General features: G+C 48.3%; 2 protein-coding genes and 2 long non-coding RNA genes across 4 annotated transcripts; 1 reads left to right on the top strand and 3 right to left on the bottom strand.

The window, feature by feature from the left end:
* Window positions 1-43,624: 43,624 nt before the first annotated feature.
* LOC142931310 (uncharacterized) lies at window positions 43,625-47,071 on the bottom strand. The gene is made up of 2 exons (XR_012947312.1): window positions 46,239-47,071; window positions 43,625-44,854 (listed from the first exon to the last, which is right to left on the bottom strand). It is a non-coding gene; the product is annotated as an uncharacterized LOC142931310 (long non-coding RNA).
* A 164,509-nt stretch (window positions 47,072-211,580) lies between these two features.
* LOC103091785 (BDNF/NT-3 growth factors receptor) lies at window positions 211,581-482,391 on the bottom strand. Its single transcript, XM_076075159.1, has 18 exons — window positions 482,010-482,391; window positions 404,423-404,500; window positions 398,365-398,436; window positions 387,577-387,645; window positions 374,120-374,280; window positions 372,383-372,525; window positions 370,302-370,437; window positions 359,274-359,585; window positions 357,166-357,189; window positions 356,731-356,786; window positions 356,307-356,409; window positions 316,650-316,859; window positions 287,492-287,622; window positions 282,827-282,999; window positions 274,347-274,446; window positions 272,301-272,447; window positions 229,096-229,254; window positions 211,581-212,125 (listed from the first exon to the last, which is right to left on the bottom strand). The coding sequence occupies exons 1-18, from the start codon at window positions 482,279-482,281 to the stop codon at window positions 211,940-211,942; spliced, it is 2,532 nt and encodes an 843-aa protein (XP_075931274.1). The 5' UTR covers window positions 482,282-482,391; the 3' UTR covers window positions 211,581-211,939.
* Window positions 482,392-502,672: 20,281 nt separating this feature from the next.
* LOC142931309 (uncharacterized) lies at window positions 502,673-506,243 on the bottom strand. The gene is made up of 2 exons (XR_012947311.1): window positions 505,412-506,243; window positions 502,673-504,991 (listed from the first exon to the last, which is right to left on the bottom strand). It is a non-coding gene; the product is annotated as an uncharacterized LOC142931309 (long non-coding RNA).
* On the top strand, window positions 503,817-529,566 carry LOC116953607 (atrial natriuretic peptide receptor 3-like). Its single transcript, XM_032973952.2, has 8 exons — window positions 503,817-504,932; window positions 510,598-510,720; window positions 512,850-513,022; window positions 516,044-516,191; window positions 516,764-516,858; window positions 521,105-521,204; window positions 521,682-521,769; window positions 523,161-529,566. Exons 1-8 carry the CDS (start codon window positions 504,224-504,226, stop codon window positions 523,270-523,272), a joined length of 1,548 nt encoding a protein of 515 aa, XP_032829843.2. The 5' UTR covers window positions 503,817-504,223; the 3' UTR covers window positions 523,273-529,566.
* The last annotated feature ends 989 nt before the right edge of the window (window positions 529,567-530,555 follow it).

The following is a 530,555-nucleotide window of genomic DNA, read 5'->3' as shown; positions in this document are numbered from 1 at the left end:
CGGTCGTCATCAGATCCTTTGCCTGATGACGACCGCTTGTGTTGCGATCGAAACGTCGTGATGTGTTTTTTATTTTATTTCTACCCACGTGACTTTACCTAAATAACCAAAGAGTATGGATTCCTGCAGTCACGAAAGCTTCAAATCAAGGGACGAAGATAGCTGCACGGGAAGCGAACGCCACGGACCACGGAAAGCAACGAGCGGATGGTGAGTCCGTCCGTCCGGTCTCATCCTTCGGAAGGGAAAAGGATTCGGAATCCACGGAGTGACCTGAAGCATTCTCCCGCTAGCGCTAGGGTGTGGACAAGCAAAACAAGGATAGCCACTTTCATAATAGAGGTTTTTTGGGGTTAGATCGCGTAAGTATATATTAATGTGTCGTTAAAACCCGACACCACCCGACACAGCCAACTAGTTAGGGTTGTCACGTAAACAGAACGTGGCCAATTCGTTACTAGTACAGCACACCGGTGTGTTGGAGAGGTGGTGGCGGGTTTTAACGACACACATTTACGCGATCTAACCCCACAAAAAAAACCTCTTAAGGATGATATTGGTCGCGAAAGCCTACGTGTCAAAGTGCCACTTTATCCGAATTTTATAACACCCCACACCCCTCAATATTTCTAGTGCCGCAATGCCACGTGGTGACTACGAGACGGCGGTGGTCCTTAATAAAAACAACGTCACGCAAGCAGTCACCGTTAAAGAGCAGCCTGCGACCCCGGTAGCCGCAGGTTCACGACCGCCTTTGTGCTAGCGCCAGATTCATCCTCTTATCAGCTGTGTTCACGGATAAGAGAGGGTGTGGGGTGTGTGTGGGGTGTGTGTGTGGGGTGTGTGTGTGTGGGGTGTGTCGGGGTGTATGTGGTGTGTGTGGGGTGTGTGTGTGTAGGGGTGTGTGTGGGGTGTGTGTGTGTGTAGGGGTGTGTGTGGGGTGTGTGTGTGTAGGGGTTTGTGTGGGGTGTGTGGGTGTGGGTGGGGTGTGTCGGGGTGTGTCGGGGTGTATGTGGTGTGTTTGTGGGGTGTGTGTGTGTAGGGGTGTGTGTGTAGGGGTGTGTGGGGTGGGTGTGTATGGGGTGTGTGTGGGGTGTGCGTGGGTGTGCGTGGGGTGTGTGTGGGGTGTTTGTGGGGTGTGTGTGGGGTGTTTGTGGGGTGTGTGTGTGGTGTGTGTGGGGTGTGTGTGTGGTGTGTGTGTGTGGGGTTTGTGTGGGGTGGGTTTGTGTGGGGTGGGTGTGTGTGGGGTAGGTTTGTGTGGGGTGGGTTTGTGTGTGGTGTGTGTGTGTGGGGTGTGTGTGTGGTGTGTGTGGGGTGGGTGTGTGTGGGGTGTGCGTGGGGGGTGTGTGGGGTGTGTGTGTGAGGTGTGTGTGGGGGTGTGTGTGGGGTGTGTGTGGGGTGTGTCGGGGTGTATGTGGGGTGTGTCTGGGGTGTGTGTGGGGTGTGTGTATGGGGTGTGTGTGTGGGGGGTGTGTGTGGGGGTGTGTGTGGGGGTGTATGTGGTGTGTGTATGGGGTGTGTGTGTGGGGTGTGTGTGTGTGGGGTGTATGTGGTGTGTGTGTGTGCAGGGGGTGTGTGGTGGGTGGAGTGGAAACGGCAGTAGAAAGCATCACACCGCCTGCGTCTGTCCACTTGTGGCGCCGCCTATAAAAGGGCCCGCGCCGATACGAATGAGCGACCCCCGATGCTAATGTCGTGGATAAGTGCATTTTCATTTATTCCGAACACAGTGCACCATCCTTCACTGCGTACGCGGAGCACTTGTGCAGTTGTTGTTTCTCCCAGAGGCAGTCTGTGAACGAACAGGATATTGTTCGTATTGTTGGTCGTTTTGTAGTCGGCTAATGGTTAAAGGCGCAGCCCTGCAATGACGGCTCGCTCGCCCAACCGCCGGCGAAATAAACATTCCACTCGGGCAGCGGCTCTCCACCTGGGGTGCACCCCCTGGGGGCGCGAGATGCCCTTCCTCGGGGTGCGAGACGTGGCCAGATTTTTTTTAATTTAGAAGGTAAGTCATCGAAACACAAATTAAGCACCAATGTCTTATTAACAATATACATTTTTTTAAGATTTAGAATCAAAAGGGGTTGCAAGGCTGCACGAAAGGTTAAGAACCACAGCACTCGGGCAATCGACATAACAACAAGAAGCTTTTTCCCCCTTCCGAATTCTGTGAAAAGCTCAATATTTGAAGATCCGCAATGCGTGTGAATACAAAGACAAATATGCCCCGTATAGCCTGTAACAGACTGTAGGAGCAAGTGCTGTTAGCGATCACCTACGAAGGCCGGCACGGCACACGAGGGGGTGGGTGGCCAGCACCACGCCCGACCGCCTTTGTCTCCTCTAGTGGGAGGTGGGAAAGGGAGGGAGGGGGAGGAGGGTAGGAGGGAGGGGGGAAGGAGGGGCGGGAGCGAGGGGGATGATGGGGAGGAGGGAGGGGGGAGAGGGGGGAGGGGCGGGTTTAAGAAACATTTTAAAGTGCCGTGCCGGGAGATAGAACTGACCTGTGTGACTACGAGTCGCGGTGTGAGTGTGCTCACCGTGACAGCACTCCGGCTCGAGCCCGTTGAAGAGCACACCGCTTTGACCGTAGCCTCGTGCCGTGTTTGTTGTTGTTGTTGTTTTAAGCAGCGCGTAATGAGCTCGATGAGTAATCTAATGAGCGCCTCTTATCGGCAGAGTGGTCGACGCCAATTAAGAGACGGTTTGGGTAACAATGATACGAACAATAACAACAACAACAATAGGTTGCCCCGCTCTTAATTACTCGAAGCCGCGCGTGCGTTTCGAAGACGCCGCGCATTGAATCGTCAGCCGCGATCTCTCCGCTGCTGGATGTCCGACGTTTCACCGCCCCCCCCTCCCACGATCTATCCGCTGCTGGATGTCCGACGTTTCACCGCCCACCCCCCCCCCCCCCCCCCCCACGATCTATACGCTGCAGGATACCCGGCGTGTCGCTTTCTCACGGGAGCTCAATTGCGAGGGAAAGGAACATTCGAGGCGCCGTCATGGTCGTTTCGGGATGAGAGGCGAACGTCAGCTCCCTGCCACTGGATGGCATCGTCGGGCCTCGTGTGGCGGTGACGACGCTCGGCAAGCACGCGGCGCTCCGCGCCCTACACGGCTGGGACTCTGCTCAGTGTGCCCCCCCTCCCCCCCCTTTACCTCTGCCTCGGGAACGCTCGCGAGCGAGAGGACGCATCTTAGATAGGCGATGCGTTTTGCGTCTTTGAGTGCCAAAGTCAAAAAGGTGTTTGAGGCCAGTGTCTTTGTCGCAACCCCCCGGCGAGTTGTTAATCGTCTCGAGGCACGCACGCACACAAACAAACCACCACCACCACCACAAATGATGTGCGTGTGATTACTAGCAAATGACTTGTTTTGCTTATTAACGCGGTACGTTTTGTAAAATAATAATAATAATAATAATCTGTTATAGCATTTGTTTTTCTCTTTGGTTACTTTCGATTGTAATTTCAATCGGTAAAGGAATTCTCGACTCCCTGCCTCTCTCCTTTCAGAACACGTTCGTGTTCTCGACGACGTGTTACGCGATCTTAATTACAATTGGGATTTAAATTTTGCTGATAATTCTCCCACTGAGGATTAAATGAAGGTGGCAGGGTTTTTTTATTTCTCTCCATCAATTTGTTGTTGTCAGTCTAGCAGCTGCCACGTTCCTACTTTTCTTTTTAATCGCTTGTTTAAAGCGCCACGTGTTGGCTAACCACCAGGTGGCTGATGGTCAAAATAACATTTTTGTTAGAAATGTGATGAAAGAGCGAAGAGTTTATTTTTTTCTTCTTCAAATAATTGTTTCAAAGAACTCACGGATTTAATCGTGACTCAATGAGACCGTTGGCAGGCTGAGGGCGATTGTGAATTAACGTTTGGTTATATCCATACGGGAAGTCCTCGCTCAACGCGTTATCACACTACAACACGTTTTCGCTGTAGTAACGCGGTCCTTCAATTAGGGAAGACTTCTCTCACAGCGCGGAACGCGCCCCGTTATGACGCGGATCGTGCCCCGTTATGACACGGAACGCGCCCCGTTATGACGCGGATCGTGCCCCGTTATGACGCGGAACGCGCCCCGTTATGACGCGGAACGCGCGCCGTTATGACGCGGAACGCGCCCCGTTATGACGCGGAACGTGCGCCGTTATGACGCGGAACGCGCCCCGTTATGACGCGGATCGTGCCCCGTTATGACGCGGAACGCGCCCCGTTATGACGCGGAACGCGCCCCGTTATGACGCGGAACGCGCCCCGTTATGACGCGGAACGCGCCCCGTTATGACGCGGTGGCTTCAATGTGGGACTTTTTACGAGCGCGTGTAGCGCGTTAAGCGAGGCATTCCTGTTCACGAAAACTTCGCCACAAAGCGTGTCTACTTTGTGTTTTTTTTCCGACCGCTTCTGTTTCAGCGCTGCTATCGGCGTCATGCCGCTGGACTTTGAATCCAATCGCAAATCGCACAGAGCAATCCAAAGCCGTCAGAAGAGGTATTTCACGGGAACGAAGATGATTTATAATCTTTACGCATGAGACAGAGATCGCGCTGATTAATTATCAATGGACCAGGATCATTCATTGTCAAATATTCCTCACCACTGACGTTAGCCGTGGGTTATTGCTCAAAGCGCCGTGGTGACGAGACGTCAACTCCCTCGCCTGCTATGGAGCATGTCGTGGGTTCGATCCCGACCAAGACGCCTCTGTATTTGTGGTTTACATGTCTCTCTCCGTGGTCGCGTGGTTTTTCACACGATAAGCCACTTCGTTGAGCTGTCATTTGTAGGAAGGTCGCTTCTAAACAAGAGCTATATATACCTCAGTGTGGGTCTTACCTGGTAAAATAAAAAGTTTAGTTTAAGTTGAGTTTGTACTACAGACCACTAACCCAATATGTATGCCAGAGCTCCCTCTCATTATTCGTATGAACTTGTATGTAATGGTATGAGACCCTGCAATCGCTAGAGTCCGCTACATTCCCCACAAAGTTAAATGATGATGCCGTGATAATCTTTCATAGAATTGTGACATTTAATGAAATCACTCGGCGAGGTAAATCATTACATGCCCAGCAAACGATACTTAAATTATATCCGATGCTACGATCTGGCCATCAATGTTCACATCGCTCTCGTGCCGCCAGGATTAGAACATTCACATCGTGTGCTAACATCTTAAGCGACACAGACATGCGTGAAAAATGCATGCACGCCGACTCACAAACAACAATATCCTTGTTACTGTTCAGTGGGGTCGCAGCCACAACCACGCCCAGGACCGCCTTCGTCTTCCCAATTGTCGATGTCTACACACGCCAGGGCTACGTTGACAGCTGATGTCAACTGCTTCCGACAATCGAACTCGGGTCGCTGGGTTCACCAAAGGCAAAATATCCTCCGTAGAACCTTAACGAACTTGGGGCAAGTGCTGTTAGCGAGCAGCACCTGTGAAGGTCGGCAACGGCACACGAGGTGGTGGTGTGGCTAGCACCCACGCCAAACCCGCCTGTGTCTCCCCGGTGTCGATGTTTACACACCGCAACCAGGTACTCATTTGAGGCCGAGTCGACCTAGGGGAGGCTCACCAGCAGCGGTTCAGATAATCGTCGCCGGCGTCGGTGACCGTGAGCGGGGTTCGTCGCTGAGCGGTGCTAAACCGCTGCCCCGGGCATTTGGACGCCCGTGGCTCCGTTGACGTCTCCATGTCTCCATGTGCCATGGGGCCGTCCATAAATGACGTCACGCGATTTTGAACGATTTTTGACCCACACAGCGTCACAAAAAGTCAGACCCCCCCCCTCAAATATGACGTCACAAAGCTCTGCCCCCCCTCCCCCAAAATAAAATAAAACATGCTTCAAATCGCTTTAAATTATTGTCATTGTCGTGCGTATTTAATGTGGCGCTGCACTCTGATGTTGTAGGAGAAAACATTTATCAAAAAGTCTATTTAATTAAAGTGGAACGTGTTTGTCTATATTTATTTAAAGTTGCGCATTTTGACGTGACGTCAAATTTCTCAACCCCCCCCTCCCCCCCCCATCGTCACACATCGTCACAAATGTCTGACCCCCCCCCCCCTCCCCAGGTGCGTGACGTCATTTATGGACGGCCCCCAAGCACTGCGGGCCAAAGTGAAATCACGAAGTCCATCGAATCCTCCGCACCCCAAGGCACGACATGGTGATCCATAGCGGGGTGGGGTGGGGGGAGGGGTCCTCATGCGCGTGCCACGTGACCGTCTGCTTTTGTTGCATCTCTTCGTTGGGTTGTTTCTTACCCCTCTATCCATTCATCATCCGTTTAGCCCCCCCCCACCACCTCCCGCCCGCTGCTATCTTGAAGGCCAACTTTGGAGAGAAATGCAATTACAGTGAAAGGAATGGCAGGCCAGGTTCCGACACATCAGCCATTTATAATTTGGGCGGCTCTTGAGTTTGGCGTTAGAGCGTTGACTCGATCAACTTTGCTCCATCGTACGTAACAAAAAAATTAAGCAAATACTAAGACAAAAAACAAACCAGCCGCAAAAAATTATGAAGTGGCAACACCTAGAAAAATCTTCCCCATTAACCACGGCACATGTTACAAATTATATATATATGCAACATTTTAATGTAAGCAATTATTTTGTATATCAAAATATTTATGTTTAATATATCTTGTTTATCTATTTGTTTACATCTTTAAAATATAGAACATCTACATATATAATAAAAACAATATTTATATTTACGTAAATAGATTTTCGTACTGTAATTTGTAATTATCGACACGCTTGCCCTGGTGGCCAATGGTCATCACGATGACCTTGCAACCTTGAGGTCATCGTTTCGATTTCAAATCCCCGGCGCAGGAGCCGAAACACCGATGCCTCCTGCCACGCGGGGGCCTCTCACCGCAGTTTTTCGTCGATCGTCAGGCCGCGTGCGCTGGGGGTTAAGTTTGTGTGGGTTTACGGTGTTGCGAGTATTTGCGTGACATCACGCACCGACTTATACGCAGACAACGGCTCCGTAGCTGTGGCAAAAATGCGCTTCTGGGCACGGTATTTTGGGGGCCGTCCATAAATGACGTCACGCGATTTTGGACGATTTTTGACCCCCCCCCCCTCCTCGTCACACGGCGTCACAAAAAGTCAGACCCCCCCCTCAAATATGGCGTCACAAAGCTCTGCCCCCCGCCCCCCCCCCCAAAAAAAACATGCTTAAAACGCTTTAAATCATTGTCATTGTAGTGCACATTTAATGTAGCGCTGCACTCTGATGTTGTAGGAGAAAAGATTTGTTAAAAAGTCTATTTAATTAACTAGAACTTGTTGTCTATATTTATTTAAAGTTGCGCATTTTGATGTGACGTCACATTTCTCAAACCCCCACCCCTCAATTTATATCCATCTTCTGGGTTGACGTTATGTCTATGTTCTCATGATATAGTTTTTTTTCCAAGACCAAGGCGCTCTGCAAACCTTCGGGCTACTATCAAAGGTTTGTTCATGAAGCAATCCAGATATATAAGCATAGCCGTAACTTCAACCGAGAGGATGGATACAAATTGAGCAATCATTGGAAGGATGTTATTAACCAGGTAAAACCTTGAATGCTTTATGGTGTTGCCTTCATATCCGCATCTCCGCCCTTTTGCTTTTGCTTCTCCTTTTGCCCTTTGATCCTTTACAGCTGCTCTTCATCCGGCAGCACCCCCCCCTATCCTCCCTGCCCCCCCTCTCTTATATAACCTCGTATGACGGGAGTCCTTCTACCCACTTCAGAAATTTGTTTATTGCTGTGGTTGTTCCACCTGACGACGGACGCGCGTCGTCCGGTGTTAACCACTAAACAGCATGCCGGCATTTCCACGGTCAGCTGCGGCGCTTCTGCGTCCGTCTGGAACGCTCTGCCGTCCGATATTAGGAAGCCACTGGGAGCTCATGCACTTTTTAATCATCTGGATTTAAAACTCATTTCTTTCGAACTGCTTCGTGCGTTTACTTTGTTGCCCTTTGCACCCGCACCTCCGACTAGCACGGGTGGCTATGTACGGTGCGAAAGAAGTTCAACTTAACATACAACGTCAATAAACGGCGGCACATACGTTTAGCTTCTTCTGAATCTCGTCTAAAAACGTGGGAGGTTTTTTTTTTAAACATCGTCGTCATAATCATCATCAACATCATCATCACATCGCTGATTATCCACAGCTGCATCATTTAACATTTCCCGTGAATGGCCACGTTGCTGACAACTGAATCGTCGGTGCACCGGCAATCTCATGGCACGCACGGCAGGGGAAGGGGGTGGGGGGTGGTTGCGGGGGAGGGGCTGGTGGGGGGGGGGGGGAGATGGTGGGGGCCCTGTCACGGGCCCGGGGATCGTTTCGCGCGCCTCAATGATGCCTCGACACCGCCGATGTTCAGACCGAGGGTCCGTGAGTTCCAGCCTGGCGTTAAGCGCGCTGAAATGTTTTTTTTTGCTCTATCAAAGTTCTCACGCTCGATGTGAGTTGGGGGTGGTAGGACCCCTCCTCCTCCATCCTCCACCCATAGTGTCGAGGTTGTAACACCCTCCTCTATTCCAGCCGTGCCCCCCCCTCCCTCTCCTCTCTGTCTCCCTCTCTCTCTACCTTCTCATTCCTTGTGCACTCATCTCGGCGGCGAATTCTGACAACCAATGAAACAAGCTGACCTCCGTTTGACGGGTAATATAATCGGCAGATGCTATTGATCTTGCTTCGTTTTTCCCATCCATTCTCGATATGCACCCGGTATATAATTTAAGAGGCACGTGTGTTGGTGTCTGTCTGATTGTTTGTCTTTGTGTGCGTGGGGAGCGGTGGCCCAGCGGTTAGCGAGCTGCGCTACGAACCCGGCAGAGCCCCAAGTTCGATTCCCGCTCACGGCCACCAACACCGGTGACGATTATATCTGCACCGGTCCTGGACCTCCCCTAGGTCGATTCAACCACAAATGAGTACCTGGCGTGCGGTGTGTAAACATCGCCGCTAGGGAGACAAAGGCGGTCGGGGGTGGTGCTGGCCACCCACCCCCTCGTGTGCCGTGCCGGCCTTCATAGGTGCTCGCTAACAGCACCTGCCCCAACAGTTCGGTAAGAATATACGGGGCAGCTTTGTGCGTGTGTTATTTTAAATCCGGGCAAGGGTAACTCACTCGACTCATAATCATTGCCTGAACAATTCATATTAAAACCGAGACATGATTTCATTGGCAATAATATAAAAAAACCGTATTATTATTAATCATAAAATGACAATTATTGATACAGGGATGTTTCACAGAGTCTTCAGACTCCTTTTCCAAGAGGCTCCTGCATCGGAATCTTTGGCCAATCCCAGTGGTTGGCTTCATGCGAGAGGAGGCCGGAGCGCCCGGAGAAAATCCGCGCACACGAGGAGATACCACTCTCTGAAGCTCCGCACAGATGGATTTAATCCACGGACTCAATCTACAAAGTGGACCCCATCTCGCCGCGTGCCAAACTAATGTCTGTGCGGCCATCATCTTTAGCCCTTCGCAGCCCTCTCAGCCACAAGCCTATGATGCCTGCTATGCACTAGAGGCCATACATATAAGCTCTAACTAGTCTGTTATAATCCTGCTTAGCTTCTGAGATCCGATCAGATCAGGTACATTCGGCGTGAGCTGGTCGTAGGTGTCTGTGTGTGTATGTGGGCCTGGCCGGACACAGCTTTGATAAGAGCACTTTATGCACAATCATAATGCTGCGGATTCAATCGTAGTTGATGCTCGATTCAACCCATCATTGTCTTGGGTTGGTAAAATGCGTATCCCATCGTGGGATCGCAAGATAGGGCAATGGATCGAGCATGGCTGTTGATGATGATGATGATGATGGGTGGGAAGTCAACAACGATCAAAATGTTAATATATCGGTCCCGGCCATGTGAATGTGGAATTCCCACCACCAGCTCAGGGAGATGAGTGCAGCGCGCATCGCGCAGTTGACCGGCAGAGATACTTCTGATATTGACTTAATCGACCGCGCAAGTATTCCTACTTCATTGCAGTCCATTTTTAAAGCAAAACAACACAAACAACGTAATCTTAAAATTGCGTGCATGCACGCGCACCCGCAAATTGGTAACCAACCGTTCGTTGTTATTTTTTTTTTAAAACAAAATGTATAATTATCTTTAATGCCACTTTCAAACTTTTTTTTCCAAACCGTTCTATGTTGGCTACCTGTCGGGCATACAAAGCTGCAATTTGTGACGCTTGCGCAAATGCCTGTGCTCCTTCCATTAACTCTGCTAAAAAGGCAGCCAAATTGGTCCACATTAGTTGCGAGTGGGACGTTGGCAGAACGGGGGTGGGGGGGGGGGGGGTGACGACTTGGCAAGAGTGGGACATCGCCAGCGCAGAGTGTGGGGAGGACCGCCAGGGAGAGACGGGAGGTGGGGGTGGTGGAGTCGGTGGGTGACTCTCTCGGTAATTGGGCTGACGCGCGACCAACTTTGAATGGATTGGGCGGCATGGCCTCGTCGTCGAAATATACATCTGTTGTCCAGACAGCGTTGCGTGCGTGCTGCCGCTCCAACGTTGCCGCTTGCTCTGCCGTGAAATGTTTTCCCCAAAGACTGATTGGGTGGCCTCGGCTCCGCTGCGCGACAGCGGTCGCCCAAGCGTTCGCTCGCTCGCTCGCGGCCTGCCACGAATTATTTTTCCCAGCCACTCTGCCACTACCACCATCAGTGGGGGCGCGGTGGTGGTGGCAGGGGGGGGGGGGTGGTCACAAAAATTGACTGACAAAATCTGTCGGTTTTTATTTTGATGGAGCGATTGGTTTCGTTTTTGTGTTTTCCTTTTCATACGTAACATCCCCTTTCGCCGGTACTTTTGTAGCTATATATATATTTTTTTGTACAAGGGAACAAATATCCTTGACTCCTAGCTTGGCCTTTCTCACAGAGAACTCTCGCCATCCCGAGTGTCCTCCTGCTTGAATGTCACCGTGGGTGCCCTGAGAAATGTTGGCACGACGACCTAAGAAGGAGAATAATCGTTTTGAATTCGCCCACAGACATTTAAACCTTGGCCGAGCCGTCCGTAACCCCTTTTACATTTTTTTTTATCATTATTATTTCGGGCAAAATGGCTCATCTCGTAAATCTGGGCGCTAAGGTCACGGCAGCTTATCCTCGCCTTAATGGTGTATTTATCACGCCGCTTTTCAACACGGATACATTATTATTTAATGTGATGCCCTACTTATTAAATGCTACCAAGGCGCTGGCGTGAATGGTGATCGCGAAAAGTGCCTCCGTTTATGTCCACGCGTCTGCTTCCTGCAGGAACGTACGGATAGGCGAACACAGAAATTAACAAGGGTCGATCAAAAACGTGTTCCCACATCTTACGTATAAGAGTGAAATAAGTACCGTCGATAATAATGACGACTGTAATGCTCATTTGTAACGCGCACGATTTTCACCCGCCCGAAGGCTGCGACACCCAAGGCGTGGAGCCCAGCTCAGAGATCCGGCTTAGTAGAAGTCAACTTAAAAAAATATATGTTGCGTTTGAAAAGGCGCTTAAAGAATTGTGAAGGAGTCAGCGCTGCCAATGTGGAGAGGGGTGGCGGCGTTCCAGGTGGGGGAAACGCCGAGAGCGGAGAATCGACGCGTGGCGATCGTCGTCCTGACTCCTCTCGGTGTCGAGAGGAGCTCCTGGTCGAGCTGTGGAGAGTTCTGGTGGCGGTTTGGGAGCACTCACTTACACACTCACGCTCACTCACTCACACTCACTCACTCACTCACACTCACTCACACTCACTCACACTCACTCACACTCACTCACACTCACTCACTCACACTCACTCACTCACACTCACTCACTCACTCACACTCACTCACTCACTCACACTCACACTCACTCACTCACACTCACTCACACTCACTCTCTCACTCACACTCACTCACTCACACTCACTCACTCACACTCACTCACTCACACTCACTCTCTCACTCACACTCACTCACTCACACTCACTCACACTCACTCACTCACACTCACTCACTCACTCACACTCACTCACACTCACACTCACTCACACTCACTCACACTCACAAAGATACAAAACAAAGATCCCCCATGTAGCCTTAACAGACTGTAGGGGCAAGTGCTGTGGGTGGCCAGCACCACGCCCGACCGCCTTTGTCTCCCTAGTGGCAACGTTTACACACCGCACCAGGTACTCATTTGAGGCTGAGTCGACCTAGGGGAGGCCCGGGACCGGTTCAGATAATCGTCACTGGTGTTGGCCGTGAGCGGGAATCGAACCCGGGTCGCCAGGTTCATAGCGCAGCGCGCTAACCGCTACACTATCGCTCCCCACACTCACTCACACACACTCACTCACACTCACCCGCTCACACTCACTTACTCACTCACACTTACTCACACTCACTCGCTCACGCTCACACTCACTCACCCGCTCACACTCACTCACACTCACTCACACACATTCGCTCACGCTCACACTCACTCACCCGCTCACACTCACTCACACTCACTCACACACACTCACTCATACTCACTCACACTCACTCACCCGCTCACACACACTCACTCACTCGCTCACGCTCACACTCACTCACCCGCTCACACTCACTCACACTCACTCACACACACTCACTCACACTCACTCACACTCACCCGCTCACACTCACTCACACTCACCCGCTCACACTCACTCACACTCACTCACCCGCTCACACACACTCACTCACACTCACTCACACACTCACAACCACAACATCACCACGACGCTTGTGCCAGGCCATGTGCACCTTGAGGCCACATGAAGTGTCGAACGCCCGCTGGCAGGAGGTCACGGGGCAGACCCAGGTGCCACTGGTCAACTGACTGAGATGACTGAGATGACTGGCTGATGCACCACCTGTGCCCCCTACTGTGCCAACCTCCTGTGCCCTAGCCACCCGCGCTCCGCTCGTTGTTGTGAGCGTCGCTCCTCCGCCCTCCATTGTTGTTGGAGGGCGACTACCTCCAACTGCTCAGTAGCGTCCTTCACGAGCCTCCTCCACAGAGGCCGATCTTGACACCGCTGGTACCAGTCATCGGCAAGTCCACTCAGCTCCACGTCCTCCTGTACCACATCACTTCCATCTCTTCTCTAGCCCGTGCCGCGCCCGTTTAGCCCCCTCGATCCGGCCGAACAAAAGCTGTTTCGGCATGCGGTGCCTGGGCATGCGGGCTACATGACCCAGCCATCGCAACCTTGCCCGCCGGAGGAGCTCACCGATGGGACCTTGCCCAGATCTTTCAAGGATTTGTGAGCTCCTCACACAATCCAGTCTGGTTAAACCCAGGATGGATCGTAGGCAGGCCAGCCTAAATGTTTTTAACTGGAGAAGATGTTCCATTAGGGGGGTCCACGTTTCGCAAGCGTAGAGAAGGGAGGGAATGACCGTGGCCGAGAAGACCTGAAGCTTAGTGCGGAGCGACAGACCAGGTAGCTTCCACACAGCGTTACGCAACCGATGAAAAGATATTGCCGCTCAACTGATTCGGAGTGAGACCTCTGCTGTTAAACCGGAACCGGTCATAAGCACACTGCCCAGGTATGGAAAACTCTCCACTCTCTCCACAACTGCCCCATCACCGATTGGGAGTTGTGGGGGTGGAGTGTCTGATGGTACAAAATACCCAGGCAGGTGCTTAGTTTTGGTGGGGCTGATGGTAAGGCCCCATCTCTTAGTGGCACGCTCCAGTTTCAGCAGCAGTGTCTCCAACTCCTCCTCTGAATGAGCAGCGATTACCAAATCATCGGCATACATAACGTGGTTGAGCAATAGGGAGCCATCCCTTGACTGCACCCGGGCATCGATCAGCCTCCCATCATATCTGTACCATATGGAGATTCTTCCGGTACAGCTATTGGAGGCTTCACGAACTACGTGGTCAAAATAAATGCTAAATAATGTGAGAGCCAGAGGACATCCCTGTCGCACCCCAAGGTGTACAGGGAATGGCTCTGACTCCCGGCCACGTAGTGTTACCCGGGCCCGCTCACCATCATGAAGGTCCTTAATGATCGTGAGCAGACGGTCAGGGACTCCAAAAGCACGAAGAACAACCCGGAGCCCAGGCTTATTGATGGTATCATAGGCCTTGACCAGGTCAATAAAGCAGAGATGTAGGTCTTGCTGGAATTCCCTACACCTCTGCTGTAGCAGACGGACAGAAAATATGGCATCTGTGCAGGACCGCCCTTTCCTGAAACCGCATTGGGGCTCCGCAAGCCTCTCCTCAGCGTGCCTGGCAAGGCGATGTTGAATAATCCTTGCCAGGACCTTTCCCGGCACACTGAGCAGTGAGATGCCCCTGTAGTTGTTACAGTCTGTGCGGTCCCCCTTCTTAAAGAGGGCGACAACACACACTCACTCACACTCACTCAAACACACTCCCCACACCGCAGGTCGCAACAACAATGTGCTAATTTGTAACGCGCAACAAATCTTTTTTTTCCCACTCGCCCGAAGGCAGCGACACCCGAGGCGCGGAGCCCAGCTCAGAGATCCGCTCAGTAAGTAAAAGTCAAGTGAAAAAGAAGATGCTTTTTTTTCCATGAGAAGGCGCTTAAAGGCAGGCGAAGGGGGCAGCGTTGCGAATGTTAAACTTCTGCAGCTGGTCACATCCTGTGATTCTCGTCATCACCCGCAGACCTGTCATGCCGTCCAGCAGCAAGCGCGTTACATCACCCCCCCCTCCCCCCAATAGACACATCTAACGCTGTGTGCATGCAATGAGCTGTTTTGTAGCAGTTAGTAGCAGTTGTCGTTAAGACCAATTTGTTTGCTGGATGAGCCCTCTGAACGAAACGAGTTCCGTGCTCGGAATGAGAGCTGCGCTTGCGATGGGCAACTTAAATTTCCGCCGTGCGCAATGCGAACCTTGATCTCACGTGATTGTGTAACTTTGGTTCTTTGGCCGTGTAGCCATCGATAGTTCGATGCTAATGTGACATTTTATTGGTGGGCCACTGCTGTGTGGTGGTATCTTGGTGTGGTCTGGGAGTCGTTGTGCTGTTTTGCCCAGACTTAATCATTCGGAGTTATTTAATGAACAGATTGTATCATTACGTTTATGTTGCACTCCTATCGGTTTATTGTTGGTATTGTTCGCTGTTGCACACTTGCTTCCCGGCCCAGTATTAGACATCTGTGACAAAGAGCTTCATAGCTCATCGGATTCCTCCTCCTGCGGTCTAAATAAAGATTACGATTAAGAAAGTGCCCTGTGCTCGAATGTCCTTGTAAAACATCATCGTCAGCCACCGTGGTCAATCCACTGCTGGATGAATGCCCCCCCCTCCCCCATGATCAATCCACTGCTGGATGAAGGCCCCCCCTCCCCCATGGTCAATCCACTGCTGGATGAAGGCCCCCCCCCTCCCCCATGGTCAATGCACTGCTGGATGAAGGCCCCCCCCCTCCCCCATGGTCAATGCACTGCTGGATGAAGGCCCCCCGCCTCCCCCATGGTCAATCCACTGCTGGATGAAGGCCCCCCCCCTCCCCCATGGTCAATCCACTGCTGGATGAAGGTCTCCCTCTACCACCCCCCCCACCCAAGCCGCCATCACCACCTTTCACAATCCTGCGATGTATATGCAATACGCCCGGCACCTGGACGTGAACTGATTTCATCGCTCCATCTCCATGGAGGAGGTCCCGCCAGCAACGTGTTTACGCGCGGTAGATGTTCATTGCAAACATTCCAAGAAATAAAGCGAACGGTGGAATTTTGCCGACTATGTAGCGATCGCCGCTTTAAAAATAAATAAAAACGTTACGCCTTGCTTCTCTCTGCCGAGTGCTTCCCGATGATGGCTCGTGCTGAATCCATAATAAGTACAGGCATAAATGCCCGCTTTGGGATGGAGTGTGTTCCTCCCCACGCCGCCCCAACCTCCCACGCAGGCGGGTAACGTTCTTACCCCGTGCCCCTGCTGGATATCTGTGAAAAAAAGAGCTTTGAAGCTCATCGGTTTTCTACAGTTTAAAGCCATATTCAGATTATGTTATCTTGGTAATGTCTGCTGGACGTCTGTGAAAAAAGAGCTTAATAGCTCATCGGATTTCTCCGGCTTAAATCAATATTCAGATTCGGGTTATCGGTCTTCGACTACGTAGTTGACTCGCGTGTGATGTCCTCGTTTGTAACACCCCCCCCACCCCGAACACGGAGTCTCCTACGCCCGTTGCCGGTCATCATTTGTGAACGTCGTCGCTGTATCTCAGGCGTCAACTCATCAGCCACCGTGGCGCGGGCATCAACCGAACCTACCGGACCGTCTGTGTGAAAAAAAAGAGCTTTGTAGCTCATCGGATTCCTCCAGTAAAAATAAATATTCAGATTCTGTTGTCTCGGTGTGATCTGCTGAACGTCTGTGAAAAACAGAGCTTCATAGCTCATCGGATTCCCCCAGTACAAGTAGATATTCTGACTCTGATCGTCAATATCCATACAACACATCGACTCATACAGAGACCCCATAGACTCACAGAAAACCGTAGACTCACCACACATAGACCCATGGACTCACACACCGCATCGCGAGCTTTCAGATGCGCTTCTGCGGCCGTCTGGAACGCTCTTCCTTCCGATTCTCGGAATCTGCTGGAGCTATGCACTTTTAAATCTACCGGATAGAACTCTTATTTCTTTCGAACTACTTTTTGGGTCTTCTTCTTTGGTTCTTTCGGTAAAGTCACGTAGAATGAGAATAAAATAATAAATTGATAAAATAAAATAACACAATAATATTCTCACGTGAGAATATTCTCACGAAATAACCAAAGAAGATGAATCATTGCAGTCACGAAAGCTTTAAATCGAAATTTACTTTTTGGGTGTTTAGTCTGTTGTCCTTTCCCCGGCACCTCCGATTAGCACGGTTGGCTACGTACGGCGCGAAAGAAGTTCAACGTGCATGCGGTGCAGCAGCAAACTCAATTGTCGTACTGTACTATGCTCCAACGTCTATGCTCCCCGCCGTCACGAGGCCGGGATAAACACGGACGTGGTGCAGTAATAGCCCCCCCCCCTCTCCTAATATCTACCCGCATGTCCACATGGCGCATGAATCACCCGGTGGACATAACTGCGCGGTTGATAGAATACGCGACGCAAAGCCCCGGGGAATTTGGTGGCACGAAATGCGACTCGAGTCGTTTAAAGCCGTGAGCGGGGAGCTGTTGCCAAACTCTCACCAGCGGTCCCGGGCCTCCCCTAGGTCGACTCAGCCTCAAACGAGCACCGCACCTGGTCGCGGTGTTGTAGCGAAGGATCGACCAACTCAATGGAGACGAAGGGCGGCCGGGCGCGCCGCTGGTCACCCTCTCCTTCGCGTGCCGTGCCGGCCTTCACCGGTACTGCACAGCACTTGCTCCTACGGTCTGTTTAGGCCACACGGGGGTGGAGGGGAGGGGTGGTTCTGGGCAGATAGAAACATAAAGAGGCACGCGTCTTATTTCAGATGGCAACTGACTGCAATCAGTAGATTTCACTCCCAGTGTTCAGCGGGAGGAAAGTACTGTAACCCTGTGCTTTGCGCATTAAAACACTGTGTTTGTGCGCTCACCACCACCTCTCCCCCCACTTGCTAGCCAGAGACGACCGTTTCATTAATTTCCACGATAACAGATTCGGTGGTGGGGGTTGGGGGGGGGCTGGATGTTTGTGGGGAGAAATCTACGGCGCATTGGACGAGAAAAACAATTAATGCCTTTTTTAAAAGAAAACAAACTTCGGCACCATTTTTGGAGGCCTTATCTCTAATAGCCGTGGAAGAAAAAAAACACCACGGGCTCATTCAGGGAGTCAGAAGAGAGAGAGAACCCGGACTAATATGATGAATGGCGCGGCCGCGGACATTAATGAAATGCTTGCCAATGTCTCCCCGGGGACAATAAATCAAATTAAAGGCGAGAGAATGAGCCTGTTTATCACACGCCCTGTTTATCTCCTTCGCAGGCACTCCCGAACGCCGCTCTCTCTCTCTCTAGCCCTATCTCCAAGTCCGCATTCGTCATGCCGTGCCTATCTCTGCCCCGCATCTTCCATCTTTCGACTCCCTCCATCTCTGGTTGCTTGGTTCCCCTCTCTGTCCTCTCTCTCTCTCTATCCCATTCCTTTCTCCTGCATCATCCCCTGTCCGCCTTCTCTCTCGCTCCCTCTGCATACGTTTGGTGTTTCCATTAGCAGCAGCAGCGGCGGCGGCGGTGTGCCGGTGGTACGCGCACAGCACTCCCCGTTACTGCACTGCTGGATGAGTGCCTCCCCAGGCCGTGCGGGTAGCCCCGGGGGTTATTTCACCACGCGTCACCAGGACGATGACGCAGGGCGTTGTCCGGGGAGCACAGTCGTGGTCGCACAGAAGTAGAGTACAACAGTGGACTTATCGACACTGCCCTCTGCTGTGCGGCACGTGACCGATGATGACCCAACCTGCCGGGTTGGGTCATCATCGGTCACGTGCCGCACAGTCACGTGACCGATGATGATCATCGGTCACGCCGCGCGACCGATGATGACCCAACCTGCCGTGCATGATGGTCACCCCGCCCATCCAAATCGCTGTCCACGCTCAACCCCTGCTTAGGGCTTTTGAGATGTGACGAGATCGGCGTGGCATTCCGGGTACATTTGACCGCGAGGGGCAGCCCAAGTGCCGCTTGTGCTGCCCCTCGAGCTCACGGACAAGTGCCACTTGGGCTGCTCCGGGTGATAATCGACGCGTCCGTGAGCTAGAGGGACTGCCCGGTTCGACTCCGGGTCACTGAGGCGTCAGTCGCTAGCCCAGGGTGCGAGCAAGCCTGCCGTCACGCTCTTTGGTTCTGTCGGTGAAGTCACGTAGGTATAAAATAAATTAAAGCACGACGTTTCGATTGCAACACAAGCAATCATCGTCAGGTGGGAAAACCACAGCAAGAAATGTTTTTTTTTGCTGAAGTCGTCGTCGGTCGATGAGTGACCCCAAGCTATAAAACGGAACTAAATTATGTTTAGTTCACCGGGTAAGGCCCACTGAGCTATATAGCTACTTTTGTTTGTTTGTAGAAGCGACATGGCTATTACAAATGATAGCTAAACGAACATGGCTTGTCATGTGGACATTTATAGCAGCATACTCGAAACGCGTGATGTTGATTCTCAATTTTGAGGGAAAAACCGGAGGATCCAGTAGAAAAATCCACGCGACCACGGAGAGAAAGAGAGACACAAACTCCAAATATACAGCAGGCGTCAGGGTCGGGATCGAACCCACGACCTCCTGTAGACCAGGCGAGGTAGATAACAACTCCTAGCCACCGTGATGATGATGATGATGAGAGAGAGAGAGACACGCAAACTCCAAATATACAGCAGGCGTCAGGGTCGGGATCGAACTCACGAGCTCCTGTGTACCAGGCGAGGTAGTTACCATCTCTTAGCCACCGTGATGATGATGAGAGAGACACAAACTCCAAATATACAGCTGGCGTCAGGGTCGGGATCGAACTCACGACCTCCTGTATACCAGGCGAGGTAGTTACCATCTCCTAGCCACCGTGATGATGATGAGAGAGACACAAACTCCAAATATACAGCTGGCGTCAGGGTCGGGATCGAACCGACGACCTCATGTATACCAGGCGAGGTAGTTAACATCTCCTAGCCACCGTGATGATGATGAGAGAGACACAAACTCCAAATATACAGCTGGTGTCAGGGTCGGGATCGAACCCATGACCTCATGTATACCAGGCGAGGTAGTTAACATCTCCTAGCCACCGTGATGATGATGAGAGACACAAACTCCAAATATACAGCTGGCGTCAGGGTCGGGATCGAACTCACGACCTCCTGTATACCAGGCGAGGTAGTTACCATCTCCTAGCCACCATGATGATGAGAGAGACACAAACTCCAAATATACAGCTGGTGTCAGGGTCGGGATCGAACCCACGACCTCCTGTATACCAGGCAAGGTAGTTAACATCTCCTAGCCACCATGATGATGAGAGAGACACAAACTCCAAATATACAGCTGGTGTCAGGGTCGGGATCGAACTCACGACCTCCTGTAAACCAGGCGAGGTAGTTAACATCTCGCTACTGTGGCGCCCAAGACAAGAAGACCACAATGCACTTCTTCAGGAACTGCTGACGGTTGTTTTGCACAATCCGCAAAGACCGAGCGTGCGTCTATTTATCTATTTATTCATTTATTTTTAAATAAATAATGATGATGCAGTTTGCATCGCATTAATGAGCCAAGTTCAATGTCGCTCGAAAGCCGCGTGAAAGAGTTGGGCCCTTTGACAAAGAGGTGGGCCCTTTGAGAAAGAGGTGGGCCCTTTGAGAAAGAGGTGGGGCCTTTGAGAAAGAGGTGGGCCCTTTGACAAAGAGGTGGGGCCTTTGAGAAAGAGATGGGCCCTTTGAGAAAGAGGTGGGTCCTTTGAGAAAGAGGTGGGGCCTTTGAGAAAGAGGTGGGGCCTTTGAGAAAGAGGTGGGACCGTTGAGAAAGAGGTGGGCCCTTTGAGAAAGAGGTGGGGCCTTTGAGAAAGAGGTGGGCCTTTGAGAAAGAGGTGGGTCCTTTGAGAAAGAGGTGGGCCCTTTGAGAAAGAGGTGGGGCCTTTGAGAAAGAGGTGGGTCCTTTGAGAAAGAGGTGGGCCCTTTGAGAAAGAGGTGGGGCCTTTGAGAAAGAGGTGGGCCTTTGAGAAAGAGGTGGGGCCTTTGAGAAAGAGGTGGGCCCTTTGAGAAAGAGGTGGGGCCTTTGAGAAAGAGGTGGGTCCTTTGAGAAAGAAGTGGGCCCTTTGAGAAAGAGGTGGGCCCTTTTTTGAAAGAGGTGGGCCCTTTGAGAAAGAGGTGGGCCCTTTGAGAAAGAGGTGGGCCTTTGAGAAAGAGGTGGGAACTTTGAGAAAGAGGTGTGCGCTTTCAGAAAGAAGTGGGCCCTTTGAGAAAGAGGTGGGCCCTTTTTTGAAAGAGGTGTGCGCTTTCAGAAAGAGGTGGGCTCTTTGAGAAAGAGGTGGGGCCTTGAAGTGCCTCTTGGAATTCGGTGTAAATTGAATGCTGCGATCGTGCAACGAAATGATGATGGTGGTGGTCGCGTTCGAGACGGAGGAGGGAGGGTTTCCATGGAGACGCGACGGTCTTGGTCCTTAGTGTCGAGTGGAGGAGGAGGTTTTGTGAGTCGTGCTGCTGCTGCTGCTGAGGAAGGGGGAGAGGAGAGTTCTACCGTATGCTGCAGTGCAGGGTGACAGCAGCGAAACGAGATACGAGGGCTAGCCATGGACATCAACAACAACAACAAAAAACGGCAGTTGACAATCCTGGTTCCTGGTTCTTTCAATGTTCTTTCTGTGTTGTTCGGAACTCGGGGCTTTGTTCGAAAGGTAAATTATTATCAGTAGTAATAATAATAATAATTCAGCGCAGCATCGTCAACATCCGATCACCCGCAGCACGTCGCGGTCATCCTATCGATGTGGGCGCGGGTGGGTGGAGCAGGCTGGCGGCGGGTGTTTCCAGCGAGAATATTCCAAAGGTTCATCCACGCGCGCGCAATAACAAAACAAAAAACATAAACGAATACAATGTAGGAATAAATGAATGAGCAAACGAGGAGGTGGCTGAATGCATTAACGTCAATTCTCACCCTGGCGCCACGCCGCATTTTGCGTGACCAATTTTCGTGGAATTGAAGTGGCTCGGATGTTTTGTTTGTGAAGAAGCAGCTGCAGATTTCGCGTAATGCCTCGATGTGAATGGTCGGCGCACCAAAACTTGCAGTCCAGAGGTGGTCGGTTTGATTCGATCTCCCGGCCTGGCGGTTTAAGCGACGGTGCAAGTTTATTAAATCCAGGTTCCCCCCCCCACCACCTCCCCTTTAAATGTTGACTTACGCCCGCACAGCTTTGCTCACTCTGAAAGCCCTTATAAGCAATCTTGATTTGAAGCTTTCGTGACTGCAGGAAGCCATACTCTTTGGTTCTTTCGGTATAGTCACGGAAGGTAGACAAGAACAATAATAATAAAATAATATTTCACGACGTTTCGATCGCGGACAAAACATAATCCAGCAGTGGAACTGGTGAACCAGCGAGAGCGCTGCTACAACAACAAGGAGGAGGTTATTTATGTGGCGATGGGCAAGCAAGCGGGGTCTGAGCTGGAAAGGAATTCCATCCCCGGACGCAAGCACGGTCAGTTGTGTTAGTGGGGGGAGATTAGGGAGTTGCGTTTGGAGGCTTGCTCCCTCTTTTCTCTCCGCCTGATGAAGACCGCTTGTGAGATCGAAACGTCGTGGTTTTTTTGGTGTTTTTATTTTAAATTTTAATTTATTTTTAAATTTATTTTTTATTTTCTACCTACGTGACTTTATCGAAAGAACCAAGAATATCACCTCCCCCTTTGTCCGTACACACGGTGTTGAATGGGTGTCCACCATAGCTAGTCGAGCGGCAAGGTTTGTTGCATGTGGTGTGGGGAAAGTGTTGGGTATTCCCACCTCTTCTTGCGAGACATCTGGCCCACGTGGGAGTGTCGGTCAAATATCCACTAGAGGGACCTTCCCTATAGCAGCAGTGGAGACACGTCTGCTAGCAGTAGTATGAGCAAGTAAACTATAAATAAACTCTCTCTATATATTTTATTTTACCAGGTAAGGCCTAGTAAGCTGTATAGCTCTCTTTCAGAAGCGAATTGGCCACAAATGATAGCTCAACAGAGTGGCTTATCAATTGGACATATATAGCAGACAAATACTCTAAACGCACTGAGATTCTAAATGTGGAGGGAAAAGCCGAAGGACCCGAAGCAAAATCCACGAGACCACGGGGGGGGGAACATGCAAACTGTAAATATAAAGACGCCAGGGCCGGGATCGAACCCACAACCTCCTGTATACCTGGCGAGGTAGTTAACATCTCAAAACAGGGTCCTGCACCATTCGCGTATTGGTTGTGGCTGATGGTGGTTGTGGCTGGGGCTTGCGGTCGAGTGGTTTCGGTTGTTGTCGACGATGGTGGTGGAGTTGACGGTGGTTGTCGTCGGCGATGGTGGTGGAGTTGACGGTGGTTGTCGTCGGCGATGGTGGTGGAGTTGACGGTGGTTGTCGTCGGCGATGGTGGTGGAGTTGACGGCAGTTGTTGTCGGCGATGGAGATCACATCTCGCCATCGTGGCGTCCGAGTAATTGCAGCGCTGCACCTTTGTCTTTACCCGCTTAGATGTTTTTTTTTAACCAGGACATCATCATCCTCTTTAAAAAAAGAGTCATCACCACCATAATCATCAACAACAACAACAATAATGGTCCTTCTTCACAACGTGTGTTCCATCACCTCTTTCTCTCATTATACTTACAGTGTTTTATAACAGGTAAAAGCGCAGCCCTGTAACTTTCTGCTCGCGAGACTGCTCGTGGAAGGGCTCCACGAACAGGAGCGCTAGAGTGCCCCTATTGAGGGTATTTTGGTCTACTCTTCCATCCTGGCCAGATGTATCCGTAGAGGTGGGATTACCCACACTCTACCTTGTGACTGCCTAACTGTGGTGAGCGCATTTATAATGCGAGCTGGACAGAGATATACGTATGTTGAACTTCTTTCGCACCGTACGTAGTCAGCCGTACTAATAGGAGGTGCGGTGCGGGGGGGGGGGGTGACAACAAACTAACATACAAAAAGCAGTTCTAAAGAAATTAACTTTTCAATATAGATTATTAAAACTGCATAGTCACAATGGCTTCCGAATATCGGAAGGAAGAGCGTTCCAGACGGCTGCAGAAGCGTGTGTGAAAAGGGAATAAAAAACAATCCCCATTGTTTCAACTATCGGGTGACCTCAGGATTGAAGTCTGGCATGATAGCTGTTACAGCACGGCAGAGGGATCCCGAACAACACGTGCTCCTGGGGCCTAAATTAAAATTCGCCAAATTTGAAAACAATTTGGCCTAAAATTACTCGAAAAGTTCCCAAAAATGTTGGCAGGAACCTTCCTTAAAAATAGTCACGAGACTCAGTGAGGCATTCCTAGGTTAAATAATCGTAATTTTAATGATACTGATGATAAATATTAGAATTCTAAACGGTGTATTGTGGTAATTCTCTCACAATACCGTATCTGTCACTCGAGCATGCACACTCTGTTCACTAAATCTCTTTCCATTTTTCTCTCCGTTCAGATTTCCATCTGGTAAGCCACGTGGATTAATGCCCACTGGCTTGCAGACTCCGGGTTAAGGCTCTCTCCACCAGTGCCATATGGTGGCAATTTAAGGGTTGTTAAAAAAAAAGACGTGTTATATTCACATTCCATTTAAACACAAGGATGCACTTCATTGTGTCCGACGATTAAAATGTGCACAGCTTTGGAGTCTGTTAACCCTTTAAGCGCGCGTATAAGCAAACTTGTGATGCTGCTGTGGCGTAATGGTTGAGCTCTTGCAATACAGAGGTCGCCGTTTTGATGCCATTTCCCGGCGGGGAAGTTGAAAACAATGGAGCCAGTTTCTTAACCCCCCCCACCTGCCACTGCACGGCTAGGCCAAGTGTGGTAGGAGGTAAAGTGTAGGGGTACTTCTACTTATTTCGAGACCTTCTGACTGAAAGAGTAGCAGGGCCAAACATTCCCACCCCGCTGAGACTAGAGAGAGAGAGAGAAAGAGAGGGCCTCACGAGAAGCTCCCCTTCAACCGAGCTACTTCCTCCAGCAGTGCTGTGAGCTCGCAATTGCAGGGCTGCGCCTTTAACCATTTTGTACACAGTACTTGGAATGAAACGCACAAAAAACGAAACTGCGTACAGTTACGGCCACAGTGTCCGGCGATTATGCAACGATTGGGCGAGTGACAGGATGCGTGTCGCTCAGGGTGATGAACAACGCGCCCGTGAGCTCCAGGACAGACCGGTTCGACTCCGGGTCACTGTGATTTGTTTTTTTAATGCGTCACCCACGTGGCAGTCGCTAGCCACGACGCGAGCGCGCTTGTCGGCTTTGCTTGGTGACCTCAACGTCCCTTTCCCTGGCGACAGACTAGCTCTACACTAATATACACTACTACACACCACGATACACTACACTACTATACACTATCATACACTACTATACACTCTACACTACTATACACTACATTATACACTACTATACACTACTACACTATACAACACTATACTATACATTACTAAACTATACACTACTATACACTACACTATACACTACACTATACACTACTATACACTACACACTACTATACATTACTGTAGACTACTACACTATACACTACACTATACACTACACTATACACTACACTACAATACACTACACTATACACTACACTACAATATACACTACACTATACACTACTATACACTACTACACTATACAACACTATACTATACACTACTACACTATACACTACTATACATTACTGTAGACTACTACACTATACACTACTATACACTACACTATACACTACACTATACATTACACTACACACTACACTACAATATACACTACACTATACACTACTACACTATACACTACTATACATTACTGTAGACTACTACACTATACACTACACTACTATACTCGGTCTCCAGCTCTTCCTGGGGAGTCCCTAGGCCAGCCGAGCGACGTCGTCCCGCCAGCGGCGCGTCCTGGGTCGGCCCCGGGGTCCTCGCCCCGTGGGACGTCGCCGCTGCTGCTGCTGCTGCTGCCCGCTCGACTTCCAGGCTGTTTTATTTTTTATTTTACCAGGTAAGGCCCACTGAGCTCTATATAGCGCCTTATGTTTTTTTTTATTAACGACCTGGCTATCACGAATTCTCGCTATAATCCAATGGTTCTTCACCTTTACCGCAGCCATTCACCCCTTTTGGTTCTCAATCGTAAAAAAAAAACAAATGTTAATGTTAATAAACACGTAGGGATTGATGAAACAAAGTAAGCTGTACTGACGTATTCCTGGTTCTCTCGGTAAGAAGGAACCAGGAATATGAATTCCTGCAGTCACGAAAGTTTTAAGTCACTTACGTGCCCGTGCCTAACTTGTGTTTTCGATGATTTATATATATATATAAAAAAACAATCTAGCCACGTCCCGCACCCCCAGAAAGGGCATCACACACCCCCCCCCCCCCTGTGAGTGCGTGCACCCCAGGTTCAAGCACCGCTGCTCGAACCGTTTGTGGCAGCCGTCGAAGAAATTCATGTTTAAAACTGAGACAGGTTCAGGTGAGATGTTTCTTTAGTCCCTTGCATCCCGTTAGGCATTGCACGGACACCGTCGCAATACCCCGGGGGGGGGGGGGGGGTACCGCTGCCGAACGCGATCATCACTGAAACGAGATTGCCCGAGCGCAGCGGGCTCATCGACACGCCGAGAGTGTGATGCCGAGGTATCTCGCAAGGCCACGTGTCGGCGCCTCTGCAATCAATCAAAGTGCATTCCATACGGCGCCGCGCACAATAGGATGGGCAACAGAGGGCTTCGCGGGTTAACGAATGTCAGCTTTGCGATGGTGTTCATGATGCACTCCACTTAAATACAATGTCGACCAGCACGCTGCACCATGAACACCCTACAGGCTGCAGCTTGAACACCCTACACGCTGCACCATGAACACCCTACACCTGCACCATGAACACCCTACACGCTGCACCATGAACACCCTACACGCTGCACCATGAACACCCTACACGCTGCACCATGAACACCCTACACACTGCACCATGAACACCCTACGCACTGCACCATGAACACCCTACACCCTGCACCATGAACACCCTACACACTGCACCACGAACACTCTACACACGGCACCATGAACACCCTACACGCTGCACCATGAACACCCTACACAATGCACCATGAACACCCTACACACTGCACCATGAACACTCTACATGCTGCATCATGAACACTCTACACACTGAACCATGAACACCCTACACGCTGCACCATGAACACCCTACACACTGCACCATTAACACCCTACAATGCACCATGAACACCCTACACACTGCACCATGAACACCCTACACAATGCACCATGAACACCCTACACACTGCACCATGAACACTCTACATGCTGCATCATGAACACTCTACACACTGCACCATGAACACCCTACACGCTGCACCATGAACACCCTACACACTGCACCATTAACACCCTACAATGCACCATGAACACCCTACACACTGCACCATGAACACCCTACACACTGCACCATGAACACACTACACGCTGCACCATGAACACTCTACACGCTGCACTATGAACACCCTACACGCTGCACCATGAACACCCTACACACTGCACCATGAACACCCTACACACTGCACCATGAACACACTACACGCTGCACCATGAACACTCTACACGCTGCACTATGAACACCCTACACGCTGCACCATGAACACCCTACACGCTGCACCATGAACACCCTACACGCTGCACCATGAACACTTCACGCTGCCTTTCTGGCCTCTCTATGTGCCATTCAAGAGGGCCATTGCACGAAACGTCCCCGATCTACGTGTTTATATATTCTCTAAAGGTCACACGCAATATTGAGTTTATTTTGTCAATTGTGTTTGTGCACCGCTGCCAGTAGCAGCAGCAGCAGATATAATTTGTTTACGAACAAAAAGTGAATTAAATGTTTGCTTCCTTTTACTAGACGAAGCGAATTTCTGACTTACATGAAATCCACAGACCGAGATTTGGCGAATATTCCACAGCTCATGATATAAACGATAAATATTTGAATAAAACTGCTTTGATGTGAACGAATGACACGTTAAACGCGATACGGAGGTGTTTTTCGTTCACATTTTGATACGCGTGGCAAAGCGCCGCGAGAAATGTAAGCACTCTTAATGGGTGGCGACTGATTTATTTATGGATACCGTCGTAAATAGTGGACTGAGCGATACGTGTTCACGTGAAAATAGATACGTTATATCGTACCGATGTCGGTGTACCCGGCTGAGATGAGATTAATAAGTGGTACGTGATCAATATGTCCTGTTAGGCTGATGTGTTATTTCCAATTGACGTGTGATGTATGGCGCCCAAATTCACGCTACAGTATATATATAAAATAATTGATAAGCGATGTCAAAGACGTCTGAGTGTGATTTATGCCGCCAAGTAAAGGAAATGTACGGATGGTTACGGCGAGTGATGGATGCCGTCACGTGGATCCCTGACCGATGCGCGGAAATTAATAAGTGACACCGATTCGTACATTCAAAGAGAGCTGCCCGCAGAACGGTGCACAAGCGTTTCCCATCACCCGTTGTCTTTTTTTTTTAAATGTACCGTTTCAAAAATATAATAAAAAGCAGAAACTTGCAAAACAAAACAAGGAAACGACTTGACAAAGCCCCGCTGGGCTTAGGGCAACCAAACGTGGGAATAACATACTGCGCATCTCACGCTCTCTCTCTTACGATGTTACATTCATATCGCGGCAAAACCGTGATAGGAATGTAACGACGCGTCGATTGAAATCGATTGAATTGATTCGAACGCTCGAGAATAAGTGTGGGCGTGTGAGATTCGCCAACGTGGTTCACGTGGTTCGAACCACAGTGGCTGGGAGATGTTAACTACCTCGCCTGCTTTGCAAGAGGTCGTGGATGCGATCCCGACCCTGACGCCTGCTCTATATTTGGAGTTTGCGTCTCACTCTCTCATCATCATCATCACGGTGGCTAGGAGATGTTAACTCTCTCGCCTGGTATACATTTAGAAACGTGCCTTTAGAGTATTTGGCTGCTATAAATGTCACTTTCGTTAAGCTATCATTTGTGGCCAGGTCGCTTCTGAAAAACGAGCTAAACAGCTCAGTGGGCCTTATCCAGTCAAGTAAAAAAAAGATACAGTTGAATAGTTTACTTTAACACGTAGGAGGCTTTCACGACCGATATCATCTATAATAGAGTTCTTTTTGGGTTAGATTGCGTAAATATATAAATGTGTCGTGAAAACCCGCCACCACCCGACACAGCCAACTAGTAAGGGTTGTCACGTAAACAGAACGTGGCCAATTCGTCACTAGTACAGCACTAACCGGTGTGTTGACGTTTCGCCAGTGAATTACAACCAGCTTCATCAGGCGACAGCCAGATTTGTGGAGAGGTCCGCCCGTTTCGTTCCTTATGCAGTGGCGCAGATAGTTGAGTTCAACTCATCGCACGTGACCGATATATTTCACTGTAATACGAACATCCGTTCGAACCTCCGAGGTGTTCGGTTAGCGACGGCGGAGACCCCGCCCACCTTCCCCGAGCCTCTCAATGAGACGACTCGTCACGCGCGACGGACGTCTTCCGATTGGCACGGTCGGCTTGCGTACGGTGCGAAAGAAAGTTCAACAATGCACCCCGGGGGTTGTCCACGTGGCGTCGTCGCCGGGACCGATAAGGCTTGATCCCATCTAGCACAGGCTCCTTGTGTTTTGTTTTTCATCGCCAAGGTTACGGGCAACTCTTTTAGGCGATTCAGCTCGTTTTCTGGAGGGGGACGTCGCTCGCAGCAACGCAACCTGAACATTTCATGCAACGTTTGATCACCTTTACAATGCTTATATTATCATTTACCCGCTTTCACAGACGGACGAAGCTTACTTGGAAAGCGCAAAAAAAAGGTGCAAACGGGATGGTATGAATGAATATTCAACAGATATACAATAAATGTCCGAATCGAATGTGCACGTGTTAGCTATCATAGATTTCAATTGAGGAATGCCACGAGTGTTGTGAATTCCACTCACCAGCCGGTAAAAGCAAAACAACAGCCAAATCAAATTTCTTTCACAAAGGGGCATTGGAAGGCATTGGTGCTCAACATCGCGTCTACAGACCTGCATAGCCAGCGTTGGAAATTCCACATTCGCATTAACGGGGGTCAATCTCCCCCCGTAGGACAACCACTGTTGACTTCCCCCACAAAGTGGTAGTCACTTTATCGGCCATATGGGTGGGTTCGGGTGGTATATTTTCTACAATTTGCACGTGTATGGTGGTCTTGTATGGTTTGGCTGCTATAAATATCCACAGGATGCCATCAGCCACTTCCTTGTGATAAAATTTGTGGTGGCCAGGCCGCTCTGAAAAAGACGCCAATGGCTCAGTGGGGGCCTTGGCTGCCGAAGTCAAAATTTATATTTTTTTTATTTTAAGTATTTTGAAAAAAAATCGTTTTATAAACATACATTTTTTTGTTAGTGATTTGTTTACATTTCCTATAGTTTGCACTCCTATCGTATGTTTATATTGTTTGTTGTTGTTACGTTCTGATCTGCCTCTACTGGTCATCTGTAAAACAAAATAAAAAGAGCTTCATAGCTCATCGGATTCCTCCAGCAAAAGCAAATCTTCAGATTCCCATGTGGTGAGTCAACCACGAACCAGGACCCGAACTCGTCGTCTGCCGGGCGCGATCCGCTCGCTCCGACGTTCAAACCACCCGGGCTGGATATGACAGCGACGAAATGCCCAACGCTGTCAAACGTTGCGACGTCTTGATCTCCTCCCCCCCCCCCCCCCTCCACTTTGCGGGCGGTTGCAGACGAACAGACGCGGAGCGATGCAGAAACGAGTTCGGACGAGAAAAACCAACAACAACAACAAAATACCACCCAGTTCGGATTTGAAATTTTGTTCGCGTGACAGAGAGGAGAGGGGAAAAAAATACTCTCTTGAGTCGTCCTTTAAGTTATTCCCAAGGCAGTACACAAATAAATACAATTTTATTTTCTCAATTCCTTTTCCGGTAACCGTTATGGTCATTTTGAACGCTCATATTTAGCGGAAGGAATGTCGGCCATGGCCTCATAATTTGTAATATTTGTCTTCTTTAGAATGCAGGAGTTTCCATGCCTTTTTTTTGGCAGATACATTGCGAATACACTAAATGGACCCCCCCCCCCCCGCATAGACTAATTTATAATATTCTCCAAAGTTCTCCCTATTCAAGACAGATTAATGATCTTTGGCCCGGTCGTATGCACCGCAGGAGGGAATGTCGCGGAGGCCAAGGTAGGGTGAAATTGATGCGATGGAATTTCCAATTTAATTCTTTGTCGGAATTGCGTGTCTCCATCATCGCTCACCACTGTAGCCTTGTTTTATTCATTTTTTCTCTCTCTTTCCCCACGATTGTAATATATATATAAAAAAAACATTTATTGGTGTACGGTACAAAATTATTAGTTTTCCGTTTTGCAGTTTAACCATTGACCGCCCCGAAAACTACGCGCCCCCGTTATTGTTGGTAACGATGTTATTGTTGATAACGGGCTTCTTGTATTCAACTAACTGCTTCATTATCTGTCAAAAAAACAATCTAGCCTTATGCAAAACGCAATGTATGAAAATAGCGTATCTCACAAACTCTACAAATATTATTGAACGCTCCGATGAACTATTATTATTATTATTTGTGTGCGTGCGTGTGTGTAGTGTGCACGCTTTCGTAATGCTTATAATGCGCGCTTGCCATACATTGTCTTCCACGCTAATGTTCCGTAAAAAGAAGAGGAATTCATTTAACGCGACATGTTTTGCAAACATCTGTGTTTTTCGCATTTGTTTCAGTTACGCGAGCGCTGCGCGGCGCCTTCACGCAATTAATTTTGAATTCGTTCACGCCATGTTTACTGGCTTGTGCCAAGGCAGATGTAACGTTAAATGAAAAGTTGATTGCCGCATTATCGGTCACATTTTTTTGTTAAATAACTAGGCTCCTTTTTTTTCAGAACCCTCCCCTCCCCTCCCTCCCTCCCTCCCTCCCTCCCACCGAATCCCACTGACACCCCCCCTCTCCCTCCCCACCCCACCCCAAATCATATTATGTCCTCAAGTTTAATGGCCTTGCGATTGAATAGAACGCGCCCACTAAGTCCCCTTAATCTCCGCTCTCGTTGCGCCCAGCTCACATTCGTCACGTTCGTTCTGTATATTTTTTCTCCCCCCCCCCCTTTTTTTTTTAAAGGGGAACAATAAGACGCGTGCGTTGCTTGGATTTTCTCCTCTCTCATCTCTCTCCTCTCTCTCTCTCACTAAACGTCGTCAGGAAGACAAGCGCAGCGCATCGTGCACCAACGGCGTGATTCCGAGGAACTCTCCCCAGACCTCCCTCCCGCCTACCCCGCGAGTCATTCTGCGTGTCCCGCCGTCCACTATTGCGTTGCTGTGAACGTCGAGGAGCGATGCCAATTCCGAAAGAGCTTCTCCCCCCCCCCCCCCAAAAGGTCCCTTTTTTATTTTTAAAGAGAGGGAACAAGAGCAGATGTTTCAGATTGGAAGAGGGGGTGGGGGAAATTGCTTTAATGTATTTGTATGTTTTTTTTAACTCTCGCTCTGTCTCGTGTTTTGTTTGTTTTAATAATCAAATTGTGTCCGACAAGAAGTGTTTTTGGTTTTATCGGACCGGTGTTTTGTTGTGTCGAGGCAATGCTGGATGACAATAGTCGCAGGTGTAATTTTGTCGAACCAGGTGAGATATCAAGACAGCAGGACAGGCGTTCACGTCGGCACGAGTATCGTTTCACTAAATCGACAAAGGCAAAAACAAAAAGAAGCAAAAACTAATACAAATTCGGCAAATAGAAATCAGCACAAAAGTAACTGCGTCGCACGAGAAATCGGAAATAAATCGACGTTTACATCAGAGTTAAGCACTGAATTCCATGAAGCGTAAGTCGGCTCTGGCAGATATTTTTTCGTTACAGTGATGATAGTACACTCACTAAATTCACCTTCAGAAACGTTAAATAGAAGTAGGCTGACTATTGTACCAATGCACCAAACAGAGAAAAGCATTTTAAATCGCATCTGCGATTATCACGGTTGTCTACGTACGGTGCGAAATAAGTTCAACACACATGCCTACAGACTAAGAAATACGTGATGCTTATCTTGTCCTCGGTACAGTTTAGTGTTGTGGGATAAACTATTTAAACATTTTTTTCTTACCAGGTAAGGCCTACTGGGCAATTTATGTCTATATGTAGCAATGGAGGCCCGTCTGCCAGCAGTAGTGTGTAAAAGTAAACTATAAAAAACTACGTTTTTTTTTTGTTTTTACCAGCTAAGGCCCACTGAGCTGTATAGCTCTTTGTCAGAAGCGACCTGGCCACAAATAATAGCTCAACGAAGTGTCTCATCACGCGCACATTTATTGCAGCCAAATTACTTGAACTGCGCGTTGATTCTAAATGCGGAGGGGAAAACTGGAGGACCCAGAGAAAAATCCACGCGACCACGGGGAGCAAACGGAAACTCCGCATATAAAGGCGTCATAGTCGGGATCGAACCCACGCCCTGCTGTATGCTAGGCGAGGTAGTTAAGATATGTGGTTTGGGAAGGCATTGGGTTATGCGTGAATGCGTCTCATAATGAACTGTACACAATGAATCTCCCTGCTAGTCGAGAGAGAGAGAGCGAGCGACAGCACTCTTTACATTGGGGCTATTGAAGTCATACAAGCACCATGAGGTTAGCGTGTGTGAGATGCAGTCCGCTTAGGTTGGCAGTCCAGCAAAGAGGGCGAGTGACAGTCTATCTGTGCAGAGTAGCAGGTGTTTTATTTTTTTATTTTTTTATATAAGCGCTCAAGTTTCCTGCTACACTAAAAAAAACTAAACTTTCAAAAAGCCATTGGCCAATGATCTCAACGATCATCCCATAAATTCTACCGTTTTTTTTGTCACACCGCGTTTGGCAGTGGTGCCCGAGCACAAATAACAACAACCAACAAAAACTCAACATGAATCGATAACACTCTCCTAAAGTGGGAACAACAAAGATATATACATAGCGGGTGACGTTACGGGCAATTGTTCTTCCGCATTATCATCTCTCTGCTTAAAAAAAAAAATTCGTTTAGCCGTCTGCTCGACTTTCCGAGCCACCGCAAAACAACAAAAAGCAGCCTCTCCATCAACAGTATCAGCGGAGGCACAGAGAGGGCCACCTAAAGACCACCGTCTCAAAGTCTGGTGTCCCGGGGAGGGGACGGGGGGGGGTGAAGTTAAGAAACTCACCCCTGTCGTTTCAACTGCTTCACCGGGAGATGGAATCGAACCGGCAGCGTCTGGATTTGCAAGTCTGGTGTGCGCTGACCGTAATGCCACAGCCCTTGTGCATTTGTGACAGGGAATCCCCCGTGTTGTTCACAGTGAGGCCTTCCGTGGAGATGTCCTTCAATCCAAGTTTTGGTTGTGCCTTTGAAAGGAATTCAAAAGAGCACCTTTCGGCGACAGATCCACGCGACCACGGGGTAAAATGCGCAAACTTCCAAATGTACAGCAGCAGACATTGTTGGGGTCGGGATCGAACCCATGAACCTCCTGTGTACCAGGCGAGGTGGTGAACATCTCCTGGCCACCTTGACCCCACCGTGGCGCCCACTCGCAGGCCGGGGTGGGGGGCTTTTAAGAAGCGCCATGGAAATAACACAACTGCTCCGGTAACCGAGTGACCCGTCGATAAGAAGATAAAGGACACAACGCCAAACAGAGAAAGGCCTAAAATGAGATTCGAAGCTTTCGTGACTGCAGGAATTATTATTTGTTTCTTTCGGTAAAGTCACGTAGAAAGAAATTAAATTAAATAATAATAATAGAATACGACGTTTCGATTGCAACACAAGCAACCATCATCAGATACAAATAAATGAGAAAACAAACTTAGTAAACTTGGAAATATAGTGCAATACAACACAGAGAGTCGGCCAACACAACAGTCAACACCCCACCCTGGTTCATTACGTTCCTCCAAAGATTGCTAAATTTGAGATAGAGACAAAACATAGACACACAGACAGACACACAAGCAGAGAGAGACTCACACAGAGACAAACAGAGAGAGTGTCTCTTTCTGTTTGTCTCTGTGTGATGGATGGGCTGAGAACCTTTGTCGTATATCGGGGAACAAAGCGGCAGAGTCACGCGGCATCTCCGCTGGGTGTCCCCCTTTAAAAAAAACCCACAAAAACACCGCAGCAATTATTTTTCACTCACGCAGTCACAATTGCAGGTGTGAGATAATTGTACAAGGACACAAATAGGGGCCGGTATTGGCTTCCCTTTTGTTCGACCGTCTGGCCTCGCACACTTTAGTGGTGACAGACTGGCGTTGTTTTTTTGGCGAAGCTAAAAACCATGACCACCCATCCCTCCTCCTCCGCCTTCTCTGCACTCCGCTCTCCCTTATGCCGGATCCAAATCCCAGTCTGTTGCAAACTCGATTGGAATTATTTTAAGGGTGAATTTTTAATTGGCTTCTTTGCCCGCCGAAATCCTCCCCCAGGTATGTAGGTGTGTATATATATGCGTGTGTGTATATATCTGCGTGTTCCGGACAGAAATGAGCAGCTCGCTCATTAGGAGAGAGCGATATAATTTTGGTCCTGCGCTGAGCTTCGCTCTTGTGCAAAGCAGAGGCGGCATTATCTGCCGGAACAGCAATTTTCAGCAGGAACGAGGTGAGCAAATAATAGGTGCACTTGGAGGAGAAAACCCAATTAGGCGTGTAATTAAAATTAATAAATAAGCAATGCTTCGTCGACGGATGGATGAATAAAAAAGTACGGAAAAGCGATGGCGTGTGTGAAACAACGGGTGGTTATGCCCGCCATCCACATCGTCAGCTCATGGGGGCGATCTCCATCAGATCTCAGATGCTAAGCAGGGTAGCGCCTGGGGCGATGCTTGCGGCTGCATGGGAAGAGCACGGCACCGCGGTGGCTAGGAGATGTTAACTACCTCGCCTGGTGTTCAGGAGGTCGTGGGTTCGATCCCGACCCTGACGCCAGCTGTATATTTGGAGTTTGTGTGTCTCTCTCTCATCATCATCACGGTGGCTAGGAGATGTTAACTACCTCGCCTGGTATTCAGGAGGTCGTGGGTTCGATCCCGACCCTGACGCCAGCTGTATATTTGGAGTTTGTGTGTCTCTCTCTCATCATCATCATCATCATCACGGTGGCTAGGAGATGTTAACTACCTTGCCTGGTATACAGAAGGTCGTGGATTTGATCCAGACCCTGACGCCAGGTGTATATTTGGAGTTCGCGTGTCCCTCTCTCTCTCATCATCACAGTAGTGAGATGTTAACTACCTCGATTAGTATACAGGAGGTCGTGGGTTCCATCCCGACCCAGGCGCCTACTCTATATTTGGGGCTTGCATCTCTCTCTCTCCCCTTGGTCGCGTGGATTTTTATCCGAATGTTCTGCTGTTATACCCTCCACAATTAGCATCAACATCACTCGTTTGGAATATTTGGGTCCTTTAAATTTCCACATGATAAGCCACACTACGTTGAGCTATGTAATTTGTGGCCAGGCCGTTTCTGAAAAAAAAAAAGCTATATGGCTCAATGAGCCTGAACTGGTGAAAAAGATATAATTTAGTTTAATTTAATAGTTTGAACAATCACACCTGGTTTGTGATGTGGAGCTCCTGCAGGGTTCTTGTTACGTGTGCGATCCTCCACAATCTGTCCTCCCCGACCTTCGCTGAACCCGCACTGACCGGCATGGGGAAGTACAGTGAGTGAAAAAAGTATTTGATCCCCTGCTGATTTTGTACGTTTGCCCACTGACAAAGAAATGATCAGTCTATAATTTTAATGGTAGGTTTATTTGAACAGTGAGAGACAGAATAACAACAAAATCCAGAAAAACGCATGTCAAAAATGTTATAAATTGATTTGCATTTTAATGAGGGAAATAAGTATTTGACCTCCTCTCAATCAGAAAAATTTCTGGCTCCCAGGTGTCTTTAATACATGTAACGAGCTGAGATTAGGAGCACACTCTTAAAGGGAGTGTTCCTAATCTCAGCTTGTTACCTGTATAAAAGACACCTGTTCACAGAAGCAATCAATCAGATTCCAAACTCTCCACCATGGCCAAGACCAAATAGCTCTCCAAGGATGTCAAGGACAGGATTGTAGACCTACACAAGGCTGGGATACATATTCTTCGCTCTTTCGGTAAAGTCACGTTGAAGGGAAACAATAAAATAATAAAAAATATATAAAACAATAAAAATTCTCACGACGTTTCGACCATAACACAAACGGTCATCATCAGGTGTGAAAAACCAACGGCAAGAAACATTTGAAAGAAGTGTCGGTTCGCATATATTTATTTATTTATAAAACGGTGTATTTATTTATAAGTTGCCTCTGTGGTAGTAGTAACATTCGAGAAACCAAACGCCATGTATCGGACCGCATTCGTGAACACAAAGCAGACCTTAAACACGGTAGGACCAACACCTCGGCCATGGCAGATCATTGTTATAATTCATTAGGCTCATATGACATTGACTTCTCCAAGACAGAGGTTCTTTGTAAACCATCTGGCTACCATGAGAGATTCGTTCATTAGGCTATCCACATATGCAAGCACAGAGACAATTTCAACCGAGAAGATGGATTCTGGCTTAGCAATCATTGGAAGGATTTCATAAACCATTTCAGGTCCTAATTGATTGTTCACGCTTACGGTGGCTTTCAGACAGCATACATTAATTTTTCGTCTCCCCCCTCCTCTTTTCAGAACATAGATGGACTCGTCCTTCTAAATAAACTGTCAAATCGCTGCGCGTGGCGCTGACGTTTTTTATAAATAAAAAAAAGTACACCGTTTATAAATAAATAAATGCAAACCGCCACTTCTTTCAAATGTTTCTTGCCATTGGTTTTTCACACCTGATGATGACCGTTTGTGTTATGGTCGAAAAGTCGTGAGAATTTTTATTGTTTTATATATATTTTATTGTTTCCCTTCAACGTGACTTTACCGAAAGAGCTAAGAATATGAATTACTGCAGTCACGAAACCTTTAAATCAAGGCTGGAATAGGCTACAAGACCATTGCCAAGCAGCTTGGTGAGAAGGTGACAACAGTTGGTGCGATTATTCGCAAATGGAAGAAACACAAAATAACTGTCAATCTCCCTCGGCCTGGGGCTCCATGCATGAACTCACCTCGTGGAGTTGCAATGATCATGAGAACGGTGAGGAATCAGCCCAGAACTACACGGGAGGATCTTGTCAATGATCTCAAGGCAGCTGGGACCATAGTCACCAAGAAAACAATTGGTAACACACTTCGCCGTGAAGGACTGAAATCCTGCAGCGCCCGCAAGGTCCCCCTGCTCAAGAAAGCACATATACATGCCCGTCTGAAGTTTGCCAATGAACATCTGAATGATTCAGAGGACAACTGGGTCAAACACATTATGCTTTGGGGGTGTTTTTATGCTAAGGGGACAGGACAACTTCACCACATCAAAGGGATGATGGACGGGGCCATGTACCGTCAAGTCTTGGGTGAGAACCTCCTTCCCTCAGCCAGGGGATTGAAAATGGGTCGTGGATGGGTATTCCAGCATGACAATGACCCAAAACACACGGCCAAGGCAACAAAGGAGTGGCTCACGAAGAAGCACATTAAGGTCCTGGAGTGGCCTAGCCAGTCTCCAGACCTTAACCCCATAGAAAATCTGTGGAGGGAGCTGAAGGTTCGAGTTGCCAAACGTCAGCCTCGAAACCTTGATGACTTGGAGAAGATCCGCAAAGAGGAGTGGGACGAAATCCCTCCTGAGATGTGTGCAAACCTGGTGGCCAACTACAAGAAACGTCTGACCTCTGTGATTGCCAATAAGGGTTTTGCCACCAAGTACTAAGTCATGTTTTGCAGAGGGGTCAAATACTTATTTCCCTCATTAAAATGCAAATCAATTGATAAATTTTTTGACATGCGTTTTTCTGGATTTTGTTGTTGTTATTTTGTCTCTCACTGTTCAAATAAACCTACCATTAAATTATAGACTGATCATTTCTCTGTCAGTGGGCAGGGGATCAAATATTTTTTCCCTCACTGTATGGTCAAATAACGCCCGCGGCCTGCACGGAGCAGGGAAGTCCACATCGGTGAGCAGTGGCGTTGACAAAAGAAATACTTTTAAATTACAGCCCTGCAGTTGCCTCTGCTCGTCATTGCTGGTGGAACTTGTAAATTACTGACCCGCCCATACTGGGCATCTGTGAAAAAGAGAGTCATAGCCCATCGGATTCCTCCAGTCTAAATAAAGATTACGATAAAAAAAATATATCTGATTTTGAATAGAAAACTAAACTATTAAACTATATTTTTTATTTGACAAGGTAAGGTCCACTGAGCTATGCAGCTGTTTTTTCCAGAAGCGATTGGGCCACAAACGATAGCTCAACGAAGTGGCTTATCACGTGGCCATTTATGAGCCAAATATTCTAAACGTATCTTTCTGCATGTGGAGGGAAAAAACGGAGGACCCAGAGAAAAATCCACGCGATCACGGGGAGAACACGTACATTCCAAATATACAGCAGGCATCAGGGTTGGGATCGAACACAACGACTTCCTGTCTAGCAGGCGAGGCAGATAACATCTCGCCACGAGAACAATGTAGACAGTAGACCGAAAATAGAGGAGCTTACTGGCCTACTCTTCCAATGATGGTAGCCTGGTAGGACAGCGCTGGACAGCGCTGGACAGCGCTGTCCTACCAGACAGTCTCGTCCCTTCACCTGATGAAGGCCGCTTGTGTTGTGGCCGAAACGTCGTGAGAATATTATTATGTTATTTTATTTTATCAATTTATTATTTTATTCTCATTCTACGTGACTTTACCGAAAGAACCAAAGAAGATGAATCATTGCAGTCACGAAAGCTTTAAATCGAAATGTATATTTTTTATTTGGTATACAGCCAAATAATACGACAAATCGCTAAGGGGCCGTCCATAAATGACGTCACGCGATTTAGGACGATTTTGACCCCGCCCCCTCGTCACACGGCGTCACAAAAAGTCAGACCCCCCTCAAATATTACGTCACAAAGCTCTGCCCCCCCGCTAAAATTAAAACATGCTTCAAATCGCTTTAAACTATTGTCATTGTAGTGCGTATTTAATGTGGCGCTGCACTCTGATGTTGTAGGAGAAAACATTTATTAAAAAGTCTATTTAATTAAGTAGAACGTGTTGTCTATATTTATTTAAAGTTGCGCATTTTGATGTGACGTCACAGTTCTCAAACCCCTCCCCCCCCTCTCGTCATACATCGTCACAAATGTCTGACCCCCCCCACTCCCCCAGGTGCGTGACTCATTTATGGACGGCCTCTAACCTTAAACACCCAGTCGTTCATAAAAGCTGAGGGCGGTATAGTACTATAGTAATAGAGCAAATGCAGAATCACTGAACCGGGATTGATAGCTTGAAAGCCTTTAGCGCGGGGCCCTTGAAAGTGCGGGGCCCGTAGCACGTGAATGAACCTCATGGCAGTACCCCGGGGCACCATAGTTCCCCGGCTCTCGCGTAATTCCCGTGATGAGAGTCACTTTTAGTCTGTTGATGGTCGGCGATGCGGCAATCGGCTCATCTCGACGAGCTGTACACGATGCAACTATTCAAAGTTGCATTTTTCTGTAACGGATTTTTTTCATGCTAATGTTTGGCGTTTCGACATCGCGGATTAGCACCGATATCGGATTCATTGGTACCCCAGTCGCCGAGTTAAGTAACACCCCTGGAATAAATAGTGTCCCAGAAACAAAATATTTAATTGCCCCAGCCAGTTTGTATTATTTGGTACCCCGGGGTACCGCAATAAGGATCATGTGTAGCTCCTTTTGCTACTACTACTAGGATAATTCGGTACTGGTGGGGAGGTATAATCCACAATCTTTAGCCCACTACCGACTTCGCTCGCACTAGCCTCGCTCCTGCCAGCAGGGGCCGTGAGTGAGACATTTCCAGGGCTTCACCCCCCCCACTCCGCTCCCTCCTTTACCTTTCGCCCCCCCCTCCCCCCAGGCTTTGTAATTCACCTCGCAACGTGATCTGTGCAGTTGTCATGGGGCCCTGCATTTTGTTAGACCGTGCTGTCACCCCCTACCCACCCCCGACGCTAGTGGTGTTGCGGGGGGCTGAGATGTGGAGAGGGGGGTGGGGACCCACACCATCCGTCACGGGGGCGCCGTGTGCCCCCCCCCCCCCCGGTGTCGCCAGGGCTGCCGAGAGAGGGCGTTGGGTCTCGGGTCACGGTTACCTTTTCATCCGCCGCGGAGTCGACCAACTCTTTGCTCCGAGTGAGCTCGGGATTTGTAAAGTGAATGTCAGCTGCTGCGGCGGTGGTGGCGGTGGTGGTGGCGGCGGCGGCGTTGTGCATGCGGGCGTTTGTGTACGTGGCGCTGCATGTCAATTGCCGTGCGTGAGTGCTGTGTGTGTGTGTTGCGTGAGTGTTGCGCGTGAGGGTGTGTGTGTGTACGGGGAGCGGTGGCGCAGCGGTTAGCGCGCTGCGGCACGAAACCGGCGACCCGAGTTCGATTCCCGCTCACGGCTAAAGTCAGTGACGATTATCTGAACCGGTCCTGGGCCTCCCCTAGGTCGACTCAGCCGCAAATGAGTACCTGGTGCGGTGCGTAAACATCGCCACTGGGGGAGACAAAGGCGGCCGGGCGTGGTGCTGGCCACCCACCCCCTCGTGTGCCGTTCTGGCCTTCATAGGTGCTCGCTAACAGCACTTGCCCCTACAGTCTGTTAATGGGGGGATCTTTGTCTCTGTCTTGTGTGTGTGCGTGCCTGGGAAGGAACGAAACCGGCGACCCGAGTTCAATTCCCCGCTCACGACCAATTTTTTTTTGGGCGACTCAGCCCAAAAATCGAAAGCCTCCTGCACGGTTCGTTAAAAAGGACCCCACACATCAGCACTGGGAAGACAGTGCAATGAAGATACTGGACCGCGTGTCGCGTCGGCCTAAACGGGTTGCTCGCTTCCAACGCTTTGCCCCAATAGTCTTGCGTGGGCTACACGGGCGATCCAATCATCGCATCGGGCTCACGGAGCTGTGCTAAAGCCTGAGTAGATCATATTTACGTTGTGCCCTGTAGTTAATCGATGCTTTCTTATTTTCTTTTAGCCTCGGAAATCTCGGAAGAATGGCTTGGGTATTATTAGTGTTGTGTGTGTGTGTTTTAACCATGGGTGCCTGCTCCCAATGGGACGCGGTGCAATAGAGTGGTCAGGACTCTGCACTTGAGATCCAGAGTTCAGAATCAGAAGAATCCGACGAGCTATAAAGCTCTTTTTTTCGTACCACAGATGTCCAGTAGTGGTCCAATTTCCCGGCGCGGCAGTCGGAACGACCAGTTTCTTAGATCTCCCCCCTCCTCCCCAGCTCTCTCCACCCAGCAGCGATTGGCAGCCAGTACACGCGTGGTGGGGTAAAGTGTGTGAACCGCCGCCACCTCTTCTAAGAGGTTTGACCAGCGTCGATGTCTGTCAAAAATATCCTCTAGAGCAGCGGTCCCCAACCTTTTTGGCACCAGGGACCGGTTTCGTGGAAGACATTTTTTTCAAGGAACCGGGGGGGGGGGTTCATCATTGGGGTTTTCCCCCTTTTCAAAGAAGCTCTCCAGCCACGTTTGTATTTTTTACTCATTTTGGCTACTAGCGGTAGCTTGTGGGCTTACCAAACACTGTGATTGAGACAAGTGCGCAGTGCGGGAAAGAGGCGCGGACGGAAATGGTAAATAATAAAATAATGGGGGCAGGCCACGTGCGGACTCACCGCTCTCAATTCCTGCTGTGCGGCCCGGTTCCTAACAGGCCACGGACCGGTACCCCGGGCCACGGACCGGTACCGGGGGTTGGGGACCCCTGCTCTCGAGGCTCTCTCTCTAGATAGCCCTCTAGTGATATGGAGTGACACTTTCTAGATATCACTAGAGGCTGTCTAGATATATGGAGAGGGGCTCTCTCTAGACGTCTAGTGATATCTCTCTAGATATATCACTCGATATTCAGAGTGATATCTAGTCATATATAATGATATCTCTCTAGATATCTAAAGTGACATCCTGCCACTTTCCAAGAAAACCCCGGCATCATCCCCGCACATTGTTCGCGAACCACGGCACAGAGAGCAGATGAATAATACAACCAAAATCCAACCCCCCCCCCCCCGCCCTATGCCTTTGATTTGTACAAAAAAAAAAAGTTGAAATACGCGGACCTGCAATCGATCGCTTCCACCGCATTGACCACGGAGAGCGAGCGAAGGAGAGTGCCTCGATCCAGACGGTGCTCTTGGTCTACTCTTCCGCTCTGGCCAGATTTCTCGGAAGTGGTGGCCGGGCACGAAACTCGCCTCGCCGTGCGTCCAGATGATGATGATGATGATGATTTTTTTACGTGTTTTTTTTTTTTTAGACAACGTACACAAAAAACCGTTTTTGTCCGTGATTTCAAATCGTCTCGTGGTGGTGATCTCGAGCTCGCCACGACATCGAACGCTCAGCGCCGTTTAGCCTGGACCATGCTCGGGATGGGTGACTGCAATGCATGAAGCTCATAGTGTCATTGGGCATTGTGGGCGAGAGATCCGGGGTTGGGGGGGGGGGGTCCGTAAAGGGCTGCGAAGCCGAAGTCTGCGTTAAAATTAGACGCCAAATAAATAAAGTCAGGCCGGACAACTGCAGATGCTCTTTATACAAAACTCAATCGGCCCCGTTACAAGGAGGTCATTACAAATCCAACCGAGCGATTTTTCTTCGTCCCTCCCACCTCTCTTCCTTTATGGTTTCCTCACCCTGCTGAAATTGCTTCTTGCTGTTTGGAATTCCAATTTCTTTCTGTGTCTTCTTCTTCTTCTTCATAAACTTGCAGTAACCTTAGAAGCCGCTTGACATGAGAACATCTGATTAACCTCTCACCCCCCCCCCCCCCCTTCTTCTCTCGCGCCTGGTCCCCGTATGTACGTTGAACTTCTTTCGCACCGTACGTAGCCAGCCGTGCTAATGGGATGTGCGGGCGAAGGACGACGAACGAAACGCAAAAAATAACCCACGTGGGGGTGTTTAAAATCGTCCGTTCGTTCGTTTCTCAGTTGGCTTGTCCTGGTGAGGGTCGCGTAGGCAGCGTGTTGAGTAGTGGCGGTCCAGACTCTAGCTCACCATTACCATACACTATACACTACGACGCACTACTATACACTACTACACACCATTAGACACTACACTCTACTACACGATACACTACTATACACTACACTATACACTAGTATACACTACTATACACTACACTATACACTACTATACACTACTACACACTACTATACACTACTACTAAACTATACACTACTATACATTACTATACATTGCGATGCACTACTACACTGCTGTACATTACTACACACTACTATACACTACACTACTATACACTACACTATACACTACACTATACACTATTATACCCTATACTATACACTACTATGCACTACTATACATTACACTACTATACACTACACTGTACACTACGATACACTACACTATACACTACTATACACTACTATACATTACACTACTTTATACTCACTACACTACACTATACACTGCACTATGCACTACACTATACACGGTCTCCAGTTCTTCCTGGGAGTCCCCAGGTGTCCCCAGGCCATCCGAGCGACGTCGTCCCACCAGCGGCGCGTCCCGGGCCGGCCCCGGGGTCTTCGTCACCTCGCTGCGCACGCGAACCTCAACACCCTTCAAGTGACCCTGCGGTAGGTTAAAGGCGCAGCCCTGCAATTCCAAGGTCACTTCCACCGCTGGCACTGTTCTGGCGCGGAAGGGGACTAGAACAAGGGAGCTCCTCCGTCGCAGGCTGTGCTGTTGACCTCTTCGTCCACAGCGGCGCACACGTTCTGTTGGGAGAGGTGAGGGGGTACACTTACGCTTTACCCCACCGCACGCGATGCTGCCCGTATCGTAGGCTGACTCTGCAGGTCGTTGTGCTCCATATACACCGTTGGATAGACCCGGGGGCGCTCGCGTTTTGGGTTTTAAGAAACTCGCAACGGTTGAAATGAAAACTTCCGCGCCGTGAGAATGAATGGAGCACGGGATTGCCGGTCAGAGCGTGCGTGCGGGCTTTAACCGTGGGAAATCAACCAGCAACATTGCCGGCTTACGTTGTGACGAATTGTAATTGGTATCCACAATAGAGGTTTTCCTTGGGTTAGGTCGCGTAAATATATATTAATGTGTCGTTAAACCCGCCAACAGCCAATGAGTAAGGTTTGTCACGTAAACAAAGCGTGCCAATTCGTTACTAGTACAGCACACCGGTGTGTTGGAGGGTAAACCCACAACATTTACAATTCGAGTACGACGTTTTTGCCAGTAACTACAACTAGCATCATCAGGCGGCAGCCAGATTGTGTGTCGGGTGGTGGCGGGTTTAACGACACGTTTATATTTACGCGATCTAACCCCCCCAAAAAACCCCTCTATTATGGATAATATTGTTCGCGGAAGCCTACTACGTGTTCAACTTAAATTGGTATATATTTTTTTTACTTGCTGCAAAGTCCAAACTCGGCGAACTGTGCGCCCAATACACGGGAGGGGTGGGGGGGTGATAATGATGATGGAGTATTAACACCCCTCCTGGAGGTCGCAGCCTCGAGCCGAGGTACGAGCGGGCGTCTCTCGCTCTCTCTCTTCCGTGGGTTTGTGCAAAAAGGTAAAACAAAAATAGAAAGCCCTTCTCTCTGGCATTTTCAACAATAACAAACAAACAGACACGGCTTGTTTGTTTTTTCCAAAGTGTTCCATTGGGGTCAAACTTGCCAGTGTCATTTTTTTTAAAAGCCTGGCAATGTATTTTTTTTTTAAATGCCGGAAAGAAAGTTGTTACTAATTTAGAGACACGTTGCGGGAGTGGGTATTCATGGCAAACAGCCACAATCGTTGAACGCAACGTGGTGTCGTGATTTCCTTCTCAAATCTGCATTGAGGCATTGGTGCTCAATCTCCTGTGTACAACCCTGCAGAGCCAGTGGTAGAAATTCCACATTCCCATGACGGGGGGGGGCAGTCTCCCCGCAGGACAACCGCTGTTGACTTCCCCGTGCAAAGTGGTACTAATTTTATCGACCCTGGAGGTTATGCTGGGGGGGGAGGGGGTGAGTTGACCTGCCCAATGAGGATTTAAACTCGTCGAACTTTTGTTTGCGTTAACAGGCCGATGGGGCAGGTGCTGTTAGCGAGCGCCTATGACGGCCGGGAGGGCACACGCCAGGTTACCTTTGTCTACACGAGTGGCGATGTTTACGCATAGCACCAGGTACTCATTTGAGGCTGAGTGGACCCAGGTGAGGCCCACGACCGGCTGGGATTATCGTCACCGCGGTTGGTCGTGAGACGGAGGTGAAGCCGGATCGCAGGGTCCATGGTGCGGCGCGCTGACCGCTGCACTACCGCACGCCCCCACCTGCAACAAGAATGCACACAATGGGGGTGAAGTCATAATTTGCCTTCTTCCATATTTAATTATCGCGCGTGATCAACGGCAAGTGCTTGTTTCGACGCTGTTGGTCTCAACATAGGGACAGCCGTATTGACTAAATGAATAAGATGGGTTGAATAAATCACCGTCTCATTATGAATTGCTCACTTACACGGACGTCAATTGATTCCACTACAGAAGCTATGGACCTTGGTATGATTCAAGATCGTTTTTTGACAAGTGGCAGAAAGAAAAAAAAAACACTACAGAAAATAACAACTGCGATTATTTCAAGCATGCACGCAACTTCATTTCACACGGCCTCGTATCCCTGTGATTCAAAGCAATGGGTTCACACGTTCAGTGCGTTACGCAAAATGGTATGAGGATTCGTAATGTGTCTCTTTCTCTCTCTAGTTTTTTTTTACGATCAGAGGAAACAAGAAGATGCTCGGTGTAGTCGGCACTTTGCTTCGTTCATCATTTCGTTTTTTTGTTACGCTTTGCTTTATGTAACCCCCCCCCCCCCTTTAAATGAAAGATTTAACAAAAGATTTCTCGCTCTGCTCTCCTTACCCCTTCCCTCTCTCTCTACCCACTCTCTGCCCCCCCTCTCTCTCTACCCCCTCTCTTCCTACTCCATATCGCTCTCTCTCTCTTTTTTAACTCTCTCTCTCTCGCGTGAACCAGGACGTGGGGCTGAGGTCGATCTGCGTAACAATCTTTCATCTTTTCGTGCCGTGGGGGGGGGGGGGGGTACAGGGGGAGAGGGCTTCCAAAAAATAAAGAAAACGGGCCGCGTGTTCCCTGGAAAAGCGAGGGATGCCCCCTCCGCAACCCCCCCCCCCCCCACCACGGTCGGTGGGCAGATGGAATTATCACGCGACACGGGGAGAGAGAGGATCGAGCGAGTGTCTTTGGCGTCTGTCTGGCGGTAGCGGTTAACGCGCCCCGCTACGAACGCGGCGACGCGGGTTCGATTCCCGCTCACGGCCAACACCAGTGACGATTATTTGAACCGGTCTTGGGCCTCCCCTAGGTAGACTCAGCCTCGAAAAAGGACCTGGTGCGGTGTGTAAGCATCGCCACAAGGCAGACAAAGGCGGTCGTGCGTGTGCCGTTCCGGCCTTCATATGTGTTCGTGAACAGCACTTGCCCCAACAGTCTGTTGATCTTGCGGGGGCGCAGCGTCACCTCCGTTGATTGCTGTGCTGTGCTAGGTGCATGAGGAGGAGGTCATGATAATGTCTGCCAAATCTGGCTGTCGCCTGATGAAGCTAGTTGTTGTACTCAGAGTGATGAATTCGGACGTTCTGTTTACGTGATCTAACCTCTATTATAGAAGATCCAAGCTGCATTGGCTTCCTTTTGCCGAACAAAAACATTATGAGGTCGCACTCATTCCACAATAAGTGCTGACCACAAATGAACCAGAAGCATTAAACCAATCACGCGAATCCCGGTCATTCTCGCAGCAGCGGCTTTTAGCTCGTACAAAAGACGCTTTCAGTTGCGCGTCTGCGGCCGTCTGGAACGCTCCTCCTTCTGATATTAGGAAGCCACTGGAGCTATGCACTTTTACATCAAGATTTAAAACTAATTTTTTTTGGTATAGCTTTTGGTGTTTAGTTCGCTGTCCTTCCCCTGCACCTCTGATTAGCACGTCTGGCTACATACGGTGCGAAAGAAGTTCAACATACACACAAACATGTGTACACGTGTGTATCGTTGCAGCGCGAGATCTGCTCGAGAGATTGCATCGGCTTGGGGAAGCCTTCAGATCATGGCAGATGGGCGCCACGGTGGCTAGGAGATGTTAACTACCTCGCCTGGTATACAGGAGGTCGTGGGTTCGATCCCGAGCCTGGCGCCTGCTGTAAATTTGGAGTTTGCGTGTTCTCCCCGTGATCGCGTGGACTTTTCTCGGGGTTCTCCGGTTTTCATTTCCAGATTTAGAATCATGAAGATTTGAGTGTTTGGCAGCTAAACATTTCCACGTGATAAGCCATGTTCGTTGATCTTTCACGTGTGGCCAGGTCGCTTCTGAAAACGAGCTACATAGCTCAGTGCGCCTTACCTGGCGAAAGAAAAAGCGTTTCATGGTTTAGTTTAGATGACAGTGATAATATAGCCAAGCTAAGAAAAAAATGAATCAAGCAACAAATGAATCTGGTATGCGGGCCATGTGTGTGCGTGTGGACAAAGAGAGAGATGCATCCACATTTCTGCGAATGACGGCAACGCAACGTAGTTGCACGTGTTCCAGGTGAGGCAGTCAGCGAGAACACGCTGTAGATTGTTAGAATGCGTTGTGGGTGGGGAAAGGGAGGGGCTCTGGTGGCCTCCCAAATCGGAATGAATATTCAGCTCGGCAATACCTCCGGAATATCTCCACTTACCTTTTCTAGGAAAACCAATTACGTATCTCGGCACGCTGCGAGAGCGTTCAACGTCACACCAAATTGTGTAGGGTGTTACATTGTCAGATACCCTTTGCCAACCACCCAGCCTCCACTGTTTTTAAATAACCCAACGTTGCATGCAAGGGGTACTGGGTAGAATCTTCAGGTGGCCGTAGCAGTAGTAGCAGCAGCAGCAGCATATTTTTTTCTGCAGCGACAACATCTGTCTGAATGTGATGTCCAGGTTTGATCCAGATATATTGTGGCCCCCGCCCATTTAGAAGTTTCATTTTTTTAAACGGCACGTGAATCGAAACGTCGGAGAACAACACGGCTGTACAAAGCGCATCGCGCAGCACAAATGAAATACAAAGCGAAGAGTCATTGCTGAGGTTTTGTATACGAATAAAAAACCCCCCGCTAACTCTGTAGGTTTAGTGCGATGTTTGTACTTGCATGGTGTAATGACCGAGGCAAGAGACCACTTAACCTGTCAGCAAGTGCTCCCGGGCCCCTGGCTGGACGCAGGGAGGCCTCGCAGACAAAATTGGCTGAGGACGGAGACATGTAAAATGAGTCCATAATAGAGGGTTGTTTTGGGTTAGATCGCGTATATATAAATGTGTCGTTAAAACCCGCCACCACCCGACACAGCCAACTAGTAAGGGTTGTCACGTAAACAGAATATGATTATTCGTCACTAGTACAGCACGCCGGTGTGTTGGAGAGCCAAGCCACAACATTTACAATCTGAGTACGACGTTTCGCCAGTAATTACAACTAGCTTCATCAGGCGACAGCCAGATTTGTGGATAAGTCCACCCGTTTCGCTCCTTATACAGAGGCGTAGATGTGTTGGGAGAGGCATTCAAGCGGAGAAGGCGGTAAACGGAAGATGCACTCAGAGGGGAAGGGTCGAGAGGCGTTTTGAGAAAGGGGGGCGGTGGGGTGGGGGGCTCGAGGGATATAAAAGGGGGGGAGATAAGCTCAAGGGGAAGGGGCGTCAGAGAGAAGTCGAAGTTGAAGGCGGTGTTCTTGTGTGTCAAATAAAAGGCTCTTAGTTTAGGTTTAACAAGTGTTTGGCTTTCGTGACCAGTATCCATAATACAGGCTTTTTTTAGTTTAATCGCGTAAATATGTTATATATAAATATATTATGTAATTTATATTTAAAATATTATTTAATATAACATTTATTATATTAATATAATGCTATTCATATATTATATTAATATAATTATATTTTTACGCGATCTAACCCAAAAACAACTGTATTATAAAAGGCTCTTAGTAAAATATAGACACGCGTGTCGGACGTTATTACATGTGTATATTCACGTAGCTGCTAAAAGTGCCAAAGTACTCCCCTTTTTTCATATTAATGCACGAACAGTTTTTTTGTTGCAGAACATCGTCTGAAATCAAACAAATCCCCGCGAATAATGATGAATGGATTACCTCCCTCCCTTCCGTCTCAGTTCCGTTGTCATTCACAAAACGGTTTAATGCCGAAGCAATCATCTAACGTCGCTTTCAAATTACTGGAGTCGAAAGTAATTACAATTGATGATGTAAGTTAAATTATAAGCGGGGCATTGTTGCGGTTCCTTTGTGATTTCTAACTCTTACTTTAAATATCACTACTGCTACAGGCTCTCGTTGGGGCAATTGTTGGCAGGACACCGGACTTGCAAAGCCCAGGTTCGACGGTTCGATTCCAGCAGTGGAGACAATGTGGACGCGAGATTCTCAGATCGCCACCCCGCATTCCCCCCACCTTCCGCTTCTGTTCACCCAGCAGTAGGATTTCGTTCACCACAGTCAGACGATCGGCGCGAATGCATGTGGTGGGGTAAAGTGTGGGTACCCTCCCCCCCCCCCACCCCACCTCTTCCGAGACTTTTGGCCAGCATCCATGGTAAGCGTCCGTGCTGAGACAGCGTCCGTGGTGAATAGCACCCCGTGGTTGACGTCAACTCTGAAGCTCAATCTCGTTGTGGGTCGTTTTCTGTCAGCAGTGGGTTGAGCAAGCAATTGCAAGGCTGCGCCTTTACCTCCGATACCATTGCTGCTGCCGCCGGGAGGTCGTTCTTGTTTGTTGTTGTTTAATGTTGTTGTTGTTTGATGTTGCACTGAATGTCTGAAAGGATGGTGACCGCGGTCGCGTTTGGTGCAACCTTTTTGCGGGTGGAAACGAAAGAGACACACACACACACAAAGCCACGGAACTTTATAAAAAATGAGACGTCGCCCTCAAGAAGGAGGATGGGGGAGGAGGAGGAGGAGGTGGTGGGTAAGTAATTTAATTTACCTGTTGCGCGGCACGCGTTGCGTTGCGGCATTGAAATGTGAAGGGGGCCTTGTGTGAGGTTGCTTGCTGCCGCTGCCGCTTGTGCGACAAAGGCGGCGTAAGTCGTCGTAAGATCGTGGCCCGACAAGTTGGCCAAGAGACTGACAGGGCAATTACATTCCGTCATGCCGGATACACATCGGACGCGACTATCTCGTGCTCATTGAAATGCAATCGTCCCTACAATCGCAGCGTTTGTATGGCGCTTTGTTGAATTTGTGTTGTTGTTTTTTTACTACCCGAGCTGTTCGTCAAACTCTTAAGCGATGCATATCTTGCTGGGGGATTCAATTGCGTGCCGATATTATGCGTGCACAAAGACAAAGGAGCCCCGTATAGCCTCCGCAGAATGTAGGGACAAGTGCGGTTAGCGAACCCCTGCTAAAGGCCGGCACGGCACACGAGGCGGGGGGGGGGGTGTTGGCCAGCACCACGCCTAGCCGCCTTTGTCTCCCTAGTGGAGATGTTTACACATTGGCACAAGGTAGCTATTTGAGTCTGGGACCACACGCGCACGCACACACGCACGCGTTCACAACGAGCGCCGCTCAGTGCGGTGTAACCGAGACGTTCCCACTGCAGGGAATCAAGGCCGACACATACTGAGTAAAGTTGTGCAACAGACGCACACACGGAAGCGCGTACGTGAGCGCGTTTTGTTTTGCTATTTTACGCCCCTTCTAATACACGAAATGCTGTGGAGAAATGTTCAAAGAGCACGTGAATATTTATGACTGTCGGAGGAAGGATGCTCGTACGCGGAAATAATAGAATTGAACAAAAAAAATAAACTAATTGCTTGAGCCCTACCGTGCTTTCCGATTAATGTGCGTTGCCAGCCGAGCGCGTCGTTGGCAAGGCGCCTCCGTCTGATAAATATTTAACGTCGCCTTTGCTTGATGATGATTATTATTATCATGACTTTCTTCACGGTTTTTGAGGATTTGCAGCGGAGACGGCAGGGCAGTCTACTGCGCGAGCTGAACATGGATGGGATTAGCACGGTCGGCTACGTACGGTGCGAAAGAAGTTCGGCATTCATACATTTGAGAATGTGTGTGCGCGCGCGTGTGTATATATTTCCCGTGCGATTGTGCAATGGGCTCTTTCTCGCGTGAACGATTGCCTTTTCTGCAGCTCCTCGGTTGGAAGACGGATGCTTTTGAACAAGTGAAAAGATAAATTGGAGGTAACCTTCCCTCTGTTTAGGTTTTGGATTATATCATATATATTGCTCACCGAAGCAACTGGATGCTTTATTCAGGTGCTGACCATCTAAGGAGGCCCCCTCGATCATTAAAGGCTGCTTAGGATTATTTTTGGAGAGAGATATATAGAAAAACATAATCTTTCTCAAGGTGGTGGTGGTGGTGGCTATGCACGTACCCTATAAACCCCGGACTGTGGAGGCAGCGAGGGATTGGTGGGTCACCAACACAGATGTTGTGTGAAACTCCCTTCCCGTGGGCGCAGAGAAGGTTCCCTACCCTGGCTCGCCAGGAGAAGGCAGTACAGCAAGATGACTCATCTCCATTTGCCTACACCTGTACGGGGATGGAGCGTTGCTCCCTCGCGCAAGGCGTGGGTTTCTTCCTACGTGTATAATAAGCACGAATCTACGTATGTGTTGAACTTCTTTCGCACCGTGCGAAGCCAACCGTGCTAATCGGAGGTGCTGCGAACCCGGCTACCCGAGTTCGAGACTGGCTCGCGGCCGCCAACACCACAGTGACGATTACCTGCACCGGTCCTGGGCCTCCCCTAGGTCGACTCGGCCTACTAATGAGTACCGTCACTGGTGCGGCATGTTTAAACATCGCCACTTCGGGCAGACAAAAATGCGTCCCGGCGTGGTGCTGGGGCCACTCACGCCCTGGTGCGCCGTGCGGGCCTCCACATGTGTCCACTCGCTAACAGCCACTTGCCACACAGCAGTCTGTTGAGGCTACACGAGGGATCTTTGTTGCAGGGGGGACACGAGGGGGTGGGGAGCGAGAGAGCACAGCAGCCCCGGGGACCATGCGGTCAGGGCCCAGCACCACACCATAACAACGACGACATCCACGAGCCCCAGGGGCATTTATGGGAGGGCAGCCGCGGGGAGGGGGGGGGACAACGAGGAGGAAGTCCCCCGGTACAGGGGTGGGTTGTGGGGGGGGTGGGGGTGTGGGGGTGTGTGGGGGGGTGTAGGGGTGTGTGTGTGTGTGTGGGGGGGTACATCCTCATTGGGAGTCCCCAGGTCGCCCACGTCTATCCCGACTGCCCATCAAATCGAAGCCACCCAATTGGTCACGGCTCCTTTCGTTGGTGGAGTTGCGATGTTAAAATCATCCGTGACGAGGAGGAGGATGGGGGTGGCGCGTGACGTTCGGTACACCTCGTGCCATTTCACGAGCACCAATAAGGCTTTCTCCGTCGCTTGATTAATTTATTTGTATTTCACCCCCTCCCCCTTCTCCTGAAAATTAATAGAACAGCCTAATGGGTTCGCCCTGTCTTTGACAGCACCCCGCGTGTGTATGTGTTCTAGTTAATGTGGGGAGCGGTGGTGTAGCGGTCAGCGCGCTGCGCTACGAACCTGGCGAACCGAGTTCGATTCCCGCTCACGACCAACACCCAGTGACGATTATCTGCACCGGTCCTGGGCCTCCCCTAGGTCGACTCAGCCTCAAATGAGTACCCGGTGCGATGGGTGAGCATTGCCACTGGGGAGACAAAGGCGGCCGGGCGTGGTGTTGGCCACCCACCCCCTCGTGTGCCGTGCCGGCCTTCATAGGTGCTCGCTAACAGCACTTGCCCTCACAGTTAAGGCTACACGGGGGATCTTTGTCTTTTTAGTTAATGTATTATTATATATCCCCTCCTTCCGTCCCTTCCGTCAGTATAAGTGGGTACACCGATGGGCGGAGTTGGTGGTTGGGGGCACGGGTGGGCAACCCCCCGTCCACTCTTAAACTGTACACCTTCATGAATGTATTTTCAGTAGTTTACAATTAAGATTTAAAAACAAATCTTAATTGTATTCTTTGGGTCTTTCGGTAAAGCCACGTAGATAGCATCCTACCTCAGCAGCTTTCTCGCTATTTTTTTCACCTGATGACGATTGCTTGCGCTGCGATCGAAACGTCGTGATATTTTCGTATTATTTTTCCTATCTACGTGGCTTTACCGGAAAGACCCAAAGAATATGAATTCATGCAGTCACGAAAGCTTTTTGGTCAAAATACCCAAAGAATATGAATTCATGCAGTCACGAAAGCTTTAAGTCAAAATCTAAATGCATTTAAAAAAAATATATAGAAGTAAAACTCGGTCTCTGGGTGCGAGTTAGACGGTCGCGCGTGGCGTGTTGAAGTGTGGGGACGCCAAGACGTCCGGCCACCTTAGTGGCAAAGCGTGAGCCGAAATAGCCTCGAGAGAGACGGACACCTCCTCGGGTGTTCCCTCATTAGCGAGGTGAGAGAAATTTTCAGGGCCGCACCTTAATATATATGTGTCTAAAGCAAAATTTACTTTGCGATTATGATTTTGTTTTGCTTACACTTGTAGAAGGGGCACCGCTGCCATCGTAGGTGTTAACAAGTTGCCCTGGAGGAATGTTTGCGAATTGGAATGCCGAGGGCCCGCAGTGATGTTTGATTGAGAGGATTAATCTTTTCGCAAGGCTGACAAATTGACGAATTGTAATGACGGTGACGGTGTCTCGGTTTGGCCCGCGGGGATTTATTTTGGGACTCGCGGCGGTTATGAACAGGTCCGATATTACGTTGTCATCAGCAGTAGCATTCACTTGTTCTGTGTGTGTGTGTAATATAAGTGGGTTAAAGGGAGTATACAACAATCATCTTCACGAACCTGCTTCCGTCCCTCGATTAAAACAACCCCATCTGTTCTCCCCTAGCCCATCATCATCCTACGACTGCTACTCCCTGTCCGCGCCCCCCAGCTGCGACCAGGCATAACCCTATCACGACTCCTATCACTACCCCTACCCCTATCATCACCCCTATCACTACCCCTATCACCACCCCTACCCCTGTCACTACCCCTATCACTACCCATACCCCTATCATCACCCCTACCCCTATCACTACCCCTATCATCACCCCTATCACTACCGCTATCACTACCCCAACCCCTATCACTACCCCTACCCCTATCACTACCCCAACCCCTATCACTACCCCAACCCCTATTACTATCACTATCACTGCCCCTATCACTACCCCTACCCCTATCATCACCCCTACCCCTATCACTACTCCTATCATCACCCCTACCCCTATCACTACCCCTATCACTACCCCAAGCCCTATCACTACCCCTACCCCTATCACCACCCCTACCCCTATCACCACCCCTATCACTACCCCTATCACTACCCCTACCACTATCACCACCCCTACCCCTAACACTACCCCTATCACTACCCCTATCACCACCCCTACCCCTATCACTACCCCTATCACCACCCCTATCACTACCCCTATCACTACCCCTATCACTACCCCTATCACCACCCCTACCCCTATCACCACCCCTATCACTACCCCTATCATCACCCCTACCCATATCACTACCCCTATCACCACCCCTACCCCTATCACCACCCCTATCACTACCCCTATCATCACCCCTACCCATATCACTACCCCTACCCTTATCACCAACCCTACCGCTATCACTACCCCAACTCCTCCTTAACCACGCCCGTCTATTCTCCTGTCACCATGACTACACCACCACGTTTAATCACAACCCACGCTCTTTATTTCCACCACTATAACCTCGCTCACGATGTTTATAATTGTTTGTGAAGCGCCGCGGGACAATGCGCTATACTGTATATCGATACATCGATGCAAGATAATATAACGCTGTTCTACTTAAATTTTTTTTTTAAATATAACGTGGACACGAGGGAGGCAGACCGGGTCGAAGGTCAGAGTCGTCGAACTGGCACACTGACATCCTGGATTCGACTCCGGTGTGCAGCCAGTGGCTGCGATGGAAGTGGCTTCACGGGGGGGGGGGGGGGGGGGGTAAGCGAGTTGATGACTGCCAACAACAACAAAACCCGCCATCAAAATTAAATTATTTGTCCACACTTAATTTGGCTACGTTCCCGCTCCGAGAATTTAAATATCGGGCTCGGCTATCATGCAGTAAGCGTTCCTCTCATGCATACGAAATCGATGTCGGAGGTAGCTCTCCGACATCCGCTTCCTCGGGCCGTTTCTCTAAAATCAAAGGAGTCGCGCTGCGATTGATCCGAATGGTTTCGTGCACGCGATGACGGTCACAGCACGATAGGGATGGAAGTGCGAGCAATTATAGAACACAACATGTTGGGAATATCTTGAACCGTGATGGTATAGTGAGGGAAAAAAAGTATTTGATCCCCTGCTGATTTTGTACGTTTGCCCACTGACAAAGAAATGATCAGTCTATAATTTTTATGGTAGGTTTATTTGAACAGTGAGAGACAGAATAACAACAACAAAATCCAGAAAAACGCATGTCAAAAATGTTACAAATTGATTTGCATTTGAATGAGGGAAATAAGCATTTAACCCCCTCTCAATCAGAAATATTTCTGGCTCCCAGGTGTCTTTTATACAGGTAACGAGCTGAGATTAGGAGCACACTCTTAAAGGGAGTGCTTATAATCTCAGCTTGTTACCTGTATAAAAGACACCTGTCCACAGAAGCAATCAATCAATCAGATTCCAAACTCTCCACAATGGCCAAAACCAAAGAGCTCTCCAAGGATGTCAGGGACAAGATTGTAGACCTACACAAGGCTGGAATGGGCTATAAGACCATTACCAAGCAGCTTGGTGAGAAGGTGACAACAGTTGGTGCGATTATTCGCAAATGGAAGAAACACAAAAGAACTGTCAATCTCCCTCGGCCTGGGGCTCCATGCAAGATCTCACCTCGTGGAGTTGCAATTATCATGAGAACGGTGAGAAATCAGCACAGAACTACACGGGAGGATCTTGTCAATAATCTCAAGGCAGATGGGACCATAGTCACCAAGAAAACAATTGGTAACACACTACGCCGTGAAGGACTGAAATCCTGCAGCGCCCGCAAGGTCCCCCTGCTCAAGAAAGCACATATACATGCCCGTCTGAAGTTTGCCAATGAACATATGAATGATTCAGAGGACAACTGGGTGAAAGTGTTGTGGTCAGATGAGACCAAAATAGAGCTCTTTGGCATCAACTCAACTCGCCGTGTTTGGAGGAGGAGGAGGAATGCTGCCTATGACCCCAAGAACACTATCCCCACCATCAAACATGGAGGTGTAAACATTATGCTTGGGGGTGTTTTTCTGCTAAGGGGACAGGACAACTTCACCGCATCAAAGGGACGATGGACGGGGCCATGTACCGTCAAATCTTGGGTGAGAACCTCCTTCCTTCAGCCAGGGCATTGAAAATGGGTCGTGAATGGGTATTCCAGCATGACAATGACCCAAAACACACGGCCAAGGCAACAAAGGAGCGGCTCAAGAAGAAGCACATTAAGGTCCTGGAGTGGCCTAGCCAGTCTCCAGACCTTAATCCCATAGAAAATCTGTGGAGGGAGCTGAAGGTTCGAGTTGCCAAACGTCAGCCTCGAAACCTTAATGATTTGGAGAAGATCTGCAATGAGGAGTGGGACAAAATCCCTCCTGAGATGTGTGCAAACCTGGTGGCCAACTACAAGAATCGTCTGACCTCTGTGATTGCCAACAAGGGTTTTGCCACCAAGTACTAAGTCATGTTTTGCAGAGGGGTCAAATACTAATTTCCCTCATTAAAACGCAAATCAATTCATAACATTTTTGATATGCATTTTTCTGGATTTTGTTGTTGTTATTCTGTCTCTCACTGTTCAAATAAGCCTACCATTAAAATTATTGACTGATAATTTCCTTGCCAGTGGGCAAACGTACAAAATCAGCAGGGGATCAAATACTTTTTTTCCCTCACTGTATATCAGTGTGCTTGTGTGTGTGTGTGCCGTACATCATTATGCACATTGGATGGGACCGCGGGGAGGTGTGTGTGTGTGTAAAAAATGTCCCTTCTGTTTTCACCTTTGCTGTGATTACACTATTTTTTAAAATATATATTATAGTAACACACACACACACAAACAAATGCAATGTATGCACGGTAACTTAGCGTTGTGGCCCGTGAACCGTTTAATCTGAACCGAAATGTGGTTATTGTTTTTGGTGTGTGGACACGAGAGACGAATGGGGCAGCGAGCAATGCGGCGTGACTGATTGCGCTAATCCAGCGCGATTGATATTGAGATCGCACAGCATAAATAACGCACGGGCCAATTCGGTTGAAGGCCTTGTCATCACGGATGTTGAAGGCCTTGTCATCACGGATGTTCATAAACGTGAGTAATCGTTGGGGTTTTTTTTTCTCTCCACCCTTGATTATTATCGGATAGGAAACGGAAGGAATTAAGGTGGCCTTTTGCTGATTTTTTTAAGTGTTACATGAACAGGACAGGTGACATGTTATCATGTAAAGCAACAATAAACACATGAAAAGACCTAGGTTTACAATTTCTGAGTAAAACTCAATATACATAGACGTAAAATGCAAAAACTTAAATTGCTTGGGAATAGTAGCCAATCACTTGTTTTAATTGTCACATTTCAATTCAGCACATCAAACTCCATAATAAACAGCACATTTCATCTCTGAAGCAGACGACGTCTCAACAAATGTAGACCAGCGTGATCGGTCTTTCGAAACAATTCACGGGAGTTTTTTTCTATACCATTGAGTCTTCTTCTTTTACGCTGAGAGAGATCGCAATGGTTTCATCTTCCTCCTTCACAAGTTACCTGCTCGTGCGTACCAGAGCCACAGCGATCATCCTTACGTCTTAGTCAGAGAGATTTATAAAAAGGAAAAGTCCCAGCAGTGGGAATTTTTTTCCCATTATTTCGTAATTAGTCGCTACAGGGATTTGTTTGCAATTTTTCTGGAAAATTGTATTCCTCGTTGGCCTTTCACCGAGTGCCAGTCCACTCACTGGACGGGCTGGTTGAGGAACGGCGGGGCCGAGGTTCGTGTGGAGATCGACCTAGAATTGTGAGCGTCCGTAACTTGCAACAAGCATTCTCGATCGCTGCCACAGTGGAGGATCGCCAGTTCGACTCCCATCTCGTATCTCATGTTACATTTATACAGCGCCGTAAACACTTAACCGTAAACAAGGCGTTGTACGGTGAACTAACGATGGTGCAAGATAGTTTGGGAGATGAAGCGAGATGAGCGGATTGGATATGTGTGTGTGTGTGAAATCAGGTAGCGGTGGTGACGATGCGTGGAATGAACAAAGATGGAAATGAGATGAGTGGATTGATGGTGGGTGACCACGGGGAGTTGAGGACAGGCAAGGAGTTTAGTACGAGTGGGGCAGGACATCAAGGGGATCAGGAAGTGTGGGCAAGAGAGAATAGGTGATTGTTTGGCGAGTTTCTGAAATCCATCCCCTGCCTCTGCCCACCATCCTTCCTCCCCCCCCTTCCTACACGGGCACTCATCTTCTCTGTCCATCTTGGTGACCTCCATCCATTTGTTTCCTCTCACCGTGCCCCTCCCCGCCCCCCTTGTCTGCTGCCCTTTCGAGCAACTGCGTCGACTCCACTCCTCGCAGGGTGTGGTGCCACGGGCGAATGGTTTTATTATGGCGCGGCGGCGGCCAGATGTCAACTCCCTCGCCTGGTATGCAGGAGGTTGTGGGTTCGATCCCGACACTGGCGTCTGCTGTTTATTTGGAGGTTGCGTGTCTCTCTCTCTCTCTCCGTGATTGCGTGGATGTTTCTCCGGGTCCTCTGGCTTTTCCTTCCCCGTTTAGAAAAAAATAAAAACCGCGTTGAGAGTATTTGCCTGCACCACATTTCCATTTGATGAGCCCACTTCGTTGAGCTATCGTTATCGATAGTCAGGTCGCTTCTGAAAAAAAATAGCTCCATAGCTCAGTGAGGCCCTTACCTGGTAAAATAATAATAATCAAATTTCCAAGAAGAGAATTCTGTTGTAATAGCGGAGATAACATATCCACTGGCGCTCCATCAGACGCCACGGGAACCCGCGCTTCGATGCATACGCCCGGCTTCGACGTGAAGAGTAAATAAACTCTTCGGCATCATTATTAATAACAACAACAACAACAACAGTCATAGTGACAAGAAGAATAACGATGAGCCGATTGGTGGGAAAGGCTTTAAAGGGAGACCCACCCGCTCCCAAGCGTAAGAGCCGGGGGGCGGTCATTAAGCCACACGAGGTTGCTGCAACGTTGTTTTGTGACCAGGCCACGTGGAGGTCGTTTTATTACGCAGGATGATGGGAGTACCCCCCCCTCCCCCCCCAAAGTATAATTTCCCCTAAAGCTCGGAATAACTCATTTTCCTACAGCCGTGCACTTTGACCGCGGGGAACTGGGCCCGTCAACCCTCACCACCCACCCACCCACCACCACCCACCACCCTCGCGGCGTCATCGCCTCCATCGCCGCCACAATTCACTGGCGCGAGGCGACTGCACAGGCAACGAAGCAGCGCTGGGCTGCACTTAACCCTAACGACGGCTGTGTGTTTTTTTTGTTATTTAAAAAGTTAAGTTATAATAATAGTAGTAGTGTGAATATATGTTAATCTGTTGCGCGATCTACGTACATTATTAATGTTGATTTACTGTGAAGAATCCAACCAATAATATATATGTCCATTGTCATTTATATTCATTCATGACCCCCCCCCTCCCACCCTGGACTTCGCACCTGATTGGCTCACTGAGGGACGACATCGCATTTATTCCCAGGAGGAGGATTTCTCCGCAACTCTGGCTTGTCGCCTGATGATCCTGGTTGTAATTACCAAGTCAGATCGAGTGAATGTTAATGTGTCGTTAAACCCGTCACCACCCGACACAGTCAATTAGTAAGGTTAGTCATGTAAACAATTGTGATTGTTGTGGGTTTACTCTCCAACACACTTCTGTGCTGAACTCGTAACGAATTGGCAGGTTTTTTTTTCTACGTGACAGACCTTACTTAATGGGCTGTGTCGGGTGGTGGCGGGTTTAACGACACATTTATTTTCACTTGATCTAACCCAAACAAAAACCTCTGAGCAATGTGTTAGACAAAAAATTGCACATTACCGAGGGGCATTATGGGTAAAACAAACAATTGTACAAGCGTACCACTTGTCCGTGTCTTTCTTATATACATTGTGCTGGATAATATTCCTCTGGAAAACCAATAGGCCGATGGCCTGAAGCATATTTTATTCATGATTATTTATTTTAAGCAGTTGAGGAACGGACGAGACAGGGACGAGACTCACTCGCAATGCTTTTTTTTAAAATACGTGACAAACCTTACTAATCGGCTGTGTCGGGTGGCGGCGGGTTTAACGACACATAATTATAATTACGTAACCTTTATTCTGGTTACGTTAATCTATAGCAATTGAGCGTAGTTACACAATAAAGACATCGTTTGGCGATGCTGCTGCTGTGTTGGCAGAGGTTCACAAACAAAGCGCGTTCGGCCCAAGCCCACTAATATTAATATATATTTTTGTTGTGAAATTTACAATTTACGTTTGTAAGCCGCCTATATTTCCAAGCGCAGGTAGATCTTGCTAATTTTACGTACACATTTAATTTTGGTTTCTGGTAGGGAAGGAGTTAATGTCTCTCCCGTGGCATGCAGTCCTTTTGAATTTGAAATGTAATTATTATTCCTTGGGTTGTGTTCAGCATATGTTTGAACTGCGGTAAATTGATGGTACACTGTGTACATAGTTAACAAAACAAGCCATTTATCACCTTAATGAATGCATTGTGATTACTTTGGTTGTTAGTTTACAGCGCCCTGGGCTTGCTTTAGCTCAAGAGCGGCCGAAGATTTGATTTTTCAGGGACCCTGCGTCATCCATGAGCTGAAGCCATCATGTTGTGAAGTAGCGGATTTGGGGATGGGTATTAAAAATAACGGGGTGTAGTCAAATTGAGCAGCGGTCTCTGAAGACATACAGTGCTTGCAGCTATGCAGATTCGTTTTTTTTGGTTAATGAATAATTCAGAGTATTTTGTGGTCAAATCAAAGGTTAGTTATCCGTGAGTTCTACTTTACTAGGTTTTGATGGGTTCTCAACAACATTGATGCCTACATTGCAGAGCACCTATCGCGAAGAGAGCTTTTGTCAATCCACTGCTGGATGAGGGCCTTTCCAACGCTGTGCGTGGCTTCGGGGTGTTATTTGACCATACTTCACCGCGTTGGTCATCGCGCCTCCATGAAGCTGGGAAGCACAGATGTGGGATCGTATATGTGCGGGAATAATCATCATAATTCACATTTGTAAAGTGGCCCATTTCCTCCGTACACCCTACCAACACACCACAGTGTATGGGGAAAACCAGGAAATAAAGGGAACCTGCGGGTGTAAACAGACATAACTGGTTTAAAGAGGCGAGTTTTCAAGACGAACTTAAGCAGCTCCAACGACTCTCGATTGTCTTGTTAGCGAAGACAAATCGTTCCATAGTCTGGGAGCTGCACTTGCCAAAAAGAGTCCGATCACCCCCGGAACAGTGAGGGCCTTGACATCGGGAGTTCTTTGAGAGAACCCGATCCGAAGAGCTATAAACATAATGATTCTGCTGCAATAATATCTCTCTGTCTTCGGCCAGCTCACCCGGAGCGCGTCCGATCTCGCCAGATCTCAGACGCTAAGCTTGGGTTGAGCCAGGACAGAGGACGGATGGGCGACCATCACGCACACGAGGTTGTTAGAAGCCTTCGAATGCCCTGGGGTGCAACAGATTAAATGCACATTCACGGCATGTGCAGCGGCGCGCGATGCACCCAGCTAATTGAGTTTGATTCCTGACCACGGATAACATCAGTGGCGAGTGATATCCGAACCGGTTATGAACTCCCCTGATCCCACCTTTACCAAACCGTACTGACCAGCGTGGTGAAGTATGGCCAAACAATCCCTGTGGTCGACATTGCAAGTGGATGTCTTAAAAACCAGCAGTGTGGATTGAGAGAGTATTATGAATTAGTATAGTATTAAATTCCACAGCACAGATACGGGTAAAAAATATCTTATTATTCGTAGATGTAGCATATTTGGCAAGCTTCTAATGAGTGTTTATATTAATAACGTTTTTGAAAAACACATTTTATTAACCACTTATTTTAAGACGTAAACAAACTCGGATTCAAATGACTTCCCTGGTGCAGTGGTGTCACGTGGGTGGGTGTCACCAGTGCGGTAACTCATGGTGTTACCCCCCCCCACCTCATGCACCTCCGCCCGTACCAGACCATAGAATCCTTAGTAATGTTTTTTGTACTAATGTTACTCGTAAATCGTAATTCCCGTATGCCACTGAATGTAATGGCAATAGTAGTGACGTAAACAACGAGCAAAATTAAAATTTACACCTTTAAGTTACAATATTTCCTTTAATTACTACTTCATTCTCAAAACAGTTATTGATATAGGTTCACAAATACTAATTACCACAATATTGTAGCTAAAACACCAGAACATTTGACTAAACCAGCGACTATAAAAGCACGAGCAGCAACGAAAACAACAGCGCGTGCTTGTAGAGCGTGCAGACGAAACCACGTGACTCGAAGCGTCATTGTAGTTGGGTAACAATGACAGCTCTGAGCGGAGTTTCAACCTTGTAGGTATATTACTGGTAGGAACCTCCTGGTTACACCAGCCCACAGGGGATTATTGTGTCCGTCCGTCCGTCGTGCATCCAAAAATGGGAGGGGTGGGGCTGGCTGGAGAGGGGAGGGTGGGGAGGGGCTGGATGGGGGGGGGCTGGGTGGGGAGGGTGAGGAGGGGCTTGGTGGGGAGGGTGGGACTGGGTGGGGAGGGGAGGGTGGGGAGGGGTTGGGTGGGGAGGGTGGGGAGGGGCTGGGTGGGGAGGGTGGGGCTGGGTGGGGGGTGGGAGGGGTGGGGCTGGGTGGGGAGGGGCTGGTCACCCCGTGGTGCCCTTATAAAACTCAACGTTTAACCTACTCACGCCGGCTTGTGCCCGCCCTCAGTCGGGCATATTTGCGGAATACACCACGTGGTGCCGCCGTTGACCCTGGCCATTGACCGAGCAACCCAACGTTCCTACCAGCTCCCTCCGCAGAAATGTGTTTTCACCTACGTGACTTTACCCAATAGAACCAAAGAGTATGGATCCTAGCAGTCACGAAAGCTTTAAATCTAGAAAAGTATATGTAAGCCTTGCTTACGAAAAATTGCTTTTATTATAACTAACTACGGGGATATTTTTTTTGTTTTTAAAAAAATATGCTTAAACACTGCACAAAAATTAGTTTTTATAGACATTCATGTTGGTGTTACTCCCTCTGATGGTGTCACCCCCACACCCCCCCCCCCCCCCCCCCCGAGTGACGCCACTGCTCTGGTGCAAGATTTAGCATCACAATGTCAGCCGCTTCAACTAAGCCGGCTATTGCGTAACATGACACGCATTTTGTTGTTGTTCTTGTTGTTGCGAACGACCGTGGCTACGAATCGCCTCGTTTTCTTCGACGTGTTTAACCTGTTGTTTTATTTTCCTCGACTAATTACCGTAGCGCACGCAATAAATGCCCCCTTGGTGATTCAAGCACGGAGTGTGCAAAGGTACGCAACGTAATAAAAAAAATGAAAGTTAAAAAAACCACAACCGTGATGGGATAATTGGGTGAATTGATGTTCGAACGCTGCGCGTGCCCACGTTCTGAAATGTCTCCCACCGCTTGTGGACCGGTCGAGGCAGATTTGGCGGCGCACAGGGCCTGATAATAATGAGCAAACATTGCATTACGTAAATTAGCGGAAGGCTCTGGTGCGGTTCAACATTGGTTTGGTTCCACGGCAACAACGACAACAACAACAACGAAAACAACAACAAAAAACCCATCACAACCATTGACCGCGCTTTCACGAAGCTCCTGGGGAAATCCTCTTCAATGGATTTGCACTAACGGCGACCCCCCCCCCCCGCCAACCCCCCCCACCCCGGCGTTGATGAATTTTGTATTCGAAAAGTTAAAAATAACGGAACGAATTAAATTAACCGTAATTTGTATCTCTCTTTCAAACCAGGGAGGAGGAGGAGGGGGGGCTGTGGAGGAACCCCCCCCCCCCCCGTGTGACGTTAGCTGCGGATGCGGCTACGAATCGCGCGTAGATTTCCGTGCTGTTGTTTTTATCTTAAGCGAAGGCTGTCGGGGGAAAGCAAAGCATCCCGAGGCATCGAAATGCTGCACTCCCCCCCCCCCCCTTCTGCTACAAAGCCTCTCGTCCAAGGAGCATGAATCGTCACGTGAACTCCGGGGTCAACCTCGCAGCACAGGGGAGGCCGTGGATTTTGGCTGAGCCATCAGACAAAGGAGGCGGGCGCTCTCAGATGCGCTCCTGCGGCCGTCTGGAACGCTCTTCCCTTCCGATGTTCGGAGGCCACTGAGAGCGACGCAGCTTTATAATCCACATTGACAACTCGTTTGTTTAGAAGTGTTTTTGTATTCTTGGTTCTTTCGGTAAAGTCACGTTGAAGGGAAACAATGGAATAATTAAATATATATTAAATGTAATTAAATATATAATATATTATTATTACATATTTTATTACTTTATTGTTTCCCTTAAACGTGACTTTACCGAAAGAACCAAGAATATGAATCACTGCAGTCACGAAAGCTTTAAATCAAAATTTAAGTGTTATTGTGTTTAGTTTGCTGTCCTTTTAACCCTTCCCCCCACCCACCCTCGCGCCTCCGATTAACACGGTTGGCACCGTACGGTGCGACAAGAAGTTCCATATACATACAACATACATACAACATACCTACAACATACATACAACATACATACAAACCCGGCTCCGCCGATCGCGCGAACTTTCTCTCTCTCGCTGCCAAGTGCTCAGTCGTACAAAGGTAGAAAATGAACTCACCTGCAATCTTTCTGTCTTCTGAGCTGTCCACCTCTAACGCTGTCTGTCCGTATATTTTGGTAAACATTTTTTTTTATTTATGGGTTTCTTTTCGCGTGTTTTTTTTCTCTGTCTCAAGGTCACTGCGCTCGCGTAAGACAAAAAAAAACCCGCCTCTCATTAGTGCGCCTTACCTCGCCGCGTAGCACGCCACTCCTCCACCTCCACCACCACCACCACCTCCTCCTGTGTGAACACGCATCTCATTTGGCCGTCTCTTGTTTAATCGAACCTATCGGGGCGGGGGGGGGGGGGTGCTGTGTCGCGATGACCCCCACTTTACGCGGTGCGCGCTGTGAAATGAATAATTAACGGTGATGTCGAAACGTACCATTTAGCGGTTTTTTTTACATTGCTAGTATTTATTTATTAGCCTATGTATGCGCTCGTTATGCGCAATCGTTGCAGCGCTGTTTGATTTGCGGTGAGCGTGGTATCTCTTTCTGTTGCGAGTTTTTATTTGAAAACATTTTTTTTTTGCGGTGGAGTTGCGATGCTTCGCGATGTTCAAAGAGAAAACGCTTTTTTTATTGAACAAAAATGTCATTTAAAAAATGTAGACTTTATATCACAGGACCATGTTTTGCCGGGTATCAAAGTATGAAAAATAAGAGGAGGTGTTTACCCTTTCTGGCAATAAAGCAGGTGTCCAGGTGTTCAAACACCAAATAGATACCCTTTCGTAAGGAATCAAGTCTGCATTAACCACACGTACTTGTGATGAACATGCAAACAAACATGATCTGATAATATATGGCATTCTCTTTGAACCGGATTGGCCTACACCAGAGACAGCCTTCTTTAGGGCCTAGTCGCATCAATGTCAGACTAAGGAACGCCAAACGGCGAACGGTACAAATGCAATGCACGTATCAGAACATTTATAATATATTTTTTTATGAAAATTAAACACATTCTTTACTTACAGGTATTTGTTTTTCTCCAAAGGTATTTTATTAACAAGACGCTATCAGCTACGCAACTAAGAGGATATGAAAGGAAGTTGACATCAGCCCGCCAAACGCATTACGGATTACAGTGCAATGGAAACCTGTCTTAAATCTCACGTGTCAATAAACTCTAAACCCCTGGTGTCTTCCTGAACGCTGAAATCCTGGAAGAGAAGGGAAAAGGAGAGGGAAAGGGGGGGGGGGTAAGAGGGGGGAGGGGTAAAGGGGGGGGTAGTGCTTAAATGCCCTCATGAATGCTCTTAAGAATGAATGGCCACTGGATCAGAGGTAGCGAGGGGGGTGGGTCTTCACAGATTATTTTTTTATGAAAACAAAAAATCTACCGCGAGACTCGCGCACTAACGTCTGGTGGATTTGAAAAAGAAAAATCAACAACAACAACAAAACCACACAGAAGAATCTGCGGAGCCCCCCTTTTTTCATTTCTCACGCGGTATCGGTTTTAATTTAGCGAGGCAGTCTCAGCAACGGCTGTACAAAAGCCTCAGGACTCTTTAACATTTATCCCTTCCACGACAACGAAAGTACAATATTTCTTATTCTTTTGAATCAGAAACAAAAAGAAATGCGGACGATTTAAGTGTCGCGTCTCGGTGATGTGTACTTAGCGAAAGGTCGTAAATTTCTGCACACACTTTCCAGGGAAGGGGCTGCTCCCGACGCCTCACTGATCTCCGAACGTAAAACAATCCTCGCTTTCTTGAATCGATGAACGTAAAGGGGTTATATATGTGTTTTTTATCATTGTTGTAAAATAGCAATGTTAATTACATCCAACTGCTTGGCGAGGATCACTGCGAAGTTGGGCATCCAGCGTTACACTTTTACCGGGGTGGCACATCAAAGCTAATCGGATTTTATTTTTTTATTTAAAGCTTTCGTGACTGCAGGGATTCATATTCTTGGTTCTTTCGGTAAAGTCACGTAGAAGGGAAACAATAAAATAATACAAATATAAAACAATACAATTCTCACACCGTTTCGACTATAGCAACACGAGCAAATCATCATCAGGTGTGATTGCTTGTGTTGCAGTCGAAACGTCGTGAGAATTTTATTGTTTTATATTGTTATTATTTTATTGTTTCCCTTCTACGTGACTTTACCGAAAGAACCAAGAATACTAATCGGGTTTCTCAAGTCTAAATAAATATTCTGAGTTGTCTATGCCTCCTCCATAACCTCAGCTGAATGGTAGGTTGCGTGCTCTCTATCCATCTCCCCCCGTGGTCTAGAACTACCCCCCCAGCGGTCCGTGCTATCGGCTCTCTGCCGCCTGTTTAATTACAGGCTGGAGCCCTTCCGCTATTTCACTGTCTGTGAATGATCGCCCCTCTCTCTCGGCAATAAATACGCCCATTGTTTCTTTCCAAGGTCTTGAAATTTCGGTCTCATTTAGGCGCTGCGTAAATCTCCATTGGTTTGTATTGGAGTTCCCTTATCCCGCGCCCTACAGCTATCTGTGCTGTCGACTCCCTGCCACCTGCGTTCAAGTCTGCAGGCCCAATGCCTCCTTTGTTCCGTGCCAATGAGTGACTGTCTCGCTCTCTCTCTCTCTATCTCTGTGAAAGAGACATACCCAGCGCTCCCGAGATGCGCGCTCTCATTTCTGACCCCGCTACAGAAATCCCACGTTGCGTTGTCTGGAAGGGGAAACGGACCGACGGAATGGTTGGTCGGAGCCTGTCTCGCGCGTGCAACGTGGCATTCTGATTGTGGTGTCCCCCCCCTTCTACCCCCCCCCCCACCTCCACCCCCCACACATCTGCCTGTTCCTTTCTCCTTGGCCGTGTTTGAACAACGACCCGTTTTAAACCTCTGAGTCAGGTCACGTGCGCACGTGGCCCCGTGCACATAAAATGGAAGTGTACCGTCCGAATCGTGCCATTTATAAAGGTTTTCTACGCAGTAAAAAAAAAAGTGCGCTTATATATAATGCGTAAAAAAGTGGGTGTCTTTTTTTTTTAGTACAGTTTACATCACACGCACGCACACCGTCTTTGCTGCGATTCGTTGGCGAATGGACAATAGTAAAAGGGCAAAATGTGTTTTGCGAAAAGAGGAAACGCGTTTCCACGCGAGACGGGAGCGTTATGGCTGTGTCGCGTTTTGTTACCTTTGCGTGATGTATCGCGCCGACTTCATGTCAGATGCCATCGTTAAAGCCACCGTTATCATCATCATCCGATTGTCATCGTCACCACCGTCATCCGTCACCAATTCCATATTTCATGACCAGGAGAGAGTGCGAAGACTGTAGACAATTAACGTGGCTTTTTTGTTCTTCAAAGGAGGCACCCGGGGTAGAAACACACTGATATAGTTTACATTTTGACTTAAAATTTATTTTTATGTTTGATTTTTATTTGACTATTTTTATCGTGTTTTTTTGCTTTCATTATTTTCAATTTATTTTCAATTTATTTTCAATTTTATTTTATTACTTTCATGTTCTATCTACGTGACTTTACCGAAAGAACCAGAATATGATATAGGTTACGTTTGAGTGAATTGCAGTTTCGGGAAGTCACCTTTATTAGCACTGTAAGTGCAGCGGTGCACATCGACGATGCTCTGGACCATAGAGCTCTGTCGTCGAAGAAGCCATTCTTTTCGAATTCGGTAAAACAAATCCAGAGCCGCAATGCACGACGGTAACTTAACGAATTACTCTTCTTGGTTCTTTCGGTAAAGTCACGTAGAATGGAAATAAAATAACACAAAATAAAACGTAATATTATGTTTTATTTTTTTTATTTTATTATGTTTATTATTATTATTTTATTTCCATTCTACGTGACTTTACCGGAAGAACCAAGCAGATGAATCCCTGCAGTCACGAAAGCTTTCAATCGAAATGTAACGAATTACGTCAAACCGTATTTTGTTGTACAAGGGCGCCTCCACTTACGAACATTCAACTTACGAACTTTCAGAAATACGAACAATCCTGTCCGTATGTCCAGTTGCCTTTTCAGGTCGACAGTCGTACGTTCAAATGCTGCACAATAGATGGCGGTGGTGGCATCTATAGGAGATTACACAACTTTTAAAGCTCTTCCCCGTGTTTAGTGTACACGTCGTACAAGATGTTTCGAATCGACAGGAGTAAAGTTGGACTTACGAACGAATTGACTTACGAACAGACCTCTGGAACTTAACTCGTTCGTAAGTAGAGGAGTCACTGTAATCGCTATTTTAAGAACAGCACATACACAATGATTTGTAACACCGCACTACAAATCGTCGATGGGCTTTTTAGACGTTCACCGTTTATCGAAAATAATTACACAAAATCCGTGACCTGATCCCATCCGTGAAGGATGTCATTCCTGACTTACAGTACCCCGGGGTTTACAAATTGAGCTGCACTTGTGGTGATTACTATATCGGGGAGACGAAGCGACATGTCTCTGACCGAATTCGCGAGCACAAATCAGATTTGAAACACGGCAGAACGAATTATTCTGCCGTGGCTGACCACTGTTACAACGCTGTGGGTGATCACGATATAGTGTTCTCCGATACCAAGGTCCTTTGCAAACCTATAGGTTATCATCAGAGATTTGTCCACGAGGCAATTCAGATTTACAAACACAGACACAATTTCAACTGAGAAGATGGTTTTAAATTAAGCAATCATTGGAAAGATGTTCTAAATCATACCAAACATTAAACTAATTTTCAATGGTACAGTATATTTATCCAAGTAGTGATATACTAAACTTTCACAGCAGCTTATTTCCCTTCAAAACAACGTTTGTAAACTCCCCTCCCCCGTGTTAGGTGCTCTATCAGCACTTTATGCTAATTCCTTTGTCAAAGCGTTTGGTTTCCTCCCACACAGTTTAAAAGACGCGACCTGGCTTGACTTTCTTAATTCCAAGGCTGTCTTCGTGACAGCACGGTCCCTTCACCTGATGAAGGCTACTTGTGTTGTGGCCGAAACGTCGTGATTTTTGTTGTTTTATTTTTTACCTACGTGACTTTACCGAATAGAACCAAAGAGTAAGGATCCTTGCAGTGACGAAAGCTTCTAATCTAGAATCACTTTAAGATGTTTTCTTGTTCATGTTTTTGTTTTTTTGCGGTTGCACTCGATTCAAGAGCCGAATGGATCACATGGCTATACCAAATGAATGAAACTGAAACTCTTATCTCTCTATTTGCCTTCATAATGCTCCTTAAAGATATTTTTGCACTTCCAGTAACAAATTAATTCCCACGACGAGTGGGTTTTTTGTTGTTGTTGTTGTTGTTCGATTTACTTTGCAATTATGTCGGGAGCCACGAAGCGGTCCTTGAAGAGCCGCATGCGGCTCCAGAGGCGCAGGTCTCCCCCCTCCCCCCCCTGCTCAACAACAATGGGAACCAACGTTAGAAGGTCAACATCGCGACATTTGATATCTCGTCGCGTCACGAACGGTTACATCGCGACACCACGAGATCTCCTCGTACGGTGGTGAATGTCCACGGTGTCGAGAGCATCACAGACACCCTCCCCCACCCACCCCCACCCTCCCCCACCCCCATGGCACACGGCAACTGAACCGACGACTCCGATAAAAATTATTGGCGGCGCTGAAATTCACGCATCTCTCGTCTGCTACAGGCGCTTACTCTAACCCCGGCGGCTCTCTCTCTCTCTCTCTCACTCGGCATCTTTCATCCGCGAGAATGAGCAGTGCACCTGACGCCCGAGATGGTGAATTATAAAGCCCCAGATGTTCGGTCGCTCGGCAGGATGGCGACTAAGCATTCCTCGGCGCGCGCAGTCTTCCCTATGATGTTTTATTTTTCCACCTCATGTCCCACTGAAATGGCCTTCGTGGACTATTAGGATCGTTTTGGGATTATTTAAAGCATCGCTTTGATTTTGTTGTTGTGTACTTTAATTTAATGCACCTTTCGAAAAGAGGGCTTTGATGCGCATACGCATCGAGTCAATACACAAAATGCGCAGAAGCGTTCCATCTAAACTAAACTATTTGGACTGAACGATTTGTATTTTATCAGGTAAGGCCCACTGAGCTACATTGCTGTTTTTCTGAAGTGACCTGGCCACAAATGACAGCTCAACGAAGTGGCTCGTCACGTGGGAATTGATCGCAGCCAAATTCTCAAAACGCGTGACGATGTTGCCTAAATATGGAGGAAAAAAGCCGGATGACCCCAGAGAAAAAGCCACGCGACCACGTGGATAGAGACACGCAAACCCACGATCGACTGTATACCAGGCGAGGTTGTTAACATCTCACCGCCGTCATTCAATTACTTTAGGGCGTGCAAGGCAGGGGAGGGGAGCCGCAGAGCCTTGCAATTGATGATCAAAAAGTTGATTTCTGTCAGTCCAGTGCCTGTTATTTAACCGCGAGATGGAACGCTACATTGGTTACACTTTGTAACAAATTTTTTCCCTTTTCTTGGGTAGTAAGTGTCATTTCATTATTCCTTCTGCCTCAAAAGTACAGAAAATGTCTATTTTTCTCCACAAACTTTGCTTTTGTGACCAGGACAGTGATATTAGTGATATTATGAAATGTACCTATTTTAAATGAGAAAACGTGGTGTGCATTTGTGTCTTTCGTTCACATAAAGTCCTGGTCACAAAAGCAAAGTTTGTGGGTAATAATAGCCATTTTCTAGACTTTTTAGGCATAAGCAATAAAAATAATAATAACACTTAGTAGCCAGGAACCAAAAATTGTGTTACATAGTGTTATCACAGTTTCCCCTGTCGTCACATAAGCGAAGACAACTGACGCAACAGGTAGACGGGGCAAGGACAGCGAGCATCATGAACGTTGGGTCACGTGTTCCCATCGATCTGTGCTCGACTAACGCTTAGGATCGCAGAGTTCGACAGAGGAGCAGCGAGCATTCCACACTGTTGCACTGCAATGGCCCTATGATAATGAATACATAATAATTATAACAATTATTTCAACTTGCAATGAGCTGTCTCGCACAGAGTTCGCTCACTCTCGTAGAGCGAGAGGGAGAGAGAGTGGATTACACGGGAGCTGGAAACCACAGGAAAACAGGAAGGCACCCACCCACCTGATGAACCGGCACCAACATTTGCCCAAGTTCTGCAATCCTCGCAATATATGAAGGTGTAATCGGTCAAGTTAACAAGCGTTTGATTACATGCGAGAGGTAATCGCAGTACCCATAGAAAACCCCCCACGTGTGCATTCTGGGGGGGGGAGGGGGGGGCGGTGGTTGTGCGAGGGGGGGGGGGGGTCACTGCGGTTTGGCGAAGGTGGAAAGCCCCAGGGACCGGTGCAGATTGTCACTCGCCACAGACCGTTGGCCGTGACCGGGAATCCGACTTCAACGGTGCTGAGTTCGTAGCACATTGCGATAATCCGTTGCGCCCACCACTCCACCCCGGCGATTTGGTTTCTCGGCAGATATTTGCTATTCTGATCGTTACACTCCAGGTCGCTCATTCTCCTCTGCTGTCTCCGTAGTCTGGAACATCCTTAACCCCCCCCCCGCCACCACTCCTCTCCCCCCATCAATCCGTGCTGTTGTCTCCCTGCTCCTGTTCAAATGCAGTTCTCAAGCAAGATCTTCCTTTTTTTTTGTACCTCTGCCTATGACCGACCCAACGTGATAAAATGAACGCGCACGCTGTTCTCTCGACAGCGCCGTGAGCTGGCGTCGTTTTGAGACGCCGTGTAAATCGCGTCACAGCATTGCACAACGCTGCTTCAGCGAGCGGACGATGTTCGGTCACTTGTTATTTTTCAAAATCTGGCGCAATGGGCACACGTCCCGTGCCAGAGCCACTGGCGAGATGTTAACCACTTCGCCCGGTGTACAGGAGGTCGTTGGTTCGATCCCGACCCTGACCATGCCTGTATATTTGGAGCTTGCGTGTCTTTCTTCCCGTGGTCGCATGGATTTGTATCAAGGTTCTCCGGTTTTCACCTTCACATTTATAATCGACATGCATTTGGAGTTTTTGGCTGCTTCAAATATCCACGCGATTATAAGCCACTTCGTTGAGCTATCATCCGTGGCCAGGTCGCTTCTGAAAAAGAGCCACGTAGCTCAGTGGACCTTGATAAAAATATATAAGTAGTTGAGTTTAGAAGGGCGTTTTAGTGGAGTTGCACGTCTGGCTGATATCGTGAAAAAACAACCACTGCATTTCCTGCGAGGATGGAATGTAGTTGTCCTGCGGCGTATCTCAATGCCGCTTCCAGAAAGCAAGCGTGTATTGCATACGCACGCACGCGCGTATGCATGCATGTATGCAGCTGCATTGTGTTTTTCTATTTTGTATAAATATATCAGATGGAGCGGAGAGGGTGAGTGGGTGGGTGGGGGGGTGAATAAGTCTGAAACATGACCTAAGCATTTCATTAGGATGCACGTTCATACGCTTCTCGGTGCTGTCGGCACTTCTTGAGAACACGAGCGTGAACATTCAGAAAAAAAAACTGGTCGCATACCATCACGTACCGACTGCATCTCTATTCATACTAGAGGAATCCGATTAGCTATCAAGGTTTGTCGCTGTTCTTTCTCTCACTGACGTCCAGGGGGGGCCAGGTCAGAAAGTTTGCAGCAGCAAACAATACGAACATGCAAGAGGAGCGCAAAGTGTAGGAAAGGGGAACCAAGTCACAAATAAAATAAAACATTTTTTTATTCAACTATTTTTTTTATTTGAAATATTAAAAGTGAACATATTTTATTAAACTTTCTTTTTTACTTTACAGGCTTCGCTTTTTTTTTTCAGAAGCCACCTGGCCATCACAAATGATAGGTCAACGAAGTGGCCGATGGATATTCAGTCGTGTGGAATTTCATTGCAGCAAACCAAATAATGTAAAGGCGCCTCTCCAACTCTCGGGCGGGCAGGGCACTGCCCCCCCCCAAACCCCCTCTCCCCCCCAACGCCCCCTCCCCCCGAGGTGCCTTTTGGAGCCGTCCGCTCGCTGTCCCAGCGGCGGGGCCGCGTTTCTCTGGCCGAGCGTTTAAATTCAAAGTTACAAACAAGCACTCGACCCGTTCACCAATGGATAAGCACTGCGTGTGCGTGTTTGTGGCTTTTGAAATAAATATGCAAGAGGCGACGTGTCGGGTAATGGCCCTTCTTCAAAGCACATGGATGATATAATGCGCTTTTAAGGCAGTGTTATTGACGGATGTGTTGAGTTTCTTTTAAAATATGGACTGAAGGACATTGATTCTTACACACGCGTTTTTTTTTGGGCCAATGGCCTTTCTTAATAGCATGAAAATGAGGGCCATTGCCTCAAACGTCACCCGTTATATATTTTACTTTTAAGGCCACACAGTGGTATCGATGCACGTGCAGGATTTTTTCATTATTATTTTTTTTATTTTTGCTTGGGCACCACTGCTACTGCAGTTTCAGCAAATCATTTGTTTAACATTCAAAGATGAGCAGTGTCTTGGCAAGCTTGCGCATCCCATTTTCTCGAGGCAGCTCAGTGCATCACAATGCCTCATGTAACTCCCGTGTGTGCGTGTGTGCATCTGCACGTGTGTGTGTGTGTATGTGGTAGTGTAGTGGTTTCCGCGCTGCGATATGAGCCCGGTCACCCGGGTTCGATTCCTGCTCACGGTCAACACCAGTGATAATTGTGTGAACCGGCCTCTCCTAGGTCGACTGAGCCTCCAAAGAGCACCTCGTGCGGTGTGTAAACATCGCCACTGGGGGATAAAAGGTGCTCGCCACCCACCCCCTCGTGTGCCGTTCCGGCCTTCATAGGTGCTCGCTAACAGCACTTGCTTCTACGGTCTGTTAAGGCTATACGGGGGATCTTTGTCTTGTATGTATCGTGGGCAAAAGCTATTAAAATCCCCCCGTCTATTATTTTTTTCCAGGGAAATATTAGAATAAGTGAAACTGGTGTGCCCCGTGAGTAGTCCTTGGGACACATGCATGCAAGGTATGACCTACATATGTAGTGTACTAATTCACAGACACTAGTAGGAGACACTCTCTTTAATTCCGGCCTTCACAGCCATAGGGGACAACTACATACCATGTCAGGACAGCCGACATGCTGCCAGACCCACAGCTCGAAGAGGCGAAGATCACGACGACATGACGAGTTCCATCCCGGATGACGGCAGCCCCGACTGTGAGTCGTAGCTCGCCGTTTATCCTCCCCAGCGTGGCCAGGCTCCGCCCTCGGCCACGCCCCCTTTCTGGATCCCCCAGAAGGCTCCGGGCTTCGCCCAATCCCATTCCCTCCAAGTCCCCATCGCTACGCGCTCCAGCGACTCATTCTATCTCACTACACATATATAATAGTTACAGATGAATAAGCAACGTATTACAGTTGCAGTACATTGATATACTGTTATGGGACCAGAAAAAAAAAAAAAACCCCAATTATGTACCGCTACGTGCAGAATTTAAACTCTACTTTTTGGGAAGATGGCTGCCGGGCGCGAACACCGCCCGTGGCGTGACGCGACTCCAATGAGCCGAGGGCTCCCACAGTGCAAAGACGACCGTTCATTGGCTGAGCGCTGTGCCGTGGCTGAGCACGCTGCGCCTGTGATTCAGAGAGGCGGTCCTCCCGGGTTGGATTTTAATGCCCCCGCGCGCAGCAGATAAAACCTCCTCGCCTCTCTTCACCCGGGCGGTATTAATGAGTTGCACCGCACTTAGTCGTTTGTCTTGGTGGTGCGCGCTCGTGTGGTGGTGGTGGTGGTGGTGGTGGTCGTGGTGGGGAAGACTGTGGGTACTCCCCACGTCTTCCAAAGACGTCTGGACCAGCGTGAAAGAGAAGGGTAGAAAATACCCATCTGCATGGTGGGCGATGTATGGCTTTATATTGAGTCCACAGCAGCGGTCTTCATTGCAAGGCCCCGCAGGCCACTGGCGGCCTCATCAACAAATTAAGTGGCAGCCCTCAGGCTGATGATGTCTTATCAGCAAAAGTGCTCACCCCCCCCCCCCCCTCGCCTCCACCTCTGCTCTAGAGCTCTTCCATCAGCAGTGACAATTAGTGAGCAATTGCAGGGCCCGCGCCTGAATCCGTTAGACTCCATTTTGTTGTTGTTGTTGTTGTTAGTTTGTCCTGTGTCCTACACGTGACGCGGGTTTATTGAATCGGCGACGTCTCGGAGAGCGTCGGCGCCGGAGAATCGCAGCTTGGGGCTTTGGCGGAATTTTGCTTCGCACTCGACGGTAGAGAGAGTGACGATTAGCTCGAGTGTGAGGCGCAACCGACGAGGCCCCCGTCAGTAGTGGTGGTGGTTGGTGGTGGGTGGGGGCGAACGTTTGATTGCAGCGAGCGGTGTTGCGTTGGCCCTTACGCGCGCGCACGAGGGATAATCCCGCGCCTCTCCGTCATCTGTCGCCGCCCGTCATAAGCCGCCGCGCGACGCACGGGCCGGGTCTTTACATCTGCTTCTGCCAGATGTACTTATCTCAGGATTCGCTCTTGAAGGTCGGGCGTTGGGTAGGCGCAACAAACGCATTTCCCCCCCCGCCCCCCTTTTCTTTAAAAAAAATATCCACCTTTCGGGGGAAGATTCCCCCCCCCGCTCTACCCCACCTGACCCCCCGCACTAAACTGCCGCGTATCCTGCCCTGCTTTCGTCCGTTTATGGCTTTTGGCCAGCGATTCTTTGACCTTACGAATCCCTTCAGCCGCAGCTACCCGCTTCACCCGGGGACACTTCCGATGCAGTTAAGCGGACTCGCCATAAATTACCGTGCTCATTTGGCGCGTCTGCTTTTACCCCCACCCACCCACCCGCCCTCACCCCCTCCAAATAGATTTCACCGCTCGCGGCTATAAACAGCCGGGTGGGAAAAGGGGAAAAAAAAGCAAGCTGCGTGTCTCGGACCCAAATTAAAATGATCCTTCCCAATCTGGCCGTTAATTTGTTTTCTATAATTACCCTCCCAAAACCCCGTTCCCCACCGTTCTTACACAGGTGGCAATGCTGAGATGTAAATAAGGTCAAAGGTCAATCTAGGTGTACACGACACCCCAGCCCCGATTAACCCGTGTATTATATAAACAAATATATACTTGCGAAGACAGCTTCGTAATGTTGACGTATAGCAACACAATTATTATTGACAGTCCTCTGTCAAATCGACTGCTGGATCAAGACCTCCTCGCCCCGTGTCGGTCGCGTTTCATTGTTTGACCGTACTTCTTCCCCACGTTGGTCAATTTCATGTTGGGTGAAGGAACGGCATCCAGTATTAAAAATGGCACTCGCCACTGATGATAGCCGTGCCCAGGAGTTGAACGCCTATTGTTCGGATCGGCTTGCAGCGAGCTAACCACTGCACTCACTGCCAATCCCCCCACTTACCCTTGTGATGTGTGTGGGTTTTTATATACAGTGGGGAGCAGCAGTGTAGTGATTAGTGCGCTGCACTACGAACCCGGCGACCCGAGTTCGATTCCCGCTCACGGCCAACACCAGTGACGATTATCTAAATCGGCCCTGGGCCTCCCCTAGGTCGACTCAGCCTCAAATGAGTACCTGGCGCTGTGTATAAAACATCACCATTGGGGAGACAAAGGTGGCCGGGCGTGGTGTTGGCCACCCACCTCTTCGTGAGCCGTGCCGGTCTTCATAGGCGCTCGTTAACAGCACTTGCCCCAACAGTCTGTTACAGGCTATACGAGGACTCTTTGTGTATATATACACTAGGGTGGGAAAGATACATCAATTGATCGATTCATGTAATTTATTAAGATTACAATACAATACACGCGTGCGAAAGAATCAATATTTTTCAAGTCATATCTCAAAAACGGGCCAACATATTCGTCAATAGAACTGCTTTAAAAGCACACACAAATCATTCACGTGCTATGAAGTATAGGGCCATTGACCGAAACGTCGCCTAGTATATACTCTTCCTTAAGGCCACAGTGCTATTGACGAATGTGTGTTTTCAAGTTTATTGTTAGGTGTGCTTGTGCACAGCTGTTATTCGCGCAGCAACACGAGAAACTATTTAATTATTTGTTTAACTCATGTACAGCAAAGCCTTCCCTCTCGCGGGTTAGCTATCGTGGTTTTGCGTAGAATTTTATTGAGGTAGAGAGTTCGCCAATCGCGCGCCCCCTGTAGTGGCTCCACCAATCGCTCGCTCCCCTGGAGTGGCTCGACCAATAGCGCGCCCCCTGGAGTGGCTCGACCAATCGCGCGGCCCCTGGAGTGGCTCGACCAATTGCGCGCCCCCTGGAGTGGCTCGACCAATCGCGTGCCCCCTGGAGTGGCTCGACCAATTGCGCGCCCCCTGGAGTGGCTCGACCAATCGTGCGCCCCCTGTAGTGGCTCGACCAATCGCGCGTCCTCTACGGTGGCTCGACCATTCGCCGTTGACCCTGAGATTCCTGTACACGCCGTAACTGTACTGCTCGCGATGCCGCTGCCGCGGAAGAAGACACGAGGCGCCGTCTCGATTCCGTCTTCTCCTCCGTCTCGTCACGGTCTTGTCTCTGTCTCGTCCTCCGTCTTGTCTCCCAAGCGGACCATCGTGGGTCCCGGGTCACGTGGTGTTCCCAGCCGCCAATGAGGGGGCAGTGAGGTTCAGCCGCACGATGCTTTCTTCCTGTAGTGTACAATAATGCACACGGACACGTGTGCAGTACTGACAACATTAACTATTTTCTTTTTATACATTTAGCGTACAAGTTTGTTTTGAAACTAGAAAATATTAATGCTATTTTACATTCAAAATACGTCCTGTTTTCTTGTTTGGGTGGTTGTAGGGTAACGTAAAACAAAAGGAGGGGTGGGTGTCATATTATGAACCCGAAATCAACCCCGTGTATTTCCCATTTGCCTTTGGGTTCTCGGATCGCGGATTTGCTGATGACGGCTAATTTAAAGAACACAACCCCCTCGATGGGGAAGGGTTTGCTGTATGCCCTATCCATAATAAAGGTGTTTTGTTGGGTTAGATCGCATAAATATGAATGTCTTTAAACCCGCTACCACCCGACACAGTCAATAAGTAAGGTTTGTCACTTAAACAAAACGGCCAATTAGTTATTACTTCAGCACACCGGAGTGTTGGAGAGTAAACCCACAACATTTACAGGTCGAGTACGACGTTCCCTGGTGGTTACAACTAGCCTCATCAGGCTACAGCCAGAGCGGTGTTTGCGTTTAATGGGCACCCACAGTTTAGGTCGCGTATCCTTGGCAATAACATCTGGTAATCCAGGAGGAATTTGTTGAACAAGCCTTTGCTCTTCTGATGAGGCCCAGAATGTCGGACACTGGTCCAGAATTTGCTTTGCTTACACGAAATGCTGCTCGATAATATTGCTTTGAAATGCCAATAGTAGGCTGTTGGACTCATTAGGCGATCAGTGAGAATTGTGATTAGCCAGAAATATTTACGCGATCAAACCCAAAAAAAATATTTATAATGTTTGGTCGTGAAAGCCCACGGTGTAAAACTGTGTATGTCCTATGCTCACGCGACCCTTAGAGCCGTTGGAAGTGCTATCATTCACCGCAACGTCAGTGGAGGGCAAACGACAGCTTCTAAAGTATTCAATCTGACCATCTTTGAAAAAAAAGCATATATGGCTGTCTTCAAAAAAAGGCAATATTGCAACTTGTGATGGTCTAGTCGTGGCACTAAGTGAGGATTGGCCAAGGAAAGCAGGTGGCCAGCACGCTGCATGACAGACTCGATGTTCCACTCATTAGTGAGTGCCGAGTGTCGCACTGTGGGACATTTGGTAAACAGCAGTGCAGCGGTTAGAGCTTTCGCCTCGCCGGCGGGAGGTCGTCGGTTCGACCCCCACTGCTGGTGTTCATCTCACTCGGGGGGGGGGGGGGGGGGATTAAAATTTGAGAAAGGAAAAAATGACAACAAAACGTTCACTCCACCATCTGTCCTCCTCGTCCTTACATCAGTGCACTAAGAGTGTAGCCCGTTCACGTTTCACGTGAACCTTTGATGCAACTCACGGGTGGTGTTTTAATGGACGGTGGCGAGATGTTAACGACCTCGCCTGGTATACAGAAGGTCTTGGGTTCGATCCTGACCTTGACGCCCGCTGTACATTTGGAGTTCGTATGTTTTCTCTCTCTCTCCGTGGTCGCGTGGATTTTTCTCCAGGTCCTCCGGAGGTTTCCCCTCCACATTTAGAATCAACATCGCGCCTTTACAGTATTTGGCCGCTATGAATTTCCACGTGATAAGCCGCTTCGTTGAGCTATCATTTGTGATGGCCAGGTCATGTCTGATGATAGGTAGATAGATCCTTTATTGTCATTGATCAAGAGTTATACATCGCAGAGGGCCTTACCTGGAAAAATAATATTTTGCGCCAAACTCCAGAATGGAGGATTGATCACAACGCCTCCCAGTGGAGCACGTTTTACCTACAAAACGTCATCCCACGGTCACATACAACGTCATTGCACTTGTTACCTGTAAGGTAAACGCACAGGCACACTTATTTAAATCACCTGCCCTCCTAGCAAGATGGAAATGAGTACAAGTTGAAAGTTGACGCCTGATGTTACAGCACGCCACCCCTTGATGGCCCTGGCACCCAGAGGGGGTTCTACTGAGTTGTTTGTTTTTTACCAAGGTTTTGACAAGGCCGAGAGCATTGTGCTTGCAATGTGGTGGTCACATTATTGTGCCTGGAAGTGATGGTATGTCCAGGGTGGTCGAGATGTCTTGTGACACCCCCCTGCACTCCCTCCCCCCCAATTAAGTGACTCATGACATTTAGTTTTCCCTGTGCATGTTCATTCTTCTTTTAAATAAACCTTATTAGGGGCCATCCAGAAATGCTGTCACGCACCTAAGGGGTGGGGGTGGGGGGTCAGACATTTGTGACGATGTGTGACGAGGGGGGGTGGGGTTGAGAAATGTGACGTCACATCAAAATGCGCAACTTTAGATAAATATAGACAACACGTTCTACTTAATCAAATAGACTTTTTAATAAATATTTTCTCCTCCAACATCAGAGTGCAGCGCCACATTAAATACGCACTACAATGACAATAGTTTAAAACGATTTGAAGCATGTTTTCTTTTTGGGGGGGGGACAGAGTTTTGTGATGTCATATTTAAGGGGTGGTCTGACTTTTTGTGACGCCGTGTGACGAGGAGGGGGGGTCAAAATAGTCCAATATCGCTTGACGTCATTTATGAACGGCCCCTTAGAAAAAATATATAATTAAATGGGGGGTCACAAGACATCTGGAGCACCCTTTAACGTGGCCTATAAGCCAACACTGTGGAGGCAGCGAAAGTTGCTGGATCGCACATATGTTCCAAAACTCCCTTCCATGGGTACCGATGAGGTGCCATACCCTAGCTTGCCAGAAGAAGGTGGTTAAGCAAATTTGGAGCAACCCCCCTCCCCCCCTCTTACATCCGCATGGGATAGAGCGTTGCCCCCTCGCATGCATAGATTTTCTCCCGGGCGCTCCGTTTTCCTCCCGCATGTAAACTCTGCTTTATCGGCCGATAACACCGTAACATATGGGGGTCCGCAGAGCTTGGGCAATTGTTGGCGTCGGATCTTCGCCGCGTGGCTGCATTTCCTCTTCCGTCCGTGGTTCTTCCCCGTACACCCGAGTTGTTATTGTTGTTGTTGTTCCCTCTCTCTCTTCGAGAGTGAACCAAATATTGTGCGGCGCATCACAAGTTTAAATGTTCCTTTACATTATTATTATTATTTACATGGCGTGCATCCAAGGCACGATGAGAGTAATCCTTCCCGCCGTTCGTGAGCAGCGCACCTGTGTGTGCGCTATTAAATATAAAAGGCCGCTGGGATGGAAGAGCTATTGACCCCATTTCCCGTACGATTGATGACCGCGGTGGAGGCGATTAAGATGTTGATTCACGTAATTGCGGGGCTGGCAATGACGATGACGACGATTCATCAAGAAGAAGAGGATCGGAATAATTGCGATCTTGAATGACGCGCGGCGGTGGCGATGGAAATTTCCGTCAGCGGCGATGGACGCAATCCATTGCCGTTTCGTTTGACACGCCTGAAGCAAAAACGTTTTTTAGCGAATGAAACGGTTCTTCTCGTAGGCTGCATCGTCGTAATTGGCTTTTTACTCGTATGTCTTTCAAAAATGAATTAATGTACGACTCATTGAGGTGGCTGGGCGGTTCGTTTGCTTGATCGCAGAGCACCACTGAGATGGTGGCTTCAAAAACCCAAGCAATCCCGCGTGCGATCCCATCCGGTTCCAAAGCGCACCGGGCTGATGTTACTCTACTGTATGTTGAACTTATTTCGCAGCGTACGTAGCCAACCGTGCAAATCGGAGGTGGCAATGCCTGCACGAAACAAATCGTCACGTTCGTTTTGGTTCTGCGCTCATCGTAGATAAATGTTTTGCCCTCCCAGGTCTGAGAAAATATTCTTTTGACTGTCATACGACGAGCATTACTCTCACGTGGGCAGGATGAGTGGGGAGGAAGTGTTGCCCTCTGCCGTATGCACCGGAGGTCACTCGCAGGGATTTCAGAGGCAGCTCCGTGATATCCACTTCCGTGGGCTAGTTTGTGCGACACGCGCAGAGTTGCCCTGCTCCGCGCTTCGTTTCGCGACGCGACGCCGATCGCGCGATTGGTGATAGCGTTGGTGATACATTGACGATATTGGTAGGGGGGAGGGGAAAAATAAAAACGTACGCGTGATTAAATTACCGTTCGTTTACTCATTACGAGTGTTCTTTGTTTCGATTTTTTTTTACTTTGCGATTTGTCCTGGCAGTTGCCAAGCTCACGAACGGCTGTCTGGAAATCAAATTAAATCGCGTCCAAAGTCACTTCCCCTGCCGTAATGTGTAGGGTCATTGGAATTGACAGCTCATTTAACCCTTCAGTCTCTGATAATGGGAATATCGCTTTTAATTATCATTAGGTATGTGCCGTGGCATAATGCCTTGCATGCATACAACCGGGGCGGTACATTTAAAAGGCTGGGGTTTCGCCTCGAATGCTATTTTTTCTTCTCTTTTTTGGTTATGCGGCCTTCATCCATAATCCCGGCTGCATCTGAATTGCAATCTTTCAGGAGTGGAAAGAGGCAGAGAAAAATGTGCGGCCGGGTATTTTTTTTTATTTTGTGGGTGGGGGAGCGCTCGATGGTTACTGATGATGCTGGGCACGTTCATTAAAGCGGGTATGCTATTCGCCGGTGAGATTGTCGAGATAGCGAGAGAGTTGTGAGAAATCTAAAAAAGGAAAAATCTGGCATCAGCCAAAAGCAATACCCAAAGCAATGCCCTTGGTCCAATAGCAGAGGCTCAATAGCCTTGAGATAAATAAAACTGAAAACTTCTGAGAGTCAAGCCTCTGCGTCCTGTTGCCAATGCTAAATGTGTAAGCGTGCCCTATTTGTTAGGGGTGTAATGATGCATCGACTTTAATGATTGATGTTGATTCTGAAGGGCCGCGATAGGGGCATCGAATGGCTGGTGTGTGTGTGTGAGCGCGCGCGTGCTTAAGAATCGATGTGTTTTGATTGATGCAAATTGTATGCAAATGATATAACGTGACATTTAGGCTAATGGCGCAAACGTAATTGCGTAAACTGATATGGGGGTGGGTGGGGGGGCGTGGGAGGAGAGAACATTATACAAACGTGACGAAAAATTATCTTGGAGTTCAATCGCCACTCTAGTTTACGATAATTAAACCACCAGTATTGGAGTGGTGGCGCAGTGGTTAGCGCACTACGTTGTACGAACGGCTGAGTTCAATCCTGACCGCGCCTGACGTGAGTAGTATCTGAGTGAGTGGTATCCGAGTGAGTGGTATCTACAACCAGGTGTAGGGATGTTGGCTCCTATATATATTCGAATATTTTTTTTGCGTGATTTCTGTCCAGCATGCAAGGGTAGGCAAAATACCCTCTTGTGGAAATCCTCCTGTCAGCAGTGCCATGAGCAAGGCATTGCCGGGTTGCACCTTTACCTGCTTTACGAGTCTTAGACAGGGTCGTGAGAATTTGTCAAACCGTCAAAAAGAACATCCGTCTGTCCCATGTCCTTCTAATCCGCGATTCTTCTGGATTTAAATTAAAGGCCGTTCGTCTCACCGAGGTTACGGTCCAGCATTCGAATCTCACCCACATCCGAAAGAACGCTGGCAAACAGAATGAACTCCTCATTCGAGATCCAAATACCGTACGACTCCTGAGTTTGCCATCATTCCTCCTTCTCCTCCTCCTAGAAGACACTGCTGCTGCTGCTGCTGCTTGTGGGGTAACCATCAACATTATCAGCAGAACATCAACAAGCAGGTCGATGCGCACATCGCCCCCACGAATGGAAAATGAAAGACGCGAGCCGCAGTAGGAGTGCGATTGTGGCCATTGCAACATGAACTGTTGACCACATCGTAAACCCACCGTAGTCTGCGCTCCTTCAACAGAGGAGGAACAGCGACACGGCACGAACTCTCTCTCCTGAAGCCCTCTCGTCGTGGCCAGTAGCAGACCTCGACATTGGCATCAAGCTCCGTTCCAAACGCGTTGCTGCTGTTGTTGTTGTTGTTGCCACACGAAGGAATGGAAGAGTGAGGGAGTCTTCGCAACTTGGTCTCCAAAGTACACCGAGCTTGTCACGGGATGCAGCGGCGATGTCAAGACAACGTTTGGCACAGGAGGTGGGGAGTGGGCGTTTCTCAGGAACTCCATGAGAGGTCATAAACTGGGTCTGCGTGTCGGCACTTAAAGTTCAGCCATGAGGGGGGGGGGGGGGTCTGCAGTCGTCCTTTTTTACAAAACATTGCCTCTGTGAGTCATCACTCCCCTGAGATGCGTCTGAATAAAAAAATGCAATCTGTGAAAAAGGAGCTTCATAACCCATCGGATTACTCTAGGAGATGGATACGCAACAAATATCTGATTCTGAATTGGTTGGAGTGAGCACGTATATCGTGACAGCTATCTCTTAAAAAAAATCTCAACTTTAGTTTTATTTCACCAGGTCAAGCCCCACTGAGCTATATAGCTCAACGTAGTGGCTGAATCATGTGGATATTTACAGCAGCCACGTAGCTCTCAACTCGTGTTGATTATAAACGTGGAGGGAAAACCCGGACAAATTCACGTGACCATGGGGAGAGAGAGACATGAAAACTCCAAATTAACAGGCGTCAGGGTCGGGAATCGAACCGACGACCTCCTGTACACCAGGCGAGGTAGTTAACATCTCACGGCCACCTTGATGATGACAGTGAGAGAGGCAAACTCCGTTGTAGAACAGCAGCGATTTCTGTGCTATGCTATGTGTCTGTTGGTCTTTCATTGCTGCGGTGCTTACGCGGCACGGATCTTCCGCGTAAAATATCCGGGCAACATCGTCAGACAGGAGGACCGTCAGCGTCTCGTTCAGTGAATCGGCGCATTCGCCCATCGGCTCACCGACTGCAGCCACCAGAGGCGCTACGCGTACTTTAGGGGCCGTCCATAAATGACGTCACGCGATTTTGGACGATTTTTGACCCCCCCCCCCTCGTCAGACGGCGTCACAAAAAGTCAGACCCCCCCATCCCTCAAATATGACGTCACAAAGCTCTGCCCCCCCCCCCTCCCCAAATAAATAAAACATGCTTCAAATCGCTGTGGCGCTGCACTCTGATGTTGTAGGAGAAAACATTTATAAAAGAAAAGTCTATTTAATTAAGTAGAACGACGTCTTGCCTATATTTATTTAAAGTTGCGCATTTTGATGTGACGTCACATTTTTCAAACTCCTCCCCCCTCGTCACACATCGTCACAAATGTCTCACCACCCCCCCCCCCCCCCCCACAGGTGCGTGACGTCATTTATGGACGGCCCCTCACTACTCTGGCGCTTGGAGTGGCAGCTTTGTACCAGACAGGCACCCACGGATGCCCACACACAAAACTAAAAATAAAATTCACTTGACTACATATCCCTGTACTGGGGGATAACAGGCAGATCGCATCGTCGCTGATTCTGTTTAGAGTTCAACGTTTAAATTTTGATTTAAAGCTTTCGTGACTGCAGTAATTCATATTCTTAGCTCTTTCGGTAAAGTCACGTTGGTTTTTCACACCTGATGATGACCATTTGTGTTATGGTCGAAACGTCGTGAGCATTTTTATTGTTTTATATATATATATATTATTATTTTATTGTTTCCCTTCAACGTGACTTTACCGAAAGAGCTAAGAATATAGTTCAACGTTTGTTCAGGGTTAGTTAAGCATTGACTTGTAAGCCCCTTCCACTGCCCCTCCCCCCCCCCCCCCCCAATCGCCCCCCCCCAACCCCACACAAGGCTGATGTTGAACTTTTCTCGCACCGTACGTAGCCAACCGTGCAAAATCGAAGGTGCTTGCAAGCGAGGGAGACAACCTGCGTTCGACTCCCGGTCGTGGAAAATTCCGGCGGCAAATAGTCGTACAAACAGGAGGAGCTGAACCCGTCTAAATTGCCCCCTCCCCCCTGCCATGTCAATTGATCCTTAAATATAAGTGCCTGGTGTGGTGTGAAAACATCAGCACTGGGGGAGACAAAGGCGGCTGCTTGTGTATGGTTGCAGCTCACACCATCTTGCCGTACGCTGTGCCGGACCTAATAAGTGCTCGCTAACAGCACCTGCTCCTCCAGTCTCTGTAGCTGTGTGGGTGGAGGAAGCAGTGGGCGATGTGGGGGGGGGGGCGATGTACTGATTTTTCGTGCGTGCATACAGCATTTATTACCAAGATAATTTGCACAATATTGTAACTACCACGTGACTTTACCGAAAGACCCAAGGAATATCATATTGTAGCTGTGCAGAACGCTCGGGCAGTGGTGAGGATACGCGATGTTTGTCTCTCTGACTGCGGTGCAGAACGTCCGTCGTGATTTACACGTGGCAATTCTGCAGGGACACATTGATCTGATCGCCACTTGCCATCGTCAGTTGTTACAAGTGTGTGCGTGTCAGTGCGTGTGTGTCTGTGTGTGTGTGTGCGTGTGGGGAGCGATAGTGTAGCGGTTAGCACGCTGCGCTATGAACCTGGCGACCCGGGTTCGATTCCCGCTCACGGCCAACACCAGTGACGATTATCTGAACCGGTCCCGGGCCTCCCCTAGGTCGACTCAGCCTCAAATGAGTACCTGGTGCGGTGTGTAAACATTGCCACTAGGGAGACAAAGGCGGTCGGGCGTGGTGCTGGCCACCCACCCGCTCGTGTACCGTTCCGGCCTTCATAGGTGCTCGCTAACAGCACTTGCCCCTACAGTCTGTTAAGGCTATACGGGGATCTTTGTTTTTTTGTGTGCGTGTAGCTGCTATGGGGAGCGGTGGTGTTGCGGTTAGCACGCTGCGAACCCGGCGACCAGAGTTCGATTGCCGCTCACGGCCAACACCCAGTGACGACTTTCTGAACCGGTCCTGGGCCTCGCCTACGTCGGCTCAGCCTCAAATTAGGAACTAGTGCGATGTGTAAACATCGCCACTAGGGAGACAAAGGCGGTCGGGCGTGGTGCTGGCCACCCACCTCCTCGTGTGCCGTGCCGGCCTTCATAGGTGCTCGCTAACAGCACTTGCCCCAACAGTCTGTTAAGACTACACGGGGAGATCCTTGTCTTTGCCTTTGTAGCTGCTACAAGCATGTTATTGTCAGTTGCAATCAACAGTGATGCCACAATAATGCCGTGTTCTGTTGTGTCACGAGCAGGTCACAGGCAATGACAGGACATTTTGTCGGCTTCTTCTTTCCTCGCATCGTACACAGCAGTCTGCCAAATAAAATCGCACAACAGACTGAATAACCAATGTTCCCTATCCCCAAATTAATATTTATATACAAATAAAAAAATGTTGAGTCCATCGTGCCACTGGCCGTACTTTATTCATGTAATTTTCTTAAACAAGCCATCTCCAGACCCAAGGCCGTAATGATAATATACATTGGGGACACACAAAATGTCCCCCCCAATGTATTGCTATAAAATAGATTTCTGTATTCTTGGTTCTTTCGGTAAAGTCACGTAGAAGGGAAACAATAAAATAATAAAAATAAAAATAATAAAATTCTCACGACGTTTCGACTGCAACACAAGCAAGCATCATCAGGTGTGAAAACCACAGCAAGAAAATTTGAAAAAAGTGGCGGTTTTTTTAACGTTAGCACCACGGAGAGCGATTTGTCAGTTATTCAGATGGACGAGTCCATCTATGTTCGGAAAAGAGGAGGGGGGAGACGAAAATAATGGATGCGGTCTGAAAGCCACCATAAGCGTGAACAATCAATTAAGACCCGAAATGGTTGATCAAATCCTTCCAATGATTGCTAAGCCAGAATCCATCTTCTCGGTTGAAATTGTCTCTGTGTTTGTATATGTGGATAGCCTCATCAACGAATCTCTCATGGTAGCCAGATGGCATGCAAAGAACCTCTGTCTTGGAGACGTCAATGTCATGTGAGCCTACAGAATTATAACAGTGATCTGCCACGGCCGAGGTGTTGGTCCTACCGTGTTTTAGGTCTGCTTTGTGTTCACGAATGCGGTCCGAGACATGTCGTTTGGTTTCTCCAATGTAACTACTACCACAGAGGCAACTTAGTTTTGTAGACGCCAGGGTACTGTATGTCCGGTATCACATCTTTTACAGACGGAACTAGATCACGGATTTTATGTAATGTGTTGAATTGGACCTGGATCTTGTGTTTATTGAAGATTTTGGAGGTCTTTTTTGTGATCCCCGCAATGTAGGGTAAAGTGATGGTTTTGAAAGGCTCCTCAAGAGGATCCTTCTTCATGGTTGGAGTGATAGCTTTGCGGATTGTGTAGTCGGAGTAACCATTAGCCTTAGAGCCCAATGCATATCCGACCAGGAACACATAGCCAGCGAACTCAAGCACGTATACCAAGCTCTTATTGTAAAAAAATAAATAAAAAGTCCAGCCTATGTGTTAGTGAATTTTTCAAAAAATATTTTAGGCAGGAAATGGCAGGAAATGATTTTTAAAATTTAGATTTTTTTTCTGGGTTGGGACCCCCTGGAAGATTTGGTCCCCCCCCCCCCAATGTTGACTCCATGGCTACGGCCTTGTCCAGAGCTGTATCGATCTTCAGGATCTCCATCAGCAGAGAGTTGACCTCGATAAACAAACGACGCAGGGTGACCAGAGACATTCTGGGCGAGATCATTCTGCAAGGGAAAATTAAAGGGAAGAGGAATAAATGGATCAGATGAGAAAGATAATATTTATCCTGGAGAAATCCGATGAGCTATGAAGCTCTTTTTTTTAGGATGTCCAGAAAGTTACAACAACAAAAAAGACAAAAACACGATCGGAATGCAATGTATAGGAAAGTTAAGCAAATCACAAAAAAACCTATTTATATTTTACCAAGTAAAGTCCACTGAGCTATTAGCTTATCTTTCAGAAGCGACCTGGCCATCAAAAATGATAGCTCAACGCAGTGGCTTTATCGCGTGTAAATTTATAGCAGGCAAAAAATATCTTTATGAATACTGTCAACGCGTGTTTCTGAATGTGAAGGAAAAACCCCGGAGGAGCCGGCGAGAACATGCAAACGCCACACGTGCAGGCGTCAGGCATCGTATCCCCGACCTCCTGCACACCAGACGAGGTAGTTAACATCTCGCCACCGGGAGAGAAGTTGGACGGGACTCTCCGTGAGTGACGTTGAACATCACGAGCGATGGAAAGCGTCTCCGATCATGGACATCGACACTCAGCGACGAGGATGTCACTGGATGGTTTCGGGTTTACACGAAGCTAGCGCTCGCGTCTTTGCGGAGCGTCTCAGCGACAAAATAAATTAGCAGGCGATTCGCCTCCTTCCCATGTCCGTCTCTCCACGTAAAAAAAAAAAGTACAGAGTATTCTTTACACATCCCATCAGCCACATGGCCTTCTGGGAGCATTTCGCTTCCAGCAGCATTGGTTTCATACCAGCAAACTCTGAGCCGGTGTTGGCATTCGGCGTCTCTCTATATCAAGGGTGGGGAACGTCCAGGCCACGGGCCGTATGAGGCACCGCGAAATTATTTGGTGTGGCCCTGCCAAGGCAACCGCAGGCGGGACTCGAAATTCAATAAATCTAGGAGAGCAAACCTGGACAAGCAGTTGCGAGTAGCAACATCGTCAATACCGGCTAACATCATCACCACGCCTCGCCAAAGAGAAGCAGTTCCAGCCATCGCATTAGGGGTGAGTTAATTAAATGTTTGATCAAATATAACAGGCAAATTTTTTAAGTTGATAATTTTGTATGGCCCGCGAATTATGTTATAAATATCCAAATGGTCCTTGGCAGAAAAAAGGTTCCCCAACCCTAATCTAGATAGATAGAAAGATAGATAGGTTGGTGAGAGCACATCCTCTAAACCAGTGGTTCTCAACAGCAGAGGGTACGGCGGACCTTTGTGGGTACGTGACAATGTCCCAGGGGGTACGCGAGGTGATTTATAAATTAGCCTTCGACTGCCACATTCATTGTGCTTAATATTCCGACACGATTGATGTTCATTATTCGTACATTCATTTCTCAGAAGTATGTTGGGGGTCGGGCAAGAGGTTACTCGGTTGAAACATAATTCATCAAGGAGGGTACACAGTAGCCAACAAAAGGTCGAGAGGTCGAGAACCACTGCTCTAAACCATGGGGCCCTCCCTGCCAATAAAAGACGAAGATTGCGTTTCGTGTGGGGGAAGGGGGGGAGACTGCAGTGGCACACGGTTTGAGGGCGCAGCATGTGAACAACAGCTACGGGAGACAGAACGGTAGAGATCGGCATCGCAAGGGCGAGGGCAATTGCTGGGGCAAGTAAGTTGGCAACGGCGGCGCGCTCTGAAACACGCAAAAAAAAACACTCGAGGTGGCCCTGGGTGCGCGGATTCTCTGGGAGGTGACCCGAAAGGGCCCACGTGGACATGCGGGGTGTGCAGAACATCCGTTAGATCAGATTGTTGACTGATGCACCCACCTTGCTGCATCTGTGCAGGTGTGCCGTGGCTTTTTGAGTAATTTTTTTGGCGAGACAAGCCACCTTGCCCATTTCATTCAGAATCGGAATATGAATTGATACTGGAGGAAGCCGATGGACTATAAAGCCAGCGTGCGAGGATGGAGGGTGTCTTTGGAGACATTAAAGTTAGGAAGGACGTTATTAACCAGGTAAAGTCTTAACTGACTGTGATGTTTCCATCCTACCTGCTTATTTCAGCTGTTATTTCATGCGAATCTCTCACATTAACATAGCCACTTCCGTGCCCTCGTCCAGGAGGCCGCTCTCCTCCTACAGTTACATGCTGATTTCTCACATTAACATCACTAGCCCCGGCCACTTCTTTATGACCCTTGGGCTACACCCATTTCAAACCTTTTAAAACAGTCTGCCTCAGCAGCAGACCATCGCTTTCCCACCTGCTGACGGAAGGTTATGTTGCGCTCGAAACGTCGTGATTCATTTTATTTTATACCTACGTGACTCTACCGAAAGAACCAAAGAGCATACAATAAAATTAATGATGAAGTTGCAAAACAACCAACTCCCGACCACATGCCGCGACGTGGCGCCCACATTAGCACGTGGTTGCAACCGTTGCTCCAACGTCGAACCAACATTTTCGACCCAACGTTCCGCGTTTAACTGGAATACACCTGGAGGAGAAGGAGGAGTTGTTTGCAAGCGGTGCAATTTTGTTTTTTCCGCCGTGACACATGGAACGGAATCGTGGCTCGGAAACGTGATGGAGAACGCGATTGGGTGGCTGACAGTGAGGCAAAGAGGCTCGAAAGAGATGCACGCGAGGAGCCGCACTGAGAGACAGAGAGACTTTGACTTTTTAAACAACTTTTATTGCCGCCAGCAGCAACAGCACTGGAGGCGATTCCGATATGGAATACACAAAGTCACCAGCAACACAAATAACAAATGCTTTAAATCCACGCGCTGCGGCGCTAAATGCACCGCGCACAACACGAAAGAAAAGTCACGTGGTGGTGGTGGTCATCGCGCACGCCACGATGATGAGCGAGCGCTTCAGAAGGTGAACATGAGGGTGCCGTCCACGCTGGTACAGAGGGCTTTTCTGGCTCCCTAGCGTTCGAAGAAGACGTGCACATCACCGACATGTGTGTGGTATGCCTGCTCCAGCCGGAGCCGCGCCTTAAGCAGGCCCCTGAACACTGGAAGCAGCACAGAGCAGCCGTCAGTGTCACCTTCCAGCATCTTTTTCCTCGTTCTGTACACCGCCAACTTCGCTTGAGTACAGGCAAAGTTGGCGACAGAGAGAGAGAGAGATGCACACGTGGGTCGGGTGACAAACGCAAGTCTTCGTTGAACTATTGCGACATGCGGGCCGAGGCAGGCAACGCTGCCGAATGAGATTCCGGCCGATGGACGAGACGGATGACGAAATTTCAAGTCAGAGGCTGAGAATGTTCCAGAAAGAAGCGCCCGCAGCCGTGGTGGAGTAACGCGGGGAGCCCATGCGCCAGGAAGAGCGAGACGGAGCGTGGCATCTCGCAGTGCCTCGAAGGATGGCGACATGGGGAGGCGGTGGGGGGGGGGGGGGGATGAGGCCTTCATCTAGCAGTGGAAAGAACACAGCTGCTGCTACAGCTGATGATCCACATTGCTGATGTCATCGCCATGTCATCCCAGAATTCTCGGGGACAGCTGCCACGTTGGCCTGCACGCCCCCCGTGGAGTCGCCGAAAATATCCGGCCCCGCCGAGCCGCGCGCCGCTAATGGCCAAAGTTGTGAAACGACAGGGGCCACGTGTGTGAGCGGGTGCAGGTGTGTGTGTGTCTGTGCTTATTAAGCATAATTAGGATTTAATTAGTGGCTGCCCAGCCATTAAGAGTCGAGTCGCCGGGTCACGCCTCTTGAGGAGGCTTTCATCCCTCAGCTGAAGAGTTGGCGGCGGTTCGAACTGCACGCTATGCCCAACGCGGTGTTTTTGTTTCCTGAAAGGGGAGCCTGCGTGGATCTTTGGGATTATATATAAAGTATTTGTGAACATTTTTTTTTACTATTTATTTTTATTTTACCAGGAAATGTCTCATTGAGTTACATAGCTCTTTTTTCACAAGCGACCTGGCTTTCACAAATGATAGCTCAACGGAAGTGGTTTATCAGGTGGAAATTAATATCAGACCAATACTCGAAACGCGTAATGTTGATTTTAAATGTGGAGGGGAAAAACCGGAGAACCCTGAGCAAGATCCACGCGACCACGGGGATAGAGAGAGACACGCAAGCTCCAAATATACAGCAGATGTCAGGGTCGGGATCGAACCCACTACCTCCTGTATAACAAGCGAGGGAGTTAACATATCCTAGCCACCGTGATGAGAGAGAGAGAGAGTCACGCAAACTCCAAATATACAACAGGCGTTAGGGTCGGGATCGAACCCACAACCTCATGCATCCCAGGCGAGGTAGTTAACATCTCCTCGCCACCGAGGTAGTTAACATCTCCTAGCCAGCCTGGCGTTCGCGCCTGAACAATTGAAGGAGACAAATGAGGGAGGGAGGCTCTAGACACCTCGCCACGAGAAACGTGTTGGCTCTGCTCACCGTGGCATTGGTACTGGAACGTAACAAGGCGTCTTGAAGCGAACAACAACAAAAAATCTGCCTTGTTTTATTTTCTTTTTTTGCCTAGATATTTTGGGGTCAAACGTTGCTGCTGCTGCTGCTGCCGTGTGATGCGAGCGCACTGCACTCCGGGTGTGGCAATTCATTCCGCCTCCCACCTCACCCCCGATATTATCTCTCCACATGCAAAACACAGGTATTTATTTACACATTCCATCAGCCACACGGCCATCCGCAAAGTGATATATTTCTTTCGGATGATATAATATAAGCAGTTTCAAAGACGTTGCATATATTATCACAACGTGTTTGTTTGCACGTTTTGCCACGAGTACGCGTGGCGAATGCAGACATGATTCCCCGCAAAAAAACGGTATATATATTTGGTGTTTGAACATCTTAACACCTGTTTCATTGCCAGAGAGGGTAAAACCTTATTCTTATTTTTCATCACAATATAAGCGACTGTTGAGACCAGTTTCAAATCTGGTCTCCGCAGTCGCGCTTGCTGTAACCAATGACAGGAAACTTCCAGACGTTGTGGTATAGGCAAGCACCCTCTGTGTCAGACATTGTGTGTGCTACATGTGTGCGTGAGTGAGTGTGTGTGAGTGCTGTGTGTGTGAGAGTGGGGGAGCGGTAGTGTAGCGGTTAGCGCTGCGCTGCGCTATGAACCTGGCGACACGGGTTCGATTCCCGCTCACGGCCGCCAACACCAGTGACGATTATCTGAACCGGTCCTGGGCCTCCCTTAGGTCGACTCAGCCTCAAATGAGTACCTGGTGCGGTGTGTAAACATCGCCACTAGGGAGACAAAGGCGGTCGGGCGTGGTGCTGGCCACCCCACCCCCTCGTGTACCGTTGCGGCCTTCATAGGTGCTCGCTAACAGCACTTGCCCCTACAGTCTGCTAAGGCTATATGGGGGAGCTTTGCCTTTGTGTGCGTTTGCCTTTCGTTGACTCGAGAATTCACTGCGTGTGTTTGCGGCCCCTGGGATTATGGACGCCGGTGCTTCGTGCGATGAACGCGGCGCGTGATTGAGGGCTCACATCGCCCGCGCACCTCTCGGCAATTCCGTCGCTCGATCGGCGGAGCTCTTGCGGGACATCCACGCGAAGCAGAACCACCTGGGTTCGATCCCCGACTCGGGCTCCGTGCCCCCTGCGGATCGCGTGGTGTTAGCCCACTGATCTTCGTTGCAAGGCGCTCAGCACGGGACACACAACGTGTGACAACCCCCCACCCCCCCCCCACCCCCCATCATCATCAATATCATCGTGCTGCTGTCACCCCAATGGTTTCAAATGGTGTGGCGGCCCTCACACTGACGGTGTCTTATCGGCGAAAGTGTGCCCTCCCCGCCGCCCTCTGAAAATTAGCGAAGAAACACCGCTGTAGCACAATTCACGCGCAAAGTGTCTCGCGGCGGTGGCATCTTATCGCGTGCCGCTTTGGGCCATCAAAAAACAGAGCCCCACCACCACCCACCACCACCCACCACCACCACCACCCACCACCGCCGCCGCCACCGTTCGCGACACCTTCACGTCCCTCCGCTGATGGCAATCGTGCGCAACGCGGAGTGTGCTCAAAGCCTACCAGATTGCCGCCGAGCGAAGTAGGGGTTGGGAGGGGGGGGGGGTGAACATCGATTCGCCTGGCGCGACGCTCGGCCGATCTATACCGTGGCAGTCTCTCTTAAGATCTTGGCCGCTAAAAGCCACTTCGACGGCCCTCCCAATCGGCTTTTTGCGCAATTTGCACAGATGCCACTTTGGTAGGGGGCTAGCAGGGGGGGGCGGGGGGTACGCCCCCCCCCACCGTCCCCCCCTCCCTTTCCCAGTGCGTTGAGCTGCTCCGCTTCGCAAAGCGTTGCTCTCTTATTGAAGAGGCAGCTGCCAACACCGATAAGAGAACCCCCAAAAAAACCATTCCACTGTTTCCACACGACTAGGTGTGGTAACAGCACCCTGGAGCCCGATTTCGATTTCGTGATCACGGCTAACGTCAGTGGCGAGTGATATCCTGAACTGGTCTTGGCCACCTTCAATCTCTTCGCCAACCTGCAATGTCCGACGTGGTGAAGTACGGTCAAACAACTCTTATGATTTCATAACTGACATTGGATGGGGATGCCTTCATTCAGCTGTATATTGACTAAGGACGGTGAGCGGTTGAGAGCCCTGAACAGAGGAGAAAGGTTGAAGAGTTGAGACCCTTAACAAGTATGACCTTAAGGCTGCTGGGTCAATGCTTCACTTGGAGCTGCTGCAAACTTGAAGCTGGAGTCTAGACGGCCAGCTCGACAGCAGATGTTGTTTTATTTCTTCAAGAGTATAAACCCATCACGCGAACGCTCGTCATCTTCGAAGCAGCGGCTTTTGGCTGGCCATCGTACAAAGGCGGTGGTTGCTGCATCGTGCTTTCTCAAACACGCTTCTATGGCCGTCTGGAACGCTCTTCCTTTCAATATTATGAAGCCGCTTTTAAATATAAATGGAAAACTTTCTTTTTTTAAACTGCTTTCTGTGTTCAGTGTGTTGTCCACCCCCCCCCCCCCCCCGTACCTCCGATTAGGACGGTTGGCTGCATACGGTGTGAAAGAAGATCAACATACATGCACACTTACCTTGTTGAATTTGATCGAAGGGAAGACTGTGTTGCCTTATTTGGTACGTGGGTGTGCGCGCAGGTGAAACGATAGCCGAACGAGATCCGCATTTCAATTCATTAGCTGTGGTTGGGAAATGTGCACAGAGGCCGCACGGTCAAAACACGTTTCAAAACCGCAGTGTGTAAAAATAAAGTTGACAATTTCCCATCTCCTGGTTCCAGCTTTGAAGCCGTAGGTGGTGGTTTAGGATCAGCCTAACAGCACGTGCCAAAGGAATTTAGTGCACGATTAGCCCTCCTGAATGTTTTAGCTGTCGGCTGTTTATGAAATAATTATAGAATGCGATCGACGCTGTGAGTTGTTGCGTGTGCCGTGCCGGCCTTCGTAGGTGCTCGCTTGCAGCACTTGCCCCAAAAGTCTCTTAAGGCAGTAAGGGGGGATCTTTGGCTGTGTATACAACTTCTGTAGGCTTCGTTATTTATTTATTAAGGCGCGTCGCGCAGATAATTTGGTCTCGTATCCTACAGATACTTGGGCTAGGATGAACATATAGACACTTGGGCTTGGATGAACATAGATACTTGGGCTAGGATACACATACAGACACTTGGCCTAGGATGAACATACAGATACCTGGGCTAGGATGAACATACAGATACTTGTGCTAGGATGAACATACAGACACTTGGGCTAGGATGAACATACAGATACTTGGGCTAGGATGAACATACAGATACTTGGGCGAGGATGAACATACAGACACTTGGGCTAGGATGAACATACAGATACTTGGGCGAGGATGAACATACAGACACTTGGGCTAGGATGAACATACAGATAATTGGCCTAGGGTGAACATACAGACACTTGGGCTAGGATGAACATACAGACACTTGGGCTAGGATGAACATACAGATACTTGGACTAGAATGAATATACAGACACTTGGGCTAGGATGAACATACAGACACCTGGGCTAGGATGAACATATGGACACTTGGGCTAGGATGAACATACAGATAATTGGCCTAGGGTGAACATACAGATACTTGGACTAGGATGAACATACAGATACTTGGGTTAGGATGAACATACAGATACTTGGGCTTGGATGAACATACAGACACTTGGGCTAGGATGAACATACAAATACTTGGGCTAGGATGAACATATAGATACTTGGACTAGGATGAACATACAGACACTTGGGCTAGGATGAACATACAGACAATTGGGCTAGGATGAACATACAGATACTTGGGTTAGGATGAACATACAGACACTTGGGCTAGGATGAACATACAGACACTTGGGCTAGGATGAACATACAGATACTTGGGCTAGGATGAACATACATATACTTGGGCTAGGATGAACATACATACACTTGGGCTAGGATGAACATACAGACACTTGGGCTAGGATGAACATACAGACACTTGGGCTAGGATGAACATAGAGATACTTGGGCTAGGATGAACATACAGACACTTGGGCTAGGATGAACATACAGACACTTGGACTAGGATGAACATACAGACACTTGGGCTAGGATGAACATAAAAATACTTGGGCTAGGATGAACATACAGATACTTGGACTAGGATGAACATACAGACACTTGGGCTAGGATGAACATGCAGACAATTGGGCTAGGATGAACATACAGATACTTAGGCTAGGATGAACATACAGACACTTGGGCTAGGATGAACATACAGATACTTGGGTTAGGATGAACATACAGACACTTTGGCTAGGATGAACATACAGACACTTGGGCTAGGATGAATATACAAATACTTGTGCTAGGATGAACATACAGATACTTGGGCTAGGATGAACATACAGATACTTGGGCTAGTATGACCATACATACACTTGGGCTAGGATGAACATACAGACACTTGGGCTAGGATGAACATACAGATAATTGGCCTAGGGTGAACATACAGATACTTGGACTAGGATGAACATACAGATACTTGGGCTAGGACGAACATACAGACACTTGGGCTAGGATGAACATACAAATACTTGGGCTAGGATGAACATACAGATACTTGGACTAGGATGAACATACAGATACTTGGGTTAGGATGAACATACAGACACTTGGGCTAGGATGAACATACAGACACTTGGGCTAGGATGAACATACAGACACTTGGGCTAGGATGAACATACAGATACTTGGGCTAGGATGAACATACAGATACTTGGGCAAGGATGAACATACAGACACTTGGGCTAGGATGAACATACAGATACTTGGGTTAGGATGAACATACAGATACTTGGGCTAGGATGAACATACAGACACTTGGGCTAGGATGAACATACAGACACTTGGGCTAGGATGAACATACAGACACTTGTGCTAGGATGATCATACAGATACTTGGGCTAGGATGAACATACAGATACTTGGGTAAGGATGAACATATAGACACTTGGGCTAGGATTAACATACATATACTTGGGCTAGGATGAACATACAGATACTTGGGCTAGGATGAACATACAGACACTTGGGCTAGGATGAACATACAGACACTTGGGCTAGGATGAACATACAGACAATTGGGCTAGGATGAACATACAGATACTTGGGCTAGGATGAACATACAGATACTTGTGCTAGGATGAACATACATACACTTGGGCTAGGATGAACCTACAGATACTTGGGCTAGGATGAACATACAGATATTTGGGCTAGGATGAACATACAGACACTTGGGCTAGGATGAACATACAGATACTTGGGCTAGGATGAACATACAGATACTTGGGCTAGGATGAACATACAGACACTTGGGCTAGGATGAACATACAGACACTTGGACTAGGATGAATATACAGACACTTGGGCTAGGATGAACATACATGCACTTCGGCTGGGATGAACATACAGATACTTGGGCTAGGATGAACATACAGATACTTGGGCTAGGATGAACATAAGACACTTGGGCTAGGATGAACATACAGACACTTGGGCTAGGATGAACATACAGACACTTGGGCTATGATGAACATACAGACACTTGGGCTATGATGAACATACAGATACTTGGGCTAGGATGAACATACAGATACTTGGGCTAGGATGAACATACAGATACTTGGGCTAGGATGAACATACAGATACTTGGGTTAGGATGAACATACAGATACTTGGGCTAGGATGAACATACAGATACTTGGGCTAGGATGAACATACAGATACTTGGGCTAGGATGAACATACAGATACTTGGGCTAGGATGAACATACAGATACTTGGGCTAGGATGAACATACAGACACTTGGGCTAGGATGAACATACATGCACTTCGGCTGGGATGAACATACAGATACTTGGGCTAGGATGAACATACAGATACTTGGGCTAGGATGAACATAAGACACTTGGGCTAGGATGAACATACAGACACTTGGGCTAGGATGAACATACAGACACTTGGGCTATGATGAACATACAGACACTTGGGCTATGATGAACATACAGATACTTGGGCTAGGATGAACATACAGATACTTGGGCTAGGATGAACATACAGATACTTGGGCTAGGATGAACATACAGATACTTGGGTTAGGATGAACATACAGATACTTGGGCTAGGATGAACATACAGATACTTGGGCTAGGATGAACATACAGATACTTGGGCTAGGATGAACATACAGATACTTGGGCTAGGATGAACATACAGATACTTGGACTATGATGAACATACAGATACTTGGGCTAGGATGAACATACAGATACTTGGGCTAGGATGAACATACAGATACTTGGACTATGATGAACATACAGATACTTGGGCTAGGATGAACATACAGATACTTGGGCTGGGATGAACATACAGACACTTGGGCTAGGATGAACATACAGACACTTGGGCTAGGATGAACATACAGACACTTGGGCTAGGATGAACATACAGACACTTGGGCTAGGATGAACATACATCCTAGCCCGTTGCCTTATATACCCCCCCACCCGGCGTGGCCTCGCTCCGCCCCCGGCCACGTCCCCTTTCAATCCCGAACTTCCCCGATGGTTCCCTCCTGTAATTATCCCTCGTGACCACTTGGCCACGCACTGTCCCTGCACCTGCAATGTCTCCACACTGCCCCTACATATGTGCGTGCGCGTGTATTTGTGTATGTGGGGAGCGGTAGTGTAGCGGTGAGCGCGCTGTGCCATGAACCTGCTCACGGCCAACACGAGTGACGATTATTTTTACCGGTCCTGGGCCTCTCCTAGGTCGACTCAGCCTCAAATGATTACCTGGTGCGGTGTGTAAACATCGCTACTGGGGAGACAAAGGCGGCCAGGCGTGGTGCTGGCCACCCCCCCCCCCCCCCTCGTGTGCTGTACTGGCCTACATAGGTGCTGCTCGCTAACAGCACTTACCCCAACAGTCTGTTACAGGCTACACGGGGGATCTTTGTCTTTTTGTGTCTGGTATTTCATCTTAAAGCCAGCTTGCCACAGACTTCGTCGCAGGCTCGTCGTTATCATGAGGCAGGATCCACACTGCCACTATGCAGGTCTCCCTCCCCAAGCTCCACCCCACCACTAAACTCCTGCGATCAGCTGATTTCATTGCTCCATCTCCTCCGTGAGCGTCGCCACTCCCGTCAATTATTCTCGACCGCGAGACCCTCATTCGCCCCCCAGCCACGACCCTCGTTCACTGCTCAGGCCCCCCGCACTCGTTCCCTTCTCTCTCGGCAGTTTGGATGGTGCCATTGGACCTGCGTGTATGTGCTCTCCAATCAAAGTCACGATCACCAGCCGTTCTGTTGCGTAACGGAGTGGAAGTACGAGTGAAAAGATATCTCACGGTCTAGGAGGAGTAGGAATACGCAATACACGGCACGGTAAAAGATCATATGTATATATATTTTAAAACTTAAAATTGCACGACTGCACTTTGAAAGAAAAGCAGCGATGATAGCCCTTGAGTCAACTTCGCCGAGTGAAAAATGTCGAGCGTGAACTTGTCCTGATTTCCTGATTCAAGTAAAAACCTCTGCCTAGGATCAAGTTAGGGTGTGCTATGTACGTACTGTGCGTTGAACTTATTTCGCACCGTGCGTAGCGGGGATTAGAGAATCGGGTTCAATAAAAGGAAGGCGCGAGACGCGAGAGAGTTGGACGGGTTCGTCTCCGCTGTATCCTAGACGAGGAGATGGAGCGATTTTTACCTCGTGGGGATCGCAGGAGTTCGAAGGGCCATTCTTTTTTGTTCGAAATCGGTAAAAATAACACCCCCCACTACAATATATCAAGAGTCGCAATGCACTGTGGGTGAATACGAGACGGTGGGTCCTTGATCAATGACGTCACAATAGCAGTCACTTCAGAGAACCGCGTGCGGAATTGTTTTTTTTGGCGACCCCCCCACCCCCCCCCCTCCGAACCATGCCTGCTGAGGTGCGCTTACAAATGCGGAAGAAGAGGGAAAAAAATACAGAGTGTGTTAATAGCGAATGCTAAATTACGACAGCTGATGAGTTAATTGAGTTTCCGTAATTTCGTGGAAAATCACGGCCCCCCCACCATTTTCCAGTCCACTTCTGAAGCCGAGCCCACTCCGTGGTGGGGGGACGGGGTTCATCAGCACTTCGCCACGCGGGTCATTGAGGGTTGATGAAGATATTGGGGTGGTGGTGGGGGGGGGGGGGGTGGGGCAGAACCATCGCAGGTGGCAATTGCCACTGATGTTAGCCGTGACTGGAAATAGAAATTAGGTCACCGGGTTTCGTGCCACGGTTGCCGCTCACCACTGTCACACACGCGCCTTCATTCCTCGACGATGACCGCTATTCCATAACAATGGTGACAATTGCAATAAAGAACGTTGTTTTGAAAATCGTTGTTTTGTTTTGACGTCATTCAGCTCGCCAGTAATACAAGATTGCGAACAATGAAATCTCGTCAGGGAACTTCCAAAACGGTAAATTACCAACCAAAACACATTTTGATTTAAAGCTTTCGTGACTGCAGTAATTCATATTCTTAGTTTACCGAAAGAACTAAGGATATAACCAAAACACACTTACGGCAACTGTCTGACCCATCAAACTTAATGCTGCGGAGTGTTCTTCCTTACGGCTTATAATGTCTTAGGCACTTGCTTTAAATTTAAACGTCATAGGTGTAACAAACTAACAAAAAACCCGTGAGATTACAGAGTGCACCGAATGATTTCGAGGGAGGTTGGATAATTATCGCGCCCAAGTCACTCGCCGACGATATGTCGGGGTCCGCATCGCGCACCGCACGGCACGATGTCCGACGGTTTTTTGTTTGTTCCGCGTCCTTGGGGACCTTCTTTAGGAACAGAACTGCGAAACGAATTACATTTCCTGACGAAGCTCCCAACACGTGAAGCGAAACGTCGGACATTGTGCGCCTTGCTGCCCGAAAACACGTGGGAGAGCAATGTGCAAGAGCATTTGCGTGACCAACACAGTGGTGTGATCATCTTGACTTAAAGCTTTCGTGACTGCAGGAATTCATATTCTTGGGTCTTTCGGTAAAGTCACGTAGATAGGTCCTTGTTTAAGTTAAAGGCCCGTGGCGGTGGCAGCTAAAACGCTGTTCTATTATGCAGACATTTCCCAGTTGTGAATGATTCAACAGCAATAAATAACATCAGCATATTTTGAAACACAAGGGCCACCCCATGAACGTGCATCATCACATACACCGAAACACCCAATAATATCATCACATACACCGAAACACCCAATAATACAGTGCTGTTATTACTCTTAAACGTGTACGTTCATGGGGTGGTCCTGATGTTTCAAAATATGCTGGGATTATTTATTGCTGTTCAATCATTCACCACTGGGAAATGTCTGCATGGTCGAACAGCGTTTTAGCCGCCGTCGCCACGGCCACTTCAACTTAAAAAAGGACGGCCCTTTTTAATGCACACCGTATACGCGTGACTTTTAAACACGAATTATTATTTTTTTTACGTTCGCGTCAAAGCCGGCATGGGCTGCGCGTCTAAAAACGAGGGGCCCCAATGTGTGCGCCATCAAACATAAGGCCACCCACCACAACCACCCCTGATCACGCAACAGCTTCCAAAAAAATCGAGGTGACATTTGAATATCGGCCAAACAGAACGGGTTCGTTCCCCCCCCCTCTCCTCTTGCGCGGACGCCACGCGCGTGTCTGTGCGTGTATGTATCGCGGAAGGTCGCCGGTTGATTTTGAGGTTTTTAACGTCTCGGTCAAGTCGTGTCCGATACGCAAACCGTGAACGAACGCGACACACTTGTCCCCGAAGCGTGGTGATTTCGAATGTGTAAAGTAAATAAATCAAAACAAAGCGGGGTTTAGCCGCTCAGCGCAGCGCAGGCTGTGTGAGATTTAAATAGGCGGTGGTATCTTTATCTAGGAGATCTGTATATGCGTGTGTGTGTTGAACTTCTTTCGCACCGTGCGTAGCCACGCGTGCTAATCGGAGGTGCGTGGGAATGAAAACAAACAGAAAGTCTGGGAAGGAAGCAATGTGTTTTGTAACGGTGCGCGGGGGAGGGGGGGTTCGGGAATACAATACCACCCCGATTTACGTCTCCCCCTCACCCCTTCTACGTCGTTTCGCAAATACGTTGTCACTTTATTATGCACACCTGCTACCGGTTTTGCGTCGCCTCAACCGCCACACTCACGTCGCTGACTGCGTCGTTATCCGTCCTCTCTCGTTATCCATGTCGCCTCCCAGCGCTCGACTGCACCACCACCGAATACTTACCCTGTGAATCGCTTCGATTTTACGTCGTTTCGATATTCGTCGTCGCTGGGTGGGAAAATGTCGCCCTCGGCCGTATGGACCAGGTCACTTGAAGAAGGAGGAGGAGGAGGATTGCGTCAGTTGCACATTGTGTTGAGGTCGGTGGGGCGGTGGGGTTGTGGGTTGGTGGGTTGGTGGGGCGATGAAGTTGGTGGGGTTGTGGGTTGGTGGGTTGGTGGGGCGATGAAGTTGGTGGGGTTGTGGGTTGGTGAGGTGGTGGGACGATGAAGTTGGTGGGGCGGTGAGGTTGATGGGGTGGTGAGGTGGAAAGGTTGGTTAGGTGGTGGGGCGGTGGAGCGAGGGGGTGGTAGGGTGGCTCAGGGGTCAGAGCGCCGAGCCCACACTGAATAGGACCTAGGTTCAATCCCAGGTGTCAACTGCCTGACTAAGCCAGCTCCTCAAGTGGAACGAGTTGACGATTTACGCCTTCTTCTTTGGTTCTTTCGGTAAAGTCACGTAGATTTACGCCTTGTTGCCAAAAGCTGCACACACACAAAACAAAAGGATACGTTAAATCTGGCTTGTCCTTAAATTTGGTGAAATGAAACATCTTAGATTTAAGAGTTTGGATTTATTGACATGCAATGAACAACATTAGCACGACATTGAATGCTGTGAATCTAGTGTGGATGAAAAACATTGTATATTGATCTGTCTTCAAATGTGCTTCGGTGATGCCACATTCCAGGTCCGTTATCTGACACAGAGTGGTTAACTGCTCACTGCAAAGGTTCAAGAGAATGTACATTTCAGTTCGACTCGTGATGTGATGCCTGTATCACAATAAGGGATACATGGGGGGTGGGGGGGAGGGGGGAATTGACGAAACTTTTTGTAAAATAATATTACAATGCAGGAACTATGAAATTACCTTTTTGTTTTGCTCATTACAAAGACATTACATAACAAAGACATCACAAAGACATTGCAGAACAAAGAAACCGATCACAGACTTGCTATTCAACTTGATAGATAATCACCCCATGCCTCATGATTAATAATAATAAAATGTCTGTTTTTTTGTACATCAACGCCATTAAAGGTTTGAGTGTCTGGCATCATCCTCCTTAATTGCTATTCGCATTAAACGCCGATCCAAGTTGCTAATTACAGTCTGGGACACAAGTGAGCCAACAATGGGTTAAGACAAAATACAGATCCAACTAATTAGATCAATTATGACACGGGGCGGGCAGACGCACTTTTAGGTATCGCGGCTGCCACAATATTAAAGCCACGCGAGCGGCAATACTAATAATAATGATAGTGACGGAGGAATTGCAGTGGCAACATTTGGACATTTGATTTGTGGGTCGTTTTGTTCGCGTTTTTCTCATTCTCGGTGCACAGGACACTGGCCTGGTCTCAGGTGGTGAGAACAAGTTGGGAGGTGGGTGGGGGGAGGGGTGAGCAGCAACCCGGGAGAGAGATCTTCTGCAACTGTTCAGATTGCATCTCCCAGTGGCAGTAAAAAAAGAGGGCATCTGACATTTGGATTCAAACGGCTCTATTATTACCCCCGCTCCTTTCCCTGGATGGAGGCTTGCGAATCGCAGGCCGTCGCGAGACTGAGACGGCGGCGATGAGAGGGTGGGGGGGGTGGAAAGGTCTGCCTGGGCATGGGGGAGCGGAGCTGTCGTCTCGCTTCCCGCAATGCCCCCCGACCCTCCGAGAGAGCTGATGATGATGATGACGATGCCGCCGCGCGTGTGAGGGCCGATGGTGTAAAGGGCGCGGCGCTGCCAATTGCTTGCTACCCGCGCCGCTGGCTGGAGGTAGGGGCCTTCTACGCTCGAGGGGAGCTTGGGGGGAGAACGAGAGAGAGAGACATTGGACAGGGCGTTCATTATTAAATAATATTGATTGTAAAGTTTGCAAAGGGTGGTGGTGGTATTGTATTTTTGGGGCCAACACTTCCACGCCGGGCACTCGCAGAGGTTGCACCAAACGCGCCGCGGTCACCATCCTTTCAGACATTCAGTGGAACTACGTAAAACAAAAACAACAACAAAAACAAACTTCCGTTAGCAGTAGCAGAACTGGTATTGGAGGTAAAGGCGCAGCCCTGCAATTGCTTGCTCATCTCACTGCTGGCAGAAACGACCCTCACGAGATTGAGCTTCAGAGTTGACGTCTACCACGGACGCTCTCTTACCACGGACGCTGTCTTACCGTAGATCCTGTTTACCATGGACGGCAGGCTACACGTCTCGGAAGAGGCGGAGAGTCACCCCCCCCCCCCACGTTACCACCCCGCTGCGCGTGACCTGCTGGGTGGATGGATCACAGGCAGGGAACATTTAAGAAGCTTGCCCCCTTCTCTTTCAATCGCTATGTGGGGTACATTGAACCACGGTCCTGCGCCCCCCCCCCCCCCTAAACTATTCACACCACACGGCAGCAAACTTTCGAAAATAATGTAAATTCCCCCCCCCCTAAGCCGCCCCCCTCCCCAAGGTGGGATTGTGGTGGTGTCTGTCTGTACCAGCGGTGTGTGTGCGTTGCTTTGTGATAGCATAGCTGCGAAATCGTTTTTGCACGATGGGAGCCGATTGTCAATTTCCCCGAGATGTGACGAGTTGTTTCCCTCCGCGTAACGCTTACAATGCTGTGGCGGATTGTGACCGTTACCGATTGTAAAGTTTGTGAAGATGTTGAAGATTGCAATGTCCATGAAGGCTCGAGGGCAAGGCTCGTGTTTTGAGTAAATCCGCAGCTGAAGAACTGTTGAACTAAATCTTTATTCACACTCAAAGCATAACAAAGCGCCAAAAAATATATGACACATTACAAATTTAAAACGAGGGAAAATTGATATTGGGATGGTCGTATTGTGACATTTTACATCTCGCACGTTTCATGAATAACAATGTAATGCCAGACCGAAGTAAACCTTCGTCCAGGAGCAATATTCGCATCTTCATCATTATAAATTTGTATCTCTTAGGTATTTATTTTTAAAATAAAAGTCTGAATTTTAGTTCGCCCTTCTCTCAGCGTGGTTGACTAAAGCATTGAAACATTGAGCCCACTCTGAGTAAATTAACAGTGAGCTTAGACGCTGGTGGTGCCTGTTAAAGAGCTGAAATAAAGTCTGAGTTTTGGACTCAGAGTCATCAGCTCAGCCAATCGGTGAGCTCCGTGAATAATTGAATACACCGTGTATTAATTGACAATGTTTGGTCTTCATACTGTATGTGCACTGCAGTCTCCGTAATAAATATACTAAATCGACATAATCATCTTAATCTACATCTTCACTTGTGCTCTGCAATCCATCTCGCCGCCGTCGGGAGCCACGCTTGTGCCTTCCAGTGGGGCAGTCCGGAGTCAACGTGACTGCTTCGTGATTTACAGCCACTCATCGTTGACTTGAAGTGAGAAAAAAACTCCCTTTTTGACGAAACTTCTGGTTATTTTGTTGCTTCAACAAAACGGAGTGGTTGATGCGCTAGCTAGGGCGAGTTGTGGTTTCACGTCCGTCTTGGGCAGGGGTTCTTAACCTGGGGTGTACGCACCCCCTGGGGGTGCGAGATGCCCTTTCTGGGGGGTGCGAGACATGGCCAGATTTTCGTTGAAGGTAAATAATCGAAGGACAAATTAAGAACGGGCACGTAAGTACAACTACTTTGTTTCATCAAACCTATGTATTTATTAACATTGTAACTTTTTTTTTGCGATTCAGAACCAAAGGGGTGCAAAGGCTGCAGCAAAAGATCGATATCCACTGCTCTTGGTGAAGCCGTGTGATGGGAAAATAGAATGCCATTTAATCCAAGAGTAACACAACCTAACAACTTTATTTGTAGACGGATAATAAACACATCGACTGCGTGATTAAACAAATAACTCATGAGAGCTACATACGAATTAAATACAAACATAATGATCGTAGTGGCGATAAAATTTAAAACTTTTAAAAAGAATATTGGAAATGGTGCCTTGGGGTAAATTGAAACCAAATGATCACGAGTAATGTTGCTTTGTTTCATGCTTTGCATAAATAATTTGTCATTTAGTGCAATTAATAGGGGTTTTTTTTGCGTTAGTTCGCATGAATATAAACGTGTCATTAAACCAGCCACCACCCGACACAGCCAATTAGTAAGGTTTGTCACGCAAACAAAACATGCCAATTCGTTACTAGTACCACACACTGGTGGGCTGGAGAGGAAGTCCACAACATTTACAATTGGAGTACGACGTTTGGTGGCGGATTTAGCGAAGTATTTTGTATGTACGCAATCTAGCCCAAAACATCTCTATTGTGGATAATATTGGTCGCCTCCTACGTGTTAAACCGGTGCAATTCAATTAACCGTGTTGTCTATTTACACAACTTACCAGCAGTCTGAGAAATCGCTTGGACATTTTATTTGTTTGATAAAAAAAATAAGTACAAGTCATGTGTTGTTTAAACGAAATAGACCACTGGCTGTTTTTAATTCTCATTGTTATTACACATTATTATTATTGCACATTATTATTACACACTTTAAGTACGCACTTTTATTTAACGTGCCCTGCAAGTCTTTGACGCTTAATATCTTCGGATCTACGAAGTCTAAGGAGCTCAAATGTTGTACACAGACTCGTTGTCTCGCATGACAATTCAAGATTTTATTTAAAGAACCAGTCCAGGCCCTGCCGATCCTGGGCCTCTTTGTGTTTTTTTACAAAAAAAAATGCATTGCACTATTCCAAGTATATTCGAATTATCCAGACAATAATGAACCGTTCTTATCGTCTGGATTGAGATCTTAGAATGAATATGTCCATATACTAATTATTTTAACTCATATCAACATTAAAGAAGTTAGGGAACATTTTTTGAATGCACACACTTTTATTTTCACTCAAAAGTAGAAAATAAATAATTTAAACCCCATAATTTATCATTTTTCACGTGCTGAATAAAAGTGGGTGGTTTCCATTCGGCATGTTTAATTTTCTTCATGCAAGCCACCCACTTTTAATCAGCACATCAAATTTTGATTAATTCTGGGGTCAAAATAAGTTATTTTCAACTTTTGAGCGGAAATTAAAGTGTGTGCATCAAAAAAGTAGCTTTTTTACCTCATTGTTTTATTTGTTAACTCGGTTGATTTTTTTTTTTATGGAACGCTTCCAACTGGAAGCCCACCAAACCGGTCCGACGAAAACCGGTTCGACAAAACCGGTTCGACAAAACCGGTTGGACAAAAACCGAGTAGACGAAACCCGTTGGACGAAAACCGGTCAGGCGAAACCGATTCAACAAAAACCGTTTCGACATCGGTTCAACGAAACCGGTTCAATGAAAACCGGTTCAACGAAACCGGTTCTACGAAAACCGGTTAGCCAAAACCGGTTCAATGAAACCGGTTCGATGAAAACGGTTCGACGAAACCAGTTCTGCGAAAACCGGTTCGACAAAACCGGTTCAACGAAAAACCGGTTTGACGAAAACAGGTTCGGCGAACACCGGTTCGGCGAAAACCGGTTCACGTGCAATTTTCTGGTTTGGATAATCAGTACATCGTAGGATCGTGAGGTGTCGTGGCAGTGGCTCGGGGAGGCCTAGTAGTCGAGCAGCGGATTGACCATGGCCGATGATGAAAATGTTAAATGAAGCATTCCGTAGTTGAAAGTTTTGCCTGCTTCAAAAAAAATCCAATTACATTGCTTTTTTGAATAGAAATGTGTACAGTGACGCTCGATCGCCAATGCGTTTCCATGCTTATTTAAGAGCTCTTACAGTACAATTGATGCACATACTCATTTTCTTTAATTTATCACGGGCTCGTAAATCACAGAAATAGCAGGACCACATAGATGTATACAAATAGAATGTATTAACGTGTGTAGTGCGTGTGTGTTTTTGTCTTTGTTACGTACACAAGCACACTGATCTCACAAGGTGTTTACTCCGATTGCATTCAAACGTTGATGCCCAAAGCAAAATTTGAAGGTTGAATTACCTCTGACCGAATTCACCATACGTTTGGCCATTGTTTCGCCAAACCCTCTAAAGCTAAGCAGCAATGAGACTTATAACCAAAACGAGAGGTGAACAACCGTGGCTTTTGGCAGGTATTGCTGCAGACGTGCGACTGACGAGGAATGAAACATGAGATCGTGGTGCTGCGAGTGTCATCTCTTCACATGGCATGGCATTTTTCCCGGAAATCCAGATGAAGCCAAACACTCACTCGCGTATGGGTGTTGGCCAAATGTCCCAATGTGGCACGAAAAGCAACGTTTCATGACACGACGGGGTTTTCCTGGGGTTATTAATTTGGTCTTTATTATAATTATGGTACATAGTCGAAGCAGGAATCGATCAAAGTGAGGGCGATATCTGGAAACTGTCGGAAATTAACCGGTTTAATTCAGTTCGAAAACAATTCGTTGTTTTCTTATCCCTCCCTATCTCATTCGTGTTATTCGTACTCTCGGTCTGTGATTACAACAAAAATCAAATGAAATGTCACGGACAGCTTTGGCGGCGGTGCAAAGAGCAAAGATTGAGAATACTTTATCACCATTATCATTATCGCGCTGCCACATATCTGAGAATTTATCGGATCGCATGATGTACTTTCAGTTAATAGCTTATTAATATATAATTTACAGCCACTTGTCAATCCCGCTTCTGGATGAAGGCCTGTCCAGGCCGTGTAGGTTATGGGGATTCATAATCGAGGTTTTTGGGTTCGATCGCGTAAATATAAATATGTCACACACTTCTACGGGAAGTTACCGTTGCATTTCTGTCCTAAATGTGCACCCCAAACCTGTTCCCACCCCTCCCCCTCCCCGCTTCTGTGTATATGCAAGATGTGCTGTTTTTGAGCTGCCGCAAGATGAGCTGCCACTCTCTTTCTGCCCCCCCCCCCAACCTTATTTCTTATTTAAGCTGCTGTTCATCCCTCTCTCTCTCTCTCCTTGCCTCTCTGTCCGTCTTTCCTACTGACCATGTACCTCGTATTTTCACTTTGTCTATGCTGGTTTTTTGCAATCCAGAAGTTGAACACGAAATTTAACACTCTTCTCAAATTCGTGGTCCGCCAGGAAGTGTCTAACTGTGTTGTTGGCCTGATTGGTTGTGCTTCACGTAATGTTTTTTAGGCTTGTTAAATTCTCGTCTCTCATCTTTTTTGTTGTATTTACCTCCATGATTTGTTCTTTCCATGATTTGTTCTTGACACCTGATGAAGATCGCTTGTGTTGTGATCGAAACGTCGTGATTGTTTTGTTTAAATATAATTTTATTGTATTTCTACATACGTGACTTTACCGAAAAAAACAATGAGTAATTTTATGCAGTCACGAAAGCTTTAATTACCTTATCAATATGTCGTTAAACCCGCCACCACCCGACACAGCCAATTAGCAAAGTTTGTCACGTAAACAAAACATGCCAATTAGTTACTAGTTCAGCACACCGGAGTGTTGGAGAGTAAACCCACACCATTTACAATGCTACTCTTCAACACACGGATGTGCTGAACTAGGAACTAATTGGCAAGTTTTGTTTACGTGACAAACTTTATTAATTGGCTGTGTCGGGTGGGAATTGGGAAAACGACGTATTTATATGTACGTGATCTAAACCAAATACGTATATTATGTATAATATTGGCCGCGAAATGGAGATTGCTTGAACATACTTCACCACGCTGGTTAGTGTGGGTTGGCGAATGGTGGTGGAAGAGGGGCGTGGCCCAGATATTTGCCTTGGCCAGGAATGAAACTCAGGTCGGCAGTTTCGCAGTGCAGTGTGCTAATCGCTGCCCTCCCGTCCCTGGGGAGGGGTGATGGTGATGACGCTGATGATGTAGATAAGGAGTGGGGAACGTCCGGCCCGCGGGTCGTATAAGGCCCGCAAAATCATTTAGGTCTGGCCCTGCCAAGGCAACCGCAGGCGGGACTCGAAATTAAATAAATCTAGGAGCAAACCTGGAAAAGCAGTTGCGAGTAGCAACATCGTCAATACCAGCTAACATCATCACACGCCTCGCCAAAGAGAAGCAGTTCCAGCCATCGCATTAGGGGCGAGTTAATTAAATGTTTGACTAAATATAACAGGCTAATTTTTAAGTTGATAGTTTTGTATGGCCCGCGAATAATGTTATAAATATCCAAATGGCCCTTGGCAGAAAAAAGGTTCCCCACCCCTGATGTAGATGATGACAATGCGAATGGTCTTACTGCTGCTTCTGATGATAGCGATGATGACACTATCCACGAACACAATGCTGATGGTGATGATGACATGAACGGTGACAGCGATATTGATGGGGCTGCTGCTGCTAGGACTGATGATGACAGTTTAACACGCAGGCTTTCGCGACCAATATTTTTCATAATAAAGGGTTTTGGGTTAGATCGCGTAAATATAAATGTGTCGTAGCCCTCCACCACCCGACACAGCCAGTAAGGTCCGTCACGTAAAAACCTAACTGGTTGTGTCGGTTGGTGGAGGGTTACGACACATTTACACTGATGATGATAGTTTGATTGATGATGCTGATGATTGCGCTGCTGTTTATAACAATGACGATTTTACTCAGCGCAATCGGACCTCGACCGGAGTTTGGTGCCACGCGCTCGAGTTGGTGATGCTTCACTCAGCCCGAGTTGGCGCAGGACAGAGCACGATCATTTAGAGCCCGATCATTTAGGGCCCTATACCTTCTGACGAGAGAGAGAGAGCGCATGGAGCCGAGGCAGTAATGGTTGTGGGGCGCCCGCGTCTAGATTTTGGCGATCCGCAGTCGGCCACACTCCACCGACTAAGTGGGACGAGGATGTAGTGTTCATTGTATGGAGCACAGCGCAATATAAGATGATTTACCCATAAGGTTAAAATGCCCATCATTCCACATAAAACTGTCTCGGTGAATGTTCACAGTTTCGACTGCAGTACATTCGAGTGGATTTACCCCTAAAGCCCCGACCACAAATCTGCATACGCCCATCTCCTGCAGTGTCTGGCCCATAGGCGGTGGAGTAATTTAGTGGATCTTTTCCGGTTAAGTCAGAAGGCCAAGAGATATTCTTTGCACGCACGTGTCCGCCCGAGTTGGTACTGTGCCGTACACTCCGTGTCTCGCGCACTGCGCTGTGAACCCAGCGGCTAACGTCAGCTGTGAGTGATATCTGAACCGGTCATGGCCTCTTCACCTCACTCCCGCTGTATTAACCTGCACTCACCAGCGTGGCGAAGTATGGTCACACAGATCCAATGACCAACGCGGTGTGGGGAGGCATTCATTCATCCAGTAGTGGATTGACAATTTTGCTGTAAAAAGGAAATTTGACTATTTCTATTTTAATATTGTCAAACGTGAGCTGCAACGCGTGGTGATAATAGTGCCTTATGTTGTGTTGTTCAAGTTGGAGTCGCGTGTTGCTCAGACGTTTTGGTGCACGTGCTGGGAGCTTATTCATTTCTGCTCTACGTGGGTCGAAACGTCGAACTTCACGCTGAACGACGTCACCGCTCTGCCAACTTGGTTTGTGGTGGTGGTGTGCTAAAACAATGCATTGCAGCTTGAGTTTAGGCCTGTGTCCTTCATTGCTCACATAGGACGGCCTTTTTGTCGATGTTGTTGTTAGCATTCTTCAGGAAGATTGTCCTGACAAAGACCAATCGTCCGAAAGGTTGAGAGATATTTCCATGGGCGGAATTAATTTACGGCGTGGCGGGGGGGGTAACGCCCCGCCCAAAATGGGCACATTTATGAATTTATTTTCAGTAGTTTACAATTCAGATAAAATAAATGTATTATATGCACCCGCGATTCCTAATGTAAGGGACACAGCGAACCACCCCTCCCGCCCCCAAATATAGAAGTGAAACTCCGCCTATGAATCTTTATCTAATCTTCTATGATTGATGAAAACAAAAACCCACATTTATTTTTCCGTTTAACTTAAAACCAATCTATGCAGATCAATCCGACTAACACCCCATGGGTCTGGGAGTTATTGTTCTAACACCAGCTTTAATCTGGGCACCATTCAAGTGGTGAATTTGTTCCTGTGGGGAGAGGCGGGGGGGGCCTTCAGCGACCCATCGCCTGATGCTCCCCCACCAAACCCTTACCCCCAACGAGCCCCAGGAGCGAGACGCAACGCATCCTCTCAGCGAGCGCCCTGCGTTGCATCTCCGCTGTGCAATGCGTGCGTGCCGGGGAGGCGGGGATGGGAGTGCGTCACGAACCCGGGAGACCCGAGTTCGATTTGCCGCTCGCGGTTAGCGACACCGGTGACGATTTTCCGATCCGGTCCCGGGCCTCCCCTAGGTCGGCTCGGCCTGAAATGAGTTTCCGGTACGGTGTGTAAAACGTCGCACCAGTGGGGAGACGAAGGCGGTCGGGCGTGGTGATAGCCACCCGTCCCCTCGTGTGTCGTGACGGCCTTCGTGGGTACTCGCTAGCAGCACTTGCCCCAACAGACGTTAAAGGCTCTACGGGGGATCTTTGTCTATGCAGGTAGTGTAGCATTTAGCGCCGCTACGCTACCAACCCCCCCCGACCTGAGTTCGATTACTGCTCATGGCCACCAACACCAGTGACGTTTATCTTGGGCCTCCCCTAGGTCGACTCAGCCGAAAAAAAATAGCACCTGGTGAGGTGTCTGAACGTCGCACAAGCGGGGAGACAAAGGCGGTCGGGCGTGGTGCTGGCCACCCGCCTCCTTCGTGTGCCGTGCGGGGCCTTCCGTAGGTGCGACTCGCTTAATGGCACTTGCCCCAAAAGTCTGTCGAGGCTTTGAGGGGGATCTTTGTCTTCGTGTGTGTGTGTGTGCGCATTCTCACGTGCGGCCCTTAGGGAGCCTTGAGCGTCTCAAAAGTCATTTGGCCCAGACTTCTGAGCAATCCATTAAAAACTGATGACCCAGCCAATGCATTATTCCCCTCTCCCTCTCCTCCCCCCCCCCCCAAAAAAAAAAAATTCACAAGTTGCTTGAAATGCATTTTCTTGAAATATTAATATAAATTTTTGGTGTTTGCTCTTTTGTTCCTGAGGGGAATGCATCAACATATCACAGTTTTATATTTATATCATCTTTACATAACGATAAGGTTGTACGGCACTTTGTCAATTCCACTACTGGATGAAGGTCTCCCCCACCACGCCTGTGTCGGTGGTGTGAGGGTGTTTCTTTGCCCATACTTCACCACCCTCGTCAATTCGAAATGGTAAGAGGGGGGGGGGGGAAGCCTCGTGCAGTTTTGACATAACTTGCCACGGTTGTTTTAACTAAATAACTATTAACAACGAGCTTGTTTGCCCGTCCGACGACGGAAGCTGTAATATTTACGAAAAAATTATGCAGAGTAAAATTGAATCTCGTGTGTAAATTTAATGGCAAGTGAATCTTGCACGAAAGAATGTCATCAAACACTTCACTGCATTTCACTGTAGCACTGTATTAATGGCAGTGGATCTGGCAAAAACGAAGTCATAAAACACCTCACTTCATGTCACTGTAGCACTGTAAATAACTGACCTTCAATTTGTTCAAATTCACGATCGCTGGGGTTGAAATCAATTGAAATTCGATACAATATCTGGAAAATCACCGAGAAATGTCTATTTTACCATCATGTAGAAGCATAAATTAGACTTCCCTTTTGTCTCAAGTGCTGAATAAATGAATAAAGACACCAAATACACTTTGTTGCTGCGTAGAATTATTTATTAGATTAACTTTCAATAAAGAAACGTTAAACTTAAAGCGAATTTTGCGAACAAAAATATTTCCGCTCGACCTTCTGCGTGAGTGTAAAAATCCACCTGCTCATGAATATTAATGACGGGGGGGGGGGCATGTGGAGTGACGTCACGCGCATTACACACAAACAGACATTCTTGCCTCATTATAGTAGTAATTGTTTTTTTAAAATCTTATTTGATCAGGTAAGGCCCACTGAGCTATGTCGTTATTTTTTTCAGAAGCTACCTGGCCACAAATAATAGGAAGTGGGTGATCACGTGGAAATGTATGGCAGCCAAACACTCTAAACGCGCGTTTGTTTCTCAATGTGATGGGAAAACACCGAGGATGCGGATAAAAAAAAAACATCCACGCGACTATGGGGAGAGAGAGAGAGACAATCAAACTCCAAATATACAGGCATCGGATCGAACCCACGACCTCCTGCACACCAGGCGAGGTAGTTAACATTTAGCTACCGATTCGAAAGAGCAATACAATATTTAATAATTACAATCTTTTCAAACCTGCACAACGACGCGCCTTATCACGTGGACATTTACAGCGGCCAAATACTCCCAAACGCATGTTTATAAATGCGGTGGTAAAAAATCAGAGGACACGCGAGAAAAATCCAAGCGACCACGGGAAGAGAGAGAGAGACATGCAAATTCCAAATTTTTCAGCAGGCGTTCAGGGTAGAATCGAACCCACAAACTCCTGCATATGTTGAACGTGGACGGTCATGGAACTTGGGTCTCCGGGGTTGGTGGCGCGGTATGCTTGCCACTGCGCCACTCACACTCCTCCACCTGATGTAATAATAGTGATTATAATAATAGTGCTTCAAAGCGAATGTGACTTCTGTAACGTCACTTAGCGCGTGACAAATTCCATAGAGGCAGTGTTGTATTCGGCTGTGGACTTCCAATTGAGCTACCCCCCCCTCCCCCTCCCACGCGTGTATGTTTTTGTACGTTGTATGTATAGCCAATACGCATGGCTCAAATCTTTTTTTTCGGTGATGCATGTTGTATGCAGAGTATGCATGTTGAATTTCTTTCGCACCGCACGTAGCCAACCGTGTTCAATCGGAGGTGGAACAACAAACTAGACACAAAAAGCGGTTATCAGGAAATGAGTTTTCAATCTCGATTTCAAAGCCCATAAATGGAAGGAATTGGATTATTATTTAACAAAGATCTCGCTTTAAAACACGTGTAACCCCATGTATTGAATTTATTTATATATATAAAAAACACTCGATGTTTTGTGAAATATATATATAATTAATGCTGCCAAAAGGTCTTATGCGGGTGATTAAAACGTGATCGCCATGGTTTTAACAGCCCGAAACACTACTTCAAAGCTGCATTTGCGTGCTTTATTTAAGCAATTATTTATGAAAGGTTACAGTTTACGGGATTAAATGTACCCTTTGACCTACAATACAATTTACAAATGAAGAAATGTAATTACACATTTGTAATTACATGTTTTTTTCACATTTCCACAATTTAAATAATCTTAAGTAATATACCACGTGCTGTGGACATTGGCTACGTAGCTGTTGCTGTTTATTTGTCCACAGCTTTTTTTGCCCGTTCAAGGACGGGTGTATATTGCAGTAAATCTGGAATATTCAACAGAAAAATTGTTCAGCTCATGATTATTAATGAGGGGGGTGGGGGGGGGGGTTGCCCCATGTGGAGTGACGTCACCCGCTAATCGTTATTGTGGAGGGGTGCGGCGCTAAATATCCTGCTACTTGGCTGGCTCACGATTGGAAGGTTGAGAGTTCAGATCCCTGGCAAGGGACCGAATTGGACCCATCATCCCCGTCAGGAAATGCGCCACGGTGGCGAGATGTTAACTCCCTCGCCTGGTATGCAGGAGGTTCGTGGGTTCGATCCCGACCCTGGCGCCTATATATTTGTAGTTTGCGCGTTCTCTCTGCCCGTAGTCACGCGAATTCTTCTCGGGGGTCCTCTGTTTTTTTCCCTCCACGTTTAGAATCGACATCATGCGTTTAGAGTATATTGCTGCTATAAATGTCCACGCGACAAGCCACTTCGTTCAGCTATAATTTGCGGGCGAGGTCGCTTCTGCACAAAGAGCTGTGCAACTCAGTGGGCCTAAAATAAAACGAAAAATTGCTTAATAGTTCAGTTTGAAATGCCAACGTCCCATTGCTCAGCTGCCACTCCACTATTCTTCACCGTCGCAAACCATCCCTTCTCAGGGTCGGGATCCAACCCACGACCTCCTGTACACCAGGCAAGGGAGTTCACATCTCGCCACTGCGGCGCTGGTGCCAGGCGGTTTGTGGGAGGTGACGGCGGGGGGGAGGCCTTCGTCCAGCATTGGATTGACTCACGGGCCGATGGCGACGATGACGAAATTGTTCGTCTAATCGATGTTCCACATTTAGCAGCGGGGAGGAGGGTGGGAAGGTGCTGACCGCGAAGGGTTAAAGTGTAACGTGGACGAATGTCCGAGCTGTTGCGACCCCAGCTGTCGAGCGGCACTTTCAATCTTCGAGCGCTCGGCGCAGTGAGACGCTTCCTAATAATTTTTTTTCTCCCACAAACGCGTCGGTAATGGCTTGCACGGGGGGAAGGGGCGACATGGAGATGGGAGAGTGATGACGGAGCAGTGGCGGCTGAGCCCGGGAGAAAAGAAAAAGCAACAACAACAACAACTGTCGCGCATGTTTCGGAAGGCAAAACACCGCTAATATATTTTTTTTACTACGGTTTTCACTTTTCGATTTCTTCTTCTTCTTCTTAATAGTATCTTTACCCCAACCGCCTTCCTTCTCGTTGTGGTGGCGGTGGTTGTCGATGTTGTTTGGTTGGTTCGTTTGTTGTTGTTACTGTTGTTGGCCCATTTTTTGGGAAGCTGCCCTTAAAATTTCACCGTGTAAGCCTGCAACAGCATAATGGCACGGTGGCCTTCAGCTCCTTGGCATTTACCCCTCCAACGGCAGAAATGTTAAAACAGCGCTTCTCGGTCCTTGCATTACGTTTTGTTGTGGTACACGCCAGGTGCTCAGCTCGGGGGGGGGGGGGGGGGGAAACAACACGAACAAATAACAACCATTATTTTTTTGACTGAAAATTTTAAGACGCAAGGACTCCCCTACTCACGAACATCCGAATTACGAACTGTTCGGACCAAGGAGTCATAATCTTGATTTGAAGCTTTCGTGACTGCAGGAATCCACACTCTTTGGTTCTTTCGGTAAAGTCACGCTATTTTATACAAGAGTCATAAGTTTAACCGCCGTGCAATAGATGGCGGTGGTGGCAAGTACATCTACAGAATGTGTAGAACTTGTGGCATCGACATCTGCAGGAGATTATCCAACTTTTAAAGTCATTCCGTCGTGTTTAGTGTACACACCGTACAACATGATTGGAATCGACAGGAGTAAAGTTGGACTTACGAACATCGATTTACGAACAGACGTCTGGAACCTAACTCGTTCGTAAGTAGAGGAGTCCCTGTAATGGAACGCCGTCTCTGAGCGATGCTTACAAAATCCAGGGGGGCGGGGGGGGTGGGGCGGTCACCGGTTTGATTCTATCTCCCGGCGTGGCAGTTGAAACAACGGTGCACGTTTATTAAAATCCCGTCCGACCACCTCCTCTGCCTCCGTCCGCCCATCAGTGGTAAACGCGTGGGTGCAGGTCGCGTGTGGTGGGGGTAAAGTGTGGGTTACTCTGCCAACTCGGTCCAAAACGTCCCACCAGCATAGAGGAAGAGGTCAAAATATCCCACTTTGCTTTTCTCAATAGTTCGAATGGCATCAGCACTAACCTTCTCCTCTTTCTTTGCTGCCTCAATTCGTGGAAATCAACTATCTGACTGCGCAGTGCAAGAAGTATGAGGTTTGTGAGAAGAAGATTGGGGATTTGCATAACTCATAACTGTCCACTTGTGGAAAAAACAACAACAACAACAACAGGAATTGCATGACTGCGCTTTCAAAGAACAGCAGCATCGTGGCTCCACTCTGCAATACGCCGTGAGATAGTTTAAGAATACGATGTAATTCGAGCAAGGCATCTCCCCGTGCACTTGTTTTTTGAGCTTTTGTTCTCTCTCTATATATTTTTTTTCGTAATACATTTTTCGTAAAATATTTATCTCGCGTTGACCATATGTTTGAACCGTATGTCACAGCACACCGGCACATCGGTCCATTACTTTTGATTATCAAGTCGGTTCAGCTTCTCCAAACAACATTTTTCTTTGTAAATCTAAGTTATTATTTCTAAAACTAAATATATATTTTCTTGTATATAGGCCTTGCTTTTTGGGGCATTATGATGACCGAGTCAATGCATAGTAATTGATATTAATTGGTCTCTTCCAGATTATGACTTATATGTGCGTGGTCAATGTTAGATAAATCTTTCCTAAATCCTGCTCGCTCCTGTGATTGGTTGGCCTCTAATGGGTTTATTATTCTGGGGGGAGGGTGCAGTACTTCGAGTCCGTTTTTATCTCCCCTTTTGAATAATATTATGATTTGAGGCATCATTCCATGACTGTGGCATTTCATTTATCTGTCAAAGCATCGGCTAATTTATGCCCCGGCATTTGGTTCGGCTCTTCGACGAGAGTCGCAGCTTCACCGTCTGCTCCAGGAGATGAACCTGTTTTCATGCTGTGAAGGGCAGATTTGACTTCTTCAGGTGTAACATCCGTAACTTCCTCCCCTTCATGCGAGAGTTCCGTCTGAGTCCTGGACTGAAGTGCATTTTGCTTTCCATCTAGATCTGAATGAAATAGAAAACAAATCCTCCACTTATTCAAAGATTATATCTCTCGTGAGTTGTGGCTCAATATTTCTTCAACCCCACCCCCCACCCCAAAATGCGACCATTTGTGAATTGGCAATCATGAACCACCTTTTCTGCTCTCTCCATCCTCCCAGTGCTCACTGTGACACCTTCAATCACGCTCGTGATGCGTTTATCCGATTTATTTTCTCATCCTTTTCCTAATCGCCTTGCAGAGTTTCCGCGTATTCAATTTTCTGTCTCCGAATCTCTCCTTTCTATACTTCGGCTTTCCCTCATCAGTGGCTTTGTACAATTTGCTGTCCACTTGCTCTCTGACTTTTCCCTCAATTGTCAATCCCACTATCCATTACTTTGGTTGTGAATTCACTCATCAAACTGGTGACATCCCATTTAAGCCGTCTGATCCTCCAAGCATTTGAATTTGTTGTTTCAAGTTAACCATGAAATCAACTACCTGCTTGTCCTAGATTATCTTTGTTTGGTTTAACACGAACTATCCTGATAATGCTGAACCACGCTGGTCTGTGCGAGTTGGTGAAGGGAACGCCCTTTGAACGTTTTAACACCGTAGGCTTTCGCGACCAACATTATTCATAATAAAGTAATTTTGTTGGGGTTCGATCACCTAAATATAACTTTGAGTACCTGGCTGGTGTTTGGGTGTGGATGCACCCTATCCAGGCCCACACGGCTCTCAATCCTCTTCGGTCTGGCAAGAGGTATGGTTATCACTTTATTTTCTTTCGTAATTTAATTTTCCGGGGGTTAACAATTGACTTTGTGACCATGACAGGAATGACTGGATAATGTAACGGGTTAACATTCGTGAATTGTTGATTTCTTTCGTGGGTGTGGGTGTGTGTGTGAGTCCAGTAATTCCCAGGTTAACAGTCAACACACGTGGCGTCTTGAACCGATGACAAAAGAAAATTGTGAAAAATATTATAATTTAACGTTTGTGAGAGTCGAGTGCTAATTGGGGGGAATGTGCGTGACTGGATATAATCTGTACGTGTCATTGCCTGAGCTTTTGGGAAAACGTAGGATCCTGAAGGTGGCATCAGGGAGATTGAGCGGCTGAAATCTAGGGAATCAGTTTGCCATTAGCGTGCTTCTATAATTGACTTCCAAATTAAAGTGCTGAAGGAAGCATTGAGCGGGTGTGTGGAACGTTTGCGCGTGCGTGTGTATTAGCGGCAGTGTAGCGGTTAACGCGCAGCGCTACGAAACCGGCCACCCGAGTTCGATTTCCGCTCGTGGTTAACACCAGTGACGATTATCTAGACCAGTCCTGGGCCACCCCTAGGTTGACTCAGCCTCAAATGAGTACCTGGGATTGTGTGTAAACATCACCACTGGGGAGACAAAGGCGGCCGGGTGTGGTGTTAACCACCCACCCCCTCGTGTGCCGTGCTGGCCTTCATATGTGCTCGCTAACAGCACTTGTCCCAACAGTCTGTTACAGGCTGTACGGGAGGTCTTTGTATGTGTGTGGGGAGCGGTAGTGGAGCGGGTTAGCCGCGCTACGCTACAAACCCAGGAAGCCTAGTTCGATTCCCGCTCACGGCCAACATCAGTGACGAATATCTGAACCGTTCCTGGGCCTCCCCTAGGTCCACTCGCCCTCAAATGAGCACCTGGTGTGACATGTAAACTTCACCACTAGGGAGACAAAGGCGGCCGGGCATGCTGGCAATCCACCCCCTCGTGTGCCGTGCCCGTTAATAGAGCTTGCCCTAACAGTCTGTTAACTCTGGACGGGGGATCTGTGTCTTTGTTTCGTGTGGTGTGTGTGGTCTGGTGGGTTAAAAAAAATGACTTTTGGTATTCACATCAGTGTTTTGACCTTTGTGGCATTGGATAAGATGACCCTTTAGTGATTTTATAATCATCTCGGAATAAAGTGCAGTGCTTCATTTTTTTTCTCTCCCAGCAATGTTCCATAATCAATCAATATTATTACAGAGCTCATGTTTACAACTGTGAACAAGATCGGTTTTCAAATCTGAGAGAAAGTAGTCGCGATAATAATTTAAAAAAACTGCTTTGCCATATTGGCTCGTTGCCATTTGCGTCATAAATGGGCAAACTTTGCGAAATTAGTTTCCCCCCCCCCTCCTCTTTAGAACAAACTTTTCATCGTGCAGTTCAAAAGGAGTACATTTATCGCAGCGTTTACAAAAATTATTATCTTTAGTGCCAAGAAAGCGGCAAGCTGAGGGACAGCCGGCAACCAATTATTTTTAACGTTTCCCAACCCGTAAATCAGTCTCAGCAGGGTATAAATGTACAACCTGCTGTTCGCAAAGTGGACTCCACGACCGTCTATTGCCTATGCAGAGCAGGGCGTTCTGAAAGAAAGAAAAAAAACGCCCTGACTTTTTTGCAAGACGCGAAAAGTATTTTCCGTATCCCGTTGCCCTTTTCCCTCCAACAAACAACCACGGGAACATGTTTTCGCAAGCGCAATGAAAGCTTATAAATGTTGTGCTATTTGTAAAAAATCGTGTGCTGCTGTTGTTGTTGTTGTTGCTGCTGCTGCGTCGTTGCATCAACGTGGATGCGAATTGTTGTTTCTTTCCTATGGATATCATTGGGGGGGGGGGTGGGTGGGGGGTTAAGAGGAAACAAAAATGCGATGTAAAAATGTAGAACGCGCGCGGGAAAACTGACGGCACCGCCATTATCTCCTTCTTGTCGCCGACAACGACGAAACTGAAAAAAAAATTAACGCTCGACGCACAAACTCGCTCAGTGAACGCGCAAACTCGCTCAGTGAACGCGCAAACTCGCTCAGTTAACGCGCAAACTCGCTCAGTGAACGCGCAAACTCGCTCAGTGAACGCGCAAACTCGCTCAGTGAACGCGCAAACTCGCTCAGTGAACGCGCAAACTCGCTCAGTGAACGCGCAAACTCGCTCAGTGAACGCGCAAACTCGCTCAGTGAACGCGCAAACTCGCTCAGTGAACGCGCAAACTCGCTCAGTGAACGCGCAAACTCGCTCAGTGAACGCGCAAACTCGCTCAGTGAACGCGCAAACTCGCTCAGTGAACGCACAAACTCGCTCAGTGAACGCGCAAACTCGCTCAGTGAACGCGCAAACTCGCTCAGTGAACGCGCAAACTCGCTCAGTGAACGCGCAAACTCGCTCAGTGAACGCGCAAACTCGCTCAGTGAACGCGCAAACTCGCTCAGTGAACGCGCAAACACGCTCAGTGAACGCAGGCGTGCGAGGCACGGAGAGCGTGTGCCCGCCATGCGACGTGTGTCACTCGCGAGGTGACTGTCGACTGGCACGCATTTGGTGAAATTCGTCATTGCGTGCCGACGTAATGTATCGTCATGATAATAATGATCATCATCATCATCGAGAGAGAGATAGTTTGCCGTGTCGGCCATCGCGTCGGCCGTGCTTCATCGCGCTGCCCAGCACAGGTTGGCAAAGGTTGGCAGGGAGGCCCATGGCCGGTCAAAATGTCACTCGCCACCGATGTTGACCTTGACCGGGAGAATCGGACTCGGGCTGCCGGGGTTCTTTGCCAGCGCGCCGCTCGTTCGCCGCGATTGTCAATACAACCCGAAGAATTTGTGAATTTGCTCGCACACACACACACACACGCGTACAAAAAAAAACACACCATTGAGTCTGTTAGCGAGAGAGAGCGAGAGAGAAACAGCGGAGAAAAAAGGGAGAGAGGGGTCAGAGCATGAGGGGAGGGAGGGAGGGAGGAGGGTTTGATATGGGAGTGATGGCCTGTACGAGGAGAATCACAGGTGCGTTTTAAAGTGAGCATTTTATTGTTTGTTCCTGTGGATATGCCGCGCTACGCCAGCTGTCAAGCTGTCTGTTAAATCCTTGGTGGAGCACGTCTCGAGAGGATATGAATCACGGTTCGGGCACACGCTACGTGCACGCGCGTGTGCCCGCGTGCCTCGGCTCCGATTCGAGTTTCTTATTTGCTCTTGCATAGGCTTCGCGGGCGAGCGAAAGGTCTTGCCTTTCTATCGTGAAAAAAAAAATCGCGATTGTTACGTTATATTTTTTTGGTAACAGTCCATTTTTGTTGTCGTGGTTGTCATTTGTTTTTTTTTCTTTCGCCTGTTCGTTCGGAGAAGAAACTTTGAGCGACCGTGCGGAGGGGTGGAGAGGGGTGAAGAGAGCGGGGGAGGGGAGGATGGGGGGGGGTGAATGGGGAAAACAAAAATTAAAAGTGAGCAACATGTAACGAATGAAAACCAAAGGTGAAGGGCCGTTTTCCCGGACGTGTCGCGCTCGCGATCCGCTCGGCACCGTCTGTTCTCGGGCACGGAAGCGAGCGGGTTGGTTTTGTCCGCGTGAGTTAAGCCTCCGTGCCTCTTCCCACACACGCAGCGTCTTGCTCTATCGACTGCAGGCCATCAAGTCTGGCTGCTGGCTCGGGGAAGGTGGTGGTGGTGGGGGGTGAGAAGGAAGGTAAGGGGAGGGGGGTGGTGGGCGAGATTGGCTCCGTGAATTTGCGGGGGCAATCATGAGTCTGCGTGTCGAGAGACACGTAGATATAAAATAATAAAATAAAATAAAATCAAACTACGTACGACGTTGCGATCACAACACATGATCGAAACGTCGTAGTTACATTTTATTTACTTTTATTATTTTTCTATCTACGTGACTTCACCGAAAGAACCAAAGAATATGAATTCATGCAGTCACGAAAGTTTGAAGTAAAAATTTAAAGTCGAGAGAGAGAGAGTTTGGAGCAGCGATGGTGGCGCCACGTAGACATTGAACTTATTTCGCACCTGCGATTAGCACGGTTGGCTACGTACGATGCGAAACAAGTTTAACTTTTATACGTAGCCCAACCGTATTAATCAGAGGTGCGAGTCCAGGGCATCAAACTAAACACAGAAAGCATTGACTGACCTAAGCACAAGCTTAGGACCCCAAGTAACTCAAAAGGCGCTGGATTCATAATTGGGAAGAAAAAAATCCAAAGAAACACGGTTAAACCAACTGTCGGTTAGAATAAAAATCGTAATACCTTTTAAAAAAAAGTTAATTAACAAGTTTATCTTTCTCATCCCAATCTTGTTCGTATCTCTCTACTCTAATCTCACTCCTCCACGATCCGTTGTCCATACGTCTTCTGCTCTTCCCTCTTGGAGTAGTTCATCAATAGAAGATGGGACCCCCCCCAAATTGTTTATGTTTATGACCCCCACCCCCCCTCAATGGACCGGCACCTCCGCTGCCTTTGAGGCTGGCTTTGTTTATAGTTTGGACCGATAAAATAAAAACATTTTGCAGGAGCCAGTTTATGTTTCCTGTACCTATCTCTTTGGTGGTTGTGTGAGGGGTTCTGGTATTCGAGGGACCTACAAACCCGTCAACCCGAGTTCTGATTCCTGCTCCGAGCCAACGCCAGTGACGATTATTTGAACCGGTCCTGGGCCTCCCCTAGGTGCGATGGGTGAACATCGCCACTCGGGGGACAAAAGGTGGCCGGGCGTGGTGGTGCTGAACCGCCCACCCTCTCACGTAGCCCCTAAAACGCACTTGCACCCACATTAGTCTATTGACGCTATACGTGGAGGGAATCTCTATGTTTGTGGTGCTAAAGCTCAGAGATGATGGCAATGTTGGTCAGTACTAGAGTGGCGTTGCTGTGGGCGGGGGGGGGGGGGGCAGGGCACTGGGCTATGAAGGAGGGGAAGGCTGGCAGCAGGAGCCCCCCTGACAACCCCCCCCCAATGTCATTCTTCCACCAGGGCCATGCCAACCACGCTGCGTCACCAATGTGGTGTGTGGGTTGCTGGATGTGCCTAACAATGGCGGGGAGATGATGATGATGATGCCACCACGCAGACCATCTTCACCGTGTCCTCGTCCTCGACTCACGGAGATTATTATACGGGTGGGGGGGGGGGATAGAAAGAGCCGTCGCACACGCGAACGAGGCATGAGGCCTGATGGCTTTTATAAATGGGTGGTTCAAAATGGGCTGCACCCACACTCTTTCCCAATACCGGAATGATTGCCCATTTAGGCATCGTCTCAGCCATTAGTTCTCCCCGCCGGGATTTCCACCTGGAAAGGCATCAATTCCTGAGCTGGACAGAACGCCCCCCCCCCAGACCCACTTAGCCCCCCCCCCGTCACCCACCCCGCCCCCCGCCGCCACACGCCCGCGAGAGTGACTCTGCCAAATTAATGCGTGAACAGTAAGGGCACCTTCCATTGATTTTTAGGGAGAAAATCAGAATGGACACCGCGTGTAATTATATGCAATTTTGACCTGTTTTTGTGCGTTTAGTGAGGAGAAATAATTAGGAGTGCAATTAGCAAGTGGCAGGCGCCTCCCCCCCCCCCCCCCCGCCAAATCTCTTCTTGCTTCTGACTGAGCATCGGTCGGTGTTTTCGCTGCGGGCAGAGGCTGTGGTCTTGGATGCTGCCTGCCGCCTGCCTCGTGGCTTTAAACTTCCCTTTTATTCTTGAGTCCAATCAGGAGACTGAGAAAGGCAGTGGACACGCCCCTCTCCCTCCCTGCCGCAGGGCAACGACACGGGAACAGGGGTCTCGCAGTGGCGAGATGTTAACTACCTCACTTGGTAAATAGAAGTTCGTGAGTTACATCCCCGTCCCGAACGCCTGCTGAATATTTGGAGTTTGCATGTCTCTCTCTCTCTTCCCGTGGTCGTGTGGATTTTTCTCCGGGTCCCCTGGTTTTTCCCTCCACATTTAGAAACATGCATGTAGAGTACGGGGTTCAAAAAAATGTTAGCACCAAGGTGGGACTATTACACTGTAACATGATAACAATTGTAATGTCAATAGCTTCAAAAAGTCAAAGAGTCTCCACTTGTTTCGCCATCATTGTCAACACGTGGCCTGGAATCTTGCCCAGGTGGTCTCCAGAGCCCCCAGGCAGCAGCACATGTCACGTGGTATTGTTGCAAATTCCCGGGAGTGTTAAATCTTTTTTGGAAGCACCCTGCATTTGGCTGCTATACATTTCCACATGATAGGCCATGTTCGTTGAGCTGTCGTCTGTGGCCAGGTGGCTTCTCAAAAAGAGCTATATAGTTCCGTGGGGCCTTACTTGGAAAAATTAAAATAGTTGATCATTTATAGCGTAACCCGGTGCGGTGATTTGCAGGGTTCGAGCGGTGGCGCAGTGGTTCGCGCACTGCGCCATGATGCCCCTGGTGACCCGAGTCTTATTCACGGCAGTGGCTTAACGTCGGTGTGGCTAGTGACATCTGAACCATTCGGATGGCCCAACTTCACTCGCCCGCACTGACCAGCGTGGTGAAGTACGGTCAAGAAACCTCCATCACTGACACGGCAAGGGGAGGCCTTCATCCAGCAGTAGATTTAAATGACTGTAAATTATTATTTTATCGTAATAAATTTGAGTGTGTGTTTTGGTTTCTTCCCACGTGCAAAAAAAATAAATAACTCAACAACGAATGAGCCAAATATCCCGATCAGCACGCCCCGTAAAACCCGGAAGAATATCCGTGCAGATGCATAGATTATGTTCTCTGGAATATGCGTTTGTCCACGAAGTATGAGACGATGTCACCTGGCTAGAGATGTGCGTGACGCTGTGGCATGACGTCACGCATTAATACGTCATCAGGTGGTGTGTGACATCAGCGACTTGGCTGAAAAGGCTTCCCCGTTATCACGATTTTATCACAAAGTATTGAGCAACCCTTGAATCAATTTGCCTTGTTTTCTCTCGTCAAGTCCTTAATAACAACACAACTCTTGAACAATTTTGTTTAAATTTTTATATTGGATTATCTATACGAGAGCTACCATGTCCCCGTGTCAAACTTATCTGGAAAGCGTAAAAAAAAAGTCTTACATATTATAATGTTTCATACCGAAAGACAGGCTTAGAGAAGGCAATGAAGATGTGCTTTCATATCTAACAACGCCCAATAGCATGAGAGACACGGCTCCCATCAAAACGGAGGCTGATCACTTTGTCATCGCGCGCTCTTGCGAGTGGAGTCCATCACGGATGGCTCGCCGCGCTCTGATTGACGCACGCATGCACGCAGAGTCGGCTCTTTGGAACGAACGCCCTTTTAACTTTATTGCAAAATCGTCTCGCGCTCAAAGATTGACACCGAACCTGCCGGCGGTAGCTGGCTCCTGATCCTCGCAACCGGAGACCCCCGGTGAGACCACGTTGGCCGTACCGGCCGCGGGTCGTAACGGCAGCACCAGCAGGGTTATGGGTGGGCTGCGGATTGTTCTTCTTGTTGTTGTCCTTTGGCTGATGTCGATGCAGAGCAGCAACTACAATTTGACGTTCAGGTGGTCAAGCCAGCAGACAACCGCGTGAGGAGCAGCGGAGAGTACCGCCACGATGTCTCTCTTTCGTATCTGTGGATCGGTATAAGGGGCCGTCCATAAATGACAACACGCGATTTTGGACGATTTTTGACTCCCGCCCCCCTCGTCACACGGCGTCACAAAAAGTCAGACCCCCCCGCCCTCAAATATGACGTCACAAAGCTCTGCCAACTCCCCCTCCCCCCTCAAAAAATAAAACATTCTTCAAATCGCTTGAAACTATTGTCATTGATAGTGCGTATTTAATGTGGCGCTGCACTCTGATGTTGGAGGAGAAAACATTTATTACGAAGTATATTTAATTAAGTAGAACGTTTTGTCTATATTTATTTAAAGTTGCGCATTCTGATGTGACGTCACATTTCTCAACCCCTCCCCCCTCGTCACACATCGTCACAAATGTCTGACCCCCCCCCCGCCTCCCTAAGTGCGTGACGTCATTTATGGACGGCCCCTAAGTTATACGTTCTCTGTTCTGGGTGACCACAGTCGCACACTGATGCTGGAGAGTTTTTAATTCACCAGGTATCCGCGTCTGCCGTGGTTTGTGCAGTGGATGCGGTTTAGGGTGGCTTCATGAGCTTCGTGGAAGATCAAATCCAGGGATCACCTGCGTTTGGTCTCACAGAAGCTGTTTGTTTGTGAGTTCTCTTGAACTCCATTCAGCTCTGCAAGAGCTCTCCAAGAGCTGAATGAGCTCGCAGTGTTGAAGGTTATAAGCGCGCAGGCTCCAAAAAAGACTTCAAGGGATGGCCAGCGACATTGTTGAGGTCCTGGTGAATGGCAAGGCGACTGTTTGCCTCGATTCGCAGGACTTCGTGGAGGCTTGCAGCATCGTGGCGGATGTGTGGGATCAGTGCCGGATTAAGCTAGTGCGGGGCCTGTAGCACATTATAAAGGGGCCCTAAATTAAAAAAAAAATGTAAATATTAAAACACTAATCTTTAACTTGCATAGTAATGTAATTGTTTTTGTTTTATTTGCTATACAGCCAGATAATACGACAAATAGCTAACCTTAAACACCCAGTCGTTCATAAAAGTTGAAGGCGGTATAGTACTATAGTAATAGAGCAAGTGCAGAATCACTGAAACGGAATTGATAGCTTGAAAGCCTTTAGCGCGGGGCCCTTGAAAGTGCGGGGCCCGTAGCTACTACATATGTGGTAGCTACATATGTGGTAGCTACATATGTGGTAGCTACATATGTAGTAGTAGCTACATATGTAGCTACTTTTGCTACTGGGATAATCCGGCGCTGTGTGGGATCGTCGACGGCCTCGATTTGGGAATCTGTTGGGGCCGGAACTGAGCGCCGCTCGGCCAGATGGGACGGAGCGGATCGGCGCAGACCCCCTTTCGTAGACAACTATAAACTACAAAAAAAAACTATATATGTGAAAAGATAAATAAACTAGACGGGCAGGCGTAGCTCGTACATGTGCCCACGTGTTTGATCGGTGGCCGGTTGAACTCGCCTTCGTGTCGAGGTCGCGATCTGATCGACGCTTCGGAACCACGAGGCGAGCCTTACGCGGATGTCACGTGACCACACACGTTGCACGTCCAAGTGCCGCGTCAGCCTTGCCTCGACCCACCAGCTCCAGCGTGCGGCCGCATCGGTTACAGACGGCCGTTTGGATTTGAAGAGGCGTTGTGTGTATGTATGTGTGTCACGTGCGTATGTATGTGTGTGGGGAGCGGTAGTGTAGCGGTTAGTGCGCTGCGCTACGAACCTGGGAACCCGGGTTCGATTCCCGCTCACGGCCAACACCAGTGATGATTATCTAAACCGGTCCAGGGCCTCCCCTAGGTCGCCTCAGCCTCAAATGAGTACCTGGTGCGGTGTGTAAGCATCGACAGTGGGGAGACAAAGGCGGTCGGGCGTGGTGCTGGCCACCCACCCCCCCGTTTACCGTTCCGTCCTTCATAGGTGCTCGCTAACAGCACTTGCCCCTACAGTCTGTTAAGGCTATATGGGGATCTTTGTGTGTGGCCCCTAAGGTTTGTTTTTTGGGAAATCTCTTCCCAGGCCACGCGCATCGGGGCTCAGATCGGCGCCCTGCATGCAAATAAAAAAAATATTCATCGCTGTTTAATTCATCCTCATAATAAAGTATTTATTTTGGGTTAGATTGTTAACCAGCCGTTAACCAGCCACAACCCGACACAGGCAACCATGTTTGTCGTGTAAACAAAACGTGCCAATGAGTGACTACTTCAGCCCACCGGTGTGTTGGAGAGTAAATCCACAACATTTACAACTAATCCACACCATTTACAATGCTGTGGCTGATGCTGGATATAATTGCCAGCGGAAAGTCACGGTATTAAAATTGTTAACGTTGTGGATTTACTCTCCAACACACCCGGTGGGCTGAAGTAGTCACTTATTGTCACGTTTTGTTTACGCGACAAGACTTGCTGGTTGCATGTGTCGGTTGCTGGCGGGTTAATGACACATTTGTACTGACGCAATCTCACCCAACAAAACCTTTGTTTTGAATAATATTGGTCGCGAAAGCTGTCAAACTTAATGAATCCTCTCTGAGCTCTCCTGGAATGAAGTGAGGGCCGTAGCTTGCAGGATATGAAGTGTCCTCTTTGTACCAAAATAATCTGTTTAATACTCTTTCGTTGTTGTTACTTACTAAAGATAAAGAACACACACGCACACGTGGTTTGCGTGAGTTAAGATCACTAGCGGGAAAGAATAATTAACCAATTATTATGGAACCTTTTGTCAATAGACCGCTGGATGAAGGCTTCTTCCACGTCCTGCAAGTTATGCGGATTATTTAACCATACTTCACCGCACTGGTCAGTCCAGGATGACGATAGGGAGCAGAGCCAATGACCGGTTCGGATATCACTCGCCCCCCTCGTGTTTTCTGTGGCCGGAGAATCAAACTCGGCTCGCCAGGTTCACAGCGACGTGCGCTAACCACTGCGCCACCGCTCAATGCTTCGAAATAGCGAAGCATATAAAAAAAAAACTAACCACACAATCTGGGTGTCATGTTGGAGAGCGAATGCTGTTGGACGTAAGATGGGTTCTCTGTAGTCTCACACACGGCCACACGGCACACGCTTGTAAATAAATATTATAATGTCTACGTTTTCTTCAGCCTCACGGTATTTTTTTGTTAAATACCCACCGGACGTTCAACAATTATTCTCCGCAATAACACCCCCCCCCTCTCCCACACACAAAACCCCTCGATCGTGCATTTGCAAACGGCCCGGAGTGATCGCGTGCGATTTCAGGAACGAAGAAGAAAGACAAGAAGGAGAAGAAGAAGAAGAAGGGACAAACAAAACAACAATTTCCGCCGAGGAAGAAAATGAATTATCGATTTTTTTGGCGGAAGTCGAAACGTTTTTAGATTAATGGTTTCCACGTGACACGGGGACAACCCAGCTCTTCACCTCTTTTGTGAGACCTGCTTTGTCTTTGGTTTTCTCTGCCTCTTGCAAATCTCCCTCCTTCTCTTCCTCCCTCCTCCTACCCCTCCTACTCCCCCACCACCACCACCACCACCTCCTCCTCCTCTCTCTCCCCGGCTCCGACTCTCCCGGTCTATGTCATTTACTTCTGCAAAATAACAGCGGTAAATCGCTGAGGGCGAAGGGAGGGGAGAAAAAAAACACGAGAATTGTGCCGTGTTGATTTTTGCCATGATAGCTGCTTCGGTACCGAAAGTTTCCCCCCCCACCCCCTTTTACCAAAAGCACACATAAATTGCACGCGAGTCTCCTGTCTCGCTCCCACGATTATTCACCATCTGGGCTCAGCGCTGCGTCATCGACTGCGGCGTATTTCTCCTTTGCCACGTGCGTGCCTCTTCCTCGCCTCCTCCGCGCGTATCCCCGTGGGTCATTTGTTGTTCTCAACGTCTTGAGTTCATCCCGGTTGTTGTTGTTGTTGGTAATACGTTACGTTGAATTGTAAAATACAGCACGGCGTGATGCTGTTTTTGTTCTTGAGGTTGCCACCTGCCCGCTCTATAGCGCTGGATGTTAATGCGTCTCCCCTCCCCCCCCCCCCCTTATTAATTATTATTGTTGGCCATTTAAGAAAACTACTCCTTCCATGGCGTGCTGTAGTTAATCTGGGTGTTTTTTTTTATATATACACAAAACAATGGGGGAGGGATATATTTCCTGCTTCTTTAAAATAAAAATAAATGCATCGAGGATAATGGCATTCTAATGATGCTCAATGCAAGGTGAAATAGACTGAAGTTGTTAACGTAAACTGAGTAGCTGATGATCGTTGGACATCTACACCTCAACCGGTTTGGTGTTCAGAGCAAGTGCCGATCGCCTTTGGAATTCCCTCCCATCGTCTATTTCCCCCCCTTCTTCAGGTCCTCACAACCGTGTTCGATTCGAGAACCGCGATATCTCGTATCCGTTATGCCTCCAAAAGTGCTGTTCGTTACTGGCCGCTTGGTGGATTTTTTTTTTGGGGGGGGGTGGGTGGGGGGGGGGGCGGTGGCGTTGATGGCCCTGTGCTCTGCAAGCATGAAATAAAACTAAAATATAATTATATACAAATACAATTCTCCATTGTACAGCTTCCGATACGGCTCTCTCTCTCTCTGCAAATGGACTTGTGGTCTCACGGTCGGTTCACACCTGGTTAAAAAGCGGAGTCCATCACTCCGCTGGGGTCTTCCGTCATCGCTGGCAGCGTCGTTATTAACCCTTCCCTCTCGAACTGGAAACCGCCGTGCCCCAACGCAGCCACCGCGTCCCTCAATCTCGTCTCGTAGAACCCACAAATCACGGACCGTGACCGCCAAATCATTCTGCGATCCCGCGATCCCCCCTGCCACCGCCCCTCCCCTCCTCCCCCGTCCCTCCATCACCACCCCGCCCCCTCACAAAGACAAAGACCCCCCCCCCCCCCCACGTGTAGCCTGTAACAGACTGTTGGGGCGAGTGCTGTTTGCGAATAGCACCTACAAAGGCCGGCACGGCACACGAGGGGGTGGGTGGGCCAGCAACAACGCCCTGCCGCCTTTGTCTCTCCGGTGGCGACGTTTACTACACACCGCACCAGGTACTAATTTGAGGCCGAGTCGACCTAGGGGAGGCGCAGGACCGGTTCAGATACTCCGTCGCTGCTGTTGGCGGCCGTGAACGGGAATCGAACTCGGGTCGCCGGGTTCGCTGCACAGCGTAGCGCTAACCGCTGCGCCACCGCTCCCCCCTCCCGTCACACACATCCCCATCCACCCTCAGGAAGCCCCCTCTAGATACCACGGGCAGCTGTTCCTGGTGCAGCCTTCTGTCTATGTACGTATGTCGAAACGTATTTGGCACCGTACGTAGCCAACCGCGCTCATCGCACGAAACCCGGGCTCGGAGTCACTCTGAGCCGAGTTCCGTGCGTGGCTCCGAATCGCGATAGAGCAGGGGGGGGGGCAGTACCGGATTAAGCTCAGTGCGGGGTCTGTAGTATGTGTTATGATGGGGACGTAAATAAAATAAATAAAAAACACAGAAATATTAAAACACTAATCTTTAACTTGCATAGTCAAATAATTGTATTTTTTCCATTTGCTATACAGCCAGGCAATACGACAAATCGCTCACCTTAAACACCCGGTCGTTCAAAAAAATCTGAAGGCGGTATAGTGCTATAGTAATAGAGCAAGTGCATAATCACTGAACCGGAATTGTTAGCTTTAAAGCATTTAGCGCGGGGCCCTTGAAAGTGCGGGACCCGTAGCTACATATGGAGTAGCTACTTGTGCTACTTGTGCTACTGGGGTCATCCGGTACTGGGGGGTCGGAGGGGGTCAGCAACCCGCGTCTCCGGAGCAGACTGCGGCGGCTCTGTGAGTGACTGATTTTGTGACTTTTCTTTATTCAGGACTCAGCGCGTCGCGGCTCCTGAAATGTTAAGTGCTTTTTTTTTTAAATACCGAATTCGAATAAAACTCGGCTCTCTTTTTTTGCCATCTTGGTTGCTTGACCCCCCGCCGCCCTTCGCAAGAACTTCAGCCCGTTTGCGAAATGGTGAGCCTTGCAAGTTGTGTTATTGCTACTGTGGCGGTATTTGTTTTCTTCCATTTTCGAATTTCTAAAAAGCGGCATGGAATGAATTGTCAGGCGATATCCCTGCACGAATGTCGCGTGTACACAAATACAACAAATCTCATCACAGACCTCCTCATAAACAACAATACCGGTCCATAAGAAAAAAACGAATATTTACGTTTCTCTTTACATCTGCTCCAGCTCTTTGCTTTCTGTTGATGTAGGGGAAAAAAGCCTCAAATTAACAATATATAATATCGCAAGTTACGTAAGTTATGCGTTTATTTATTAACCATGGTGAGAACTCTACATGGACAGTGTGCCCTTCTCGAGACTTTGTACAGCACTTCCAAGAACACGACAATTATTTATTATTGTATTTGAATACAAATGAAGTAATTTGTTTGGGGGGAAATGTGATCAGTACTTCATCAACAGCGGCTTCTCAAGGGAAGATTCCAGTTCCATGTGAATAGCCTCCCTCCCTCCCTCCCTCCCTCCCTCCCTCCCTCCCTCCCTCCCTCCCTCCCTCCCTCCCTCCCTCCCTCCCTCCCTCCCTCCCTCCCTCCCTCCCTCCCTCCCTCCCTCCCTCCCTCCCTCCCTCCCTCCCTCCCTCCCTCCCTCCCTCCCTCCCTCCCTCCCTCCCTCCCTCCCTCCCTCCCTCCCTCCCTCCCTCCCTCCCTCCCTCCCTCCCTCCCTCCCTCCCTCCCTCCCTCCCTCCCTCCCTCCCTCCCTCCCTCCCTCCCTCCCTCCCTCATCCCTCCCTCCCTCCCTCCCAATGCTCCCTCCCTCCCAGTGCCTCCCTGCTAGTGCAGAAAAAGGATTTGTGGACAATCTTCGAACAGGCATCAATTATGTTTTGTTGACTCTTCTCATTCACAGGGGGTCTCGGTCGAGTTTTGTAAACGACGGGTTTGAGGTGACCGTCACAGGAAAAATAATAAAAAAATAAATATGAATAATGACAATAGACGAAATATCAACGTAACGTATAAACAATTACAATGTTTTAATACCTGTGTTAAAATAACAATAAATGACCCTGTGTGTCTTGACTTTTGGGGCCACCCTTCGCTACGCGGTAGTAGATGCGTTCCAAAAAAATGGGCGTGCAACGAAAAACCACACGTGCCAGATGCCTGCCGAGTAGCGCTCAGAGCACACAGAGACAATGCTGTCCCACGTGCGACCGCATAGCGAATTCAACAACGACAACAAATCCACGTCGCATCACTGCGACGTGGATTTGTCGCATTTCTCTCCGTGGCACGAGACATGTGGGATAACGCGGGAGGGGGGGGGGAGGCTCCTCCTCCTCCCCCCCCATCACCACCGCGCGCAAAGTGCGAGGATAAATAAAATCGCGCGAAGCGATCTCTCTCAGGAGTGGTTCTGCGATGTTTGCTTCTACGTCGGGAATAGGGATGGGGGGGGGGGGCAGATTCTGCAAGACAGGGGGAGTCAAACTGCTTTGCGAGGGTTACAAATGCACAACGCATGTCGTGACGGCTTGGCCCGACAGCGCAATTGCAAAGCAAAATTGCGTGGCGGTGGTGTTGATGGGCGGCGTTGATTATCGTGCCTGGCTCGCGTCTGCGCTTTGAATTCTGGCACGAGATTGGCAAGCGGCCGTGTCACTCACTGCGGGCCGTTTAGACTCGTAACCACGTCGAACCAGCGGCGTATTGCGCCTGCGTCGAATGTCATCGTCATCGACGTCGTCGCCACCGTTGTGGTAATCGTCGTTGTCAGCGTCATCAATCAACTGCTGGATGAAGCCCCGCCCCCCCCCCCTCAAGCCTGCCCCCCGCCGCCGACTTCTCCCACATCTGACGATGCAACCATCCGTCCCGAATGCAGTCACGAGCATCGGGAGGGGTCGCGCGCTCGACTCGCACACCACACTTGCTCTATACGTGCGCGGCCCCCTTTCCGTGTACGTACGCACGTATGTTAAACTTCATTCGCACCACCAACCGCCCTAATCGGAGGTGCGGGGGAAAGGACAACAAGCGAAACACAAAGAGCGGTTCTAAAGAGACGATAATTTCAATCCAGATGATTTAAAAGCGCGTAGCTCCAGTGGCCTCCCAGTATCGGAAGGAAGAGCGTTCCCGACGGATGCATAAGCGCGTTGGCGGTCACCGCCTTTTGTTCGATGGCCAGCAGCCAAAATCCGCTGCTGCTGCCGCTGCTGCTGCTGCTGCGATGGATGAACCCACGTGGCGCTCGCGAGCCTCTTAACGAAGACCAAGGGGTTCCAAGGAGCAAGTCCGAAAAAAAACCACACACTCAGAGCAAGCGGCGACGAGTGAATGATAAAGGTGAAAGAGACACGAAGCGCGGAATCTCTTCTCCTATGATATCAGCATCACAGTGCGGCAGGCCTTATTGACGTTGCGCTCCAGCACAAGTCCAAGGATCGGGGAGGGGAAAAACGCAACGCGAATATGGGTCTCCAGCCTTCTCTTGCAGGATCTTGGCGTATCTTCAAGCGGCACAGCGGGGGGGGGGGGGGGGGGGATGGAGCCGAAAATAAAAAGCCGAGCGATAGCGGTTCGCGTGCTTCCAGGGATAGAGACGGATTTTTTTTTTGCATGGCCGTGGGGTGCATAGCCCTTGAAAGGGGAGGAGAGAGAGTGGAAAAAAAGTGGGGGGGACGATTTTAAAATTCTGCGCACGCTTCAAGTCTGCAACAAATCTGCCTTAAAATAGCTATCTCAAGGAACTGATCAGACGCGTCATAAAAAAAAAAATATAAGAAAAAAAATTGAATAGGGTAGAGAGGGAAAAATATGGTATTGCGCCGAAGTGCTATGAACGTACACGTGGCCTTAAATGGCGGGGGGGGGGGGGATCTCTGCCGTCTAATTACTGGTATTATGGTCCCAATGAGCTGCTATTTTTGAGTGTATCATGGTTATTCTTCGCGTCTTCTGTCGCGCGGTGACAGACTCCATCTGTGGTTCCATCAGTCGGCTTATTTACGCCATGCATTGTTTATTTATTTACTTACCGATAGCTGATTTTTTTTTTGTGTTAAAGGCGCACTGCACGTTCGTCCGCCTTTTAGATGCATCGTCTTGAAAACTATGGGGGAGGGAGTGGGGGAGGTGGGCAGGTAATCGACTTGGACTTCGCCAATTAAATCCGTCAAATAAAACCTTACGACTGTCACGTGTTCTTCGTCCATCTCCTCTCCAGCGGTGGGCTTCAAGTCATTTGAATGCGTGTTGTTGCGAGATAATTTAAAACATTATCTTAAAATAGGGACGCCAAAACTGTAAGTCACGCGCGCGCGTGGCTTACGCACCTCTGGAACAATGTCTGCGCAATGTATTTTTTTTGTTTTGGAGGGAGCTTGCAGCGTAATATAAAAAATAGACGCGCGTTATTTCGTCTCGAGTTCTCCGATTCAGATCGCGTAGAGCCGTTGAATTCGACACGTCACGGCATTCATACGCGACACAGCCACGATCTGAACACAATTCGTACTGGAAACGTGAAAATATACATGTCTCGAGAGTATAACAAAACAACGCATTCACATGCATTGTCGTTACACTGCGTCTCAAATCGCTTTTATCGCCGCTATTTGTTAAGAATTATTGGGAAGAGGAAGGCGGACGTGGTGCTGGCCACCCACCCCATCGTGTGCCGTCCGGCATTCATAGCTGTCACTCGCTAACAGCACTTGCGCCAACAGCCTGTTAAGGCTACACGGGGGGACGGGACGGATCTTTTGTCTTTGGCGATATTCAGCAGGACTCTACGATGGCCGCTTTGGACAAAGACGCACACATTCTCAGGCCTTCCACATCGTGCTGACCCGGCCATTTGCCCAGCCAAAATGCCCCAGCCCTTTGCCAACTTGGCCGGTTCTCCAGCTCCGGCTAATTGGCAGGACTCTCGCACGCACTTGGCCAGCTCCAATTTTGCCGATTCTCAGTCGAATGCCAAGGCCCACGTCTTCCCGCGCGCGCCGCTTGAGCCAGATCATTGAATTAAGAGAGCTCATTACTCGCGCGCCCCTTGAAAGATTCCCAGCCTCTCCCGCACCGCATCCCCCCGACGTACGGGTCGGAGAAACCTTCACGACGGGTTCGTAAATTGCTCCAACGGTTAACGGCGGACCCTTTTTGTTGCGCCGCGTACAATAGGAGACAGGTGCTTAGATATATTTTTTTCTTTGAAGAAAAATATCCGCGGATCGCCAAATTTCAGCTCGCGTGCAGGGCGCGAGGCGTCTAATTGCATCGCAGCACGCGCGTGCGTGTCCATGCGCGTGCGTGCGTGCGTACTGTGCGTAGGACTTCTTTCGCACCGTACGTATAACAACCGTGCTAATCGGAGGTGCGGGACAAGGACGACGCAAACAAAACACGCGTAAGATTCTAAAGTGATTGGATTTCACTCGGCGGAGAAGAGGACACTGGCAGGTTGATGAGATAATTCGGGCGGTGGTGGCTGTGCGCGCAGTGCCCCAACTCCAGCAGTGCAACGGCGAGGGTTGGTGAACCACACACAGATGGGCGTCGAAGAGGCTGCCATAACCTGGCCTGCCAGCAGAAGGCGGTACAACAAAGTGCGAATTGAATATCACCTGTCCCTTCTGTTTGGGATAGAGTGTATGGGATAGGGTGTATGGGATAGAGTGTATGGGATAGGGTGTATGGGATAGAGTGTTTCCCCCTCGCATGCTTGGGTTTCCTCCCGGGTGCTCCGGTTTCCTCCAACGTGTAAACACGCTCATTATAATTGGCTGAAAACACCTTAATAGACGGAGGACTGCAAAGCTTCGGGCAAATGTTGGCGTCATCTCAGTGCCTGGCTGCCTTCTAGATTGTCTGTGGTGCGCTTAAGTGATTATGAGGTGCAATTTGCACGAACAACGACACGATTATTTATTAATGTTAAGAAAAGTACGCGGGCTCGGGCAGGACGCGTCGCTGGATGGGATGATGGCCAACGATGAAGAATCGTCGTTATCTTATTTTAATTCATGTACTGTAGCACCTTAGTCAAGGCACTGAAGAAAGAATGAACTATTGGTACAGCAGAATGGTGTGGTGAGATGAGTTGCCTTAGACGGGCGGCAGCGCGTGGACATGATGATGATGATGCGTGACTTAAGCGACGATGAATATGACAGTGAAGCGGTGAACGATTGAGCGAGTGTGATGGATGGGCGGGGAAGTTGGGGGGGGGAGGAGGGATGGAGTTAATGATGGGGAAGGTAGAGGGATGAGGAGTTTGGGGGGGTAAGCGAGGGAAAAACTGGCGAGGGTTTTAAGGGAAGAACGATGAACAGAGAGCGAGGTTGATTATTTGACGGAGCAGGTTTGTTCCAGTGTGAGAGGGGGGGGGGGGGGATGTGGCAGAAGAGGGAAAGAATGGAATCGTGATTTGGTACAGGGATGAAAGGGGAACGGAGAGAGAGACACACACACAGAGCCGGGATTGTGGACGCAAAGGGCGACAAGGCGCGTGATGGAGTGGCAGCCAAGGAATAGAAATCGTCGGAAAGGGAGGATGTCTGTTGAGGGATGGATGGAGCGGCGAACTGGACTCACGTGCAGGTGCCAGGTCGGTGGTGTTGGCCACCCGCCCGGTCGTGTGCCGTGAGGCCGGCCTCGCAGCACTTGCCCCAATAAGTCAGTTAAGGCTACACGGGGCACCTTTGTCTTGTGGGGGGGCTTGTGCCACGTGGTCGGCAGCAAAGGCGAGTGTCGAACCCCCCCCCCCCCCGCCATTGTCGCTACTGCTTCGTATGTACGTTTAACTTCTTTCGCACCGTACGTAGCCAACCGCGCTCATCAGAGAATGCGGGGGAAGGACAACAGACTCGATATCCGCCCCTCACCGACCACACCTTCACCAATCCGAGCCGACCAGCGTGGTGAAGTATGGTCAAACAAACCCCGACGAACCCGCGCGGCGTGTGGGATACTACATTTCGTCCAGCAGTGGATTCACACAAACGCACCGCGCACGCAGCTGCATGTGCACGTGTACATGAGTGATGTCGACGGCTTGCCCCGAGACCTCCTTCATCCAGCAGTGGATGGTTCAAGGCTGACGATGGACAACCACGGCGGTGACGACGGCTGATCGCTGCGCGCGCAATTTAGCAATACGTGGCGAGATTGAATTTGTGTCTTGCTCTCTTTGCATGTGCGTGTTCAGTTCATTTTTTTCATTTATTAGGTATAAGCCCTGTGAGCCATTCGGTGTGCGAAAGGGCCAACGGAGCGCGACTTGTTGAACGTGAAACATCGCTTCGCGACGCAAGTAATTCAAATTAAAAAGCGGTCAACTAAAACCCGGCAAAGTATATTTTTTGTGCTCAGCAGTTAAAAACGAATCGTCAGGGTGAGATAAATGAGGAGCTGTGATGTCGCCGAGCGAAGTTCCGAGCTAAAAAAAAAATCCCTGAATAAATAAATTGTTGCGATTTAACACTCTCGCGTCAGTCATTAAAATCCAAACAATATATATGTATACTCATTGATTTCGCGTGATTTTAGTCAAAGGAACCCCACCAACAAAATGCAGCCATTTGATTTATTTTATTTAGTCACACGATGCTCGGTCGTGTCCCCCGCGCCACTCCGATTAGCACGGTTGTCTGCGTACGGTGTGAAGAAAAGTTCAACATACACACGTCACACGTGACACACAGGGCATCCACCAGGCTTCATTGCCAACGTTTTGCAACAACTTTGTTATTCCTCCCTGGACATCGTAGATCTTCCTTCAAAATAAAAAAATATATATCCTGGAGCAGAAGATTGGTGCCGGATACAGCCACATTCGCCAATGTGATTTAGGACTCTAGTCCTTACCCTTAGTATCGACAGTTCAATTTGAATGTGCCATTTTTTTTGAGTTATGAAAGCTTCAAATCAACATTGGACTACTTCGTGTTATCTTTGTCTGCTCCGGGATTGTTGTTTGTTTTGTTGTCTTGCCCCCCGCCCCCTCCCCCCAAGCTTGCATTTAGTGTTGAAACATCATCGGGAACGTACGTACTCAAGCCAATTGTACGTTATGTATTCATATTTAGCGACTCCATTGACCTTTTTCACCATTTTGTTTGTATTTATTGCCGCCGTTGTAACCTGCTGACCCAGCTACCCACCACACCGTGTGCCGACTTGACATCTGTGACAAAGAGCTTCGTCGCTCATCGGATTCTCCTCCTCCTCCTCCTCCTGCAGGCAAAGTCAAAGATTCCCATTGCGCTCTGACCCCGCGTTGCTGGCCACAGCAGTCACATTCCCCACAAACTGCGCCTAATTTCGGACGCGGTGATCCTATTGAGCGTGCGCAAAATGTCCGATGAGAAACACCTTCACGTAAATGAAATAATAATAATAATAAAAACTCTCGTCACGCAATCGAAATCGAGTGAGGCAAGCTCTTCAAACAACAGCCGGAAACCACGGTCGTAGCCACACGTACAAATTCAATTGCACTACGTATGAATAATCTCCACTGTATTGCATTCCCCTCCCCCCCCCCAACCCTGCAAATGGTGCAATTTTCTGTTTTATTTCAAATGAGTTATGGGGGTTGTTGTCCTTATTTTAAATCGAGGTTTATTTTTTTGGTTAAATCACCATTCCCGGTCTATCGCCACGCTGCGCAGTTGACGTACTGTTTGTTGTTGTAACTGTCTGACCCCCGTGCCCCTACTGGACATCTTTGAAAAAAATAACAACTTCATAGCCCATGAGATTCCTCCGGTATAAATAAAGATTCTGATTCTGGGAAAGATGACTTGGCGTTCGTCAATCGTTCCCGCGGTCCATGTGCGTGGCACCGCGGTCAAAATTAGAAACTAAACATTAATTAAAAATGTTTTACCAGGTAAGGCCCACTAAGCTAAAAAGCTCTTTTTCAGAAGCGACCTGGCCGCAAATGAAAGCTCGAAGAAGCGTGGCTTATCACGTGGAAATTTACAGCAGCCAAATACTCTAAATGCGTGATGTTGATTCTAAATGTAGAGGGAAAAAATTCACACGATCACTGGGGGAGGGGGGGGGGGGAGACATGCAAACTCTAAATATACAGCAGGCATTAAGGACGAGATCGAACCCAAGACCTAAAAAAAACCCAACAGAACCCCGGCGGTCCACAAGCGGAGATGGACTCCATGAATGGAAGGGTTAAGACGCGGTCCCGGGTTCACTCGCGCTGCATGTACGACATCATGCAGAGCTACACCAAAACTACCCCCTCCACTCCCTTCTCCTCATCCTCGACTGCCCACGTTGCTCCGTAGCATCCCGGCGATGTGCGCCCCATGTGCCGGCTTCTGTTTTGATTTACTGGCTCCTGCTTCGTCGCTGATGTCTTCACCATTACCAATGTGTACGTGCACACACGCACGGACCGTACATCGATCCACTGCTGGATGACGGTCGCCCCCCCCCCCACCCACACCCTACTCACCAACGCCGTGCGGGCAGTGAAGCATATTTAAGCGTACATCCCCCGCGATGACCAGAATCAGAACATTAATTTACACTGGAGGAATCCGATGAGCTATAAAACAATTTTTCACGGATGTCCAATATAGGGGCATCGAGGTCAGACCGTTATGACAACAAACAACACAAAAAAAACACGATAGGAGTGCAAAGTATTGGAAAGGTAAAGAAATAACTTAAAAAAAATAAACAAAACGGCGTGGGGTCCGCGGGTGAAGTTTTGTGATGGCTGGGTGACGTGGAAGGAGAAGAGAACAATCATAGATTTTCCTATCCACAGCAGAGTTTTTTTTTGTTGGGTTATAATTGTTCCATTAAACCCGCCACCACCCGATGCAGCCAATTAGCGAGGATTGCCCCGTAAAGAGAACGTGCCAATTAGTTGCTAGTCCAGCACAACGGTTGTGTGTTGGAGAGTGAACCCACCCACAGCGTTAACAGTTCGAGCACCGTGATGTTTTGTCGGCAATTACAACCAGCACCATCAGGCGACTGCCAGAGTTGTGGAGAAATCCTCCTCTTGCTCCGGCCTTAAATAGAGCGGGGGATGAATGCGATGCCGTCACTTGTGAGCCAATCAGGTTTCGAGGACCAGGGGGGCGGGGGGGGGAGGGTTAATGTAGTCATATAAAATTGCAATGGATATCTCTTATTGGTTGGGTTATTTCCAGTTAAGCAAAATACACAACGTACATGATGTACGTACATGCTGCGGTTTTTGGGTCCAAAAAAACGGTACATCTGTGATTGGCTGCTCACATCTTCTTTGGTTCTTTCGGTGAAGTCACGTAGAATGAGAATAAAATAATAAATTGATAAAATAAAATAACACAATAATATTCTCACGACGTTTCGGCCACAACACAAGCGGCCTTCATCAGGTGAAGGGACGAGACTGTCTGGTAGGACAGCACTCCAGCGCTGTCCTACCAGACAGTCTCGTCCCTTCACCGCTTGTGTTGTGGCCGAAACGTCGTGAGAATATTATTGTGTTATTTTATTTTATCAATTTATTATTTTATTCTCATTCTACGTGACTTTACCGAAAGAACCAAAGAAGATGAATCATTGCAGTCACGAAAGCTTTAAATCGAAATTTGGCTGCTCACAGTTCAATCACCACCGACGTGTAAGGTGACCTGTACAGGCAAGCGATTAAACAGCGTACCACTTGACGATACGCTTTCCAAGCGGCACTAAGCCTGTAGCTATCAGAACGGTCAAAAAATATTAATTCGATTATTTCCTACAGCGTGCCGAAGACAACCCGTTGGTTGTGAGCCCTGGGCACCCCACAACGGTGCGGCACGCGCCAGGCGCAACGGCCGCTTAGCTTCTGAGGCTTGGCCGTACCGGTGCATTTCGGCTGATTCGGTTGCAGGCATTTCTAGTTAAGGCCAAACTTTGTCCCGGAGCCAAGACGCATAGGTCCCAGGGGCGGATTATCCGAGTAGCAAAAGTAGCATATGCTACGGTCCCCGCACTTTCAAGGGCCCCACGCGAAATTATTTCAAGCTATCAATTCTGGTTCAGTGATTCTGCACTTGCTCTATTACTATAGAGCTTTACCGCCTTCAACTGTTATGAACTACTGGGTGTTTAAGGTTAGCGATTTGTCGTATTATCTGGCTGTATAGCAAGTGAAAAAATATAATTACTTTACTATGCGAGTCAAAAAATTGTTTTTATATATGTTTTTTTTAAATTCAGGGCCGCTTTATAACACATGCTACAGGCCCCGCACTAGCTTAATCCGCCACTGTAAAGGCCCAATCTTTGTTTCGATTACGTAGGTTTTGTGTGTGTATGTGTACGTTAAATTTCCTTCGCGTCGTACATAGCCAACCATGCTAATCGGAAGTGCGGGGGGAGGGGGAGCGAAGAAAACAAACTAAACACAAAACGCAGTTCTAAATAAATTAGTTTTCAATCGAGATTTAAAAGTGCATGGCTGCAGTGGCTATCGGAAGAAAGAGCCTTCCAGACGACCGCAGAAGAGCATTTATGGTGGGAATGTGTGTAAGTTTAACTTTTGTCGCACCGTTCTCAGCCGTCCGTGCTAATCGGAGGTGCTGGGGGGAAAGACAACAAACTAAACACCAAAAGCAGTTCTAAAAATAGTAGTTTTCAATCTTGAGGTTCCATTCATTGCCAAACGCCTGATTTGCTTCAATGACCACTACAGGAGTGGGGGGGGCGGGGCGGCGGATCCGGGGGGAGGGGATGGGAAGGGAGGGGGTTATAAAACAAAGCACAGAAACATAAAACATAAATGGGTGTGGGTGGGTAGGGGAAACAATTGAAAAATGCCAAGATTTGCTATTTCCATGACACCCATTACAGGTTCAGAAACGGGAACGCGCTTTGTGGTATTGGACTCGCATTCGCGTGTACCATATGCGAGTGCATTTGATCGGACCGTAATCACATTTCGAGGCTGCTGCTGCTGCTGAATATTAATCAGACGTTTGTATTTGAGACCTGCAAATTGTTGCTAATGTAGCCTCATTTTCGACGCTAATTCCCCGAGTATCACATTAGTTTTAACAGTATAGCCGCAGTACTGTACGGGAATTTTTTTTTTAAATGTAATATATTGGAGAAAATGAAAAAAATTAAAAATCCTATACAAAAAAGTATTCCCTGACAATAAATTGGAGTATACATTCTTAATAAATACTGTACTAATGATGATCCAAAGCAAGTGTCTGCGAGTGGGGAGTGGTTGTGCAGCGGTTAGCACGCTTCGCTACGAACCCGGCGACCCGAATTCGATTCCCGCTCACGCCCAACACCAGTGACGATTATCTGAACCGGTCATGGGCCTCCCCTAGGTCGACTCAGCCGTAAATGAGCACCTGGACCGATGTGTAAATGTAGCCACTAGGGAGACAAAGGCGACCGGGCGCGGTGCTGGCCACCCACCGCCTCTTGTGCCGTGAACGGCTTCATAGGCGCTACTCGCTAACAGCACTTGCCCCAACAGTCTGTTAATAGGCTATGCGGTCGGGGTGAGATGCTTGCACGGCAATGGTTGAGACGCCACTGACTACCTCGCGTCAATGATACAGTTCTTGCCTGCACAGTCTACCCCGCGAAAGGCCAAAGCTAAGCCCTGGCGAGAGCTGAATTGGTGTACACAAAGAGGTTGCCCGCGACAATTCGAAACCGCGAACGAAACGCCCGCGAAATTCAAGGGTCTCCCGTACGACACACCCCATTGTCCGGGCCTCATTTTTCAATGTCTTGAAGCCACATTTCCTTCAGACCTTTTCAGGAATGAGGTGTAAGACGCCTATATATATTTTTGTCTTCTCTCTCTCTCTCTTCATACGGCTGAATGTAATCCTTAAACAAACAAACAAAAATGCTCTGGAGCCCCCAGCAAAATGTTGGTAATGTTTATGTGTTTTGATTATGCCGTGCAGAGGAAAGTAACAAGGCAGCTGGAGTAATCGAACTGTCAACTCTGCACAAACAGGTTCAGTCACCTCATGCGCTGACCACTGGGCTATCCAGTGGGTCCGGGTCATCTCAGGTCATCTGGGCCTTGCTGATTACATTGTCAGCGGTGGGCTCTCGCCAGGTTCTAAACACAAAGGAAATTGAATCGAATTTATTACCGGCTCTCTGTGAAATAATCTCGCAAGCTTCGCTATTTGCAAACAGAGCGTTTTTTTGGTTTTAGGAACCTACGTATAATTGAAATATTACTGTGGGGAATATTACTCTACCACTGCACTGTAATACATTTCGCTGGGTTCAACCGGAAAAACAATTCTAAGACGGTCCTTTTGGACATTCCGTGGGATGAAATGTATTTATTTATTTATCTGAGTGTAATCGTGGCGACAGAAATGCGTGAACACTATGGATAATTATTTGAACGTGAACGTTTTACAACCGTATAAAATTGAGATTCGTGCAGATTTTAGAGGGGAAAAAATGTATGCGTGTAAAATGTGTGAATATATGTCTGTCACCTCGGCTAAGCGAAGTTTTCCCCATAGGCGGCCCGTGCCTTGAGGGGAATAAGAGACTCCTTCCCTCAGGGACGGGTAGAGAGGGGAGCTGTCGTGGCAGCATCTGGCATTCTGCAGCAGACGTTCAGGGCCCTAAACAGCTCAATGGGGCCCCAGGATAATGGAGAAAAATATATATATATACAAAAATCAGCTCAAATTCAAATCGTAATTTAAAAAATAGCAAGCTCGTTAATGTAAAAAACAGAAAACGACAATTAATCTCTGACAGGAAAATGCACACATTCTTTCAACATTGATTTTTGTTTGTACATTATTTTCCCCTCTATCCTGTAATGTGGTTGTTTCCGCTATGAGTTTATATTTACTTCATTCGCTGTACTTTATTTGATTGCTTTTGTCATTTTTTTGGTTACTCAGCTCACTCTCACAAATGAGAATCTAGTCCTGGTCTTTGGAGTTCTCAACTGATAAAAAAAACCTTGGGGCTTCATCTCTACAGTGAGGGAAAAAAGTATTTGATCCCCTGCTGATTTTGTACATTTGCCCACTGACAAAGAAATGATCAGTCTATAATTTTAATGGTAGTTTATTTGAACAGTGAGAGACAGAATAACAACAACAAAATCCAAAAAAACGCATGTCAAAAATGTTTTAAATTGATTTGCATTTTAATGAGGGAAATAATTATTTTACCCCCTCTCAATCAGAAAGATTTCTGGCTCCCAGGTGTCTTTTATACAGGTAACGAGCTGAGATTCGGAGCACACTCTTAAAGGGAGTGCTCCTAATCTCAGCTTGTTACCTGTATAAAAGACACCTGTCCACAGAAGCAATCAATCAATCAGATTCCAAACTCTCCACCATGGCCAAGACCAAAAAGCTCTCCAAGGATGTCAGGGACAAGACTGTAGACCTACACAAGGCTGGAATGGGCTACAAGACCATTGCCAAGCAGCTTGGTGAGAAGGTGACAACAGTTGGTGCAATTATTCGCAAATGGAAGAAACACAAAAGAACTGTCAATCTCCCTCGGCCTGGGGCTCCATGCAAGATCTCACCTCGCGATGAGGAATCAGCCCAGAACTACACGGGAGGATCTTGTCAATGATCTCAAGGCAGCTGGGACCATAGTCACCAAGAAAACAATTGGTAACACACTACGCCGTGAAGGACTGAAATGCTGCAGCGCCCGCAAGGTCCCCCTGCTAAAGAAAGCACATATACATGCCCGTCTAAAGTTTGCCAATGAACATTTGAATGATTCAGAGGACAACTGGGTGAAAGTGTTGTTGTCAGATCAGACCAAAATGGAGCTCTTTGGCATCAACTCAACTCGCCGTGTTTGGAGGAGGAGGAATTCTGCCTATGACCCCAAGAACACCATCCCCACCGTCAAACATGGAGGTGGAAACATTATGCTTTGGGGGTGTTTTTCTACTAAGGGGACAGGACAACTTCACCGCATCAAAGGGACGATGGACGGGGCCATGTACCGTCAAATCTTGGGTGAGAACCTCCTTCTCTCAGCCAGGGCATTGAAAATGGGTCGTGGATGGGTATTCCAGCATGACAATAACCCAAAACGCACGGCCAAGGCAACAAAGGAGTCGCTCAAGAAGAAGCACACTGAGGTCATGGAGTGGCCTAGCCAGTCTGCAGACCTTAATCCCATAGAAAATCTGTGGAGGGAGCTGAAGGTTCCAGTTGCCAAACGTCAGCCTCGAAACCTTCATGACTTGGAGAAGATCTGCAAAGAGGAGTGGGACAAAATCCCTCCTGAGATGTGTGCAAACCTGGTGGCCAACTACAAGAAACGTCTGACCTCTGTGATTGCCAACAAGAGTTTTGCCACCAAGTACTAAGTCATGTTTTGCAGAGGGGTCAAATACTTATTTCCCTCATTAAAATGCAAATCAATTTATAACATTTTTGACATGCGTTTTTCTGGATTTTTGTTGTTGTTATTCTGTCTCTCACTGTTCAAATACACCGACCATTAAAATTATAGACTGATCATTTCTTTCTCAGTGGGCAAACGTACACAATCAGCAGGGGATCAAATACTTTTTTTTCCCTCACTGTATATATTGTCCTCAAATCTCCCCCTCTCGTCTCACTACGCGTCTCGTTCCTGTCGACATTTCTCTTATCGCGCTGTATTCATTTACACGTCGTGCTTTTATCCCACTCGGGGGTTTTGACGAATCGAAACGTGCCCCCCCCCCCGCAACAAATTAGTTTCTGCTCTGGGCTAGCCACCAAAGACAAAGAGCCCCCGTATAGGCTGTAACAGACTGTTGGGGAAAGTGCTGTTAGCATATGAAGGCCAGCACAGCACACGAGGGGGTGGGTGGCCAACAACCTCGCCCGGCGGCATTTGTCTCCCTCGTGGCGATGTTTACACGTCGCAGCAGTTACTCATTTGAGGCTGAGTCGACCTAGGGGAAGAGGCCCACGGACCGGTTCAGATAATCGTCACTGGTGTTGTGCCGTGAGCGGGAATCGAACTCGGGTCGCCAGGTTCGTATCGCAGCGCCACCACCGCCTCCGCCACTGGAACTCGCTTAAAAGGGCTGGCAGCTGTTAAAATTGGTTTTGTCGCACGTTCCACATTCAGTTGGGCTGAAAATGGAAAGTACAAAACGAATACAACTTTTCGACTGTTAGTGCTTCTTCGTTGCGATGGAGACTACTTTGTCACCTCTGCCTGACGCTGAGTGGAACACACAAGAAGCATGTCCTCACCGCGCATGCGGTTAACGTGTTAATAGTTTACACACACACCCACAGGCAGGAAGCATCAACCATCATCTCGCGAATTCCGGTCATCCTCGCAACAGCAGCGGCTTTTGGCTGGCCATCGGATAAAGACGGTCACCGCATCGCGCGCTTTAAGATGCACTTTCTGGGGCCGCCTGGAATTAAGAAGCCACTGGAGCTATGCAATTTTAAATGTATTATCAAAAACTCTTTTTTTTTTAAACCACTTTTTGTGTTTAATTCGTTGTGCTTCCCCTCGCACCTCCGATTAGCACGGTTGGCTACTACGTATGGTGCGAAAGAAATTCAGCATACAGGTACATATGAGTGTGGGTCTCTATGGGTCTCTGTGAGTTTCTGCGGGCTTCTGTGAGTCTCTCTGCATCTCTGTGGGTCTCTGCCATCCGATGTTAGGAAGCCACTGGGAGCTGTACACTTTAAAATCATCGAGATTGAAAATGAATTTCTTTCGAACTGTTTATTTTTTTTATCTTTGAGATTCCTTCCCCCCGCACCTCCGATTGGCACGGTTGGCTACTGCGTGCTGTGCGAAAGAACTTCAACACACTTAAACCACGCTACAACAACCGGCATTCGCCACTAAGTGGCGGTGACGTCACCACGACGCTTGTGCCAGGCTGCGTGCACTTTAAGGCCGCGTGCAGTGTCGAACGCCCGCTGGCAGGAGGTCACGGGACAGACCCAGCAGGTGTCATGGTTTGACTGGGCTGAATGGCCGTTGCACCACCGGTGCCCCCCTACGATGCCAACTACACGAAACACTACGATACACTCACTACCCTAATATACACTACACTATACACTACCCTACTATACACTACACCGCTGTACTCAATTGAAAACGAATTTCTTGAGAACTGCTTTTTTGTGTGTTTAGTCTGTTGTCTTTCCCCCACGCCTGCAACAAATGAACCGCCGTGCAGGCAAGCAAGGGGATGGCTGACACTCTCGCGGCAATGTTGGCCAAAGGAACCTTCACTCGACGCCGGGGGTGGTTTTTGGGGCCTACTCTTTCACGCGGCGTGGGGACGTCTCGGAAAAAAATGATGACAGCAGCCAATCTTTACCCATAGGGGCCGTCCATAAATGACGTCACGCGATTTTGGAAGATTTTTTTACCTCCCCCCCCTCCCCTTCGTCACACGGCGTCACAAAAAGTCAGACCCCCCCCTCCTCAAATATGACGTCACAAAGCTCTGCCCACCCCCCACCCCAAAATATATATATATGATTCAAATCGCTTTAAATTATTGTCATTGTAGTGCGTATTTAATTTGGCGCTGCACTCTGATGTTGTACTAGAAAACATTTATTCAAAGTATATTTAATGAAGTAGAACGTGTTGTCTATATTTATTTAACGTTGCGCATTTTGATGTGACGTCACATTTCTCAACCCCCCCCACCCCCTCGTCACACATCGTCACAAATGTCCGACCCCCCCCCCCTAGGTGCGTGACGTCATTTATGGACGGCCCCCTTCCACACACGACCTGCGCGGCCGACGTGTCCAGGGCACCCATTTATACTTCTGGGTGGACAGAGAAGCCCGGCGGGAATTTAAGAAACTTTCCGCGGCCGGAAGACTGAATCACGATTCAGGCGTGCAAATTAAAAATACGGCAGATATTCCCATAAAGTGCACATTTGGGGTTACATTTCATTCAACTTCACCTTCTGGAAGTCAAAGAGCAGGCTAAACCTTGGGGCAGCATCGTCGTTGCGAAATCCCCCATTTGGTACGCGAAGCCCCAAATGCAGAGCGGGACTTCCGTCTTGTGTTGCGAATGCGGGGAGACACGTGCTCTACCTACAGCTTTTGCTGTAGGACTCTGAGTTTAAATGTGATTCTTTAGGGCCCCTTTTGGAATTTAATACACGTTGTACGCCACAATTTATGAAATCCTGCAGGAACGTGCGTGCATTTTTGCGAGATTCATTGTCACTGTGGCAAGGAGTTATGTATCTCTCTTAGCCATCTGCTCGGCTGTGAGCAGCGCAACTTTGCAGAGTTATTGCACGGGCTGGGCGCACAGTGTCAAAAAATAATAATAACATCGATTTGAAACGGGAAATAAGGATGGGAGGAGATACGATGATTTTCTATATATATGTTTTAAAGTGGTTCACGTTTTTTTTTTTTAATAAAGCACAAGTTTAGCGACTGCCGTTGCAAGTGGCGTTACGAGCACAAAGGATGAGGGCGCACCTCGCTTGTCAACAGAGCGCTGCGACGGAAGAAAACAAAAACGCGTACCACAAAGACGACGTTTAGAAGCACAAATCCACACGGACATGGGGTGGGCAAAGATAATACTATCTCCCTCGCCTGGCACGCAGGAGGGCGTGGGTTCGATCCCGGACCCTTGACAATGCATGTTATATATTTGGAGTCCACGGCATTCTCTCTCTCTCTCTCCCCGTGGTGGTCGCGTGGATTCTTCTCCGGGTCCTCCTCCGGTTTTTCCACCCCACCTCCACATTTGGAATCAGCACGCGGTTTTAGATTATTTGGCTGCTAGGACTATAGATTCCCACGTGTGATGATGATATAAGAGCCACTTTGATGATATATTATCTGCGTGGCCGGGTAGCCTCTGAAAAATGGATAATATCTCATGGGGGCTTGACCTGCTAAAATTAAAGATTTCAGTTTAGTTTTAGAAAGAGGATGATGACCCGTGGAAGATGATAAGCACGGAGTGGTAGCCACGGGAGGGCATGATTGCACCCTCTCCGTAGCTTTGTCTATCCACTCATGGATGGAGACTTCCCCATGCCACGTGAGTCACAGGGTCCTGTTTGTGTGTCCTTCACCACCGCTCTGGTCTGCGTCGGTTGGGAGTAGGTAAGGCTTGGCTCGGATACCGCTCGCCACCGATGTTAGCCGTGGCTGGGAATCGAACTCGGGTCGCTGGGTACGTAGCGTAGCGGGCGAAGTACTTTGCACCCTTTATCAAATTGTCATGATTCGCAGTAGTTGCGATCAATCCACTACTTTATGAACACCTGGGACAAAGGCCATTTTATTGCAGCGGATTATTGCTCGATCTGTCAAAAGCTTGCGACACTCGGCCCGTGATGTCTCACCACAACCACGCTTGGTCAATTATAATTTTCAGACAGCGCAATGATTCGGTTTTCGGAACTGCCGCTCAGACAAATTCCCAAATGGTGCCAACTCACGACGCTTCGTTCGACCGAAATCCCAACAACAGAAAGTGTTCCGCAAGGGTTCAGTGCGTGGTCCGATTCGGCCGTCTAATTTTGTCCATAACCTTGGATGTAAGTTATCTTATCTTAAAAAAATAATGGATAAATAGCGCCTTATCCGATGCGCTTCACACAGAATTAACAAGAGTCAATATCAATGTAATGGTTGGAGATAAGGTGAATGAAATATATGAGAGGAAGCAATGGGGGCAAATCTGTGACGCTGCGTGAATCTGAAGGCGAAATTGATGGCAGTAAATGACGATGAATGGATTGAATGAATGGAGAATGAGTGAGAGCCATATCGTGAGAATATAAAGAGGGGAAAAGTAAAACGGTGGCGGTTATGAGGGGGAGATTAAGGGGTCGTGGGGCGAGCTCGGGAAATAAGTGAGTTTTGAATGAGGAATGTAAGTAAGACTCGTGAGCGAAGGTGATTCAATGATTTCAAGTGCGAATCTGCCTGCGGATGATACAGTCAAGCTACTTCTCGGGAAAAATACTTACGTGAAGTCAATCGAAGACTCAAGCATGATTTTGCTTTTATTCAAAACCAATTAACTTCACTGGAACCGGTACTCAATGTAATTTAAAAGGCGGCCTACGCTCTCCTCCCAGAAGCAAAATATGGCCTCGTTTCCACCACCCATCAAGGCCACTGGCACCACAATGTTGAACAAACGGACGGCTGCAACGATTCGGGTCCGTTGATAGATTCGACGATGAAGTTTCTGTGCCCTATGTCGACCACATTCGCAAGGCATATCAGAGCAAACTATCGGGGTTTCGGTGTCGCGACAAGTGCTGCCCCGTACCGGCCTGACCCCATGGAAGCCACCGGCGTCGCCAGGTTATTCGTGACTGTGACGTAGCCTACAGGGTCGGCCACAAATGCAACTCGGAATGAACTAAAGCCACCAACGCATTACGTCGCTCCGGTGCGTTGCTTTGCACTGCGCGCACCGCCCACGATCCCGCCGTTGTGACCTTTACCCGAGCTCCAATGTTACGTCTCTCGATCCCATACAGAGAGCTTCGTTGGGCCACCATTCATCTCCAAAACTTTTGAGTGGCAACTCTGCGCTGTACCCGGTCAACTCTTTGAGAGCCCAAGACGAGCATCGAGTTGCCCGTTGGCACCAGAGCTTCTGCCACGTCCTCTCTCGGTCCGGTGCAAATTTGTTACCGACAAGTAGCGATCTTAAACTCGCGCTGGCCGTCAACTAGAGCCACGTTTTTTTTAAACTTGGTTTTACCCTTTCGTTTCGCAAGGAATCGTGTCTGCATTAAGCACGCATACTCGTGGTGAACATGCAAACAAAAACGTGCTCTGGTAATACATGCATTGTCTTTGAAACCGATTGGCCCACACCAGAGAGAGCTTTACTTAGAGCCTAGTCACAAACAGTGTAAGACCAGAGGACGCCAAAAGGTGACCAGCACAAAGACAATGCCACTATCGGGGCATTGAGAGCTCGGGGTGAGTAGCTACATCATACAACCACGTTGGCAACCGTGACTTGCAACTTTTGATTTGCAAACTGTGATTTGACAAGCGTGACACAGCGCGTGTAATTTATCCTTTCTCCGTATATATATTCTCGCACGGTTCTTCGCAAGCAACAATCCGCGAGCGCCCGAGATGCGAGCCGATGCCATCGCTCCGTCACCCCGCCGAACCTCCGTTCGGAAATGAGGAAGAGGTTTGGAAGGAGTCTTGGTGCAGACTTATCAATTTAAAAATCCCGTAACGCATTAAAGATTTTTTTTCTACAAAATCCTAAGGGAATTTCCCCATAAGGGCAATGAGCTCTGCCCTGTTAAGAAATCGATCGTCGTGTGACGGAGAGAGCGCACTCAGGGACGAACATTCAGGCCCTCTCCACTGACGTCGCCCAATGGTGCCTGGCAGGGGTCGCTATCGAATTCCTTCGTTTCAACGAAAAAATATATATTTTTTTAAATTACCACCAATTTGTGTCTCATCGTAAATTCTTCAGATGATGGAAAATCTCAAATTAATTTCTGTGATGTTCAAAAGACATATGCATTTTTTATGTCTTTCCATTGAAGTGTCATCTTCCATTTCTGCATGTCAAATGTTAAAGTTTTTTCTCTCTCTCTCTCGGGGTAATTTGTAAGTTTTTATAACGTTTTTTCTTCTTCTACTTCTACTTCTTCTTTACCCTCCGTATAAAAGTGTCCTCGAATGACGATGACGTTAAACCAACATGCCGACGCCACGTATATATTCTGCTCCTCGTTACAAACTCTGCCAAAGGAGGTCTGCTTCTGTGATGATGACAAATAGGGTACACTCTGCCCTGCCACCGTCTCCCCCGATTTACCTACGAAAGGAACGTACCAAAATGTTTGATGATCTTCCCAATTCCCTTAACGGCACTGGATACAGCGTGGTTTCCCCCTCCCCCCAAACCAAACTTATGAGCGGCAGGAAACATTTTTTCTCGGTGAATTTGAGAGGCCGGTCTTTTTTCTTAGGTGCAATAAGCGTATTCTTGGTTCTTTCGGTAAAGTCACGTAGAAGGGAAACAATAAAATGATAAATATAAAACAATAAAATTGTCACGACGTTTCGACTGCAACACAAGCAATCACCATCAGGTGTGAAAACCATAGCAAGAAAATTTGGAAAAAGTGGCGTTTTTTTACGTTAGCACACCTGATGATGATTGCCAGTACCAGAATGTAATAAGAGGGGTTTCCCCCTTTTTTTCTGGCAACAAAACTGAAACCTTTTTACAAGGATTAATGTCTGCTTTAACCACAATAACTGCAGTCAAAATGCAAACAAAAAACATACTATGATAATATATGCATAATATATTCATTGTTCTGGTCGAGCACCAATTGGGTCGAGGCTCAAAAGAAAGCCGTCCCTTGGTGTGGACCAATCAGTTTCAAGGACAATGCATATATTATGATAGTATGTTTTTTGTTTGCATTTTGACTGCAGGTATTGTGGTTAATGCAGACATAAATCCTCCTAAAAAGGTTTCAGTTTTGTTGCCAGAAAAAAAGGGGAAAACCCTATTATTACATGATTGCTTGTGTTGCAGTCGAAACGTAGTGAGAATTTTATTGTTTTATATTTTTTTTATTTTATGTTTCCCAACAACCAAGAATATAAATACCTGCAGTCACGAAAGCTTTAAATCAACATGCAATAAGTGTTTTAAATAAACAGAGGAGTCTGTTGAGAATGCAACATTTTTTTGGCCGTACTGTGACTCACCGTTTTTGCCGAGTTATTTTTAAAACCAACATTTATCTTTTCCTGTTTGGTACAAACAAACAGAATAAAGTAATCACTTAATCGTTTAATTCGGGCAACTGCGATCTGAGTAAACAGTCACGTTATGAAACGACCACTGGCACGTGGTTGTTGGCATAATTAATTGTTTCGTGACCAACAGCGTTTGTCGTGTTATCAGTGACGACTGACACAACTCGATAGCGTGATAGTGGGAGGGGAGTAGGGCACAGCACACCTAATGTTAAATATACTATGTATGCATGCACTACAGTGAGGGAAAAAAGTATTTGATCCCCTGCTGATTTTGTACGTTTGCCCACTGACGAAGAAATTATCAGTCTATAATTTTAATGGTAGGTTTATTTGAACAGTGAGAGACACAATAACAACGAATAGATGCAGAAAAACACATGTCAAAAATGTTATAAATTGATTTGCATTTTAATGAGGTAAATAAGTATTTGACCCCTCTGCAAAACATGACTTAGTACTTGGTGGCAGAACTCTTGTTGGCAATCACAGAGGTCAGACGTTTCTTGTAGTTGGCCACCAGATTTACACACATCTCAGGAGGGATTTTGTCCCACTCCTCGTTGCAGATCTTCTCCAAGTCATTAAGGTTTCGAGGCTGACGTTTGGCAACTCGAACCTTAATATGGGATAAAGGTCTGGAGACTGACTAGGCCACTCCAGGACCTTAATGTGCTTCTTCTTGAGCCACTCCTTTGTTGACTTGGCCGTGTATTTTGGGTCATTGTCATGCTGGAATACCCATCCACGACCCATTTTCAATGCCCTGGCTGAGGGAAAGAGGTTCTCACCCAAGATTTGACGGTACATGGCCCTGTCCATCGTCCCTTTGATGCGGTGAAGTTGTTCTGTCCCCTTAGCAGCAAAACACCCCCAAAGCATAATGTTTCCACCTTCATGTTTGACGGTGGGGATGGTGTTCTTGGGGTCATAGGCAGCATTCCTCCTCCTCCAAACACGGCGAGTTGAGTTGATGCCAAAGAGCTCCATTTTGGTCTCATCTGACCACAACACTTTCACCCAGTTGTGCTCTGAATCATTCAAATGTTCATTGGCAAACTTTAAACGGGCATGTATATCTGCTTTCTTGAGCAGGGGGACCTTGCAGGGGGTTGCAGGATTTCAGTCCTTCACGGCGTAGTGTGTTACCAATTGTTGTCTTGGTGACTATGGTCCCAGCTGCCTTGAGATCATTGACAAGATCCTCCCGTGTAGTTCTGGGCTTATTCCTCACCGTTCTCATGATCATTGCAACTCCACGAGGTGCGATCTTGCATGGAGCCCCAGGCCGAGGGAGATTGACAGTTATTTTGTGTTTCTTCCATTTGCGAATAATCGCACCAACTGTTGTCACCTTCTCACCAAGCTGCTTGGCAATGGTCCTGTAGCCCATTCCAGCCTTGTGTAGGTCTACATTCTTGTCCCTGACATCCTTGGAGAGCTCTTTGGTCTTGGCCATGGTGGAGAATTTGGAATATGATTGATTGCTTCTGTGGACAGGTGTCTTTTATACAGGTAACAGGCTGAGATTAGGAGCACTCCCTTTAAGAGTGTGCTCCTAATCAGCTCGTTACCTGTATAAAAGACACCTGGGAGCCAGAAATCTTTCTGATTGAGAGGGGGTAAAATAATTATTTCCCTCATTAAAATGCAAATCAATTTATAACATTTTGACATGCGTTTTTCTGGATTTTGTTGTTGTTATTCTGTCTCTCACTGTTCAAATAAACCTACCATTAAAATTATAGACTCATCATTTCTTTGTCAGTGGGCAAACGTACAAAATCAGCAGGGGATCAAATACTTTTTTCCTTCACTGTATGTATGTTGAACTTCTTTCTCGCTGTTCGTGTTAAGGGACCGTTCATAAATGACGTCACGCGATTCTGGACGATTTTTGACCCCACCCCTCTCCTAGTCACACGGCCTCACAAAAAGTCAGACCCCCCCTCAAATATGACGTCACAGAGCTCTGCCCCCCCCCCCCAAAAAATAAAACATGCTTCAAATCGCTTTAAACTATTGTCATTGTAGTGCGTATTTAATGTGCCGCTGCACTCTGATGTTGTAGAAAACACTTATTAAAACGTCTATTTAATTAAGTAGAACGTATTCTTGGTTCTTTCGGTAAAGTCACGTAGAAGGGAAACAATAAAATAATACAAATATCAAACAATAAATAACAATATATTTTTATTATTTTATTGTATCCCTTCTACGTGACTTTACCGAAAGAACCAAGAATATGAATCCCTGCAGTCACGAAAGCTTTAAATCAAAATTTAAGTAGAACGTGTTGCTGACATGACATGGTCCCAACAAAGACCATTATCTTTCATAATAAAGGTTTTTGGGTTAGATCGCGTTATTTATAAATGTGTCGTAACCCTCCACCACCCGACACGGCCAATCAGCAAAAAAAGTGTGACGTTGACAAAAGACAAATAATTCACTACTTTAGCCCACCGGTGTGTTGAAGAGTGAATCCACAACATTTACAGTTTGAGTACGACGTTTCGCTGGTAATTACATCCAGCATCATCGGGCAATTCGCCAGAATCTTTACCGTTTATACTCGCAATAGACTGGATAATCTGCGGTTGGTGAGAACCCTTTAAGCATGACACTGGCATACGAGGGGCTGACCTCGCCGGCTACAATTTCCCGACCACCTTTGTCTCCCCACTACTGGCGTTGAGGTGCTGCTCCTGCTGAGTTGACCTATCCTATAGGAAGCCCCAGGACAAGTGCTGGTAGCAGTCGCCGCTCGCGTCAGCCGTGGCCAGGAATCAAACTTACGTCAGCAGGTGTTGTGTAGTTAACCACAGGCTTCACGCACACCCACGATGCGTACAGTTATACATTTCGCATTGAATAGCAAAGCGACGCCAAGGAATGTCACGTGCTTACGATGCTATCCTGTTCACTGGCAACACGGCCGTCAATTCCACTGGACTCGTTTGTGAATTTCCCAAACGCCACCGCTTTTTTTTTAAAATGTATTTGTACTCTTTGGTTCTATTCGGTAAAGTCACGTAGGTAAAAAATAAAACAACAAAAATCACGACGTTTCGGCCACAACACAAGTAGCCTTCTTCAGGTGAAGAAAAAGAATCACGACGTTTCGGCCACAACACAAGTAGCCTTCTTCAGGTGAATTCCACTGGACTTCAGGTGAAGAAGGCTACTTGTGTTGTGGCCGAAACGTCGTGATTTTTGTTGTTTTATTTTTTACCTACGTGACTGTACCGAATAGAACCAAAGAGTATGGATCCTTGCAGTCACGAAAGCTTCAAATATAGAATTGTATTTGTCTTTGACGAACGGCAGGTTCGAGCAGAGAACATCGTGTGATATACAACAATAACAAACTAACAAACAAACAAACGTGTAGCATTGATATTTACCACTAGAGTGCAGGAAAGAGTGGCAGCTCCTCGTGACCAGGTGTGCGTGCAACGCTTCACCACCGCCACTGCCACCCTCGCACTTGGCTCTCAACCGCTTCCGTTTCCATTAATATATTTTTTTGCAATTCAAAGTTACCATTCAATCGAATAATAAATTCATACATTCGCGAGTTATCCTGTTAACAAACAAACAAAATATATATTTTTATGGGTGGAATACAGCAGCAGCTGCTGCTCGTCACATGTCAACGCGTTAGATGCAAAGAGTAAAAAAAATGAATAAAATGCTCCGATTGGTTTGAGGTGATTCGGAGGTTAGAGGAGTCATCCAGCACCAGTGAACTTTCGCGATTAAATCCAGGTCGGTTTGAGCCGCCCGTGATTAAAGCCGGGCCCTCGATGTGCGGCGAGCCATTGGTCTCAGCCCTCTCACCAATGTCGCCCTCAAATATATTGTGGCCCAAAAAGTCAGGACACGTAGGGTTATTTATTTCGTTTCAATGCCAGGTGCTATGTGCGGCTATGCGGTCGCACGTGGAACAACATTGAGCGTGCTGTGCGTGCTACTCAGCAGGCATCTGACCCGTGTTGTTTACCTTTGTATGCTTATTTTTTTTTGGAACGCATCTACTACCGTGTAAGGCGAGAAAGAACTGTAGGCACGGTGACCCAAAAGTTAGGACACGTAGGGTTATTTAATTTATTTTTACACTGGCATGAATTTTTTTAATTATTGTTTTTTACTTGAAGGTAATATCCGTCGTTAAAGAAAACTCGAGCAAGAACCTCGAATTAATTGAGACAACGAAACATAATTGATGAATGATCAAAGATCACACCTGTAATTGTAAGAATTCAACAGAGAATGCACGCATGCATTCATGTTAAGGTGAATGCAATTTGAACATTTATTAAAATAAATGAAATAACCCAATGTGATTTCTGAAAATAAATATTCACGCTATGTGTCCTGACTTTTTGGCTATGTATATATACAGGGTGTTTCAAAAACATAGACCCGATTTTAAATCGCGATATCTCTGCAACCACGAACCGCCCATGAATAAAACTCTTACCACTTGAAAGGGCGGGGCATAGAGAGGGCGGGGCATAGAGAGGGCAGGGCATAGAGTTTCAAATGAATACCGCGAGATGCCTCTCCCAGCGCACAAACAGCCCCTAGCCTCAGTCATTCGCAAGATGGTGACCCCGTAACACAAGGGGCGTTTTACGTTCTGCAGTTCAGCAAGACTGAATCCGTAATTGCGGTGCAGCGTGCGTTTCAAAGGCGTTTTGGCATTGATCCGCCAATGTCAAACGCATTCGTCGTTGGTATCGACAATTTGAGGAAACAGGCTGTTTATGTAAGGGGAAGAGGACCACGCACCTCAGAGGAACACGTGAGAAGAGAGGCGTTTGGGACGAATTCAACTATCGTCTCGATGTTGTCCGTACAGCAGGTGGAGGGCACACAGAGCATTTATTAAATGGTTAGTAAAACTTGATAACTCATTAAACCGTTTGTAACGTTTTGTGTAATTGTAACATGTTGCCATCGTGAAATATACTGCTTTGAAATTAGGTCGATCTTTTAAAACACCCTGTATATCCCCTAATCCCAAATTTCAGCTCAAAATTTGCGACATGTACCGGTGACACTTTGGCTCTCACCCGAAAACTGGCAGGTATCTCATGGAGATAGTTCGACCCAAGATGCAGGAGGAGACCAAGGTGTAATCAGCAGATTCACTCATAAAAAAAATATCGCCACTTTCTGGGTACGGGGCCTCTAGTGACCACAGAAAAAAGCACCGCACACACGACAATTCGATGCACGTTGTTATGTTCGATCCGAAACTTTTTTGTTACTATTCATCGAATAATCAATGCATCGTTCCACCCGTATTTGCCCGAGCTAACCTGGTAAAGAGATGAATAATTGGAGTTTCAAAGCGAAATAAACAAGTCGAGACTTTATGATTCTTCATTATGCGCAAAGATCAGCAATTCGTCATCACAGCATCAGTCTGGTGTACAGAGTGATTCTGTGACCTTTTCTCTTGAGATTTGCCTAATTTGTCCTTATTTGTATATTGCTTTCAAAGAGTTACGCATGATTCGTCGGCAACGTCGCTGGTTTTCTCTGCAATATTTTACGTCATGCCAAAAATTATAAAAATTATTGGAATTAATACAGCCTAAATGTGACTACGATGCGAGGGAATAACAATTTTTATCACTGATCAGTGTGACCATCCTATATGCATGATCGCGCATCTGGAGGAAGGCTGAGACATCATTCGCACCCCCAGACGCAAGTGCGTACATGTGTAGGGGTGCTATGGGGAACAAACACATGGTGCGGGAAGGTGTGGTACACCCACACCCTGGTGGCTACAACCACGTCCGCTAAGGCTCCACCCCTCCAGTGGGTACCAAAGGCGGGGAGCCAGAGAGCTCGGGGCAGAGTGTTGGGCCCGAGGCTGAAGTAACCAGTGAATAAGGAAGGCCGGCAAGGTGAGACCCTGGAACTCCTGTGACCGCTGCCCTTCTCAGGGCCAGCACAGCAAGCCGGTGGTGCGGCCCCAGAGCCCCAGAGCCAGAGTCCTTCTAAGGGCCGGTCTGGTTGGTGGGGTGCCGAGATCTGTGCCTAACCAGGGCCAGATCAGATAGCCTCCTTTAGAGCCCATCGCGCAGGAGGAATTGGGAGCCTAGCGCTTAGGCTAGATAGCCTGGGGTTGCTCCTGAGGCTTACGGGTGAAGGGGCCGCTACCCCTTCCAGTGTAACCCTTGTTAAAGTTTGAATAAATAGTGCTGCCTCTACTCTGCCGTCTCCGTGTCCTGGAACCCACTACACATGCAATGCGTGCACACACACCCTGACAAAGAACCTCTGGTGTAGTCCACGCTGACTCTTGGGGCAAGTGCCTGCTGTTTGCGAGCACCCATGAAGTAGTCGATGGTGTGCCCGAAACCTCGCTCACTCGCCTTTGTCTCCCCACTGCTGATTTATACCCATCGCACTGGGTAGTTATTTATGGCTGAGTTTACCTAGGAGGGAAGCCCAGGACTGGTTCAGATATTCGCGGCTGATGTTGTTGGCCTTGAGTTGGAATCGAACTCGGGTAGCCGTGTTTGTAGTGTGACGTGACGCTCTAAACACGACACAAAAGACAAAAACAAAGATTCCCCCATGTAGCCTTAACAGACGGTTGGGGAAAGTGCTGTTAGCGAGTAGCATCTACAATATGAAGGCCCGCACTGCACACGAGGAAGTGGGTGGCCAGCACACTGGGTTCGTCAGACGTTGGCGAAGGCGAGCAGCATAGACTTTGGAGAACAGTACAGGACAACAGCGGATATTGCTGCACACTGACCTCTGCGTAGCATCCATAATCTGCCGAGGTGATGTAAATTCTGCATGATTTAGTCATGGGTTTTGCCTGTAAGCTAGATAAAGGTGCAGCCCTGCACTTGCCTGGTGACGACACTGCTGGTGGAAGGGCCTCCGTTAGCAGGAGCTCCTGAGAGCCCCTCTCTCTATGGGTTATGTTGGCCTCTCCTCGCACGCCGGCCCCACGGCTCGGAAGAGGAGAGAGTTAACCACACTCAAACAGCAGCGCCGGCGACCTGTCGATCGACTGAACAACGTTGCTGTGTCCATTTATCCTGCGTTGCTTAAACTGGTTTTCAAGTCCAGATTGCTAATAATTCTTATACGGCAGCATGACTGGCTCGGTCGACTGCATTTAAATCCCTAATTACCCTGGGGGGTGGGGGGGGGTTATACACCACATTCAAAATCCAGACCCTGTGGTTACATAAACAATCACAATAAACATGGTGCTATCGTCCACGCACCAAATATTTTTCTACACATTTTATTCTTGGCAGCCTCTTCCCAAAAGGGTCCCATTGGCTGCCGAGCCGAGAGGTATCGGACACCACTTGGAGGATGTTGAACTTGCGAACCTCTGCCCTTGGACAGGCAAGCGCTCGCTTATCCCGGGCAAGCGCGTGATCGTGCGTGTCCAGTAAACACGGCACGTTGGGCCAACGTAAAAAGACGCCAAACGTTGGGCCAACGTTGGCACGTCGACCGGGCGTGCACGTGTGACGAGCATGCCGCGCCAATCACGTTCGATTCTGTCAAAATCCAAAGGTGGGTCCGAGTGACTATCGCATTTATCTGTCTTGTAAATATTTGCCTTGGGTTCAGTGCTCATTATTATCATCTGTATGCTTTAACAAAGCAAGAGATAAGCGTAATAACGTTGTGCCGTCTCCCCGAATAAAAACATAAATATAAATGTTTGAGTCCAACAGCCTGCTATTGGCTATGCAGACCAAAAATATCGAGCAGCATTTCGTGTTAGCAAAGCAAATTCTGGACCAATGTCCGACATTCTGGGTCTCATCAGCGGAGTAAAGGCTTATTAAAGAAAATCATGCTGGATTACCAGATGTTATTGTCAATGCTACGCCACCTAAACTACGGGAGCCCATCATTAGACCTCCTTTGCCAGTACCAAAATATAATAATAGGGTTTTTCCCCTTTTTTCTGGCAACAAAATTGAAACCTTTTGACAAGGATTCATGTCTGCATTAACCACAATACCTGCAGTCAAAATGCAAACAAAAAACATACTGTGATAATATATGCATTGTCTTTGAAACTGACTGGTCCACACCAAGGGACGGCTTTCTTTTGAGCCTCGACCCAAATGGTGCTCGACCAGATGGCTCAAAAGAAAGCCGTCCCTTGGTGTGGACCAATCAGTTTCAAGGACAATGCATATATTATCATAGGATGTTTTTTGTTTGCATTTTGACTGCAGGTATTGTGGTTAATGCAGACATGAATTCTTGTAAAAAGGTTTCAGTTTTGTTGCCAGAAAAAAGGGGGAAAACCCTATTATTACGGGAGCCCATTTAACTAAAACACAACTCTGGCTGTCGCCTGATAATGCTGGTTGTAATTACCGGCGAAACGTCACAGTACTCGAATGGGAAATGTTGTGGGCTTACTCTCCAACACACCGGTGTGCTGAACTAGTGACTAATTGACATATTTCGATTACGTGACAAACCTTACTTCATCGGCTGTGCCGGGTGGTGGCGGCGAATTTAACGACACATTTATATTTATGCGATCTAACCCAAAAAAACATACCTCTATTATGGATCTTATACCCTAGTTAGCGCTCCAGCGGCTATGAACCTGGCAAGTCGACTTTGGTTCCCGGCAATGAGCGACACCGGCGTCGAGTGACCTCTGAACTGGCGCGCAAACCCTCGCGTCAGGCGGCTATCCCTTCTTTCCCCCTGATATTCCCTCATCAGAACAAGAATATTTATTCATACTGGAGGAATCCGATCAGCTATGCAGCTCTTTTTCACAGATTGTGTTTTGCAAACTAATTGTACATTGCCAAAGAGCATTATGGGTAAAAACTAAAAATTTGCACAAGCACAACTCTCTTCCGTGTCTTTCTTAAAAAAAACATGCTGCTGGATAATATTCATCTGGAAAACCAATAGGCTGATGGCCTAAACCATATTTTATTCATATGTGGACGAATGCTTATATTTCAAGTTCAAGTTTAAAGATTATTTTGTTTGAGCAGATGAGAACGGACGAGACGAGGACGAGACTCATTTGCAAGAGCGACCTGGGCATCAGTCTGCCGGTTGGGGGTGACGATTATTGCTCCTGTGCGTAGAATCCCAAATGGGCGATTTGCGGTGTCGTTATCGAATTTGGAAAATCCTCACCCCGACGCGGCCGCCCCGGTGATGATGGGCGAATGACGTCACGCGATGATTTTTTTCATCATTATCATCATTGTTGCTATTACACCGCGGTATTAATCAGGGCGGCCGCTGGACTCGAACCGTGAACCTTTGGCAACGGGCTGCGAACGCATCACGCCGTTACCCAGGATACACCACGGCAGCAGATAATAAATCTTGATTTGAAGCTTTCGTTACTTATTGTATTTCTACCTACGTGACTTTACCGAAAGAACCAAAGAGTAGCAGATAAGGAGTTTGTGGATGGCGTTGCTTTTTTGTTTACAAATTTTAGGTTCTCGGCATTACCTTATCACTTGCGTTACATCCCCGCCACCCCCCCTCCCCCCCCAGTTCTCTTCGTATTTCGGAGAGCTCGGCACGAATCAAAACAACTGGCGTCGTATTTGGGGCCTACTGCTTTGTTGTGTTAACGCTGCGAGCGATGGCTGAGGTCATTTATCATCCGGGGGGGGTCCTGGGGGGGGGGAGGTCTGGGGGGGGGGGGAAGATTATCCTTCTGCTGCCAGTTTTGTGTGGAGGCCATCCCCCTCGGGGTTTATCAGAAGACGATCAAATCCAGGGGCAAACAGCTGAGCTCTGGCACCTCCACTCTGCATTAGAATCAGGAGCACGGACAGGGCTACCACGTGACAGGGCTACCACGTGCGTATCCACGGTTATTGGCGACGGCAAAATGCCGCCTCGTGCGTCAAAAAGATCGACGGAAAGAGGAGCCTTGGCGATGCAGTCACAATCATCGACGCAGTCGTCACAATCAACGACGCAGTCACAATCAACGACGCAGTCACAATCATCGACGCAGTCGTCACAATCAACGACGCAGTCATAATCAATGACGCAGTCGTCACAATCATCGACGCAGTCACAATCATCGACGCAGTCACAATCATCGACGTTGCCACAATCATCGACGCAGTCGCAATCATCGACGCAGTCGCAATCAACGACGCAGTCATAATCAACGATGCAGTCACAATCATCGACGCAGTCGCCACAATCATCGACGCAGTCGCCACAATCATCGACGCAGTCGCCAAGTGGCGGCGAAGAGGCCCGAGTAGTCGCCTTGACCTCCTGAGTAGTTTTTGCGGACCGGAGAGGGGAACCACACAGTGACCCCCCCCCCCCCCCCACTTATGCCCCCCCCCCTCCTCCTCCCGCAGACCGGTGGCCCCGGCGATCGCATTTCAACGTCCCGACGAGCACGCGGAGAGCGACGTCCCGCGAGATCGACCACTTTTGTTGTTGTTGTTTCCACCGCTGGTTTGTCAGTAGCCCCCCCCGCCCCACAGCCTCCCAAGGCGCCCCGGGCTTAATTATCCTCTGCATGGTTGCACTCGCATGGCTAACCCCCCCCCCACCGCCCCGCGACGCACGGATCTCCAAACCCCCCTGCCCTCCCCTCGGTGGCACGGCTCTGCTTAATATACAGAGCGTCTCGGCCGGCGAAGGGAAGGCGGAGAGACACTCGCGGGGAGGGAGAGGGGCTTCTTGAACCGGTCCGCGGAATTCGAAGCCGGTCTCGATGATCCCCCGTGGGCCGCTAAGGTCAGAGAGCTACGCGGTTGTCTAAACCGCGTCTCGAGAATGGGGGGGGGGGGGGGTGGGAGGAGAGTTGTGTTTTTTTTCTCATGATTATTATCGCGATTTGAAGCTTTCGTGACTGCAGGAATCCATACTCTTTGGTTCTTTCGGTAAAGTCAGGTAGGCCGAAAAATTAAATAATGTCATTAAATATAATTACATTATTTTACGGGGTTTTTTTCTACCTACGTGACTTTACCGAAAGAGCCAAAGAGTATGATTATTATCGCGTTTCGTTTTTTGGCGAGCAGAAAAAACCATTGCGATATGTGAAGACAATGATAAAAGTGTTGATATTGGAAATCGTCACGAAGTCATGGCCGTGGCTAAACTTGATAACAGGCGGCTTAATTTCGCAGGCAGCCAGTAGGCGCGTGGCTCGTTGCCGTGGTCAGAGTGAGATCTATACTTGACGTGGTGAACCGGGCGGAGAAACACTTTCCTGCTTGATGGCGGCGGAGACCTTGAAGGCATGCAGTTGCTTTTGCCATTTGTTTTGAATTGTCAAACCTATGCAAACTACCTTGATTATCTCTTAATGTTAACTTAATCAAGCTTTCCCTCCTACCGCCCCTCTCTTCCCCCCACCCCTCGCTCCTCCCCCCACCCCTCCCTCCTCCCCCCACCCCTCCCGCCTCTCCCCACCCCTCCCTCCTCCCCCCACCCCTCCCTCCTCCCCCCACCCCTTCCTCCTCCCTCCCCCTCTCTTCCCCCCGCCCCTCCTTCACCTTCCCCCGTCCTCCCTCCACCCCTCCCTCCTCCCCCTTCTTCCCCGCCCCTCCCTCCTCCCCCCACCCCTCCCTCCTCCCCCCACCCCTTCCTCCTACCTCCCCTCTCTTCCCCCCGCCCCTCCCTCACCTTCCCCCGTCCTCCCTCCACCCCTCCCTTCTTCCCCTTCTTCCCCCGCCCCTCCCTCAACTCGTCCCCCTCCTCCTCCCCCCTCTCCCTCACCTCCCCCCCTCTTCCCCCCGCCCCTCACCTCCCCTCCCCCCACCCCCTCACAGCAAGCGAAAATAACTTGAACCAATGACGTCAATAATGAGCGGCACTAATAATTTTATGATAAGTGACTGATTAACCCCATGTCTGACATTAGGCGAGTCACTAATGGCAGAAGAAACAGAAAAAGAGGCGTTTTTGGGCCCAGAAAAATATTCATATATATAATCTATACATGTATGTCTATATATGTTTTGCCCGCACGTGCGCGTGTGTGTGTTATAATACGATTCTCGGGTCGAGAGTGAATTAAGAAATCTTGTTCGAATTACATTTATGTCTCGGCGAGTTCACTGCGCCTATGAACCAGCGGCCGAGTTAAACAACACGCCGATGACATTAAATGATTGCCTCAATGAAATGTTTGCACTGTTTGATTGTGGGCTTTAATTCCCCGCATTAAAAGATAAATAATCTGTACCGTGCACGATTTAAATACATTTTGCGGCGTGCCACGTGAAAGCGTCAACTCCCCCTCTCCCCGCTCCTTTGACACAATCCAATCGGGGTTTCCTCTTGGGGGATAATGCCTGCCACGAACCTGATTCGGCACGGCTCGATTTTCACCGACTATATCTGGGGTGGTTGAGTGCATAGGTTTCCCACGCTTAACACGCCTGTCGTACGCGGCTGACCGATGCCTGCCCAAAATTCGCAATGCGCTATGCGGTTTGAATTCACTCGTAGGCCGCAATGCCTGTCGGACGCGGGACAACATCGTCCGTTTGTGCTGCGTGGGCTACTCGTCAGGCAGCTGTCTCACACACAGAGCTACAAAGATCCCCCCGTATAGCCTTAACAGACTGTTGGGGCAAGTTCTGTTCGCGAGCACCTATTAAGGTCGACACGGCACACGAGGGGTTGGCTGGCCAGCGGCACACCCGGTCGCCTCTGTCTCCCTAGTGGTCGATGTTTTCACACTGCAACAGGTACTCATTTGAGGTTTTGTCGACCTACTGGAGGCCCAGGACCCATTCAGATAATCGTCAGATGATCGTACTTTGCAAGCCTACTGGCTAATACCTACTATAATACTGCTAGGAAACGTAGTAGACTGGAAGCCCAAACCGGAATTAATTCACAGGAAGCAGGGGATTAATTGTGTATGTCTGTGGATGTCTGTCCACGTCGGAGGGGTGGGGCTGGGTGGAGAGGGGAGGGGAGGGAGGGGCTGGGTGGGGAGGGGCTGGGTGGGGTGGGGAGGGGCTGGGTGTGGCTGGGTGGGGGGTGGGAGGGGTGGGGCTGGGTGGGGCTGGGTAGGGAGGGGCTGGTCACCCCGTGGTGCCCTTATATGGACTGGAAGCCCAAGCGGGATTAATTCTCACAGGAGGCAGGGGATTATACACTGCACTTGCTGGTGAGACCTCTTTTACACTGCACTTTCTGGCGTCGTTTTATAATTCTGCTCACTTTTCATTTTGCTTTCTTCTGCGCACGACCCTAACAAGTTTGGCTTAAATATCCGTACATAATTACTTCGTAATTGCTTCAAAATTCCCTACCAGCCCCCTCCGCAGGAATGTGTTCACTCATAAATGCCTGTCCGTCCCACGCGTGATATCACTCCACATGAGGCCCAGCCCCCCACCCCCCCCCGCGTGACGTCACTTAAAATAAGGCCCACCCCCCTCATTAGTATTCATGAGTGGGTGGATTTTTACACTAACGCAGAAGAAGCTCGAGCTGAATTAAATATTTTATTACGCAAAGTCGCTTCAAATATGACGACGTCTCTTTAGAGAAAGTGACAGCAGGCATGGCAGCTGTCGCGATGTTCACCTGAAGACGGGCCCTTGCGTTGCGTTCGAAACGTCGTGATTTATTTTATTTATACCTAAGTGACTTTACCGAAAGAACCAAAGAGTATAGTAAAACATAAATATACGTAGCACAGTGCTACATCCGTGCGTGATGTCACTGCAAAAGAGCCCCCCCCCCTCTTAATTAATATTCATGCACGCGTGGTAATTTCCACGAACGCACAAGAAGGTCGCGCACTCCACATGCCGCACCCCTCCCCTCATTAATAATCATGAGCGGGTGACGTCACTCCACATGACGCACCCCTCCACAATAACCATGAGCTGAACATATTCTTGGTTAAATTTTGATTTAAAGCTTTCGTGACTGCAGTAATTCATATTCGTTCATGAGGCTATCCACATATACAAGCACAGAGACAATTTCAACCGAGAAGATGGATTCTATCTTAGCAATCATTGGAAAGATTTGATAAATCATTTCAGTTCTTGATTGATTGTTCACGCTTACAGTGGCTTTCAGACAGCATACATAAAAACAAATTTCGTCTCCCCCCTCCTCTTTTCAAAAAATAGATGGACTAGTCCTGGGCAAACTGCCAATCGTTGCGCGTGACGCAAACGTTATTTATTTTTATATAAATAAATAAATATGCCGTTTTCAAAATAAATTTATGCAAACCGACACACCTGATGATGACCGTTTGAGTTATGGTCGAAACGTCGTGAGAATTTTTTATTGTTTTATATATATTTTGTTATTTTGTTGTTTCTCTTCAGCGTGACTTTACCGAAAAAACTAAGAATATATATTCTTGGTTCTTTCGGTAAAGTCACGTAGAAGGGAAACAATAAAATAATAAAAATATTAAACATTTTATTTTTTCCCTTCTACGTGACTTTACCGAAAGAAACAAGACTATGAATCCCTGCAGTCACGAAAGCTTTAAATCAAAATTCATGAGCTGAACAATTTTTCTATTTAATATTTCAGATTTAGTGCAATACACACCCGTCCTTGGACGAGCAACAAAGCTCGTCAACAAAGATTCGTTCATGAAGCCATCCATATATACAGACACAGACACAAATTCAACCGAGAGGACGGTTTTAAACTTAGCAATCATTGGAAAGATGTCATCAACCGCTCTGGGTCATGACTTGATTTGTGTTTTCTTGTCAACCTCCACCGTCAGCAGTGTGGGTGCGAGGTGCAATGCCCCCTATCTCTACCCCTCTCTCTACCCCTCTCCCTGAGCCTGCGGAATCGCCTTCAGCACCTTCAGCGCCCCCGAGAAAAAACGCTACCGGCGGTCGGATGAGAGGCCAACACACCATAGGGGCCAGAATGGCAACGCGCTTCGCCCGCATGAAACAATAAAAACCAAACAGATAACGACGCCCTCTATTCACATCGCAAGTAAAAGTAACTTGAAATAATTGGCAGGGGGGGGGGGGGGGGAGGTGTGAGTGTTGGGGGGCAACGCTCGCGCGTGGCCACGTGCTTGCTTTAAAATGTTCACGTCACGAAACTGAGATTGCCAGCCGCGTCTCCGGCGAGTCTTCTCGCCGTTGTTGTTGTTGTTCTCGCTGTGAGCGGCCCTCGGGCAATTGAAGACGAAATGTTTTTTACACCACATTGTGTAACCCCAGTGTGTACCGAAACCGACTTGTGGCACTGCGAGTCCTCCAGTAAACATTCCGAGGCAGTCTGGTGATGTCGACGTTCCCAAGTGAGAAATTAAGGTCATTTTTGCCTCCGATCGCATTCGGGAAAAATGTATGCAAATGTAGGCCGTGGGTTGCTTACTCTGCACCGAATACCTTTTGCGAAACATAAAAAAAATCCATGATATTCCCCTACCGCTGCTGCGAAGCCCACCATTTGATGTTTTTTTTTTATTCTCTTTCACGCAGTCGTTAAATTGACGCTAAAGCGAACGTTCCATTTGATTTTCCTCGACTCAATTTATTCGACCCATCCGCAAAGCGATTATTTACTCGGCTTGTCCCGCGATAGGGAGCCTGTTTCACGAAAACAAGATCGGCAAAAGTGATCATGCAATGAGCACAGTGTTCGTTTCAAATAGGAGCACAATCCTGATTTCATGATGGCGGTGGTGCAAATTGTAAATCGCTCTGTGTCCTGAACTGGGCAAAAACAACGAGTGGCAAACATCGGTGGCCATTGCGAACTGAGCCCACATCCGAACCGGACCTGGGCACCCACCTTCATAAACCCGCATGGTGTGGAGAAGTGGGTTGACAATGGGCTGTACATAATTGGTATTATTTACTAGTATTCTTTCGAAAAAAAACTCGAAGGAGAGTTCAAGTTGTGTCTATCTGTTGGTTGAAAGTTGAATCGCATTTTTTGTTCTGGAACATCGGGTGAACATTGTCGTGATATGTATCATGATTATGTCTTTCAAATGATCCACGTCTACCGCATCTACCTATTTTCTGTCTGTCCGTCTGTCATCTTAAGTTATTTACGAGCAACGATGCCCTGGCTAAGATATATTTAGATGGTTGGACAGGCAGGCAGGCAGACCGACAGATTGTCAGACAAATGGCACATAATAGCCAAGCAGTCAACTCTACAGCACACAGAAGGCCAAGCTCACGTCAATCTCCCATCAGCCTCCTCCCCAGAGGAGATCTTCCAAGCATCACTCTCCGCCAGGGCATCGGACGCCTGCTCTCGTTTACCCCCCCCCCCCCCACCTCGCCCCCCAAATAAAATACACTCCGCACATTGAAATAACAAAAATCGTTACCAACTTAACGCGTAGGGGCTTCTGCATTACTTCTAGGCGGCCGATGTTGCGATTCGTGATGATTGTTCTTCGTCAGCGGCTCGCGAGGTGAAGCGAAGTGACGCGGTCGTCACCGGCGCGTCGCTGTTAAAAAGAAAAAAAGACGCCTGCAACGCCACGCGACGATTTCATTTTGCTTGGCCGCGTCGGGTTTGGCGGTGGTGGGTCTGACGACACAAATCCGACCAGATCCATCACTACGTGGCCTACCCAAAAATATAATTACGTAATGATCGTTAAAATGCCCGCAATGCCACGCGACGATTTCATTTTGCTCGGCCGCGTCGGGTTGGACGGTGGAGGGTCTCACGACACAAATCCGGCCAGATCCATCAGCACGTGGCCTGACCCAAAAATGTAATCATGTAATCGCGCTCGTTTACAGTTTGCAAAACGTACACAAAAGCAACTCCCTTTTCCACATTTTGATTTAAAGCTTTCGTGACTGCAGGGATTCATATTCATGGTTCTTTCGGTAAAGTCACGTAGAAGGGAAACAATAAAAATATGAAACAATAAAATTCTCACGACGTTTTGACTGCAACACAGGCAATCATCATCAGGTGTGAAAACCACAAGAAAATTTGAAAAAAAATGACTTTTACAAATCACACCTGATGATGATTGCTTGTGTTGTAGTCAAAACGTCGTGAAAATTTTATTGTTTTATATTTTTATTATTTTATTGTTTCCCTTCTACGTGACTTTACCGAAAGAACCAAGAATATGAATCCCTTTTCCACAGTTCACAAAAGTAAATATGCAATGACGACCGACACGTTGGTCAAGTTATTAAGAGCCTTTATTTGTCAGCACAAACACTGCCTTCAAGCACGAGCTACGGTTCTTCATGCACGATCTTCGTCTTCTCTCCAAGCGTCCCCTCCCCTTTGTATCCCCTTCGAGCCCCCTTTACGACGGATCCATCGACCAATCTTCGCGTCCTCCTTCTCCAAGGGTTGTCGACCGTTCCCCTGTAAAGTCAACCTTCGTTTTCCCGCACTTTGCGTTTGTATCTTTCCTTCAATCATTTAAATCATCTGTCTTCATCCAATCCCCTTTGCGGGCACCACTCTCCCCTTGTGCCTCTCCTTTCTTCGTCATCCACCACACGTGGTCTCTCGCAGATTAGGGGCACCAATCACAGGCCCTTGTTTCGCCCGCGTTTGTGACGCGCAGCGCACGCGTCGTCAGCGACGTCATCTGTTGCGTTTCGGTCTCTTCGAATTGCACGTGCGCACGTGTGTTGAACTTGCTTCGCACCGTGCGTAGCCAAACACGCTAATCGGAGGTGCGGGGGAAGCTCAACCAACTTCAACCAACTAACACACAAAAAGCTGCTCTATAGAAATTAGTTTTAAATCTCGAAATGGGGGGGGGGGGGGGTGGGCGGGCGGTTGCAGTGGGAGGCATCGCCAGACAGGATGCTCTTATCTTATCATAAAGGTATTTATGTACCGCCTTATTCAAGGCCCTTTGCACAGAATTAACAATGGTACATATGTATGTAATAATGGTGGAGATGAGGTGAATGGAATATATGAGCGGAAGCAATGGGTGAAAAATCCGTGGATGCTGCGTGAATTCGGTGAAAGCGAGATTGATGGCAGTAAATGACGATGCACGGATTGAATGAATGGGGGATGAGTGAGAGCGATATCGTGAGAATATGAAGAGGGGAAAAGGAACTGTGGCGGTTATGATGGGGAGATTACGGATCTGGGGTGTGGGGGGGGTCGTGGGTCGAGCGAGAGACCAATAAGTGAGTTCTGAGTGCCGAGCGTAAAACTAGTGAGCGAAGGTGATTGAACGATTTCAGATGCGAATCTCTGTGGATGACGCAGTCAAGCTAGCTCTCGGGCAAATACTTGCGTGAAGTCCATCGGAGACTCCCAGCATGATTTTGCTTTCGTTCAAAAGCAATTTGGAGGGGAAGTTTGTTCCGGTGAAGGGGGGGGGGCACGAAGATGGACGGGACCAGCGATGGAGTGGCAGCCAATGGATGGAACGCATCCAAGATGACGACTACCGCGGAGATGGAGCGACGGGATCGGGTTGGTGGGCCGGCAGGTGGACGGACGGTAGCAGCAGCGTTTGACTATGGCGTCGGGGAGACTTCCATCCAGCAGTGGACGGATAATGACTGATATGATGAAAAAAATAGACCTCCTAACTACACCTCACAGAGGGGAACTATGAACTGTTGTGTAAATATCGCTTCTGAAATTAGTGGTGGCTACAGGAGAAAACGTATTGACGGGACTTTGAACAATGCATTGTACAGTGCGTAAAATGATTTAGGGGCATTCCATAAATGACGTCACGCACCTGGGGGGGGGGGGTTAGACATTTGTGACGATGTGTGACGATGGGGGGGTTTGAGAAATGTGACGTCACATCAAAATGCGCAACTTTAAATAAATATAGACAACACGTTCTACTTAATCAAAAAGACGTTTTAATAAATGTTTTCTCCTACAACATCAGAGTGCAGCGCCACATTAAATACGCACTACAATGACAATAGTTTAAAGCGAATTGAAGCATGTTTTATTTTCAAATGGGAAATATGGTTTGGGGGGGGGCAGAGCTTTGTGACGTCATATTTGAGGGGGGGTCTGACTTTTTGTGGCTCCGTGGGACGAGGCGGGGGGGGTCAAAAACCGTCCAAAATCGCGTGACGTCATTTAAGGACGGCCCCTTACCACATTAGCTCCTTTGTGAGAAGAATATCAGCGTTGGAAGCGTGCCCTTACTGGATAATATTGCGGGTGGGTGAAGGGACAACAAAGACAAAGATCCCCCGTACAGCCTTAACGGACTGCAGGAGCAAGTGCTGTTAGCGACACACAAGCACCACGCCCGGCCGCCTTTGTCTCCCCGAGTGGCGATGTTTACACGCCGCACCAGGTACTCATTTGAGGCTGAGTCGACCTAAGGGAGACCCAAGGCCGGTTCAAATAATCGTCACCCGGTGTTGTGCCGTGAGCGGGACTCGGGTCGCCGGGTTCGCAGTGCAGTGCGCTAACCACTACCCCCTAGACACACGCACACACAGCTAATTATCAGGGTAATATCTGAACGTGCAAAGATTGCAACATGAAACACAATCATCACGTTTGATATGCAAATGCTCCTTGAAATTCGCGACGATTGGTAATCTCATTAAGGGTGCTCGAGAGAGTGTTTTTGTTGTTGTTGTTGTTAACCTCGATGAGGCTGACGCAAGACGATGCCGCGTGGAGCGAGAGACGCAGCAGGCAGGCGCCCTGGAAGTGAATTGTCATGCCACCTTCATCTCGGTTGCTTGGTGAGGATCAGGGCCCACTGACATCCCCTCGCCGGGGTTGACGTCCCCGGCAGCCTCGTTTGTGCCGCCGCTCTTGAGGGGTTCGGACACCGAAGGGAACGAAACGGGGGGAGGGGGGTGAGGATGAGGAGGATGATGGGGAGGAGGGTGATGGGGAGGAGGGTGATGATGAGGAGGATGATGGGGAGGAGGGTGATGGGGAGGAGGGTGATGGGGAGGAGGATGATGGGGAGGAGGGTGATGGGGAGGAGGGTGATGATGAGGAGGATGATGGGGAGGAGGGTGATGGGGAGGAGGGTGATGGGGAGGAGGATGATGATGAGGAGGATGATGGGGAGGAGGGTGATGGGGAGGAGGATTATGGGGAGGAGGGTGATAGGGAGGAGGATGATGGGGAGGAGGGTGATGGGGAGGAGGGTGAGGGGGAGGAGGGGGATGATGAGGAGGATGATGGGGAGGAGGGTGATGGGGAGGAGGGTGATGGGGAGGAGGATGATGATGAGGAGGATGATGGGGAGGAGGATGATGGGGAGGAGGAGGATGATGGGGAGGAGGGTGATGGGGAGGAGGGTGATGGGGAGGAGGATGATGGGGAGGAGGGTGATGGGGAGGAGGGTGATGATGAGGAGGATGATGGGGAGGAGGATGATGGGGAGGAGGGTGATGATGAGGAGGATGATGGGGAGGAGGATGATAGGGAGGAGGATGATGGGGAGGAGGGTGATGGGGAGGAGGATGATGGGGAGGAGGATGATGGAGACGAGGGTGATGGGGAGGAGGATGATGATGAGGAGGATGATGGGGAGGAGGATGATAGGGAGGAGGATGATGGGGAGGAGCGGGATGAGGAGGAAGGGGAGGATGAGGAGGAGAATTACGAGCAAGATGAAGAAGCGCACGGAACGAAACGTCAGACGTTAGTTTAGTTCCCCCCCCCCCCCCCGGGACGCCAATTTAGAGCCGAACGTGGCGCGGGACGAGCCGACAGCACGGCGTCGGAGTTTCCCGCCTTCACGCGCACCGCGATGTCCGACGTTTCGGTGCACACACGTTGCTGGCAAGCTCAATTTCAATTTCCCGAAGAAGCTCCGAGCAGCACGTGGAGCGTACAGTGCGAAAGAAATTCAACATACGTACATACATACAACGAGATTGGGGACGGTTTTTTTTGTGTTTTCTTTTTGTACGGCCTATTTATTATTTTTTTAAAGCAATATCTCGCCAAAGCAGGTCAGGCATTGTATCCCCAACCCTGTCATTTTGCCCCTGAGCATACGCACACAGGCAAATAGAAAGACAAAGATCCCCCGTATAGCCTTAACAGACTGTAAGGGCAAGTGCTGTTAGCGAGCACCTATGAAGGCCGGCACGGCCCACGAGGGGTTGGGTGGCCAACACCACGCCCGGCCGCCTTTGTCTCCCCGGTGGCAATGGTCACACACCGCACCGGGTACTCATTTTAGGCTGAGTCGACCTAGGGGAGGCCCAGGACCGGTTCAGATAATCGTCACTGGCGTTGGCCGTGAGCGGGAAATGAACACGGGTTGCCAGGTTCGTAGCGCAGCGCAGCGCTAACCGCTACACTACGGCTCCCCACTGACACACACACACGCACGCGCCTGCCCACGGCACCTGTATCGACGCAGCAGCCCGTTTTTGATTTCCAATCATCCCCCGCTTGCCTTCTCTCCTCCGGCTACAGCCCACTTTGCGCCAATCCTCACGGTGTAATGGAAGGGAGAGGAAGTTTTTTTTTGGAAGGGAAAAGAGAAAAAGACAATTGCCATCGCCCTCCTCCTCCTCTCCCCCACCACCTCCCACCACCTTCATCCCCAGCAGGCTCTCTGCGAAATGGCTTTCAGTAATTACAGGAAAACGGCGAGAGAGAGAGAGAGAAAACGCATTTTCCAGATGGACTGTTTCGCGGCATTCTTTTAAAAAAAAACGACAAAAATATAAACATGACCACAATAAATAACTGGTAGTTCTCTTTATATTGTGAAGCTAAATTATGAAATACAAAATCCTAGGGGTGGAATGCCTCGCTTTTGTTTTAATTAGTAAAACGTGCAACGCGACTGCATGAAGGTTTGGATCCTCTTAAGAAAAAATGTTTCTTTATATAAATACAGGATGCTTCAAACATCTTTTTTTTTACACTTCTGAGAATTTGCAACAATAGAACGAGAAATGCGTCTCCGGGCTCTGAAGATCACATGGAGAAGATTCCAGGCTCGCGTTGACAACGATGGCGAATAAGTGGAGGGAGACTCTTTGACTTTTTGAAGCTATTAACATTACATTTGTTATCATGTGACAGTGTACTATCCATTATTTTTCCATTAAAAACGAGAGTCCCGTGTAAGTGTTGTTTAGTTTTCTCGTTGGTGGTGTGAAAAGGGCCGAAAGATGTTGAGAGCCCTTCTGCAGTCATGCTTGGGGCCTTTTGTGCAAGTCCTCTATTGTGCCACGAAAGGCCACATAACTGAACACAACTTGGATTCTTTATGGGGTTTTTTTATGATTTGTACAAGTCATTTATCAAACAAATAAAAAAGCACACACACACAACACAGTCACCGGTGCATAGTTGCATAACTGACGGTTAGAAAGTGTAAATTGATGTGTACCATGCCTAACTTGCCTGTCCTTTCCCCTCTACACTTTGGTCTGTGAGAAGATTGTTAAGTGAAATGGTTAATATTTTCATCGCTCTAAGAACTACCCACCAGCGCCAGGGCATGCTTAATGAGTGAATTAATTAATGTAATGCATGAGAGGATATATATATTTTATACGGCGCTTTCGACAAGATGGACAAACTGATTTGAATGTGTTATTGCTGTCGGGAAAAAAAGTGTTGGCCTCATATATACACAATTACAGTCTTAGCTGTTATGTTACGTGTTATTGTTGTTGAGATAAAAAATAAAACCATGTTATTATTTGAAGATTTCGTAGAACACATGAATTCGGGAAAACGTGCCGGTTAAAGACACAATTGACGCATTCATGTTTTTCATTAAAAAAAAAATTAGTGCTGGCTTGCCGCAGGACGTCTCACGGCCCAAACAAGTTCGATTCCTGCTCACGGCCAACACCAGCAACGATAATGCGAAAACCTTTTCACCCTTTCTGGCAAAAAAACAGGTGTATTAAGATGTTAAAACACCAAACTGAAACCTTTTGCAAGGAATCACGTCTGCATTATCACACATATATTTGTGGTGAACGTGCAGACAGAATAACATGCTCTGGTCGTATTTGATGCATTGTCTTTGAAACTGATTGGTCCACACCAGAGACAGCTTTCTTTAGAGCAGGGGTCCACAACCCCCGGTACCGGTCAGCGGCTTGTTAGGAACCGGGCCGCACAGCAGGAGGTGAGGGGTGAGTCCGCGCGTGGCCCACCCTATTATGTTATTTACCACTTCCGTCCGCGCCTCTTTCCCCCTCTGCGCACTTGTCTCAGTCACAGTTTTGGTAAGCCCACAAGGTAACCCAAGACAAAATGAGTAAAAAACAAACGTCGCTGGAGACCCCTCTCCCCGGTCCGTGAAAAAATTGTCTTCCACGAAACCGGTCCCTGGTGCCGAAAAGGTTGGGGACCGCTGCTTTAGAGCCTCGTCTCAAACAGTGTTAGACCAGAAGTCGCCAAAAGGCGAACAGCACAAAGGCAATGCCACTGTTCGGATATTGAGAGCTCGGGGTGAGCAGCTACATCATTTTGATACCTCCCTTGTCAGTATCAAAATATAAGAATAGGTTTTACCCTTTCTGGCAATAAAAGAGTTGTGTTAAGATGTTTAAACACCAAACTGAAACCTTTTGCAAGTGTAGTGACTGTGCTTGTCACTGTATGGTGCCGGGGCTTGCGAAGCCACGGCCGGTAATGTGTCGTCATGACGGGCAGCCCGGGTTACGGGATGTAGTACCACCAGCCTAGCGGGGCTTGCGTGAGCGCTGGTTAGCGCGGAGGTACCGCGAGCAGTGTGCGGTGCGGGCTCCCGGCGAGGGAGCGGGAGGGAGCGACAGCCAGCCAGGGTTACGTTGGGGCATTATACGCTGGTTGACCTGCTGACACGTGACCGGATGATATTGGAGGGGAGCCACCGGTGGACGGGGGCCACTGGGCGGTCACGTGGTATAAAAGAGCTCTCGGGAACCTTTGAGAAGGAGCTCGAGAGACCTGGAAGGTGGGCGGGGCGAAGGGCGGAGCCAGCCCACAGCCCCAGCCCGGGAGGATGTAACGAGGGCCCCGTGAGGAGCGCGAGGTTCTTCGTGTTGCTGGTGTGAAGAAGATCCACGTCGGGGAGAAGAAGCCTCTAGCCACGCGGTCCAGGACCCAGCTTGTGGACCGGACCGGGATAGCGAACCGTGTCTAGTTCTGCCGTAGCGTGGTTAGATGGGCATTCGAGACCCCGAGAGTAGATCGTGTTGTGTCACGTGTTAATATGGAATAAATAGCGTTGCTCCCAAGATGACGTATGCGACTCAGTTAGACTCACTACACAAGGAATCACGTCTGCGTTAACCACATGTACTTGTGGTGACCATGCAAACCTATTCTTACATTTTGATAATGGCAAGAGAAAGTCCCCTGATGAACCAGTGACGATTATTTGAACCGGTCAACTTAGCTTTAAATGAGTACAAAGGCCGGCCGAGAGCGAGGTGTTGGCCACCCACCCTCATCCGTGTGTTGTGGCCGAGCCTTCACAGACGATACTCGCTAGCAGCACCGGCACCCCGAAACGGTCTTTTGAAAAAAGTAAGGGGGGGGGGGAGGGGATTGGGGCTACAGTGAGGGAAAAAAGTATTTGATCCCCTGCTGATTTTGTATGTTTGCCCACTGACGAAGAAATGATCAGTCAATAATTTTAATGGTAGGTTTATTTGAACAGTGAGAGACAGAATAACAACAAAATAATCCAGAAAAACGCATGTCAAAAATGTTATAAATTGATTTGCATTTTAATGAAGGAAATAAGTATGTGACCCCTCTGCAAAACATGACTTAGTACTTGGTGGCAAAACCCTTGTTGGCAATCACAGAGCTCAGACGTTTCTTGTAGTTGGCCACCAGGTTTGCACACATCTCAGGAGGGATTTTGTCCCACTCCTCTTTGCAGATCTTCTCCAAGTCATTAAGGTTTCGAGGCTGACGTTTGGCAACTCGAACCTTCAGCTCCCTCCACAGATTTTCTATGGGATTAAGGTCTGGAAACTGGCTAGGCCACTCCAGGACCTTAATGTGCTTCTTCTTGAGCGACTCCTTTGTTGCCTTGGCCGTGTGTTTTGGGTCATTGTCATGCTGGAATACCCATCCACGACCCATTTTCAATGCCCTGGCTGAGGGAAGGAGGTTCTCACCCAAGATTTGACGGTACATGGCCCCGTCCATCGTCCCTTTGATGCGGTGAAGATGTCCTGTCCCCTTAGCACAAAAACACCCCCAAAGCATAATGTTTCCACCTCCATGTTTGACGGTGGTGATGGTGTACTTGGGGTCATAGGCAGCATTCCTTCCTCCTCCAAACACGGCGAGTTGAGTTGATGCCAAAGAGCTCCATTTTGGTCTCATCTGACCACAGCACTTTCACCCAGTTGCCCTCTGAATCATTCAGATGTTCATTGGCAAACTTCAGACGGCCATGTATGTGTGCTTTCTTGAGCAGGGGGACCTTGCGGGCGCTGCAGGATTTCAATCCTTCACGGCGTAGTGTGTTACCAATTGTTTTCTTGGTGACTATGGTCCCAGCTGCTTTGAGATCATTGACAAGATCCTCCCGTGTAGTTCTGGGCTGATTCCTCACCCTTCTCATGATCATTGCAACTCCACGAGGTGAGATCTTGCATGGAGCCCCAGGCCGAGGGAGATTGACAGTTCTTTTGTGTTTCTTCCATTTGCGAATAATCGCACCAACTGTTGTCACCTTCTCACCAAGCTGCTTGGCAATGGTCTTGTAGCCCATTCCAGCCTTGTGTAGGTCTACAGTCTTGTCCCTGACATCCTTGGAGAGCTTTTTGGTCTTGGCCATGGTGGAGAGTTTGGAATCTGATTGATTGATTGCTTCTGTGGACAGGTGTCTTTTATACATGTAACAAGCTGAGATTAGGAGCGCTCCCATTAAGAGTGTGCTCCTAATCTCAGCTCGTTACCTGTATAAAAGACACCTGGGAGCCAGAAATCCTTCTGATTGAGAGGGGGTAAAATACTTATTTCCCTCATTAAGATGCAAATCAATTTATAACACTTTTGACATGCGTTTTTCTGGATTTTCTTGTTGTTATTCTGTTCAAATAAACCTACCATTACAATTATAGACTGATCATTTCCTCGTCAGTGGGCAAACGTACAAAATCAGCAGGGGATCAAATACTTTTTCCCTCACTGTATATGGGGGGGGAATCTTTAATTTTGGTTCACAACACCACAGTCAATGGCGTGCTGCCTTTCGGGTGTTTAGAGTCAATTCGGCGTGCATAATCGCGTACCAAGCAAAATGGAATTTCTCCATCGGTGCGTGTTGGCGTACATTGTGTTTCCAATGGAGAGAGAGAACGGCGGTGTGCCCGAGTGGTTGTGCCCGTCCTGTGGAAATTTACCCATAAACAAGACAACAACAACAAAACCCACAAACAATAACCCAAGGGGTCACGCGGGAAAAGGGATGCGCGAATTTGTGTATGTAAATATTTCTTTCATTTATCCACGAAAGCCACGCCAAGCCTCATGATTCTCTGTCGGCTGGTTTTGGCCAAGTTTACGCAGTAGTAGGGGGGGGGGGGATGGGGGCAATGACTGCTGCTGCTGTGCGTGTGATCCAAATGTAGTTAATTTTTGCGGGATAATTGTTCTAATTTGGAACATTTGGATGTAACGCCGGGCACACAATGGCCTGGTCGTGCGAATGAGATCACGCGGAGATAGATCTTGAACATCCACCGCAAAGCGTACAGCGTGTTATGTGTCCTCTCTCACGATTAATGCACCTGCATCGATTGGGCGCCAGGGTGGCGGGATGTTAACGACGGCAGGAGGTCGTGGGCTCGATCCCGACCCTGACGATGCCTGCTGCTGTATATTTGGAGTTTGCGTGTCTCTCTCTCTCTCTCTCCCCGTGGTCGCGTGGATTGTTCTCCGGGTCCTCCGGGTTTTTTTCCCCTCCGCATTTAAAATCTACGTGCGTTGAGAGGATTTGTCCGCTATAAATTTGCACACGATGAGCCACTTCGGTGAGCTATCATTTATGGCCGGTCCGCTTCTGAAAAAGAGCTACGTGTTCAGTGGGCCTCACCTGATAAAATAAAATAAAAGTCTTTTTTTTAATGTATAACCAGGGCTGCCGCTGGACACGAACCGCGAGCCTCTGCAACAATCGGCACCGTCGCTTGTGTAATGGTTGTGCGGATTTGACGCAAGGCGCAAGACGACCGTGTGCACTCGCTTCAGAAAGGCATTCAATATGATCTTCTTTGGTTCTTTCGGTAAAGTCACGTAAAATGAGAATAAAATCATAAATTAATGAAATAAAATAACACGATAAAATTCTCACGACGTTTCGGCCACAACACAAGTGGCCTTCATCAGGTGAAGGGACGAGATTGTCTGATGAAGGCCACTTGTGTTGTGGCCGAAACGTCGTGAGAATTTTATTGTGTCATTTATTTTATTATTTTATTATTTTATTCTCATTCTACGTGACTTTACCGAAAGAACCAAAGAAGATGAATCCTTGCAGTCACGAAAGCTTTAAATCATCCAATATGACGGCGGAGAAAGGACAAGCAAAATAATTGCACGCACGCGTGCACATTTTTTTCTGTGTTGCATGAAAAAAACAAAAAAAAACAAGCAAATGACCGACGATAGATCCAATGACAAAATATCGCATTTGAAAACTAAAAGAGGCATCTCGCAATTCGGCACGTTACGAACCATAATGCTTCATGGCACATTGCATGGAACCCACTCTTTTTCCCATAACGAGTTTACACGCACCCTAATGCAGTGCTCCCCGCCGTCGAAAGCATTACGACAACGAAACAATCTTAGTTTCGCGAACATTGTAGTTTCGTCTACTCTCCTTTGTGTTTTGTTGCTTTGCACCGGAGGTTTGTTTGTTTGTTTTATAACGGTCGACAGCAGGCACGCACAGTGGGCGATTTTTTGCCGCCGCACCGCTGTGCTCATGAATTGCAAGTGACAAAGAATGAGCGGGGGCATTTCTTCCGGAAGGCGTTTCGGAGAGAGAGTCGCGTCGGCAAGTTCCATTAGTGACCGCGGAGCGAAGGGTGAGAATATTGCGCGGTAGAGACTGGTTTGAACGTGTCTCTTCTCTCACACTTTTGTGTGTGTGTGTGTTTTTTTCTTATTTCAAATCTATCGGCATCCTAACGAAATTGTTATCCGCGAGTGAGCGCGACCGTGTACATTTTGTTTTCTCGCAGAAGCAAAGCATAAAATAGGGGATCAGGGTGTGAACATGCTAAGGCAAGATTGCTTGAGGGTTGTGGATTGATGGTGGCAGGAAGGTTATGGCAGAGTGTTTGTGGTTTTTGTTTGTTTGTGACCAGAATTTGAAGGCGTACTTTACAAGCAATCCGTATGTACGTACGTATGTTGAACTTCTTTCGCACCATACGTAGCCAACCGTGCGAATCGGAGGTGCGGGGGAAGGACACCAAACTAAAAGCACAAAAAAGAAGTTCGAAAGAAATTCGTTTTAAATGTAGATTTAAAAGTGCATCGCTCCAGTGGCTTCCTAATATCGAAAGGAGGAGCGTTCCAGACGGCCGCATCCGAAAGCGCGCGATGCTGGTGACTGCCTTTGTTCGATGTCAAAAGCCGCTGCTGCGAGGATGATGGTTGACGTTCCTTGACGAGATCGGATGTGTGTGTGTATTGCCTACCCAAACTGTATAAATGTTGATTTAAAGCTTTCGTGACTGCAGTGATTCATATTATTGGTTCTTTCGGTAAAGTCACGTTGAAGGGAAACAATAAAGTAATAAAATATATATAAAACAATAAAATTCTCACGACGTTTCGACTGTAACACAAACAGTCATCATCAGGTGTTCTTGCCGTTGGTTTTCACACCTGATCATGCCTGTTTGTGTCGCAGTCGAAACGTCGTGAGAATTTTATTGTTTCATATATATTTTATTATTTTATTGTTTCCCTTCAACGTGACTTTACCGAAAGAACCAAGAATATGGATAAATGTTCATCAATTGGCTGAAAATATCTTAATACACAGAGGACTCCAGAGCTTGGGTGATTGTTGGGAGTGGCGGCTCACTGCTTAGCTTTGTCTGTGGTTCCTCGACGATTGAGAGATGCGATTTGCGTGAACGACGCCGACGCTATATATATGTGAAACTGAACGTTGCTAATTGTCACTCCACTGACGTTTGAAGACCTCGGCAAGCAGTGTCGGGCTGTGCGGAATGTTTGACCATACTTGACCACGCTGGTCAGAGCGAAGTTGTTGCATGGAGTCCCAGGACTAGTTCGGATATTACCCGGCCATGAGAAGTAATTGAAATCGAGCCTCCAGATGTACCGCGCAAGTGAGTGAACTGTCACATCACCACTGTACCCACTGGCATGTGTGCACGCCAGCATTTGTTTCTCCATGTGTGCGAGTGAGTGTATGCTATTTGGTATTTGCCTGTTGCTGATGTATAGAAACACGCGATTGGAGTATTTGGCTGCTATAAATTTCGACATGATGATAAAAGCCACTTCGCTGAGCTATCATTTTGTGGCCAGCTCACTTTCTGAAAAAGATCTATATAGAGCTCAGTGGGACTTCCCTGGTACAATAAAAATAGTAAATAGGTTTTTGTTTTTAGTTTATATGCACGTGGCAAGGCGGTGGGCAGTTTGTACATGGGCTTGCTGTTTTCATATTCTGGTTTGTAAATGGTGGCAAGTTTGAGTGTGCACCTTTGAGGCAGAGAGCGATATTGATGTTGAGCTCAATGATTGCACCTTACGTCGTAATTTGCCGCACAGGTAAGTGCCGACATTGAAAATCTGAGCCTCTTTTAGTCGTGGTGAAAAGATGCTCAATATTTTTCACGTTTCATTTCTGTATGGTGGTGCATTTTATTTTTTTCTTCCGTGGCAAAAAAAGCCGTCCATTGCTAACCAAAGTTATAAAAGGCACTCTTTAAATCTTTGTACCGTACAAACTGGGTTTTCAGTTTAACACGTAGGCTTTCGCGACCAATATTATTCATAATAAAGGTTTTTGGGTTAGATCGCGTTATTTATAAATGTGTCGTAACCCTCCACCACCCGACACGGCCAATCAGCAAAAAAAGTGTCACGTTGACAAAAGACAAATAATTCACTACTTTAGCCCACCGGTGTGTTGAAGAGTTGAATCCACAACATTTACAGTTTGAGTACGACGTTTCGCTGGTAATTACATCCAGCATCATCGGGCAATTCGCCAGTACAGTATTTATTTTTTACAGTGCTACATGCAAGTGTACACTATTTCTTCTTAATTATGAGTGTAACAATGCCTCCCTCTTTGTTGAACCGTAACACATTTCATAACACTGACCGCATGGACATTCAAATATGGAGCATTATTGTGTTCCGACTTACGAACGGGTCTCAGGAACGAATTAGGTTCGTAACACGAGGACCGCCCAGCACTAAAACTGACAGACGCTGTCTTGGTGTAAATGGTCAGCGGGCACTGGAATATCAATCCCAGAGGTCACCAGCTCGATAGCCTCAGGGTGGCAGTTGAAATAATGGTGGCAAGTTTCTTAAAACCCCCACCCACTCCCGACCCTGTCCACGCAGAATTCCAATTGGATACGGCCCTGTTTGTCGATCGGCATGTTGCGTGCAGTTGGGTAAAGGTGTGTGTGTGTGTGTGGCTACTGATGAAAAATAAGCATAGGTTTCACCCTTTCTGGCTAACAAAACAAGAGTTGTGTTAAGATGTTCAAACACCAAATAGGCACACGCCTCTTTGCAAGGCACCAAATCTGCATTGACCAAACGTACTTGTGACGAAACACGCAAACAAGTATGCTCTGATAATATACTCGTTGCCCTTGGGATTGATTGGCCTACACCTGACACAGCCTTCTTTGTGGCCTTGTCCCACCAGTGTGAGACCAGAGAATGCCGAAAGGCCAAGAGAACACATACAATGCAAGCATAAGAACACTTTTAGCTCTTGTTGAGCGGTTACATCTGTGGGACCTTTTTGCCAATATGCAAAATGATGAAAAGTAAGAATAGGTTTTAACCTTTCTGGCAATAGAACAGGAGGTGTGGTTACTTCCAACCATTTCACAACGTCTGACCAACGTGGAAAATTAGGCCAAAGACACCAAATATAAAGAGGAGCCCTCTCGAGTCTCCCCCTAGTGGGGGCCCGTTCTGCCAGCGGTGGCGTGAGCGGAAATTGCATGGGCTGTGCCTTTACCTCACTAGAAGAAGAATTGATCCATTTGGGTAAAATTATTTTTTCTGCCGATAATACATAATCCGGACGAAATAAATTAATATATATGTACAACAGTCGATGTAGTGTTATCTGGTTTCATTAAGCAGCGTATCAGCCATCCCTCTGAGTGTCTTGATTGATCAGTGGCAGCCATTATCAAATTAAGTTTGAATCAGCCAAAATGAAAAAAAGACTTCCGAACACTTCGCTATTCTGATGGGTGAGACAAGAGTGGCATCAGTTGAGTGCGTGCTTTGGGCTCTATAAAGTATTATCTCGTCTATTCTAGTGCACCTCTGTTAAAAAAAACATTTTTTTAATGGGATAACATGGGGATTTACAAGCAAATCAAAATTATATGCGCAGACTTGCATGCAACTTTTTTTTTAAATCATAGAGCATAGGATTAAAAAAAAACCTAAACAACCATCATGGTATTTTTTTTTTGTTGCAAAGAACATTGACTGTTTGTGAAGTGAAAATTTTGCGGAACTGTCGCGTTGTGTCGCGTTGATGCTTGCTCAGCTCAAATTGTCGCTCCGAGCCATGGGGAGACGGGTGCCCTGCCCGTTGCTTGGCAGTGACGCACGATCACAGAGACACAAAAACACGGTCGCTCGCTTTTCGGATGTGCCTCTGCGGCCGTCTGGAACGCTCTTCCTTCCGATTAGGAAGCCACTGGTGCTCTGTACTTTTAAATCTTTAATTGAGAGCTCATTTCTTTAAAAAAAAAAACGTTGTTTGTGTTCAATTTGTCGTCCTCCCATGCACGCGCCTCTGATTGGTTGGCTACGTACGGTGCGAAAGAAGTTCTACGTATATACAACACACTGCTCACAACGCCCCGTGAAAGTGTTGTGGAGCGTGGAATCCTCAATCACTCACGCACTCTGGTTTCCACGATATGAACTATCCGGCGACCTTCTTTCACTGCCCATCTTCCGTGGGCACTCTTGAGCGTTGAATGTAACTTGTGTAACTCATTTTAATGCGCATAACGTCTTCAGAAGCTTTGTCAGCCTATTTTGTCCATCGATAAACCTCCGCTCTAGATGCTGTGGACAAAATGATAAATGAAGGTTCAAGCCTGAAGGTCAAATGCATCAACTTGATTAAGGTAATCAATAAATTGACGGAAAAGTAAGGCATGCCAGTGCATTATGTGGGCATGAGCAAACCAAGGTCTTGAGTGTATAAGTTGAACTTGATTCGCTAATCAGAGACGTGTCTAGAAAAGCAGGAATTTATATATATATGAAACATCGATTCAAGGGCTTCTTGTGTTACTCTTGAGTATTTTAAAACGCGCCTCTGGATTTTATATTTGAAAGCGTTTCTTTCAGATACTTAAATGTAAAAACAAATAAACAAAAACGTTAACATGATGGAGAGTTTTGTTTTATTGTTAAACGGGTAGGACAATTGCTACTGCTCACACTATTTGATGAACAACCAGGGCGTTTTCTCCCAAAAGTTATTTTCTTTAAACAGCGTTTTGTTGAGGCTCGTGAAAGTTTGTCACGAAGTTGCGTTAAAACGTTCAGACATTTGTGAGTATAGCCAAAGGGCATTGGCAGTGCGAAGACAATGTTATTACTATTTAATACATAAAGGGATAATTCCACGTTTGATACTATACGATCGTGTTTGCGGCTCTGCGGTGTATCCGTCCATGATAACAGTCATCTCACGGCAATCGTATTGTTTACAAAGGGGTGCAACTCCAACGAGACACTGTGCGTGCGTCTGTTTTTTTTTTCGGCGATAAAAGTAAGGCATGTTCATTCATGCGACAATGAATGCTGGTGCATCGCGCTGATCAGAAATGAAGTGTGCATGCGTGAGTCAATTTAAACACTTGACAATTGAGTCTTGACAGTTATACCCCCAACTCTATAGCAACTTCCATTTCTTTCAAGTGTCACGTGGGTGTAATTAGAGTCTGGCGGGGGGGAAATAATGATTCTTGGACACTCTGCGCTGCCTTTCACGTGAGCATACTCGTAATACATTTGTTGACAGATTGCTCAACCAGGACCTGTGCTTCAGGTTACATTGACACGCAAAAGACAAAGATCCCCCGTATAGCCTTAATAGACTGTTGGGGCAAATTCTGTTAGCGAGCACCTATGAAGGCCGGCACGGTGCACGGTAACGTCACTCGGTGGCTGTGCCAGGCTAGGTGCACCTTGAGGCTATGTGACGTGCTGAAGGCTCACTGCTGATTGGTCACGGGGGACAGACCCAGGTGTTATGGGTTGACTCAGTGAGATGACTAATAGAGGCACCACCTGTGCTTTCAACTGTGGCAACTTGCTGAATTTTAATGCACGCACACACACATAGTTAAATACCGCATGTGAGAACATTGATAATCTCATGACAGCATCATGTAAATCGGCTAAACGTTCCCTGCCATAAAGATTAATTAGGATCTCTTAACAACACGTAAATGCGGGAGACGACGATATCAGCTCAAGTGCAGGATATCGATGGATTATTGCCTCCCGAGACTGGTTGTGCCGGCTTGGGGAGGTGTTCATCAAGCAGTGGATATATCATGGTTGATGATGACGGTGGATCCTCGAGCATGACTGTAGTGTGTGCGTACCGATGTCTATGGCTCTCTCTGCTCTCGTTAATTCTACCCAGCCACCTGTGGGTAGTCACTTGTGTGCGGCACCCGCACAACTCAGATAAGCAAAAACTTGGCAGAGGCATGGACAGGAGTTACCCAGGTTGCACTTTGAATGAATGAGATTCGTTGGTGTTTGGTGTAAAGCACATCCGATTTGCACGGTGGGCTCCGTATGGTGCGGAAGAAGTTCAACATTCATATATGTGTGTATGTCTCTAAGTATTTTTGTACTGCTGGAGAACCAGGCAATATAATTTCCATATCTGTCCAGAGTATCTGCGAGTAAAGAACGACCGGGCAACAGCAGTGGTTCTTAATTTTCGCTATACATGTGTAGTGTAGCAGCGCCGACTGGTGATGAGAAGCAGCAATTGTAGGTGTACCCACCCAAGGGGAAGAACTGGGGCAAGGGTCACTGAAGGGATAAGAACTGGGATAAGGGTCATGGAAGGGATCCATCTTTGAGCTTACACAACCAGCTAGAAGGTTCGAGAAGGGGGGCGTGGTTAGGGCAGGGCCGGGCCCTTCTAGAAGCATAAAAGGGGGCGAGAGAGGGAGTTCGTGGCTGTCTGTGGGAATCCGGGTCGTCTCGCCGTGGAAGTCGTCCTCCTCGTCGCCACCGTCGCTGCCGTCCTTGTCATCGCCCAACGTCGCCACTGCTGGATAGTCAGCCAGCTATCTAGTCAGTCAGCGCCTTCGAACTTGACAGTCGGTGTTACATTATGTGCTCAGTGAGTCGTGTGGTGTGAGTACGAGTAATATAAATAAAGGAGGTGCCTCTACAGTCATTGTCTCCGAAGTCCTACATTGCACATGCATCGAATTACGTGTGCGAGAATTGGTGCTTTAATTTCAATCTGTGTCCGCTGTATGTGATGGGTTCACGTGACTCGTGTAGCTGCTGGAGGCCACCAAATTTCACCACACTGTTAAAACAATACAAGTGTAGTTAGTGTCTACAAAATGACTCACACACCGACACGTTGTAACAGGTCACCTGCTTACACTTTATTAACCTATTCTTATACCAGTTGTAGGCACACCCATAGCTATCTATACAGTCACATATATTCAACTGCTCCCCGCTCCTATCTATTCTGCACCTCACTTATCCTGCACACAGCAGCTCTGCTCTCAGTGACTCCGCACACAGGAGCTTCACACCCAGCATCTCCGCACACAGCGACTCCGCACACAGCGTCTTCGCACACAGCGTCTCCGCACACAGTGTCTTTGCACACAGCGACTTCGCATGTCCACCGCTGCCCTCACCTACGCTCCCTCAGACCCGCTCACCCGTCTGTCCCATACAAGAAGATCAGCCAACACTCGCCTGGCGACGGCGTGAGGGTTGAGGTCTCGTTGACGGCTGGAGCGGCAGCGGCGAGACGTCTTCACTCTTCGTCCCCGGCAACAACTCCCTACTCTCACACACACTTCCGCTTGTATCAGCGGGCTCATCTCGAGCCCTCACGTGCTTCTACTTAAGCTGCCGCCAGGCCGTTGCCAGTTGCCCCATTAATCTCTTTACATCACCCGTCATCTCCCGTCTCCTAGGCGTCAACCTCCGGTCACAGCGTGGCAGCTGTTCGACCTCGGTTGTACCCACTTCTCCCCTTAATAACTGTCTGTTTGTCTGTGCAAACCTCATGATGTAACACGCACATCTGTTCGACCTCAGTTACACCCACTTAACTGTACACACCGTTCATTTCTCCCCTCTACACAAGGACAACAAACACATTCAGTTCGCGAATCAGTTCACGACCCTGAATTGTGACAATTCATCGCATTGTTCAATTTAGGATTGACCACAGCAACCATTCCGTGGCAACTGTGCAGGACCCGACCTGAGAAAACGTCATACGACTTGGTGAGGCTTCCTCTGGGTGGTAAACGATATAATTCAGATTAGAAGTGAAGAGGATCATTGGCAATACATTGTTACAGCCAACCTAATACTTAACGCATTGAGTGACGCCATAATTGAAACATTATTACGGGAGATATGCAACAGTGATATATGTATGACACAAAAGAGAGTGAGTGTGTGTGTGTGTGTTTCTTTTTAAAATGTACAATTGTGCATCCTGCAGTTTTATACAAAATCAATTTGCGGTCATTTAAGCTCACGCACAACTATGGGCTTCGACTCTAAGGATAACAATACCACATGTGGCAGGTACAGAACCATAGTGCATGTCGGACAATTACATTAACAAGACATGCGGTTACAAAGTAGAGGTGAATTTCGCCAACAGTAAAGCAATTATCAGGTTAAATAATAATAATACTGATGGTAATACACAGCACAAAGAAGCAATTAGCCTTTTGAACTTGAATATGTTGTTTCAGATCGAAAATTCCCTTTCTCCCAGTGTCATTCATGCCACCTTCCATGCCACGTACTGCAGATTAAAGGAATTGAACATGCCAACACAGACTAGAATGATGTCTACCACTGCTACACTGTGTTTGTCTAAAGCCTGTTGTAGCGGTTTACCCAATAACTCAGCTTGGAGAAATTCCATTATTCTGGATGAATGGAATCACAAATCCAGGGTTAGCCAAACACGCGCGAAAAGACAAAAGGCTCCCATTGGATTTTTTACAGATAAAATCCTCAGGTATCTTACAGGAAACAAAAATAATCCCTATTTTGCTTGTGATAGATCAAAAATAAATCTTACTGCTATTTTTATATTTTTTGGCTTGTTAACGCACGTGTGTTTTGCCTCAAATAATTGTAAAGAGAAACAACCTTCCCATAATAAAATGTATAATTTGATTTTCCATATGCCTTTGATTTTGAAATGAATCCAATCGTAAAAAAATATTGCAGATGGACATCTATAAACTATATATATAAAAAAAAACGAATTAAATGTTACTTTGTAAGGCCCACTGAGCTATATAGCTGTTATTCAGAAGCAATGAAGTGGCTTATCATGTGTAAATTGATAGCAACCAAATACTCTAAATGCACGTTGATTCTAGATGTGGAGGGAAAAACCGGAGGACCCGGAGAAAAATCCATGCGACCACAGGGAGAGAGACGTGAAACCTCCAATTATCCATACGTCAGGGTCGGGATCGAATCCAAAACCTTCTGTATACCCGGCGAGGTAGTTAGCATATGTCCTTTTGTCGTAAATTTTCTGTGCATATGCCAATTTAACATTCGTATCAGGTTACTGTACTTCGCTTGCCAAATGGAAATCTACCATATTGACCTGTATCGAGTATAACTATGAGTTTAAAAAAATATATATCCAGCAAGATTCAATTGAAATACAAACAAAAAAATGGCACGCATGATTTTATTTTATTTCGCACCAATTGTGTCATTTATATTTTCACTTGCGCTCTTGAAAGTTGCATGTTTTTACATTTACTCTTGACCAGCGACAAAGTTGGTGCTTTATTTAGAGCCAATACAATGGCCTGAGTGAAAAAATAAAAGTTCCAGAACCTCACTTTTATAAAATAGAAAATAAAAGGTTAAAATTAATTTTCGAAATACAACGAAACTTTAAATCACTCTCATCCTCATCATGTACTACTCATGCACGGACATGTAATGCACACGCATATTTTAGAAAGTACTATCGGGAAGTACCCGGCATTGCCTGGGCCAAATTTATATTTCAAACCTACACTGAGAAATCTAACAGCAGTGCATACTGACTGTGGTGGTACCTGCTATGATTACAGCAGTGCATACCAACTGTGGTGGTACCTGCTATCACTACAGTAGTACATGTTGACTCTATAGCAGTATTTATCGACTCTATAGCACAAAGTACTCACCTGACAGACTGGCGTGGTGAGGCCTAGTCCCGTGCAGAGCCTCCGGCCTCGCCTAGACTGTCCAGCCAGCCGAGGTGGCACCTTGGCAGGCTGGGGCTGGGCTGCTACTCCCCCCCCACCTTCAGCCACGATCTCCCCGGCCGCTCTGCAGTAATATCTACGGCCTATAGTTGTAGCATCTAGCGACTGTATATAGTAGTAACTGCACGCATCGGGGTGGGGGGACATCACACAGTGAAGATTTAAGCTAAGCATTTATTGTATTTTTACAGCATTTTTAACGCGAAAGAAAATGTCCCCCTCACTCCCACCGAAGGCGTGCGACTTGGCATGGGCCGTCCCCCCCACCAAAGGCGCGTGAGTTGGTATGGTCGTGCACGCGTAAAAATTAATAAATAAAGAGATAGCGCACGAAAATCGCACAAAATGGCTAATTAAACGAATTAAAAGTTGACGGTTGTGAAAAAGGAATAGCGCTTGCTTACGGCGGGGCTTACGACATGGTACCTGGCTATTTTTATGTTAAATAAACCCCACCATTGGAGAGCCAAGTGCACGAACACACACAAACCCACACACAAACCCCGCCACGAACCCACGCACAATTTTTTTTTACTTTTATATAGATAGTGGCACGAAAATAAACAACAAAAAACTTTTTTGAAGTGCCAAAATATGACTTCAGTTGCTGGTAAATAGCACGAGCTTTTAGCGTTTATTTTTGTTCATTTGACGAAAGAGTGAACGAGTGAGCGGTCGGATCGATCGATGCCTTTTTGCAATGTTTCGTGACTCACACTATGGACAATCATGTTCAAAAGTCGCTCTCCTCTTGCTTTTTCTCGTCTTAAAAAAAAGCTTTCGACTGCAGACACCCCTGCCCCTGAAACCAGCATTTCAAACACGTAGCATTTCTTATTTTTTGACATGCACGGGTGATCTCATTCCCCCTAAGTTTCCTTCATTTTAATTTAATTCTTCTTACAGCAGAAAACAAAGCGATGGCTTAAAAAAAATAAACGGAAACGACAATAAAAGCAAAAGCGTTGTCAGCGGGCGAGCCACTGAAATTTTTCCCCAAATCTCAACATTTTCGGCGCCTTTGACTGTCGGCGCGCATGGCCGTAGCTGCCGAGAGCAAGGATTTAAGATGTCCGTGCGAGCCGTGATAGCGATTCACATCGCCGCGAAACTATATCTGTGAAGGGCGGCAGCGGGGGTTTCTATTGTTGTTGATGGGTTTATAGTGGGGTGGGGGTGGAGGGTTCGCTATCGTGTCAGCGGCTGAGCAGCTGCGGGGCTCCTTCCGCGACGGAAAGGCTGAAACGTCCCGAACGAAAGCCCGCTGGGTGCGCGGGCGGCGACCTCCTGACCCCTGTCCACCGCCGCCCCCTCCCCTCTGGCCCCGCCTACCCTTTAAACAAAATAAGACACAAAGAGTCGCGTGACGTGACTTTTCACTTTTATTATTATAATGGCAAGAAAAAAGAGAGCAGCAATGCTGCCGTCTTTTTAATGATGAGGGCACAATGGGGGAGAACAACTACACATTTAGGAGGGAGCGATCGCACATCGTCATGGCCTCGTTATGTAATGTTTGACCGTGAACTAAATCTGCTGGGGTCTTCCAACAAAGGCATGGCATATTTATATTTTTTCGAACATGTTTTTTTTCTTCCGTTTGCAACAACATCGGAATAACATATAGATCTCTTTGTTTTTTTTTTACAAACTCCTTGCGGGTTTCCTCCTACGGAATAAAAAGTAGAGGGTGGCGTTGGCCGGAGAAACAAAAAGTCGCTTTTGAGCACGTGGTATCTGAAGCCCCTGGAATTACCGGTGTTGTGTGTGACCCGAGTTCCAGAAGCCTGTGCATTTCCTTTCATAACGGCACGGAGCGAATTCTCCATGAGAGAATTAAATAGCGCAGCAACCCTTTACCCTTAAACCACGCAGCAGTTATCGTACCAAATTAAAACGAGTGATTCCTCCAGCCCCCCCCCCCCACCCCCCATTGCGATACTTCTGAACACCCAATGGAATTTATTGTGAAAGCCAACAAAAAGTAATTGCCAAATCGTCAGTAAATGTAATCATATTCTATACAATCTTGGCGTTCCACAGTCCAGACCCAGGGGTTGGCCAACCTCAAACAGACCGAAAGCCAAAGAAATACTCATGAGTTCCGCAAAGAGCCAAGTGTGTATATATAATATTATATCATACAACTTATTATACAACTTTAATTCATTATTCTTTGCTATTAAAAGTACGTCCTATGTTACGCCACCTTGCATAGAGCCGCACGCGGTGGATTAAAGAATCGCATGTAGCTCGGGAAACGCCGATTGGCCACCCGCTGGTCTAGACATTTCAATTGCTGTCACCGCTCAATATCCGGATTCACACTCTTCCAGTGGATATTTATTTTTGTGTACATTGCCAGGTATCCGACTCACTGGGCACTGGATCATATGTTGTGAATATCTACAGAAAAAAAATGACAAGCTACACCGTGCGCAGATTACTTAGGTTACTGGACAAAAAAAAATATTTGAACATGGGTGAAATATGTTTTTCCAGTCACTTTAGTCGTCGCCGAATGTACACGGGATGAAAGAACACGTGTTACTACAGGTATGAAAAAGTGGTGGATGAGTGAACGTCAATAGAAAATGACAACCAGAGGGCTTGTCCCTAGGATGCACGGTGAATCGGGCCAACCGCCCAGGGCCCCGTACCTTGCCCCCCCACCCTCGCTCCACGCTTCAACGTCACGGTTCCAGATGTAATAGTTTAGTTTGAAGGCGTTGTGGAGGGGGGGGGCACATTTGGGGTTTGCCCCGGGCCCCGCAGGCCCCCCAAACGGCCACCCCCCCCGCCTCCCCATGGAGGGACCTGATGACAGCATAACCATGCACAAATACCACGCTCGGTGTGGGTGGGTTAGTTGGCCACGGCAGATACGTGGACGGTCGGATATATTGCGTGCGACGTTGTGCTGCATGATCATTCATTGTTTTGTGAGAAGGTTCTTGAGCAAGGCTGCGGAGGGGGATTTCGTGTCTCTGTGACCGACGTTCCCACACGTGCGGAGACGCGAAAAGAGGACAAAGAGCCACAGTTTCAGTTGGCTAAACGGTTCACAGAACATCACAAAATCCCGAAGCTTACAGAATTCCTCGGTTTCCTATTCCGTTTGTTCTTGAAGACAGCGATGGTGCCAGCCCACTGTCCTTGATACAGTGATGGTGCCAGCTCACTGTCCTTGCAGACAGTGGTGGTGCCAGCCCACTGTCCTTGATACAGTGATGGTGCCAACCCACTGTCCTTGAAGACAGTGGAGGTGCCAGCCCACTGTCCTTGCAGACAGTGGTGGTGCCAGCCCACTGTCCTTGAAGACAGTGGTGGTGCCAGCCCACTGTCCTTGAAGACAGTGGTGGTGCCAGCCCACTGTCCTTGAAGACAGTGGAGGTGCCAGCCCACTGTCCTTGAAGACAGTGGTGGTGCCAGCCCACTGTCCTTGAAGACAGTGGTGGTGCCAGCCCACTGTCCTTGCAGACAGTGGTGGTGCCAGCCCACTGTCCTTGAAGACAGTGGTGGTGCCAGCCCACTGTCCTTGAAGACAGTGGAGGTGCCAGCCCACTGTCCTTGCAGACAGTGGCGGTGCCAGCCCACTGTCCTTGAAGACAGTGGTGGTGCCAGCCCACTGTACTTGAAGACAGTGGTGGTGCCAGCTCACTGTCCTTGAAGACAGTGGTGGTGCCAGCTCACTGTACTTGAAGACAGTGATGGTGCCAGCCCACTGTTCTTGAAGACAGTGGTGGTGCCAGCCCACTGTCCTTGAAGACAGTGGAGGTGCCAGCCCACTGTCCTTGAAGACAGTGGTGGTGCCAGCCCACTGTCCTTGAAGACAGTGATGGTGCCAGCCCACTGTCCTTAGAGACAGTGATGGTGCCAGCCCACTGGGTGGGGGTGGGTTGGTGGGGGGTGCGAAGCAGAAATTATTTTTGGTTTCTCTCCCTTGCAATCTGCAAAATCCTGGTGAGATGAGAGAAGAGATATTGACAAGAGATATCGATATAGTGTGGTGACGGAGGAGAGATGCTGGCGAAAGAGAGATACCAATCAGCACGTTGTGTTCATTTGAACGTTGATGAGCATTTTAATTCGAGTTGATCTTTGCTGCAGCCTTATTTTGTGTTTGTTTCATGAATGCCAGAGACCCCCTTGAGCTATTTGGGGGCCGTGCAACTTTTGCTTGGCGTTGTTTACGCCGAGCGCCACCACCTCTTGAAGAACAGAAGTGTTCTTCGGTGTGCTGGTGCAGACGCTGAGGAAAATATAAAAAAAATACGTAACAAAAAATAATAATGAAAATAATAACACCCATCTGCCAAAGGACCGCCCAACAACAAACTTACTTAACATTCTCTTAAGCACGTTCACATTTTGAAAAGAGTAAGAAAAAAATGTAACAAGACACTTTTTTTCTACGTGCAACACTTTGAAGGCTTCACACTTCAGGCACAAATGCAGATTTTGTAATATGTTCATGTTTGTGTACACTGGGAATCTATATATATTAATACATATACCAGCCTCGTGCTCTGGGAGCGAGATGGTATAACCGTGGATATTGTCGAGGAGGCCTGAGGAACCAGCGTTTTAGCGGACTTGTTCACCAAAATCTTTCACATACAGGGACTCCTCTACTTACCAGCTTTCGACTTAGCAACTTTCGGAGATAGGAAAAAACCTGTTCACATGTCCAGTTGCCTGTTCAGACCGAGGAATCGTAAGTTCAACCTGCTGCGCAGTATATGGCGGTGGTGGCACCTACAGTGAGGGAAAAAAGTATTTGATCCCCTGCTGATTTTGCACGTTTGCCCACTGACAAAGAAAAGATCAGTCTATAATTTTAATGGTAGGTTGATTTGAACAGTGAGAGAGAGAATAACAACAATAAAATCCAGAAAAACGCATGTCAAAAATGTTATAAATTGATTTGCATTTTAATGAGGGAAATAAGTATTTGACCCCCTCTCAATCAGAAAGATTTCTGGCTCCCAGGTGTCTTTTATACAGGTAACGAGCTGAGATTAGGAGCACACTCTTAAAGGGAGTGCTCCTAATCTCAGCTTGTTACCTGTATAAAAGACACCTGTCCACAGAAGCAATCAATCAATCAGATTCCAAACTCTCCACCATGGCCAAGACCAAAGAGCTCTCCAAGGATGTCAGGGACAAGATTGTAGACCTACACAAGGCTGGAATGGGCTACAAGACCATTGCCAAGCAGCTTGGTGAGAAGGTGACAACAGTTGGTGCGATTATTCGCAAATGGAAGAAGCACAAAAGAACTGTCAATCTCCCTCAGCCTGGGGCTCCATGCCAGATCTCACCTCGTGGAGTTGTAATGATCATGAGAACGGTGAGGAATCAGCCCAGAACTACACGGGAGGATCTTGTCAATGATCTCAAAGCAGCAGGGACCATAGTCACCAAGAAAACAATTGGTAACACCCGCCGTGATGGACTGAAATCCTGCAGCGCCCGCAAGGTCCCCCTGCTCAAGAAAGCACATATACATGCCCGTCTGAAGTTTGCCAATGAACATCTGAATGATTCAGAGGACAACTGGGTGAAAGTGTTGTGGTCAAATGAGACCAAAATGGAGCTCTTTGGCATCAACTCAACTCGCCGTGTTTGGAGGAGGAGGAATGCTGCCTATGACCCCAAGAACACCATCCCCACCGTCAAACATGGAGGTGGAAACATTATACTTTGGGGGTGTTTTTTTGCTAAGGGGACAGGACAACTTCACCGCATCAAAGGGACGATGGACGGGGCCATGTACCGTCAAATCTTAGGTGAGAACCTCCTTCCCTCAGCCAGGGCATTGAAAATGGGTCGTGGATGGGTATTCCAGCATGACAATGACCCAAAACACACGGCCAAGGCAACAAAGGAGTGGCACAAGAAGAAGCACATTAAGGACCTGGAGTGGCCTAGCCAGTCTCCAGACCTTAATCCCATAGAAAATCTGTGGAGGGAGCTGAAGGTTCGAGTTGCCAAACGTCAGCCTCGAAACCTTAATGACTTGGAGAAGATCTGCAAAGAGGAGTGGGACGAAATCCCTCCTGAGATGTGTGCAAACCTGGTGGCCAACTACAAGAAACGTCTGACCTCTGTGATTGCCAACAAGGGTTTTGCCACCAAGTACTAAGTCATGTTTTGGAGAGGGGTCAAATACTTATTTCCCTCATTAAAATGCAAATCAATTCATAACATTTTTGACATGCGTTTTTCTGGATTGTTTTGTTGTTATTCTGTCTCTCACTGTTCAAATAAACCTACCATTAAAATTATAGACTGATAGTTTCTTTCTCAGTGGGCAAACGTACAAAATCAGCAGGGGATCAAATACTTTTTTCCCTCACTCTATATCAGCAGAACGTGAAGAACCAGTGGCATCTACATCTACAGATAATTCAATTTTTAAAGCCATTCCCCGTGTTTAAGTGTACATTACATACAACACGTTCGGAATCGACAGTAAAGTTGGACTCACGAACAAATCGACTCACGAACAGACCTCTGGAACCTAACTGGTTCTTAAGAAGGGGAGTCCCTGTATTCGCGAAATGCTGCTGTCACGGAATGATGCCTCGATCGTTATTTTCATTCTAAAAAGGACACAAATTATTTCGTGATGCTGCTGTAGCTGCATTGGCAGTGGTGCAAGAGCAGAGTCAACAACAAGAAACCACAAGACGTTCGTAAATAACAACGGTGCGTGGCTTTAAAAGGAAAATATATTTAATCGGTGAGGTTTGGCCCCAATGGCCCTTCTAGATAGCCGTAAATCAAAAGAGGCCCGGTGATTTTCTGTGAAGAATAGCCTTGGCCCAAAACGTCACCTATTATGTTTTCCTATTAATGCCCACGGTGATATCGACGAATGTGTTGAGTTTTATTGTTTTTAATATTCAGAAAGGGTATATGGTATATCCGTATAAACTATGTGCACAAGCATATGTGTCATACTGTACAAAGCACGTGACAGTTTTAATGACCAACACAAATGTAAACAAAACAAATATACACACATATCCTAAGCGATCGCCGAATGTAAACAAATTGAGAACTTGCTAAGAAGGTACATATAACAAAAACATCGAAACTAAACAATAACAGTTATCAACAAACACGCAGGCGACCAATGTGCACTCGGACTTGCAGAATGCAACGGGTCTGCTAATCTCTCCAGATTTCATTAAAAAAATAAGAGGCGAAGGAGCGGTAGTTGAAATTGTAAACCGACATTTGATGACTTTGCCTACATGCCGTTCTTTTATTTCTTCGACAAAAGTAATACGATGACGACGATGATGACCACGGTGACATCCACCTGAGTGGAGATGAACAGGTACATGTGTGTGACTTAAATTACTTTTAGCGAGCCAAGGATATAAACCTCGCAGACATAATTTTGTCCGCATCCCGTATATATTATCTCAGTAACTCGCTAAACAAAGCCATTTGTTTTGAAAGGCAGACGCATCATTGAAAACGATGTTAAAATTAAGTATGGACAAACCTTTAACTTGAACGGGGCTGTGCATTTTCAGATTGAGGTTTGTACTGCCCTAGCACATGTATACAAAATAATAATAATAATACAAAAAACATAATTACGAAACACCGGAGGATAAGATATTCGCCTCAGCCGGATTATCTACAGTATGGAAACACATCGCAAGCAAACTCTGTGGGGATTTTGGGAAATTTCACCAGAGATTGTACATCTATAAATGTCTATAAGGCCTCTTAAACTTATGTAGATTTTCTTTGTATCGTTTTTAAATGTCCAAAATATTTAGAAATCCAGGGAATTGTCATTTATACCGTCACTTCATCAAGGTACACAACGACGTTGTCCGTTTATTTTAAACGATAGCTTCATACATGGGGAACAAAATAGCACACGAGATAAAATATATATTTTTTGTGACTCATTTTATAAATGCTTCTCACACGCACGCACCCTTGACGAGGTGCCATTACAACAAGCGTTGTTTTTAATTCGTACGTATATTCAGACAAACATCAGAAAATGCACAGCCTATGCACTCTGCGTATGCTCGACACAATGAGACACTGAATATATCCACAGACGCACGTCAATTTATTATTCCCCCCCCCCTTCTCTCTCACCCGATCTCCTTCAACACAACGTAACAGAGCGAGCCGAGTCTAACTGCCAAACAAAATGTTCAACTTCAAAACGGACATTGCAAGCAGGGTTTGGCTCTCACCCTTTCTCGCACTGCAACAAAAAAACATCGTGGCCACCTGTAGCGTGATCGCGTGCGTGCGTGTGTATGTGTGTGTGAAATACAGATCGGTGTTTTTTGCTCTTATTTCCTTTTGATGATTTTCGCGCCGCAAATCCGCGCGGAGCTAAGGAACCATCCATTGAGTAGGTACCCAAAAAAAATCTGTCAAAACTTGAGCTCTCCTCCACTCCCTGTAGGCACGCGTACTTTTTACACCCCCCACCCCACCCTACATGCGTACGTACGCCTGACGCACCACCCCCCCCCCCCCCCGAATCTTATAGAACGGCCGATAACTCATTTGAAGGCCAATATAGACCATTTATTATCGAGGCTTCACCCCCCCCCCCCCCCGTTTCCTATGCGTACGCACATTGTCAGTAGACCCCAACCCCCCCCATACGCAAGCGTACGCATTTGTGTTAATCCCCCCTCCCTCCTCCATGAGTACGTACTGAATGGATGGCCCCTTAAGGCTCCGTTAAGTGCAAGCGGGCGCACGGACGGGCGGGTTGAGAGGAGAAAGAGGAGAGTGGGGGGGGGGGCGTCTCGTGACGCAAGCGCGAAGATGAGCGAGGAGGCCGTGCCGATGACGGAACGCAAAGCGAGGAGGACTCGACGGGGAAATGACTTTACAAACGAGGTCTACGATGCCCAAAAAACCCGCGACGTCACCACAACGCACGTAACAGACACGTCGACGAAGAGGAGATTTGCCCCTCGACTTCATGTACAGCGAAACATTAAACGCACAACTGATCAAACATCTACAACCCTTATCGTTGATTATTATTATTATTGTCATAGTGCCAAATGAGAGTTTAGCCTGAACCGTGAATCGCATTAAGCTCGCTGTCCAATCTACACCCACTCAATGCGCAAGCCATTCCTTTGTGAGTTGGCATCACGATTAGCGTTTTTCGAGCTGCTGCCAAGTGATTAGGCTGCGCTCAGGCACGAGCTAAGGGCGAGTTATTATTTAAGATCCAACTGCGTAGAGTTTTTTTTTATAAATTTATTTTACGGTTGCACTGCCGCGTAGCCTTGCGACGTGTTCTCTGGCCGTGACGCCCGTTGTTCGGCACGATGTCCGACGTTTCGCTCCACGAGCCCGGTAGCTTCTTCAAGAACTGAATTTCAGTTTCGCTCGTGCACGCGCTCGCAGCCTCTTCCCGAATTTAGGAACTGATTTCGGCTTTTGGGTCGACGCTGTCAGCTGAAGAAGAAGTTCATGGTTTTTGTTAACCGGGCGAGTGCCCAAGAGGTCAAGTTGAGTCTCATCTGTGAGAGATGTTAACTACCTCGCCTGGTATGCAGGGATCCTCCGGTTATTTCCCTCCACGTTTAGAATCAACGTGCGTTGAGTATTTGTCCACTATAAATTCCCACATGATGATAAGCCACTTCGTTGGGCTATCACTTGTGGCAAGGTCGCTTCTGAAAAAGCGCTATATAGCTCAGTGGGGCCTTACCTCGGGGCATTAGTCTGACAGTCGGGGGCGATGATGAATTGAGAAATAAGTCACAAAGAAGAATCGGAATCGGAATATTTATTTATACCGGAGGAATCCGATGAGCTATGAAGCTCTTTTTCACAGAAGCTTTCGGCCCATGGAGGGAAACGTCGGACATTGTGCCGGACACCACGCTGCACAACCCGAAAACACATTTGAGAGATGATATGCACAGATATCTTGGCTGCAATTCGATGCAACCTTCACTTTATGAAAGAAAAGCGACTCGGTAAATATCTGTAAAAAAAATTCCCATTAGATTTTCTGAAAGCATATCTTTTTAATATATATATAAATAACATAAAACATAGCTAACAAATACTGTAAGAATCCTAATTGTCCAATAGTCACACAGATCGGTGATATTTATGCATCCAGAGAAGAACCCATGGTAGGATCGTACAATTCCTGGGGCATTTCTCCGAAAAATAATTTCTCAAACAACACCCCCCACAACGTTTTGCCAGCAAATGAACGCAGCTTGCCTACCGTCGATGAATCGAGTTCACCGTTGGACAGGACACTGAAATAAGTGGCAAAGATGTTCTGCTCCATGGCACATAATTTTTTTTTTTACAGGAGATCCCTTTTTGGGGGGGGGAATAATAATACGGACACTTTAATAAGGTGGACCTTTACCCCCATGTAATGACTTCACCCCTTACAATCACCGACGATCCCTGGACGCTGCAATTAAATAACATTGACATGGTTGCATTTGGGGCTCGATTCCCCTACAGAAATCATGAAACCGGTGGCCGAGACACAGAGAGCGCCGCACCTTTGACCCCAAATGTAATGATTGCGGAAACACCGCCCGCTAGAACTAAATTAATTTTCTCCGGGCCCCCGTGCCGCTCAAAAGAGTAACCCCTCGGTGACTCGCGCAGGATGGAGTAACGGACGATTTCCAGTGAGCGCGGCCTAATCGCACGGGTGTTCCAATTTCTAACAAGAGGGCTGTAATGTGGAAGCCGTAATAGTGACCCATTACAGCACAATTCAGCGGTGGGTTATGAAAAGGCAGTGATGAATAATACTCGTGGTGTGGCGTTGGCAAACCTTTCTACGCACCCCGTACTAAGAGTGAGCTTATTCCTTATTTTCATTTTATTTTGTGCGTATGCGTATTTCTTTCTGGTCAAAAGTAAGCAAGTAGACTCCTGGCCATCTGAAGAAAACGGGCTTTATAGCTCATCGCATTCCTCCAGTATCAACACATATTCTGATTCTCAGATTCACTGTGATTCCTACAGATGCACAGAGATCAGAGTATTCTGTTTATAGAGTTCACCGTGTTTTCCTGAGGTTGGACATGGCTGCACAGGTCAATGTCACGTTGTCATAACCGTCCACCTGTCATCTCACCGTCCGATGGCGTGGCACTCCCCTGACATGGGAATGAGGAAGTTCCACCGATGGCTCAGGGCCTCTGAAAGAGATGGGCCAGTGCCTATTTCTTGTTCGAGCAGGGCGACGATGTGACCTCGTTTCTCAAAGGCTCGCGCGAAGTCGTCCGACGTTGTGACGAACGGCAGTGGCGGGGACGGAATAATCGGCCGTGTGGCCACGTGTTGGGCTTATGCGAATCAGCAGTTCGTCTCCGTGTTGTCAAAACTGACTGGCGCCTTCTCTGGCGTGCACGTTCACGTGCGTGTATTCAGCATTTTCGGTTTTAATTATCAAGCCATTTTAGTGAAGATAGCAATCAACTGATGTGTACTCGAATGCTTTTATTCGATTTCAACAATGTGCTTTCACAAATGGGCACGTAATCTGTTTAGCGGGAGGATATAAAGGGCTATTAAGGGGAGGCATAAATGTAACCGATGATACACATTTTTGATTTAAAGCTTTCGTGACTGCAGGGATTCATATTCTTGGTTCTTTCGGTAAAGTCACCACGTAGAAGGGAAACAATAAAATAATAAAAATATGAAAAACAATAAAATTCTCACGACGTTTCGACTGCAACACAAGCAATCATCATCAGGTAGCAAGAAAATGTGAAGGAAAAAAATATTGCTGTGGTTTTCACACCTGATGATGATTGATTGTGTTGCAGTCGAAACGTCGTGAGAATTTGTTTTATATTTTTATTATTTTATTGTTTCCCTTCTACGTGAATTTACCGAAAGAACCAAGAATATGATGAAAAACATGTTTCCTTTTTTTTACTAAACTGGAAGCCTGTAGTCCTTTGAAATTAACCGATGGTGCAGATTCTTTCGAGCAAGTGTCTTGAAAAAAAACCTCATCACGTTTATTTAAATAGAAATCTTCAGCGATATTAGTATAATGAAATAAATAACTGCTTAAAATGAGGAACAACCCGGTTGGAAAATTAGCTGCCTCCATTGCATTTGTTCTACCACCTCGCGAGAGCACGCGAGGTTTGATGTGATTTACTTTTAAACCGAAGCCTTTCAACCGTAAAAAAAAAAATATCAAAAGCCTCCACGCGGTGGGGGGGGGGGGTGCGGGGGGTGGTGTAATGTGCGTCGGATCGCGTCTTGTCGCAATTCATTCCCAGTCTTTGTCCGAGCAGCGTTGGCAACTTGTTAGTCATGTGCGTCGGAGCTGGAGGAGGGGGGGGGGTGTGAGCCCCCCTTCCCCCCCCCTCCCCACCCCCTTCTGATGGCAACGGTTCATCCCCCTTCTAATTTCCTTTATAGAATCAAAACAACAACAACAATAATAACATCAACTTGAAAGACGCAGCGCGGAATTCGCTTACTCGCTCTCTGATCGCATAGCGTGAACAAGAATCTTCATCTATACTGGGAGGAGTCCGATGAGCTATAAAGTTATTTTTAAGTTTTTTTACAGGTGTCCAGCACAACGCCTGTGACTTTGAGGCGCGAGGACGAACCACAGGTAACCGAGCGGTCAGCCGGCGCTAGCAACAGTTGCCCAAGCTCGTGCGGTCCTCTACATATCCGGGTGTTGTCGGCCCAATTCATGACGAGCGTTGATACGGGGGCGGAAAATCAGAGCGGCCGGAGAGAGCCCACGCGTGCGTGCGTGGGGGGGGGGGGAGAGGGGGCAACACGCGACTCTCAAGTTTGCACTTTTCGATACACAAACTCGAGCTCGTATTTAGTTGATAAACAAAGCGCCCGCGGGTACTCGGATGGGGACCGCATGCATCGAAATGCGAAGGGTGAGTAACAGCGAAGCGACGGGCATCGGAGCCTTTCCTCGTACGCACGGTGCGGTGGGGGGGGGGGGGGGTTAAGGAGCCAGGGCGGAGAGCACGATAGACAAAAGCGGATCCCATCGTTGCTCGTCACGTTCTCGACATCTTCTTTCTTTGGGGGGGGGGGGGGGGGGTTGTTTCACGTTGACTGTGTCGCACCTCCCCCCCCCCCTGAGTTTTTGTAGCGCCCCCCCCCCCCATCCACCGAACCGCTCCACCGCAACCGCCCCCTCCCCCCCGCCCTCCGCTTTTAAACAAGGTCAAGCTACAGGGCTGCCCCTCGAACTCGGTATGCAAAATCAAAGCCATGGGAAGCCGCAAGGCCCACAGGCAGCCAGCATTGTGAAGGGTCGCTCCACTAAAGTGCTGCGTTTCCTTTGATTATTTTTAGTGTAGTTTTCAATGGCAATTCACCTGCCCCCCCCACCCGCCCCCCGCCCCATGCCCCTCAGAACCACTCACTAATCGAATATCCCGCCGAACCACACACCACACGCTGCGGTTTGGTGTGTGTGTGTCGGCGGGATGGACATTACGTTATCGAATTACTTCCTTTTGTTTTGCCTTAATTGGGTTTGCGGCTCAGATTGGGACTCGCTTGAGATGCGTCGCATCATACCGGAGTAGACGAAGGGGGGGGGGGGGAATCGTCACGGGCTGGGATGGTGAGTCTACCTGTGCGCTGCCCTTTTGTGAGCATGTTGAGCTTCTTTTTCACCGTACGTAGCCAACGGTGCTAATCGTTGCGGGGACGAGGAGGGGTAGGGTGGGAGGGGGGGGGGGTCGATGTTTCAGCCGGCCAGTTAGCGCGCAACCAGCAGCGTGGGCGAGCGATGGCGGTTAGTTCATCGCCGTCATCATCATCAGTGTAACACGTGGGGAGGCTTTCGCGACCAAGATCATCGATAACAGAGTTTTTTTGGGTGAGATCGCGTAAATATATAAATGTGTCGTTAAACCCGCCACCACCTGACACAGCCAATTAGGAAAGGTTTGTCGCGTAAACAAAACGTGGCCAATTCGTTACGAGTACAGCACACCGGTGTGATGCAGGGCCAAAGCCACAACATTTACAATCGTCTTGTTCTAATAGTTGTAATTACTCGCAAAACGTCGTACTCGGATTGTAAACGTCGTGGCTTGGCTCTTCAACGCACAACCGGTGTGGCTGTACTCGTGACGAACTGGCCACGTTCTGTTTACGTGACAAATCTTACTAATTGGCTGTGTCGGGTGGTGGCGGGTTAAACGACACATTTATATATTTGCGCGATCTCACCCTTAAAGAACCTCTATTACGGATCGTCATCATCATCATCGCCATGATCCACGGGCAGGTAGCGCGTAGGCATCCACCGCACATTCCGCCATCCATCGTACTGTCACGGGAGTAGGCGACTGCATGCTAATCGAGGAGAAGTCGCGCGTCGCCAACGGTCGCTCGGTCTGCTCGGCTGTCTGCCTCACCCTCCTCCTTCCGATAGCCGCACGGCCACCGGGAAAGTGACGGACGCTATTAAGAAAGAAAATAATCTCATGAGGAATTGCAGAGTGCCAGGGGGGTCAGCCGGAGGCGGACGGGCGGGCGGATGAGCTGGTGGGAGGGCGGGCGGGCGGGCGGGCGCCGTCACGACCTGGGCCCTCCGCACGAGCGCACAATTCCCCAATTGGTTCCACTTTTTTGTTTCCGTGAAATCGGCGCGCTCCGCGAGTTGCCGCTGATTTGCCGCACGCTTCCTCCTGCCCGTGCCCGGGCACTCGCCGCGGCTACTCACGGGCGCGATCGACGCCGCTGATGCATCTTGGAAATTTCCCGGGGGGGGGGGGGGGGTTGGGATGGTGTTACGGAGGATGAAATTAAGACGACGACATTTTCCTGCTCCCTGCGCTTTTGACATTCCTTGCCCCCCCCCCCTTCCCGTAAGTTATTTATTGAATTAATAAATTCGTTTAACTTTTTCCAATTTCGCACGTGTTGGCACCGGGTTTTTTTTGACGAGCGGAGAATCGGGGGGGGGGGGGGCGGGCGGGGGAGGGGAGACCCAATTTAAAGTGCACACCACCAAAGGACGCCCAGGGTGGCATGCGAGGTGTCTACAGCTTACTCGCCACCCTCTCCGGCACGTCGTTAAGCGTCCCGCTCTGGCTAACGATGATCGCACCCCTCCCCCCACCCCTCCCCCCCCTTGAGCTACAACGATGACGAGCGGACGTCACCAACGACGCTGATGGTCCCCCTCTCATGAACGGGGTTACGGCGGGATGCTCGCTGTCGTTTTTGTTGTATCGCACGGCAGCGGTGAGGCCCGGTTTGGGTTTCGCACGGGCGAAGACTCCACCACCACCTCCACCGCGCGCGTGCGACGCCCTTTTGTTATATCTGTATGTTTATTTAGCGAGTAGCCTATGTGAATAGAGGCCAGGGGCAAGTGGCTAAATAAATATACGACGGCTTTACGGGGCCTTGAACTTGCGTGCGCGCGATCGTCGTCTCGGTTCTGCTCTCCCCCCACCCCCCACCCCCCGCCCCCACCCCTCACCCCCCACCCCCCACCCACTCACGATCGATGCGTCGCTGTTTTGCTCCGGTGACCCCACGATGGAGAGTACGGAGGGATGATAAGTCGGCGTTGCGTAGGGGGGGGGGGGTGGGCGGGTTAAAGAAACAAACGTTTCGGCCAAGGAGACTAAGTCAGGACTGATTGACCCGAAATGCGACTTTTTAAAAACCTTTTTATCCCCCCGTCCTCCAAGGTTCCCCCCACCACCCCCACCCCCCAGAATTAGATTTTTTTTTATAAAACTCCTGATAACGTTTACTCTGAAAATCTCTCCCCCCCCCCCCCAAACATTGACAAATAAACAAAACATAAAATAACGTGCCTACTCCTCCCTCCCGCCCACTGACTCTTCCCCCCTCCACCCATCCCCGCCCAACACTTCTCGTTGCCAGGACTCTGCTTGGTTTTTTCGTGGCAAGTAGCTAAATATAATTGGCAGCTTTTTTCCATATATATTTCTTTACAAACACGTGGGAGAACCGTGGGGCAATTTGTTATGCCACTTTTGTCTCCTCGTTATTACGGGTAAATAAAGTGGCGAACCAGGAGAGGGGGGGGGGCATCGCGGGAGGCATGGGGGGGGGGAGAGGATCTCTGGGGTTTCGTCACGCACTCCCGTAGTTCGAGTTTCAATGTAGTTCTCTCGCGCGCTCAAAATTTTTCCACCCGTCTTATCTCTTTACTTATCGAAGGCCCGCGGTTGCCGCCCTATCCGAGCACGTCGATGTAGATGGGCGACTTGTCCTTGAGCTCCTGGAGGATCCCGTGGATGGTCCGAATGTCCAGCCTCATGTGCGGCTCGCGACACCAGCAGCCCAGCATGAGGTTGTAGACCTCCATGGGGCAGGCGCGCGGACGCTCCAGCACCCGGCCGGCCGACACGCACTCGATCACCTGCTCCGTGCCGACACAGCGAGCGCGCACACGCACGCACAAAGACAAAGATTACCCTCCACCCCCCCCCCCCTTCAGAGTCTTCGCAGACTGTTGGGGGCCAATGCCGTTAGCCGAGGAGTGCCCCATTAAGGCGGCGATGGCGCACGGTGGGGTTGGTGGCCAGCACCGCGCCCGTCCACCTTTGCCGATGTTTACACGCCGCACCAGGTATTAATTTGAGGCTGAGTTTGCCTCGTAATCGCCCAGGGCCGTTTCAAATATATTCGCCACTTTTATTGGTCATGAGCGGGAATTGAACTTGGATCACCGGGCTCGTAGTAGCGCAGCGCGATAACCACCGGGTCACCGCACGAGTGAACGACTGTGGCTTTCAAATGGTTGAAGGTGAAGGTATAGCCCTGCAAGTGCTTGCTCACGTCACTGTTGGTAGAAGCGCCTCCACTAGAGGGCGTTCTAGTCAGCCCCCCCCCCTCTCTGGAGGGTATTTGGGCCTCCTCTTCCACACTGGACAAAGGTGAAACTATTTCTGTCGCTGGCTGAACGGAGGCGATGGAATTGAAGATAATTGCACCGTTTCAACTGCTGTGGTGGGCGATCGAACTGGCGAATTTTACCCCCTGAACTGGCGGGAGGTCGGATTTGCAATGCAGCTGTCAGACGCGAAGTGACGTGATGATTTTGGTAACGGTTGGGATTCAGTTTGTGCGAGTGTGAATTTAAGGTGAACTTGGCAAAACACGCGTGTTATGATTTCCCCCACACTCGATTATATTTTTTGGGTAATTTTCTCTGGCTAAATCGCCTCGAGCGTGTGACGCCTGTTCTATAGATCTCAGAAGTTGAGCACAGTTAAGCCTGGTTAATGCCAGGATGTTAAACTTCCTCGGAATGTCAATTGCGTTGATGGCCTGAGCTATCAGTCGGCCAGAAGACGGTGGCACGACAGCAAAATGATTGTTGGATATATCTGTATGAATTCTAACTGTGTGGAGATTTAAGATTTAGCCACTCGTATGCATAGTGGGGTTTTCTCCGGTGTACCTTGACGTGTCAAATGCCCATGAATATGTTTAAAAGAAAAATCGAGATTTAAAACTCATATCTTAGGAACAGTTGTTTTTGTGTGTTTGGTTTTGTTGTACTTCCCCCACGCCTCCGATGAACATGGTCATCTACGTACAGTGCGAAAGAAGTTCAACAAACATACATTTGGCAAACTTTAAATTTTAACTAAACTATTTTTATTTTACCAGAGAAGGCCGACTGAACTACGATGCTCTTTTTTCCAGATGCGACCTGGCCACAAATGAGAGCTCAACGAAGTGGCTTATCACGTGGAAATTTCTAGCAGCCAATTACTCTAAACACACGTTGTTTCTAAATGTGGAGGGGAAAAACTGGAGGATCCGGGAGAAAAATTCACGCGACCACGGGGAGAACATGCAAATTCGAAATATACAGCAAGCGGCAGGGTCGAGATTGAATCCACGACCTCCTGTATACCGGGCGAGGTAGTTAACATTTTGCCACCGTGGCGCTCATGAAGACCGGACCCTCCTGAGAGATAGTTTTGAGACTCGCTGAGGTTTTCCTGCATAAAGGGCATTTATTATTGCTATTATTGCTGTGGGAAAGCAATTGTTCGGTTCATACGGGCGTGATGAAGCTCTTTATAAAAGTGGAACATTCAGATCCCCCTACGCGTCTCTTTTGAACTCGACTCTACTTAAGACACACCCTGGCATTGATCCCATTTACGGCGTAATGCGGGGGTTTCAATTTCCCAACATTTTTGCAAAAGCCTGCCGCTGAGATGAGAATGATTGATCTGCACAGTAGGGACACGGGGAGAATTTCACTCGGGTTTTTCGAGAGCATTTTGGGCACCTTGAATGCGTCCGACGGGCTGCACCATTGAACTGATCTCGAGTATTATTATCTCCACCATAGTGGGCTTTATTGGTTCGGAAACCGCTCATGATGGTAAAAAAAGTAATAAAACTTGTCCTTCAGCGAAGCGCACCCTCTAGACACCTCCAAGGTTGCTTCCTGTATGCCACGGGCTATTAAGGGATGTAATGCCAGTCAACTTTGTCTCAATTCTCAGCCATATTACCCAGCCTGCCCTCCCCCTCACATTGTTCTACCTGTCGGCTCCCCTGATTTATTTGAGCGGTGAGCCACAGGAACCACGCCCGTGCCTTCTATGCCTTAAATGTGAATTCCCCGGTGGAGCAGATCCCTCCGAACGCGCGCAACATGACGGATAGTGACGTGTACATATTTCGAGGGAGGCAGATACTGACCGAACTGCCACTCGGTCATTGTAATAGCCCGGGCATTTAACACACTATCACACCGGGGACACAGACAGAGGTCCCTTGTTTAGCCACCTTCCCCTTGCTCTTCATTTTTCCCACAATGAGGCGGGTCAATTCCTAGGATATCCCGTGCATAGTGTGCGCCTCAAAACACTTCGTAAGAGCGTTAAGGTGCTTCGGTTGTTTGCGACCAATCAGAAGCGGGTTTTACCTGCTCTCTATTGGCTGTAGTGTCACAATCCACTGGCCAGTGTTCACAGGCGATCGGGATTCTATAATTTTAAGTGTTTAGAAACGAGGCTTAAAGAAATTAGAGAATGTGGGCCAACAATAGCTTGTGAGTAAAATCAATCAACGTCCGTTTTTGATTATTGGGGACCTATTTTACAACATTTTTGTATAAAAATCCCCCCCGTTAGAAACGAACGTTTGGCCGTACGCCTGCCAAAATGTTTAGCTCTGTAGCCCTTCTGTAAAGTAACTGAGAAACGTTCATCGCTCAAGTCGCTCACTCGGTCGGCCAGTCGCGATCATCCCCGCCATGCGTTACAAGAGGCAACCATTAACGTGCACCGAGACGTGTGTACACACATTGCGACTGGAGCCAGCACACACACAAAAATAAAAACCTTTACAGATTCCATACCGTTATAAGCCCCTGACACGCACACTCAATCAGCTTTTTCCCCAACTCCTTTAAGGAGGGGCCGAGGTGTTCCATTATCCTGGGCATCACTCACGCTGCTGTGGTCACTCACCCGTACACGCCCCCCATTCCCCCATGCCCCCCCCCACTTCCCAACCCCAACCCACCCCCCGCCTTCACCAAAATAGCCTCTCCTGCAAGACCGACCCACCAGCTCGCAAAACGCACTACCACTCTCTAAGCACGCGTGTGCTGCGTTTCTATGCCGACGACGCTGCACTGAAAGTCAGGCCAGCCGAGGCTGGGTTGTAAACCCAGGCGGATGATGCCCGTTGAAGATTTTCCACGGCAGTTTTTTTTTTGTTTTACTTGGAGCGGTGGCGCCCCGAGCAAGCACGCCTCGCTCGTTCAGTGGGCCGGGTAGCTCCCTTATGGTGCGCAAGCGTGATGCTCTTAATCCTTTCCACCATTCCGATGAAGTTGCAGGGTGCGCGAGTGTCCTGCTCGCCGCCGAATCTCGAAACGTGCGAGCGGTTCGGCGTTAATTTTATTGCGAGAGGCGTAGTAGTGGCGCCGTCATTTTTAAAGACGTTGTGCTCACCCGCAGAGAACTGTAGCGACACGACCACCGCACTCTACGACAGCTGGCGCCAAACTGTGGCACACGCCCTCCCGCATGGCTTTGTTTGGGAGCCTCGGTACCTCGTGAAGTGTGGCCACACGACCCCGTGAGGTGTGGCCACGTGACCCCGTGAGGTGTGGCCAATGAAACTCGTGAAGTGTGGCCACTGAACCTCGTGAAGTGTGGCCACGCGACCTCGTGAAGTGTGGCTACACGACCCCGTGAAGTGTGGCCACTGAACCTCGTGAGGTGTGGCCACTGAACCTCGTGAAGTGTGGCCACTGAACCTCGTGAAGTGTGGCCACGCGACCTCGTGAGGTGTGGCCACACGACCCCGTGAGGTGTGGCCACGCGACCCCGTGAGGTGTGGCCAATGAAACTCGTGAAGTGTGGCCACTGAACCTCGTGAGGTGTGGCCACGCGACCTCGTGAAGTGTGGCCACTGAACCTCGTGAAGTGTGGCCACACGACATCGTGAAGTGTGGCCACGCGACCTCGTGAGGTGTGGCCACTGAACCTCGTGAGGTGTGGCCACGCGACCTCGTGATGTGTGGCCACGCGACCTCGTGAGGTGTGGCCACGCGACCTCGTGAAGTGTGGCCACTGAACCTCGTGAAGTGTGGTCACGCGACCTCGTGAAGTGTGGCCACGCGACCCCGTGAAGTGTGGCCACTGAACCTTGTGAAGTGTGGCCACACGACCTCGTGAGGTGTGGCCACACGACCCCGTGAAGTGTGGCCACACAACTGCGGTGCCGTAGGGACTTTTATCCAGCAGTGAACCGATAAATGGGGCGCGCGCCACGCGACAAACCTCTCCCGCTGTCGCTCACACAATTGCATTTTTTCTCGTCCGCCGCTTGCCCACCCACTCTGCCACCAGTCCTGCTCCAATACCAAACCCTTAGCCCCCCTCGCCACCCAGGGTCCCTGATCCCTTCAGCCCCCACCCACTCCCTCCCTCCCTCCCTCCCTCCCTCCCTCTCTCCCTCCCTCCCTTCCATCCTCCCGCCAACCCCCCAACCCTACCACCTCCCTTCGGCCGCCCTCTGGGAAGGAGAGTGGTACATTGCTCGGCTCCTCAAAATGTGTCCCATAGCAATCAAAACTATCCAATCCCATCACGCCGCGGCCCATCCCATCCCCACCCCTATCATTTTTCCATCGCCATATGTGCAGAGTGCACACGTCTGGTGTCAGGGTTTACCGAAATAGGTGATAACTCACCCCATAAGCGAGTGGCCACCCCTTCGTAGCACTTGCCCGTGGCAAGCAGAATTGACGCTGGTTTGCTACGCCGGCTGCCGTTTCAAAATAGAAGTTCGACTCATGGCGGTGGTGTTTATTTCATTTTAAATTTGGCAAATTTTTATTTTATTTTTTCCTCCTCTTCCTCCTCGCGCCCCGGAGATAAAGCTGCGGTTTGCTTGGGTGTCCACCGTTCGGATGCTTCGTGTTTCTGCGATGCGGCCGAGCTGGGTAGCGCGTTTTCCCACTTGCTGCATTGCACGCCTTTGGTGTTTCTGGCCCCGGAGTCTGCCGTGGCTGTGTTTCACCGTAAGCACTTGCCCGCCGTCCGCTCCGTAAGCGCGCAATTTAAGAGCCCCGTGGCGTCGTTTCGACAAAGGGCGTTGGGCCCGTGTGTGCCGGCGTCACTCTCCAAAAGGTTCAAATCATATTTAAACAAATTATTCGCAAAATTATTTGATTGGGTGAAACGACGCAGCGACATTAGTCCCCCCTACCCCCCCCCCCCCCCCCCCTTACTGGCAGACTATACTCGCCTGTGAAGCGTAGCACCTGCGTCTCCGTATGAATAGCCACCAATGCAAAATGTGCCACGCGATAATAGTAATCATTGTCGTTAACAAATTATTTGGCGACCATTCTGCATTGGCAGTGGTGTGAGCAAGCAATTGCAGGGCTGCACCCTTGCCGTGTGACCTTTTCTATGATTGCATTAAAGATGCTGCGACATTGATCGCACGGGCAAGCCAGTGTGCGCTTCTGCCATTGTTCCTGTTTAACAACCAAACATGATTTCACCACTGACTAAATTACGATAAATCATAGACAACTGCTCTTCATAGAGCGTTGCCAATGGCTCTTGTAACAAAAACCGAAAAAAATAATTAAAATTCTAAATCACCCCTCATCTCAAGCAGGATCTTACCTGATTTTACACAAATAAAACCGATGCATTTCACAAACCTCTTATTCCTCTTATTCCTACAAGCGTGTGCATTCTTTGTCGAGGTTGAAGAGCGCACACACGCATTCTGGGGCGAGTCACAATTACAACAGCATCAATCACTAAATGAGTTTGAATCGCCTACAGCACTCGATCTTTAGAAATCCTTTGTGGATATCCGAGCAGTTTCAATTTCTTATAGAATCCTGTGGGGGATTTTTTATTCTCTAAAAATATAATATCCCGGGCACACGAGATGATGTTTTTTTTTATTCCGAGTACAATTTGCCCATCCAGGTTTGTGAGAACAACAGAGACGCCAAAAACGGCACTCATATTAAGCCACAGGTATCAAGACTGAAATAAATAAAACATATTTATAATAGGCAACGCTTGTTGGTGATGGCCCATCTTCATAGCACATTTGTGATGTGAAGAATGTGTCCTGGACAAGGGCGATTGCCCGAAACGTCGCCTATTTTTTATTTTTAGGCCACAGTGTTATTGAACGAATCCGTTGAAGGGTTGTTGTTAACTTAGCTTGTGCACCACTGCTAAAGCAGCAGCAACATCAACAGCAGCAGCAACATCAACAGCAGCATCAGCAGCAACATCAACCACAGCAATAGCAGCATCAGCAGCAACAGTAGCAGCAGCAGCAACCACAGCAATAGCAGCAGCAACAACAACAGCATCAGCAGCAACATCAACCACAGCAATAGCAGCAGCAGCAACAACAACAGCATCAGCAGCAACATCTACCACAGCAGTAGCAGCATCAGCAGCAACAGCAGCAGCATCAGCAGCAACAGCAGCAGCATAAGCAGCAGCAACCACAGCAATTGCAGCAGCAACAACAATAGCAGCAGCAACAGCAGCAACAACTACAGCAGCAGCAACAGCAGCAGCATAAGCAGCAGCAACCACAGCAATAGCAGCAGCAACAACAAGAGCAGCAGCAACAGCAGCAACAACTACAGCAGCAGCAACAGCAGTAGCATAAGCAGCCGCAGCAGCAACAATAACAGCAGCAGCATTAGCAGCAACAGCAGCAGCAATAGGTGTAATTTCAGCAGCAGCAACAGCAGCACAACAACAGCAGCAGCCTCGTCACCAAAGAATTCGTTAAATTTTCGAGTGAGGTCATTGCCCACGAACGCAGCGCGACCCACAAGGCCTGGGTGGGTTTTTAGAGCCGAGAGGGGAGCGAGCGAGCGAGCGGGCGTGGCGCACCGCTCCGTCTCCGTCTCTCTCTTCTCGGCTTTTCACGTCGCGGACAGCAGGGGTAGGGGGAGGGTGTGGGGGCAAGCAGCGGTTGCGGCTCCACGTCGCGAGATTTTTTTTTTTAATTTTCTTTTCCGCGTGAAAATAATAAACGAAGGGCCCGTCGCTTTACGCGCGAGGATTGTGCGGATTCTTCTCGCGGGTGCGCCTTCCACGGCCGGCACGCAAGCGGCCGGTTGTTTCCACCTCTGCGGCATGCGACGTCGTCCGCTCCCGCTGACTGACGTGGAAACGAAGGTGCAGAAAGGCGCTCGACGGTTAAAAGTGGATTGCACAAATACATGGGATTGCACCGCAAGTTAAACTTTTCTCGTTGCATAGCTACCGTGTAATTGTTGACGTCGCTGTATACGTTGTGCCAACTTGTCTCTTTGTGCCGATTTCCAAGGAGAATACTGGGGAATTGGAGAATCCTGGGAAGCTGTCACAGGTGACAACTCTATTTACAGATCCGCAAGCCACTTTATTTCGCCCAGGAGCCACAACCTCCGATGAACGTAGCCACACACGGACAGAACCGGTGGCGTAAGCAACAACCCTGAAAATGAGAAGCCACGCTGACCCGTGGCTTTCAGACTCGCATACTCGTTGGAGGAGAATTCATTCGAATTCATTGACAGTGAAGAAGGACACTGCCCACTCCCTTGCTTCCCCCTGCTGCATGAACTCGAACCTGCCCTTCAGTTTAGCATTTCAATTCCTGTTGCGATAACCCCGACTCCAATCTCAATGCGACCCCCCCCCCCCCCCCCGACTCTCAAACTCTCTCTCTGATCAGCCGCGATGGGCGAATCGCGACTGATCCGGTTGAGATGTAACGCCAATCAGCACTATCTGCCCCGGCGCAGAGATCAGATGGTATCGTGCCGGATTAACCTCCATCACACCTTGTCAAGCAGTGGTCTCCCATACATGTGTCCGCTGCCATTCCTGACAGGACCCTGTGTATATGACCGTTAAGTATGTATTGAGCAATGTTAGATAACTAACATTGTTAGATAACTAACATTGCATTTGTTTACAATGCTCTACAATCAGCTCGTACACACACACACAAACAAACCACATTTGTTGTTGAAATACAAATTAAATCCTTGGAAATTGTATTTTCCCGAAAGCGTCGCACGCAATTCTGCGGCGCGACAAGTTAGGGTTAAAGGTGCAGCCCTGTAATTCCTCACCTCACGCCACTGCTGGCAGGAGGAGGACCTCGACGAGAGCAAGCTCTCTGGAGGATAATATTTGGCCTACTCTTCCATGCTGGTGGGACATCGTCAAAGTAGTGGAAGTACCCACACTTTACCCCACAGCAAGAAACCTGACGGTCAACTCACAGAGACGCAGTCATTTGCACTACCGGCAGCATCCCTCTTCAGCGTAAAATATATATAAAAAAAACAATCCTATCGCCTTATATTTTTGCCTGGGGATACCATTCATTTGGCTATACATTGATGCCCTGTGCCGTGTGCTACCCTTACGCCAGACCGCCTGAAGGGGTGCATTTCTATGAAGCCAGATGTGAAATGAAATTGGTCATCAGGATGTAATAGCGCCATTCATGCAAGGCACATCGCTTATATATCTCCTGATGTATAGCGCTGAATAGCAGCCATTAAATATCGGTGCATTTCCTGTCATAATACACCCTCGAAATATGAAATAACCGCCTCTTTAACTCCCCGAAATGTTCAATTGTGCCGCATTATCAACAATTAACGGACTGCATTGCCCTCGTCACGTGTTAAATTATCTTCGCAGTTTCCACTTCCGTCGGTGTAACATTTGTTTGAAACACGTTTCAAGGACTGACGCTGGTTTTGCGCGCGTTTTTAAAATATTTTTCACACACACACACGTGTGGATGTGCAATTAAAGCGAGCAACGTTTTAGATCCGTGTAAAATATCCTCCTTTTTAACGCAGGGCAATTATCGCCACGCCTCGGATAAATAATCTGTGGCACGCGAAATACCGCTCATGTCTGAAATAATTACAAAAATGTACAGCATCGCTGTGTACGGTGATTGCTTGTGAGGTTGATATTGCATTGTTTATTTATAGTTTACAATAAAAGGAAAGGAACAACAGATATTACAATCTCACTTTTGACTTCAAGAATAGAAAAAAAAATCCATACCATATACTTGCAAAGAAGAATTCAATTCTTCAGGCAATATATTTAATTGCGTTATATAACGTAGAAATTGGGTAAAGGCGCAGCCCTGCAAATCGCCTACGCACGCCACTGCTGGCGGATGGGCGTCCGCTTGGGGGAGATCTGGAGAGGCACCCTCCAGAGGGTACTTTGGCCTACTCTTCCATGCCGGGCCACAAAGTTTTGGAAAGATGTGGGAGTTACCCACACTTGACCCTGCCACACTTGACCCCGCCACACTTGACCCCGCCACACTTGACCCCGCCACACGCGACCCCGCCACACGCGACCCCGCCACACGCGACCTGCTGGTCGCCCAACTGTGGTGTAGCCCACTCATTCCTGCTGGATCGGGGTGATGCCACTTTCTGAGTGGTGGGGGGAGAGGATTTCCGAAATTCCCCCCCCCCCCACCCCCCAACCCCCGTTGTTTCAACCGCCGCACCGGGAGATAGAATCGAACCGGCGACCTCTGGATTTCAGGTTCCGGTGCGCCCACCATTACAGAATCAGAATCTTCATTTATTCTGGAGGAATCGGATGAGCTTTGAAACTCTTTTTCACGAAAGTCAAGCAGACAGCGTCCCTCTCATTATCTACCAATACACAGGATAATTACGGAAGCATAAAAAATACGACGGTATTTACTACTATATTTACCCAAGAATGTCAGTGTCTAACGTGTGTGACGTCACTCCACGTCCACCAGCCCCCCTCATTAATAATCATGAACAGGTTACGTCCTCCACATGGACCCCCCTCATTAATAATCATGAGTGGGTGCCGTCACTCCACATGGGGGGGGGGGGGGGGGGGAGACACCTCCTCCCTCCTCCTCGGCGTCAACTTACAACCCTCACTAGAAAGGCAGAACCCTCACATCACACCATCTCCGTAACGCTATTGAGACGAAAATCTTGACTTAAAGCTTTCGTGACTGCAGGAATTCTTATTTTTGGGGTCTTTCGGTAAAGTCACGTAGATAGGTTCAAAGAAAATAACAAAAAACTACGACGTTCCGATCGCAACGCAAGCGGCCATCATCAGGAAAAGGGGGTTAGCTTCTAAAGGCAAACTGTTTATAAAGGTTTGAAATGGGCGTAGCCCAAATGTCAGCAGCATGGGCGGGGCAGCTAATGTTAATGTGAGTGGTGGGCGGCGACCGCAACGGTGGTGGGTTTTCCACCAATTAAATGGCTGCCAGGTGAAAATTAGCATATTAATGTAAGACCGGGGAGCGGCCTCTATGGTGAGCGCGCTGTGGTGGCTATGTTAATGTGAGAGATTAGCATGTTAATGTGAGATATTAGCATGTTAATGGGAGATCACAGAGCAGCAACCTCAAGGTTGGCACTGGTTGTGTAAGTGTGAACCTGTTAATGAACAACTAACATCGGAAGGTGGTAGGATGGGAACATCATAGCCGGTTATGACTTAAACTGGTTGATAACGTCCTTCCAATGATTGCTCAGTTTGTACCCATCTTCTCGGTTGAAACTGTCGGTGTCTGTATATGTGGATGGCTTCATGAACGAATATTTTTTTGATAGCCAGTGGGTTTGCAAAGTACCTTTGTCTTAGAGAAATCAATTTCGCGGGAGCCCACCGCATTAAAACAATGATCAGCCACGGGTGAGGTATTGGTCCTACTGTGTTTCAGATCTGCCTTATGTTCACGAACACGGTCCAAGACATGTCGCTTAGTTTTCCCAATGTAACTACTGCCGCAGACACAGCTTAGTTTGTAGACGCCAGGGTATTGCATGTCAGGGATCACATCCTTCACAGATGGAATCAGATCACAAACTTTATGTACTGTGTTAAATCGAACCTGGATCTTGTGTTTGCTCATGATTTTGGAAATATTTTTGGTGACCCCTGCTATGTATGGCAAGGTGATGGTTTTGATTGGGTCCTCAGATGGTTATTTCTAAACGGTTGGGGTGATAGCTTTATGGATTGTGTAGTCTGCACATCCATTCATCTTGAGAGCTTGGTGTACGTGTTCATTGGCTAGGTGATGATAGTCAGAAATACATCGAGCTCTATGGTGTAAAGTTTTGATGAGGGAATTCTTCTGGGATGGATGGTGGTGGGAGTCAGGTTTTAGATACATTGGGGTACCTTCAACTTGTTTGTAGAATGTTCCATTCCAGGTGAAGTAAGTGTTGGTGAGGCAGTGTCTCACGAGGGCCAGTACATCAGCATTCAGTTCTTGTTGGACCAAATATTCAATGATTGCAATGGTGTCAGGCACAGGAACTTGGGTAAACAAAGAGACTACATCGAAACTAACGAGCAAATCACCTGGAGATAGTGAGACGGGAAAAAGTCTAGTCACTATAATAATAGTAGTAACAAAACAAGAAACGTGATCAAATAACGTCCTGAAATTTATTGTTTCGTTTTTCTCCCCCCCCCTCCCCCTTACAAAAAAAACTATAGGCGATGCGATTATTTAGTTTTGGTCAAAATGACAACCGAAAAGGTCTCGTGAGATTGCAAACAAACTCGAACGGCGCCGTCGTGCCCCCCACTCGCATTTCATCATAACATTGTCACAGTTGCCTCTTGCCCGCTCTTGGAATTACTTCCTAATTTAATTGCTCGTCTCGCCGAGTGCGGGCGAGCACATTTGAAGGTCAGCCCCCGAACAAAGTATCCCCGCCGTGAAGTAACAAACGCGGCATTGATTCTGCTTTAATCCGCCCGCATAAACGAGCAACACGGTCGCCATCCTGCGCCTTAAAGGAGGCGCCGCCACTAACCCTCGTCGCAGAACGCGATACCTTCCCAAATATCGCTTCAAACCGCTAATGCACGATCCCATCTTTTCCCATCTCTTGCTCATTTATAGGCCACAGCGTGAAGCCTAATTTATGCAACTACCAAACCAGTAAAAGTGTTATATTCACATTCCCTGCATTGTAATGACCCTACTAGGAGCATTTATCTTATTTATTTCACAATTGCATAACCAATATGATCCGGTATAACTCTGGTTATGCAGTCAGATGTTTAACACTCAAGTTCAGGGGAAGCGGGGAGGGGGAGGGAGCGTGGTGTTTTGATTTAGGCTCGTGTTGGGCACGGTTTTTTTTTCTCTCTCCAAAAGATCGTCTTAACACCCATTGTCCCAAGGCCATTCATATTCCGCAGGCGTTCGGTTATGATTAATAAAGGTTGGCACTTTCATCAGCATCCGGCATAAATTCAGGAACGACACGCAAATTAAACGGAAACCTTTCCGTGGGTGCATTTTGCTTTGCCACCCTCCCCCCCACCCCCCCCCCGTCACGCTACGTCCGCCACCACCGCCGTTCTGTGGCCCGTGACCTGCGCCGAGCCATGCGTACGCGCGGCACCTCCCAAACGACGGAACGGGAGAGGGAGGTTGCAGCGTGCGTTCTTCCGTCGGGGTCGTGCGGCCGAGCCGCGGCGGTCGCAAGCAGCCGTGCACATTTCAATACGATCGTCTGAGCAACTGCGCACTGTTAAATCGAAAACTAATTTCTGCACGATGAGGGAGCGGGGGACGTTGACGTTGATGGTGCTGGTAGGGATGTTGCTGATGCGGCCGTCTGGAACGCTCTTCCTTCTGGCATTAAGAAGCCACTGGAGCTATGCACTTTTAAATCAAGATTGAAAACTCATTTCGTTGGAAGTGCTTTTTGTGTTTAGTTTGTTGTCCTTCCCCCACACCTCCAATTAGCACGGTTGGCTACGTACGATGCGAAAGAAGTTCAACATACATACATGATGCTGATGGTGATGATGTTAATGTTGGTGGTGTTGAGGAGGTAGCTGCATGATGAGGAAGTGGGGGATTTTTATGTTGATGGTGGTGATCGTGGTGATGAGTGGTGATGTTGATGCTGCGGCCGTCTGGAACGCTCTTCCTTCCGACATTAGGAAGTCACTGGAGCTATGCACTTTTAAATCTAGATTGGAAACTAATTTTGCTAGAACTGATTTTTGCGTTTAGTTTGTTGTCATGTCCCTCCACACCTACGTAGTTCAATATACCAAAAAAATAACAAAGACAAAGATCCCTCGTATAGCCTGTAACAGACTGTTGGGGCAAGTGCTGTTAGCGAGGACCTATGAAGGCCGGCACGGCATACCAGGGGGTGGGTGGCCAACACCACGGCCGGCCGCCTTTGTCTCCCCAGTGATGATGTTTACACACTGCACCAGGTACTCATTTGAGGCCGAGTCGACCTAGGAGAAGCCCAGGACCGGTTCAGATAATCGTCACACTACTGCTACACTACCGCTCTCCTGTAAATGCACGCACATACGACTCGGTCCAGCGGGGGCTTCCTCCGTCCAAACGGCGGGGCTTAGCGGCACGTTCGGTTGCATCGCGGTGGAAGCCCGCGGGGTGAACCCGTCAACTTGATGCAATTTAGGGTTGTCCGGGAGTCTCGTGCGACCTCTCTCCGGCGGGGTCCTTGGGTTCACCCCGTCGATTTTGAGACCCCGCCCCCACTCCCCCCTTGTCCTGCGCTCTGCAGCCCCAGTGAAAGTGCCACTTCCGAATCAGTTCCCACCATTGTCCGGGAGGGATGCCCCATCCTCCTCGCTGTGTTGGCCGTGCCTTTAGGCCGCGAGAACATGGGTTTAATCTCGCGTTCTCTTAAATAAATAAATAAAAACACAGTCGGGTAATCCCCCAAACGAATTTGCCGCCGAGCAGTCCGCTCATGGCATTTTGTGCAAAGGGCGCCCATGGACCTGGGTTCGTTCCCCTTTGTTTCAAACCCAGGTTCGCTTATGAGTAAGAATGCTAACAGCAGCGCCATTTGTTTATACGGGGAAAAGCTCGACAGGGTAATGAGATTATTTGTTTTGGCTCAACAACAACAACGACAAGAACGGGGCCCTTTTTACGTTGGGATTAGGCAGTTTCTTTCGTGGGATTTTGTGCGGGATGGAAACCCCACGCACCTGGGCAATACCCAGCATGCATAGACAAGGGAGGGAACACTCCAAGTTCTACAGAGGTAGATTAAATCCCCTTCCTCGACCACCATCTCTGGGACATCTGGCAGCCCAGTAGGTTTGGCAGTTTCAAGGATGTACGTGATCCAACAACCCTTGCTTCCACAGCGCTGGATCACAGGAATGTACTATCACACCCGGCTAGAGAGGAATGGGGTTTCTGTTTGTTCTGTAAAATGTAATATCAAAAGATGCGCTCATCCTACTCAATGCAAATACACTTTAGTTTAGCAAATATGATTTTTGCTGCTGCTGCTGTACAGTTCGATATATTGAATCTATAGCCATCCGCCTGGCCTGCCCTGGGCAATGAAAAGTATAATCATTGTAATACATTCCAGCCATTGTAGACCAATCAATTGATGAAGGCCTTCCCCACGTTGTGTCGGTCACGGGGGATTTTTTTACCATACTTCACCATGCTCGTTTGTGTAGGGTTGGTAAAAAAGGTGGCAAAGGAATGACCGATTCTGGCATCGCTTGCCACTGATGTTAGCCGTGGCCAGGAATCACATTATGGTCACCAGCGTACAAACGCGCCCTCAGGTGGGGACGACTGCTTGTGTGGCGATTGAAACGTCGTGACCTATTATTTTTTTTACCTACGTGACTTTACCGAAAGAACCAAAGAGTATGCCTTTATCTACCGTGTAACCGGATCACTGCCACTGATTTTTCGCGATGACAATGAACATTTGACTTCAATTCCATCCCCCCCCCAACCCCACCTCTCCCCTTCCGTTTGGTGAGAATTTATTTTGTAACACGTGGTACAGTTGTAGCCACATTAATTTTCACTTGGCCTGCAAAAAATCTAGGCACGAGTATAACAAGCTGAGGAGTCTCCAGCGCAACAGCTCGTATCCTCATGAGACGCTGCTAAGTTGATAATAATAATAATAATTCAAATGTATAATGCGAATTCCACCCCAGTATATCAATGCGCAATGCATGAAAAGCAGTGAAACAAAAACACAACCAGGGCAATCGAACAAACTAAAGAGGGAAGGCCACTTTAAAGAGATGGGTTTTCAAAGCAGACTTAAATTTATCTACTGACTTGGATTGCCCTGATTGCAAGTGGCAAGGCGTTCCATATCTTGGGTGCCACGCTAACAAAAGCCCGATCACCAAAATAGCGCAACCTCAACCTGGGAGTGCCGAGCAGTTGGAGATCAGAACAACGTAAGGACCTTGATGGAATATATAAATGTATTAGTTCCTGCAAGTAATGGGGGGTGAGCCCTTTTAGAGCCTTATAGGTTAATAGCAGTATGTTAAAATACACTCGGAATTTGACCGGGAGCCAATGAAGAGATAAAAGGACTGTGTAATGTGTTCAGGGAATGTTGTGTGTGTGTGTGTAAGCACTCTAGCAGCTGCATTCTGAATAGGCTGGAATCTGCCAAGTACTTTGATCGGAATCCAACCCAGTATAAGGCATAGTCGAGTCGAGATAACACAAAAAGCATGGACCAGTCTCTCCGAGTCAGATTAATGAGACGGATTGCAAGCAAATATGTCCCGGGGCACACGAGTTGTAAATGCAGACCCAACATAAATCTATGCAATTTTTTTGGACGTGGCTGGAAAAATACAACAGCATGACCCTCATGAGTTTCATATTGTAATTATGAAGGCACTTCTTTCTTTTTTTAAAGATAAGTGCGTAATACAAAACGCATTATAACAAACTTGTGTGTGTGCGCGTGCGCGCGTTTTTTAATATGTCACTAAGCCCCGCGGGAAATTTGCGTTAAAAAGACCTCATTATCACGGAGTTAAATGTGTAACCAGCGATAGGCCCTTAATGCAAATAACATTCCACGGAAGGTAATTCGGATGCTTACTTCTTCCAGAGAGCGCGCGAGTTCAATAATTGGTATGTGAATGCAAAAACTCACCAAAATTGTAAAAAAAAAAAATCTAAATGCAAGCTGCGACATGCACTCCAAAAAAGTAGTTTTTGCCTCCGAAAAGAGGGGTCCTATCTCCCCGCGGTCGCTAACGCGTTCAATTAATTTCCAATGCTTTTAATGACTTTTGATAAATTCAGTTTTAGCAGCGGAAAGAAACAGTTGAAGGTAAAAGTGGAGAGCTGTCGTAATAATAATGACAAAAAGTCGTTGAAATTCTTATGCGCTCGTGCGCGTACGGATATGCTAGGGATTCAGTCTGACGACCAATGTGCATTTGGTGCCATGCATCACCGGCGTCGATCACGAGTCCGGTGAATGCACGTATGTATGTATGCTGAACTTCTTTCGCACCGCACGCAGCCAAACATATTAATCGGAGGTGCGGGGGAAGGACAACAAGCTAAGCACGAAAAGCAGTGGTAACTCCTGGTGAATGGGTCAAACAAGCTGTCTACTGGACCTCTGCGACTTCTGATTCGGATACAGTAAAACCTTGTATTGCGAGCATGATTCGTTCCGGAAACGTGTTTGTAATCCAAAGCACTCGTATATCAAAGCACTCGTATATCAGTTGTGATCACGTGACGCTAGGCAGACAAAGCGTATACGTGCTACTCGTATTGCAAGACCCTCGCTCGTTTATCAAATTAATTTGAACATTTTTGCTCGTCTTGCAAAACACCCGCAGATTCAAGTTACTCGCAATCCAAGGTTTTATTGTATTCTTGTTCTGACTCGCATGCTCACTTTCTCACTCGCTCTCCCTCCCTCTCTGTGTGCGCGTGTGCACTCGTTGTGTGCGCGCTTCCATGCGCTCTGCGCACCTCGTTGTTGGAGAGCTGGTACCAGGGCTGCTTGCCGTAGGTGAAGATCTCCCAGAAGAGCACCCCCAAGCTCCATACGTCGCTCTCTGCTGTGAAGCGGCGGTACATGATGCTCTCCGGCGGCAGCCAGCGAATCGGCAGCATCGTGTGTCCCCCAACCTTACGGGAAACAGCAGCAGCAGCGACAGCAGCAGCAGCAGCACATTTACTCGTGTCGTATTATTATTATTAATCGCCGTCAACAACGTCGGCATCTGCGTCGTCATCGTCGTCGGCCACTATTAATCCACTGCAGGGGATGAAAACTTCCCAGATCGTTGCCATCTCGCGCAGTTGACCCGCCCACACGGGACAGATGTGGAAAAAAAGAGCTTCATGGCTCATTGGGATGCCTCCTGAAGTCTAAATTAGTTCCATTTTTCCATTTATTTGGTACAGCCCTGTGAGCCATTCGGCTCTTGAATCGGGTGCAACCGCAACAAACAAAAAACATGAACAAGAAAACATCTTAAAGTGACTGTGTGTGACTGTGCAAACAGAAAATCCAGGGAAAAAACAGCAAAAATATTCCTGAGAAAGCACCGTTACATCAACGCTGCGTGCAAAAATCCCAGTGTGATGCAAGTCAAACAACAACAACAACAACCACAAGACAACTTAGATTAAGGCCATCAGTCTAACTCCGTACTACAATAAACAAAAACATGGCCAAACAAAGTCTAGATTGGGCTGTGCGAAGTAACTGTTCGCCCAACGCCTCTGCCAACAACCGGGAGACGATTTCGCCGCTCCGTCTCCGTCGGCGGGACGAGCCCTCTCGGCCTCTCCCGTCGCTATTCTTTGCCAGTGGCAGAAAAGTGTCCTGCCCAAGGCCTACTTAACATTCCTTCACAGCTTGAAGTGTGTGCGGTGTCTTTAATCAATGCGTTCCTTCTTTCCCGTCTCTCCATGTCATTCCAAAGCTTGCTTTAGTGGGTGGGGGGTGGGGGGGGGGGTGTTCTTTCAGGTACTCCGGTTTCCTCTCACAAGGAGCCAATTAAATCATTAATGGCTTTGGTCACACATCCAAATGCGAAACCATCCTTGAACCCCTACCCCCCCCCCCCCAAAAAAAAAGAAAGCCTCGAGGCTAAATGAGAACATCTTTGGGTAAACAGTGGTGATGTGGCTCAGCAATGAGACGTTGGCTACTTATTGTAGTGGTTCGTGGTTCGAAGTGGGCCAGGCCACGCCTGGCTATTGCTGCAGGTTTATTAACTGCACAATGCGCGCTGTCCACTTCACGGTGGACGTTAAACATCCCCTGGAGTCAATGAGAACAGAGGAGGCCGTCGCGTTCCCGCTGCGTCGTCAAAATTTGCCGAAATTCGCCAAAATTCGAGAATCACACCGTAAATGTATCGAATGGGATTGCATGTACGTGTGTGTGTGTGTGTAAGTTGAACTTCTCTCGCACCACCGTACGCGGCCAACCGTGCTAATCGGAGTTGGGGGGGGGGGGGGAATGGACGGCAAAACTAAACACAAAAAGCAGTTCTGAAGAAATGTGTCTTCAATCTAGATTTAAAAGTGCATATAGCAGCTCCAGTGGCTTCCTAAGATCGGAAGGAAAGGCGTTCCAGACAGCCGCAGAAGCTCGTCTAAAAGCTACCGCGCGGTGATGCGGTGTGACCGTCCTTTGTTCGATGGCCGGCGAAAAGGCGCCATTGCGAGGATGACCGGCGCTGCGTGGATGACCAGAGCTACCTCCGAGATTCCACGATTTCGTCAAGCGACCTCTCTCTGGTCCAGACACAGTATGTGGGGCAGCACTTACCCCACCCCGCCGCTGCTAGGATAACCGGTGTCAGGTCATTTATTTTTGTTGTGCAGCACAGGGACAGCTGCCACTAGGGGGTGGCGATGCCCTTTCAAGCGTGTTGATGAGATGCGATGCGAGTCGCTTAATCGCGTGTAAAGCGCTGTGGGATGCCGCCCCCCCCCCCCCCCCCTCCGGCGTATAGGAAGACAGACTCCAGTCAGGCACACAACTCGTTCATCATTCGATCACCGGTCCCCGTAAGCACCTCAAGCCAAAAAAAAAAACAACCCTTCTCTTTTTGTAAAAAAAATTATGACAACATTTGGGCGCCCAAAAGCGTCGGTTTTCTTGAACCGTTAAAACCCCCGTGAGTAGCGTGGAGGATTTGACAACCGCACAAAGGAACTGCGTGTTTCTTTTTTTTTAACAATGATTAAATTAATCCATCGTTTTTTCTTTCGCTCTCTCTCTCCCTCCCTCCCCGAAACTCACGTTCGTGTCAACCTCAAGGTTAATTCCCCGCGTTCGGCGGGTCATTTTGGACAGATTCAAACCCACCCACGTCTCCGCTTGTCTGGCTCTCTTTATCTCCTCTTGTCCGTAACACAAAGTAGCAATATTTCACCGTTTTTTTTTCTTGCTTAAGCTTAAAATTGCTGCCAGCAAATGAGTGATGGGTTATGAACAAGGACCATTACGCATATTAGGCTGTGGGGTTGAAACACCCCATCTTCCAGTGTTGCACATTTCCCTGCCGCCACAGTTATAAGTATTTTTTTCTCTCCTCTCACTCTCTCGTTTTTATCCCTCTGCAAATGAATTGGACACATCAGTCACAGTGACAGGGATGGGTGGAGGGGGGGGGGAAGAAAGTGACTGACTCGCTACAAAGTTATTGAATCTTTCCAACCGTGAGCCCTCATTTGGATTCATAGCCAACAGGACGGTCTGACGGAGTGACAGCAGTCGCCTTAATTAGGCTTGGCCCGATAACCGCTATCAGCCGAAATGTAAACCGACTTTGCTTGTTGCCTGGCATAACTTTAGTTTGTTCGAATTCTTTTAACGACCGGGAGTAGAAAGGAAAATAGAAATGGGTCACGCACTGGAGCAAATACTCTCTCTATCTTGTCCACGACTAAAACGTATACCGTGGGGAGAGAGACAAACAAAAACTCTAAATATACAGGCATCAGGGGCGGGATCAAACCCACGACCTCCTGCATACCAGGCGGGGTAGTTAACATCTCACGCGAAGCCAAATGCTCAATTCACAGAAGGGACCACAAACTATCCCAATGTATCCATAATAGAGGTTTTCGGGTTAGATCGCGATATTATAAAAAAAAATTGCGTCGTTAAACCCGCCACCACCCGACACAGTAAATAAGTAAGGTTTGTTATGTAAACAGAACATACCAATTCGTTACCAGTATAGCGCACCGGTGTGTTGGAGAGCCAAGCCACAATATTTACAATCTGAGCACGACGTTTCGCCAGTAATTACAACCAGCTTCATCCTACGTGTTAAAGTACCCCAATGTAGCAGCACCCTTATGAAAAAGTCTTGAGACCCAACGAGCTTTTTTTCCGGGGGGAAATAAAACCGGCATTATTTTTTGGAACGAAACCTATGTCGTACCTTTGTAGCGTCATCACCTTACGGCGATGATGTTTACTTCCCTAGATTAGCAGATGTTATTTCCTTAACAGCCAATATGATCGCTGTGATTTGCATTCGTTCTCCAATTGAGGCACCGAGTCCCCGTCTCCCTGTCTCGCAGCGTAATTCCGAGCGTGCGTCTCTCCCACGCTTCTTTGCGCACTTTTTTTTTTACCTTCCATCACAAGATATCACTCTGAATGACTTGTAATGAGTGTATCTCTCGGGGAAAGCTTATCTTTTCATTAAACCGCAGCAGAGGCAGCCGGCCTCGACTGGAATACGCGATGAGTTGCCGAACAAAAATGCACTGCTTTTTGCTGAAGGAAGACGGAGGAAATGCATGACAAAAGCGGGATAGGCAAGGTTACTCGTGCGCTGTCTTTACGAGCTAAAACAGCAAATCTGCGAGGACCCTGTTGTTGTTGCTGCTGCATCACCACAACAACTTAATAGTAGGCTGGTCCAGGTTCACGACTGAACGTCTGTGAAAAAGAGCTTCAAAGCTCATCGTATTCCTCCAGAAGGAATACATATTCTGAAAATATTTGGACAAAGCTGGAATGTGATCCAAGCCTTGATTCCCATGGTAGCTGTACCGGGGCCAAAGCGAGCTCTAACCGGGCCCCAAGCAAGCTGTAACTGTGCCCCTGGTGAGCTGTAACTGGGCCCCAAATGAGCTGTAACTGGCCACAAGTGAGCTGTAACGGCCCCAAGTGAGCTGTAACCGGGCCCCAAGTGAGCTGTAACTGGGCCCCAAGTGAGCTGTAACTGGGCCCCAAGTGAGCTGTAACTGGGCCCCTGGTGAGCTATAACTGGGCCCCAAATGAGCTGTAACGGCCCCAAGTGAGCTGTAACCGGGCCCCAAGTGAGCTGTAACTGGGCCCCAAGTGAGCTGTAACCGGGCCAAAGTGAGCTGTAACTGGGCCCCTGGTGAGCTATAACTGGGCCCCAAATGAGCTGTAACGGCCCCAAGTGAGCTGTAACCGGGCCCCAAGTGAGCTGTAACTGGGCCCCTGGTGAGCTATTAACTGGGCCCCAAATGAGCTGTAACGGCCCCAAGTGAGCTGTAACCGGGCCCCAAGTGAGCTGTAACAGGGCCCCAAGTGAGCTATAACTGGGCCCCAAATGAGCTGTAACGGCCCCAAGTGAGCTGTAACCGGGCCCCAAGTGAGCTGTAACGACCCCAAGTGAGCTGTAACTCGGCCCCAAGTGATCTGTAACAGGGCCCCAAGTGAGCTGTAACTGGCCCCAAGTGAGCTGTAACCGGGCCCCAAGTGAGCTGTAACTGGCCCCAAGTGAGCTGTAACAGCCCCAAGTGAGCTGTAACCGGGCGCCAAGTGAGCTGTAACAGGGCCCCAAGTGAGCTGTAACTGGCCCCAAGTGAGCTGTAACCGGGCCCCAAGTAAGCTGTAACAGGGCCCCAAGTGAGCTGAAAACTGGGCCCCAAGTGAGCTGTAACTGGGCATTGAAGCCCTTTAAGAATGGTCCAAGAGGCTGGCCCATTCTAAAAGGGCTGGCCAGGAAAGTCAACTTGGGTATGTCAGCTTCCGGCTGCTCTTTTTTCATTTTCTTTATAAAAAAAAAGTCAGGCCTGCAAAATTGAAAAAAAAAATGCTAACTTACGAGAGCATAAGCTAACCAAAGCGTGTGTTTGACCTTCGAATAAAAAATTAAAAATATATATTCATCTGGACATGAATGGGAAGGATGGGGGTGGGGGAGGAGGTGTGTGGAAGGGCAGGTAGCGAAGGCGGAAGGAGTGGAGGGGTGGTAGAGGGGGGGGGCGGTGGAGGGGGGGGGGGAAGTCTGCAAGAACTGCGTGTTAGATTAACACTTGAGCCGCGCTGGGCTGTTCCAGCAACATCACAGCACGGCTTCTGGTCTAATTTTTATTTCAATGCTCACAAGGAACGTAGCATGCACTCGTACGCTGAGAATGAACACACATGCATGCACATTTACACACACGTAAAGACAAAGATCCCCCGTACGGCCTGCACAGACTGTCGGGGCAAGTGCTCATGGCGAGCACCTACGGAGGTCGGCACGGTGCAGGACAGAGTGGTGAAATCAGCACCACGCACGGCCACCTTTGTTTCCCCAGCACTGATGTTTATGCATCACCACTGATGGTGGACGTGACCGGTAAATGAACTCCCGGGCGCTGGGTTCGTGGTGCAGTGGACTAACCACTGCACTGCTGCTACACCCAACATACACCAAGATATAGATCCCCCGTATAGCCTTAACAGACTGTTGGGGCAAGTGCTGTTAGCGAACACCTATGAAGGCTGGCACGGCGCACGAGGGGGTCGGTGGCAAGCACAAAGCCCGGCCGCCTTTGTCTCCCCAGTGTTGTTTAAACGCCGCACCAGGTATTTATTTGAGACCGAGTCGACCTAGAGGAAGCCCAAGGCCGGTTCAGATAATCGTCACTGGTGTTGGCCGTGGATTGCTGGGCTCGTAGCGCAGCGCGTTAACCGCTACACTGCCACTCCCCACAACACAGACACGCACACGCACGTGTGTGCGCACACAATTAAAATCACAGGTCATTGTGCTTGCAACCCTGTGGTATCTGCGGTGATCTCTCGAGTCATTTTCACTGTCATCTGCAAGAAGCGGTGGAGTCTCACGAAAAAATAATATCTAGACCCCAATTTTGGTCACCAGCGTTTGGAGGACTTGAGAATTGCCACCTGCAGGGCAGATTTCACATGACAAGACGTAAGTTCTTGCCTGCCTGCATGCCTCAGATGAAGTCTGCCTCGCGTAGTCTGTCGGTTTAGGGTTCTTCCAAACTCCGCACCTGGCGACCCACCCGCGTTTACCAAATGAACTCTGCCCCGTTCAAATGTCAAATCAAGTCGTTCCACGCCGCGCGCGCCCGATCATTGTTAAACACACGTCCCACGTGACGCGCTAAGCAATTACCGCCCTGTGCGTTAATAGAGCCCGTTCAAATTAATATTGATGTCGCGGTGCATATGTGTTTGTGTGTGTGTGGGGAGCGGTGGTGTAGCGGTTAGCGCGCTGCGCTACGAACCTGGCGACCCGGGTTCGATTCTCACTCACGGCCAACACCAGTGACGAATATCTGAACCTGCCCAACCGGTCCTGGGCCTCCCGTGGGTCTACTCAGCCTCAAATGAGTACCTGGTGCGATGTGTAAACATCGCCACTAGGGAGAAAAAGGCGGCCGGGCGTGGTGTTGGCCACCCACCCCCTTGTGTGTCGTGCCGGCCTTTATAGGTGCTCGCCAACAGCACTTGCCCCAACAGTCTGTTCAGGCTTTACGTGGGGATCTTTGTCGTCGCACACGCCTACCGCGTGTCCCTCTCGCGCACGCGCCCCACGTGACGCAGACAGCGTTAATTGGTCAGCGCGCCACGCGGAACGAACGTGTTTAACAATCATCGGGCGCGTGCAACCGTGGAACGGGGTTCAATGGGGGGCACCGCGCAATAGTTGGGACGCTGGGTGGGTGGGTGGTTGGGCCGCGAGGAATGGAGTCTGTGGGTGGTTTTTGAGAGCCACGCTTTGCTGATATCGGTCCTCGAAGCTTTTTGTCCGCTATCATCTAAGCAGACCCTCCCCTGCTCCGTAATACGTTCAAGCCGCTGGATACAGTGAGGGAAAAAAGTATTTGATCCCCTGCTGATTTTGCACGTTTGCCCACTGCCAAAGAAATGATCAGTCTATAATTTTAATGGTAGGTTTATTTGAACAGTGAGAGACAGAATAACAACAAGAAAATCCAGAAAAACGCATGTTAAATGTGTTATAAATTGATTTGCATTTTAATGAGGGAAGTAAGTATTTGACCCCCTCTCAATCAGAAAGATTTCTGGCTCCCAGGTGTCTTTATACAGGTAACGAGCTGTTATTAGGAGCACACTCTTAAAGGGAGTGCTCCTAATCTCAGTTTGTTACCTATATAAAAGACACCTGTCCACAGAAGCAATCAATCAGATTCCAAACTCTCCACCATGGCCAAGACCAAAGAGTTCTCCAAGGATGTCAGGGACAAGATTGTAGACCTACACAAGGCTGGAATGGGCTACAAGACCATTGCCAAGCAGCTTGGTGAGAAGGTGACAACAGTTGGTGCGATTATTCGCAAATGGAAGAAACACAAAAGAACTGTCAATCTCCCTCGGCCTGGGGCTCCATGCAAGATCTCACCTCGTGGAGTTGCAATGATCATGAGAACGGTGATAAATCAGCCCAGAACTACACGGGAGGATCTTGTCAATGATCTCAAGGCAGCTGGGACCATAGTCACCAAGAAAACAATTGGTAACACAATACGCCGCGAAGGACTGAAATCCTGCAGCGCCCGCAAGGTCCCCCTGCTCAAGAAAGCACATATACATGCCCGTCTGAAGTTTGCCAATGAACATCTGAATGATTCAGAAGACAACTGGGTGAAAGTGTTGTGGTCAGATGAGACCAAAATGGAGCTCTTTGGCATCAACTCAACTCGCCGTGTTTGGAGGAGGAATGCTGCCTATGACCCCAAGAACACCATCCCCACCGTCAAACATGGAGGTGGAAACATTATGCTTTGGGGGTGTTTTTCTGCTAAGGGGACAGGACAACTTCACCGCATCAAAGGGACGATGGACGGGGCCATGTACCGTCAAATCTTGAGTGAGAACCTCCTTCCCTCAGCCAGGGCATTGAAAATGGGTCGTGGATGGGTATTCCAGCATGACAATGACCCAAAACACACGGCCAAGGCAACAAAGGAGTGGCTCAAGAAGAAGCACATTAAGGTCCTGGAGTGGCCTAGCCAGTCTCCAGACCTTAATCCCATAGAAAATCTGTGGAGGGAGCTGAAGGTTCGAGTTGCCAAACGTCAGCCTCGAAACCTTAATGACTTGGAGAAGATCTGCAAAGAGGAGTGGGACAAAATCCCTCCTGAGATGTGTGCAAACCTGGTGGCCAACTACAAGAAACGTCTGACCTCTGTGATTGCCAACAAGGGTTTTGCCACCAAGTACTAAGTCATGTTTTGCAGAGGGGTCAAATACTTATTTCCCTCATTAAAATGCAAATAAATATATAACATTTTTGACATGCGTTTTTCTGGATTTTGTTGTTGTTATTCTGTCTCTCACTGTTTAAATAAACCTACCATTAAAATTATAGACTGATCATTTTTTTGTCAGTGGGCAAATGTACAAAATCAGCAGGGGATCAAATACTTTTTTCCCTCACTGTACATACCTCCCACACCCGTCATGCATTGATTGGCTCAAATAAGGAAACAACTTATTACGTACGTTGAACAAGAATAAAAAAATGTCGCAAAAATAATTTTATTTACATTTCAAACTGTGTTGCATCGAGAGCGGCGGAGAGGGAAAGAGAGAGAGAGAAATAAGAAACATTGATTGCTTAATTTCTTCTCTCCGAGACTTCCTCTTTCAGCAGCTCGCTGCTTAATTGACTTGAAGTGCTTCGCGCGCGCATTGAGTGCGGCGCTGTGAATTGATATTGCAGCGGCTCAATGCGCCTAATCTTAGCTGTGCTGTCGACCACTCGTGTGAAAAGCTGGCCTGGGATATTAATTTAGTAAAATGTTAACATGAATATGACTTCCATGAAACACCATCATCATCGTTGTCACAGTCGTCGTCCCGATCCATACCAAGTAAGTTCTCTTACTCACGACACAGTTATTTGCCTTTAAGGCAACCATTTAAGCATGAAGTTATTGTGCGATGAATGAGGTCCGTTGCCTGAAACATCGCCGATTACATATTTATACTGGAGAAATCCGATGAGCTATTAAGCTCTTGTTCAGAGATGCCCAGTATTAATCGTGCACCACTGTCAAATGCAGAAGCAGCATCACCAAATTAAGCATACGTCTTAGATTATTTAGATTATCTGGCTGCTATAAATTTTCACGTGATGATACGTAACTTCATTGAGCTATTATGTGTGGGCAGGTCGCTTCTGAAAAAGAAGCTAATAGCTCAGTGGGCCTTAGCTAGTAAGACAAACATAGTTTAGTTATATTTGTATATTTTAAATGATTTGTTCACGATACCTTGCCCTCCTATCGTGCTGTTGTATTGCTTGTGGTTGGAGTAACGTTCTGACCCACCCCTACTGGACATGTCAAAAAGAGCTTCATGGCTCATAGGATTCCTCCAGTCTCAATAAATATTATGATTGTGAACGTGTTTAATTAGAACACTGCAGTTGTCTACGTACCTCGCAGAGGAGGCGGGCAGGTCCCATGATGTAGCTGCTCAGCCCGAGCTCTCAATGTTCCTGATAGTGGCATTGTCTTTGTGCTGTTCGCCTTTTGGCGTCCTCTGGTCTAACACTGTTTGAGACGTGGCTCTAAAGAAAGCTGTCTCTGGTGTGGACCAATCATTTTCAACGACAATGCATCATCTACTACCAGAGCATGTTTTTTTGTGTTTGCATGTTCGCCACAAGTATGTGTGGTTAATGCAGACATGGTTCCTCGCAAAATGTTTCTGTTTGGTGTTTAAAAATGTTAACATAACTGTTTAAAGCCACAAAGGGTAACACCTACTCTTACATTACCTAGTTTGCTTATGCGCATGAGCATAGCCCTTTATCTCGCCAGCGGGAGAGGCGTTTAAGACAGGGCGTCGTTGTTTCAGTGGGCGACGATGTCTCACCGTTAATGCACACACCATGCATTGCATTGATAGGATCCCACATACGGCAGCGGCCATCTCGATTGATGATCCACCGCGCCTCATCATCAACTTTTTTTTATTGGGTTAACTTTTCAGTGGGTCACTCTCCAACACACCGCCGGTGGGCTGTACTAGTAACGAATTGGGAACGTTTTGTTTACCTGACAAGCCTTACTAATCGGCTGTGTCGGGCGGTGGCGGGTTTAACGACGCGATTAGAGTTTCGCGATCTAACCCAACGACCTCTATTATGGATATTATTGGTCGTGAAAGCCTACCACGTAATCTTGATTTGAAGCTTTCGTGACTGCAGGAATCCATACTCTTTGGTTCTTTCGGTAAAGTCACGTTGGTAGAAATAAAATAATAAATAAAATAAAACTAGTTTTATTTAATTTCTAACTATCTAACTTTAGCCTTTGTGGCTTTTTTCATTTCTAACTATGTGACTTTACCGAAAGAACCAAAGAGTAAGCCTACCACGTGTTAAACTCTTTAATTGCTACCCCTATGGGCTGATATTCCCACGAAGTTCGCCCCACGCTTGTCTCGGACTTGGGATACCAGGCTGTTTAGTTTCAGCCACCACCACCAAAAAAAGACAAAGAGCCCCAGTATAGCCTTAACGGACTGTTGAGGCAAGTGCTGTTAGCGAGTAGCACCTATGAAGGCCGGCATGGCACACGAGGGGGTGGGTGGCCAGCACCACGCCCGGCCGCCTTTTTATCTCGATTGGCGATGTCGACACATTGCAGCAGGTACTCATTTCAGGCTGAGTCGACCTAGGGGAGGCCCAGGATCAGTTCAGATATTGTCACTGGTGTTGGCCAGTGGGGTCGCCGGGTTCGTAGTGCGGCGCGCTAACCGTTGCACCACCGCTCCCCACTCTGCACTACAGGTGACAACAACCCTCACTCACCCACCACTCATAAACTCACTTGCCCACCCATGTCGCTTGCTCACCCACACACTCAACACACCACTTCTCTCTCTGCTTCTTCCCTCGCACTGCCCCACTTTTGAATTCCCCAACACCGTCTCTCTTTTCCCAAGTTGGTAAAACCTTGCTCAAGATGCATTGCACTCTCATTTACTACGCCTTCAGCGGTGCTGTTTGTTACTGTGCCCTTAGTATTCTGAGCCTTTGAATCCTGTTCGCAGCAACCGTGATAAAAAATAATACGTGTTTATTTTATAAAAAGAGAAATAGCAATGAAATAACTATGAACTCTGGTTATTTGAAAATGAATTTAAGGGTATTTTTTGTTGTTGCTGACCTTATTTGGAAAACACGGGAAGCCAAAGAGTGTGCAAAGAAGCTTGGTGAGATGCATGCTGGAGATGACACGGAGTTGACAGAAAGAGGAACGCTCCCATCATGGTACATACCACAAAATTATGGACATCAATTCAGGGCTTGAGCAGGACACGTTGTCGGTGTGATGGCTGACGGTTAAAGCTGATGACAGCCAGAGTGGCAGCCAACGGGGGAGAGCAACATCCCAAAGGATGGTCACCGTGCAAACGGAGCAATGCAGTCAGCCCACGGTGCCGGAGCGAGGTGGATTTGCGGCGTCGCAAGACATGGTGAGAGATGTGGGGTAGGGCCCTTCGTCCAGCGGTGGGTATATCACGACTGTTTTGCCATCTCGATGCTTAGCTCTTTTTTTTTTGGTGAAATTTAGTGGGGTTCTTCAACCCGTACATCTCCAACGCGGTTTATAATTCCCGCATGGGAAGGCCAGCTGCGTTGCAAAGGGAAGCACTGGCGATTGTTAAACACCTGTCTGAGCACACGACCAGGCGATGCCGTGGAGTTTGTCATCAGCGCGCAACTAACATCCTCAATCTCTCACGAAATACGTCCGCCAAAATGAAATTACCCCCCCCTCAAGCACGTCAAACAGTTCGCTATTCGCCCAGGCAAAGAGGACAGCTGCCAGAAGGGCCTCCACTCGGTGGTTGAACTCTGAAGAGCCCCCATCCAAAGGGCATTTGGCCTACACTTCCACATTAACTCGCCAAGGAGCATAAACCGCCAAACGAAGTCCGGTCACACTCGCAGCAGCAGCATGGTTTTGGCTAGACATCGAACAAAAGACGATCGCCGCCATCGCGCGCTTTCAGATGCGTCTCTGCGGCCGTCCGGAAAGCCCTTCCTTCCGATATTAGGAAGGCCACTGAGGCTTTGCACTTTTAAATAATCTCGACTGAAAACACATTTCGTTAGAACGGCTTGTTGCGTTTAGTTTGTTGCAATTCCCCCTCACCACCGGTTATCACTGACGGCTTCGTACGGTGCGAACGAAGTTTAACAAGCATGCAGTCATTTTTCCCTCTAAAGTCCCGAAATACACGCTTCATGACGTGAGGATTGTGAACATCTGGACGATGGCAAAGAGAGCATGCCATCACCAAAACCACCTCTCAGCATGGGTGGCACGGTGGTGAGACGTTAACGACCTCGCCTGGTATACAGGAAGGAGATCGTGGGTTCGATCCCGACCCTGACTGCTGTACATTCAGAGTTTGCATGTTCTCCCCGTGGATTTTTCCTCCATTTCCTCCGGGGTTTTCCCTCCACAATTAGCAACGCGCGTCTGGAGTACTTGCCTCTCACTATAAAACTTCCACGCGACAAATGAGCCACTTCGTTGAGCTGTCATTTGCGGCCAGGTCGCTTCTGAAAAAGAAACTACGCAGTTCAGTGGGCCCTACCTGGTCGAATAAAAGTTTAACAGTTTAACAGTTTAGCATGTATAACCAATGGTTGAAAGCACTGACGCAACAACAACAACAACAAAAATGCGTGATTTGAGTAAATTAATAATCCCATATGATCTCGAGCAGTGTTTCTCTAACTTTTTTTTGGCTCGCGGATCACTCGGCCAACCGGGTCCCTCCCCGCCACCCCCTCCCCGGTGACAAAACGCATTCACTTCTCTCTCTAAACACCACCAATACAACATGATTCATGTGACCGAAACATACATTTCGTTTTTTTTTGTTTAAACACAACTACAAGGTTTGTTTATAGGAGCGGGGGGGGGTGAATTTATATCATTGTTTCCGGATCAACTTGCATTTTGCATCAGCAAATGGTTTCCACTTGACTAGCTCAGCTACAAAGTGACCTGTTGTGCAATCATCTTCTTTGGCCGTATTTACTCATATTCCACAGCAAAAGAAAACGACAAAGATCCCCCGTATAGCGTTAACAGACTGTTGGGGCAAGTGCTGTTAGCGAACACTTATGAAGGCCGGAATGGCACACGAGGGGGGGGGGGGTGGGGGCCAGCACCACGCCCGGCCGCCTTTGTCTCCCCAGTGGCGATGTTTACACACCGCACCAGGTACCCATTTGAGGCTAAGTGGACCTAGGGGAGGCCCAGGACCGATTCAGATAATCGCCACTGGGTGTTGGCCGTGAGCGGAAATCGAACCCGGATAGCCAGATTCCTAGCGCAGCGCGCTAACCGCTACACTACCGCTTCCCACATACACACATGCACGCACACACATTAAATTATCTTCTACACTTCAGCTAAGTTTGAGCTGCTTTGATACACACACCGAATTAGTCTTCGAGCATTTTCTTGACAGCCACGTCACCCGTCCTTCACCGCCCACGTCTCCAATGCCGCACAGGAGCAGCGACTGGACAGTCGGGGCCTTTGTTTATTTACTTCAGCATCATTCAAATATAGTTCAGAAGCGGGGGGGGGGGGTCGGGGGGAAGTGTTCTTAGATGCAATGCAACGAGACTCTCTCTCTCTCTCTGAAGCCGACATCAGCGGCAAACGTGTGTATCTTTAATATGTCCAGGCACGCCCCCGCAGACAATAATCTCAATTTCAATCTCGCAGGTGCAAAAGCATGATACCAATTCTCCATAATATCATCCGGCAAGCTAGTTGCATTTTTGAAGAAAAAAAAAACCGCACATACATGCGCGCGTACAGCGGCAATTTTTCAGCCCCCTCGAATAACACTGTCAGTGAGCAAATTCTGATTTAAGAGTCCCATTTTCAAACAGATTTATTTCAAGGAAGCAGAGCGCATTAAATGTTTATTATGAGGTTTTTTTATTGAAACAGCCTGCTTATAAACAGATAGCCTTGAATGTTGCGGCGGTCTTCTCGCCCGAAAAAAAAACCTATAGAGATGTTTCCATCCAACAGTAAAACAGCATCCATTAATTTATATGAGCAGGAAAAACCCGCACAAAAGAATGTGCAGTACTTCATGATTTCCTTTCACTTAGCTGATGCACAAAATGTCAAAATGCGGCCCCTGACGTATTAGATCATTGTGTTGAGAGAACGACACACATGGAACTGGTATAAATTTAGAAAATTACACGTGCGCCTTTTATATGGATATTATTTTTTTCCCCAACACATAACCACATCGTGTTGGCATGTCTATGGTTTCATATTATTCCTAAGACGAAAGCTCCCTGGCGCAGTGAAGGGTACACAGACTGTTGGGGCGAATGCTGTTAGCGAGGACCTGTGAAAGGCCGGCACGACACAGAGGGGGTGGTGTGGCCAGCCCCATGCCCGGCCGCCTTTGTCTCCCCAGTAGTGATGTTGACACACCGCACCAGGTACCCATTTTGAGGCTGAGTCGACCTCGGGGGAGGCCCAGGACCGGTTCAGATAATCGTCACCGGTGTTGAGCGGGAATCGTCCTGGGGTTGTCTGCACTGTAGGGGGGGGGGGCACGTGCCCCCCCAATGATCCGATCGAAATCCCTAATTTCGATCGGATCATTGCTGTTTATTAGTAATACATCGGAATTTTGCGACCCCCACTGCCACTGTGTAGCATATTATTACGTGCCAGGGACTCTATGATATGATAAGATAATAGTCTGAGTCCATAATTGGCAATAAGTAACGGCAAAGCAGTTATAAGTGACTCAGAATTGTGCGCAGTTGCGTACACAGTCCACGACTTCCCCGAAGGCATCGACACCTTCAGCGAGCGCGATGCCGATCACACAACGCGGTTCGAATCCGACCCTCGATCGATGGCCCGCGCCATCGCCGCACACGCGTCGAATAAGAAGCAAGGGACAAGTCCTTACTTAACTAACAACTCCTTAATTACTAACAAGTCCTTACTTACTAACAACTCCTCTATCATTTTTCATTGCTAGAGGGGTTGTCCCGCCTCCCCTACCTGAAGGCCCTGGCTCCGCCATTGGTTGCCTAGGTTCGTAGGGGCTACGGCGCTAACCGCCCACCGCCCTCACCTGCAAGGAGAAAACTCGAAACGAGTAATCGTGGATCCTCTGCGTTTGTGTTGAATACTTTGTGTGTAGACGCCGTCCCCAAAGGGCGTGATTGATTGCTGCCGCGTGGAACCGGCGGCGTGATTGTTGCGCTCGTCATTATCACGTTTCCTGTCATCTCACTCCGCGAGCCGCAAACAAAAACAACAACAACAACGCCGCACAGAACGAGTCCTCCGAGAGGCTGACGGCCGCGGGATGCAGACGGACCGTGAGCCCAACAACTGAACTATAAATTATTCAACTATTGTTTGTTTGTTTGTTATCAAGGTAAGGTCAACTGAGCGATATAGGAGCTCTTGTTCAGAAGCGACCTGGCTCAGCAAAGTGGCTGGGCGAAGACCCTGGGACCGGCCCAGGACGCGCCGCTGGCTGGCCTGGGAAGTCCCCTGGAACAGCTCGAGTCTGTGTATGGTGTAGTGTGTAGTGTATAGTAATCTAGTGTATAGTGTAGTGTATAGTAGTGTATTATAGTGTTTAGTAGTGTATAGTGCAGTAGTGTGGTGTTTAGTAGTGTATAATGTAGTGTATAGCAGTGTGCAGTAGTGTATAGTGTAGTAGTGTATAATGTAGTGTACAGTAGTGTATAACGTGTAGTAATGTAGAGCTAGAGTCTGTCTCCAAGGAAAGATGCGGACCGCCACTACTCAACACACGCTGCCGCCACGACCCTCACCAGGACAAGCGGACTGAGAAACGAAGGAACGGAGCGGCTAACCACGTGGAAATGTGCAGCAGCCAAATACTCTCAACGCATGTTGCTGATTGTAAATGTGGAAGGAAAAAACAGAGGACCCGGAATAAAAATCCACGCGACCGCGCGGAGAACATGCAAACTCCAAATATTCAAGGCGTCGGGGTTACGATCGAACCCACGACCACCTCCATAGCCGGCGAGGTAGTTAACATCTCTCCACCGTCGCGCAGGAGCAGCAGCAGCAGCCTAAGAGATACATTTTGCAAACAGCAGTATTTTTTTTATTTCTTTCAGAATCAGAATATTTATACTGGAAGAATCCGATGAGCTGTAAAGCTCTTCGTCCACGGATTTCCAGCAATTAGCAGCTCATGAACGTGACAGTAACACACAGTAAAACACAAACGCAACAGCAGTGCAAAGTATATGAAAGTTAAACAAATCACTACAAAACATATGCCAAACTAAGCTATGTTTTAATGTATCCTTTAACAGGTAGAGCCCATTGAACTATTAGCTTCTTTTTTCAGAAGCGACCTGGCTGCCGCACATGACAATAGCTCAAACGTTGGACCCCCCCCCCCCACCTCCGCGGTGCAGTTACTTGAAAGTTGTTGCTTCAAAACAGAAAGATATTTTGCATCTCCTGCCCGCCTCTCACCCACTTTAAATTGGGCGAGATGACACGAGAGAGAGAGAGAGAGATACGGCAGGAGAGTTGTCACGTGGCTGCAGCGAGAGATGGATTAAGAGGAATGTGGACGAAAATAGAAATACGGCGAAGTGGGAGAATAGGGATGCAGGCAAATAGAGAGGAACTATATTGATTATATGCTTTACGTTAATTAGTTCGTTATGTTAGGAGTTTAATGTCAGCTGATGCTTCATGCATCTATATTTTTTATGAAAACCAATCAAATCATTTTTATTTATTTTACCAGGTAAGGCTCACTGAGCTATGTGGCTCTTTTTCAGATGCGACCTGGCCACAAATGATAGCCCAACGAAGTGGCTTATCACGTGGACATTGATTGCAGCCAAATACTTTAAACGCGTGTCGATTCTAAATATGGAGGGAAAAACTGGAGGACCCGGGGGAAAATCCACGCGACCGCGGGGGAGAACATCCAAACTCCAAATATACATCAGCAGGTGTCAGGGTCAGGATCGAACCCACGACCTCCCGTATACCAGGCGAGGGAATTAACATCTCCTAGCCACGGCGGGTGCCTTGAGCTATTTGGGACCAGACGCTTTGGCTTCGATTACTTTGCTTATGCCTTAGCGAGATGCTGGAGGCCTAGCAGAGCTTTCCAGCCCGAACCCCGTTAAAGTACTGTACTCCCGTACGGGGTACTTGCTATCCCAGCCGAGGAGAGGGCCCTCTGGTGGGCTGGAAAATTAACTCCTTCCCCGTGAAATTCGACTCAAGTCCCATTCCCCACGCTCCACGGGCTTGGCCAAGTGCGACCGAGGTCATTGAGCTGTCATCTCAGCCAGCGGTTGCATTTTTCATTCGTCCCCCCTCCACCCCCTTCTCCCCGTATTGTGGAGAAATAAAATCCGCTAGACTCGGCACACGTGGTGTGAGACGCTCCTTTATTTTGATACCGAGTTTCGTTTTAAAAAAGGAAAAGCAATTTTTTTTTAACAGGTAAGGCCCACTGAGATGTAGAGCTCTTTTTTCAGAAGCGATCGGGCCACAATTGATAGCTCATACGAAAGTGGCTTGTCGTGCGGACATTTATAGCAGCCAAATACTCTAAATTCGTGTTGTTGATTCTAAATGTGCAGGGAAAGACCGGAGGACTCGGAGAAAAATCCACACAACCACGGGGAGAGAAAACATGCAAACTGCAAATATACAGGGGGCGTCAGGGTCGGAATGATACCTACGACCTCCTGCATACCAGGCGAGGGAGATGACATCTCGCCACCGCGGTGCCCAATAAGATAAAGGCGCAGCCCAACAATTGATAATAATAATAATGATTGAGTACATTTAATCGGCGCGACATTCTTACAGTGCAAGGCTTATCATGACAAATGAAGGCGTTGTTGTGTTTCACAGACACAGTCTGCTGTAGTTTCTTGTCAGGGGAGCGACGTTGCTGAGGGTTCAATATTCTCGCTCAGTTGTATCAACTGCCGCCCTGCATGGGAGATGAAATAGAACCGGCAAGGGTTGCAAGTCCAGCGTGCTCACCATTCCACCGTGGCAACATCCAGGTGGACACCCGCTATAATAAAAGAACAGCCCGTTTCCTTACAGTCAGACGCCGGTTTTGAAGCTTCGCAGATAGAACGCGCAGGTGGTTAATTAATTAGAGAACGGCAGGAAAAGCGGGAGGGCATATGCGACGCAGCATTGGGGCTGTCGGTTACTGGGGTTGTGGCCAATGCCTTACGTGGCCACAACCCCGGCCTGGCGAAACTCTGAATCGGAGCTCACGTGCCCGGCTGACCCTTCAGCAACGGCACGCCCGCACCTCGTGGCTCTCCAACGGCGTGCGCGTGTGTCAGAGATCCTGGATCTCCGTCATGGCGCAGGGGCGCAAGTCCGACGGGCCAAGTCTGCCAAACGCGGCTCGACGTTTCGGCGCGAGCCGTGCTCGCTGCACAGCCGCCTTGAGCAAGAAGCTGTGACGCCCCCTTTGGCAACGGCGGCGCACGTGTCCGTTCGCGCGCTCGCACGTGCCACTGGTACGTACACACCGTGGGGAGCGGTGGCACAGCGGTTAGCGCGCTACGCCGCGCTACGGACCCCGGCGACCCGGGTTCGATTCCCGCTCACGGGCCAACGCCGGTGACGATTATCTGAATCGGTCCTAAGCCTCCACTAGGTCAGCTCAGCCTCAAATGAGTACCTGGTGCGATGTGTAAATATCGCCACTGGGGAGACAAAGGCGTGCCGGCCTTCATGGGTGCTTGTTAACAGCACTTGCCCCAACAGTCTGCTGAGGCTATATGGGGAATCTTTGTCTTTATACCGTGAAATTGGCAGACACTACACCTCCTCCCCATATCCATCGGGCCACGTAAAACAAGTATTGTTTTCGACACGAAAGTATGTTTAAGACATTCTGTTAACCGCAGGGCCTTTTGCCTATTTATATTGTCACTTGTACTCTCTACAATGGTCGCTAATGATGATTTTGCGCATTGTACGAGACTTATTTCATTGTGACGAAAATAAAAATAAAAGTTAATTCTTGAAAAGTTTGGAAAGGAAGGGACATCCCTTGTACGTCTCCTGGCACAGGTATGTATGTGGAACTTCTTTCGCACCATACATAGCCAACCGTGCCGATCGGAGGTGCGCGGTGAGGACAACAAACCAAACACAAAGAGGCAGTTCCAAAGACATGACTTTGTCAATTTAGATGATGATTTCAAAGTGCACAGCTTCAGTGGCTTCCTAATATCGGAAGGAAGAGCGTTCCAGACGGCCGCAGAAGCGCGTCTGAAAGCGCCGTGCGATGCCGGCGACCGTCTTATTTCGACGGCCAGCCAAAGCCGCCGCAACTGCTGCTTCTGCTGCTGCTTCTGCTGCTGCTTCTGCTGCTGCTTCTGCTGCTGCTTCTGCTGCTGCTTCTGCTGCTGCTTCTGCTGCTGCTGCGAGGATGAGCAGAGTGCGCGCGATGGCTTATGACGAGATCGGCGAGGTGTTGCAGTTCGTACGAGTCGTCTCGGCACACGCCAGGCACCAAAGCCCGTGAGCAAAATCGCCTGGAACGCGGCCCCAGGGTCGTCAGACCGCGTGCGCTAAGCGGGGTTGGACTTTGACTGTGCTTGGTTGCCACGGTTGGCTTTGCCAGGCTGTGCTTGGTCAGAAAAGAGCAAAAAATACACAATCATCATGCTGCACGTCTAAGCTCCCCCCCCCCCGCCGCCTCCCCCACGCCTCCAACAACCCGCACAGATAATCGCGGTTGAAGTGTGTTGGTGTAAAAGCAAACCCCATGGACCCCGCACAGCGTGGGGGAGTGCCTCCTCCAGCAGTGGATTGACAGGATGGGGCTTGTGCGTGTGAACATGTGCCAGAAGTCCCACTTTGGCAAAGCGCTCCGCCTATGTATTGTTTAATGCATAAAAAAAAAAAAACCTTGATATACCTACGCATTCAACAGGTCGTAATATAAGCTGGTTTATGTACACCATGGCATGCTGCCATGGTGAAATGACAATAGCCAGCACAATGGAATTGCAATCCACTGCCTCTATCGGCAGTTGGGAAAACCCAGCGGTTCTAAATGCACGACATCACAGTCAGTCGATCATGACTAGGTCGTGTGGTGGTGGTGGTGGTGGGATAAAGTGTGGGCACTTCCACTTATTCCAGGAAGTAAGGCCTGTGTGTTTGGAAGAGCAGGAATTAAATACCCTCCAGAGGGAGGAGGCTCTCTGGAGCTAATGGAGCCCCCTTCAGCCAGCAGTGGACTGAGCAAGGAATTGCAGGGGGTGGGGAGGTTGCACCTTGTTTTTTATTGATGCAATGTGGGGGCCCGGATCCATCGCGTTGCTACGCACGCACGAGCAAGCGTCAACATAAAGCCAAACCGGTTATGAAAATCAGGGGATAGAAAGATGGGGGAACGGGCTCGCTGTTAAGCGCCTTAGCCTCTTATATTACAAACGAGCTTCTTGCCGCAATGCGGTGAACAACAACAACAACAAATTGATCTAAATCGGACTCGCACAAATAATATTTCAAAATGACCCAGAGCTCCGTACTCTCTCACGACCAGAAACAAACGAGCATGACCACATGCGCTGCGAGTATTTTCAGATTCTTTCAGTGCGAACTCACGAAGTGTTAAGAACACGTGCGGCAGCAGAATAAATAAGGAGAACGTGAAATCGGCAATTACAGAATAACACCCGCCCGAACTTAAATAATGTTGTTGTTGCGCTGCAAATAAAATGTATGTTTAATTATAATATGCCCTTTTGTAAATGCTGTGTTATTTTTTTTACTCCTTTTACATTTAGATGATAATGTATATTACTTTTAAACAGTGATGGATCTGATGATAAAGAGATTATATACGTGTTGACATCTTACAATCATGTTCGCATATATGAATGTTTCGTGGAGATGGTCAGTCTGATTCAAGTAATCAATAACCCTTGCAGATAATCGGATCGATCACCCCCAACGGATCGGGATGATGCAGAATATGCGTTGGATAAAAAAAAGTCTCCTCTCTTCCCCACATGTGTTACTGGACGGGGAGGTGATGGGGGCGGGGCTCGGTGACGTCAGCGCTGCGTCACGTTGGGCTCGGTTTGTCAGGGGTTTCCAGCCTTCGGTGGCAGAATTGTTTGACCAATCGACCCAACCAATGTGTTGTGTTGGTCATCGAAGTGGATTCTCCTGTCATTTGACTACATGCATACTGTCAATGGGAGTTTAAAAACAAAACAAATGTATGTGTCCATTATGCCTGTATTTTGTAGGCTGTCACAATAAATTTGTAGATACTAATGTTACGATGCAAGCTTTCACAAACTGAAGCCTCGTTTGATACATAATACATGGGAATTATCAACACCACTTATAAATGCGAAGCTGTGACACTAATTGAATAAAGGAAGGATATACACTCTCACCAAGGCTATTCACAGAAAAATTATAATTATTTTCCCAAAAATATTGGAGAAATTAAGGCAGAAACATAAAATCTCAGATTTTCTAATGAAGGCCATTATAAACTTGATTTGGCGCTTTCGTGTCTGCAGGAATTACTCTGCAGTGACGAAAGCGCCAAATCAAGTTTGAACCACAACTACGGGGAGCTATGAAGTCTGTGTCTTTGTGTTGTCTCTGCTGGTGTGTCTACCTTAGTGTCTTGGCTTGGGTTTGTGTCACTGTGCTGTCTCTGCCTGTGTGTGTGTGCCTTGGTGTCTCCGAGTGTGTGCTGCTGTTTCCTCCACAGCCCCCTATGTGCTTGACAACTTGTGTCATCCACCCGCGCCGTCCTTTGATGTATACTCTCTTCATGCTAATTTGTGTCCCAATGTCTCTCAGTCCCAGCCCCGCCCTCTCTGTCTATTTAAGGCCTCGACACAGAGATGCTGCTTCACTGTGTGCGTGTCTCTCCCCATGTGTACTCTGTGCTAACTCGTTCTGCTTGGATGTCTATATATGTGTATGCGGTCTGTATCCTATCACTCTCTTAAATTTCACATTTAACTTGCAATTTAGCAATCTTTGAAATAGCGTAATCAACCAGCCCATGCGTTAATTGTGTTTTGACCGACCGTCTGTGTTGCTTTATATGGTTTCCAAATTTTGCTAAACCCTGTTTGATTTAGTGTGCTCCTCCGTCTCTCTCTCTGTGTCCCCTGGTGTGTCTGTGTTTATTCCCTCTACTTGGGTGTCTGTATATATATCTGCGGTTATGTGTTTCCTCTCTCTCTTAAATTTAGCTCTTCTGTACCTGATGATGATTGCTTGTGGTGTTGCAATCGAAACGTCGTACGCTATTATGTAATTTTATTATTTCTTATTTCTACGTGACTTTACCGGAAAAAACAACAACAAAGAGAAGGCCATTATAACAACCAAAGGGAAATACGTTCTAGGAAATTAAACTCTGCTTTATTATGGCTGATGTAGGGCAACAACTATGACGTTACACTGCGGTGGTTTGCGCCACACAATATTTGTGAATCGGGCATTGCGTCGTGATATGTTCCAAGGTCTGTTGTGGGTGGTGACCACAGTCGCGCGACTGGAGATTCAGCTAGAACTTCACAAAGAATGGCACGACAAGAAACGTGTCTTGCGTCAGGGTGGCGGGATGTTAACTACCTCGCCTGGTATGCAGGAAGTCGCGGGTTCGACCCGGACCCTGAGTTTGCATGTTCTCCCCATTGTCGTGCGGATTTTTCCCCCGGGCTCTCCGGGTTTTCTCCTCCACATTTAGAAACATGTGTTTGGAGTATTTTGCTGCGATATATTGCCACGTAAGCCACTCCGTTGGGCTATCATTCGTGGCCAGTTCCCTTCTGAAAAAGAGCTATACAGGTCAGTGGGCCTTACCTCGTAGAATTCAAATATATATTTTAAATATTTTAGTTTTTTCTGTAAACAAAATGAACATTTATTTTGGATGGACACAAATGTATAACAAAGTAAAGTCTAAGCATCTAGGACTATTGCTGAAGGTGGACTCAGGTCAAATAATTCCATAGTTTTCCTTTGAGAATAGCTACCAAGCTTAATGCGCCATTAGAGTTCAAATACCGTCTTGGGTCTGAGGCAGGCGAGTGAGTTGGGAGTAATTTCGAAACGTTGAGATTGATAATGAAAAGTAACTTTACCAGTGTGGCCGAAGAAGAAGCGTTTTCAATCGGTGCACCTCCAACCGATTAGCACAGTTGGCTGAAGAGGTTCAACATACATACATATGCAGTACGCTTCAATGGCAAGCGGATTGAAAACGTGAACACTGAGAAGGAAAATTGAGCAAAAGCTGACAAATAAACATGAAGAGATGCATTCTGGGAATGACAGAAAGAGCACACGAATGCGATAACAAAAAAATGCACATTAGACGCAATCACACTGGCTGTCAGGGAAAGTTAACGCGCTCATTCTGGCTTCGCTGCTGGATCGGGAGACAATGGCCTGTGGTCAGGACTAACGAAGGAGCGACAGCCAAGGGAGGCAACGTGCCCCGAACGCGCGTCCACCGCAAAGTTGGAGCGAAGGGATCGGCTCGTGTGACCGAGCGAGACGGATCGCGGCAAGACGCGAGACGGTGGGGCGGACTGTGGCAACGCGAAAGGATGTGCAATGACGGCGGCTTTGGGTAGGCCTTCATTTAGCAGTGGATATACCATGGCTTTTGACGGCGACGGTGATCGTGAATATCATCGTCGTCGTGTCCCCAGCGAGAATGGAAGGGTTGACATTTCATCAATTTTACATTTTTCACTTTTGTCCTCTCGTCTTTCCCTCCCTCTAGGCAGTGAGAAAACAAAACCTTAATTAACCTGTGTGTGATCCCCCCAAGCAGCAACAACAACTTACTTAAAGCGTTGTAACATTATGCATAAATAGAAACTGCATTCCTAATACGCTGATTAATTACACTCATTAGAATTATGCCTGGAATCAACATACACAATACAGCCTGCAGAGATGAAAATGCTTTTTTTCGTCTCTGTGACTGAGCAAGTTGCTTCACTCACTCAGATGCGTATGCTAGAATCAACAAGCTGGCCCCAAGGCAACCGATGACTGCGTAGATTTTAACAACACAAAGCGGAATAAATGCTAACGTTCAGTTGAACGGCACGATATAAATAACCACATTATGTGTTAGAAGTGCAGCAGTTTCGTGATGAAAAAACCCCTTAATATTTGCACACATTGAGCTTCTTCCTTGAGAGCGAACAAGGCGTGTTTACCACACGTCGAAGTTTTAAAAGGATGGCGCGTTACGCTTTTGCCAATTGACCCACCGTGAAATTATAAAATATTTTATACCTGTGCGTAAAGCCGGCGTCTCTGCTTCTCGTGCTATGTGTTGAGTCTTTAATTTATTCATTGTCAATGTATCAAACAAACAAGCTACATTTTTTTAATTTACCAGGTAAAGCACGCTGAGCTATATATAGCTCTTTTTCAGAAGCGATCTGGGCACAAATGATAGCTCAACGAAGTGGCTTATCATCAAGTGGAAATGTATAGCAGCCAAATACTCTAAACACACGTTGATTCTAAATGTGGAGGGGAAATAAAAACCAGAGGATCCAGAGAAAAATGCTCGTGACCACGGGGAGAGAGAGACGCAAACTCCAAATATACAGCAGGTGTCAGAGTCGGGATCGAATCCACGACCTCCTGTATACCAGGCGAGGTCGTTAACATCTCGCCACCGTGGCGTATCGTACTTTCAGCGTTATTTGACAGAACGGACAACCAACATATGTCTTCATTAGGTGTCGGCTAGGATGTCCCATCGTGATTAATGCCCGACTATATCACGTACACGCCCACACGGGGAGAGAACGGTTTCCCAGTGGTTAGCGAATATTAGGGGCCGTCCATAAATGACGTCACGCGATTTTGGACGATTTTTGACCCCCCCCCCCACCTCGTCACACGGCGTCACAAAAAGTCAGACCCCCTCAAATATTTCCATTTTGAAAATAAAACATGCTTCAAATCGCTTTAAACTATCGTCATTGTAGTGTGTATTTAAAGTGGCGCTGCACTCTGATGTTGTAGGAGTGTGGTTATAACAATTAGTGTTGTTATAACAATTCTAAATGTATTAAAAGTTGCGCATTTTGATGTGACGTCACATTTCTCAACCCCCCCCCCTCGTCACACATCGTCACAAAAATATGACCCCCCCCCCTCTAGGTGCGTGACGTAATTTATGGACGGCCCCTTAACCCAAGTGGCCTTCGTTTGATTCCCGGCCTTCGGCCGACGTCACTGACGCGTGTATATTTGAACCGATCTTTTGGGGCTCCCCGTTCACAAAGCCGTATTGACCAGCATGGTGAAATATGATCAAACAAGCCCCATGAAATAATGCCTTCTATGGGCATTGGGACTGATCGAGGCCTGTGACGTATCTTCATTGATGTAACAGGTGGACAAAGATGCGTTTTGACTCACAAAGGGTTCTCCTTGATGATGGGTAAATAGTATTTATAATTGAGATATTTTAGAGTTAATTACATTGGCTTATTTATTCTGGCAAAATAGCCATCCCTGGATATTGGAAATTTACGTGACGTAATTAATAAGTGCACGAAATTATCAACAACGATTAGTTTTATTGTGAAAGATAAAAAAGTAGGGAAGTTAAGGGGAGAGGAAATGGAAAATTCCAATCAATATTTTTCTCTAATGGCTATAGAATAAAAAAAAATGGCCTTTAAGGCTCTGAAAATTAGTTTCAAGTTTTTTAGCTCGGGGAACTAGGCTCTCTCTCTCTGAACATGTGTGAATACATGGAGGCAGCCATTAATATATATTAAAAAGTACAGAATTATGTTATCACCACGCAAAAAATCCCTTTGCTTTTAATTGCAAATGACAAATTGACTTCGAAATATGCAAACCTTTCAACACTTTGTTTCACAGCACAGTAATAATAATTATACAACTAAGTCATTTCTTATTCTTCAACAATTCCACGATAATAATATGAGCGGGGCTTGCAAATTAACAGGTAAAACGCAGTTATTACAATAAAGTGTTCGGAGGCCGCAGCTGATGTTGACGCGTGGGGCTAAAATTGGGATTACTATTATGGTGACTGTTGAAAGATTACAATGTAATTGCGGGGAATATTTTGGCTTACAATAGGGTCTTGGCTATTAGGTCCTTGGATTTAGCCTTCAAATGGGCTGCATAGAATCCTATTTTAATTCTCATGTGCACGTAATGGGAGATCACGCAGGATAAAATTAAACACTTTCTATGTTCATTTCATTATTTAATTATCTTCAAAAGTAGAAGGTATCGGTAAGAAAAATATATATATATTTCATGAGACATGCTTCATAATTTTAGCCCAACTATTAATTTAAGCTGATTGATATCTTTGATTGGAAACCCAACGTGCTATACATTTTTATGCGTTTACAATTGCCATTGGGTCGGTTTAAATAAAATAAAAAAACCTTTAATGAAATCGGTGCTATTCAATAATTGTTGGGGAAAATTTTTGCAAGTGAGTGCGCCCATTTTGAAAAGGTAATTCCTAATATTTGCAGTCGAAAAATCAATGCTTTCTCGCTCTAAAATGGCACAACAGACATCATCAATTCAAAATCAAAAATAAAGACTCTACCCGAAAGGCGGAATTAAATGAAACCCGCTGACGCAAAATGAAAAGAAGCCTTACCCTACAGGCATCGTTTGTTATCGAGTGCATAATACGCACGGCAGTGAAGTTCCACCAGACACTGACAGATTTGTGTGGCGCTCCACGTACGCACTACGTGGAATTACCCCGGTGTTGAGCAAACGACAAATTACATTCTTGATGATGGCACATGAAGGTCTGGAAATAACACTTTGTTATTTTTCATTTTTTATTTATTTAAAGAAGGACTTTGCACCGTTAACCTGGGCCGGATTAATACTAGGGCCTTTTGTGGGGGGGGGGGGGGGGGCTCGGATTTTTTGCGAGACGACCCCCTAAAAAAAAGTTAGCGCCCCATAACGGGCTAGACGCGAGCCCTGTGGCGACCGTGGGAAATCCCCCTGCAGCGAACGCGGCCATCAAAGCCGTGGCGTCGATGCGTGCGTTACCCCGACTTGTGCGGGCAAATTAAATGTAGTTGTGTTCGCTCTTGACTTCGATGCAGCTGCACGATTCGGTTTGTCACGTTTAAAAAAAGAAATCGGAACTTGCAATAACCAAAGTGTATATGAGCTCTTAGCAATTATTCGGGCAACGGTGGTGGTGGTGGTGGTGGTTAAACAATCAAATGAGAATGAATTTAATATACCGTACAAAGAAGTAACCCCCACCCACCAAAGACTGCAACAGCCCTGCGCCCCCCGTCAAACTTAATCCGGTCCTGACCATCCAGTGGACACTGCCAATCTGCTTGCGAGCCTAAAAGTTCGCCGCAGCACCTATAGAAAGGTGTTTGCCGTGCTGTACTATTTTGTGAACTCCACATTTCGTTTTGCAATCTCGAGCGTTGTGTGCGCATTCCCCCCACTCCCCCCTCCGTTCGCTCGCGTCTGAATGGGGGGGGGGGGGGAGGCAGGGGACAGGCACGAGGGGTCCCCAGCAAATCAGCAGTTGGATAACAGCAGAGTGCGAGGATATAATTGTTGGAATTAATTTCAACTCTCACTTAAAAAGGGTAATCTTAATTACCGCCAGATTCCCGACATGGCGTTAAATAAATGATGGCCCCGCCGTGAGCGGGGCGGCATCAATTCCGCCCGCGGATTTTTTTTTTAATATTGAGGGGTACGCGCCACAAGCCGCTCTGTTAAAACATCAAAGAGCACACGAAGACAAAGATCCCCCGTACAGCCTTTAACAGACTGTTGGGGCGAGTGCTGTTTGCGGCGAGCACCTATGACGGCACACGAGCGGGGTGGGTTGCCGGCATAACCCCGGCCGCCTTTGTCTTCCTAGTGGCGACGTTTACACGCCGCACCAGGTACTCATTTGAGGCCGAGTCGACCTAGGGGATGTCCACGAACAGTTCAGATAATCGTCACTGCTGTTGGCCGTGAGCGGGAAACGAACTCGGCTCCCTGGGCCCCATTAGCGTAGCGCGGCTAACCCGAGGGGTGGGTGGCCAGCACCAAAGCCAAAGATCCCCCTCATAGCCTGAACGGACTGTTGGGGCAAGTGCTGTTGGCGAGCACCTTATGAAGGCCGGCACGGCACACAATTGGGTGGGTGGCCAGCACCACGCCCGGCCGCCTTTGTCTCCCTAGTGGCGATGTTTACACAGGCGTTGGCCGCGAGCGGGAATCAAACTCGGGTCGCCGGGTTCGTAGCGCAGCACGCTAACCGCTGAGCTGCAGCTCCCGGCATCGCACGCAAAGGCAAAAGACGCGCGCGCGGAAAGTTTTTGCTTGCAACGGCCTCCTGCGTCAAAGAACCACGCCGCCATCAGCTGTTCCTTAAAACTGATTTCTTTTGTTCCTTTGCAAGATTGTTGCTCAAAGCGACAAACGAAAACTGCCGCGGTGTTTTGAAGCCACCGGTTTTTTTTGTTGTTGTTTACTTTGTTTGCATTTTTATTTGTGAGGTGCGACTCCTCGGAGGAGCACAAAGACTCTGAAGGCATTTGCACGACTCCCTAAGTTCATTGATTCACGCCAAGGTTCACCACGGCTTTGCACCTTTTCCTCAGCCGACCAGCAATGTTTTTTTAACCTATTGCACTCTGTTGTACACTCAAGAGATAAGGGCAGGAACTGCATTATAAAATTAAGTGCACATGCCAACCAATTTTAGGGCATGTATTTCCACCCCCCCCCAACTACAATCATTGATAGCACCGATGAATGGAAAGTACAAAAGGAGAGAAGCCATTTCGAGGGAACGATGTTATTTTTGGATAAGCATTTGACTTTGGCAATCAATAATAAAGCAATTTTTGAACAAAAATGCAAGACAAGCGTGTTGAGTCATCGGTGCACATTGTATTGGGTTTGAACAAAGCCACATGTCTTTCAAGATAAAGCAATAAAAAAAATCCTTGAAAATTGGATTATCTATATAATTTTATATATATGAAGCCATAAAATAAAAAAAACACAACGCATGGGCACTGCTTTATGTTTGTCTTGCATTATTGGCACGGTGCAACCATAATTCAGGTCAAAATCTTTGCTGAAGTGTTGCTTTTGCTGTTGAATTGTATTATTTTATAACATGAAGGGGGGGGGGGGAGCGGATACAATACATCTGTTGGGCAGAAACAAGGTTGAAGAGTTTGCTGACATTTAGGGTAACGCGCACCAGAATTTCGCGAGAATTAAGCATATCACTTTAACGCTTCATAATAACATTTAATAATTTATTTGTTGTTATTGTTGGTGCTTCTTCTGCGGCTGCAACTTTTCGCGAGCTGTCAATCGTGTGGCTAACACGTGGAAGGTGTTATCTGCATTGCAAATGTGAATAACTCAGGCCCTCGAGGGACCCATAATGGCCTCGTGTTGAGAGCATCACGTGACGTCGGCATTTCACGTCTGCCACTTTTGCACCTTTGGGAAGGCGATGACACTCGCACGCTTGGCTTTTATTTAACTTGCACATGTCCAGGATACCTTTCTTCGCTCGAAAATGTCATATACTGTATTCTCCACCCCGCAATTGGAAGTGTTACGACAGGGTTTAAATTCGACATCCCTCCCTCCCCGACCATGCCGTTCGTGAATCCCAAGGTTAAGGTCGTTCCGGCGTGTGAAATATTTTCATCGGAGGAATCGCGTAATTATTCAAGAGCTGCTCTTAATTGTTTGTAGGGGCGCTTAGCGAGCCGATCACCAAGTCATCATTCTAGCCATCGAACAAAGACGGCCACTGCATCGCGCGCATTCAGATGCGCTTCCGCGGCCGTCTGGAACGCTCTTCCTTCCGATGTTAGGAAGCCACTGTGAGTCGTGCACTTTTAAATCATCATCTAGATTAAAAACGAATTTCTTTCGAACTGCTTTATGTGTTTAGTGTGTTGTCCTTCCCCAGCACGTCTGATTAGCACGGTTGGCTACGCATGGTGAAAAAGAAGTGCAACATACATGCATAAATTGTTACACAAGAAGTGTATTTACTCGAGATAACCAACATATTATTCGAAAGATGTGCACGTTCAACAAATCCCGTCTTCTTCACACTTGGCTGCACAACACGACGTCACATATCCGACCGTCGCATGTCTGTGACCCGACCCATTATCCACCCACATGATTACGCATCGCCAAAATAGATTGCCTTGAAAGTTATCGGGCTGGGGCTTGGGCAGGACACGTTACTCGAAATGGAACGATGGCAGATGGGTCAGAATTAATGACCGAGTGGCAGCCAAGGAGATAGACCGCACCTGAGAGGAGATGGAGCCGTCAAATCAGCTCTTGTGCAGCGCTATAATGGATCGTTGCGTCGCGTGCTCCCACGTGACCCTCCGGGACTCTGGTGAACCCGCGTGACCCCGCGTGACCACACATGACCCTGCGTGACGGCGACAGCCGAGGGCGAGTTTCATCCAGCAGTGGATTGGCCATGGCTGATGACGACGACAAACATCGTCGCTGCCGGCCATGGAACGGCACATCCGCGCCAAGACCTACGCCTGCGTGCGTCCATCATTTAAATCAATTAGCTCAACATAGTGGCAAATCGCCTATTGTAATATTGCTCGTTTATTTAATGGGGAATAAAGTACTCATTACGACTGTGCCGGCGAGGTTAATTTGGCGATGAAGACAGAGGGTTGACCTCAGCCCGGACTCGCCGTGCTCACAACATCACGGTCGTTTCGCAAACTCGGCGCAGCAATGGGGAGGGGGGAGAGGCAAAACGGCCACTACCTGTGCTGGAGGTGCCTTTATGTGTTTTGTCGTTAAGTCAAAAAAGAAAGGTTCCCTTTGGAGAATAATTTGAAAATCGTAATAACAATAGCAGCGAGGGATGAAATGGAAAGCGGCTGTTTTTGTACACCCTCACATTAGCGGCTACGGTTCTGTGTGAAACGTGCAAAAAAAAACACACCCGAAAAAACATAATGTGGTGATAAAGATATAATGTAGTGACGAAGACATAATTTGCATGCGAAGGTGTTAAACCAGATGCTTACGCACGAAGAGAAGGATTCTAGCCAGAATGCTCCACCTGCTACTGCATGGCAATACCTCGTCAAGTCGAGGGCAGTTACTGCATTGTACAGAGTGATGCGATTATCAGAATCATCATTGTCGTCGTCATCGTCATCATCAGCCATGTCCATTCCACTGCTGGATGAAGGTCTCCCCAAAGCGACCCACCCTCCCCCCCCATCACAATCCTGCGATGTGATAATCCACCCGGCACCCACACACGAACTGATTTAATCGCTCCGTCTCCTTTGCTCAAAGCATCCGAGAGTTTGTCAAGCAGGGAGACGGAGTGATGACATCAGCTTGTGCGCAAGTGCTAGGTCGATCGCTACTTCGCAGGATCACTAAATATGGTTATCGCTTTGGGAGACGTTCATCCAGCTTTGGATTGATCATGGCTGCTGCCGTTGCTACTGCTGATAACGACGATGATGATGATCACGGTTGAGGCCAATTTTAACGTGAGCCCTATAAGTCCCATAGTCCGGCTCAATGAGATCGAAGGCCGTAACACTATTCTCCCCCATAAAATCCAACTCCTAATCTCACAACAAGGTCAAACGGCCTGGTAAAAAAATCCTCTATCCAGATAAATCCTGGCCAACAAACATAACATCACCCTGTTCAGTTTCATATGCCCCTATCGAGTGTGCTGTGGTTTTGTTTGACTTTCGTAATTTCACACATCTAGTATTTACAAGGCACTCAATGCGTTAGCCCCGCAGTATTTACAGGAACTGATCCATCTTTATTCACCAACGAGGTGCCCGCGATCTTTGGAATGCCTTCTTCTAACTTCTCCGAGGTCAAGGGTCCGCTCCTTGGGTGACCGGCTTCTTGCCAATGCAGCTCCCAAGCTTTGGAATAATGCTTTGCCTTTGCTCGTGAGACAATCAGAATCGTGAGCTACATTTAAGTCTGTCGAGAAAGCTCACCACTTCAAATTGCCCTTTAACCCCCGCCTAGTTCTGGGCGTTTATCCTGCAGGTTCTGAGCGAGTGGGTGAGTGACTGAGTGAGCCAGTGTGTGAGTGGGTGAGTGAGTGGCTGAGTGAGCCAGTGTGTGAGCGGGTGAGTGAGCCAGTGGGTGAGTGGGTCAGTGAGTGGCTGAGTAAGCGAGGAGGTGAGTGACTGGATGAGTGAGCCATTGGGTGAGTGGTTGGCTGAGTGATCGGGTAGGTGAGTGAGTGGGTGAGTGAGCCAGTTGATGAGTGGGTGAGTGAGTGGCTGAGTGAGTGAGTAGGTGAGTGAGTGGCTGAATGAGCCAGTTTATGAGTGTGTGGGTGAGTGGCTGAGTGAGCGAGGAGGTGAGTGAGTGGCTGAGTGAGTGAGCAGGCGAGTGCTTAAACTGACCTTGAACTCCTGCCGAGTTCTGTCAGTATACCCTCCAGGTTCTGTTTTATTTGCCGCTGTCCGCACTGTGATCACTTGACAAATGTAAATTATGTTTTTGTTGTTATTATTATTACATGGGAGATAAGGAGAGACACGGTGAGAAGCCGAGAGAAGGAAGGAGGCGAAGGCAGCGGAAGAGAGACGGTGAGATGACATCACGGAGTTCGGAGGTCACGGCTTCACAGGAGCGACTCAGGACAATAAGAAGGTCTGGAAGACAATGGAGGCCTTTAACCTACCAGTAGAAAGTCACTGGCCGACAACAAACAACAACAAGTATTTACTTATGTCACACAGACAGACGTTATCTACACATCCTTAACGTAAAACAATTATATGGAGAGCCATAATCAACTTGTCGACTGGGTAGGTACATCGATCAGGCTGGGTAGGTACATCGATCAGGCTGGGTATAGGTACATCGATCAGACTGGGTAGGTACATCAATCAGACTGGGTAGGTGCATGGAGCAGTCTGGGTAGATACATCGATCAGGCTGGGTAGGTACTTCGATCAGATTGGGTAGGTATATCGATCAGATTGGGTAGGTGCATGGAGCAGTCTGGGTAGGTTCATGTAGCAGTCTGGGTAGGTACATCGATCAGGCTGGGTAGGTACATCGATCAGGCTTGGTAGGTATATCGATCAGACTGGGTAGGTACATTGATCAGGCTGGGTAGGTACATCGATCAGGTTAGGTAGGTACATCGATCAGACTGGGTAGGTACATCGATCAAGCTGGGTAGGTACATCGATCAGGCTGGATAGGTACATCGATCAGACTGGGTAGGTACATCAATCAGACTGGGTAGGTGCATGGAGAAGTCTGGGTAGATACATCGATCAGGCTGGGTAGGTACATCGATCATATTGGGTAGGTACATCGATCATGCTGGGTAGGTGCATCGAGCAGTCTGGGTAGGTGCATCGATCAGGCTGGGTAGGTACATCGATCAGGCTGGGTAGGTGCATGTAGCAGCCTGGGTAGGTGCATCGAGCAGTCTGGGTAGGTACATTGATCAGGCTGAGTAGGTACATCGATCAGTCTGGGTAGGTACATCGATCAGGCTGGGTAGGTACATGGAGCAGTCTGGATAGGTACATCGATCAGGATGGGTAGGTACATCGATCAGATTGGGTAGGTAAATCAATCAGACTGGGTAGGTGCATGGATAAGTCTGGGTAGATACATCGATCAGGCTGGGTAGGTACATCGATCAGATTGGGTAGGTACATCGATCATGCTGGGTAGGTACATCGATCAGACTGGGTAGGTGCATGGAGCAGTCTGGGTAGATACATCGATCAGGCTGGGTAGGTACATCGATCAGATTGGGTAGGTACATCGATCATGCTGGGTAGGTGCATCAAGCAGTCTGGGTAGGTACATCGATCAAGCTGGGTAGGTACATCGATCAGGCTGGGTAGGTGCATGTAGCAGCCTGGGTAGGTGCATGGAGCAGTCTGGGTAGGTACATCGATCAGGATAGGTAGGTACATGGAGCAGACAGGGTAGGTACATCGATCAGGCTGGGTAGGTACATCGATCAGGCTGGGTAGGTACATCGATCAGGCCAGGTAGGTATATCGATCAGACTGGGTAGGTACATTGATCAGGCTGGGTAGGTACATCGATCAGGTTAGGTAGGTACATCGATCAGACTGGGTAGGTACATCGATCAAGCTGGGTAGGTACATAGATCAGGCTGGATAGGTACATCGATCAGATTGGGTAGATACATCAATCAGACTGGGTAGGTGCATGGAGCAGTCTGGGTAAATATATCGATCAGGCTGGGTAGGTACATCGATCAGATTGGGTAGGTACATCAATCAGACTGGGTAGGTACATCGATCATGCTGGGTAGGTACATCGATCAGGCTGTATAGGTACATCGATCAGACTGGGTAGGTACATTAATCAGACTGGGTAGGTGCATGGAGCAGTCTGGGTAGATACATCGATCAGGCTGGGTAGGTGCATGTAGCAGCCTGGGTAGGTGCATCGAGCAGTCTGGGTAGGTACATTGATCAGGCTGGGTAGGTACATCGATCAGTCTGGGTAGGAACATCGATCAGGCTGGGTAGGTGCATTGAGCAGTCTGGGTATGTACATCAATCAGGATAGGTAGGTACATGGAGCAGACAGGGTAGGTACATCGATCAGGCTGGGTAGGTACATCGATCAGGCTGGGTAGGTACATGGAGCAGTCTGGATAGGTACATCGATCAGGCTGGGTAGGTACAACGATCAGATTGGGTAGGTACATCGATCATGCTGGGTAGGTGCATCGAGCAGTCTGGGTAGGTACATCGATCAGGCTGGGTAGGTACATCGATCAGGCTGGGTCGGTACATTGATCATTCTGGGTAGGTACATCAATCAGATTGGGTAGGTACATCGATCAGATTGGGTAGGTGCATGGAGCAGTCTGGGTAGGTTCATGTAGCAATCTGGGTAGGTACATCGATCAGGCTGGGTAGGTACATCGATCAGGCTAGGTAGGTACATCGATCAGGCTGGGTAGGTACACTGATCAGGCTGGGTAGGTACATCGATCAGGCTGGGTAGGTACGTGGAGCAGATTGGGTAGGTACGTGGAGCAGTCTGGGTAGGTACATCGATCAGGCAGGGTAGGTACATCGATCAGGCTGGGTCGGTACATCGATCAGGCTAGGTAGGTACATCGATCAGGCAGGGTAGGTACATCGATCAGGCTGGGTAGGTACATCGATCAGGCTGGGTAGGTACGTGGAGCAGATTGGGTAGGTACGTGGAGCAGTCTGGGTAGGTACATCGATCAGGCAGGGTAGGTACATCGATCAGGCTGGGTAGGTACGTGGAGCAGATTGGGTAGGTACGTGGAGCAGTCTGGGTAGGTACATCGATCAGGCAGGGTAGGTACATCGATCAGGCTGGGTCGGTACATCGATCAGGCTAGGTAGGTACATCGATCAGGCAGGGTAGGTACATCGATCAGGCTGGGTAGGTACATCGATCAGACTGGGTAGGTACATGGAGTAGGCTGGGTAGGTACATCGATCAAGCTAGGTAGGTACATCGATCAGGCTGTGTAGGTACATAGATCAGGCTGGATAGGCACATCGATCAGACTGGGTAGGCACATCGATCAGACTGGCTAGGTGCATGGAGCAGTCTGGGTAGATACATCGATCATGCTGGGTAGGTACATCGATCAGGCGGGGTAGGTACGTGGTGCAGTCTGGTTAGGTACGTGGAGCAGTCTGGGTAGACCGGTTATATAATAAGCCTCTCCAAGCCTCCGATTATCAAGGCTGATGCTCAATCGCACGAATGTAGAAATCAATTTTAAGTACCACCTCTGACACTAATTGCCGAGTAAAATCCGTTGTACGGAATCTAAACGTCAAATAAAACGTAGGCGTGTTTTTTTTTCTTCCATTCTTCCCCGAGTTGCTGCCGCAGTCACGGCCCCCCTTCCTCGTATATATATTTAACGCCGCTTGTCTCATCACCACCACCACCACGTGCCCGCCCGCCCGCCACCCACAGCCCCAAATCTCTGCACCCTGCAAAACTTCCGTTTGTTTGGACAAAACGAAAAGCCACCTGAGGCGCAAAAATTGCTGTTGGTTAAATAAATTTAAATGACACGGCATGTTGTTTTTTTTTCATAAAAAAAAATCTATACACATATTTTCCCGGAAAAAAATAAAACTTCGGTTAATTTGGCAGTTTCGCAGTGGTCGCTTTAAATGTAATTGTCACAAAGCGAGGTTGTGATTTAGCTCTATTTCGTTCCTTCAGTTATTTATTGAAAGAAAAAAACCCCACTTGGGCAGGCCCTGCTGGAATTCCATCTCATCAAATATTTAAGGGCCTCATCACACTGAAGGCAGTGGTGGGTGGTGGGGGGTGGGGCACGCCGAAGCAGTTTATTTAACGTAAAATATTCATGGGACCGTGGTATCTGATAGCTCGTACAAGGACACTGGCTCACGACGAGGGCCTTCTCACGTGCCCTTAGTTTTCCCCCGAGATGAGCCACGTCTCAACTCCCCAATTCCACCTTTCTCCCCCAAATCCACAGCAGCAGCAACACCCCCCACCCACCCCCCCCCCCCCCGACTGATCTCCCTTAGGGAAATAGCTAGAGAGAAGAGATAACGAACCCCCCTCCCCCAAAAAAAAAAAAACCTGCATCGTTGACAGCAATAATTAATTGGAAAGTACTCGGGGAAAAAAATAAACCCGGTTCGTGGTTCCGGTGGGGTGGAAGAAGCGAAGCCCTTCGGCAAAGGAGGGGGTGGAGCAGGCGTGGGGGGGGGGGGCTGATGGCCTCTGTGAGTGACACGCGTCACAGCAGCAGCATCAGTAGCAGCAAAGCGTCGTGCACGCATGGATAAGCGGTGTTGCATTAGCCATCGAGTCTCGTGCAAGGATGAGGATGATTTGCATTTGCAATCTGGCCAAGGGGACCCACCCCCCCCTCTCTCCAGCGGCAGCAGGCCCTGTGCGGCACAAGGTATATGTAGGCAGCTGTTCGTGAGTGGGCATAGATTCTCAAGCAATTTTTCCATGGGTTTCCCCCGATTTTAAGCACTTGATGATTTCCCCCAGTATTAATAAATATATCGTGATTCTGAACGCGCGGCATGGTGACTCTGCAGATGTCTACGTTGCTCGCGGAGGACTGGGGGGGGGGGGGTGGGGGACATCCCCAACGTTACTTAAGCACACGAGCATCGCTCTTTTATCTGGTGAAATAACAAAAACGTTTTAAGTCGAATAGTTTTAGTTTTACTCACTCCTCCCACTCAGCCCGCCGCCCCCCCCCCTCCTCCTCCTCATCCTCCCTGCAGCGTAAATAATGTCTGCACCCCATTTACCCGCATTCATAAAGCGATGAGGATGCTGCCGCGGTGCAACGGTTAGCGGTGTCGCCGCTCGCAAGCCCCAGAGGTCGCAGGGGGCTCTGTCCTCCCGCGCGGTGAGTTTACACAGCGACGCGCGGCTCTTAAATCCCCTCTCTTCAAAAATCCTTCGTCACCGCAGAAGTACACGGGCACACAAAGATCCCCCCGTATAGCCCTAACTGACTGTTGGGGCAAGTGCTGTTAGCGAGTAGCACACGAGGGTGTGGGTGGACAACACCACGCCCGGCCGCCTTTGTCTCCCAAGTGGCGATGTTTACACACTGCACCGGTCCTGGGGAGGCCCAGGACCGGTTCAGATAATCGTCACTGGGTGTTGGCCGTGAGCGGAAATCAAACCCGGCTCACCGGGTTCGTAGCGCAGTGCGCTAATCGGTACACTACTACTCCCTACACACGCAGGCACACACAGAGAGAGAGAAGAGAGAGCGAGTAAGAAAGTGACAGGGAGCGTGCGTGTGTGCGCGCGGGTCAGAATCAGAATATGAGAATCTGAATATTAATTTTTACTGGAGGAATCCGATGAGCTATGAAGCTCTTTTTCACACATTAATGTTATACTGTGTGAGTATGCCTACTTGGAACTTGGCCCCCTGAGTTTGATTTCTGGCCATGGGCAACATCTGCGACGAGTGATATCAGACGCGATTCTGGGTCTCCCCTAAGTCGATTCAGTCTTAAACGGGTACCAATTGAAGAGGAGGCAAAGGCGGCCGGTGTGGTATGTGGTATTGGCCCCCGGCTTAAAATAGCTGCTCTCACCAGCAGTCTCTGTAGGCTACACGGGGGATCTTTGTCTTTGTACGTCTATCTTGTGCGACGTGTGTGTCTGTGCATGGGGAGCGGTGGTTGCAGCGGTTGGCGCGCAGCGCTACGAAAACCAGCGACCCAAGGTCGTTGCCCGCCCAACGGCCACCAACACCAATGACGATTATCTGAACCGGTCCCGTGCTTCTCTCCTAGGTCGACAAAACTTCAAATGAGTACCTCGTGCAATGCGTAAAAGCATTGCTAGGAGGAAGACGTAGGCGGCCGGACGTGATGCTGGCCATCCACCCCCTCGTGCGCCGTTCTGGCCTTCGTAGGCGCTGCTCGCTAAACAGCACTTGCCCCTACAGCCTGTTGACGGCTATACGGGGGATCTTTGTCTCGCGTGCAATTGCCGGCATTGCAACGTGGAATTCACAAATGAGATCTGAACCTAACGCAGTCCGCATGTCAGCATGATGAAATACATTGGCTCGATATAATACACTTGACAAATATCCAAAGCAGAAGGTCGTGAAGGCAAAGGTCAACTGTATTAGAATGGATATTATCCAGCACGGTGGCAACGTTTGCCGCTAAGCTCCCTTGTTTATAGCGTTTCATTTTCATTTGATTAGATTAAATGAAAAAAAAAAAGATCCCATTTGGTTTTCGGTACGTTGTATGCTCGCCCACATTGATGTGAGCAAATGTTTATTTAAATTAAGTTAATACTTTGAATCGAGGATGGGGTAGAGAATGAGATGGCCGGGGAGGGGGGGGTAAGCTTTTGCGCTCACGTTAAAATCTGCTCGCTACTTTATTTCCCCCCTTTAACATGAATCAGCCGAGTGGCTTGTTGGCGTGGACGTTTGATTTAAAATTTCTCCTCTTCCCATCGCCCCCCTTTCCACAGCATTTCAAAACATCGGGGCCCAGGGACGTATTTTTTATTTGTATTGCTTAGCCCCCAAACGCTCGGCTTTTGCTCGGCTGTTTTGACAGCCCGGCGCCGTCAATTCTCGGGCTCGCTTGCGGAAGCGTTGCACGGGCACAAAGACGGAGGTCACCGCATCATCGCTTCCAGATGCCTCTTCTGCGGCCGTCTGGAACGCTCTTCCTTTCCATATTAGGAAGCCGCTGGGAGCTATGCTGCACTTTTAAATAATAATTTCTCCAGAACTCGTTTTCGTGTTTAGATTGTTGTCCTTCCCCCGCACCTCCGATTACATTTGCTGGCTACGTACGGTGCAAAATAAGTACAACATACAGGACATATGTACAACATACATACAACATACATATTACATGCAAACTGTACAGTATGTGGGGACAGCAGAGGTCACGTTTCCCTTTTTCATGAATCGCTTTCACGTCGTGCATCCGAGCCTGTGTCAAGAGACGTCCGTTTGGAACTCGGGGAGCCAGCAGTGCACTACCCTGTGTCAGAGGATTCCCCCAGGTGTAGAGGTCACGGATCTACTCCCGGAGGTCACTTCAATCGGAGCTCTTATCAATACGATGGGTACACATCTATATAAATATGCCTTACCAAGAGCATTTATCGGCCATCAATCAAACTAATGTTCTATTTTTTTTTCGGAGCTGGAATAAGCCCAAGGAGGTATAAATATTTACTGTGATGCTATTGTGTTGCGTTGAGAGATAGACATAGGACCACCTGGATTGGATAACACGAGCAGGTTAAACACAGTGAGAAGAAGGAGTGGGCTTGGGCAAAACACGTCGCTGGAATAAGAAGAAGAGAAAGAGGATGAAGAGGAGGAGGACGAAGAGGAGGACGAAGAGGAGGAGGATGAAGAGGAGGAGGATGAAGAGGAGGACGAAGAGGAGGACGATGAAGAGGAGGAGGACAAAGAGGAGGAAGATGAGGAGGACGAAGAGGAGGAGGATGAAGAGGAGGATGAAGAGGAGGAGGAGGGCTAAGAGGAGGAGGACGAAGAGGAGAACAATGAAGAGGAGGAAGAGGAGGAGGATGAAGAGGAGGAGGATGAAGAGGAGGACGAAGAGGAGGACGAAGAGGAGGATGAAGAGGAGGAGGACGAAGAATAATTGATGGCTAGCCAGGTACTCGGCAAGCGGCACAGTGGCACAGGTTTGAGAGCGTTTAATTAGCATAGATCACCACCACCACCACCAAAGGAGAGTGCCCTTCTCTTCCATCGATCTGACCGACAGCAAGGCACCAGACGGTCCGATTACTGGCGATCGCCGCTCTCACGAGCCAGCCACGGGCGACTTCCCACGTGAAGACGGGGGAGGCCCGTGCGGGGGCCGGACGGGGTGGGGCAGGGGAGGGGTGGGGTCGAACAAAGCCATCGCACTTCGGGGGCCCAATAAATAGTTAAGTGGGAGACCTTGAGCGTGAAGGTGACTTGAGTTTCTTTATTTCGCCGTCTCCTGCGTCTGAGTGCAATTGGCACTCTCGTCGCTCCGAGCCAATAATCTCACGGCGGGTCGCATCGGATTTTTTTTCCCTTCCCCGCCGCCGCCGTGTGTGATTGTGCGAAACACCTCGCGTTGGTTGTTCGGGGCGCCGCGATTCAGGCAGAGGTCAAAAAATGTCAATAGATGATATATCACAGCCGAAGTGAAGCGGAGAATGCCCGCGCAAATTGGACTCATTAAGATTGGTAGTGTGGCGTCAGTTTTGGAATATAAGCTGGCTTTGAAAAAAAAAATACCTGTTGGTTTCAGTATTTTTATTCAGGTATTTTTTTAGGGGGTTTTGTTTGAAAATCACGTTATATATGTGTGTGCATGAGTCTTCTCTGATGTCCCCCTCTCTGTTAAATATGAATATGTTCGGTTTATTTATTTGGTTGGTTCATATGATGTGTGGATTGTAGCGATGATTTTGTCATTCGAAAAAAAAGATACATGCCGGATTTTAGATTTTAAGATTTTGAAAGGAAAACTTTGGATCATGTTAATTTTGGATAATTTGCATAACGTGCAATTTTCAAGTGTCTTCGTGTATAGCTCCTGATATATACCAGGCGAGGTAGTGAACGTCTCGCCACGTGTGCTTAAATTCCAAAAAGTGCCGCGGACAACGGCAAAAGAATACAGAGCTCCCACAGCGTGCCGTAGCACCGCATTAGGCAATCACTACCTCGACCGCCACCAATGTGGCTTTTCAAATAGCAGGCGAGACCACGGGCACAAACCCCGTTGGGATTTTAATCGCCGGGCTCCGTGTAGGACCGATTAAAAAAAAAACCCGCGAGTACAAATGATAAGTGCTGAATATGATAAGTGCTTCCTTTAAATAACAAAAAAATTGGTAATAAAAAGAAAAATAGGAAGACAACTATTAGTAGTTGGCAGCATTTGTACGTGCAAATTATGTTTAAAAATATATATACACGCGTGTAATGGGGTTTTTTTTTGTTCACTCTTGAACTAAGTTTAAGCCAGACAGTTGCTGCGCTTCACATCACATTTCCCCTTGAGCCTCAAGGCCAATTTCCAAGTGGGTCCTGCTTGGGATAGGATGCCGATTCCTTAACGAGTCTGCGTGGATGACAAGGTCTGGCTACGAAAGAAAACTCACTCGTACCAAGGCAGCGCACCCAAACTCTGCTCAGGTTGGCCAGCAACCTACTTTCTGTACTGCAGCCCTGCAGGTGGCACTGTCTATAGCTTTATGCAAACTCCATCTCTCGTGTGATACACCAACCTCGTAAATCACCTTTTACCAATTTCGCCCAGCATGTTCCCGACCTCGTCGGATCTCAAAAGCTCAGCAAGGGCTGGGCCTGGCACAGCGCACAGATGGGAGACTGCCTGGAAATACGAGGATACGGTAGAGGCTCGCAATGCGAGGCTTTGCGCTGTGAGATTATTATTATTATTATTATTGTGACAACAAAAAAACTCACCACATTCATCGAGAACACCTTCAATTAAAAAATATATATATAATTGCTGACGTTCCTGGCAATGCCCCTTCTTCAGAGCACATGAGTACAAAAAGATAGTTGTATGTGCTGTGAAGAACTGCCATTACCCATGTCCCCTCCGGGTGTCAAGGTTGGCTACGTACGGTGCAGAAGAAGTTCAACACACGTACATACGTCACCTATTATATTATGAGTAAAAATATTGATAACAGCACATACAGTTGCCTTCATACAATCTCACGGCGCTTTACATCGGTGACAATGTGGGGTTGTGCTGGGTAAGGAGCGGCTCCAAGTTAAAATAGAAAAGGCCTTCTCGCGCCAACGACCACATCACCCTGAATGCCCACGATCTCCTCCGATCTCAGAAGCTAAGCAGTTTCGAGCCTGGTTAGTTCTTGGACTGGAGAAAAAAAACAGTCTTGAAAGATAAAATTATTTTCAGGCAGATGGACCTGAAGATGCCAGTCAAACCGAACTCCCTGACACAGTCATCAGGATTAGAATCTTTATTTATTTATACCGGAGAAATCCGATGAGCTATAAAGCTCTTTTTTTTACAGATGGCCTTCGGCAGAGAGTTCCACAGTTTCGTTGCCACAGGAACGAAGGCCTTGTGGTCGCTGCCCGTGGACTTGAGCTTCGTTACATCGCAGGATTTCCCCCGGTCGTGCACCGCATTTGCCGGCGACCTCCGCCGCGGTTCGCGGAAAAACCCACGTTTGGTGCCGCTTACCCGGTAGTAGTCGGTGCTGTAGACGTCCCGGGACATGCCGAAGTCGCCGATCTTCACCAGCATGTTCTCTCCCACCAGGCAGTTGCGGGTGGCCAGGTCACGGTGGACGAAGCGCTGGGAGGCCAGGTACACCATCCCCGACGCCACCTGCAAGGCAGCCAGGGTCAGTCGGTGGGGTCAGTCGGTCAGTCTATAAAACTATATAATTTTATATCTATTTATTTGTATTGAGATGTGACGCGCACAAGCCAAACCAGCCATGAAAAACGGGGATATGGAGAACGGGCTTGCCTCCCCTAACCATACAAGGCCCCACCGAAAGGGAGAAAAGTAAAGTAAAAAAATATATAAATATTTGTTTTATTTTACCATTTTTTTGTTTTGTTCATGTTTTACGCTGAGCCCCACTTGACATGCATTTTTTTTACCAGGCCCACTGGAGCAATATAGCATCTTTTTCAGAAAGCGACCTGGCCACAAGTGATAGCACAACGAAGTGATGTTAAATCACGTTGAAATGTATGTCGGCCAAGTGCTCTAAACGCATGATGTCGATTATAAACGTGGACAAGAAAACCCAGAGGACCCAGAGAAAAATCCACGTGACCACGGGGAGAGAGAGAGAGAGAACATGCAAACTCCGAATATACAGCAGGCGCCATAGTCGGGATCGAACCCACGACCTCCTGTATACGAGGCGACGCAGTTAACATCTTGCCACCGTGCCAATGCGCCGGTCAATTTATTTCGGGTCAGGACCATTGAGCTAAGAGAATATTAATTGTACGCATCACTCCCATCTGGCCACGCTTGTGTCGTTAGGACCATGCCCGACCCGACACGGCCAACCAAAATTTTACTGTCACTTTATGTACACCGAACCCTTCCTCAGCTCACCGATGAGCCGAAAAATATATAGCAACGGCGACAATTTGCTCGTCACACACTTGCACTCCGCGACATTTGTATTTGTTTGTCCCGTGTAAAAAGGGCGGCGGTGGGTTTCGACGACGCAAATTTGGCCAGATCGTTACGTCGTCGCCTCAACCTCAAAGGCGAACAACAAAAACAAGCAAGTCCGTGAAAAATAAATTTGTTGCACGTGGCTTTTCTCGTTTTGTTCATGTTTTACGCTGAGCACCACTTGACATGCATTTTTCACTTGCCCCCTCTCTTCCACGTCCCCCTGAGAGCTGTGTGTCTGTGTGTGAGTGCAGTGCCGTTAGGGAGCGGTAGCGCAGCAAAAGGTTTGTTCATGAAGCCATCCAGATATTTAAACAGAGACAACTATCAACCGAGAAGATGGATACTAATTGAGCAATCACTGGAAGGATGTTATTAACCAGGTAAAACCCTAGCTGCTTTATAGCTTGCCTTCGCATCTGCATCTCCAGTTTCTTACGCCCAGCCCTGCTCATTCCCATCACTCGGAAATGTGCCGTGCATGTCGAGCCTGTAGCACGCCACCTCTTTCCCTCCCCACCCTCTCTATCCCTGCTCCACAGGTTCTTTTTTTCCACCCCCACCCTCTCTATCCTTGCCTCCTTCCCCTCTCTCCCTCGTCTATATGACCCCTTGTTATCAGCGGCTCTTTTGCCTACTTCAGCAATTGTTTCTTGCTGTGGTTGTCCCGCCTGACGACGGACGCTTGTGTTGCGTCCGAAACGTCGTGATTTAATTTATTTTATACTTTATACCTACGTGACTTTACCGAGAGAACCAAAGAGTATGGTGGCGCAGTGGTTAGCACACCGTGCTCCGAACCCGGAGACCCGAGTTCGAATCCCGCTCACGGCCAACACCGGTGACGATTATCTGAACCGGTCCTGGGCCTCCCCCCCCTAGGTCGACTCAGCCTCAAATAAGTACCTGGCGCGGTGTGTAAACATCGCCACTGGGGGAGACAAAGGCGGCCTGGGGTGGTGCTGGCCACCCACCACCTCTTGCGCCGTGCCCGCCTTCATAGGTGCTCGCAAACAGCACTTGCTCCACCAGTCTATTAAGGCTACACGGGGGAGCTTTGTCTTTGTGCGTGCAGTGGCGTACCTGCGTAGCGATGTGCAGCATCTGGGTGCAGTTGAGCTCCCCGCTGTATATCCCTCGCCGCGGGGTGTCGTCAAGGAATGACGAATCTGGGCTGTTCGACCTGTGGGGAGGTGGGGAGGGGGCACAAGGGTGGGACGGGGTCAGTCGGGGTGAACCGGACAACCGGGACAACTACGATGTATATCGCCCATTCCGTGAACATCACGCAATAGTAGTAATGATGCGGTGATATTGACGAGTACGTGCGGTGTCCGCGCTGCCCTCATATAGCGGCAAGGTTATTGCGAAGGTGCTTTGGTCGCCCATAAGCGATATAATCTGCCAATAGGGGGTGATATTGCCCTGTGGTTATGCTCAATTAATTGTGGGACCAATTTTATTGTTTTGAATTTCGCGGGGATTTTGGTTTTCAATTCGCACTGCCTGCGCATTTGCGTGGGCTACACGGCTGGGGGGGGGGGGGGGGGGGGGAGCTGTAGTGTAGCGGTTAGCGCCACGCTGCCCTACGAACCCGGCTACCCGAGTTCGATTCCCACTCATGGCCAACAACCAGTGACGATTATCTGAACCGGTCCTGGGCCTCCCGTGGGTCTACACAGCCTCAAATGAGTACCTGGTGTGGTGTGTAAAACATCGCCACCGGGGAGACAAAGGCGGCCAGGCGTGGTGCTGGCCACCCACCCCCCCGTGTGCCGTGCCAGCCTTAATAGGTGCTGCTCGCTAACAGCACTTGCCCCAGCAGTCTGTTACAGGCTACACGGGGGATCTTTGTCTTTTTGGGGGCGTGTTGACGTCAGCGTGACGCACGAACCCGGGGATACAGGCGACGTCATCAAACAGAGGTGCACGGTGACGTCCCCACCACGCACTTGCCCGCCAGCCAAGAAGCCAGCCAGCCAGCCAGCCAGCAAAACTTTTTTTCGAATACAGTATTGCAACTCAGTTGCTGAGCAAAGGATCAAAACGCAATGAGCCAACAACAAAACGGCACAGTTGAAGGTCTGAATGGATATTAATTAACACATTTCTACAATTAAGCAAGGTTGTAGGAAATTGGGAAAAAGAGACAATTGGAGGGAATTCCGAAGTGGAGCAGCGTGAAAGAGAAGGGATGCGACTTACAGTGTGGTGAGTGGGTGGGTGAGTGCGTGGTTGAGTGATGAGTTGTGGTGACCAGCAGTGTGGTGAGTGTGTGGGTGAGTGATGAGTTGTGGTGACCAGCAGTGTCGTGAGTGTGTGGGTGAGTGATGAGTTGTGGTGACCAGCAGTGTGGTGAGTGTGTGGGTGAGTGATGAGTTGTGGTGACCAGCAGTGTGGTGAGTGGGTGGGTGAGTGATGAGATGTCGTGATTAGCAGTGTGGTGAGTGAGTGCGTGAGTGAGTGGGTGGAGTGATGTGCTGTCGTGACCAGCAGTGTGGTGAGCGAGTGGGTGAGTGAGTGGGTTGTGCTGACCTGCAGTGTTTTGAGTGAGTGGGTAAGTGATGGTGTGGTGACCTGCAGTGTGGTGAGTGTGTGGGTGAGTGAGTGAGTGGGTGAGTTTTGGTGACCTGCAGTGTGGTGGTGGTGGTGGTGGTGGTTTAGCGCACTGTGGATGAGACGAAACAGTCGCGTAGAGACAAAGACCTCAACATGGGTGGAGGAATCGATGAGTGAAGTTAACGGGAACAGTAACCATGGTAGCAGCGATAAAATAGTGATAAGAGTCTTTCAGAATCAGAATATTTATTTATATAGCGAGAAAATGTATTTAAACCGCAGGAGGAATCCGATGAGCTATAAAGCTCTTTTTCATAGATGCCCAGTAGGTTCACAGATGTCCAGTAGGAGGCGACTGAACTGGATTATGATTTTTTTTCCATCCCAAATGTTCGTTCTGCAGACTCTACCGCGATATATCTGAGCTCATTAATAGATGAGATAATTAAGTTAATACTGGTAGGAACCTCCTGGTCCGTCCGTCCGTCGTGCATCCAAAAATGGGAGGGGTGGGGCTGGGTGGAGAGGGAAGGGTGAGGAGGGGCTGGGTGGGGAGGGGCTGGGTGGGGAGGGGCTGGGTGGGGAGGGGCTGCGTGGGGAGGGGCTGGGTGGGGAGGGGCTGGGTGGGGAGGGGCTGCGTGGGGAGGGTGGGGCTGAATGGGGGGTGGGAGGGGTGAGGCTGGGTGAGGAGGGGCTGGTCACCCCGTGGTGCCCTTATAAAACTCAACGTTTAACCTACTCACGCCGGCTTGTGCGCGCCCTCACAGACGGGCATATTTGCGGAATACACCACGTGGTGCCGCCGTTGACCCTGGCCATTGACCGAGCAACCCAACGTTCCTACCAGCTCCCTCCACAGGAATGTGTTTAATCCCTCACTCCAGAAAATATGAAAGCCCGCATATGCTTGCATCTCATAGGAAGCGATTTTTTGTTTGTTTGTTTGTTTAAAAAGAAGTAAAATTTAATATGGTTCCACAAAATAGTTTAGATATCCCTTGGGCTGTATGTCTGTCAGTGAAGGACAAGGACAATTGTTGCTCGCTGATTAAAGGCGTGCCTATGTAGAGCAGCACTGCCATGGCCACGAGGTTTGTAGGCTTAATCACCAAAGCCATGGGTTATTAATGAGCAGAATAAAACGCGTGGAGGGAAAATATGTACGTGTATGTATATTGAACTCCCCATTTTTTTTGTCAGGCAAGCTCATTCGCATTAATTTTGGTGAAAAATAATTAAGTAGTCCAGCGATTCGAACTGCTTTAGTGTAAAAAAAAAAATCACATTTATTTGATACCCAACATCTCCCGAAATGAGCCGGCGATCAAAAGCTTGACAAAGGAGCGGGCATCAGTGTGTGGCGCTGTAATGATCTGATTCTCCGTGTGATTTTTTTGTTGAAGCTTCCATCATCTGGCACCGTTAGAGGGCTTTGATTTTTTTGTGTATGTAAAAAAAAAGTCTGCAGGAAATTACGATCATTTGGATATGTGTGTTGTTGATATTCTTCTGCGCTGTGCGTAACCAAGCTTAAAGGTCGCGGTCTGAGCTTGGCTGTGTTCGCTCCAGCACTGTCCTCCAGACAGTCTCGTCCCTTCACCTGATGAAGGCCGCTTGTGTTGTGGCCGAAACGTCGTGAGAATTTTATTGTGTTATTCTCATTCTACGTGACTTTACCGAAAGAACCAAAGAAGATGAAGCTTTAAATCGAAATTTACTTTGTATTCTATTTATTATTACTATTGTCTATATATAAGATGAGGGCAAAGGGGCAGCCGTGCAATTGCCTGCTGATGCCACTGCTACTGGAGGGGCCTTCACTCGAGAACTTTCTCAAGCAGCGGTCCACAACCTTTTTGGCAGCAGGGACCGGTTTCATGGAAGACAATTTTTTCACGGACCGGTGGTGGGCGGGGGTTCATCATTGGGTCTTTCCCCCTTTTAAAAGAAGCTCTCCAGCGACGTTTTTTTTATTCATTGTGGCTACTAGGGGTTAGAGCTTGTGGGCTTCATACCAACACTGTGACTGAGACTGAGTGCGCAGTGCGGGAAAGAGGCGCGGACGGAAGTGGTAAATAATAAAATAATGGGGGCGGGCCACGCGCGGACTCACCGCTCTCACCTCCTGCTGCTGTGCGGCCCGGTTCCTAACAGGCCAGGGACCGGTACCGGTACCGGTCCGCAGCCCGGGGGTTGGGGACCCCTGCTCTCGAGAGCCCCTGTTAATTGATTGCATTAGCTTCCTCTTCCACGCGGTCCAGACGTCTTGTAAAATGTGGGAATACCCACACATTACCACACCACAAAGACTCCCTGTATAGCCTGAACAGACTGTTGGGGCAAGTGCTGTTAGTGAGCACCTATGGGGGTGGATCGCCAACACCACGCCTGGGCGCCTTTGTCCCCCCAGGGGCGATGTTTACACACCACACCAGGTACTCGTTTTAGGCTGAGTCGACCTAGGGGAGGCCCACGACGAGTTTCTCATAATCGTCACTGGTGTTGCCCGTGAGCGGGAATCCCAACTCTTGTCGCCGGGTTCGTAGCGCAGCGTGCTAAACCGTCACACACACGACTTGTCAATCGTCTAACTGTGGTGAACCCATTTACACTGCTGGGTGGAAAGAGGCTGCGGGGTGGATTTTAGAAACTTGCCACCGTTTCAACTGCCACCCCTGAGGGGTGTTGACCTGGTGACCTCTGGATGGACATTCTAGTGTGCTGCCCATGACAGCATGCCATCATCACCAACATTTATAATATTCCGAGATATTAATTTTTCGTATCAAAGAGATCTCATTGGTCGATTGCCTCTTCTGACGTTGAAGGGACTAAACGTAAAAAAAATGGTAATATTTTAGGGTTGGTCAGAATAAATTATTTCTTAAAACAATTTAAGTGCACGCTCACATTTCCTTTATTTAATTTCGGTAAAAAAATAATTTTGAGGTCTTATAATGAGATGTGGAGCGAGTGGCCAGTGTCATTTCACTGGGGGCTAAGGGCATCTCACACACACAACTCTCACAATAAAGACAAAGATCCCCTATACAGCCTTAACAGAGTGTTGGGGCAAGTGCTGTTAGCGAGCACCTATGAAGGCCTGAACGGTACACGAGGGTGGCCATCACCGCCCCCGGCCGCCTTTGTCTCCCCCGTGGTGATATTTACACACCGCACCAGGCTAGTCGACCGAGGGGAATTACAGGACCGGTTCAGATATTAGTCACTGGTGTTGGTGGCCGTGAGCGGGAATCGAACGGGCTCGTAGCGCGTTGCGCTAACCGTTACACTACCGCTCCGCACAGCACACACGCGCGCACGTGAGGGCTTCCTATATATGGAAAAAAAAACAAATATCCGTCGGCTAAAACCAGAAAGCAAAAAGCAAAACGAAAAGAGTAAAAATTCCCCTCTGGGAAATGTAAAGCCCTCTCGTCCATCTGCGCGGCAAGAGCGGGGTAGACGTCATGTACAGCACAAGGGGTCTCCGAATTTGGGCCCTCTCTGCTCCCACGAGCCCGCCGTGCCATTAAAACCAAGAAATACCCGGGGACTATGAAATACGGGGGGGGGGGGGGGGGTGCACACAGGAGGGTACGGGATTATTCGATGTGCTCAGCGTTCTGTTTATTGAGAAGTAAAATGAAAAAAAACAACGCCTCATCAGTGGATACCATCGGAAAGTGCTGCACGCAAGATAGCACAGTAGGGGGCACAGGTGGTGTGTATCTGCCAGTCATCTCAGTCAGTCAACCCCATGACACCTGGGTCTGTCCCGTGACCTCCTGCCAGCGGGCCCTTCGACACTTTCACGTGGCCTTAACGTGCACGTAGCCTGGCACAGGCGCCGTGGTGATGTCACCGCCACTTAGTGGCGACTGGCGGTTGTTGTTCTTCGTGAGTTCGATTCCTGCCTGTGGCCACAACACCAGTGATGAGGATTATCTGAACCGATCCTCTGCGCCTCCCCTAGGCTGGCTCAGCCTCAAATGAGTACGTGGTGCGACGTGTAATCCTCTATTTAACGTATGTACGTACGTTGAACTTCTAATCGGAGGTGCGGGAGGGTCCTGCCAAGATTTCGCAAGAGGGGCCGAAGTTGCTGCTGCTGCTCCTGCTGCTCCTGCTGCTGCTGCGTGTGATCCCAACTGAGTAGCTTGCAGTATAATTATTTCAACATTGGGATGTGTGGCCAACACATGTATGGCTGCTTGAAGCTCTTGGAGGAAACCGGAGGACCCAAAGGAAACCCGCGCAGATCAGCGGGAGAACTTGACAAACTCCACCACGGAGAAAAGTAATCCCGCGTCGCGAATCGAGCCCGGGGAACTTCCTGCTGCGAGGCACCAGTGTCACCACCAGCCTGCCCGCCAAGGTCAACAGCGGTTGCGCATCAGAGTCTGCCAGGGGGTGGCAGCAGAGCAATGGATTCTGCAATCCACACGTACGCAGGATTTTGTGTGTTGTGTGTGCGTGGCTCCACCGATTTCGCACCTCGGAATGGCACGGTTGCCTACGTACGATGCGAAACAAGTTCAACACGCGCACATACACTTCCTCCCGCATGACGGCAGGCTCTCATTAGTGGAGTTGGCCATACGTTGGCTCAATGCGGGAGCCTCCTGAAAAAATGTAGTTTTGAGACTCAGCAAGGCCTCTTCTAGGTTAAATAAAGGGCATTATTAATTTTGTTATTTCTGGATCAAGGTCAACAATGTACATGAGCATTCGCCCTGTGTCTCTCAATATACTTTGACTTTGAACATTAAAGTACTGGAAAGTGGGGGGGGGGTTCTTCTTGTAATTCCCCAATTTTATTCCGAGTGTGCTGTCGGGAGTCACGTGATGAGACAAACAAGAGTCCATCTGAAATCCGAGCAGGGCGGTGCGCCACCCCGCACCGTAGAAAATGGCACACGGAGGAAGATGTCGCGGAACGACTGCCGAGATCCCGTCAGGTGACCCGTTGCAGCCACACACAACAGAGGTTCACTTCCCCACGTGCGCCGCTGGAGACAAATCGGCTGCCGCGTAGAAGTCAGACCGACAATGTTGCACTTTGAGAGCTGGAATTTTGACAAACTGAGTTCAAAAACCATTATTATTATTGTGATGTTTTTTTTTGTGTGTGTGAAGTCGTTTATAACTGGGCTGAAGCCATGAACTCTGTACATTCGAGAACCCCATGTAATCACAGCTCAGTCAACTTGCGCCTATGGGTCTCTACGTAATTTTATAGGTCTATGTGGAAGTCTCTGGGTCTCTACGTAGGTCTATGGGTCTCGATGCAGTTCTATGGGTCACTATATTTTGCTCTTGGCGACGTGACATAGCGGTAGTGCATTTGCCACTTGTTTACGGTTCGAATCGAGCGGCCGCCCCGATTAATTATCGTAAAAATACTCCACGCCGTCTGCTGCAGAGTGGACGTTAAAGGTCCCGTGACGCCATTTGTACAAAAGGGAGTGACATTGTGTACCAGCGTCACGGACCAAATTTGAAAAGATTCCACCGCAAATCACTCACTTTGGATTGCAGACCACAATAATTGCCCTCCCTACTGCGAAAACCTGGTAGGACCCTTCTGAGAAAGAGTCTTGAGACTCAGTGAGACTAATCCTGAGTAAAACAAGTGCCTTACTAATAATTATAATCAAATCTACTTACCACATGAGGACCCTAATCAACCACACAGTGGCTGGAACACGAGATGTCTGCGGCACCTTGATTACCTGAGGAACTTTTTAAGGTCACCTTGCCACACATACCGAGATCTCACCTGAGGAACTTGTTGAAGTCACCGTGCCACACATACCGAGATCTCACCTGAGGAACTTGTTGAAGTCACCTTGCCACACATACCGAGATCTCACCTGAAGGACTTGTTGGGGTCACCGTGCCACACATACCGAGATCTCACCTGAGGAACTTGTTGAAGTCACCTTGCCACACATACCGAGATCTCACCTGAGGAACTTGTTGAAGTCACCGCGCCACACATACCGAGATCTCACCTGAGGAACTTGTTGAAGTCACCTTGCCACACATACCGAGATCTCACCTGAGGAACTTGTTGAAGTCACCTTGCCACACATACCGAGATCTCACCTGAGGAACTTGTTGAAGTCACCTTGCCACACATACCGAGATCTCACCTGAGGAACTTATTGAGGTCACCTTGCCACACATACTGAGATCTCACCTGAGGAACTTGTTGAAGTCACCTTGCCACACATACCGAGATCTCACCTGAGGAACTTGTTGGGGTCACCTTGCCACACATACCGAGATCTCACCTGAGGAACTTGTTGAAGTCACCTTGCCGCACATACCGAGATCTCACCTGAGGAACTTGTTGAAGTCACTGTGCCACACATACCGAGATCTCACCTGAGGAACTTGTTGAAGTCACCTTGCCACACATACCGAGATCTCACCTGAGGAGCTTGTTGAAGTCACTGTGCCACACATACCGAGATCTCACCTGAGGAACTTGTTGGGGTCACCTTGCCGCACATACCGAGATCTCACCTGAGGAACTTGTTGAAGTCACCTTGCCACACATACCGAGATCTCACCTGAGGAACTTGTTGAAGTCACCTTGCCGCACATACCGAGATCTCACCTGAGGAACTTGTTGAAGTCACCTTGCCACACATACCGAGATCTCACCTGAGGAACTTGTTGAAGTCACCGTGCCACACATACCGAGATCTCACCTGAGGAACTTGTTGAAGTCACTGTGCCACACATACCGAGATCTCACCTGAGGAACTTGTTGAAGTCACCGTGCCACAAATACCGAGATCTCACCTGAGGAACTTGTTGAAGTCACCGTGCCACACATACCGAGATCTCACCTGAGGAACTTGTTGAAGTCACTGTGCCACACATACCGAGATCTCACCTGAGGAACTTGTTGAAGTCACCTTGCCACACATACCGATATCTCACCTGAGGAACTTGTTGAGGTCACCTTGCCACACATACCGAGATCTCACCTGAGGAACTTGTTGAGGTCACCGTGCCGCATGTACTCGAACACCATGATGAGCGGCTCGCCCTCGGAGCAGACGCCGTAGAAGCGCACGATGTGGTCGTGCTGCAGGTTCGTGAGGAGCTCTGCCTCGCGGTAGAAATCCTTGCGTGCACCGCCGCTGAGGTCCTTCAGGGTCTGCGCGAGGGAGGGAACGTCTGTCGTCGGGCGACCGGAATTTGCTCGTGGTGGCGATGGCGGTCGCAAACAGTCATAATTTATGTTTTCACACGCACGTGTGTATACGCGCGGACACATGTGGCGCCCTTCGCTGGATAACGTCGGACGGGGCGCCGCCGCACGAGCGCGAAGATGTGGCGAGGTAAAACTGATGGGCGAATGGGTGTGGTAAATAATCATCGAATGGACGTGGCGGAGGCTCGTCGAAGGCAAGTGCCTTCGACGAGATTCGCGGTGGAAACATTCGTCGACGATGCGCCGATGAGTTTATGCTCTCCCGGAAGGAAGGCCTCTTGATTGGAAGTGCAATAAACAAAAATTACGTGGAAGTGGAAATAGACATTGATTCATCTATTAAAATTAATTATTCCCCCAGCAGTGGCATTAGAAAATAGATTGTATAGCCTGCACCTTTTTTTATTTAAGCTAAATGCTCGTGTTCTACCAGAGCAAACACAACTTTTCGAACTGGGGCGATCGACCCGGGACTCGTGCTTTGGGGGGGGGGGGGGGGGGGTGTCCTACGACGTTACGGTGTCAGAACAAATATTGCTTTCGCATCTCAATTTGACTAAACATTATGAAATTATGAAAGCGAAAAATTGTCCGCTTATTTTTGTTTTCAAATTTTTCGCGAAAGTATGTTTTTGCATTTGGTAGAAATGGCCTTACACTGGCGTGTGTGTGTGTGTGTAGCTGCAGTGTTGGAGTGCTGGTGTCTAATCATCACCGAGAGGGCTGTCCAGTCCACAACTCTCCCCTACTCCTGATCCCACATAATCACTTGACCAGCCTACGTCCTCCAATGTCCTCTGGCCATTCGCCTGAATCACATTCAAGTATTCATTATCTCACGTACACATTTCACATTATTAGACCATTGCATTGCTTGCCGGGGGGGTGGACATAGGAGAGGGGAAAAAAATCACCAACTATGCGTAATGTGTCCCTGGGAATTATATAACCGAGTAAATGTATGACGCTAATTAAATACCTTATTGTTATTTTCAGGTCTGCGCGTGTCTGTGCGTGTCTGTGCGTGTATGTGCGTGTCTGTGCGTGTTTGTGCGTGTATGTCTATGTCCCCTGCACGCAAGTCGAGCGGTTTGCACGCCGCGCTACAAACCCGACGACCCGGGTTCGATTCCTGCTCAGGGCCAACACCGGTGACGATTATCTGAACCGGTGCTGGGCTTCCCCTAGATCGACTCAGCCTCAAATGAGTACCTGGTGCGATATGTAAAAACATCGCCACGGAGGAGACAAAGGTGGTCGGGCGTGGTCCTGGCCCACCCACTACATCGCGTACCGTTCCGGCCTTCATAGGTGCTGCTCGCTAACAGCACTTGCCCCTACAGTCTGTTAATGCAACGCGGGAGGGATCTTTGTCTTTGTGTCCCCTGCTTCAAAGTGCTGCGATGTCCGTAAATCAGCAAAAGGGTTGTAAGCCAGCAGAGCGGAAGCAGGTAAAACCCCCCCGGAAGGGCGACGGATGATCATCACCGCCGTGTACCATTCGCCGGTGCTCAGGGTGCTCCAAGGGGGGAGGAACGATGGTTGAAGGAGCGACGCTCGGGCGGACTCTGTGTGAAGCCTGGCTGGACTGAAAGGCGGGGGTGGGCGATTGAGTGGGTGGGTGAGCGCGTGGGTGAGGGGTGGGTGGGTTGAATGAGCGGGTGAGTGGGTGAGCGGGTGGGTGGGTGAGCGGGTGGGTGAGCGGGTGGGTGATCGGGTGGGTGGGTGAGTGGGTGGGTGAGCGGGTGGGTGGGTGAGCGGGTTTGCTTTCTCTCGTATGCACGTCAGCATGGCTAACTCGGGTGCCCCGGTGCTCATTTAACGATGCAGTCACCTGGGCAGGAGACCCACACGGTGGGGGTGGTGGGGGAGGTGGCACAGTCAATTTAAATTGTGGCTTCAGATGCCGAAATAGGGCATCGCCGGGATGAGCGTGGGATTGTAGCGAGGGATAACCTGCGAAATTTATCACCTGAGCTATGATCACAGCCGCTCGCCTGGAAACACAATTTGAAGACTTTTTGTTTCTAATTACCAAACCTTCTTTTGAATTTGCATTACTAATGCGGCCGCGATATAACAAAGGTATCCCCGCTCGTCGAGCACGTTTTTTTTTCTTCTCCTCTCGCGAAAGAAATTCTCATTATTTTTTCAGTTCATTAATTTCCATTTTTTTTATTACGGAAGCACGCTCACCGTCGTGCCCATGACAAACCATGCCTGCAGTGCCGGAGTGCCTTGCCCGTTGCTCCTAATAACAGGGGGTGGGGGGGGGTGGGGGGGAGGGTGGCACCACGGCCATCAATTCTAATGCGGTGGGGGGGTGGAGAATGAGGACATGGGGGGAGGAGAGGGTGAAAGGGGCGTGGAAGGGGGGCATGGGGGGAGGGGGGGGCATGTGGGTGGATATGGCCCGGATTGTTGTCTAGTGCAGTGCCCACGTATAGGTCGCACGGGAAGCCGCGTGCTTGCAAAGTGGCAGGCGAGAGAGGGGGCTTGCTCGGTATACCACCTGGGCTGGACAACTGCCACCAGCCTCCACCGTGGGCATCGTCCACCACTGGGAGTCTCCACCAAGGGTAGTGTCCACAATGGACAGTATTCATCATGGGCAGTGTCCACCACTGAACGTGTCCACCATGGGCAGTGTCCATCACTGAGAATGTCCACCATGGGCATTGTCCACCATGGACATGAAGCTTATCCTGCATAACTTTTCTACTCAATTCTCACATTGAGTCGATTTTCCAAGTCACATTAAATGTTTTGTTGCAAAGCAATAGTCTCCATCGAGTGTGCTCCGGCACCTTTCTTTAATTAACTAAAAACAATGCTCTCATTAAAAGGCTGCTACGCTGACGCTTGCTATCATCCGTATTAGTGATCTAGAGAGATACAAACTTTTAAGAGAAACCTTTGTTCACATTTTTGTTACCCCCAGATAGTCCTGATGAGCCATGTACGGGGTCAGTGGCTCTAGGATCAAAGTATACATCGGTGGAACTGTACAGGATAAGGCAGCAAACCCGTGCATTATACAGAATGAAATGTTATTTTCTTTGGCAGGGAAATAAAAATAAATACAGAATAATTCCTGATGCTGTGGTTTTATCAACTTGCCCAATTGAGATAAGGGAATCCCCTATTGCTTTTGAAGCCCTGTAAGAAAAAGTTAAATTGTTAAGCAGGAAGAATGGCAGAGTTTTACAAAGTTGGTCGATATGAGAGGTTGAACAGTGGAACCGCAGTGGTTAAGCGCACCATGTGCTAATGAACCCGATGGCCTGAGTTAGATTCCCAGCCAGGACTAAGGTGAATGATCGATATCTGAACCAGTTCTGGCCTTTCCCACCTGGCCTTCCTTTTCACCACATGCCACGCTGACCAGCGGGGTGATTATGGTCAAACGTACCCCATGACTATTTTTTTGTAGGAAAGCCTCCATGCAATGGTCGATTAGGAAACGCTGAAAACGAATATTATTATTATTACACGGTAATTTATAGTTTTTCACACCATGCATGGAGAGTGAGCTTCCCTTGGCAAAGGAAACATTGCAAATGCTTTCTTGCAGGCTGGATCTTATCTTATATAGATTTCTATAGACGTATGTATGGTGAACTTTCTTTCGCACCGTACGTAGCCAACCATGCGAATAGGAGATGCGGGGGTGGGGGGGGGGGGGTAGGACAAAAATAATAAACACAACAAAAAAACAGTTCTAAAGATTATTATTTTTTTTATCTCGATTGAAAAGTGCATAGGCTCCAGTGACTTCCTAATATTAGACACCTCATCTCATAATATCGATGAGATGTCCACGCTGAACAACCACCACGATGACAAGCGATGCAGATGTCGGACTGCATCCTTCCTCGGGCCCATCGGCCGCCACCACCACCAGCCGCTGTCTCTCCGCCTCCGTTAAGGGGAAAGTTGTCCGTGCCCCCACGGCCTCGCGGTGCCAGGATCCAGGATCCATCTCCTGCAACATGATCTCTTGTCGCTCCATCTCCGTCGCGTCGACTCCTGCCCACTTGCTGATCCCGTCTGGGGGCATAAACCGTCACGCGAACTCCCGGCCGTCCTCGCAGCGGCTTTTGGCTGGCCATCGAAGACAGACGGTCACCGCATCGCGCGCTTTCAGTCTCGCTTCTGCGGCCGTCTGGAACGCTCTTCCTTCCCATGTTAGGAAGCCACCGGAGCTATGCACTGTAAAATCTAGATCGAAAACGGATTTTTTTTTAGAACTGATTTTTTTCACGTTCAGTTTCTTGTCCTTACCCCGCACCTCCGATTAGCGCTGTTGGCTACGTACGGTGCAAAAGAGGTTCAACACACGTACATACATACACACACATCCTTAGGCAGCCGCCGCCTAATTTCATGGCAGCGTAATCCCGTGTTAGAACGGTAAAAGAGGGGTACGACAAACCTTGACAGCCACGGGCGTCTTTTCGATGTCTGGGTACAGGTTGAAGCACTCCGCCAAAAACACTTTCCCGAAGGCTCCTTCCCCCAGCTCTCTCTTCAACATCAGGTCACGCCTCTTGATGTGCTTCACGGCTGCGCGAGATAGCGGGAAGAGAGGAAATTAGGTCCGTCCACGTGCCGGAGCTCTTTGTATCAGTGTTCTCTGCAGCCCAACGAGCCATTCCGGTCGAGCTGAACAGATCTCAATCGAGCGCTTGGCTATCAGTGGCGGAGGCTGGGCACGCAGCCCTATCATGTGCGTCTGTGTGTGTGTGAAGAGCGGACGGAGCGTTTGGCTCGCGTGGAATTGTCACTCCCGTCGCATTAGGGGACATCTTTAGCATTTTCATTGTTGCCCGGGCCGATCTGTTTATCGCGAAAATAACTTTGACTATTGATGATCCCGAGATGGCTTCGTTCGCCTGCCGCGTTTTTATCGAGCACCGTTTAACTTCACGCCGCCTCCATCATCATTATCATAGTCATCGTCGTCGTCGTCATTTTCATCATAGTCATCATCATTATCGTCGTCATCATCATCATCGTAGTCATCGTCATCATCATTGTCATCGTCATCATAGCCATCATCATCGTCGTCGGTGTCGTCATCATTGTCGTAATCATCATCATTGCCATCGTTATCATCGTCATCATTGTCATCATCATCGTCATCGTCGTCATCATCATTGTTATCATCCTCATCACTTTAGTCACCATCGTCGTCATCGTCGTAATCATTATTGTAGAAGTAATTATGCTCAGAAACTCAACACATTCGTCAATAACGCCGTGGCCTTAAAATAACGGGCAATGGTCCTTTTTATAGCACGTGAATACAGATAACAATCGTAATAAGTATTCATACAGTGCAGAGGCATCATGCTTAATGTACTGGAATACGAAGCTGGTGACCCTCAGCTCGATTCCCGGTCACAGCCAACAGCAGTGGCGAGTGCTACCCGAAACTGTCCCGGGCTGTCCCAGTTGTCCTACTCGCACTGACCCGCACTGTGAAGTATGGTCAAATGACACCCATGAACGAAAGGCTTGGGGAAGGCCTTCATCCAGCAGTCGATTGACAAAAGGGTTTTCATCGAAGATTGTTATTGTTACCATTTGGTTCTTTCGGTAAAGTCACGTAGTTAGAAATAAAATAAAATAAAAATTAAATAAAAATGTCCTGCAGTCACGAAAGCTTCAAATCAAGGTTATTATTTTTTTTTATCAAATTGCTTTTAATCTAACGCCGTTTAACGTTAAATTTATCACCACGTAAAGGTGATGTAAAGTATCGTTAATATTATATGTTTTTAAGAGGATTAATGGCAATGCCAGTTACTTTCCCAAGAAATCCTTAGTGAGTCTCAACACTCTCTTTATAGCAGATGTGTTTTTTAAACAAATTCGAGAGGTGGGAGAAAGGGTGGTTGTTACCAATGTATGATTACAGATGTATGATTACCAATGTATGATTACCAATGTATTATTATCAATGTATTATTACCCATGTATTATTACCAATGTATTATTACCAACTGCAGTATTTGTAATTCACTTTCTATTATTTTACCAGATAAAGCCGGCTGAGCCATATAGCTCTTTTACAGAAGCGACCTGGCCATAATTGATAGTTCAACGAAGTGGCTTATCACGTGGACATTTATAGCGGCAGCCAAACACTCTAAACGCGTGTTGTTGATTCTAAATGTGGAGGGAAAAAGTGGAGGAACCGGAGAGAAATCCACGCGACCACTGGGTCGACATGCAACCTCAAATTATTCAGGTGTCAGGGTCAGGATCGAACCCACGATCTCCTGTACACCAAGCGAGGTAGTTAACATCTTGCCACAACGGCACCCCGATGTATTATTACCGATGTAGTTATTAACGATGTATTATTGCCAAGGTATTATTACCAATGCAGTATTACCGATGCATCATTACCAATGTCAAGGTGTGGAAAGGCCCTCAGGTCGCCGCTTATCCTCTCCACTGCATTCGCCTTTAATTATTGCAAATTGAAATCGCCGCGGGAACCCCACCGCTGCGAATCCTGTTGTTGAGAATTCAGAATTGAAAATTCAGCCGGTCGCTTTAAAACGGCCTGCGGAATCCCCTATCGACTCCAGGAACACGGAGGGAGCTTTGGGGGGGGGGGGGGGGGGCGGGGAGAGACGGGCATGCCACTTGTCACCTCGTGGCGATGTGGGTTTTTTTCGGGAATAGAGCACCCATCAACGGAAATGCATCGGGGTTACAACAGCCACCTGTATGCGCGAGTGGCGACGGGCCCCTGACACACGTGTAGTAGTCGTGGTGGTGGTAGTGGTGGTAAAACAAAAAGAAATAACACCTCGTCGCCGAATCCGTGTTGGGAATTTTTCGAAATCCCGCCGCTAATTTAAAACCCCCGTCGCTAATTTAAATTCACAACGGAGGGGGGTGGGGGAGGGGGGTCACGGATGCCACTGGGAATTTTCGTTTCCATGGTCACAACGTCGCAGCGCCCCAATTGAGACCCTATTATTGCGGTGAACACAAAAAAAAAACCGTCCACGACTGACACGGATGCGTTTACCGCACCGCGACATTAATTTTCTTTTTTTTTACCACGGTCCATGATGTAGCAATGTGAGATTGTGCTGCATCACTCACGGCGTACGCATGAGATAGATATCAATATATCTCTGGACACACCGCGAAACCACCAGTGTTTTAAATGTTAAGAGGCACGTTTGCATCGCGTATATTGTATATATTGTCGGCAGAGAGGCAGGCGATTGTGACATATGGAACATTGGTCGCTATTACAGCAGGGGCAGAGTAAATCAGTGGCGCGTACATGTTAATATGACCTTATTTATGAGAACGTTGCTCGGCGGATTTATGCTCGCGATTCCATAATGTCCCCGCGAAATAACGAGGCTTTTAAACACATCCGCGGAGAGGTTTACAATTAAATCATATGATTACTTCGCGATGCCGCGTAGATCTTGAAAGTATAACGTGTGAAATATATGCGCCCGCTAAATATATTATTTAAAAAAAACGTGCAGACTACTGTGTGTGTGTTTTTTTGTTGTTGCACAAAACAAATACAATCTCAAAGCTATTTACTTTGTTTTGCTGCCTCCTCGTGTTTGACGTAAAATTAAATAGTGCAGAGTTGCGGCTTCTTTCCCAATTAACACATTTTCTTCCCCCACAAATTCGCAATGGCGGGTGCTGCATTGGCGTCATTATTCCAATTTGTAACCACGTGGGTGGGTGGGTGGTTTTAATTTTTTTACCAGAACAATATTGTCCTCCCACACAAGGCGGCTAAATTTAGAAACAATATTCTCCAGCTTACTCCAAGACTTCTTTCGCAAAAGGATCCAAGGTTGAAACTATTTTGGGAAGCTGACGTACGTGCTGACATTTTTTTTATGAAGTTCACAGTTTTGTATTCTCGCTTTCTCGCTCCCTCTCTCTCCCTCATTCTCTCTCTCTCTCTCTTCCTCTCTTGCCAGAAATTCCACTTGTTGCCTGTGCCTGCGCCATGGACGAAGATGATGAAGGTTCTGGATGGAAGTCGCTGACAAACAACAATAATAATTTACAGACCTTTGTCAATCCACTGCTGGATGAAGGTCTTCCCACAACGTGGCGAGTCACACACAAATGTACAGGGTGGTCCAGATGTCTTGCGACCCCCAATTAATTGACCCATAATATTTAGTTTTTCATTTGCATATTCACTTCTGTTGAAAATTAACCTCATTAAAAAATATATAAGTTTAAATAATTAAATCGGGGGGGGGGATGTTACAAGCCACCTGGAAAGACCCTTAATACAGGTTTGTTTGGGTTAGATATTGTAAATATATAAATGTGTCGTTAGGCCTGCCACCACCCGACACTAGTAAGGGTTGCAACTAGTAAGGGTTGTCACGTAAACAGAGCGTAGCCAATTCGTCACGAGTACAGCACAAACGGTGTGTTGGAGAGCCAAGCCACAACATTTACAATCTGAGCACGACGTTTTGCCAGTAATTACAACCAGCTTCATCAGGCGACAGCCAGATTAGTGGAGAAATCCTCCTACTTCGCGCCTTAAATAGAGGGGTAGATGTGATTGACAACACTTGCGAGCAACGACACATTTATATGTTCACACGTTCTAACCCGCCAAAAAAACTGTATTATCGATACTCTTAGGTTATTTCGTGAAGTCACGTCGGTAGAAATAAAATAAAATATAACGAATCACGAGGTTTCGATCGCAACACAAGCAATCTTCATCAGGTGGGACAACCACAGCAAGAACAAAGGCTGAAGTAAGAAATGCTGAACTAATAAAGAATTAAAGCTTTCGTGACTGCATAAATTACTCATTGGTTTTTTTCGGTAAAGTCACGTATGTAGAAATACCATAAAATTATATTAAAACAAATCATGACGTTTCGACCGCAACACAAGCGATCTTCATCAGGTGTAAAAAAACAAATCACGGAGGTAAATACAACAAGAAGACGAGAGACGAGAATTCAACAAACCTAAGAAAAAAATACGTGATGCACAACCAGTCAGGCCAACAACACAGTTAGACACTTGCCTGGCGGACCACGAATTTCAGAGGAGTGTTAAATTTCGTGTTCAACAAGTCAGCAGAAATACATATACAGGGACACCAAGAGGCAAGGAGAGGAAAGACGGACAGAGAAGCAAGGAAAAAGAAAAAGGGCCGGAGGGATGAACAGAAGCCTTAAATAAGAAGTAGAGGTGGGGTGAGGGGGAGGGTCCGGAGCAACAGGGCATGGCAGCAGAGGCGGGGGGAGGGGCAGGAGAAAGCACCCACCTCTACTTCTTATTTAAGGCTTCTGTTCATCCCTCCGGCCCTTTTTCTTTTTCCTTGCTTCTCTGTCCGTCTTTCCTCTCCTTGCCAATTGGTGTCCCTGTACATGTATTTCTGCTGACTTGTGCCTCGTGTTTGTTCACTCTGTCTATGCTGGTATGTTCAATCCGGAGGTTGAACACGAAATGTAACACTCTTCTGAAATTCGTGGTTCGCCAGGTAAGTGTCTAACTGTGTTGTTGGCCTGACTGGTTGTGCATCACATATTTTTTTCTTAGGATTGTTGAATTCTCATCTTCTTGTTGTATTTACATCCGTGATTTGTTTTTTACACCTGATGAAGATCGCTTGTGTTGCGGTCGAAACGTAGTGATTTATATTAATATAATTATTTCTACATACGTGACTTTACCGAAAAAACCAATGAGTAATGCTGAACTACTTCAGCATTTTTTCTTGCTGTGGTTGTCCCACCTGATGAAGATTGCTTGTGTTGCGATCGAAACGTCGTGATTCATTTTATTTTATTTTCTAAACCTACGTTACTTTACCGAAAGAACCAAAGAGCATGGATCCCTGCAGTCACGAAAGCTTCAAGTCAAAGATTGTATTATGGATGATATTGGTCGCGAAATCCTGCCACGTGTTAAACTGGAAAGACCCTGGTACATTCAGATTCGTATGTCAATCGCCGGGAATCGAACTCGGCGTGCCATCCGCTGACACGTCACTGCTCTCCCACCAACCCCCTCCCCCCCCACCTTGCAGAAACAACAAGGGGGCAGAATTGCGCGACGCGTGTAACACATCCATGCGCGGTGTTCGTGCTCAAGATTCTTTCGCATGCAGCCCACAGAGGCGGCGCGCATTCCGTTCCGTTCCGCTCCACTCCGTTTCGTTTCCCCGTTCCGATCGGCGGTGCCGGTTGTGCGTCATCGCCGTGCGGAGACGGCACAATTTAGGAAATGTGCGGCTAATTAAGCCGTGACCCCCCCCCCGATGGTCCGCGACCCCTTTTAGCGAGAGACGCTCCACTCGGCCGGCTCTCTAACGCCCCGCCGCAATTAGATGAGAGAGAGAGACACACGCTGGTGGCAAGACGTCGCTTCTCCTGCCCGCTCGCGCGCTCAAGGCCAGCAATTCGGCTTGGCCTTCGAGTTGCTGGTCCGTGCCCTCGGACTGCAATTGCGCTGCCCCCGTAACCCCCCCCCCCCCTCCAACTCCCTCCTATGCCCACAGAGCCGCGTAAGGGCTGCCCCTGACGGTCGCAAAATAAATGACCTCAGAGTCGAGGTGCGGAGGGCGTTCATTAGTGTGAGGACGCGTAACCACCACGCAACACTCACAAAAGTTTGATGTTAAGTAAAAGGGAGTCGATTGCAAAGACAAAGATCGCCCCCCATCTCACCCGAACAGACTGTTGGGGCAAGTTCTGTTAGCGAGTAGCGCCTGTGAAGGCCGGCACGGCACATGAGGCGGTGGGTCGCCAGCACCACGCCCAACCCGCATTTGTCTCCCCGGTGGCGACGTTTACTCTTTGCACTGTGGGTACTCGTGTAAGGCGCCCTCGCAAAATGCTCGGAATTGGTTCCGACATGGCTCGCCACTGCCGCTAGCCATGGGTGGCTGAGTTTTTTCTATTTTGCGTGAATCAAAATATCACAGCGGGGGGGGGGGGGGCACAATTAAAAGGCATTGGAAAAATAAAACTTCTCCAAAGACCTTCCGTTGCATTTGCATTTAGTTGCGCGTTATGGTAAGCGCCCCTGGCCTGTTCTTAAATCATTAGGGGGCATTAATGCATGGGGAGAGTGGAGTTTCGCGGGAGCGAGCGGAGTGTTTTGCAACTTGAGCTCAATTTGGAGAAAATAAAGGCCGCATTTTCCTCAACAAGTCTCTTATTTTTTTTACTGTCAATGCTTCGATATAAACAGCAGGCAAAACGCGATCCGAGGGCAATTAGGGATATTTTGTTTAAACGCCAGAGGCTGTGGAATCGTAAACAAAAAAAAATGTACGGCAATATACAAGCCAGGAAATGCTTACATTTTTTAACGCAGTTATGCGAACATTGTTTCATATTTTTGTTACGCAGTTCATTATTAGATATGTTTTTCAGCCCCCTTTGTCAGCTTGCTGTTCAACAAAGGCCCCCCCTCCCCGACCCCGCCCCATCCACAGTGCCTTGTCAGCCTTGGGCTTTATTCTATTTGTTTAGCGTAAATCACCGCGCGAGTTGGTGAAGCTGTTGTTGAAGTTAGGAAAACCCCCGAACGGACTCGGATCTTTATTCGCTGCCGATGTCAGTTGCGGGCAGGAATTTGACCTTCAGGTGGTGGGGTTCAGTTGATGGCGCAGTGCGTGTACCCGCTGCGATCACCAAGGCCGCCTTGTATATTTCACAACGGGCGAATTATAAACGTGGATTTATATAAAAAAAAATTGGCACGTAGGCAGTTTCACATCGAAGGCTCGCTCCTCAATTCAACCGGGAGCTTTGCATGTTCCAAGATCACCGCACCACTCACGGGGCAGCGGCTCCAAACGGAAGTGAAGACGAACGGAGCCAAGTCACGGATTCCTTTTTTGAGACGCTTAACGGAGCGTGGCGAAGATCCAGCATTGATAATTTAATGCGACAACAAAAATCCGCAGCTATACGTTCCGCTGTCAATAAAGGGAATTGATTGCTTTTTCGTTTTTCCAGAAAAGGATAGGTAAGTTACAGCAAATACCTCAATGGCCGTTGATTTCTGACCGTCTTGATATCCAATCCACGGCGTGAATTTGAAGCCCTCTGTCAGAAATGCAGTCTCTGCTTAAGCGAATTAAACGTTGAACGGAAGAAAAAAACATCCACAACAGCCACATGCTACCCATGGGCACGTGTAATTCTGGCACACGGGGTGTTTTTCTGCAAGGTTGTTAATTTTCCAGTCTGGATGGCTCAAACGGGTACACATGGCAAGCTTCGCAGCCCCCCTCTTCCAACCCACCCCTCTGCCTCCCTCACTGTAAAAATCCCACCTTGAGGCATGTCTTGTCTATTAGAAGGCAGGTCTACATGCTGGTGCCCAATGGGCAGCTTGAGGAGGGCTCATTTACGGTCATGAACGGAGGAAGGGCCCATAGGCTGTTTTACTGCAGGGATGCACTAAAATGCAACCTATGCAAAGCAGAGGGACATGTTAAAAAACACTGCCCGAAGACTCCAAATGCCCATTCCAACAGCGAGGGGGACTGTGGAAAAGGGTTATAAAGAAAAACACCCAACGAAATGACTCAGGAGAGAGTCCCCCACCACGGAGCTCACGCGAGATGGCAGTAGACCACGCTCCAACTCCGGCTACTGCCATGGAGACTGAGGCTCAGCCAGCCACCCAGCCGTCATTGACCTCTGAAAGGGAAATTAATGGAGGATTCTGCTTCATTATCTCCAGAGTCAAGTGGGGATGAGGTCGGTCCTTTTAAAGATCTCCCAGAGTTGGAGTCAGACATCGCACCCACGCCTGGGGGAGATACGGAGAGCACTGGTGGCAAGGACGGGGTCTTCACCATCCCAGACGCCCCTAGAGGTAGGACACGCACAGGGAAGAAACCCCGTGTAGGAACCAAGACCAAGCGCAGGACACCTGCAGAAAATCTGGAGCATGAAATAGAAGCGGAGGAAAACGCAATCTATGAAGTGGCAAAGGAAACAAGTGAAGAGGATCGCACTTCAGACCTCGACGACGCACCCAGTGAGGCAGCCGAGGGCTCTCAGGAAATGCGAGCACCCGAGAGCACAGAGGAGCCCAAACAGGACCCAACTGACCAAACTGCGGTGGGTGACCAAGAAGAGGACAGTGAAAGGCCGTCTATGGAGGGGCCAGTGGCATCACCCAATAAAGCACCGATAGAGGACACCACAACGGCTGAGAATCCTCAAAGCTTTATGGCTGAGGAGGGAAGCCAAGTAGAGGAGGTGGAAGAAACCCTCAGCACAGAAAGTGGGCTGAGCCCGACATCTGCTGAGCTGACTGAAGTGGCACCAATATTCTCACAGTCGGAGCTATGGAACTTTTTAGATGAAGTGCATGGCTCGGAAGAAAGAGTGACTGCAGCTCTGTCAAGGTGGCAGAATGTGGCAGCAATTATAGCCTCCCTACTCCATATTGAGCAGGGCTTCAAGAGACAAGGAAAGTCATCATCTGAAAAGGAAAGGAAAAGGATCAGGTACTTCCTGAGCCAATTAACTACATGGAGAAAACACACCTGGCAACAACTCCACTGACACAATGCTGCCGATAGCCGCAATTAATATAAATGGGTGTAGAGGTGCACTCAAGAGAGACTGTACGCGTTCTCTCGCAACAAAACACAAAGCCTTGGTGCTCTTTGTGCAGAAGACGCATCTTACAACCAGCGAGGAAAATGAACGGGAAACAAAATGAAAAGGGAATTTGTTTTTCAGTCACCTTTCTCATTATTCTTCAGCGTTGGCAACGTTATTGCACCAGGACTCTAGCTCGGCACTTTTCTTCTCATGAGGGAAGCAGAATGGTGGACGCAAAGCTATGGAGAATTTATTTGATGACAAGGGGGTCCTTGTTTCGAACAATACTCAAATAGTTACAACAGTAGCACAGTACAATATACATCTCTTTTCTCCAGTGCATATATCCACAGTGGCCCAGAATGAAATCTAGAAGAACCCGCCTACTTTGGGTGAAGAGGACAGGGACCTTCTAGAATAAGAGGTCAAACAAAGTGACCTGGACATGGCAGTGAGTGCCCTAACCAGGAACAAATCCACAGGGATTCATGGGCTGATGGTGAAGTTTTATTGCCATTTTTTTGCATTCAATACGCAAGGATTACAAAGCTGTTCTAGATGAAGCAGTGGAGACCAACGTGATGCCTCAGCTCTGGAGGAGAGCCGTGTTCACACTGATCCCAAAAAAGGGTGACCTCAGATACCTGAGAAATTGGTGTCCAGTCTCAGTGCTGAGCACAGACTATAAGATTATCGTGAAAGCCGTGTCTGCAAGGCTTAAGAGGGTGTTTGTTGGCACGGGTTATTGTCAATGACCAGGCATACACTGTTCCAGGGAGGACCATCCATGATGGGATTTTCCTAGTCAGAGATTTGATCACTCTGTCGGAGCATTTTGGCTATTCACTTGCCTTTCTCTCCCTTGATCAAGAGAAAGACTTTGACAGGGTTAACCACCAGTATCTACTTGGCACTCTAAGAGCTTTTGGTTTTGGGACTCGCTTCATAGGATTGATTAGTTTGCTGTACAACATGGCCCAGTGTCTGGTTAAAGTTAATGGTGGACTAATTGCTCCTATAAATTTCAGAAGAGGTATCAGGCAAGGCTGCCCTATGTCAGGACAGCTCTACACCCTCGTCGTGGAGCCTTTTCTGCATCTACTTCGATGCCGTCTCACCGGATTAACTCTAAGAGAGCCCAGTATGAGTGTGACTCTAACAGCAGACGCCGATGACATTCTCGTTTTACTAAGCTTTGACGACATCGAACGGCTGCACGAGTGCCATGAGGTTTACTCCCCGCGTGCGTCCTCCTCCAGGATGAACTGGGAGAAGTGCAGTGGGCTGCTTGTTGGGAAGTGGGACGAAGCCCAGTTCCCTGAGTTGGTCAAAACAATAACGTGGAGCAAAGAGTGTCTTCACCATCTCGGCGTGCTCCTGGGACCTGGAGAAAAACCATTGCAGAAAGAATTGGGGTCTCTTGGAGGAGAAGGTGATGAAATGACTGGAGCCTTGGGTTGCGCCCGTGCAAATCTCTCAGAGGAAAAACCCTGGTAGTAAACCAGTTGATGCATCCACCTTGTGGCACCGCTTCTTTTCCCTGAGTCCACCCACATACCTGATAGCCAAACTTCAGAGAATGATAGCTGCCTTCTTCTGGTCACATAGGAAGCACCGTGTGGCTGCTGGCATCTTGGCCTTGCCACTGCGGGAGGGTGGGCAAGGCCTGGTGTGTGTACGGAGCCAACTCTCTACCTTTCGCCTATAAGCCGTACAGAGGTTTCTCTACATGCCTCCATCACCCATGTGGTGCTCCACAGGATCTTTTTTTTCTTCTAAATAACCTCGGGGGGCCTTCAGTGCAGCAAGCAGCTCTTCTTTCTGGACATTGCAGGTATTCCACTCACGCAGATTCCCCACTTCTACAGGAGAATCCTACATACCTGGAGTTGCCTTGTCACTGCCTGACTGAATAAGCCCCGGTCAGCATCAGAATTAGCTCACGAACCGCTGTTATGGAACACCAACATGGCATTACCCTCTCTTATAGGCCCTGCCGTAGAGAAACGCATGATAGACGCACGTCTCACGATGGTGGGCGATTTGGTGAAACCAGGCACGGAGGGGCAGTGGCTTCTCTTTACCAAGATAGCTGCAATGGCCGGAATGCACTCAGTGAGACTTGCTGCAAAACTCGTCAATGAAGTGCGAACGTCTTTCTCAATAGCAGTAGGAAGCGCGCCTGCATTGAGTGCTGGTGACGAGTCAGCCGGTGGTGGCCCAGTGCTACCAACACTGAATGTGGTCCCAGCAAGGAAGCAAACTCAACTCTCTTGCTCACAGCAGCAGAGGGGGCACACCTCAGGGAATGACCAAGAGGGGTGCTTCACAAATGTAGACCAGAAGAAGCTGTACGCCCAAATGGTCAATTTCCACCATCAACAAATAATAACGTCACACAAACGCTACGCTTGGAGGGAGACGAGGCCCTGCAGTGATCACGTGAGGCCTAATTGGGAGCTGTTTTACTTCAATCCGTCCTACAACCACCACGGTGATCTGAGCTGGAGCATTGCCCATGGGACTGTGACCACGAACACATTTCTGGCACTTTTCACAGAGACACATCCAGAATGCGTATTCTGTGGTGAACTTGAATCAGTGGCGCATCAATACGTACACTGCAAAATCCTAAACTCACTCTATAAGCTGCTTCGAAATATTCTACTGAAATGTAATCTTCATTTCTCCCCCACGATTCTTATTTTTGGATATAAGGGGAACGAGGTTACCAAAGATACAGAGGACTTGACGAACTTCATCATGAACAATGCCAAACGGGCTATCTATCAGGCCAGAAAATGCGCAATTGAAGGAAGCGGCTTCCCCAGCCACTGCCGCATCTTCAAGGCCCTCTGGTTTCTGCCAGAATTTGGCTGGAATAATCGGTACGCTCAGTTGACGGGGGGTGTCGCGTCTTTCTTGACAAGTTGGACTACCAAGGGTGCTTTGTGTCATGTGACGAATGCAGGGGATCTGGTACTGGGTTTTTGAGGGTGATTTTTCTTGTTGGTGTCTATGAACACAGTGGCACACAATGGGATTTATGTTACACGGGAAAACCGCGTGATATCTTTGATTTAAAAAGGGGCACAAAAGCAAACAAAACAAATAAACAAAACAACGACATGATGAACGAAGCTAAGTGCCGAAAAACCGAGCATCTTTCTGCTTCCTCTGATCCTATAAAAAAAGGTGGAAAGGAGACTCAAAAGTTTTGCAAAGAAGCAATGAGAGATAAAGAGAAGGAGGGAGGGAGGGAGGGAGGGAGGGAGGGAGGGAGGGAGGGAGGGAGGGAGGGAGGGAGGGAGGGAGGGAGGGAGGGAGGGAGGGAGGGAGGGAGGGAGGGAGGGAGGGAGGGAGGGAGGGAGGGAGGGAGGGAGGGAGGGAGGGAGGGAGGGAGGGAGGGAGGGAGGGAGGGAGGGAGGGAGGGAGGGAGGGAGGGAGGGAGGGAGGGAGGGAGGGAGGGAGGGATTGAGGGAGGTGCGTGCGTGTATTACGGTCACCGCACGGCGAGGGCAAAACGGCTCGGCTCCTTCGGTTACTGTCACCATGGGTCGAAAATCCAGGTCCGCCGCAGCTGCCATTCATTCCGTTTGCCGGGAGGCTACAGAGCGTGAAGCGAACACGGCTGGGGTGCTACCGCGAGGCTCACTTCGCCTCGAGCCACGGAGCTACTTTGCGTCTGCCACTGCACAATTATCCTTTGTGTCTCTATTGGACTACGTGAACGTCTTGGAAAAAAAATTGCTTCTTCGCCTTATACGTAATAAAAGGACCCATGTTTTTTTATTTAATTCATCGCGCCATTTGGAGTTGAACCCTTTTGTACCGAGGGCCCCTCAGATCTTAAATGGAACCCCGGACTTTTGAAGTCAAACCCTTGTGTCTCTTAATGTCATCTACCCTAACAATCTGCTGCGGTAAATATAGACGTTTCACCACGTCACCATTAAATCGTTAAAAAAAAAAATACTTTTCGAGTGTAATACCGTCGAAACTCCTGGACTTGCGACCCAGAGAGGCCGCCGGTTCAATTCCATCTCCCGGCGTGGTGGTTAAAACAATGGGGGAGGGAGCGAGTTTCTAAAATTTCCCCATCTCCTGCCCCTGTCCACCCAGCAGTCGATTGGCAGGTCACGTGTGGTGGGTAACGACCACCTTCTCCTCAGACGTCGGGTCAGCGTGGAAGAGTAGGCCAAAGACCCCTTGAAAGCGGCTCTCTTGGGCTCACTCCACCGGAAACCCTTCCACCGGCGGGTGGAGTGAGCAAGCGATTGCAGGGGCTGCGCCTTTACCAGAATGCTCTGTACAATTGTTGAACATGCTTTTATTGCTCTCGTTTTTCCTGTAGACCACGAAATATGTACATAGCTTACCAAGTATTCTCATCGAAATAATTTGTAAGCTACAACGGCCATTGTATATTTTCACCATCATCAGACATGTGTTATATAATATATCGATATATTATATTAGTCTGAAATTCATAATTCGTTAATACATTGACGCAATTCATCGTAGGTGCAATTAATTACGGCGAAGTTGGCGCTCTTAGTCTTTCGGGACAATTAACCGTGGAGTTTTGAGATTCAAGACGACTTAAATCTAAAGAGCGCCGGAGATGCGAAGAGATACATTCAGCCTTTTGAAGCGCCACAGTTTGAGGATGATTCAAACATACGCTCACAACAAGATGCCACAATGATTTAGTAGAAGAAGTAGCGGAGGACGGACGAACTTCTAACTCGGGGGCGAAAACACACTTGGACGTTATTAACGCGAGTGAAGTCAACGCAGAGGCAGATAACGATGCTGAGAGCAGATTGGGTAAACGTTGGCGATTGGAATCAAAAGCAAGACGGAGCAGAGCATCTAAGCAGCCCTTCAGAGACGGAGGTAGGTTGAGGGAGATCGGTGAACTTGGCTCTGGCTGAATCGCCTTGGAACGGGAGTTGCCAGCCCAAGAGTCAGCGTGCAGAAGTTGTGCTACTCTAGAAACTCGCCCACTCACTCATGCACTCACTCACCCAGTTACACACTCAATCATCCACTGACTCACCCACCCATTCACTCACTCACCCACTCACTCACAAACCCACGCACTCACTCTCTCCCCCATTCACTCACCCACCCAAACACCCACTCGCTAACTAACTCATCCACTTCCCCAACCCACTCACCCACTCACACGATCACTGGGAACAGGAGGGGACAGGTCAAAAGTGAACGCGCAGAGGAATCTGGGTTGCTTCAGCGACACTGGAACACGCGCGTTCGCGTGACCTGGAGGAGCCATGCACTGGGGAGGCTCCCACCGGGGCTAGAGACCCGGGCCACATCATTGCGGGTCATGGTCTATCCACTGCTAGCCACACCATCATCATCGTCGGTGCCTGATACTGGATACAGATTCCACTGTGGTGGCAGTGCACGAGCAGACGACAAATCTGCGGTAGTTTTCTAGACTCCCTTAAAAAAAGAGTCCTAAAAATGGGCACGTAGGAATCCCAAATGAAGAACGTACTTCCTTAGACATTCAATTTACGTAATTCTCACTTACAAATCCCGGATTATCAATGTCTCTGTGCTCAGCAAATTTAATTTAAGAAGTGATCACTGGCTGGCTGGCACGATGCAAGTTACACTTCAACTTCACCAAAGAGAGGATAAAAGATAATTAGAAAAAGACAATTAACGTAACAAATCTGGTTCAGGAGGTAGGGGAATTTGGACTGATTCTGAGCAACAGATTGACATCCTTAGAGAAGCAAAATGATGAAAATGGATGTCGCCAAGTTAAATAACACGATAACTCACATTGCAATGCACGGGGCAGTAAGAGTGGGGGTTAAACAACACAGGTTACGAGGTATACGAATCGATGAAGATACAAAAAATCATAGTACATCCAGAGCCCTGTAAAACAACTTGGAAAATAAATATTTTTTGTAATGCTTTTCTTTAGTTTGTTGTCCTTCCCCCGCGCCTCCGATCAGCACGGTTGTCTACGAGCGGCGCGAAAGAAGTTCAACACGCGTGCACACGCACACGCACGGACGCCTAACTGAGTCTCAAGGCTCTCGCTCAGGAGGCTCCTGCCGAGGGCGAGGGAGATTGACGAGCAACTCGAAACGTGGAAACATCACGGCGATCAACGGGCGTGCTGCCTCGCTCGGACAGACATGGTTGGTGACGACCTGGGGGGAGGGGGAAGACCTTCATCCAGCAGTGGATTGATCATCGATAATAGATGTTTTTAGGTTGGATCGCGTAAATATAAATGTGTCGTTCTGGCTACCTGATGAGGCTGGTCGCAATTACCGGGCGAGACGTCACCGTGCTCGGATTGTAAATGGTGTTGGTTTACTCTCCAAAACACTGGTGTCCTGAACTCGTAAGTAATTGCCATGTTTTGTTCACGTGACAAACCTCACTTATCTTTGCTGCGTCGGGTGGTGGCGGGTTTAACGACACATTTGTATAAATGCGACATCACCCAAAAAAAACCCTCTATTATGGATAATATTGGTCGCAAAAGCCTACTACTACCACGAGGTGTTAAACCGGATTAGTCATGGCTGATGATGGCGATTTGTATTTAGCATCATTCAAAAACTTCCAGATACAAGCTTTTATATAGGCCGAGGGTGAACATTTTTTAAGTTTAAAATATTTGCCCACCCACCCGCACCTCCAACCCCTCCACCCCAACCCCAATTTTGAAGGGCAAAAACAAAAGTACATTTATGAAACATTTGAAGATATATGCGTCGCTTCTCCTGTACTTTGGACACATTTTTGATTATCAAGCCCTCGTTGATCATCATTAGAGGTCACATCGACCGCTAACTCAATGACTCACGATCGACCATAAATTTTAGATGTGCTCATGTATGCATTATACCATTGCTTATGGTTTCGTGCGAGAATGTGCTGCCCGGCTTATCATAACCAACACAAAATGCTTTCGGTGAGCGTGTATCAATACTTAAAGCGTGTAACTAATTAAGTAATACAGAGCAAAGGTCGGTGAGCAACATGTAATTTTTATTCTGTGTTTCTGGGTAATCTTTATTTTGCAACGATTATATTATTTGTGCACTTTAATGAGACACGTCCCAAAGTGAATATTCCATTAGTCGCTCCACAAAATCGTGAATTAACAAACAAACTGGGGTTTAACAGTCGAAGACCCAAGGACTGAGGGATTTAAACTGTAGAGATTTTGATTATTATTCAGATGGTGGCCATCAGAAAGAGGCAAAAGCTGGGAAAATTGTGATATAAATTGCAAAGGCTTGCGTGTGTATTGCAAACGTACACGAGCATGTAATGCATGGATTGTTTTAAACAAAACAAAAAAAGTTGTTTAAACGTACCATTGTAGTTTCAGGACTGGCGTTACCAAAATTAATTTAGTTTTTTTTTCTGGCCAATTGATTAATTAATCTTTCCCTGTTAGCGACTGTAACATCGCCGCCCCCCTACCCAATATTTATTTTCGCGCATTTTTTATTTTTTTCGCGTGCCTTATTGAAGCTTTTGAAATGTTACACATTAGAAAAGCGCTGCAAAAAAAACAAAACACGTTTTAAGTGCCCCCAAATGTTCAAACGTGCAGGAATTATCCATGTAGTTTTGGTGAACTGTGCCTAACGGCTGATGCGCTGTACGTGGTATGTGTAACGCTGCCTTAGGCTACGTAGATTTTCATGACATTTATAAAAAAAAATTGTTGTTTTTCATGAAAGGCTTATTAAAATTGTAACTAATAACTAGTTGATAGATTTTTTGTTGTTTTTGATGAAAGGCTTATTAAAATTGTAACTAATAACTAGTTGATATTGCCTTGTCAAGATGCACAAATCCAACCAACATCAAAGTGCTGATTCAACAAACTGAATCGCGAGGAAAACTTTTGGGAGATGATCGTCAATTTACACCACATGTGATATGTAGAGGAAATTTTTATTAAATAAATTCAAGACACTCTTTAAATTGTCTTTTTCACGAAATTACATTTTTATGAACCCTTCATGTGACAGGCAATTACACTAGCAAATAAATAACGTTGACAATGATGTGGTTTTGATAGAGCCACCTTCAGGCTGGAGCAGGAGTTCGTGGGTTCGATCCCTGGACCATGACGCCTGTATCATGGTAGCGAGATGTTAACGACCTCGCCTGGTACACAGGAGCTCGTGGGTTAGATCCCCACCGGTGATGCCTGTATATTTGGAGTTTGCATGTTCTCCCCGTGGTCACGCACATTTTTTCTCCGGGCCCTCTGGGTTCCTCCCTCTACATTTAGAAACACGCGTTCAGGATAGCTGGCTGCTATAAATGTCCACGTGATTAGCCGCTTCGTTAAGATATAATTTGTGATAGCAAAGTAACTTCTGAAAAAGAGGGATGTAGCTCTGTAGGGATTACCTGGTAAAATAAAAACAGTTCAGTTTAGCTTAGTTTCAGTCTCAAAGACCTTTTAAACGTGAAAAGCAACTTACATCTCACCTCAACATATTTGAAAGGGCACCCCCAGTGGCAGCTGTCTATGCGCAGGCACAAAGTCACTCAATCACTCAACACCTGGCCTGCCAACGGGCATTTGTCCGCCGGTAGGCGTCGGTAAGATTCACGAAGGAGGTGCACCCATTGGGCTGGTTATGTTCTGATGCGGTTGATGCACGAAAAGCACAACAACAACAACAACAAATGCAGCGAAATTGCCCAACGCGTCCACAAAGTTACGGGCGAAACGGATATCGCGAGAATCGCCTCATCGTGAAATGACACGTCCTGTCGTATCGCGACACCCTTCAACGTGGCGCCCCCCCTCCCCCACCCCCGCTCCCCCGTAACTCCAGCGGGGCTCAAGGGGAGCGCTGCTTTGTACGAACAAACCCCAGAGCTGGCTTATCGCGGCGTCTCGAAGAGAAATTACTCGAGTCATATTTGCACGGGATTACCTTAACATTGACTTTTTCTCGTAAAATGATGAATTCCCGTGCCCTCAACACAAGACCTTCCAACCTGACACAACAATTAAGGGGAATGCTGCGGAGCCCGCTGTGTATTTGCCAATGGATTTGCTGTAATTTTGAAGACATTCTTTTTCACGCGGCTATCGGTATCACGGATTGCTGTCGCGGTGTGACGGTCAGCACCTGCGGCCGTCTGGAACGCTCTTCCCTTCCGATATTAGGACGCCACTGGAGCTATGCACTTTAGAATCTAAATAATCTAAATTAAAAACTAATTTCTTCAAAACTGCTTTTTCATGTTTAGTTTGCTGTCCTTCCTCCGCGCCCTCCGATTAGCATGGTTGGCTACGTACGGTGCAAAATAAGTTCAACATACACACACAGCAGACTTTGACTTCCAGAGGCTGCCGGTTCCATTTGATCACCCGGCGCAGCGAATGTAATAACGCTGCAAGGTTCTTAAACCGCGTCTCCCTCCACTGCCTCTGTCCGACCCCGCAGCATACAAACGGGTTCACCAGAGTCAGTGGCTTGGCTGGTGGCATGTGTGGTGGGGTAGAATGTGGGTGCCCCCCACTTCTTCCAAGAGGTTTGGCAAGTGTGGACGAGTAGGCCAATTACCCTCTAGGAGGCCTCTCCAAACGCCACCTCGAGTGCAGGCTCCTGCACTCGAGCTAGAAATTGCAGGGCTGCACCTTGAACCCTTAATCAGTATTGTAGCAGATGCTTCATAAAACAGTAAGGAAAAGGCGATCTCTGTTGCTAAATTACCCCCTTGGCGGTAAAAAAAGATGGACTGTTCTGGCTGTTTGCCCAATGAAACACAAAATGGAATGTTCCATCACTCCAGGGTATAATTTGTGTTGAACCCCTCATTCATATCTGGCACCATATGCCAAAGAAATCCATAGATAGTTTCACTAATAATTCACAAAGTATTCCCTCAAGGGAAACAGAGTGATTCTGATTTATGACAAGGCAAGTCGCTGCGCCTTCAGCCTAGGAGGTCTTATTGATACAGCTGTGAGGCACGGTCCAAGAAAGTTGATTTTATTTTATTTCTTTAACCTACTTAATTTGGGCTCGTTCCAGCACCGGGACATTAAAATGTCAGTTTGATTGACAGGTGGCACAACAATTTGTTCAGGGCGTATGAAGGGTACCTATTGTGCATAGTGAGGACACTAACAATAATAATACTTTCATTTTGTAGAGCGTCATTGATGCTAATAGTATCCTATAGCGTGCACATGAATTGTATATATATGAGGATCAAATCATATTAACGGCCACTACCACACAAATTAAAACCTTTACTCCCAAGTGAAATTAACAAATAATAAACTAAATTTTGATTTAAAGCTTTCGTGACTGCAGCAATTCATATTCTTGGTTCTTTCGGTAAAGTCACGTTGAAGGGAAACAATAAAATAGTAAAAAATATATATAAAACAATAAAAATTCTCACGACGCTTCGACTGTAACACAAACAGTCATCATCACCTTCATCAGGTGATTATTTTATTATTTTATTGTTTCCCTTCAACGTGACTTTACTGAAAGAACCAAGAATATAAATAATAAACTAAATTAAGAAATGGCACCAAGACAATAAGGATACTGAAGGCCTCTCGAAGTGACTTCCGAAGTAGTTATCCGACATGTGTGTAGGGGGGGACTTCCCCTCAAGTTCCTGAAGAAGCTCTAGGCACGTGGAGCGAAACGTCGGACACCGTGCCAAACAACACACGCGGCACGACCCGAAGACAACGCACCGGTGAGCTACGCAGCGGCACAACGACCACGAAAACCTGCACACGTGACTCGCGAACTCGCTCTGTGACAGCATCTTCTGCTGCAAAGGAACATCCTTGTGTCTAGTGATGCACAGACACCAGAACTAGTTCTGTGACATCATCTTCTGCTGCAAAGGAACATCCCTGTGTCTCGTGATGCACAGACACCAGAACTAGTTCTGTGACAGCATCTTCTGCTGCAAAGGAACATTCCTGTGTCTCGTGATGCACACGTGACTCGCGAACTAGCTCTGTGACATCATCTTCTGCTGCAAAGGAACATCCCTGTGTCTCGTGATGCACAGACTCCAGAACTAGTTCTGTGACAGCATCTTCTGCTGCAAAGGAACATCCCTGTGTCTCGTGATGCACAGACACCAGAACTAGTTCTGTGACATCATCTTCTGCTGCAAAGGAACATCCCTGCGTCTCGTGATGCACACGTGACTCGCGAACTAGTTCTGTGACATCATCTTCTGCTGCAAAGGAACATCCCTGTGTTTCGTGATGCACAGACACCAAAACTAGTTCTGTGACATCATCTTCTGCTGCAAAGGAACATTCCTGTGTCTCGTGATGCACAAACACCAGAACTAGTTCTGTGACATCATCTTCTGCCGTAAAGGAACATCCCGGTGTCTCGTGATGCACAGACCCCTAAAACTAGTTCTGTGACATCATCTTCTGCTGCAAAGGAACATCCCTGTGTCTCGTGATGCACACGTGACTCACGAACTAGTTCTGTGACATCATCTTCTGCTGCAAAGGAACATTCCTGTGTCTCGTGATGCACAGACTCCAGAACTACCCTAGTTCTGTGACATCATCTTCTGCTGCAAAGGAACATTCCTGTGTTTCGTGATGCACAGACACCAAAACTAGTTCTGTGATATCATCTTCTGCTGCAAAGGAACATTCCTGTGTCTCGTGATGCACAGACTCCAGAACTAGTTCTGTGACATCATCTTCTGCTGCAAAGGAACATCCCTGTGTCTCGTGATGCACAGACACCAGAACTAGTTCTGTGACATCATCTTCTGCCATAAAGGAACATCCCTGTGTCTCGTGATGCACAGACACTAGAACTAGCTCTGTGACATCATCTTCTGCTGCAAAGGAACATTCCTGTGTCTCGTGATGCACAAACACCAGAACTAGTTCTGTGACATCATCTTCTGCCGTAAAGGAACATCCCGGTGTCTCGTGATGCACAGACCCCTAAAACTAGTTCTGTGACATCATCTTCTGCTGCAAAGGAACATCCCTGTGTCTCGTGATGCACACGTGACTCACGAACTAGTTCTGTGACATCATCTTCTGCTGCAAAGGAACATTCCTGTGTCTCGTGATGCACAGACTCCAGAACTACCCTAGTTCTGTGACATCATCTTCTGCTGCAAAGGAACATTCCTGTGTTTCGTGATGCACAGACACCAAAACTAGTTCTGTGATATCATCTTCTGCTGCAAAGGAACATTCCTGTGTCTCGTGATGCACAGACTCCAGAACTAGTTCTGTGACATCATCTTCTGCTGCAAAGGAACATCCCTGTGTCTCGTGATGCACAGACACCAGAACTAGTTCTGTGACATCATCTTCTGCCATAAAGGAACATCCCTGTGTCTCGTGATGCACAGACACCAGAACTAGTTCTGTGACATCATCTTCTGCTGCAAAGGAACATGCATGTGTCTCGTGATGCACAATCGGAATACGACATTAATAGAAAACACATATTACTCAGTTTAACAAACAAAAAAACCCCCATAGTATCCATTGCATTACGTTTAAGTGATGGAAGTACATACAATTAAGGTGACTAATCACATGCAGCCCTTTGGTCGATCCACTGCTGAATGAAGGCCTCAACACAGGAGGTCGTGACATTTCGCTGCTCAGCCAGAAGTTCGTGACGAGGCGTCCGAACGATCGCTCTGACTGACGCTCGCGATCGCTGCTTGCAGCGGCTGGGAATCAAACCCAGGCGTCTCCTTGTTGTATGCTGAACTTCTTTCGCACCGTACGGAGCCAACCGTGCTAATCGGAGGTGCCGGGGGAAGGACAACGGTGCGCTGACCGCCCCTTGCTGATGCTACGCTGTATATATATTTGAAAAAAAACGCGCCTTTGAAATGTCTGCAAAGCCAACATTGTGACATTTTTTCACTGGTGGGTTTAAGAAAGAAAGTTACAGACTGAGCCCCCCCCCCCCACTTCTCTCTCTCCCTGTCGTCGACGCCGTTTTAATTCGCCTCCTAAATGTTCATCCCGCAGCTTTTTAGCAAACTGTCGAGCCGCAGAATGCACGGTTTTCACCTTGGGCTTTTGACTTTGACGACTGACAACACCCATTCGTTCCCTCCGTGATTTATTCTCAAACGCCCTCTTCAACCGTGCGCGCAGTAAATGGAGCTAGGGGTTGTCGACTCGGCTGACTTATTAAAAAAAGCTCACACTATATAGCTAAGCCCTGCCACTCTCATATTTGTTTTTTCTTCCATCTCTTTTAATTTTAGGCCATCGCAGTGTAACGGTCGCCACACCGCACTTGAAATCCAGAGGTCGCCGGTTCGATTAAATCTCCAGGCACGCCAATTTAAACAACACGTTTCTTATTCAAATTAACTCATTAAACTAAGCATTTTTTAAAAAATTTTACCATGTAAGGCCCACTGAGCTATATAACTCTTTTCAGAAGCGACCAGGCCAAGAATGATAACGAAGTGGCTTATCGCGTGGAACTTTAGAGCAGCAGCCAAATACCCCGAATGCACGTCGATTCTAAACGTGGAGGGAAAAAAAAACCGCAGGACCCGGAGAAAAATCCACACATCCATGGGGAGAGAGACACGCAACTCCAAATATACAGCAGGAGTCAGGGTCAGGATCGAACCCACGACCGCCTGTAGACCAGGCGAGGTAGTTAACATCTCGCCACCGCGTTACCCCCATAGATACCCCCCCCCACCTCGCTTTGTTTCCGTCCACCTAGCAGTACGCATGGGTTCAACCACAGTGAGTCGATCGGCAGGCCACGTGCGATGGGCTAAAGTGCGGGTACTCCCATCTCTTAGACGGCGCCTGCAGAGTGTGGAGGCCCTTCCGCCAGCGACGGCCCGGGAAAGAAAGTTGCCCGGCCGTACCTTTACCCTTGGCGTCTTTAGGAAAGGGAACTCCGGTCACTTGCGGTTAGTCGACGTGAAAATGAGCGTTGAGTCCTTTCGTTGGGGGCGGTGAACAAATTTAGAGACGGAAGTTCGGACGAAGGAGAACGCTGGAAACACCCTCCACTGCAGGCCGGCCCTGGAAAGGCCGCGATGTTAATCCGAGATAGAATGGAATAAAGAGGACGGTCCGTCAACGCATCTCGCAGTCTCACGGAAACTATTCCAACGTATGTACACGCATCCTCGCAATAGCGGCCGCTTTTGGGGCAAGCCATCGAACAAAAGACGGTCACCGCAGCAGCATCATCATCGCGCGCCCTTTTCACAACGCGCTCCTGCGGCCGTCTGGAATGCTCTTCTTTCCGATATTAGGAAGCCACTGGAGCTATGCACTTTGAAATAATGTAGATTAGAACGCTTTAAGTGTTTAGTTTGTTTTCCTTCCCTCCCCACCTCCGCTTAACACGGTTGCCTATGTGCGGTGCAAAAGAATTTCAAAGTACATGCAACATAAAACATAAATACAACACAGATACCTTATGTGGGGGGGGGGGGGGGGGCAGCAGAGGTCACGTTTCTTTTTTTAACGGATCGCTGCAGGTCATCACGTTGTGTGTTCAAATCGTGTCAAGAGATGAGGAGTGCACTACCCTGTGTCAGGAAGGAGTTCAACACGCGTACACTTGGACACGAACCTTTCTCACTGGAGAGATGTTGACTACCTCGTCTGGTATGCAGGAGGTCGTGGGTTCGATTCCGACCCTGAGGTCTGTTGCATATTTGGAGTTTTGCATGTTCTAGCCGTGGTCGCGTGGATTTTCCTCCGGGCTCTCCAGTTTCTCCCCTCCACCCTTAGCATCGGCACGCGTTTAGAGTATTTGGCTGCTATAAATGTCCGCCCAATAAGCCACTTCGCTGGGCTATCATTTGTGTGGCCAGGTCGCTTCTGAAAAAGAGCTATATAGCTCAGTGGGCCTTACCTGGTAAGATAAAATAAATAACAACCCAACGCACACTCCCCCTTTCTCAATCCTCCCGCACTCACGTGCTGCAATGCACGTGCCCCCACCTCTAATCCGAACCCTCGCTTTAACCTTGGAGGGAGCTTAAGAGCCGAGTGACCTTCCCCCACCCCCCGCACCCCCACCGCCTGCCCCCCCCCCCACCACCCCCCTCCAGCATCCCACTCGCCGTCACGCAAGCCGTCGAAATCGCGCTGTGATTCTGGGGACGCGGCTAGAGTTGTGGAAAGCGTTGGGTCCAGCTGCGAGGACACTGAAGGTGGTGCCGTTTGATACTGCGGATTGCAAACATCCGTGTCAAATGATCAATCCCACATCCTACATCAGAGGTCTCTCGACAGGGGATCGCTGGGAGCAGGGCAGGGGGCCTTACAGGCGTCAATGGGGATGTGCGAAGTATAAAGACAGTCCGTGAAGGCAAGTGGTGGTGGCGGGGGGGGGGGTCCATGCTGGATAGTGGGTTTGTAACGACGCATCGATCGTTTTAATGTTGACTAGGATCGCACGTCATCGGGAAACCAAACGTTAAGTGGCTTTACGTCGAATATACGCAGATGGTCTGATCATTAATTACGTGACGACGGTTAGGTGTCACGGGGGGGGGGGGGGGAGGGGGAGGGAGCTGAGGTGGTCAGCAGTTGGTTCAGGGGCTCAGAGTAGTCTGCTGGGAATGTCGAGAGCCTGGGTTTGAATCCGAGTGTCGGGGTGCACCCATGATTAAGCCACGTTTTCGAGTGGAGTGAGGAGCAATTATAAGCCTGACCTCCAATGACTACACAGAATAATACAAAAAACCCGATCACATTATTACAAATTAGTATTTTTTTTACTTCATTTGGCGTATTTCAGCCTCGCCGAGTCTCGAGACTCATTTCTGGAGGGTCCTGTCAACATTTGTTTTCGCATTCGACGAGGGAGGGGGGGGGGGGCGGCGATGTTGCCACCGCGTGATGCCAATTTCAGTTTATCAGCGTCGGGATGAGTAGGGGCGTCCGGTGAATGATCACCCGTCCACCTGCTGCCCCTCTGGCTCAAGCCATGAGCATAGTGGGGGGGAGGGGGGGGGTGGAGTCAGAAACGCGATGCCGAATTTCACCGTCGCACGGCTATGCTGCACGATGGTGGGATTGTGTGGCGTGCGATGAGAGGCGATGTGCAAGAAACTATACCGAGCAGGCCATCATCATCATCACGATTCGTGGGCAGGTAGCCCCCGTAGGTGTCCACTGCACATGTTGTCATTTGTTTCCACTTTTCCTCTGTCGTGTGCCAACATGTTCAAGTGGTGGCCACGTCTTTCTGGCACGAATCTCTTGCGACGTCGTCACCAAGCCATTCTCCGTGAGGACTTCCTCTCTTTCCTGTCGCTTCCATTTTTTTCCGAACGACACACTTGCAATGTTCCTGTCGTAGTTCATCCTACGAACGTGTCTAAATAGTGCCAGTTTCCTTCTCATAGCTGCCTGCATCATCAGGTAATCTCTGATGAACCTTGCAAGTGACAAAATTGCCCGCAATTAATTTCAGATTTTTTCCGCTATAAATATTGATTTCTCCCTGCCTAATTGTGCACAATGCAAGACTGATAATTGTACGAGGAAAAGTAGTTAATTATATCTTTTAAAAATGCTCTCTTCATTTATTCAGCATTAGAGCGAGTGCCATTGTTACCCTAAGACCTATTTAGCCAATGGCCCAAGTCATCCCAAGCGGGGATTAGCGTACCCACCACCCCCCCGCCCCCAGTCAACAACGCCAACTTAAGACGGTACTCCGATAACGGCTCTGCATTATCTTGCACGTAGCTCAGACGTGCGGTGGGAAATCTGTAAAATATCAAAACAATTAAAAATTAATTTAATTCTAAAAAGTACTGCGTGCCCGGCAAGCCGGAAGTTTCGTTGATTTTTGTTGTTGTTGTTGATGTTGTGTGTTGCAAGATCGACCCCGGCTGCGTGGGAATTATGTCTGGGTGTGTGCTCACGATTCGAAGCGTCGGTTTGTTCGCCCCTCCTGGGTACGTGATACATAATGTAAATTTCTACTCTTCAATTAAAGAAAGTAAATTAATTTTCGATGACAAATGCCTCCTTCGCAGACTACGAATGGATCAAATCTTTATACGGCGGAAAAATCCCCACGCGTCCGTCAACAACACTGTTGACTAAGTAAACACACACGCGTGACACGTGACATTTTGAATAACGGGGCCTTATTTTTCTGCTATGTCGCCCATTTCAATTTTGACTCTTTTTTTAACGGATATTCTGCGCGTGCTTCTTTTTTCCTCCTTTTAAAGGCACCGCAACTGACAAAAGTGTTGAAATTGCGGTGGGGGTGCTTTGTGCACCGCCTTCAACCGTAGGATGAATAAATACGCACCTTTATTTACACGGGGCACTTCATATGAGCACAGGCACGTCCGAGTACTTTACATAACATTTACATGAATGGCCCAGCACTTAGAATAAATAAAAAAAATACATGGCATTTAATTTGAAATATCAACACAGCAAATGTGGCATTACACACATCTATGCGTGCCCTTAATAGTTGAAGGTCACCCAGTTGATCAGACAAAGAGATTAGCTCGTATATATACCGGGTGCTTGATACACCTGAGAAGCATCAACATGCGCCGGGAAAATAAAGAATGTGTTTGACAAGGCATGGTCAAAACAAAGCTGCGTAAGAGAGAAATGTTGTCAGGCACCGCAGCGCTGTGTGATCTCGTACAAAATGTCGTTTCTGGCTGTCGCCTGATGAAGCTGGTTGTAATTACTGGCGAAGCGATGTACTCGGATTGTAAATGTGGTGGCTTGGCTCTCCAACACACCGGTGTGCTGTACTAGTAACGAATTGGCATGTTCTATGTATGTACGTGACAAACCTTACTAATTGGCTGTGGCGGGTGGTGGCGGGTTTAACGACACATTTATATTTTTTTATGCGATCTAACCCAAAAAAACCTGTATTATGGAAAATGTACACTCTTTGGTTCTTCAAAATATAAAATATTTATACCTACGTGACTTGACCAAAATAAATATTTTATATTTTATACCCACGTGACTTTACCGAAAGAACCAAAGAGGATGGATTCCTGCAGTCACGAAAGCTTCAAATCAAGATGGAAAATTTAGTTTGCATGGGGTAATTCATGACAATGTCCCACCATGCCCATATGGAGGCAAGTATTTAACTATGCATCGATCCATCAACTACAATTGAGCGTTGCATTAGCCTATGCGTCGATAATTATTGAAGAAGAAAAAGAAGAAGCAGCAGCAGAAGAAGAACGTACAACAGGAATGAAACGGTGGCTATAACTCAAAAGAGAATCACAGTGGATTTTGGAGTTCCATCATTACCCCACATTGTGACCAATTGAACGATTTGCTTGGAGGTGGTTGCTATCGATATATAGCTTGGATATAATAACGCTACCCTATTTTTTTTTATTTTACCGGGTAACGGACCCACTGAGCTATATAACTCTTTTCAGAGGTGACCTGGCCACAAATGATAGCTCAACGAAGCGGCTTATCACGTGGACAATTTATGGCAACCAAATACTCGAAGCGCACGTTTCTGCATGTGAAGGGAAGAACCGGAGGCAGCGGAGAAAAACCCACGTGACCACGGGGAGAAAATGCAAACTCCAAATATACAAACGTAGGGGTCGGGATCGAATCCACAACCTCCTGTATACCAGGTGAGGTAGTTAACATCTCGATCAGGTTGCGATGGTCAGGTATCTCGCGGTGAATGCTGGCCTGCTAACCACACACTTGCAGCTGATGCACACAACTAAAAATACAAAGTGATTTAACTGCCGTTGCAACCTCCTTTGTTACTGGTCACCTTCCCGTGACCTTGCCGCAGTAGTTAAGTATATAATGAGCGTCTGTGTATGTGTGTGGGGTTTGTGGGGAGCGGTAGCACGGTATCACAGCAGTTAGTGCGCTGCACTACAAACCCAGAAACCCAAGTTCAATTCCCGCTCACGGCCAACATCAGTACGGTCCTGGGCCTCCCCGAGGTCGACTCAGTCTAAAATGAGTGCCTGGTGCAATGTATATGTAAACATGGCCAGAAGGGAGACAAAGGCGGCCGGGCGTGGTGCTGGCCACCCACCCCCTTGTGTGTCGTTCCAGACTTCATAGCTGCTCGCTAACAGCACTTGCCTTGATAACCTGTATGCCTGTCTGCATGCGGTATTTATTGCAAATTGAGCATGCTGTTAGGGGGCAAATATTTATACGTGATATTTGCCAACTAACTAACACATTTGCGGGTGAAGTAATTTATACAAAGTTTGGAACATTTGTTTAAACGAACCGATAATCGGTGTAGGAATCGGCTACTTGGTAAATGCGCGCTTGGGTTCATTAATTGCGCGCGTGCACCACTGCCAACGCGCTTTCAGAATCTTAATTCGTGCCGGACGAGGAATCCGATGAGTTATTAAGCTCTTTTTCACAGATGTCCAGTAGGGGTGCGGGGTCAGCAAAGTTACAACAAACAATACATTTAAAAAAGGATATCTGAGAAAGATGGAGGAAAGGTAAGCAAGTGTCTAAAAAAATAAACAGCGTACAGAAGGATACAAATTGCGCATGTGCGTAAATTCCTGTCGATTTGTCAACACCAAATGCAACCCTTGGGGTAAGGCAGCAAAACAACAACAACAACAGTCCAAGTTGAGCCCACATTTCTCCCTGTCGCGCCGAGATCGGGATGTCATTCACAAAGTTTCTGTCCCCCCCCACCTCCACCCCCCCCACCGGTTGCGATCGGCCTATCGTACCGGGCTCACGTTGAGCTGTGGTAAAAATATGAACAAGTCCCAGTTCGCACCGAGACAACACCGCGGAGTCACCGCTAACTGCATTGCAGCACGAGCAGCAGCCGGAAGCAGCAGCAGCAGCAGCACCACCAACGATCGCCGGACGTCGTCCCCGTTGGGGTCAACCGGGACCGCTCGCTTACTCACTGGAGCAGGAGTCGGGCGAGTCGAGGAAGGCGGGCGTCGCGCGGAAATACTGCGGGTTCTCGATCACGGGGATGCGCTTGAGTCCGATGAGGACCGTGTCCGAGCCGCCGTCCATGGACGAGCCGCTGCCACCCGACGCGCCGTGGTGGTGGTGGTGATGGTGCAGGGGGCTCGCAGAGTCCTCGCTGCCGATCACCGCCGGCACGGGGCCTGACGAGACAACGCAGACGGGGGAGAGGAGAGCGGTCGGCGCGTGACGGGGGCCGGCGTCGGTGAAAGCGTCGCGGTGGCGAGATGTTGACTACCTCGCCTGGTTTACAGGAGGTCGTGCGTTCGATCCCGACCCTGACGCTCGTATATTTGGAGTTCGCGTGTTCTCCACGTGGTCACGTGGATTTTTCTCGGGGTCCTCCGGCTTTTCCCCTCCACGTTTAGAATCGACATCACGCGTTTAGAGTATTTGTCTGCTATACATTGCCACTTGATAAGCTACTCCGTTCAGCTTTGATTGGTGGCAAGGACGCTTCTGAAACAGAGCTACTGCATATATCTCAGTGGGATTTACCTGATAAAATAAAAACGAGTTTAGTTTACAGTTTAGTGATCTCCTTCGCCTGGTACGCAGGAGGTCGTGGGTTCGATCCCGACCCTGACGCCTGCTGCATATTTGGAGTTTGCATGTTTTCTCCCCGCTCAGGAAGATCTCTCACACGTAGAGGCAACTTAGCAGTTGTTCAGAGTTTAAAATCCTTTCTCGCAGTGGCTTCACCTGTTTCGTGTCTCCATGTTACCTTAAAGCACCTCCGATTAGTACGGTTGACTATGAACGCTGCAAAATAAGTTCAACATAGATACGTGCAATGCCATCATCTAGGCGACATGGACGAGGTTAACCTGAATCATCATAATAACACGTATGGGGGAGGGGGGGTGGTGCTGAGTCGTGGTTTAGTGGTTCCCGCACGCTGCACTCTGAACCCAGCGACCTGAGTTCAATTCCCGGCCACGGTTAACATCAATGGCGAGCAATATCTAAACCGGTCCTGGGATGTCCCTTTACCAAGGCACACTGTGCCCAGTATGGTCAAATATCTCCCCCCCCCACCCCCCCTGCTGTGGCTACAGCCACCCACAGCCCCCTCAGTACTGATGCTTACACATCGCAGCAGGTAACTTATTTAAGGCTGAGTCTACCTAGGGGAGGCCCAGGACTTCATATAATCGCCACCGATGTCAGTCGTTGGCCGGGAATTAAACTCGTCGCTGGGTCCATTGCTCAGTGCACTAACCACACACCACTTCGGAGGCGCTAAAAAACACGGGACGGATCACGAGCAGAGAAAATCTCAGAGGAGCGGATGAGGATCGGGAACACAGTGTGGTGGTTCATTGTTGCGAGCGGTGCATTGGTACGCAACTGACAACACGCAGGGAAGACTCAGATTTTCCAGAGCAGATGCTTAAAAAAAAAGTATGATCCTGGGAAAACCAGGACAGGTAGCAACACTACCAACGATGCCTCTGCTCCAGACAAAGATCCCCCTAGAGCCATAACAGACGTTTGGAGCAAGTGTTTGTGAGCGAGCCGTTATGAAGGCCGAGACCACGCCCGGTCGCCTTTGTCTCCCCCGTGCCGATGTTTTATACATCGCACCAGCTACTCATTTGATGCTGAGTCGACCTAGGGGGGAGGCCTAGGAGCGGTTCAAATGACCGTCACTGGTGTTGGCCATGAGAGGGAATCGAACTCAGCTAGCTGAGTTGCAAGTGCGGCTAACCGCTGCACCGCCGCTCCCCCACGGACAGCCAACAACGACAACAAACAGACAGCCACGCATACACACACACACGCACACGCACGTGCGCGCGCACACACACGCGCACGCACGCACTGAAGCCCCATCATCCGTGCGAGGCAGAACTCGGAGCCACCGATGGGACACCGGAGCTCGCCGGTTGCTTTCCGCAGATTACCGCTGGGACGGGGAGATGTGTAGGAAGCGGAGCGGTGGCACAAAATGGGGTGTAAAATACGCAGCCTGCAGACATTACACGCACAAATGGACGAGCGCACAGAGCGGCAAAGCCCTCGCCGTTCGGGCGGCAATCGCCGGAGTGGCAGGGTGACAAACCGCACGCGAGATGATTTTTTTTGTGTCTCGGTCGCACGTCTCTAGAAATCTAGCGGTGTTTTTTTATTTTATTTTAGCGCGCAAAGGCCCGCTGAGCTGCACGGCTCTCATTCAGAACGCGAGCTGGCCACACATTTACAGCGGCCACACACTCTGAAGGCACGTTGCTTCTAAATGTGGAAGGGAAAAACCGGAGGACCTGGAGAAAAATCCACGCGACCACGAGGAGAATGTGCGAAGTGCTAAATCTAAAGGTGTCAGGGTCAGGATCGAACCCACGTCCTCCTGTAATCCACGCGAGGTAGTTAACATCTCCTAGCCACCGTGATGATAATGAGAGAGAGAGACGCAATCTCAAAATATACAGCAGCAGGCGTCAGGGTCGCGATTGAACCCACGACCTCCTGTATACCAGGCGAGGTAGTCAACATCTCCTAGCCACCGTGATGATGGTGAGAGAGAGACACGCAAACTCCAAATATACAGCAGGCGTCAGGGTCAGGATCGAACCCACGAACTCCTGTATACCAGGCGAGGTAGTTAACATTTCATAGCCACCGTGATGATGAGAGAGAGAGACACGCAAACTCCAAATATACAGCAGCATGTGTCAAAGGTCGGGATCGAACCCACGACCTCCTGTATAGCAGGCGAGGTAGCTAACATCTCCTAGCCACCGTGATGAAGATGAGAAAGAGAGAGAGAGAGACACGCAAACTCCAAATATACAGCAGGCGTCAAGGGTCGGGATCGAACCCACGTACTCCTGTATACCAGGCGAGGTAGTTAACATCTCCTAGACACCGTGGCGCCCAAAAGTCAGGACAAATAGGGTCATTTGATTTACTTAAACAAATAACGTAGGGTTATTTAATTTATTTTAACAAATGTTTAAATTGAATCCCATTAATGCATACGTGAATTCTCTTTTGAAATTAATTTTGTATTTTTTTTTCTTCAGATTACAGCTGTGTAATCTTTAAAAAAAACACATTCATTGATTATGTTTTGTCATTCAGGTTTCTTTGTCGAGTTTTGTCAACGACAGTTTCGAGGTGACCCCCTACAGGAACAAGAAAAATAGATATTAAAAATGATAATATATCGTATTTTAACTTAATGAATAAACAATAAAAATGTAATTAAACGAAATGAACTAACTCTCTTTGTCCTGACTTTTGGGCCACCCTGCACATTAAGTTGTCTAGCTCCCTCTCAATGCACTGCTGGATGAAGGTGTCCCACCGTGTCGGTTACGGGGGTTGTTTGCCCATACTTCACCACGTGGGTCAAATGCAGTTTGGTGGAGGAGGGCCAAAGAGTCCCATATTGAAACCGCAGAGTGCTGAACACTATGCCACCGCTCCTCCACAAAGATATATATTTTTTGTGTGGATATTGGAATACTAACAAAACAAAACGCACTCTCGGTAAAGTGTGAAGTCACGTGGGGGTTTTTTTTATCTCCTGCTATTTTTTATTTGCCGGTGGGTCCTTTTTTGCTGATGTCAACATTTTCAAAAGGCTATTTCGACAGAGGTAATATATTCCTCCCACTGTGACCAAAGGCAAATAAATGTGGCGAGGGTTCCATGAAGGGGTACGTAAGCGGGTGGGGCGGTGTTGCAGTGGTCAGCGCGCTGCCCTTTAAATCTGGTTACCTGGGTTCTATTCCCAGTCACGGCTAACATGAGCGTTGAGTGATATCTGAACCCTCCCCTCACCAACGTCCACTGACCAGCAGGGTGAAGTATGGTAAATCAACCGCGATAAGCGACACATCCAGCAGTGGATTGACAGAGGGCCGTTAACTAAAGCAGCATATATTTCCGTGCGTATCTTGGTTCCTGAGATGAACATGCGCATGCAAACGTACGAACATTAATGGATGTATAACGCAGATACATGTGCGTACGTTAAAGCTCAGACAAAGAAAGTTTTTTGAAGGTAAAATAGAACGTGTAAAACATGGCCATTTTTAATGCCTATTGAGAATCCCCGTCCGTATGCACGAATCATATGAAACAAATCGCGCTGTTAGTGGTCGCAATTGAAAAAAAACACGTCCATACAGTCCTCGAGGAAGGCGTAGGTGCCATTGTCCTTAGGAGTGAACCCTTTTAATAATGCTTTCGCGTTAGCTTGGAACGCCTACCAAGCACCATTCGGAAACCTTTAGAAACCTTTTGCAATTAAACTAATTGCCTGAGGCCTTGAAAGGGGATGTACTGACATTTAGGAGGCTCAAACAAGCATCGGCGCATGCTTTAAGTACATATTTAAAATGTGACGACGTATCTAATCGGAGATTTGGAGAGCGTTCCACACACACACACACATTTAACTCTTGGGTCCGGACAATTCGCCGTTAGTTCTTGCCATCAACGTCGAGCGACTGCCAGAATCGTGATGCTGGTTGCTACTTCCGGGCAAAAAACGTCGTCAACAAATGTGCTCACGTGAGGACGGTTTTTCTTTTAACGCGTTTTTAAAATGTATTTGTTTAATTTTGCTAAATGCGTTCATTTTTACGCTATACGTTTTTATTTGTAAAATTTTCAATTCATTTACTTTTACATTTATTTATATTTTGTGTTTTAAATGGATTTATAACAAAACAGAATGAAACATATATTTTTATTTTATACCTTTTCATTTTATACATTTTTTATTAATTTATGTAATATTAAACATTTATTATACATTTGTATACATTATTAAATGTATTCACGCATCGACGTTTTAAAATGTATTTATTTAATGTTTTTAAATGCACATATTTTTATTTAATACATTTTTATTTTGTACGTTTTTTTAATGTAAAAAAAATGTATTTTTTTATTTCATATGTTTTTACATATCTTTATAAAAAAATTTAAATGTATTAATTTTTATTTCATACGCATTTAAATGTATTCACGCGACGACTTTTCTTATTCAGCTGTGTCGGGTGGTAGAGGGCTTTAAGGCGCGCCGTTGGAATTTCCACTCACGCGGCCTGACCCACAAGTCAATTAGCAGTGATGATCAGTGACAGTTGAGAGTGAAGGTAACTCCAGCCCAACCCGACAAAACTTAATATACCAGGCACCTACCACCATGCAACACAGTTTTGCCGGCAAATACTGTAATTACATCGTTAGCAATAAAACAGAAGATCCCACGTGTTAATTAACGTCAGGCGAAGTTGATGATACTTTCCGCTAAACTTCGCGCCGTGGCAATTGAGAAAACGTTCGTGCCTAATGTGCGATGCAATGTTCAATCATTGCCTTTTGTGCGCTGAAATAAGGCAGTCTCCTGATTTCAGTGTGCGGCATCTGGTTCAGTCGCACGTGTCACGTGTCCCGCACGCTTGCCCCGTGACCGATGCCGTAAGGCAAATCCAAAATAAACGTTGGCACTCCCACAGATATTTGACGCTGCCTTTGCGTAACGTTTAGCGCCACTCGACCTGCCACTCAGAGGCCACCGGTTCGATCTCCTGGTACGGCGAAAACCCTGCATCTGTTCGCCGAGCAGTGTGAATGGGTGCAACCATCACGGACTGAGGCGATCGGCAGGTCGCGTGCGGTGGGGTAAAGTGTGGGTACTCCCAATTCTTCCTGGACGTCGGGGTCAGCGTGGAAGAGTAGGCCAAAATTCCCCTCATCACGGGGTCTTTCTCGAGCTCTCTCTTGTGGAGTAGTGGAAGCCCTTCCACCAGCGGTGACGTGGGCTACAGAATACAAACAGAGTTGGATTGTGACTGCTCTAAGGAAGATATCAGGATAGCCTCGGTCAATCTTGACATTATCTATTCGTGGGAATTTCCAGCAGCGACCCGGGAAAACCTTACGGCAGATCTCAAGCTGCAATTCTCACATTTACCCCCACAATGGCATTTGTCTGTATCAAAGCCGAAATAACAACCTGTCCATGCTCATACCAACAAGTACTTCCACATTCTTGGTTCTTTCGGTAAAGTCACGCGACTTTACCGAAAGAACCAAGAATATGAATCCCTGCAGTCGCGAAAGCTTTAAATCAAAAGTACTTCCACCCCACGCAAACACACACAAAAAAAAAAACAGGCTCAGCCTCGAAGATTGTGAGTGAATGCTGTTGGCAAACAAACACGTTTGGACGCATCACTCGCGTGCCTGCATGACAGATCGACTTGTGGTTAGATGCCACCCTCCAACACTGTCCCCCCTCCCTCGCCCTCTGAGCGCGACACTTTACGCCCATCCGGAACATCACGTGTCTGGCTCGACCGACTCAAAAGAGCGCAGCAACCGACGCATGCAGAGATCACAACTCAACGTATTTGTCAACAACGCTGTCCCTCAAGACGAAATAAATGGGTGGCATTTGGGGGTGAATACCCCGCCCCCCTCACCCCCCACCGCCGCCCCCCCCCCCATTTCACAGCAGATGTGACGAGCAATGTCCCCTAATTCTAGCCCACGTCATTTGTTTTACATTGTTCAGCCCCCCCCCCCCCACACACCCGCATAGTAACCTTCAAATGTGTTGCGACAGTACCAAGGAAATTCGCTCAACACATTTGACACTGCCCATCAAGAGGACAACTTAATATTTAAACGCAGGAACGTATAGACAGATCCCCTTCATTGGGGATCTGTCTGCTGCGACAAACGGTCATTGCGCCTGAAACGTCGCCTATGTATCCCTCACCCCAACCTTACCCCCTCACCTCACCCCAAACCTTACCCCCTCACCTCACCCCCAACCTACCCCCTCACCTCACCCCCAACCTACCACCTCACCCCCAGCCTTACCCCCTCACCTCACCCCCAACCTACCCCCTCACCTCACCCCCAACCTACCCCCTCACCTCACCCCCAACCTTACCCCCTCACCTCACCCCCAACCTTACCCCTCACCGCCAACCTTACCCCCTCACCTCACCCCGAACCTTAACCCCTCACCTCACCCCCGCGTTGAGATATTCTGTCGCCTGTTTCTATCCACCGCTGCGGTGTCACCGACATCGACCGCTTATCAGACCGCTTATCATGTTTTTCGTGTGTTTGTTTGTCAAAGCTCATCATTTGCGCGCGCAATTTATTCACTCATGTTTGACCCATCCGTAATAAATAAAATAAAAATCGGGTTAGATCGCGTAAATGTATAAAAATATAAATGTGTCGTTAAAGCTGCCACCACCCGACACAGCCAACTAGTAAGGGCTGTCACGTAATCAGAACGTGGCCAATTCGTCACTAGTACAGCACTAACCGGTGTGTTGTAGAGCCAAGCCACAGATGCAGAGATCCAAAGGTAATACCACACGCGGTTAAAGTAACTCATCACATGAAGTCACTAAACAGTACTCAGATTGTAAACGCTGTGGCTTGGCTCCCCAACACACCGGGTGTGCTGTGCGAGTAACGAATTGGCCACGTTCTGTTTACGTGACGACCCTTACTAGTTGGCTGTGTCGGGTGGTGGCGGGTTTAACGACACATTTATATATTTACGCGATCGAACAAAAAAAAAACCCTTCTATTATGGATGATATTGGTCGCGAAAGCCTACCACGTGTTAAACAAATATCAAGGCGGTTGTCAAAGGGGGGCCCCATCTCGTAGCTTTGGCCACCAGGGGGAGGGCAAGGCACCCCCTGGCCCCATGTCAATTATGCTACTCGCAACCATACTTCACCACGCTGGTTACGCTACCGGTAAGCATACTTCACCACGCTAGTCACGCTGCTGTCCGTAACGGAATTTACGTTGGGCTTGGACGTGACACTTCATGGCTGCAAGCGAGAGACGGCCGATGTATGTTGCGTGCACGTTGAACTTCTTTCGCACCCTACATGGCCGGTGACAGAGTGGGCCACCAGTGGAGGGAACCACGCCATCGGGGTGACCACCTCCGTGGAGATGGAGCGATGAGCTAGGCAATCCGTGACGGAGCGAGACGGATGAGACATTGCAGGACCGCGCAGCTGCATGGCATCAGTGTTGGGGCTCATCCCGCAGTGGAGAGGTCGGTGCTCTTTGATGGCGATATTATTTCGTGGCGGTGGCAACGCCGTAGCTACTTCGACCAACATCGATTTCTCAATCTCGCAAATACGTGCGACAAATTGCGCGTGCCAAAGAATCGATGTCTTGTGATCAGCTTATGGATTGTGGCATCGCAGGACCAAGGGGGGGCGGGCTGGTGGGGGGGGGGGGCGAGTCGTGGTGGACGGGGTGGGGGCTTGGTTGGCATCAGGGTTGGCAAGGATTCATCCATCCAGCAGCGTATCGAGCCTGGCTCAATACGAGCGGGGACGATTGAGTGGCAATGGCGGAATGCGACCACGTGGGGCCGTCCATAAATGACGTCACGCGATTTTGGACGATTTTTTGACCCCCCTCCCTTCGTCACACGGCGTCGGAAAAAATCAGACCCCCCCCCTTCTCGAATATGACGTCACAAAGCTCTGCCCCCCCCCCAAAAAAAAAATGTATAAACATGCTTCAAATCGCTTTAAACTATTGTCATTGTAGTGCGTATTTAATGTGCCGCTGCACTCTGATGTTGTATGAGAAAACATTTATTCAAAAGTATATTTAATTAAGTAGAACGTGTTGTCTGTATTTATTTAAAGTTGCGCATTTTGATGTGACGTCACATTTCTCAACCCCCCCCCGCCCTCGTCACACATCGTCACAAATGACTAACCCCCCCCCCCCCCGGTGCGTGACGTCATTTATGGACAACCCTCTGTGTCTCTTTGTCACGCTGCAAAAAAAAAGACAAAGATCCCCCGTACAGCCTTAGCGGGCTATTGGGGCAAGTGCCGTTAGCGAGTGGCGCCTATGAAGGTCGGCACGGCACACGGTGGTAGGGTGGGTGGACAACACCACGCCCGGACGCCTTTGTCTCTCTAGTGGCGATGTTTACACACCGCACCATGTACTCATTTGAGGCTGAGTAGACCCAGGAGCGGCCCAGGACCGGTTCGTATAATCGTCACCGGTGTTGGCCAGTGACGTGAGCGGGAATCGATCCCGGGTCGCCGGGTTCATAGCGCTGCGCGCTAACCGCTACACCACCGCTCCCCCCCACACACACACAGCACTCACACACACAGCACTCACTCGAATACAGCAATCATACACACACAGCACTCACACACACAGCACTCACACACACACAGCATTCACTCACACACAGCACTCACTCGCTCACAGCACTCACACACACACAGCACTCACACACAGCACTCACTCGCACACGCACAGCACTCACCCGCACACGCGCACACAGCACTCACACACACACAGCACTCACTCGCACACACACACACAGCACTCACACACACACAGCATTCACTCACACACACAGCACTCACTCACACACAGCACTCACACACACACAGCATTCACTCACACACACAGCATTCACTCACACACACAGCATTTACTCACACACAGCATTCACTCACACACACAGTACTCACTCACACACAGCACTCACACACACACAGCATTCACTCACACACACAGCATTCACTCACACACACAGCATTTACTCACACACAGCATTCACTCACACACACAGCACTCACTCACACACAGCATTCACACACACACACACAGCACTCACTCACACACACAGCATTCACTCACACACACACAGCACTCACTCACACACACACAGCACTCACACACAGCACTCACACACACACAGCATTCACTCACACACACAGCACTCACTCACACACAGCATTCACACACACACACACAGCACTCACTCACACACACAGCATTTACTCACACACAGCATTCACTCACACACACAGCACTCACACACACACAGCATTCACTCACACACACAGCATTCACTCACACACACAGCATTCACTCACACACACAGCATTTACTCACACACAGCATTCACTCACACACACAGCACTCACACACACACAGCATTCACTCACACACACAGCATTCACTCACACACACAGCATTCACTCACACACACAGCATTTACTCACACACAGCATTCACTCACACACACAGCACTTACTCACACACACACAGCATTCACACACACATACACACAGCACTCGCGCACGCACGCACGCAAGCTGCGAGCATCGCGGCCGATGCATCGCGGACGACCCAACCCGCCCGAGGCTGGGGCGGCGCGCGACGCATGTTAAAATTAAGTGGCACACCCAGCCAGGCGTTTCCAAAAGGGGCCGATGCGGCTATGCTTGGAGACGCGTCGACCCCGAGATGCGCCTTATCACGTTGCGCCTTCCTTATCGCGCGCGCGCAAGCCGTGTGCTGCGCACGCTGCTTCGCGTGTGCTGCGTGGTGGATAAGGCAGTGCTGGCGGTGGGGACTTGCCGATGACCGGTACCAGCGGTGTCAATATCGGCGTCTGTGGAGGAGGCTCTTGAAGGACGCGGCTTGCTACTGGGCAATTGGAGGGAGTCGCTCAACGGCAACAACGGAGGGCAAGAGGAGCGACGCTCACAACAACGAGCGGAGCGCCAGGTGGAGAAAGCGCAGCGAGTCGGCACAGTATGGGGGCACAGGTGGTGCCATCGGCCAGGCGTCTCAGTCAGTCAACCGATGGCACCTGGGTCTGTCCCGTGACCTCTTGCCAGCGGGCGTTCGATACTTTACTTGGCCTTAGGGGGCCGTCCATAAATGACGTCACGCGATTTTGGACGAATTATGGGGAACTGCTGTCGCTCTGTAATACCACCGCAGCTTTCCGGTTGATTCACAATCGCTTCACGATAACAACAATCATCATTTAAAGCTTGTTATCAATCCACTTATCGTGGAACACCCCCCCTCCCCCACCGCCCGCTCCTGTCGTGTCAGTCATGGGGTGCGAATGTCCATACTTCACTACGCTGGGCAGTGAGAGTTGATCAATGGTGGTGGTCGAGATTCGAACTCGGGGTCTGGCCGGTCGCGCTAACCCCTTGCCACCGCCACCACCGCCGCCGCCGCCACATCGCCCCAATGCCGTCGCTTAATCACCGCGATAAAAAATAACATGATGAGTTTTGGCTGAACTTTATCTCCGCGTGTGCGAGCAATGAGTTGTTTGTTGTGCACCCCCAAATCCCCCACTACCACCCCCCCCCCCTCGATCGCCTAGAGGATGGAGAGATGGAAGAGCATCTAGGTTGACCTGTTGCCTAGCACATCGCATTCCCTGGCTCGCAGCCTCTGTGTCCTGCCGAAACTCGAAGCGTGGCTGTACACTGAACCCTCAACTCCTCCGGCTGTTTGCACTGGAATTCAAGACGGCGTAGAGTTCCCGTGTGCGGATTTGGCTGGCTTAAGAGTGAGAGGTTTTTTATACAGCCCGGGGGGGTCGGTGAGGGGTGGGGTGGGTGGGTTGGTGGGTGGTGGTGGTGGTACGGTGTGGGTGGCAATCCGGACAGCAACAAGCAGCCAAACGTTCACGGTTCGAAATGTCCCAGCGGCCGCCCCGATTAATGCTGGGGCTGCTGCAGTCGCCGTAGTGAATGACAATTGTAATAATACGAATTGTTATTTTTGAATGCAACGCGCAGTCCCCTTCGCGCACGGTGGGCGTTAAAGATCTCCGTGAGGTCATTCGAAAGGGAGCAGGTGCCATCGTGTTACTCGGTGTCAGGCAGGGTACACATTTGCCGAATTCGAAAATTACACCGCGAATTACGCAATTGGGATGAAAGACAACGATCCCCCGTATAGCCTTAACAGACTGTTGGGAAAAGTGCTTTGAGCGAGCACCTATGAAGGCCGCCACGGTACACGAGTGGAGTGGGTGGCCAGCAGCACCACGCCCGACCGCCTTTGTCTCCCCAGTGACGATGTTTACACACTGCGCCAGGTACTCATTTGAGGCCGAGTCGACCTAGGGGAGGCCCTGGATCGGTTCAGATATCGTCACCGGTGTTGGCCATGAGCGGGAATCGAACCCGGGTGGCCGAGTTCGTAGCGCAGCGCGCTAACCACTGCGCCACCGATCCCCCACTTGGGATCACAAACATACACCAGCAGTGGCGAATATCTGAACTGGTGCCCCTGGTCGACTCAGCCTCAAATGAGTACCTGGTGCGGTGCGTAAGCGTGGTGCTGGTAAGCGTGGTGCTGGCCACCCACCCCCCTTTCGCGTGCCATGCCCGCTTCCATCGGTGCTCGCTGACATCGCTTTGCCCCAAAAGTCTGTTCAGGCCATACGGGAGATCTTTGATCTGTTGTTGTTGTGATAGCACGACGGAAGGTTTGACATTGAGTTGACAGCACAAAGTTGCAGCAACCAAACAATCGGCGTCTGTTAAGCTTACAACCATCACGTGCCACTCACGTGACGACACACGTAAGGGCGGGGGTTGAGCAATGGTGCAATTTGGCTCGCGCGCGACACTATGAACCCGCTCGCCTGAGTTGCATTCCCGGACACGGCTAACATCAGTGGCGAGTGATAATGCTTTGTGGGGGGGTGGGATGATGGGGGAAGGAGGATAGAGGAGGGGGGGGGGCAGGTGTGAGTAGCCCAAAAGCAGTTCGAACCGACGCTGCTTTGGGATACGCTCATCTAGCAGTGGATTGACAAAGGGCCGTAAATTATCAAACAGAAGCGTCACTTCGCATCAGCTTAAACAAAATCGGCTTCTTTGTACGGGGCACTGCAACGGCGAGGCGTATTGATTGTACGCGCACTGCGTACGCTTTCAAACCGCCGTTATATAGACCTCATCTGGGCAATATGTATCGATCGCTGATATACATGTGCGAGAGAATTTGCACCTCACTAAATAGACCTTATCTGGTCCGAGCATATCGACCGTTGTGTGTGTGTGTGTGGGGGGAGGGTGTAGTGCGTATTCGGATCTTAATATATGGGGCCGTGCGTTGGCAATGTGCGGGCGATTATTTTTAGAAGGCCACGGCGACTGCGCTCCTCTGCCTGCAGATTTACGGACGTCCGTGCATGGTGCGATGCGGCAAGTGAGAACCACGGAGCGCTCCGTGACTCGCGTGTGTGTGGTGTAGTGTGGGGAGCGGTAGTGCAGCGGTTAGCGCGCCGCGCTGCGAACCTGGCGACCCGGGTTCGATTCCCGCTCACGGCCATCACCAGTGACGATTATCTGAACCGGTCCTGAGCCTCCCCCTCAAATGAGTACCTGGTGCGATGTGTAAACATCGCCACTAGGGAGACAAAGGTGGCCGGGCGTGGTGCTGGCCACCCACCCCCTCGTGTGCCGTGCCGGCCTTCATAGGTGCTCGCTAACAGCACTTGCCTGTTCAGGCTATATGGGGGATCTTTGTATTGTGTAGGTGGATAGGGCGATCCATTGCTAAACTGTATATTCTCCTAAATCAATTATACAATAACATAATAATGCCTCGGCAACTGAAAGCACATGGAATCACATATCATCTAGTGGCAGCTGTCCCTCTACGGCACAAGGTGACTCCTGACCCCATGCTGCCCATGAGTCTGCAGTAGCGGGGGTGATGATTGCTACGCGTAATTCCAGTTGAGTAATTTGTCGGCATTTTTCTTTCTTAGTATTGTGATGTTTGGCCAGTTTAGTATCAGTTATGTGGCTTTTTATGGGAGGTATGGCAGGAAACTAGAAAACCCGGAGACAATCGGCCTTCATTAGGTGCAGAACAGGGCGAGAGAACACACAAACTCCACGTGAACGACGCCAAACAGCGTGGCCAACAGCACAGCGGAACAGCGTCCGTCCGTCACACGCGGAGTCGCCGATTCACGGTGACGAAATGTTAACGCCCTCGCCTGGTATACAGCAGGTTCAATGTCAGCCCCGACGCCTGACTATTTGGAGTTTGCGTGTCTCTCTCTCTCCCCATGGTTGCATGCATTTTTATCCGGATCCTCCGGTTTCCCCCCCCCCCCCTCCCACACTTAGAAAGAACAATCGTGCGTTCAAAGTGTTTGGCTGCTTTAAAATGTCCCCGGTGATGATAAGAAGCCACTTCGTTGTGTTATCATGTGTGGGCCAGCCAGGTCGCTTCTGAAAAATACCTTAAATAGCTCAGTGGGGCCTTACCTGGTGAAAAAAAAAAAAACTACAAAGTTAGATTCTCACGTCCCTTGCTTTTGGCACGCCGAGCGCATGGCAACGGTGCACCCATCCCGGTTTTCCCCGCTCGCTGAATATCTTAACTGGGCGTCCTCAGCTTACGGCAAGGTGAATGATGTTTTTATTCAATCACTCAAACGTGAAAGCCAGACCAATCAATAACCCTCTGGTTTGCACAAGGATAACGCACAGGAACATCCGTGGCTGTAATGTAATTTATCAAAGGTTCTGCAGTTCTGTTGTTTTACTGACCGGCCAGAATTTAAAGGGAGGGGGGGGGGGGGAGGAGGGCGGCAGGGGGAGGGGAGCAAATATTTTAGATGAAAATGTAACGTTGAGACCGTATTGGCAAATACGATTAGATGGATTATGAATGTACTTAATGGTGTTGTGGAGGGTGTGTGTATGTACAAATATATGAGATGCGCATTGGGTATCTTTTATATTCTGGTTATTATCACCATCTTCATTGTCATCATTATCACCGCTGTCATAAATCTTGCCTAATGAATGTAATAAATCATCAATCACTATTATCATAATCTATCAATCGTAATTCACCGGGGTCTTTGGGTTTTACTCCCTCTCCCTCCCACGTTAACTGATTTACTGCCGCACGTGACTGAATATGTCTTCATAAAGGCACCGGCGAGTTGATTTTGTAATAAACTCATTCCGTAAAAACAACGTTTATTACGACGATAATTTTTTTTTTACAAAACACGTTGTTGATGGATGATTATAGGTGAAAAAAATAATGTTTAAGTACTCCTCCACTGCTGGATGGAATCCTCCACAGAAAATGTCAAGCCTTGAGCATTGTTTTGTTGTACTACACAAATCTAATACAAAAATAAATGCAATTAAACATAAACCACAACGGTGGCAGATTCAGTTGCCTGTATTGATTGTGATGATAATGATTACAACTCTTAAAACTAAACTAAATCTTGACTTAAAGCTTTCGTGACTGCAGGAATTCATATTCTTTGGGTCTTTCGGTAAAGTCACGTAGATTGGTTGAAGTAAAATATTGTTGTTTTTTGTTATTTTCTTTGAGCCTATCTACGTGACTTTACCGAAAGACCCAAATAATATGAAACTAAACTACTTCATTATTTTACCAGGTAAGGCCCACTGTTGCTGTTGGGCTCTTTTTTCAGAAGAGACCTAGCTATCAAGACTGATAGCACTGTGTAACAAATGTGTTTTTAGTTCCTGGGGAGTGAGTGGCATTTCCTAATTGCTTATGCCTCAAAAATACAGAAAATGGCTATTATTCCGCACAATCTTTGCTTTTGTGACCAGGACCCTGATATTTGAAAATGTACCTATTTTCCAGAACATTCCAGATAGATTCCGCGCTGAGTAAACTTGGAGTTACTTCTAGAACATTCTATAATTTTCCAGTAATATAAATAGTAGTATAAATACAGGGGCCTCAAGCCCACTAGTTCAGTTTAGTTCCAGCTGCCTAAGTGGATACATAACTGCATTTTTCTGAGATGGCATCAAGAGGCTGCAAGCATCCGGCAGACGCATTTTGCTATGTCTGCGGCCAATTTATCAGGACAAGAGCAAAAAATATATCTGAGGAAGCATCTGCTAAGATGCGTGAGGCTTACAAGGCATATGTCGGCATGCCAGGCGGGGATCAGGACAAACCCTGGGCACCTCATTTCACCTGCAAGCAATGCAAAAAAAACTCTGGATGGTAAGATGGACAATTGTTGCTCGGAATTTTACGTGAAAAAATTAGTTGCAACTTTTTAAATTGTGAAAGTTTTAAATTTTAAAATGTTTTACAATTTTCAATGTTATTGAAAAAAAATATCACATATGAAAAATGTTGCGAGAATCTCTTACACATTAGTCATGGGTGAAATAATGTATTTTTGTAGGATGGTACAGAGGGGAAAAGAGAGCCATGAAGTTCGCTATCACAAGAATTTGGCGGGAACCCACTGACCGCTCAAGCAACTGCTACTTCTGCATGGTGGACCCTTCCAAACGTCGAACTGGCAAGAATGCACCTGCTATCACATATCCGGACCTTCCATCATCCATCGCCCCGGTGCCACACTGCCATGAGCTCCCCGTACCCACTCCTCCGGAGAGAGAGAGCAGCCGTCTTTAGAAGAGAGCAGCAAGTCAGAGAGCGAGGAAGACGTTGTAGATCCAGATGACAATTTCAGAGGTGGAGCTGAGGAGAGAAACCCAGACTACTCCAACCAAAAAGACCTCAACGACTTGATCAGAGATCTTGGTCTCACCAAGTCCAATGCCGAGCTTTTGACGTCGAGGCTCAAGCAGTGGAACTTGTTGGATGAAAGATGTGCAAGTTGCACGCGTTTATATACTCCAAATGCGTGATGTTGATTTTAAATGTGGAGGGGATAAACGGCAGAACCTGGAGAAAAATACACGCTACTATGGGGAGAGAAAGAGACGTGAAAACTCCAAATATACAGCAGGCGTCAGGGTCGGGATCGAACCCACGACCCCCTGTATACCGGGTGAGGGAGTTAACATCTCGCCACCGTGGCGAGATGAAGGCCTCGCTATTCCGTGTCGGTCACGGAGCGTTGCTTGGCCATACTTCACCATGCTGGTCGGTGCGGGTTAGCCAAGGAGATAGGGGAGAAAGGAGCCCAGGACCCGTTGTGGATATCGCTTGCCACCGACAAAGTGAGACGTGGCCGGCACTGGCAGAGCCAGTGGGGGGGGGGGGGGTGGCACGTGCCCCCCCAATGATCCGATCGTATCCGTAATTACGACCGGATCATTGGGGTTTATTAGTAATAAATCGGCATTTTGCGACCCCCACTGCCACTGTGATGCATATTATTACGTGCCAGAGACTCTATGAGATGATAGGACAATAGTCTGAGTCCATAATTGGCAATAAGATACAGCAAAGCGGTTATAAGTGACTCACAGAATTGTGCGCAGTTGCGTCTACAGAGTCCACGACTTCCCTGAAGTCAAACACCTTCAGCGAGCGCGATGCCGATCACACAACGCGGTTCCAATTCGACTCTCGATCGATGGCCGCGCCATCGCCGCACACGCGTCGAATAAATAGCAAGGGACAAGTCCTTACTTACTAACAACTCCTTACTTACTAACAACTCCTTACTTACTAACAACTCCTTACTTAACTAACAACTCCTTACTCACTAACAAGTCCTTACTTACTAACAACTCCTTACTTACTAACAACTCCTTACTTAACTAACAACTCCTTACTCACTAACAAGTCCTTACTTACTAACAACTCCTTACTTACTAACAACTCCTTACTTAACTAACAACTCCTTACTCACTAACAAGTCCTTACTTACTAACAACTCCTTACTTACTAACAACTCCTTACTTACTAACAACTCCTTACTTACTAACAACTCCTTACTAACTAACAACTCCTTATTTACTAACAAGTCCTTACTTAACTAACAACTCATTACTTACTAACAAGTCCTTACTTACTAACAACTCCTCTATCATTTTTCATTGCTGGAGGGGTTGTCCCCCGCTTCCTGAAAATCCTGGCTCCGCCATTGGTGGCCGGGGAGTCTAACTTGGCTCGGCGGGTTAACAGGGCGGTGCGCTAATCATCGCTCCCACCTATCGTATGGCGGTGCATTTAAAATTCCATGCATCCAGAGTGGAGGAGACGAAATTGGTCCGCTAGCAGGCGCTGGGCGGATTGCAGGACCGTCAGGGGTGGCGATGGCCTGGGGAGGCCCTCATCCAGCAGTGGATGATTAAAACATATATAAATCTCGGTGCTTTGTACGAATGTCCCTTGTTATGTTTATATATATTTCTTGCAAGAATCAAATTAATGTATAGCTACACGAGGATACTGCATCTAAGCTGGACCCAAAGAGTGACCAACGCAGAAGTACGGAAAAAGGTTGAACATCGAAGAAGACGACCTGATAATGAAGGCAGTGATGGGAAGGAAACTGGCACTCTTTGGTCACAAACGTTGGATGGACGACAACAATAGGGACATTTAAAGTGCGTTGTTATTGTTGTTGCTCGGAGAAATGGAAGGAGCCGCTTGGCGGCGGCGACATCATGAGAGGTTGGTGCCAGAAAGATGTGGCACACTACATGAGCGTAGTGGCACAAGAGGCAGAGAGGAAAGTGGAAACAAATTACGCAATGTGCAGTGGACACCTTACAGGTGGGGGGGGGGGGGGGCTACCTGCCCCATAGATCGTGATGATGATGATGATCAGAATCAAAAGAAGCTAAAGGTAACTGAATGAAGTGGGTAACATTGCTGCGATGCTGTTGTGTAGGACAGGCCTAAGAAGGGCAATTGACGCGCTGTGTGGCACATGTCAATACAACGTTTAACTAAGCTTATCGCTTGAATGGAAAAAAAGGAGGGAAGTTGTTAACGGGAGTGTTTTCACGATTTATAAATTATACATGATGACAAACGCCCACATTTACATTCCACGGTGATCTTATTAGGAGGCTGTCTTTAATTTTTAATGAGCGCCTGTCATTGTCAGTCAGGTAAAACTACAAAACTTTTGTCGACACTTACAATGGCCGAATGATAAAAGATTACACACGCACGTATGTTTAATCATCTAGTTCATTTTTGAATGTGGCAATCTATAAATGAAAACACATTACACTTCTATATATATAAAAGAAAACAATATATTCATAAGGTAAGTGGTTGGTATGCTGCTGTGGTGCAACGGCCAACAGCGCACTGGACTTGCAATCAAGATATCACCGGTTCGGTAGCAAATTCTGGCGCGGCGGTTCAAGCAAAGGTGCAAGGTTTCCCCAACAAAAATCGCCTTCCCTCCCCATGGCTTCCCCGCGGTTATTCCATCGGGCAGGTAAAGTGCCGTGGGGGATAACGAGTGGCGTGTGGTTACTTCCCACAGTCCTCTGTGATGGTTGTGTTTCCGGTGGAAGAGTGTGGGGGGGGGTGGGCAGAGTGCCCTTCAGCGTGGACCCTAGAGCCCTTACCGCCCGCAGTGGCTTCGGCGAGAAAATGGCAGGCATGCACCTTTGCCTTTGCAAACACACACGTATATGTTACCTGTGCATAAACACAATGCCACCAATACGCATAACATTAATGGGTTATCACGAATAAAAAATCATTAAAGTAATTTGAAGAATGGGAAGGCCTTTGACAAATACCATTCAAGGCCACTCTTGAGCTCAATGAGTAAAGATTTTGGCCCAACGGAAATTTTTTGTTTGCCTGTAATTGGATAATCTAACCCACAGGTTACAGGGGGGACATTCTGAAGGATGAAAACGACATGCTGTCTGTGACATGTAAGACTACAAACAAACGCGAGGCAAAGAACCCCCTCCAGAGCCTCCGCCCATATAGCCTACACGGGCTCTTGGGGCAAGCGTTGTTAGCGAGCACTTATTAAGGTTGGCATGATGCATGATGTGTGTGGTGTGTGGCTAGGAACACGCCCCAACGCTTTGTCTCCCCAGTGTCAAAGTATACACAATGCATTCGGTACACTTCCATGGCTTAGTCGACCAAGGGGAGGGCCCAGGACCGGTTCAGATATTCATCACCGACGTTTGGCCGCGAGCAGGAATCGAGCTCGGGGTTCGCCAGGGTTTGTCGCGCAGCGCGCTGACCGCTGCGCCACCGCTCCCCCAGGGGCGCGGGGGGCTCTGGCAGCATAGCGCTCTCGTGCGCGGCGGTGGCATCCGTAGGCGCTCGCCAACCGCACTTGCCCCAAGAGCCTGTGGAGGTGTGTGTGGGGAGGGATCTTTGTCTTTGTGCGGCATGCACAAAGACAAAGATCCCCCGTATAGCCTTAGCAGACTGTTGGGGCAAGTGCTGTTAGGGAGGACGGATGAAGGCCGGCACGGCACACGAGGGGGTGGGTGGCCGACAACACGCCCGGACGCCTTTGTCTCCCTCGTGGCGATGTTGACCACACCACCGCGCCAGGTACTCATTTGAGACTGAGTCGACCAAGGGGAGGCCCGGAACCGATTCAGATAATCGTCGCTCTGGTGCACCGGGTTCCTAGCACAGCAGCGCGATGACCCCAACACTGCCGCTTCCAATAATGCGGCATGCAAGTACGTGTGTGCGCGTGTGTGTGTGTGTGTACACACGCGCACACACGCGCTCAAACAAATCCCTAAATCCCTCAGCCCATCGCGCTGCCACACCCAAACGGGATGCTGATCCCTTGGAACCAAAAACCACAACCAAACCACAACCAAGGTTGTGTGTTTTTTCCCCCTTTTCTCCCCGCAGCCTTATTTTTCACTCTTCCTCGCTATCTCGACGTGTCTTCTTAACCTCACACCTTCCAACAATCACCCATTCTTCTCTCTCCCCCCCACCCTCCACACACACCGCACAATTCTGATATGTATCGGATACAAAATAACATGCAGGGAAATCGCTTTATTTATTTATTTATATATAAAGATATTACTTTTTTTACGACGGTGAAAATATTCGCGCATGGATTTGGAGCCCGCAGAAGAGAGCGAGAGGAACAAAAAATATATATCTCGCAAAATCCCAAGTTTGCGTTGCCACCTTGCGCACCATATCGATTATTGAAAAGCCTGTTACATGCAATCTTATATATCAAAGTTAACCTTTCCGAGTCAGAATCGTTTCCGAGCGCCGCACTGTCAGCCTGAGTGATACATTGGAGATCATTATGGGGCTAGATGAGACGAAAGGGAATTGCGGTGTCTGCTCCCGAATTGAAGGATGCAAAAGCAAACAAGCCAGGCAGCAGCTGCGAAATGAGCCTCGCGCCAATTTTGAATACGCCAGAGTGAATTTAAGATGCGTTTTAAATTACAGCCAGAGCCAATTAACTCCGGGGCTATTGATTATTTTTATTTTCCATTTCTTTTGAGGTAATGGAGATACGATGATGATGATGATAATAATAATAATAATATACAGCCCTTTCATATTCTTGGTTCTTTCGGTAAAGTCACGTAGAAGGGAAACAATAAAATAATAAAAATATAAAACAATAAAAAGCCACAACAACATTTTATTGTTGTGGTTTTCACACCTGATGATGGTTGCTTGTGTTGCAGTCGAAACGTCGTGAGAATTTTATTGTTTTAGATTTTTATTATTTTATTGTTCCCTTCTACGTGACTTTACCGAAAGAACCAAGAATATGAAAGGGCTGTATATTATCATCATCATCATCAAGAAAATTATCTTGCTGTGGATTTCACACCTGATGATGATTGCTTGTGTTGCAGTCGAAACGTCGTGAGAATTGTATTGTTTTATATTTTTATTATTTTTTTGTTCCCTTCTACGCGACTTTACCGAAAGAACCAAGAATATGAATCCCTGCAGTCACGAAAGCTTTAAATCAAAATTCATACAGCCCTTTGTCAATGAACATGCTGTGTCAGTCATGGGGATTTTTGACCATACTTCACCGCGCTGGTCAGTGCGGGCTGGTGAAGGCAGGGCAGCGAGTTCAGCTGTCACTCATGACTGACTTTAGCCGTGGCCTGGGAATTGAATTTGAGGTCACCAGGCTCATAGGACAGTGCGCTAACTACTTCGCTACCGCTTTCACTCCCGTTGGAATACGCTGGTGCAATTAACGCCGTCTCAAACATTTAATCACCGGGGTCATAATTGGATGCGTAATTTACCAACAAAGAAGAGTAAATTGATCATTACTTAACTAGTCTTATCAACATTAAATGTAATTTATTAACAAAGAATATCAGTTCTGCTCCAAAAAGTAGCCCACAAGCATCCTTATTTGTGTTTCATCACGATGAAGAGTTTGGTCATTATTGACCATATGTATGCGATTTTAAATTTGTATTTCACTCGAATGTTTTTGTTCATTGTTGAAATATTTGGATTTTCTCTGGGTTCTCTGGTTTCCTCCCACGAGCCACGCCGCTCATTCGTGGAGTCGGCCAAACATCCCAGTTTAGGATCCTCGCTAAAATGTAGGCTGTCCAGGATAAATAACTGGCATTATTATTAGTATTTGCGTCATATTTGTTGGTTATGACCTCAGACAGCGACGTTACCTTTGTATTTTCTTGAAAGGAAACTTCAAGTATGACATTGCTGATATTCTTGCGTTAGATTGGGGTGAGTGGCGGGTGCAGTGGTTAGCGTACTGCACAATTAACAATAATAATGTAATTTTATAGAGTGTCATTCATGCAATTTCATCCCACAATCTTGCAACATCAATTAGCCGGTCCCTTACACAGATTATACAAAAACAAATGCGCAAATAACGAGAGAAAAAATACACGTAACATGTAAAATGATCATCGCAGAGAAAATGTATTAAAATAAATATATCCGTTCGCTACCTGAGTTCCATTCCCAGCCACAGCTCACCTCGGTGGCAAGTGATTTCTCAACCGGTCCTGGGGTCCCATCATCAACCCACACCGATAGGTAAAGTATGGTCAAACAACTCCCGTGACTAACGCGGAGTGCGTGACGGAGGCCTTTCTTCCAGCGGCGTGCGGACAAAGGGCTCCTCAACTATACTCCTTGTTTTCTTAAATTGTTAATATTTTTAAATAAAAAAATTATAAGAAGCCACGGGGTAATGAATATCTAAAAACATTAGTACCGCTAAATTATTTACGTATTAATTCATTGCCACGGGTAGTATATAATAACTTGTGCGGGACACCACCACCCGCAACTCCTGTTGTCAACGGGGACCTGCAGGGATCCGTGTAAATCCCCACAATCACCAGGCCCACTCGCCCTATTATCCGCAATTACCCGCGATACGTTCCCGCTCGCATAAGTGTCTTACACTTTGCAGATAATATCCGTCCCCAAACCACGGATAATAGGGGATTCTCTACGACCGGGTTTCCGCTGAGACCCATCCGACTGCACGCCCATTCATCGTTCCACGTTGGTTTCTCGCGGATGGCTGTTCGCCAGAGCGCACGTGACGCCTTTGTCCTCCTTTAAACCTCGGAGGCCACGATCCGATCCACAATTCCCCCGTTGACCCCGCGCGCTCACCGGGGTCCTGAACGGCCACCGTCATCTCTTCCGTGACGCGAGACACTTTGCCGCTCGCTTATTTAAGCGGCAAAAAAGGGGGGGGGGTCAAAGGGCATCTGAGCAAAGTGCTGTCCGACCCCAAGCCATCCCCCCGTAATTTACGTACAGAAGGAGAGAGCCCGAGCGTTCGCTGGAGATGCTCGGCGGGCCCCGGGTATATTAATGATAACAAATGAAATAAAATAAAAAAAATTCCGCTGCCGTTTTGTCAATCCGCCGCTGAGTGAAGGCGTCCCTTACGCGGGCGATGCAATAATCCGCCAAGCACCTGCTCGCGGGTTGATTTCATCGCTCCATCTTTGTGCGGCGGCGGACGTGCACTCGGACGCTCTCCGCGCCCGTCGCGTGTTGCCGATTGCTCTCGTCCCGTGTCGGGAATCTAAACGAATGTGCGGAACGTTTTCTTAATGCGCGCCGAGCGAAGTGCCATCCTCCGCATCCGCCGGCAAAAGTTAATTGACGTGAACCCCATTGATGTGGTTTTCTGTGGGGAAAAACAGAAAAGGTGGGGTGATGGCGGTGGTGGGGGTGGTGGCGGCGGTGGTAGTTAGATAGTGTGTGTGTGGGGGGGGGGGGGGGGGGCAAGAGGAAGAGAGGAAAATCCTCTCTCATTGATGGAAACGCACGAAGTCGACTCGCCAAGTCGATCCACTAATGCGCCTGCAGGACACGGCTATCGACACATTCATAATTGATTGGCCTTGCGATGGAAATGGCAACGAAGAGAATGAACACGACCGGGCAGCCGGACAGCGTGACTCGCCGCCAGCGGCGTGGCCATCGAGAAACGCAGGCGGTGCAACTGCACCAGGGTCCGCGAGCCAGAGGGGCCCCGCTTTCTGGGCCACGAAGAGGGGCCCAGGAGAGGGGGGGGGGTCGGGGAAAGGGGGGCGGGGGGCGGTGGGTGGAATGGCATCAGGGCCCATGCCCAACCGTGGCACGGTACCGCGCCAGACGCTGGTACACCGCGGTTCACCGCGTGTTCCAGGTCCGTAATAAATGTTTTTTTGGGTTAGATCACGTGAGTATAAATGCGTCGAAACTATTTGGCGATTTTTGTTGACGTGGCAAATCCCTTACCGATTGGCCGTGTCGGGTGGTGGAGGGTTTCGTTTATACTTATACGATCGGGCCCGAAAAAAACCTTTATTATGAATAATATTGGTCGTGAAAGCCTACGTGTTCCAGGTGCCGCGCGCGACAAGCGAATGCAGAGTTTCGTCGGGAAATGCGTAAAACGTCAAACAAGCTGCAGATAAACGGAGGGGGGGGGGGGTTGGGGGGTGGTGGCTGTGGGGGGCACCAGCGAGCAAAGTGTGGGTTGAGGATTTACCGTGTTGCCATGCACAGGTGTAACGATGCACCACGCCCCCCCCTCTCCCCGCCACAACTCCACCGAACGATCTGGTGAATGGTCACGTTTCTACGTAGCTGCACCTAGTGGCTGGAGAAGCACTGCGCAAATGACGGGGGAGGGGGGGAGTGATGTCAAAATAATGAATACAACTTTTTTTTCCCTTATGCGCGTGTGAGTCTACGCACGTATTGCGAGTTTTAAGACCTGACATTAATCTCCCCCCACCCTTTCCCCGCCCCTCTCTACCCCACGATGTTCGTTATCTTACCCCCTCATCCTCCCCCTGCCCATAGACGCTTTCAGGTTCTCGCTTGCGGTGCTCACCTGGGTGGGGCGGTGAGCCCGAATGTCTCCCCCCCTTTGTTAAGCCCTGGCCACGCAGAATCTCGGGTTTTTGTTTGCGGAGTTTCCCCCCCCCCTCCACCTCCATCGCACCCCCCCCCCCCTCCTTCTCCTCCTCCCTGTGCTTCGTACTGGGCTCGCGTTATGTTGCAAAGGGAAAAAGAAGACCCGGCATGAATCGATGAAAGTTACACACCGTTAGGCCTCCTGCGTTCACGACGCGCGGCAACCAAAACGCAACCACCAGCGGCTGCCCGCTACTCGAGCGAGCAAGTGAAGTTTGGGGCAGTGCTCCACCTCGCTGCTTGTCGTCCCGAGCCGCCTCTGTAAACTCCACATTCCTACGGCAGGGCCAAATTCTCTCTCCACTGGATGGCCACTGCTGACCTCCTCGCACGAATATTATGGACCCTGGAACCCACAACTTACAACTTTACAGCGGCGTGAGTTGTTCGCGCCTGCGTGGAATATGACCACTTCTTAATGAAAACAAAAACTAAAACTCGACACATTCATGAATAACAACACTCCCTGAAGATGAACATTTACATCATAAGTGACATTTCCAGCAATGTCCCTTTTCAATGGAACAGAGACGCTGTGAAAAGAACGAGATGCTACGATGGGACGCGACAAAGATAAGCCATTGCACGACACGTCACCTGTAATAATAATCTATCCTCTTTAGGGCCACCACATCTGCTGCATTAGACTCTCTGAATCACATTGACAGTAGCCTTGATAATAAGCAATACTGTGCCTGTCTTTTTCTAGACCTGTCCAAAGCTTTTGATACAGTAGACCACAACACCCTGCTTAGTAAACTAAGTTGCCTCGGTTTTTCCGAAAACGCAGTAAAATGGTTATAAAATTACCTCTTTTCTCGCACACAAACTGTATTCACAGATGGTTGGAGGTCAGTGTTAAGATAACAAAAGGGGTTCCACAGGGTTCCATCCTCGGCCCACTTTTGTTCTCTCTTCATGTAAATGACTTGGGCACTGACCTGGATCATTCCAGGGTAAATCTTTTTGCAGATGACACGATACTGATTACTGCTGGCAACTGTCCGGATGACGTGATTGCTAAGCTACAGGGTGATTTCAACAAACTACAACATCAGCTAGTTGCTCTTAAACTAGTACTGAATACCTCCAACACCAAGGTGCTATGCTTCTCACCAGGACTAAAGCAGGAAGTTATTTTTCCCCAATTACATTTCTTAAATAATCATCAAATAGAGCAAGTCAAGATCTATAAGTATCTTGGGGTCATCCTGGATTCAAAACTGAATTTTGAAGATCACTGATTTTATTTGTAAAAAGACAAAAATAAAAAAATGTTTTTCTGCATCAACACAAGCACTGCTTCCCCCCAATGTTCCGTTTGGAATTGATAAAAGCTACCATACTGCCTCTACTTGACTACTGTGACATCGTGTATAAATCAGCCCCAAGTACTGTACTGACGAAGCTTGATTCCATCTATCACTCGGCCTTAGGATTTACATTGAACTGCCCATATATGACTCACCACTGTGATCTCTACATTGAGTCAAACTTAACATCTCTTAATGTTCGACGGCTTATTCACCAGATCTTATTTATTCACGATGTACTTACAAAAAAATCCGGAGACTACCTGCTGGATCTCCTCTCTGTTTCAAAGAACAAATATGACCTCAGGTCTTCGCTCATTTACCAGCTTCACATTCCCTATTGCCATACAAAAACTGGAGGAAGGGCCTTTGCTATTGATGCCCCCAGGGTCTGGAATGCTATTGCCAATAAACTGCAACTTGAATCGCTACCAATGAGATCTTCTCTCAAAACTGCTCTAGAGGAGTTGTACACCCCTAGCTGCCACTGCTATTCATTGGCGTAAATAAAATAAAATGTTTCGCTCTGGATGACGCTGCAAAGTATTATCTGTATTTTTATTTAGCGTGCTGATCTTAAAGGTGCATTGAAAAATTTGATACTCCGACTGATGCTTTTGTTGTTGTGGAGTAACTCATGCAGCAAGCTATGGCTCTAGGGTTTGGTGTTACATGTTATTTATGTAGTTTATTGTAAAAATTCGGTCACAGTCCCTATGATCACTGTTACGTTGCAATTATGGCTTTATTTTTTGGTAATTTCGAAAACGTTTTTTGGTTTGGACATGTTTGTTTTGTTGTAGTACGGAGTTAGACTGACGCCCTTAATCTAAGTTTTCTTGTGGTTGTTGTTGTTGTTGTTTGACTTGCATCCCACTGGGATTTTTTGCACACAGCGTTGGTGTACGGTGCTATTTTCAGGAATATTTTGCTGTTTTTTTCATGGATTTTCTGTTTGCACAGTCACATAGTCACTTTAAAATGTATTTCTTGTTCGTGTTTTGTTTTTTTGTTTGTTGTGGTTGCACCCGATTCAAGAGCCGAATGGCTCACAGAGCTATACCAAAATAAATAAACTGAAATAAACTGAAACTGTGCTCTTGATGAATATGGGAGTTCTGAGTTTACATTGTGTGGTGACAGTACGGTATAGAAACGCACACACACGTACACGGTTGTGGGCACTTCACTAGGAATCTCTAAATGTCCCACATCTGAATTGCAATTTGTAACCTTTCAAGATGCGGATCAATGGACATTTAGTCTTTTCTCTGTACAGATACTGAAAGTGTTCGGCAAAAGTACGGAGAAATGCATTTCAATATTTATAAATACAACTTGCTCAATGTCTTGGTCAATAGTTCTTCATCACAGTTCAAGAACGCACGGTGGGCACTAAAGAGCAGAAATGCACTACAGTAATTTCCACTTTTCTTTTTACATTGCATTCGACTTTCGCGAATTACAAAGTAGCTTGAAAGCGAAAGCCAACGTTTTTTTTTTAAAGGATCCAGTCAAGTGTTACAAAATCTCGAATATTTGTTCTTCGATAAATATTTTTAATATTTAACAAACAAAAACGTCTTGAGCAAAATAAGTGAGGGGAAGAGAAGAAAAATATGTGAACGGTTTATGTCAAAACGTAAACTCATAAAAAACAAAGAAATGCGTAAATACAATGACCTACTCACTCTGGCCCGGCACCTCATGCCTCTGTGACCTCTTCGGAGATATTGCACGGCCACAAAACAATAAAGGCCAATTAATATGGTTTAAGTAAGTGTCGATACAGGAAAACAAGGCTAGGCTCCATTAACCCTAATTGGGAAGGAAGCCATCACTTCTGATTAGGCCAGAGGCTCTCTTGGGATCTCCAGACAAACGGCGATCCATTAGTACAACCTTGGCATCGGAGGGCTTTTCCATTTATACGAGGGAGCAAACCCAAGGAAGAAAACACAGCTCGCTGTTAAATGGGAGGCAGCTGCTTTTAATTGGATTTTTTTTTTTTTAGAAATATGTAACACCTACCCCAGGCTTTAACAATGCCTGGAAATAACTCTTGCACAATCGCACAGGTATGTTTTGGTGACAGATACCCGTAATAAATGCATGTGTGTTTCATCCGAGTCTCCCGGGGAATGTTCCAGCGCAGGTGTTCATTCTCTTGGCCCACTCTATGGTAATGGTAGATTGGCACTTCGCGTTAACGCAGCAGAAGATGTGGAACCTTTTTTTTTTACCCCATTTGCAACCCAGATAACGCCGCTTCTATAAATATTAATCTATTCATTTATTCAAACGTCTGTTTATTGCAAAAAAAAATAATATTACGAATATGGTTAAGGTCATTTAAGTACACAATTTAACCACCCATTCTAAATGCACTGCGGCACATTACGAACGTGAAAGTGGTGTTTGTCTCAATATATTTAATTCCAACTGCAATGTACTCTGGGATATTTGTCTACAAGTACGATTTAGGGTGGAGAGTGCCACAGTGGTTATTGCACTCTGCTGTGCACCTGGTAATCTGAGTTCGATTCCTGCTCACGGCTATCAACAGTATAACAATATAAAGGCAAACACCTGCAATTGTTTGCACACGCCACTCTGAGCAGACGGCTCTCCACTAGAACGAAGCTCTCGGGGACCCCTCTAGCGGGATTTTTTGACCGACCTCTCCAAAACATTGGCCATAAGTCTGAGCAGAGGTGGGAGCACCCACACTTTACCCCGCCGCACACATCCTGACAATCGACTGCGGCGCACCCATTCACACTGCTCGGTGGACAGATGCGTGTGGTGGGGGGCGGATTTGAAGAACTTTGCCCCACCGTTTCAACCGCCGCACCGGGAAGATCGAATCGAACTGGTGACCTCTGGACTCGCAGCATCTGGTATACCAACCGTTCGTTGCACCCCAGAAGCAAGTGATGCGTGAACCAGTCACTGGTTCCCTTTTACCCACTTGGCCAGCCTGCAGCGACCAGGGAAGTGAAGTATGGTCAGACAACTCCAAGTCAACCGACGCGGTGAAACTTGACCAACGTCTGTAAAAAAATAGCATTATTATAATGTACGGAACCACCCTCGCGTGGGATTTATTGAAGGCCGCGTTTGTCTGCAGCGGTGTCATTAATGCCCTCAATGCGCGGCGAGTACTCTATGTGACTTTAATTTGGTAAGGGATATTTGAGGTCAGAGTTGAGTCCAACATGTACCCCGCCCCCACCCCTTGCACCCCCCTCCCCTCCCCCATTAAGGGCTTCAACAAGTCTCCACGTAACGATGTAAATGGGTTCCGCATCCTGGTGGCCGGTAACGGTCCTCGCCTTTTAACACGTAGGATTACGCGCCAAATATTATCCGTAATAAAGGGGTGTTTTTTTATTGTTGTTGTTGTTGGGTTAGAGCACGTATCTTTTAAAGAAACGCCAGCGGAGATGTCAGGTTTTTACCCGCTTGATGCCGAGTTTCTCCAATTGTATGGTTTTTCAGAAAAGTATCCTCCCCATAGAAGTTAGTCAGTATAACAGGCAGGCTTTCGCCTTACGAAATCTATCCCAACAAAAACGGACAAATACTCTAAACGCGTGATGTTGATTCGAAATGTCAAGGGAAAAACCGTAGGACCCGCAAGCACGGGGAGAATATGCAAACTCCAAATATATAGGCATCGTCAGGGTCAGGATCAAACCCACGACCTCTTGTATACCAGGCGAGGTAGTTAAATGTCGCCTCCGTGCCCCCCCCCCCCCCCCCCCCCGCCGCATACGAGGCAATAATACCCAAAGCTCCACACGGATAGATTAAATAATCCATCGTTGTGTTTTTGCCAACCATAATGCTTCCATTTGGGATGTACTTGCTGACTTTGGTTGTGAAAACCAGCTTCAATGTAATCCTCCGGCCGCATGTGGTGCTGAGCGTGGCTGTTTGTGGAAGTGCTGCGAAAATTAGTTTGTAAATTAAAAATTCACTAATTGTTTGCAGGCGGTTGTCTGTAAGCCCGATTGGATATTAGATTGTCTACGGTGCGTCGGGAAGACAAATAAAAACTCACTTCATTAGGTTCATAAGATGGAACATTGATGACTCAGAACCCATGAAATTAATAAAAGTGATCAAATCAAACTGTTATCTGACGAGCCCAGTGAGACTTTAATCAAACTATACAGAGGATAATCGATATTTGTTTTATTAACGTAAGGGGAAATTAATCCTATAACTCGGGTAACAGCCTATGGATTATTATTCTAAATCCTGATTGAAACAAAATTCCCGACGAGTTTTCGTTGAAGCTGCCGCGGTGTTCCGAATCATAAAAGGAAGGAAAAAAAATATCTCCAGCAGGATATTAAATTAATGTAATCGTAAAAAAATTACGATGCTCCAATTTTAATTGGCCGTGAAAGGGAATTGTGTGTTCTTCCGGCAACGTTACTGTATTTAGGCAATAAGAGTTATATAGCCACGGTGTTACAGCAACTATCAGTACAGTACGGTAATTAAAGTGTGTTCGTCTACAGTGGAGCAACAACCATGGTAACAGCGCTGTCCGAATTTAAATATGGCCAAGATAGTAAAAGTGGATTTATTTCATTGAGAGCGCCCATGAACTTTAGTTAATGAATGTCGTAATCTTTTCACCCTTCTGCCTCCGGCGGTTTAAATGTTTCTGCGGTTATCGTGGTGTAATTGAAGAGGATCTGTCTCTCGTGACGAAGTGGACAATTGAAACAATAGCTTAGGCCCACAGCCATCTTGAGTAGAAATATGTCGCCGTAATATTTCTACCGCTGTCCGAGAGACGCCGCCCTGAATCAGTGCTCGGTTTTCGATGGAACCGGGCAATAACGCCGAGCGCAGTTGGACTTGAGATCCGGAGGGGTTAGCCGGTTCGATTACATCTGCCGGTCGCGGCAGTTGATGCGACGGGGGAAAAAGGGTTCTTAATTCTGACCGCCCAGAAGTGTGAACGGGTTCACCGCAGTCTATCGATCCGCACGGACGTTGTGTGCGATGTCACGTTCCGACACCCGTTCCCCTATTGGACATCTGTAAAAAAAAAAGAGCTTCATAGGTCATCGGATTCCTTCCAGTATAAATATTTTGATTCCGATGGGGTTAATGTGCGAGTAATCCCCTATCGTCCGAGACTCCGAACCGGCGTGGAAGAGTAGACCAAATCACCCTCTCGAGGTGGCGGCGGTTGGGGGGGCGGGGGGGTAACTCTGTCGTGGAAGCATTTTTCCCAACACCCATAGAGATTGATGGGCATGAGCAAAAAATGTGTATGGCTGTAACCTTTACCATCTTATGAGACCACCACCCCTTCTCCCCCCCCCCCCACTACCCCTCTGGGTCCCCAGAGTCTACATGTCTTAGGCAATACTCAACAGTCGATGTGTTTATATGAACCATGAAAGATGCCCCCATTGCAATGATGTTGCCCGACAGATAAAACATATTGGGGGGGGCGAGGAGGGGGGATGGAAAAAAATCGCATTCGTCTCGGCGAATCCACCCCGGGCAAATTCCACCCCCCACCAGCCCCCCATCGAATCCTCCACCGGATCATCGTCGACACTTTTGTCGTGTGTGTGTCAGTTTGCTGTCCTCCCCCCGCTCCACCACCCGCGCCTCCCATTAGCACGGTTGGCTACGTACGGTGCGAAAGAAGTTCAACGTACAGACACCCACTCACTCACCCATTCACCCACTCACGGTTGGCTACATACGGTGCAAAAGACGTTCAACGTACTAACGTACACTCACCTACTCACGGTTGCCTACGTACGGTGCGAAAGAAGTTCCAAGTACTAACGTGCACTCACCCATTCACAGTTGGCTGCGTACGGTGCGAAAGAAGTTCAACGTACACCACGTGACATGACGTGACATACGTCACTGTTCACGCGAGGTGCGCTTCAGCAAGACGCCACCAACTCACGTGGGGAAAAAAAATACATCAGCTCCCAGTAGCCCAGCAAAGTTGTCAACACACGAAGAGATTTGCATTATTGCCTAAGCCAGCGCGCATACTAATAATTGTAAAAATGTTTTATGAACTGTGGCTGTGGTCATTGCTTAAGTAGAATAATGGCGATAATTACAACAGTGGGGGGTGGGTAGGGAAGAGGCATTTTTCATGCTATTTAAGCAGCCCACGGGAAAGCCATTAGGAGCACAAACAGCAATCAGGCTAATTTCTTCACCGTCACTGATAAATGCCTTCATTATGCGCGCTCATTTCACTTCAGTATGCCGGGCCAGGTTTGGGAGAGAAAAAAAACTAAAAATTGGTATAGCCAAATCTCACGCGCAGCTTTTTTTCATTTTTAGCGCCGTTGCCACAAAGCCCAGACGTGTCTGCACAAAATAAACACTTGGCAACAAAGGAAAAGGCTCAATGCCTCGTCACCGACCGGCGACGTTTACGAGACACGTCTCCCACCCAAAGCGTTAAGTCGCGACAGCTGAACCGCGCGGAGTCGCTTTCATTTTATTTTGTGGGGGGAGGGGGGGTTTGCTCCCTTTCGTCCACCGTCGGTGATCGCCGAGGTGTGGATGAGATTTGCGTAGCGGGGATGAAGGTTACATAGCGCCGCGTTGGTCTGTTTACATTTGTTTTTTTTATTTAAAACCCCCACCATGAAACGAGGAATACATTGGGAGGAGGAGGAGGAGGAAGACGGTGATGATGGTGGTGACGGTGGTGATGGTGGTGGTGACGGTGGTGGTGGTGATGATGGTGGTGGTTGTCAATTGGGCCTTGAGAGGAGATGGTTGTTTTGGTAGGGGGAGGAGGGGGCATTGGCGGTCCGCCAAAATTGGACACCTTTACTGAGTTTCAGTAATTTACAATTATGTTAAATAAATAAATAATAACGTGTGTTTAATCCACCCGCGATTTATTATGGGAGGAGCTAAGGGAACCCCTGCCACCCCCCCCCCCCCCCAAATATAGAAGTCAAAATCAGCCTATGGGGGGGGGGACCCACCCCTTTCACCCCTTTCACTTCATAAAATCATCGTCGTGAGATGACAGAAGGGGGGTATGGACGAGACAGAGATGAAGTGAGATAAGATCAATGTTGACACGCGCACACACGCAGAGATGTCGCGAGATGAGAGACAGATATACGGAGCGGTCAAGATCGAGAGACGAAATGTATATTAATTGTCTAACAAAACAAATTATTTCATCGTCTCGTTTTGATAATTGGGATTCAGAATTTGAGCTGCGATATTTGCTCGGTTCGTCAATATTTTCTCTTCCACCTCGTGAATCCCGGGGGGGGGGGTCCCTTGAGCCACTTGGGTCCCCTTAAACTTTAGCTCGGGTTCGCTTTACGTTCTTGTGGACACCTCCCCACCTCCTCCTCCGGGAGGGCGCAAAGGCTTAGCGGCTGCCGCTGATGCGTTTGGAGTTGGCCCATAATTTCTTCTGGAAGATGTCAGAAGGGATTATCTATGAGGAGTCTCATTGTTTAGGGGACCATCCGCTCACCCACCCCTCCCACCTCGCAAACCAAAAGGAAGACTCAATTCACCGCCCGCCGTTGCATTGGAGTGGCTTAATTAATACCCTGGTAAAACCAGTCTAGTGACTCCTCTCTCTCTCTCTTGAGCGTTGGTGCTGCGTGTTAACGTTTCCTATTAACATGCAATGAGGGTTTTTTTTTTTTCCCAAGGTGTGAAGTGTTTTGCAAAAGCAAATAACAACGTCTGTTCGCTCGCGTGCTGCAATCTTTTTTTTTTTTCAAATTTATTCCGTGTTATATACGCGGCGGCAGCACCGCATGTGGATTAAGGAAAAGATCCCTTATCTCGCCTTCTTTGCTCCGCTTCCATGACAACTGGGAAATCGGGTTCAGCTGTCCCGGGGACAGCCCGAGGAGCGGCTCGTTCCCATTAACAGGACCCGGGGCCTTGTCCCCATAGTCCACGAGCAAAGAGGCTTTATGGGCAATGCCCGCCCCTTCCTTCTAAAGCAGGGGTGGGGAACGTCCGGCCCGCGGGCCGTATGAGGCACCGCGAAATCATTTGGTCTGGCCCTGCCAAGGCAACCGCAGGCGGGACTCGAAATTCAATAAAATCTAGGAGCAAACCTGGAAAACCAGTTGCGAGTAGCAACATCGTCAATACCAGCTAACATCACACGCCTCGCCAAAGAGAAGCAGTTCCAGCCACCACATTAGGGGCGAGTTAATTAAATGTTTGACCAAACATAACAGGCTAATTTTTAAGTTGATAGTTTTGTATGGCCCGCGAATGATGTTATAAATATCCAAATGGCCCTTGGCAGAAAAAAAAGGTTCCCCACCCCTGATCTAAAGGATTTGTGGTCCAGATGTGTTGTGATTCCCCGATTTAAGTCTCTAAAACGTAAAAAAAATGTTAAAGGCTTATTTAAAACAGAAATGAATATGCAAGGAGAAAACAAATGTTAGGGTCAAATAAATGGGGGGGGGGGGGGGGGGGTTAAAAGACATTTGGACCAACCTGTACACACAACCGCTGTTCATCACCACCCCCCTCACCCAAATGAAGCCAGACACTCATTAATGTGGGCCTTCCCTGGTAAAAGAAAAATTGTTTCGTTTAATATAATTGTCCAAAGATCCCCCAATGTAGCAGGACCCTCCGAATAATTATAGTAATTTACTTGGTCACCCAGGATGGCACACCTGAGTTGAAGTCTTATATTTCAGGAGGATCCTGGCATCACATTGGATCTCTCTTTTAAGATGTTTTCAGGCCATTTATACCACGTGGGAGGAGGAAACTGAAGCACCTGGAGGGAACACACGCCTTGCGTGAGGGGGCAACGCTCTATCCCCGTACAGATAGCAACAGATGGCGATTAGTCTAATTGCTGTACTGCGTTCTCCTGGTGAGGCAGTGTATGACAAATAATAGCACTGTTGGCTACATACGATGCAAAATAAGTTAAATCTACATATAGGCTTAACCTAAGTAATTTAATATGAGATTCTGGAATCCATGGAATAGTTTTGGCCAGGATGGGATATTGTCATAATAATAATAACAACAAATTTAACGTACATACTATCTAAATATTACACTCGTCTTCAGATACCCGTACAATGTAACCCTCGTAGCAAACAGATATCGAATGTATATATATCTCTTTTTTTAAAGCATAAAAAACGAGTAGGGTAGATGGAGCTGCTGCTGTGGTACACACCCACGTGCACACGTGACCACCAAACAACGCCGACGCTTCCTGTAATTCAACTGCAGTGTGGCATTGATACCAACAATCCACTGCCCTTCGTCAATCGACTTCGAGATTAAGCTCTTCCTTCGGCCGTGTTTGGGTCGTTTGCATCATACTTCTCCACGCTTGTCATTGCAGGTTGGTTTTAGGGGGGGAGGGCGGTAGCCCAGGACCAGATCCGGTATCTCACTCGCCACTGATGTTAGTCGTGGGCGTGAATCAAACTCGGGGGGGGGGGGGGGGGGGGGCGCTGGGTTCGCAGCTCAGCCGTGCTAACCACGGCGCCAGCCCGCACGTAGTGGTAAATGTCTCCAATTTAAATGCAAAAATAACCAACGGAGAGCTAAATTAAACTATCAACTATATTTTTTTCATTTTACCAGGTAAGGCCCACTGAGCTATATAGCTCCTTTTCAGAAGCGACCTGGCCATCACAGATAATAGCTCAACGAAAATGTTTAGCACCCAAATACTCTCAACGCATGTTGGTGCTAAACGTGGAGGGAAAAACCCGAAGGACCAGGAGAAAAATCCACTCGATCACGAGGAGAGAGAGGCATGCAAGCTCCAAATTTCGAGGCGTCAGGGTCGGGATCGAACCCACGAACTCCTGCATACCAGAGTTACCTTACAAGGACATGGTCTCCCCCATGCGCTGGGATGAGGGCCACAGACTGTTCGGGCAAGTTTGATTCGCAGGACCGCACGGCACACTAAAGGGTGTTGCGATCAGCACCGCGCACACCAAAGCTGCCCTTGCCTTTCCAGCGCTGGCGTTGACAAAACCGCGGCCAGACTCGCATTGTTTATGCTAAGCTAGCCTCGCGCGACCGGGGGGGCTCTGTTTGGGTTACTGATTGTCACCGGTCGTTGCGCACAAGCCAGGCAATTTGGGCACAGGTTTGCGGGAGGATAGCATTGGCGTGCACCGAGCACCGCGAAACACCGTTCCTTTTACAAACATATAAATCACGTCGGACACCCACGTGGGCACACGTGCTCCGCACGCGGGAGTGGATTTCCAATGTCGTGTTGTCGATGGGATTTGCATTTTATTTGGTGGCGAGGGAGGGGGGTGTAGGAGGGAAGGCGGCGGATAACAGATGCGTAATTCAGTTTGGTAAGGCTCATTTGCTTGCAGAAGGGGCGTGCGTGTAAGTCGAGACGCCGGACTTGTGGCGAACAGAGGATCAATTTTCCGAACTCATTTTCGACGCGTTAACCCTTTCCGACGGGGCGACGGGGGGGGGGGGGGTGGGGTGGGCGCACGCTGACTCACCGCAGACGAACGTCATCGCTCACATTGTGGTTGCGAGCCAGCACGTTCGCAAAGCGAGGAAATAAGTGGCAGTGGCTACGGTTTAAATGCGGTGGGGGGGGGGGGCAGGGCAGGGGGGGAGATAATTTATTTTCGTTCCATCGTTTTTTCTCCGTAATTTATATGTGCTGTTTACCACCCCCCCATCCCCCCTCTGCCCCCCCCCCTCAATTATAATAATAATTTCAGTTTTATACAGTGTAATTCATGCTAATTGCATCTCACACAGATGTGCATTAATTATACGCCTAATCGTATGAAGGGCTAAATCCTATTTATAGCAATTATTATTAAGTAAATGAAACCCGTCGTGGGAAAATGTACCAAAAAAATGTACGGGTAAACACATCAAGAATTGTCATACAAACAAAAGGTACACAACAACAAACAAACAAGTCATCGCAACGGAGGCGTACAAAACGATGTACGGATACAAAGCTCCGCCTCACAGCAGCAAGAGCAATTAGTCCACTAAGTGACATCCCAGGACACAGTCCCAGTTACATTCCCGCTGCGCTATCACCGTCAGTTTTATTATCACAGTCGCCGAGTACTCGGCCCAGAGGTCCAAAAGACCAAACGTCCAGCAACAAACAGAACGCATTTGAGGTCATGCCACAGTTATGCTTTTGTAGTGACATCAGGGATGTCACTGTATGGTGCCGGCCCGGAAGGGCGGTGCCGGCCCGGAAGGGCGGTGCCGTTCAATATTCCGACATCGTGGACAGCACCGTGTGGGTGGCGGTGTGCAACACCATCCCTAACGGGGCTTGGTGAGCACTGGGATAGTGCGGGCACCCCGCACAGCGTGGGGTGGTGGCTGCCACGAGGGGGAGTGGATGAGCGTCAGCCCAGGGCCAGGGTTGCCCCGGGCCATGGCACTCTAGTTGTCTGGTTGACCCCGTAGACACGTGATCCGGAGAGTCCACACAAGGGGCCCCCAGGTGGGGGGGGGGGCTAGTGGGTGGTCACGTGTCCAGTGAGAGCTCTTGAGAAGGATTCAGAGGGAACGAGAATGCTCGAGAAGGCCGGGCGGGGCCAAGGGCGGAGCGGCCCTACCCGGAGAGGGATATAAGGCGGGTCCCTGAGAGGGACCGGGGACGCTGCATCCTACAAGCTGGAAGCTCAACATCTGGAAGCGGGAAGCTCAACACCAACAAGCTGGAAGCTCTACGTCTCATGCAGAAGCTCTTCGTCTTACGAGGCAAACACGTGGTCGGAGACCCGAGTGAGGGTTCGACCCTTCGTAGCAGTAACTCCTCTGTATAGAGCAGTCAGCTGGGTGGTCACCACCCTAGGCTGTACCAGGTAAAGGGGCAGTACCCCTTGTGTTACGTGTAACAAATAAATGTGTTGCCTCTAAAAGGAACAACGTCTGCGACTCAGTTGGACTCACTACACTTTGAGGTGCAGAAATGTTAATTACATTTAGTTTTTTACTCTTGCAGCTTGGAAAAAACCTAATTTGTTTTGGATTGAGTTTTTTTTTTCACCCAATTACATTCCAAGTTTTCGAGTGTATTCCGTGAAATCAAGTGTGAATCCAAGAGACAAGGATAGAGTCTCTCTGCGAGAGTGACCTGGGGGTATCGGTCTGCCAGTAGGGGGCGATGATTGCTTGCATGCTCTGAGCATTTATCGCAATTGACTAATTTGCGGTGTGTCTTTTTTTTAAATTGAGAACATTTAGAACCCCGACCCCCCTGGCACACAGTGGCCTCCTTTTGCCAATGAAGATCAGGGGATCTTAAACGTCCCTGTGAATCAATTTCGATTCAAATCCCAAAACTAAAGTCAATTCAACGAGCCTATATATAAACTCACAAAGGGCACGTATTTAATTAGCTTGGCAAGGAATTCCATCCCACGCTAATCAAACCAGCATGTTTCATTGTTATCAGAGTTGCAAATAGTTTAATTGAACGAAAATTTCGAATTTAATGCGATGGGGCATTTGTTGTTGGTTGTTGTTGTTGTTGGGTGCAGTGATCGGTGACCCAACTGAGGTCCCTCGCAATTCGCTGCCTGTGAGAAGGCAGTGGAAACTTCGGGCGACCAAACCCCAGATTCAAACCCCGCATCTCAGCGGTGTCGTCAAGACAGTGCTCCCTCCGACACTGCATTAATAAACCGATGTCTTAATTTATTTTGCCAGGTAATGCCCACTGAGCAATATCGTGATAATTTTTTTTCATAAACGACCTGGCTATCACAAATCATATCTCAACAAAGTTGCTTATTATTACGTACAGCAGCCGAACACTGTAAATGCGTGACGTTGGTTCAAATGTGGAGGGGAAAAATCGGAGGACCCGGATAAAAATCCACGCGACCACGGTAAAGAGAGTGACACGCAAACTCCAAATATACAGTGGCCCCATGGGCCAACCTGTGGGCCGGCCTCTGGGGCAGCCTCTGGGCCATCCTGTGGCCCAACCTGTGGACCAGCCTGTGGGCCAGACTGAATGTCAGCCTGTGTGACACCCTATGGGCCACCCTGTGGGCCAGCCTGTAGGCCAACCTGTGGGACACCCTACCACCGTTAAAAAGTTGGTTAAAATTTAAATATCGAGAAATATTAAGGTAATTAAAATTGGACATTGATAATTAATTAGGCACATACCAGCAGGACCAAACAGGTTATCGTATATCAAGATTGCACAGTTCTCCGTGTGTGTGTGTGTGTGTTTGTTTAATTCGTCGTAAAAAAATTTACCTTTCATTCCAAACTTGCTCCGTAGGTTGTACTTGTTGATGAGGACGAGAAGAGAGGCCAAGAGAATGCACACAAACGCGGCGATGCTCACAGCGATGTACACCTGAAAACCAAACAAAACAACTGTAACATCATCATCATTGGCAGCAGAAAATCATCCTTATCAATAAGGGCCATTGAACAATACGTCACCTTAAATATATATCCCTCTTAAGGAGAGTGTTCGTGATAAATGTGTAGAATTTTACTTTCATCAAGAAATCGCACATCCAAGTCATGTAACGCCGTTAGTTCTTGCCCGGAAATAGGACATGTATTTTGTAATAAACGTGAGATGTAAATAGCGGTGGTTGGTTGGTTGGTTTTGGTAAGTTGGGTGCGAAATGTTAATTGGTCCAAATTTACGACCCATCTTGACACCTACCGCAAACGAATCCTCTCCGACACGCGATATTTCATTGTACGGTTGCGTGAAATCCTCTGAAAGTAATAAATAAAAGAGTACACAGCAGCAGCAGCATGTATGCATCATAATGAATGTAGCCGCTGGGTCACTGTGTGTGCGTGCGCACACATATATACACGCACATAAGGGTTGTCACATTACACAAGATGTACACAGCGAGAGACTTTTGCACGGGTGACAAATGCACTTTGCCGTGTATTTGCTGCTAATTCAGAAAGTATTGCCCGTGCTCTAATTTGCAATCAAACTGTGTACGTAGCTGATTGGCTGTAAATACACAGACCCTGTGGTCGATGAGAAACAGTGTTTTTTGGTTTTACACGATGTCGAGTGTGGCTGAAACACGCCACAGGTTTAATGCGCTTAATGAGTGTGAACAGCTGAGGCGCTTACCGTAATAAGCATCTGGAAGAATATCTGTTAAATGAAAATGAATACAGTTTGTAAAGAAAAAAATGATGAATAAAGAAATTAAAAAAAAATTTTGTTCATTATAATGCCCTCGCTAAAACTTTTCAAACATTTTATTTTTTTAGTTTCAAAAAAGTTTTTTTTCACGCGTGAAGGAACAGATACGCCACACGTGAAAGTCACTCGATGGAAATCCAGTTCACGAATCTTGCCATTCGAAAAGAAAAAGTAAAGACGCCGGCCGAAGAATAGCGGTGAAAATAAATGTGAACCGAGAGAGATCCACCCGCAGATTGCCGCTGCTTAAAGCAACTTTGACTATGGCCAAGTTAGTTCACTGTCAACATCACACAGTTGACGTTCACAAGCGAGCCAGTCATACGGGGAACTTTACGCGTGGGCTTTCACGACCAATATATTATTATTATTTTGACTTAAAGCTTTCGTGACTGCAGGAATTCACATTCTTAGGTTTTTCGCTAAAGGCACGTAGATAGGTTAAAAGAAAATAACAAAAAATAACGAAAAAAACTACGACGTTTCGATCGCAACACAAGCGCTTGTGTTGCGATCGAAACGTCGTAGTTTTTGGTTATTTTCTTTGAACCTATCTACGTGACTTAACCAAAAGACCCAAGAATATCAATATTATTATTCGTAATCAAATTCATTTGGGTTTGGTCGTAATACAAATGTGTTTTTCGTCCACGTTTCTCCACGTGACGCAGTCAATGAATGAAAGTTGTCCCTCGAGATCTGAGCTCCTGCTCACAAACCGACGATGCTGCGTCTGATCTCCATCGAAACATCGTTCCCATGTACAAATGCTGTGAGATTTGCTCTACAACGACCATATTAACAACAACGATGCATTGCTGAAGCAGCCATTCATTTAGCCACGTTTTTGATGCACGTGACACGTTTATTCATTGGCTGTGTCAGGTGGAGGAGGGCTTACGACACACATTACGACAATTTCTGGCCCTTTAATATATATAAGGGCCTCTGTTCTTTTTGTTTGAGACATTTAGCTCGACTGATCATAACCATGTTCGAGTTAACGACGTACGTTTCGCCCAGATGGCAGCGTCGTGTTCGAGGCAACGTGGATTATGAATTATAGCTGAAAGCATTTATATGCATGAGCTCTGTTCATCCATCCTCGGGTGGAGGGAGGAGGTTGTGGGCAGGAGTGGTGGTAAGGGCATTCAGGAGAGATTGGTTCGAACCGCGGCCGCACCTCTGGTTGGCACGGTTGGCTACGTACGACGCGAAAGAAGTTCAAGCATGTACACGCAGCTGCACGAGATCGGCATTCCGTACCACCAACAACCAAAAAATGTACTTCCCTTGACTAACCCACGTGCTTAGTTTCAGTTAATTTTGAAGTACCCTGCGAGATAAGAAGCTCTTAAGTCAAGTTTCATTTATAAAAACAACAGACCGTTTCCGTGACAGACATGGCACATGATAGGCAAATGAATTAATAATGCAAATGAATTTGAAAAGGTAAGAAATCATATAAATTAAAATGTAAAATATTTATTTTAAAAGTTTTAACCAATTAAGGATTAAAAAAACAGGTTGTAAGGTTCGGCATAAGAAGCGCGACTGGTAAAACACGCCGTTTCACAAGAAACACAATATTTAAATTGTGGCTGGCAATCCATTTTGACACGTATGTATGTACGCACGTTGAACTTCTTTTGCACCGTACGTAGCCCCACCGCGCTAATCGGATGGTCGTGGGGAAGGACAACAACAACAAACTCATCACGGAGACGCGCACGATCCACGCGAGAGCGCTCGATTTTCTCGTTGCGCCATCGCGGGTGTGCGACGCGCACACGGTGCGTCCGCGAAGGGCGCGTAGACAAGAAAACTCCCAACGTTACAGGCGCCAGGGTCGGAGTCGAACCCACGGGCCTCCAGCACGCCGCGCGAGGGAATTTAACATCTCGCCGCCGTGGCGGCCATTTTTTCTGCCGGAGCACGCGGCGGCCGGCGGTAAACGCTCATGCCTCGCGGCAGCGACGGGAGTCTTCGCGGTGCGGGAGTTCGGCGTTCTCGAGGTACGCGCGCCCGCTCACCTGGGGCGTCCATGAAGTGAGCGTAGATGGTGCGCACGTCGCGGTCCAGCTCGTTGCTGATGACCAGCGTGTAGTTGCCGTTGTCGTGGTGCGACGCCAGGTCGAGGGTCAGGCAGCCGTGGATCTCGTCCGAGCGGCTCTCCTCGAACAGCGGCTTCTCCGTGTAGGTGGTGGCCACAAAGTCGGACTCGTTGAGGGGCTCGCCCTGGTACAGCCAGCTGAGCTTGGGAATGGGGTTGCCCCGCACCGAGAACGGGATGCACCAGGCGTGGTCCCTCTGGGGTGCGTGCAGCGCGAAGATGCGCGGCTTGTCTGCGCGGGAGAGCGGGCACGCGAGAGAGAGAGAGAGTGGCAGACATCAACCGACCGGTGCGGCGGTGCTGGCAACGGTGCTCGATTTTTTGTCTGTTATATATAAACCACGTAAGGCCCACTGAGCTGTGTAACTCTTTTTTCAGAAGCAACCTGGCTGTCACAAATTATAGCCCAACGAAGTGGCCGATCATCACGTGGCAAATGTAAAGCAGCCTAATAGAATGAACGCACAATGTTGCTTCTAAATGTGGGAGGGGAAAAAACGGAGGACCTGGAGAAAAATGCACGCAACCACGGGGGGAGAGAGAGAGAGAAAGAGACAAACAAACTCCAAATATGCAGGCGTCCGGGTGGGAATGGAACTGCCAAGAGGCGAGGGAGTTCAAATCTCGCACGTCGTGGCGCCCAGTGGTAACGTTCGTACCTCGCGGCAAACAAAGAACAATGTACGTCGATCTTCTTTCGCACCGTGCGTAGCCAACCGCGCTAATCGGAGGGGTGCGGGGAAAGGATAACAAACTAACATTAAAATGAGTTTTCAATCTAGATTTAAGGAGTGCACAGTCTCAGTGGCTTCCTACTATTGGACGGAAGAGCACAATGTATCTGGTATTGGTCCAAACAACATCCCAATGATTGAAAAACATTGACTGCAAATTAATCTTCGGGATTAAAAACGGCGACATCGCACAACCACTACAAAGACTACAAGCACGTGACTACAAAAGAGTTTTGCGATTTAGTGAGGCTTTCCTGGGTTAATAAGCGTAATACATATATATATTTTAAATTGCAATTCCACATCCAACCCTGGTTTACTTTGTCCTAATTATACTTCTGTGGGGCGGTGTATAGCAATATATGCTACAATAACGTAGGATTATAATGGATAGGTGTACATTGTGCTATAGTGGTAGTGCCTTACACCGATAATCACAACTCCAAGCCAAGCCTAGCAGCATTCCGGACGATACTGAGTGAGAAATTAAGCCCCGAGTGTACATTGCCAACCTAATGTGCAGCCTGCCTGCACAAACAAAAATAATGTACCAAGGTTCCTGTGGATGGAAAGGTCTTAAAACTGGTTCTAATTCTCGCGCTTGATGGTGGCGGCAATCTGGTTCAGGAGCTAAATGTATGCTGGCCACGACGAGAGGGCTTCGTCAAGACTTAGGTCTTGAGAGTCCTTTCGATCGATTTCTGGCCTTTTAAAAACATATATATATAAGGGGCCTCTGTTCTTTTTGTTTGGGGCATTTAGCTCGACTGACCATATCCGGATTCGAGTCAATGACGTCCGATTCGCCCAGATGGCAGGGTTGTGTTCGAGGCAACATGGACACACGCCACGATGGACATCGGCTACGCCACGGCCAAGCGCCTAGTAAAACGGCGCCACGCAGGCAAAGCTGCACTTTGAATCCGTGCTTACAAAGTCGCCGAGGCGTGCGTCGTCACTTTAATTTCTGTTTCCGTCTGAAAGAAACGACACGCTTAACCGCGTCCCACGGTTGTAATATATTCCGTCTGCCTCTCGGCCTGCGAACTGCGTCAATGCTCTGGCAGACTGCGACGGGTTTCAGCTTTCCAAATGTTTGCGGACGTTTAGCGGCAGAGAGTCTCAGTGCTTTGCCTGCTGCTCAAGGTTGTTTACAGCCCTGCAAGAGCCAGCGGTTGGGATTTGTTCTATCCTGCGATGGGGTGGGGTGGGGGAGTCAATTCGCAGGACAGGCACGGTTGGCTTTCCCAACAAAGTGGAACTTGTTTATCCGACCCTGGAGAGATGATGGGCTGAGTCAAGCCCCTCGGCCAGGAGTTGAGCTCGCAACCTTACAAATGCGAGCCTCTCGCTCTGCCTATGAGGCCCTTGGCTGGATGCTATAACCGTCACGTACGCTTGTCTTTGACATAAACGTACAATGCTTTATTAAGTTATTTTTTTTTCTGACTGTAGGGCGGATTTTTGTTTTTTTAGTGCTTGGTGAAACGAATACACGTTTATTAAATGGCCACTTTAAAAAGGAGAGGCTTTGCCAGTTGGCTGTTTTAAAATATGAGGGGGTTCTGTCAAAAACTAAATTCGGGCAAATTCATCATAATCAGCAGCAGCAACAGCAATTATTTATCTACTGTTGGATACCGCGATGTAGTAATGGACTAAGCAACCCTCACATACACCGATTTCATCGCTCCATCTCCTCCGTGGACATCCTTGGCTCCTCCTTACAGAACATTTGCTGGTCATTTTAACCAGATCAAAAAAAAAAATGATCTAATTTAAGATGTTGACTTTGGGGCTTTATTATAGAGAGGTAAATGGACTATATTTCTTCACGAATGCCCATCTTGGACCCTCTACATATACATTTCATTTCTTAGCTGCCTATTGAATCAGAATCTGTATTTAGACTGGAAGAATCCACTGAGCAATATAGCTCTTTTTCAAAGATACTGAGTCTCGAAGGCCTCCGTTTACAAGCAATACACGGATACACACACAGATCCACTAATAAATGGACCAAACTTAATTACAGACAGGGTGTTCGAAAGGAGCGGTTTCTTTTAAAAAACACAGACGGGAATGAAAAGATAACATTTTGCATCGTACGGCAATGTACTCCGTGACAATGCCCCCGATGGAGGTCTTCGAATTATGGAATGAGGCGTTCTGGCTCCTCCTGCAAACAATGATGCCCTCCATAAATAAATCAGAACCGCAGCGCAGCGGCGCGTTCAGCGCCCGTCGTCGCGCGTGGAATGTAAATTCTTCGAGCACTGCCGCTCTTCCACACCCAACGTTCATCGGCACCCTTCTCTCGCTCTCCGCTCTCTCTCGCTCTCTCTCTGCCGCTCTCTCTCTGCTCACTTTCTCTCCCGCTCTCTCTCTCTCGCTCTCTCTCCACTCTCTCTCCACTCTCTCACTCAGCTCGCCCCCTCTCTTTGCTTTCGCTCTCTCCGCTTTCGTTCCCTCTCCGCTCTCTTTCCCTGCTCGCCCTCGTTCCATTCTCTCTCTCTCAGCTCTTTCTCTGCTTCTTCTCTCTCTCTCGCCTGCCGCCCTTTCCCCTCGTCAACCATGGTGTGTCCTCCTCGCTGTTCGGCCTCGAATTCTCCGGTAAACCCTCCACCCGCTGCCCTGCGTTGCCAACCAACCCCCCGTGGGGCGTTCCTGCGAAAGCGGAAACGTTTTAAGAATTCTCGCCGTGCGGACCGTGCGGTCCAGCTTTACCAGACCGCTACAGCAGGCGCTGGGTCCAGAGCGGCGTTGCGCAAAAAAATAAAATGCGAGCGCGAGCCCGCAGATGTTTCTGCCCGTGAAGAAATTGCGCCGCCAAATGATAAGTACGTGTACTTTGAACTTCTTTCACACCCTACGTAGCCATCCATGCCCATCGGAAGGGCGAGAGAAAGGACAACAAACCGAACGCAGAAAGCAGCTCTCAAGAAATATGAGAATTAAGGGCGGGCATAATGCGATTGGCGTGCTTTCGTGACCAATAGCATCCAAAATAGAGAGGGGGGTTTTTGTTAGACTGCGTAAATACAAATGTGTCGTTAAACTCGCCACCACCCGACACAGCCAATAAGCAAGGTTTGTCACGTAAACAGAACACGCCAATTCATTGCTACTTCAGCACATTGGTTTGTTGGAGAGTAAACCCACAACATAGTAAATGTTGTGGGTTTACCCTGTTGACGTGACAAACCTTACTAATTGGCTGTGCCCGGTGGTGGCGGGTTGAACGGCACATTTATATTTACGCAAACTAACGCAAAAAAAAAACAACCCCCGTTATGTGCTGCCATAACGCAAGCAGCCATCCAGTTGAGTACGTCGGACAATTTTAATATCATCATCTAGTGTTCAAACCCGAATATACGTCCCATCGGAGTACGTGCAACAACGTCCGTGAATTCACGGCGCCGTAAACGACACTACACCGCGTGTAAATCGTACTCCTAAAGCCCGGGTTGTGTATCGTCGTCATCAGCCACGGTCAATCCACTGCCGGATCAAAGCCCACCGCTCCCCTCTCTCCCCCCAGAGCCGTCACCATCTCTCGCACGACCCCGCGATGTAACAACCCTCCCAGCACCTGCACGTGCGTTTTATTGCTCCATCTGCACGCCGGTCATCCTCTGGGACGTGTTCTTTCCATCAGCTGCCCCTTCCGCCGTCGTCGTCATCATCATCATCATTGCTGGTCAGCAGCCAGACGCGACATTGTATTTAAAACGTCTAATTGAGTCTCCTCGTTTGGTTGTTCTTTCATGCAAACTGCATCCCTTTATTTTCGGCAGTCGTGGTGCAGATACAGGAAAGCGATATGCTGGTTATACGGGGGAGTGGGGGGGGGCGGGAAGCTCATTTTAAACCCATATCACTAATTCAAGGAATTCTAACAACATTTGAGCAGCACACCTCATTACATGAGCGATGAATCCTCCAGGCACGGCGAAGTAAAAAAGAATAAAACTCGCAAAACCCAGACGTCTATTTGAGCATTCTGGCCACGGCCTCGTGACGCCGGTCTCTCCATTACCATGCAAATGATACAATGCCATGACACGAAGTGACAGAAAGAGAAACTTGGACATAATTCACTCGCAATAGCTCCCGGGGGAATGATTATATATGTAAAAGTGAGACAGGTAAAACACACACACACACACATTCTCACACGAAATAAGGGGTTGGAATTTTCCCGTTTCCCCCCATAGCTAAAAAAAAACCAAAACTATACAATGCGAGACCGGTGCTGGCCAAACGTGCTAATATTGAAAGATCTCCCGCAAATTACTGCATCGGGATCAATCATTAATTCATCGCGCAATAAGCCAACGGAGGACCGTTGGCACCAAACCTCATTGGGATCCGCACCTCCGATTGGCCACGGTTGGCTACGTGCAGGTGCGGAAGCAGTTCAACGTCGCACATACGTAAAGCACGTACGTGCAGCCCGACCCAGACCCAACTCTGAGACTTCAAAGTTGACCGCTCTGCATCACCAAAGGAGAGAGAGAGAGAGAGCCGCGCGGGGCCTTAATGTGCGCGCATTCCGTAACGACTGTGCCGCGTAATGAACAGGGGGGCCGCGGGAGTCGCGACGGGGCCACGGGGGGCGTCACAATCGACGTCAAAGGGTGACACGCGACGAAGTCGTCCGAAACGCAGGTTGCAGAAATTGTAAGGAAGGATAAAAAAAAAAGGAGGGAAAAAAAGAAGGAAAATTTTTTGGGGGAAAAAGGAAAAAATAAGGTGGGAAAAGTAGGTGAAAAAGAAGGAAAAAAGAAAGGAATTTTTTTTAAAAAGGAAAAAGAAGGGGGAAAAGTAGGAAAATATAACGGGGGGAAAGTAGGTGAAGAATAAGGGAAAAAAATAAAAGAAAAAAGAAAAACAGAAGGGGGAAAAGTAGGAGAACAAGTAGGGAAAAAAGAAGGCAAAAAAGAAAAGGAAAATTAAAAAAGAAGGAAATATTTTTTCATTTAAAGCTTTCGTGACTGCAGGGATTCATATTCTTGGTTCGTTCGGTAAAGTCACGTAGAAGGGAAACAATAAAATAATAAAAATATAAAACAATAAAATTCTCACGACGTTTCGACTGCAACACAAGCAATCATCATCAGGTGTGAAAACCACAGCAAGAAAACGACAGGTCTCGGACCGCATTCGTGAACACAAAGCAAACCTAAAACACGGTAGGACCAACACCTCGGCCGTGGCAGATCACTGTTATAATTCAGTAGGCTCACATGACATGGACGTCTCCAAGACAGAGGTTCTCTGCAAGCCATCTGGCTACCATGAGAGATTCGTTCATGAGGCTATCCACATATACAAACACAGAGACAATTTCAACCGAGAAGATGGATTCTGGCTTAGCAATCATTGGAAGGATTTGATAAACCACTTCGGGTCTTGTTAATTAATTGTTCACGCTTACAGTGGCTTTCAGACCGCATCCATTATTTACGTCTCCCCCCTCCTCTTTTCCGAACATAGATGGACTCTATGTTCACCTATGCCAAATCGCTCTCCGTGGTGCTAACGTTAAAAAAACCGCCACTTTTTTCAAATTTTCTTGCTGTGGTTTTCACACCTGATGATGATTGCTTGTGTTGCAGTCGAAACATCGTGATAATTTTATTGTTTTAGATTTTTATAATTTTATTTTATCATTTTATTGTTTCCCTTCGACGTGACTTTACCGACAGAACCAAGAATAAGAAGGAAATAGTTTTGTAAAAATGCCCTCAAGGCAGCGGGTGAGCAAAGAAAGCTAATGGCTGGAAGAGAGGAGGCGGTAATGAGAGGGACATGGCCAGGGAGCGTGAGCAAGAGGGCGCAGGGAGCTTGACGCCTCTCCTGTGGGTAGCGTGGGCGATGTGCGGGCGCCCTTCGTCAATCCACTGCTGGACAAAGACCCCGGTGAGGTGTGTGGGTCGGAGGGACTTTGTTTGACGGCTCAGCTAGCGTGCCGGTTGGTGACGGTGAACAGCGTAGAATCAAGAAAAGAAAAATTCAGAAATATCGGACGACAACTGGGTGCACTGCCCGCCGAGTAGCCCCCCGCCCCCCCCCAGCACCCGTTCGTACATAGCGATCGCCAATGCCAAGCACTCTCCAGCCTCAACGCTTGCTTAGCTTGGCGACGGCCGGCCAGACCTGGGCGCATTCGCGGTTCACGCGGTGGTCATGGGCGTGTTTGCCCCGTGAGAATGAATGCACTTGCAAAGAGTAAGCACTGAATAAGGAGCGAGGTAGTTATCGTCCTCATTCATCATTTAATTAAAGAAAAGCATTTCCGCGCGTCCGCATGAATTATTGAACGCCTTTGTCTGTCGTTCGTTATTAAGATGAGAGCCTTGCCCGTGTGTGCGTCCAGAGCACGGTTGACATCCCCACGGCAGAATCCCACCTCCTCGTTCATTATCGATCAATCAATCTTTATATTAGGCGCCACTATCGCCCTCGATAAAGTGGACATCAGTGCATATTACAGCGGGATGGGGACGGTACGGTGGGGGGGGGGGGGGGGGTGGGGGCGGGGGCGAGGGGGGGGGTCACGGAGCAACAGGAATGAAAAGAGAAACCCATCACGACGTCAGTGGCTGACATCGACTGAGCAAAGGTAAAAGTGCGACCGCGCGCAGGACGAAGCACAACCATTGCTCTCGAATGAGTCCTTTTGAAGGGTGCTCACGAATATTGAAGAACGTGTGCCGGAATCGACGGGCAAAAAGCAAAAATTAACGAAAAAGTAATAACGACTGCAACAACAACTAAAATATTGAAAGTAGAGGGGGGAATAACTAAACACTCCTCTCCAGCACCTGAAGGATCACGCAACGGCGATGCTGTGTTGACGTGCATCCGAGACTCCGTGCATCGGAGACTCCGTGTATCCGAGACTCCCTGTTTCCTTAGAGGGTTTCGGGTGGCAGGCCACAAGCACGTTTAGGGGTACACAGCAGCTGCCGCTCGACTCCAATCAATTCACAAAAAAATGCGAGGGCCACTCTTTGTTTCCGTTTTTGATGTGGCCCAATATTCACGACGACTGGAGTGTGGTGACGGCTCGTCATGTTGCAAGGGGTTCATTTAAAGTGTGCACCGTGTGGCTGGTGGTCAAATAATACTGTATGGTTCTCCCTGCATTGACCGACTCGCGTAGTTTCAGTACGTTCTTTGTATGCGTGTCGAGGTGACAACAGCGGCCCTGCGGTGGTTTGTTTGGCGAGGTTTGCGGGTTCGATTCCGGCGTGCTTGCCCTGGTTATTACCGTGGTTTGTGTTAACCGTAAAAAAAAAAATGTCACCGCGTGCAGCCCGCTCCATGCTGAACGTCGATCCATTGCTTGCCGGCTTCACTCTTTAAATCCCCCCGAAATTTGAAGAGTTACCCGAATATCTACATGGAACTTTTGTTGTTGCTGTTGTTGTTGTTGCCAGTATTGACAGAAAATAATTGTTTCTGACAACAACAACAAAAAACAGGAAGTGTTAGCATGTTCAAAGACCAAATAGATACCTTTTGCAAGGTATCAAGTCTGCCACAAGTACGTGTGGTTAATGCAGACTTTGATGCCTTGCAAAAAGGTGTCTATTTGGTGTTCGAACATCTTAACATCTCCTGTTTTGTTGGCAGAAAGGGCAAAACCTATTCTTATTTGCCCGAATATTACTCAATTGGGATTATACACACACAGCAGAGGTGATCGCCCCCTACTGGCAGACTAATGCACAGGGGACAGCTACCACTGGGGGTGCCCCTAGGCTCGACCACACAGCAGAAGTCATTGCCCCCTACTGGCAGACTAATGCACAGGGACAGCTGGCACTGGGGGTGCCCCTAGGCTCGACAACACAGCAGCGGTGATCGCCCCCTACTGGCAGACTAATGCACAGAGGACAGCTGGCACTGGGGGTGCCCCTAGGCTAGACCAAACAGCAGCGGTGATCGCCCATACTGGCAGACGAATGCCCGCTTGCAGGCCAACTGCTAAGACATCTTGTGCCACATCAAAAACAAATCATTGTTGTTATTTTTTCTGATCAAAAAGACATCATCTTCGAGGCTGTTTACAATTTGCTGCAGATATGTTTTCTTTGACCAGACAGGAATCGATTAAAATGATAGTAAAAACGAGAGAAGCCTTGTCAAAGGATGTGATTAAAAAAAGGAGGGTTTCAGTATTCATCGACATGTCTAATAATTTAGATCATTTTGGCTGATGATTCACGGAATAAATTGCGCGTGTATGTACAAATATATTTGTTGTGGTTCATGCAAATCATACGCCGACGTTACAGCTACGCCAATGGCTCGGACAGAACTGTGCGAGCGAGACGGGGAAAAAAAAACTGGACACAAAATGGCCGGCTAAAAAAATAGATACAAAACCGTTAATAGATTCTTTAATCAAATCACGGCTCCAACAGGGTCGCGACAAATTAATCGCATCGCCGGAATCGGAGGAGTGGGGATGAATTGTTATAACCCCGCCTAAAAAAAAAAACAGCAGACCCGTTTTCGAGCAGCAAAAGTGTCTCCTGGAACTGAGTTACAGGCCATTAATCTTGAAAGAGTGACCTTAAGCTTTGTAGGGAGAAATCAATAGTGTCGTTGTGGAGAACGCTGCATATGTAACAATATAAGCGGGCAATGCACCTCCTTCCCATAATTGTATCTACGCATGAAAAAATATATGATTAATGTATTATATATACTTTTTTAAGCGAACTAGAACCCACTTCTAACAGAGAAAGTTTGTTGCCTATATACAAAGACAAAGATTCCCCGTATAGCCTGAACAGAGTGTTGGGGCAAGTGCTGTTAGCGAGCACCTATAAAGACTGGCATGACACACATGGGGGTGGGTGGCCAGCACCACCGCCTTTGTCTCCAGGGTGGCGATGTTTACAGACCGCACCAGGTACTCATTTGAGGCTGAGTCGACCAGGGGAGGCCCAGGACTGGTTCAGATAATCGTCACTGGTGTTGGCCGTGAGGAGGATTTGATCTCGGGCAGATTGAGATCGTAGCACAGCACGCTAACCGCTGCACCACCACTCCCCTGCCTATACCTATCTTACAGTTCGCCAGCATTTGTTTAAGCAAGCCTCATGAGACACTGAATGTCAAAACCGGTCTAGAGTTGCTTGTATTAAACCAATGCTTCTGAAATAAAATAAAGCAAAAACATATTGTGTAAAAATATATTTATATAATTATTCCCTTGTTATTCGCGTGGGATACGTTCCACAGATGCTCATGGATTGCAAATTTCGCGAATTAACGCTCTTTTTTTAATGAATTCCCTTAAATAAATAGGTAAATAAGCTATTTAATACATGAAAATAATCACGTGACTGTATCTTATCACTTTATCGCATCACTTCCTCGCATCACATTCTCTCTCATCACTTTCTCGCATCACTTGATCTCTCATCCTTTTATCCATCACTTTCTCTGTCTCTCTCGATGCAATCGTGTAGAGTTCCAGGTGCGATTGACAGGTAGCCACGATCGCGGAGAGCAAGTTTGTGAATTAACGAGGAAATACGTCAATAAGCAAAAAAAAAACCATCACACAAACTCCGGTCGTCCGCTCAGCAGCTTTTCGCTAACCACCGAACAAGGACGGTCACCGCATCGCTTCTGCGGTCGTCTGGAATGCTCTTCCTTCCGACATTAGGAAGACACTGGAGCTATGCACTTTTAAATCATCGACATTGCGAAGAACTCATTTCTTTAGAACTGCTTGTTGTTGTGTTTAGTTTGTTGTCCTTCCCCCCGCACCTCCGATTAGGACGGTGGCGATGCAGGGTGCGAAAAATGTTCAACATGCATGCATACATGTTAGAGCCATGACCAGGAATCTAACCCAGTTCACCAAGTAAATAGCGAAGCGAGCTAAACACTGCACTAACAGCTTGGAAAAAAGTAGTACATACGCTGATCCAAATATCTCTATTCGTTTGTCATTTTATGTCAAGGCATTATAAAACGCTGCCCGCATGCTCAGAACCGTTTAATCGTACAATTTGATTTCATATCGTGTTAAAATACAAAGGTATCTCTATACGTATATTTTTTTTAATGTAGGAGAGACGGATATAGGACGGGTGGCATCTTGTCTGCTCCTTCATCGAGTGCTGATGTAGAAGCGTGCTGTCCGCACGCTGCCCATGGTGCACCCGGGGGATACGTACATTGCACGTTGAGGTACACGGAGGCCTGGGTCTGTCCCACGATGTTCTCCGCCACGCACGACACGATCTTGTCGTTGTCCTCCCACGAGATGTTGAAGAGGCGCAGGGCGGTCACCGACTCTGACAACAAGTCGACCTGGGGGCGACAAAAAGGAGCCACGTAACGTGAACACACGCACGCTCCCGAGCTTCACGAGCCACCGCCGCCACCGTTGTGTATGCACGTACGATGAACTTCTTTCACGCCGTACGGAGCCAAACTGTGCTCAACGGAGGCGCGGGGGGAACGGATTGTTGGCAGGACGTGACGGGCACGGGCACCCACAATCCTTCCCCCGCACCTCCCATCAGCACGGTTGGCTACATACGGTGCGAAAGAAGTTCAGTGTATACATACATACATACACGTACGTGAAGTCCACCAAATGCGTTGGTCAATATCTTGTCTGTTGCTCACGCGCGATACGCGTGCAGGATGGGCGTGCAGCGGGTGTAGGAGTGGCGGCGCAGTGGAGTGGAGCGCCGCGCTATGAACCCGGTGACCTGAGTTTGGTTTCTATGCCACAACTAACATCGGTGGGGGAGTGATATCTGAATCCCCCCCACCTCCACCCCACCCAACCCCATTACGCCACCTTCATCGAACCGCGCACTTGCCACCGTCGTTGGTGAAGTATGGTCAAACGACTCTTATGACTCATGGCATGGGGAGGCCTTGTACTTTTGCGTCACACGGGAGGTGCGGGCGGGAGGACAGCAAACTAAAAACTAAACAATCATCCCATAGTGGCTTGACAACAGGCGATACAATGTTATATAAAAAAAACCCTCTCGACTCAAAGGTAAGTTAATAACCTAGGTAAGAAACAGAGGTCACGGCTCGGATAATGGGCCCACTCATAAGGATAACATGCGTGCACAACAGAGCCCACGTGGGGAAAAACAAAAACGAAAACGTAAATCCCAGCCACACTTCGAGTTTCAAGATGACCCCTTCATCTGGAGACGTGGTCATGTTCGCGCTGCCACTGCCTTCGCTGGGAGTAGTGTTGTCTTCTGTTCATTATTTAATTCCTGAATGCGTACGGAACGCTGTTGCAGAAACACGCAAGATCTACCGCACTTTAAGGTGTCCCCCCACCCCCTTCCGACCCAAACAACAAAAAGAAACGCGTTTTATTTTCTTGTCTTACAAAGCGGGAAAGTTTTCAGTTTCGCCAAAGTAGCGTGGTTTCCACCTCCCACCCCCCGCCCCACCTCTTTCTCGCCCGAGCTTTTAACTTCCCCAATATATTTCCGTGATCATGCACGACCATTGTCATTTTCACAACGGCACAAAGGATGCCCCTATTGGACTCTACCCCCGTCCTCCCCCACCCCGCCGTGCTCCCCACACTTCTTTCCACGCAACAACTCAACCCCCGCAGTGGATAATGACTCCGGCGCATTCAGTTGACCAATTCGTGCTGGCTTAAAAGCTGAACGAAGAAAAAAAAAATCACACACAACGTCGCATTGAAGTCCCTTTCTTTTTTCCCCTTTCTAGGGCGTTCTCGCGCGTGCGTGCGCTCGGTGTGTGTGTGTGTGTGTGCGCGCGTGAATACAATTAAAGAACACTCAGCCTCAGGAAAAGTTATAATTATATATAAATCATCATTGAATTGTACGAATATAAATATTCAATTATAATTAAATCACATTGTACACCATAATCATACTCACATTATAATTACTGCATCATTATAAAAATGAACACTTAGGAAAAGTAACAGGAAATTTTTACATTTAGGAAAATTATAGAACACTTAGGCTTGCTCGAACGTAGGAGCACATTTTAACTTATTAAGGAAAACATTATAAATATGCGTAACATTTTTAGTCAAATCGAACAAAAAATTCTTCTCTCTTCCCGAATTCGTTTCAAACGCCGTTGCTTATCGGCGCCGTTGGCATGAGAATCCGTTCGGAAATCTTGCCGCGCGGTAGATCTCCCGAGCGTGTCAGAGATTGGCCTTGCGAGGGATTTTTTTTTGTCCATCACAGGACTCCGAAATAAAACCTTTCAGGTGGAAGCAATTTACCTGCGGCACCTGCGCAGAGGAGATGTCCAGAGTGTCCCAGCTGACGACGGGAGCCGGGTGTCCCGACACGTTGCACGTGACCGACACGGCGTCGCCCTCCCGCGCCACTACCGTCTCTCGGTCCAACTTCACCTCCGGCAGTTCTGTAATCGAGCGCCACCCGTTAAGGCGCGCCGGCGGACAAAGGAAGCCGGCGGAGCCCCCAGTCCGATGTCCACCGATGGCGGCCCGATGTCGACCGCGGCGAGCGAGCGATAATTCGAACCGGTCCCCGGGCGGGCCTCCCCTCGGGGGACCGAGCCTTGGAAAGGGGGTACCCACCGCGGCGTGAAAATATCGGAACTCGGGGAGGCAAAAGTGGCCGGGCGTGCGGTGTTGGTATCATCACGCCGGCATTGGCAGGCCGCTCTCACTAACCGCACTCGTCCCAGCAGCTGCTACGGAGGCTACCCAGCAGACCTTTGCCAATGGCAGCCCGACAGGTTGTACAGATCGTGTGCCGCGTGCTGTCCCTGGCGCGGCGCCCGACGTTTCGTTCCACGCGCCCCGGGAGCGTCTTCAGGAGGTTGGCGCGTGGAGCGGACCGTCGGACCCTCGTGCCGACGACCGCGCGGGCACAACCCAGAGGGCACGCCGGAGGGCGGCACAGTGGCGGCAGTGTCGTGACGCGAGCCTACCGGTGGGGGGGGGGGGGCCGCGTTTTTTGGTGGATTTTCTCAAATGTTTCAGATTTTCTCGCCTGCTGGCTATCAGATGCATTGGGTGCGACCTTTGGGAAGGTCAACTGAAGGGTGGACATAACCTAAGCTCGTGGCTCTTGCATGAACGAGACTGTGACTTTGAATCTCATTACACTTCTTCTTCCTACAACAGGCCGGGGCTGTGTGTACGCACGCCTGGCACGCTTGACCGCTTGTAAGTTCATGCGCGCATGTGTGCGTGTGCAAACTGGCTTGTGTGTGTACCAGCAAATACAAAGGCAAATCCCTCCTCGTAGCCCGATAAACTGTTGGGGCGAATGCTGTTAGCGAGCACCTATGAGTGTCGCTTACGTTGGACGAGGGAGGTGGTGCAGCTGACACCACCAGTTATTTCCATTCGGACATGTACGTATCTTGCATGTATGTTGAGCTTCTTTCGCACAGTACGTAGCCAACCGTGCTAATCAGATGTGCGGGGGAAGGACAACAAACTCAACAAACAAAAAGCCTTTCTAAAGTAATTAGCTTTCGATCTAGATGATTTCAAAGTGCACATCGGTCGCAGAAGGCGCGTCTGAAAAAAGCGTGCGAATCCGGCGACCGTCTTCGTTCGATGGCTAGCCATAAGCCGCTACGAACCGATTCCCGCTCACGGCCACTACCAGTGACGATGATCTGACCCGGTCTTGGGCCTCCCCTAGGTCGACTCAGCCTCAAATGAGCACCAGATTCGGTGTATCAACATGCTCACTGGGTGGACAAAGGCAGCCGGGCATGGTGCTGGCCACCCACCGGCCTTCATAGGCGCTACTCGCTGACAGCACTTGTAATATCGGACGGAAAAGCGTTCCAGACGGCCGCACAACGCACGTCTGAAAAAAGCGCGTGGCGGCCGTCTCTGTTTGACGGCCGACCAAACAACGACGAAAAAATCTCCTACACGCCGAGCCTAGCATGCCCCCCCCCTCTCCTTCCCCCTCCCTCCGTCCACCGCCCCCCCCCACCGCCGCGACGTAACGAGCCGGCCCTGTCTCACGGCAGTAGGAGATCTGCATGTCGACGAGGCGGACGGTGATGTTGCGGTCGGGCGCCCAGCACGTGAGTTGTTGGCGCGCCAGGCCGGCCCTGTTTGCCCTCTGCATGTGCTGCAGCCAGCGCAGGGCGCACGAGCACTGGAAGGGGTTCCCCGTCAGCACCCTGCAACAACGCGGCACACCAGCAACGACGACGAGCGGCAGACACACAGGAAAAGACAGAAGTGGTTAAGAGATACTCGTTCGGGTTTCAGACGTCGCTCGACACCGATGTTGCCCATGTCCGGCAGTCGAACCGAGGTCACCGGGTTCATAGCGCGGTGGAACTAACCACTGCCCCACCGCTGCTCCCACAGTAACAAAGACTAAGATCCCCCGCCCTCCCCCCCCCCCCCGTGTAGCCTTTCACCATTGCTGGCCGTCTTTGTCTCCCCAGTACACAGCGCACCAAAGCTACTCATTTTGAGGCCGAGCCGGGGGCATGGCCCCAGAACCAGTTCACATATTCGCTGCCGCTGTCGTTGATCGTGTGCGGGAATCGATCTTGGCTCGACCGGGGTTCGGAGCGCAGCGCTAACCGGTTGTCAAGGCTGAGCGGACTTCGGGTGGGCAGAGAACATTCCTGATGCCGGCACTCCGTTCTGCTGCCTTACGCCGAGTGGATTTCAAACGCAGACGCGGGGTTCAAAGGTAGGTGGGCAATTAGTGAAACGTTAATGGTAAGAGGTGGGTAATTAATGACTAGGCAAAGGATAAAAGTGGGTAATGGGTTAACGGGCAGCAAAAAAAATAATGCAATGGCGTTGTTGTTGTTGCTCTGTTACCATTTACAAATGCAGTAACTGTCTGGCTTCATCCGCTTTCAAGACCGTCCATCCGCCGTTCTCTTTGAATGGATCTCCAACTAATTTTTAAAGTTGTTACATTTTACGTTTTTTTATTTATTTTTGTGAAACGGATGATCGTTCCGTGTAGCCATCCTGCCCTGCTATTTTACCCACGGGAGATCCGTGGTGCTGCGTGAACCACAGCATGCAGACGGCAGCAACAGTGGCAACAAAGACACAAGACAAAAAAAGACATCGCGGCTTTGCAAAGAATGAGTACGGGGGTCCTGAAGGAATATTGTACAACTCGCAAAAGACGGGGTGATTAACCAGTCGTGAGCAAAACGTGCGCTAATCACAAAATAGAAATCAGTGCAATTCTAAGATAAAACGGCGAGGCACAGGTAAAAGTAGAACAGCGACGTAGACATAGGCACGTCGAAAACGATGGTGCATACGTGGGAGCAATTAATTGGTGGAGTGGCCACTACATTCCTGCCGGTATTCCTAACCTAGCGGAGAATCACAAGTCCTGTGCAAAGACTTTGACCGTAATTGCGAGCAATGAGATATATATACTACACATAAGCCGCTCGCAACGCACTTCTAAGGACCTCAAGGGTACGTGCTGTCTGGATCACTGCCCACGTTTAAAATTCATGCACGCGTGTGTATGTAAGTTCGTATTATATATATCTCCCATCAAATTTTCTCAATAATTAAATTTCTTAAAACTGGAAGTCAGTGGCGGAGAAAATACTAATTTATGTTATTTTTTTTTCCTTACACTGGACCTGCTGGATAACCAGACTCAGCCCAGCACGTCAATCACCCCGTTGTCATCTCCGCAACGGCAAATTTACCTCGAGTCACGGACTGGGGAAACTTTTTTTTACTTTTATTATTCAAAGGGATGGCGTCTAACTGGGATGTGAGATGGACTTTTGGCATAACGTGGTTAAATCGAGCACTTAAATTCACTCTCTCTCTTCTCTCATTTGAAGATAATTTAAGAAAAAAAATTAAGAAAAAATCACAGCGCCACGCAGGAAAGTGAATTAAAATTCGCAACGTGAAGGTTAACCCTTGCGCTTTGGCATTATCAAGACCAAGCGGGGCACACATCCACGCCCAAGCCCTTTTGCGGATGACTATTTACGGTGGTTTAGATTTAGCTCTATTGTTGAATTTAATCATTGTAATTTGATAGGTGTGGGAATTTCCAAGTATATTGTAATATGTTTAATGGGCGTGAGTGAGTGGTGTGTGCGTGTGCGTGCGTGCGTACACGCGTGTGTGGAAATTACTCGTGATTCAGTGGCCAGATTGATTCAATATAAAAAAAATATAGCACTTTGATAAGTAGAAACATTAAAAGTCAATACATAATTTAGACCAAAAGCCCTATAACGTTGACCATTTGTTCTATTAGCTTATACCGCGTATGTGACTGTGTGTACGTATGTGTGCATGCATGTATGGGATGAGTGGTAGTGTAGCGGTGAGCCGGCTGCACTACAAACCCGACGACCCGAGTTCGATTCCCGCTCACGGCCAACACCAGTGATGATTATTTGAACCAGTCCTCAGCCTCTCCTAGGTCGACTCAGCCTCAAATGAGTACCTGGTGCGATGTGTAAACTTCGCCACGGGGGAGACAAAGGCGGCCGGGCGTGGTGCTGGCCACCCACCCTCTCGTGTGCCGTGCCGGCCTTCATAGGTGCTCGCAGATAGCACTTGTGCCCCTACAGTCTGCTGTAGGCTATATGGGGGATCTTTGTCTTTGAATATGAAAACACCAACACAACTTTTTGGATTAAAAAATGTAGGAACGACCAGTGGCACAGTGGTTAGCTCACTGCGTTATGAACCCGGCCACCTGATTTCAATTTGGCACCCATCGGCGGCGAGCTCACCGCTTCAACCATCCCACACCGAACAGTGTGGAGAAGTATGGTCAAATACCTTCCCCGTGACGTACATCTGGAGTGTCAGGTCAGAGGTTTTACCTCTAGATCTGTGCTTTTTTTCGTGTTTAGTTTGTCGTCCTTCCACCCCGCACACTCCGATTAGCACGGCGGTTGGCTACGTGCAGGTGCGAAAGAAGTTCAATAATCCGCACTGTATGACCAACGCCGCTTGGCGAGGCCTTCATCCAGCAGTGGAGCGGCACGCAAAGGACCGTTAAACGATTCCATCAGAGGCCAACGCATCGAGGGTTAAAGTGAGAATGCCGGTTTCTTGCGACGATGCATTTGCCCTCGCAAAGGCTCGGCCACGTGGTGTGATTGATGGCGCTAATTTGAATTGCGCTGGCAGATTGTCTCTCCGCTGTAATTGATTCAATTTGGGCACCACCTACAAGTCAGGGACTTTGGGTTTCATTTGGTGGCACCTCCTGCCTCCGATGTCTCTGGCTCCTCCGATGTCCCCGTAAATGCGACGGGGCATTATCGTGCGGTGGGGGGGGGGCACTTTTGTTGTTGCGTGACGCCAAACATAATTTATTTATTTTGTTCCCCAAAGTCATCAGTTTGGCACAACGGCATCTCATTCCACTCGTGATTTTCTCCGTATTTGAAAATAATTACGAAAATTAATAATCGCTTATTAGCGAGGTGTAAATTGTATTACGCTTAAAGGGTTGGCTCCACGCACGAGTTGATGCCGCAGTAAACACGCTGGTGCCGTGAAGGGCATACTCTACAAACGGGGACCATTTTCTCACCAATAGTTCTCCAGTTAGTGTTAAAATGCTAAGATTAATATCCGATCCTTGAGCTCTTGATTCCACGAGTACAATCCGCTCTCCTATAACGTGTACTTTCATGAATGTATTAGGGAGCACAGTTTTCATAACGCGGATGGGAATTGGATGTAACGCGATCGAGCGAACGGAAGTACGTCGCGCGAGACGGAATACGCAATTGTGCGGTTGTACGGCTGCCTCGGCATAGCGTCGGACAAAGCGGGATGCTGCTGGATGCTTCTAGATGCTACCCATGCACCTCGGTCTTTGTTCAGCCTGCGTACGCATCTCACGTGTCATCGCGGACTGTGCTTTACCCCCATACATTATACATCATCTATTATAATGCGATCTTTTTCACAACGCGGTGTTTTTCAGGAACGCAACTCCTGCCGCCGCGTTGTCGGAGAACACGCCGTACAAATGCACGCGTAGGCATACACGTCCTTCATACTGTCACGTGTTCACGTCGGCAGGTCACAGCCACTAGAGGCGCTACCATTCACCGGATCCGTGACGCTGAGTCGCGACAATTCGTCGATGGGCGTGGCTCGCTCCAAGTACAGGGAATCCTCTACTTACGAACATTCGACTTACGACCTTTCAGAGATACGAACAAACCTGTCTGTATGTCCAGTTGCCTGTTTTCGGACCGAGAGATATGTAATTTCAAACTGCCGCGGTGGCAGCGTCTACATTTGCAGAAAATGAAGAAGCAGTGGCATCTACGTCTACAGGAGATTAGTGCACATGCCGTACAACAGGAGTAAAGTTGGACTTAAGAATTAATCGACTAACTCGTCTCGTAAGTAGAGGAGTCCCGGTGTCTGTTTGCTGGGCCGCCTTTGTCACAGCTGAGCCTAACTTGTATACAACACCAATAGCAGCATCGGCGGCAGCATCAGTAGTGGCAACAGTGGCAACCAGTAGGAGGAGCAGCAGTTTCAGCAAACGTTTGCCAATATATGGCGGTGATGTTATCCATTGTGCCTCTGCAAAGCTTGAATGTGTGTATACAACACATCATCGCCCATGCTCTATCCACTGCCGGAATTTTAAATGTGTTTAAATACTCTCTTTCCCCGTGGTATATACAAAGATCTCCCGTGTAACCTTAAAAGACTGTAGGGGCAAGTGGTGTTAGCGAGCACCTATAAAGGGCGGCACGGCACACGAAGGGGTGGGTGACCAGCACCACGCCCGGCCGCCTTTTTCGCCCTTGTGACCGTGTGTGCACATCGCAACAGTTACTCATTTGAGGCTGAGTCGATCTAGGGGAGGCCCAGGACCGGTTCAGATGATCGTCACCACTGGTGTTGGCCGTGAGCAGGAATCGAATCCGGGTAGCCAGGTTTAAAGTGCGGCGCGCTAACCGCTACACTACCGCTCCCAACATACATATGCAGACACGTGGAAAATATATATACACACACTGCCAAAAATATAGGTGCTGTTAGTGACCACCTATTTAGGCCCCGTATGCAGTGCAAGGCATCGAGGTAAGCCAACAACAAACCACATGTCCATCCGCCTTTGTCACTCCAGTGCCAATGTTCACAGGCTGCACTCACTCTTGTCTTATTATATATTTACAGAGCGCTCCGGCTCAAGGCGCTTCGCGTGGTTTAAAAAAAAGCGGTAACGTGAAACGGAGTGTGTTCGATGAGCGGGTGGCGGGGGGTTGCAAGGGCAGAGGATTTAATGACCGTCACAGAGGTCACGTGGGGGTCACAGAATCAGAAAATTACACAAGAGCAGTGCTACTGGGAAGCTTTCATGAACTCCGCGATGGGGAAAGTGCTCGCGAAGAAGGCACTGCCATCAACACAATCAGCATATGCATTTATACTGGAGGAATCCGAGGAGCTGTGAAGCTCTTTTTCACAAATGTCCAGTCAGAGGCACGGGGTCAAAACGTTTCAACAACAAGTAGTACAGAAAATACGATAGGAGTGAAAATAATAGGAGGGGTAAACAAATAAATAAATAAAACATAAAAAAGAAAACTAAACTATTTTTTTTCATTCCCAGGTAAAGCCCACTGAGGTATTAACTTATTTTTCAGGAGTGACCTGACCACAAATGATAGCTCAACAACGTGGCCGATCATCGTGTGGAAATTAATAGCAGCAAAATCATCTGAATAATGTGAATGCACGTTTCTAAATGTGGAGGCAAAATGTCACGAAAGGGCATTCAGATATTTTGCCACTGATGTTATGTGTACAGGGCCGGCAAAGAGGTTGCTGGGGGCTTTGTAGTTCAGTGCGCTCACCACTGCGCCACCGCGCACCTCATACGCACACACATTAATGTGGTAAATTAATCACGCTTATGATGGCTGTGTGCAAGCCAAAATGTAAATGAATCGGAAAACTAAATTTGGTCTAATGAAGACTGTAATATAGGCTTACAAAGCTTCCTTAAAATAATATTATAATCAATCACTGCGGAGCTGGGCACGGCACACCACCAGATTGTTTACCACAAGTTTAACCTTTAGTTTGTAAAAGCAAGTGTGCATGAGTCGTATTTTACTGTGTGGGTAATGGTCCCCACCGTGAACTTTCCATTCAGAGGTCGCCGGTTCGATTTCAACTCCGGGCATGGCCGTTGAAACATTTGTGGCTCAATATTTTAAATTCCGTCCACCCAGCGGCATAAAGGGGTTCAACCGGGAGTTAGTAACGTGTGAGTAATACCACCGCTTCCAATAGGCCTGGTTGTGTGAAAGAAGAGGCCAAAGAACGCCTCAGAGGGGCTCTCCGGGGCTCCCCCTATGGTGGAAACTCTTCCACCAGCAGTGCTGTGAGCAAGAAATTGCAGGTCTGCACCTTGAATTTGTACTTTTTTCACCTTTAAACTTACAACAACAACAACAAAAATCATTGCGCACGTGATGTTACAAACGCAACTTATTTACTCTGTAGCTTACATTCGAATGGTGCTGGTGAAAGTATGCACGTTTAAAATGGTTACTTTTGGAATTTGTTCCGGTTTTCCAGATTGATCCGAAAAATGAAATATAAAAATCTGACAACGTGTTTTTTTATTCGGTTTTATCTGAAAGTGTGACATCACCAGAAATATTGCCACAAATGTGACATCACTCTGTTTTCCCGTCAACTGTGGTGTAGCATTGCACCCTGGGTGATATCATTTGTGTCACTGCCAAGACACGTATCATTACAGCGTAATGTACCATGAAATAAATCCAGAAAATATCCAAAACTGCCATAAAATATCTGAGAATCCGGTTGTCCGAGTTAAGAAAGTAAATACCAGGGATACAGAGCGTATTGAAACACATGGCTTCAACATATACAACGTTGGCAATGGTCATTGTAATTCGCACTGTCTATACTGGTGTCAATTCCCATGCACGTGCCCTCTTTGTGTACCTGAATCGTTTGTTGGGTGCACTACTTTTGGAGGAACAAAAACAAGCTGAGAATCCAAAATTCGTAAAAAAATCCGGAGCTCATCCCTTAATACACGCTGTGAGCAAGACAAGACTTTGACTTGGTTTCATGTATTCGACTGTCCCATGCCAAGATCTCCAGTAAAACACGGAACGTTGGACGAAACCTTTATTCAACGTCGGAGCAACGTCGGGCCAACGGTTCCAAAAGCATTCCAACATTGGTCCGTGCCGCCATCCACTCATTACTACTATAATAGCCCAGAAATGTGTGTAACGCGCTTGACGTCACTCCACATGCAGAACCCCCCACCCGTCATTAATAATAAAATAATCACGAGCGGGTGGATGTCTACACTCGCGCAGAAGAAGGTCGAGCGGAAAGATATTATTTTTTTTTTTGCAAAATCGCTTCAAATATGACGACATTTCTTTACAGAAAGTGACGGTAAAAAATAAATCTACGTAGCACAGTGCTACACCCGTACGTGACGTCACTGCAAAAGAAGCCCCCCCCCCCCTCATTGCCATCATAAGTAAGAAAAAAATGTACGCAAATTCGCTTTCAATTTGACGTTTCTTTATTTAAAGTTAATCAAATAAATAATTCTACGCACCAACAAAGTGTATTTGGTGTCTTTATTTCTTCAGCACTTGAAACAAAAGGTAAGTCTAATTTTTGCTTCTAAATTATGATAAAATATCTACATTTCTCTGTGATTTTCCAGACAAAAGAAAAAGCATCAGAGCAGTGATTTTGAACTAATTGAAGGTGAGTTAAATGCAGTGCTACAGTGACATGAAGTTAGGTAATAATAGGGTTTTTCCCCTATTTTCTGGCAACACAACTGAAACCTTTTTACAAGGATTCATGTCTGCATTAACCACAATACCTGCAGTCAAAATGCAAAAATAACCATACTATGATAATATATACATTGTCCTTGAAACTGATTGGTCCACACCAAGGGACGGATTTCTTTCAAGGACAATGCATATATTATCATAGTGTGTTTTTTGTTTGCATTTTGACTGCAGGTATTATGGTTAATGCAAACATGAATCCTTGTACAAAGGTTTCAGTTTTGTTGCCAGAAAAAAGGTGAAAAACCCTATTATTACATTTTGGTACTGGCAAAGGAGGTCTAATGATGAAGTTAGGTGTTTTGTGACATAATTTGTGCAAGCATCACTGCCATTAATACAGAGCTACAGTCAAATGCATGAAGTGTTTGATGGAATTATTTCGTGCAAGATTCACTGCCATTAAATTTACACAAGATACAATTAGACTCTGCTCAATTTTTTTTGTAAATATTAACAGCTTCCGTCCTAGGATGAGAAAAAAGGCAGAGTCGTTAATAATTGCAAATTGTTAAGATTTACTAAACGACCAGCGGACAACGGCATGGACACAAAGAAAAAGTATGTTGTTGTTTGAATATCGCTTTAACACACACGCAGCGTACACAGCAGACAAAAGGTTAAAATGGAGAGTAATTGGCTTGTTCCTGTTCATCTTGTCCCGAAAGGGATAAGTGGGTGATAGATTTTCAATAATAAAAACTCCGTGGCGGTGCGTGACTTTGCCGACTTCGTTCCATAAGCAGAATCAAGGAGAGGGAGATGACGTGAGTGGATTGCGGTTTCGAGAGCAGTGATTTTAAAATTGTACTCAAATGTTAATGCGAGCAAAAATCATGTAATATTCACGGTGGAAGGGACAGCATACATCTTTTAAAACTTACTTTTCAATACAGTTTTTTGTTGTTGTCTCCCTTACATAACGCATTCACATAGATTTGTGTGTGTGTGTTTGTGTTTAAAAAAAAAAACATCTGTGTTTAAAGAGAAGCAAAGTGCAACCTTTAAAACAAAAATAAAGTTATTGTCGTTCGATTCCTAGCCAATGGCCAACATCAGTGGCGGGCGATATCTGAACCAGTTCCGAGGTCATAAACCCACATTGACCAGCGTGGTGAAGTAACTCGCCGTTTGGTGGCACTTCATCCAGCAGCGGAATGACAAACGGCTTGTGATGATTGTTATTATCGAGGACGGTACATGTAAATTGCGCTCTAAAATGTAGTTAGGTACGGCTCAGCATTTATACATATTCAAACAAGTTCTATCCCCATTTCATATTCTTAGCTCTTTTGGTAAAGTCACGTTGAAGGGAAACAATAAAATAATAATAATAATATATATAAAACAATACCATTCTCACGACGTTTCGACCATAGCGCAAATCTATCCTCATTTGTTTAAGAAAAAACTAAATCTAACCTCATTTGTCGTATTCTGCTAATTCTGAATTCCACGTGAATGGATTTTCACGATGAATGAGAGGTGCGTGAGGGCAGCGATCCGTGTTTACAAAAGCAAAGATGGTGCACGGGGTAACTTGTTCGAATTCATGTCTGGTGAAAAGCAACTCACGTAATTGGGATTGCTATGAAGTGTGGTCGCACTGCATAATGACTGACAATGACGCTTCGAGTGGCTCGTGTTATTTAAAAAAAACACAAATAATGTTTAGCTCCTCTGACGTGCTTTCAGATTTGCGCGGCATGTTAGTTTGGCATGATTGTCTGACGTTTCGCTGCACGCGCTGGGAGTATCTTAAGGAACTGAAGCGAATTCAGTTCACGTGTGCCACCAATCTACAACCCTTAAGCACATGCGGGAGATTGAGTTCATTTGATTGATCGTACAAAGTGAGTTGCACCACGAGTGTTTATTTCTTTACGTTACCCTTGGGGAGGACCAGTTACCGTTCTGACTCATTCACTCGACAGAATCACCTCCGTCATCTTCAGGAACTAATTACTTCAGTTCTGGGAGCTTCGCAAAGAACTCGATTCTCAATTGAAATCTAATTGGACGATGCAACCACAAAACAACAAAAAAACGCCTGCTCACGAGCATTAATAATAATATCGGTTTACCATGATGAGTTTTGTTGATTCGTTTTAATACAAACATCTACGACGACGTATTGCCCGGCCTTAAGACGGCTCGCTGGACGTTGGCGTTGCATTCCAGTCACTTCAAATCGCAAGTCCCCAGCGGGGAGTGGCTTCGTTGGCCACGACTCGAACAATGCATTGGCAGGGTGTAAATAATATCTCTGTTAAACGTGACAATCTTGGTCGCGTTGCGGGGAGCAAACGGCAATAATTTTGGGGGCGTGAGAATACGACCAGGAGGCCCAAACCCAAAAAAACAATCCTGGATCACACTGCAAGCTATGAAAAACCCGCGATTTAAATGAAGACATTTGTTGTTTACAGAACGGAGATAGATGTGCATTGTTCCCGTTGCATGCGGTGTAAAGCCACAATTGCGAATGGAGACCCAGTAAATATGAAAACAACTTTTTTTTTATTTTACCATGTAAGGCCCACTGAACTACGTAGCTCTTATTGCACAAGCGACCTGCCCACAAATGATAGCTCAACGAAGTGGCTTATCATCATGTGGAAATGTATAGCAGCAGCTAAATACTCTAACATGCAACGTTGGGCCAACGTTGGCATGCGGTCATAACCGTCGGTCTGACGTTGCTCCAACGTTGGATCAACGTTTGTCCGACGTTACGTGTTTTTACTGGAGATCTTGGCATGGGACAGTCCAACACGAACCAATTTTTTCCAAATTAATATCCTGTAAGATTTCATGGGAGAGTAAAGAGGCACATTGGATCATATATACCATTTGGTATTGATTTGGTTTGTATTGAATTCCTATAGCGTTTATTTCATGTCTTACATGGTTTAATATTATGTATTTGAAAGAGCATTTAAATAGGATTTTCCCCACCGCTTGAACGATGGGTTTTTGTTTACAACACAATTGCCAGTTGGGAAAGCGGAGGAGGGGAAAAAATCATTAAAATTACAAACAATCGTGCAGTTGAACAGCGTTAACCTCATGACACAAAGTAAATGTCAGAAGAATCCCGCTCGCCAAAGAGTACCCATGCATAGACGCAGACAAACACGGTGACAATGGTAATGCCTGCGAGCCTTGTAAACACATTAAACTGTCCCCACTTTAAATTCGGTTATTTTCAAGGCCATCTTTGCATAATTCATAAATAATTTCCTTTGGGTTAGATCATCGTGTAAAAACGTGTGTCGGCACACCCTTCTCCACCCGACACTGCCGATTTAATGATCGTGTCTACGGGGATCAAACGCTTGTGACTGCTTCAGCAGCGCCAACGGTGTCGCGAAATCTCATTTCTTTTAGAACCGCTTTTTGTGTTTCGTTTGCTGTCCTTCCCCCGCACCTCCGATTAGCGCGGTTGGCTACGTACGGTGCGAAAAAAAGTTTCCCACCGTACTCGCAAACATACGTATTGTTGTTGCTGGAGAGGAATCTCATAATATTTGCATGGGAACGATGTTTCACTGGACGTTTACGTCCAGCATCGCCAGGTTGTTAACGGGTGTTCAGATCTCAGAACCCCACATGTTTAATTCACGGAACGATTTAATTCGTTGGCCGGGTGGGTGAGGGGGGGACGCCACAGATGATTTTCCATGACCTCACTCAAAAGGAAAAAAAAACAATTCTGAATAATGTCGGCCGTATGAATTTAACCGTCTTTTTTCACGTTGCGCTATCAAACAACAATTCATTTACCCCTTAATCGTATGATTTGTAATTTATTGCCACGCACGTAATGTGTGGGTAATGTTGCTTATTTTTGGTAATGTACATCAAATGAGATTTGTTCACCCTATATATAATATACTAAAAACATTCAAATAAAATTTATAATGTTCTGTTTCCCCATAAATACCTAGCCAGAAGCCGCAAGAAGGCGAGATCTTGTTATCATCTCTCACACCATCATCCCATCCCTGGATCAGCCTGCGCATGGATTTGCCAGTGACAGCCAGGGAATTGCCAAAGCCATGTGAACGACTTCGCTTCACCATTCACAATCGGAGGACATTTCGTAACGGTGCCATCGAGCGTGACCAATTGTAAAGAGTGAATATTAATTGCAACTATATTATGAAAAACAAACCGTGACACAAAAAAAATATATTTTGCTGTAGTTTGTTTTCTGGGAGATATTGCAACTCGACGGACCTTATTTCTTCTGGCTTGTAATGTCAGAGGTTTTGAAATAATGTGAAGGCGCGGGAAAAATGTGTAGCCCTGCAATTGCTTGCTCGTGCGCCTGCTGGCCGAAGGGCCTGGACAAGAAGGGGGGGGGAGGAAGCATTTTGAGAAAGCCACTCCAAAATGGGATTTAAGAAACGTTTTACCCCATTCAGAGTTTCGGGGCTACCGTGCCAGGAGGTAGACTCGAACTGGTAGCCCGAGGTCTGCGTTGTCAACCGTGAGTGATATCAAGGCACTGGCTCGTACGGAATATATTCTGGGCCAAAATTGTATTCCGCTGTGGAAAGTTTTCTCCCCCCCCCACTTCCACCGTGTGTCAACCTTTGACTCCACTTTCGTAAGCGGTCATTTTATTACAGGCACGCGTTTGAGGTGATTTAGTAAAAATACATTCTGCCGCCCCCCGCCCCCCATCCCGTAAATATTAATGGAAGGGAAAAAAATAAGTGTGTTTTAGTTCAATGTGCACGCGCGCGTAATGCGTATGACGCACATCAAGTCGGAACGCTGACCTTTTCACTCTTTTTTCCCCCCCTTTCTCTTTCTCTTCTCTATTCTAGCGGGGAGAATGACCACTCTGAGCTCAAGTGTTTTCTCTGGAGATCTTAACCTTATCACCGACAATTTCTCATGGGACAAGGATGATATATAATTATGATGAGCTATGCTGTGCCTTACTATTTTTTTTTTCTAATTCCCAGCTCACTAAAATACATCCATCACCTTGTCAAACATGCACCTTGCTCAGATTTAGTACGAATATTGTGGTGAAAATAGATAAAAGCTGTGAAAGCAGGTTGTGATATTGTTGGCCACTTTGACATAAAAAACAATATTCCAGTTGCCGACTGGCATCAAGCACCCAAATAAATGACGTTAAAATCCTAAATACAGCGCTGCGGTGCCCTGTAACTCTTACAGAGCAACTACTAGTGTCCATGCCATCACTGGCCCCAACAAACTGAGAAGACGCACATACGATATTCCACGCAACCTGTTGGTGGCGGTTCTGAAATGTATTATTAACCACAATTAACCACAAATACCGCTCCCGCCCCGCCCCCTCCCCCCCCCCCCCGAATAAACAACACATCCCACACGTGGCACACAATGAAAAAGAAAATTGCCAGCTTATTTTAACTCAGTTCCGTCATGCCTAGTTGCTTAATGTGTATATACTTAAATGTATACATTTTGGTGCCATTTCCAATAAAGACGCAATCATTAAAACGAGAAAAAAATATTTAAAAACATGTTCATAACGAGCAGTGCGAGAGGGTCGAGGGCAATGTGTGGGGAGTTTAAGCCGCAGGCACTTACAGCTTCGAGAGGTTGAGTCCGTGGAAGGTCTTCCAAGAGAGGCTTGTCAGCTTGTTATTGGAAAGGTCACTGTCAGGGGGCAAGAGAAAAGCAACAATTAATAAACATCACGCGGCTGAGAGCAGCGAACGCAGTGCTGACCAGGCGGGCTTCGTTAATGCGCGAGGACGAAGTGCGGGGTAGACGCATTGGTCAGAGTGCCGCGCTGCGAATTCGTGACATCCGTCAAGCCGAGTTAGATTCCCAGCCGTGGCTAGCAACGTTGGTCAGAGGGGGATATCCAAACCAGTCCCCCCACACCCACCCACGTGCCCTGCCACCTCCTTCCACCAAACCACACTGACCAGGGTGGTGAAGAATGGTCAATTAAAATCCATGATTGACATGGTTTTGGGGGGGGGGGAGAGGAGGCCTTCATCCAGCAGTCGATCGGATAAAGTGCTGTAAATTAATCGCATTATTAATTTTAACATCATTAAGTTTGACAGTAAAAGTGACAGTCCACGGTAAAATGTCAGATGTGTAACCGAATATATTCTAGATTTGAAGCTTTCGTGACTGCAAGGATCCATACCCTTTGGTTCTATTCGGTAAAGTCACGTAAAAAACAACAAAAAATAAAAATTCACGACGTTTCGGCCACAACACAAGTGGCCTTCATCAGGTGAAGGGACCAGACTGTCTAGAGGACAGCGCTGGAGTGAACACTGCCAAGCTCAGACCGCGACCTTTAAGCTGCTTCCTCTCACACAGCTTAAAGGTCGCGGTCTGAGCTTGGCTGTGTTCACTCCAGCGCTGTCCTCTAGACAGTCTGGTCCCTTCACCTGATGAAGGCCACTTGTGGCCGAAACGTCGTGAATTTTATTTTTTGTTGTTTTTTACGTGACTTTACCGAATAGAACCAAAGAGTAACCGAAAATATTTTTTTGAATTTTTGCACGGAATTCCTCATCATTTATCTATCTACTGCTGGATGAAGGCCTACTCCCAAGTTGTCACCTTCTACACCCCCCATCCCGCATGGCACTACGGCGATGCCACAATCCGTCTCGCTCCTCCGATGAGCAGTTCGAGCGTCTCCATCCACACGGAGGCCACAGTCTCGGGCACATTCCCTCCGTCGGTTGCCACCTGTCTCGTCCATAGGCGCTACCGTACCCTCTATCGCTTCACTCTGCTCATACACACTTGCTTATCTTAAGTTCGAGATGTATTTTTTTATTATTGTATTTCAACGTGAGCCCGGTACAGAGCCGCAGGGAGGGGCCACAGAGACTTCACGGACAGAAGTCCCCAAAACGCTTCTGGGTCTCTCTTATTTCAATGTGCTCTCTGATCCATGTGTAATTCCCTTTTGCATCTCCGAAACGTTCCTCTGGTACCCTGCTCAGATTTTGTTCCAGCTGAATTGTCTAATGTTGTTTCTGATCCATGTTATAGCAGGAAATATCCGATTACAGCATGGCTTAATTTATCGGGGAAATATTTTCCAGGGCCTCCCAAACTCCCAACCACAACCCCCCCACCTCCATACGTGGTCGCCCCCCCCCCCCCTCCCGCACCTGACGCAAGCAAAACATTTTTCAGAGCTCAGCCCTGGACAGCTCCGGCTTAAATTAAATTAAGCCAAGATTACAGCAGGGGGCAAATGCGTTGCAGACACCACGGTTAGAATGTAAAATGGATCCGTACTTTAAGGAGATTCTGCATTAATGGGATTCTCCTTAATCGAATATAAATAGTTTTTTTTGTTGTTTCTGTATTGTATAAAAGTTCGGGTTTTTTTTTCTTCCCAATCTTGTTAATGGGTTACATCTATTCCGGGGAGATGGTGGTGGGCGGGGGGGGTGGGGGGCTGTTTTTGGCACCGGGCGCCGGGGGTCACAGCCAACTCCAGTACCCGGCCAAGGGCGCCGAGTTGGAATGACAAGTGGGGAAAATTTATTTCTGTGGTGCGCAGCTCCACGAGCCCAAATCGCCACTCGACCGTTGGGGTTTTCGTTGTTGTCGTACGCTTCCTAAATGCACCACTCCTCCTCTCAGCGGTCAAGGGCGCGGGCTCCCCTCGCGGTCACCCGACGGTTGAACCCCTGCCCGCCCGCCCGCCCGCCCTTGACAATCTACGGACGTCCCGAGCCCGCGGCCACCTGTGCTCGAGCAGCAGCAGCAGCCAGCAGCCAGCGAGCTAACGAGCCGCACGGCGGATCGGGCGACGACGGGTCCGCTCGCTGTGCGCGGTGGCACTCGCGAGGGGTTTCGGTCATCATCATCGCACGCCGGGCTTGCCTTGGGTCGCGCTTCGTTTTAGCCCAGCGCGAACGTCTTCTTTATTATTATTATTATTAAGCGGGGAAAGCCTTGCCCGGCGCGGCATCGTCGAATCGCGTGTTTCGGCTCCGGGAACGCGGTGACCCCCGCGTTCGGCGAGGCCGCCCGTTATTCGATCCTGTTATTTGATTGCAGGCGCATGGCGGCCAGCGGTGCCTACGCACACGCGCATTCTAATCCGGCACTGTGGAGGCATCGCTGGATCACCACACGCGGATGTTGTGAAACTCCCGTTCTCAACGTGGACGTCAAGGAGAACGTCACCACCCACCCCCCCCCCCCCAGCTCTTCTCCTTCCCCTTCGGCCCGCGGTTCGAGGTGCAAACTCACGGGGAGATTCGTCGGTGCCCGCGTCGAGAGGCGCGCACTGACGTGGCGGAACCACGGGAATTTTTCACGCGACGCTGCCCCTTTTCACATGGCGGGACAATCGACTTTCGTATTGTGCCCACGACGAGCTCGCGGACTGGGCCAGCGCACGGCCGCAGGGGAGTGCATTGCGAATGTTTGGTGGCTTGGCTCTCCAACACACCGGTTGTGCTGTGCCCGTGACGAATTGGCACGTTCTGTTTACGTGACAAACCTTAAATTTAGATTTAAAGCGTTCGTGACTGCAGGGATTCATATTCTTGGTTCTTTCGGTAAAGTCACGTAGAAGGGAAACAGTAAAATAATACAAATATAAAACAATTAAATTCTCACGACGTTTCCGCGGTGCTAACGGTAAAAAAAAACCTGCCACTTTTTTAAAAAATGTCTTTGCTGTGGTTTTCACACCTGATGATGATTGCTTGTGTTGCAGTCGAAACGTCGTGAGAATTTTATTGTTTTATATTTTTATTATTTTATTGTTTCCCTTCTACGGGACTTTACCAAAAGAACCAAGAATATGTGACAAACCTTACTAATTGGCTGTGTCGGGTGGTGGTGGGTTTAACGACATATTTATATATTTACGTGATCTAACCAAAAAACATGTTGTACGAATGTATTTTGAACTTCTCTCGCACTGTACGTAGCCAACCGCGCTTTTCGGAGGTGCGGGGGAAGGACAAGCAAATTAACCCGGTGAATATCAAAATATCTCAAACGCCACCGGCAAATGACGGAAGTCGCCATTGGCATTGCAATGCGGTCTGTGGTTATGAGATTGGTGGCCGCTCTTTTTCACAGATGTCCAGTCGGGTGGGGTACGAACGTTACAACAACAAGACGAAAAACATGATCGTACGGCAAAGTACAAGAGAATGTAAACAAATCACCCAAAAACATACGAATAAAATTAAACCATCCTCATCCTACCAGGCAAAGCCCACTGAGGTATGTACACATGTTGAACTTATTTCGCACCGTACGCATCCAACGGTGCTAATCGGAGGTGTGGGGATTGTCCGTCGTTTAATTGTCCATCGGTGTGGGAGTGGGGAGGGGGGGGGGCAGATAGCCACATCCGGTCCACAGAGGGCACATTGCTAGAGTGTAACAACAGTCAGCATTATCATTTCCTCCCAAAGGGTGCTCATACTTAATTTGCGGTTAAAGATCCCGAGCCAAATTAGCAGACTCGGGCGAGCCAGCCAGCCAGCCAGACAGCCTTGCGCGGCCATCAGTCTAACGCTTCCTGGGTTCAACGTCAGACGCATGGCCGGGTGCACACTGCACACACGCACACACGCACACACACACGCACACACGCACACACACATTCGCGTGTGTGTGCGTGTGTGTGCGTAGTGCTGGCCGTCGGTGGAGCGACGTTCAGACCGGCGGAGAAACGGAAACGGCGGCGACTCGAACGGGAAACAGAAGAACGGGGCTCGAGTAGAAAGGGAGATCTTGGTGTGGCCACCGCTGCTGCTGTATGTAAGCAACTCGCTTTCAAGCAGTGACGTGCACCACGATTTCAATAAAAGGGAGAACAAGACAACGCAAAACGAGACAATCAATGAACCGACAAAGAATTACGCAGGGGGGGCGGAGGGGGGGGAGGAAACAAAATGCAAATATAAAATAAAAACAGGAAAGCACGTAATCCTTTATATATAAAAACCAATCCCTATTTAAATTCAGCTCATTCATACAATCCAATAGAGCCATGGGGTAGGAATGGGGTCTGGCATACTAATTGGATATTATTACACAACAGGTCAGGCGAGAGCCAAGGCAACGGCATGGGAATCCTCGCAGGGGGTCACAACCCATGGAACACGGCCGCTTGCCAGTAACAAAGGCGGCCAGTGTTCAAGCAGCGGTGGCTATATGGCTTATTTCCTTCCCGGCGGGCGAGTCGCCCATTGCAGCACGCACCGTTATCCCCCCTCGTTCGCTAAACTCGCGATCCGCGATTTTTGGCTGTCCGCGAAATCGCGCCTGGAACTCTACACCACTGCTGCGTCAAGAGAGTAAGAGAGAGAGAGAGAGCGAGAGAGAGAGAGACCGTTGATGGGATAAGGCGACGAGCGAGAATGTGATGCGAGAGAGTGATGAGATCGAATGGTGACGTAAAGTGATGCGCTAAAATGACGAGAGATCAAGTGATGAGGTAAAGTGATGAGATAAGGTAATGAGAAAGAGTAATGAGGGAGACAGTGATGAGATAAAGTGATGACGTAAAGTTACGATAGATAAAAATGATACATTTATTTATGGTACTTCTTAAAAAAAAAGGTAGATATTCGTATGCCAACGTCATTTATCCGCCAAATTTGCAATTTACGAGCATCTCCGGAACGTATCCCTCGCGAATAATGAGGGACCAGTGTCCTGCGTGTGTACGGTTGTCGAGTACACGTGTGTAACGCATGCGTGCCAGGGGAAAGGGTTTGGCACCTTCATCCACCGAATGATATTATTATTATTACAGATTATTTATAATTACACTTATGTCTTTACTGCCCACAGCGGCAAGCCACAGACACACACACAATGCTTTGTGTCTGAATAACAATAATAATCAGTTTAACACGTAGGCTTTCGCGGCCAGTATTATTCATAAAGAAGGTTTTTGGGTTAGATCGCGTTATTTGTAAATGTGTCGTAACCCTCCACCACCCGACACGGCCAATCAGCAAAAAAGGTGTCACGTTAGTACGGCTTGGAAGCGTATTATTAAATAATACATATTACAATTCCTTATAGGGGAAACACATACTAATTAACGCATTACTAACGTAGCATATAATCACAATAACACACATTAAAACTAATTACTAATCTACAACTCATTATTAATCATAACCATTGACTGATTACCAATCGATTATATAATTACAATATTCCCCCCCCTCTGCCTCAAATCACTGCACCTGAATGAGTTAAATGATGACGTCACCCTGCTGCTATATTTAAGACCGGGAGCAAGCGAGGGCTTTACCATTCTGGCAAATTGCCCAATGATGCTGGATGTAATTACCAGCAAAACGTCGTACTCAAACTGTAAATGTTGTGGATTCACTCTTCAATACAGCGGCGGGCTAAAGTAGTGAACTATTTTGTCTTCTGTCAACGTGACACTTTTTTGCTGATTGGCCGTGTCGGGTGGTGGAGGGTTACGACACGTTTATAAATAACGCGATCTAACCCAGAAACCTATATTATGAATAATAATCAGTTGGCTGCAAATAAATGCTCGATTCCGGCAATGGCGACCATCATGTTGGGGGAGTTATTTTCTGACGAGCCGAGAGCCGCTCTTGTTTCAGCTGCACGGCTCTTGGATTCGTTTTTTTTCTTTCCCAAAAGTATTTTATTATTGACAAGACGAGGTCAGGTACGCAGCGCAGAGGATATGAAAGTGGGTTGACACCAGCACAAACCGCACATTATGGAAACCCGTCTTAAACCGCGTGTTCCAATAAACCGTTCCAATAAACTCGACAACCCACCTGGTGTCTTCCTAAGCTCTGATACCCCTGTAGGAGAAGACGAAAAAAGAGAGGGGGGGGTGGAAAAGTGTGGGGGGGGGGGGAGGGGGGAGTGCCTAAATGCCCTCATGAATGCTCTTAAGAATCAATGCCCACTGGAGGAGAGGTAGTGCGGGTGTCTGGCTGGGATTTAATTTGTTGAGAAATCACGTCTTCGCTTCGAGCTGCGTCGAGGCGCGATGCTCGTTTGGCACGCGACGAGCGATCCGCCCTGTCCTATCCCGCGGAAACGTTTGACGGAGAGGAGGAGTAAGTCGGAGCAGAATCTGACGGTTAAAGATGCATCGTCACGAGCCGCCATCAATTCAGCCATGATCAATCCACAGCTGGACGAAGGCCCTCCCCCCCGACCTGTCCCCATTTCTCACGACCCCGCGATGTAATGGTGATGATGATAATAATAATAATAATCCGCCCGGTGTCTGCACGTGAGAGCGAAAATTCCCGTCGCTCCATCTCCTCGCTCTGCCGCACCTTGGGGACCGCGTTCCGTTCCTTGGCTGCCACTCTGTCACGATGGTCCCCCCGCGTAGCGACGTGGACCGCCCAAGCCCACTCACTTTACCCTACGGCTTGAGTGGAGTCAATAACCCGCGTTCGCTCTCCAATGATCTCATTCATAACAGTACATACAGGCTGCTTCGAAAAAATGTTTTAAAAAAAAACTTATAGGGGACTATCGTTTTTAATGGAAAAAAGAGGATCACACACTGTAACATTTTTTTAACACATGTAATGTTAATAGCTTCAAAAACTCAAAGAGTCTCCCTCCACTTGTTTCGCCATCGTTGTCAACACGTGGCCTGGAATCTTCTCCAGGTGGTCTCCAGAGCCCGGAGGCAGCAGCACATTTCTTGCGGTATTGTTGCAAGTTCTCGTTGGTGTTAACATTTTTTTGAAGCACCCTGTGTGTGTGTATAAAAAAACAATTTAAAAAATATCGAATCGAATTTGAATTGCAACGATTTGTGGGTTCACCAAAAAGATGAACTCGTTACAACGGCGGGGATGGCGCAGCTCTAACACTCGCGCCTCGCAGCCAAAAGAGCTTGGGTTCGATTCCCGACTCGGGTGCCTCTCTGTGTAGCGTCAGTATGTTCTCCTCCTGTTCTGCGTGGGTATCCTCCCACAGATAAATAAATAAATAACTTGACTGATATTCGCCAAATATCTCAAAACTTGCAAATTACGCAATGGGGATCGTACAAAGCCGTGACGTCGCACCCCCTAAAATCTAAAACTTGACAGGAACATCGCTGAAACAAAATAAAAAAAAAACGTTTCTGTACGTTGAACTTCTTTCGCACCGCCGTACGTAGCCAACCGTGCTAATCGGGGGTGCGGCGTGGGAGGGACGAAAAAAGCAGTTCAATATGTTGAGACTCGGTGAGACTTTCCTGGGCAAAACAGCCGACTAAAAATCATCGTATTGTAAAATAATACAACACGGTTCTAAATGCCACTAACTGCCGAAGCACAAAAGCGCTATTTTCTCCAAATGTTCATAACTAGTGGGGGGGGGGGGGCGGGGGGAGGGTGAGGGGGGGAACAGGATCTGGAATGCGAAGATCTCAGTGTGGCGAACTGCCTTGCTTTCTCAATGCCAATTCCAATCTCCGGCACATTTTCTCCAGCCATGAATCTCGTTTGCTAGTTGCTTTCATATTGCGTGTCACAGATTAGTTTCACATGATTTACTGCACGTGCCTCGCAATTTATTCGCAATCTATGGGACAGTGAAAAATACGTGTAATATACATTAACCAATGTGTGCGTGTGTGTGTGTGCGCCCGTGATATACTGTGGGAGCAGACAGCTTAACGGTTAGCGCGCTGCGCTATGCACCAGACCCGGCAAGTTCAATTCCCGCTTACGGCCGTCAACACCAGTGACGATTATCTGATCAGGTCCTGGGCCTCCCCTGGGTCGACTCAGCTTCAAATGAGTACCTGGTACGGTGTATAAACAGCGCCGCTTGGGAGACAAATGCGTCCGGGCGTGGTGCTGGCCACCCACCCCCTCGTGTACCGTGCCGGCATTCATAGGTGCTCGCTATCAACACTTCACTTGCCCCAACAGTCTGTTCAGGCTATACAGAAAAATCTTTGTCTTCGACATGGTAGGAGCAGCGGTGGGGCAGTGGTTAGTGCCCTGCGCTAAGAACCCGGCGACCTCAGTTCGATTCCCGGACATGGATAACATCGGTGTTGAGCGATGCTTGAACCTGAACCAAGTACCTTTCACCACACTGACCAGAACGTGAGGTTTGCCTAAATAGCTCCCATGACCAAAACAGCAGCATGGGGAGGCCTTCATCCAGCAAGGCTGTAAAATGTAATCGGTGAATGATATCTGAAATAGCCATGGCCCTCTTCTGGGTCTGCTCAGCCTTAATTGAATAACTGGTGAGGTGTGCACTGACCATCAGTGCTGGAGAGAGACACAAAGCAGCCTGACTAGCACCATGTGCATCACGTGGGCCCTGATAGGTGCTCGCTGACAGCACCTTCCCCATCAGTGCCACGGTGGCGAGATGTTAACTGCCTCGCCTAGTAGGCAAGGAGCTCGTGGGTTCGATCCCGACCCTGACACCTGCATATTTGGAGTTTGCGTGTTTACCCGTGGTCGCTGGACTTTTCTCAGTGTCCTATCGTGATAGTAACCGTTAACATGAAAGGTGATAACATCCCATCACATGATTAGTGCAGGAACTTGGGTATTTAAATCTACATAATAAGCAGCTGGTGTGTGTGTGTGTGTTCAGAACTCCTCGACCACCCCACAAATGTCAAGCATTAAGAAGTAATGTGACCGCTTATGACGCATTTACGTGAGTGAGGTCGAAATTAATCAAAATTGCTCTTCACCAGGTTGATGTGGCCTACCAGCCCTGGCAATGCTCATCGACTGTACCATTTACCGGTGAGTAGTGAGGGTCGGATGAGTTCACGATTGGTGAGTGGCGTCAGGTCTGATGATGGTCAGGTGAGCTCTGAAGTAAGCACAACCGTCACCTCGTCCGTGAGACGGGCTGCCCGCTCGTCATGCAATGGGCTTCGTTTCGTCGGTGCGATTGGTCCACACGTCTCGGATTTGTGTGTGTGACTCATTGTTGTTATTGTTATTATTGTTATTATTGCAACTAAACGTGACCCCCCCCCCCCCCGTACCAAACGCCGATCACTGAACGGAGATGAGAGGTGGGGCGGTGGAACGTAAACTCTGTGAACAGCAAGCAGCCCGATCTCGGCACGAAATGTGCCCGCCCCCCCCCCCAATGAAGGGGGGGACATGAGGTTCACTGCCCAACGTAGGTGGGGACCACTTCAGTTTTCAGTTTCAGTTTTCAGTTTATTTATTTTTGGTATAGCCCTGTGAGCCATTCGGCTGTTGAATCGGGTGCAACCACAACAAAACAAAAACACGAACAAGAAAAACATCTTAAAGTGACTTTGTGTGACTGTGCAAACAGAAAATGCATGAAAAAAAAAACAGCAAAAATATTATATTCTTAGCTCTTTCGGTAAAGTCACGTTGAAAAAATATTCCTGAAAACGGTGGTAATCGGAGGTGTGGCGGAAGGACAAACTAAACGCAAAAAAGTTTCTAAAGAAATAAGTTTTCAATCCAGATTTAAAAGTACGTAGCTCCAGTGGCTTCCTAATATAGGAAGAGCGTTCCAGACGGCTGTACGCATATGAAAGTGCACGACGCAGTGACCGTCTCTGCTCGATGGTTAGTTCAAAGCCGATGCAAGGATGACCGGAGTTGCATGGGAGGAGGAGGGGGTGGTGGATGGACACATGAACGTTTAAATGGGGAAGGGACTCGCGTGAACGCAATAATGAACCCGTTCAGCTCGCTCGCGCGATACGAATCTACTTCTTTCTCCTCGCTCGCCAGCATTGAAGCGTCGTAAGTAATCACCCGTCTCTCTCGCTCCGTTCGCATCTGTCCATTTAATGGACCTTGACAAAATATCCAGGAGTAATTTATAACCGTCAAAACCCTCGCCAAGATTACTTTTATTTCCCCCCCCCCCCCCCCCACTTTGGAAGGCCACATTTGGGCTTCGAAATATTCCGCGAGACATTTTTTTTCCCTTTGTTTCTAAAACAAGCGGCCAGTGTTGGAACCACTTAACCGGATTCGAAGGCCGTGACAAAAGTGTAACCAAAAAAAAATGAACTAAAGAAACGTGCATCAGATAACACCGCCATTAAAAATGTTAAAAGTAAAATGGGAGCGACGTTTCGGCCCTTCTTCATGGCGCGTACAATGATTCTACAGTGTGGGCGATGTGAACACTGTTAACGTGCTGTTTCACATTTAGTTCAGAAATTAAAGTTCGCAGGTCAAGAGCAAAACCACACGCACCGTTAGCAAGTAATTTCCGAGTTAAAAAAAAAATGTCCACATTTGCATTCGTCGCTTTAGCATTTGCCCCTCCGAACAAAAAAGAGACGCGCGTTGACTAGGACGAGTTCTGGCGGCGGAAAGCTGTCGCAGTTAACCGAGTGCAACGAGATGCACTCACATGTTTTGCAGGAGGTTGTTGTTCTTGAATGCGCGCTGAGAAATGTACTGCAGGCCGGAATGAATGACTGTCCTGCAAAACAGACGAAGTTTTCACCACGATTAGGACGACACGCAGAGCGGGGGAGCCCGGGAAGCGCGTTCGTCGGCGCTTAGCACGAGAACGGTGATAAAACAAACCACACACACACACTGACAACGACTAGCTTTTACAACACGTTACGTATTTTTAGAAGAGCGCCAGAGAATTAAATTGCATTTACGTTCGCGAGCGGAAAGATTCTGCCGTCCCGTCGCGTCCTGTAGCTCGCACGTGTGGTGGCGCTTAATGCAGCGAGGCCCTCTCTCTTTTTCCAGGCATGGCCATCGCAGCCACCACCAGCCAGCGCACGTCCGACAAAAGTCACGCTCGAAGATGCCCATCACGCACGCACGTTCCTGCACTGCACTGCGCTACGTGTGTACATACGAATGTATGATGAACTTCTTTCGCACCATCGTATGTTGCCAAACCGTGCAAATCGGAGGTGCGGCAGGAAGGACGACGAACTAAACGCAAAAAAGCAGTTCAAGAGAGATTCGTTTTCAATCGAGATGATTTAAAAGTGCAAAGCGCAAGTGGCTTCATGTTATCAGAAGGAAGAGCATTCCAGACGGCCGCAGAAGCGCATCTCAAAGCGCGCGATGCGGTGACCGTCTTTGTACGATGACTAGCCCGAAGCCGCTGCAAACCGATTCCCGCTCACGGCCACCAACAGTGACGATTATCTGAAGCGGTCCTTTGTCCTCCACTAGGTCGACTCAGCCTCAAATGAGTTACCTGTTGCAGTGTGTAAACATCGCCACTTGGGGAGACAAAGGCGACCAGGCATGGTGCTGCCCCAACAGTCCATTCAGGCTATACGGGAGAGGGGATCTTTGTCTTTGACTGCGTGCCTGCGTGCGTGCGTGCATGCGAGTGGACGCGAAGAAATGTCAACGGCTCAGATTTCCCTTGGTCAGGGAGGCCAAAACATGACTGCCCATCGTTCTCTTAAATGTTATCGTTCACATTTCACTCCGCTGTCTGGTGTGGATGTTTTTTGTTAGCGTCGTGGGATGGTATGGATCCGTACGTACTGTGGCATTTGTCTCGGGAAATATATTCAAACTGCAAGATGAAGAATTGAATGAATACTAAATTGGGAACTCTGCTAGGCAGAGCTCCGCATTGCCCTGTGCGTTAGAATATGCCCCCCACCCCCCTCTCCCCGGATGCAGATATCACAAAACTTCGTCTGACATCCATTTTTTTTATCTACACATGTGCCACGTGTGGAGGAAGCCATGGGGGAGGCGGGGGAGGCGGGGGGGGTTGTTTTTGAGCACTCATTTGTGACTGAGGCCAAAAATTCACTCCACTTGGCAATCCGATTTAATCACAGGTGGTTAGAGTCCGAATTGGAATCCAGGATCCCATCGGTTTCGGTTCATCAGCTCTGTGACCCCAAAGTCACCCAGCCACATCTTGTACTACAGCATCTCACTACGCTCCTTAATTAACACACCGAGAAAAAACATATAAATATTGCCATTAACATGTAGGGAAACATTTTGTTATTTTTCCCAATGACCACGTCACTCAAAATACGCCTGATCTCATCAGTTCTTAGAAGCTAAGCAGGATTTGTTTGCATGCATAGTTCTTGGAAGGTCGACCACCGTGCAAAACAGGTGTTATAGGATGGGAGGAGTCGGGGGGGCTTATGTGGTAGGCAGCAGAGGATCATGCTCCCCTGCCTTGACCAATCTCCGCTGACCAGAATGGTGAAGTATGGTCAAACAACCCCGCTCCCATGACCCACGGCACGATCAAGCCCACATCCAGCAGCGAAGTGAGAAATGGGTCCGTTACGTGCGTGTGTGTGTGTGTGTGTATGACATTTCTTGTGAGTGCTCGCTAGATTTTAATTCATCATGCCACTAAACAAACAACAAACAAAATCATGCCAGGATTAACATTTCTGCAGCTACCGTATCCGTAACCCATCAAAGAAATATCCTATTTATCAAGCGCGCTCTAAATTGCAGCGAATGAAATGGCAATACATTTCCAATCACGGGTGGGGGGGGTGAGCGTGCTTCAGAGAAAAATATCAAAATCATGCGGGAACATTTTCTAAAGTATTACCGGAGCTCTCACGGCGGTTCCAAATTCCTCCTAAATAACCCAATTCCAAGCGGCTGACATCGCGATAATGAGATGTTTTGATATTGATGCTTTATAAAATGTTCACGTGGGCTGTCACCTTGAGTTTTCAGCATCGATTTCCGAGCCTTAAATTTGCCATTTTGACCTATGATTCCTGCATAACAGACTCACCGTCATGAAGAAGGAAAAACATTTATACAGTACTCCCATTTGGTCGAGGATTTTAGAAAAAATGTTACACACACACACGTGCACACGTACAGCACATTCATTCGCACGTACAGCACACATTCAGCACACACAGATACAGCACACACAGATACAGCACACAGATACAGCGCGCATGGATACAGCACGCACACATACAGCACACACACACAGTTATAGCACACACACACATACAGCACACAGATACAGCACACAGATACAGCACGCACAGATACAGCACACACATACAGCACGCACACAGTTATAGCACACACACAGACAGATACAGCACACACAGATACAGGACACAGATACAGCACGCATGGATACAGCACGCACAGATACAGCACACACAGATACAGGACACAGATACAGCACGCATGGATACAGCAGACACAGATACAGCACACACAGATACAGGACACAGATACAGCACGCATGGATACAGCACGCACAGATACAGCACACACAGATACAGCACACACAGATACAGCACACACACAGTTATAGCACACACACACATACAGCACACAGATACAGCACGCACAGATATAGCACACATATATAGCATGCACACAGTTATAGCACACACACATATACAGCACACACAGATACAGCACACACACACACATACAGCACACACACATACAGCACACACATACAGCACACACACATACAACACACAAATACAGCACGCACAGATACAGTACACACAGATACAGCACACACAGATACAGCAAACACAAATACAGCACACACAGATACAGCACACACAGATACATCACACACACATACAACACACACAGCAACACACACACATATAGCACAACAACCGCCATACGCCACTAAGTGGCGGTGACGTCACCACGACGCTTGTGCCAGGCCATGTGCACCTTGAGGCCACGTGAAGTGTCGAACTCCCGCGAGCAGGAGGTCACGGGGCAGACCCAGGTGCCACGGGTCGACTGACTGAGATGGCTGGCTGATGCACCACCTGTGCCCCCTACTGTGCCAACCTGCTGTGCTTTAGCCACCCCGCGCTCCGCTCGTTGTTTTGAGCGTCGCTCCTCTGCCCTCCGTTGTTGTTGGAGGGCGACTGCCTCCAACTGCCCATAGCGTCCTTCACGAGCCTCCTTCACAGAGGCCGATCTTGACACCACTGGTACCAGTCATCGGCAAGTCCACTCAGCTCGTAGGCAGGCTAGCCTAAATGTTTCTAACCGGCAAAGATGTTCCATTAAGGGGGTCCACGTTTCGCAAGCGTAGAGAAGGGAGGAAATGACCGTGGCCGAGAAGACCTGAAGCTTAGTGCGGAGCGACAGACCAGGTAGCTTCCACACAGCGTTACGCAACCGATTAAAATATATTACCACTCTACTGATTCGGAGTGAGTCCTCTGCTGTTAAACTGGAGCCGGTCATAAGCACACTGCCCAGGTATGGGAAACTCTCGACTCTCTCCACAACTGCCCCATCACCGATTGGGAGTTGTGGGGGTGGAGTGTCCAATGGTACAAAATACCCAGGCAGGTGCTTAGTTTTGGTGGGGCTGATGGTAAGGCCACATCTCTTAGTGGCACGCTCCAGTCTCAGCAGAAGCGTCTCCAACTCCTCTGAATGAGCAGCTATTACCAAATCATCGGCATACATAACATGGTTGAGCAATAGGGAGCCATCCCTTGACCGCACCCGGGCATCGACAGCCTCCCATTATATCTGTACCAAATGGAGATTCCCCCGGTACAGCTATTGAAGGCTTCACGAACTACGTGGTCAAAATAGATGTTAAATAATGTGGGAGCCAGAAGACATCCCTGTCGCACCCCAAGGTGTACAGGGAATGGCTCTGGCTCCCGGCCACGTAGTTTTACCCGGGCCCGCTCACCATCATGAAGGTCCTTAATGATCGTGAGCAGGGGGTCAGGGACTCCAAAAGCACGAAGAACAACCCAGAGCCCAGGCCTACTGATGGTATCATAGGCCTTGACCAGGTCAATAAAGCAGTGATGTAGTTCTTGTTGGAATTCCCTACACCTCTGCTGTAGCAGACGGACAGAAAATATGGCATCTGTGCAGGACCGCCCTTTCCTGAAACCGCATTGGGGCTCCGCAAGCCTCTCCTCAGCGTGCCTGGCAAGGCGATGTTGAATAATCCTTGCCAGGACCTTTCCCGGCACATACAGCACACACACACATACAGCAACACACACAGAGATGCAACACACACAGATACAGCACACAACCTGAGAAAGACCCTCCGGAGGGCGTTTGGCCTACTCTTCCATGCTGACCAAAAAGTCTTTGGAGTAGGTGGGAGTGATTACCAACACATGACTGCAGCCGCGCGCTCGGCTCACAGTGACGCTGCGGCGACAGCTGCATCCTAACAAGAGGCTGGCGAACAGATCTGCTCAATGTAAATTAAGGTGTCACGGGTCTCAGGAGGGAAGAAGGTCGATGGCTAAGAAGTCCGCTGAGTGTGCGGACGTTGAACTTCTCTGACACCGTACGGAGCCGACCGTGCTCGTCGGAGGTGCGGGCGGTACCCGGTGCGGTCTATTAACGCAGTTCTAAGGAAACGAGTTTTCAATGTGGACGGTGTCAAAGTTGCATCGCCTTCAGTGGCTTCCTAATATCGGAAGAGCGTTCCAGACGGCCGCAGAAGCGCGTCCGACGAGCGCGATTGCGTCGATTGTCATTGTTCGATGACCAGCCAAAAGCCGCTACGAACCGATTCCCGCTCACGGCCAACACCAGTGACGATTATCTGATCAGGACCTGGGCCTCCCCTAGGTCGACTCAGCCTCAAATGAGTACCTGGGGCAGTCTATAAACATCGCCTTTAGAGAGACAAAGGCGGCCTGGCGTGGTGCTGGCCACCCATGCCGGCCTTCATAGGTGATACTCGCTAACAATACTCGCCCCAACAGCCTGTTAAGGCTGTACAGGTGGGGCAGCGGTTTGTGCCCTGCGCGTTCCAGACGGCCGCTGCTGCCGCTGCGAGGATGACCGGAATTCACGTGATGGTTCAAGGCTCTTGCGAGGAATCAAGTTCGCATTAACCACACGGCACTTGTGGTGAACATGCAAAACAAACACGCTCTGATCATTTTTGATGCATTGTCTTTGAAACGAATTGGCCTACACCAGACAGCCTTTTCGTATGGCCTAGTCTCACCAGTGTCAGAGCAGAGAACGCCAAAAAGGCGACCAGTACAAAGACAATGCACCTATCAGAGCATCTATAGCTCAGGGTGATCAGCTATTTCATTGGACCTTTTTTTTGCCAGTATCAAATTATGAAACATAAGATAGCTGTTAGCCTATCTGGCAATAAAACAGCAGTTGTGTTAAGATGTTCAAACACCAAACGGGAACCTTTTGCAAGGAATCCTGTCTGCATTAACCACACGTACATGTGGTGAACATGCAAACAAAAACATGCTCTGATAATGTAATATATGGCATTGTTTTTTTACTGATTGACCTACACCAGAGACAGCCTTCGTTAGGGCCTAGTCTCAACCAGAGAACGCCAACAGGCGAACGGTGCGAGGGCAATGCCACTATCAGGGCACTTATAGCTCTGGGTGATCAGCGAGGTTATTTGTGGTTCATCTGTGGTCAGCACCGAGCCACGTGCACACGGCTCTCGCACTCACAGGTTTTGGAGGTTGATGTAGTACTCGGCATCGATGTCGTTGATGCTCTGGAGAGACGTCACTTGCTTTTCAATCAATCTGCAAGAAGAAATGGGACACCGCGCACCGCCAGACGTGTCATTGCCACCTCGGCCGGGGGGAACCACTTGTGGCCGAGTACAAACTCCGCGCACCGCACACTCTTGGCCAAACATGTTGAACGATGTTTGATTTTTCTTGTTTCTTCTATATATCGAATATGTAACCACCACAACCGCGACCACCACCACCACCGCCACCGACTTTCTCGAATGTAATATCGGCAAAAGTAACGCAGCCCTTTGCGTTAAGTCTTGCCGTCCTTCCCCCGCACCTCCCGATTAGCACGCTTGGCTTCGTACGGTGCGGAAGAAGTCCAACATACATGCATACAGCATACATGCTTACAACATAGTACACTAATCTAGTGACAGGCTTAAGGACATTCTGCTGCATAGGCAGCTGCTGTTCGTACAGCCTCGCAGCTGCTGTGCACAGATGTGTACCCTCGGTGCTCTCGTAACTGTATCGTCGTCATCAGCCATCATCTATCTACTGCCGGATGAAGCCCCCTCGATCCAAACCCCCCCAACGGCAAGTCGTCACCATATCTCACGATATTTCAATGATCCAGAAAACAATCTCGCCACCACCCCACGCCCCCACCCCACGCCCCCACCCCAACTCCACGCCCCCCACCCCACGTCCCCCCCACTCCACGCCCCCCCACCACTCCACGCCCCTCCCACTCCAGGTCCCCCCCACTTCACGCCCCACCCCTCACACCACGTCCCTCCCCCCACTCCACGCCCCCCCCACCACCCCACGCCCCACCCCCCACCACACGCCCCACTCCCCCACCCCCCACCCCGCCACCCCCGCTTTGCAGTCCATACGGAACTCGAATATTTCAAGTTGTCGCTGGTGGCTTGAAGTGGCAAAATTAAAACATTTTGTTGGCTGATCGCATCGCAAAGGGGGCCCGCCACGTAGGCAGCCCTCTGTACAACGTTGAGGCTGCACGGCTGCTCCGGCGACATGCACTGTTTCTTAAAACGTAAACGCACGTTCATCACTCGCAAATAAATCAAATGAATCGTACCCACGTCAATGACCAACAAACGAAAACAGTCCTGCAGACTTGAGCACTTTGGAAAGATATACATGTATATACACTCATATACTGGGTGCATGATTACTTACTGCGCAGATTATTAAAATGTGATCACCCACACACATTGGCCCAGTAAAAATTGGGTCAGTTTGTGCACATTTTCTAAAATATGTATGCCCGTACAAACGTGCTCATTTTTGCAAGTGTTTATGTTAACTTTTTTTTATGATGCGCATAACTGCATGCAACTTGTTGCAACTGGCTTTATTCATGCATCAACCTATCATCCACTTTGGCCGTTGTCTATCCACTGCCGGATGAAGACCTCCCTGAGCCGTCACCGTCCACCGTGGCCTTGCGGTGCCACGATCCATCATCTTCCATCCAGGGACTCAGCAACTCGTCTCTATCATCTTCTCAAGCGCATTCCCTCCTTTGGCTGCCATTCTCCCACCAGTCTCGTCCAGCGGCCTTCAGCCTTTCGCACCACATGGGACCTGCCCGAGACCCAATATCGCAGCAAATAATGCGCTTTGAGTTCCTTTCATACATTGATGCAATTAGTCTGTCGCCAGAAAGTTTTGAGACCTGCGTACACTTGAACTTTTTTTCGCACCGCACGTGGCCAGTCACGCCCATCGGAGGTGCCCGAGGGGGGAAGGAGATGATACTTTTCCCTCGTACGTTCGTGGCCTTAACATCGCCAAATCGTATTGGCTGGAAACGTCTTCTCACTTAACCTTGGCGTGGGTAACTCTGGCGAGAGTTGCGACTCCCTTGCTTAACTCGCGTCTGGAATATATTTGGACCACTCTCTGCAACAACAAGCGTAACAGTTCCACCCTTGCGAATAGGTCTTCATCACTTCTCAATGTGTTTTATTTAGGCCTTGGTTTGTCACGGCTTGGACGACTGCATCAATTTCACTGAATCGAATGTCTTTTTCATACCCTACAAAGGCTGTGGCCATAATGGTATTTGATATTCATTAGGGTTTTTTTTCTTTGCCAGAATTCGGCTTTTTCTTACGGTTGCTTGCGCTGTAAATTTTTCATTATCGCGTTCACAGTGGTCTTCAGGAACAATTTATATTCGTGTGATAAGAGTCTAATGAGTTTATATCTCATGGTTTTTTTTTAAATACACGAATGATTGAGGCATCATTGCATCGTTGCACTATTTCATTTCAGTATAAACAAATCGGTCTGATAATTGCATTGCAACAGCTGGTCCTGCCTTTGTTTGACGACGGCCACAGTTATTAATCTGGTCTGGGAACTTTTCACTTGTGCTCATGCTGCGAAGGACTCTTTACTATTTCAAGTGTGACATTCAGAACATCATCATCCTTATCTGAGAAGTAATCTGTCTCCTGTGCTATTTGAATATTTTGCTATCGAGATTTGCATACATTTCCTCCACGAGTTTAAATTATTCTGTCATGCTTTATGCTTGAATCTTGCCCGATTGGGTGACCAGTTGTGATGTTTCAATCACAAACATAATGTCCCACTGCTTTTATTATGCACCCATTTTTTTTTTATTTTGACATCGTCTGTCACTTTGTGCGCCGTGTTCCTACGATGTCCACGCTCATTCTCCCCCCCTGATGGCGTTACAGAGTTCCGTGTGTTCTATCATTCGCTTGGCATTTTCGTCAATGGTATCGTACGTCCCCCACGTTTCTTCATCAGCCTAACTAGCCCCATGTTCCGTTTTATTGTTTCAACGTCACCGCTCGCCGCCCGCTTCGTCGGTTTGTTTCTCAAGGCACTTTAGACCTGCTGCTTACGATCGGCCTAAATCATTCCACCATGCCGGCTGAAGAGTTGACCCGCGATGTTTGCGGTTTCGTTTCTGTAATTAGCGCTGTTCCTTCCCCTTCTTTTAAGTCATCAAGGTTTCGCTGCGAGGAAACGTATAAGTAAATTAACGGGTAAGCTAAAGTTATTATTTTATTCATAAAACAGGAACATTATATATTTTTTTGTCACACTGAGAGAAAAAAAGAATACACAATATTGTCTGACTGACCTTACTCATGATGTAGGGCTATTGCCAGAAATGTCACCGACTATACATATATTTTGTAAGGCAACACTTATAATGAGTGTGTTGGGTTTGTTGTTGTTGTTGTTAGAAACTGCGTTTGGGAACCACTGCCAGTACAGCAGCAACGGCAGCATCCCCAAATAAATTGTTTAGGAAATGTTTGAGGTTCACAGAAAGTAGGTCCAAAATAATCTCGGTTGGCCAAGTTGGGGAATTGGGTGAATGATATCGTATGGAGAAATAGCAACGTTCGGTGGTAGGATGTTAGGCTTTGGTATCAAGCCAGGAGCTTTTGGGAGATGGGAATTTAATTTTAGAGATGTCTCAAGGAAACCGGTAGCAGAGGACTGAGTATCTAAAGACTATTAAACTATTTTTTTTATTTTGTTTTACCAGGTAAGGGCCTACTCAGGCTATATACTGGAGCTATTAAATCAGACCTGGCTATCACAAATGACAGCTCAACGAAATGGCTTATTGTAATGTGGATGCCACGGTGGCTAGGAGATGTTAATTACATCCCCTGGTATACAGGAGGTCGTGGGTTCGATCCCTACCCTGACACCTGCTGCATATTTGGAGATTGCGTTTCTCCCTCTCTCTCCCTTTGGCCGCGTGGATTTAGAGTCAACCTGCGTTTATTGTATATATGTATTTGGCTGCTGCGATACATTTCCACATGACGATAAGGCATTTCGTTGAGCTATCATTCGTAATAGCCAGGTCGCTTCTGAAAAAAGAGCTACAGATCCTCAGTGGGCCCTTACCTGTTAAAATAAAAAAAAACAATTTAATCGTTTTTAGATGCTCCGTCGTTTCAAGCAGATCCCCCTTCCACCACACTCATTCGAACTGTCACACGTGAAGTATACACGATGGCAAACCACCGTCTAGGACACAAAGCTGCTGCTACGCGGGCAAAAACAACAAGTCGTTCATTCTCGTAAGCAAACTCTACAGAGAGCTTAGCGCAGCTTAGCCCGTTAAAAAAATCGTTCAATAAAATTAACCAAGGTGACTGTTGTAAACAAACCGTGCGCAGATTAACGATGCCAGCTTAAACAATAATATTCAATCAGACAGACTCGTCTAGCAAACATGTATTCCACTTAATACTGTGTAGTGTGTGCAAAGTAGGGTGTTAATAAAGTGCCGCTTGCAGTGTTCACCGTTTGCCATGAAGGACTGGAACCAAGCCCTACAGGGAGATGGAGCGATGAAATGAGGTCGTGTGCAGGTGATAGGAGGATTTATTGTAATCTTTGAGGCCTTCATCCAGCAGTGGATTGACCATGGCTGCTGCTGCTGATTATGACGATGATAAATTGGCATCGTGGAAAACGTTATCCTCTTTCAAATTAGTGGGTATTTTTCATCGTAATGATGGCAGCTTGGGAAGGCCTTCACCCAGCAGTGGATCGACCATGGCTTACGATTAAATTAAATTGTTAAATTGTTTTTTTTTAGCTCTGCATTCATGTCGCCCAAGAACCTCATAAGTATTCCAACTTGGCCATATATTACATCACAGAGCGATCAATGCTTGTGGCTGAGTGTGTGTCTCAAAACAACCCCCTACCTCCTCGCGGTGCCGGACGGGCAACTCTGTCGTGGACAGTGCTGTGGGGGGAGGGCCAATACCGATTGGCTCCTCCCCTCATGGCGTCTGTGACCACCACAGGGACTAAACGGGGGCTCTGGACGGGTGCGAGGGGCTGGTAACCCCTCCACCTTCAAAAAATTAGCACGAAACTACAACTTAAATATGTAACTAATAAGCTTGTGCCGGAGGCCCCGGGGGGACAGGCGTCTATAACGTCTCCTGGCCAAACCCCAATTGGCGGAGCAAGGAGATTGAATCTCTACCCTCGGGGCTCCTCCAGAAACAACGAAAAGCCACTTCGTTTGGCCACGTGGAATGTTCGAACGCTCACTGCGGAGGAGAGGCTGCCACTCCTCTGTCGGGAGCTGGACCGGTACCGCCTGGATCTCTGTGGCATTCAGGAGGTCCGGTGAACCGGTTCTGGCTCCTGCCACCATGAGGGGTGGACAGTCCTCTACTCGGGGCAGCAGAGTGTCAAACAACAGGGAGTGGCTCTTCTTTTGAACAAAAGAATGGAAGGAGCGTGGGAGCGTGGCGGTGAGGTGTGGGAAGCTGTAAGCCCCAGGCTACTTTGGGCTCGCCTTCCCATCAATCGGAGGCAAGGATTGGTGGTCATGGTTACTTATGCCCCCACTGAAGACGAACATCCGTGGAGGGATGCAGGCAAAGCTGATGAGTCAGATACCTTCTATAACCTCCTGTCACAGGTGCTGGCTAAAGTGGCCCCTTGGGATAGAGTCATCTTGTTGGGTGACTGCAATGCCTGAGTTGGTCATGATGCTGGCACCTGGTCTGGAGTGATTGGAGGGCATGGGCCGGATCAGCTCAATAACAATGGTAGGAGGCTGCTAGATTTTTGTGCAGCCCATGGGCTTGTAATTACCAAAACGCTGTTCCGGCATCGGCGCATCCACACAACATCATGGATGCATGCCGGGTCCAAGCAATAACATCTGCTGGACTACATAGTGACGGACCAGTGGATGTGAGCCCATGTCCTTGACACCAGGACCTACCGTGGAGCTGATCTGCCCTCTGACCATCGACTTGTCATCTGTAAGATGCGCCTGCCATTCTTCCGCTCCGGTGGTGGGTGTACACCCAGGACCCTATTCCAACCAAAAGTGGCCTGGTCTCAGTTATCTGATGAAAGTTGCATCGTCCCCCACTCCTCCTGATGTCGAGGGTAAATGGGTGAGGTTTAGGACTGTGACTCATGCAGCTGCAATGGCTGCTTTGGGTACGCGGTCCAGATCTCCCCAGAGACCCTGGCTGACAGAGGAGGTGTTCAGGATGGTTGAGAAAAAGCGACAGGCCCACTGTCATCGGCTACAGAATCCCACGTCAGAGAATGAGAAGGCTTACCGCAGCCTTCGCTCGGAGGTTCGGAGAGCCATGAGGCGCTGCAAGGATGGGTGGTGGTCGCGGGTTGCTGAGGAGATGGAGTCTGCCTCAGTGGCCCACGATCACAAATCTCTATTTAACTCCATCAAAAAAGTAACCTGCAGCGCCACACCTATTACCATCATTAGGGGAAAAAACGGTGATCCAATCTCCGACCCCCAGGAACAGGTTTGCAGATTTGCTGAGCGTTTCTGTGAGGTCCTGGAGGAGGAAAAATCCCTCAGGCAGGAAAACATCATGGCACAAACTGAGGATGACCCTGCTGAGGCTGCGGTGCCTCAAATATTAGAAGAAGTCACCACCTGTGAGTGCCTAGCTGAAGTGCCATCTGTTGAGGAAGTACTGAAGGCGATCCGGAGTCTGAGACCAGGGAAGGCAGCGGGCAGAGATGATCTCCCAAGTGAAATGCTGAGGGAGGGTGGCGTTTGTGCACAGACTGCCCTATATGACATCATAACAACAGTCTGGACCACTGGACGGGTTCCACAGGATTGGAAGGATGCCCTAGTGGTCCCCCTCTTTAAGAAGGGGGACCGTACAGACTGTAACAACTACAGGGGCATCTCACTCCTCAGTGTGCCGGGAAAGGTCCTGGCAAGGATTATTCAACATCGCCTTGCCAGGCACACTGAGGAGAGGCTTGCGGAGCCCCAATGCTGTTTCAAGAAAGGGCAGTCCTGCACAGATGCCATATTTTCTGTCCGTCTGCTACAGCAGAGGTGTAGGGAATTCCAGCAAGACCTACATCTCTGCTTTATTGACCTGGTCAAGGCCTATGATACAATCAGTAGGCCTGGGCTCTGGGTTGTTCTTCGTGTTTTTGGAGTACCTGACCCTCTGCTCACGATTATTAAGGACCTTCATGATGGTGAGCGGGCCTGGGTAAAACTACGTGGCCGGGAGTCCGAGCCATTCCCTGTCCACCTTGGGGTGCGACAGGGATGTCCTCTGGCTCCCACATTATTTAACATCTATTTTGACCACGTAGTTCGTGAAGCCTTCAATAGCTGTACCGGGTGAATCTCCATATGGTACAGATATAATGGGAGGCTGATCGATGCCCGGGTGCGGTCAAGGGATGGCTCCCTATTGCTCAACCACGTTATGTATGCCGATGATTTGGTAATAGCTGCTCATTCAGAGGAGGAGTTGGAGATGCTGCTGCTGAGACTGGAGCGTGCCACTAAGAGATGGGGCCTTACCATCAGCCCCACCAAACTAAGCACCTGCCTGGGTATTTTGTACCATCGGACACTCCACCCCCACAACTCCCAATCGGTGATGGGGCAGTTGTGGAGAGAGTGGAGAGTTTCCCATACCTGGGCAGTGTGCTTATGACCGGCTCCAGTTTAACAACAGAGGTCTCACTCCGAATCAGTCGAGCGGCAATATCTTTTCATCGGTTGAGTAACGCTGTGTGGAAGCTACCTGGTCTGTCGCTCCGCACTAAGCTTCAGGTCTTCTCGGCCACGGTCATTCCCTCCCTTCTCTACGCTTGCGAAACGTCGACCCCCCTAATGGAACATCTTGGCTGGTTAGAAACATTTAGGCTGGCCTGCCTACGATCCATCCTGGGTTTAATCAAACTGGATTGTGTGAGGAGCTCACAAATCCTTGAAAGATCTGGGCAAGGTCCTATCGGTGAGCTCCTCCGGCGGGCAAGGCTGCGATGGCTGGGTCATGTAGCCCGCATGCCCAGCCACCGCATGCCAAAACAGCTTTTGTTCGGCCAGATCGAGGGGGCTAAACGGGTGCGGCACGGGCTAGAGAAGAGATGGAGTGATGTGGTACAGGAGGACGTGGAGCTGAGTGGACTTGCCGATGACTGGTACCAGCGGTGTCAAGATCGGCCTCTGTGGAGGAGGCTCGTGAAGAACGCTACTGGGCAGTTGGAGGTAGTCGCCCTCCAACAACAATGGAGGGCGGAGGAGCGACGCTCACAACAACGAGCGGAGCACCGGGTGGCTAGGGCACAGCAGGCTGGCACAGTAAGGGACACAGGTGGTGCATCAGCCAGTCATCTCAGTCATCTCAGTCAGTCGACCCGTGACACCTGGGTCTGCCCCGTGACCTCCTGCCAGTGGGCGTTCGACACGTCACGTGGCCTCAAGGTGCACATGGCCTGGCACAAGCGTCGTGGTGACGTCACCGCCACTTAGTGGCGAATGGCGGTTGTTGTTGTCTCTTTGAAATATGGTTGGGCTGATAATTCCGCAACTTGTTATTGCCAATATTTGCATGTTTGTGCAGCCTTCCGTGCGTATTAATATCTATCAATATCGTTTTGACTTATTCCATATTAAATTTTGATTTAAAGCTTTCGTGACTGCAGTAATTCATATTCTTAGTTTTTTCGGTAAAGTCACGTTGAAGAGAAACAACAAAATAACAAAATATATATAAAACAATAAAAATTCTCACGACGTTTCAACCATAACTCAAACGGTCATCATGATGACCGTTTGAGTTATGGTCGAAACGTCGTCATCATGATGACCGTTTGAGTTATGGTCGAAACGTCGTGAGAATTTTTATTGTTTTATATATATTTTGTTATTTTGTTGTTTCTCTTATTCCATATTGTTACCATTGTTCACAATAATAATAATAATAATGATGATTCGACCTTAAAGGTCTAAAGTGCCTTTCACCCAGAGGTCACAAGGAGCTGTACAAAACATAACAACATCCGCCATTCGCCACCCTGCGGCGGTGACGTCACCACGGTAATTGTGCCAGGCTAGGTGCACACAGGCTCACAGCAAATATACATTTCAGAAAAAATACCCTTAAAAAATAATAAGCGCGAATAAAGGGGGCTAATTGGATAAAGTGAGGAAGTCAGCAAGCCTCCCCCACCACCTGACATTCGTGGGGGTTTGTTTGACCATACTTCACCACGACGGTCAGTACGACGGGTCGACGAATAGCGAGGTGTCCCCTGGCCACTGCCGCTTTCCCCGCAGAAGCCGGGGATTGAACTCGTGTCGCTCTGTCCATAGCACAGCGCAACAATCACCGAGAGACCAGCAACTCCACCAAATCTCCCATCGAATGTATATGTACACGGTGTCACGACGGAATTGCTCGTATTTACCATTGCGTCCCAACGCAAAACGTGTTGTCTTTTTCTTTTGTACGACGCTTCTAACAGCGTGTGGATCTGCATCGGCACTGATTAACATTGCTCGTTGGCATTTGGCCACCGTGAAATCCCAACGGCGTGATAGTTACGGCAGCTGCTTCGGGTTGCAGACGGGTCACGGGTTCGATTCCCAGTTCGGACCACTGCTCGTTTCCCTTGCATTTGAAACAATTAGGGACCAACGTGTCCATCTGTCCGGCGATTTGCACTACAGAAGAGGGCCATGGGTTCTTTACGGTTGTTTTTTTTTTTGGCAACATCGTCGTCTTTTTCTCAGTGGGGATTTTGTGCCACCTGTTCGAGGTGTAAAAAAGTGGTCACCTGATTTTAATTAAAAACACCACAAAAAACAAGGGGATAATCTACGTGCATATATATACAACCTAAAACACTTTTTTTATTTTACCAGGTAAGGCTCCGCTGAGCTATATGGCTATTTTTCAGAAGCGAACTGGCTATCAAAAATGAAAGCCCAGTCAAGTGGCTTATCATGTGGACGTGTATAGCAGCCAGTTACTCTCAACGCATGTTTCTAAATGTGGAAGGAAAAACCGGAGGACCGGGAGAAAAATTTCCACGTGACCACAGGGGGAGAGAGATATGCAAACCACAAATATACAGCAGGCGTCAGGGTCGGGATCGAACCCACGACCTCCTGTATACCAGGCGAGGTAGTTAACATCTCGCCACTGTGGCGCCTGACGAACATCCACCCTTTGCTACCCGTTCCCTAGAGACATCTCTGAAATTCCCTCCGCATCTCACAAAGCTCCTGACTAGATATCAAAGCGTAACATCCTACCGTGAAACGTTTGCTATTCCTCCATGCAATATCATTCACCCAACTCCCCGACTTGACCAACCGAGATTATCTAGGACAGTCTTTCTGTAAACCTCAACGTTTCCTGAATAATTAAACAATTTATTTATGGATGCTGTTGTTGCTGATGTCTTGGCAGTGGCTTCGCCCGAGACTTGGCTTCTTGTCTTGGATTAATACACAGCACCACATCTGCTGCATTAGACTCTCTGAATCACATTTACAGTAGCCTTGATAATAAGCAGTACTGTGCCTGTCTTTTTCTTGACCTGTCCAAAGCTTTTGATACAGTAGACCACAACACCCTCGGTTGCCCCGGTTTTTCCGAAAACGCAGTAAAATGGTTAAAAAATTACCTCTTTTCTCGCACCCAAACTGTATTCACAGATGGTTGGAGGTCAAACAGTGTTAAGATAACAAAAGGGGTTCCACAGGGTTCCATCCTCGGCCCCCTCTTGTCTTCTCTATATGTCAATGACTTGGGCACTGACCTGGATCATTCCAGGGTAAATCTTTTTGCAGGTGACACGATATTGATTACTGCTGGCCGCTCTCCGGATGACGTGATTGCTAAGCTCCAGGGTGATTTCAACAAACTACAACATCAGCTAGTTGCTCTTAAACTAGTCCTGACTACCTCCAAAACCAAGGTGCTATGCTTCTCACCAGTACTAAAGCAGGAAGTAATTTTTCCCCAATTACATTCCTTAAATAATTATTAAATAGAGCAAGTCAAGATCTATAAGTATCTTGGGGTCATCCTGGATTCAAAACTGAATTTTGAAGATCACATTGATTATATTGGTAAAAAGACAAAAATAAAAATTGGTTTTCTGTATCGACACAAGCACTGCTTCCCCCCCTATGTTCCATTAGGAATTGATAAAAGCTACCATACTGCCTCTACTTGATTACTGTGACATCGTGTATAAATCAGCCCCAAGTACTGTATTGAAGAAGCTTGATTCCATCTATCACTCGGCCTTAAGATTTGCATTTAACTGCCCATATAGGACTCACCACTGTGATCTCTACATTGGGTCAAACTTAACATCTCTTAATGTTCGACGGCTTGTGCACCAGATCTTATTTATTCACGCTGTACTTACAAACAAATCCGCAGACTACCTGCTGGATCTCCTCTCTGTTTCAAAGAAGAAATTTGACCTCAGGTCTTCGCTCATTTACCAGCTTCACATTCCCTATTGCCGTACAAAAACTGGAGGAAGGCCCTTTGCTATTGATGCTCCCAGGGTCTGGAATGCTATTGCCAATAAACTGCAACTTGAATCACTACCTATGAGATCTTCATTCAAAACTGCTCTAGAGGAGTTGTACACCCCTAGCTGCCACTGCTATTCAGTGGCCTAAAATAAAATAAAATGTTTCGCTCCGGATGACCTCTGCAAAGTATTATCTGTATTTTGATTTAGCGTGCTGATCTTAAAGGTGCATTGAAAAATTTGATACTCCGACTGATGCTCCTGTTGTCGTGGAGTGACTTATGCAGCCAGCTATGGCTCTAGGGTTTGGTGTTACGTGTTATGTCGTTTATTGTGCAAATTCGGTCACAGTTCCTGTGATCACTGTTACATTGCTTTTATGGCTTTATTTTGATGTCGAAATCGTTTTTTGGTTTGGCCATGTTTGTTTGTTGTAGTACGGTGTTAGACTGATGGCCTTAATCTTAGTTGTCTTGTGGTTGTTGTTGTTGTTTGACTTGCATCCCACTGAGATTTTTGCACACAGCGTTGGTGTATGGTGCTTTTTCAGGAATATTTTGATGTTTTTTCCTGGATGTTCTGTTTGCACACAGTCACATAGTCACTTTAAGATGTTTTCTTGTTCATGTTTTAGTTTTTTTGTTTGTTGCGGTTGCGCCCGATTCAAGAGCCGAATGGCTCACAGGGCTGTACCAAATAAATAAAACTGAAACTGAAGGAGGGGGGGGGGGGTGCGTGACGTCAGCAGGCACACTGCGTGACGCTCCCGCATGCGGGTGACATCACATATGTGACGTCACCGCTCACTTGCCATGCAAAATATATCCATTATTGCGCCCCCCCCCCCCAAATACAAAAGTCTATTTTTATACTTTTTGCATTGTGTACAGTCTGGAAACTACCCACATGGCAAATTTCAAGTTTTTTGCGTGTTGGGAAGTATGTTAAACATTTCGAACAGACACACATTCACACATTTCCCTTTTATATATATAGAAGATACATGGTATTACAGGGGGATTCGAAAAATGAATATACGATAAAAAGAGTGTAATAGTTATATTGTTATTCGAGATACTGGCATTAACTTGACATGGATATATGCATTAGACGTGTAAGTTTTAGTGTGTTGCGAGTATTGATTTGTACTTTCTTTCTGTTTCAGGAGAAACCTCATTTTCTCACGTAATGACGTCATTAGATTTTTTAAACTAAAGTCTTACACTAGCAAACCAAGGGCACCTTGAAGAAATTTTCTCGGAGGTTGAACGCTGAATTAGATTGATTGTAGCGAATCATTGATGAGAGTAAATGATTGACTATTTAAGGATGCAGGACGCCATATATAGAAATGTATTAACCATTCGAGAGCATCTAATCAATGCTATAACTTTAGGGGTATTAGTGACTGTAGGGGTATTAGTTACAAAAGGGGTATTAGTGACTATAGGAGTATTAGTGATTGTAGGGGTATTAGTGACTGTAGGGGTATTAGTGACTATAGGGGTATTAGTGACTATAGGGGTATTAGTGACTATAGGGGGTATTAGTGATTGTAGGGGTATTAGTGACTGTAGGGGTATTAGTGACTATAGGGGTATTTGTGACTATAGGGGTATTAGTGACTGTAGGGGTATTAGTGACTCTAGGGGTATGCATGACTATAGGGGTATGAGTGACTGTAGGGGTATTAGTGATTGTAGGGGTATTAGTGACAATAAGGGGTATTAGTGACTATAAGGGGTATTAGTGACTATTAGTGACTATAGGGGTTTGAGTAACTGTAGGGGTATGTGTGACTATAGGGGGTATTAGTGACTGTAGGGTATGCGTGACTATAGGGGTATGAGTGACTGTAGGGGTATAAGCGACTATAGGGGGTATTAGTGACTGTACGGGTATGCGTGACTATAGGGTATTAGTGACTATAGGGGGCATTAGTGATTGTAGGGGTATTAGTGATTGTAGGGGTATTAGTAACTATAGGGGGTATTAGTGACTGTAGGGGTATTGGTGACTATATGGCTATGAGTGACTGTAGGGGTATGCGTGACTGTAGGGGTATTAGTGATTGTAGGGGTATTAGTGACTATAGCGGGTATTAGTGACTATAGTGGGTATTAGTGACTATAGGGGTATGAGTGACTATAGGGGTATTAGTGACTATAGGAGTATTAGTGACTATATGGGGGATTAGTGACTGTAGGGGTATTAGTGACTGTAGGGGTATTAGTGACTATAGGGGTATGAGTGACTTTAGGGGTATGCGTGACTGTAGGGGTATTAGTGATTGTAGGGGTATTAGTGACTATAGGGGGTATTAGCGACTATAGGGGGCATTAGTGACTATAGGGGTATGAGTGACTTTAGGAGCATTAGTGACTGTAGGGGTATGGGTGACTATAGGGGTATTAGTTACTATAGGGGTATTAGTGAACAGACGTACAAAAGACGAACCCCTTCCCGTCATTATAAAAGTTTGCCGGGGAACAAGTACGAGACGAATGGAATAAGAATAAAGAAAAAGAAACGGATTCCCGAAGCCACCTTCAAACGCTCGCAGTTGCCGCGTTCGGAACGTGAATTATTTATGCGCACAAATGAAACTTCGCAGCGCGACAGCTTTGGCACAAGACAAAACTGTGGGGCCAAATTACAAATGCATTAGCGTGCCAAAGTTGACAGGTAGCTCCTAACAATGTTTCGCTCAACCACCTGATGCGTCAAAACACACATTACTAAATACATATATGACTAAATACATATGCACTTTTTGTTTCGTTCAAAGCCGCTCACAATTCGCATGCTTCCCCCACACGCGCACCTTGGATCGCAGCGCGGCCGTGACACGGCCCAGCGGCACCGTGTAGCAGCGGTTCACGGTTCGGCACGCAGCGTCAACCCCCGGTTAATACTTGCGGGGGCCACATTAACCGTCGAGATACGATGCGCCACCTGCTTCGCAGTCGACAACACGTCGAGCCCCCGTGACGACGTCGTTCGCGAAGAGGTCATTGCCATCGTGCGCCGGTCGGCCGGCCGGTCGTCGCGGTCCCACATTTTCCAAACTCGAAAGAGGAAAACCAATTTCCGCACATGACTCATACGTGACCGAATACGTAGTAGCCGTCATCGCCACCCCCCCCCCCCTACTGGCAGACAAATTCCGCGGGTCACTCGTCCAAATGAGAGACTCATCCCTGGCCTCTTGCATCTGCACCGGGTTAAACGGTATCAACTTGAAACACGCGCACAGTGAAAAACGCAGTCTCCCCCATTGCACACCATCGGACGGCAGAATTTGAAATGGCAATTTTGAATGAAATCGAAAATGATAGGGCCGATTGCATTACGATGTGCTCTATATATATACGGACAGAACGTGCTATCAAACATTTTTCGTTATGCTTCCCTTTATTACCAAAGGGGACCGTGACTAAATTATGTGCACCCATTACATCCCTGTTTATGCTTATCGAATGTACGGTATAAATTAAGGGATGGTTGGTCGTAGTTTTTTTTCCCACCAATGAGAAACTTTAATGTTCTCGTACCGACGTTCTCTTTAATATGGACTCCCGTGGGTAGTTAGGGTTCTGTTTGTTCTTTAATTTACCGTGATGTACGGCGTCGTCTATGGAGGAGTCGAAGCTCTGAAAATAGGTTCGTGTGCGGGCGCTCGGTTGGATTGTTACTAGGCAAGGCCCCCCACTGATCTGCTATGTAGCTCTTTTTTCAGAAGCAAATGATCGCTCAACGAAGTGGCTTGTCAACCACCGTGTGGGTACATTTACGTATTAGCAGCCAAACAACTCTAAACGCATTTGGATGTCGGGGAGAACACGGAAACTCCAAATTTACAGGTGTCAGGGTCGGGATCGAACCCACGATCTCCTGCATACCAGGCGAAGTAGTGAACATCTGGCCACCGTGGTGCCCCGATGCAGTGTGGATGGCCTTCATCCAGTAGTGGGTCTATCATAGCTGATGCTTATATTCACATTCGTTGTTCGGGGGCGCCTATGATGCCCCCTCACAAAAACATTTCCAGCCTTCGGCTAGGAAAGTCACCAAATTTGCACACAAACGACGCATTCTCGCAAGCACCCGATGCTCTATTTTTAAGTTTTAAAATGAAAGATCTCTGAATGTTATTAAGTTTTGAAGTATAACATTTTATTTCTTCATTAAAAGCTTATATCATTTAACATCTGGAAGACTTAATTGAAAACGACATTTCGTGTGAATTTGATCTCGTCGTTAAGTAGCTGTCCTTGCGGGGGGTGCAATTCGACGCGGACTTTCACCTGTTTGGGATTGCGGGATAGAGATAAGGCGACATAGAGCTGGCCGTGCGAGAAGACCGCCGTCTGCAGATCGATTCCAACGTAATCGAAAGTCTGTCCCTGCGACGTGTTGATTGTGATAGCGTATGCGGGAATAATGGGAAATTGTCGTCGTCGCAAAACCAATGGCAAAGTCGTGTCGGTGGGGGCCAAGTCGATTCTGGGAATGAACACCGAATCGCCTGGGTTACACTCGGAGATGATCCGCGCCTTGATGAAAGATCTCGCGAGCTCCTCGACAATCAGTCGCGTGCCGTTGCAAAATACTTTCTTTGGGTGGAGATTCCGCAGAAGCATGATGATGATGCCCTTCTTGAGCAGCAGGACGTGTGGCGGCATTCCCGATGGCGTCTGGTCATTGAGAAACTCTACTGGGAAATGTATTGTGTTACTGAGATCTTCGCACACGACAGAATCGGCGCTTTAGTAGATGGCAGGCTCGCCAGGCATCTGTCCGAAGATCTTGCGGTTCATTTCGAGAGTCGGTGCATTGGTCGGTGCTACAATGACTCGCTTTGAAAGGTCGTCTATAGACATGTCTGCAATGCTGCCGAAGATGGACTTGATGAGATCCTCCATTGCCACCATCTGCTCGGGGATTTGAATTGTGCCCTATTTAAAGATTCCCAGCACTGGGGGCAAGGTGCCTGTTCCAAATTTAAGCAGCCATTCTCTATGTGCTCATTTTGTCCATCGCTGTGCATGTTTGTCGTAAGCATGAGCTGCGTGAAAGTTCTTCCACAACCGGCTTGCCTTGATACATCACTCAACGATGTCTGCTCGCGTTCCTCGCTGCACAATAGGAAGAGTCTGTCGGAAGTCGCCGCCTACAACGAAGACTTTGCCGCAGAATGGTTTATCATTGCCCATCACCTCGCACAAGAGCTTGTCGATGCAGCGAAGTCCGTTCTTCGGCAGCATAGTAATTTCGTTGATGATGATGAGCGAAGCTTCGCGCAGAACTTCGGCTTGTGGTAATGCAGGCCGCATGGAAGAGACTGAAGTGTCGAGCAAAGGAACTGGAAGCTTTAATCCGCTGTGAACAGTACGTCCTCCTTTGAGCACTGTGCCGGCGATGCCTGTCGTTTGCAAACGGCAGTGCAATTTGTCCTGGACCCCGGATGTACGCCATGAGAGTTGTGTAGAGGAAGGTCTTGCCCGAATCTCCGGGACCGTTGAGATAGAAGCATCGGTTCGTCACATTCTCATCATCGACAGCCATGATGATCTTGTTGAACGCGTAGAGCTGCTTCTCGTTGAGCATCGCGAGACGTCGTGCGCTCTCGTTTGTTTCCTCAACTTGGTCATACACATCTTCTTCCGGTGAGTTTCCTTTTGGTGTTGGCAATCCAATTGCTTTGCGAGAGAATCCGTGCTGCAGCAGAACGCTGTTGATGTCGTCAAGATGGCGGTGTCGTCGGCATCTCTTCGCATGTAGTCGAGACCATTGGAACCTCCTTTGCCAGTAGAAAAATATGATAATTGTTTTTTTACCCTTTTATCTGGCAACAAAACTGACACAAGGAGTCATGTTTGCATTGACCACAATACCTGCGGTCGGAATGCGAACGAGAAACATAACTCTGATAATGTCCTTGAAATTGATTGGTCTACACCGAGAGACAGCTTTCCTTAGAGCCTCGTCTCACGTGATGTTGGACCAGATGACGCCAAAAGGCGCACAACTCAAAGACAATGCACCATCAGAGTATGAGAGCTCGGGGTAAGCATTTACACCATATTATAATTGGTTTTTTACCCTTTTATCTGGCAACATACTCTGATGGTGCATTGTCTTTGAGTTGTGCGCCTTTTGGCGTCATCTGGTCCAACACCATGTGAGACGAGGCTCTAAGGAAAGCTGTCTCGGGTGTGGACCAATCAATTTCAAGGACATTATCAGAGTTATGTTTTTTGTTTGCATTCCGACCGCAGGTATTGTGGTCAAAGCAAACATGACTCCTTGTAAAAAAAGGTGTCAGTTTTGTTGCTAGATAAAAGGGTAAAAAAACAATTATCATGTAGTCAAGAGTTCAGTCCAATTCGTGGTCCTCCCACAGCTTGAGAGGTGATGCGGGCTGAGAGAAGCAGCAGATGAAAGCTAACATCTCGCGCAACTGCTTCAGCATCATGTAGGCGCCGGCATCTGTCGGGCAGCGATCCCACTCGTCGTGGGAATTAATTTGTTACTGGAAGTGAAACAATCTTTAAGGAGCATTGTGAAGGCAAATAGAGTGAGAAGAGTTTCAGTTTCATTCATTTGGTATAGCCCTGTGAGCCATTCGGCTCTTGAATCGAGTGCAACCGCAAAAAAAACTTGAACAAGAAAACATCTTAAAGTGATTCTAGATTTGAAGCTTTCGTGACTGCAAGGATCCATACTCTTTGGTTCTATTCGGTAAAGTCACGTAGGTAAAAAATAAAATAACAAAAATGACGTTTCGTCCACAACACAAGTGGCCTTCATCAGGTGAAGGGACCGGACTGTCCAGAGGACAGCGTTGGAGTGAAGACAGCCAAGCCCACACAGCTTAAAGGATGCGAAATGGGCTTGGCTGTCTTCACTCCAACACTGTCCTCTGGACAGTCCGGTCCCTTCACCTGATGAAGGCCACTTGTGTTGTGGCCGAAACGTCATTTTTGTTATTTTATTTTTTACCTACGTGACTTTACCGAATAGAACCAAAGAGTATCTTAAAGTGACTATGTGAGTGGGCTGCCTCTCCTTGGCCTCTCCTCGCTCTTCTCTCTCGCAAGTGTTCATCATATGCATCATACAAAGATAGATGAAGTAAAGTCACGTAGGTGACAAGAACCAAAGAGTATGGATCCTTGCAGTCACGAAAACTTCAAATTTAGAATAAAGTAGTGCGCTTACCAACGTAATCGAACGTCTGTCCCTGCGACTTGTTGATTGTGATAGCGTAAGCGGAGAGAATGGGAAATTGTCGTGGTCGCAAAACAATTGGCAAAGTCATGTCTGTGGGGGCCAAGTCGATTCTGGGAATCGATTCTGCGAATCATCACCGAATCGCCTCGTTCTCTCTCTCTCTCTCAAGCGTTCATCATTCATTCCATTTATTTAGTTGCTTTTATTTGGTATAGCCCTGTGAGCCATTCGGCTCTTGAATCGGGTGCAACCGCAACAAACAAAAAAATAAAAGCACGAACAAGAAAACACCTTAAAGTGACTATGTGACTGTGCAAACAGAAAATCCAGGAAAAAACATCAAAATATTCCTGAAATAGCACCGTACACCAACGCTGTGTAGCAAAAATCCCAGTGGGATGCAAGTCAAACAACAACAACAACAACCACAAGACAACTTAGATTAAGGCCATCAGTCTAACTCCATACTACAATAAACAAAAACATGGCCAAACCAAAAAAAACGTTTTCGAAATCACCAAAATAAAGCCATAAATGCAATGTAACAGCGATCATAGGGACTGTGACCGAATTTTTAACAATCAACTACATAAATAACATGTAACACCAAACCCTGCAGCCATAGCTGGCTGCATGAGTCACTCCACAACAACAGGAGCATCATCATTAGACCTCCTTTGCCAGTACCAAAATGTAATAACAGGGTTTTTCACCTTTTTTCTGGCAACAAAACTGAAACCTTTTTACAAGGATTCATGTCTGCATTAACCACAATACCTGCAGTCAAAATGCAAACAAAAAACACACATTGATAATATATGCATTGTCCTTGAAACTGATTGGTCCACACCAAGGGACGGATTTCGTTTGAGCCTCGACCCAATTGGTGCTAACAGGAGCATCAGTCGGAGTATCACATTTTTCAATGCACCTTTAAGATCAGCACACTAAATCAAAATACAAATAGGCAGCTAAAGGTGTAATCGAACGTCTGTCCCTGCCACTTGTTGATTGTGTTAGCTTATGCGGGGAGAATTGGAAATTGTCGCCAAATGGCAAACTCGTGTCGGTGGGGGCCCAAGTCCATTCCGAGAATCGTTTCTGGGAATCGACACAGGATCGCTTCGCTCTGCAGATCGATACCAACGTAATCGAACGTTCTGTCCGTGCGCCTCCGTCGTTCAAACGTACGCGCCCCCCCCCCCCCCCCGCATGAAAACTACGACAAGTGCGGCGTTCGTCACAGATAAAAGCTAGGCGTTTATATGTATAGATTAATTATTAATATTATTATTACGTGCATTTACTTCCTGGCTGCATGGGTAGAGCGGTGGCACAGATGTTGATGGGTATTCTTCGTGTAAACCGTGCTGAGAACCCGGATGACCGCGGTTCAATTCCCGGCCATGGCCGAACGTCATTTGGCGAGTGAAATCTGCACCGCCAAGCAGTAGCTGAACCATCGTGCTGAAAGCATGGTCAAACAATGCCCATGAACAACACGGGGAGCCGTGCCCTAGGGTTGTTGCGGAGAATCGGGGCGATGAAAAGAAAACAAAAATGACGACTAAAATATCACGTTGGATAATTGTACCTCGTAATTCTATAATTACACGGGCTGTCCAAAAAAAAAAAAGTTACACTTCATCATTCAATTATTTGAAGTAATAAGCCGTGGGTGGAATGTTGAGGGCTCTGTTGGATACTTGTGTGTTCTTGAACAAATCAATCAACAGGGAGCATTGGTGACGCGGTCACACACACCTGGTAGTGGTGGTGGCTGCGCACGTGGCTACCGGTAATCCAGCAAGGGCTGGTGGTTCACCCGCTCAAATGCTGTGAATCTCCCTTGCCTTTGGCGTCGAGGAGGAGCCGTATAATACGCCTGGCTCGCCAGAGGCAGGCGGCACAGCAAAATACGGACTGCTATGATCTCCTCCCCTCTGTGTGGGATAGAGCGTTGCGCCCTCGCACGCGTGGATTTTCCTCCGGGGTGCGCCGGTTTCCTGCCGAAACTTGTCAACAACTTTGGCTGAAAACACCTTAACATGTATAGGACCGCAGACCTTGGATTGTCACACACCATGGCTGATGCTGCCTTAATCCAGCTCGCTTGTCCGTAGCCCCTCGGCGATTGTATTATGTTAGGTTAATGTTCGTAATGAAAAAAAAAACCAATGCATCGCATGGGGAAAATAAAGTTATCACAGGTCAAGCTCATTCAAAATGACACGTTCATTATGATACGTGTTGCTGAACACCTAGGACCCGATCTAAAAACGATGTCTCGCTTACGGTCACGTGGAGGTTCAGAGCAATGACCATTAACCGCCCGGGTACGATCGTATATTTTTATCGACCTTGCCGTCATATATATATATCATTATAACAACGAACGATAACTTTGCGGAACGGTTGGTGTACAACGCGAACCTCGTATCTAACATTATAACGTTTCTAAAATACGTGACAAAAAGATGCGTGGTGGTTGTTGTTGTTGTTGTTGTTTTTTTCTCTTCCCATTCCTATTCTTCTTCCTTCCAATTGCTCATTAAATGTGTCCGCAGTGTCGACTCTCACTTCCTCTCTTTGCTGCCCGTCTCGTATAGATAACGACCGACCCAGGAACACGCCTTTCGCTCCCACAAATTGTGAAACAATTTAAATAAACTAAAAAAAAATGTTTTTTGGTAGCACACAGATTCATCCGGCAGGGGCCGGAAACCGCACCGCGCACTTTCAAACGCGGGTCTCCGTGTGCCAGGTGCGGCTAATTAAGTTAATGAGAGAAAATGACAATGTGCCCGTGAAATTTAAATTAGCCACATCGCCCACCTGGAGCGATTCGAGAGGGCTTTGAGGAAAACTTCACGGGGAAATAAAGCGCAGCTTGCAACAGCCATATCCCTCATCATATTTCATCATCATCATCGTCCTGGTCGTCCACTGCTGGATGAACACCTCCCTCCTTGCAATGCAACGATCCATCCAACACCCGCACACAATCTACGGTAGCCGCCACCACCACCACCACCACCCCACCACACGCTCCACCGCTGTGGACCGAAACCCGGCCACGGTTCTCGGTCAGCCGAGGCCTCGTTAACGAAACGCGCGCAATTCTTGTCGTCTATCCCACGGTAACAGTCCAACACGGCAATGCAGGTGTCCGATCTCTCGGTCACGAAGTAATTGCCGCCACGCTTGAGTAATGCCAGACATCACTCGATGTGGGGGGAGGCCCAGCCCTGGACTCAAGCCGAATTAATCGCTCCATCTCCCTGGTTGAGGCGTCCTTTGACGGACGCGTTCCATACCCTGGCAAGCCTCTAGGTTATCATAGTTTGTCTCTCTCTCTCTCGTGGTGTGTTTCTGCGGGTCGGATTGCAAGCGGTGTCGACAAACCTCTATTGGGCTCAGGGAGGCATCTTTGTTGAGTTTTTGTATGTTTTCTGCGTGTGTAGTTTGCATGTTTTATGCGTGTGTAGTTTGCATGTTTTATGCGTGTGTAGTTTGCATGTTTTCTGTGTGTGTAGTTGGCATGTTTTCTGTGTGTGTAGTTTGCATGTTTTCTGTGTGTGTAGTTGGCATGTTTTCTGTGTGTGTAGTTTGCATGTTTTCTGTGTGTGTAGTTTGCATGTTTTATGCGTCTGCAGTTTGCATGTTTTCTGTGTGTAGTTTGCATGTTTTCTGTGTGTGTAGTTTGCATGTTTTCTGTGTGTGTAGTTTGCATGTTTTATGCGTGTGTAGTTTGCATGTTTTATGCGTGTGTAGTTTGCATGTTTTCTGTGTGTGTAGTTTGCATGTTTTCTGTGTGTAGTTTGCATGTTTTATGCGTGTGTAGTTTGCATGTTTTCTGTGTGTGTAGTTTGCATGTTTTCTGTGTGTAGTTTGCATGTTTTATGCGTGTGTAGTTTGCATGTTTTCTGCGTATGTAGTTTGCATGTTTTCTCCCGCTGATCTGCATGGGTTTCCTCCGAGTTATCCGGTCTCCTCTTCCTCCCGTAGCCCACAAGACAAAAGAAACCATCCAATGTGAATTATGTTGGTCAAGCATCCCCGATGTGGGACACTCTTGGATTAACAAAATAAAATAACACGATGCACGATCTTGATTTAGAGCTTTCGTGACCGCAGGAATCCATCCTCTTTGGTTCTTTCGGTAAAGTCACGTCGTGATTTGTTTTGTTTTATTTCTAACTACGTGACTTTACCGAAAGATCCAAAGAGTACGATGCATAATATTCAATTCTGGGAGCTTCTTTCGGGGAGCTTGAACTGACGACGACAGCTGAAGAAGCTGCCCCTACACACGGAGCGAAACGTCGGTACATCGTTGGCCGAACCTAAACAAAATAAGTAACATATTAAAAAATTTTTTTTTTTTAAATACGCTCTAATGAAATGTATCGTACTAGTAATGTAAGAACTCCACGACTCGAGGAAGTGGCCCCGAAGCTTGCCACAACGTAAGGGCCCGTGGTGATTTACAGCCAACGTGAGTTGAGAGTGGACAATGAGACCCAAGCCGACACATAACATAACAAAAAATTATTTTTATTCAAAGCTTTCGTGACTGCAGGGATTCATATTCTTGGTTCTTTTGGTAAAGTCACGTGTCATCAGTATGACATATGTATACCAAGTTTGCAGTCGATACCACTTGGGAAGTGGGTTAAAATTGAGTTACAAGATTTGAGGATACAACGACAACAACAACAGACAGGGTGAGTTAAATAAAAGCGTTGTAATAATAAAAGCGTGTAAAAAAAAGCCACTCAGTGGCACGGCCCCTGAAATTTGCCGCGTCGAGAGTGGGGGGGGGGAGAGCCGCTCTCTCCTCCGACTCGACCGCAAAATCCTGCGCCTTAATTGCCTCCGCTAAAAATCCCGCCCGGCCACCTCTTAATGGGCTCGCCACCCAATTCCATTCTGGGTACCTCTGGCTCCGCTCCATTTATCACCTCCCCCCACCAACCCACCCACCCACCATCCTACCCCTACCCCCACCCCCACCAATACCACGCCATTCGCCACGAGGTGACGTCACCGCGGCGCCTGTGACAGGCCAGGTGCACTTTGAGGCCACGTGAGGTGTCGAAGGCGCGCTGGCAGGAGGCGGTCTCGGGACAGAGCCGGCAGGTGCCGTGGGTTGGCTGACTGAGAGGAGTGGCCGTTGCCACGGCTGTACCCCCTAACTGTGCCAACTTTCTGAATTGTATCGGCCCGGCGCTCCGCCCGTTGTTGTGAGCGTCGCTCCTCTGCCCTCCGTTGTTGTTGGAGGGCGACTGCCTCCAACTGTCCGGCAGCGTCCTTCACGAGCCTCCTCCATAGGACTCCCCACCCACCTCCCCCCCCCCCTTACCTTCCCCCCACAAACCTCCCCCCACAAACCTCCCCCCCCCCACAAACCTCCCCCCCACAAACCTCCCCTGAACTCACCCCACCCCCACCTCCCCCCATCCCCCACCCTCTTTGAAACTAATTTCAGGTGCTTGGCCCTCCTCGGATTAAATTTCCGGGACTTGCGATAGCAGTGGCAGGGGGGGGGGGACTCTAAAAATAGTCCGCCGTTAACAAACACTGCGCCTTGAAATTGAAACATCTGTGTCGTTACAGAGACAACGTCTGTGCGCGAATGGCTCCCTCGTCACGGCCGAAGGATGTAATGAGGGACGGCTCATTGTTGGAATGTTGACGACGCTGCTGCTGTTGTTGTTGTTAAGCGATGTGCCTCCGTGTTGTGATGCGGAGCCGACTGGACGATGTATTATCCCACACAGTGCCAGATTATCCAAGTAGCAAAAGTAGCTACAAATGCTACGGGCCCCGCACTTTCAAGGGCCCCACGCTAAATGCTTTCAAGCTGTCACTCCCGGTTCAGTGATTCTGCACTTGCTCTATTACTATAGTACTACACTGCCTTCAATTATTACGAACGACCGGGTGTTTAAGGTTAGCGATTTGTCGTATTATCTGGCTGTATAGCAAATGAAAAAATACAATTACTTTACTATGCTAGATACAAATGTGTGTTTTAATATTTGCGTCTTTTTTGTATTTAGGGCCCCTTTATAACATATGCTATAGGCCCCACACTTGCTTAATCCGGCACTGGATCCACATGATAAGCCAATTCGTTTAGCCTTCCGTTTTGTGGCCAGGTCGCTTCTGAAAAATAAGTTAATACCTCGGTGGGCCTTATCTGGCGAAATAAATAAAAATGTGTTTAGTTTTAGTTCTACCTGTCCAATTGTTACGGCGGCTACGTGTTTTAATGTTATTTTTTCTTTCACAACGGTGAAAAAGAGCTTCACAGCTCATCGGATTCCTCCAGTCTAAAGAAAGAATCTGATTCTGAACGACGACAGTGATGATGGAAAAAGGTAACGCTGTAGGTACCGTTGTACATCGCTGGACTTGAGGAAGTCTCGACATGGATCGTTGCCTGACACTGCCGGTGAACGCCACCCCAGGGCACTCCCGTCAACACTCTCGCCTCTTGGCTGCGTGGCTGGATTTGAGTGTGTGTGGTTTTTTTTTAAGGGCCTTCCCGGACAAGACGAAGCAACGCGCTTTGACGGCGCCCCCAGCATTTGAGTTTGTGTCACGCCATAGGCTGTGCCACCGAGAGAAGACCCGCCACGGAGAGACCGGCAATGGATACCCACAGTCATTTATATGGCATTCATTAATCCTCCCCCCACCCCCCACCACTTTGCGCAAGCGTTGTCATCACATCTACCCCTCTAATTAAGGAACGAAACAGGAGGATGTCTCCACGAATCTGGCTGTCGCCTGATGAAGCTAGCTGTAATTACTGGCGAAACGTCGTACTCAAGATTGAAAATGTTGTGGATTTGCCCGCCAACACATAACCGGTGTACTGTACTAGTAACGAATTGGCCACGTTCTGTTTACGTGACAAACATTACTAATTAGCTGTGTCGGGTGGTGGTGGGTTTAACGAAACATATATTTACGCGATCTAACCCCCCCCCATACCCTCCCAAAAAAAACTCCTATATTATTGATGATATTGGTCGTGAAAGCCTACTCCGTGTTAAACAGACAAGAGGCTGCCTGCGATGGTGTGTGAGCCGACGCAGGCATAGCGAGGCTATCGCGAAGAAGGAGACGTAATGAAGACAAAGCTCTTGGCCGTGTCGCTGCGACTATTGGCAGACGTTTCATTCCTCCGCCGAAATCGAGGAGAACGGACAATCGGAGCCACGGCGTTCGTCTCATCCATACCCCCGTGCAACCGCCACACCCACAGGTCGCAAAACACTCGCTCGTCCGCTCGCACACTATTCTATTCTAGTGCGCATTCATACAGCGCCCTTAGCAGGGCGCTTTAAGACGCAATCCGGCGGCGTTCGGCGAGGAAGGCGATGGAACGGATGGAGGGACAGGGGCTGGGAATGGAGCTGATGTTGCAGGGGTAGGTAAGGCAGAGTAAGGTGGAGTTTGATGGTCGGTGAGGGTGTCTGATGGATGCAGCGTGGATGAGAGGCAGTGGAGTATGGGGCACATGCGTCAAGTGGGGAAATGGGCATGGATGAGGATAGGTGGAGGGTGGTCGGGGCAGAGGTCTGGTGGCCGGACAGTTGAGTACAAAGATCCCGCGTATAACCTGTACAGACTGTAGGGGCAAGTGCTGTTAGCGAGTAGCACCTATGAAGGCCGGAACGGCACACGAGGGGGTGGGTGGCCAGCACCACGCCCGGCCGCCTTTGTCTCCCCAGTGACGATGTTTACACACTGCAACAAGTACTTATTTGAGGCTGAGTCGATCTAGGGAAGGCCCACGACCGTTTCAGATAATCGTCACCTGGTGTTGACCGTGAGCGGGAATCGATCTCCGGGTTGCAGGGGTTTGTTGGGCAGCGCGTTAACCGCTCCACTACCGTTCACCACCCACTCACCCGCCCACTCACCCGTCCACCCACACGCCCACCCACCTGCCCACCCACTCGCCCACCCACTTACCACACTGCAGGTCACAAGACTTATCTCTCTGCTCCATCTCTCGCATTGCTTTGTGTTGGAATGCCCTCCACATCATCGTCTCGTTTCTCCAAGCAAGCCCTCATAATAATAACCTGGCTCAATTCAATAACCTAATAACATAAATTGTTATATATTGCAACTTTGGTAGTAGTGCTGTTTGTTACTGCCCGTCTTGCGTTTTGGGCCCTTTGGGCCGAGTGCCCAGCAACCGCGGTGATTTGTTTCAATGGCCATGCACGGCCTGGTTTCCTGCCAACTTGATAGTCTGGGCCTTACTGAGACTTAGCTGTGGTGGTAATTCGCTGAGAGATATGAGAGAGGTTTTTTTTACGAGAGCTATGTTTAACACCGTCCGTGGGACTTGCCATGATCTCATTATTGCTTTATTCGGCGTGCAGTAAAAAGAAAACATGGCCAAGTCCTGGAAAATTGAGAATGTTACAATGATTGGCGAAGGAATTTAAGTTGTTGATGTTGTTATGCATTCCTCCGTTATTTGCTAATTTCATTTTTGATCAAATTCAACGAATTTCAAACCACACTGCCATGTGCAGATTATTTCCTCAAACGTGATCATCATCTCATTGATGCTACCATTTGTCCTGTATATAAACAGACTTTCCCTTGCCACCATCATCATCTTGAGCCATCATCATCTTGAGCCATCATCAATCCACTGCTGGATGAAGGCCTTCCAAAGCCATTGTCATCTCATACGATCCACTGTGCTGTACATTTCCACCTCGCACCTGCGCATGAGCGAACGTATAATTGCATACGTTTTTTTCATCACTCCATCTCCATGGCAAACTTTCCCTCCAGATGCGTTTCGAAAAGCATGGTTGGCTACGCACGGCGCAAAAGAAGTTCAACATTCGTTCCTCCCCTTGGCTACGACTCCACGATTATGTTTAACCAATGGCCATCGTTCATCCCTTCTCGTGACGTCTCCAGCGCACAGCCGTTTACTTTTCCCAACGCTTAAAACCGCTGTTTTTATAACAGATGTTTTTTTTAACGATGTATTTTAAACCGCTGTTTTTAAAACCTCTTTGTAAAACCGATGTTTTTAAAACCGATGTTTTTAAAACCGCTGTTTTTAAAACCGCTGTTTTTAAAACCGCTCTTTTTAAAACCTCTGTTTTTAAAACCGAAATATTTTCTCCGATCCGCGTGCTTCCCTTTCTGTCAAATGTAGTAATTATGAGCGTGACCCCTCGCCCGTAAGAAATTGGAATTTCCATCCATGGCTCCGGACCGTAAATAGCCGATGAGTGCTAATCTACGCTCAATTGAGCAGGTAAGCGACTGCGATGTTTATTTATATATGGAGAGAGCGACAGAGGGAGAGAGGGGAGTTGGTGGTGGGGGTGGGGGGGGGCATTAAAATACTTTTATCGCTTTAAAAGACTGGCCAGCCGCGTTTTTATACCAGTCTCATTGAAGTTATTTGCCAGGCATTTCTGAGATTGCCTATAACCAGAGTGGGGGGTGCGGGGGGGGGGGGGGGCAGCTCGCGGCATCCGGATCAGTGGTCTCCTCCCCCCCGCCCCTCCGGTCTCGGCTGAAAGCGGCGCGTGGATTGATTGATAAATACGGTCGAATGCAAAAAAACAAAAAAGACAAAACGCGTGCGGTTACGATGCCACAATAAAAAAGCAGTGTCCCCGGGCTTTGCAACCAGCTCGTTTTATCCGCGTGCCCATCTGCTGGTCGAAAAGCACTGGCGATGACGGAGCCTCACTGCCAATGCATTGCAGTGAGTTAATTAATTATCCCGCACGCCTTTTGCTGGACATCACCATGAACTACCATGTGGTATGACGGAGCATGCATCTTCCTCCTTCGCCTTCTTTCCTCACCCCGCTCGACTTTGGAACTCCTTCCCGTGGCTTCTTCCAACCCCACTCCCCCCCCCCCCCCCCAAAAGTTCTCAAAAGGACCGAGCTCAATATCGGAAACGAGTTACGTCTTGTTTAGCTGCTGTGCTATCGCCGGGCGCTCCCTCGTTGTGGGCTGCGGAAGTCCCCCTTCCAGTCGTCTCTTTCCCCCCCCCCCCCCCGAGTTGCAATCGTTGTCGTCATCATCGTCGTCCGTCCGTCCATTCCGTGGCCTCACTCGCGACGTTGCAACAGAACCGGTTTTTGTTTTTCCCACCACAGTTACTGCCTCTCTCAGTCTCGATCGACTATTGGCGTGGCCCCAATGCCCTCTTCACCCATCCCCGTGGCTGTCTGCCTCCCTCTCACACCCCCTAACCCTGTTCGCGTCTCCTTTCTATCGTCGGTTTTTGCCGCTTCACCCGAAACTGAAAATCAAAGCGGCCTCCTGCTCAGTTTGAGAACTTAAGCGGTGCTCGTCTCTCGTTTAGAGCTCTGAGACAGTGGTGGAAGTTCCTCGCTCCTATGGCGGCGGGGCAAGTCCATTCACGGAGCAACCACTCCGATTAGCGCGGTTGGCTATGCACAGCGCGATATAAGTTCAACAAACACGCATACACTCGTGGCTCCACTACAAAGTGGTACTCATTGTGTCCACTTTGGAGGGATGATGGACTGAGACAACCCCCAGGCAGGATTTGAACTCGGCCGACCTTCCGTTTGCGAGCCGCTAGCTCTACCGCTGAGCCACCCGGCCGGTTGGTTGCTTGGCTCGCTCTCAATCACTTCCCCTTCTAGATCTGTCACCACCGCTGCATCTTGCTATTGTCCTCCGTAGTGGGAAATGGCAAGCAGCCTTCACGTGGCCCACTCTGCTAAGTGAGAAATTCGCGGCGAATGCCATCGACGCGACGACCGAACGCCGATCTCCCGGTCCCCAGAGCGGCAACAACAACACGAAACAACAAACACTTAAGCCACGCCAACGGCCCTCTTCAGGGCCAAATAACGACAGCGGTCCCGGATAGGCCCCGGGACGAGGATCCTCCAACTGAACATTTGAGGGACTCTCCCGGGCCAAGTGCGAGCATCTCGCGACCAAAGTGAACACCCACGTGACGCCAATGTCCTGACGCCTGACCGCTCCAAGGAACCCACGTCATGGATGCCCTACAGGCCAGTCGCTATCACATCCACGGATACAGCCTCGGGACGAGCCAACGCGCCAACGCTGTACGCCCCCCCCCTTCCCCCACCCAGCTTTCTCTCATACCGTACTCCTCCCGTTACCTTCCACCTCTGAGTCGCATCGCCAGGTACGGCATCCCGCCCGGGCTCATTCTCATAACGTGTCCGAACCATTGTAGTCTACCGTCCTCGACCGAGTCGCATGCAATGCGCATTTTTGAACTTGTTTATTTTGCACCGTACGTAGCCAACCACGCTAATCGGGAGGTGCGGGCGGGGGGGGGGGGAGAAGGACCACAAACCAAACGCAAAAAGCAGTCCTATAGAAGTGAGTTTTCAATCTCGCCGATTAAAAAGTGCATAGCGCCAGTGGCTTCCTAATATCGGTAGGAAGAACGTTCCAGACGGGCCGTAGAGGCGCATCTGAAAGCGCCGCGCGATGGCGGTGACCCCAGAGTCTTTGTTCCATCGTGAGCCAAAAAGCCGCCGCCGCCGCCACTGCCACTGCTGCTGCGAGGATGATTTTTTTTCTTGCTGCTCTCGCCCATCGCCCTCTCTCGCAACCTCCAAATTAGGTGGCGGCCCCAGCGCGTCCCCGCCGTTTAATTATCACGCTCGTGTTCCCGAGCATCCCGCTGAGGTGCAGCATAGCGCGCGCGCACCGCCTCTACATTGGCGAGTTAAAATTGAATACGCTTGGCTCTTCCCACGAGAGTTTGACAACAAAAAGAAGAAGCTTTTACGGCCTATCTCGATCACGACAGCGATTTTTCGTCTGTCCTATTGTGATTTCCACCCAACGCCCCCCCCCCACCCCCACCGCCAACAATGTGACACATATGGTTATTATGGACGAGCCGAAATCTTTTACTACAAATTTCTGTCTTTTTTCTCGTTGGTTTTGAATAACATCTTTCAGAACAAACGCGCGTGTTCAAATTAATGCTGCGTGACTCTGAAATGTAAGCAGATCGTACCTGCGGTCCTGTAACGTAAGCTTCAAATTGGATTATTTCTTTGTCACTTAATTGGATTTTCCCCCTAACATGGTGATATTGGTGGCAAGGTGGCAAGGTTCTGAAAAACTGGAACGCTTACAATGCAACTTTTTTCCCCCTCTCTCTCTCTCCCCTTTTGTTCACGAAAATATAGCCGCTCAGAATGTTCCAACCAAAGCCATAGAGAGTTCTGTGTGTGCTTGGGACTTGTGGGAGGGTGGATGGCGGTGAAGGTTATGGAGTGAGCATGTGGCAAATTCCCAGAATGCCTCACTCCAGATCAACACGAGTGGGCTGGCCGGGGGAAAAAAAATTCACGACGTAAAATGTTACCACGTGACACCTATTGCGGCATAAATTTACACACGATAAGCCACTTCGTTGAGCTATCATTTGTGGCCAGGTCGAGTGTGAAAAAGAGCTATATAGCTCAGTGGGCATTGCCTGGTACAGTAGAATAAACAATACCTCATAGTAATATCCGTTACTTTGTGATCGTATTTTGCGTGGCGTTTTTTTTGCGTGCTTCGAATAGAGATTCATTTTTTTTTTAAGTTCTTCAACCGCAGATCGCTTGACACGAAGCCTGTCCCAATGTCCTGTATTCCTCGTCGATGTCCTGTAATCCTCGTCGATACGTATGCCGTAAATGCTGTCACGTTTAAGCGAAGGGGATAATTGAATGTTTTCGAAGGAATGCACAAAAATGGTGACGTCTTGTAATCGCATTTGCGGTCAAATTTGTGTTTCCCTCCCCCCTCCCTCGTGTCTCCACCCCATGTCTCTAACCCGTGTCTCCACCCCGTGTCTCCACCCCGTGTAATTTCTCGCTCGCACCTCTCCACGCTCCTTTGTGCACTTTTTTTTCGGCTTCAGTCGAAATTCCGCTCCCTTATTAAAATGTAGATGAAGAATTAAATCTGGATTATTTTTCATAGTGAACAATCAAATGCTGCCCTGGTTTCACAGTAAGTACAGGTATACATTTATATTGCACTGGCATATATAGTTCACCCAGCCTAGTGTAAGGCTGCGCTGTGGCTAATACAGAACCCTCTTAAATTGAGCATTTTAACTTTTTTCTGGTATTTTTAACGGACAATTGCGACACCAATATTTTTTTAAAATGTTATTCGCCAAGTTTCAATGTCCAAGAAAACTTTGAAATTCGCATTTTTTAATAGCGTAATTAGAGTTTTTTTTTTTAAAAGTATATCTCTCGTCGAGTGTGCCTGCGAGCTGTTCGGGGCTTGTGCCTGACATTGTCGGAGGCTCTCATCAGGCAACGCGGGCTCCGAGACATGTCCCGTTGCCAAAGCAACAGCTTCCCCCTGTTTTTTTTTATCTCCCAGTGGGTCTTTGAATTCCAGTCCCATTTAAACCCAGTTTAACCAGGATCCAAGACCAACCGAGCGGCTTCAATCACGTCCGTACCCAGAGGGGGAATTGAGTGCGCCTGTCATCGCTTAATAGCTCATCGGATTGCTCCCAGTATAAATGCATTATATTCTAATTCTGAAGAAGGTTCACTCAACAATCATGCAGCGAAATAACCACCAGTGACCCTCGGGATATACAGCTATAATAATAATAATAACCATCATCGATTGTAATAATAATTTACACCCCCGATGTCACTCCACTGCTCGTTGGAAACCCTTTACACGCTGCGTTGGTTACGGGGGGGGGGGTTGTTTGACCATACTTCACCACGCCGGTCAGTGCGGACGTGGTTAAGGGGGGCAGCCAAGACCGGCTCTGATATCACGCGCCACTGATGATGTCCCTGCGCGAGCCACTGCACCACAGCTCCCACTGTCCCCGGGTGTACGATGTCACGGTGCAGCTCGAAAATAAGAGCCCCCCCTTTCGATGGTGATGGGCCTATTCTTCCTTGCTAGCTAGACGTCTCGACAGCGGTGGAGGTCACCACGCTTTACTCCACCGCACGCGACTAGCGGCGGTGTCCTCACCACCGATTAGCACGGTTGGCTAAGTACGGCGGGAAAGCAGTTCAACATGCACACATGCGCGTCACCAATTTATCCTGCCGGTGGGGGAAGGGAGGGGGATGCAATACGCTTGCACGTTGCTTTATTTGCCTCGCCGGGAGATCGAAACGACGACCTCTGGATTGCAGGGCCGGCCTCCCGCTACGTTCCGTACCTTGTGCCCAGGTGCAACGTGGTCTTTTTCAATGTGTCGTGTGCCACATCGTAGCGGGCTCAACGGGACCTGTTCGTGCCACTCTTTGTGTGCTTTCAGTATGCACTTCCGCAGCCGTCTGGAACGCTCTTCCTTCTGATATTAGGAAGCCAACTGGGAGCTTTGCCCTTTTACATCATCGAGTTTGAAAACGAATTTATTTAAAACTGCTTTGAGTATTTAGTTTGTTTGTCCTTCCCCTCCCCCCGCACCTCCCGATTTGCAGTCGGCTACGTACGGTGCGAAAGAAGTTCAAGTGCATAGCTCCAGTGGCTTCCTGATATCGGAAGGAAGAGCGTTCCAGACGGCTGCAGAAGCGCGCCTGAAAGCGCGCGATGCGGTGACCATCACTCTCACCACCACTGAGCAGTATCAGGAAGAGCCACAATGGAATTCGAAATTTTGGGTGGGTCAATTCAACGTATTTATTTTCTACTATTCATGTTTTTTTTTATTTACTAAATTAAGTAATGAGGCCTGGTGGTGGGACCCGAAAACACAATGTGAGACCTAGCTAGCAGGGCGGGAATGAATTAAAGATGGAAAAGGAAAAAGATGTGCACACCTAGGCCGAATACACATTGGGGCCCATAACGTTTTTACAGCTATTTAATTGACCACCTTTAGGCATTTTCAAGCCCCCAACTCTCCCAAGGGGTAAAAACGCTCAAATATGTGCACCACATTATTTTGTTTGGGGGGGGGGCGGGTGGGGGGATGGGGGGATGGGGCGGGGTTTGTCGGGGCGGGATGTTGGTGAAATGAGCAACAAATGTGGATGAGGAGTTCAAGGGTCACGATAACAATGCAGATTATAAATACGAAGGATGCTGCTGCTGCTGCTACGGTGGAGTGGCGGTTTGCAGCCTCGGAGCTCAGCGCACCCAAGGAGGTCGCCGGTTCTTCGATTCCATCGCAACGAAAGCATTGTTATCATGAGGTCGCATCCTTGCACGCAAAGTACCACGAAGATGCGACGACACCTCGCTGATCTCGCCAAGCACCTTTTGGGCTGCTGGCCATCGAACACAGGTGGCCACCGCCATCGCGCGCTTTCAGGCGCGCTTCTGCGGCCGTCTGGAACGCTCTTCATTCCGATGTTAGGAAGTCACTGGAGCTATGCACTTTTAAATTATCCAGATTGAAAACTGATTTCTTTAGAACTGCTTTTTGTGTTTAGTTTGGTGTCCTTCCACCGGCGCCCCCCATCCCCCCCCCCCCCGATTTATACAGCTCGTATAGGGGGTGTTTTTGGCCTACTCTACCAACACGAGTTGGTAGAGGAGGGGAGGTGCCCATACACGTCACCGTAATTATTATAAAATATGTTCTGTAATGATTTTAAAACGACGAACAGAAATTGCCAACGCTGCACACCACAGGAGTGAATGTTCAACAACTCTATCGATGTAAATAAAAATAACATTGCACGGTAACACATAAATTCTGCGAGTCACAACTTAATTTGCAGAGTAATTATCTGCAAACTTGGTAATATCGACTCGCTTAATTATATTATTTAATTAACATCACAAAATAAGGTTTACAGGAAAACAGTTTTATTGCGTTGTAATATGGAAAGTTGTGAACCCGTGCATTTCTTTAGAACTGTTTAACATGTTTAGCTTGTTGTCCTTCCCCTGCACCTCCAAATGATCACGTACCGTGTGAAAGAAGTTCAACATGATGCATGCAGAGCTCTTTCCATCTCGCAACTCATCTCAACGCATCCTAAAAGGCCCCCCCCCCCCCCCCCCATTGACAGCTGTCCATGTGCAGCACAAGGTGACTCGGCACCTGGCCTATAGGAGGGGGCCGACCTACTCTCTACGCTGGCCTACTCTCGCGAATCACGTCCCGGGACCTTAAGAAACGTCCACTGCGAAACCGGACACCGCATAGTAAAAAACATTTTTTTTTTTACAATTATTGCACCCGTGGTAAATTAAGTTTTGAAATCGGTGGATTTCACGCCCCCCTCCTCCCCAATTCACGCTACTGCCCTTACTATTGAGATGGAGCGTTTTGGGGTGGGGGGTTTGGGGGGGGGGCTTGAAAGCAGTCAATGCTGAGATGGAAATGGCAGTGATTTGGTAGTCCGCAGTACGACCTGCACACGTTGATAATGTCGCGTGGAAACCGTCGAGAGCACACCGACCAATATTTATACGCGGGGCGGGGGGGGGTGAAGACCTTGCGTTCCGTGATGCCATTTTCGAGAGTGTGTCATTATCGTGGGCCGCGTTGTGACCAATAAAAAAAAATACCACACAAAAGGTAATTTATTTTGATATAAATTCCGTGCTCCCCGTGGTGACTGGACATCCCAGTAAAAGAGACATACACCCCTTAGGGAAGCCAATCCTGCTCGGCACCAATGCAAACATGATGACTGCGGAAGAACCGGGTAACAATTTATGATGATGATGATGACGACGACGACGACTGCATAAGGCCGCTGTAATTGTCTGTACCACGCGCCGCATTGCCAATATTAACATCCGTTCGAGATGAGCTCGTTAAAAAAAAAAACAATTCCACCAACCTCTGGTCCATCCGAGCAATTTTCCGTCGCGCGTGGATATATCTTGACAATAAAACCCCGAAAAGTGTCCCGAAGAAGCGTGGTGACGTGCATGTTCGAAATGAAAAGAAGGACGGCATTGATTAGAGAGAACATGCGCGGGCTTTAACCGCATTATTCAGACTGCTGAGAACAAATAAAGTGGTGCTTGTGCGGGAAACGTCGATGCCGGAAGAGGAGACGATACCCAATGGTCAAGACATACGATGGAGTGGAAGGCAATGGAATGGAATGCGTCCGAGAGGAGGCCCGCTGAGAGGGGATGGGATGATGAAATCGGCTGTTTGTGCAAGAGCCGTAGGTGGATTTTTGGCATTGCAGGATCGTGAGGAGGTGGTCGCGGAATTTGGGGAGGCCTTCATCCGACAGTGGATCGACCGTGACCTGAAGGTGATGAAGGTGTGATGTTATTTCTTTTAAGCGCCAAAAATATGCAACCAAATTAACTTACACGACCTCATGCAGACAGTGCTATTTTCAATTTAAATAGTGTGATGTTGGTCAATCGCGTAATTGTACACCAATTGGTGGCCGTCGTGTGTGCGTGTGTGTTTAGCCAATGAAAAAAAATGGCACATGAAACCCCGTGACAAATTTACAATTTAAATTTGGATATTTAGTGAATGCTCGCAGTTATGTTTTTACTCACAAAATATATTAAAAAATCTCCTGAATGTATACTCAATCAAAAAAAATACGTGGATAAGTTTGATTTCATATAAATCGACAAGAGCAAATCTTGATTTTTTGGGGGGGGTAATGTTGCTGAAATTCACGGGACGATTGACGATGTTAATGATAGCTGGTTGACGGAGCAAAGCCAGCAAAAAAAATGCGATGGAAACATTGATAACAAACAAACAACAAAATATAAAGCAGAAATTGAACAGTGGGGAACACCGCCCGGGAGCAAACGTTTCATAGCCTCCAGCTTTTTAACTTTGACAGGCAGACTAATAAGCGTGCTTTAGTGCTCCCTTCGTCATAGTAATCATTCGCATTTCATACCGTGAAAGGTGAAAAATATATATTTAAGTGCTTCAACAGCTTTTCCCGAATGAAAACAACAATAACCCTGACCCTTCGGGTGCAAACGTGCGCCACTCTGTCGATCTCTTCTGGCGCCCACGCAGAAATCCATAATTTTGAAGTCCCATAATTTTTTGGGTTTTATTTTCTCGAAGGCGTCCTGTTTTTGACCAGGAGTGTTCGCCGTACGTAAGCAAGACCGGAAGCCAATCGACACTTCCTATTCCCACGCTTTCGCCAGGTGTGTCTCGATTAAGGTCCGCTGAGCTGACTCGTGGAAAGCCGCCTCTCTCGCCACACCCAGATAATTCCATTCATTGGTGGCAGCCGGGAGTGTAGCAAGGTGAATGTTAAGGGCGGGGTGATGGGGAATTGGTGGTGGTGGTGGTGGGGGCAGTGTGTGAATTGGGGCACAACCCGCTGTCTCTCTTGCGACCGACCAAACATCGAGCTCAAAATCTCCAGTGGGGGTGTCGAAGCGGTCGAGCAAAGAATTTAATTCCAACCGCCCCGCCCCCCCCCCACAAGCACCACCCCCACTCGTTGCCCCAATGCCCCAACAGTGACCCAACCTACGAGGTCGAGGCAAAGATCACCCGCGTAGCCGTCCCGTGACGCCGAATGAAATGGAGCACAAAAACGGCTTCAATTTGGTGCTGGAATAAAATCAAATATGCCCCTTTGTAGTGAAGACTGACGCGACCCGCAAAGCAAGTGGTGTGGCCAGAATCATGCCCGGCCACCTTTGTCTTCCCACGGTGGCCGGCGTTTACTTTGCGCACCAGGCACTCTTGTATTTCAAGGCTGAGTCGACTGACTTGTAAGGGCGAGGCCCAGCAGATATCATAGCCACAAAATGTTATCCTCCTGGCTGGGAATCGAACTGGACGTTTCTAGGTGCGTAGCACGACGCCACCACTCGTACACGTCGCTTGACCTGACCCAACAACAACAACAACAAACAAACAGCCGCCATTTGCGACCGTCCGTTGTTATGTTGTTTGTTATTGTCCAACCCAAGCAAGCACACGGTTACGCACTTGGGACCTCATCGTCAGAGGATTGGGAAAAGAGCTCCTGGGGGTTGCTAAGCCACGCCTTGACGCAGCAACAGGCATCTCGTATTCCCTTCAAAATGTAAAAATGCGTGGTAAGGCAGAGGTCGGTGGTGGTGGTGGTGTTGGGGGGTGGGTGGTGTCGTTTGGGGACCGACGTTGCTGGAAATGAAACGGTTTGTTGGTCTCTTTGCACATATTCATGCGAGCTGTGTGTTTATTATTCAGTCGCAAACTCCCCACAACCTCCCCGCAACCCCACCCCCGTTAGCTTCTGGCGCATTTTGCGGCCAGTGAAGAGCCAGCTGCGTCTAGAATAATGGAAGAATGATGATGATGATAATAACGATGCATTATTCTGCAGACCTCGGAAGGAAGCTAAGCTGTAGTTGAGCCTGAATAGTGCTTGGATGCACGCGTGACCATCCACACAATGGGGAAACAGGTTATTGTTGATGTCGTCAGGCTGTGGGGCGACATGGGAAAATGTTGAATCCCTCGCGCGGTATACAGGAGGTCGTGGGTTCGTTCCCGACCCTGACGCCTGCTGTATATTTGGAGTCTGCGTGTCTCTTTCTCTCCCCCCGTGGTCGCGTGGATTCCTCTCCTGGTCCTCCGGTTTTCCCCCTTCACATTTAGAAACAACGTCACGCGTTTAGAGTATTTGACTGCTGTACATTTCCACGCACTTAGCCACTTCGTGGTGCTATCATTTGTGAGATAGATCCGTGGGGATTACCTGGTAAAATAAGAAAAAAGTGTTGTTTAAGTTTAGTCTCCCCATCGTATGGAGCAGCGCTGTGCTGGATTTTCTCCAGACTATGTGGTTGTCTCCTCGCACACGAAGCCCAAAACTCATCTCACAACTCGTGAGATTCATGGCCAAGCATCCCAGTGTATCATAACAGACTTCACCCATGATGGAAGAGAGTCGGTGAAGAGATCCTGGGTGAAATAATTAGCTTTGATTATCATCATCATTTATGGTTTCTGTGAATGTGCGTCTACGTATGTATGTTGAACTTCTTTCGCACCGTACTTAGCCAACCGGGATAACAAACAAAACACTAAAAGCAGTTCGAAAGAAAGGCATGGGTTCTCAACTGTTCATGTTACGAAGCAATAAACATGCTATCCTGTAAACCTTGTTCCGTAATATTAATTAAGGAGTATAATTCAACGAGTCAATATTACCAAGTTTCTAGATAATTACCTCTGCAAATGAAATTGTGACTCGCGTAAAATATGTTTAACCGTGCAATGTTTTTTTTTAATTTTATTTACATCAACAGAGTTGTTGAACATTCGGTCCCCTGGCGTGCATCGTCGGCGTTTTCTGTTCGTCGTTTAAAAAAAAAAATTACAGATATATATTTAAAAAAAAATGTTACAACAATTGACACTGTGACTTGTGCGGGTGGCTCCCCTCCCCTGTCAACTCGCGTGGCCTGAGTGGCAGAGGAGGCCAAAGACACACCGCCGAGAGGAGCTGGTCGAGGTCGAGCTCCCCGCGATACACCGTAGAAGCCTTTTCGCCAGCGGATGCGCGAGCGATCAATTGCAGGGCCCCCTCTGCCTTTGAATTCGGTTTTTGTTGTTGTTGTTGTTGTGTGTTTATCTAAACCAATAAAGCTATGCGGTTATACAATTGTAAACGTTGTGGGTTTACTTTCCAACACACCGGTCTACTGTAATAGTAACGAATTTAAATGCTCTGTTTGCGTGACAAACCTTAATAATTGGCTGTGTCGGTTGGTGGCGGGTTTAACGGTACATTTATACTTCGGCGATCTGACCCAAAAACCTCTTATGGTGTTATACACTCTATTCATAAATATTCTTAACGTTTTTTTTAAATAGATACATGCAAAACAGTCCTTTTCCCCCTGCATTTGAAATTTGGTGTGCAACAACAACAACAATCTTCTTCTCCCATCACCAGAAATTCACATCCGGCCCGAAATAATAAATCACAAGACCCATCCCGACATTCTCACACAACAACAACAACACGCATGGGCTCCATCTCATCTCACACCCCCCCGTGCTCGCTCGCTCACTCGCCCGTGCCTGCAACCGCTCGCCCCTCCTCGTGTCAACACGAGGACACAAGGCAAAGCGAGCGGAGTCGGCCATCCCGTCTTTACGGGGGGAATGGTTGCTGCTGAGGTCTCTCTCTCTCTCGCACGCGCGCCATTCACGGCTCTCTCCCAATGATTCATCTGCATGGTTACCGTGGCAACCCCACAAACTCCCCTTTGTGCATCCTTGCGGCCGCCCACAAAAACAGACTTACCTTCACGCGGACGGAGACGCGCGCCGCCTCCTAATGAGGTGCCGCTTTTCTTCCTTGATATTATTGATGCGAGAAGGAGGAGGGGGAAGATCAGTTGGGCCTGCTACTCTGATTTTTTTTTGCGTTTGCGCGGGGCCCTTTAACTACGCGATTTCGGATCTTGTAGAGAGTGGTGGGGTTTTTGTTTTGTTTAGGGTGGGTGGCTTGGTGGTTTGGAGTCATTTTGTTTGTATCTGCCAAGGTTTTCACGTAAATCAGAATTCCCTCCCAAAAAAAAAAATCGGTGGCTTCAATGCAAAAAAAAAACATAGTCGGTCACGTTTGAGGTGATGGGCCTTCTTCATCGTCCACGAGAAGAACCACTGCCCGAAATGTCGGCGGTGATGTGCTCCGTTTCAAGGCCACCGGTTTCACTGACGAACGTGCTTGTGCTTTTTTGCACCACTGCAGAACGTGGCGTCGCCAATTAGCGTAGAACCGACGGTCATCGTTACAATTATAACGCAAGCAGTAGTAGTCATATCGGCGATTAAGAGGAAATGCCCAGACAGAAACAGTTTGCTTGTGTGTGTGTTTTTTTTGCTGACCACTTGTCGGAGCCAGGCGTCGAGACGCCTCGATAAACGTAAACCGAAAAATAATATTGCAACGAACTCTTAAATTACGTGTACATTCAAGCAAAAAAGAATGACTGTATTTACAGGATGCATTTTTTTTGTATGCAAACTCATAATCGTCATCGTCAGCCATGATCTATCTAGCCTAAATTACGTGTACATTCAAGCACAAAAGAATGACTGTATTTACAGGATGCATTTTTTTTGTATGCAAACTCATAATCGTCATCGTCAGCCATGATCTATCTAGCCCTCCCCAAGCCAGCTCCATCTCTCACAATCACGCGGTGTAACAATCCGCCTAACGGCTGCGCGCAAGCTGATTTCATCGCTCCATCTCCGCTGCGGGCGATCCGTCCTATGGGATGCATTCCCATTCCTTGTCTGCAACCAACCCCCCCGCCCCCCCCCCATCATTATTCCTGACCAAAGGCCATCAGCTCTTCTTGTGACATGTCCTCTCCGAGCCTCGCTCTTCATAGCCTTTTCAATTATGTCCTTAACCTGCGTGTGTTCTCTAAATCCACGTGGACGCGGTGCGTACGCGTGGAAAATAATTATTTGCCGTATATCAGGGGTGAATAATACAATTTCCGCGTAGGTTTACTCTTTGTGCTATCGCCATATCTGGAAATATTCAAAATAAACCAATTTGTGATTTTTAAATACCCGGCCAAATGTGCAACGCGTTTAATATTTCCCCCCCCTCCCCCCCCCCCGCTTTCTCCACAATGATTTCCCCGCAGAATAGACATCTCAATTTATAGAGGTGACTTGTTGGTGCCTCTGAATAATAAGATGTTTACATAATAGTTGTCCGTAAAAGACAAAAACAAGGCCTGGCGTCAGCCGTTAAATAACGCGCGCGCGCTATCGCCATTATTATTTAATGTTTTGTATGAATTCCTCCTTTTGTTATGCGGCGTACAGATGCCTGCACGTGATTTTATTTTTCAGTTTACCGAATTATCGCCCACTAAACAAGAGTAGCAAAGCATTCTTGTTTATATATATATAAAAAAAGCCTCGCTGAGTATCAGGACAACATTGTTATTTGTTTCAGGAGGGCCCTGCTAAATCGGGACATGAGACCAATTCCGTCACGCGTAGCCACGGCGCCGTGTCCGTCGTTTCGCTGCGCGCGCTGGGAGCTCGTTCAGGATCTGAGATATTCGGTTGCTGAAGATGCTCGGGGAACACAAAACGTCTTCGTTAACGACCCGTTCGTAATGCACGGCGCAGCCTGAAAACGCATCCGAGGGGCTATGCAGCAGAACCGCGAAAACAAACCCACCCAGTTCCATTTTAATGAATGCTCAGCGCGTGGGAGGAAAACAAAATAGCCGGAGAAAACCCACGCATACATGAATTGGTATAATAACACTTATGGCGCTGTGCAGATGGACGCCATCTACTCGCTGATCTCGTCAAGAAGCCTTAAACCATCGCAGCAGCAGCAGCATCAGCGGTGGCTTTTAGCCGGCCATCGAACGAAGACGGTCACCACATCGCGCGCTTTCAGACGCGCTTCTGCGGCCGTCTGAAACGCTCTTCCCTTCCGGTATTAGGAAGCCACTGGAGCTACGCACTTTAAAATCATCTAGATTGACAAAGTCGTTGCTTTAGAACTTATTTTTTTGTGTTTAGTTTGTTGTCCTTCCTGCCGCACCTCCGATTAGCACGGTTGGCTATGTACGGTGAAAAAGAAATTCAACATACATACATACATTGCTGTACGAGCCGCCCCAGCGGGCATCACAGATCTCAACGTGATCCACGCTGGGTCACGGGCGTGTGCCACCGTGCCCAGCTCCGACGCGCTTTCGTTCCGTGACGTGAGCAATAATCGGCAACGTGGGAATAACAATTACCGTAGTTCTGACACTTCCAACGTTGCCCGCGCGCAACCTTGATATTTGTAAAGAGTTCCCAAAGCCTTGTTTTGCCCAACGCGCGTATAATAAAGGGATGCTCCCGCAGTGTAATGGTGTTATCGCGCTGGGCTTGCTATCCGAAAGGTCGCCGCTCAATTTGCTGGCGCCGCAGTGGCAGCAATGGCATCACGAGTTTCTTAAATGCTATCCACCGCCTCTGTCCACCCAGCAGTATAAGTGGCCGCCACCACGGTTTGGTCTACCGGCGGGGGTCGCGTGCACCGGAGTATGCATGTTGAACTTTGTTTGCACTGAACGTGGCCAATCGTGCCAATCGGAGATGCGGGCGGGCGGGGGGGGGGGGGGCGGGGGGGGGCACACACCAAACTAAACATTAAAAAAAGTTCTAAAGAAATTAGTTTTCGATCTAAATTTAAATTTGCGTAGCTCCAGTGGGCTTCGTAATGCCGGAAGGAAGAGCGTTCCAGACGGCCGCAGAAGCGCATCTGAAAGCGCGATGCAGTGACCACCGTCTTTGTTCGATGGCCAGCCAAGTGCCGCTGCTGCCGCTGCTGCTGCTGCGAAGTGGTTCATTTGTGGCGAGCACTTAGTGTCTAATGAGTGCTGTGCGATGTGTGATGGGCTTCTCCCACCTCTTCCAAGACGCCTGGCCAGTGTGGAGGAGTAGGCCAATTACCTTCTCGATGTGTGAGGGGGGGGGGGGGAGCTCTCCAATGTTCCATCGAGCATGGAAAGCCTTCTGCCAGCGGTGGTGCGAGCAAGCAATTGCAGGGCTGCACCGTATTTTTTTTTACCACCTTTGCCATAACTTACATGATAATAAATGCATCAAATGTCACCTCCTGCGGGACATTGCAACTGGGTGCAACCATTATTTATGGAAAGCCGCCCGTAACCTGGGCTCACTTGATGACGACTCATGGCTGTCAGGCACCCGTCTTGAAGGGTTTATTATCTGGCAAAAATTGGTTAAAGTGTTCGTGAAAAAGCGGCGGGGGGAGGGGGGAGGGCTGGTGGAGGGAATCGCCCGAGAAAGTGGTGAAAATGGTTTACGTGCACGATATAAAACATTTTTGTGGCATTATAAAACCGGGCACGAGGTGCTGCGGATCTGGCTGAAATGATGCTCTGGAGCTTTGTTATAAGCATGGCCATGAGCAGGGTAGGGGAGAGAGAGGGGGGGGGGGTGCATTACATGAGGAATAATTAACGTGACCATGTGTCATCGTGTCAAATCTACGTTGGGAGAGGGGCTGACAGTGTGTGTGGGTGACGCTAATGGGGCACACGATTCACCAGCCGTACGGGAACGGCACGAACGCTCGGCCCCATTTGCCAATCGGCAGCTCGATGCGCGGCCATCGCCACGCCGTGGGTGGGTGGCGGTGGTTTACGTGGCCCGGGAACGCGCGGGGTTGGTGCTGGTCGGTGAAGGTGGGGGAGCTTGGACACACGCGAGCATAGAAGTGCAGAGCAACAATGCATTTCCCTTTGCTGTCTATCTTGCAGCCCAACGGACCATAGCCCATAGCGCGTGCCATGCATGGTGCTCGCAGCGTCCAAGCACTCTCCAGACTCAAACCTGCTTAGCCTTCTGAGATGCAATGAGATCGGGCGCATTGGCAGCTGATGACAAAACATATCCTTATGAATTCCAAAATGTCCCAAAAAGCTTGCAAAAAACAATGGTATATTTATCGATAAAATGTACTCAGGATCCACAGTTTTTTTATATAGTAATTGGCATTATGTGGTGGGTATTGTTCAATAAATTATGTAGCAGAACTCACATTGTGAGCGTTAGATCCAGCCGGAGTTGACTCAGCCTAGCATATCTCCAGGGTCGCTAAAATGAATTCCATTTGATGGAGAGGTCACCGGTGGTTATCATATGAATAGACACGTGGTCTGATCGCTAGAAGGTGCTAATGCTGGGCCGGCAACCACTGAAGCTCCTCGGTTCGAATCCAGGTTTTATGTGCCTCTGATTAAACCCGGTTGTCCGGTGTAGTGAGCTGATGGTCTAAGTCCGATCACCAACGAGTGCACAACAAAAATAAAAACCCCGTCAGTAAATTTGGTTCTCGCATGCATTTTGTCAAAATTCCAGCCTATTAGAATTGTATATCGCCACGCGGTGAACATTACTTGCAGTGGCAGATGGTATTTTGGCCTATCTGTGCCACACTGGCCCATACACTTCAGAATTTGCGTTAGAGACGTGCGTTTTAGAGGATTTGGGCGGTTAAACATCTGCACGTGACGATAAGCCACTTCGTTGGGCCATTACTTGTGGCCAGGTCGCTCTCTGAAAAGTGGAGCTATATAGCTCAGTAATCGTTACCTGGTAAAATAAAAAAAAAATAGTTTATAGTTTTTTTATTGACGGTGGGGAGTATCCACACTTTACTCCACCACACGCTATCTGTTCATTGATGAACTACGGTGAACCCATTTAGGGGCCATCCATTTAGTACTTACGCACGGAGGGGGGGAAGGGGGGTTAACCCAAATGCGTGCGCTTGCGTATGGAGAGTCTACTGACAATGTGCGTACGCATAGGAAACGGGGGGGGAGTGAAGCCTCGATAATAATTTGTCTACATCGGCCTTCAAATGAGTTAGATAGTCCGGCGGTGGACTATCTGTTTGCTTAAACACGTTCATATTATTAATCATTGATCATTTCTGCGTGGATTAAATATCGGCCGTTCTATAGGATTCGGTGGGGGGGGGGGGGGTGCGTCAGGCGAACGTACGCAGGTGGGGTGGGTGTAAAAAGTACGCGTGCGTACAGGGATGGGAGGAGGGCTCAAGTTTTGATATTTTTTTTTTGCGTACCTACTCAATGGATGACCCCTCACCCTGCCGGGTGAACGGACGCAGAGGTGTGTGGAGGGACAGATTTGATCAAATTGCTCACAATGTTATCATCGCAAATACCGCCACTGTACGAGTATATGACTGCTCGCCAAACACGGTGCTCACCATGACAGCAATATTAGCATTGTCGCGTTGATTGTCAAGCCCAAGTGGACGCAAACTGAGCTCATTTCTGTTTAGAAATTTCGAATATCCCGCCCCCCCCCCCTTTTTGTCTTTTCAAAGGCTAGAGGAGTCTCTAATGGTTAAACTGTTGCCATGGAGAAGACATTCGGGCCTGCCGCGTAACGTTTGATGCCTCATAATCGGCAGAAATGGATTCGCGACACGCGTAACTTGGCATAGTGGCCACTCTGAAAGAAAGGTTTTGTGGATTTTTTTTGTGTGTCATAGCCTTCTCGCCGAAATTACAGCAATTGTCTTTTCTTAATTTCTCACTCCGCTTGATATACTGAGCACTTCCGATTTGCCGATTTGCAACTCGCCGTGGGGGTTTTTTCACTTCCAACAAAATAATAAGTAATATTTAAAAATATATATTTTAAAAACACGCTTTAATGAAATGTACCGTACTAGTAATGGCAGAACTCCACGACTCCAGGAAGTGGCCCCGAAGCTTGCCATAACGTAGTGATTTACAGCCAACGTGAGTTGAGCGTGGACAATTAGACCCGTAAAAAATATTGTTTAAAAATTAATATTTTTAATTTTTAATGATAGAATATAATCTTGTCATCAGTATGATATAAGTATACCCATATACTTTTTTATTATTTTATTGTTTCCCTTCTACGTGACTTTACCGAAAGAACCAAGAATAAGTATACCCAGTTTGCATTCGATAGCACATTGGGAAGTGGGTAAAAATTGAGTTACAATTTTTTTTGAGGATACAACAACAGACGGAGTGAGTTAAATAATAAAAAAGCGTGTAAAAAGACACAAAATGGGGCTCTTATCCATCAACAGGCTTGTGGCCGTCAGCCGTTCGCTCCATCAATTGTGCGATTTCGATAGCCCCGTGATCAAGCACGCACCAAGGAAGAGCCGCAGCTCTTCCGGTCGGTTTCGGCACGGTGTCCGACGTTTTGCACCCCGCCACCCCCACCCCACCTTCCCTTGTGCTGGAGGCTTCTACAGCCACTGACGTCTGGGAGTTGAAATATTCACTTCACGTAACAGAATCAGAATATGTTTACTGGAGGAACCCGATAAGCTGCGAATATATTTTTCACATGTGCCCAGAAACAGACTACACTCACGCCTGAAGCACATCAGAGAACTGCTGGGTAACGGAATTGCGCGTACATTCCGGGGTGTGGCAGGACCCTCCTGAAAGGCGTCTTTGAGACTCGGTGAACGCTTTGTTGGATCAACGGATCGCGTTACTTCCATTGTTTGGGAGTCGCTTGCACTGCGCCGCGTCCGTTAACAAAGTCACGACGAGAAGTCAAAGACGAAGCGATTCCTTGCTCAAACGGGCATTGAGGCGGTGCTGATCTCGTGAGCCGATGGTGGAAGGCCCAGATTCCTTTATTTACTTATTAAAGGGGCACCGGGGTGGTGAGATTCTATCTTCCTCGCCTGGTGTGCAGGAGGTCGGGGGTTATTTTGCTGCTATAAAATGTCCAAATTATAAGCCATTTTAGTAATAGGTTTTTACCCTTTTTTATCTGGCACAAAAACTGACACCTTTATACAAGGGATCATGTTTGCAATAACCACAACACAAGCAGTCAAAAATGCAAACAAAAAGAGACAACTCTGATAATGATATGCACTGTGCTTAAATTTGATTGGTCCACACTCGAGACAGCTTTTCTTAGAGCCTAGTCTCCACTGGTGTTGGACCAGATGATACCAAAAGGCGTACGCCTATATCTTGTCACTGGCAAAGGAGGTCTCATAAGATAAGCCACTTTGTTGAGCAATCATTTGTGGCCAGGTCGCTTTTGAAAAATAAGTTCATACCTTGGTGGGCTTTGCCTGGTAGGATGGGGATGGTTTAGTTTGATTTGCGTGTTTGGGTGATTTGTTGACCTTTCTTGCACCTTGCACTGCTATCGTGTCTTTGTACTGCTTGTTGTTGTAACGTTCTTATCCCGTTCCTACCGGACATCTGTGTAAAAGAGCTTTATAGCTCATCGGATTCCTCCAGTATAAATACATTTTCTGATTCTTATTCTGAGTCTCTCCACAGGACAACCACTATTGACAAAAAGCGGTACTCTCTATTATCGACCAAGGGGAGATGATGGTTGCAGTGTTCCTCCCTGCCGATAGATCAATTGAATTCGCTTCCACCCAAGAAGTCCCCCGGCAGGTGGAGCGAAACGTCAGAACCCGTTGTCGAACCTGAGCAGTACAGCTCGAGAACACGGCGGAGAGCCGTGTGGCACCACCAGCGAACCCTTCCCCATTCAGAGACGTCTGCAAGTTGCAGGGTGGGGTGGTGTCCCGTTCACCGCCGAACCTCGGAACGCGCGAGCGCCTCCACAGTAATTGTAATGAGAGAGGCGTAGAAGTTGCCGCCTGTGTTTTCAAAGACAACCGTAGTGACACGACCGGCGCACCCTAGGATACCTGGCACAAAACCGTGCACACGCCGCCCTTGCGGGAGCCTCGGGGCACCAACAAAGTGATTTTAATTTTTTTCTTTCGATTGCGTTCCGATGACTCACACGTACGCACACGTACGTCATCGGAACCGCAAAGGGTTAAACAGCCGCGCAGTGGCGAGGAGGGAGGTAGGAGGAGGGAGGTAGGAGGAGGAGGGAAGAGGTTGGATGGGCAACAAAAGCGCCACGACGCTCCACGCAACGCGTTTGATGTGAATGTCTGATTTCACTCGGCGATGCAGCACCGACGAGCGACTGCCACGTGTGACCCAACCACCGCGGTCTCATCACCCTGACAGCGTTCCCTCGTTACTCGGGAGGTGATATAATTATCCGGAAATTTCGCGGATAATGATATTGGCCTTCGAAAACGTATCTTGTTCACGAATTACCTTGAATAAATACGCAAGTAAGCTAGTTATACATGAAAGTGATCTCAATAACACATCTCTCATCACTTTATCTCATCACTTTCTCTCTCTCTCTCTGTCCCGACGCAGTAGTCGTGCAGAGGTCCAGATGCGATTCGCCGACAGACAAAATCGCGGGCATGGCAAGTCCGCGAATAACGAGGAAAGACGACCTTGTGCATCGTCAACCGTCGACGGACCGCTCCGTCAGCGTCTCTGCGTCCCGATCCTTCTCCCGCTGTCTCCCACGGGCTGCTCTGGCTAGCGTCCGAATGAAATTAAGGATGCTGACCGCCCCCGCCCCCCCCCCCTTGCACAGCCTCCCCTCTTTCAAATACGTACCCGTAAAAATCTTAAGTCTTTGAAAAGAAGTACAGTACCAAAGTTAAAAATAAAGTTATTTTTTTCTTCCTATTGTTGTCGTATATTACGTTATGACTTGTTTTTATTATATTTGTATAAGCACATTTTTGTTTTAATCGTGATAGTAGTCGTAGTTATAATAAAAACTCAGCACAAATATCTGGATGAAAGCCTCACCAAGCCGTGTCCGGTCATTGCGGGGGGGGGGAGGGTATGGGGGGGGTGTTTTTGCCATACTTCACCACACGCTGAGGCCGCGGTGGCGTGGTTGAGATCGCACGCACAGCCTGCCCATTGTTGGCCGTGGTCGGGAATTGAACTGTGGTTTGTTCACCTTCCGAACGCGGTGGCGCCAAACCGCTGGCACCACCGCACATTTGCTTGACGTTCCATACGTTTGTGCTCGGTGTTTTTAGTGCGGCTATACACTTTGATGTCCCTTCGTATCGGTTTTGGTTCATAGATTTTTTTTTTAAATATATATCATTTTCGTTGAAGGCAGCTATAAAAAAAATATAAATATATATCGTGATTAATGATGATGGCGATAAAGATGATTGTTACGAATGCATTGCAAGCATTATTGACATCTTGATCAGCGAGTTAATCAATATTGAAGCCAGAGCCACATTACCTGCTACCCAAACCACACAATTACAACAGCAGCTGTTTTTATTTGATCTAAAATAAATAAATAAAAACCTGCAATATTTTCTTGGATTATCAGGACAACAAACTTGTGAAGTAAAAATAATAATGACACTTGTCGCAGAGAAAAACATCACCACGCTTTTTTTTAAAGAACTTAAAATAAAATGAAGCTTTTGACGAGTGTAGCTTCACCGACGTCACGATTGTGTTATTTAAATGTAACTCTTTCAAACGTAACAAATTAACAGCGTTTTGTTATTTCTTAACAAACTGCCGTTGCATTGCAATACCATTGGCATAGTGGCCTCGTGGGTATTATTTCTTCCACGCAAACCACGAGGTTCGTTATGTAACGATCGCTGCTTGATCGGCGGGGCGTCATTATATCTTTTTGCCGATTCCACTTAAAAAAATAACCTGCCATCCAGAACAAGAGGATGAAAGGTTTGGAGTGCCCCTGGGTCCAGAGAGCCCTCCCCTCTCTCTCTCTCGTAATGGCAGCCCGAGAGCAGCATCGGTTTCTTTTGCTGTGTGCCAGTGGCTGCCGTCTACAGAGGAGGCGTCCTTAAGGCTCCTCTCGTAACCAGCTGTGGTGGAAGTAAAGATTTGTCGGGCTCTGCCCAGATCACGAAATCTCCCCGGGGGATTTTTAGAGCCTCCGACCTCGAGCGTCAATTTCGTTTGGTTTTTGGTTTTGTTTTCTCTCTCTCTCTCTCGGGAGGGCCCACTCGCCAAAGCGCGCGTGCACCACTGCTGCTGCTGCTGTCACGCGAACTGCGCTTTGCCCCTCGCAGCCGTAGCGCGCCCGTGGCCGAGTCACCCAGAAGAGTGCCCCGATCTCATCGTATCCTCGGGAGCAACGGGCAGCCTCGACTCTTTGACGGCGCTTGAGGGGTTGATGGGCTGACCACCCACGAATCGAAACAGGTGTGTGTGTGTGTGTCTGCGTGCACGTGTGTGTACGCACGTTGGACTTTCTTTCGCACCGTACGTAGCACCTTCACGCTAATCGAAGGTGCGGGGGAAGGACAAGGATGGTGCTGTGCAAACCGCTCCGTGGCTACGTTCTCGGCGTAGGGGAGTCGTAGTAAAATGTGGTTATTGTACTGTACTATGCTCGAACGTCTATGCGCCCCTGCCTTCACGGCCCACGCTGACCAGCACGGTGAAGTATGGTCGAGTAACCCCCATTGATCCCCTGCTGGATGAGGCCTCCCCCCCTCCACGCCGTGATCATACTCCACCACGCTGGTGAATTCAGGGAGCGTAGCTACGGGAGCACAGCAGCACAGTACAACAGTGGATTTTTCTCCGCTGACCTCTGCTGAACACGAGTATCACAGCCTCCACCGGCCTCCCGTGACAACCGGGCGTGCATGGTGATGACCCATCCAAGCACATTCCAGGCTCAACTCCGCTTAGCTTCCACAATCTCATGAGGCGAGACACATCCGTCGGTGGTGATTTCGGTCAGAAGCGCTGCATTGTCTCTACACATTTACACAATGCGCACAGATTTATGTTTCGATCGTACTGGTATTTGTCTGTTTGACGTAAATAGAGTTTCTGAAAATCGCGTGTGTTGGGAGGGGGGGGGAAATAAATGACAAAACCTTCTCGTCTCAACATAAAGAGTGAACATATGGAGTAATTTTACAGGTGGAATGGCTGAGAGGTAAGGCAGGGGGTCATGACCCCCGAGTCCACATGTCATCTAAAGTGCCCAATAATACGATCCCACATCTGTCACGGTGTCGAGATGTTATCTCCCTCGCCTGGTGTGCAGGAGGACATGGGTTCGATTCCGACCTTGATGCCTGCTGTATATTTGGAGTTTGCGGTGTCTCTCTCCCCATGGTCGTGTGGATTTACCTCCGGGTCCTCCGGTTTTCCCCTCCACATTTAGAATCAACGTGCGTTTAGAGTGTTTGGCTGCTATGAATTTCCAGGGAATAAGCCACTTCGTTGAGCCATCATTTGTGGCAAGGTCACTTCTGAAAAATAGAGAGCGAATAGCTGAGTGGGCCTTAATCTGGTAAAATAAAAAATAGTTTAGTAGATTAGTTTCATCTCCGCGGTATGTACACAAAACAGTTGAGCTGGGCGGCGATCCTGGTCCAGCCCCGCTTGACTGCGAACATTTAAATGATGGGCAAGTGACAGAGTGTAACGACACCACCGGTTGCTACGTGAAATCCGTAGGGTTAAACGACCAATTTCTCGCACAATTATTGTTTCGATGGAAAAAAAACACACATTTCTGCGGAGGGAGCTGGTAGGAACGTTGGGTTGCTCGGTCAATGGCCAGGGTCAATGGCAGCACCACGTGGTGTATTCCGCAAATATGCCCGACTGTGAGGGCGGGCACAAGCCGGCGTGAGTAGGTTAAACGTTGAGTTTTATAAGGGCACCACGGGGTGACCAGCCCCTCCCCACCCAGCCCCACTCCCCCCACCCAGCCCCTCCCCACCCTCCCCACCCTCCCCACCTAGCCCCACCCTCCCCTCTCCACCCACCCCTACCCCTCCCATTTTTGGATGACGGACGGACGCAATAATCCCCTGGGGGCTGGTGTAACCAGGAGGTCCCGAAAGTAACAACTGGATTGAGGTGGTTCTGTGTGTCTATGTTGTGTGTCTCTCTCTGTGTGTCTCTGTGTTGTTTCTCTCTGCTTGTGTGTGTCTGTCTGTGCGTCTCCGTGTCTGTGTTTTGTCTCTCTCTCTCAAATTTAGCTCTACCTGATGACGACTGCTTGTGTTGCAATCGAAACGTCGCATTCTATTATTTCATTTATTTTCTTTCTACGTGACTTTACCGAAAGAACCAAAGACTCATTGGATTGAGATTCGTTTTTTTTTTCCTTCTAAACATCACGAGCCTTGACGATCTTTCTTGCACCCCCCTACAATGTAATACGTCTCGAGGTCGAGGGCTCCCTTCAGGTACTTGGGGCCCGCGACGCTTTCTCTTGCTCCAGTTGCCCTGTGGCCGGCGCGCACCTCACCACGTGCTGTTGACGTCACGTGACCTGGGCAAAGGTGCAGCCCGTAAGCCACCAATCGCGCGTGTCAAAAACACACAATAACGGTCTCCCTTGTATTTATTATTCTCAGACTGTCCCCTGTCGTTCGGTTTCAGGCGCAGTGGCCGTGATGAGTAACCCCCCCCAACCCCCTCCACCCCCCCAACCCCCCCCCAACTTCCCCACCCCCCAACCCCACCAACCCCCCAAACCCCCACCCCCAAACCCCCTCACCCCCAACCACATCACCCCCCCCCCCAACCCCCACCCCACCCACACAGTACAGAAAGTAGGTTAACCCGATCCATCTCCTCTGTAAAACCCCAGCGGCTCACCGTCGTGCAGATCGACCATCGGCGGGTGGTCACCTCCCCTCTCACTCTCTCCCTCCCTCTCTCTCTCTCAGGGGGTTCACGATGCAACCATTTCACGTGGCCCACCCGCAACACCGCCGCTGACGACCCGGAGGATGGGTGCTGCTTTCTCAGTCATTAGTGCCGGCCGCTGGCGATCAACCCACATCTGGAGCCGCCTCCTGCCCCAAGCCTGGCGGGTTTCAGCACGATATCCCCCCCCCAAAAAAATAAAATTTTGGCGTTTTTTTATTATTATTATTACAACACTTTTATTTAACTCACTCTGTTGTCGTTTTTGTTGTATCCTCAAATCTTGTAACTCAATTTTAACCGACTTCCCAATGTGGTATCGACTGCAAAATTGGTCTACTTATGTCATACTGATGACAATACTATATTCTATCATTAAATATATATATTTTTAAACATTATTTTTAATATGTTAGGTTTCGGCTTGGGTCTAATAGTCCACGGTCAACTGACGTTGGCTGTAATTGGCCCACAGTCCCTTACGTTATGGCAAGCTTCGGGGCCACTTCCTGGAGTAGCACATTTCATAAAAGCGTGCGTTTAAAAAAAAAATAGATTCTATTTGTTTTTTGATCCGCGTGTTGTTAACCCGCCCCGTCTTTCCCGTCTCGCCAAGCGTCATTCCAAGCGCGTCATCCGCACGTTCCTCCGGGCAAATCTCCGAACGCTTTTCGGATTTTTATATATTTTTTGGGTCCCAAAATTATTTGGCGTTCGCCACCGTTTCATCAATCCGTACGCCATAGCGGGCGGTGAAATTCCGATTTTTTAATTCCTCGCATGCAAATGAGCAAGCATCAATATCAGTACAGTACAGTAGAACCTCTATTAATGGCCACCCCTGTTAACGACTAATCGCTTAATGACGGGCCTCCATAGAGCCCAATGTGTAGTGTATAGTGTAGTTTATAGTAGTGTAGTGTACAGTGTAGTGTATAGTGTAGTGTATAGTGTAGTGTATAGTAGTGTAGTGTACAGTGTAGTGTATAGTGTAGTGTATAGTAGTGTAGTGTACAGTGTAGTGTATAGTGTAGTTATAGTAGTGTGGTGTACAGTGTAGTGTATAGTGTAGTGTATAGTGTAGTGTATTGTATAGTAGTGTAGTGTATAGTAGTGTACAGTGTAGTCTCTAGTAGTGTATAGTGTAGTGTATAATAGTGTAGTGTATAGTGTAGTGTATAGTGTAGTGTATAGTGTAGTGTATAGCGTAGTGTATTGTATAGTGTGGTGTATAGTGTAGTGTATAGTGTAGTGTATAGTAGTGTAGTGTATAGTAGTGTAGTGTATAGTAGTGTAGAGTAGAACCCCTCTTAACGACCACCCCTGTTATCGACGGGCTGTTATAGGTACCGTAAATATTAATTAATGCATTGATTAACCACGTTCATTTTAATGTTTTATAAAAAGTACGTTTTTTGGGGTGAAAAATGATAACTTTCGATGCTGTCGGAGCGAAATTAAGCCTTTAAACGTGTATTTCATAATACTTCCTTAACGACCAAATCACTTACTGACGGGTCTCGTGGAGCCAATGACCGTCATTAGGAGGGCGTTCTACCGCACTGTATTCTCACAAATATTGTTTTCAGACTCAGCGAGCCGTTCGCGTGATTTCTGTTCCTAAAGCTGAAGGTGGAGAGCGCTGCGATCGCTCGCTCAACCCACTGCGCGGTCATCAACTGAAGCAAGTTGTGGAGAAGCCCCTCCTAGAGAAGCCCCTCCTAGAGAAGCCCCTCCTAGAGGGTGCGTTGGTCTACTCTTCCACGCTGGCCAGACGCCCTCGGAAGGCGCTTGGAGTAACCCACACTTCCGCCCCAATCGTACTCGATCCTGCCGATCGACTAATGACGGTGTGTTCTACTCGTTTAAGGACCGCCAAGTTGCGGACAGAGGCGCGATGGTGGTGGGATTCAACAAACTCCGTGGCAACTGCCACACCGGGAGGTAAAATCGAACCCACGGTGACCTTTGCATTGCTAGTCCAGTGAGGTTCCAATGCCGGTCGGCATTCCGTAAAACAAAAACACAAAAAAGTCTTGGCTTAAAGCTTCCGTGACTGCAGGAGTTAATATTCTTTGGGTCTTTCGGTAAAGTCGCGCGGATAGGTTCAAATGTATTTCATTTTGATCAATTTGAACCTATCTACGTGACTTTCCCGAAAGACTCAAATAACATTTAAATAAAAAAACTCGACGTCTTAAGAGCCCGCAAATGCAACGCGATGAACACGGGAGACGCTGGTCCCTTTATAAATAACGCCACGAAGCAAGTACCTTAAAAGAAGCACCTGCGTGCGGTTCCTGAGCCGCACGCTGAGGGACCCCCCTGCGCTAAGCGATTTGGCTGAGATCCCCTTAGCGTTGTCCAACGAGACAGGCAACGTCCATTCTCAGCGAAGCCCGTGGCGGGTACCGGAGACCCGGTTAATTTGCCTCCTAATTTCACGGTATTTATTTTTGTTGCATTCATTTTTCATCAGCTGAGCCAGAGGTGTGTATTGTGTTTAGTTGAAGTTAATTAGCTGACCTTTGGGTACGGGGGCGCGTGGGGGCGGGCAGGCGGGGAGTGATATGGTGAGGAGGGGAAAAAAACACATCGGGAAGGCAACATATGCAAATATTTCTAAACATTAGTCCACCATGGGGAGCGGAGGGCAGGTGGCTGTGTCGGTAAATATAACCCGAGTTGTATTATTCAGCCTGCGGCCAAACCAATCAGAACTCGCCCGGCCTGGTGAGACTTTCACAAGCTAAGCGGTGGGTCGAGCCTGCCAGTATGAGCAGCCCGGCGACTGCCCACGCACCAGCCAGGCTGTCGCAGAGGACGTGGCGGGCATCGGAGATCGGAGCGGCCAAACGTCCATCGCCGTATGCTATTTCTGCGCAACGTTACCAACCTGGTGAAGTATGGCCAATTAACTCGCCACGAAAACCGCGCGTCGCCGCGGAAGAGACTCGTCCAGCGGCGCGTTGAACCTGATTCGTCATTGACGTTTCACGAGCGGTGAGTCTTAAAGAGGGCCAATCGTCGCAAAGACTTTCGTGTGTGGGTAGCGCGTGACCGGCGCGGCACACCAGCGATGAGAGAGGGTGGGCAACGTGCGGAGTCTCAGCGGCATGTCCGGCGCTCGCTCGATCCACCGCCGGACGAGGGCCTTTCCCACGCCGCGTGGGCTCACGCGCGCTGCGGGAACGCACTGCGGCCACGCCGGTGAGTGCGGGTCAGTGGAGGCGCGGAGCATCGATGCACGGGCACAAGAAGGGATCCTGCTGCGCTCTGCTACCCATCACGGAGCCTCGCATCCTCGAGCAGCCTCCCATGCATGCCAGGGCGCATCAGGCTCAAAGCTGCTTAACAAAAATAAATAAGCAGACAACACGCCTCCTTCCCATATCTGTCGATCAAAATCATGGGGGGGGGGGGGAAAGGTTTAGATTTGTTGTGGTTTTTGTTTACACCCATCCCATCAGCCGCACTGGCTCCTGGCTGCTGGCCACGATTCCGGCAGAGTTTGGCTCGACCGAAGAGCGAGCTCCGGAAAGGCGGCGCTGCGCTTGCTCAGCCCTCTTCCTCGGCGGGCAGGGAGGCAAAGCAACTCGGTGGGCCGCGTCTACGCTCGAGCCCAGATACGACGAGAGAGCCCCCCCCCCCCTTGCCCCCCACGATCTCGTCGGAAGGCAGTGCGAAGATTGGCAGCAGTTGCCACAGGCCGGGAGCATGCAAGCGTGACAACAACGTTTAAGCCAAAGATGAGTGTGTCCTGGAAGACGATACGGTGAACGATCGCCCCATCCTCTCCCCTCCGCGTAGCTGCGGGAGCCCGCGGCCGTGCCAGTTCTCTTGTGTAATGTGCCCTGCCTGCGTACGCCTGCACCGGAGATCGAGTGCCAACTCTCCCACGCGTTTAATTTATTTTGCCATGCGTACGCCAAAACCAGTTGTGGAGAAAAATAAAATAATGCAAGACCGAAACAGTGGAGGATTTCTCCACAACTCTGGCTGTTGCCTGATGATGCTGGTTGTTGTAATTACTGGTGAAACGTAGTACTGGAATTGTAAATGCTGTGGGTTTACTCTCCAACACACCGGTGTGCTGTACTCGTAACAAATCGGCACGTTTTGTTTACGTGACAAACCTGACTCATTGGCTGTGTCGGATGGTAGCGGGTGTAACGACACGTTCATATTTACGCAATCTGACCCAGCAAAACCTCTGTTATATTATTTAAAATTCTGGCTCCGTTTGGTTACATTCTTCCTCACGCCCTCCTCCCCCTTCTGCCATCTCCTTCCCCTCCCCATGAAACACACCGCTCACGATCGTCACCCCTACCGCGGCAGGGCAGCGAGGCCGGACGCCCCTCGTTCGATCCCTAATCTTGAGGGTGCCGTTACCCCGAGCTCGTCGCACACGTGATCTACTGGCCTTTTTGTTTGTTTGTTATTGAAACAAACAAAAAAATACGTGAAACGAAATATAATTTCGACAGGAGCAAGAAGATGCCGCCGTCATCACCATATACGGTTGGTGCCACCACCACCACCACTACGCCTCGCCAACCCTTTGCTACCCTCTGCCAGATCTCACAGCTGGTTGGATAATTATTTTTTTAAATATTATTCTTAACACTTCGGGGTGGGGTGTGGTGCAGTGGGTATCTGGTGCGGTGGTAGCGGGATGTTAACTACCTCGCCTGGAATACAGGTGGTCGTGGGTTCGACCCCGACGCCTGCTGTATATTTGGAGTTTGTGGTTTGGCCCCTCCACATTGAGAGTCAACATCACACTGCGTCGGGTGGTGGCGGGTTTAACGACACATTTATATTCATGAGATCTGACCCCAAAAAAAAATACCTGTATTATGGGCGTTTAGAATATTTGACCGCTGTTGTAAATGTCCACGTGATGATAAGCCACTTCGTTGAGCTATCATTCGTGATAGCCAGGTCGCTTCTGAAAAAGAGCAATATAGCTCAATGGGCCTTACTTGGTAAAAAAATTGTCATAGTTCATTTAGTTCAATAGATGTGGGTGGGTGGCAGTGGGGAGCGATAATTTCATGGTTAGCGCAACTGAACAGTGATCCCGGCGAATCGAGTTCGATTCCCGGCCACGGCCAACATCGGTGGCGAGTGACATCTGAACCCATCTTGTGCCCCACCAACAACAACAACAACAGCCGCCATCCACCACTAAGTCACGGTGACGTCACCACGGCGCCTGTGCCAGGCCAGGTTCACTTCACGAGCCTTCGACACGTTCAGTGTCAAAGGCTCGCTGCTGGCACGAGGTCACGGGACAGACCCAGGGTCCACGGTTTGACTGACTGAGATGACTGGCAGATGCACCAGCTGTGCCCCCGACTGTGCCAACTTGCCACCTTTTAGCCGCCCGGCGCTCCGCTCGTCGTTGTTGTTGGAGGGCGACTGCCTCCAACCGCCCCGTCGGGTCCTTTGCGAGCATCCTCCACAACGCACACCGCCCCCTTCGCTAACCCGCACTGACCAGCGTGGTGAAGTATGGCCACGCAGCCCCCATCTAATGACGATGCCGTGTTGAAGAGGCCGCCATCCAGCAGCGGATTCACATTATCCCTAATAATCACAACGCCAACCTCGTTTTAAAGCTCTCCAACCCTCGCAAGGCAAAGCAGTGGAACGCTGCAGCGGCGGGAGGTAGGTGGGCAAGCGGGCAGGTAGTGTGGGTTGATCGAAAGTCAAAGTGACCGTGGCTCTCTCTCGGAGTCTTGTGGCAAGAGAAACGAGCGGCTTTTTTTCCCATTTTAGGTCCAAGCTTGGTGGGGGGGGGGGGGGGGCAAGTGAACCGATTATTGAGCCAGCCCAAACCAACAGCGTTAACAGCCGCAGCAGTCGCAGCAGCCCCTAAAATTAAACACATTTTTGTTCGTAATAGAGGTAAATATAAATATATAAATGTGCCGTTAAAACCCGCCAACACCCGACGCAGCCAACTAATAAGGGTTGTCACGTAAACAGAACGTGGCCAATTCGTCACTCGTACAGCACACCGGTGTGTTGGAGAGCCAAGCCACAACATTTACAATCCGAGCACGACGTTTCGCCAGTAATTACAACCAGCTTCATCAGGCGACAGCCAGATTGGTGGAGTAGTCCACCACGCGGGGGGAGGGAGAGGGGGTCACTAGTTCGCTGTCCCTTGGCACGGCGTTGGCAGGCACCAGCAGGTGTGTACGTGAGGCAACGGCAACGGAGGGATTGAGACGTGGCATCTCGCCGCCAATGATAGCGGACGAGAGACGAATCTCGTCAGGATCGATGTGGAATCCGCCGCTGGTGTGTGGCGCGCAGGATAACGGGGGGGGGGGGGCGGATGGGGGCAGTATAATCTAATAGGTTACCGTTGGCATTGCCTTAGGGCCTACGAATTATTTTTTTCCATGTTTTGTTGCTTGCTTGTATGCAAAAAAAAACATCTAACCAAGATATCTTCCCGAATAAATATATGCATAGGCACAGTGAATATACAAAGTGGCAGAGTCATGTCAATGTCAGTCTGTTTTTTTTTTTCATAAGGTGAGAGGTAAATTAACACCGGAGATGAACTTTTCGAGAATTTATTTCATTGCAGAATTAGCAACAACATCTTCAAATGGTGTTTTTCGCACAATCTCATTCTCAATAGAGAGTAGCGCACGGGAAGACGAGCGTTGTTGTCAGGTGCTTGATGGGAGACAATTTTTTTTTTTAATCAGCAGCGGTAGCAACAAGGGCAGCAGTACTAACTGCAGAAAGTTATCAACGAAACAGACGTCCCTAGGACCTACAAGAACCTTAATCCGGGCCTCGAGAGGGACAGCGCGGTTTGTTTTGGAAAAATTCCATCTCGTGGCCTGCGCCGTTGAGATGTTGGTTCATGATACGAAAGAAGCAACATCGCTCCTTATTTACGATTCCAGAATTCCGGCAGCCCACGGCCACCTTCCTCTCGCTCCTGCGGAGTGGAGGGCTTCTCGGCCCGTCGCCCCCACTGATGTCCTCTTCTTACCCCCCCCCCCTCCCCTCCCAATGTGTGCAGACACTACTGACTATTGTATGCAGGGTGTGTAGGCATATATGTCCACGAAATACTTTTGCGGTTGGGGGGGTCGACAATGTTTGGAAACCTGTTGGATCAACTTTTCACCCCCACTTCTGGGGTGGGGGTGGGTCCACTTTTTTATAACTTTTTCATTCAGGCCTTCTGAAAGGCCTGAATGAATAAGTTGACGGACAAACTGACAGAGGGAACGCTGGGCTTTTAAAATAGAAAGGAGCGCGTTTTCTTTGTATTGGGAATCTGGAGTGTACAGACACCCACAGGGTGTCTATATGTGGGTAAGAGACACCCACAGCGTGTCTAGATGTGACTAAGAGACACCCACAGCGTGTCTAGACGTGACTAAGAGACACCCACAGCATGTCTAGACGCGACTAAGAGACACCCACAGCGTGTCTAGATGTGGCTAAGAGACACCCACCGCGTGTCTAGACGTGACTAAGAGACACTCACAGCGTGTCTAGACGTGGCTAAGAGACACCCACAGCATGTCTAGACGTGGCTAAGAGACACCCACAGCGTGTCTAGATGTGGCTAAGAGACACTCACAGAGTGTCTAGAAGTGGCTAAGAGACACCCACAGCGTGTCTAGATGTGACTAAGAGACACCCACAGCGTGTCTAGACGTGACTAAGAGACACCCACAGCGTGTCTAGATGTGGCTAAGAGACACCCACAGCGTGTCTAGATGTGACTAAGAGACACCCACAGTGTGTCTAGATGTGGCTAAGAGACACCCACAGTGTGTCTAGATGTGACTAAGAGACACCCACAGCGTGTCTATATGTGACTAAGAGACAGCATGTCTAGATGTGACTAAGAGACACCCACAGCGTGTCTAGATGTGACTAAGAGACACCCACAGCGTGTCTAGACGTGACTAAGAGACACCCACAGTGTGTCTAGATGTGACTAAGAGACACCCACAGCGTGTCTAGACGTGACTAAGAGACACCCACAGCATGTCTAGACGCGACTAAGAGACACCCACAGCGTGTCTAGATGTGACTAAGAGACAGCATGTCTAGATGTGGCTAAGAGACACTCACAGCGTGTCTAGATGTGACTAAGAGACAGCATGTCTAGATGTGACTAAGAGACACCCACAGAGTGTCTAGACGTGGCTAAGAGACACCCACAGCATGTCTAGACGTGACTAAGAGACACCCACAGCGTGTCTAGATGTGACTAAGAGACACCCACAGTGTGTCTAGATGTGACTAAGAGACACCCACAGCATGTCTAGATGTGACTAAGAGACACTCACAGAGTGTCTAGACGTGGCTAAGAGACACCCACAGCGTGTCTAGATGTGACTAAGAGACACTCTCACAGCGTGTCTAGATGTGACTAAGATACTCTCACAGCGTGTCTAGATGTGACTAAGAGACACCCACAGCATGTCTAGACGCGACTAAGAGACACCCACAGCGTGTCTAGACGTGACTAAGAGACACCCACAGCGTGTCTAGATGTGGCTAAGAGACACCCACAGCGTGTCTAGATGTGACTAAGAGACACCCACAGCATGTCTAGACGCGACTAAGAGACACCCACAGCGTGTCTAGATGTGACTAAGAGACAGCATGTCTAGATGTGGCTAAGAGACACTCACAGCGTGTCTAGACGTGGCTAAGAGACACCCACAGCGTGTCTAGACGTGACTAAGAGACACTCACAGAGTGTCTAGATGTGGCTAAGAGACACCCACAGCGTGTCTAGACGTGGCTAAGAGACACCCACAGCGTGTCTAGACGTGACTAAGAGACACCCACAGCGTGTCCAGATGTGACTAAGAGACACCCACAGCGTGTCTAGACGTGACTAAGAGACACTCACAGAGTGTCTAGATGTGACTAAGAGACACCCACAGTGTGTCTAGACGTGGCTAAGAGACACCCACAGCGTGTCTAGACGTGACTAAGAGACACCCACAGCGTGTCTAGATGTGACTAAGAGACACCCACAGTGTGTCTAGACGTGACTAAGAGACAGCATGTCTAGATGTGGCTAAGAGACACTCACAGCGTGTCTAGACGTGGCTAAGAGACACCCACAACGTGTCTAAACGTGGCTAAGAGACACCCACAGTGTGTCTAGACGTGACTAAGAGACACCCACAGTGTGTCTAGACGTGGCTAAGAGACACCCACGGCGTGTCAAGAAGTGGCAAAGAGACACTCACAGCGTGTCTAGACGTGGCTAAGAGACACCCACAACATGTCTAGATGTGACTAAGAGACACCCACAGAGTGTCTAGATGTGGCTAAGAGACACCCACAGTGTGTCTAGATGTGACTAAGAGACACCCACAACGTGTCTAGACGTGACTAAGAGACACCCACAGCGTGTCTAGAAGTGGCTAAGAGACACCCACAGTGTGTCTAGATGTGACTAAGAGACACCCACAACGTGTCTAGACGTGGCTAAGAGACACCCACAACGTGTCTAGATGTGACTAAGAGACACCCACAGTGTGTCTAGATGTGGCTAAGAGACACCCACAGCACTTGTAGACGTGGCTAAGAGACACCCGTGTCTTGATGCTCATTTAAACAAGTAATCATTTTTACATTCCTTTTGTTTAAGAACTCCCCTGACCAGTGACGAAGTGGGATGATGATGGCGGGGAGGCGAACTTAACAGTTTCCTCTCTGCAATGTAACCAATGACCAGCGGCACGCCGTCCGCTCGTCCGATAACCTCCCAACTACCAAAGTGTGACCGCAGTCCCGCTGGGATAGAGAGAGAGGGGGGGGGGGGGTGGCGGCCGATATTGAGCAGAATTGAGTTCAGATTTTCGGACGATATTTTCCCCCCCTCCTCTTTGTCGCGCACGTGATCGATGCACCGTGAGGCAGGTAAAGTGACGGTGGCGCACGGCGCGTTCATAAACTGGCAGCTCATTCGCGCCAGTCGATCTGCGCACGCAGAACCAAATTATTGACGCAGCTCTAAACCGAAAAAATGCAATCAATCGATGCCCTTTTTTTTAACTTGTTAAGGGGAAAGGGAATGTTTTAATGGTCTCTTAAATGTAACCGCGTGCTAGTTGTGTTTTCTTTTCTTCTGGCGAGTTCCGTGAGTTTAGCACACGGTGCCACGTTAGCCCCGGCGTCCCAAGTTCGATTCCTGGCTACGAGGGGGGGGGGCGATGTCAGTGGCTTTGCGATGTCTAAACCAACCGGTCCTGGGCACCTCCTTCCACCGCCTCCTATGGCTAACGTGATTGAAGTATGGTCCCAAAACAACAACAACAACAACCCCAACACGTTCTTCTTTGGTTCTTTCGGTAAAGTCACGTAGAATGAGAATAAAATAATAAATTGATAAAATAAAAGAACACAATAATAATGTTCTCACGACGTTTCGGCCACCACACAAGCGGCCGCTTGTTTTGTTATTTTATCAATTATTTTATTCTCATTCTACGTGACTTCACCGAAAGAACCAAAGAAGATGAATCCTTGCAGTCACGAAAGCTTTAAATCGAAACTTAACCCCAACACGCTTCAATAGTTCACGTTCTCGTTGATTTTTTGCACCAATATATTTTGACTTTGATCCTAAACATCCGCTCGGAAGCAGGCAGCACGCGGTTTTGCAGTCCCATTCACGGTCGCAGTCAGAAACCATCCAGCAGTGGATTGACAAGGGGGCTTCAAAATGTTATTTATTTTGAGAACGTTCACGATTACAGTGCAGGTAAAGGCTTCACTGGTCGAGCCTGCCCAAGAGAGTGGCACATTAATCTTAAATTATGAGTGTAATCGTGAATAATAATTTACCGCCGATGTGGGTGAATCATAATTAATTTTCGTGAGATTATTTTTCATGTCATTGCCACTCAAAATCAAATTCGGCAGATTGCAATTCTGAGTCCCTTTCCACCCCCAGGGGGGAGGGTCACAAGTACGAATTAAAGATGTATTTATTTTATATTTCCCGCCCCCCCCCCGTGTTTTCTCATAACTATATTCCAATCGTGCAGTCGGTGTCAATAGACGACCTTCGCATTTCCATTCGGATCTCTCGCGGCCAAGTAGGACGTATCACCCTGAGCCAGAGAACGTTTGCTCCAGAACGTGATTTCAGAGAACAACTCCTGAAAGCCATCTCAATCCACAGTCAAAGGCAAAAAAAGAGAGTTTTTTCCAGTTCAAATGAGCATTGCAGTATCGGTAGTCATCTCCTGTTATCTTACACCGATGTATATAGCATGGCCGAATTCGGAATTAAATGGCTCTTCTAGTTATTTTGGTCGCCGAGTCCTGGACGAGGGAGAAGAGGGATGGGTTTTAAGGGAGGAACGGAAGCGTGTTATAGTGAGCAAGAAGGGAATAATCACAGAGTGGGAAAGTGGTGGATATTCTACATTCCTATGGCGGGATGTGGGGGAATAATTATATCCCCATGATAACCACCGGTGAATATCAGAAATTGGCACGCCCTTTATCGACCTCCGTGGAATGATGGGCTGAATCCTCCCCAACCGGGAGTTGAACTCGCAACCTTTTAATCTCGAGCCTCTCGCTCCTCCACCGAGCCACCTGGCCAGAGTTGTGGCTGTGTGAAGAGAATCGTCACAATCGAAAATGTTGCATTATCAATGCTGCAAGAGGCCAAGACGATGATGATGATGGTGATAATTACTCTTAAAGAAATTAATGTGATGGGTGGTTTATTTTCGGTTCGGTCACTCATTGATGACCAGGCCGACACCATCAAACCGTCCGTGCTTGGCAATTTGTTTAAATGCCATGCAGCCCTGCCTGGAGTCAAACCCAGAAATCGCAGGCCAATGTATCGAACATTATAAATCCAGTTATTGTTATTCTAAATTTTACCATTGTTAAATAATTGAGTTAGCCTAATAATATTCTTGGTTCTTTCGGTAAAGTCACGTAGAAGGGAAACAATAAAATAATAAAAATTTTAAACAATATTGTTTTAAAAATATAAAAAAGATATAAAACAATATTGTTTTATATTTTTATTATTTTAGTGTTTCCCTTCTACGTGACTTTACCGAAAGAACCAAGAATATTATTAGGCTAACTCAATTAATTGGTAAAATTTGAAAATATTAAACAATATTGTTTTATATTTTTATTATTTCATTGTTTCCCTTTTACGTGACTTTACCGATAGAACCAAGCATATGAATCCCTGCAGTCACGAAAGCTTTAAATCCAAATTTAGCCTAATAATAGTTTTAACATCTCCGATATGACCTTGGACACAATTTCATGAGTAACTTCGCTTCGACATGTCGTGTTTTCATTTAATTGTTTCCCAAATAAATGTTAAAAACGTAACAAGAAAAAAAATACCACAGTTCTCTCGCCCGTGCGAGAATTTAAATGTCCACACAGCTAACAACGAAGTGAACCCAAGAAAGTGAGCAGTGCTTGAATATGCCGCTGCAAAAAAATAACCAAATAAACGGAGCCAATATTTGCAACGGGGGCGCACGTAATAAAATTATATTATTCTTTTTCTTTGCCTGGCGGAAATGTGTTACAAAATGTATAGACTCTTGGTAATTGGTCAGCTCCTTGAAGATTATAATTTTTTTAATGAGATCTGCTGTGTCAAAGTGGCGAAACGTTGAACAAATGTTTACACTCGGCATCTCCTTAAGTCCTCTGATTCCCCCCCACCCCTCCCCCCACCCCTCCCCCCGCCCCTCCCCCGCCCACTCCCCCCGCCCCATGTCACAGTCATGGCTACTGCAAAATCCCTGTGCAGACCCGTCAAGTACAGAAACTCCTCTACTTACGAACACCCGACTTACGAACTTTCAGTGGTACGAACAAACCTGTCCGTATGTCGAGCTGCCTGTTTCGGACCGAGAGTCGTAAGTTCAACCGCCGCGCAATAGATGGCGGTGGTGGCGTCTACATCTGCAGAACATGAAGAACCATTGGCATCTACATCTACAGGAGATTCTACAACGTTTGAAGCCATTCACCGTGTTCAGTGTACATGTCGTACAACGTTTGGAATTGACAGAAGTAAAGTTGGACTTACGAACATATCGAATTACGAACAGACATCTGGAACCTAACTCGTTCGTACGTAGAGGAGTCCCTGTACCACGTACACTTTTGCACCAACAGATCATTTTCATTGCATCGCAATCGATATTTATTCACGTCTTCACTCCGGCATTTTTGTGTTTTGTTTTGTGGTTATTTTTATGATGATTTTGTCTGCGTCTCCTCCCACAAAAAAAAATGAACAAATCTGCGTTGCATTTAAAATGCGTTGCTTATTTTTCCGTTCCGTGCTCGGATGAACTGGGGAATGAGTATTGCCGGTAGCGTGTGACTTCGCATAAAAGTGGGAGGTGGGGAGAGTTGGTGGTTTGGGTTGGTAGGAGGGGGGGGGGGGGAATACAAAATATTTAGAGGGCGGGGGGGTTTGGGGGGAGACAGTCAACGTTAACCAAACTTCAAGCAAATGCTTAACTCTGGACAGAGTGAAAGTAATCGTACAGATCTGGCTTTGTCGGTCATGTATTCTCCTCCGGATCTAATTTCCCCCTTCCCCACCTCACTCCACTTTGTGTATAGGAATTTAATCTAACAATGATGCACCTAGATATACCTTTGAGTTTTTTGACTGCGTAAAATAAGGATATATTTAATTTAAAAAAAACAATGGCATTTTATATTGTACAGACTTATTGTTTACTTGATTATGAAAAGGAGGAATAAGCCTTGAGCAAGGTGAGGGGAGGGCTGCTCCACACCATCCCCCCCCGCCCCGAGATGCTACGGGTCCCGGGGTCGATTCAGTAGTCCGGGTCAAGTAAAGAGTCAAGGGATGGAACGCGTCCCAGAGGAACGCCCGACCTCCACCCCAGCAACCTCCTGGGAGATGGAGCGGTGAATTCAGTTCAAGTGCTAGGTGAATCATTACATCGCATGATCGTGAGAGTTGGTGGCAGCTTTGTGGTGGGGGGGGGGGGGGAGCCTTCATCCGGCAGTGGATTAACCATGGCTGATGATGACGGCGACGATGATGACTGCCGCGTGCGAAAGTGGCCACAATTTCAGCGATCGTAGATGACACGGCCAGAGTTTAACACGAAGGCTTTCGCGACCAATATGCATTCATTAACCCCCCCCCCCCTCCTCCATTTCGCTCAAGAAGGGCTCACAAGTGATGCCATCACATCTACCCCTCGAAGGAACGAAACAGGAGTATTTCTTCACAAATCTGGCTGTCGCCTGATGAAGCTAGTTGTAATTACTGGCGAAACGTCGTACTCAGATTGTAAATGTTGTGGCTTCGCTCGCCAAAACACCGGTGTGCTGTACCAGCAAAGAATTGGCATGTTCTGTTTACGTGAAAAAAACCTTCCTAATTGGCTGTGCCGGGTGGTGGCGGGTTTAACGACACATTTATATATTTACGGAATCTAACCCCTCCAAAAAAAAACCTGTATTATGGATGACACGAGCAGAGAACCAAAAAGCGCACGCGTTGTGTCAAGCAAGGGCCTCGGTGTGAACGAGACACCCCCCCCCCACCTCACGAGCCGCTGCTGGCTGCTGTGGGATTACGGCTCTGCCTTGATTGCTGGCAGCCGCAGATCCGCCCAGACCCTTTATTATAAGTGCCACTAAGGCTTGGGGGGGGGGTCACAGAGATTATCAACGGCGCCGCATCTTTATATCGCGTGGCCGGCCTTCGTAAAGCTCCCCAGTGCTTGACCCGCGCGGTGTTTAGGATGAATTTGAATCTGTCATCTCATGCGCGCGCGTGCGTGCGTGCGGTTATCTGTGTCTCTGTGTGTGTACGCGTGTGTGTGTGTGTGTGTACGCGTGTGTACGTGTGTGTGTGTACGCGTGTGTGTGTTTGTGGAGCGGTAGGGTAGCGGTTAACGCGCTGCGCTGAAAAACCCGGCGCACCCGAGTTTGATTCTCGCTCACGGCCAACACCAGTGACGAATATCTGAACCGGTCCTTGGCCTCCCGTAGTTCGAATCAGCCTCAAATGAGTACCTGGCGTGGTGTGTAAGCATCGCCACTGGGGAGATAAAGGCGGCCGGGCGTGGTGTTGGCAACCTACCCCTTGTGTGCCATGTCTTCATAGGTGCTCGGAAACAGCACTTGCCCCAACAGTCTATTAAGGCTATACGGAGGATGTTTATTTTTCGTGTGTGTGTGCGTATACGAACGGAGGGAGCGGTGGTGCAGTGATTAGCGCACTGCGGCTATGAATCCTTTAGACCACTATTAAATTCCCAGCCACGGCTAACAATGGGCAAGGGATAACTGAATCGGTTCATGGGTATCCCCCCTCCCCCACCTGCCCGGTTCGCTAACTCAAAGTGCCCAGCTTGGTGAGGTATGGTCAAGCAATTTACCACGTGAGGGGAGGGGGGGTGGAAGGGGGGGTCGTCATCATAGAAGCCGTGGATTGCCAAAGGGGCTGTTTATTATTATGAATTATTATGATTATTGTTAAATGCTAGGGTGCGTAGTTGTGTAATGAATTCCGCGTGACCTTGTAAGGATATAAAAGTAGTACGGTGATTGTGTAAGCCCCGTTAATGCAAACACAAAAAGACAACGATCCCCCGTATAGCCTTAACAGACTGTTGGGGCAAGTGCCGTTAGCGAGCACCTATGAAGGCCGGCACGGCACACGAGGGGGTGGGGTTGCCAGCACCACAACCGGCCGCCTTTGTCTCCCCAGTGGCGATGATTACACACCGCACCAGGTACTCATTTGAGGCTGAGTTGACCTTCGGGGAGGCCCAGGGGTTGCCTGACTGATACACTACCGTAAACACACACACGTGCGTACGTGCACACGTGCACACATGCCCAGGAGTAAAAAAAAAAAATCCAATATGAATCTATAAAAATTCCAATCTTGCATCGGGGCCCCTCCATGACATGTTTTCAATTTTGCTGAATTAATAGAATTTTCACCTTAAAACATTAATTCTAAGTAATCTCTTAATAAGCTGCGCATACATCATTAATGTAATTTATTTTACTAATAACGCACTGTCTCAAAACCAATTTACAAATATAAAACACGGGACCATTAATAACAGCCGCACTTTAGCAATTCCGCGTGTGACGTTACGGCATCGACGGGCAAACATGCATACTCTGTTCATCATCATCATCAGCAGCAGCAGCAACGTTGGGAAATCCACTGCTGGATGAAGGTAACCCCCGTCACCCTCTCGTCATCACTATCATGCGATGTCAAAATCCACCTCGGCCTACGCTGCACAATCGTAATAACAACACGACAGATGGCCTCCCATCAGTGATGGAATCGCACCCTCCTCGTAGAGAGAGCTCGCATGGGTTTTGACGTACAAATTGGAGACGGAGCTGTGGAATTCGGATGCGCGCAAAAGAGGGCGAATATTTGGGGGAATATTTGTTGCGTGTGGCTCACGTTCGTAACTTCAATTTTTCTCTTGATTTGTTTAAATTTTAGTAATAGGGTAATGCCCCAGGACCCGCACGGCGTGTCGAGGCATTCATCCAGCAGTGGATTTGTCCCGGTATGATGACATTTTATCTCGCCATTCCGCAGATGCGGTCATTCTTCAAACAGCTGACTGACGGGAAGGGCTCGCCACGTGAGGGCACACTGCAAGCGCCCCCTCAATGAGATCGCTTTCAACCAGCGCCTATCCGGAGCTGGCATCGAACCGTCGGACACACCCGTTCGTGTGAAGTTAGCTCAGAAGGTTAGCCAGCAGCCTCGACAACGTCCGCGGTTAATTAAAAGGCACCATTATCAAAAAGGATAATGCATCTTCGTTCATCTGCGTTGGCGCTCCTGAAGCCACCGTTGCAAACGCCACACCGTTGCCACGGCCGGTGGAAGGTGGCCCAGTCCATTTAAATGATCATTCTACCATTGATGTATCCCCCCCTCCCACCCACCCACCCATCCACAAATTGGTACCGATTTTATCGCCCCCGGAGTGATGATGATTGGTTCCGCGTCGACTCGTTTTTCCCCCACCCGCCAACCTCCGACAAGGTTCTTGGAACTCGCAACTTTCGGCCAACTGAGCCGTGCGTGCTCACCACAGTGCCACCCATGAGCCGGTCCGTGAAAGAGACATTTGGGGGACCGATGAAATTGAACGTTATCCCTGCGTCCACCCCCCCTCTCCCTACACCCCCACCAACTCCTCGCGATTTGCCCGCCGCCGATTGCACAATATGAAGCGGTGAAGGCGCGGCTCTGCAATTGCGAGCTCACGCCACTGCTGGCGGAAGAGCCTCCGCTAGAGGGAGCTCGAGAGAGAAGCCCCCCCCCCCTCTCTCTCTCTCAATGGGTACCGTAGCCGCCTCTCTTCCACGCAGGCCAGACGTCTTGGAAGGGCTTGGAGTTACCCACACTTTACCCCACCGCACGCGGACCTGGTTGTGGAGCCCTTTGTACTGGTTGGGAAGACGTAGACCGGCCAACCTGTGGTTCTGGCGAGGATAACCTCAATGACGATTTCACAACAAACATTGCGTTGGCAATGGAGTACCAAGAACAACAACAACAACAACAACAACAACGTTCCGGGCAACACTCCTTATACTTTTGCTATAAACAAGACCCATCGTTCCCCCAAAAATGTCACCTATGTTATGCCATTGTTTTAAATGTTACCGTTTTCCTTGCATGGCAGTGTTGTTGACCAATAGCGACGCTGCTATTGATCAACAGAGATGTCATTTCAAAGAAATTAGTTTGTCAATCAAGATGATGATTTAATATTACTTAGTTCAAGTGGCTTCCTAATATCGGAACGAAGAGCGTTCCAGACGGCCGCAGAAGCGCATCGGAAAGGGTGACTATGTGTATGAATGTGAATGTGTGTATGTGCTGGCCTTCATATGTGCTACTTGCTAAACAGCACTTGCCCTAACAGGCTATACGGGGGACTTGTGTCTTCGTGTCTATGTATGTATGTTGAACTTCTTTAGCACTGTACGTAGCCAACCGTCCTAATCGGAGGGTGCGGAGGAAGGACGACTAACTAAACACACACAACATGTTTTTTTCACAAATTAGTTTTCAATGTAGACGATTTAAAAGTGCATACGTAGCTCCAGTGGCTTCCTAATAGCGAGAAGAGCGTTCCAGACGGCCGCAGAGGGGATTCGGCCGGACACTGCAGACATTCAAATGTTCTTGTGTGTATGTATGTTGAACTTCTTTCAACAAACATACGTAGCCAACCGTGCTAATGGCAGAGTGCGGCAGAAGGACAACAAACTAAACACTCAACACACGCACGAAATTATTCTTTTTTAAAAGAAATTAATTTTCAATCTAATTGATTTAAGAGTGCAACAGCTCCAGGTCCCCGTGCCCATCCCTTTTCGCATCGTCCCGCTAACACCCCTAGCTACCTCCTCCACCTGATTTACACGGGGGGGGGGGTGCAGTCGGGGGGGGGGGGAGGACGTCGACTAACAAATGCGTGCGCGAGCTGCACGCACGCAGCTACTAAAACCCCAGCGGCATGACCGCAAGAATATCAACAACGCAGGCGCGGCAAACGCCTTTCCAGGGCTGTGGAAGGAGGAGGAGGCCGACTGGGCGGGTGGGAGACCCCCCCGGTGGGACCCCCCCCCCCCCTCCCTGTCTTTGTAAAAGCTCTTCTTCCAACCCAGCGCCGAACGCGTTAGCGCGTGCGCTCTCTGTCTAGCGCTCCTCTGTGTTAGAGCGCTCCTCTGTGTTATAGCGCTCCTCTGTGTTATAGCGCTCCTCTGTGTTAGAGCGCTTCTCTGTGTTATAGCGCTCCTCTGTGTTACAGCGCTCCTCTGTGTTACAGCGCTCCTCTGTGTTAGAGCGCTCCTCTGTGTTACAGCGCTCCTCTGTGTTACAGCGCTCCTCTGTGTTAGAGCTCTCCTCTGTGTTAGAGCGCTCCTCTGTGTTAGAGCGCTCCTCTGTGTTGTAGCGCTCCTCTGTGTTAGAGCGCTCCTCTGTGTTAGAGCGCTCCTCTGTGTTACAGCGCTCCTCTGTGGTAGAGCGCTCCTCTGTGTTACAGCGCTCCTCTGTGTTACAGCGCTTATCTGTGTTAGAGCGCTCCTCTGTGTTAGAGCGCTCCTCTGTGTTAGAGCGCTCCTGTGTTAGAGCGCTCCTCTGTGTTAGAGCGCTCCTCTGTGTTAGAGCGCTCCTCTGTGTTACAGCGCTCCTCTGTGGTAGAGCGCTCCTCTGTGTTATAGCGCTCCTCTGTGTTAGAGCGCTCCTCTGTGTTAGAGCGCTCCTGTGTTAGAGCGCTCCTCTGTGTTACAGCGCTCCTCTGTGTTAGAGCGCTCCTCTGTGTTACAGCGCTCCTCTGTGTTAGAGCGCTCCTCTGTGTTATAGCGCTCCTGTGTTAGAGCGCTCCTCTGTGTTAGAGCGCTCCTCTGTGTTAGAGCGCTCCTCTGTGTTACAGCGCTCCTCTGTGGTAGAGCGCTCCTCTGTGTTATAGCGCTCCTCTGTGTTAGAGCGCTCCTCTGTGTTAGAGCGCTCCTGTGTTAGAGCGCTCCTCTGTGTTACAGCGCTCCTCTGTGTTAGAGCGCTCCTCTGTGTTAGAGCGCTCCTCTGTGTTATAGCGCTCCTGTGTTAGAGCGCTCCTCTGTGTTAGAGCGCTTCTCTGTGTTATAGCGCTCCTGTGTTAGAACGCCCCTCTGTGTTACAGTGCTCCTCTGTGTTATAGCGCTCCTGTGTTAGAGCGCCCCTCTGTGTTACAGCGCTCCTCTGTGTTACAGCGCTCCTCTGTTAGCGCGTGAGCTCTCTGCTCGCAGTTTCACGTTCGACGCGCTGCGCTGCTAATCGCGGCGCCCCGAGTTCAATTCCCGCCCACTGCTCACGCCAACACCGGCGATTGTTACCTGAAACCGGTTCTGGGCCTCCCCCTGGGTCGACTCAGCCTCGAATGAGTAGCTGGTGCCGTGCGTCGTAAACATCGCCAGTCGCGGAGACAAAGGCTGCTTGGTCGTGGTGCTGACCACCACGACCTCTCGTGTGCCGTGCCGGCCTCGCGAACAGCACTTGCCTCACCAGTCTGCCAAGGCTATACGGGGCGAGAAATTTGTCTTTGTCTATGTCCGTCTCTGTCGGTCCCTGTTTGTCTGTCTGTCAGGTCCACACGAATTGATACCCGTTGTAAATCGGCACTCGCATCCATTGCACATTCACGATTGGGCTTGTGTGTGTGTGTTCTTTTTCCCAGTGTGTTTGTGTGTGTGTGCGTGTGCACATTCCCGTCAACCCATACGGGTTTACCTTGTGATATTGTACTGGGAAATTGAGTTTTCAGGTCCATACGGCGTGCAGCCGTTTCAATACGGGCGAATATATATGCATTTGTCTATTTGTTTGTGTTTCTCTCCTTGTGATGGGACTTTGTATGATGAACGTTGAGATTTATAAGGGGCACGGGGTGACCAATAAGGTGTGAATTGGTCTGTAATGAGGTAGGCACTGATAAGGGGTTGGCAGCTATACGTGTGTGTGTGTGTGTGTGTTTTTGTCTTTGTATCTCTCCTCGCCTTCATCTCACCTCCCTCCTACTCTGTTTATGATGTTGTTGTTGTTGATGCACTAAACGTCACATTCCTGCAGGTTAGAACATGCATTCGCAAGTCTCCCTCCAGTGTCTGCGTACACAAATGCACTGCGCGTCACAGGCCATCACCCTATTGGCTTTCCAGACCGATATTATCCGGCAAGCATCGCTTATTTTTCAGCAAAGCAAGCTCCGTTGGTGGATAATTTCTGTTTGATTTCTGTTCGCCCACGATCATTCGAAGCGATGGCTTTGGCAGGACACGCACCGGACCACGAAGCTGGGGGCCCTCCGAGTTCGATTCCAAGCAACGGCGAACACCAGCGGCGAGCGATTTACGTGAATCAGTCTTTGTGGTGCCCTTCTCGCCGACCACCCCCCCCCCCCCCCCCCACCCACCTATGCTCCCCGACCTTACCATCCCATCCTCTTAACCAACCGGCAGTGACCAGTTTGGTGAAGTATGGCGAAACGATCACCCAGGGCGGACACCGTGAGCGGGTTGAGGCCTTCATCCGAACAGCGGATTGATAGGAGAAGGGACCTGATTATTGAAAATGACAATCCTTGAGCACGATCCGTTAAAGCGACAGCAGAACGGAGTCACTGGGGGAGGGAGCGTTTGAGAAGAAACGAACCGGAGTCCTTGCTATATCCGGAAGAGTAAGAAGAAGAATTTCGCCTTGCAATGCGCCGCTCGCTGTTCGCTCGCTCTCTCTCTCTTGGGGAGAGCGAGCGAAGGACTCAGAGGCGCGAGTCGGAACCGCAGAGAAGTGGGAAGGCAGCTGTGGAGCAGCCGGCGCTAACCAACAATTGCCCAAGCTCTGCAGGTCCTCTACATATATGAAGGTGTTATCGGGCCAATTAATGATGACTGTTTGCACGTGGGAGAAAACCGAAGCATCCACGCGTGGCAAGGGGGAAACGCTCTATCCCTCGTACAGACAGAGCAGGTGGAGTCCAAATTTGCTGTGCTGCCTTCCGGCGAGCCAGGGTTATGACTCCTTGACGCCCACGGGGAAGAAAGCCACAAGGTTTCTAAAGGCATCTTGAGACTTGTGTAGACGCTGTGGTTTTGTTGTTGTTGTTGTTGGATGGCCCATTCAGGAGGCACCCATTGCGCGTGTTCTCGTTGCGATGTTCGTTTAAGATTCCGCGTGGTGCCGCTGCTGCCTCCTCCTCCTCCTCCCTCTCCCCTCTGTTGCCCTCGCCTGATGACATCATTCGCGACAATGACTTACAGAAAGACACAAACATCTTATTGCGCTCTTTTTTAATATAAAACCTCTCCGTGTTCCTCTGTTCAATTTCCCAAAGAATTGTTTCATTATGTTGGCGTCTAGACATTCATCGTCCTTGCTTGCTCATTGCTATTGTGGAGCGTTTCGGGCACATCATTCTATCAAACGTAGGATTAGGGGCTTTGATTATTATTATTCTACTTTTTCTGGGTTGTAGATATTATAAAACACGTGTTTAATAATTCGCCTCTGGTCTCCGAGACATACATATATTTAGTTACATATTTCTCCATCGCTCTTTGAGCCCATTTTGAAAGCAGTGACGTGAGGACTGAAACGGCATCTCGTGCTAGCGAACTCGTGGTGCCGTGGTTAGCGCACTGCCCTATGAACACCCGGCAAGTTGAGTTTGATTCCCTTCGATCACGAGTGGCATTCGGGTGCCGAGGAATATCTGAACCCTCCCCGGACCTCTGCCCCATTCATTCAACCAACCCGCCACCGATCATCGTGGTGAAGTATGGTCACGCAATCCCCCATGGTGATCTTCATCGAGCAGTGGATTGACAAAGGTGATGTGTCCTTTGGTCAGACGCGTAATCTTTTCAACGATTCGTTCCGACGTATTCGGCCTCAAATAATGAACACCTTTGGATTCTTAATATCTGATTTTCAATTGCAACTTTCTGCAAACGCGTCTCTCTATATATATATACACACGTATACAGTCAGAAATCATATCGGTCATAAATTGTACTCTTTAAAAGCATGTCTACGGCCATATAAAAAATAAAATCCACAAATATACTTTAGTGTATCATATAAGGGGTCTTGTCCATAGATTTACGCTCATACAGGTGCCTACAGTTTACGCGTCATAAATCATAAATCATTTAGGAATGTAATATTTATGTATGAATATTTCAACACGGGGCTGTTTTTATTTTATTTTAGGACAGCAATCCCAGGCACCACGACGTCTCCCCCCCCCCCCCCGCGCCTCTCGCTGCTCTCCTGCTAGCTGCTGCCAAATATTGGAGCATGTCACCCAAAAGGCCATTTCACTCGCACCTGACCGCTCCTACAGCCTGCAGAGCTGTTGTGACAGCGAGCCGATTTGCCTTTCTTAACAATAGCGGGGGTCTCTCTCCTGCCTCCTCTGGCTACCACCGACCACCGTTCGTTCTCCATATCACCTCAATATATATACACGCACACGCAAAAACGCCTCTCCCGCAACACTGCTGCGATCATCATCATCTATGAAAATGTCCGTAATCATCATCATCACCATCATCATCTATGAAAATGTCCGTAATCATCATCATCACCATCATCATCTATGAAAATGTCCGTAATCATCATCATCATCATCACCATCATCATCCATGAAAATGTCCGTAATCATCATCATCGTCTGTAAAGCGACGAGCGTGTTCCTATCCACCCACCTGTTTGCCCGCTCACAAGCATGGCCAGTAGCGATTTCTCTCTCTCTCTGTCTGTCTGTCCGTCCGCATTGCCCGTGTGTCTATCTTTCTGCACCTCGCCTAACGTGCGAGTGATGATTAACACGCTACGCCTGCGTGCGTGTTGCGGATAGTCGCACGGCGCTGCTATACCCCCCTGGCTCTGTCCATCATCCAGTTTCGAAAGGAAGACGAACCCCCCCCCCCCCCCCAAAAAAAAAATATCGCGCACGCAGCTCGCTCAAGCGCGCACTATTCGTGTCGCTGTCATTGTCCTGTCAACGTCGATGGGGTGGATGTGTGGCTTATATGTATGTAATGTGCTATGATTCTTCTTCTTCTCGCTCCGGTGACCGGGTATTGTCAAATAAATATATAAATGCATACACCGCACGCGCGCGCGCACGCAAATATTACGGGCGTGAAGATCGCTGTGTCGGTGACGAGTAACGGGGCATCAGCGAGAGAAACAATCCGAGATCATATTTTGCGATCGGTAGGCACGCTGTTAACACGGGTAATAACAGCGTTACAGACGACACACTCTACAACTAATGCTTAAATTGAAGACAACAACAACAGCGATTGAATTTCAAAGTAAGATCTTCCTTTAAAAAAAAAAAGAAACCCCCCCCCCCATCGTTCTTAAGAACTCATCGAGGATTCCTTAGCTCAAGGAGAATTGCTACCCTGGATCAATAATGAATTCACGACGTGTCCGATTCCACGCACAGAGCCCGCGTCTCAATGCACACGAGCAACAGCAACAGCCCTGCTGTCCCACGCCTCCGTGGGCATATTCAGAGACGTCGAAACGAACAAATAAACACACGACCAAACGCAAGCATCCTAAAGGCGTGACTCTCCTGCAAACGAGTCGCGAGACTCGCCGATGCATCGACATCAGGAAGAATGACAACCCTCGATACACAAATGAGACATTGCCACTCTCGCCCCACGTTTGGCTCGGACGTGCGCATGACACGCGCGCGCGAAATATTTCGCATCTCCGTTCAACGTGCAATTCATTTTTCACGTTAAATAAAAACAATCCTAAAAAGCTGGACCCTCTTGAAAATGAGTGCCGAGACTCATCGATGGTTGGCTTTGCCAAGGAAAAAAAAACAGGGAGAATTACTTTCTACCCTCGATAAATAATTCATTACCCCCAGACGATCCAAGCTCCACGTCTGTATAGCTCGCACATCTCACATCTCCTTTGGTCGTAAGTCTCGCAGCGACCCTCCTGAAAACGAGTCCCGAGACTCAGCCGCGCTATCTGTGTCCTAAAAAATATATATATATAGAGACAACAATTACTATACCCTGGACGAATAGTGAATCACAACGGCGCTGCCTGTCCATCACTCACTCTGCCCGTACGCGTCGCAGGCAGCGCGTCTAACATAAGACAAATGTACCACTGCGTAGCCTTTGCAGCCTGTTGGGGGCAAGTGCTGTCAACGAGCACCTGGTGGAGGTACCGACACGGCACGCGAGGCTATAAAACGCACAGACACAGACAGACGACGGCACTCACATCTCGGTGACGTTGCCCATATCCGGAGCCGTCTCGAGCACGGGGAAGGCTCCCAGGGTGTTGAGCTGGCTGCAATTGAGTCGACCGGGTACGGTGCAGTTGCACGCATCCGGGCATGCCGAAGACGTGGCACCGCTCGTCGACACGACGACCAGGAGTCCCGCCGCGAGAAACCAGGAGGAGGAGGAGGACCTCATCGTCCTACTCCTCCTCCACCTCCTCCTCCTCCCGCCTGTTCCTTGGATGGACGACGACGACGACGACTCCTCCATCGTCTTTGTCTTCTTCTTCTTCTTCTTCGACTCGCCTCGCTCCGGTGTCTCTCCTTTAGGCGCCCACTTGGTCCACGGCGAAGAACGGCGGCGGCTGTGGCCGCAAGCGCATTACATAACAGAGTGTTCGAAAGGTGGTGGTGGGTAGTGAGTTCGTCTGCGCGCGCCTGTGTGTGTGTCTGCGTGTGTGTGTGTGCGCGCGCGCGTGTGCGTGCGTGTCTCTGTGTCTCGTGATACCAATTTGAGTGCACGGATTGATTGGCCCGCCCGATAGCCGCGTTATTCTGTTTCAGAATAGATTTTACGTTTTTTTTTTTTAAACAACCGATTCGAAGAGATCGATGTTGCGTCGAGGCGCGGCTTGTCGGGGTTTAGACTGACGCGAGGAATTCGGAGGACGGACTGAAATCGCGCAAAGTTGATGCGCAACTGGGATTCAGCAACAAACCCACTCGGTCGAATGTCTTCGCTTTAGAACGAGACGGCGCCAGATGACAAAAACGATGATGATGGTGTGGTCAATGTTTCCACCCCCCCCGCCCCCGAAGCAATAATTTTACACACCTCAATCCTATTTCCGTGAATAATTATAACACTAATGATGATGATGATGGTGGCGGCGGCGGCAGGTGGTGGTAATTCTGACGAAGACGGAGCAGCAGTTAGTTGTCCGGAATCGGTCGCGTGGTTCACTCCGACGTGACGCCGCACGAATTCCTTGATGGATTCGCGTTGCGCGCTCGTGCAGCGAGACGCATTCCCGACTTTCAGCCCGGGGCAGCGAGCAGCAGTAGCAGCAGCAGCGGCGGGCAGCGGCCGAGCATCAGCGACGGCAGCCCTTCTCGCGAGCTCAGCGGCAGCAGCAGCGGCGGCGGCGGCAGCGGCAGCCCCCCCGCTCTGCGCTCACTCGCTCATTTGAAACGCGGAGCGCGGAGCTGTCGAGATGACGCGGCGCGCTCGCTGCGTCTCTGCGTCACGGCGCTCCGTTTCTATTCCGCTTCTCCGCTTTCGCTCTGCTCCTCCGCGCTGCTTCTGTCAGGAGGTGGGGTGGGGGAGAGGGGGATGCAGAGAGCTGTGAGTCCCCACGTGGCTGCCAGTGGGCAGTGGTTCCACCGTGAGGATGACGGTGGAGAGGATTATGTGGTGGTGGGTGAGGGTCGTGTGGCGGCGTTGTGAGCTGCGGTGCGGTGTGCGCGACCTCTTAATTATTATCCGGCGGTTCGACTTAGCCCATCCTTCCTGCCGGGCTCATAAAATTGGTACCAATTTGCCGGGAAGTCGGCAGCGGTATTCTTAATTATGAAGACTTGTCCCCTGCGATGGGAAGGTGGAACTTCCGCTACTGGCTGAAGATCGCTAAGGGGGGGGGGGGTGGGGGGTGAGAAACGCCTCCCAGAGACCGTTTGAGCAGTGTGGCACACGCGACCTCAACATGCGGCAAAATGTGACCATTGACGTGCTGATAATCCATGCACAGAATGAAGCCAAGTGGACACACACACACTTCGAAATTAGTCATCAGCAGCAGTGGTGACCGTGATCTATCCACCGCTGGATGAAAGCCTCTCCCAAAGAGCCCTCACCAATCGCTCACGAGCAGGCGCTGCAATCATGGTTCCAGCGAGGCTGCCACAATCGCGCGAGCTGATTTCATGGCTCCCATCTCCAGGGCGGACGTGCCCGTGTTGACGCCTTCCATCCCTGCGACTGCCACTCCGTCGTTACCCTTAACGGTCAAGAATTACCCTGCCGAAAATTCACGATCATGATTCCGGCTTAAGAGCGCAACAAAAACAAACACAAAAAAACCCCAAACAGTATTTCACCTTTTAGTGCCGGCTTCCTGACACTTCGCGTGATTAGCTTTGGAATCCCACGATCCCAGGTGGGCCTTATTACTTTTATTTGTGGTGTAAATTTTGGGCTTATTGTTGTCATGGCCTAGCCTCGCCCCTTACCCAACCGCCCCCAACCCCGCCCCCACCTCGAACCCCCTCCACCACAAATGTTGCGGGGGGGGGGGGGTAGCACTTATTACATGTCCTGTATATGTGAACCGTGAACCATAAATCGTTGACCGAAACGTCGGCCATTATATATTGCATGTATTTAAGGCCAGTTATTGACGAACGTGTTGGGGTTTTTTTGTTGTTATTTGTGCTTTTGTACCAATGCCAACTTTGTGGTGAAATTAGCGGCATCTGACAGCTGCCTGGATCCGGTTAAATACACGTTGCATATCACCAAACGGTATATGAATCCAAAAAGCATCCATACATTTATTTGTGCGCTTAGATAATCGATATCAATCGATGGATCGTTACATCCCTAATATATTTCGAAAGGCATCTAGTTAAATATTAAATCAGGAGTTCATCGTTTAACCTAAGGCCTACTCGATGAGCTAAACTTAACGCTTTTACCAACTCGGGCTTAAAGCGATTGCGCATTAACGGTTGGTCTGTGTGTAACGGGGATGGCATGATAACTCTCGTAAAGGTGATGCAATGAATACTGAACGAAACTCGTGTTGCTTTTCGGAACACGCCCTATTGAAAATAGACCAACATTGATCCAAAGGGGTGGCCCTTAAGTCTTTGAGACGGAATTCAGAACAGGGAATATCACGGCATTGGATAAATATGCAAATGAGACGTTCTACAAGAGCTTACTCGCTGGCCTTCCAGAATATGCACTTCAAATTAAATACCTTTGAAGACAGAACGCCTCCTGGAAAGTGTAGCATAACATGCTTGTGCGTGTTTTTCCCCTAATTTGTCCGTTTTTTTATGTTTTTTTTTTGTAGTGATCAATAGTTTATTGACACTTGCGTTTGCTCGTCTACGAATGGGAAATGATGTTTTCTGCGACGGTTTTGTTGTTGTTGTTATTGTTGTTGCTGTTGTTGCTGTTGCGGTAAAATCCCCGCGGCGAATTGTAAACACCGCTTCGCATTCTGTTTCGGTGAACAAAGCGCAGATAATGAGATAGACTCGGCAATTGCTCGAGCTTTGGATTTTAGTTGGGTTGGGCCTAGTGCAGGCAATAGATGGATAATTCCCCATTCGAACGCAGATTAGATATGATTGCGTAAGACCGCGGCGTCAAATTTGCATATCGGATGGCGGCTAGCAATTTCGCTACTGCACCTACTGAGTTATCTGAGTCGTTTGTTGTCCCTGTCGATCAATTCACTGCCGGATGAAGGCCTCAGAACCCGTACCGTGTCGGTGGTTGAGTGTGGTTTTACCATACTTCACCACGTTGGTAAGTCCCGATGGGTGGAGGGGAGAGGGACGCAGTACCGGTTTAGATATGAACTGACTACAGCTGATGATAGCCCTGGCTGGAAATCGAACTCTGATCGCCGGATTCAGAGCACGGAGTGCTAACCACTTCACCACCGCTCATCGCATACATACCTATCACCACCCATAATATCGGCACTGTCTACAAAGTATATATATGTGTGTACCATTCAATATTTTGCAAATTTGAAGGGGCGAATTGCAAATGATATGTTTAGTGTGTTTGGGTTTGTGGTTTGTGCAATAACCTTCACTGTATGCCCTCTAGTGGTTTCATAAAAAGGTGGGGGCCATTGGTTTAAACGCTATAAAAAAACAACCGTTCGAATATAAAACCCTTACGAATATAATGTGTTATGCCCGAAACGTCGCATGTTATAATATTTTTTTTTCCTTTTAACGCCACAGTGTCATTTGTTATTGAGCACCACTGCCAACGCAGCAGCAGCAACGTCACCAAAAAAATGGTTTACGGATTATATTTACCAGCGCTGTGAATGTATAGGCAGGGTTTCATTTCAACCGGAGCTGTCCCGGTGCTGATCTCCGGAAAATGTCTCAGCACCCGGCACACCACGTCCAGAATACCATTCACTGCGGTTGTGGCGACGAGAACGCACTCCCGTCGTCTCATTCCACCACGGCCCCAGGTCGCTTCTGAAAAATAAGCGAATTGCTCAAGTAAGCTTAACCTGGGAAGATAAGCAAAAAATATTTTTTTATTTGCATATTTTTTTTAAAGAAATGATTTGTTAACCTTTCCTATACTTTGCACTCCTATCGTGTTGTTTTCGCTGTTTGTTGTTGTACTATTCTGACCCCGTGCCCCTACTGGACATCGGTGAAAAGAGCTTTGTAGCTCATCGGATTCCTCCAGCATAAATAAACATTCTTATTCCAATTCAGGGACGGGACTTATGCCCCTGCTTATAAATTCACGGATATACCTTCTTTTTACAACATTAACATTTAGACCGGCCACGAGTTATAAATAATCAACGTGGTTGTGAATAATTATCGCGTACATCAACACGAATTTAATTTAGAACCGCTCGTTTTCCGTAAAAAGAAAAATTGTATGACATTGCAGTGTACGACCAATGTGCTCAAGACCACATTGCACGGTATTCGGCCATCAGATCTCCGAAGCTGAGCAGGTTTTTGAACCTGTACATTCTTCAGACCACCAAACGCGTGGCATGCATTATGTATAGGTTGCTACTGCAGCTGCTTGGACTACATGATGGGCAGCATAGTGCAGTACAGCAATGGACTTTTTTATTATTTGTATGAACTGCACCGTGGCGAAGTACGGTAAAACACTCTTCATGGACCGCAGGGCGTGGGCGTTGGCCCTCATCCGGCACCGGATTGACATGTAGATATTTTGACCAGACTTCACCACGCTGGTCAGTGCGGGTTATTGGTCACGGTTGAGGTCTGCAATACTTGAGGCATGCTGTACTTAAACTAAAAACAATACATTTGGTGGTAATTCATCGCTATCACCAACCGTGAAACCTCTCTTTAATGAGGCAGCAAGCCCCAGTCTGCTGATTCTCTTGTTGGTTAAGACACGGAATGTCAAAACCGGCCCTTGCCTATAGCATCTGCCACTTCACCAGCATTGATTCAAGCAAAGCCTGGACTCTGCTGTTGAAGAGGACCCGTCGCTCGAAACCCGGTCCAGAGTTGATGTGTTTTTTTTTTCTCTGTCTCTCTCTCTCGTCTTGATAGCAACGCTGCTGAAATGACGCAAAACACAATTTGCCCGATGTTCAATCACCGCTTGCCACCACGGGAGGGAAGGCGAGAGAACCATTGTTGTGGCTGCGCCTGAGTTGTTGATTCAGTAAGTGGCCGGTGTGACGAGGGGAATCGGCTGAACCACCCCCTCCTATATAAGAAGGAACCAAAGAAGACACCTCCTCCTCCTCCTTTCCAAGTGCACTCTGGAATTCAAAGTCCTCTTCTGGCTATTGCCGCGGTGTATTAATGCGGCGTGCGTGGTAATGCAGTGTTTCAAAAAGCTGTAAGCGGATACTATTATTATTGTTGTCGTTGCGGCTTTTCACCGTCACCAAAATTAATATGGTCACAGCGCTATCATGTTTTTGCAATGCTAGGCTGCGGGAAGAATAGCCGATGAAAATGTGACATTAATTTTCGATATTTCTAATCAGCTGCATTCTTAAGGAAGCAAAACACACGCAAAATGATGTTGGGTTATTTCCCCCCCCCCACCCCACCCCTACGGTATACCATTCTTCATCTGCCCGCTGTATTATTTTTTTCATTAATATTGACTGCTCTTGTATTTCTTACAGCGTTTGTATCTCGTCAGAATGGCGCATTGCAACGATGAGGGTTATTTCTCCTGTCTCTCTCTCTCTTCTTTTTTGCCAACCGCCATTGTGAGCATAATTATATTTGGAATCTAATTTACAATTTTATGGCAATAACTTATTTACAAGCTTCATTCGGCAATTTCTGCCAACATACATTTGAGATAATATTCGCGTATACAGCAGTGTTTCGGGAAAGGATCTAATAACATATTTGCCGCGTTTTAATCTTAGAAACGTAAGAAGTTACCGAAAATATATACACACACTATCGAGTGTGTATATATTTTTGAGTGTGTGTATATATATTATTTTTTATTTTAAAAAATTAACGGGCCAGAAACATATATGTTAAACGTAATTATTAGGTATATTGTACACCATTGGCTTGTCAGGCTTACTCAAACGACGTACCCTCAAAATATATTTGCGGACCACGATGCCACCGGTAACATATTTTTACGAAATAAAAAACACCCGAAGAACGCTGTTAAAATGGAAATAGAAAAGAATCCATGAAAACAATTGTGTTGGATTTTATTGACGCATCTAAATAGTTACGCAATGGGCAATAAAACAAAATAGTATAGTGTTTTGTGTTACCAACAGAAGAGAGTGAAAATGTACTAACTGGCAACCGTTCCCTGGAACATTTCCACACAACTGGCCGGGCCACAAGTGGTCCATCGGGACCACGAGTTGGGAACCACCGTGGTGCAATCATTTCAAATATAACAAAGATCACCCGTATAGGCTTAACAGGCTATTAGGGAAAGTGCTGTTAGCGAGTAGCACCTATGAAGGCGGAACCACGAGGGGGTGGGTGGGTGTGCCAGCACCACGCCCAACCGCCTTTGTCTCCCGAGTGGTGATGTTTACACACCGCACCAGGTACTTATTTCAGGCTGAGTCGACCTCGGGGAGGCCCAGGACCAGTTCAATATCCATGCCCATCTTCAATGTGTACCGGTGTCCCAGCTTACAGTGATAGAAAAAAAGTATTTGATCCCCTGATGATTTTGTACGTTAACCCACTGACAAAGAAATGATCAGTCTATTATTTTAATGGTAGGTTTATTTGAACAGTGAGAGACAGAATAACAACAAAAAAATCCAGAAAAAACGCATGTCAAAAATGTTATGAATTGATTTGCATTTTAATGAGGGAAATAAGTATTTGACCCCTCTGCAAAACATGACTTAGGTCAGACGTTTCTTGTAGTTGGCCACCAGGTTTGCACACATCTCAGGAGGGATTTTGTCCCACTCCTCTTTGCAGATCTCCTCCAAGTCATTAAGGTTTCGAGGCTGACGTTTGGCAACTCGAACCTTCAGCTCCCTCCACAGATTTTCTATGGGATTAAGGTCTGGAGACTGGCTAGGCCACTCCAGGACCTTAATGTGCTTCTTCTTGAGTCATTCCTTTGTTGCCTTGGCCGTGTGTTTTGGGTCATTGTCATGCTGGAATACCCTTCCACGACCCATTTTCAATGCCCTGGCTGAGGGAAGGAGGTTCTCACCCAAGATTTGACGGTACATGGCCCCGTCCATCGTCCCTTTGATGCGGTGAAGTTGTCCTGTCCCCTTAGCCAAAAAACACCCCCAAAGCCTTATGTTTCCACCTCCATGTTTGACGGTGGGGATGGTGTTCTTGGGGTCATATGCAGCATCCCTCCACCTCCAAACACGGCGAGTTGAGTTGATGCCAAAGAGCTCCATTTTGGTCTCATCTGACCACAACACTTTCACCCAGTTGTCCTCTGAATCATTCAGATGTTCATTGGCAAACTTCAGACGGGCATGTATATGTGCTTTCTTGAGCAGGGGGACCTTGCGGGCGCTACAGGATTTCAGTCCTTCACGGCAAAGTGTGTTACCAATTGTTTTCTTGGTGACTATGGTCCCAGCTGCCTTGAGATCATTGACAAGATCCTCCCGTGTAGTTCTGGGGTGATTCCTCACCGTTCTCATGATCATTTCAACTCCACGAGGTGAGATCTTGCATGGAGCCCCAGGCCGAGGGAGATTTACGGTTCTTTTGTGTTTCTTCCATTTGTGAATAATCGCACCAACTGTTGTCACCTTCTCACCAAGCTGCTTGGCAATGGTCTTGTAGCCCAATCCAGCCTTGTGTAGGTCTACAATCTTGTTCCTGACATCCTTAGAGAGCTCTTTGGTCTTGGCCATGGTGGAAAGTTTGGAATCTGATTGATTGATTGATTGCTTCTGTGGACAGGTGTCTTTTATACAGGTAACAAGCTGAGATTCGGAGCACTCCCTTTAAGAGTGTGCTCCTAATCTCAGCTCGTTACCTGTATAAAAGACACCTGGGAGCCAGAAATCTTTCTGATTGAGAGGGGGTCAAATACTTATTTCCCTCATTAAAATGCAAATCAATTTATAACATTTTTGACATGCGTTTTTCTGGATTTTGTTGTTGTTATTCTGTCTCTCACTGTTCAAATAAACCTACCATTAAAATTATAGACTGATCATTTCTTTGTCAGTGGGCAAACGCACAAAATCAGCAGGGGATCAAATACTTTTTTCCCTCACTGTACATGGCAAATATGAAAATCTTGATTTGAAGCTTTCGTGACTGCAGGAATCCATACTCTTTGGTTCTTTCGGTAAAATAATGAAAGTGACCTACAGGCACCCTTGGACCTGTTGTTTTTAAAGTATCAAGCAACAATCCTCGTCAATTTAGGGGACAACCAGAATCTGTCCAGATAATCGTTACTGGTGTTGGCCGTGAACGGGAATCGAACTCGGGTTGCCGGGTTCATAGCGCAGCGCGCTACACGCTACCCTACCGCTCCACACACACACGCACACACACACACAGACACGGGCGCACGCGCGCGCGCGCACGAGATGACAGATTTAAATTCATTCTTAACACCGTGCGGGTCAAGCACTGGGAAGCTTTGCGGTAGTGGTGGGGGGGGGGTAGTTGTCGTTGCGCCGCAGACAGCGTTAATTGCTTAGCACCTGAGACGTGGTTAGCAATCATCGGGCGCGTGCTGCGTGGAAAATTGTTCATTTTGTACCTTGTTTTAATGGGGCTGGAGTATAAATTAGGTGGCGGGTTCGCGAGAACTCGAGTTTGTGGGTGGGTGGGGAGGTGTGGGAACCCTGGCGCTGGGTAATGTCGTTCGCGTGCGGTCAGCATCGACGCCGAGCACACGGCAACACGTGGCAGCTACCGCTCGCCAAATCCACCTCGGAGGTTTGCTCTCCGCACGAATTTGCCAATTTCGCTGCGCCCGGTGTGGGCAGAAGAGGTAATTTTCTTTGGGGGAGGGAGGGGGGGGGAATTATTGTTCGTGTGTTTTTTTTGTTGTGGTTGCACCCGATTCAAGAGCCGAATGGCTCACAGGGCTATACCAAAATAATTAAACTGAAACTAAACTGAGACTGATTACGTACGTGCCATTGTCGCGAGAATGACGGTCAACCCAGACACGGCGACTCTTCAATTCCCGCTGTTGGCTCCGTCTCGTCGCGGGTAACTCGCGAACCCCGTGACGGATCACGGCGCTTTGAGAGCCGTGGCTGATTGGGCACCCGACGACTGCCGCACAAACACATCTCCCAGCTGTCACCATCACCACCACCATCACCACCATCACCATCAACAACATCAGCGAGAGCGGCAGCCATGGTCAATCCGCTGCTGGATGAAAGACCTCCCCCACCCAAGTTTGTTGCCATCTGTCGCGATCCTGCGGTGTATAAATCGACGTCTAGCAACCAGTAGCGTAACGAGCGTGGTGGCAGGGGATGCCTTAATCCCCCCTCCCACCGACAACCACAATGAGATAGGCTTTCAAACAACAGTGTATACAAGAACAACAACGTATGGAATGATGTGATGAGGCAAGAGGAGCCGCGACATATACAGCCTAGGTGCGACCGTGCGAGACAAATCAAATAGTGGGACCCCCCGTGTGGTGAAAATGTCGTGACTCCGCCACTGCTAGCACCCCCCCCCCCAGCACGAGCTAATGCCACCGCTCCATCTTCTCTCAACCATCCGTTGGTGGACGCTCCGTCGTTAGCCCCCATGACAAATCGGTCATTCATCCTGCACCGGCCTAGGAGCCGAATTCGCTCGTAGGTCTCCGAGGTGGACAACGCTCTCAGACGCGTTCCATTCTTCGGCTGTCAACCATCATCCCCAACAGCAACGTGTCCTGCCAAAGTGTCTCTCCCCCCCCCCTCCTTTCTCTCCCTCCCCCCATTTGCCCCATTCTCCCCTCCTATTCCACCCCGCTTCCTCCACCTCTCCCCCTTCCCCCCCTTCTCCCCCCCTCTCCCCCGCTTCTCCCCCATCCCCCCCCCTTCTCCCCCCTCTCCCCCCGTCTCCCCCCCCCCCATTACATTCCCAACAGTTCGAATGACGCCCTCAACCTGTGCGTGATCGCGCATCTCCGTCTACCTATTTCCCAGCTGTTTTACTCGGCACGACATTGAGATATTGCCCCTTCTCATGCATAAACTATATAATTACTAAATATATCTTTGGAATTAGAACAGCGACAACAAAAATATGTTATTGATTAAATTGTTTTGGCTAAATGATTTTTTTCTTTCTATTATAATAGCCGTAATCAAGTCAACTTTAATACCATTCCTTTTGCCGCTGCAAATCGGGCCGCTGGGCCAAATTCCCGATTCCCGTCAAACCCTTTGGGGAGGCCAGAGAGCCGACACTTAACCTCCGAACATAAAATATTAATCCGGCATAAAGGGGAACGCTGGACGATGCGTGAACAACACTTCAATTTTAGAGTCACCTTTCTGCATGGACTTGCATCCAATGCCTTTTTTAGTCTCCCCCCCCCCCTACACTTATTGTATCCAGCGCCTTCCACCACGAGGTTTTTAAAACAATAGCTCCCGGTGCTTGGGAATCGTCCATCCCGAGCTTGCCCTGTTGTCGTGTTGTTGTTGTTGTTTTTATCGCGAGCAATAATGAGCAGCTGCGACTGGCCACCTCCACACGCCGTATACGATAACGCACCTTTGTGCGTGTGTGTGTCTGTGTGTAGTGGGGAGCTCACAACAACGAGCGGAGCTCCGGGTGGATAAAGCACAGCAAGTTGGCACAGTAGGGGGCACAGGTGGTGCATCAGTCAGTCATCTCAGTCGTCTCAGTCAGTCGACCCGTGGCACCTGCTGGGTCTGCCCCGTGACCTCCTGCCAGCGGGCGTTCGACACTTCACGTGGCCTCAAGGTGCACGCAGCCTGGCACAAGCGTCCTGGTGACGTCACCGCCACTTAGTGGCGAATGGCGGTTGTTGTTATAGTGGGAAGCAGTAGTGTAGCCGGTTAGCGCGCTGCGCTGTGAACCCGGGCCACCCGACTTCGATTATCTGAAACGGTCCTGAGCCTCCCCTAGGTCGACTCAGCCTCAATTTAGTATCCAGTGCTGCGTCTAAAAACATCGCCACTGGGGAGACAAAGGCGGCCGGGCGTGGTGTTGGCCACCCACCCCCTTCGTGTGCCGTGCCAGCCTTCATAGGTGCTCGCTTAACAGCACGTGCCCCAACAGTCTGTTGCAGGCTACGCGGGGGATCTTTTGTCTTTGTTCCATCTATATATATACACGCCGCACATCTTGTCTGTGTGTGTGCCCAAAAGACGCCTTTCGTCATTGACGGTGTATAAAGGGAAGAGACTAAATTGCGAGCTGGAGACATCGTTATCCGCTCCGACCTCATCTCTGCCTTGCACTCCCTTGCACGAAGAAAATCCAGCACATGAACAGCTGATTGTCGTCGAGTCCCAGAGCCGACGATTGTCAGTGGCGAGTGGTGTCTTATCCCGAATCTTGAGTTCGACTCCCGGCCACGGCTGACGGTCGTGACGAGCGATATCTGTACGGTATACGGTGTGTATACCGTACAGATATCGCACACATACACACACACACTGCAGTAGGCTCGGGACGGAAACGTCTGTGAAGCCTTACAAATCGCTGACACAGTTGCCTTGGTACCGTGTTCAATACGAAGGGCACCAACAACCATCGCCCCCTTCACGTTGTTATTATGATCGTCTGGACCCGTCCGGGCGCCTCCTTCGCCAACCCCGCGAGGTCAAAATGTACGTCAGCATCAGGCTGCCACCTTGTGTGCTGCCCTGCAGGCTGCCACCTTGTGTGCTGCCACCTTGTGCTGCCCTGCAGGCTGCCACCTCGTGCTGCTGCCCTGCAGGCTGTCACCTTGTGCTGCCACCTTGTGTGCTGCCACCTTGTGCTGCCCTGCAGGCTGCCACCTCGTGCTGCCCTGTAGGCTGCCACCTTGTGTGCTGCCACCTTGTGTGCTTCCCTGCAGGCTGCCACCTCGTGTGCTGCCCTGCAGGCTGCCACCTTGTGTGCTGCCCTGTAGGCTGCCACCTTGTGTGCTGCCACCTTGTGTGTTTCCCTGCAGGCTGCCACCTCGTGCTGCCCTGCAGGCTGCCACCTCGTGCTGCCACCTCGTGCTGCTGCCCTGTAGGCTGCCACCTTGTGTGCTGCCCTGCTGGCTGCTTGAGCGGCAGCCTTTCGAACGTATCGAACTTATTAGCCACATCAGCGGCTCCAACCTGTTAATAAACTCCGCGTTCAAATCCAATAAAATTAGTTTTATACGCATTTTGTGGCGCCCATTGGAAAACATGAACACTGGATATCTCACAATATTGAAGTCAGCTCCCACAAAGTCAAAATCCTGAGTACAATGTGAGGGAAAAAATATATATATCCGTGCAGGTTAATATGCAAATACACTGCCGAGGTAAAAAATATATTTATATATTTCCAAGCAATGAATGTTTCCCGCCTTTTGCGAAAAGAACACAACGTACAAATGCGCGTGGAAGTGCCTGCGGTTGCCGAGTGGCAATGTGCATGGCCTTGATGAACTCTCTCTCATGTGGAAAAATCTTTGTACTGGAATTACAATAACAAAAACAACAACAGCAACAACAACAAAAACGACAACAACAAAGAACAAAAAAAACAACAGCAACAAGTCACGATGTTCCCCAAGCAAACAGACGAAGAATAAAAATCACAAAGTAATTGTATGCCGGTCTCTTCCCCCCTCCACCTCCCATGGATTGCAGATAGAGAGGATTGTTAAAATGAAACGAGCGATAATTGCAAAGGACCTTGTTATGTAGCGGAATAGATTTTTGAAGTTATTTTAAAAAAACGTGGATAAAACACGGCGAATGATTAGTGAAGATTGATGGTAACACGGGCGGGCCCAATGCTGGCAGGAATCCAGAGGGATTGAGTGGCACATTAAGTGGCCATGAATACATTGAACGTATACGGCTGTGATTTATGTGTTGGCAAAACGGGCGACTTTATGGAGGAAACTGGAAGTGGGTTGGTCAGGATTTTTTTACTTCTTATTCTTGCTTCCTTCGACCATATTCGAGTGAAACATTTTAAATAGCGATGGTGTGAGGGCTACATCCGTATTCGGTACGACGGCCGAAGTATAATTAATCGGTGGTTTATGTGAAAATGTCGGGCGTGTGGGCATCTCGAGAAATATGAATTAGCACCCGTTCCTTAAAGGGAGGAACCTTGCCCAGCTCATTTATTTTCAAGCTGCTGATGAGACGATGTATGTCAAAAACCAGTGCGTGCCGACCTTCATAGATGCTCGCTAACAGCACTTGCCCCAAAAGTACGTGAAGGATAAATGGGGGAATCTTCGTCTTTGTAACCTCATTTTGACCATAATCCTATATCCAACTCAAATGGAGCTTCCCTGTCTTCACGATGTGATCTGGAAAAAATGTCATTAACCACGAAATGTAGGTCATGTTTTAGTTATGAAGTCGTATTCATGATGACATTGCCATAGTGTGTTCAGTCCTTACACCATTGCATGTTTCCATTTAAAGCTTTTGTGACTGCAGGGATTCATATTCTTGGTTGTTTTGGTAAAGTTACGTAGAAGGGAAATAGTAAAATAATAAAAATAAAACGATACAATTCTCACGACGTTTCGATTGCAACACAAGCAATCATCATCATCAGGTGATGCTGTGGTTTTCACACAAACGTTGTGAGAATTGTATTGTTTTATTTTTATTATTTTATTTTTTTCCCTTCTGCGGCGTGACTTTACCAAAAGAACCAAGAATACCATTTTAATGGTAATTCACGTTCATGCTTCACTTTTGTCGCTTGAGAAATGCAGCAGTAATTGGCACACACATAAAAAAAAAACGGAACAAAAAATTTAAATAGCACGCGCTCAGAAGCGTGGAGAGATGTCAAGGTCGGATTTACGCCGAGAGACTGGAATAGGAGCTAGCACGTGTATCCGGGGAACACACGGAGGGACATCACGAAGACGGGCACAACGCATCGCCCGGCGCTTTTCAGATGCGCCGTCTGGGATGCCCCCTCCTTCCAATGTTAATAAGCCACTGGCGCTCTGCACACTTTCACATCATCGCGATTGAAAACGAATTTCTTCAGAACTGCTTTTTGGCGTTTAGTTTGCTGTCCCTTCGCGCACCTCCGATTATAGCGGTTGGCTACGTACGGTAGCGATAGAGGTTCAACGTCCATACGTTACATCATATTGTGAAGGAAAGCGAGAAGGCTTTGGCAGGGCAACGTTGCTGGACTGCACGGTGGGGGGTGGGGGGAGAGGGACCGCGGGATGAGACAGATGGTGGAATAGCAGCCAGAGAAGAGCGAGAAGGGACAAATGCCACCCGAGACTAACAAATTTACACGTGGCGAAGGATTGGCGAGATGGGACGGGCAATTGGAACACATGAAAGCTGAAAGACGAACAGCGTGCTACAATCTTCCAGCTCTGCTGCCCGTGTTACCAGAGTCGCCGTCTGGCAAAACAGGGGAGAGAGTGTTTAACGTAACAGCTCGTCACTGTCGGGGATTGATGAGATTATTTCCTCCCCCCACCCCCGCCCCTCGAGGACCTGCGATAGAGAATTATTGAAAATGTTTATGTCCCAGCAGATGGCGCCATGGGCAAGAGATTTCAAACCCGTTCCCCTCAAGCGTGCCTCCTGGGAGTCACTCTAGCAAGGAGAGCACTTGAAATCTTAAGTTTGAAACAGTCTGGTTTTCATACCACCACCACCGTCGTTGTCGTCTTAGTATCACGATTGGCTACGTACGGTGCGAAAGAAGTTCAGCATGCATATAAACGGTGGCGAGACGTTAACCACCTGGCCTCGTATACAGTAGGTCGTGGGTTCGATCCCGACCCAGACGCCTGCTGTATATTTGGAGTTTGCGTGTCTCTCTCTCTCATCATGACGGTGCCTAGGAGATGTTAACGACCTCGCCTGGTATACAGGAGGTCGTGGGTTCGATCCCGACCCTGATGCCTGCAGTATATTTTGGGTTTGCGTGTCTCTCTCTCTCTCATCATCACGGTGGCTAGAAGATGTTAACTATCTCGCCTGGTATGCAGGAGGCTGTGGGTTCGATTCCGATCCTGACGCCTTCGGTAAATATTTAGGGTTTGCGTGCCTCTCTCTCCCCGTGGTCGCGTGGATTTTTCTCTGGGTCCTGCGGTCCCCCCCCCCCCCCCCCCACACACATTGAGAAACGACGTACATTTAGAGTATTTGGCTGCTGCTATAAATTCCCACGTGATAAGCAACTTCGTTGAGCTATCATTTGTCGCCTGGTCGCTTCTGAAAAAAAATAAACTGTATAGCTCAGTGAGGCTTTACCTGGTAAAATGAAAAATAGCAATAGTCGTAGTGTACTTCTTTTACGGCCACAATATAGTTGTTGTTATTATTATTTTGCAAACACCACTCCATTTAGTTTCTCGAAGGGACGCGTGATGGAAATGACTGCTGCTCTCAGACATAAACCGCAGCGTGAGCTGCGACTTCCAAATCGTTCTCAGCAATTGTTGTTTGGATGATGGTTGCTTTAATTTTGAGATGAAATTTCGAAACTACTTATTCTAGGTTTTTTTTCCCAAAAGGGAGTACAATTCCGGTTATGGGTGGTCTTTCGTGACACGTATACATTTGTAACAATGAAAATTTTACAAAGAAAAGCCCGCTGTGATGACCGCACACGGCCAGCGAAGCCATTCGCTGTCCAAAATGGAAAATTCAAATTATTAGATTTATTTATGCTTGAGCTTGCGAATATGTCAGTAATAATCTCTGTTAAGTAGTCACGCTATGTACAGCTTGCCTCGGGGTCTTCAAATGCATTGTATTCTGCAAAATCCAATCTGGGATGTGGCAGCTGTCGATATAAGAAATACTCATTCCTGCTGCACTTGTGGTAATTCATCTTAGAAACAATCCGCATTTGACCAGCGTGACACAAGGAAATCCACACACGGGTGAAGAGGAGTATTTCCCTTTAATTTGATTCACTGTGTGTTTGCGGTGGGGGGGGACACCGGGAATGGCTCAGTCTGAAGAATGATGTCACCTATTGACTCATCACAAGAGCATATATTAAACGGCAAAAATGACACACGGCCTCTCTGGATGAAGGCTTCCCCATGCTGTGCCGACCATCGGGGTTGTTTGCTCATAGTTCGCCAACCCGAGCAATGTGGGTTGGTGAAGGCAATAACGGTTGAGATCTCAGACGCAGCCACTGACCTTGGCCGTAGCCTGGAATTGAACTCGTGTGCCACCGGATTCGTTACGCGGATGTGCCAACAACCACTGCACCACCACCACTGCCGCCGCTGCACCACTAACAAGTAGTGCAAATGGCAATCCATTTCAAATTACGGAGTTCGCTTTTTTGCGTGCGTGCCACTCACTGAAGATGTATACATTGCCAAGACCAAATGGAGATACAAAAGTCGAATAACCAACAACCTCTCATCCCTCTCAAGCATGGAAATATTCTGGCTGGCTTTTGGAACAGCCTGGCGCGCCGATATGTCCGAGCGATGCACGCAAAAAGGAGGCACCGGGAATCCAATCTCCCCGCTCGCGCTAACAGTGGTTGAGATATAAGCGCTGAGCATCGCTAAATGGGTCAATACGTCTTTGTACGGGACAATGAAGTGGCGACCCCCCCCCTACCCCCACATCACCAACTATCAAAATAAAAGTCTTACCCACGAATGCTCGCGCGACTAAAAAAAAGCGGTGCTCACTCTTCAGCAAAAAAAAATGACAAACGCTAAATTGGAAATTGTGTCCGGTCGCAAGTGGATATAATTATCCCCTGCGTTGGGGGCATAATCATTACACACTCACACGGACACAGAGGGGCTATATTCATTGGACAATTTCCAGATGTGAATGGATTTATTAAAGCGGTTCTTGATATATTATTTTCCCATTTTTGTGTGTGTTGGTGTTTGTGCAAATTTGAAAAGAATATCAAAATTTTACGAAAATACCACCAGTGGGCCGGTTTGCTATAGGATTGTTTTTGAATGGCGAAAATTTATAAAACATTAAAGCTGACGAATGTTTTGTTTCTTTCCTAAGTCCACAATTAAGCGGCGGAAATGCCGCTAAATTGTGGCTCCCACCGGGAAAGTTTCAAATGAAAAATTAAATTCTCACCGGACCCATCGAGCCATTAAACGCAAAGTGTTGGCACGGTGAGCCCCTGGAATTATGTGGGATTTCATTTCAGAATCCCGAATGCTTTACGCTTTGAAAAGGAATGATTAAGGTAGTGGCCCATTCTTACCGATTTCAAACCCTTTGGTTTTAATTACAGCCTGCAAGGGTATTTTTTTTCTACTGTTCACTTTGTTTTAGATTTATTCTCAACACACACTGCCCGCGCATTTGCGCAGGGTATACGAGCGGGGTGGAGGATGGGAGGGGGGGTGATGACGTCAGGGTCACGCACTCTATCCGGGCTCAACGCTGTGAGATTCGGGTGACGACGTCATCACGTAAATTTGCGCGGTGACATCATCACAAGGGGAGTACACCTCGCTATAGACATCACAAGAGAGAACACGTCGCTATAGACAACACAATGGGAGTACACCTCGCTATAGACATCACAAGAGAGAACACCTCGCTATAGACATCACAAGAGAGAACACCTCGCTATAGACATCACAAGAGAGAACACCTCGCTATAGACATCACAAGAGAGAACACCTCGCTATAGACATCACAAGAGAGAACACGTCGCTATAGACGTCACAAGAGAGAACACCTCGCTATAGACATCACAATGGAGAACACCTCGCTATAGACATCACAAGAGAGAACACCTCGCTATAGACACCACAAGAGAGAACACCTCGCTATAGACATCACAAGAGAGAACACCTCGCTATAGACATCACAGGGGTCCTGCCTTCCTATAGACCCAAGATGTTTCAGCATGCATCACCCACAGTCAGTGTTCAACTGTTTCACAGCATATCAGGGCCTAAACGCACCTAAGCCCACCTGTAAGGTTTAAATGAGAATACTAATGATTTACTCTGCTTTGTCATTCCAATGCTGAAAAGAAGGGCTCCCCACACTCTGTCATGAGGATTGTGCCCAGCAGTGATTCAGGTCTCACTCGCCAGTGACGTTCACCTCCATGGTTCTAAGTGATTTCACCCAACTAATTGAAACCGACTAATTTTCTGTCATTTTGATGCCTGTTGAATACATTTAAACGCTCCAAAATACTTTAGCATGTCCGTTGCATTTGAAAAGCAGACGTTTTTTGTCTTCATATTTGATCGTTAACTCTTCAATAATTATAAAAATAATCCACCGGATCAACGGAATTGTAACACTCGTTAAAGAGTGAGCACAGAATCATGGGCAGATGGGATGCAAGCACAGATTGGCACTGAGAGACAAGAGACGCAACCACGTGGATAAGGTAACACGTGGGAATCAGGGAACACTACATGGGAATCAGGGAGCACGTGGGAATCAGGGAACACTACATGGGAATCAGGGAGCACGTGGGAATCAGGGAACACGTGAGATTCATGGAACACTACATGGTGATCAGGAAACAAATGGGAATCAGAGAACACGTGGGAATCAGGGAACAAAACATGGGAATCAGGGAACACGTGGGAATCAGAGAACGCATGGGAATCATGGATCACTACATGGCAATCAGAGAACACGTGGAAATCAGGGAACACGTGAAAATCATCAAACACTACATGGGAATCAGAGAACACGTGAAAATCAGGGAACACGTGGTAATCAGGGAACACGTGGTAATCAGGGAACACGTGAGAATCATGAAACACTACATGGGAATCAGGGAACACGTGGAAATCAGGGAACACGTGAGAATCAGGGAACGTGTGGGAATCATGGGACATGCGGGAATCAGAGAACACATGGAATCAGGGAATACACAGGAATCAGCGAACATGTGAGAATCAGGGAACACTACATGGCAATCAGAGAACACGTGGAAATCAGAGAACACGTGGGAATCATGGAACATGTGGGAATCATGGGACATACGGGGAATCATATAACACACGCGAATCAGGGAACACGTGGGAATGAGGGAACACGTGGGGATCAGGGAACACGTGGGAATGAGGGGACACGTGGGAATGAGGGAACACGTGAGAATGAGGGAACACGTGGGGATCAGGGAACACGTGGGGATCAGGGAACACGTGGGAATGAGGGGACACGTGGGAATGAGGGAACACGTGGGGATCAGGGAACACGTGGGAATGAGGGAACACGTGGGAATGAGGGAACACGTGGGGATCAGGGAACACGTGGGAATGAGGGAACACGTGGGAATGAGGGAACACGTGGGAATGACGGAACACGTGGGGATCAGGGAACACGTGGGAATGAGGGGACACGTGGGGATCAGGGAACACGTGGGAATGAGGGGACACGTGGGGATCAGGTAACACGTGGGAATGAGGGAACACGTGAGAATGAGGGGACACGTGGGGATCAGGGAACACGTGGGAATTTAGCCGCACCGCGTTGACTGCTGAGAAAAGGAACCAGGGTGCTTGGACGGGACAAACCGCAGCGAGGGATGCTACCCAAAGCACGAGGTCTGATTACGGAGTGGCAGCCACAAGACGATTCGCCCGAGACAATGACGACAGCAGAGATGGAGCGATGAGGTCAGTTTCACGTCTCAGAGTATCTGGTTGCTGCTATAAATGTCCACACGGCAAGCGGCCAACTTCGTTGAGCTATCATTTGCGATAGGCCGGGTCGCTTCTGAAAACTGGGGCCTTACCTGGTCAAATAAAATGAAAAAACATTTTCGGTTTCTTGTGCAGCAGGGATGGCGACGATGCAGGGAGTCCTTCATCCAGCAGTGGATAGACATTGACTCATGATGTTGATGATGTGCGCGCGTGTGTACATTGTGTGTGTTAATAATATGTGCAAGGTGAGACACGGAGCGATGAGGGCAGTTCATGTGCAAGCAGCCCCGATAGATTGTGGCATCACGGGATCATGATGGATGGTGACAGTGGAGAGAACATGTCTTGCTGATGGCGATGAGTATATTTTTAAGTGATTTAACCTTTACTATACTTTGCACGCCTATCGTGTATTTGTATTTCTTGTTTGTTGCAACGTTCCTACCCCGTGCGCCGACTGGACATCTGTGGGTGGGGAAAAAAGCGCTTTATAGCTCATCGGATTCCTCCCGCAGTTTAAATAAATATTCTGATTCTGATGATTCTTGAAGTTACTTTTTTTGCATCTTATTTGCTCAACTTGCCCGCGACTGTTCAACGTCACAACGACAATGACACGACCGCTTTATTCATTTTGGTTTGTTGTCAACCTTTATTCTTCGCAACGAGTTGGACCACACAGCCGTGGTTAGGCAAAGCAGCAGCGCCGACGCTCAGATTCTGCAACAGCAGCGGCTCGCTCAACTCGATTCACCCTCAACCCAAAACTACCCGACAAAAAGTGCTCGCCTCTAAATGAAACACCGATACCTTTTGCTGATCTCAAGTGTCACGGGCGTTAAACTATCATCATCACCACCACCACCCAAACTCCGGTCTTCTTTGCGGCTTCGGAGGGATGATTTTGGCTGGACGTCGAAACAACAGACGGTCACCGCATCGCGCGGCGCTTTCAGATGCGCTTTCCCCGGCCGTCTGGAACGCTCTTCCCTCCGATATTATGAAGCCACCGGGAGCTGTTAACTCTTAAATAATCCAGATTGAAAACGCATTCCTTTAAAACTGCTTTTTGGGTGTAGTTTATTGTTCTTCCTCCCCCCCACACCCCCCGACGCACCTCCGATTAGCACGGTTGTCTACGTACGGTGCCAAAGAAGATCAACGTACGTACGAACAAATAACATCGTGAACACCTCTCGCATTTTCCTCGCCTCCTCTTCCTCCTCCTCTTCATCTCTATTCGTCCCGCACGCGCCTCGAGTCAGCATCTCTGGGCTTGAGACTCGGTGACACTTCCCCGTGTGTACGCACGTGCGTGTGCATGTTGAACTTCTTTCGCACCGTACGTATCCAACCGTGCTAAAAGTAACCACCCATATTATGGGCACATTTTGGGAGCCTTTGACTGAACGACCCGGATTGAATTTCGCCTGATCACAGCAGCTGATCGCAGTTGATCCCTTCGGGCAATCAAGAAGCAAGAGGGGCAATTGGGTGTTGGGGGGTTCAAGAAAAGTGCCTCTCGATTCATCTGCCCCGCCTGGAGATCGAAAGCAGAGGGGGCGGGGGGATTTGCTGAACCCGTTATTCCCCACGACAGCTGAACGAGAACGCCGCTGCGCAACTGACGGACGCCAGCACCGCTTCTCCCAGCCAATCCCACCCGGTACGTCTCATTAGCATATACAAGCGCATGGGAGCAGAGGTAGGATAGGGGAGTTGAGTTGGGATGGTGGGGGGGGATGTGGTGAGGGGGGTTGGGGCGGACTGGAGGGGGGGGGGGGGGGGGTCGCGGAGGAATTTCGCTTTGCAGCAGAGGGTGGCTCCTATCCACAAGAGACGGTGGGGGAATCCTCTCTCTCTCTCCATCTCACGCCGTATCCATTTCTCTCGCGCGCGCTCTCCCCGGACTCGCAACCAACTCGCACAGCGCAGCACGCGGCGCTCCCCGACGCGCAACTTTCCACATCCACCAGTTGCAACAAGGTCGACCCGTATCGATACCAGCCACGCGTCTACCTGCCTACCGCGGCGACCACAGCCACCACCCCCACCACCACCAACAACAACAACAACCACCACCCTCGGCATCCCCCGCGCACACAACACCAGCACACCCAGCGAGTGTCGTCCCTCCTCCACTCCGAGTCCCGCGGGAGACCGAGTCGATCATCGATGATGGCGCCGCACTGGTTCCCGGGCACATGCGCGCTCATCTGCTGCTACCTTTTATCCGGGTCCGTCACAACAACAGCAACAGCACAGCAGCAGCGTAACATCAGCGTCATCGTGCTGCTACCGTTCGACAACAGCTACCTCTTCTCCATGGCGCGCGTGCGACCCGCGCTCGAGTTCGCCATCGAGGCCACGGAACGCGACGGCGCTCGGAGCGCCCTGCGGCCGGGCGGACGCCGCTTCTCGTTGCGCTTCGCCGACTCCACGTGCGGCAACCAGGCGCTCTTCGCCGCCGTCGACCTCCACGGCGAGCGCGCACCGGACCTCATCGTAGGACCCGCGTGCGTTTACGCAGCCGCGCCCGTGGTGCGCCTGGCGAGCCACTGGAACGTGCCCGTGGTCACGGCCGGCGCCCTGGCCGCGGGCTTCGGCGCCAAGCAGGGCGAGTACGCGATGCTCACGCGCGTGGCGCCCTCGTACCAAAAGCTGGGCGTCTTCTTCCTCGACCTGTTGCGCAGCTTCCAGTGGTCGCGCGTGTCCCTCGTGTACCACGACGACCACGAGGAGAGGAGCTGCTACTTCGCCGCCGAGGGTGTCCACCTGGCGCTGTCCGAGTCGGAGAACTTCTCGGTGAAGATCGACGGCTTCAACGAGGTGAAGAAGGAGAGCTACGAGGCCATGGTGGAAGAAATCAGGAGCACCGGCAGAGGTGAGTGAGCGAGATGAGGAGCAGAGAGAGAGCGAGGGGCAAAGAGAGAGAGAGGAGCACTGAGAGAGAGGGGCAAAGATTTAAAAGAGGGGGGGGGGTTACATAAAGGAAAGCATTAAAAAACAAAAAAAAAACGAAATGAAGAACGAAGCAAAGTGCCGACTACACCGAGCATCTTCCTGTTTCCTCTGATTGAAAAAAAAGAGAGGGGCAAAGAGAGAGGGAGGAAAAGAAAGAGAGGCGCACAGAGAGAGAGGGGCAAAGAGAGAGAGGAGCATTCTCAACTGGGCCGCGTACACTTTCGTATGTGTGCATGTTGAACTTCTTTCGCACCGTGCTAGGGAAGGACAACAAACTAATACACAAAAAGCAACGTCGTCGTTTTTTTAAAAAAATATTTTTTTCTATCTACGTGACTTTACCGAAAGAACCAAAGAATACACAAAAAGCAGTTCTAAAGAAACGAGTTTTCAACCTACCATGGTGGTGGTGCTGTGTGTAACTCTCCGGTGTGTGTTGGTATGATGATGGTGTCCGACGTTTCGGCTCCACCCGCCGTGATTCCTCCATGGAGAAGTGGACTTTCTGCTGGAACGGGATTCTCTCTGTCGGTCGATTTAATGGCCTTCCAGGCGCGTGGAGCGAAACGTCGGACATACATCATGCCAACCAACACGCGGCACAATCGGAAGACGCATTCGGATGAGGAACAGTTTGCCGTGGTGGTCGGTGGTGGTAGCAAGGGTTGGTGGATCGTGCACAGATTTTAGAGATTCGCGAAGGGCGCTGGACAGCGAGCGAGGCGACCAGGAGATGGCAGTACAGAAAGTGGGTTTCTCATCATCATCATTGTTCTTCTTTGGTTCTTTCGGTAAAGTCACGTAGAATGAGAATAAAATAATAAATTGAGAATATTATTGTGTTATTTTATTTTATCAATTTATTATTTTATTCTCATTCTACGTGACTTTACCGAAAGAACCAAAGAAGATGAATCATTGCAGTCACGAAAGCTTTAAATCGAAATCATCATTGTTGTTTTTGTTATTGTTGAGTGGCTTTACTCCGAGTGCCTCGAGTTTTCTCCCATACCCATAAACGCCGTTCTTCCTTTATAGTTCAAATCAACCAAATATCTCGATGCAGGAACCCTCGTTTAAAACGAGTCTTGAGACTCTGTAAAGGGTTTTTTTTTCCTCCTGGATAATTAAAATGTAATTCCTCTATATATACACACGTGCATGCCACGTGTGTGCCACGTGCGGTCAATACAATTTGCAGAGCAAGATAACAATGGAAGGGCGAGCGTAAGTAACGCTGTGCTCGGCAACACCAATTAGTTAATTCGCGTGCTAATGAATTAATCAATAGGTATTCCAAGGCCTGGCACTGCTGATGCGCCACAATTAGGGGGAAACCAGTTCAGAGTGTGTACTTTTAAACGCATCCTGTTGGCTAAGATCAGCCTGGGAAGGTCACTTAGGACCTCAACTGCGGAGATGTCGGGACGAAATAATCTCGCGTGCAGATGATAGGTGGATCATTAATCACGTCGCAGGCTCGCGAGAGATGGTGGAGGCTTGGGGAGGCCTGCATCCAACAGTGTGATTTAATTTTAATACAAATTATATGGTGACGCTGCTGCTGCTGCGTCGGCAGCGGTGCACAATTAACAACAACAACAAAAAACAACTCAACAAATTCGTCAACAACACTGTGTGGCCTTCAAAGGACGAGTATATAGTCGTCGACGTTTCGGGAAATGGCCCTTCATCATAGCAAAAGGACGTGGTGCAAGACATAAGGAACACCGGCAGAAGTGTGAGGAGCAAAGATTGTAGCAATTATTCTTCGAAAGTAAGCGCTATGAAGAAGGGTCATTTCCTGAAACGTCGTTTAATAAAGATGGGGTTTTTTTCCGATTAAGACCACACACAGTGTTGTTGACGAATGTGTCGGGGGCTTTGTTGTTATTGTTGTTTTACTCTAAACGCTCGCACGCATTTCACTCCAGAGCTGCGTGAAGTTCCCTACCACATTTGAAGTGAACGAAGTCCGCTTCGCGCCGTGAGGCTGAGTTTTTTCATCTCTCTCTTTGTGGGATTTTTTTGCATGTTTCACACGACTTGTGAGACAAGCCTTCAATTTAGATTTCCTCTTACCGATTGTCAGGGTAAAAAGTACTGGATTTTAATACATCTATGTATTTTAACTACCGGATCGAGGAGCCAGTTGAGGCGGTTCGGGCACCTGGTAAGGGATAATGCCCCCCCGGTAGACTCCCTCTTGGAAGTCGAGCGGGCAGCAGCAGCGGCGGCGTCCCACGGGGCGAGGACCCCGGGGCCGACCCAGGACGCGCCGCTGGCGGGACGACGTCGCTCGGCTGGCCTGGGGACTCCCCAGGAAGAGCTGGAGACCGAGTATAGTAGTGTAGTGTATAGTGTAGTAGTCTACAGTAATGTATAGTAGTGTAGTAGTGTATAGTGTAGTGTATATTGTAGTGTAGTGTGTAGTGTAATGTGTAGTGTATAGTGTAGTGTATAGTAGTGTATAGTGTAGTAGTCTACAGTAATGTATAGTAGTGTATAGTGTGGTAGTGTATAGTGGTGTATAGTGTATAGTGGTGTAGTGTATATAGTAGTGTAGTGTATAGTAGTGTAGTGTAGTGAGTATAGAGTAGTGTGTAGTGAGTATAGTGTAGTGTATAGTAGTGTATAGGACTATAGGAGTGTATAGTGTAGTGAGATAAGTGTATAGTGTAGTGTATATGACTATAGGAGTGTATAGTGTAGTGTATAGAGTAGTGTACTAAACACTCCACTATACACTCCTATAGTGTAGTGTATAGCAGTGTATAGTGGAGTGTTTAGTAGTGGAGTATATTGTAGTGTATAGTAGTGTATTAATGTATAGAAATGTATAGTAGTGCATAGTGTAGTAGTGTACGATGTATAGTAGTGTATAGTAACTATTGTAGTGTGTAGTGTCGTGTATAGTAGTATAATGTATAGTAGTGTGTAGTGGTGTATAGTAGTACAATGTATAGTAACTATTGTAGTGTATAGTGCAGTATTGTATAGTAGTGCGTAGTAGTAGTATATGGTAATGTAGAGCTAGAATCTGGACCGCCACTACTCAACACGCTGCCGCCGCGAACCTCACCAGGACAAGCGGACTGATACATTAACGAATGTAAACATCCGTTAATTATCTGTATATAATCACCATTACCCACCAAAACACTACTTTGGCAAATTCTCAAAAGGAAACTGAAGCATCCGATAACAATCTCATAACATTTCTTACGCTCCCCCGTATTTCTACAACACGTGTTTTGTTTCTTCAAACACAGGTTAAACATTTGTATCGGTATGTTCAATTGTTGTGGAGAATTAAAACTATAAATTCAATCGTAATTGTGATACTAATAATGTACGAACCTATGTTAATCCACTGCTAGATGAAGACGTCCTAAGACCGTCACGTAAGGACATTTGACGATTCATTTGTCCGGGTTCGTGATGCAAAGGTGCCCAGCCAGAGCCGGCACAGATACATCACTCGCCGCTATTGTTTAGCCGTGGCCGGGACTCCAACTCGGGGGAACGGGTTCAGACCACGGTGCACTAGGCACAGCGCCACCACTCCCCGCGTACCCACCCACCCCTCACAGTACCAGCTGCATTGCCCAGTACGTAGCAGCTGCTTGTAGAATTTGCCGGCGAATTTGGAAGGTGTATCATCCGGTTAAAACCACTCTTGAGATCCGATACGGCTACCGGTTGATGGTTAGGGCCAGTTTGGCTCCTTGTAAGTGGTGGATTTTGCGATATTCTCACGCGAACCGAAGGCGGCGTCCGATCGAACTACTTATTTTGTTGAGTCTGCGTTGGCAATGTGCCGTGATGAAGGGCCACTGCTCGTAACGTCGCCTATTTTTTCATATATATGCTTATTTTATGTACCCCTTTTAATGCCACAGTGTTATTCACGAATGCGTTGACTGATATCGTCTCAATAGCTGCACCGTCACACGTTACATTGCACAAGTGAGCAATGTTTACGCACGTGGATGCACAAAGAAGTCGTCTATATTCGCCACATTATTGCATTCAACTTGTCGTATGTGAATTCATCGCAAAGATGTATCGAACTTTGATAACAAAATGCTGCATGAGGTGGTCACGGGGGTGGTGGGGGGGGGGAGTATTTTACCATACTTCACCATGCTGGTCAGTGCGGGCTGGTGAGGCGAGGCGAGGCAGTGTGTGGGGAGCCAGCTCAGATTTCACTCGCCCCGCCACTGACGTTAGCCGTGGCAAAGAATCGAACTCGAGTATCGGGAGATCGCAACGGAGTGTGCTAACCACTGCCCCACCGCTCCCCCACTGCAACATGTGACTATATATATAGCACGAAGGCTTACGCATGCGTTTACATCACAATGCAGTGAAATGTCCAATAATTACGACATTAAGTTTATTTTAAAACATCTCTAGAATGTCTACTTTATACGTGATAATAACGCATTTCTAATTTACAAATATGTGGAAGCGGTAATAAAGGCACCTGACTGGTAGATCCGTTTTTAAGAACAAGAACACGTTTGTAGAAAAAAAAGTGTTAATTAAGCACTGCATTTGGGCTGGAATGGCCGCACAGCGGTGATCAGGCTGGGCTATTAACCCGGCGACCCGAGTTGGATTCCCGGTCACGACTACCACCATTGATGAGCGATTTCAGAACGGGTTGTGCCAACGTCAGAGCAGATGGTGGAACACTGCGCGAACGGCAGATGTGTGGGTCTCGGTGAGTCTGTGGGTCTCTGTACGAGTCTAAACGTCCCTATATGATTCTATAGATCTCTGTGTCGGTGTATGTGAGAACAGGAAGTGGGATTCTGCGCGAACAGCAGATCTTGGAGGTTTCTGCGTCTCTGCTGCAGAGCGGTGACAGGAACTGCCAGATTATAGAATCTGTTGGTGACACGGAGGTGTATAGTCGTGGTGGTGGTGGTGGTTGTGGTCGTTGTGGTAGCATCAGCGATGTCCATGATGGCATCTCCTTGATCTTCGGCGAATTGAAGTGACAGGTGAGAAGCCAGGTGGTGATGGGCAGTTTCCAAAGGATCGTTCGTTGCTTGAGCCTGCGGTGAGATGCGTTGAGAAACGGAAGTTTACGCGGCTCGGACGGAACAAGGGTGGTTCGCGATTGTAAGCAAAAAAGTTAAAAAAAAAATATCAACATGGTTGTGTATTTGCAAAGACGCAGGGCCGATTCGGACATCACTTGCCACCACTGATGCTGGGCCATCGCCGGGATTCGACGTCAGGCTCCAGGGGTTCATAACGCAGTGGCGCGCTAAGTGAACTGCGCAACCAACCGACTTTCTTGAGCCTCCGTTCACAGGGTGTATGGGCCTTGTAATTCCCAAGCGTGCGTGTGTGTGTGTAGGTCGACTCAGTCTCAGATTAATGCCTGGTGCGGTGAGTAAACATCGCCACTGGGGAGACAAAGGGGCGTGGTGCTTGGCCACCCACCCACTCGTGTGCCGTGCCGGCCTTCATCGGTGCTACTCGCTAACGGCACTTGGCCCAACAGTCTGTTAAGGCTATACGGGGGAACCTTTGTCTTTGTCCCGTGTGTGTGTGCCGTGTGCGTGCAGTGGCCGTGATATGCGCGAGCGCCGATACAGTCCGCAACATCATGCTGGAGGCCCAGCGCAAGGGGATGACGAACGGAGACTTTGTCTTCTTCAACATCGAGCTCTTCAACAGCACCATCTACGGTGAGGGAAATGAAGGGGTGCTGGGGGCTGAAGCAGGGGGGGGGGGGGCGGGAGAGCCCAGCCGGCTTGTCTGTCAAGATGACAGCGCCACTCTTTATGCTGTCATCTTGACATTCAGAGCACTTTCGCAACCTATTCCTGCGTGTTATCACCATAATTTGCTCGTATAAATGGTTGTTTACGGCCTTTGGCCAGGAAAGTCACGAAAAAAATTGCACACGGACGACGCATTCACGCAAGCACCCGATGCTCCGTTTTGAAGTTTTAAAATGAAACATCTTTGAATTGTATTATTTTGTAAATTAGATCATTTTATTTCTTGATTAAAAGCTTTTCTAATTTTACATCTGGAAGACTTCATTGAAAAGGACATTTCGCGTGAATTTTCTCTCGTCGTTAAGTAGATGGCCTTGCCGGGGGGTTCGGTTCGATGCGGACTTTCACCCGTTTGGGGATTGCGGGATCGAGATAAGGCGACATCGAGCTGCTGGCAGTGCGAAAAGATCGCCGTCTGCAGATCGATTCCAACGTGATCGAACGTCTGTCCCTGCTGCCTCCGTCGTTCATGCAGGGGGCGCGTAGCTTTGCAGCGCCCCCTGCAGGATTGCGACGGGAAGTGCAGCGTTCATCACAGAGAGATTAAAGTTGTGCGCTTATATAAGAGAGTGCGCGTGATTTGTTCCGTGTTTTCTCTCGCTGACTTCCATCGGCTGACACCTCTGCTTCTGGCCATGCCCAAGAGAAACTTTTAATCCCTTTATTTGCCAGATGCGTGCGCCAACGCCTGTCGATCGTGGAGCTGTGCAAAGTTTTCTTGGGGGGAGGGGGGTGTGGAGAGATAACGAGGCGCATCGCTCCGTGGTTGTCGCCGCTGCGCTCACCATAAGCCCACGCCATTCAAAATAAAATTAAAACCACGGCGTCTGTACTCTGCCGACCAAGTAGGCACAATCCTCCGGGCTCCACGGTTGAGGGGGCTGCAAAAATCCACCTCGGATTGTTTTTTTTTTATCCCGGTCGTTGCCAGGATGCCAGGTTGCCATGCACGCCGAAGCCGGGTTAGATTTATTGCTGTAAAACTTTCCACGTGATTATAAAGCCACTTCGTTGAGCTTCTCATTCGATGACCGCCCAAGGTCGCTTCTGAAAAATAAGCCCATTGCTCAGTGGGCCCTACCTGGTGAGATTTAAAAAAAAAATTGTTTAGTTTTACATATATAGATATTTTTGTTAGGGATTTGATTACCTTGCCTAAACTTTGCACTTCTATCGTGGTTTTTTTGTTGTTTTTGAAATGCTCGTTGTTGCCACGTTGTGACCCCGTGCCCCTACTGGACGTCTGTGAAAAAGAGCTTTATAGCTCATCGGATTCTGATTGTGCTGATGGCAGTGCCTTCTTCGTGAGCTCTTTCCCCATCGCGGAGTTAATGAAAGCTTCCCAGGAGTACTGCTCTTATGTGAGCCCCCGACCCTGCATTATATTTTCACGTTGCTTTGACATTGCAATTAACAATTAATCCACCTGCACCCAATTACCAAAGTCTGGAAAATCAGAAAAAGGGCTTTAGGGCTTTATTGCTTCATAGAATTATAGCCATGAGCCGTGACTGCCCAATAGCAGTGTGTCAGAGTGTGCGTGTGTGTCGGGGGAGTGGTATTATAGCGGTTAGCGCACTGTGTTCCTAACCCAGCGATTCGGGTTCGATTCCCGCTCGAAGCCAACATCGGTTCTGGGGCCTCCCTCAGGTCAATTCAGCTTCAACTGAGTACCTGGGTTCAGTGTGTAAGCATCAGCACTGGGGAGACAAAGGCGGCTGGGCGTGGTGCTGGCCACACACTGCCCTCTTCTGTGCTGTGTTGGCCTTAATAGGTGCTCACGAACAGCACTTTCCCCAAACAAGCCTGTTAAAGGGAAGGCGGTGGGATCTTTTACCTTTGCGTCAAATCTACACAAGTGTGGCTGGGGAGCAGCGGTCAGCGCACCCCCGGGGGAATGGAACCCGGGTTTCATTCACGGCTAACATCGCCGTTTCGCGAGCTCTGCCGACGCCATGGGACTACTGGGTAAGAGAAAGAGAGAGAAGGAGAGAGAGAGAGAGAGGCAACGCTGTCCTCGCTGCGTTTCTCAGGCAACGGGAACTGGCTGAGGGACGACGGGCGCAACGACGAAGCGCGGAGGGCGTTCCGCGCCCTCAAGACGGTGACGCTGCTCCGCTCGGTGCGGCCCGAGTTCGAGGAGTTCACCGTCGCGATGAGGCAGCGCTCGTTGGTGCAGCACGGCTTCGATTACGGCAACGATCAGGTGCGGAATCGGCGTCGGCGGCGTCGGCGTCATCATCGTCGTCATCATCGTCCGTCCGGTCGCCACCAACAGTGTAGTGCAGTGGTTCTTAACCTTCACTGGCAGCCTTTGCACCCCTTTGTTTCTCAATCGTTAAACATGTTCATTAATTAGACTTGAAACCTTGGTGACTGCAGGAATTCATGTTGTTCGGTTCGTTCGGTAAAGTCACGTAGATAGAAGAACAATCATTAAATAACGACGTGAAATTTTTTAATAAATAATAAAATATACCACTCATGTAGACTGTAGCCTGGTTCTTAATCGCAGTGAGTGTACTGGCAGTCTATAATGTAGACTTATTCTTGATTCTTTCAATAATAATAAAAAAACATGACGTTTCGATCACAACACCAGGGGATCGTCTTAATGAAATTTTTATTATTTTTATTCACTTTATTTTTCATTATGATTTTTCTATCTACGTGACTTTACCGAAAGAACCAAAACATGTTTATTATGTGAATAAATACAAAGTAGCTGTACTTACGTGCCCGTGCTCAATTTGTATTTCGATGATTTGCCCAAGAAAAATGTGGCATATCTCGCACCGCACGTTAACAACCACTGGTGTCGAGATTCTCCGTGGAGATTCTCCACATTCGTGACACGTTTCGATCCACAATAAAATTGCAGCGGGTAATATGCACTGCTGTTTAAAAAAAAAAAATTAGGTGCTCTCCCATGTTGCTTTTCATTGTCAAGTTCAGTTTTCTAAGAGCACCCTACCCTGGGCGCGCGTGCGGTCCAGAGTGATTTTCTATCGAATGACCTGTTAACCCGCAGCGCATCGTAACAGGAGCCCCGCACTCTGATTTGGCTTTGACTGTCCGCCATCTTGAAGAAATCTGACAAGCCCAACAAGAGCTTAATGGCTCGTCGCATTTCTCCAGTCTTAAGTTTAAGATTGTGATTCCGAAGAGGTGGCTTCTGCTCAGAGCGCCACGGCGAGCGGCTCAGGCCCATTGCCCTCCTCTTCATTAGAATTGGAATATTTATATTTTACTGGGAGGAATCCGATCAGCTATAAAGCTCTTTTTTTCACATATGTCCAGTAGGAGCGGGTAAAAAACGTTACAACAACAAACAGTGCGAAGACGCGATCGGAGTGCAAAGCACAAGAAAGGTCAACAAATCACCAAAACACTTACAAATACAACACTAAACCATCCCCATCCTTACAGGCAGAGCCCACTGAGGTGCCGTGTTTTCCCGGTCGTGTCGTCCAGAAAAAAACATCTTCATTCGTTTTCGCGAACTCGTTGTTTGTGACTTTTGTTCTGCTACTTTTTTTATCATGAGCCCAACTTTGCAGTCTTGTGTTTATTAAGCTCTGCGATAATTTCCTGTCATTAAATTTCCATCGGTCGTTATGGTGGCTCTTATCGGCGAATCTGATGCGGTTCGTGACTTCTCCACTTAGGTTCATGCCTCTGTTTTTTTTATATCCCCGATCGGATTGTTACCAAACGTCTTCTAACTAACCTTGCCGTGCGTAACTCTGGCGAGAGCGCGGCACCCTTGCCCGAGTGGCATCTGAAATGTATTTGGATCACTCTCTGCAACACCAAAACAATCTCAGCGTAACAGTTCCACCCTTACAAAAGGCTTTTATATCATTTCTAAATTTTATTTAGTCGTTGGTCTGCTCACGGCTTGGACGAATGCATTCATTTCCACTGAATCGAATGTGTTTTCATACCTTACAAAAAGCTGCCCATAATGGTGCATGATATTTCATGGGTGTCTTTCTTTCCAAGAATTCGGCGTATCCTCACGGTCGTTTGGGCTCTGCAATTGTCTTTTATTCTGTTCGCAGCGATTGTTTCGTTTGGGGGGGGGGGGGGGTGTACCAATATCTCTTTGTACGCTACATACTGTAGCCCGATGAGTCTCTCATGGTCGTACTCGCCTCCTTTTGCGAACGCGAGAACGATCGCGGCCTCGTTCCACGCTTGCGCCGTACCCGCTTTTCCGTGCAAGCGTTTTGGCGAATGGCACCGCCGAGTTCGCTCCGGCGAACCCTGTCCCCGCTTCTTGGAACGACGCCAGTGGTAATTCCGCTTAGTTTTTCCCGAATCGTTCCCTTCTTTAAGACCAATAAGGGGTGTGGTGTTTACTCCTTCAAGGGGGTGACGTCTGATACTTCCTCTTCATCATCTGAACAACAACAACAAAAACAGTGGGATTCCTGGGTTACAATAAAAAATAAATGACTACAGAGATCTGCATAATTTGTGTTTCGTCTCTAACCTGCTCTCGATCTACTTGTCGCCCTAAGGGCGACTATCCCCATTTCTGCTATCGTGCTCTGCCAATTTTTGCGACGATATATTCCGCCGTTTTTTTGTTTTGCGATTTTTTTTTTTGTCTGTCAGCTCGCTTGCTTTCTTTTCACATTCTTTACCCAAATAATTATCTTTGACAGCACTTGCCCAAACAGTATGTTAAAGGTTTATACAGTACACAGGGGATCTTTGTCTTTGTGAGGCTCTGCGGGGAGAGGTTTGTGCCCTGGCTGGCACACTGCAATACAGACCCGGCGACCCAAGTGGCTGATATTTAAGGGAATCTCGTGGCCTTGTGTGTTTTAAGTTCCCGTGCGTGAGCGTCCCCGCATGTCTGCGTGTACATGCGTGTGTGGTGCTCGCTAACAGCACTTGCCCCAACAGTCTGTTAGGGCTATACGGGGGCTCTTTATCTTGTGCGTCGTAGTTGAAGCGGTACTGGTAGTGGCTAGCGCACTGCGATAGGAACCCAGCGAACCGAGCTCGCATCCCGCTCACGGCTAACACCGGTGACGATTACCTGAACTGGTCCCTAGGCCTCGCCTAGGTGGCCGGGCGTGGTGCTGGCCACCCACCCCCATGCATACCGTGCCAGCCTTCATTATAGTCTGTCAAGGCTACATGGTGGGGGGGGGGGGGGGATGTTTGTCTTTGTTTTGTGCCTGTGTCATCGTGTGCGCTCGCGCATGGGCAGGTGAACATGTTCGTCGAAGGCTTCCACGACGCCATGGTCCTCTACTCCCTGGCCCTGCACGACGCGTTGAGCGGCGCGGGCAACCAGCAGGCGGAACCACCCTCGGGTCTCGAGGTCACGCGCCTCATGTGGAACCGCACATTCCAAGGTCGTTATACATTATTATTATTTTTTTTGGGGGGGGGGAGGGGGGGGGGTGTTTACTTTTTTTTTATTGCTCGTTGCCGTCCCGGGGCGGCGACGCGGCCCGGCTGTTTCGCTCGTTCGCCCGCCCCTCGCGCATCCGGCGGGCCGCCCCGGTCAATGCCGCGCTCGGGTCGTGGACACCGCTCGCCGCCTGCTTCGCAAACGGACATTAAAGATCCCGCGACGTCGTTTGCTGCATGGATCATCCGATTCCTCCAGTCTAAGTAAAGATTCTGATTCGGTGGCGAGACAGCGAGCGGCCGCAGAACAGGGCTGCACCTTTGACCTTTTTTGACCTTTTAAAACCACGTGCTACTGCAGACGGATACCCGGCTGCGTGTACGCATGCACGTTGAACTTCTTTCGCACCGTACGAAGCCAACCGCGCTAATCGAAGGTGCCGGGGGAGGGGGGGGGAAGGACAACTAACGGCTGTGACGTGTAGTGCCTTCGCGACGGTCTTGCCCTTGATATGAACGTCGCGAATGCCTAAATGTGCGGTAACTCACGGAGGATTCGATTCGATTGCTGCAGGCATCGCCGGGCCCGTGTCCATAGATGACAACGGGGACAGGGAAGGTGACTTCTCTGTGCTGGGCATGACGGATGGAGACACTGGAAAGCAAGAGGTATTTAAAACTATTAAACTATATATTTTTTTTATCTGACCAGGTAAGGCCCACTGAGCTATTAGCTTCCTTTTCAGAAGCGGCTTAATCGTGCGGAAATGTACAGCAGCCAAATTACTTCCAAACGCGTGATTGTTGATTCTAAATGTGATTTGGGGAAAACCGGAGGACCCGGACAAAAATCCACGCGACCACGGGGGAGAACACGCGAATTACAAATAGAGAGGCATCAGGATCTGAATGGAACCCACGACCCCCTGCGTACCAGGCGAGGGAGATAACATCTCGCCACCACGGCGCTTCTTATCTGGCTGCCGAGCGATACTAATTCAGGTCGCCACGATATAATTGTTTTCTATGCCATCGTTTTGTTGTACTTCCAGTGTAGTGCGTACAGTACAAACACAGACGACTGTAAAAGTGCTTCGGCCGAAGTTCGCTCGACCATATGCCTGCGACGTGCCATCTCATCGGCATGACATCACAAAACCCCGAACCCTTACAATGTGCACGCCGCCAAATTGTCTCCGGGATGGAAGAAAAAAAATCCCAAAACCCATTTCAGACGCTTCACTTTATATTTTAGGCAACGGCCATTTACATTTTGAAAGCTTTTATTAGGCTAAATTTTGATTTGAAGCTTTCGTGACTGCAGGGATTCATATTCTTGGTTCTTTCGGTAAAGTCACCACGTAAGAAGGGAAACAATATTTTTATTATTATTTTATTTTTTATTATTATATTTTCATTCTTTTTATTGTTTCCCTTCTACGTGACTTTACCGAAAGAACCAATAATGTACAACGGCCATTTATTTAACGACTCGCACAATCGTGTTTGGTTTTTTTTTTGGAATAAACTCACAGGAAAGGAATAAACCGCAGTGACGACGAATCGCGATGCGGTCATTCAACGAAAAAACGCAGACGACACGATTGTCACTCCGCGGACGGTGCGGCGAAGAGGGTGCTTATCGATGGGTCACCGCCCACGTTGTGGTGACCCTGCCGCCGATTCCACTCCCGCCCGCACGCCCGGTGCCGCCCGCAACGGCGGGCGCTAACGCGGCTGCCACATTTGCGAGTTAATTGGTGGCATTACGGCGGCAGCCTTCAAGTGCCGGGGACAGCTGAAAGCCCAATTATTGCGTTTTATTAAGTGCCACGCCGCGGAAGGCGATGCGCTGTGACATCATTTGTGCGATATCAACGGCGGAGCTGCGTGGGGGGGGGCTGGGGAAGGATCGTGGTCCACTCCCCACCCCCTCAATGCTATGCCCCGCCCCCCTTAATGCTGTGCCCCCCCCCCCCTAACGCTGTGCTCCACCCACCCTTAAAGCTATGCCCCGCCCCTCTTAATGCTGCGCCCTCCCCTTCAACGCTATGCCCCGCCCCCTATCCCCCCCCTAACGCTATGCCCCACCCACCCTTAAAGATATGCCCCGCCCCTCTTAACGCTGTGCCCCCCCTCCCTTGCCCCCCTGACGCAGCATGGTCCGTGCTCTGTACCAGTGGTGGCTCCACGCTCTCTCGTGGCCCCGCCCTACCGAGCTTGAACAGCTCCAGCAATGGGGAGGGGGGGGGGTCGTGGAGGGGTAGGGGGCCGGGGGGGGGGGTATATAAACGTTCGTCTCTTTCCCAGTACACTATATTGTTATGGTAATGATAATAATTATAATAATTCATCGACCAGGATTTGACTGCTTCAACGGGGGGCTACCGCAAAACGTCGGCCCGCAAGACCCACAGTGTTAATCACCCTTAAAACGTGGCCACGCGCGTTGCCCTCACATCAATCCACTGCTTGGATGAGGCCCCCCCCCCCACTCCCCCCTCGCCGTGCGGGGTTGTTCGAGCATTCTTCAACCACACCGCCGCGTACAAGCGACGGTGACGACCGTGGAATCGGCCGCCGCTTCCTTGCCACGTCTGCTGCCGACAGAAACCTCGCGGCGTTGGGCGGTCGCGCAGGATCCGAGCGCAGCGTGCACGCTCCTCCAACCAGGGCTGAACGATTAATCGATTTCAAATCGAAGTCGCAATTTGAAACAATGCGGTTAGCAAATCGGAAAAGCTGCGATTTTTTTATTTTGTATTTTTTTATTATTCTAACTTTATTTATTTAACTTAACAATTGTTCTATGTTTGATTGTTATATTTCACTAAAAAATAATTTTATAAATACATTTTGGAAGAAAATTTTAAGTTCTCATCCTTGCATTAGAATATATAGAGCAGTTCATATTTTGATGGTATCACGTGGTAATGCTCCATCACATTTTTAAAAACTATTACACTGTGAATATTGAACTGAAGCTTGACCTTAAAAAGTTTAATCGCAAATCAAATCGCAATATCTGATAGTCAAATGGCAATTAGATATTTTCCCAAAATCTTTAAGCCCTACCTCCAACGTCTGTGCTTGGCTTTCGGGGAATGTGGCGACATTCGCGAGGTGGGGCTCCGGGAACAAGTTCGCGAGACTCGGTGACCCTCGAAGCTTTAAACGCGCTTTTGGGATTATTTTGATAGTTTTGCTGCGATAAAATGGTCCAAATTATGGGCCACTTCGTTGAGCTATCATTTGTGGTGGCCAGATCGCTTCTTAACAGTAAGTAGATACCTCAGTGGGTTTTTGCCTTGTATAGGATGGGGATGGTTTAGTTGTATTTGTTTCTCATACTTTGCACTACTATCATGTTATTGTATTCTTTGTTGTTGTAACGTTCTCACCCCGCGCCCCGACTGGACATCGGTGAAAAGAGCTTCGTAGCTCATCGGATTCCTCCCATTGTAAATACATATTCTGATTCTGATTAAGGTAAGCGAATATTAAGATAGTAGTGAGAATAATAATAATAATAAAAGTGAGACGAAATGACCCGACGGATAGACATCGCGTCCAACAAACAAACTGAAGCCCTGGGCAGGTGAGGGGCAATGCAATTAAAGTTTGGCCCGTTGCGATAGTGATTCTCAACCAGGGGGGCGACGCAGACCCCCCCCCCCCCCGGGAGTACACGTGGCAACGTCCCAGGGGGGACGTGAGGTGACTTATAAATGCGTGAAACGATAGCATGCGCGAGAGTCATTTGGTGAATAGTCGTGTATGAATCTGCCGATATGAAATAAATACGATAAAAAATTTGAATCTACGTGGTAACCCTGTAACGACGTAGAAGACCTTTCTAAACTCCATTGCTCGTTAAAAATATATATATGTGGTTTCCAAGAGTCACCAGCGAGTGCGAACACATTACAGCGTGCATTGCGGAGCGTCCGTTGAATTCGTGTTCATTCGCTTGCAGTTACTCGCTGGTTAGAATACCTCACAACATGGACCATTGGTTAAAGTATTGATGTCCATTATTCGAACATTTATTTCTCAGAACTACATTGGGTCAGGCGCAATGGGGGGGGGGGGGGGGTGGGCGGGTGTACTCGGTTGAAACCAAATTCAACACAGGTCGGTACACAGTAGCCCCCCCCAAAAAAAGCTTTAGAGTAACCACTGCATTACAACAACACTCCTCCAGCGAGGCCGACAATGTTGACAAAGCGTTTGCGATGATTAATCTCAACGTCGCCGTAGCTGTGCGGGCGAAACGGGCGACGAGCCGCGTGGCAATGCACCGCCGCAAACACTCCCCCGGGGGAAGCCACCGGGCCCCAACGCTGCTCGGCTTCTGAAATCAACTCGACTATAAACTAAACAATGTTTTTTTTACTTTACCAGGCAAGGCTCCGCTGAGCTATGTAGCTCCCTTTTTTCAGAAGCGACCTGGCCACGTGTGATAGCTCAGTGACGTGACTCATGACCACGTGGTCCGTTGTGGGCTTTGTGAATTGGAGAATAGCAGCAGCCAAATACTCTGAATGCACGTCGATTCTAAATGTGTGAGGGGGGGACAAAACGGGAGTAACCGGATAAAAATCCACACGACCACGGCGAGTCAGACACGCAAACTTCAAATAAACAGCAGGCGTCCGGATCGCGATCGAACCCGCGACCTCCTGCACGCCAAGCGAGGTAGCTAACATCTCCCCACCGAGCGGTTTGGTTGTCGGCGCTGGGCACCTCTTACAGGGATCAAACCGCCCAGCGGGTGACGAGCGTCTCGCGCGCCGCTCGATCCATCGATCCCACCTCCTCGTCTCGCTGAGCTCCCGTCGGCACGAATCATCGTCACACCCCCGGCCCCCCGTCTTGCCAAGAACTCGGAGCCCTTGTAACCCTTGCCTTCCAGGTCATCACCAACTACTACGGAGCCCGCCGGGCGTTCGAAAACACGGCCGCGATGGAGCTGTCCTGGCCCGGGGGTTCTCCTCCGCCCAACACCCCGCTATGTGCGTTGCGCAACCGTGAGAATCGCCACTCTCCGCTCGCCACCGCAGCATCATTCCTCGATGACGTCTGTCAAACACTTGGGCGTCTGTGAGAAGGGAGCTTTGTAGTTCATCGGATTCTGTATAAGGAGCGCCGCGCACGCATCTACCGCCAGTTCCTAGTGCGGTTTCGAAACGCATATAAACTGAACCGTCGGTCCTTGTGTTTTGTCTGTGTCTGTGTTGCCCAGGTCTCTTGCCTGTTTGTCCACCTGTCTGTCTGTCTGTCCATCCATCTGTCTCTGTCTGTCCATTTGTTTATCCGTCTACCCGTCCATTTTTCCATCTGTCCACCTCTCAGGCTGTCTGTCCATTATTCTGCGTGTGTCCACCCATCAGTCTTGCCTGTCTGCTTGTTAAATTAAAGGCCGATTTATTGTTTTAATTCCCCCCCCATCCCCCATCACCTCCCATCCGCTGTCGTCAAATGCTTTCCAGACGTCGTCAGGAGCTCGGCCGTGTCCGGAGTCGTGATCGGAGGCTTCGTGCTGTGCGCCGCGGTTCTCATCGCAGCCTACGTTGTCAGGTGAGACGCCCGGTCACGCTTCCTGTGCAGGGGCCACGCGTTCACCCCGGCGACCGGATTTTTCTGAGTCTGCGGTGCGTCGGTGTCACCGATCACGCGCCCGCGAGCTCGATTTTTTTGCACGGAGCCTTAAAAAAAACTTCCGGTGACGTCGGCGACTGGTGAACGCAAACCGGAATGATGCTGTGGATGGGTCTTCGCTCGGAGAACCTTGGTCACTGGGAAGATTCCACACGTGTGTGCATGCGTATGTTGAACGTCTTTCGCGCCGTACGTAGTCAACCGCGCTGATGATGATGATGGTTATTTATTGATGTAGGAAAGCCACGCTGAGTCCAAGAACTATTTTTAAGGCGGTTCCTGCTACATTGGGTGTTTATCTGAAGAAGTTTCAGCCAGACTTGAAACCTAATTATGAATACATATACTCTTTGGTTCTATTCGGTAAAGTCACGTAGGTAAAAATAAAATAGCAAAAATTACAACGTTTCGGCCACAACACAAGTGGCCTCCATCAGGTGAAGGGACCGGACTGTCCAGAGAACAGCACTCCAACGCTGTCCTTTGGACAGTCCGGTCCCTTCACCTGATGAAGGCCACTTGTGTTGTGGCCAAAACGTCGTGATTTTCGTTATTTATTTTTACTTACGTGACTTTACCGAATAGAACCAAAGAGTATGGATCCTTGCAGTCACTAAAGCTTCAAATCTAGAATATGAATACATATTTTTAATATTCTTTGGATCTTTCGGTAAAGTCACGTAGAGAGAGAAAAATGAAAGTAAATAAAAAATATAGTATAATATTATTTTTTTATTGATTATATTTTGTTTGCTTAAATTTTTTTATGTCTACGTGACTTTACCGAAATATCTAAAGAAATTCGAATTCCTGCAGTCACGAAAGTTTTAAGTCAAAATTTTACGAATATTCAGATTCTGATTGAGTTATTTTTTCCCCTTAGCATCGCCGTCACAGCATCGTCGCCCGCCCGCACGTATGTGTGCATGTGTGTGTGTCTGCGTGTGTGTGTGCGTGTGTGTGTGTCTGTGTGTGCGTGTGTGGGGAGCGGTAGTGTAGCGGTTAGCGCGCTGTGCTACGAACCGGGTTCGATTCCCGCTCACGGCCAACACCAGTGACGATTATCTGAACCGGTCCTGGGTCTCCCCTAGGTCGACTCGGCCTCAAATGAGTACCTGGTGCGGTGTGCAAACATCACCACTGGGGAGACAAAGGCGGTCGGGGGTGGTGTTGGCCACCCACCCCCTTGTGTGCCGTGCCGACCTTCGTAGGTGCTACTCGCTAACAGCACTTGCCCCTACAGTCTGTCAAGGCTATACGGAGGATCTTTGTGTTTTGTGCGCGTGTGTGCGTGCGCTGTGTGGGGGTAGGCGGAGGTATACGGTGGTGGTGATGAGGCGCTCTCGGCTGCACGGGGAGGACCTGGAGAAGCACAGCCGTCTGCGGGAAGATTCCGTCCGCTCGCATTTCTCCGAGGCGTGAGGTTTCGGGATATGAAAAACCGCCCCTCCCCAAAAAACAAGAGAAGAGGTTTATTATTTAGGGCCCGAGAGCGTTTGTGCCTGCATGAAATATCGGCGTGCGTCTTCCCTTCTCTGTGTGAAAACAACATCAAAACGAGGGAGTTTAATTCGCATGGTGAAGGCGCAGCCCCCTTGCGATCGCTTTGCTCACACGGCTGTGGCCTTCCGTTCGGAGAGCCCCTCGAGATCCCACTTTTGTGTAGGGCGCTAAACACCGAGGTCTGTTGTGGGCTTTGTAAAATGGAGAATTTTAAAAAGAAATGGTATTCTAACATCGGCAGCTTTTTTTTTTTGAGATGTAAATGCGACGTGCAGTTCTTTAAAAAAAAAAAACATTTTAAGTGAAAGAGATTATCTTTAACTACGAGTTGTTTAATCGCTAAATTGAAAGGGCATTATGAAATTAAGTGTTTTTTTTTTATTACACCCCAACGGTATTCCTGCCGAGTTATCGGGCATCGTGTACGCTCGGCGAAAATTCCTTCTGGAAACCGGGCAGAGCAGCGTGCCTCCCCCCCCCCCCTCCCCCCCATCGTGTCTTACAATGTCACAGAACACTTCAAAGAGGGGGGCGTCCTTTTCATCTTTAAGCAAAAAAAAAATGGGTGCACTCTTTCCTCACACTCTACTATGAGATTGGCCCTTGTTGTCTGTGCCATGGCAGTCGAACCTGGCATTAATTCTCATAAATGGGAAAATTAAGTGCAAAACCCAACATAATACTTGAGCATTCTTCCGCATTAATTGGTAACCAGGCAGAAACCATCAATTTGTTACACTTGAAATCCTGGTTTTTTTAGTCACGGATGTTGGAAACCCAAATTTCACCTCAACTAAAACTAAACTATTTTTTATTTTACCATGTAAGGCCCACTGAGCTATACAGCTATTTTTCATAAGCGACCTTGCCGCAAGTGATAGCTCATTGAAGTGCATTATTACGTGGAAATGTATAGCAGTAACCTAATACTCCACATGCATGTTTTTCAAATGTGGAGAGAAAAACCTGAGGACCCGGGGGAAAAAAAACTACAGGGCGAAAGAGAGAGAGACACAAACCTCAAATATACAGCAGGCGTCAGGTTCGGGATCGAACCCACGACCTCCTGTATACCAGGCGAGGTAGTTAACATCTCCTAGCCACCGTGATGATGATGATGAGAGAGAGACGCAAACTCCAAATATACAGCAGGCGTCAGGGTCGGGATCGAACCCACGACCTCCTGTATACCAGGCGAGGTAGTTAACATCTCCTAGCCACCGTGATGATGATGATGAGAGAGAGACGGAAACTCCAAATATACAGCAGCAGGCGTTAGGTTCGGGATCGAACCCACGACCTCCTGTAGACCAGGCCAGGTAGTTAACATCTTGCCACCATGGTGCCAGTATATCAGTGCTCTGACCTCCGAGCCATCCGGCCACCTCGTGTAATCGCTACTGATTGACAGGGCATTCTTTTGGCAGGAAAACAATGAGAGGAGGCTTTTGAGACATCAAATTCCGTTTGAGTGCCGCAAATTAAACCTTTAAATGACGTGGAATGTCAAAACTCGTGGCTAGACAACAACAACATGACGATGAATTAAATGCAAAATGTAAACATTATTATTGGGATTTCTTTCCAGGGGATGTCTCGATCAGAACACGGTGCATTGTACAGCGACTTCGGTGCACGCCCTCGCGTGGCATGCTCATCAACAGTTCTGAAACACGCCCGATCCCAACTTTTGAATAACTTTTAGAAGGTTCGCCTCCAAACGTCTTTAAGGCGGTCATTCTGAAGGCTGGCAAACAAGCGCCCGCATCTCCCCGCACACTTGGAGAGATCCCCACCCGCCTTGGCCAGCGCCCGCATCTCCCCGCACACTTGGAGAGATCCCCATCAATCTTGGCCAGCGCCTGCATCTCCCCGCACACTTGGAGAGATCCCCACCCGCCTTGGCCAGCGCCCGCATCTCCCCGCACACTTGGAGAGATCCCCACCCGCCTTGGCCAGCGCCCGCATCTCCCCGCACACTTGGAGAGATCCCCATCAATCTTGGCCAGCGCCCGCATCTCCCCGCACACTTGGAGAGATCCCCACCCGCCTTGGCCAGCGCCCGCATCTCCCCGCACACTTGGAGAGATCCCCACCCGCCTTGGCCAGCGCCCGCATCTCCCCGCACACTTGGAGAGATCCCCATCAATCTTGGCCAGCGCCTGCATCTCCCCGCACACTTGGAGAGATCCCCACCCGCCTTGGCCAGCGCCCGCATCTCCCCGCACACTTGGAGAGATCCCCACCCGCCTTGGCCAGCGCCCGCATCTCCCCGCACACTTGGAGAGATCCCCACCCGCCTTGGCCAGCGCCTGCATCTCCCCGCACACTTGGAGAGATCCCCACCCGCCTTGGCCAGCGCCCGCATCTCCCCGCACACTTGGAGAGATCTCCACCCGCCTTGGCCAGCGCCCGCATCTCCCCGCACACTTGGAGAGATCCCCACCCGCCTTGGCCAGCGCCCGCATCTCCCCGCACACTTGGAGAGATCCCCACCCGCCTTGGCCAGCGCCCGCATCTCCCCGCACACTTGGAGAGATCCCCATCCATCTTGGCCAGCGCCCGCATCTCCCCGCACACTTGGAGAGATCCCCACCCGCCTTGGCCAGCGCCCGCATCTCCCCGCACGCTTGGAGAGATCCCCATCCATCTTGGCCAGCGCCCGCATCTCCCCGCACACTTGGAGAGATCCCCATCAATCTTGGCCAGCGCCTGCATCTCCCCGCACACTTGGAGAGATCCCCACCCGCCTTGGCCAGCGCCCGCATCTCCCCGCACACTTGGAGAGATCCCCATCCATCTTGGCCAGCGCCCGCATCTCCCCGCACACTTGGAGAGATCCCCATCCATCTTGGCCAGCACCCGCATCTCCTCGCCGATCGAGTGGCAGTACGCGTTGTCCTGACAACGCCACGCGTTGTCCTGACAACGCGTGGCGTTGGATTATTATTATTTGTGCATTAGAAGGGAAAAAAACATTAGTTTTAATTACATGCAGGATCATTCATTGGCATTTCCGCAGGATGATTAAACGGGGGGGGGGGGGGGGGGTGCTCTTCTGTGGCAGCAGGCAACTGGTGCCATTTTCCAGGGGATAATTGTCCTGGAAGTCCATGGGGGGGCCAGATAATGCTGTGAGGCGTTCAGCACATCCCATCACTGCTCCAGGGGGGCAGGTGATTAAACAGGGAAATTGACAAAGGCAAAGGTCCTCAGTATAGCCTACTACTACTGCATAGGCTGTTGGGGCAAGTGTCGTTAGCTAGCACTGTGATCCCTGGAACGGTGGCTCTGAAACGGATTGTCGGGTACCAGCCAGGGTGGCAATTGCTATCAATTATTTTCTTGAAATATGTCACCTCTAGATCACAATAATGTATGTTAGCAAGGTCATTACAGTAGTTTTTTGAGGATCAACATTTGTTTTTTACATATATAAACGTGTACCTTAGTGCGCATGACAGAGAATATCATTTTGTGGGGAAAACCACTCTCGCTTGCGATGTGAAACGTCTAGCATAAATATCCTATGGGTCTTCCGGTAATGCCACGTAGATAGAAAAATAAAAATGTCACGGGGTTTTATTATGTTTCTATCTACGTGGCTTTACCGAAAGACTCATATAATACCCGTCCACGGTGGACACTTGTTCGGTGGAGGGACACCGATCGAATTTTGCCACCCCAGGTGGTACCGACCACAACCCTCCTAGGCTCGCTGGCCACGACGAAACAAAGGGGGCACGCGCCGCTCCGGGCCATTGGTCATCTCGTGGCGGCAACAAAACAAATCGGGGGGGGGGGGCACTTCAACGCGGACAAGAGTAACAAATGAAATGCAGGCGAGAAGGGTCTTTGAAGAGAACATTAGATTCCTATGAATTTTGTTGTTGTTGCGAATTCCAGCACAGAATCACAGCGGCCTGGGGGGGGGGGGGCGTGACACAAAATTGTGGAATCTCCCGAGGAGTGTTTGGTGTTTGACTGCCGTTCGCCTCATGCCGGTGGGGGCAGGGGGAGGGAGGAAAACGAGAGAGAGAAAAAAAATCGAACTTGTTAAATACAAACTCATCCGACAAGGTGCAGTGGCTGGGCTAGCGGGTGCTCAATCAGTGTCTGGTTTAGTGAGTGGGGGGTGGGGGGTTGACTCAGCCCATCATCCCTCTGGTGGGGGGGGGGGGTCGATAAAATAATTACCACTTTGTGCGGAAGTCAAAAGTGGTCGCCCAACGGAGGAGTCCTCGTCCCTGCCCACAGGGCTGTGACATCTCCACATCAGGGCCTCGGCGCTGTGATGCAGCAGACGAGAACAGCATCGCTGCTCATTTCCTTTGGTCGATACCAAGACAAAAAAAATATCCCCCTCCCCCCACCCCCCACTGGTTTATAGCCTTTAGCAGAACGTTGGGGCAAGTACTGTTAGCGAGCACCCAGTGAAGGTCAATACTATAACATTGTCACACCCATGCTCGCTTGCTCGCTCGGGCGAGCATGCATGTGCCAAGGCAAACGGAGAGCCGCGCACGGCACATTGCAGTTGTGTGTTTGTCGTTGTCGTTGCTCGTGGGCCGTTGACTCTTTGTACATAGAACCCCTTTGTAAGTAGGAGCAGTCCGTGGGTGGTATTTTACTGTGGGTTATTTAACATGACATAATATATATTTTGAACGCGTGGTTGTTGATAAGTGATCCGAAGTAGCGCAGTATTTCTGTGAGCAGCCTCTTGGGTAATTGTGCGTTCGGTTACACGATCTGAAATGCTGGTTTTGACCGTGCGAGCCACGGATGGATTCTTGGGGCCTGGGTGAGGGATTCGAGGGCCTCGGCGTAGGGCTTCTAGGACCCGGGTGGAGGGATTCTAGGGCTCGGGTGGAGGGATCGAAGGGCCCAGGCCCGAGAGATTAAAGTACCAGCGTCTTGCCAAGGGTCAATGATTGCGCTCGCTCCACTTCACCTCTCACATTTGGTGCATTTGCGCGCTAGCCTCTGGAAGAAAAAAAATTCCAAGATAAGATTTACTTAACTTGTTGCGAAGAAACGCAGAAAAAAATCCAAGAGTTTTTTTTTTGCTAAGTGCGTGGGGGGTTTTTCGCGATTTTTCCATACGGCTCGGCATGATGCGGTCTCTGGGTTGACAGTGCACGGAGTGTTGTTCGCCACGTTGTCCAACGTTTCGCTACGAGTGTTTGCGAGTTTTCTTCATTTCACGAAATTAAATAGGAGCTGGAGCTCCCCCGGCCGCACGTGGAGTCAAACGTTGGACATCGTGCCAAACAACACGCGATACAACCTGAAAAACATCGCATTACCATGTATTTTTTTTGGTATGTATGTTGAACTTCTCTCGCACCGTACGTAGCCAACCGTGCCCATCGGAGGTGCGGTGAAAGGACGACAAACTAAACACAAAAGCAGATGTAAAGAAATTAGTTTTCAATCTACACGATTTAAAAGTACACAGGTTCACTGGCTTCCTAATACCGGAAGGGAAGAGCGTTCCAGACGGACGCAGCAGCGCGTCTGAAAGTGGCGCTCGATGACTGTGACCGTTTCTGTTCAACGGCCAGCCCAACAAAACCGCTGCCGCTTCGAGGATGACCGCAGTGCACGTGACGCTGGTTGTGTATGCACCTTGACGAGATCAGGGAGTGGGAGTCCCCGGGACCGCTGAGCGCAGTGCAGCGATGACTCGAGACGCAAGGTCACACGTGGCTTTCAAAGCGCGGTGTTGCCAAACCACTGTGGTCCATTGCTCCCTCCGACAACGCGCAAGTCCCCGATACATCGGAGTGCCCTGGGTTGTTTGTTTGTTTGTTTTTTTGTGTGCAATTACACGCCACCTTTTCGAGATCGTCGTCGCGAACGCGTTTTCGTTCGTTTAGTTTGACCGGTTGTCGTAAAAAAATTGACCGCGCGGAGAACACGAAAGGAGGTGAAAACAATTATCACTGCCGCCTGGTGTTCACCACGTCGCTCAGTGGTGTGCGTCGTTTGTCTAATTGTGCGCCGTCGACTGCGAGCGGTTACGTGCGCACTGTGCGTCCAACTTCTTTCCCAGTCGTACGTAGCCAACCGCGCCGATCGGAGGCGCGGATATAAACCGTTGTCTGTGCGTGCGGTGGTGCCATACGTTTCGTTGCGCGCGCGTGTGTGTGTCGCACTGTTACGTATTGTCTTTGATGCTCTCAAGTAAACATTGCTTCCATCACTGTTCCTAACGAGGTTCGTTATCATTGTTAAGTACGCGTCGCGGAATAACAATGCGCTATTAAACGGGAACGCGTTGCCTGTGGGATAGCTTACTGCTGCCATGGCTGCACGCTAAACAGAATTTTTTTTTTAAATGGTTCACTTCAATTGACGGTCGTTTAACGGTAATGCTTATTTATTCTCCCTCCCATAGTACGGTGCTTAAGTTTGCATGTATGCAATTAATTGAGATGAATCGTCGTAACTGGTAGAGGTTCAATGGATTCGTATTGATTTTAAATGGGTTTTTTTTTTTACTTATTCTTCTTCTTCTCACTTCTGCTGCCGGCATCGTGCCATGAGATCAATGCCAGAAGTTCTCGGGAATAAAAACAAAAATCCGTCAAGTTCCATTTTTTTCCATCCTTTCACGGTAAGTGGGCACACTTTCCCGCACACTCTGCTACAAGTTACGTGTTAAAAATATTTTTTTAAACATTTTATCCAAATTTTGATTTGAAATTTTCGTGACTGCAGGAATCCATACTCTTCGGTAAATTCACGTAGGTAGAAAATAAAATAAATCACGACGTTTCGATCGCAACACAAGCGGTCGTCCTCAGGCGGAAAAAATAGAATCCAGCAGTGGATTATATTTGTGTTGCGATCGAAACGTCGTTTTTTTATTTTATTTTACACCTACGTGACTTTACCGAAAGAACCAAATAGTATTTTATCCAAATTCAAATTTTTTTTAGACAACTTGACACCATTAGATACGCTTGAGAACGCAGCTTAATCACCACTCGCTCACCTGCAAGTCGTATGGGTCTCTTGTCAATAGCTCTCTGCATAAGCGATTGGAAACCTGGATGACATCGACTCGCTGCACTTCAGGTTAATCACTTTTTTAAAAAATCGGACCTCTCTGCCACTATCAATGTATGAAAACATAACAATAGGTTTTACCATTTGTGGAAATAAAACAGGAGGCGTTAAGATGTTCAAACACC

Source organism: Petromyzon marinus, chromosome 52, assembly GCF_048934315.1.
Source record: "Petromyzon marinus isolate PM22_M1 ecotype Great Lakes invasive population chromosome 52, UKy_Petmar_22M1.pri1.0, whole genome shotgun sequence".
In the NCBI taxonomy this organism is placed as follows: domain Eukaryota; kingdom Metazoa; phylum Chordata; class Hyperoartia; order Petromyzontiformes; family Petromyzontidae; genus Petromyzon; species Petromyzon marinus.
Note: the sequence above shows the minus strand (reverse complement) of the source record. Positions and strands in the feature narration are given on the sequence as shown.

What these genes read in the sequence shown, in the direction of transcription:
- LOC103091785 (XM_076075159.1), bottom strand. Translation starts at nt 482,281, where the DNA reads ATGGAGGAGTCGTCGTCGTCGTCGTCCATCCAAGGAACAGGCGGGAGG. An exon ending in TACATCAACCTCCAAAACCT is followed by an intron (nt 398,437 to 404,422) that starts GTGAGTGCGAGA and finishes TCTGTTTTGCAG; the next exon opens with GACAGTCATTCATTCCGGCC. An exon ending in AGACGCCCGTGGCTGTCAAG is followed by an intron (nt 283,000 to 287,491) that starts GTTTGTCGTACC and finishes TCCCTCGCGCAG; the next exon opens with ACCCTGAAGGACCTCAGCGG.
- LOC116953607 (XM_032973952.2), top strand. Translation starts at nt 504,224, where the DNA reads ATGATGGCGCCGCACTGGTTCCCGGGCACATGCGCGCTCATCTGCTGC. An exon ending in TCGATTACGGCAACGATCAG is followed by an intron (nt 513,023 to 516,043) that starts GTGCGGAATCGG and finishes GCGCATGGGCAG; the next exon opens with GTGAACATGTTCGTCGAAGG. An exon ending in ATCGCAGCCTACGTTGTCAG is followed by an intron (nt 521,770 to 523,160) that starts GTGAGACGCCCG and finishes GTGTGGGGGTAG; the next exon opens with GCGGAGGTATACGGTGGTGG.